The following is a 576,716-nucleotide window of genomic DNA, read 5'->3' as shown; positions in this document are numbered from 1 at the left end:
AAAGCTTGATTAAGGATGTTCAGTATAGGTTTAGAAAAAAGAGCACTGTCACGCCTCACTAACTTTGCTGTTCTGCTGAAACATGACTACCAGGGAGGTATTACAGTGCCCTGGGATTTTCTTAAAAACCAATCAAGGCAGCGTGGTTTGGGGGAGGAGAGGGGGGAGCAGCACTTTTGTCAGTGCTAATTGCAGGCGTTAATAGGAGCTTTAGAGCAGAGAACTGCCTGAACTCGGCGGAAGTTGGAAGCACAAGTGCACTTGGCTTTATGGGTGCAGACAGAGAGAGATAATTCCTCTCGCAGAATGGAGAGGCAGGATCTGAGCTGGAGAGCAGACGTGCTGATCACTCCCAGTGTGATCAGTCAGAGGTTCAAGAACTGCAGTGAATCGAGGGGGAAGCTCAGAAGGCGTTTCTTAAGGTTGAAATATAATTAATGCAAATGCCTCCAAGGCTTGGTTCTCACTTTTGGGAAATGCAGAGCAAGAGCTTTATTATTTTTAAATGAATTGGATAAAACTTGAAGGCTAAGTCCTTGGCAGAGTTGCATCAGCAGTTATTTAATAGCAAACCACAATGTTGATGTTGCAAATTGGGCATGTGCTGGGGGAAAAGTTGGGTCCTATAGAAAAAAAAAACATAAAGACCCGTAGAAGACTGCAGCCTGCTGGGACTGGGTTGTGGACAGCAGCATCACTGCCACAAACATGCAGGAACTCTTACAGCAGATTACTGGAGTGGGCTGGATTACAAAAATTCTGTACAGGGTCACTGTTAGCACTTGTTGCTGCCAGAGAGGCGGTACCAACCATGTCTCACACCAGCACTTCACTTCAAAATCTTAGAGTAGTTTTCTTAGTGATGTTCCTCATCAGAGAGCTTCACTGATCGACTTCACACTATCCAAACTACTGGTGTGCTATCAGAGATGTTCAAGCACTTGAAGGTGATTCCTTTTTTTTGTTTCTTTGATTTCTCTGTCTTTCTCTTGAGTGACAGTTCCCCCATAAATGTACAAATGAGATCAATGTAGAGTCTGACCACTGACATTAGCAGGACCTCTACTTGAATTCCCCTTTTTAGCAAACAAATCAAACAGTCTTTTAGGTATGGTATTTTATGTTACTTACTTCATCTTCTCTTGCTCTTATTTCTATCAAATCATCTTTAATATTGAAAGATTCTCCCACAATGCAAAAGTTTATTAGAGGCCAGTGCCTCATGGCACCCTTGCATTCACCTTTCCCCCTCCTCTGACAGAGCTCTTCAGGCTTCCACATCCTCTGTCTCCCTTCATCCTTTCTGGATAGAGAACATACAGTCAGAATATTCAGAGTATCACAGGTCCCCGTCTCCGGGAAACCAGGCACTGCAGCTGCCAGGGATTTCAGCTAACACCACAGAGCTCCTGAAAAGTCAAGTGTCTTCAGGAGGGGCAGACATCTGCTGCCATCCCCATATTTTTTCCTCTCTGTTCAGATTAACCATCTCTGTCCCTCTGCACAATTTGCTTGCCAGAGAGAAAGCAGGATTAAAGGTGTTTCTACATTACCACTCTTTCAATGGGAAAAGAAAAAAAAGGGCTTAATATAGCTTGAGAAACAAAGACAACAGCATGGGGAAGAAAGAAAGCACAGGTGTAATTTCTGGGCACAGTGAGAAGCCTTTTAAAAGCCCTTCAATGAGTAGTGTGTACATGTTTACCACCACTGCAGCTGACATATAGCCACAGGAGCACTGCACTACAGGGATCAAATGAGAACTTGTGGAGGGCTATTGAACACCAGGAATTTTCACAGTAAGGCAGAACAAAATTATTCAGCACTAGGGGGTTCTCTAATTTTGGTACACTTGGAAAAGAAAGCAGTGCCTTTGTCCAGGACTAATATTTGCTCTCCAATGGCCAAATCCATCCCTTGCTTTTCTTAGCTGTGACCTGGGATATGTAGGCTAGCATTTGACATTTGGGCTGTTCAAGGAAACATGCAGAAATACTCACTCAAGGCTTGCTAGAGGACTTTTTTTGGATTCTATTTTGGTTGCTTTGCGTACCTAACTTCTCCGAACAGTCCCAGGGCTTACACTTTGGCATATATTTAAAAATGTAAATAGATATTCAAGGCTAGCACTGAGCCTCAGGGAGTCTCCAGTGAGATAAACAACTGAGCTGGTGAAACCCTTGAAATGTTTGCTGGGAGAGCAGAGGAAAACCCTCCTGAGATGCCAGCAGCCAGCAGCAGCCATGACTGCAAGGCCATTCTGCCTCAGATTCTGCTGTGCCCGATTACAAACACTGCCAGGCCACAGCTTTGCAGCCAAGCACAGATTTCAGTGGGGAAAAGCCCAGTCACTCTTCCATCATGTGCGTTTTGGGTTGGGACTTCTTGCCTGATGCCTTGTAGGGTTCCATCCTGTAAGGGCCTGTAAGGGCCGAGGCTCTGCCAGCTGCGCCATTGATTGGGAAGGCCGCAGCAAGATGCCTCACTAGATGATCCCATTTTTATGGCTGAAATTACACTATCTGCAGCCATTAAGTACCTTTTTCTCCTCATTAAATTTTGATCGTTTCCTCTGATAAAATATGGCTCTGGAAGATTGCTGTTCCAGGTTCCAGCTTTTGCCTTGCTCCTGAGGCAACGGTTTTAAAGGTGCAATCCTGCAAATTACTCCCCTAGTAAGGATTTTTATGCAAATCGTCCTGTTAACTTTACACAAGAAAGAGTTTGCTGGATCATGCCATTATCCCTAGGCTTACAATGGAAACACAACTGACCTTTAGCTGTAATGAGCACCAGTTGAAAAAAAAAAGTGACAAAATTGTCTGGATCTTTGCAAGCTGATACATGCTGTGCCACACTGGTAGGGGACAGATCTTTGAGCAGGCTGAAGGAGTTAAGTCATTTCATGGTGTTAGATAACAGCTAATTGACAGCAGATATAATGCATGTTGATAACCAAATGTAATTCAGCAGCTAAGAATGAAAGAGCCCAAATATCTGCTAAACCAAGCTGCAATGGGAGTTATTATAAGAATGTTCCCAAAGCTTTTGCAGCTGCAGCAAAAAATACCCCAAAAAACAAAAAAACACAAAAAGCCATGAAACAAATCCCCCCCCCAAAAAAAACCCCAAAACAAAACAAAACAAAAACAAAACAACCCAAACCCCTGTGATTTATTAAAAAGGAAAGAGGAATCAAAGTAGATGGTGCAGTTGGTGTGGAAGGTGCCAGTGCAATTGCACCTCAAGTGTGGCCTGTTGAGTGCCCATGTGCAGCAGGTGATGAGAAACGGAGCTGAGCACAGGAGTTGTGGAATTACAGGCAGGATGGGCTCCTTGGGTGAACTTGTGTGTGGAAACAGGGCAGAAAGATTTCTGATATTTTACTGAATTCAGTTCAGGTCTTCAGAACCATTGGGCAGGTTACCAACACTGGAGAGAAAGGCTCAGGGTACAAGTGAGTTGTCAGACCAATGGGTCTTGGCCCAGACCTTGACATCATCCACCTCTTGGTGCTTTTCTTCCCTTTTTAGCCCAAGTAAGCTGTGGAAAAGGCCCATCATCTCTCAATCCACAGCCCTGAATGAGCAGTGCCCCTGCCAGCAGCTGCCATGGCCCCCTCTCCCCTCACATAACCAGGTATTGATGTTATTAATGCAAACGTTTGCCATCACTCTGCAGCTGTAGCAGAAACAGATCAGCACCACCATGGCCATTCCACACTTCCCTTTGCTTCATTTCCACTTCATTTCTCCTCCCTGCTTGTGCCTGCCCATGACTCCACTCCATCACTCACCCAGGGTCTCTTCATTTTCCTTGCACTGTTCTCTCCCTTCTTTCCCTCATCTCCCCCTTGTCCTTTGCCACCCCATTGTACAAGTGGCTTTTTTTTTTCTTCATTCCCTTGCTTTTACCGTTTCTCTCTGTCTTCTTTCTTTCCTTCCACTCTCTGATGGTAGTTTTGATGCCTTCCCCTTGCCTCTTTTATTGCCCAGCTGCATTGCCTATTGTATTACTTGCCATTATCTCCAAATATATTTTGATATATTTCCCCCATTTTTCGAGCCTGGATTTTTGTTCCCTTAAAGGCACCAGAAAGCACTAAGGGTTAGAGAGGGGAGCTGAAAAGCATTCCAGTAGTTTTCCATCAGCCTGTGTATAAAGCACTTCTTTTTCCACTTGATGAGAAAGCAGTAATCAGGTTCCCCCTGCATCGAGCTCTTTTACACAAAGAGGCTGCTGCAAAAAGAAACCAAATAGATTTCTACCTGGCCTCCCCCTTATCTCTGCCTTGAAGCCTGGTGAACCCACAGCCTTTTTGCTCTCTGTGGCTGCTGCTGCCATGCAAAGCACACACAAGGTCGAGGGGGATGAGCCTCATCCCAGTTTGGTGGTGCAGGTCATGGCTGAGATTGTGGATTGGGCCCTGCAATTTATTTCCCACCTGGAGAATTTAAAGCCTTAGTCCAACAGCAGGGAAAGGAGATATCTACCTCTGCAGCAGCTGACATGGTGTCAGAATGGAAGGTAAAGGGAGAAATGCTCCAGTGCTAAAAGTAAGCTTTGATCTTCAGATTAAACCTCACCCAGTCCCTTGGGTTCCCACCCTCTGCCTGTGACCACAGGGTTGAAAAATGCTGATATGTGTGCAGAGAAAGGTTCTACTCTAAGGTGGCATGGACTGAAATGCAGCTTTCAATCTGTTAAATACAGTGTGCTCCCCTCCTCAGCTTTGTCTCTACCAGCAAAAATCAGAGCAACCTCCAGGGACCACTTGCTGCTCCCCCAGGTGTGTTCCAGCTCTCATTCCCTTCTGCACCAGCAGCCATGGATCCAGTTGGGCTGGGCTGCTCCCAGCAGGGCCCTTCCCTGCCCCACAGAGCTCCTGGTTTGAGGGAGCTGGGTCTGTCAGAGCCCAACAGATTTACCACCAACATATCCCACAGATGAGGGGCCAGGAACAGAGGCTGCCCTGGTACAGGTCTTTCCAGTCCCTATAACAAAGGGGTTGGAGTTCCAGGGGTGTTCAGTTTCCCCTTGAAGCACCCCACACAGTGAGGAGGTGCAGGGGATGTGGTGCCCCCAGCAAACCAGGCACTGCATCAGTGCCCTAAGCATTTCTGCAAGTTCAGAAGAAGATGAAACAAAACACAGTCCTGAAATTATGCCTAATAAAGCAAAGGGAAAATGAGAACATACAGCCAGAAGGTGAAAGGCCCATTATAACAAATTTGGTCTCCTGTTTTTCTTTAAAATATAATTTCAGTCAAATGGATCTTATTTGCACGGTTGCAATTGTCACTCCATCTCTTTTCTGCAGCCACACAATACTTTTATCTCTGATGAGAAAATTCTGTAACTGCCTTTGTCTCATTCTCTACCTTCTCTACAGTCCTCTGCTTTCTTCCCTAACACCAAACAAAATAAAATAAAATAAAATAAATATGAGTCCCTCATCTAAGGCTCAGTACCAGAGATTTAATGTTGACAATGTGCTTTGTCACTTTGGCTCTGGAAAAGGCTTACAAAAGCTTTATTAACAGGCTCATTAGCACGGCCTGATTTACTTCTGCAGACTTTACTCTTTTACTAGTTTCCAGGAGCATCAGCATCAGTTGCAGGGCTAATGAATTCGCTCAGATTTGCATGCTAATGAAACTCCCATGACTCTCTGTTCTCCCGACTTCAAATCGATCTTTGCTGTTGCTTGAGGAATATTAATAGAAATAAAAGTAAAGGGAAGCACCAGGCATTGCAGTTGGACTTGCTGTAATCTGAGGCTCCTGTGCAATTCACATTTCATACATTACACTGTTTCAGATCTCATTTCTTTCATGCCTTATTGACTCTAGCTGTGCAGGAGACAGCACCTTTAGGAAATTCCTGGATCAGGGCTTGGGCAGGGACTCAAGGGGATATTTAGGAAAATCATACTTGAGCTTTCAATAAATGGATCAGTCACCAGGAAGTGCTGCCATGCACCAGTGCAATTCCAGGTATTTTCCCCCAAACATATGGATACCATATCTTTGACTGAAAGAGAAAGCCTTCTGACCTCATTTTCCTGCTGTCTGTGTGTGCAGTGCATGACACAAAAATAGGTGTGGGAGCTCCTCTTAACCAGACCTTAACTCAGCTCTGTGAGGGGCCTGATCCAGGGGATCTTTGTCTGCAGAATGGAGCTGCAGCCATGAAGAGAGCAGAGACATCTCCAGTGACAGCACAATACCCTTCCCTGCTAGAAACAATGAAGGGACCAGTACCAAGTTTATTCCTCACATTCTGGAAACCATTGAGAACCATTTCCCCGAGGTATGAATTCATTGCACTGCAGCTGCCAATATAGAAATTAATATATTTCTATCATCCTGGAGCATAATGATTGCCATTTCACAGGTTGAAAATCAGTTTGTCTGAATGCCTTCTGAGCAGGGACTGCTTTGTTTTGGGCATTGTTTTGGGCTGTTGTGAGAAAAGCAGAAGGTATTTGGAAGTGCAAGGAAGGATTCAGAGCCCCGAATCCTCTGCTCTGGTAGGTCTGTAGGAAGCCTTCCCCACAGGATCTCACTAACAGACCCAACCAAAACAAACAGCTCAGCTATGTGCCTCTGTTAATTGGAGATGTTACTCTCTCACTCCCGCTTCAATTTTAGCAATGATGAATGCTGGTAGTTGACTGAAGCCCTAGAAAGAAATCCCATTGTGCAATCATGTTTTTACAAGAATATTTTTGGCTTCTGAAAGTGCACTTAACACATCCAAATTAATGGAAAAGAGGATTCTTCACTGAGCAGCCTCCCGTGCCTGCTCTTCTTAATTTGATACAATAGCAGAGCGTACATTGAGATTAAAATGCTCTTTTGGATGCTCAATGGCAAGAAATTATTCAGCAAAAAACCAGGGCACCATTTTTGTGATATCTCTTGCGAGTGAGGATAATCAAAGAGCTCCATTTTCCTTGCTGCAAAAATAACACAATTCCTACATACTTCCTTTTTTTTTTTTTTCCACACTAACAGAAGTAAAGAAAATTAAATAAAATGTAAAGCAAGCTGTGGACTAATTATCCTTTTCTAGATGAATTCATATTGTAAAATAGCCTATTTAATGCATAATGAGCATCATTACCACCAAGAGGAGGAGAGTGGAGCGGTCATCCCGTCATTATCAGCGCTTATTTCGGGAGCGAAGCCGTGCCAAGGTGAAGCGGATGCTTTGTGCCCTGGACACTGAAAAAAGAAGCCAAGCTGAGAGCCTCAAACTTCTCTTTATATTCTGAAGCACCTCACCCTGCCTCCAGCTGTCCTCTGTGGAGGCCTGGTTGCAGCTGGACACGTGTGTTTGGGATTGGCAGCTCTTCCACCAGCTTCTCGGCTGGAAACAAAGGGCTGGGCTCTGTCTTCTGCTGTGGGAGCTTTGAAGGGGTAATGTGGGTCAGGGCACTCATCAGGGTGGATGAGACAATTCCCATCCATGGCTTGGGGAGCTTTTTTCATATTTATAGCAGCGTTCCCTGCAAAGTGGAATGATTTCCTGGGAGAGGCTCAGCCTGAGCACCTTTTCCTGCCTGAGCTCCAAGCTGGGCAGCTCCAACAGGCTGACAGTGACTGCCTCACCTTTCAGCAGGGCCCCCCTGTGTCCTACACACATGGGCTGCTGCCCCTGCTCTCACTGCAGACCTGGGGGGCTGCAGGAAAAATTCCCATTTGCCCTCCTTTCCCTTCTTTCCATCCAAATGGATGCCAGACACTAAGCACATGCATTGTGCTTTCGCAGAGATTAAAATACTCAAAGAGACAAAAATATTCCTCCTGAGTTAGGGATGCTCCTAAATGGTGTTCCCTGTGTATTTTCCCTGCTTTCAAGTGCTTCCAAGTCTGGATGGCACTGGTACAGCTGAGGTGATGGCCATGGGGGACAGCTGCTCCCCGTGTCCTCCTTCCAGTGTCACCCTCAGCTCAGCAAATCTGTTTCATGCTCTAAGCCTAAGAGGTCATTTGTAGCAGCTTGGCCTGGATCAACCTGAATGAAAACATCCAATCAAGCCCTAATTGTGACAAATTATATTAGCCTATAGTTGTGCAAGTTGCATTGCAGCAACTTAATTCAGGCTGTGCTTGGGAAGCCAGGAGGGGCTGAAGAGGCTCCTTCCACACACAGGGAGATGTGTGGGAGGGCTGAGCTGCCCCCTTCGCCCTCCTACTCCTCCTGTGAGCGGATTTTCATCCCAAAGTGCTTATGTGCAGTCAGCTAGACACTGCCCAAGGTACTGGAGGAATTAAGCAGGTTAGTCCCACTCCATGGAACTCACAGTTTGATGCTGGCTGAAAGACCTGAAGAGAAAGAACATCTGGCTTGTGATGCAGGAAACTGTTAAAGTGAGGTGCAAGAAAGAGGGATGTGATGGGATTGGGTGTCCCTGCCCCTCTATTCCTCATTCCTGCAAGGAAGATTCACTGGACCTTCATATGGCTTTTCTCCAGTGCAAAATATAACAGTGAAAGAAAAAACCAGGAAAGAAAAGAGAGGAAATACTAAAATTAATTTCCCTACATGACATATTTTAAAGGGCACTGTCAATTTGCTTTATAATTACATTTCTAAATCACCGGAAGATTACACTGAAAGGTGAACTTTACAAAACCTGAATATTTTTATTAATTTTTTTTTAAATTAAAAACCTTTTTGGGGATTTAAATACAATCCTTCTGTGCTGTAAGCCCGTGTAACAGCAACAGCAAGGAAATGGATAGGATATGCTACCCTTGCTCCTGCTCATTTGTACCTCTCATTTCCCACTAAGGCTACTAAACCTCAAAAGATTTAGCAGCTCCTTCTCTAAGTATGAGCAGCATGCTTAAGCACAAATGCTCAGGTCTCCCCAAAATTTTGACACTGCCCTTATTCCTCAGGATCGTGAGAAAGGGCTTGAAGTGTTAATATTTGAGGCGAGAGGTTTATTTTGCTATCCAGTTTTTGAGCCCTTCCAGATATCCCCATTTCATGCCTTCAGGCTTTTCTCTGCAATGAGCAAAGCTCAAGGTGTCTTAGCTGAGAGCTGAGCTTCTCACCTTATCAAATTGCTCCAGGTCTGAGAGAGAAACCAGGCGTCAAGAGAATCATCACAGAGATCTCCAGCTCTGCCTGTGGGGAAAAATTTGTTCTGGAAACACTGGAGTGAACCAGAGGGATGTGATCCTGCAGAGGTGGGCACCATCCGGGTGCCCCCAGCCTCAATTCCAGCTCCTTTGCAACACTCTGTGAAAATAAAGTAAATCTTGGCTAAATTTGTGCTGTAGCCAATGAGGGGACACACGTGAAAGGCACTGGGTTAAGCAGAGGTGTGATTTAGAAGTGCCCTGGCTGAAGCACATTAAATTTTAACATCACCACTCCATGTTGTTTCCACCTGAGCTCCTTTTGCTGGGAGACGAAATCCGGTTCAACTGATTAACTTTCCCACCTAACTCCCTGCCTCATCCTAACAAGGCACAAAAATAAAAGCATAAAGCAGCTCGATGTTGTAGTGGTTGTAGGAAATGATGGAGCTCCCTGTGCTCGTCCACTACAGGAATCTATATTAGGTTTTTCAAAGTCTTACAAGCACAATGAGCTAATGCAGTCTCTCAGTGCAGGTGAGATTTATTTATCTCGTTCTCTAATATATATGGGCCCAGATTCTCTGCTTGTTTAATCCATTGGTTTACATGGATTTACAGCAGATATTGGCATTTGATCTATGACTGGGCTTGGTCTTTTGGCTCTAGCTTGAGTGAAGGAATAAAGTTCAGAGGACAAATTAATAGAGAGAAAAATTAGCTTTTCGTGCATTGAAGACAACAAAATTGCAGTCTGCTATCAAATAATCATCTAAATAAATAACCTTGAGAAAACCAATTACTTACATAGGAGGAAGCTATTGGCAGAGGTGTGAGTATCCTCCTGCTGCACCAGGCTGAAAAGCCAATATTTATGTATAAAATGGAAATCTGGTTACTGAGACAGCATTGCAATTCACCCATTGTAATTAAAAAAATAACAATCACGATTCAAGATAATCCTTCAGGTAATCAAAAGCTGGATCAGCAGCAGGTGCTGGTACTGAGCTGTGCCCTTGCTGGCTGGTCCCCAGCACAGGCAGTGACAAAGCTCTGACTGCCAAAGGTGGGATGTGATGGCTGATGGGGTTGTTTAACCCAAAGGGGCATGAGGTAATAACCTGGAGAATTTGGGGAGAAAAAAAAAAAAAAAAAGCAATCCTCTATTTACAGCAGGCTCCTCACATAATGTATTCAAATATATGTGTGTGTACAGCCCATTTGAACGGGTTACATTGGAAATTCAGGCTTTATGGCCCTGAAAGACAAAGAACATCAAATGGTTTTTCTTCTAATATGAGCACGTTAGAGATTTTAACAGCATTTGGTCTACAGAAACAAGACAAGGCCTGGAATAATAAGCAGCTGTTCAAAGATTTATCTAAATATGTTTGGCAGTTCCCCGCCCTTTGCCTCGCGACGTGAACGTCCCACAATTGAGACCATACCCTGTAAATTACCGCCCTCTGTGGGGTTCTCACGTTAAATTATTCCAAATAAGCAAGGCCAAATGCTCTCAACTTAGCCAGAGATAATCAACTAATGTAAAGCAATTTCCAACAGTTCTATTTTTCTGCTTCAGGCTCTTCAAAAGACAAACAAAGCCACATAGAAAATTGGCATGGAAAGGAATAAGAATTGTCACCTACTGCTTGTTGGTGCTGGACCAGCTTTTGTGTGTGTTCCTAATTATTAGGATTAGCAGTGTTGGATACCCAGCCTCAGCCCCCTCTGGGATTCAGCAGCAGCACTGGACATTGTGTTGGAGGCTGTGGGGATGAGATTTTATTAGTCAGGCAATCCATCTCCTGGTAGAAAGCTGAAGGAATTAGTTTCACTTCCAGGGCTTTTTAATTATGGTCAAACACAAGTGCCCCAGTCAGACAAAGAAGTTGCATTACCTGCTGAAATTTCAGATCGTGGCACTCTCTCCTTAAGGCATTGTGTTTGCTGTCTGCATTGACTTTCAATTTACAGTAGCCGTTTCTTCTTGTAGCACAAGACAACAAATTTCACCTTATATTCAGAAACTCAGTGCAATGTAGATGAAATTCCATAATTTACATAATCAACTTCTGAGCTGAAAGTTCTGGGTTAAGACATATCCCTGAAATAGAAAGGGTTTTGCTTTTTTTGTGTGTTTTGGAAGGTATGACCCATTATTTTGCACAAAATTGTATCATTCTGCCTTGCTGTTTTCAGTATACCCCATTATCAGTCAAATTAATAGGCCTGGAGAATGAAACCCCCAAAAGAAATCCACCACATTAGTGAAATAAATACAGTTAATGATGATAATTAAGTCACTAGGGATAATTGAGAGATTATCCAATTACTATCTATAATTCTTTGGCTTGCAAATAAGATAGGAGTGTGTAGAGCTAATCCATTCTAGCAATAATAATAATAATTAAAAAATTAGTAGGGGGGAAAAAGCACAAAAAGCCCCCAACCCACAAATTATTAGATTTCTTCACAACTGGAGGTATTTTGTCAGTTTAATTGCCTAGTTGGAGAGTTTTTCTAGTCTGGAGTAATTTTTTTAGGCAGCTGTTGCAACACTGGTCTCTTGAGGATGGGGAGATATTCTGGGTCACTGAATTCCCTGCTGCAATTCCTGATTCCCTGGAGAAGCCCTGCTGTCCCCTAGATCCAGACTAAGATGGACACATGTGCTCCCAGCAAAGGTCTTAGGGTAACCACAAGTGAACTGATCCAAAATAAGAAGAGATGGGATCAGTCCAGGCTTGTGCTGGGTTCTGATGGTAAATTTAGGACAGAAGCAGAGCTCCAGCAGGTTCTGCCCTACAAAAACCCCTCAGGTCCCCCATGGACTGCAGGGCCACTCTTCTGTGCTGGTTTTGCAGTCATGCTGTCACAGAGCTAAGGAGAGGGGGTTGACCCCTCTGACCAGGTAAGGTGCTAAGGGAGGCTTTGGTCCCAAATATTTCTCAGCCTCAGCCTGTGTCACAGTGGCTCGGGTTTTTTAATTTAGCAAGTGGGTTAGGGACAAGAGCCAAACCCCAGGAAAACGCAGCAGCACTCTGGGCAAGTTTGTACACTCAGGGATAGGCACCATTTTTTGGGAGGTAGCTGCATTTTTGTTCCTGCTTTCAAGTATTTGTAGGGCTCTGCTTGGCACAGGTAATTTAAGGAGGTCTAAACATGGCCCCCAGCAAGTCAATTAAGGATGTGTTTAATTTTAACGTGAGCATAGTTCCTTTGGATCTCATCCATGGAAATCAATGGCAAGGCTGCTGGTGGTTTGATTGGCTTTGGATCAGAGCCAGCAATTTTGATTGTAGAGATCGAATGCTTGAAATTAATTATATGACTAATGCTTCACTGGATTAGGGAATCAATTAATGGAAGTGGGGTGCTTGTTAGCAGATTTCCATTAGCTTTCATGCAGATTTTTCTCCTAAACACAAACTGCATATTCATTGCCCTTGAATGCATTTAGGTAAGTTGGAAAAATAATAAGGTGGTTGAAATAACCAGAATTTTCTAATGAAGCTACTGAAAGGAATGTGGGATTCTGTACTGGAAATTAAATCCTTGCATTGGAAGACCTTGTGCCAAGTCCTTATACCAAGGTAAGTACCAGAAAGCTTTTCCAATCCTATTTATGCCAGAAGATTTTCAGTCTGGGATTGACAGAGCTGGAAGGTGATCATCTTCAGAAGCCAATCAAAAGGATCAGAAATGAAGTAGCAAAGGACAACCCTTTCTCCACACATCTTTTCTCATCTTTGAGTAGGTGCTGGAGGGGAAAGCATCCTTCAGCACTTCAACTCCTGCTTAACACAGGCAGCTCCAACTACAAGAACATCCCTGCTCCCATCCCTATCCATTCCTCCCAGCCCAGTGAAACCTCATTTCATGCTCAAAGCTCACTGTGGACTCTGAAAGCACTCCCAAAATCAGGTTCTGGCAGATGTAAACACCCTGTGCTGAGGCCCAGGAGCTGCTGTAGGAAGGGACGGCTCCTCAGGAAGGTCCCAACCTGCCCAGCTAGCACGGGCTTTGATGGGCTGCACTTTATAGAAGGATGGTTTTATTCCATGGCCACAAATAGAGCCCTGGGCTCTGGAGAAATTCCACTCCTAATGGTCCCCAGAGCTGTGTCCCCAGTGCTGCCCCAGTCCCCAGCCCTGGGGCCCTGGAATGGGAGCTGCCTCTGGGCTGGTCTGTGTGTGCACAGAGGCTCCTCCATCAGAGCAGTGTATTAAAGCCACAAAATGTTTCTGTAAATATTGCTTCACACTTGGGTGAACAAAGCATGCTTTTATCTGAGGGAGAGTGCAGGGTGTAAATTACATTTTAATTGAGGAATTGGAAATACCAGCGTTTTGTTTTTGGGTTTTTTTCTTTTTTGTTTTTTTTTTTTTTTTTTGGTTGGATTGTGAGTGGGGATATGTCTGATTGAAGCTCCCTGCAATGAGCCCACTCTCATTCTGCAGACTTTCCCACCTTCCTTCTGGCTTGGCTTGCCTGGATTCTCCTCCTCCTTCCCAGTGAGGCTGTCTCCAGGCCTGTGAGCGTTCCCAAGCCTTGCTCACTCACAGTTTGGCACTGTGCCCCTGCAATGTTTGCAGCTGAGAATGGCTGGTCTGGCACCCCCTGTGCCCTGCTGCCCCTGCTAGGCAGGAACGAGGGAGGCTGACAGTCTGCTGAGACCCCACTGTGCTGCTCAGGGATGCAAGTCACAAAAAAAGGCTTCTTGGAGGAATGAAGTGTTTTGTTCTGTGCAAACTGAGTGTGATTTTCCCCTCTCCCAGAGAAGCTGGCACTGCACCCATTGGGGGCTCACAGGAGCATCTCTCAGGTCTGATACCAAAGTGCTGCCAGCCATTCCAGCGTGATGTGGTGCAGATGCTCTTGCTCCCCCACACTAAAATACCACAGAGGAGCTGCAGTTGCAGCTGGGAGCACAAAGGATCACAGGGTCATTTAGTTTGGAAAAGACCCCTGAGATCATCAATTCCAACCGTTAACCCAGCACTGCCAAACCCACATCCCCAGGTACCACACCTACAAGTCTTAAATCCCCCCAAGGTGTTGACCCTACCACTCTCCTGGGCAGTCTGTGCCAGTGCTTGTTCACCTTTTGAGTGCTAATATCCAATTTAACTTCCACTGGTGCAACCTGAGGCCGTTTGCTCTCAGCCTATTACTTTGAAGATGCTGACCCCTATTGCTACTGCCTCCTTTCAGGCCATTGTAGAGAGGTCTCCCCTGAGCCTCCTTTTCTCCAATCTGAACAGCCCCAGCTCCCTCAGCAGCTCCTCAAAGGACTTGTTCTCCAGACCCTTCTCCGGCTTCACTGCCCTTCTTGCCTTTCATTGTCCATCTTAACCCTTTGCTCATCTTCAAAGGTCTTTGCATTATCCCCACCTCTCACACATCACTCCTGTGACCCAAAGAACCACCGTTCCTCTAAGACTTGCCAAGAGTGTGGGATCCTGCAGGATCTCTGTTTTTCCTGCTGGTGGAAATATCCAATAGTTTGTAGCCCAGGCAGAAAGTGTCCTGGTTTCTGGGGTCTCAGAAATCCCCACTTGCTGGGAAACTCTCTTTAGGAAGGGAGGTGGAACACAACCTCATTCCTCAGGGCAGTCAATGAGCCATCAAGCACAGGAGTTGAACATGGCCAGACAGGAGGGAAAGGCAGGGAAGGGAGCAGAGGATGGAGCCAGCTGTGCTAAATCTCTGCTTCTGGCAGGCAGCTTCTGCTGGAAGGGCTGGAGAGAGCCCAGGCTCTGCTGCATCCCCCTGCTGGGGATGGAATGGGAGCATGAAGCACTTCCAGCTGGGAGCTCAGACCCGCAGTTGCAGATTGCACCCTCCTGCTCAGGGGCGTGAGTCAAGCCCATTAGCCAGCTAATCCTCACAACAGGCTTTTGTGAGGATACTATTTCCTTCTGGGGAAATGTATGATCTACTGATTACACAGCATCCCAACATGCCAAATGTATGCTTGAAACCAGTAAACAATAAATATTTAATTAGCCGGTCATTTTGACGATAACAACAGGCAACAATTAAACTGTCTTTTGATTTCCCCTTCATTTAGTTGTCAGTCTTGTATAGTCAAAGTTAAATGCCAACTCTTGCCTTGACCACAGCCTTTAATAAGGCTGTTAAGAGAATATTTAGGCTTGATATGAGCTTTTGATTTCTAGCTCTGATTTCTCCTGCCTTTGCACCAGTTGTAGGCATGACTCAAATACCATTAATTTAATGTGGGCTGAATGTGAAACTTAGAAGCTTATTCTTTCCAGCCTAACAGTGCCAGCCAACATTTCAGAGAGCAGTCACACTTGGAAATACAATTATGATTCAACCTGAAACTCCTGATCTCCTCCACTGCCATCAGGACTTTGCTCACCTCACAGATCCGTGAATACCTGATGTTTTCCCACAGGCACCTTTTTCCATCACCATCTCTGTGTATTCTTCTTTACTCCCCCACTGCTGTTTGCCTGCAGACCTTCTGCTCAACCCCAAAGATTCTTGTCACCAATGGGGTGACAAATTTCTAAATGGAAAGGGGAAGGAGAAAGTTATTTTCCAGCACCAAATTATATTTTCCTGACGCCTACTCTTGCATCCACAGCTTCTGTATCCCAGCTCATCTCCCCATTTTGTGTTTGCATGAATCACCAAATTTTTCAGATGGAAGGTCACTTTGGCAGGTTTCCTGGGGCAGCCTTGGTCTGGAAACCAAACTATCCGTACTTATCAAACCTTTCCCATCCTGTTAAGCACTGAGATTAGAGCAGCTGCTTGGCAGCGTGGGAGGAGGTTGAGGTGGGACCTTCTGCCACTGACAATGCTGGATCTACCCTTAGAAATTAAACAGGGTTTCTCCTAGAGCTGCCAGCCAGGATGTGCAGTTATGACCAGGAGCTGAACGTGGATTTTTTCTGGTTGAATTCAGAGCACCAGACTGCAAATGAGGAGCCTTGGTTGTAATCACAGCTCCCCTGCTGGATGGTCCCTGACTGCAGACAAGTCATTTCACATCTGTTCCCCTTTCCAACCTTTCTGGGTTGTCTAAGTGAATGTGAGATCTTTAAAGCATGTTAATGTCACCCTGATGTACCCAAAGGCCATTTAGCACTGTGCAGCCCTGACACTGTTTGAGACATGAAGCACTCTTTTAAGGTGCCAGGTTTATAAATATTGCCCCTTTTAGCATTTTTCCCCTTCACTACCACAATATAACACCCTGCCCAAAGTCTCCATGTAATGCCAATCTTCTGATTCAACAGTTTTAGCAAGTCTTGTTAGATTTTGGTGAATATCAAAGTTGGTTCCAATTTAATTTTGCCTTTGTTGAGAAATGAAAACAGAGCCCTCAGTCCCCCCATGAAACAGAGGTAACATCCTTCAAAATAATGGATTTAATTATAAAAGTCAGCTTTGGATCAAGTCTGCTTTGTTTAGACCTACTAATCAGAGAGTATTTACAGAGTCATGAGGACCTGATAAAACGTGTACACAGTTTTAAATATGCCATTGTAATGCATTGTAAACCTTAATTTGAAACAAGACAGCTTAAAAGCTTTATGGATTTGACTGATGATACACCCTCTATATTGATGGCTGAACCCAGCATGCTGTTATTCCGGCTTTCTCTTGCTAACAACAAAGTTCAGAATGATAATATATTTTATAAAAAGCTTTACTATTACGCTGCTGCAAAAGTGACTTTAAATAATGATAATAGGCCTGCACTGCAACTTCACACAGAAACAGCTCTGGAGAAGATGAATTTCCATACAGCAGGCACGGAGGCAGCACAGGGATAATGCACCAGCTCTCCAAAATGTTAGCTCCTCACAAAGCAAAGGATGAAAGCATTTTGGAACCTGAGTGGATCAACCTCTCCTTTCTCCAGGAATGCAGCAGGGCTGGCAGTGAGCCCAGGGACCTATGACTCTCCAGCAGGGTCACATCCAGGAAACCAGGCAGCCTGAAAACCCTGCTGGCACCACTGAGCCTTCTCCCCATGAAGAGTTCCTCTTCTACACAGGGAAAAGCAAAGCCAGCAGTCTGCTTTAACAATGCAGAATTAATTAATTAATTTTCCTCTGCTACACCTGTCGGTGTGATGGGATCTAGCAGAGCCAACACCCAGCAGAGCAGCAGCTTATTCACATGAGGGGCTGCATTCCTGTCCATGGGGAGGGAGCTGGGTCTGAGAAAGCACCTGCAGAGTTTTTATTCTTCCTTCTCTCAGGCTTCATGGTGTCAGATGGGTGGGATTTGGCCAGCCTTGAATGGGAAGCCCCACTTTGCTGTGTGCTGTGTGAATTCCTGCACCTCTGAGATCCAGCCTTCTTTGAGGTCATCTGAAGAAAGCTTGGAGAAACCAGGAAATCATTAGTTTGTAGCAAGAAACTCTGTCCAACTCCCACAAATACATGAAATATGCACAAAAAGAGCAGGGAGCTCACAATTCCAAAGGGAAGAGCTTTGCCAGCTCGTGGGTCTGACCCCAGTTGTGGGTAAGACCATGGGGTCTTCAGCCAAGTAAGCAGAGGGACAGTCACCTTCCCACATCTGAGACACTCCTGTGCAAACCTGAGGGGCAGCTAATCACATTTAATTTGAGATAATTATACCAGGAGCAAAAATTCACCTCACACAGTAACTGGGTTAAACAAAAAGCTGCAAAGGAGCACCGACAGAAAAAAAAAAATTACATTTAAAAACTGGCATGATTTATTCAAGCAGTGAGGAATGGTGAATTTCAAACTTGGAAATGACACAGGTTACAGGTTGTATGAATTAATATAATTATTCCACAAGGCAATAATTTGAAAAGTTGACAATCACTCTTAAAATACTATTCAAAGACTCAAAAGAAATGTCTACAGTTAAAAGTTAAAAAGACTTGTTCTAAGCTTTGCATGAAATGCTGTCCAAAAATAAAATGACATGTGCAGCCTCCTGAACAGCCAAAAATTTCAAATTCCATCTTCATTCTTACATTTGCCATGGATCAAATTCATGCCTGTTACGTTATCACAGAAAATACAATATGCATAAAAAATATATTATATCAACAGCAGCTCAAATTGTGAGGCAACTTTCAAAGGGGGACTTTCCAAATCCATCCCTTATGAAATTAATTGGTTATCTTTAAAGACCATATAATTAACATTTCTGTGTCTTTACATTTGTAAAGCAAGCAATTGTGTTCAAATTTACCTTGCAAACTCCATAATTATAATACTTATGTGTGTGTGAAAGCTGTAGTTGGTAGTTTCACTGTCTGGCACTGTTTTAGAAGTGAGAATTTATGATCTCATGAACTTCCCCATTGTAACCCAGATTCCTTGCTCAAAATGAAGTCAAAACAATTCAGCACTGTAAAATTGTGCAGTTTTATGTATGTTATTAGGGGTGTATTTTGTGGAAGTAATAACAAGATTGAGGTTGAAATGAATCTCCATTTCGTATTACATATACACACAGATAAAATTAAATGCTGTTTTTTTTAAAGCAATGAACACAGGCATGTACAAGCAGCCAATATAAAAAAATGTATAAGACTACCAATGTATAAGACTACCAATATAAAAAAAATATATTTGTGTGCAGGAAGCAGGATTGACAAAGACCCCACTCGTCCCTGGAAAATAGAAGATTTGAGGTTTGAACAAAGGGGACCAAAAGCCTTACCCCTTCATTCAGGAGACATGCTGCATTAGAGAAAAATGTGTAAAAATGCAGTGAAGGGAAGCACCAACAGCTGCTGGGATGTGTTCAGATCCAAAAGGGAAGGAGGCTCTGAGACCATTTATTGGGCTGAGTCCCATCAGAGAAATGCCAAGTTTCTTGCTCCTGATGTGGGTTTGGTGTTGGGTAAATATTGTGTATTTCCAGGTTAAAAAATACACCCTTTGCTCCTTGTAGGGTCTTCAAGATCTAAAGTGTTGACCGAAGCAGCCAAGACCTTTGGTAGGCACCAAAGTCATTTTGTGCCCAGAGAACACATTTCAGAAGAGTGTTATTATCATTGCTGGGCTAAAAATGTGCTAGGCAGTTCATGGAACAGAAGACAACGCCCCTGTCCTGACAAGCTTGTAATCAAAGGTGGCAATTTTGTAATTTTGTGTACTCTGGGAGTACAGAGGTGCCACCAGAGCTGTGGGACCCCAGGGAAACATGAACCCCAAGGGTGGGGAGGAAGCTGTAGGGATGAGAAAGGCTCAGCAGAACCCTTGTATGGAAATAAGGTCCCTTCAGCAGTCAGTAAAAAATTTCATATTATTCTCTTCTGGTATTAAAATCTATGAATTTGGGAGAGAGGGAAGTGGGTGAGATGGGAATTTATGACTTAAGTTTTTGATTTTACAAATGTATGCAGACTCTGGGAAAGCTGTAGTGCTGATTTTAACTCTTCCTCAAATGGACACTAAATTTCAGTATCAGTAGTTCATCATTATTTTTCATCTTAAGAGAAATTCCGTTACCACCTTTTGCATAAATGTTCCTCACTGAGCCATGCAGTTTGGGGAAGATTTTCCTTTTTCTTCCTCACCTTTTGTCCTTTCACTTATGAATCCTGACAGTTTTGGGGTTTGCTCCATTCCCCCCAGTCCATGTGCATCTGCTGTCCCAAGATGCATCACATTTAGAAAATTGATCATTAGCATGTGGGTTTTCCCCCTCTTTCCTGGTGGAGAATAGAAAGCAGTTTTTCAGGTATCAGCTACAGCTCTGTAGGCACCTCTAGATCACTTCATTTTCCTAGTTTCAAAGGGCCACTTGACAAAAGTTAATTAGAATATTGCTGTCTGGGATGGGGAGGCCCACTGGGAGATGGTGGAAGCATCTCATTTCTCACAGCACTTCAGCCAGAAAGCTTCTCAATGTGACTTTTATTATTAATAAACACACTGTACAATAATTATAGCACACCATACAAAAATTATGCCCTTTACAAGCAGCACGGATTCGAATCCTGTGTTGTTAAGCCTCCTGCATCACTCTGAAAATGAGTTGCACCGTGCCCCAAATGCTCAGCCTGGAGGTGTTGCACACACAAAATTACCACCAGTGTCAATAATAATGACAACTATAAATAGAGATGTGAGTCCAGTGCAAAAACTCGCTCACGCTGGGGCAGCCTGGTGTGCTCCAACACACTCAGCTTCATAACACATTAGCTGCTTAATTTGGTAAGCAAAGAGGACTGTGAGAATAAACAGGACTGGTTCCCCACCTCACACATTTTGTGGATTTTCCTATATTTACTCCTTTCCTACCCACTGTTCAAACCGACCTACGAGCCAATCGATCGGGAGAACAGGGAAATAAACTTCAGCCAAAAATCTTAACAAAACAGGACAGGAACAGTTCAGAACTGCTCAAATAAATAAACCCCTGACCCTTGCATATGTTGTGTGGCCATTTTCCCTGGGAAGTTTTTAAATAATGGGACACAACTCCTTCTCCCAGGCTGACCCCACATCCCACTGAACAAAGCAAAACCCATCCTGACACCAAGTTCCTGATAAACAACTTATATTTGTCACTAAATAGATGCATCTCATTATGCATGCTTAGCAATTCATTCAGATGAGGAACAGCAGGCTGGATGACAGCATCTCCTGGTGACAGGTTTAGGTGTTATGAATATCACAGCCCTGACTTCACTAAAGCTCCAGGACCTCATCTGCAGCTCCCACGTGACACCAAAGCTTGATGAGGATCTGCAGCCTTGGGGCTCTGCCATGCACAGGGGAAGGATGAGGCAGGGCTGCACATCTGCAGTGACTTTAGAGCAGAAGATCTTACCCTTGCTGTGCCCTGGCTCCTCTCTCTGCCTCTTGGTCTCCTCTCCTCTCTGCCAGAGGTCTCCATGTGGAGAAGAAGCCTGACTCAATCATCTTGCACAGCTCAGATCTGTGCCCTTCATGATCCCTGTCTGTCAGAGGAGCAGTATTTAGCTCCCTAAGCCAGCAATCTGCTTGGCTGTAGAGTTCAACAGGAACACAAATAGGGCCTCAGTCCAGAGGAGAATATTTTGCAGAGGCAGTTAAAATTAGGAGCTGGCCCTGGGATTGTGTTTGCAGACATCTGGATACAATGCACAGCAGCACCACTTGTATAGATCACCAGCATAATTGCAATAAATAATTCAAGAAGCAGCAAATGATGCTGAAAGTGAAGCCTCCAGCTCTGCCACCAGCTGATGGCACTGTGGCCTGCAGAGGGGACATCTGCCAGGGTGGGGTTTGGGGCTGGGAGCACTGGGGGTGCCCAGGGTACTGACAGTGACCAAGGGGGGCTGTAGGTGACAGCCAGTCCCTCTGACAGCCTGGCTTTAGCCTGTACATTTGTGATTGCAGTCTTTGTGTCCCAGGTGGATCCCTCAGTTCCCTTCAAACACACAGCTGTCCCCAAACTGAGGAACATTTGGGAAAAGTAAGGAGGCTCCAGAGCTGTGCAGAATTGCACCACATGGGATCAGGAGGTGAATGAAGCCCTGTGTGTGGCTCTCTGTGCACAGCCTGGGTGGGTGTTTGGAAACAACCACCCTCCAGATCCCAAGGTGAAGCCAGACAGAAATTTTCCTTTTCAGCCATTACTCTTTTCCCTGGCAATCAAGACCTTGGCCAGGAAAATATGTGATAACTCATGGATACAAGGTGTAAATACAGAGGGAGTGGGGAGGATAATTCCTCTCTGTACTGGTGACACTGCCATACATCATAAACCCTGACATTTCAGCACCAGCAGCCTGTGGTCTGGTAGAGGGACATGTCTTCACTCCTGGTTGAAAAGCAAATCTGAACACAGGGCTGTGAGGAAAAGAACCCCTCTCGAAATAAAAGACCTTCAGTCATGTGAGTGGAGCAGCAGGATCTGTTGCTTGCTTAGAATTGAAACAAACAGGAAGTTCTTTAATCAACTAATGGAAAAAGAGAAAGCAGGTCAGATGGTACCACAGCAGGCAGAGATGGCACTGCCGGAATAAACACAACAAAGCTTATCTGATCTCCCCCGACCAACACAACCACCTTCCATCTGTTTATTAAACAATGGGATCATGGAGACACCCCTTTTCCATCTCACCTTTGTAACAGAGCAGGAGCTGAATCTAACACCCCAAACCCTGCCCTTTTTAGATGATTAACAGATCAACATGAAGTTATTTCCCCCACTGATGCATTACAATCTTAGTTTCATAAAAGTCGGTAATTGTGGTTCGCTCCTCGGTGCACACAAAACTCTGACTCATATTTGAATTACAGTTTTGCAAAGGCTCTTCATACACATAATGGGCACAACCAAATCTGCCTCCTTCCTCCCCCGCCTCACAACTTAGACAATTAAAAACCTATATACAAAATGTGGCAGGTGAAGCCCATTTGCAGTGAAGTGTAATTATACTCAGAATAATGAGCACATGCAAAAGATTTCTTCTTGAACCAGTGCCTACCTTTTGTGAGGCTTTGAGTCACACTGGCATCACTTTCCTCACAGTATATATTTTTTTAGTTATTACTATTGCTGTTAGGCAATATAGCTGTGGAAAGAAGGTTGGGTTTTGCTTTGCATCCCCTGTTATCACCAGCAACATCATCAGCTAATCTGCTCTTGGCAATGACCTACTTCAGGAAGCAGCAGGAAATCTGGGTATTCTCAGATCTCGAGTTGAGTTGGAAATCTCCTATTTGCCTTGTAAAAGGATGTCATTCCACCCACAAACCATTGAGAGACACTAGAAATGGGAGCTCACAGAGTTTATAGAATTCCTTCTTCGTGCCTTGAAGAGAAAGGAAGCAGAGGCAGCTCAAAAGACCAGAAACTGTGATTAAGTGTAATTTTTCCCCCTATCTAGGAAAAAATATTGCAGTACAAATACGTAAAACATCCAATAAATTTACTCTTAGTGTTCTAACCCTTCTCCTCAAGCTCTTTAACTCATTCCAGCATCTATGATCTTCTCCTGCAGAGCTCCACGTGTTATGACACTTCCTCCACGAAAACATAGAGGGGATGTAGTGGCAATTTCAGCAAAGGAATCACAGAGAAGCAGCAGACAGGAATATTACTGATCAATGGCAAAAAGATTAAAGGTAGTAACATCCTTATGGCACTGTGCTGAGCAATGAGTGAAGAAGATCAAAGGGATTATCAAGTGCAAAGAGAGAGCTTGTGGCTATTAAACTGACAAAAAAAGAAATCCTGTGGGAAATAGGAACAAAACTCTTAGCAAAAGACAAGCATCAGATTTTCTTGTTTCACTAAAGTGAAGATGTTGGAGAGACAGGTGTCAGGAGCTGCAGTTTCTCACAGTGCTGATCCTTGAAGGGCAAAGCGATGAAAAGCTTGGAGGAAACAGTACCAGGAATGGACAGAACCTCTCCAGACACTGGAACACAGAAACCTCCACGAGGAGCACAGCCCAGGTCAGGATGCAGAGAGACTTTAATGCTGAAATCATATTTTATGGATCTGACCTGTCTAAGAATGGGCATAACAGTGTCTACCTAAATTTAAGGTTTTTGCTGAAGAGGATTTAGCAGATTTAATACTGAACATATTTTAAGTGTTTTCATGGATAACTTCAAGCAAGAAGAACATGTGAGCTGGATTATGAATCTTATATTCTTTTACAGCATTTATAATTAACTCTAGGTCTATTTTTTTTTCTGTGCTACTGGGAAGCAGTCATGCTGTAATCTTCTAATTAATAAATGGCTCAATAAATCATGAGATCTTTTGTCCATGGAGAAACTTACACATACTGTCAGAAATATTACACTCTAAAATGGGTAGTAGGCAACCAACCATATTTTTACCCCTTCTTCACTTTCTTTTTTTAAAATTTATATTTAATTTGAAAATGTTTAATGACAAAATTAGTCAAAGAAATTATCCAGTAAGGGCTGGTTATTGTGCCAGTTATTATCTCTAAGAAAAGTCTCATTGGCACCCAAGGGCTTTGGTGATGCAAAATCCAGCTGCACCAGAGCTGTCCAGTGACAAGGACAGCCCATGGCTCTTGTCTTGGGCCATTGCTTCATTCACACAATGTGTTTCTGGGGAAAAGCCTGGTCCAATGCACAGAACAATGAGGAGAAGTCCTGGACATGTGGGCTTGGCCCCTCACCCTGTTCTGTGAGCATCCTGCTCCACATGGGCCTTCTTCTTCTCCTCAATTTTTTCATCTCGCTCACTTAAACTGAAACTCTCCCAGCCATGGGCCTTCTCTCACTCTGTGCTTGCAATGCTCACATTACTGGAACGTGGAATCAAAGAGTGATAAAACTTGTCACAGATCAGCAGTGACTGACAGGGACCTGGACTTTGTCATTCATTAGCCAGATTTCCCTCCTGCCACCTCCTCAAGTCCACTCCCTTCCCCCAGAGCAACATTAAACCAGACATTTGTAATCCCGTTATGTGTCACACACATAAACAAATACCTTCACTGGGAGGGAGCTGAGGATCCTTATCTTCCCTTTCTGAGTGGGGATGTGAGAGCAGAGACAGACAGGGTGAGACTTTTCAGCTAAAAACATGCATCCCATATTTATCCAGGCACTGGCTGTGGTGTGACAGGGGTGCCTGTGAAGTGCTCCAGCCTTCAGCAGCTGATGAGGAGGTGCCCTGCTCGCAGCCCTCCCTCCTGAATTTCTGCTCGGGTGCCACAGGACGTGGGGAACCACAGCCTCAATCAAACCCCAGAGGTTTGAGCCAGATCACAAAGATCATGACTGTGGCAAGGCCCTGAGAATGACAGAAAAAACAGTTCCTGGGAGGAGATGCACCACAGGAGCTCACATCCTCCTGGCTTCATCTGTTAATAGCCACTGCCAAAGCAGGTTCTATGTACCTCAAAATCTCCCCATGTGGTGTTTCCTTTTATTTTATCATCCCAAAAAAGAAAAGTTCTTTATTATGAACTACATATACTGAGTAGTGTGTATCCCAACAGTGACTCCTGAGGGAAGGTGGTTACAGAGCCTGTGGAGGTGTCAGGGTACGCAAGGCAAAGCAAAATACCCCACTTTTGTTGTGTAAAATAAAAAGTCTCACTGAAAAAAATGGCTATATTGAGGAAATAATAACACTGCATTTAAGACAGCCCCTAAATGTCAAGGGAGCATCAATAATTCTCTTTATTTTTACAATAGTAGAAGACACAGACGCCTATATATGGGTTGATAGGAAAAGAGAAGGGGAATGTGCAACTTCTTCTGTTTGAAATCTTAATTATTCCAGTAATCTTTCAAATACAGTTCATCAGCTGGATATAAACACTATCCTAGCTGCAAGCATAGGTGTGAAAAGAGAAAAAATCCCATTATCAAGCAATCTGCAGCTCTGAAGATGATGGCTTCCTGTGCCAGCAAATTTCTGACTGTTCTTTGTGACTGGCAATAGGTTAGGAAAGTAAATGAGTTCCTAATGCAGGATGTAAGATATTCATTAAAGACCAGGTAGAAGAACATTAATTTACCTTTTAAAACATATTAAGAGACAAATAAGGCAATGAATTCATTAGTATGCATACATTGCCTCAGCTGATCAGGTCAGACAAGCTCAGCCGTGCCTCCTAATGCCTGCACTGCAAAACACTGCTGATAGTATTAACATTTTAATAATAATTGTAGTAATATTTACTGATAGGCGAAGGCAGGATGTGATTTACTGTAGCAGAAATCTTGGGTTTTCTATCTGGCTTGTTCACAGGTTCACACCACCTCTATGAATAATGTACTTAACTCCTACTGCTGACTATGGCCAGCAGCAAAACACGTAAAACAACAACAACAACCTGTTTAAAAAACAGCCTGAAAACATCCTAAAAACAACCCAGGGAGTCTGAACAAGTCAATATTGCAAACATCCTGCACTAACTGGAAGAGAAACTGAATAGAGGTGAATAAAAAAAGGAACAAACTCCTTTGTTTGGTATACACAAGGAGTAAATAAGTTCTATTCTACCCCAGATAAAAATGGGTACCCTTGCTGTCATTTATATTTTACAGCAACCCTCCCTTAAAGCTTCAGTTCCTCCAGCTGAGATTCCTGTTGAGACCCTTCCCTTGGCCACAGAGTCACCTGTGTGCAGTGATAAATCACTGCTTTGGAAGCTGAATTATACTCTGCTTTGAGGTCTCCAAACACAGGTGAGATCCTCCTTCACGTGCCAGCCCAATGCAGTGCTGGTGCACGAGCAAAAACAACACTTGAGCACACTTTGATCTGGGTCTTGTCATGCCAAAGCTGGGTCTTGTGTCAGAAGAGCTGCTGTGGGAAGGGCTGGCTGGTAATTGCCTGAAGTTGCTTTAAAGTGAAGTTGCCTGCTGAGATTAAGCAAGAAAATGCAACAATATCTGCATATATTTATTCTGAAAAGCATAATCAGGGATGGTGAGGAGTTTAAGGAGTGTGATCCCTGTCCACTGAGCCTGAGCACATGGAATATAGGTTTTCAAAGAAGCTACTTCAAAGGCAAGAAGAGAAGGTAGAGACATCAGTGTGAGCAGATAATACAGGGGAAGCAGGGCTTAGCAGCTAATTCATTAAGTGCATTTTTGCACAGGATTTCTGCTGTAGCAGCTCACAATGACACGGGGCAGCCACTGCAAGGCAGAGGATGGAGTTATCTCCGTGGCTGGCTGCTCCCAGCCTCTCCCTGATCCAGCAGCCACTCTTACACATCATTAAGAGACAAGCTCCCCACGGGGACCACCACTGGCCTCATCAGCATGGAAAGCAGCCCTCTTGCTCTGCATCACTGAAGGCTGGAATATTCCCACACTGCGTCCATCTGAATCACCACAGCTTTTTAAGGCAGCTCTGGGATTTTCATGACCAAAATAATACATCCAGAGAGGGTCACATGAAGGATTTCTGATGTTGAGAGCAGACTAGAAGCCAGGTGAAAGCACAGTTCAGCCCATCCAGAGCTGGTTCCTCAGGGATTTATCATAAATGTTTGTGGGGTGCTCAGAGGGAGCCCTGAAGATATGAGCTTTAATTGAAAAGGGATTGCAGGGGATATAAACCAGCCTAAATGTCAGGGCACTGTTGCTTCCCCTAAAGGTCAGAATGAGCATACTGAAACCACAAGTCTGAAAATGATACCTCTGATAGTGCTGTTCCAGCCATCCGTGGGCACAGAGCAATGCTCATCTATTCCAGCTTGGAGACTGGTAGGGAAGGATGGGAAAACAGCCTCACAGAGGGCTGGGACCTGGGTAGAGCTTTTTGGATGCAGCTGCTATAAAAGAGTCTTCTGATTCCTTCCAAAGGCACAGCCCAAGTTATTACAACAGCATTAATTTACCATTAGGGCTGCTGGAACCAGAGGGGAAGATTTTGATTTTTGAAAACAGAGTCAAAGGAAGGCAAGAATGAAAAAATGATATTCAGTCCTTTTAAAGTCTAACCTAAAAAGCCTTGCAGTGTAAAATATGCACTAAAAGATTTATGTCAGGTTTCTATGGTTATACCTATGTACGGGTGTGTACAGAGCAAGCTCAGCCTTGCTCCTGCTGGCCTTACATGCCAAGGAGCTCAAAGAGCTCTTCCCAGTGGAAGGGGAAAGCCTGAGTGCAGTCAGCAGGGATGGCTGTGCTGGCTGTGTGGATGAGCTGAACAGCCGCAGGTCACTGCCCTGTGCCCCAGCAAGGCTTTACTGGCATGGAGCAGGGAGCTCAGGGTGTCTCTGCTGCTCCTTTGGGATGAGGTGGTTCAGTTCATCCCCTTTTCCTACCATAGCTCCTGGTCCTGGAGGTCCATGCTGACCTCGTGAACCTGCTGATAGAAGCTTAACTCCAAAAGGGATTGAGAGGTTACAAGTCCCTGTTCTTGACAAAGGCAGTCCCACGGACATCCATGAGCAGCCCCTGCCCACACCTTGTCAAAGTGGAGCAGCATCCCTGTGAGAAGGACGAATTTATGGGATGGAATTTGAACAGAGGCAAGAAACTTCCTTTGCTTTATACCAGGAGAAAATACCAGTCCCCCATCCAAGACAACTCCCCAGAACACCAAATGCTTGTTAAACATGGAAACAAAGGGTCTAATTCAGCTCCCACCCATGCAAAGAAAACCCCAAAACCCAACGAGATTAAAGCCCAGTGTTAATGAGTGGATTCACTTATCAAGCAGCGTAACGGAGGAGCCTCTCTCTGAGTGCTCCTCTTGGTTTCTAAGGAGCCAGCTGTTATTTATGCACTCTATTTACACGTTCTCTTGGCTCTTTATGCAGAGGAATTATTTCATAGTGTAAGCTCCCTCTCGTTATTTTCCCCTTACAAGTGCATGCACTACAGGAAGAGAAGGTAGGACAAAGATGTTTGGAAGAACCACATGTAGGTATGTTTTAGACAGAAGATATTGCAGGTTGTCAGTATGGAATTGTCAGAGAACATAAATTACTGCTGTCTGTGCTTTTCTCCTTCCTAAGAGGATTGTGCTAATTAAACAAGAAGAGATTATCAAACTTTGTCTACAGCTGATAAAATCCAACTACAAATTAAAATGCACGTTAAAGCTAATCCGTCACAAACTGAAAAATTAAGCTAGTGCATTTGTAATTTTTTCAGCATCCTTTGTCCTTCAGACAGTGCCCAAATACTAAAATTTGGTTAAATTTAATGTTTTGCACTTTTGTGGACATTTAGAATTGTACACTCCATGCAGTTTTCTAAATGCTCATTTCTTTGCATGTTTAAGTTGTGTCAGTAATTTGCACTCCCTTTTACAAATGGAATTGTAAAATAAAAGGGAAAATGTAAGCAACTGGATTAAAATAAACTTTTGCCTCCTTCCAGTGCCAGTAAGTTTGAAAAAGTTTCCTCTTGTTGTTACATACCTCTGATGAGTCACAGCAGCAGAAATGCCAAAATGCCACCAAAGAAAGGCTTTTCCCTTTTTATTATTGGAACAAGCAAGAACAAAAAGTTCTAGAAATACAGAGGGAGACACATTCTCCTGGGTCCCAGCCTTGCTTGCACGTATGGGCCTGAGTCACTGTAGCTGTGATTAACCAGATCAAAATGAGGGAGTTGGTCCACAGTGGCACACCCAAGCCCCAGCACTGCTGAAATTAGAATTTAAACCTTGAGGGTTTAAATCAAAGCACCCAATCTCCAGATACCCATCTGATCCTTGATAACTAAAGGGCATTTTCCTCCTGGATCAAGTCCACTGCAGTCCAGAACAGTGAGTGTGACAATAGCTATAGGGTGAAGGAACAGATCTGAACAGAAAAGATAACCAAGAGGCCATGGAGGCTGGAAGAAAAATTACAGCTCTCAGCCACAGGACCTGAGGCCAGTTCCTTGGTTTGCTGCCTGCTAGGAAAAGTCATGTTGTGGTTTTCCCTCTGATTTTTTTCTTGGTCTGACAACTTGACATTTCAGACCCTTTTTGAGAAGGGACTTTGTTCCACTCAAGTTTGGTGATACTGAGCACTTAATGTAGAAGTGACCTTCAGGACCTCTGATGATTGAAGTGATAATTGTATAGTGAATAAAAATTAAAATATATGTGGTGTCATCATAACAATCTTGTAGCTTTTAAAGTAACTTTAAGTGTTTCACTCATTGCAAAAGTATTTATTATGTCAATTTTTGTTCTAGCTTTGAAGGATATCATGACTCTGATGGAGTGAAGATTCTGAAGAACAGAGGCTCCTCCTCCTAAGCAGAGCACACAGAAAGCAAATTCCCTGCAAAACCCTGTCTTGGGAGAAAAATAGGAGAATGTACATGAAATGCTTTTGCCTACAAGTCATCCTATTTATTTTCCAGATGGCATTTCAACACTGCTTTTATATTTCTCCTCTTCTCATCTCCTTGACTGGACATGCATACTGTGGTCATATCCTGGTGGGAAACCAGCCTGAGAGGTGTCTTCATTCTGCAGCTCCCCTCACCTCTGACTCCAAGACCTCAGACACTTTTACAGCTTCCAGCCCATCCATTCATCCTCCAAACCTGCCCATGCCCTGCGAGCTGGGTCTGGTTTAAGGCTGTGCTTACACAGAATCCTTTGTACCACGGCTCATCCCACATCCCAGAGCCTGCCTGGCTCACCCTGCAAAGGGATCCAAACCCTCCAGCCTCTCCACGCTGGTTGTGTGCCCTCGTGGACCCAGCACAGCCAAAATGTGGATTAGCACTGGCTGGGGGATGTCTTGTCTCAAAAACTCATGTCTTCAGGCCAGTTATTGCTTAAGACCTGCTCCAGCCTCTCATGCCATGTCCCTCCAGGCAGAAACTGAGATCCTGCTTGTGGGGGAGAAGAATAATTGCAGGTCTCTGGCTTTCCTCTAGTTTAGAGTGGAGTTAATTCCTCCTAGTTCAAGGCATTGGAATAACAAATTCCACGTGTCCTGCAATTGCTTTGGCTTTGTGCTGTGATTTGTGCTGGAGTAAGGTCCACTTAGACTAGAAACACAAGGGTAGTATTTATTTAACTGATTATGCTGCATTCTTGTCTTATGAATCACTCTCCACAGATGGTACTTATGCCATGTCCTACTTTCCTGTTTGACAAACGACTGCTCTGACTCCCTTATATTGGCTCTCGTTTGAGTGTAACTGCATTGAATGCAACGGATTTATTTTTTATTTATATTGGTGTCAACAAAGCTGGACACGGGGCCTTTAAAAGTAAAAAAGTGCCCCAAATACCTGTAAAATTCAATATGGCACATTCATTATTTATAAAATGATTGTTTCTGTTGCAGAACATTATTGATATTGTTATTTTGTGAGCTTTCCACGTGTACAACTGATACGTACAACTGTACTTAGTCAATACTGCTTGAGATTAATAAGACTGGTAGGAGGTTTTTCAATCAATATACTCACTCCAAAGAATATGCAACTGTGTGTATGGGGGAATTGATTCTGTTTTCATAGAGATGTAAATAAAAACAATTCTTAGAAGCAAAAGGAATTGTAAAAGTGGGAAATGAGGAGGCCATTTCTGATGTAAAGATTAACATACATTTTAAATACGACTTTGTGGCACTTTGGAGACCATTTTGGGATTACAGTAATTTTATATTCAGTAAAAAGCAGCTTTCAAATATAGAGCCACAAATTACTTTTAGTGAGGGAAAAAAGCTCTTTTTTCCCTCCCTCCTCCCTACTGCCAAAGGGCTTGTCAGCTTACTCTTGCCAGTCCTTACTAAAGAGAGTCTGGTTGCATGAATAGTACTGCCAGAAGTAGAAATCAGCGAGAATGAGCAGTCTAAAGGCTCACGTATGAAAACCAGCCTACAAAGTTCAAGGAATAATTTCTTATTGCTGAAGCCTTTTTATTCTCTGAGGGAGAAAAAAAGGAGCAAACACCCTGAGACCCAGGGAGAGATGAGAGGGGCTTTGGCCCTTCCGTGGGTTACCCTTGCAGGCTCTGTATGATGAAAGGAGTGTGAAAACCTGAGAGCTGGTACCTTCCCTTTTTTTTTTTTCTCCCTCCCCTTGATGATTTCCTTCACTCATCCTGCTCCTGTTACAGTTCATGGCTTCAGGACTGGTTCTTTGACTAAAGTAAGATCCCCTGACTAAGCCCCAATGGCTGATGAGTTCCTCTGTCCCAGCACAGAGGCAAACCCAGGCACTGCCCGTGAGGCACTTTTTAAAATTAATTCATGCACATCACCAGCACTCACCTCTCCTGCCTAATCCACCCAGGGAGCCTGTTTCCACCCCATGGAACAAGAGTGGATTCCAACCCCACATGTGTTCCATGGTTTTAAGGATGTCCTGACTCCCTCCTTGGGTTTTTTGGGCAGCTTTTGCAGGCAAAAAAGCTTTGGTTTTATACAGCTTGGGAAAAGGAAGCTATTAAGCAAAACAGAAAGTATTGCTGAACAATTGAGCTGATTACACTTGTCCTTGGATGGAGAATGATCTGTGTTGGGGGAAGTGCCATCTCTGGAGGCCCTGTGAGATTGTGCTGGACACTGAAAGGAATTGACAACCTCATGGCATTTCATACTGGATATTATTGCTGTCCTGGCCAAACCACAATTTGGGTAATTATATCCTGCCCACCTCTGCTGCTGCTCTGCTTTCAATCAGATGTAATATTCTTCATATCCTGTCCAAAACTACTGTGTGCTTCAAAAATAGCTATTTCATTTCGGCACAGAAGTGACTGGTTTTCAGCTGTGCTTAGGACTCCTAGCAGGTGTAAAAAAGAAATAAATAGGACTTCTGGAGAGAAAAATTCAGTGCAGGTTGTATTCTCTTTTCACATCCACTGTAATGCCTGATCTTCACGCATTAACCCCAGACCTTTTCAGCTATTTTCTACCCAGTGCCCAGAAATGCAGAATCACTCAGGACCTTTCCTGCTTGGCACCGTGTGAATCTGCAGTGACAGTCCCAGCTGGGAAGAGTTTGCAGCCTGAATGCCTAAGACAGTTCAGATAAAATATAAACCCAGCAAAAGCTGAGAGGCTTGGCCAAGGTCACCCACATCTCTGTGGCAGCCTGGGGACCTCGCCTGCTGCTCAGGCTCCTGATGCATTTGAACAAAGTCTCCCTTCAGCAGCTCTTCTGTCTCTTTCCTTCTTGGTCAGTTTACATCTTTCTAAGTTGATTTGGGTTTTGATTTTTGGTGACTTTTAATTCCCTTTTGCCTTCCTCAGACAACAGCATGAAGTCACTGAAGTGTATTTTTTTTACCTATTTGATGCATTTTTAGAGCAGACATGGCTTGAGTTGGGTGTGTGGAGCAGCTGCTTTACCAGTGCTGCTTTTTAAAGTTGGATTGCTCCGAATCCTCTCTCTGTTTGCAAGAGCCCCTTTGCTAGGGGTTAAGGCTACAGTTTGTGTAGCAACAACCCAAAAAGCCTTGGAAGTCTCCCTGGGGGTGGGATGCCATCTGGAATTTGCACTGCTCCTTGCTGTGAGCTGCCTGGTGGGATGGACTGGGGAGATCAGAGCCCCTGCCCAAAGCACCTTCAATACAAGGAAACATCACAAACCAGAAGAAAAACGTTCCAGGGCTCCCCAAGCTGATGTGATAGATCTCTCTGCCTTGTCTCCTTTCCTTTTTCTCTGTCTTTTCCCCCTCAGTCTGAAGAAGTGGCTTAAAGCTACTGAGCTTCCCAGCAGCAGAGTGATGTGGGCAGGGATTGTCAGCAGGGGGTGAATGGTGAGAAGGGAAGAAAAGAAAAATCCTTATGAGCAAGAGCCTGAAGATTTGATAATGCTTCTGCAGAGCTCAGGGAGAGCTTTGCCTGACTCAAGGCTAAACAAGAAACTCAACACCTGGCTCATTTAGAGTGGTGAACAGTTCAGATTGAGCTTTTGGCTCCAATAAAGCCTTTTGCTGTATGCCTCAGACACCAGCATTCAGGCAAGGATTAGATGGGACAATGCACCATAAGCTTCCCTTTTAGGCTGAAAGATTATTATTATTACTAACACCATCACCATCACCATCATCATCACCATCACCATCACCATCACCATCATCATCTCGTTATTATAATTATTATCATTGTTATAGCTGCTATTATTGTATTTCAGTGGAAATAGTCACACAGCTGAATTCATATATATGCTAATGTCTTGCTGAATCAGAACCTGTGAAAACAAAGAAGAGGAACCTGATGGACAGTCAGGATGAACATTTAACACTGAGCTGGTCCCAGTTAGCAAATGGGAAAGCACAGTTTGCTGTAACTGCTCCAGACAGGAGCACTACTGGTTTGGAGGGAAGGTAATACAGGCTTGAGGATCTGTCCCAGAAACTGTTCCAAGACCATTTTTTGATACAGATGCATTTTAAAAAAAACCTGCAGACAATCCCCAGGCAAGCAGGCAGGCAAAATCACCACTCTGAAACCTGCTGGCTGCAGCACAGCCATAGACCAACCCTAACTCTGCTATAACCATCCTGCAATGACTGGTGCTCAAAATAAATTGTCATCTCCTTTCTCCAGCCACTATTACTATTTCTGTGCATGAAAAGGAAATGGATGTTTTATTTCATCTGCTACTCATGGAAGTGAAACGCTCTTATATGTGCCATACTCCCAGCCTGAGCAGCAATGGTAAAATACAACTTGCATTCTTAAACTTGGTCTATATTTGAATTTTTGCTAGCCCAGCTCTGACACACAGAAATGTGAAAAAAAAAGAAAGAAAAAAAAAAAATCACACCTTCTAACGAACGTAACAGCAATGTACAAAAATCTTCATCTATCTTTTGCCAAAGCCACTTTGAAATCTGGTTTAATCTATCAGTAAAGATTTTTTTTCTTTAATTGCATTCTATTTCTTGCTAGGGAAGATTGCTAGGTCTGTGCTGGCTCCATAAATAAGGATCTGAAGACAAACTTAAATTTTGAAATAGTCAGTAGTAATACTCAGTAGCTCTAAGAGTTCTTGGACCCAACATCTGCTAAATGCCAGGCTGGTTTTCACCACAGGAGAAGAGGGATTGGCTCCTACTTGACCAAATGCCAAGGTGGGGTGAAGTGGTTAAAAAAACCCCTGCATGTTTCCAGTTTTTCTCCATTTTTCTCTAGTTTTCATAATTTGTTGGTCATTGCAGGATCCACATTCCTGGCTTTGCTACTTCCTCCTTGCTATTGCTTTCCCCAAAATCTCAACTTTTCCTGCCCTGTCTGCATCCCAGCTGCAGAACCCCAAATGGTGGTTTATGCCTTTTTTATCTGGAGTTCTGAATACAGCCAGAGCTGAGCACACATGGAGGTGCTGTGGGCTGGGTTTTCCCTGCACTGCTGCTCTGGTTTGCTTGGAAAAACTCAAGTTGCTCCATCTGGGCTGTGCTGAGAGAAGCATCTTGTCACCCTCTGTGTCACAGCCCCTGGAGCAGCCTCGTGCCAGCGCCTGGCACTGCTGCTGGGGGAATGCTGGCAAGCACTGAGTCAAAAAAACCCAATGTAATTGGAAAAATTAGCATGATCACCAGACAGGAGAACATCCCCATATGTTTTCTTCAGAAAGTCCACAGTTTCTTTAGCACCATGCATAGTTTGTGAGCAGAAAGGAGCTGCTCACTGCTGCCTGACTGCAGCTGCACAGGCTTTGGCTGAGCACAGAGGTTCAGCAGGGACATGTTTGTCTGCACTCACCATGAGAGGGGCTTTCCAAAGCACACAGGCAGCTCACTGTGCTGCTAAAAGTTTGTGCTTTCTGGGTAAAACTTCTAAAAATAGCCTCCTCTTTAATATTAAGCTCAGAGCATGGATATTGCTTTTGGCATTTTGTTCGCTGCTGGAGGAGCTCTACCAAGGAAAAGTTTCCCACGGTCTCTTCTTTCAGTTCTCTTTACACATAACACAACAGTGACACCAGAACAGTCTGAAACAAGGGACAGGAAAACATTTCAGTTCTGCAGCTCTTTTTTTTGTTCACTGGTTCTGCTGTGCTGGGATACTACACTTCACCTGGTAGTGCATGTGAGACAGACCCTTCCCAGAGAGGATGACAACAGCTGCAATATCTATGGAGAGGAGAAGGGGAGGGTTGCAGTGAAAGGTGCTTCCAGCTGTACTTTAGAGAGATAGAAGCCAAGTGTTGGAGCTACAAGTAGGTTTTGTCTGGAGTTCTCATCTCAGGCTGGACTATGTCTGGTGGATATCAATGCCAGGCAGTCTCAGATGCAGAAATAGCATTTCAAGTAGGACAGCCTAGAAAAACCTGAAGGGATCTGCCCTTATTTAAAAAAAATTGCAGCTCTCCAAGGCCTCAGCACCTGAAACTTGGGTACAATTGGTCATATCCAATTTTCAGAAGCCACCAGTGATGGATGAACCTCAGTAGCTGAAGATGGATGACCTGCAGTTATGAGAAGTGAAGCAAACATTTTGAGCCATTCATTTATTGCTGCTGTGGTCAAATGGAGCAGGGTGGACCATGGATCTGATCTACTCTTCTAATTTAACCATCCCCATCCACCCACTGCAGCCACTCCATCCCAGAGGAGGACCCTGCTGTGCAGCAGTTGGATTTTCAAAGGAAGGGAAAAGAAGGGAAATGAGTTGGTGCCCTCCTCTGCTTCACACAGAAGGAAAAACAGAAAGAAGATTGTTCCTTTCCATATTTTCACTTAACTAAAGTTCAATTTTCTAGAGGTGAAATCTCCTGATCTTTCTTTCTCTGGACCAATTATCTTAATAAATAAATTCTCTGGCTCAAATTCATAAAATAGATAAAACAATTTGTTTAGTGACTAGATAAAATCACAAAGTAAGGAAACAACAAGAAGAAAGCCACACAAGAGCAACACAAACATTACCAGGGAGAAAATTATCAAACAAGATTCCCAAGGGATTTTAAAGGCTGTGTTCTGCTTTGAATGCACACATTTCACCAGCAAATTGTTAACACCTTCCATTTTCACAGCATGAAGAAGCCAAAGGTCTGGTTAAATTTCTACTCAAACACAAATTTTAAAGATAAAGACTATGAAATACTCACATAAACACATTCACATGCATGCAGACACTGCAGAGTCTCCAGGCTTTCTAGAATTTTCTGTTATTTTTAGGAAAACAAAACACTAATTGAAGACCTGACTCATAACTAGACTCTGATGAGTTTTGGTCCCCTTACCACTAAAATGGTGACATCAAATCAGAAGAATTTGTCTCTGCAAATAGTTTATAGCTTTTTATGTGTATAAAGGGTTGAACTTATTTGAACTATTGTCTTTTTCAATACATTTTATTTAAAGATGTTTTTAAGATCTTGAGAAATCTTCATTCTTGTGGCTGGGGGAATAGTTCTTCTGGGTTTGTTGCCTTTTTTTTTTTTTTGAGCTGAAATGATTTAAATTTTCTGCTCACAAAGCAAAACAAATATTATAATTTTGCTTGGCCTATTTAAGAATACACAACTGCCAGAAAATCGATATGAAATAGGTTTTTTCTATTATTAAAGACGTGTGATCTTTAAGATCACTTGCAGCAAGATATTAGATATTCCTCCCTGCCAAGTTTCCTTTCTACCTTTTCCCTCCAGCATGTACATAAAGAAATTAGCTTTTCCCAGTGCTCTGATGAATTATTCCTCTGTCCTACCCATTGTGTGATGCCGTACAGGATGGTACCTGGAAGGACTTTAATTTTGCAGGTCTCAGGTTTGTTGCTGTTAGAGGTGTTTGCAGGTAGACTGTGATGCACATCATACAATTACCTTCAAGATGAAGAACACAGAGGCAAAACTTGAGCTCTATAACATCCAGGTTTCAGTGTAGTCAACAATAAAATTAAATTTTCCACTTTGGCAAACCACCTTAGTCCTGCCTTATTTACTGGAAATGTTTTGGGTGGTGATGGGATGTCACAAGCCCCTGAGGCGTCACAGACATCGCTGCCATCTCCCCACCCACAGAGGTGTTCTGGGCCCTGGGAAGCAGGAAGGACCAGGGCAGAAAGAACAGGAAGGACCAGGGTAGAAAGACAGCATAAACCCCAGCCAGCCTGGATTTCCTTTCTGTATTAAATAATTTCAAATCCAAGGCACTGCACAAGGAATTTGCCGAGGACTGATTCACCACACCTTGCCACAGGACAGGGAAAAGCCACAAGTTTCTCCGGAACATCTTCTGCTCTAGCCTGGCTTTGGCCAGCCACTAAACCCAGTGACATTGCCCAGTGTTTCCTTCTGCTCATTTTTACATCTGGTCATTCCTTTCAGCTCCCCCAAAACCAAGGCAATTGTAGCTTGCCTTGGCTCCAGGTCTGCCAGGCTGTGAGTGTGAGCCAAGGAACCCCATGGAGAATTCCCTGGTGAGAAAAACATCCCCTCTCCTGCTGCCTGGCATTTCCTCAAGGAGAGAACTGTGGAGCTGAAGGCAGAGGGAGCCTTTGCTACAACAATTAATTAACGTTTAGTGTTTCCCCTCTTTTTTGTTGCCAAAAAGGAATCAACCATGGTCTTGCAGGCTGGTGTGGATCACACTGAGGGTGGGGTAACCTTGGGCATCTGCACACTTGGTTGTCTTAAAACCAAGCAAGGAGCTTTAGGAGCAGTGGGATAGACAGAGAAATGCATCATCCACTGAGAAACCATCAGTGCTGATGAAGTTACACTGCATGTGCAAGTTGGAGAGGGTCTGTTTGCCTTCATGCATGCTGGAAGGCACCAATCCTACAGTTCTGACCCTGCCTGTTTATCCAGAACAGCCCCAGTGTGGGCAGTGGGGGTGCCTTGATTTGAGTATTCCGCAGGAACAGCTTTGTTGGATTGGAAAAAATAAAAACAATCTGAAAAGTTTGTACAAGCATTGCTGGAGGTTCAAGGGTGTATCCCAAATCTGAGCACATGGACAAGGCAGGAAATGCTCCTCTGCTGACAGCTGGTAGGTCTGGCTGTGCCTGCAGGGCGACAAGGGAGACTTTGGTGGGGTCTGGGGCCAGGCTACCCCTGCCCAGAAGCTTCTCTGGAAACCACCACTCACCCTCACCCACAGGCTACTCTTGGAGCAGCTGAAGGGGTGAGGACAGAAGTGCAGGAAATTCCTGCTAAACGCCAGTTCCTGGTGCCACTGAGATGGGTGGCACCACTCCACTCCTCTCCAGCTGCTCAGCTGCCATCCCAGCACATTCCTGTGTCTGCTTCTGCCTTGGATTAAGGGTTTAACCAGTCCAACACACACCCATTCCAGACCCCTCGTTTCCAAAGCATTTAAACACTTGGGTTGTCTCTAAGTATAATTTACAAGACACTCATTGCTGTGTGTGTTTCAAAGCCAGCCCAAGTGCTCGGAACGACTTTTTCCCGTGGTAAAATGCTTGCTCAATTGGTAATCCATGAGTGCGCATCCAATGCAGCAACCACTTAAAAATAATAAAACTGAAAAATAACTCTAACTAAAAAAAGCCATGACCCTTAAAAAGTATTTCCAATGACACTTATTAAAAATGAAAGGATGTTTCTAATTATATCTGCCTTTATACTTTATTGAAGCTCAAAAATAGCAAAACCAAACAGAACAATTTTTGCTTTTAGATGAGTGAAAAACTCTTATGTTCTCCAAAATTATTTTGATCAATCTCTTTGGTGGAAAAATGTTTATATTTTTCCAGTGTAGCATGAGCCACCTTTCCACAGTTTTAGTCTCTTTCCCATTTTCCAGGTGAACCTGCATATCAAAATAAGTGAAAAAAAAAAAAATCAATTCTCCAATTTTTTACACTTCTCTAACAAGGACCAGTCTCACCTGATGAAATACCTACAAAGCATAACTGTAAATTTTATTGTCTACCACACACCCTTGGTCGATTGAGTAACAGCTACAAGCCCTCAGAAATCAATCTATATTTATCACATAACCAAACCTTTGTGAAACAGAAAGCAGGACAGGTTTTCCAGGCATTGTAAGATCTGGAATCTGAGTGTGTGTGCGTGTTGGAGAACATTCTGACCACAAACGGAGCTGATTATCGATATAATTATGCTGCAATCACACCAGAGGAGAGTACCCAGTAAATCAAATCCAACTGTCCGCCCACTCGCGGAGAAGAGAGACTAAAACCTGTCAAATCAGGGAAGGAGGAACAGGTGGCCTCATTTGCAAAAAAAAAAGGCTGCTCCTCGCATGGCCAAGTGCTGAACGTCCCTCCTCACACACACACATTTATTAAATGCAGTGTTTAATAAGCTTTCTGTGCAGCACTTTAAATGTGCTCCTGGTGCAGGCACCGATATAAAATGTGACACGCCGGTCTCCGCGCACGCCGGCGAATAACCTGGGACTTGCTAAGTGCTGCCATAAGTTTTCACCTTTTAAATGTGTCTAATGGCTGCTGACAGCAGCATGCAGCCTCTGTGGCAGCTCTGCCCAGCCCTTCAGAGGGAGCAGCTCTGTCAGCAGCTCAGAGGAGGCTCCTGCTGTGCTGGCATGGGACATCCTCTCTTCCCAACTCCTGGTTTTGGAGACTGCTGCCTAGCTGGGGTTCTCAAGTCTGGGTCTCAAGAAATCCTTGGTGCCCCACCCAATTGATACTTCTGCAGATTTTAGGAATCACTTTAAGCTGAAGGAAGGCAAGGTTAGGTTGGATATTGGGAAGAAATTCTTCCCAAGTGGAAGGGTGATGAGGCACAGGGTGCCCAGAGCAGCTGTGGCTGCCCCATCCCTGGAAGTGTCCAAGGCCAGGCTGGATGGGGCTTGGAGCACCCTGGGATAGTGGAAGGTGTCCCAGCCATGGCAGCAGGTTGGACTAGGCGAGCTTTAAGGTCCCTTCCAACCCAAACCATTCCATGATTCTATGAAATTTTGAATTTCCTTCACCTTCTCTGACATTCTGACAAGCTGGGCACCAGTGGCCAGACCAATAGAATCCAAAGCAGATAGCACTGAGAAAACTCAAATCTCATGAATTTTACCATATATAGTTTCCTCCTATTGGAAGCTGCAGGCATGTAGGACACCTGTCAATCAATCAGTTTTGGCAGAGAGAGGCAGCAGGTACAGGAAGAGCCTGCCATGTTTTGGGATGCAAGCAGCTGCACTCCCCTGCTCACACAAGAATGATCTCTCAGCTGTGGATGTTGTAATGACCAGACTATGAATCTTCAAACTCAAGGTTAATTCCTGTTTTCAGTAATGGATGGGAAAAGCTGAAAATCCATCAAAACTACAAAGAGGAGGAAAATGCCTCTGAAAGCAAATGTCTTGAGAAAGTGCTAGCTATGAAATGAAACACGGGTATGGCAAAAGCTGTGTGTTCTCAGGATTCAAGTGTGCCCTCTTTCCAGAGGTTCCTGAAGGAAGAGATGAAAACCAGCTGAATGTCTTAGGAGGAAGGTGGGGGCAGCTGCCCTCTAGCAGGAGATTCTCAGAGGCTCCAGTGTCCGGGGTGCCTCTATCACATTCTCTAAAGGGAGAAAATGTACAGGATTTAAACCTACAGAAAATGCAAGACTGTGTGGGATACACTGAAACTGCAGTCATGAGCCCAAATACCAAATAATAAGACAGAATGAGGATCTGTGGAGTCATTAAGTCCTTATTTTCCTATCTGCAGATGATGTTGCCTCACAATTCCTTTTCCAAGCATAAACCAGCTGTGTTCAGCTCTTGGTACTGTGGTTGCAACCCCAGAGCTCTATACAAGCATGACAAATCTGGTATGTATGCACATCCCTTATTCCCAAGGCTAAAAGAATACTTCTGAAGGTAGAAAACTCCAGGAGAAAATGCTCTATAAATAAGTTTAAGGGCCCATCTGAAGGGGAAAGCAAGCATTTGCTTTAACAATGATTAATTTTTAATTGTTTTGTGCAATTTCAATGGACACAAGCTGATGTAGGAGAGAGAGACCATTTGCAAAGTCCTCTTGTAGCAGTGCATGCTCTATGATTTAATCTGTAAACTGCTTCTGATAATAACCCAGAATGGTTTTCTGCTCTCAGTAGCACAGTGAACAGTTGCCCATGTAAATCCCCCATGAGACAGGTGACCCCTTTATGATGCAGCAGACAGAGCAGAGGAGAGAGATCTTGCTCCACTCATAAAACCAATCATTCTTCCCTAATACTCCTTGCAGCCACCATAAAACCCACCCTGACCACATTTAGCAGGCTGGGGTGTGATTCTGAGCTTGAAGGTTAAAGACCTGAACATCAGTCTATGGCTGGAGTGTGAAGAGAAGCCAGTAATTCACACAAGCTACCACCAAACGACACTAAAAACCAGGAATCCTTAGCACAGGACCTCCTGGAAGCTACAGAGTTCTGTGCCACTGGGATGTGCAGCATTGGGAGATGTCGATAAACTTTGTTGATAAACTAAATTTAAAAATACACCTGGGAGTACCCGTGGGGACATTTCCTTTCCACAACAGGCACCGAGGTCTTTAACATGGAATATCATATTTTCAACCAACCCAATGCCTCGCCACCCTCCTCTCCAAGGCAAGCCATAGTGATGACATCTTCCTTATCATCAATAAAAATGATGTACAGCAGACTGCGGAGTTATTCAACAAGCAATTTCCAAAGATCACCTTTACTACAGCGTATAAAACAGATCTAGGACTCCCTTTCCAGGATGTCAGAATTTTATGAAGCATCAAGTCTCCACTTGCAGCTCCCTGTTATGAAAAGAACAGCTCTTCACGTCGCTATACAGTGTTTTGCTTGCCTCAGCACATCCCCATGACCGTGCAAAAAGGTTGCTCGTGATGAGGATGGTTATTAAAAGCATCACTGAGGTGATGCAAGAGAGGAAAAACCATTTGCAAAACACACCTAAAAAGGGCTGAGCAGGTGTTGCTGTCTTCCAGCACATCTTGCCTGAACCTCTGGACCACCCTCGATAGGGATGGGCCCACCAATCATCATGAACACAGATGAGCTCTGTTATTAATGAAGTTTTCCCTAACTGATGTTGTTGGAACTGAAAATGTGGCCCCAGGAATCGATTATGTAAATCCCTCGGATGGATGGAAGCTGTTTCCAACAAAACTGAGCATCACAGATGATTATTTCTGCCACCCCTGCAGCAGTGAGGGCAAGCTAAGAGCTGAGCACATGCTCAGAGCTTAGCACAGGCTGTTACAGGGATTTCTGAGTGTCAAGGACTCAATCTCCTCTTGAGGATGCAGTGTTGATTCCTAACTGTAGAGATGAGTCATGAGGAGTCAAAAGACAGAGCAGAAACACATCTGTTACTCTGCTGATCTGAAGAAGAAATATTTTCTCCATCTCAGTATTTCACACCCATCCTCACTTTTTCCTCTGGCACCTCCTCTGCCATAGCTGTGTTTTCAAATCCAGGGACATCACCATTATTCAGGAATAGGCCCTTTAGCAAAGATGAAATGAAAGCAATCGTGCCAGCTCAGCAGTGACCAAGGGTGTTGAATCCTCTTCTAGCAGGAACAAACAACTGTCTTTCAGTGATTTCTTTATCCTGAGATTTGCACCATATTTGGACACAGTAAATAAAACTAAATTAGCCCAAAAGAGTCAACATCAGATTAAAAATTAGGGTACTGAAACAATTATCTTCTTCATTTCAGAGCACAGGTAGTAGAATTTACTGCATGGAAGAAAAGGTGAATGGATTTGCATTTAAGTTTCATCACTTTTAAGGTCCCCAGTAGCCAAGCCTGCTTTAAAAGAGCCCTAGTGGACAATAAACTCTTTTACAAAATATACAGCAAAGCAGCAGTGCCCAACAGACATAAAATGAGAGTGCTGTGATGTTTCAGCTGTTCACTTCCTTTGATACAGGCAGCTGGCAGCAAGACACTTGAAAAGATGGAAGAACAAGTATCTTCTAATGGATAAATATATATTTTTTTCCATACCATATGTGTTTTAAATATACATAAATGCACACACTCGCACGTGTACTAATAGGATAAATTTACAGGGCAAACAGAAGTGAACAGTCACTAGTATAGATACTGAGCTACCATTAAGCATTTAAAATAATTACAGCTTTTAAACCATGGAAACAAGAACTTTAAAAGAATATTTTTGGTGCATTTTCCTCTAGAGTGAAAATTTCTTGGGCATTTCCTCCTGAGTGAAATCAGAAATCACCAGTGCCATTATATTTTAAAAGCAAAAGCTTTCTGCAGAAGATTTTTCATAAAGATGTCTCCAAATTAACCCTCAAGAAATGGACTGAGAGAGATCTTTAATAATATTTGTTATGCAATTAGATTTTAAATTTATTGTTAATTGTAATTAATTATCTATTATGTGGATGTCTTTGCACATGCTATTTTCATGTGAAGCATGGAAAGGGTTTTCCTTTCCACAGCCAGTACTTGCAGGAGGAGGGGAAGGCAGCTGCCTCCTCTCTCTGCACACTCCATTCCTTGTGCAGATCTGTTCTCCCAGGTCTGTCCCCATAAACCTTCCCTCTCTTCAAAGGGAAACAATTGGATGCACAGCTCTTCACAACGACCTCCTCAGTGAGGCACACAGGAATCAAAGCACATTCATTCTCCTGGAAAGCCAGCTTCCATTGTAAGCCTTTCATTCAGCAGACTGAGCTGACCTGTCTTTATGCAAAATAGTGAATTGCTGAAGAATTAACCAAAAAAACCTAGCAGAAAATACATTTAAAAAGAAATCACTGGCTTATTTGCATCAAAAGAACCCCCAGTATTCACCATAAAAAAAAAAACCAAGAAGCTGTTAGGATTTGTGGATATTTGGCCTCCCTTTCCTCCTCCTCTTCCTCCTCCTCCCTCCAGCCCTGGTGAGTTGCTCAAGAGCCCGGGGAGTCTGTGCAGCCTGGACCAGCCCATCCCACCCCCAGCATCCCTGGGAGCTGCAGGATGGGAGAGGTTTTGGATGGTCCCTGGGAGCCCATCTCCTCTGGGCTTTCCTGCAGAAGCAGAGGAAGGTTTTTTTATGTTACTCAGCTCTGACGTGCTCTGCTTTCCTTCTGGGTGTTATGTATTTGTTTTCAAGAGTGTTTGCAGCACCTTTCCACTATGCAACAACAAGCTTTTTGTGCCAGGCAGAAATACCAATGCTATCAGATACCATATGTGTCAGTCCTTATCTGCAAACCCAAACCAGAACAACCAAAACAGATAATCCTTTCTAGAAGAAAAAAAACCCCAACATTACCTCTATTTGGCTTGAAGACACTGTCAAATGGTTCTGAGGTTCTTTTTTTGCACCTGGATGCACACAATTGAAAAAAACGCCTATTTTTCCATAGATGTGATTTCTTCTCCCCTCTGAAACACTGAATATATTTATATCTGATTTATGCCATAAAGGTACAAGTCCTTGAGGTCTTTCCTCTTTTACAGCATATGTTCAGCTCTTGTTTTTGCATTTGTGTAATGAAAATAAAGAGACAATAAATATTTTTATCTTTATTACGAACAGGTGTATGTCCAGCAGGATGGGAAGGCACTGATCAGGAGGTGCTGCTCTGGGGCTTATTCTGGGGCTTTGATAACAATCCCTGCCTGGACACTTTCCCCCTTCCTGGAGATGCTGTGAGGAAAGGACCTGAGAGGCTTTGAGAAATGGTGATTATGGAGTTAACTGGTCCTGGTTAACAGATTTGTAGCACAATGTGGAAATTCCATATTGAATCTCCTCATTCTAAGATGATGTTTGCCTCAGTAGCCTTTAATGGTAGGCTAAGGCATGAACAGAATACACATGAGCCCACAAAATGTCTGCAACTCAAGCTGTGATAAAAAAAAAAAACAAACACAAAAGCAAGCAAATTACAGAAACAAATGATCTTCAAGGCTTTTAAATCTTTGCCCACAGATTTCTATATGGAAAATTGTTTCCCTTGTGATGCCTTGTGAAGGCTGGCCTAGAACAGAGGCTGGACACAGCTAAAGAATAAAGCAGGGATTTATTAGAAGGCCTCAATGGATCCATCTTGGGCAGCACAAGAGCCCAGCCAGGGCTGTACCCAAGATGAACCCAAATGGTCCCAAAATGCACGAGCGCTCCCGGGGTCTCTCCCTGGGATCAGCTCTGCTCCATGTGCACATTGCAGTTCAGTGTCCAGTTCCAGCTGCAGCCCCTGCAGTCCCATCCTGCTTGTTTTTCTCTCTGCAGCCCACGGGGTTTGTGCTCTTGGGCTGAGATTTGGATCATTTGTCCTTGGTGCCCAGCTGGAGCAGGAATTGTTTTGTCTCCCTGCTCTGTGCACAGAGCTCACCATCCCCTCATGAAGCTCAGACCCACACACTAAAGCAGCACAGAACCTGAAAAACAGAAAAGCCAAAACCTGAGGCATCCCTTGCAGTGTTCAGAATCCTCTGCCTTTGTATGAACAGGTTCAGGAGGGTGAAACAGTGAGGGGACCACTCTGCCTTGGGGGAGATCAGCACCTCTGTGGGGTCTGAGGATGATCTGGGAGGGCAGGAGCTCCATGGGGTGGGACAGGGCCTGGTGTGACCCCAGCTCAGGAGAGGAGTTGAGGACCTGGCAGTGGAGCTGGGACACAGCCAGGAGCTGCAGGCTCTTTCACATGCCTGGGAAATGTGCAGGGCAGCATTGCTGCCTCCTAGAAGGAGCGTGCAAGGCTCTACATCCCTCATGTGCTGCTGTAATTATTACTGCTCTCTTAATCACGTTATGCAAATGGGCTGAGCGGGAAGGAGGGAGAGGAGGCAGACAGAATAACTGAGGAGGCAAGGGTAATACTTTTGGGTGGTTACGACTTTGCTCCCTGATTAAAATTCCTGGAATTCTCAATTGTTTCTTATCAAAAGGCTTAAAAAGGAGGATTTTTCTTTTAATAAAAATAAACGAAGAAAAATGGATCTCTCATTTCCAAGGGATACAATGGAGATCACCTTGTAGTCTGGCAGCAGAATTGATCTGATTTGCATTACCAAGGATGACTAAATGGAGTGTTAAATTATCTCAAAAAAAAGAAAGATGTAAATTGATATTCATGACATCAACAAGGTTAGAAAGGAAAAAAAAAAAGATAGTGAGTCTTTAAATGTCTTCTTGTACTATACAAGTGTTAATCTTATATTCCATGGGCACTACACTACTCCAAAAGGCATCTTCTGCTTTTTGTGTGACACCTCTAGGAAATGATTTGCAATTATACAAACCAGCACCAGAATGTGATGCTGCAGCAATCAGCACTGGCTATAAAAACACTAATTATTTCTGATAAATTCATTCTGTAGGTGCATTGTGAAAACATACAAAAAGTTTAGCGAGCTGCAAATTTGATTTTGGAATAAATGCATTGCATTCTAAAGTTTTCTGTTGGGAAAAGGTGAGGGGAAGGGAAAACCACCTCCTTCATTAGCTATGCAATCTCTCAAAAATATATTTGAGCAATATTTAAACTGTTTCATTGCTCTTAAAATATTTCACTCTCTGTATGGATTCCATAATCGTTCATGTATTTATCTATACAAATATGCACATACATGGGAAATATGTTGGAATATGCAAGGTATGTGCAATTCCATGGACAAAATTCCATATTTGGCCTCCACATGGGTATTATTAACTTGGGTTGACCCTGGGCTAATGTTATCTTCTAACTTGGGGTCGTCCTTGCCCATGGCAAATGGAGGCTCTGATTCCAACCCTGCCATTGCTCCCAGATTTACTTGGGATCACACTTTAAAGGACTTGCTGGTCTAACCAATATTGAAAAATAGCTACCTATAACTAGTATTGCCCAATTGCTTTGCTCAGCTTTTGCCATGGCTGAAACTTTTCTATGAAGTCCTGGAGTCGTGGGAGTACAGCTTAATCTTGCTCATTTAGGATTTTATGTCTGCAATGTTGCATGATTTTTAGTAGGTCAGAGAAAACAGTTTAGAGCTATATTAATTTAAAAACATTAGCTTTAACTAGTTTCCAAATGCTAAGGATGCATAATTTTTAAACATAGAAGTCAGTGTTAAGCACTCATCAAATACTGCAGAGGACCAAAATATCTTTTGGCATTTAGACACCAATTTGCAGATAAATAAGAAGTTCTTGCTATGGTGCTGACACAAAATGCCTGTAAAATCATCATGCACGTGTCATTCACCTTTGAGACCAAGGCACAGCATTGTCACCACAGCCCCAGTCCCCTACGGACCAGAGCAGCAAGGATTCCACCTGGAGCACATCAATCCCTTCCCAGCAGCACAAACAATCCCTGTGACAAGTACATCCATGCTCCTTGCTCTGCCCCTCTGCTGTCTTTCAGGATTTGTCAAGCATCTTTTCCTAGTTGGAATTTTCACATTTCCCTACCATTCTTCAGTTTTATCAGCTGTCTGGCAAGAGCACATATCTGACAATTTTTCAGCTGTTTTCTTCTTCGCTGTCCAATACTGAGAACAATTCCTTCAGAATGAGGGAAGGATATTGGCATTTGGTTAATATCACAGGAAGGTGAGAGGCAGACAGAAATGTAACCCTAAAGTGACAAAGCCTATTAGTCAAATAACATTATCTACTTCTTTTTATTCTTTATTAAAAGAAGTTGCAAATATTTTCTTTAGTGTTAAATCAAAATCTCTGAGTATTTAAGGATGGCAATATTGACTCATAGTCAGAAGCCTCCTTCCTCCTGCCTAAACTTGCTGCTGCATCTCCACTGAAATGCATGAAGCCCTTTAAATCTGTTGCTCATCTCACTGCCAAGATATTGAATTATAAGAGCTGATTGAACTTTTTAAAAAAATTCAGAATAGCAGTGGAAAGATTTATTTCACCTCTTTATCCTCCAATATTTCTGTATAGGTGTTTATTATAATACTTTATGTGGATACTAACTTTAGATTTGCAGATATGCATTTATGAATAAAATATTGTAGATGAGATCATAGATTAAGGCTAACAAATGCAGTAGTGATTTTTTCATTTGTAGTAACACAATGACCTCCTTTGCATTGCAAATGTCACTATATTTGAGTTGGGGTGAGGATATGAAATATGTAATATCAAATAAGGATCTATAATAAACCAAAAGGAGGTTCTTGAGGAACAAGATGTCTGAAATTCCCCTTGATTTGGATTTAAGAGTTTTTGATGTTTTAGTTCATTCCACCCTGGCTTGTTTCTCAGTGAACCCCAGAATTTACTCTCTGCTGTCCTCAAACCATTTCTGCATTAAGAGTTTGATGGAAGCACTTCCTGACACCCCTCATCTCATGTCAGGAAAAACATAATTTTCTCCAGAGCCCTTTCATGCTGGTGGGCATTAGTGACAATCAGCCCTGAAAAGTTCCCAGCAGCACAGGGTGGTTTGCAGTGAGATGTAAAATGCTCTATTTAACAACGTGTCCATTAGTGGCCCCCAGATGAAAGCTAAATTAAACACCTGCATTCTGATATTTCTAAACAATGTTTCCTGCTGTACTGACAAATCATACCTAGCTATTTTCCATGAAGGGTATTATGTCTTTACAGGCAATCTGTCAGAGAGAGATCAGTCCAATATCCTCCCTCCCTGAACAGTGACAGGGTTGTACAAACCCAGTGCTCTCTGCAGAGCCTGGGAGTGTCTTTGCACATTCCTGTCCCCAAATGTCACCACTTCATAAAAGAAACTGAGCCTCTAATGTCCTCTTAAAGCCCCATCACAAGAGGATAACAGGAGGGATTTAGGGAAGTGCAAACATTCCAAAAGATGCAAGGAAAAATAAAATTATTGCTTTGCATCTGGGACGAGAAATGTTTGCTATCAACCAAAATGCATTCTAACTTTTGTCCAGAAATATCTATCCAATTAATTGCTATGGAATAAGTGAAACCAGGAGAGAAAGAGTCCCCTTAGTGCTACACTCTAATTTCATGTGCTCTGTTCGCTGTCTTTTAAAACCTAGCACTTCTTTTTGATGAATAGTCCTTGGCTGCCCTTCATCCTGGCAAAGGACTTTGCATTTCAACCTTTATTTCTCATAGTGGTTTTTCAGTCCAGATGTTGGCCCTTTGGACATTCCTGATCCACATTTAGCACCTCAGTTTTGGGTGCTGCCTGCAGATAACTGGTGCTAAGGCCATTATCTTGCCAAACATCCGTGCAGCCAACGTGCAGTCAATTATTTTAATATTGTCTTTTAAATGAATCTCTCTAATCACCCTGGCTGCCTACCTCTGAGGCCAAATTAACTTGTCAGCCTCTTTTGTGTTTCAAGGGTCAATTTTAGAGAGGTCTCAGCAATGGCCCAAATCTGCTGCCATTGGAATCAATGGCAAAACTCCCGGGATCCTCACTGCAAGCAGGTTTTGGCAAGTACAGGGCATTTGTGAGAGTTCCAGCCTTTAGGACAAAGTGTCCTCAATATTTCAGAGGTGCCCTGCTCTGTGGCACTAAAGAGACATCTGCCCATGACACACACACAGAGCACTAACCCGGGGTGCCTTCCCTGTGCTCCTGCTCTGCATACCCACATTATTCTCATTTTGCTTTCTGCAGTTGCCTGAAGTCATTGCTGCTTCCTTTTCCTACCCTGGCTGATTTCCTACCTCCTAGATTTCTTCTTTTCCAGTTGTTTTGACTTCACACTACAACAACTTGAATTTTACTACAATGTTAAACCAGGAAGCTTCTTCTTCCTCCCCTTTTTATTTTTCTTCATTTATGCCTTTTTTCAAACTGACACAACACTTCACAATTTAGAAAACATTGCATTTATCTGTTGTTTACTCCATCTTTCATTTCATTAATTAAAACAAGGCTTAACAGCAATCACCAAAGTACCCCTAATTATTATTTTTCTCCAGACTGATATCCCACAGTTTGTTCTGCAGCCAGCAGAGATTCCCTGCAGTCATGTGCCCCACCAGCTTCCTCCACACTTCTCCAAGTAGGACTGTGGAGCTGGCCTGTTATAAAATGTAGATGGATTATAAGTGCTGCCTTTCCTCTAATGCCCAGTTTCATAAATTAATTTTAATAAAGAAACAATCAAGCCAATGGTGGTTTGGCAAATCTCTTCCCTGAGGGATCCAAATTCCAGCCTTGGGTGCCCAAGGCTGGAAGAACAAAACTGCACACAGAAAGGAAAATGTCCATTTAATCCATCCCTTGTTACACATTTCACAGCAGCACCAGAACTCCCAAACTGGAATGTTGTGCTCTGTTCCAGGACAAAGGAGGGAGAGCTTCTCAATGGTTACTTTGCAAAATTCCTTAAAAGTCTAAATTAAATACAGAGATACACAAAATAAAGGGTTTATAAAGGAAAAAGAAGTTGGAATGCTTATCACACAAAATTGTATAGAAATTTTTACAGTGCTGACCTACATGGACAGCAAATTTAGATTTTGGATGGATGCAAAGTCACCCATCAAGCAGAAAAACCCTTCCTGAGGAAATCCTCAGCTGTGGATGTTCCAAGTTTTGATTTTTTTTTTTTTCTAAATTAACTTCTGACTTTCTCAGTTGACTCTGGGAACAGAAGTTAAACAAAATGGTGCCCAGAGTAGGACAGGCATGGTTGTCTCTGCTACAGGGGACAAAGGCAGGGGCTGACCCTCCCCTGACCCTGGCAGTGGGGCAGGAGCTGCACCTCCTGCTCCTCCATCAGCTCTTTGCTGTGGTTAAAGCTCTGGAAGATCTGGTTCTCACCCAGCTGGCACCTTCAGGGTGGCTTCTTGCTATTCCTGATAAGAAACCACGAAAACCACCACAACCTGTGGGCAGCTGCACTCAGCTCCTGACAATCCCCCTCCCTGCCTCCAGAGCACTCCTGGTTTCCAGTTTCTCTGCAGTGGTTCCATGCATATCTCACCCTCACACTGCTGTAAATTTGAGGAATACTGTGGGGCTGTGCTGCAAAATGCACCTGACAACATTTAAATCAATGTTAAGCCAGCAAGGAGCAGTTTGCCTTCACCAAAATCCTGGAACAGCCAGGAAGCTAAGAATAGAAATATCACATTGATTAAAAATAAATGGAGAAAAATTCCCATAATTGTTATTTTTCATGATATTTCATCCAGATATGTCAATCATGCATTTAATACACTGTTCATTACCAAAAAGCCACTCCCTACCCCCACACAGAGAGAAAAGGCAGGCAATTTATTCTTAAACATATTTCTCCTGAACTGACCATGACCTCGCTGGGTGTATATTTCTCTGCACTTGACATTATCACAGAGTGAAAGAGTAGTTTTACCTTGCACATAAGACTTAAAAAGAGTCAGTCATTGATCTTGGTTTTCATTTCTGCCACAAAGGAATGCACAGGCATTTTTTCTTCCACAAATGTGGATTTGGGTAAAAGCCAGCTTTACTTGCCTGGTAATACACACCAGCAGTTTGTGTGTGACTGGCAGCTGATGCTCCTGCCTCTGAAAGAGGAGAGCAGTGGCATTTGTCATGGCATGCCTCTGACATTTTCCACAGCAAGGGGCAGATAATATCAAACTCCTGCTCATCCATTCAACTTCCTGGGGAGAAACAGACTTCAAAATCTAAACCCAAGGAAAAATAGGCTGATAGACACTCGTCCTAAAGGCTGCAAGAAAAAAAAAATGTTTATAAATGTATCAAACTGCAGGAGCAGGAGTTATCTTTGGTTTGTCCTTGTTGGTTCTTGTCTGTGCAATTACAGCCCCCCTCTGCTAAGGCAGGGCTTGGCCCCAGGGTCCTGGGGAGCCACAGGAGGTTTGGGGTTAGTCCTGCAACAAAACCCCCAAAAATCTCCACACTGAGAAGGAGACAGTATTTGAAGGCTTAATGTGTCACCTCTTGGCAATGGAAAGCATCAGCAAAAGCAAAGCTGAGCATCCCGTGGGATCCATCCATTACAGGCTCCCTGTGCACCACAATCCCCTGGACAAATGGCAGAGCAAGGAGCTTCATTTTCAAGCATCCCCAAATTCATGGGGCAGCACAATGAGTGCCAGATGTGCTACAGAGAGACTCTGCTGGGAGAAGTATCTTGAAAACTGTTCAATGTGGAAGCTTAATTCTTCAAAAATACCCCAAATCCTCACAAGACTGAATGTCCAGTCTGTGCAATACCCCATACTTGGGACGTTCAGGTGGACAAGCACAGTTTTGTGTCAAACACTTGCACTAAACAGAGGCTGGATTGCAAATTCATCCCAGGGCTGCAGCTCCTGCTGCTGAGGGAAGAGAGCCAAGGGCCAGGAATGCCAGTGGCACTGCTTGTCATGGCTTGGGCCAAGTCCCCCATCACTGCAGGATCTATCCACTTCTCTCTTTAGCATCCAAAAAATATTCCTTTCCTTTCCAGAAACATGACACTTGAAAGCAATTATATAGAACCAATGAGCAATAGAGAAGTCCTTCGTGGCTAAGGCACCATTATTTTAATTAAATCTCCAACCATTCATTTGATGATAAAAGTACACTTTCCTCTGGGTGATTTCCATGAATTTGTGTGCTTACAGCACAACACCAGTTGCAACCTGAAGCCATAATTCAGCCACATAAACTGAAAATGATAAATGCAGAGTCTCTTAACCTTTACCCTAAGATTCAGGATGTATTTTTTTATTCTCTCATTGTGATCATGTCCTTCTTTCATTTAGTGCATTTAAGAACACATAAATGTTTATACCACCCATGCAAACCTTCCCATGCTGGAAGGTGAAGCCCAAAGTGTACAAAACTAAACTTTTGTGTAGCCTTAGTTTGTAAATTCACTGCTACAGAAGATAATTTCCTGCATATTTGGACACTGTGTTGTATAAATGGCTGCTGATGGCTATGAGCATGTCTTTAATCTGCAAATATATAATTATCAAACAATAATAATCCCATCTGTGTGAGGCATGTTCACATATAGAATATGCAGCAGGTGTAATTTAGTTGCAGTTTCTAAAGGGGAGAATCCAAGATTTAAACAGAGAGCTAGCAGTACAGATAGATGTCAGGAACAGGGAGATGCAGAAAATGACCCAGAGCTGAACCTCAGTGACCTCCCATCCATCAATATAAGCATGAGAAGGCTCAATGCCAGAATTTCTGCATAACAAGCACAATAAAATGCCACAATAATAAGAAAACAGAGTGCTAACCTGAGGTAAATCAAACTAAGCCTTCTCCACTGGAATGTTTTTGCATGGGTGTGTGTTTTGCAGGGAGATACTTTACTTAGCATTACAAATGTAAGTTAGACTATGGTGCATATAAGCACATCCATATTTCATGAACCTCTATGTAGCTCCATAGTATTATCATATAAGTGGTATAGATTCCTTTCCTGGCTGTAATGGCAGAGTGTTTTCATTTTAATGATCCTGGTTATTATGCAGGCTCAAGGAATTCACAAGATCATCAGAACTTAGAAATTTCCAGTGTGTTTTTTTTCCCCCTCGCTGGAGGTTCTGTGTGGTGCCTTGATTTTTCACCTGGGCCCACATTCCCCAGCTAACCTCTCACTCAGATAAGGGCCAGCTCTGTGTCCCCTTTGTGTTTTGAGGGATCTGGGGGTGTAAGGGGTGGGGAGGTCTGGGGCAGAGCCTGGGACTGGGCCAGGTTAGAGGGGGTGGCCTTCAGAGTGAGTGTGGTGTGATTTACCCCCTCTGCCTCTCAGAGGTCTGAGCCTTCTGAGGGAGAATAAAAAGAGCCTTGGCTGGATGTAAATGATGTTTTCATATGGTAATATATTATGTGGCTTGGACTGAGTGGTGCAGTGGCACCAGGTGCGTTGGGGACATAAAGGAAAACAAAAATCCTTGTGCTGAAGAATTTATAGCCTAAAAGAACAAGCCCTGGGTTCTCTCCAAGGCAAACAAACCTCTTGGGAATATATCCCAAGATATATTTGAGAGAAAGACTTTCAGGGTATTATGGCTCATAACACTAACATGTAGGAAAATCTCAGGCTGCTCCTGGTGCTCACCTTGTGAGAGCCCTGCAGCACCAACTGTGCAGGTCAGATTGTGTAGGGGACAACATCCAGCTTCCTGTAAAACACTGATGGAACTCACAAATGCTGTATGTGGAAGCCAGAACTTTCTGGGTTTTCTTACCTATATCTTCCCAGTTGGAGATGTGTCAGAGACAGGGACCCTGAAAGGTGCTCACAAACCAACCCAAACCCCAAACCTCCTTTATTTCCAGGTCCTCTAAATCAATGCAGCATTTTATTTTTTTCCTGTAGTCTCCTGGGTGTAAACCTGCATCCATGTTTCTGGAGGAATTTGCTTCGTGCTGGGCATTTTTTTATCACAAATGCAAAAAGCAGTTTTGCTTGTAGCTTTTAGCAGGCTCCAACTTCTTGTGTGGCACTGCTGGGTTAAACTGCCTTCAGCAGGGTGGATGCTACAGGGGTCACACACCTGGGCACTGCCACGTCTTCATCACCCACTTCTACCTATGGGATCCAGCAGAGTTAAAGTGTTGGAACCAGGGAAAAATTGGGCCACAACATCTACAGCACTGTGTACAACCTGCATGGAACACAAATCCAGCTCAGTGGAGCATGCATGATTAGCTAACGGTGTATTACATCCCATTATTGGCTTTTACCATCTTTTAAGACCACATGATTACGCCAAATGCACAGTTTAGGGTGGGTTTTTACAGGAATATTCAGTCTGATGCCTCCCCACAAGCAAAATCCCAGCCTGCAGGGTTTCAGTGGAAACAGCAATACGCAAACATAAGGATTGTGAAGAGGACAAGCTGTTGAGAGGATGCCCTCTTTATTACCTGCACGTTGAGCATGTGTTGTCAGGGTTTTATATGTGACTGTATTGGTTTAAACAAACAAGAGTTGGTGTAGAGCGAAAAAGCTGGCAGGAAGAATGATTTAAGATGAATCACCCCTTCAGCAGCCACTTAAGGGCTGTATGGAGGGAAAGCCTGGGTAATTGCATGGCAGACTCCACCCTGAGGGACTCTGCTGAGCTCACAGCCAGGGAATCCAAAGACAAAAAAATATCAAGGCTTTACAGGGGAGTCGTGGCCCTGGTGCTAGATGAGCTGGATCTGAGCACAAGTGACTTGTCTGAGACAGAGAGAAGGTTTTAGGGGAGATGGATCTGTACAGGCTGCAGGCTGATTTAAAAGCACTCTCTCAGCTTTGTTTCTGCTGCAAAATATAGAGTGAAAAATATAGAGTGACTCTTTGTTAGGGCTTGGTGGCACATCAGCAGTGCACCACTGAGCTACCCCTCTCTGCCATGCCCTCTCTGGTTTGGTTCACGTGGCAGAGCATCCCCAAGGATGCAAACAGTGGGATGAAACAGCCCTGGAGGATGTGCTGTGCTCCAGAGGTGAGCGCTGTGCTCCCAGCACTAATGAACACAGCCAACACGATCAGATTAGAGCCATCCATGAGTAAAATCCCTTAAAATCACTCCTGTTCCCAGCAGCAACTGCTCTACTCTGCTAACCTGTGCCATTGCCCAGTGCAAACAAGCCTTGCTGTTGATGCAAGAATCCTTCTGGGGAGTCACAGATGTCCCCAAAATGGACTTCTCAAGGGAAGGGACTTGCTTGGCCAGCCCCAGGCAGACACAGACACAAGACTGGAGCATTCAGAGTAGTACAGCCCCCTCTCTAACCTTAAACAGAAGTGAATGATCAGAGAGGAGATAAAAATGGCACCTCTTTAATCCTCTTGGGTGCAGTTTACCCAACAACTGGATTACCCCTGCTTACCTTCCTTGGAAAACACTCCCTCACACAAACCCAGCTCTGTTCAGCAGGAGAGCAGCAGTGATGGAAACCTCGTGGTAGCTGGGAGGTCACAAAGCCCTGTGGAGCCCAGGATCTTTTCAGCAGCCTGAAGTTATGAGTCTCCACTCTTGACAGCTCCTTGGATTCCACAGCGAGCACACCCTTCCCAGAGAAACAAACGCACTGTTTGGTCAACAGTGAAATTGTTTAGTGGAGAGAAACCAACTCCGATAAACGCTGCCAGCTCTGCCTGCCCTGGAGCACAGAAACCAAAATAGGTGAAATAATAAAACGTGACTATATATGTCCTGTGAGCATAGGAGTGCTGAGAAGGAGGAATGCATAAATAGCAACAAATTATTCTCACACACTTACTGCTAAGTCTGTTTATTAGATTAAATTAATAATAATGCTGCATTCACTGACTCTGCTATCCAGCTTGCACACTCAGGGGTGTACCTCAAAAACAGAAGTAAATTTTCTCTTAAACACCTTGCAGGACCTTTGTTCTTGAGTAAAGCTCTCTTAATTAAACTGTTGCCTTTTAATAATAAACCAGAGCCAAAGATGTAGCATTATAGGTGTAAAAACCATGAAGTAGAACCAAAACTCCACTTTGGATCCAAGGAGACTCTTAGGAACACCAATAACTTCTTGAACAAACATTTTCATCCGTCTCCTCCAAAAATAGAAAAAAAAAAAAGAAAAAAGAACTTTTATCTCTATTTATTTTCATCTCCCCTTTATTCTCCTAAGAGCTGAGGCATTAAAAGAGGAATCAGTGAGCTGCTCAGGCAGCACAGGTTGACTCCCCCAGGGGCAGGAACCCAGTGCCCATCTCTGGGACACCTTTCGCAGCCTGAAAAAGCCACCTGAGCCCAAAGCAGCACCTGGACCTGTGTCCCAACCTTCTGTACAGCTTCCCAAAGCCACCAGGCATCGTAAGGAGGAACAAATATCAAATGATAAAACTGCTCGTGACACACATACACAGTAACACAGCAGCAGGAAGGTAATATTTGAAGTTTATAGAAAGCAAATTCAAGTAAGCTCTAAGTCAATCAGAAGTGACTGAAAACTACTTTGGTCCAAATATGTGTTCAAAAAGGTCACAGCTGGTGTAATTATCCTTGCTAGGCTTAGCACGTGTTCTGCTCAAGACTGCCAAGAACTGAAGAACACTCTGGATTCCTAAGTAACTGTCACCTCATTAAAATAAAAAAAGAACTAAAATAATTATAATTCAGTGATACTGAATTCCAATATACTGAATTTCCTGTATACTGATATTCCAGTATACAGGAAATAATTTATTTGGGAAAACACTTGGGAGACTTTTCAAAAGCAAACTCTCTCTTTCCTCCACAGAATCTCCTTTCTGCAGCAACAGTCCCAGTCAGAAATACAAACCAGGGTTCACATCGAATGGGATCACATATGAATGACAATATGATGGAAAGGGACTGAGAAACAAAGCCTCAAAAATGTTAATTGTATCTCAAAGGGAGAATAAAATCAATAAATGCTATTTCTAAAACAACACAATATCCATCAGCTAAGATACCTGATATAAATCCATGAAAGCAGTGTTATGAGAATGGTAATTTTTTCTAGTTATGGGAAAGGCTTCCTCATATTTATTGCCACCAGCTCAGCCATCTTCACCTATCTCTTTGCAAATAATGCAGATTTTGGTGGTGTTCCCTAGCCCCACCCTATGCCAAGGACAGGCAGCCCCTGCACCACTCCAAAGGCAAAACCATAAAGGTTTTACTGGGGAGCTGCAGCACTCCTAAAGCAGCAGTAATGAACTCAGAATCTATAGGGGTAGAGATTACTTTGGACAGAGTAAAAGGCAAGGGGAGAGGTTGGTCTGAAATGTCAGAAATATTAGCTACAGAGAAATACAGTAAGTGAATCAATGAGAACAGAGCTACTGGGTAAAAGGATTAAATGGCTAATAGAAGGGAGACTCCACTGACCTCCAGCATGGGAAGGAGTTGATAATGAGATAAGTAAAGCTTATGAAGATAATAACAGTGTAATTATGGTCGAGTTCAAACTACTAAGTGTATATTAGGAAACCCCTGAGATATATATAGATATAAAATTCTGGATAGCTGGTAGTAAATGATTACCTTTTAGTCCAAAGTGTAAGAGGCTCAAAAAATACTTCTGGATTTGAGTTTAACCTATAACCCAACAGTGGGACTACATAAAACATTTTACACCTCATTTTTAAGGAACACACAAGAAGGCACAGTGATTATGGAGTGATTTATCCACTGCAATTTCTCTTGCCACCAGACTGCACTGAGATGGGGACTATAAATGCACAGAGATATCCTGGGAGGCAGTCTTGGCCTGAGGAACACATGCTCCAAGGACCCAAACACACTGAGGAAGGCAGGGGAATGGGACAGGGTGAGTTCCTTGCCCAGTTCTAGTCCCAGCATTTGTGAATTCACTCCCATAATTGATATTTTCTGTAAAGGATCAGTGTGTAAGGGGCTGTGTCCTATAAAATTACCCCTTTGCTTCCCACAAGCAACTTCTCTGCATTCCCACTGCTTTATGTTTTGTTTCCCCATTTTTTAATTTAATTTTTTCAGAAAACATGAAGCAAGGGATACCACCCACTGCTGAAGAAGCCAAACCAGACAGATGAGCCAACAATGCGTGACAAATGCTGCCTTTATTGGAAAAGCACAAGTAAGCCTGGAGGATCACATTTTTAGGGGGACTCACTTCACATCTCAGTCTCCTGCCTCAATCCTGCAATCAACTGACAGTGTGAATAGCAGGATTTGATTTCCTATCATCTAATTTGTGGGTGCAAACAGCAGCATTCCACTGAGAAACGGAGCACTTACAGCTCCCATCGACTTCGTTTATCCCTGCTATTTGTGCTTACAAATCAGGGCGATGCTTGATCTTTAAGTTCCATAATTTCCTCCTGCAATTGGTTGTACTCACGAAATTGCACCTGTGGTTGATTGCTGGAGCAGATTTAGGGGCTGGTTCTGAAGATGCAACCCGTGATTTTTGAAAAGCTGATGTTGGAAGAAAGAGAAAAAGACAGCCTCCCACAAAAATGGGAATCGGGTGTTAGCTAAAAGGACAGGTATATTATTCAGTAGAATAAAAGTGACAGGCATCAGAAGGTCTTAATAGATGCAGGATACACTCCTACCTGGAGAATACAAACATTGCTCAGGGAAACACTTTTCTGAATACCTGTCAATCAGAAAGTGGCAATAAAAACCTAAATAAATGCAGATCTCAAACATCTCAACTCTATTTGTCCTAAGCAGGGCATAGACATCTGTGTATCACATCACACATGTGCCACTGTGCATGCCAGGGTGTGGACAAATGACTGCTGAAGTGCCTGAGCTGTAACTGGGTCATTTGTGTGCAGTCACCACCATTGCATGATCAAATCAAGGATTTCACCAAGTGCCTGATCCTGCATTTATACTGCTAAAAATTATCCATCTTTCCATCCTTTGTTGTGGCTATAAAACACTGGGACATGTGTAGCAAAGATTAAGCAAGATTTTTTTTTTCCAAAGGACTTCTTAGGTCACAAAAAATACAGAAAAAGTAGAAGAGACAGGCAGGAGGAAAATGACTACAAAAATGTAAAGTCATTTATTAATACAGTACAAGTGTGTGCTCTGAAAGGGACAGGTAGGAGATTACTGGGAACACAGAGCAGTGAATTATTTAAGTCAAGTGCCTTTTAGGGCCATGAAAACAGCAGCTGAAAAAAGGCTATTAGGCCACTTTGTCCATACTCTGCATCTAAGTCTTAAAAACCCCTTACTACTGAGCCAGATAATGAATTTTTAATACCTTATTCACTGTTCTTAGATATTGCAAATGATGGAGCTTTTCCCACTTTGGGAAACAACTCTGCTCTCCAATAAAAAAACCAAAACACATATAAATTGCCAACAGAAGGATTTTGAACCAAAATTCTCTTGGCAGCATCCCATGGCTGCTCTTCTATTCCGTTTCAAGTGTCACACTGCAGAGATACCTTCAAAGGGGCAGGGTGAGGAACTACATCAAACTGTAAGAAATCCTTATGTCTAAGAACAATCCTTCAGCTTATCTTCTGTGTAACTTATTTTTTTCCCAGGTAGTGGAAATAGATGAGAAATGAAACCTTGAAGGGAAAAACCTTCAGGGAAGGTGAACTCCAACTTAGTGCAAAACATGAAGGTGGAAGTGACACACAAGAGACCAACATTAATTCTCCGAAACCTCAAAAAAAGATGTGTCCCATTTCCAGCTCAAAAGCATCTTTGCCTGACAGATCTGCAGGCTCTGCTTTGGATTTGAAGCTCACATTGTTTTTCTCCTATTTTCTCTTTTTCCACACTTAGTCACACATAGCTAAAGAATTTTAAGTCAATTTGGGTTCTCAAATCACCAATTTACCATTTTTAATGTACTCATTTTAACTCATTTGAGAGTGTGTGTGAGGGTGTGGGCATGCACCTAAAACTGAGGTCCAACATTTGCCCTCTACTTGTGCCTGGTTTCCATCACTGATTGAGCAACAAGGAGGGAAAATACATTTCCCTGCTGACACTGAAGAGCAGAGCCAAGAGAACAAAGAGAACCTGAACTTTTGCCAAGAGTTTGACTTTTCAGAGGAAGACTGTGCCTTAAATAAAAGTATCATTAAGGGAAAAACAAAAAATCACCATACAACGGGCTTCAGGGTCAGCCATCAAGAAGAGGCTGCACTTTCCAAGGTTTCCTTATGAGAAGTCTGGAGAGATGATGCAGTGTTCCATTTGCTTTTAGAAATCTAATGAATTGTGTTGTCCCAGATTTTGTCCTTGTGCACCAGGCACTGTCCTATTTCCTCAATGAGATCCTCTTCCATGGGGAGCATTTTGCTTCTCTGTTCAGATGGATGTGGGACAAATTTTGCAAACTGGGTCCTAGCTAAATTTGGTTAGGAAACTGAGTACTCTTTTTAGGGAAAAAAATCCATGTTAAAACCAGCTAAACAAAGATGAAAATGATCCCAAAATGGTTTTTATATTTATGATTTTAAGAGATGAATAATTAAAGCTCTTTGGAAGGACTCAGGTGGAAACTGTGAGTTTATTTTATTTTCTAAACCAGCTACAGTGCTGAGGTAGCTCATCAAATAACACCAGGGAGAGGAGCTGGGCCAAGACTCTTCTGGGCCTTGCTGCCATTTACACAGCTTAGCCTGCTTATTTCAAGAGGGAAGAGAGCCAGAGAGCAAAGCTTTTGACCCTGTGAGCACCAAGCCCCAAGGCTGAGAGCAGAAGGGTCCTTAATCACCTGGTTACCAGCTGCTGGTTCAGTCTGAACTTAGATAGTTGGACTTAGAAACTTTTTTGCCTTATCAGTTAAAACCTCTCTCCTCAAATTACAGCAGAAAAAACCAAAAGCAGAAATGTAGATTTTTCATGAGACTGAAAATGCTGTTCTTAGCATGACTTTATGGGCAGGGAAGGAGAAACAAGATCCTCAGCCTTTTCTTGCCTCCATACTTTGCCTTGCACTTTTGAAGGCTGCACAGCAAACCCCCAGGGCTGAATCTTCTTTGCTCTGCATGATGGATCATCAGACATACAATTCCCATTATTGTTAATGGCAGCTGTGCATCAAATTACTGCACGTGGCATTTGCTAATCCTCTGAGCTACCTGCTTTTCTCTAGCAGTACAAGCACGTAGGAAATGCACCAGGATATTGCTGCTTTTGGACCTTGTTAGCTGTGAAAATTTGTGCAATAAAAAAATGGCTGCAAGCTTTCATTATCTTAATAACAAAAAACTACACAGAATTTTCACTTTTTACTGCAGAGCCACCTGTACTTAATACTGTGAAGAAGTCCAGAAAAAGCCAGGCAACAAAATTTAAACTCAATCCATAGGCCACCATCAATGATAATTCTGGGGAACTCTGCTAGAGGTTAAGACTAGTACAGAGCATAAAACACTATTGAGAAATACTTTGGATTTTTTTTTTTTTCATCATTTTATTCTAGTCATATCTTCCAAAGAAACAGGCTGGACAGAAAGTGCTGAGTCCATGAAAAGGGAAGAGTCACAGAGAGGGCAGTCACTGTTAGAGGCACAGGTTACCCTTGCCTTTGACGTGGTGGAGTCCAAGCTGCTTGTTTGTGCACCATGAGCAGCACAGCACAGCTCTTCCCCTCCAGCATCACCTGGAACTGGTGTCTCCTGCACTGGGACCAGTGCCACTGTCACTGGGGGCACATCCCTGTGCAGGGCACAGGCAGCAGACAAAGTTTGTTGTGAGGGTTTTGATTATGTGTTTCCCTCTCGTTTGAAAAGAGTACCAGAAAATTGCTGTCAGACCCTCGAGATCTCTTTTCCTCCCTCCTGCCTCCACTCTGTACAATGTTTTCACACTCTGTGCAATTTCAGTCAACTTACTGATGTACAAAGGAGAATTTAAGGAAATGTACATCTGCTTATAGCTGCATTCTGCATTTTGTTTAAAGCATAGCTAGGCATCTGTAAGGGAACAGACAGGTTACTGCTCTGAGCTATGAAATATTCATAGAAACACCAGTGTGATGCCTCACCTTTGCTCCTTCCAACAGACAATGGTCTGGCTGCCTCCCCAGAGCCAAGTTTCAGTGTCAGGGAGAGGAGTAAGAGGAGTAAGTAACTTATTGTGCTGTTAATATATGATTATGTCATCTCTCTTAACACTCTCCCACTAAAGAGGCTGAGACCTTCAGGTCTGCAAATCCCCAACTTGAAATGGAGCTGGGGATTTCTTCCCCTGTCTGTAAAGCAGCTCAGCTGTAATACGAGCTGAGTGGAGAAAAGGTTTCACAGAAAAAAGGTTCTGTGGCTTTTTTTTTTTTTTTTCCAGGGATCCCATTTAAAAGGCGCCAGAACAGAAGTCTTAGGACATAGTTTGTCTTCATGCAGAAGGATGGAGGAGACCTCACTGACCTGTTGCTCTCCTCTTGATCTACAGAAGGACAGTGGTTTGGACAGTATTTTTTTCTGAACATGTTGCTTCCTTCACTGACAGTTGCACCTGAATGAGCCAAGAAACCTCCCCCACTGCAGCCTCAAAAAGACAAAGTTTATGGCCTCTTCCCTGTTGAAATGGAGAAGAAACAGATCATTTTCCTGCACAACACACTAATAAAACCTTTCCAGAATCTGTCTGCTGGTGCCAAGGCAGCTCCTGCTCCTCCAAGCCAAATTCCTGGATTACACCAGGTGCAAGTCCCCTCCCACCTGGTAGCAGAGAAATTACAGGTGGTTCCAAGAACCCAGGACAAACCCCAGTGAGCTTTCGAGATCTCAGTGTTGTGAAACAGAACTTGAAATATTTCCCTGCAGCAAGAGTGGGACACAGAACCTCTGGAGCCTGTAGATCACCCTGGCTTCTTCTGACCTCATTGTTCACTGCCCAAAAGTCCTTGGGATTTTATGGACCTGCATTAAAAATCTAAATCTTTTCATTTGAAGACTTACATTTTGATGGATACTACAAATCAGTTTAGAGTAACACTTTGTCAGCCAGAAATCCTGATAAATTTAAGTGATGCCTCTTTAAATGCCTCTATAGTTAATGTTTCCATAGTTCCTCCCTGCAACCTAGGGGAAATAAAGGTCTACTGGTGATTATTTTTCTACTTTTCATTGTGTCATGCAGACATTTTATTTTTAATATTAAGGTCCAGGGTAGAAGATATCTGATTTATGCAGCTGGCATATTAATGGCCACTAACCTGAGACCATTTTCCTTTCTTCCTTTACAAAATAGATGTTCTGAAACCTGTCAATTCCTGTTAGAGGAAGAGACCAAAAAAAGCTGTCTAAAAGCTTTTTCAGATTTTTGGAACTGTGGATTTGAGGAAGAAAAGAGCAGAGAGAGTTCTGTTTTAAAATTTTGGCCTAAAATGATTCTAACATGAAACCATCAAATTTCTGGCTTCACACAGATTTTCTTGGGTTGTATTTTTCATAAGAATATCCAATATCAAACTTTATCCAAGCAGTACTGAAATTATTGGCCACTGTTAATCTCCTGTATTTCAGATGAGTCACTTTTGACTTTTATTAGGAGGTGGGAAAAACTCTTTCATCTAATTCCCAGCATCTTCATTCATGCATGACAACTTGTCTCCATTCTCCGCCCCTGCAGTATGTGTGAAACAAGATGTCTCAAAGTCTAATTCTAGAATTCAAGTACTGAACTGAAAAAATTGCTGAAGTTTCTCATATATTTTTGTAGCACAGGCTAGAATTATTAATAGTCATAAAACACAAGGCCCTTTGCCCACAGCTGCTCTGCAGGTGGAAAACCAGTGAACTTTACAAGAAATTGGCTTCCAACTATTTTATTTGAAGCACTAGAGGAGAATAAGGGGTCTAATCTTTCAAGGACAGACATAACTTCAGCCTTGTGCCTGCCAGCAGACTTCAAGAGGACGAGTAAGGATGATAGATTTAATTGTCTGCTCGGGATGTTGCTGAAGCAAGGACTGGACTCCAGTGGCTGATAGATGGTCTAAATGGTGAGACTTCATGGAGCTGGCTCAATAGCTCTTCCCAAGTGCAGCTTGACTCCTTTCTGCCCTGTCAGATGATAGTGGCAGTGCCAATCAACGTCCTGTGCTCACAGGAGGGAACTGGGGAGCAAACGGAGCACGGGGCTGAGCAGAGGAGGAAAATCACTGCATTGCAAAGAGGCTGAGGAGATGTCTCCCTGCCAGGAACATTTCTGATTGCCCAGGTCAACACAGCACATCTGACTAGGCCTGTCCTTGCAGTCTCCAGGGAGAAAGGGCAGTGCTTAGGGACCAGAGGTGCTTTGAAGCATGGAGATTGATCTGTTTGGTTATGTGCTGTCTAAAGCTGGCTGAGGATTTTTTGCTGGAGCCTCTTTCCATTCACAAACTTTAGTATGCCAGAAAAGAAAACATGTTTCACAGCAAATTCATCAAAATATTTGTTGGGGAAGGTTTCTAGCCTCCAAAATGAAGCGTCTCGAGAGAAAGATGCAAACAGCTAATTGGGCCATGCTCCTAAAGAGTGGGAAATACACACTCCTGTGCTCTTGGAAGCAGAGAGTTGTTCTCCCACATCCCAGAGGCATTTCCCTGCCACTGCCCTGGAGCAGAGCTTCTCCACTCTCTCTGCTGGGACTGCTCCATGTGGAGAGGCAGCTGGGTGAGCACATGGAAGCTCAGCCCAAGCCTGGCTTCAACTCTGATCTCCCACATCCTGGATGAGTGCCCACCATCACAGAAATGCTCCTTTACAGTCATTTCCTTTCAGCTGTTATTTTGGGGGGGAAAGGAATATGCTACAGTAGTTCCACTAACAAATAAAATCCATGAAACCCTTGATGAGCCAGAGAAATTATTTCTCACCATGTCCACTGCACTTAGAGTATTACCTGAACACCTGCCCTTGAACTTATGTTCAACAACTCCTCAGAGGCCATTTTTCCTCTGCAGAGCTCTGCCTGATGCATTCAAATTATGATCTAAAAAGAACTTCCTCTGAGTGCCTGTGCTGCCTGTCTGGGGTGCCATCCTGCTCTGAGTGACCTCCAGTCACTGCTGGATCTCCCGTGCAGCCACACCTGCACATGTGCTCAAAATAAGTAATTATTTTAAAGCTCCTCTGACGGCAGAGGAAGTAAACCATCACACAGCAAGAGATAGCCCATCCTCATTTTTGCTTTTAATTAGTTTTGTTTGAAGAGGGACATGCTAAAAGCCTGGCTTAGTGGTGAGGCTGAAAAATGAGCAAGCCCAAATTATTTTTTATTGTGTTTGATTTCAGTGGATCCTCACACCAGAAATGAATCTGGCTTCACTTTCTCTCTCTGTCCCTCTCTCTCACACGTGGTCTTACTTAGAAAATGTGCTCAAGTTCTGAAAAACCTCCGCAGTTTTGGTAAACCCTCAGTTGTTCTCATGAGGGAAGTTTCTGTTAAATGACGTATCTTTAATCACCTCTGTTAGAGTTTCTAAGAATACGATTAATTAGCTTTAGACATCCCACTACCAAAAAGGTTAAGTTCGTCTTCATTAGGAACGACCTCATCTTGTCTCCAATCTCTCACTGCTATCATCTGTAATGACACACCAGAGAGGCATCACTTGTCCCATGACTGAAAAGGCTGTTGGATGACTTGTTTATGACCAAAGCTTTAATTCATTAAATAATGGGGAAAACAACTTTTTAATGCCAGTTGTTTTACTGCCGTGCAGACTGAGTGCTTGTCTCAGCGCTGCTGTTGCATTTGGGGCTAATTTAATGAATAATTAAATAATTTAGCTTTTAACTAAATTAATCATTTAGTTAATTCATTAATAATTATCCATTGCACTTCGATGGTGCCTTCCAGGCTAGGATATCAAAGTGTTTTTTGAGCATTAGGGGGAAGTTCACCCTTCTTCCTCCCGCATACAGCCTGAGTAAATGGATTTTATGTGAAAAACCACGTTAGTCAGCTTCAAAGAGAGAAGAAATCCGGTTCTGATTCTGTGGGTGGGGGCAAGGAATGGCTCAAACCACCAGCTTGACATTTTCAGCAGACACAGACTCTCTCTCCAAAACCCTTTCCCCCTTGCTAGGACAGCACACGATGGGGAGGTGGGATGGCCTAGCGCTGGCCATGTGGTGGTGCAGGTCTCAACCCTTGCTCTGCTAATGACTTTTTGAGTGATCCACAGTACACAGGTGCCTTGGCTGTCCAACACCACAACAAGCTGGGTGCAAACAGCTCCTCATTTCAGGAAAAAACACACCTAAAGCTGTGAGGCTTCACACCATGTTAAAGAAACCAAGCTGCAAAGAGATTGAGCATCATCCCCACAGAGCTGTGTGGCTCCTCTCCTTGCCACCAGGGAAAACAAGGCAAAGGTCTGCTCAACTCACACAGCAGGTTGGTGAAAAGTTCAGCACTTTTTTTGCCCAGCTGATCCATGCTCAACTCACCTTCAGACCACTTTCCTACTCCAATACACACTCTGCCTGGGGACTGCTAAATTTTCAAGCGATTAGTAATAACCTCCTCATCAATACTCCATAGCTCCTTTTATTTTCCTCCCTTTGGTACCTGAATAGCCGTGAAGGTGGTTTTGATACATTTAATATCATCTTTCCATTTAAAATGATTTCAGTGTCAATCTGGTTCAACAAGGTGCTATTTTTAATACAGAATGGAAATTAATTTTTCGTACCTATGGAAAGAGGCTGATTATGTAGGGCATCATGGCCTCTTGTGTGGGAGCACAATCAGGAATCACTTTACTCATATTTTTGTTTATTTTTCAGGTTTAAACATTGCCAAAATTCTTAATGACACAACCTAGTGACTACTTATTTAAAGGAAAAGAATTTAGTATTCAGGAAGAGTAAACTGTCAAGACGCCAAATGGATTTAACTGTGTAATTCCAAGAGAGAGAGGAACAGAAATGCTTTAAAGAGCTATCATGTTCTTAAGTGAAGACGTGGTGATGCATTGTTAAATGAGGGAAGAGTGGAGGCTGAGATAGTGTGGGAAAGGGGAGATAAATTGATGCCCTCACAGGCTGTGGGAGAGAGACACAGAACAAGCCTGTTCCCACTTTGCCGAGCAATGTGATGGTCAAGTACAATATTCAAGATATCTGAGGGGATTGTGCTGCAGAACAAATGCAAAGAAGGACTTTTGTCACCTCCTTGGGAAGAGGGTGAAGGGGCAGAAAGCCTCTGAGAAGTGGGCAGTGCTTCTCAGCAGCCACAGCACTCGTGGAGATGAGAGCAGCACAAACAATTCCGACACTGAAAGCAAACTGAGAGCGTTCCAAACAGTCCCAGAGAGCATCTCAGCGGCTGCAATTTTCATCTGCATACTGAAAACTCATCTGGGGATGCTTGAGGGCTGATGGAAGTGCTGTACAGAGAAGTGGAGAAACAAGAAAAATATTCCCAAGTGTCGTGATCATCAGCCTGATTAAGGAGGAAGCAGCTCAGAGGTAGATTGTGCTGATCCAGCAGGAACCATCACATGCTGGGTTGGGACTGGTAAAACTGCTGGTCCTGGAAGCAAAAGTTTTTTTTCCTTCACATCTGCACAAACCACATGTTCAGCTCTATATCCACATGGGCAGCCACATCTAGGCTGTTTTTTTTAGGAAATCTCATGGGAATCATCCTTGAGGGTCTTGCAAAAGGTTGAAATGGCACCAATCCTGCTTGCAAAGGAAGTGGAGGAGGAGCTGGGTGATCTACAGTAGCTAAAGAAATATTGAGAAAGCAGAATATTGGCTTGTCTATTTAAAGAGAAGCAACCACTTAATACAAGACTGTTGTTACCTTGAAATTGTTGCTACTTTGAAATTTAAGCATTTGCTTAAGTGCTTTGCTGGACAGGAATGTCACTATCCATGGGCTTAAAGCTGAACATGTATTGAAGAGATTTTGGTGAACAGAAGCAGGGTTTATAGAAAACTTCAGCCTCAGCAATCATCCAACCCCATGGGCTTAAAGCTGAACATGTGTTGAAGAGATTTTGGTGAACAGAAGCAGGGTTTATAGAAAACTTCAGCCTCAGCAATCATCCAACCTGCTTACACAGGAGCCACAAAACATCAGCCCAGGTGTTCCCTGAAGTTAAAACTGTTGGTCACAGGAGCTCTCCATAAAAAGTGAGATTTTCCAAAGGATGATGATGGAGGTGCACTCCCTATTTGCTCAGTCCCTGCAATGGGAAAAACCATTGCTGGTATAGGTTTCCATGAGCCAAGGAGATCTATTTTCCACACATTCACTTAGAATTCTCACTGCACTCTTGTATTTTTGCTGTCTGTTGCAAATACAGATAATATTTACTAATTTGACAGCTATTGCTATTCAGTGGGTTGAATATTTGACAGCTCCAGTCAGTGGATTGTTCCTTCCTAGATAATAATTCTAGAATAATCAGAAGCACAGTGAAAAGAAATTTAAAAGTACCTTTTTGAAGATGTGCCACTGCAATGCTTTGCCCAAAAGAAGAGTTTGTCCTTAATTAGGCCAGAAGAAAGAAAAAGCTTCTATGGCATATTAGCATGCTTTTATCACTGCACTGAGAGTAACAAATAATTAACAAAATGAACCTCATGGAAATGTGACTGGCCCTGTGAAGCATCCCTTGTTAGTTGTCTCCAACAACTGCTATGAGGGCCTGTCAAATTTGTGTTAATATGTGTATTAATGGATTTTTAGTAGCACCATTTGCTACTTCAAAGATCATGCGTGTTGTCTATTTAACCTTGAAAAAGTCACTGGTTAAAAGTATTTGGGAATATGAGGTGCTTTTCTGCCTAATTTGTTCTGTAAGTATCAAATGGAAGATGTGTCATGGTAAATTGCATTTTCAAATGACAACTAGTGTGGCTGTCCAGCACAGGACTTTTCTAACAATTTCCTGGACTAATTTATTGTTTAGTTATCAGCCACCTTATTTATTGGCCATCCAAACCTGGAAGTAAAAGGAAAATTTAATTCCTTATTTTAAAATACTTTCAGGTTTTATATTACCACAATAACTTTTAAAACTCCAAGTTTTAAAGGTAAGTGAATGTAGAAGCTCATTTAACTGCTCAATTAATTTTACACCAGCTTTATCTGAAAAAAAAAAAAATCCTTAGCCATGGCATCCAGATCTTTATGAGAGGCTTGTATTTGCACTATTTACACTTTAATATACATCACTTATTAAATTATTAATCAACTAAAGATCGTTAAGCTCTTTGAAGGTAAAAAGCACTTAGAGTGTTAAACACCATTCTTCTCACAATCATGTCTTCTAATTTTCAATGTTTTAGCACACAAAATACGTTTCACTCAGATCTAGAGGATGCTTAAAATTAGTTTGTTTATACATTTTGAGGATGCAGTTAATTTACGTAGGTTAATGATTCCTGTGGCATGTTGAGGGTGCTGCACAGCAAATAAATAAGAGTTTGCAAGCTGACTCGTGTCAAGGAAATTGAGACTTCAAGGATTCTGTCAGTTCTCAGTGACAGTAAAAATCTCAGATGAAACCCTACTCCTGGGGAAAAACTACAGCAGAAGGACGAGCACCAGAATTCCAGCCCTTTCCAGGCTGGGCATCCTCGTCTTTCTCAGAGGAACCAGCCCTGCTAAAGAAAATCTCTCTGACACAGACACCCCTTCCCAGGGAGGCAGAACAACAAGGCCTCCCAACTCCCCATCCAGCAGGATTAATTGTACCTAATTAATTGTAACAGGATTAATTGCACCTTCTATCCACCTCAGCTTCAGGGTTCTTGGGTGAGCTGATGTGAAGAGTGGAGGTGCACAGGCCCCTGTTTGCTAATTGCTGTGGGGGAAAACAAAATCATTGCTAAAAACCTCCCCAGAGGTAAAGAACAAATGGGAAACTCCTCAAAAAAGTGATGAAAAGATATTTGTCAGGACAAATTGCCTCAATTCCTGCTGATGGAGAAGAATCAATGCTTGAGTGGATTTATCAGGATCACCACAGACACTCCCATTTGTTCATGCACAAAGACAAAACAACATTCTCCAGTCTGGAACATGTACATAAAGATCCTTGGATTAGAGCTCAGTAGAAATGTGACCCTTTAGGGTCAGGAAGGACCAGCAGCTGCTGAAAGCAGGGAGCTGCTGCCCTTTGCCTTGCCCAGCTCAGAGCCTTCTGTTTAGGAGCTTCCTTTTGACACTGGACTGGAACTTCTCCAGCGCTGAGGAAGACACAACAGAGGGTTTTTAACTTCTTTTCTACTGCTCAGATATTTGGATTACCACCAGCTGGGGTAAATCCATTCTGTTGGTTGAATTTGTGAGGTTGTTGGTACATTTGCTGTTATCTTCGTGCTAAATAAACAACTCATTTTCCACATCAGTGAAGTTTTGGTTTAACGACAGCAGCCCCCGCTGCCCAGCTCAGATGAAAATGGATGCGAGTGAGGGAAGGCTGCTGGGGAAATCTTTCCTTTTAATCAGACCATTCTTTAGATAACTCTGGTATGCTGCAGGGTGGTTGATTTTTCACATGTTCAACGTTTCTCCTCGAGACCATAAGAGATAAAATACCAACTTCTCTCTTCCTAGATTTTCACACCTCCATAGTATTTCCTTAAGCTTCAGCCATGCATAACGTGCTGACAAACTTAATTAAAAGTACAATTCATTTCCAGTATGCACTCTACACAGCTTAAAATTAGAACTTGTTTCTCCTTCACTTTTTGTAGCAACTGAAACCTTTGATTTTTTCACTTTTTTCCCAACCTCAGCTAACCCAAAGATAAACTTTTGATAACACAACTGAGTTCACATCTGTGATTCCATATCTTTACATGGCACATTCCTGGCAGCAGGAAAAACAGAGCCATGTTGTATGAAGAATGTATAGAGAATTTAAAAAACTTTTAACCGGCTTAAAAAAAAAAAATAAATGGAGAAATAATCCTTTGAAAGCCATGTTTGGAAAAGAACATGAATACAATTAACCTCTGAAATTCTATGCTTGTTGGTTTGCTTAGTTCAGCGCTTCCCAGGGACCATTTATCTCAACAGAAAAGCATAAATACTGTGTAGCACTGACTTTATCAGTGCAACTTTAACTGAACAGTGTCCCCAGAGTCACTTAAGGGTTAATCCTTTGCATCTCATGAAAGGCAATGGATTTTGATTAAAGAGAGCACCTCAGTGGCTTGCGAGCCTAAAGCAGATGCACACATCCCAGCTTTATATTTAATTTAAATCCAGCACCCTCAAAGAGGAGCACAAGCCATTTATACCACCAGCAGCTAAACCAAAAAATGTAATGCAACTGACCTCAGTGAAATGGAAATTACACCCACGGCTTAGCTGTAATAATTATTTGCATAAGGTTTTAATGCCCAGTACATTTCATGGAATAGTGTATGGATTCTTAATGGAAATGAGCTTTTGGGAGAAGAACTCAGGGCACATTTTTCAGGGGTGTTTTGAGGTGATGGACCCTTCCCAAGAAGCAGAAGCTGGTCAGGGTGGTTGGTCCAAGCAGGGGGGCAGCCAACCCACCTTTCCATGGCAGCCAGGTGAAGGAGCCACAACCATTTTACTGTCAGCTTCCTCTACAGCTTGGCCACTCCAAACTGCAGCGAAATTAGTCTTTACTCAGTAGCTGGTTGGTGGGACAGGATTCCTCACTTCCAGAGATTGTCCACATCACAGGAAAGAAATTCATTATTTCCATGAAATATGGGAAATAGTCATTATTCTCATGAAATATGGGAAATAGTCATTATTCCCATGGAAGAAATTCACTATTGCCATGCAATAGTCAGATCCCAGAACAACACACTGAGAGCTCCTGCACCAGCCATGGTCACTCACTGCTCCAGGAGATCAACCAAAGAGGGATGAGGATGTGGGATGATCTTGCTGGATCATATCTGGTTTTAGACAGGGAGACAAGCAAGTTCACACTGTTTTTCACACTAGGGTGCTTCTGAGGGAATTTGTGCATATAAAAAGCTCAATCATATATGATATCAACTTTTAATGCACTGGTCTGGTAAAAAAAAAACAAACAAACAAAAAAACCCACCAAAAAACCACAAAGCAAAAACCAAAAAAGGTGAATTATCTTGCTGTAGGCAGAGAGGGATTTCATCCATAGCCCACATGGTTCCTTCATTTAAATTCTTCCAAGGTTCAGACAAATTGCTAAAGGTTGTCTATTGTTAATAAAATCACAGAATCATTACGGTTGGAGAAGACCTCTGAGATCATTATGTCTGACCATTATCCCAGCAGTGCCAATTCCACCCCAACCTCTGTTCCTGAGCACCACATCCACTTGGTTTTTGACCACTTCCAGGGATGGCAATTCCACCTCTGCCCTGGACAGACTGTTCTGGTGCCCGACCACCCTTCCAGTGAAGAAATTCTTCCCAATATCCAATATAAACCTCCCCTGGTACAGCTTGAGGCCATTTTCTCTCATCCTATCCCTTGTTATTGGGAGAAAGGACCAACCCCCACATCTCTCCAACTTCCTTTGAGGTCATTGTAGAGTGATGAGGTCTCCCTGAGCCTCCTTTCTCCAGCCTAAACAATCCCAGCTCCCTCAGCTTGGGAGGGACACAAAACCCCGAAACCCAACCCCACACTGTCCAGAACAAAAGCCAACCACAGGAGAAGAAAATATGTGGTCAGCAAGCAAAAGACCACCCTTGGTTTAGATTTTAATTATGAAAATTTTTCTCTCCTGACAAGTGAAATGAATTTAGTCACTCATGCATGGTGTGAAAGTTGAATAGTCTGAAAATTAAATCAAAATAAAAAATGAAAACTACAACCCAGGCTTTTACTGCTACCAACAAGGGAGCCATCCTTTAGAGGTGACATTTCACAGCAGTCCCCGAGAAATGTGATTGTTCATAGCATTAAGTAAATTATGGTCTCTGAACAGTGTGGAAATAATTGAAAATGTTTTCTGTTTTTAAGTAAATGTTATAAATCCCTGAAGGCTGTTTGAGTCTGGAAGTGGAAAAGAATAAAATGTTTCAAACAGCAAAGCATATGGGTAAACTGCCTGATGGTTTGGCTGACAATTGTGAAACTTCACCTGAAATATTAGCTGGAGTGGTTTTCCCTTTTCTGCCAACAAGCTCACTTTTAGAAAGTTTTCTTTTCCTCCCTCCTCCCCAGCCAGCACAACACTCACACCTGAAATGGCAACACTTAACCAGTGCTTTCTCAGGAGCAGAAATGTCAGTGTCTGAGCCCTAAAGTAACACAGACAAAGGCCCTGCTCCCTGGAATGCCAAAATGTGACTCCCTGACTGCTGCCCTGGGTTCCCAGGCTCTCTCTGTCACCCCAGGAATGGGGACTGTGTGGGGTTTCCTGATGTTTTGTTTGTAAAGAGCTCACACCTCTGGCAGCAGGATTCTGCTGCAGTCCTCAGGCAGCTCTGTGCATAACCTGCTGCATTTGGTGGCTAATCAGGAGCCTCTGAGATTCCTCTTGAAATGCTTTTTTACCCTCATCGTGCTACGTCTGCCATTTCTTCTTCCAAATCCCTGATTATTGTGAATAAAAAGGAGCTTTTACATTTCTGTTGAAGAGATGTAAGATTGTTGCTTAGAGTACACTTGTCATTTTGTCTCATCACAACAGTGTGAGACTCCAGCCCCAACACAGATATATTTACTACATCCAGACTGTGACACATTCGTGCAGAGAGGAGTCTCTAACACACCCCCCGTGGTACAGAACTGGTACAGAACCAGCACACACTCCAGCCCTGCGTTGATTTAATGATCCATCCTTGGAAATCCGGGCTGCAATTCCCGGGTGCCAGGCACAGGTGTGCTCCAGCAGAAGTGCAATGCACTTCTGGATTTTTTCCAAGCAGCAGCAAGAGGAGGAGGAGAATTAACTGGCTTGGCTCGACACCAGCCATGACCCCACCTGCACGGAGCAGCTGTGAGATGCAGCATTAGCTCCTGACAAGTGGATTACTCACAGCAAGGAGACAATTCTATTACTCAGAGGAAGGAACAAAATATGTCACCGAAAGGTTTAAGGACCACGGAGCAAACATATCAGCATTGTTTAGGAACCTGTTTATGCATAGATGAGCCTAGTGGGATTCACCAAAGCACCTGCATAAGTTAGTCACCTAATTTGTACCAGCCATAAAGGTATTCAGAGCCTAATTGCTTAAGTGTTTTTGAAATTCCTGGTAGGCGTGAAAAGACCTTTGTAAATCTGCTCCCCTGTGCAACCCGATTTTTATGGACTGAGGCTATAAACACCAGTGTACAAATGGCTATTCATGAAGTCACACACTGACTTTTGATCAGTGGTTTAAGGATTATTTGCAGTGTTAGGGGTTTATGTGGGTTCAAATGAGTCCAGTCATAACTTTGTTATTAATCTGCATGTAAAATTTGGCTGCATGTTGTAACAATGCATGTACAGTTATGGTTTAAACATAACTTTGCCAGAATACAAATATTCCTCCATCCTTCAACTCCAAATGTGAAGGCATCCACTGAGACAGTGTGACTGCTCCTGTGTACTTGTAGTTGAGTTTTGATTTAAAAAGCAGGCTTTCCCCTTCACTGGTTACAGCTTTTTATCCCTTACGTGAACTAAATTCCTTTACAAACAACATACATCTTGTACGCAATGCACTAAAAAAAAAAAGAATCTCTCCTTTTTCATTGCAGAGATTTGTGTGGAGAGCCTGACTCCATTAATTTCAACTGGATTGACTCTATGCCATCTGTTTTCTGTGCAGCTGCTTTATTGTGGGAAGAGAGGAAGACAAGAAAGCACCCTTCTAAGCTCTACCAATGACATCCAGAAATAAGAATATAATTGGTGGAAAACCTTCTGAAGTCTGCTGCAATCACAACAGTCAAAGGATTAGAGTGTGATCTAAAAGAATAGATGCAGATTAGGTATTTTTCAAAAGGATTTGAAACCTGCCTTCAGACCCTTTCCAGACCCTCATCCCTTAGAAGTAAAATAAACAAGGCCACTGGCATGAGAAGCAATCCAACTTGAATTTATACAAACTGGTGTTTCTCACACTTTTGCAGCTTATGGTAGACAGACAGTAATCCATCAAACAGTGATATCAGTGCAAGTAGCAGCAAGGTGACACACGAACATTTGCCCACTGCACACAGAAGGGCACTGCCTTAATTTTAGAGGAACAATCCTGGTTTTGCGTCATCTTAATCCCTGCTCTTACCCAGTGACGTTGTTGCTATGTCTGCACAGCAGCAAGCATAGTTCCATGCAGAACAGGAAGGAATACATCCTCCCAATTTCTAGAGGGTGAATAGTGTCTAAACCAGAGGTAGGAAAACAATCCCCCACAGTGGCTGCACAACCCCACAAAGGACGTGCTCAACTCATTTCATGTAATACTCCACTGCCATGCACACACACTTTGCTTTGGTTTTTGTTCATTCCTGGTTAAATCTGGGGCACACTACTTCTGTCAAGCATACTGAGCATTAGCAAAAGGGCCTGTTCCAGGACTATCCTCAGCATCACTCATTCCATGATCTAAACCCCACTGCATCTTCATCTTAATACTGCCAGTAGCTTCAGTCACATTTGTAAATGTGTTCTTGGTCCCAGAAACAATTTATTTGTGCTTGAAGTCGTTGTGATAAGAGCGCTGCCTTTGCAGGATTAACCGGTGCTACCCATGTATTTATGACTCGGGCAAGTTGCTTTTCCAGCTTTAATAAATAATGAAGTCCGGATGGCTTTTCAAGCGGGTTTTCGGCCTCCTGGAGCCAGAACAGAGCTCTGATGCCAGTCAGAGGCAGAAGCTTGTTCCTCTGCCTAAGTAATTCTCAGCAAATGCACCAGCCACAGAAAAGAGCCCTGCTGCTATAAATACAGCCCCAGCCTGGCGAGGAGCGGGCTGGGAAGTGCGGGTGCTGGAGCTCCCACCTCGCCGGGTGTCTCTTGGAAGGATCCCATCCTCTCCCAGGTGCCGAGCTCCCTCCGTGCTGCATCAAACCCTGCTCAGAGGCAAAGCAGGGTCCTTAAGGGAAATGGAGCTTGACATGTAGATAATACCTTCATAAAGCAGACAGCAGCAATTAGCTGGGGACGCACCCTTCCCGAGCAGGGCTGTCAGATCTCCGCATGCAGCGGGGCTGAGGATGGATTTTGCTGTTGTCAGGGAGCAATGATTACAATCTTTGTCTACCACACATTCTGAGGGAAGCAATCCCTTTCTTCTGAGCAGGACGGTTATTGTGACTTACAGCAACAGATCAATAGAGAGGTGGGAAGCATCCTCCAAGAACCTACATGCTCACAAAGGCTTTTTCCAAAGGTTTTTAATTTTCACTCCTACATTTTCTGTGCTTATTGTCTCCACAACTTTGTGGTCAATAAGCTTACACTGGCGATGGTCTAACAACATCCTGCTCCCCCAAGACAACCATCTATGTGGCACCGTTGGAGATCTTTAAACAATTTTGTTTGATTTTCAGCTGCAGAGGCTGCTGATGAAAGACTGAAACTCTTTTCTGAAACTTTGTCCCTGAGGTGCACAAAGTCCTGCGTGACCCTGTCACGCTCGTTCAGCATGTGAAGGCTCCCTCCCCCATGCAGACTCCAGCAGCCAGCGATTAGCAGAACAAAACACACCTCAGCTGACACGGCCCTGCTACCTCCTATTTCAGACTTTCACAGTTTCCAGTGCATTTATCTCAACTTTCATCAGGAATGGTGAAGTTCTCTCGGCTCGGTGGAGGAGCACAGAATTAAAGAAGAGTGAGGAATTCATCCTGAGCCTTCCTGAGCCTCTTGCTCACAGCACACCCAGACATCACCCAACACAGCACAGCACCAGAACTCAGCCCACCTGAACATTTTAGGCTCCCTAGGCAGACTTAAGCTGCTGTCTTGGGAGAAGGGGATTTTTACTTCCCTATGTTCATTTATTCAGCCATTTTATACTTAATCCTAATCTACCTGTATTGAAAACAACACATGTTTAGGGGAATGGGACTTCAGCTCTGAGTGCTTTAAAATGCTTATACCATAGATATTTACATGTTGTACATGGCAGAGAAATAATATATTTAACTCAAACATCACAAACCCAAAGTGTTTCAGGTACTTAAATATGTGCCTTAAAGCAAGCATTGTAAACACCTCATAAAAGCAAAATTCCCCAGTGTTGGCAAATAAAGAAGCTGCAGGGGGAAAACAAAGAAAGCACAAAGAAGAACCACTGCAAGATAACAGCAAATGAATAAAACACAGCTGGAATTATACCACAGAAATTCAGTGGCCTCTTTGATGGGTTGTGTTTTCCTTGCCTGCCTACCCCAGTGGACCAGATTTGGGAAAACCTCACAGCTTATAAATGTGGATTGGTGGCATTGAATACTAAGTAAAACATGTGCATGTGTATACAAATATATGCATTTATGTATGTAAACATACACATTAATGCATCATATGTCTTTGTAGGCTAATAATTTTTATATATTTTCCCTAAAGCTTTGATCCAACAGAGCAAACAAGCAGAGGGAAAAAAATCACATAGGATGTGTGTATACACATCCTGACAGTGCATTTTAGGTGTATTAAGTTAGAGAAAAACCCTTGCTGCAACATGGAGAGGAGCAACACTCCAGAAATGTTTTCCCAGGGTTACAAGGTGCTGTGTTTTATGCAATACAGCATTTCCCAGCTCCTGGGAGCTCTGCAGGAGAAAGGTTTCCATTTGGAATCATCAGAATCTGTTTTATGCCAAACTGACTTGATCCAAAACATTTGCTTAGTAAGTACAGCCTTGGTGGCTGTACTGTGCATATTAAATAGGCCACTCTACTATTACAGGGGCAATAAAAGCAATGAACAGACTTTATGGGCAAGAAGAAATGCATAAAGGCTAGGTACATCTGGACTTTGAATAATGTATGAAGACCAAATTTTAAGGCCAGCTTGTAAGATAAATGCAGTCCCCAAAAGTAACTAGAACTGTCTGATCATTCTGGCTCATTGATCTTCAAGGGGTTTAGTGCAAACACTCTGGTCCAAGGTACTGCCTTTCTCCATCAAAGCTCCTCTGAAAGAGTCAACATTTAGATGAATTTCAAGCTACAGTGAGAATATCACAGGTTACCCAGGCAGCTCTAACTTCTTCCACGCAGCTTTCAGAGAGAGAAACACAAGCAGAAGAGAGAAGCCACTTTTTGGTCATGCAGCTAAGTGCCAAATCTATGCTGCTCTCCCCCTGCTCCAGGCTGCCAGACACCTGTCCCTGCCTCAGAGGTAACTCCTTGTTTGTGCAGATGACACATGAAATGCAGAAATAATTGGGACACATCACCTCCCTTTGCCACCTTGCATCCCAAAAGCCAGTGCAGGACGAGGATGGATCCCTGTTTTCCAGCAGGATGCTCCAGCTCCAGGTTATTGCTCAGAAAGTGGCAGTGCTGCCTCTCACCCACTGAAAGGGGCTTTTCTAAGGGCAGCAGGGGTCCCTGCTTTTACACTTGGCTGTGGGGAGCAAAATGGAGCAATCCTGAGCAAACCAAGGCAGAGCTGCAGCTTGGAGCCAGGGCTCTGCACATAACAGGAGCTTTCTCTTTACCAGCTACACTGTTGTGACCACAAGGTTGAGGTTTAAAATGAAATCCTCTCCCTCAGCTGATACCTTTTTATCAGTGGTGAGTGGCTCGAGAAAAGCAATGGGGATTGCAAGAGGCAAAGGGCTGAAATTCAGTGCTTGGGATCTTCCCTGCAACTCCCATTTCACTGTGCACAAAGGGTGTGGTGGGGTCTGTGCTGGAACCTCACACAGGGCAATGCCAAACCCTCCCAATCCTGAGCCCTTCCATGCTGCTGGAGCTCCTCTGTGTTAGCTTTTGGAGCTGTGACTCTCCAATTTTCTCACCACTGAGCCTGGGGTGTACAACAGCAGCGTTTTGCTGGCACAGGTACTAAGGGGCTGCCCAACTTGTATTTACTGATAGCACTCCTGTGGATTGCAGGTTTCTTGGGATTAGTCATCCATGCATATCCATTCCTTGGGCTTTCATAAGCTGTGCTCGAAATGCTGAGGTTTACATCTAGAAATGAAAAATAGCAATTAGTGGAAAGAACCTGTAGAAGTCTCTTTTGCAGTGGCTAAAGAATAAGGATTATAAATTTACTTTAGAAGCAAGTATTTAACGTGGAGACACTTCACGACTGGTAATTGTCAAAAGGAATCTCTTCATCCTCTAACCTGTGCTGCTCACTGAATCAAAGAACTCAGTGATTGCCTCAGTAATGGGCAATCAAGCCATGGTCAGGCATTAAAACCAAACCAGGGATGGACTTTAAACAGTTGGCCATAAATATAAAAATCAGAGCCCCACGGGTTGCCAGGGATGTAAATGGTGTTGATTGTTCTGGAGGGCTTTAACTCCTCCAAGTTTTTGCTGCTAATGAGAGTGAAGGGAGTGCAGTAATGCCGGGCATGTGGCAGACAATGCTGCCTCCCTGCCTTTTTCCACATCACCTGGATGAAAACATCCATCAATTATCCTGCCCTCCCTGCCACCAGCTGGAAGGAGAGGGACATCAGAGGGGATGCAGGGTTTAATTTCTGGGAGTTTCCCAGATGCAATATGTGCTGCCATGGCATCCTCACAGTACTTCTGACCACCCCAGGGTGCTGGGGGTGCCTGAGGCACTGAGATGCTGCCAAGGTGCTGCTCAGCCTGATGCCAACACCTGGATTCTTGGGGAGGAAGGGGTGGAGAGGTATAGAAGCAGTGAGATTGCTTTATAAATTATTGCCTGGCTTCAGCTGACACATTTCAAGCTTCAAAAGAAGCATAAGCACTACTCATAGGGCTTAAACTGTAAATCCTTAAAAAAAAAGATCCTTGAAAACCAAAGAAAGGCAACGCCAGGACCAAAACTTTACTCACTTCATTTATATTTTACAATAGTTCAGCTTGTCAGTAGATATAATTTGTGCTCCTTGCTCAGAAGATGCTCAGAACTGCCACAAAACTGCCAAAAGACACCAACTTTTGTTTTATTTTGTCCTTGCTGCTCCATCCCTTTAGAATGGGCCAACAATAAACTATATTTAATGTAAAGTATTAAAAGTGAAGTTCTCCCCAGGCTGATACTCAGTGCATGGACTTTCAGGTCTTCATGGTCATGCTACAAATCAGCTGTGAATTAAACCTCTGTCAAAACATGGGATAAAATGGCTCTTCTGGTTGCTGCTATTGTTATATATTGTACAATATAACGTGACCGGTTTCAGAATGGAATTTCCTGCATTGCTAACAAGTGTTTCCCATTTGGGAATGCTGTCCATTAACAGAGATACTTTTATATAAGAGCTCACAAAAACAGGTGCTGGGCGTTGAGTTTTCTGTTGTTCACAGTTTAATAGATTGACAGACTTTAGGCTCATTAGGTCATTGTAGCTGATTTTCTCTGTACCACACATTTAGAGTCACTTTAGAGAATAGATTCTTTGTGCTGCTGTGCATGGTCTTTATAAATTTTATGTTCATTATTTGTACCAAAAGGAGGTAAATAAAAATAAGAAATATGACTGGCTAGGGGCTCAAAAGAAAATACCAGGCGACCATCACAGTTTATCTGTTGGTAAGTGTGAAGACCCAAGTCCTTGGCAACACAACACGTTGTCACATGTCTCCATAGACATATGTCAGATGTGTTTCCTGCCAGCCACTGGTTGCTTAATTTTTTTCTGAAAATATCTGAGGCCAAATTTCCATTAAAAACCACAAAAATCCAAGAGATAACATTGAGGAATACTGCATGTTGAAAAGAAAATGTCTATTTTAACAACTACTGCTATCTTCTCTCACCATATAATATAAACTTTTGCAAGATGTAACTTTGGAGATGCAACTTCTACCTAAAAAATATGTATGTGCAGATAAGTACAAAGAGATTTGCATTGGCTCAGCCCAGGGCTGTCAGATTTTGGGGTCTATCCCTCTTCTGCCAGCCCAGATTGCTCCCCACAGCCTGGCTGTTCCCTGCTGCCCTGAAACATCAAAATAACACAGTTTTTTGATTTTTCCAAATTACTTCTTTAGATGGAAATTGTCATATGTCATTGGTTTCGTTCTGATTTTGAACAGAATTTTTTTAACTACCAGCATGTAAAGAAGGGGACTTTTCAAGCTTACACCAGCTCTGCCTTTGGTTTTAAAAAGAGCTTGTTCACATCTCTTCACACTCAGCCTGGTCAGTCTTTTGTTTTGCTGTATTCTCATTGTCTGACTCTCCCCACTGCATCCTGCTTGCAATTATGATTTAAATTAAGCTTAAAACTCTATTCCAAACACAAAGGCTTCTCTTGCCCTCTACACTGCTTTCATTTCCCTCCACCCCCAGGTTTTCTTTTGTTTCTTTAGCTGCAGAATAGCTTCACAGATCAGCCTGCAGCTGAAATTCAATTCTTTTGGATGTGTCTCCTCTTCTGTTCTGGGGACTCTTGGATCCCCTACTTGCCTCTTGCTCCCAGTGCCAAATTTCCAAACTTTTTTTTTGAGCGCTTATTTTTCATGAAGGGAGAGAAAAGAAAGTCAGGCACAGGAACAGGCACTGGAATAGGTCGTTCTGTTAGCAGAAACTGATGGCAAGAATAAAAATAAATCTCGTAGCTCTGACAGTTGCTCATTTTAAAAGGACTGATGGGAGACAAGCATAAAAAACAAAAGCCCAAAAGCAGATTTGAGCAAGAGGGCAAGCAGCATAGATCTAACAACCTAATAAAGCCTCAGCCAAAACAATTTTAGAAAGGAGAGAGCTCCAGCAGAAGGGAGCATATGTTTGACTCAGCCTGATTAGCAGAAGTAAATAGAGGTGCAGCCGTCCTGGAAAGGAAAACTTCCTGAGTCAGCAAACACAGACCAACCCAGGGGTGAGACTATGAAAGATGAGAACAAAACTCTCAGTAACCTTGTAAATGGAGTGTGCTTAATTTGGGCAGCCTTGTTTCAAGAAAAGAAAAAAGCAAAAATAGACATAATACTGAGAAACACAAAAAACCAACCAACCAACCAACCAACCAACCAACCAAACCCCAAAAACCCAGAAAAAATGAAAATAAGTGAAGCCTCAGTAAAAGGAGGCATTCAAGATTTATTTGTTTCTTTAACAGGAGCAGAAAAACAAGATATCTTACCAAATAAAAGATGTTGCAGTGTGGGCTGGTCAGATGATCCTATTCAGCACTGGCTACAACACGATGATAGTGAAAATGATGATACTTTCTCCTATAATGTGCAATATGTAACAAATTCAAGTGGATTTAAGGGGAATTGCACATTGGGATGGACCAGCACTGTTACCAGGAGTTACTCACACACACGTTGAGGTCAATCTTAATAAATGAGCATTCCTGTATTTTTTCAGGCTTTTTGTCCCCCCTTGTGTTCAAGCAAGACCTGAATGACCATTAGGATGTTAATGAATTGCAAAGTAAAACAATTCATTAGTCGGGAGGGAAGGTTAATAAAATATAATCCCTTCCAGTGTGTGCTCAAAAGATCATCAAACCCAGAGTTTGAAACAGGTGCATCTCAAAGAACTGAAACTCCTGACTCAGGCTGGAGGAAAGATTTCCACTAAAGGGTTTTGGATCAGCACTGAGGAGGAAACACGGTGATCACCCTGAATGGCAAACACCGAGCACCAAGCAGGTGCCAAGTGTGGCAAAGCTCAGGTAAATCTGCCAAGTGTCCCCGGGCACCCCCAACTCCTGAGCTGCTCACCATAGCTGGGCTTTTCCATTTACAGGACAAACTAGGGCTGTTTCCATGTAAAAAGGCATAAAAGATGGAAAATGATGGATGAGTGGTTTCACAGAGGGCTTTTTTTTGTGCACATGGGCCTGGGGACACTCATTAAAGGCTCTTCAGGGTCAAATTGCTGTTTTGTCCCATGAATGTTGTGGGTTTGTCAGCTGTGCACTCAGAGCAATCCTAATTTCTGGTTTAAATCCAGGTAAAACAGAATTGATAGGTGTGAGCATCGATTTAAACTGATATAAAATTGATATAAGCAGAAGGGCAGGTTATTCTGAACAAACTGGATGGGAGCAGAACAGAAAGATCAATTCAACATTTGCTCTGTCCCAAGTCTTGTGGAGTTGATCTGAATGGTTTAGATGTGTCTCCAGAAATTGTAAAACACATAGATGAACAATTACAAACCATATTAATATCTCTTTCTAGAATATCAGGATTTTTTCTGGATTTTTTTTTGCCGTTGTTTTGTTAAAAAGCAATTTTTGGTTGCATATAACTTTTTACATATATATATGATATTTACGCAAAGAATGAAAAGTCATTCAAAATAAACATCACCCTAAAAAATATAAAAAGGATATCCCAAGTTTACAATTGGATAAATAAGGTATCTAAAACCTAAAGGAGAATCATCTGCAGCTAAAGCACCACCTAAAAATGTAATTCCTTATTCTTTTTAAAGTCAGCTTCAGCTAGCCTTTAAAATTTCTATAAAGCACAACTCACAATTCAGGGTTTTGCTGAGATGTTAAATTACACTTTCAAAATATTTAAGATTCATTTCCAACTAAGTGCCAAACTACATCTCAGGAAAAAGATGTAAATTCATAGAGAGAATTTAAGTAATGTATTCCATGAGAGAACAGCAAAGTGCCACATTTCTTTTATAGTGACACATTAACCTCCTCATATCAGTATGTTGAAAGGAAAAAAATCCCTTCACTCAACAAGACCAAGAAGCCTTATTTTTGCCCATTACTATTTGTTTCCATTTTTAAGATTCCTTTAAAGAAAAAAGCTTAATGCATCCATTGGTGGGGGACTAGGTAATTTCCATCCCAGACTTCTGAGGGAAATGGCAAAACAAACTGCAGGTCTGGTAATTTACTGCTCAAACATGGACAAGTCCAGTGTGACTGGAGGAAAAAAAAAAAAATATCATGGAGGAAACAGGAGGTGCTTTTATTTAAGCCAGGACAGCAAACCATTGGTTGTTCAGTCAGGTTGGGTACTCAGGGTAATTTGGGTTGCTACCAAAGAGAAATAATGATGATGCTTATAAAATATATGTCTTTGTCACAGCTAACCCGAAAGCTTCCCCATTACTGGCACAGCCTCTGCGTGAGGTTCAGAGCTAATCAGGGTGGAAAAAACCATTTTGTTGAGTGGGAAAGAGAAAATGCAACTAAGCTTTGCTAAAAATAGCCCATGCCAAACTATCCTGGTATTTTGTTTGGAAACAAATCCCCAAAAGCAATAGATTGAGTAATGTGAGGAAATGCAGCGGATCTGATTCATCCCAGTGTCTCTGAAGCAGGTGGGATAAGGTGTCCTGGATGCTGGGAAAGTGGGGAGCTTTGAAGTGCTGCTGATTTGTCTGGATAAAAGCAGACACAAGAGGAGGAGGAAGGCTAAAAATCATGCTTGCCACGAGTCCTGCTGAATTTTCCTATTAAAGATACAGACACAAGGAGGAGAAGTGTGTGGATTATATTCCCTAGAGACACGCGTCGGAAAGTGCTGCCAACACGGGACATAGGGAGAGGGCTGGAGGACGCTGGGGCTGAAGGAGATGGGAAGAAATTCAACCTTCTGCAAGGGCACATACATGGAAATTAATAAAATCTTCAGCTAACAGCTAGAGGCTGCTCTTTTAAGTGCTTCATCCAAAGGCTTTCCCAGTGCGAGATGAGAGCTTGGTAACGAGAGCACATTTGCCTGCAGCTGCCGTGGCTGGCTCCTCTCCACCACCTTCTCCCTCTTGCCCCATGGCCTCTCTCCTCTCATGTGGCCTGAAATAAATTTTGTTCATGATCAAAGCACAGTTTCCTCTTACCTTTACACCTGCTGTATTCCTCTTACATGACAGAGGTGTGTGAAGCACAGAGCTCTGTGTCCTTGCAGGCAGCTGAGGCTCCTTGCTTAGCAGGTCTGTGGGGAAGGGATTGAGATGTTCTTTTTGTCTCCCACCCCTCACCTGGTGTCCCTTCCCCATCTCCATCCTGCTGCCCTGTTACTCCAAAATGAGAAAGGGAAGGTGGTTCCTGAGATTTATGTGTGCCCTTCTGGAAAGAAGGATGTGGTTTTGCCTCTTGAACTCATGGAGGAACTCAGGCACAGGTTTTTGCTGCTCTAAAAGTAGACTGTGGTTACAGCCTCCACTTCCTGCCCCATCTGCCTTCTAAGCTTGGCATTAACAGCAAGAAGAAGTCTTTTACTCAAAGTTGACAAATTACTGCTGGAATGAGGTCATGGGCTCTGAATCCCATTTTCACAGCATCTCCTATCTCACAGATGTGGGTCTCTACTAAACCGTGGCTCTATGGAGGATTTCAAATACACCCCTCTCTTTAGTATTTCCTAAGGCAGGCTTAAGTGTTCCCTGATTTACTCACTGCCCACTTTGAGCCTCATTCTGAGGCACTTAATCCTCTCCCTTCACCCCAGAGGGAATTCAGGCATCTTGCTCAACTCTGTGAACTCTGCTCCTGGAACAAAGCCTGCAACCACCAGGCACACGCTCCAAAAAGCCTCTTTCTGTTTAGGAGGCCAAGTTTTGGGTTCTAATGGCACTAATCATCTGAGAGGCCATGGCCCAACCACTTGCATGACACAGCTTGGAGCCTCATGTCTGGCTCTCGATACAGAACTGGGGGATGAGTACATTTCTCCATTGGAAGCTGCTCATCAAATCATTTAACCCAAGAAAGGTTCCTAAAAGGAGCAATATCCTGAGAGGCAGAGGAGGAACAGAAGAGTTTATCTGTGCTAGGAAGAGGTTTTATAGCCTTGAAATTATGTGACATTTTATTTCCCCCTGATAATTTTAGGTCTAAATACTGTGTAAATGAGGGATTCCTTGTAAATAAATTTAAAGGGTGGGTAGTGACTCTGCAGGTATCTGAGAGAGAATGCAGGAAAAGGAGGTTATTCTCTGTCAGATAATTTGGGTTCTGGCATGGTTTCCAAATTCAGACAGTCAAACCACAACAATGTGAAATGCAGCTGGACAGAGCAACAATCTTAGCAATACATAAACCAGTTCCTTCCCCACAGGAGGGCAAGCATGTACCTTTCAAAGAGTATAAAACTTAAAGTGGAAACCCATCATCAGCCTTGGACTGGGGTCTTGGATGATCTCACAGCATCACCCTGATATGGATCTCCATAGCTTGAAGGCCATGTTTTCTATGTCTGAGGTGGCAGTGAGGTGACCAAGCGTCCCTGCCTGCTGCCTTCCTCTTCACATCCCCTTCACTGCCCTTCTCTTTTTTCAAATTACTCTTTTCCGGTATCTTTCACCTGCCACGAAGGTTTAACTGCTTAAACTTTCCCAGAGCAGCTATTCCACAAATGGAGCTCTGCCAAGTGAGAAGTGGGAGCTCTGCCCTGCCCTGCTGCTCCTTCCCACTGCCCTGGCTTTGGGTCCCAGTGCACACCAGTGGTTTCCTGGCAGTGCACCTGGCTGCACCTGTCGTGCCACAAGCCCTAAGAATCATCCCGTTTTCCTGGTGTCTGAATGCTGTTACAATTATTTCTCCACCTTCCATAACATCTTCTTGTCCCTTAGCTAAATGGACTAAATTTAAGTGCCAAGAACCCAGCTAGGTGAATAGAGCAAGGCTGAGATTGAATGGAGAAAATCCTTGGAGTTATCGATCCAGTTGGTTTCCCAATATAGCTTACCATAGTCCAGGCTTTTAACACCACCCAGCAACACAAGGCTTGACTAATGGCCACTGAAATTCAGTGCTGAAGTTTTGAAAAGGTTTATTTAAATGAATTTTCCTTGGCATTTTCTTTACAAGTTATAAAAAGCCTCTTTCTTGCTTCAGTAGTTATACTGTGTATATTCTCTTGGACTTTCATACTCATTCCCTCTTGTTTGGAAGTCAAACAAATTTATCTCCAGCTTTCATCTACTTCAAAAAGGGTGTTTGTTTGCTGCTGTTATGTCTGTGGTAGACATCAAAACCGTGCAGGCTTATCAAGTGTTAACAGTGTTTATCTCTAAATTTTGCAGTTGTTTTCAGACACATTGAAATGTGTTTTGCTCATGTTCAGCCATATTTCATTAAGAGAATGTTATGGCTTTTATAATCTTTGAGTGCTAGTTTTAAGATAGATGCATACGAATATCTGTCACATTTAATTATCTCCTCCATCAAATTCAGTAAGTGGCCTATTAAGAGCGAAATGACTGGTTCATACACTCATTAGAAAAGGGAGATTTCATGGTACAACAAAGAGGAAACTAAATTTTTATTTCTGACTCTACAAGAAATAAGAGAGAAATCACAATGCTTTAATCTCTTGTATGAGCTGAAAGAATCCAGAGGATTTGCTTTATGCTATTGGCACGAGTTAAAGATCCTTTTATCACTGTATGGGGAGAGTGAAAGTTATAATTAAATAAGTAATCAGTGGCCTATATCAATGAGCTGTTTTCAGCTGAGGTTTCAATGCATAGGCCAAAAAAATCCACTTGGGCTCACTCCTCACAACACAAACCAGGCATGATTTTGCACTATGATTACTGATTGGAAACAGTTGAACTCTGTGACAAGGCACCAAAGTAATTTTTCCTTTTGCAGTGTAGTCAAGGACAGAATTATATTCCCCATGTGGACTTGACCTTGAGCAGCAGGGATGGCTGGCTGGCTTTCTCTCCACTCAGGAGATCTGTGATGGATTTCTGTGCACCACAAACAGCTCAGTGGTGCCACAGTGACCCTGCTCATGTTGCCATCGATCCCGAAGTCCCTTTTGCTCCCAGATGCTGAATTTCCCTGCCCATGTGGAACTGCCTGGTGGTGGCCACCCCTGGAGACCAGATCAGAGGCTTTGTGGCACCACCCCTTCTTCTCCTCCACCTCTCCTTTCTGAGCCATTCCTCTGGTTCCACATTTCCTTCCTCCTTTGGGATTTAAAGTCTGAACTATGTTGTACTGCAGCGTCTGGATCTTTTTTCTCCCAGCACTTGCTCTGCCTCACCTTGGAATCTGTCCATGAACATGAAAAAAGAGGAGATAATGCCCATTTAATGGATAATGTCCATTTTATAGAAGTCATAACTGAAGTTGTTAGTATTTTCCACTCCAGGTTACCTCAGCTTCCTTCCACAGCTTCTTATGATTGACCCTAAAGAAAAATAGTTGGTTTATCACTTAATTATTTTTATAATCTGATACTTTTCCAGGATGCTGAGTTTTTCTATTGTTTTCTTGTACTACACTTCCTCTTCTGCTTTCCTTACCTCCTTTTAGGAATGCCCTGGGTTCCTCCAAACTCCAATTGTGCTCCTGCCAAGTGGGATCCAGTTCAAGGACAGAGGAGGGACCTGATCTGACAGCTGTGGGCATGACGTGAGAGAAGAGGCATGGTGAGGTGTGCAGTTCTGGGGCTGGGGGGAACAGACACCTTTAGCTTTATTTATGGCAGTGCTGTCCCTCCCTATGACCTTTTTCTTTGCTTTTAAGACCTTGAAAACTTTAGATGTAAAACTTCCGTTATTATATTCATGCCTTGTTGTTTTGTGCACTATCTGGTGACTCCTCCTCCCTATTTATCCCCATGCCATGAGCTGTCACAAAAATACAGCTAAAGATGGCCATTTGCACGCCCATCCTTCTTTTCTACTCCAGTTTTCTTCTCTTCCTCCTGATCTCCATGGCCCAGTAATCCCCATCTGTCCTTCAGCTCAGTCCCTTGGCATCATCCTGCAGGTTTTTCTGCAGGCAAATAAACTCACTTTACAATTGAGGCATCTGGGAGAACTGGATCAAGCAGCAGTTCTGCTGCTGAGGACAGTGAGTACAATTTTTCATCATCATCAAGAGTACAGTGTGTTTTCAAGTAGTGGATTTGCTGCTGTGCTTCGGAGTGGTGGATTTATAACCTTAGAAAATCAGGATCTGAGGATGTACATATATTATCTCCAAGGAGCACAGCTATCTGTAGTAATAGGGAGATTTTTTGCTGCAGATAGCTCGTAGTGTGAGCCTCATAAAGGTTTCATGTAACAAAGATGTGCAAGGCTTTTAAGCCAGATCTCAATACAAGTCCTAATTTATATTTCCTATTTAAATAAATGGCCAGATCTTCAGAAGTGTTAGTGAAAAAGTTTGCCTCTTTTGGGCTCATGAGCTGGGTTCAGAAGTGGGAATTTGAAATATGTGCACATTTTCTGGGAAGCAGAGCTTGCTTGCAAGAGCAGAGGGGCAGCAACAGGGAAGTACATCCCAGCTCCTTCCCATTTTTCTTTGCTGCTCCTGTGTATACAAAACCCCTAGTGTTCGGTTGGTGCACAAAAAAAAAAGTGGGTGGAAAGTTTTAAGTTTATAAGGAAACATTCTACTGTCTCCTCTATAATTTTTTTATAAAACCTAATTAAAACCCAAACCCCAAAAACCTAATTAAAAAAAAATCAAACAAACAAACCCTACTAAAATCCCTGAAGCTGTCTGACATTTCTATTTTTTTCCTAAATACAGTTCTAACTGTCCAAAAGAAATCAAACTACAGTGGTTTATATAGAAAATCTCTCTGCTGCTTGTCCTGATAAAGCAGTACTTACGTGCTTGCAGGTGTTCCACAATCTGCTTGGAAAATCTGTGAAAGAAGCATCATGTAGCATATTTAGCTACTAAGAGGAAGAAATTGCTACATTATTTCATTTCTTTATTGTTAGATCATGTAATTATTTTGCAAGCCTTTCACCATATGTTGCTAATTGACGTACAACGGATGTGTGCTCTGTTGTCTTCATTAATTTGTAGAAACCAAATATTTTGTTTTTCACTTAAACTTGCTAAGATCCAGTCTGAAAAATTCCATAATTAGGCTCACACTGTTTGTAGAGTGCATCAAGAGCATCCTGGCACTGTCAGCTGGGGAGGAGGAGGAGAAGGGAGAGAAGAATGAACTGTGTGAGTGAAATCTGCAGGCTAAAGAGATATTGGCACGAGCAATTACACTTTGCAGTGTCCCTCAGCTAACCGTGCTTTGGGAAAGGGAAAATCAAATAAACGGTTAATATACCATCTTGTAATGAAGATATTGCTGGAAACAAATCAGCCCAGATCAGAGGAGTGCAAAGGACTGGAGCTTTTGGAAGTGCTGGGATCTGCTGCCTCCACCCCCTTGGGCACTGGATTGTGCCAGAAGGACCTCACAAAACCTCACCCCAGCCAGTCCAGCACTTCTTTCCTCTGTGTGTTAATTCTGGTGGCTGTCGGGTGGTAATTCTCAGTGTTAATTCTGGTGACTGGTGGTAATTCTCAGTGTTAATGCTGGTGGCTGTCTGATGTTAATTCCCGGTGTTAATGTTGGTGGCTGTCCTGCATGGTCCTGCCTGTTCCTGATGTGCTGCAGAGCGGAGATCCTAAAACAGGCAGGCTTTCCCAGGCCCTTCAGAAGATTAATTAGAGTGAGGTTGAACAGCCATGCTCTCTTCCCCACTCCCTTTGGCCAGTCCTCAGAGCAGAGAGGAGCTGGAATGCAGAGCACTGCCATGGAGCCTCAGGGAGCTGCTCTTTTCCTTCCCTTAAATCATGGTGATTTAATGGATGGTTTAAAAGACCACAAGTCCGGGCTGCCAAACTGTTACCCAAGTTCCACGTTTGCCCTCAGCACTCTGACTTTCTGTCACACATCTCTGGAAATCCTGAATCCATCCTCCATAAGAAATTCAATGTTGCTATTATGTTACAGGGCCTCATTAACATGAGTAAAATCCTCTCCTGAAAGGCACCATAGAGGGACAGAATTTTATCTTTTCCCTTTCTAGCAGTGATTACTTTTCCATCCCTGTCATTCAGTGGAATGAGCTTCATATTTATTTAGAACCTGAGGATTTGGATTTACCATGCAAAAAAAACCCCCAAAAAACTGCAGAGTTGGCAGCCCACTTTTTTTCTAGGAGACCTCCAATGGATGCTTGCAGACACTCCACCATTTTCTTCAATACAAGTTCTGGGTCTTGTCCAATGTCCTTGGTAAATTTTCATCATCCTTTTTGCCTTAAGAGCAGGAAGTAATCAGTGGTCTAAAAAAAAAAAAAAAGAGAAAATTGACCGCCTATCTCTCTAGCTAGATATACATCCAGAAAAAGAACTGAACACAGCAAAGCAATAACAGAAGTTGATCAATCTTATATGCTGTGGCACTCACAGATGTATCCTCCCAAAGATGAATTTTCTGTCACAAGTCCAAACCACTAAAGCATGAGGAATAGCAGTAGCAGATACCGCTGATTGTAAGAAGCAGGAGTCTCTGATAGTTATCTAAATATCTCATAAAAAATGATTATTTTCTGTCTCGAGGCTTGCCTTCCAGGTAGAAATGGAATATTGCCTCTAAATGTTATTAAGGAACAGATGGGTCTGCACTCCAGATCAGCTTTCCCTCCAATAGCAGCAAAGCTCTTCATCATTGAGAGGCTGAACGTTTGCCTGAAACTCATGAATTGCAACAAACCAGCTCTGCTCAGGACAGGGCTGTGTCAGTAGATCTCCAAGAAAGAAAACAGAAAGCTCCAAAAAAGGCTTGTAAAGCCACCCAGACAGACATTTTTATTTTAGCGTGAAAGCACAGTTTGAATTTTGCCTAATTTCTCTAAATCAGCTCAAGTTTGTGGCAGCTGAAGGACACTGACTGACTTAGTGGCAATGACATGCAAACAAAAGCAACAACTGCTGTAGCTGGCACTTTTGCAGAAGTTTCAGCTGTGGCTTTGCAGCATGACATCTCTCAGATGTACTTGTTCTTGCAGAGAAACGAGACGCTGGTTTTCCTTGGCACTGCCCACAGCTGGTGACGTGTGGCACGAGGGAGGAGCAGGGGGAATGGGCTCCTATCCTGGGTCACAGAGGTTCTGCTGCACTGAAAGCAGAGCTGAGGCTCCCATCAGCTGGGGGCATCATCGTTAACCAGCACCAAAATCAGATAAAAGGTGCAGGTTCTCTGAGTCCTCCTGTCTTAGGTTGGGAATGCAAGATGAGGCTGGGTGTGTGTGTTCTATTCTCATCTGTCAGAGCTGGGGCAGTTCCCTTCTGTTCATTGGGCAGTTTTCTTTATCTCTCCCACAGCCAATCCTCACTGCAAGAGATCTCTGCTGTTCATGGGCCATTAATTATTAATTATCTTCTGTTCATGGCTAGGGAGTGTCCCTGCATGGCTGATCAAATTCCATCATCCCACTGGGAGATGCTCCGCCCAGGGGAGGAGCCAAGCATTCCTACCTGGATACAATCTGAGGCTTGGATCACTGCAGCAGCCTTTTCCCACTGCATTCTCAGAGGAGCAGCTTTCTTCTGCCCTGCATTCCCAGAGGAAGAGCAGGCCCATCTCCAGCAGCCCTGGAGCTCCAGAGGAAAACTGCCCCCTTGTCCAGGATCCCTGCTCCAGCAGAACCACAGCTGGCACTGCAGGAGGGCTGCGCCCACCCACAGGTTGTCAGCTCCTATTCTGACTCTAGCAGCTTTTTTGTACAATTTCATTTGTATTTTTAATTTTCCTATTAAAGAACTGTTGTTCCTACTCCCATTTTTGCCTGAGAGCCCCTTAGTTTCAAAATTATAACAATTCAGAAGCGGGCGGGGTTACATTCTCTATTTCAAGGGAGACTCTTGCTTTCCTTACCAGACACCTGTCTTCTCAAACCAAGACACCTCCTCAGTGTTGGTTATGTGATAAACTCCCCAGTTTGGCTTCAAAAATAACTAAAGTCTTCACAATGAAATATGGCAAACAATGTCCTCTGATAGATGGCTCTGTACCTTGTTTAGAGAGGGCTGTGCAGAAGCACTCTTAGTTCCTGTTCCAAAGGCTGTGGAGATTAATGGAGAAACTCCAGCTGGAATAAGTAGGTGTCACACCTTTTCCTCAGTGCGTGGTATTTCCATTAGCCCCTTCTAAATCTGCAAGTTGCTGAATCAGACTTTTGTCAATCTACGTAATGACTGTAACTCCTCCATCACTAGATAGAGCAGGTCAGTGCTCACACACTTCTCTCAGAAGATGAAGGGAACAGAATTTGGTCTGTTGCAACAACGTGCTGCATCTTTTGATGTCGTTCCCACATGTGCTGTAACATTTTTGTTTTGTTTCATGATAATTTCTGGGACTTTCTTTCCCATTCTCTGTATAATCACCAGAGTATTGTACAGTAGAACACATTTAATTTATGGTTTCTCATTGTCAGCACTGAACCTCAGTTTCCAGAAGGAAAACCTACTGGATGTGTCATTGGAGGGGAGAGCCTTTGGTCTCTTAAGTTATGTATGCACTTAAAAAAACCTCTCTGAAATCAAAAGGGTACATTGTCCCCCATGCTCTGAAATTCAATTTTGAAATCAAGGGGGTGATTGATTTAAAGTTCAAATTGAAAACAAAGTCTTGAAACTGCTCAAAATCCTGGCAGTATGTCAGCCCCAGCCATGATGTTTTAAGGGCCTCATTCATCCCATGGACATTTTGTGCTGGACAGCCCATTACGATTTTTGCTGTTCTGTTCTGCTCATAAAACCATCAGGACTCTCTCCTTCTGCCTGTCTTAAAAAAAAAAAAAAAAAAAAGGAAAAAGAAAATAAAATCCGATTTTTCCAGTTAAGTCATTCTTTGGCACTGGGAACACAGGAAGTAATTTCTCACTGTCAGCTGGGAAACCATAAAGCTTGACTGGGTCAAGCCCTTACTCCCTCTCTAGCACCACTGGCCACACTACCAGCTTTACAGCAGGGTTGTGTAAAGGACAGGGGGGATGCTGCTAAAACAGCCTTTTTTCCCCCATAAGTGGCCTCAGACAACTTTGCTTTCAGCTCTTAGCCCCTTGGGCAAGATTAAAAATTTTTGTCCCCAATACTTGGTAAGAAGAGGTTGCAAGCAAAAATACCATTTTCAAGTCCTAACAGCAAATGTTATTCACTGAAATACAGTGTCAGGTAAATGAATGAGTTGTACAGTCTCCAGCATAGACAAATAATGTTGAAAAGTTGTGAAAAAATAAACATTTTGACTTGTCGCGTCCATTTCAGGTCCTGTTATTTCTGTAGTTTCTTTGCCAGTAACTCGGATCCCACCAGCTGAGACTGACAGTGTTTTACACACCACAGATTTTAAATATCAAAATGACAGTTTCTCACATGTTGTTGTCCATCAGTATGAGCCATGATTGCTGTTTGGAGAAGATGTGATTGCCAACCTGTGGCTGGTGTGATTGCTCTTTGCAATCTGCTGTTCCTGAATGATTTTTGGGGGAGTGTGGGGGAGGCAAGCGGCTGGGCTGGAGTGCACTTCCCATATAAATGTTTCTGTCCTGATTTCTCATGGTAGTGCTTATGCAACTACAGCGTGCTCTGTGTGCATTTTGAGCTATCGGTCTCTTTTAAATATTTTTATTCCCATTTTATACCCATTGGCTAATCTGATAGCTTTTAAGATCCTGTAAGTGTTCTGTAGGTAAACAGGGAGAACAGACAATTAATATTCCATTGAGATGAGGGTTACAAGTGGTCAGAAATATTTTTCCTGCAATGTTTAGCTCTTCAGAGAAACAGACATTAAAAATTCTTTTGTACTTGATGAAAACTGTGGTATTAAAAGGGAATTCACACAGCAGCAGTGATTTAAGTCAGTTGCACAGAGCTTCATTGGTTCCACTGTGCACAGACCTATTTGTTTCCAGACATTGTCTTGGATATAGAGTATATATGCAAACTTTGTTCCGCCCTCCGACATAACCATATATCTGCACTGAAAAGCCTGGCTGTAATTGCTGGAAGAACACAGAAGTTATTGGCTCTTTAGCCTTCCTAGTCCAGAGGAAAATGATCCTAGGGAAAATTCTTCTAAACCTTATTAGTGGCAGTTGACTTATGACCTATATCACAGTAATTTTTACTTGATATGAATAAAATCAATTGTGTTTCTCTGCAGTGTAACTATCCACTTTCACATTGTTTGCATATCTAATCTGCTTTTGGGTTGAATTTAGCTTTTGTCCTCAGTGATATTTCATTTTAGTTAGTGCTGCTATGGATCACGCTGTGCTTGCTTTTATTTTCTATCAGCTTTTAATTTGCCACCTTTCGGCTAAATTGATTGTGACTTCATTAAGTGAGAGGGCAAATAGCAGCAGCAGATGCAGTTTTTCCTATCCCCCTGACTTTGTTTGTGTCCCTCTGTCCCTTCCAGAGGGTTTCTCTTGCCTCCACGTTACATGATCTGCTCTGCTCCTGTCTCCCTTTAAGCAGGAGCCTCTCCACGCTGCTAATCACTTTTATTGCCACATCTGCACATTGTGTCTTTTCTCAAACAGGGTGGGTGAGTTCATAAAATTGTGCAGGGGCCAGCAGGAAAGGGATGCTGTGGAGCTGACATTAATGGAGAATCTCATAGGCCAGCGGTTCCAATTCAAGCTACAATGTCACAGCTGAAACAATGTCAGGACCCATTTCACAACCTATTACAGGAGAAAAACCACACAACAACAAAAGCTCATAACCCTTTGGATGTTGCCCTGAGACCCATTCACACTGACAGGTTCTGCAGGATATTAGATGTTCTCATCTCACTGAGCAGAAATCATTTGGTGTTTCGCAGGGAGGGTTGGGCTTCTTGGAAGTCGAGCCCCTTTCTGCTGCTGTAAAAACAATTTGAAGAGAAGGGCCAGAGTGTTGGGTAGATGCCAGGCAAAAAGGATGAAAAAAGCAGAAGGAAATATAAAACTTACTGCGTCCAAGAAGTAAATCTGAGCCCATGCCAGGAAAAGGATGTCAATACACATGTATGGAAAGGAATGCAGGCTATGTTTTAGAGTAATTTACAGTAACCATTTACCAGATGTTTTGGTTTACCACTGAAAAATAATATATATATTAATAGCAAAGACCTTCCTCTTTCAAGATAGTGAAAAAGAATCTTAATTGCCTTGAATTTATCACACTTTTTGTCCATTTGGTGGCAGAGCACTTGTCCTAAATGGTAACAGGCAGGGCTGCAGTGCCACCAGTTGCTTTTCTGTGCACATTCACATATTGATTAATGTCCATCTTGATTTATTTTCAGAGGGCATAAGCAATGTCCTGTAACAGGCACACACTTGCACTAAGTAACTGTTGATTCGTTTTGGACGTATGATCAAAACCATTCAGAAGCTTCAAAGCACTTTTCTGTTTCATTTCCACACTTTTCCCCCCCCTCATTTTGTCCTTGGGGGAAAAAAAAGCAGCAAAGACATGCAAATGCAATCACACTGGCCTCAGATGATGAATATTAAAACTTGGATAGGTTCATCTTTTTTCTGCTCGGTGTAGATGTATGTTTGTTGCCATGGGTATGTGTGGGCAATGTGTAGGTGGCTTCTTTAATGTTTTGCAGCTTATCAAAAAGTTTATTTCTTTGAAGTCAACAATGAGTATTGTGCTTGTCCATGTGATATTTACTCTTATATCTTATGTTGTGCACTAATTAAACTGATGTAAGAGTGAATAGGTTGACACTGTAAAAGTTAATGGCCCACTAGTATAGAAGTCCAGATGGTTTTAGGGTCATATTTGTAGCATTAATTTTGAATGTCAGGATGTTTGAACCCTGCTGGGTGCACTGTTCAGGCATATATCAAAGCAGCATCTTCTCTGTGAATTTAGTGCTAGAATATTTCCCTCTTGTCTGCAAAGAAAATCCACCACATAAAGCAGGGTAAGTTAGGACAGAGTTAATTCTTGAGATGCTCCCTATGACTCCAGTGTTCTGCATTGAAATCAGTATCTGTGCAATGTTAATGCTGTAATTAAATTTCATTAGATTTAAAGCTCAACCTTTTCATGGTGAGGTAAAGAACGTTCCTATGTGGTTTTACTGATCATTGCAGTAAATGCCTTGAAAAAGTAATGCTTGAAGGCTGAGATCCTCAAAGGGATACTGAGACCTGAAAGGAGCTCTGGCAAAATTCAGGTGTTAGAGATCAAGACTCCACATCCTCCTCCCTCCTCAGGTGCCCAGGAGGAGAGGCCACAGGGCTGTGTCTCCCCATCAGTATGCCCATGACTGTGCCCTGGAGTCCCACGGGTGCCATCCAACCACTCTGACTGCCACCACCTCCTCCAAAGAGCCGTGTGTGGCTGGGCTGCTGGAATGTTCTCCTGAGGGCCTGGAGTACATTTCAGGGTGCACCACCAGCTAGGACACCCAAAAATCCTGAGCATCCTGCACACAGCCCGACCTGCTCTTGTTACTGGCAGCCTCTGACCTCTGACAGGGCTGAGTGGATTCCTGAGGGCTCCCAAAAACCCAAAAGGTTTTGGCTTTGTGTTGCAACGCTTGCATCCTGTCGTCTGTCCTGTGCTTTGCTGACTGTTAAGACCCTCACTGAACCAGCTTTCTGCTGACACCAGCTGTCTCACTGGCTATTAGCCTGTCTCTAACCTCTGTGTTTACTAGGAAAATTATTGAGAAAAAGGTAACAAGGCAATCTGGGCATCATCTGACAGGTTCTGATTGCCTCCAGCTCTCTGGGCAAGGCCGGCCTCACCCAGGCAGGGAGCAGAGGTGAGGAGCCCGTGCTGATTCAATTATCACCACTCTGAGCTGCCCTCAAAGGCTAGAGGTAGCTTGCAGATCAGAAAGAAAGATGAGCTCGTAACCAGCCAAGTCCAAAGGCTTCCAAAGTCAATAGAAATCTTTTCATGGAATTCACTGAGTTGTGGATCAGGGCCATTAGGAGAGCTCTGACAAATGGGCAAACTGAAGACTGAAGACTCCCACCCCCATTTTGTATTAAATAGAGGTGGAGGTGGGAAACTTAACATGGAATCACCTCACCTGTGCAGCATGTCCTGTATTTCTACCTAAAAAACACATCTGTACTCTGTATATGCTCTTTTAGCCTCATAAACAAAATCCTGCGGCCTTTGCCATGCACTCTTTAATACCCTACTGTACTTTGTAGGTGAATTCTCAGAAAAAAATATTGTACTTGCAATTAATCAATTGTGCTGTGTTGTAATTAAATGACTATATCAAGAGGAAGAAATTAAAACTGGATCCTTTAAAACAACTACTCAGTGGTATAATTACAGAATACCCTATGAGTAAATTAGTTTCTGCCTATGTGAGATCTGACAAACTAATAAACACCTTGCTGTGTAAATTGAGACCAGGTATATTTTCAGACTCTTAATCACTGAAGCTTACCAAAGAGTGAAATGGCAAATCATTATTGGGTTTTTTTCTCCTTTCTGAGTGAAAAACTCATTCACTGCTAGTCTCAATTCTTCATGTATCTTTGGAAAGTTTATTCTGTTTGTCTTTCTATCACTGTCTCTTCTTTCTTTCTGTCATTATGATATTTGCCATAGAAGGAAATAGCTAGTTCATTTATTCACTGCTTTTTGGTGAGTAGAATTCATCAATAAAGAAACCAGCATTTGGAAATGGTAATGGTTATGAACCTCCTGGCCCATATAATTCCCATATCATGCTGTTTAGAAAAGAAGAAAAAAAAATCTGTGAATGTATGAGAAATCCTGTTGATTAAAAATATGCACAAAGCCAAGAATGTTCAACAAGTAATCTCACAATCTTTTCTTAATATAATCTCAAAGAGCTTAATATATGTGAAACATTCTAGTAGAGGAAAAGAAAGTCAATAAAATGGTGAAAAGTAATTATGCTAGGAAGTGTAGGCAAAAAGAGAAAATCAGAGTTCAACAGATCATTTTAATTTACTGCCACCAGAGACATAAAGTTAACAAATGAGAAGATACCATATTCATTTTGAAGTGTGCAGTAAATATGACAGAGCATCACAAGAAATGTTCTGATATGATTCACTTAAAGCTTGTTCAAATTAATATACTACTTGTTGGAAATGTGTAGGAGCTGTTAAGTTTATTTTAAGGAAATGTATTGACTTTAAGGAAGGAACAGTCACTGTGACAGACATTAAAACACTCGAGTGAATTAAGGAACATTATACTGAGTGTATTGCAAATGAAGGCATGATATCTCTGGAAGGGTTTTACAGTGTGAGAAGTCTGTAATGAGGCATTTGAGCTGCATGGAGGAACAGCTCTCATAGCCTTTGGAACATGACTACAAAGGAGATATCGATCTGTAGATGTTATCCGATTGTATTCCAGATTAAAAGACGACAAAATCTTCAGGAGGTAACTGAGAAGATTAACCTGTCAAGGAGATACCCCATAATGAGATTATCCCAATGTGAGACTCTTCACAAAGGGGAGGGATTATTAAGAGGGAGAGCCAGTGTTTAAAGGGATTTTTAGTGTGCAGGTTTGTGTGTGTGTGTGCACACGGATGTGTGCGTGCGGGCTTCAGTCTGAGAGCAGGGCAGAAACACACTGAGAGAAAATACTGATCTGTGTTCCAGGACACACAGAGATGAAGCTCTGAGAGCCCTTCTCTTTCTAAGGCTCATTACAAAGCCCACTGTTCACTCTCCCCATGACCCCAAGCTTCACCATAGATGTATTAAGCAAAATACATTTTATAACCCCAGAGAGCATTTCTAAGAAATAATCAGCTCTGTGCTTCTGTGAGTAGCTGCAGGGGCTACAGGTCAGCAGACTACAATTACCCCTCATAGTTGACTACACTTCCAGATTTGTAGGAACTAAATGGTACTTTTAATACATTTTTAAATAGATCTATATACTATATCTATATCCATGCACGTATCAGTCCTTTTCTAGGAGTGACTGGTAAGCCTGTCCCACTGTCTACTGATATATCAATATATTTATGTTGTTTGTGATTTGTATTTACTGCACATGCCCATTTTGATCTGATTATGTAAATTTCTGTGCAGGTGTTTATGGAGTATTAACTTTTAGAAATTTTCTGACTGCTATTGGAATGGCTTCTACTTAGTTCTGGGCAGGAACAGCTACACCCAGCTACTTGCATTTTAATGGTTGCCATTAAAAAGTTATCAGTCACTAAATTCAGACCAAAAGTTGCCCTCTACATTAGCACCATATCAGTTTATTAACAAAGGCTGATGAACTGATTAGGTAAGTGCATTTTTCTGATGTGTTGGGACATTTAGTCATCTTGGACTCAAACATGAGTTTCTGATATAAATTCCTTGGTTTTCCTGAGGTCTGTGTGCTGTGGGAGCTGTTCAAATGTTTGTTGTTGAATCAGCATGAAGGAGCTACAGGAAGTCTGTTTTAACAACCAGGGCATGTCAAGGAACTTCCATCAAGGATAAATCAGATCTCTTTGCTGATTTCCTGCACTGTAGTGAAGCAATGGAGTGCTGAGTTAACTTTGAAGCTGGAATGATTACAGCTCTGTATCTGCCCTCTTGTTCCCCACCATCATTTATGCTCTCAAGGCCGAAGTCTATAATTCACACACTGAATGATCTTGTGCTGCCTGGGGAGTCCTGACTGCTCATAGATGGCAGTGCTTCCAAAGACACTCCTGCAAAGCTGGTCCTGGAGCAAATCCAGGAGACTTTATTAATTGATTCTCTCTTTTAGAAAGATTACTACCTATCTTTGTTCCAGTTTTCCCCTGTGAAAACTCTCTATTTCTGCTGGAAGAAGCTCAGAAGGCCAGACCTGATAGCACCAAAGAATAGAGATGCTCAAGCTTAGTTTTATGGCTGCAAAAAAGACCTGTCAATCTCAAGAGCTACCTGAGATATTGGATGAGCTCATGAGATATCAGGCCCTTCGAGTGCAGATCTCTTCAGCAGCATGGGAAGGTCAACCTGCTGTGGCATCTTGACAAATGTGCAACGATGAAATTCCTCTCAAATTACCTTTAAAATACTCCATTTGAAAGTCTGCACAGCTTTGGAGCACGGTTTGTGTCATGTCTTGCTTTCTTTCATTTAATTCATCACAGCACTTTTAACCCTCCCACTCCCTTCCTCTCTGGCAGCCAGGGAAAGCAAACCTTTCCCTAAATATTTGGCATCCCTGCTCAGGATTTTTTTGGCTTGTTTTCTCTAGGTGCAGTGCTGTCCTTCCCCTTTGCAGGTGGAACTGAGGGCTGCCCCACAGGACATCCCTGGGGCAGCTGAACCCAGCGAGCTCAGCCCCTCTTCCCCTGTGTCCCCGTGAGTGACACTGCTGAGCACCAGAGCAAATTAGCAGGCAGAGGTGAGGCAGAGGATATAAATCATGCAAATTTAAAAGCCACACCACACAGAAGGTTAATCTGCAAAGTTAGTGTACCTGGTGAATGGGGAAAGCTGTTCATTTGGCTGCAGAAAAGGCAGCTGAGTGACAAGGAATAAGTCACTGGCTGTGTTTCCAAAGGGTGGCTGAGGCAGTGGGATTGGTCCCATCAAGGATGATTTAGGGACTGCTCTCCATATTACATGTGTAAACTTGGCAGCAGGTGTATTTTGAGAAGATAATGGATTTATTAGCATCAGGGAAGAAGGGCAACAAATGTGATGGAACAAAGCCAACAAATTAAAAATAATTTGACAAAATTAATTAGGCTTATGTGCAAGTAAATGGGTGATACACTTTCTAGAAGGCAAGTATAAGGTGATGCAGCAGGGGACAGAAAATAATTATAAGGCTGTACTTTTAGGAGACATCGATCATGGTTGAGGCTTAAAGATGATTTTGGATGATAAATAGATACATAAGAGTAGAGAAAGTCCAGCAATAATTTCAAGAGCATATTGACTGAAACACGTGAAATGTAAAAGGTGAAAAGGAAAGGTGGTTGATGCTCATTTATTAGTATTGATTTGCATTATAGTAGCAACTTTGTATCCCAGCCAAGCTCAGGATCCCATTCTGCTCGGCACTGGATCAACACACAGTAAGAGGTATTTTATAATCTAAATAGACTGCAGACAAAAAAAAAAAAAAAAAAGATAAAAGAAATTATAATCCCAAATGACAGACAGAGAACTGAGGCAGAGAGATGGTAAAGCTTGAGCTGTTTGGAAAATGTGACCTTTTAATTAAAAATAGAGCTGCAAATGAGAAATATTTAAATTTTGACACAATTCTCATGGGAAATTTTGAGCTGCAGCTAAAAACATCAGTGTTTTGGGTAATAACAAAAAACAATGAAAATATTCCTGCATGTCTTTTCCTCTTCTGCCCTCAAAAGAAAAGCTTTTTCAAAGGAAGTGGAAGAATGAATTAATTAATATGCACATTAGTTCTCTGCAAGCCAAGCTTCCCATTTAAAGAAGCACAAATTTGAAAGAAAATTTTTAACCATTTCATATTGAATGCTTTGATGTCTACCCACCAGGAGATGCACCTGACCACAGCTCTCCTCCACGCTACTGTAACCACAGGAAAATCCTTCTTAGAGACGGGGAAGAATCTGCTTAGGAGTACAGGAGTTCTCTGCTACAGGAGGTGGGGATCTGTTATGGATTTTTCTCTGCCCTGGTTGCTATTTTCTAAAGCCCCATGAACATTTAAGTTCACGGTGGCTTACTCCACGTTTAATAGTGTAAGAACTCATCCTCTACTCAGAGTGCCCCTAAAATGTCTGTGAGAGGAGTGAGGAGCTGTAAATTCATCCCTTGCTTTGCTGTGCACTGGTTTCTTGGGGTAGACAAGCCCACAGAACACCACAGTTATTTCAGCATTATGGGGAAATAAGATAGACACCATTAACATTTTATGAACAGTTTTGGTCCTTGAAATAAATATAAGATACTCAGCAGAGATTGAAGTGGTTAGGGCTGTAGCAACAACAACAACAAAAAATAAGGGTTCAAAGGTTCATGGGATGTAAGTCAAAAGGAAAGATTAGCTAGTCAGAGGGGATTATCTGAGAAAAGAGGTAGATAAACTCCTGACAAAGGTGACAGATTCATGCCAATAAGTTATCTGTGCTGCTGAATAATTCAAGAGAAAGAGAGCAGGGATTGAAGCTGAGGGAAATGCTCATGCAAAAAGAGTTTCGGAACAGTCTCATATAAAAACTTTAGCTGCCCAAAGCCATCAGCAGAACTGAGAGCTAGGAAAGGATGCTACACAAAGGAAAAAGAGAGATCAATTTTTTTACTTAATAGCTTTTATAAGGAACAATTTAAAACCAGCTGGGGATTTCCTCAAAAATCAACTTTCAAATTTTCCTGTTCATATGAGGAGAGGAACCCATAAGTCAGTGCTGTGTATTTCAAGCAGAACCCAGCCATTATTTCTTCTCTATTTTGTCTTAGGTATTAATTATTTCATAGTAATTATTTCATTGCATTCTAGTGCTGCGATTTTTTCCTTCTTGCAAGCTTTTCATCAATGTGAAAATACTTCAGGAAATATTTTGCTTCCCTTTTTCAGACACAGTATTCTATTCTGGAAAAAAAAATCCATCAAAAAGATTTTTTTTTTATGAGGGGATATATCAAAAAGCAAAATCAGTGGAACTGTTGGCTGAATTATTCTGCTGCCTTTCCAAGATGTTTTAGTAACATCTATCAGTGTCTGTCAAATGTTAATAATACTTCAGAGGAAACAACTTTACATTGCAGCTCCCCTTCAATAAACTTTTGACTTTCAGTGAATAGCTTATAAGCCTGAGAAACTCAGTATGAGACAGGAGTCTATCTCTGGACACAGAGAAATCCTCATTTTTAAGGATTTAGGGTATGACAAGAAAACTGTACCAAGAATAAACTGATTTCTGCTTCTTCACTTTTATCCCCTGCCCCCAAATTTAAATTTCTGTTTTTTAAAAAATACCTAGCAAAAATGATTTGAAATTTGAAGAACTAAAATGAGCTGGAACATATATTAGTTGAGGGCCCTATTTTTGATTGTAGATGTTAAGACCTTCCATGAATCATCAGAACAAGACACTGTCCCCTTCCAGTCATAAGCATGGGTAAGATTTCCAAGGACATCAATATTCCACTTAAAAATGACAGGAAATGCATTGAGTCCCACAAGTGGAGGGAACAAAACTCCCTTGGGGGCAGTATCCAGTGCCTGTTTAAATATTTAGGTATCTAAAGATGCAAGCTGAGTCAGGAGGGAATTTTCAAAAGATATCTAAGAGAAAAAAAAGGATTAAAATGGCAGCAGAAGCAGCCACTGCAGCACTGCCAGGCCTGTTTGTACCCAGCATGTGAGGAGCAGCAATGTGCTGGCTGTGAATCCCTGTTCCAACATCCCAGCACTACTGGGAATGTCTTGGGAGAGGGAGGAAGTGAGGGGCTGGTGCTTTGTATCCACAAGGACTTGCTGTGCTTTCTCCTCAAATCTCAGTGCTTGGTAGGCAGAACTAAATAATGCCCCTTCCCTCTCTGCACACATTCCCAACAGGAAGATGTGGGGAACACTGCAAATCATCTGTGTCAGACCTCACTCTCAGCTGAACAAATAAATCATCCACGTTTCCACCCACGTACTCATCCCCTGTGTGTTAAGCAGAGGAATGTGAGGGATGGCAGCACACATGGGACCAGACAGAAAATGGGAACCAGAATAAATTCCTCTGCTGGTGCTGATGGTTTTGGTGCTATAAATCATCCTGAAATGGCTCTCTGTAGTCAAAATGATGTTTCATGGATCCCAGACAAGAAGTCAAGAGCTCACCAGAGGATGACACTATGGAATAAAAACAAAGCACTGTCTCCTTGAAGAAATGCTCCTGCATCTGCCATGAGCATTTTCTGTCTGCTTTTCCCTGGAAAAGAAGGAACTGGCACAGCCCAGAGGATTTGGATGGCTCAAAACCTTGGAGGATGTAATGATGTGCAAAACTTCTTACACACACACACACACACACACACACACACACACACACACACACACACATATATATATATCAGCTGTACAGAGGGCACTAAGCCACAGCCAGTCTCTGGAATTCCTATTTCACATGGTAAACAACACAGAAAAATCTCTGCTGCCCCAAGAAATGGAAAAATCAACAGGAAAGGCCAACAACAAGTGGGGCATTATCAGTTCCATAGTGTGCTACAGCCATTTGTGAAACAGCTTGTTTGTTTTTTATCATCATACCATTAACCTGGCTACAGCTGACAGGCACAATGAGGATTATTAGTTCTTTATTTTGATTTGGAAAGATGTTTGGCATTCAGTCAATAGTTTCCTATCCCATTCTCTGGTTATTTCCAATTTCTATTCTCACTAAAAAAATATGAATATGAATATATAGCAGAGGAGCAGACTGTTCACTCTTCATGAATAGAGAAAACTAATGCATGTTGTATTACAAAGTCTGAGCTCCTGCTGGCTGCAGGTCATTGCAATACCAGGTACATATATAATAAATCAAAAGGACAATAATTTATTCTTAGCCACAGAAGACAGCTCAAAATGGTTTCTTCACAGTTTTGAGACATACCTAAATGAAAAATCTGCAGCAAGATTGTCCCTTCATATGCATCCTTCAGCAAAACTGGATATAAAAAAGAGCACCTGAACTGACGGTTTCAAGGCAATGTGAAATCACGTGGTGCTCTCAGAGGAGAATTCATGGCACAGCACCAGCACACGTCCCAGCTGACATGAATGGAGTAATGGAAATCTTTTGGGATCCATGTGCAGCACAAAAATGCATTAAGGGCATCACTTAGACCCCTGAGATGTACAATGACCTTGTAATTACTGGCTTCACTCTCCAGTGACTTCTCATCAGGTCTGGCACTGCTACTTATATTCCCAAGCCTTCTCCTTTGGCTGTAACTCTGCAGAAAATCTTATTGTGCTCAACTACTGCAGACTTTTTTTTAGAAAAAAATAAACACAGCTGTAGTCACAGCAAGCTGAACCTTTTTCTTCAATATTTCTCCTGCAATTCGTTCCTAAGTGACAACCAACCACACAACCATGTAAGGAAGCCCTTGAACTTTTCCATGCTTCTCCTCTGCTCTTACAGAAACCTTTTCAGTCTTTTCTGTTTCAGGGGATAGATTCAGCCAATCATCATCTTGTTGTCTCTAATCACATCACATTTAAAGCAGAGAATTGGGCTGGGTCTTTACAAAACTCATCTCAGAGACTGGGCTACCTCAGCAAGGAATAAATGAAGTTAAAGAATTTGGAAACTCTATTAAACCCTTTGAGGATATCTTCCTTGCTGATGTTCAGAAAGAAAATATTTCTGTATTTATTCCATCAGGATTTATGATTGCAGCAGTCTCCCAGAGAACCCCCAGAACAACATTCCCAGATCAGCCCCTTCCACCCAGAGGCAGCAGATTCATCTTCAGGATGCAATCTTCAGCCCAAACAGGTCACAGAGAAAGCAGAAAGATTTATCCCATTTCAGCTGCACAGGTGCAAAATGCTTGGTTATTAAATACTAACCAAGTATGGTTTTCCTGGGGCTTGGGTTGACTTTTGAATATTTTGTTAAATGCTAGAATTTGCTTGACTAGGGATGGAAAATCACATAGTTGTTAGCTAAAACCAGATTCCCCAAATCCTCTATCTCTTTTTGCTGTTATCACTTCATGCAATATGAAAATTGCACACATATGGAGATGACTGGCTCTGTAACCTAAAATTATTTCTTACTGAATCCTTCTCCTTTTTACAAATATGTATATCCTTATTTTCCATCCTTTTTTTAGTGGATCCTGTCCTTGGCAACTGGGGCAACAGTGAGATTATTGGGAGTCACCAGATGGTGCTATTGTACATTGTCTGTCTGGTTCAGTTCATCTGGTTATCAAGGGAATCTCCTCAAGAAATTCAAAGCATCAGGTGTGGTGCAGTTCCTACCAAAACTTCCAGCAAACCTCATATCTTACCTGAACTCCCCTGATGAAGAATTGTGTCCATAGGTACGAAATCTAGGAGACCTTTTAGTTTCTGTGGAAAAAAAACCCAAAATAATCTGTGAAACCAGGTCATCTGCATCTGCATTCCTCACGTGAGTAATGGTCAATGCTATGAACTGGCCATTTATGCCACAGTTATGAATTGCCTAAAGAAAATTCACAGTGAGAGAGAATGCCTGCAGAGAACATACCTGGAGACAAATGCTCCAGTTCTCTGCTGGGGAATACAAATATTTTTGCCTGCTAGTCCAGGATGAAGATAAAGATGTGATGTTTGGATGCTTTATAATACTTGGATAGTTCTGTCAGCTGAACCAGCTGCGTACATATTGTAAAAGGCCTGAAAAATGTATCAGCCTGAATGTGCTCTCATGCTGCTTGTTTCGTGGCAAAGAGGAAGGAACAAGACAGCCTGTCGTCTCTAACAGAGTCTTCCTTGCTGATTGAGGTTAATGTTTTTCTTGGTGTGGCAGAAATGGTTTGGGATAAATTCCTTACAACTGGGGGAGCAGGGAGCTAAGCTCGACTGAACTTGCTGCTGCTAAAACCTGTGCAACCACACGAACTCGGGTAAAATCCTGCTCAGCAGTGGGTGTTGGGAAAAGCAGTCTCACCAGGCTTTTGTGTAACCACAGAGCCATAAAATAAGAGGTGTGCCAAGAGAGAAAATCTGGCACAAATATGTGACAGCATTGATTCCTTTAATCAATGCCCTCAGGATGTATTAGCACTCTGCCTCCTTGCTCCTCTGTGATTAATCAATAGAAACGCAGTTTCCAGGTAGGGCAAGTGTCACCAGCAGGCACAGCCAGACCTCCAGGGCTTTTTCCTCAGTGTACAAATCTGTTTTGTCTGTTCTTGTTATGAGGTTTATGGTCTGCAAGGGTTTTGCATAAAGCAGCAGCAGCAGGCAGTGCAAAGCCAGTTAGTGCTGCAGGATTGGAGGGGCCGGGGAGGGATGGCAGCAGGAGACGGTGATTTTGGATATTGTCACATCAGCTCACATGCTGATGTTACTGGAGCTGGCAGGTTACTCTGGCACTCCACTGGAAAATTGATTCCCCAAACCCCAATATTTGAAATTTGTCCAATATTCCAGCAATATTAGGTCAGAACTGAAGGCTTTGGCTGAAGGATTACAATATTAAACTCTGCCTCTCTCCTGTTTTTGCATCATCATCCAAGTAATGACACTCACTGTGCAAAAGAGTTCACAGTGAGGCAGAAATTTTAGGGAGAAATATGCTTTATTTTCTTAACCAGTTGGAAAAAGAAGTTATGAGAAGCCAGGATTCAGCTCCATTTTCTCCTCCATTTCAGCTCAAAGCTTAAAAAAACCTGGATCAACTCCTGTGTTAGCTGGCTGCATACCTGTACAAAGACACCTACCTAAAGTTGCCTGAAATTTACTGATCAACAGATCTCTCTCTGTTCACCCTCTTTATTAAGCAGAAAATATTACTGGTGTTTTCTTTTTCTGTGCTAGTGATCCAATATCCTATCATGGTAGACGAAGACTCCTAATTTATGTGTTGGCATCTTTTGAATAAAGTATAAAGTTGAAATGTTGTCTGCAGCTCTTCTTTGCAATTGTTTTTAAATGTTGAAACAGCATTCTGTCTACATTGGAATTCTATTTCATTATTTTCTTTCTTAACTTGATTTGTGATTAAACCCATCTCTTCTCAGCTTTCCAGGTTTAAAAGCTGTTTCTCAGGAAGTTCTTCAACAATTGTTTTCTACTTTCAGGCTGATGGCTCCCTGGCAATATTATAACCACAAGCTTTGAAATGTTGTTAGATAGATAAATAATGACATTTCCCAAAGAACATACAACCTGACTGCTTCCTTCAGAGACCAGCTTTTATCACTTTCCAGTCAACTCACTTATTTAGTAAACTCCATTAAATTTCCATATAAGTAGATATCTTGAGGAGTTTCTTTTTTCTGCTGAGTTTACTTGCTCCTTTTGCATCTGTTTTGACTGTTTTGACTTGGATCTAATCATAAGTAAATTTTATTTCTTCCTATTGAAGCTTGATTGTATATGATTATCTCTTAAGACACTTGGCATGTTTAATAACATTTGATTGCTATTTCTTTATATCTCTGGCTTCAGTGTTCAATAGACTGAAAGAGTTAATTATTAATAATTATTATTAATTATTACTTCCACTGAACCAGCCTTCTTCTCTCAGATGTCCCCCCTCCCCACTGGTTAAACTCATCTGCACCCTTCATTTTGTTGTATCTTACTTAAATACTTAAATTCTGGTCTCAGACTGAGGGCAATCAGGGAAGTGCTGATTCCAGTAGCTGAGTCAGCATTCCCAAAATCCCCCTTCCTAAAATAAAGCAGTATTTTAGTTTGTGCATTCTGGTCTGAAGTTTTATTTTAATCCCTCTTTACTTAGTGGGAAGAATTACAAAAAAAGATGAAAAATGCTTAAAGAACCCAATTTTTCCTTTTTCCCAGCACAAAAAGTTCACACATCTCTGGGTGCCAGGCAGAGAGCCAACGCCTTGAGCTGATGTTTTATTATGGAATGTCCTTGCAGCACCCTGGATGTGCTGGGCTCCAGGGAAGGGTGGCACAGATGTGACAAACAGCTCAGCCCCATTGCTCCCAGAGCAGCTGGACCTCAGGAATGCTGTTCCCATGTGCCACCCACCCAGGTCATTCCAGGATCTGCACTCAGACGCTTTCACCAGAGCTTTCTAGGAGCTCTTGTTGCCTTGGTGCTATTGAATCTCTTTGAAACCTGCTGAAAAGTGGAAAACTGGCACCTCTCAGCATGTTATTATCTTTGCTGCATCCCCAAACTGTGATGCACAGATTTCCCCAGGGCTGCAGCTGGGCAGTGCTGCCACACAGGGTGTGGTACATGGGCTTTAGGAGCTCATGTTGTCCATTTTTTGGAACCAGATGTTGATCACTGTGAGGAATATATCAGAAAACAGATTTGGCTCCCCCAGATTTAAACAACACTCAGAAGAAAGCGTTTCTTTTATTGTCCAAATGAGGACAAAAATAGCTACTTAGAAAATATCTCTATTTCCACAGAATACTTCTAGTACTACAGAATAATTCTTATTTCTTTGGATTTTCCCTTTCCTTGCTGAGCTCTGTTCAGTGTCTAACACAAGAACAGCTGTACTGGCTCCATCCATCTCACCTGCACTGCCTGAGCTAACAGCATCCTGACAGGAACACAGCTTCCCCTTGGCATGGCGCAGTCCCTGCCCTGCAGCTGCACAGACCCTCTGTTTCCCCCTGTGCATCAGCTGCCTGCATCAGCTGCAGTGATGGCAGGAATGCTTTTTCTGATTGAAAAGAATGAAAAGGGTAAAATGATGGCCACCAGCAGAGTCAGCCTACACACCTCCTGCTCCTCCAAGGGGAGGGACTGTTCCTGCATGTGCTGATCCCTGAGATGCCACCACCACTGCTCCTGTACTGGTACCACCACACCAGCAGCCCCCACCTCCCTTCCTTCTGCTCTGCCCCTTTGCCTTCTCAGGAATTGTTTTGTCATCTTTTAGGAATGCATTTACCCTGGTGCCTGAGAGACCCACAGCAACAGTGGCCATAAACAGATGCCTAAGGAGGAGCAGGAACAAGCCATTCTCATGATCTTTCCCCTGAGTGCTTTTCCAGCTTCCAACTATTTGCAGCTCAGGGGATTTCCTGATCTGATGTTGTTAACGGAGGGAAAAAAGGTATTGTGGAGCTGACTGTGGCTTCTTTGATCTACTGGCTTGTCAGTGCTGGGTTCAGCTTAAAGTTGAACGTGCCCAAAGCTGCTTTAATAAATGTCAGTGGATTGCAGCTCCCAGGAGACCAAAGATCTGCTGCATGGCAGGCATGAGACTATACAGCCCTAGTTTTTTACCAAGTGTGGCCTGTAGAACATCTTAGATCTACCAAAGCCCTATTTTGACTTAAAGTAGGAAAAAAAATAGGGAATTTAGTATTTGGATGTGGGTTATTCTCACAGCATTCCATCCCTCCTTCATTCCTGATTAAAAGAAAGCAAATTTCCAACCCACAGTCTATTATTCAGCAGCTGACCATGGACCTCAGAACGAGGGTTAAGTGATGCCTCAGAGCCCCAGAATGACGACTGCAAGCTCTTTGCCTCTTTCTGAAAGGCCCAGTCAGCAAAAAACAGGTAATTTTATGGTCACAACCTGACCAAGGCAAAGTAATTCAAGAATATTTTTTTTCCAGTGTTAGAAGATCCAGTTCCATCAATTCAAAAGGAGCTGTTTGTTTCACGTTGAGGCTGAGCCTAGTAAAACATCCTAGATTGCCTCTTTCTTGGAGTACTGCACACATTAAAAGCTAAACCCAAGAGAGAGATTACAGATGAGCATGAGGCAAGGTAACCTTCTAGCATCCCAAGGGAGACGGCAAAAGGAACAGGTTTTTTCTTCATATTTACAAAGGCTTAATGAATTTTACATAAGCAAGATACAAAATTGAAGACAAACAATGAAATACAAAGAGATCTCAAGATACATGATGAACCAAGAATTCATGCATAATATACAGTATTTCAAAGGCATGTAAAGAAGCAGTGTAAGAATCTGATGTTTTTGGTGTATACAGAGTGATTTGTTTGAGAAAGATTCTTCCTTAAGAAGCCAAAACGTGAAGATGCATCAAGCCCTATGCACCTTCTGGATGCAGGAGGGCAGAAAGGATCCCCTGATTCAGGTTGAGTGCTATGTTTTATCCAATCTGATTATCCTGATTAAAATTCCAGGTTATTTTCAGACCTCAAACACCCAAACAAAGCAGCTTTCTGGTTATTAAAAGAACATTCAATTTTCAAAAGTTAATTTTCCCACCTCTGCTTCACAAGGACTTTTTTTCTTTAAGTCATGTCTAGATCTGCAGAGACAAATTTCCTCTAAGGCTATGTAATATCAGAGAGCTTTGTCATTAATGGTTTGATAGGTATAGAAAATTCCATGAGAAGGGGACATCCAGAAAATTTCCCAATGCAATTCCTACTTTTCAAGACTGAGAAAATTTATCATTGAAGAGAATATCATTGTTTTGAGTTGGCAAATCTACCATTGATAAGGAGATGTATCCTAAAATCAATTTTTGAAGCCAAACATGTGAGACTAATCACTTTATTTCCATGCTTAACAGGTGCTGATACCAGGGGGAAAATACTAAATAGCGTATGACACCCTTGAGAAGCATGTAAGATATTTATCTGCCTAAAAGCCATGACTGTTGCATAGAGAAAAGGTTGTGAATGTAAATGGAGAAGAAGAAGTTTAAGGATGGAGGGTAAAATCTTGATGCTGCTGCCATCCATGGCAATTTGAGTTCAGTGGGACAAGGATATCCCTGAGCTCACCTCAGCCTGGCCCTGCCACAGAGCTGGGGCTGCCCAGCCTGTTCTCCACAGCCAGGCTGGAAAATCAGGGACTCGCAGAAAAGTTTGGGGACCTTAAGGTGGGACACCCTGAACCAGGTTGCTTAGATGTCCCTTTTCATTTTCTGGGGGAGGATTTGCTCAGGTCTCTTGTCCTCCTGCTGGGGCAGCCCTCTGACCCGGTTTTTAACCCAAGACCACGCAGTGGGTGCTTTGCCAGGGCAAATACAATCACAACTCTGATGGAGGGGATTTGCAAACATATTTTTATGATCATGGCATGTGAAATACAGAGCTGCACTGGCCAGGGCAAAAAGAAAAGCAGCTGAAAATGACATGAAAGAGAGCAGTGCCCCAGTCTCTTAACACCTCCAGTGCAAGCAGCTATGCCCAAAGTCAGGAGGTTTAACAGCTCTGGGCTGATGTGTCAGCTCAAGCCCCGTGCACAGAGATATTCAAAGACTGACACATTCTCCCTCTCTCTCTCAACTATTTTATTCCCCCTAAAATATACTTATGTATCTGCTGTTCCTCTGTGAAAAGATGAAAGATTAAGCTGGCTTGTGCCTGGGTAAGAATGGTGAAATGTTCTACCCATAAGTAAGCTGTATATTCATGGTAGAATATTTTAAATGACCCTTATATCATAAGAAGGGATTTAAAAAAAAATCCATAACTGTGAGATTTAAGAGCATATCTCTCACATTTGAATTTCCTAGCTGATATTTGGTTGGGCTTTAGAAACTGTCACACAATAAAGCCATTAAAATTCTGTGGTTAATTTATTCCTGCAGTATTAACTTTCCCATTACTCATGATGAGTATCTTGAGTTTGGATATGTCTTAGAAGAACTTTTGACAGTGATAACTTGCTTTTTCTCCCATTTCCTGTGGAAATGTTATTTTTTTTAATGTATAAAAGAAACTTTTCTAATAAACTTGCACAGTGAATTTTAAATAATGACTTTGAGTTAGTATAGTTGCTACCAAAATAGGCAATGATAAGGTCTTTTGTACATTTGTTTGGTTAATTATTCTGATTTGTATTTCTGGGCAGAATTCAATATTACCCAGTCTTGGAAAATACAGATCCCATTGCCAAAACAAATTTTCTCACTCCTATATCCATTCATTTCCTAGACAATAGGTGAGGTCAGAAGGGAAACAAGGAGTCATTCCCATAATAATGGCAAACAACTAATGAGCTGCCATGCATCATATTCTCCTTGTGCGAAGCTGTAATTGCTTCCAGAACACCTGTATTCAGGCCAGATACAATCATGAGTGGGAGGGAGGGCAAAGGAGCAGCGGTGTTAAAACAAGGAGGGAGAGGCTCATGAGAGGAATGGGAACAGATAGCCCTGCCAAGGAGGAGATGCTGAATGAAGCTGGGGTTCAGTTTGGGGTTTGCACAGTAACAGAGGGTCCCTCAGGAAGGCCACAGGTTTTTTTGAGTGCACAAAAGAGGCAGTGCCTGAGGCATTTAGCAATTTACAGCTCTGGCTTTGTCCACCTTTATGATCTTAATGGGGTCCCTTTGTTTTGTGTGCCTCAGTTTTCCTTCTGGAGCACTGCAAGAATATTTTCTATACCCATATAGTGTGGGGAGGACACCTGTGCTGATGGCCTGTGAGATCACAGAATTAACCAGGCTGGAAAAGACCTTTGAGATCATCAAGTCCAACCTATGACCTAAAACCACCTTATCAAGTAAACAATGGCACCGAGTGCCACATCCACTCTATTTTAGAACACCTCCAGGGACAGTGACTTCAGCCCATTCCAGTGCCTTTGTATTACTGAAAAGAGGGTAAATAAAGAGGCAGAATTCAACAGCCTGCTCATGGATAGGGATGTAGGATTACAAGTGGCTGAATTACTGCAGACTGCCACTCAATCTGGAAGTTTTGCAGTTGGGGCAAGCTCACAGGACAAGATCAATTCCTGTGATTCAGCTGAAAGACACAAGTTCATAACAGACATGGGGTAATACCTGCACTATTCCAGAAAATTCTTAGATGCTGGAAGTCAGCTGAGGAGCAAGAGCTTCTTCCACAAAGGGGCCCAGAGGGAGAAAGGAAATAAAATCAAACTTCTTTCCACAAAGTAGATGTTATGGACTACCCAACCCACCACACACCTAAGGCTCATCTCACTCCTTCCCTATCTTGGTTCAGATGAAGATTGAAATAAGGAATAGTTTCAAGTAAGGATTAGAAATTTAGATGTACGCTACTGCAAATTGTTACTCTAGAATGAATTACAATAACTTGGTTTTAGAAGTTCAAGATAAAATTTATTCATGCTTAAAGGGCTTAGGCATCCAAAAACATGCAAAACCCAAACAACAATAAGTTTTATTCCTATAAGAACTGAAAAACTGGATCCTGTGTTCACAAGAACAGAGATTTCTTTGATTATTATTATTATTATTTGTACAGAAAAGGGTGTGATGGTCCCCTTAAGGATTTTTCTAAAATGTAACGTTCCTGTTTGACTAACCATTTTTAGTCCTGTTCTGACAATGGAACACACCCTATTTCTTTCCACTGAAGTATCAGTTTGTTATGTTGCCTGTTAGCAAGTATGAGAACAAAACCCTTTTACTATCCCAGAGCTTGGGCTGGGATGTAGGGAAACAGTACACAAAGCATTCAGAAGTCCCACAGGTTTTAGAGAAAGCTGAACTAATGACAAACTTTCTGTTGCCAGTAAGTCCTTCATGTAAGAGAGTGTTGTAGGAGTTTGGGGTATGATAGAGGCCTTGGGCTGGGCACAAAATGAAAAGCTGTGGGCTTAAATTCAAACTGCAACCTCCCTTTTTCTGGTGCTTTGGTGAATCTTTCCCAAAGAAACTTCAGCTGCACTAAGACTGGAAGTCTGTACCCAAACCTATTTTGACAGAGCTAGCAAGCAGAAAAACATAGTACCTGGAAAGCGTTCCCCAACTCTCACTAAATCAGCTCTGTTGCAGACCACTGAGTATCTATCCCCCAGAATAAAACATTTTTGCAGCCAGTGACTTCACTTATTCCTGCTGGAGAACCTCAGGTAGGAAGATGGGATTTCACTCCTTTATGGATTCCAGCTCAATCCAGGTACATTTACTGTGAGTTCTTGTCCTACTGTCACACCCTCAGCTGTTGCCCAGGGCTAAAACTTTTTCCCATACTTAAGGAAAATGCAACCTGGTGAAGCAGCCAGGAGTGTAGATGGCCAGTACCACGGCAGGGGAAATCTCTCACATCCAGGTTTCTCATGTGACCCACTTTAATGGGAAATTAAACTCCCGTTTTACTGATAGATTCATAGCAGCTGATCCTCAGCTTTTACAAAATAGGGCAAATCTTCTGAAGGTCAAAAGGCATTTCTGGCAGCATGCAGTCACTCCCTCATCTGCTAATGGGTCTGTCTCTGAAAAAAATCCTTGTGTGTTGCAGGCAATTACTGCTGTTCACATTAGCCTCAGCTCAGCATTGCCCCTGTGGCCAGAGAATGTCTTGGAGAGGGACTGAGCTGATGTGTCAAGTTGCTCCACATTTTATAACTGAAGAAGATGGCATTTTGAGTCTAAAGACTACAGACCATATTACACCCATCAGTTAGCATGGTTTTGGATCAGAAAAGGTCTTGGCAGAAGCTTTCTTTGTCACAAACCAGGACCCTCTCAGTCACTGCCTAAGTTTACTACATATTTTGTATTTGCAGGGAAGAAAAGCACAGCTCACTGTAAAAGGGGAGGTCTGGACCCTCTCATTAATTATGCTTTAAGCCTGGGGCTGTTATTTCTGTTCCTGTGGCTCCATGGCACCTCAGCTTTATTTCACTTGGTTTAGAGAGAGACCACCCTCCATCACCTGCAGTCTTGCCTCCTGTCCACCTCCTCAGTAAAGTTCTGTAGAGTTTGCACCTCCTCCTATTTCCTAAAGCTGAGATAGAGGCACCAACTATTAATTTCTAATTAATTGCCTGCCAGCCCTTTATTAATAAGCTAATTACAGAGAAGACTCTGTGCCTAACCCCAGAAGACACAGTTAGGCTGGGGGCCTACCTGCGAGGGGTCAAACACCTCATTGCAGCAGCTGCTTTCCTCTCTCTGCTGGGATCCCCAGCACCAGGGGTGGGTGTGCTGGAATTCCCCTCAGGTGAGCAGTGCCAAAAGGCCATTTCCCAGCGTGGCTGGACCCTGTGGGTGAGCACTGTGTGTGCTGGAATTCCCCTCAGGTGAGCAGTGCCAAAAGGCCGTTTCCCAGCGTAGCTGGACCCTGTGGGTGAGCGCTGCCGGTGGGTGCAGCCGCCCTCACGCTTGGGCGCCATGTTGCGCCAGGGCTTGGCAGTGACTTGTGAAGGACTATCCCCTCCAGGAAAGGTTAATTTTTCCTCCAAGAATGGTTAATTATGCCTGTAGGAATGGTTATCACCCCTCCAGGAATCAATAGTTGCCCTTTTAGGGGATAAGTAAGACCAGCTGTGAGTAGAGGCCAAAGTGGGAGAGATGGGCTACAACAGGAGGAAGAAACTCTGTGGAACTGGAGGTAAAAGGTTGGTGAATTTGGCTTTTATTACATGATTTTCTCTTTAATTGTTGCTAGAGGGTCTTGGCTGTTTCTGGAGGTAAAGGGCTGTGGTATATGGCTTTTTTTGGCTGGGAGAGCCCTTTGGGGAGGCAGGTCCTGCCCTGTGCCAGGCTGCGGTGCCCGGCCCCTCAGGATGTGGAGGGGTGCCATGGCTGTAGGGATGGCCCTGCTCCTGCAGGACCATTGGGAACTCCTCAGCCTCCTTGTTCCTCTCTCTGCCTCTGCGTTGGGGTGGCCCCATAGCCATGTTATGCCTTGCACAGAAAAGAACTGCTCATGTTGGCTCAAATCTCATGTCACATTATCTTGCAGTGAATCATCTACCCCATGACTTGACTGCTATTTTTTTTTTTTAATGAGTGCCTTTCCTGTAAAACAGGATGCAGATATGCCTTTGTTTCTTTCAGCCACCACCTACTTCTGGTTGGTCTGGTAACTCACTCAGCTGTTTGGCCCCTGTTGGTGGGGTTAAGAATGTCCAAATCCCAGTGCCCACTGTGGAATAGCTGGTGCTGTTTTCTGTGGGATTTGCCCTAGAAACCCCATATAGCCTGGCTTATAAATTCCTAGGTGCTCCTCTTGAGGCTGGGAATTATACTTGGTGGCAAAGTGACTCCCTCAAAGAGAAATGTGACATGGCCAGTCATGTATTTCTAGTCATAAAGAGCTCTAATGGTTTTGATTTTTTTTTACCCTGCTAAACTGGCTTTCTGCCTATGCCTAAAAAGAAAAAAAAAAGTAACCTACCTGCTTTTTTTTTCCTTTTTATATCTAAGTAGTGAACCTTTTGTGGCTATGTAGAGCATTATTATTGCTGCTGGTAGTTCCTACTAGGTTTTGTTTGGATTCTATTCCAACTTGAGTATTAATTTAAACTCATGTGTAATGGAGGTACTGGAACAGAGAGTTATTGCTGCCTGTGAGGGTTTGGACTTGGAGGGACAGTGTTTTCCCTCAGTTTTGGTGCAGTGGGTATGTAAAGGAAGATGTAAGCTCTGAGCAGTAGACTAGCAGTGGTTGCATCAAACAACATTATTCACAGCTGGGAGCTCCTGCTGATGCTGGGGAGCTCAAAGTGGTTGGCAGCTCCTTTATCCCTTCTATCTGCCTACCTGCCTTTCCCTCCCCATGTTTCCTCTCATCTCCACCAGCACAGCAGCCACCCGTGGCGGGGCAGAGCAGAAAGTGATGGCAGCTGGTTCTGCTGGATGAGCAAGTGAGGGGAAAACATCACTGATGAGAGCTGAGGAGACTTTTGATCCTTCTAGAAACGGGGGAAGGGTACTGCCAAGTAACCTTGGTGACTGCCAGGAGACAACTCGGAAAAGGACTGGAGTGTTGTGATACTGGGGAGTGGCAAGGGAGGAGGAGTTGGAAATGCACTCAGGGGAATTCATTCCTAATCTTTGGTCCGTCTGCCTGTGTTGCTTGCTAGGCTGCAACATCACCAATCCAGGGAAAGCAGGTCCCCTCTTTCAAACAGGAAAACTTTTTCTAATTGAAGGACATGCACCTTTGAAACTCTGTCCTAGATGCTAGTTTGTTTAATTAAAAGCCAATTCTGCCATTACCTGAGCAGTTAATAAAATCTATTGCCTTATGATGCATTTTTTTCTGCAGGCTAGAATGGATCTGTCTTGGTTGTGATTTGTGCGATTGAGGGGAAAACACAAAATAGAACCTATAGTTCTACTGCACTGAAAAATTGTGTTCTCTTTCTAAGGCTTGGGAGTAACCAAAACTGCAGAGGTCATTTTTTTAAATTATTAAAAATAAGTTTACCTTATTAACATTTTAATAAAGAGAATTTCTTTGCAGTGGTGCTCTGAGTTGCTCTTGTTTCTCTCTGTTCAATTCCATTCTCTAAAATGGAAAATACTATTGAGATATGTAAAGCATGATGTTAGATTGAAACTAAGCACAGAAATACACCACAGCAAAAATGCTTTCTAAAGGTGCTGTGTTTGTAGAGGTGCTTGCTCAATATGTGTGATGCAAAATGGGGATGCTTTGTGAAGAAATCATCCTTGTAAAGCCATTGGTTCTGGTCATCAGACTCTATCCAATGCTTTAGTGATGATGCTGCTGATCTATTTGGGAAGTTGGCTGGCTCTCAAGGCAGAGTCTCTTCTCAAAGGCTGTTTCACAGTGAAAATATGCTCAGTGCAGCCGAGTGCATGAATGAAAAAGCCTCTGGTACCTTCTAGTCTGGCAAAATGCAGCACAAAACTCAACTTACTCTGTCTTTTCTGCTGTCCCAGGTAAGAAATGTGTGTTTTTTCCTTGCTTTCTTTCATCTTTCTGCTTTTGTGCATTTGGATTTGAAAGTATTTGTAATTCAGCTCTGATTTCTGAGTAATTATACATTGCTTGAATTACTGTTTAAAGATGCAGGATCTCTGCTCTAAGCCAGTTGCTAGGAATGCAGGATCTCATAGCTCCCTGATTTACAATTACAACCAATTTGCCGTGTGATATATAGCATTTTTTTGTTTCCCTTCAGGAAGGGTGGTGGGGGGAATCTTTCAAGTGTCTCGGTTGCAGCTGCAGCGGCAATATTTTCTGTCATATCAAATGCTGCAACTTTGATTTGCCTCTTTTCTCTGTGCCTTGTGCTGGGTAGTAGGTTTATAGACTGTTACAGGCAGCTCGTGCTATTTATTGCTTATTTTTTTTTAAATAAAAGAATTGGAGGGGGGAGAATATGGAGGAAAAATAAAATCAGACCTTGCAAAAGGCTCCCTTCGCCGTACTCTCCTGATAGATGTGTAACACTCCGTTAGTGACTTGCTGTGTAGCCTTTCTCTTATTAAATGTAATAGATCCCCCTCTGCCAGAAAGCAGAGGAAAAAACACCCAGCCTTAAAAACACGGAGCTGCCGGAGCCCCGCTGCTGCTGCCTGTCAAAGCACGGGCACTCGCTGGGCTTTCACTTCTCAGCTGGTCACTCTCTTTTCCCCTCGCTGCTGTCACAGGGTTCACTTTTGGGCAGCTCAGAGCAGGGCTGGAAATCCTTTGTTGTTGTCCAGCTTAAGCACGTTCTCCCTTCTTTTGTCTCAGGGGTTCCTTAACTTGCGCTTACTGACAGTGGGGTGAGATCCTCTGCACCGAGCAGGGATGAAAGTTAATTCCTTTTGGAATTGAGTGGGTTTGTTAACCCTTGCAGGGTTGGTGGGGTTTAGTGTCAAACAAGTGCTTGGGACTCTGCGCTTGACCCCCCGTGTTTGTGTAACTGCAATCTCCGGCAGGTCTGCTAATCCCAAACAGGGCAATAAGGAGGAAAGCAGTGAGGGATCACCACTGGCAGAGCTTTATTGCTAGAGCAGCTGCACAGGGCGTGAGGAGGAGGCAGTGGGGTGATCCACATGCTGTGGATCAAGGTTAGGGCACTCAGGTCCTGGTTTAACCTGGTCAGGAGTCAGGGACGTGGGTGGCTGGAGCTGTGGGACAGCAGAGGCTCGGTGGCTGGGACTGGGAGTGAGCAAGCACAAAGGCATTTGGGTGGGTTCGGGATACCAGCCCTGCTCCCGGGAGTGGAACAAATGAAAGCAGCTGCCTTGGGCCATGGGTTTGGTGCCGAGCAGCATGTGCTGGTGCCACATGGAGAGCTCCTGGCAGGGCCACTCTGCCAGCCAGGGCTGGGCTCCCTGGCACTGTCTGAGGACAGCCTCTGGCTCTGCTGGGACTGGCCCAGGACAGCAGCCAAGCTGCTGCCCTGGGAGGGCTGAGCACTGTCCCGTGGGCTGGGGGAACCCAGAGGGCTCCTGGGGATGAGAAGTTGTCACAAGTGGGCTGAGATCCAGCGAGGGCTGGCAGGGGAGGCAATGCTCAGGGAGCAAGGGGCTGGGGGAGGGAGAGGGCACAGGCAGTGGAAGGGTAACCTGTGGATGTACTGAAGTGGTGCTCTCATCTTGGCTTTGAGACCTCCCATCTGCTTTGCTTGGCTTTCTCTCTGTTTTCAGTCTTTTTTTGGTACAGCTTCTCTAACACGATGCTGAATTAATGATCTCGAGTTGGGATTTTCTTTGGTGGTCGCTTGCAGGAAAGCAGAATATATGTGATACAAGAGGATGGACTTCTAGGGCCTATGAAACATAGCTGGCATTTTTTTAATGTTAATGACTACTTAAAATCTGACAAGGTGCAGACACCTGATTCTGAAAACCCTCTTGTTTTTATTGATGACTTTCAGTGATGCTCCAGAGTTTCTCCCCAGGCTTGGCTGAGTTCTGCTCTACTGCAGGGCTGAGCTTGGTGCTTTACCCTTGCTTCCAGGTGAAGTGCTCAAATTGCACTCCACCTTCTTTCTCAGCTTGTACTGCTCTATCTGGTCATGTCTCTCTCCACCATGTGAGCTAGTGCATGTCCAAGTTTACTTTGCAGTTCATGTCTAAGAGTTAATGAATTGGGGAATGAATCAGACTGTAATGTGGAAGTGTATGTAATTCTGACTGCAGGTCTAGGTTGTTCAGTATTGGCAGGTTAAAGTATGAATTGGAGGGGGTGCCATGCTAGGGAAAGGAATGGGATTTACTGAAACACTGTTTGGCTTTTCTCTTTGACACCCCACATGCACAACTTTCATGTGACAGGAAAAGTAAACAGAAGAATGTGAGAAACAACATATTAAACAAATGCAGCCATCTGCTTGTGTAGTGGTTGTAACACATTTGGGGATCTTTTTCTGCACGTTTTCTTTTTTTCTCCCTTAGGAGTAGCAAGAATGTCTCATATAATGCAATACTAGTGGAACCAGAAAGGACCAAGTTTGATAGAATTATTTCTAAGCAGGAGCAATCTAGTAATCTTGCTGTGGAAGCAGAAGATAGTGATAACTTAGTTTCAAAGTAATGATAGCAAAGTTTGCAGTGTAGAGAAAAAAGTTTGAGGAAATTCTTTTATGTCAATAGGAACCTGGACTGTAAAAGGTTTATTCTTACTGAAAAACCCATTTCTAAAATTAGTAACTTGGGTTTTGTGTTTTCTTGGTCTGCCTCCAATTCAACTGTGTTTTTAAAGAAGAAAAACTTTGCTTTTTGAGGCATTAAAAGGATGAAGATGGAGAAGCATTTTTTCATATCAAAGCAGCTCATTAAGTATGTATGCAAAAACTGAGGTAAACAGTGAGCATTAAATGAATTCTTCCTTTTGCAAAGATTTAGTCTACACTACTACCAACTGTTTTGTTTTCACCAAGAGGAAAACTGAGCATTAGCTGGAATAAATGAGAGATGTTTCAAGTAATCCTTTAATTCAGACTCACCTTTAAAACTCCAAAGCATAACTATAATATACAGCTTTATTGATCTGAAGCTGACAATAAAAACTGAATGTACTCTGGTAGCTTATGCAGTTCACTATACAGGGTACAGTAAGCAGTAAATGTATACTCTGATCTGATAGAATTAAAAATATATGTGTTTTATGTTTTCCCCAAAGGCTATTTTCTAAAATCTACATATAAAATATTTGTTTTAAGACAAAAGTTGTTCACAGGCTTCCTTTTTTATGTCATGCATGTCGTGCAGAGAGATGACTCAAAATTTGTAAATAAGGCTTACAGGCTGAGGAAAAAACCCCATATTTTTGATAATTTTAACAATAACTGTCATGTTTCACTGGGTTGCAACCAAGTAAATTGGAAAAATGTGTAGATTTTACAAGCTTGTCATTAGAGTGAATAGAGAAAATTAGTCCTCAAACTCTTTCCCCTAATGCAGAGCCCACACTGCTGCATTCTTAAGCTTTTATTTGTTCAAATTTCTCCAGAAGAGGGCTCCATGCACAGCTTAAAAGGCAGCACCAGGTATTGAAAGCAAAAGAAATTTAACAGCTTCAGGAATAAAGACAAGTCTTGCTCACAGAAGTGTGTTGATATAACATTGCAGATTATGCTCAAATTCTGACCAAGTACCTCCCTCTTCTATCTTGTTGTTGTTGGTCTTATTATTTGAGAGCTCTAGAGGAGAAGTCCTCTGGTTCTTGTGCTATATCAGAGTTGTGGAAATGCTTAAAAATGTTACAGAAACTCAATTGTCAATTGCTCTGTATAGTTATTTCTACTGATGAGGACTTTGTGAACAGGCTGATGCTTGCTCCCCACAGTTTCAAGCCATCATTTTTGGCTATGCAGTCAAAAACCATCTTCCAGTTGCATATGTCATTCAGAAGATGGTGTCTCCCAAAACACAGAGCCATTCCAGCAGTTGTGCTGTCCTATTTCCCAAATATTACCTTGGAGGGAAGGTTGGCACTGGTGAATTACGATGGCTTTTGGCTACAGCTCTAATCTCTAAAAATATCCTTACACAGGACCTGACCACAGCCCTGACTGCTAAGCAAGGGGGGTTTGTTATGGCAGACAAGTGAAAACATGAAAATGCTTCTGCAGTTATGGCAATTAAACCCCACTTTGTGTACCCCCTGAGACTCAATCCTTCAATCTGAGGCATAGTTTAGGTGATATGTTGCGTCCTGCTTTCTGTTTCTGAGAACGAAAACTTCAAAAAGGTTTTCTTGGCACAAGTAATATCTGTGCTGTGATCCACTGGGAGTTATTGACTTGGCTTTTAGTGACTTGGCAGCTAAGAAATGGGTATTCCTAAAAGCTGTCTCAGTGCAGCAGGTTCTATTAGGACCACGTAGATGGCAACAGTGGTGCCCCTTCAAGGAGTTGTGAAGTTCTGCTTTCCTTTTCTTGTTTGCTGCAAGATAAGCAGGCTCTTCCGTTCTATTAATATGTAAAAGCAAGGCAGATAACAGAGCTCTGTGTTCCACTCTTGCTGCATCACTGCTGGAGTTGCAGCTCTAATCTTCAGCTGCTGGGTTGCATCAGTGTGCTGCATGTCAGGATTTTGGCCTCAGGTTTCAGAGTTCCTACGACAGCACAAACCTGTGGCTGCACTCTCTGGCCACAGAGAGCAACAGGCACAACTTTCCCTGGTATTGTCCTGGGGAAGGCTGTGAAAAGATCAGAGAAAAGAATGAAAAACAATTCTTATCTTCACTGGCTGCACCTGTTGTTATGAACATTTGGAATGCGTTATGGAGATTTGCTTACCAAAGGGTGATTTCTTAACTGGCCAGTGGTGATGGTGTTTAGATTGAAGGACCCATTAGTTTCACCTGTGTTGTGATTGTCTGTAAGGGCAATGGGTTTCTTAATAAGTATAGTGTAATAAAGTGATTGATCAGCCTTCTGGAATCATGGAATCAGTGCTAATCATTACCTGGCTGGGGGCCGGGCCTGTGACAAAACAAACGTTTCTGGAGGATGGGGGCTTCATTCAGGACTTTGAATACAAAGGTCAGGTTAGAAGTTTTTGATTTTTTATTTATTGTCTCATGGAGAGTTACAGTGGCAAAATTCACTGTTTTGCTGTGTATCACTGGTATTCCAGCCAGCCGGAACAACTGTGTCCTGGGGGCATCAGGCTCAGCTTGGCCAGCTGGGAGGGGATTGTCCTGCTCTGCTCTCCACTGGGGTGGCCTCAGCTTGAGTGCTGAGGGCAGTTTTGGTCACCACATATAACAAAGGTATTAAATTATTAGAGAGTCCAAATCAGAGCAATGAAGATGGTGGAGGACCTTGAGGGGAAGTGGTATGAGGAGTGTCTGAGGGCACCTGGCTTGTTCAGCCTGGAGAAGAGGAGACTGAAGGGTGATCTCATTGCAGTCACAACTTCCTCGTGAGCAGAAGAGGAGGGGCAGGCACTGATCTTTGCTCTGTGTGACCAGTGCGGGACCCCAGGGAATGGTGTTAAGTTGTGTCATGGGAGGTTCAGGTTTGATATTAGGAAAAGTTTTCCACCCAGAGGATGAAATAGTCTCCCCAGGGCAGTGGTTGCACCACTAAGCCTGAGAGCTCAAGAAGAGTTTGGCCAATGCTCTTGGGCACGTGGAGTGACTCTGGAGGATGGTCTTGTGCAGGGCCAGGAGTTGGACTCAATGATCCTTGTGAGTCCTTTCCAATTCCACATATTCTGTGATTCTAACTAGAGGTTCATCTGTGCAGGCAAAAAGACAAATCTACAATGTCCACTGGGGAGGAGAAACAGAATGAGAGGCATTTATCATCCTTAGGAGCCTAAGTGGGCTATTGCATTTCCCAGTTAACTCTGGATGATATTAGTGGGTTCTTGATCATGGCCATATGGTTGCACTGTGCCCTGCCCTAATCTCCAGATGGAAGGGACCAGCCCAGATGGGAGGCTGTGTTTTTCTGTCACTTCACGTGTCCTGCAGCTAACACAGTGTTAGTGTACACAAATCAGGAGGATATTAAACGCCAAAGAGGAGAGGAAAATAAAACTTGCTTTATTAGCCACTGTTTCATTATTCAGAGGTCTTGGAAATTTGCTCACTACTGCTTTTTAAAGTATTTTTGTTGTTTTGGTTTTTTTTGTGTGTGGTGTGGACTGTATTCTCTGTCAAATGGAAGACTCTAATTCTTTGAAAGCCTTACTGTTTGATATGAAGGGAACTCATTCTGCTCCTATCTTATCCAATATTCTACTGTTTTGCACCATTAATTTTCTTGGCTAGAGGAAGAAAAGAAGGATTTTAAGATTTGGTTCGATGGAGCTGGTTAGAACAGTTCCATGAACGGACTAAAATAAATATGAGGTGTTAAGAGTGGAGTGAACCTTTTCAACACACTGTGGTTTTCAGTATCTCTAACCACTTGGAAAAGCTGATTAAGGTGTTTAAATAGCTTCTGATATCTCTGGATGTCCATGTATGGATGTCTAATTTGGTATCTTTATGGGCCTTGTTCTTAGGAAACCGAACATCCACCTTCAAGTTTTTGAAATGTCTCAAAATTGGACACACATACACAGCTCCCTGAAATTAATACAATTTTATTATCTAGGATTCCGTAGACTCCATTGGATAAAGTTTTTGCTCCCAAAATGTTCATTTCCTAGCAAACCACTAATAATAGCTATTTATTTCAGTCTAAATTATTTCATTCTCTTGCTATGAACAACTAATGCTTAATTTCTTATTAGTAATGGCAATGTATATATTTCTTAAAGTTAATATTTAATTCCCAGGGACTTTGCAGCTTGGTAAGTAATGAAGAGCAAATAATTCTTGTGTGTATGAAGGCTGTGTTAACTGTGCAGACAGCAAGTGGGTTTCTAAAAGTTTTCAGACTTTTTAGGATTTTGAGCAATCATGGCAGATGGACCTTGTGAAATTTGTGTAACTTGAAAGGACTCAAAATGCTGAAAACCTCAGGTTCTAGGCCACTAAGACATCACAGCACTGTTCATGTGGCTGTATGCAAAGAAATATTTATACCTAAAACTGGAATTCAGGGTAGGAGATGCTCACTTGCAAATATCTGTACCTGTAAGCTCAGGTTACCTCAGCTGTGACTGTTTTTGTGTTTGTTACCCCTTTCCCTTCCCTGGGCTGGGTGTGAGAGCTCCTTTCCTGCTCCAAGGCAAGGCTGACAACCTTGGCTGGACACTCAGCCGAGGGAGCCCTGATTCTCTGCATTAATGGCTGGCTGCCACATGGGCAGGAACACAGCTGTGGCACACGTAGCAAGAGCATGGATAACTGCTTATATTGCTACAAATCAATCCATAAAAGCGTTGACACATTGAGTTTTGTTCAAACTGCTGTGGAGCAAAAAACCCCAAATGTGTTACAAAGCACTTATCATGCTGATAATTGGCTCATCTACTTTATAGACACTCAATCTCTTTCTTTTCATCTTCTTGGCATAACTTGGAATTGGGCTTCTGTGCAAGTTGTCAGTAGAGTCCTGGAGTCAAGCGCAGGGGATTTTGAATCTGTAAGTGTAAAACAAAAGCTGGCATTTGTCCATGGGGTCACTGTATAAAGGGAGATATCTTAGCTGCCTGAAACAGGAGTATGATCCACAGCTTGTAGAGAGAGCGTAAAAGGATAGAGGCAGGGGAATATGATGTAAAATTTCCCCTTCCTTAGCCTGTTACAGTGTTCTTGTGTATAATTGGATTTTCAGCAATGGGTAGCTGCTTGGGAGCAGAGAAAACCCCAGAAATGGTGTCCCCAGGATCTTGTAATTTCTCATAGACAAACCTTCTTGCTTTGAGTTCCGCTGCTACCAAATAAGGTGTATTTATACACTTCTCTTGAGACAGCCCTGTGCTGTCCCTGAGGAGCTGCATTTTATCAGACAACAAACAGCTATAACAGAATGTGAGAACTGAACATAGCACTGCTCTGGAGTTGACAAAGCAGGAAATCCAGAGCATCTGGTACTTTGCTCCCTGAGTGAAAGGAGATGGAATTAGGCATAGAATTGGATGGGCATTTCCTTCCCCATCAAACCCATTGTTTCAGAGCTCTGTCAGAGGAAGCTGAGCAGCTCCAACTGTGCTTTCAGCAAGAATGGGTATCTCAGCTGCGGGTTTGAGTTTGCAGTTAAATAACCAGCCAAATGAAAAGGTGTTCAGCTTGACCTTCTGCCAAGATAACTGGTCTTGCAAGTGCCAGAAAGTCCTAGTTATTATCCAGGTGAAATTTGAAATTAAATACCTGTGGGTAAAGAAAAATGAGAATGATACTAAAATAGAACAATGCATAAAATTCTGTCCTGGTTTCTGGGCGTATTTGTTAGCTCACTACCCGAAGGTTGTACTTCGTGCCAGACAAAGTGAATTTATTGTTTTCTAAGATGTTTGTTTTCATAATTCATGATTGTATTGAACTAACTGGACTCTGACTCTATAAATCTTGATTTATAGATATTGATATTCCTGTCAATTTACTAATACACAGCTCTGACCTCAACACTAAACTAGTCAGGTGCATATTTGATAATCTTTCCTTAATAATGGATCATAAAATCATTTGAGTTCGAAGGAACCTTAAAGAGCATCTCATTCCAACAATTCTGCCATGAGCAGGGACAACTTCCAGTAGACCAGGCTGCTCCAAGCCCTGTCCAGCCTGGCCTTGAACACTCTCAATCCATTCTCTGTCTTGCACTTGGGCTTCTGGACCTGATTCTGTGTGAAATTTGGTAATATCATTGCAAGAGTCATTATTTAGTGGAACAAAGCTGTAGGGATAGTCAGGGAAGAATGGAGTGGTGGGAGCACACCTTCTTGCACCCACATTCCCTGCTTTTTTGGGAATGGATAAGCCTCTGACATATAGTTTTGAAATAACTGTTTTCTTCTAATGTATTAAACTACAATGTCTGATTAAAAAATAATGAACAAGAATACATTCTCCAGTGTTAAATGTCACCAATGGTTTTCCCTAATTGTTGATCTCTGCAGTTTGGTTATCAATGCAGAAATGTGGCACTTTGTCTGGTGAGGGTATTGATTATTGTAATCTGGAAAAAGAGCAGCTGATAAGTACACATACCAAGTGTTACCAAGAAGTAAGATAACAATGCTGGGGATAAATAATGAAATTTTGTCTTGTGGAAATTCTGGTCTTGCACATCTCTCAACTTCAGTTTTGTGTGTTTGCAATAGCAAAGCTCTGCTGCTCACACCACACAGGAGCAAGTCTCCAGAGGATGTGGATTGATTGCACTGCCCCTCCTTTTGTTATCTGGGTGAAGGATGGGTGGTGTCAGTGCCATGTGCATTCCCGCTGTGCACGTACTGGGATGCTTACACTGCTTCTATTGCTGTGATAGCTGAGCACCCTACAAATGGTAATGAATTTATCCTTGCTTCCCTAAAATAACTGCTCAGTTACGACAGGAACATTATTCTGAAATGGGAGACAGCCTCCAACATCTGCCTGTTTCAATGACTCGAGGTCTGTTATCTTAGGTGAGTAATGATGTCGCCTGCTGTCACTTGGGCTGCTGGTGTTGATTCAGTGGTGACACTTCATTCCACTCCAGAAAGATTAATTCTGATTGGAGGGAGCCCAGAATAAATTCAGTCTTTAGGCCAATCAGAAGGTGGTGTTTCCAGTAGTATTTTAATAATGCAGCTCAACTTTCAAGAATGTAATTAGTTATGATTTGCCAAGGAACTGCCTATCTCTATACTGTAGTTACTCACATAGAAAGAAAACTAATAAGATAAAATATAATCATAGCTGCACAGAGCTCTTTAGGCATAAGGAAATGGAGACTGCTTGCTCATTGCTGGTTCTTGTGATGGCTGCTGGCACAAAGATCAGGTGGAGCAGAGGAGGAGGATGAGGGTGGCAGTTCTATTTACACTCAAGGCATTTCAGACCCCAGCAGTTTGGGGTTGAAAATGGGTCAGATAATGCACAACCAACTCTACTTGGGTAGGGCAGAGGTTCTGCATCTTGCCATTGCAACAGGAAACACAGTCTCAGAATATTTCTCCCATCACCTGCTCACTGACAGAGGTTCCTGTCTTCTTTCCTTTGCTCAGTTTGGAGGAGGCAGAGCTGCCAAAATCTTGGGCTGCTCTGGCAGGAGGTGAGCTGCTGGTTGTGACTGTTTCCCCCCCAGGTTTATCTGCTGGAAGTGGGATGTTGCCAACTTGAAGTGTCACTGTTAGGGAGATGCACCCAAATGTTTGAGTTCTGGGAGCGCTAGGACACATGGATGCACCATTTGCTACATGACCAAAACATGAGACTCTGTGGATTTGTATGGACTGTTGAAAGGCAAAGTCTTATTTTTTGGAACAGCTGCTTCTTCCTGTGTGTTTGTCTCTCTGAAATGAGGAGTTAGTCTTGCACTTGCTTCCCAATAATAGAATTTTCAAAGCTTTTCCTCCTTCAGGAGTTAAAGGCACACAAGCACAGAACCTGTTTCTTGCTGTGCATGGGAGCTAAACATTGATTATGGGGTGGGTGAAGGAGTTGTGTAAAACAAGCTGACTTTCTTGGCTGCAATAACTCGTGTTGAACCTGAACAGAATTGTTTCTCCAACTTGTTCTTGACTTCTGATTTCTGCATGCTGTGTGTTTGTGGAGTCTAGCTGGGATACATAGGAATAAAAAGCCATCGTGCACAGCATGAATGGTTCTCTCTGCCTTTACCTCCAGGCTGACTGGAAGCATCAGCATTCCTGTAATTTCCTTGTTCAAATTGCTTTTTTCTTTTTTCTCCTCCATCTGGTTAAAATAATTCAGATAGTATGAGTGCTTTTAGTTTTTGTACTCAAACTTTTCTCCAGAACCCCTAGTGTTGGGGGAAAGGGTGAATAATTTTTGCTACTGTGGTTTGACTTAGATGGGGTTCAGCAGGTTCTGCTGGAAAGTCCATCCCTGTTTTAGGTGCTTATAGATGCTTTTCTTCTGGTGATAAAAGAGGATGGAGGCTTTCTTGCACTAAGAAGACAAGCAGACACACTTAAGGAGTTGCTTTCCTTTAGCCTTTCACATGGGTCATATTTTCACTGGTTAATCTGAAGATTCCCCAGAGTTAGTGCAGTGTTAAGTTCCAACCTTTGGCTCATGTGGTAGGGAACTCTAAATGTTGTAATGTCAGTACTTGTGCTTTTCCTGGTATGTTCACATCACCCTATTGCTTTCTCCCTTAGTTCTTTCTGCTCATGTGGAAAAGAGAATTTCATTTATTGTCCCCAGTAATGGTGTTAGGTTTGTGATCTCCTGGAGTCAGAAGTGCTGGGGTAGTAATTTGTTAATAAACATGCTGACATAGCTGCTGAATTTCTTCTCCTTTTCCCTGCTTGACTGAGGAGTACAAGAAAGAAGAGCAAACCTTAAAGCATAAAAATTGAACGGAAAGCAAAACTAAGGGAAAAGAAAAACAAAATGGCATTCAATGTTTGTCACTTTGCAGCTGTTAGGACTTGGAAAGCAGCCTTTTGTATTTGTGATACAGTCAACAGATGTATACAGGAATGGAGCTCAGTCTGATTTTGCCTGATTTCCACATCTTCATTTGCACAGCCTTGCCTCAGAGCTTAGGCTGACACCCATATCCAGAGCTCTTGCTCGTATCTACATCTGAAGTTGTTGGCATCAGGAAATGGTGATAATGTTTTATGCATGTTTGTGTATATCAGCACGCTGGTTTATGAGAGGCAGGAAATTTAATCCTTTGTACACCTCTTTATCCATTTCCAGCATTCATTAGCTGCCACAGAACTCTCCTCTCTTTTGCATTGTATATTTTGGTGTGGCTTTGTTATAATTTGTTCTATGTCTTGATGGACAACATTTATTCCTACTGCTTTGACGCTGTTGTATTCATTAAATCCATTCTACTGATTCTTTGGCAAGCTTGTTATCACACAGATGAAATAAATGTAGGAGATCCCTTCCTCTAATTGACTAATTGGATGGGGAAGGAATGGGAGTGGAGAGAACAGAAGACAACTTGGTGTAAACTGTGAGGCCAAAGCAGCCTTCATTGCAGGACAGCACTTTGCAATTTCTTTTGGAATTGTTTGCATGTCACTTCTTTTAGTGTCTGAAGCCAGTTTATGTGTATCAGGAGGGTGACTTGCCACTTGTTCCCTGTGTGACACCAGCAGGATTTTAACTGTTTACTGGTGGATGTGAGTATGTCCCAAAGAAAATGGAAAGGTAGGAAAGGATCAGAGAACCTCAGAGGGGAAGTGCAACTCTGTTATGGCTTTCTAGCAATAAATATGAAACAAGGCAGCTACCAGGAACAGCTAGGTGATGTCTTGCTGAAAAGGGGCAACTCCTAGGAAAGAGAAATGTTCCGAAGTTTTGTCAGATATTGTGTGACTTCCCCTCTCCTACCACTTTTGCTAATATATATTTTCACAGATTTGTCCCTTTTCTCTTATTTTTCTGACAACTCTTGGAGGCTCGCTAAAGAGCAAGAGATTAAAAGGAAGAGAACCTGGCTTCAGGCACATGTGCAAACTAGCTGTTAGTTTTCTGCAGGTCCTTCCATGCTTCAAACAGAAACAATCCTCCCCTGACAACTGAGCATACAATTCATGTACAATGGATCTACTTCTGACATTGTATTTCTGGGGCGTTTGTACAACTCGTGATTCATCTGGCAGTGCTTGAGTTTGAGCACTGATAAAGGCAACACAGCAGAGTGCAAATACATTTGACCTTTCAAAACACTGAATAGAAAACAAAAATAGGAAAAATAGTTACTTTGCAGTTTTTCCTTGTACATGTGTAATGACTGCAAGCAGACCAGCATTCTGATTCCTGCCTTGGGAGCCTGGGCAGCACAGAGGCCTCCAGGCCTGAGCTCCATTGTTCCTCCTGTTCCATTTTGTGTGAGTTAGCCTGGTATTGACATAGAGGTACAGGTCAACTTTGATTTCCCCAGGTCAGGAATTGGCCTGATGTCTGCTGCAGCCAAAAATCTTTACTGTCTGGCATGCTATGTGTGTATAATTGGCACTGTGGTCTTGACTGACTTGCCTGGTGGGCAGGTGTCTGTATTCCAAGTGTAAAGTTTCCCTGGAAGTGTCACTTTAAATCAGTGGCACTGACATGGAACTAAGGCTGGGGCACCTGTGGGAAGTTCCTGCCAAAATCCTCAGCCAGCTGCAACCACCTCATATCACTGCTGTGAGCTGCTTTGAAAAGGGAATAAGTCCATGGGTGCTCTGTTGTGTCAGGACTGCAGAGCTCAGTCTCACTGGATCGCTCCTGGAAGGGCAGAGCATGGAAAGAGAACTGTGCTTGGGGCACATCAGCCCTGTGCCACTCCCCATGGCATCCCTGCTCCTGGGGAGGATGTGCAGCTCTGAGTAATGCTCCAAATATGATGGGAGCTGAAGATCATCCCTTCTGTTCCTTGTAAAACTGTGGCTGATTTGTGAGCACATTCCTTTGCTTTACAAGCAGATGGGGGACGTGCAGTCCATCTGTCCCAACCTACAAGAGATGTACAGGGTGTGCAGAATTGTGTGCCAGGTTCTGGGTCAGGGGTAGGTTTTAAATGAGGTGACCAGGTTAAACTTTCATCTTGAACCTCTTTGGAGAAGGGAGAGAAGACTATGCAGCAGCTGGGTAGGGCTCTGATCTGGCATTGCTACAGCTATTTTTGATATTTCTAAAACTACTTTCCAGTAACTGCAGTGGAATTTGGATTTTTTTTTTTTGGTCTGAAGCTTCTTAGCTATTAATGATAGTCCATCTTTGATTTATTTTTACTACCCTGCTGCCTGTCATATGCTGGTCAAGTCTTGTGCAGCAGAGAGAAACATTTTTCCCTTATCCCACTTTCTTATTTTTTGGTTCATTTTGCAGTCACCTCCTGTGGCTGTGTTTACATGAATTTCACTGACAACAAATCTTGAGGAATCCGCTTAAGTAATAATCAATTTTTCTGTTAAATTGCCTCTTTTTCCATATTTTTGTGTGAATGGATAAACTATCTGATCAGCTTCCTTAGCACCTGTAACAAAAGCTTTTGCTGGTTTTGTTCAGTGCTTCTGGCAAGGCTTCATGCTGAAACAAGGCTGCTGGGCTGGGAGGGTTGTAGAATTTGTGAATTTAAAAAGAGGGGCAGAAAAGGAAGAGATAAACTAATATTCTGCCTTTAGTAATTCTCTGGTGTAAAATATGTAACTAGTCACTGGATAAGCAGCACTAGTGAATTGAAATTGAAATTTGTCTTTTCCAGAAAAAGCTCTAACTGTTCCCTTCAACATTGTTCTCTTTTCTGCATACTTTTGGGACTACACTTCTGGCCTTTTGGCCAAAGCATCACCTTTGTGTAACAGCCCAGCTTTGGCTGGGAAAAAACAGGGCAGTGAGTGTACTCAAAGATGTGGCTTTGAGTCTCCTTAGTTTGAAGTGGGGTTTTTTGAGCTTTGGTTTTCCCTTAGCCCAGCAAACTCTGTGTGGACTTTGATATTATTTCTGAGTTTTAGCTTCTTTTTTTCAGACAGCTGCTTCACTAAGGATCTGAACTGTAAAGCAGTGCTTTTTCCCATCCCACCAACCATATGCATCAGGCTGACCTTAGGCTTGAATTCGGAGTTTGGTGTCAACTCTGTCCCGTTAGCAAATATCACATAAATCATAGTGACAAAGTTTCCAGGCTGCTGTGGCTGGGGGCAGGTTGGCACTGAGTGTGTCTGAGAGACAGAAGTGACTTCTGATCTCTGTTAGCACTGAAGGACAGGCTCCAGCAGGCCCAGGAGAGCAGGGTTGTTTCTTGCTCCATCCCTTGCCCTGTTTCCATGTGGATGCCCTCCCCTGGGCTGTGCCTTGCCTTTGCTGTTCTTGGGTCAGAGCCCACCCCTGGCACCAAGGAATGGCTGCTGGTCCTGGTGGGGATAACTTCACTTGGAGCTTCAGCACTTGGAGCCTCAATTCTCTCTTAACAGCCTCATCCTTGTTGAGCATCTTGATTTCAAGTGTCTGTTGAAGCACTGTAAACAGATTTCCTTCAGCTCTGCAGCACTACATGCTGTGTTGCAATACATTCTGTCTGCTTTAGAGCTGTTAGTGATTCATTAGTTTGCTGTTCCAAAAACCAATTCCAAAGGGATCACTCATCTCCCTAGAGCAGTGAGGGTATTTTCAAGCTGGCTACACAGTGCTGTGGCAGTTTTTCTGAGACTTGCCTGGTTCAAATCATGTGGCAGTGATACAGCCAAAGGCTGCCAGTTCAGTGGAGGATTGCACACAGATTCCATGGGTGGGAACTTGCAATATTCTTAGACACAGCTAATAATAGCTCCTCTTGACTCCTGAAATGTCACAGTGGTCTTGTGGGTAACTGCATTTTGTAAAGCATTAACTGGTTGGGTTTTCTTTGCCACCAAGAGAAGTCCCTGACATGTTCAATGTTGCATTATGCTTGTAACAGAGAAAAGTATGTTGGAAATGAAGAACCTTAATCCATCTGTCTGTGAATTGACCTGTGTCAAGATCTCAGAATTGCAGCTTCAGTCTGGGGACCCAGGACTGTATCCTCTCTGAGCTTTTCCTGTCCAGTGATTCCTAAGATCTAATGAGCATGCCTCTGGAAGGAACTTGGAAACACAACAGTGAGAAATCTCAGGTGTACTAAAGAAAAAAGGCATTCTAACATAAAGCAGTAACTCAGTTTTCTTTAAAGGGGTCACTTGCTGCCTGACAGACTGTCCTGCAGTCAGGTCTCCAGGGTTTCTGGAGTTTCTGAGTATATCTTTGCCCTAGAACTGGTTTTTCTGGCAGGGAAAAATAACTGCTTTTCACAGAACTTCCAAAGTTTTCAATTGTTTTATGAACCAAGAGAAAACAAAAAATAATAAGAATAAAAATCTTTAAATGTTCTGTGGAACTAAGTTAATGCTCTTTCTTATTCTAGCCATTTATTTCTTTTTGCTGTCTAGTGCACCCAGCAAGGAGCCAGCAGTATGTCTTCAGCTGCAGGATTTACTGTAAGATTTTTATGGACTGCTGGAGACCAGGCAGGGATTTTGACATGCTGGCTGCAGAGTGGCAGAAACTGATACATACAAAACTATGAAGACTAAATCCTTAGTCAAAAGGTGCCAGCATTTAGAAGGGTGAGAAGTTAAGTGGTGAGCTTTTCTTAGATTATAACTGAAATCATAGCTCTGGGCAGGTGAGCTGAGTTTTAGGAGGTGCTGGACTCTTGCTGTCTCCTGGGATTTGGATTAACTAGGGCACCTGCCCCTTGCAAGTACAGAGCAGCATGGGAATTGCACAGAGCCATGCAATGGAGGGGAATGCAAATGTGGGGACAGATGGCCTGTGTTCCAAGTGACCCTTCTCAGATGCGTTTTACAGCTGTTTGTTACAGTTTCAAACACCTGGATGTGTCTTTCAAGGCAGAATTGCATCACTGGGGGCCAGGATAAACAGGACATAGTGAAGGGACCTCACTTCCCGCATGCTTCTGTATTTCTGATTTTATTTTCCTGATTTCTCACAGAAATTTGATGATATCATTTAAAAGCATGGGAAAATAAAGTGCAAATCAAAGGAGGAACTTGTGAAAAGTCTTATAGGAAGACTTCATCAATTAGGCTTTGTTTGCAGTTGCAGCTCAGGATTCCCAAATTACCCATCAGTACATGTTGACCCTGGTAGTGATAACTCAGAGGAACACGGCTTGTGGGGGATCTTGGAAGAGTCTTGTACTCAATCTGTTTATTTGAACTAATTACTTTAATTATAGTAATTAATTTGTATCTTAATGAGCAATCCATCCCTCTATTTGTGCAGTACAGCCAGAATTTAGTCCTCATCTTAGATATGTTGCAGGCTTCTTATGCCAATGAAGATATATTTTCAGAGCACATGGGGAATTGAGTTCACAGAATGACTTCACCTGAAGGGGAGGCTTGGCTGTTGTCATTTTGTTCTTGTTCAAGAATCTGAAATACATCATCAGCATCAATGCTTTAAGTAAAGAAAAATGAGGTTAGAATCAATGGGGTTTTAAGATCCTCTTTCCCCAAGGTTTCTTTTCTTTTCCAGAAGTACTGTGTCATTTTATTTGCTTGGCAACTTAAATTAACTTGTTTGTGAGCATTTAAAGCAAATTGTGTGCTTACAAATCTGAGAATAAAAGCAGAAAATATTTATCTCACAATAAGTTTTTATTCCTCTTGCATTTATTGTACTTTGTCCTCTCTACCCTCTGAATTGTGACAATCAGGCACTGGAAAACATATTTTATATGAGGATCCATGTGAGTCCTGGCAGATGAATAATGGGTTACTCTCAGCTGCTCCTTACCATTGCTGGATAAACCCCATCTTGCACTGACTCACAGAAGTTATCAGGCTTCATTTCAGCTTCATCCTTCTTTGTCATCCTGATAGGCAAAGGCACTGGGGAATTAAAACATGAAATTATTGGTATTCTTAGAGAAGCAGTGTCTGGAACATGTGACAATTGCTGGATCTGTGTTTCTGTTTAAACTTGCTGAAAGAATTAGGTTCCCATTCTCTCCGTGTGCTGTCTCCAGTTTGCTGTGATCAAAGAAAGGAGTGGAGGTGCTCTACTAGCAATGCTTCTCTCCTTCTGCATGAAAGAACAAATTACTACAGTTTTCCCCTTCATGGAATAATGTGTTCATCTACCTACAGTTCTTCGTGAAATATTGGTGCAGGCCCTGGCTGCTCCTCAGGTGGCTGCAAGTGCCACATTTGTCACTCCTTCCCAGTGTTTGTGGCTTTACTCTGAGCCAGTCCGAGGAGGGGAGCAGTGAGACCTGCCCAAACTTCCCCACGTGGCCAAGCTGGTGATTTCCTCTCTATGTAACATCTGTGCAGCACACAAGCAGGATGTGACAGTCCTTCATGTCCCCAGTGAAGTGCTTGCTGGAAGTCCTACATAAGACAACTGGCAGCTGACTGCTGCAAATGGATTTTTTTTCTTTATAACACAATTCAAATTAGAGGTTAAACCTAATAGCTAGGAGTTAGCTCTTTGAATAATAATTGATCAGATTCCTCTAAGTGAAACACTTGGAAAGAAAACAATGATAGCCAGTATGAGTGCTATGATTTAAATACGAAATTGCATTATGACATTCACATGTGTATAAGTTCTATCCTAGCACTTTTCTTAGACTTTTTTTAGGTGTAGCACAGTGTTTGAGCAACAACATCTTGAAAAGAAATCCTTGCTTTTTAAAGTTTTTCATCATTTTGACATTATACTTGAGAGCAGTAATTGTGATGTCATTTCTAAAGTCCGAGAGGTTTATCTGTCAAGTATTAATAACAGATAAACATTTCGTTTGTTTTCTGCATTTAATGTATTGTGGTATTAACAGAAGATAGAAATCAGATTTTCTTTCTCTGATGAGCCCTTAAATTCAATTTAGCTGGGATGAGGTAAACAACACTATGATTTGAAAGAGGATAAACCTCCCTGAGCTATTAGGGAACTTGTATATGTCTGAATGTCCTTGCTATTATCATAACTTTAATCATTGTAAGCTGCAAGCCCATTCAAAGTATTATCTAAGCCTGACAACATCCTCAGTGTTAGTACAATGCATTAAAAAAAAGCCTTTTGTGCAATCTCTGTCTCAAGGACAAGCCACCTAATTAACAGACCAGCCTGAAACACACACTGTTGTGTTTGTCTTTATTAAGACATAATGAATTGCAGAACTCAAAGTTATTTTTTTGAATCAGAATGATCTGAGGGAAGCATTGCGTGGCAGAGTGGAAAAATGTGAAGGCATGAAATACCACAGTGAGAAGAATGTTAAGTATTTCCATGTTGTGTGTATCCATATCCATATATATACGTGAAAATATGTATGAATAGATGTAGGATCCTCCACACAATATAGGACAGGCAAAACCTTATGTTTTGTTGAGCTACAGTGTTTTTTTTTTTAATTCCTAAAAGTAATGCTTGGTTTGTGACTCATTATTGTTTTAACTTGTGTTCATGCTTTAAGATTGAAGCTTCTGAACTTTAGAGATTCACCTCAAGTTGTTCTGAGTCTGGGATATTAATATAAAATCCAGTCAGAGCCCTGTCTGACTCTTGCTCTTGGGTTTTGAACCTGGCTGTATTTTTGAGCACACTCAAACTCACATCAGTGGTATGAAAGCTCAAATCAGCTGTTTTGAAGAGCAAGGACTGAGTATCTTTACAGCTCCAAAGTAACCTGGTCCAGCTGTGCACTACACTCATGGGTTAATGCTTGCTGAATTCTTACAATGGGAGCACTGATAAAGCAACAGCAGCTGCAGACCAGAAATGTGCATGGAGTACTTTGAAGGAGTGATCTATTAGAAGAATTACAAATAAAAATTTGCCAGGTTTGGTGGATTTTGAAATATCTGGTTGTTATCCTCAAGAGCTTCATTCAGGACCATGTGGATCCTTCCTTCCTGTGTGGTTTTGGCAGGCTGGATCTGATAGTTTTTAACCACAAGTGCTTCCCTGCCTAAACATGCAGCTTTGCAGAAGGATTTCTTTGGACAAGCATAATTCGTGTGAATTATATCCACCAGGATTTGGGCCTCTATCAACCCAATAGGAATTATCACTTTTAAGATTCTGGAAATACTTGCTCACAAGAGAATACTGATGTGGTATTTAAAAAGAGCCTTAAAGCAAGTGTCAAAATATGAGCAGACCTTAGAGATACATCAGGTATAACTATATGCAGGGCAACTTAGAGCAAACCACAAAATGGTGTTTTTATTTTCCCCTGTGGTGTGATGTTATAGCAGAGAATGGTATGTAAAGCAGAAAATGGAATGTGTTTCCTTTTTTTTTCCCTCCTGCTTTTAAGTACAGTGACGTGTCCTAATTTAGACCTAATTTTCATTCCTGTAACATTGCTTGTAATAACGTCTAAAGTCCTCAGAATTAATTTGACTGGAAAAATTCCAGAAGGACTTTCAATTTTTCTCATTAAAAACATTATAGATGTCTTAATTAGGCACTGTTATTAATAGTAATATTACTCAATTTAGAACTACACACTTAAGATGTGGTTACCTCTGGTGTGATTAGTCAGAGAAGCTCTGCTACGCAAGGTTGCACACTAGAATTCTGAACAGTTAAATATTTAGAGCCAGATGCTCAGCTGTGTAAATTGTGTGGCTACTGTGGCCTCAGTGGAGCTAGACTAGTGTACCTTAACTGGGGATTTGCTATCTAAAGTTATAAACAATCATTTCTGGTTCATTTCCCTCACTATTTCTCTTTTTCTTTTCCTTTCTCCTGTTTAGCTTGCTTTTTCTCTCCATGGTAGGAAAAGCCAAAGAAGAAACACATGCACACGTTCCTGCTCCAGGATAGGCTCTTTAACCACTAAAACTTAACTAAAGCCACTCTACACTTGTATTTCTCTTCCCCTCTGCTGTCCCAGAGGGGATCTCCCTGACTTAAGTGAACCTGCTCCTGATTTAGAACACAGTTCAAGGACCTTTTCCTCCTGTCTTCCACTCTAATGGGATCTGTTACAGGCTCCAGGTTGTGGCAATTTGCTCTGCTTGGTGAGGACCTGCTGCTGCTACATGTGAGGGGAAAATTAGGTGGAATGCTTTATTTGCTTGCCTGGACACAGGCTTACACTAACTTTTAAAGGACTCTGTAGAGCAGTTAATGTGTGTATTTTCCTGTTAGAAAACGGAAAGGAGCTATTTGGGTTTACTATATATGTGCCTGGCTCTGTTAGCACAGAGGAACCCATGACAGTGTTCAGGTCTGTAATTACTGTGGCTCCTGTTTGATGTTGCTGATGTTTATTGTGATTGGGGATAGGAAAGGTTGTTGGCTACCTGGGCTGTTGCTGCTCTGTGCCTTCAGCTGGGGAGCTTGCACAAAATAACAGCTGGACTTTGATTACCATCAGGTTATAAGGTTAAAAAAGTCATCCCCTCTACCTTTTAAAATCACACAGCAAATATGAGGTGTAAATTAAATTCAATGTAACACACCAAATCTTTGCCTGTTCTGTTGCTCAGTGATCCCAGGGTTTAATTCCAAGTAAATTCCATATTCCAAAATTTATATTCCATGTAAATTCTTACCTAGGCTGTGTAAGAGCTTTGTGAGGAAGAAAAAGCTGCTCTTTGTGTGACCTGTGTGAAACCCAGATTTGTCATCCTGCAGGTAGTTCAAGCACGAAATGAACAGTCATCACACATTCAGGTTCAGGTGGACAGATGTGCACAGGGCTGTTAAAGGCATCTGGATACAGAATTGGTGTATGGGATAGCACTGAAACCTCAAAATGCTACAGACATCTGCATCTGTTCACTGATGTATATAATGACGAGTTATTTGGGGTAGTGGGGTGTGAAGCTTAGGAGGAGCTTAATGATTTTTCCTTTAATAAATCATTTGACTACAGAAGTGTCATCTTTTATTAGCTTGCAATTTTGTAAAAGTTAAGATTGAGCATAATGTTGCATATAATTCTAAAACATCTGGTACCAATATCTAGTAGCAGCTGTTTAGTACCTGAAATATAAACAAAACATGATTTTATCCATAGCAGTTATAGTTAATTTTCCTGGAAGTTTTGGAGAATATGCACTATGCAATAGACCTGTTCAGGAGAAAGAGTGAGTGAAACTAAGACATTGTTCAAAACCTGAGCAAATAGAACAGGTCTGCATAAAATGTTGACTAGGAAAACACCTGTGTTTCTAAAAAGATTTTGTTTTCCATTGAAATGAAGGCAAAAACTTTAGAAGAAACCCTACAATGACTGATAGCCCTTAACTACATTGTCTTTGTAGTGAAGTGCATCCCATTAAAATTTATGATCTGTTATAATTGTGCTCATATTGTTTCTTTTTTTCCAATCCCTCTTCCTCTGAGGAAAGTTACCCAGTGCTTTGACTATGGTGATATGCACAGAACTCTATTCCTGGTGCTTGAACAGCAAAAGGAAAATAAAACAACCCCTCAAACAAAGCAAAGTGAAAATGGGGTGACAGCAGTTCACTTGCTGCTTTTCCTGTCTGGCTCTGTCTTGGCACTCTCGGGAAGTGTGGGGGCTGCATTGTGACATGGAGCAGAGAGCAGAGGTGCCTTTGGGCTGCTGCAGTCTGGGCTGCACCTGTGCCACCTCCCCTCTGCAGTGTCACATTGCAGCGTTCCTCCCTCTGTCCCCGGGCATCCATAGGGTGTGATTGCTCCTTGAGAAGATGGTGCTGCCCCTGCTGAGGCTCCCCTTGACCCAGGGAGCTCTGCTTGGTTTTCTGACACGCCATGGATGAGCAATACCCATTTCAGGCACACCCAGTGATGGGAATGTGGTTTATGGGAGGACTGAATGTGCACAATCAAGCTGTATTTCCTGTGCTATGTCTCTATAAACTGCACCCTTTAAATCTTCCCCCTGTAAGAAGCAGAGAGGTTTGCCAAGTAATCTGACTTTAGTGTTGCTTGTAGCAGGTTCTGGTCATTCTGGAGTCGTTGGTGGGATTTATATAGAAGTAGAATAAGATCTCAGAATATTGCAGAACATCAAAAGCCATACATGTGGCACTAACATATTTTCCTTCTCTTTTGATGGTTCTTTCCAGGTTCCTCTGGGATGTGAATTCTATTTAGGGCACCAATATTCTAGCAATCCTTTTATCCAGTCATACATAAACTACCTGTACAGAATAATATTACTTTAAGGGTAGAATAATATTGGTATTTGAAACTTGAATAAATTTTTCCACTTTGTATGATGGTTCCTGAGAAGTGCAAATGGTTAACTCTGATGCTGGATGTCTGTTTTTCCTTTTCACTTCTTGGTAAGGACACAAGAGGACTCTTTAAGAATGTGAGCCCAATGAAGTTTATTTCTGTCTCGGGGCATTGAATTTCTTTTGATGTTTGCCTATTTCCAGCAGTGATTAAAAGTCACCCATCCAGCACCTTGATTTGTGCCTACCATGAGTCTGTACATCTGTGTAGCAGAAGAAGTAGACCTCTGACTGTGTAGGCACAATTTTTTATTCAGTCTGTGTATGTGCAACTAGAAAAATTCCCAATTTTCTGTTACAGTGAAATGACAATTTTACTGCATGATTCAGGTCCTTTACCTATGAGTTGATTTTAAACCCATTATGCAGTATGGATGCTCAAGAGTAAATAATTTATAATCATAGCCTCGTGCTTGAGGATGCTAAATATCAGTAATTTTGTATTATAACTCATTAAGGATGACATTTGGGCTCCCAGGGGGCTGTTTGTAAAACTCCCTTGGCCTCAGTAATGTCAGGATTTCACCATAAGTGTTACCTAAAAAATAAAATGATGACATTTCACTTCTTCCTAAATCCAATTAATCTCCATTAATTGCATAATAATTTAAAATGTAATCTTATTTGAAAAGCTTGGAAGTGCACCAAAAACTATGACCTAGATCCTGCAGTTTTTAACTCTTCTATGAAATAGAATGGTTTTTTTGTGCATACATAAGGTAGCTGTAGTCATTTCTAACTGCTTACAGGATCTTGGCTTGGCTGTGTACACAGGATATTCCCTTGGAACCAGACCTGAGCTGGTGCTGTCTGGAACATGATGCTCTTTCAAGCAGCAAATGCAACAAATTGTCACCAGGTTACAGCTGGAGCAGGGGAGTTTTCATTCTGCATCAACAAATTGGAGTCTGAGAAACCTTTATGTTAGAAAGACCTTTAAGGTCAAGTGCAAACCTTTACCCAGCACAGCCAAGTCCAGCCCTAGACCCTGTCCTTAAGTGCACCCAATTTTTGCATCAACTGCTTTGCTATGGACTGGTTGGTGCTCCTGGTCCTTATGTGGATGAGGGGTTGGCCACTGGTGCTCCTGGCCCTGTGGTCTGTGGACTCCTGAAAGCTTTCTCAACTTCTGTGGGGTTTCCTCTGGTTTGGGACTCCCCTGTGCACTCTCCTGAAAGGTTCCACTGTGGGTTGTGCTGGCCCTGGTCCTGCTCACTGTGGCAAGTGAGGCTCTTCTCCTGAGAAAGAGCAAAGTGTGGATTTGTGTCATCTTTGGGCAGAGAACAAAGCAGAGTGTGAGTGAATGCTCTTGGCATTAGACAGGAAAACAGGAGGATACAAACCCATTACCTTGTCATCATCCTCTGTCACTTGGAAAGATGGATTGTCTGCATTAGGAGGAGTAGGTCAAAATGAAGTGTTCAGTATCTCAAACAGAAGGAACTTTGTCCTATGTCCTCCTGAGGTGACATGAGCTGTTAGATGTGCTTGGCACTGCGCTAGCACTGGCCAGCTATCATGTTCTTTTTGTCTGTTTTATTAAATTGTCTTGCCCTGCATGTAGAATTCCTGTTAAAAGTGATCTCTGCCCTTTGTTAATTCCCAAATCTGCCAGGGTACATTACTGGGAGCTAACCCAAGATCTTTGCATAGAACCACTTCCCTCTAAGCATTTGCACACCATGAGGACTTTTTATTTATGCTCCTTGTGTTTGTGTCCGATGGTCCCTGTGTAGGAAAGAGAGACCATGGGCATCTCTAGTTCCTGGGTCCTGGAGCTATGAATCTGAAAGTTAATGGGACCTTTTAGTCCCTTGTACCCAATAAGGCAGCAAGTGTTTTACCTTAGGTTATTTTATCTCAAACTGGTTAAGATGGCCAAGATTTATTTGGTGTAGAGCACGTATGCCAAGGGTAATCACACCCAGAACTTTTTTATGGCTGATTTTCTAATCTGTTTTAACCAAAATGAGCAAAACTGCCCCTTGTAAGATTTTAATTCACTTCCTTTGGGAGATCTCTGGTGAAGATATTTCAATGCCTCTCTATTAGAGAGAGAAGGATATTTTGAGACTTCAGAACTTGACTGGAGGTGGCCCTGAAGGATGTGGTCTGACTTTGAAGTTTTGAGGAGGAGGTTGGACTAATTGACCTCCAGAGCCCTCTTCCAACCTCAGGTATTCTGTGAGTCTGTGGTGATCTTGTTATTTGCAATGTCCTTCTTGCCAAATGCTCTTGTTCCTTATGGGTGTATTTATGTTACAAACTGAATTGGTTTGTGGTCTTACTTAAAAACGAGCAGAATAAAATCTGTACATTGCAAGGGAAATAACTCCCTGGTGCAACCACAAATGAAAGTAGGGGTTTGATATCTTAAAAAACAGGTGGAAATTTTTCTTAAACTGTGAGTATTTCTCCTTATGTCTTTCATTCCCTGTAATTCATTTTGGCTTTTTGATGGCACAACATATTGAGTGCAACTTCAATAATTTCCCAAGTGTTGTTTGTAGCTTGTGTCATCATGCAACTTACAGTTGATGGGTTTTGAATGTGGCTTTCTGTATCAGAAAGCTAATGTAGGCTTTCTATTTTGCTGCATCTGTGCCCCATAAGAGGTCTGCTACTGGGGAGGGCATTCTGCATGATACTTGCCATGATATTTCTTTTCTGGAAAAAAGTTATTTCAGTGTATGAGTGTAACAGAGAAGGAGACTTTTTCATCTTACCATTAAAGCAATTCTAAATTTCATGAATTTGGCTGTAGTGAGTGAGCTGGGCTGGAATTGTGCCCGTGTTCCCAAGAGACTTAATGGCTTTGTTAAAAGAAAGTTTTAATGTCACTAAGTCACTAAGGTGTGGAGATAGTTATAATTCCAGCATTTGCTTGTTTTCTTGCATTACAGTAGAATCTGGATGTTCTGTATCAGTGACCCAGTATATCGCTTATCTTTTTAGAGCAGTTCTTGTATTTCTTATTTGGAGGAATATAAAAGATTTTCATTCGGTATTGGGCTCTTTTTTCTTCCTTTATGATATTTTTTCCTACTTATTGAAATGTCAGCTCTCTCCTCTACCTGCGATGAGAACAGTGATTCAAATGCTTTCTCCTATGCTGCCCCTCTGACCTGGGAGGAGCTACCTGCAGCCATTTGCAAGACCACTTTATTATCCTCATTTAACTGTCATTTAAAATTCTTCTCTGTTATAAGGATTCTGTGACTTCACTCTGGAGTTATTGGAAGCAACAGTAATTGGGGCTGTCTTCCACTCCCCTCTGAATTATTTGTTGTGTCTTAGGCTGGATGCCTGAGGCATGAGATTTTTGCTTCTGAATTTGTGTGTGTACTGGCCCTGACCTGGGGAATCCTTCCACGGTGTGTGTAAATAACAAACACTGATGTAAACCCCAGAGAACTTGTCAAGGCATCAGATCAATCTGAGCAAGCTTAGCATGAAACATTCAAGGTATTGACTCTGCACCTGAATCTCTTGAATGTGCTTGTGACACTGGTATGAATTCACAGGCTGATTTCCTAATGGTGTTTCCTGTTTTGCTTCCTTCTGACACTCACCAATTAATGAATAAAAGGCAGCTTTGAGAGCGAGATTGGAGAAGGAAATGTATTCATCCTATCCAGATTTAAGAGCCCAAGTTAGATACCTAGGCTTTCCAATGGTAATTCAGCCTTTAGTAGGCAAATGAAAGCATCTAAATTAGGAATCTGCTTCTTTCTTCTGCCAGTTTCGTGAAGCTGTGTGCCTGATTTTGACAAGTTCTGTAATGTGAATAATCTAAGCTGCTGTCTCATTTATTCTTCAAGCCCCTGTGAGCACCAAATGGGAAGACTGGGCTGTAACAGACCTCTAAACTCCTTCACTGGGGACTTCAGAGTGTCCCCATCTGCATGCAAGTCGTAAAAGAGAAGGGATTAGTCTGTAGTGAAAGACCCAAGAGGCTGGTTAGGCTGGATGAGAATGTTAACAGAACTCTCTACACTCTTTGTTTTGTTTCCTTTTTTGTGAGAACTGGGCAAATAGCTCACTGGAAGGGTTCAGTTAATGAATAGGAAAGAAGTAAGAGTTTTGCTAATTGGTTTGCAGGCCTCTGAACTGTATGAGGAGAGACCAAGTGAGCATAATTTAACTTTCTTCTCCTTGCAATCATTACACAAATACCCTGTGCATTTTAATGATTTCACTTGGTAAACCTTTGTAATGTGGGGATTTTTTGACCTTGTGCCACCTCTTATGGCACAGATAAAAAAGAAAAGATATTTTGAAATAATGTTTTAAGTCTGGTGCAAAAATGGGACCTGTAAGGGCTTTTTTTTAAATATATTTGCGTGTTATACCATGGCACTTAGAGGCATGACACTATATTCTGTTTTATGACACAGGAAACATCTCTGATATACTGGAGGCCAGGCTGCTTTAATGCTGTCAGCCTGCATTAACTTACAACTTCAATGAATACTGGCCAAGTGAGACATGGGATGAATAACTCAAGTGGCAAAATAATGTCAAATCTCACAGCTTGTCTTCTACAAGCTGCCAATTATTTATTAACAGTTAGATCCAAATATCTTATTCAGAAGCAACAATACGCTTTGTGAGCAAGGAAAGTGGAGACAACTGGTCTTTGCTGGAGTGTTTTGCTTAAAAATCAGAAGTCTGTGTCTTTTTAAGGATAATTCTACATAAATGCCCATGAAATCTTTGAGTGCTTAGATTTTTTTTTCCTGGGAAAGGACTGCTGAAATCCACAAGTGATATACAAGTTATGGGTGAGCTTGTAGATATTTGAATTTTTAGCAACATGTTGTTTGTAATTCAGCTTGGGCCATCAGCTTCAGTGTTTTTTATCAGTGTCACTAACAGCAGCTTCTGGTGCTGAGTTACTGGATCTATGCAGAAAGGAGTTTAAAAAAAAAGATCACCTCCATCCACAGTGCAGTTATGCACCCAATATCCTTCCCTCAGTGAAGAAAGGGGCAATACTCTGCTTTAGAACTTGCCTTATGAAAGGGTCTCTTTTTCTCACTATTCTTAATTTAGGTTAATTAAATGTTGATATTCAAATGTTTGTTTCTCTCCATACACAATAATGCACAATAATGGTGAGACACAGCCTCACACAACACCTGTAGCTAAGCCAACACTAAAACTGCCAAGAAAAGGGGTGGTTCTGGTTATCCATGCTTTTCCAGTCACTTCATGCTTCTGAAAACAGCTAATTAGGCCATGTGCTCATGGTCTGCAGAAACAAATTAAACTGGACTTGAGACTTCAACAGTGATGATGGTGTCTGTTCTACTGCACAACCAGCTGCTGGATGAAAAACACCAGCGCTTATACAGCCTGTACACTGATTTATTGAGTCTTTGGAGTGTTCTGCAGCGCTGGCAGAGCTCTCTGTCACAGCCCTGTTACCCACAGGTTTAGATACCTGCCTCTTCAAGTACTCAGGGCGTTGCAATCTTTGGTCTATCTCCTCTTGATTATTTTGTTATAAGAGGTTCTTGAGGAAAGATGCTTTTCAAAACTTGTCCCACTCTAGAGTGCATCCTCTTCCTCTTATAATTCCTAGTGCCAAGCCAGAGGTACGCTTGGACAAAAGTTGTCTGGATGTTCAGGAACTGGTGTGAAAGGGGTTAGAACATAGCAAAGATGAGTGGGGGGAGGAGGGCACATATTCAATAAAAATACCATTTATACAACAAAAAGGGTCCAATGCTTGAAAGAATAAAGATCCAGAGGCAGCTCTGGGTCAAGGGTTCATTCCAATTCTTCCTTACAACCCAGAGATGAATGCCGTGCTCTCTCTGCTTTTATATCACCCACTTTCCTGGTAGAAGTGGTGACTGCTATTGCCCAGGACAGGCTTGGGGTGCCTGAGAACTGGGAATTCTTGTGCTGAGTGCAGGGCACACCCTCAGAGCAGAGCCTGGGGCTTGCCTGGCTCTCATGTGACAGTGAGGCATCTGTTAACAAACACTGACAAACCACACACTTTGCAAATCCTTCTACAGGCCCGCTTCTGATGCTCACACCAGGAATACTGGGCTCTGCTGTGCTCTCACCAGCAAGAACTTTAATGGGCTTTTCCCCCGTCTAACTGCTCATTTGACAATTTATCTCAATGGTTTCTTGGCATCTTTGCTCGGCTCTCATGCCAAATCGACTAATACCTGCTAAAAGTTGGCTTTTGACCTTGCTGCCACAAATTCAGTGTCTAAAGATGACTAATTGAATTCTGGGTACCAGGTGTGAATGTCAGTGCATGCTGCAGTGAGTCCATGGCAGTCAAGCTGGTGTAATTCTGCTTGTCATGGATGGAAAAGTAGGAGGGCACAGCAGCTGGGGAGGATGGGTTGCTGTTTTCTGTTCTGCTTTCTTGGCTGAGATGGAGCAAGGTGTTGCTGATATAAGCACCACCTGGTTTAAAAACTGAAGTCTGAATTAAAAAATATTTTAAAAATCCGTAAAGTGTTCTCTATTGTCAGAGTTTTGAGATTTTTAATCAGCAGTTTCATTAAATTGCTGTTAATGTATAATATTTGTCCTAGGAGTTAGGAGTGACAGCCTGTGGTGCTTTGTTACTTCATATTCCCACATATCAAGATGTGGAAAGTGATACTGAGATCTCTTTTAAATCATGTTAAGCTCTAGCAAGGCACTGTTGTAGCTTTATACAAGAACTTGCTGTCTCTGTTCTATAACCTTAACTGTAAAAACAAAACATCTGGGCTGCTGCTGTTACTAGGTTGGGTGGCAGTGCCTCTGAAATTAGTTAACTTTGTACTGTACAGTGTTTTATACGTAAAGGTTTCTACTAATGGAGGGTCCTGAAAATACCCAGCTATGGTAATTCTAAGTGGGAAAACTACACCTTCATTAGGTTTGTGACTTGGATATGAGACAAGCAGAAATTATTCCAGCCATTCACATGATCCCAAATGCTCCACTTTGAGGATGGGAACATCCACAGGAGAATTGTCTTAAATATCTGCTACAATTCTTGGTTTTTACATGAATTTTGGTACTGGTTGCAACAGATGTGACTGGCTGGAATCAGCAAAGTGCAAGATTAGTCCTTGCTTTTTAAATTAAATTTTGTAAAACTTGTCATTGTAACAGGCTTAGTTTCTGCTCTGTTTTCTTCACTGTCTCTGTGTATGACACTGATCACTTGCTGCATGTTCTCTGTAGTTTTGTCCTCTGAAAAATGTTTTAATATAGTTGAGAATTCTTTTAATGAGAGAAAGGGAGACTTAAGGACAGAGGAAGATCAATGGCCATTCTCAGACTGACACGATTGTTGAAAGCACTGACAGACACAGCCTTTGATCTGGTTGTCTGAGAAGTTTTCTTTTTCAGTGCTGAAGCAGGAGCAGTCAGACTACCATGTTCAAGCAGTTTGTAGTTGATTCCATTATCTAAGGACACTCTTTTAATGACTTAATTCTTTATAGAAATCATAACTCATTTCATCTTAAGACTTCATATACCAATTGCCAAACTTTTCAACAACTTAGGAATGTCTGTCAGGTTTTGTTAGCTTTCAGACTTAAATCTGTGCCATTCACTTGAAGACATTTTTAGACTCCTTCTTGCAGCAATCGTGTGCAGTTTTAAGTTGTAAACCTTTCTCTGGGAATCCATAAATACAATGTTAAATGCCATGTTAAATCAGGAAAAGTAAAATTTAAGTCTGTAGGGCGAGGGAGCAGCAGGAGATGTTGAACTCCTCTACCTCTGCAGTGAGCTCTAGGAGCCAGCTCCCAGTGGTGAGATCAGGGAGCAGAGTGTGGGAGGATCTGAGTTCCCTTCTCATCTTGATGCCTGCTTTGGGAAGGTCAAGGCTTTCCTCTTTGCTGGCTTCCCACATCCTCAGAGTGAAATGCTGGGCAGACAGTCCCTTCCCTGTCATGGGCACACTTATGCTGCCAAGGGAAAGCTGGGATCAAAGAGGGAACCTGTTGTCTTCCTTGCTGCTTGTAGAGCTGTGGTGCTGGTCCCAGCAGTTTATGGAAGTTTATGTTCTTCTAGGAAGGCAATCAGAAGTTGAAAGCCATTTCTACTGCGTTCTCTTTTTCTATTTTAATCTTATGTTTTCAGAGAAGATAAAGCTGGTTTTGCCCTTTTTTCTTTCCTTGATTTGTCTTGATGCTGTTATTTTCAGCCTGCTCTGCTCTGTGCAGGTAACCTGGTTGTATAGGGAAACAAGGCTTTTCCTTTAGCATGAAAGTGAATTTCAACTTCTACTGTAAAATGCAAGTATTGTTCCTATATCTGAATATAATATTAACGTAACTGAAGTGAAAAAGTACTGCTGCTATGAAATTATAGGAAGCTTCTTTAGCTAAAATTTACTCAGACTCTTGAATGTGAGTAATTAAAGGAAGTTTCCTCATTCCTCCCCAAAAAGTATCCACTATGCAGATTTGAGGTATGATGAGATAACCATGTAACAATTTAAGATATTTTAACATCTTTAAAGAGCACAGAAATACTATGAAATGTGGTTTCCTCAGGGAAACATCCAGCATCTTTCACAGCAGGGACTGACAGACCACATCAAACCTTGCTCTGTGACTGTTTCTGACTCTGAGAAGCAAGATCACTCAGCATACACACAATGTGAGTTAATTTGCTAAACAGTTGATAAAAAGGCTACTAAAATTGCTGATAGTCTCTCTGTTGTCTTCAGTGTGGTGTGCATGATATTCATGGTGGTTATGAAAGAGTTGAGGTTACACTGAACCAAACCAGCTGTGACATTTTTATTCAACTGCAATCTCATGAATCATCAACCATTGTAAGCTAACTTCTGGTTTTGTTATTCAAAGAAAAGTTTCAATAGGAAAACTTGTCATACATGTTAACTCTGAGATAATTGAAAGTTCCAGAGAATCTTTGGAAAGTCTTTTCTGCTCATTTAATTAAAACTCACCTCCTCCTGGAAGAACTTATTAAAGCAAGCTTGGTTTAGCTGAGTATAACTCCTTGGTAATACCACTGACAACTTTGGAAGTGTCATGACTTGTATCTTCTAATAGGCGGGGCAATAAACTTATATGTGTATGCCCAAAACCTACCAGGATCAGTAATTTTAATAACTCCTTACAACTGGAATAATTGACTGGTTTCTCTGCTGTTGTTTTAGAGGTTGCGATTGCAATGTTTTGTCTAAGTGCTTGTAAAGCGTGCCAGATTTCAGAGCTCTCCAGTTTGGAGCAGAGGTGTTCCAGCAGTGGGCAAGTCCTGTGGATGCTTCTCTGAAGCTCCATGAAAATCAGGTAGAGCTGGAATAAACAAATGCTGAGTGGACTACGAGATGGGTAAATCTACAGCACGTTTGGGGTGCTAGAACACAAATCGCGCAGCCATACATCGTGCTTTACTGTAGTCTGTGCAAAGAGAAGTTTATTGAGAGATTTGTTATGCAAATAAAATGTCATAAGAGCTGGCACTTCAAAGGCCTGTGCGTGCATTTGCCATATAATTGCCTGGAGAAAAAGGCTGTTTGGATGTTGAGCTTTTATTTGCATTTGGAGGATTAGCAGACTGTTTACTTTACTACCCTTAGCCTTTAAGTGCTCTTAAGCTGTTTTTCCAAGAGAGCTGAATTTATTCAGTGTAACTTCTTGATTGACACAGCAAGAGGAGCACATCAACCAAACGTGCAGGACCTTGCAGCAAGCAGCTCCTCTCCTTTGTGACCTTGTAACGTGTAATGGAACCAGTGGATTTGAATTAAAAAATAAATAAATACACATTATTACTAGCATTACAGATTTCCCAAGGAAAAAAATGTACCCAGATGAGGATAAAGATTAGAGCTGACAGAATAACGTTTCTTCCCTGTTAACTTTATCATACCTTAAAAATATTCAGTGCATATAATTTATTTTCATTTTCATTATCTTCCCCGCTTAGGTGACATGTTCAGCTTCCAGAGAAGTTAATGGAAATCTCAGTACTGACTTCAGAGGACTTTAGGTCAGGCTTTAAATGACAAAGAATGAGACCCAAATATTTATGCATATTTATGAATCGAGTGAAAATTTGTTAATGAAATGTTCATACACGCTTCATTCCAGGCTGGCTGCACATTCATCTCAGAAAGCACATAAGGGCTTTTCTTTTAGTGTTCTGTTAAAAGCTGACCAAAAAGTCAATGAGATTTTGCTGGAATGAGGCTTTTGGGATTTGGGCAGTATTCATGTACACAAATCTTTAATATTTATTGCTAAGGATTGATGCTTACATGATGAACAGCTGCTTTATGCATGAAGAAAGATGTATAACTCAGAGTTTGATCCCAGCCATACTCTTTATTCACCATGTCACCATGTCACACACCCTCCAGCCGTGACTGTTCCCCAATAGGAGCCCCAGGATGTCCTTATTGCTCTAACCTGCCAGTTTTTCCTCTGAAACTTGAGTAAAAAGATACACTTGACTCTGTCAGTTTAACAACAGCTTGGTTTATTTGTGCTAATTCAAAGCTCTTGCATATGAGAAGGAAGCATGTGGCAGCTGGTGGGAAAGCTGAATCCTTGTGCTCTAGGAGGCCACATCTTCCAGGCTGAGCAGCTGCTGTCAGGAGATATCAATCATTGTTCTAAAACACCTTGACAGTGCCCTCTTGATTGTCTTTTTCAGAAGCAAAAATTGGATTAGATATGACAAATGGGTCTTTCCTATGGAAAGATTGGTGTCCTTTAGCCTGTGCAAGTACGATTCTTTTTTCTGTGTGATATGTAGTCTGCTGCCCATGGATTATGAATTTTCCCTCCTCATCTAATATGGAAACAAATGAGCTTTTTCCCTCTTGTCCTTCTAAAGTTACTCATTGAACAGTTAATCAAACTACTTATATTTGCATCTTTTCACTTTTCTGACTTTGAGGCTCTGTTTCAAAATGTGCCTTGGCATCAGGACTTGATTGGAGCCTCCTCTCTGGTTTAATAGTCACCACTGCAAAAAAGTAATGTACCTGTATTTCTGATATACAAGTGAGAAAGAAATTTTGTACAAAGCATAATTGGGGCTGACTGGCATGGAGAAGGTAATATCTCAGCCTTGCTATTGCCTGAGGTAGATTATGTCTGAATTATCAACACCTAGCTGTGGCACTCACTATTGCTTAGCAAATTACTTTTAAAAATAGAGATAAGCATTTGCTCTCAGCCAGTGGAGCTTTATTCCCTCTGTGCACACACTTCATCACACCTGGACCACAGGCTGATGCTGACCTAATCTGGGCCCTCTTTAAGAGACAGGAGACATGACCTGTGCAATTTTGCAGAGGATTTGACTGCTGTGGTAAGGCTGAGGTAGAGCCATTTTGTCTTCATAGTGGGACATTCACCTGAGAGTTGGTGACTATTAATTCTTTTCTCTTCAATATGAATTATTATTATATTAACTTAGCTAATTGATTGCACATTATTCCCTCCCCTAGAGACTTCTCTGTGCCAATCTTCAATTAAAAGCAGAATTTGCACTGTTCCTTACTACAGACCTGAAGGAAAAGCCCCTTGGATTAGGCTTAGGAGACAGAATGGTTCTCTTTGAGCAGCCCTTACTGAAATATGGCCAAAATCCCTCCAATCATGACTTCCTCTGGTGTTCCTTGCGTGTGAACACTGGTGGTACTACTGGCTTGCACTTGCATTTTTGTGCTTTCAGCATAGGGATTGGCAGAACAGTTGACTTCTCTGATTGCTGTAATTTAATAGGTTCCAGATAGATGAAGCAGCTGCTTGTTTATGCATCAATTCTGTACTTTTACCAGTCATTAAGTGTGCAATTAAGAACATGCTTTTGGAAAGGCTGGTGATGCCTGTGCCCTTGGTACACCCTGAACACCTCAGAACAGATGTCTACAGTCTAACAGGAGTGAATGTTTGGTTAAATATAAACTGAAGGTGTTGCAAATGGAAGAGATCTGAGAAATGAAAAAGGTACATTTAGCTCTCAAACAAGCCATTTGTTTCCCTGTGATCAAGGAGGAAAGAGCCTGTGAGAAGAGGGACAGGTTTTATAGCCTGATGTCTTCCCATGTTGACTCCCCCAAGACAGTCGGTTTTTGGGCCCAGGCAGTTTTGTGCCCACAGCAATTGTTCTATGGGTGCAGGACACTGGTGCTTTAGGAGCCTTCTGGAAATCCCTCTGCCATCGAGCAGAGAGCTGGCATGCAAATCCAGAGGGAATGTACCAAAAGGGAATGAAGAGCCTTTCCTGTGCTGGTTAGAGAATAGCCAGAAATTTTTCTTTATGGACTTGGGGAATGAATCTTGAGTTGGTTTCTCCTCACTTCGCTTGAACTGAAATGCCAGAGTGCAGCAGCAACTGCACCAGTCTTGTCATCAAATTCTAAATGGGATCCACTTCTGGGATGTGACAGAGTGTCCTGATTGCTCTTCCCAAATGCAATTAGTCTGGATGCAATTCATATTTTCAACAAGTTAGGAATAACTCTTGATCTGGCCCTTGTCACCATCTGTGCTGTGGTTTGGGCACATTATTGAGGTGTGTGTTCAGCAATTATCACACCTTGACCAACTGCACACAGAGGGAAAGTTTTGCTGCTTAGGTGATGCACTGAGTCTCTTACAGGTGTAGTCATCCTTGGAAGGTTATCCCTGCCACTCCAACAGGGAAAACAGGACACCAGGGCATGTTGTGGGACATGATTAATGGATATGTGACTAGCACCCTGTGACTTATGATATCATCTCCATTGTCTTGCTTGAAAATTACCTTCTGCTGCTGTGGAAGGGCAATGTTTCCCCATGTAGTTTATAGCTCTCATAAACAACTCTCACCAGCAACTTTGCTGTCATGTCCTGTCTCTCACCTTCTCCTTGTACCTGTTTGTAATTGAGGATGTGAAACTGTTCCTGTAAAGTCTCAGTATGAGCTAAGCTGTGAAATCCCAGGGCTCTGCAGTGAGAGCATTGATCTTCTGCTGAGTCATCTGTGATGACAGATACTGGAGTTTTACAGACACGCAGAGTCTCTTTTGCTGACTTATTCATTTTAATTTAGTTGGGTTTTATTTGTTCTGGTGACTGTAATTCAAGGTGTTAATATTTCTTCGAGGGAAATAAGAGCAAGAGCAGCTCTCTAGGCTTAGACATAGTAAAAATAGCAAAGGTGAACTTCAGAGAAATATCTCGCTGACTTGCCTGTGCCTGTAGTCAGTTTAGGGCAATCAGGATTCTACATGCTTATGTTGCTCAGTAATTTAAAATGCAATGCAGTGTGTGAACATGTCATTGCAATTCTTCTGGAAAATCAAAACATGCACTGACAATCCTTTCTTTTCAGAGTATGAATAGGCTGGAAGTGTTCAGGTGCCTCTTGAAAACTGTAATGTAGAGGAGATGTTTTTTCTCTTTGGTTACATTTTCATTGATACTCATGTTTGTAGTTACCCAGCTTATTTCAAAGCTTGTCAAACACTTGATTTGGAAAAAGGAGTTGAGGTGATATGTGCTGACATGAAACTTCTGTTTGCACCCCTTTTTGTTGTCATTACCTGCCTTTGTTCAGCTGATGCATTTGGAGCTGAGACAAGCTCTGAGTTTTCTTGCTGTCATCTGTCTCAAGTTTTCTTTCTGTTCTTCGCTTCTTCAGGTCTCCTTGCCTTCCAGAGTTAGGGAAGACTTGTACTGATGTCAAGGGAGTTGGAATATGTGCATTCCCTGAGTGCTATGCTATTTAGTGCTATGAATTTCTCATGTATCAGTGCACTTTTTAGACCTCATCTATGCCTTGTGGTTCCTCTTTAGCTGGGCTTCCTAATTTCTCTTTTCGTAGTGTGTTGTTGGTTTCTCTATTCTTTGTATTCTTTCAGCAGTTAAGCAAAAATTTCAGGTCTGCTGTAACTGGAAGAGTATATTCTGACAATGGAGTTATTTTTTGGCTAAATTTATTTGATCATTTGAAGCTGGCAGTGTGTGCCTTGAACATATATGGAATGTGACAAAAGATGCTCTAAGCTTTAGGGTGAAGGACAGGAATACAGTTGGCTAATTTTATATTACAGTAAATTTCCCTAGACTTGCAACGGACTAAAAGCTGAAAATACCTGCATTTGTTGTCCTTCCCTGTAATTCTAGAGAAATGTCTTTCTTTTCAGTAAGAAATGGTCAAACTGTATGTATTTTATTTATGTGCATGACATTTTTAATGTCATGTATTAGCATAGATGCAGTTTTGTCTATTCTCATTTTGGCAATGGTTTCTCCTGTACATCTGAATGCCAACTCATGGCTTATTTTTTGAGCTGCCTTTTGCAATACAGGTAACCATGTTCATTGCAGAGATCTTTCTTCCTACACTATTGTACAAATTAATCTGGGGGACAGACAAATCTTATTTTATAGAGCCACAAATATTGAAGACCATTGCTACTCTATGCTAAAAGATGCATCACTGTGTACAGAATAATTCAGAGAGAGAAACACCTGTAACAGAAAGGATGAACAAAGGCAACTTTTGCAAACACTGTGTCCATATTTTGAGAGTTTTTTTGAGGTTCTTCCCACATAAAGTGTGACCTCACCTTAGTGCCAGCACTGGTGTCACCCTGGAGGATAAGAAGGTGACTTTCTACAATGTCAGAGGGCTGCTAAGGGCAAGGAGACTCCACAAAAGCGTGGTTGTGGCCTCTGAGCTGAGGCAAATGAGAGAAAATAGACCCTCTGGACTCTCAGGAGCTTGATCTGATCTCTGCAGGGCTGCTGGTGGCTCTCACAGCTCTCCTGAGAGGCAAGGCAGGGACATAGGCTGTGGCACCTCATTTCATAGGCATGATTTCTTCTTCCTAGTTCTGCCCCTCTTTTTTGCCTGCCTGGAGCAGGGTTTGCAACTGCAGCCTTGCAGATCTCTTCTTCAGGTTTGTTCTTCCACCCCTGGGATGTCAAAATCCAGACCAGCTTACACTGCTCTGAAGGTTTGAAGAAGATCTGTGTGAAACAGAGGGGAAAATGGTGAACATTTCATTCCCAGTTTGCCCTGGTGTCATGCTCACAGTGTTTGCTTTGCTCACTAGGGCGTATTTAAACCAGAAAATGTTCCTCAGATCATTAATGCTGGGCCATCAAGTATTAAGGGGTTCTTTCAAAATATCTGTGTTTTGACAAATAAGAAGAAATAAGTCTAATGGGCAATTAACAAAAGGATTGTTGACTGACCACTACAATTTCCAAGTAAGATTCCAGCTTTGGTAACTAAAATGTCATCTCGTGGAAAGGATTGATTATTCAAAATTGCATTCTGACTGCAATTTACTGTATTGCCTGAATTTGTCTTTTTAAATTTCTGTAGGTGTTCATACTATACAATCTTAATGCATCATCCATGCTTGATATAGCAATAAACAGAGCTGGCAGTACAACACATTTTGTAAAACTATAAATATTTTTATCTGTCTGGGAATGGGAACACAGTTATAACTAAGACAGCAATGAAAATTTTATTTACTCAACTGAAGTGATGTCAGGCTTAAAGGGAGTCCTGATCTTCAATTTCTGTGTTCCTGACACAGATTTAACCTTAGGGTTTAAATGAAACAAGCATATTTTAAGTTTTTCTCATAATTGCTAGCACTGGGAAGTGTAACTTCTCACAAGATTCAGCAAAGAGCATTTGATTGTAAATTTTAAAGCCCAGGTCAAAGTACTTTTAACATGAGGTTTCATAGGAAATAATTTTCTCAGGAAAGTGTTTGAGAATTTATTGGTTTTGCCTTGGCATTCTGTTATGATCCCAAGTCCTAAAGATTTTTTAATTTTTTTTTTCTTAAGCAATCAATATAGACACTCTTGAATAGCCAGCAGGCAAAGAAAATTTGGAGAGCTTGAGCTGAACTGCTCCGTTTTGATCTGTTGGCTGCCTGGAAATTCTTATTTGTACCTTCCTAAGATGTAGAGTTAAGGAACATTTTTCTGACAAAACCTTAATCAAATCAGCATATTCCCTCAAAAGGGCTTCATTTTAACAGCTGTGGATCATTCAAAAGGAAATGAAAACCTAATGGCAATTGTAATTGCATGGTATATGATAGATGTGAGTGGTTGCTTAGATGAAGATAGCACAGATGGAGCATCCCCATGACCTTCCCTGTGGGTTCGTTCAAAACATGCAGTCCAAAACATTTATTCCTTTAATTTAGATATCATAGAAAAATGCTAATATTGCTTGGTTGGCCGAGGAATTGCAGCCAATTTGAGCCAAACTTGGTCCATCATTTTTCTCGTGAGCCAATCCCTGTGTCAGTAGGAACCCTAGCATGCTTTTATTCCAGAAGCCCAGCTAATTATCTCCTGTAGAAGGATTTAAATGCTTGTACCCCAGTAGGCACCTTAACCCTTAGGATGCTGTCTCTCTCTAGATTTTAGTGTTTCACTGAATGTGAATTCATGAAAATAATATGCCAGTAAAGGACAGAATGAAGCATTAAAATGTGTCACAGGAATGGATTAAAGCCTAACATAAAATATATTCCAATGCTCAGTGTCCAGTTAATATCAGTGTGATTGCATTAGCACATAATACCTGCTATTAATTCAACTTCAATTTTATCCTACTGCTCTTCCTTGAAGAGAGGAACAGAGTGACAGCCTGTAGTGAAAATCAAGGAGAGAATCTGTTTGAAGAGTTCAACTTTTGTCTTTTTTTTAGACATCAGCTTCAAATGGAGACAATAGCTGCAGGATTGCTTCAACCATTACAAAATCTTCGTCCTGATTCAAAGGGCATAGAAACTATTATTCTGTTAAAACTGGTCTTGCTGAAGCTTTCATATCAGTGAAAAGGAAACTGCTGAAGTGGAATTTGAGTCCAGGTGATGGAGGACTCTCACTGTCATGAAGCCTCTGGTCAGAGCTGAGACTGCACAACAAGAATTCTGAAATTTGTAGATTAGGATTTGTTGTTGTTGTTTTGTTTTTTGTTTTGTTTTTTTTTTACTTTTGTAACAAGGCTGCTCAGTCTGATTCACTGCCCAGCCCATTATGTGGGACAGAAATTTGTGAATAGCTCCCTTTTTCCTGTGAACCCAACTTAAACTGCATGTCCACGAGAGCAAGGGGAAAAATTAATTAAAAATTCAAGACTCCCTTTCCATGCTTACTATTTTGAAGTTATATGTTGTATTTTTGGCATAGATTGCCAAGATAACTTAAAATAATATGAACAAAGATAAATAATGTAGCGCCAGTGATGAACAGTCTTGAACAAGAAACTAAAGTATCTTTCTTTGTTTCCTGACTTATACTTTATGAAACTTTGATTAATGTGGCTTTGTAACATCTAAGCGAGTTCCCTGTATTTTACAGAAGGGTGAGGGTGGCTGTGGAAACCAAAGCAATTCATTTTCTTTGACAGGAGTTGCTCCAGTTGCCCTTCAAACCCGGTACATCAAAAAGCTCAATGCCCCTCACAGATCTGAGAAGAATCTCCTTGCTCTGCAGTGAGGAAATCCTCACAGCAAATTCTGTGTGTGATTTGAATGGATGAGAGTGTGGTGGTATCCTCTGCACGCCTCATGAAAGAGTGACCTTCATCTGCTCCTGCCTATGGATCCATGGAGGAATCACAATCTGAGCGCTGCCTTTGATCTCCTGAGCGTGTGCTTGTGGGAACAGAGCAGCTGATCACTGCCCTGTGATAGAATCTGCTCTGTGTGCCAGCTCTTTCAAAGGCTTTTTTGTCATCTCTCTTGTAATAAGGTGGTTATGAACATTTCAGAACACGAGTGAGAGGCAGTAAAAGCACAGAAAAAGGAATATTAGGCTCTATGCAGCTTATAATTAAAATCCTAGAGAGCAGTAGTTCTGAAGTGAGTAAAGAAAAGTACAATAAAAGCAAGCAAACAAAAAAACTCCACTTGATCCTGGAAAGCACAAAGGGAGGCTGCTCTGTATGCAGGGCTTTCTATTTCAAGTCACCTTATCACCAAGACAGCTTTCAGTTTAAGATGACAAACAAAAAGCCCAAAGGAATTCTTTGCCCATTCTGAGGGAGAGACAAGGCTCCTGTGCTGATGCCTGGCACGTTTGAGCTCTGTCCCACACTGAGCACTTCCACAGTTTTATACCTCACTGCTGTTTTATGATGCTTCCAAGGGATTAACTTGACAGGGTGAAAACCAGCAAGATGTATATTTGAATAGAGATTAAAAATACAACACAGAGCATTCTATTCTCCTGTCAACAATTTCAAGGTGAAAAGACCAACAACATATCAAGTAATAAAAGCCACTTTGCAGAGGTTAGCATAATATAACCAAAGAAAAGGGAGAGAATGAGGAAAAGAACAAAACATCTTTGGTATGCTTCAAGCATTAGAGCTCTTAGCTGTGGTCTGAAGATCTATAAGGCAGAACATTCTTTTTATTATATATTAATACAGTGTGAGCAGCAAGCATAGCAACTACTAGGATCATGTGGCTGCTGCATATTTGTATTTTTCCATTTTGTCAAGATGAATGCAGTTAAAATTTCATTTTGTCAGGTGCATAGACTTTATACATCTCATAAACTCAAAAGTTTTAACATATTTTCGTAGCGCCCAGAAAAGAATGGAGGGGCTTGTAGTGACTTTCTATTGCCCAAGCCAGCAGCTGAAACACTTTCTAAAGTAGACTGGTGGGACACTGATGGTGAGGTGTAAGAGATGTGTAAATAAAGGAGTTTGAGAGCAATTGCATTGAGACAAAATTAAGTTACCTTGGGAATCCCATATTTTTATCATCATACCAAGCTGTTCTCTTGTTTAGATTTTTTCATTGATGAAGATGTTGAACCTTCACTTGAAGGACTGAAAGGATGAGAGAATCCCATCTGCTCATACTTGCACCAGCTGATTAAAAACTTGGATATTTTCCTTTAGAATTATATTGTGCTACAAGTTTGAAATAGACTAGGGCATGGTGTAAATTTGCATACTCTTTTTCAGATATACTTTTTCTGCTTAATGTATGAAGTGAAGCTTTACTTGTCCTGCTATCCATTACCAACAACAAAACCAATTAAGATTCTCATTTCAATTTGAAAATACATAACTATAAAAAAAAAATAAATTCATGCTTTACTGCAGATATTCAAAAGTAATTTAGTAATAATACATCAAAAAGAATATTTTTTGTGGGGCTGCTGAAATCCACTATTGCAAAGGTATTTTTTTCTGGTCTTCTGACAGCAGTTAAGATTGCTGTGCTGGTGAAGTGGGTCACATCTGTAACTCAAATTGTGCAGTTTCTCATCACTAATCGTAGCTGTTTGAATTGCACTTCAAGACCTCGTCTACATCTGTCTGCAGCACTGCTTCGGTTAAAAAAACTCATAAAAGGGAAGTGAAATCATTATCAGTTAAATGTCTGACAGAGTCTTTTGCAAATTTGTATTATAATGATTGTGTTTGAAAAAAAATCATGGGCTTGACAGGTGCATTAAAGCTAAAATATGTTTGCTAAGGTTAAACAGCAGAAAGTCACATTATTGCTACTTGTGTTAGAGCTATAAAACTAAGAATTCACCACAAAGCTAAGGAGGTCTCTTGCTTTACTGGAGTTAGTTTGAAGCCATTCAGTTGTGTGGGTGTTTTGAAGCAATAATACAAAAGCTAGTGACCAAAGAATGAGAATTTCTATACAGTGCTTTGTAATAAATTTGAGCAAAGCCTGAGGGTGATATTGCACAAAGGATGTGTCACTGGTCTTCCTGTGCAGCTGTGTGAGCCTGCAATAAAGGTCCTAAATGTTTCTGCTGCAGCAGAGTTGGGCTGATAATGAACACACAATGTAGGCTGATGTGGGATGGGCTGTTAAACAGCATCCTTTAATATGTTATACTTTAATTTCTTGTGGACTGTCCCATACTCTTCCATGGCAAACTGGGGTAAGGTACAGGTACATTGGCAGCTGATGGCTCCTCCAGCACAGCAGTCAGGACTCTTTTATCTTGTTTCCCCTGTCTCTGTGAAGCCAACTTTCCATGCCGTGAGTGATCCAAGAACTGATTAATTCATGTTCGCAATGCGCTTGAAAGCTTATCAAAGGGAAAGGGTGACAGAAGAAACAATTTTATTTTTATTCCAGACTGCTGGCAGAGCCTGTGAGCTGCGGCTGTGCTGGGGCTTCGGTGCTGCTTGTTTTGAGCACAACACTTCAGTTGTCATCACGGCGAGTGCTGGCCCACTGCTCTCACACAGCTCTTCCCTTGCAAATGAGATTCATCTGGGCTCCCTTGGAGCAGCAGTGATAGCACCAAACATCTCGTGGCAATGCTCATTTAATTCCTTTTTCTCTCTCTTTTTTTTTTTTTTTTTTCCCCAAACAAATGAAGTTCAATCAACGCTTTTATTTCAATCACAGCCTCAAGGAGTTTCCAGGTGAGAATGAAACCTGGTTCCACAGCTGAGCTGGTGACCTCAGTGGTGTCTCTGTAGATCTGAAATGGGAATTTCTGTCTCAGTCTTGTGACTGAAATACAATTTATCTTTAAATCAATATTCAATGTCTTTCTAAAGACTGCACTGATGGTCTGGCCAATCTATACCTTGGAAAGTTGGAGAGCAACTCACTTAAACTGTGATCCCATTTCAAGTCCAGAATTTCTAGCTTGAAATTCTAGCCTGCAGATCTTGTTAAGATTACAGATTAAGGGCTTGCACCTAAACACAACAGAGTTCAGGGGAGTATTTCTATTGAGTTTGGCAGGCATAAAATCAGACCTGCTCAGAACATGACAAATCACACTTGTAAATCTTTGTAGATCAGTATCATTCATTCCTTATCTCTTGTGAATGTCTCCTCATTATTTCCATTGTCAAAACTTGAAGCTTTTCATTTTCAGTCCTCTTCTCTTGGGTTGTGTCTTGATAGAACCTAGGCAATTTCATTAAATCCATGTCATCTTCCTATTTCAGGCAGTGAAAATAAAACCAGAGGGGAACTGAATGTTTTGCTACATTCAATATGGAGTGTCAGGATAAAAGATCCTTGTAAACTCTTGTTTTTTGAACGTTGTGCTTCTGTTTATAAGCATAGTAAGTTCTCAGTGTGGTAGATCTCAGCACTTCAGGCTTGTGGGATAAAAGATGCATGTGTTCTGAAGAATCTTAAACCCCAAAAGCTGTAGATGATCTGTAAGTGCCACTATTGCACTGACTCTATATAAAGAGAGTTCTTGTTACTCTCCAGTGACATCTGTTACCTGTTTTGAAGCTGTCATGTGGAAGCGTGTGAGTACACTGGGCAGATTTCTGGCAGGTGCTGCTTTTTAGGGAAGAAGTGAGTGCAAGAAACTGGGAAATGTCAGTTCAATTTCAGAGCAGTGACTGCTGTCACCATGGGCTGAGCACATCCTCATCTCCAGCCTGTGGTGTTGCTCCCTCTGGTTGGTGTTTGCTCTGAGTGTGATAAGCCAGAATTCTCACATAGAAATAACCAGAGTTCCTCAGTTTTATGGGCAAATATAACTTTTTATTGTCCCTCTTCACCTCTTGCAAATTCAGACCTGCTGTTTCATTACTAAATAATTTTCGACTTCCTCCTTCATTTGAAAGATGAACAGATCAGCCGAACTGAGCAGAAGCCTGACCTCTGGGAGGGCTCCTCAATGTCTCTGGATTTCTGGATGTTTCCTGTCCAGCTTTGCTTCTTTTAGTGATCTCCAAAGTTCCCTGTTTTTTCAGACCACAAAATAAAAGCAGTGGATAAAATGAATTTAAATACATGCTAGTGCTGCACTGGTGGTCATATTGAAAACTATACTGTAATTTTACTCCTCAATAACTGCATGGCATGTGTGGTACTGTCCAGTGAGCCTGTATGAAGAAGGACAAGGTTAAAACTGAGTGAAAAAAATCACAAATGCGTGTCTGTCACCTGGGAGCACGATAGAGCTCATCTGATGTACAGGTTCAATTTTTAGTGCTCCTGCTGTCCTTAACATGTGGATTTAATCAAATTCAGAAACAGCAAGTGTCTTATTCCCTGCACAAAACCAAAAGTCCTGCAGAGGCAACTCAAGCTGAAGCAAAATGTTTGCTTTGCTGGAGTGGCACTTAGACATTCAGTAGGACAACACTGGCAAACTTCACACTGGCTTGGAGTGTTGGAATGAGAACACAGAATTATATAATAATTCTGCAGTGGTGTCCAGTTGTGTTAAACCTTTCCGAGGAGAAAAGCAGCCAGTCTCTCACTTTCAGGGTGGAACCTGGTTAAAAGTCTTGGTTTCTCTGTTGTGTGAATTATTTTTAGACAGCTTCCAGTCTGGCTTGGAATGAAAATAAATCCATCTAATAATGTGCACCTTAAAATAGGTATATGAAATTGTGAGGGTTTGTGAGATGTTCCTACTGGCATTATAGCCAACTTGTAGTTCTGTCTTGTCATTCTTTGTTGAAATGGATGCATGGAGACACCAAAGTGATGAGACACTCATGAACTGATGCAGAAATGGAAAAAAAAGTGAGAAGGGGGGATTCCTATCCAAATAGCTTTGGACAGAATTCTTTCACAATTTTTCCTATTGAGACTTTGTTAAAACACTGAAATGTGTGTTTTCTTAAAATCAGGAAGTCCTTAACAGCAGTGATAAAACTGGAGGACATCAGTTGCTGTTTGGCTCACAATAGAAAATACCTGAGACCTTTAATTAAAATATTTTAGCTTTCAAATAGCTGCCACTATTCCAAGTTTCTGGCAAAATGAAGAGAAAAAGTTATTTTCTTTTAACAAAATGACTTTCAAAACACACAACACTGACAGGTCCTGACCATAGATAGGTGGCATATAAATTTTCATGTGTCCTAAAACCAGTGATGTCATGGCTTGTTTAATAGTTTACTCCACTAATTCCTACTGGTCTATTGTAGTGGGCTGAGCCAAAAAGATTATTTTAAATTTCAAATCTATCTTTATGCTTCCTATTTGCCTTGTTAAAAAGAGGAATTAGAATTAATCATGCTCTCCTTCACTGGTTGTTAACAACGCCAGATACCTTTGTGTCTTGGGCTTAATTCTCTCATTTCAGATTTGCAGCCCTGCTTAACCTCAGGCTCTGCTCTCAGTGTTGTTTACAGCTGCTCTAAGTTGCTACAACTGTCCTAGGATGCTGTAGCTGATTTTATTTACAGCAGCTCCTTGTTCTGCCTCACAATTTCCAATATTGCAGAATAGAGTTGAAACCAAACAAAAAATAAAGTAACTTGAGCAAGCATCCTCTGAAGTATTTTTTATTTTGGAGTAAATTTTTAACAACTCGTCTGAGAGAGAGGGTGGGTGGCTCTTGGTTTTAAAGATGTTTACAAAGAGGATGGAAGGGGGGTTTGGAGGTTGGTTTTGGGGATGAAGGAAGGGATCAACTTGAGCTGCCATTACTCAACACATAAAAATGTGTAGCACATAAACTCTACCTCTTCAGAAATGCAAAACTAATTACATCTTAATTTGCATATCAAAGCAAATTACAACCTAATGAAACATTTGCCTGCCAAACATTTCTTTATCTTAATGAACAGAAAAAGAATACCTATTATAGCCTGATTAAAATGTCTTTGTACTTGTCCAACAGGTTACACTCTGTATATATAAAAATATCGTTTCACCATCTTACTGGCAGTGTGAACAAAACAGATTCTAATTTACAGCATAAATTTTATTGTTTGTATCCATAGATGTAAGAACTGATATTGAAAATGTTTTGCATTTTCATTGGAAGCAGAAGAGAGAAACAGTATAATTTTGAACAGGTATTAATTATTCTATTTGGCATTTTATATTATAAAATAATGCTCAGAATCTGAGAAATTTGCACTCTTAATTCATACGTTATTACAAGTCTATACTATGATTACTTTGTTTCTTAATGAAGTTCATCTTGTGAAACTCCCCTTAGTGAAACTTGAGAGAGCTCAGACAGAAAATGATCTAATAATTTTCTAAATTATTAGATTAAATTTTTAATGATTAGATGAAAAGCTAATCTAGTTGAGAAAAAATTTCTTTAGCCCCTGTTACCAGGAATTTATGGAATAAGCAGAAGTTACTGCAACTTCAGATACAGTGTCATAAATCAGCTCGGCTGCAAGTACATATCTTGGGGTGAATATGTTTTATTTACTTAATTTAAAATCTGCATGCTGTTGCTGTTTTGGACTATCCTCAGTACTCTTTAGTAATTAACCAAAAGCCGAAATAAATTTGCTGAACAGAACTGTTCTTAATACAAATGTTAAATCATTTTCCCCCAGTGTAATTGTACCTGAATAGATGCAACTGTAACATGTGCCATAAAAGGAGATAAAGCAGCAACATAATGTACAATTTCTTAGTGCATAATGGTAACTCTGAATAACACATGCTCCATGAAGAAAAGTAATTTAAACCGCATTACAACAAATGTCATATTTTAAAATGGAAACTATCCATCATGTATTGAGAGAAAGTGTTGGTGAACTACAATAAGTCTAAGGGATGTACTTAAAAATTCTTTTAGGAGTCCATTAAAAATAAATTGATGGACTTGCTTTTAGGACATTGTTATAAATTGTAAGTGACAGATACATGTATGTTCCCTCCTCATGGTGTGTAAAGCAATAATCACAAAATCAGGGGACAGCAATTGTACAGAATAATCAGAAGTGATTATTATTCTATAGTGGATAAAGCCTTCATTTTAGGAAATGATTAGTGCACTTTTACATCATATTGGTAAAAATGCCTGGTATTTAATTTAGTGGGTGTTAGACTTAGAGAAGCACAGCAAGTTTTAACAGTGAAAGCCAAAGCATGGAAACTGGCAGTAGAAAACTTGTGTCTCTAGGCTTTGTAGTGTTTCTCTAAAAACAGGAAATATGCATATTAAATCCTTTTAAGCTCATAGATAATTCAACAGTGCATGTGTACATTTTATGGCTTTCAATGAAGACTTCCTGAAGAGTAGAAAACCACTTTTTTTGTAGTTCCCTCTTTAATCTAAAATGGTGAGCTTTCACAGGGGAAGGGATCCTGGCATCCTGCTGACTTTAGCTTGGGCTGATGCACATCACCAGAGGAGGTGGAGGTTTTAGAAATCTGCAGTGTGCACTGGGGGAATGTCTTACTCTGGGAGGCCTTAAAAACCAAGGAAATAAAAGGTCTGTCCACATCTAAATGTTGTTTCTCAACCAAAGTGGTGGGGTTTGGTGTTTGTTTGTTAGTTTCCTACAATTTGGAATACTTGAAAATATGCAGAGACCTCTGCACATTACAGTAGGGGGAAGAACGGCATCCAGGAATTTACAGGGTTTGTTCTCCCTTCCCCTATAGATACATTTGAATATAAAAAAGGGGGGAGTTCTGTATATCAGGTGCCTCACACGCTCCATGATCTGCTGGACTTTGGCAAGTGGGTTTTCAGCAAGCTCACTTTTATCTCAAGAGACCTTGCTCCCTGCTCCTTGTCTACAAGGATATCTAGAATGTAGCCTGTAATTTTGAACCAAAATTTGTGTATTTAAAAAGAAACAGTCTTGAGTCAATCTCTCAGTTGGCTTCCATCAACATTTTGCCCTTAACTTGAGTGACTTTGAGTTCTGCTGTTTTTCTGGAACTGTTTTCTATTTTGTTACACTGCTTGAGGTATTTTTAATAGGGCCTCCTTAATGCTACTTAAGAAACGTGCTTTTGATGCAGCCAGTTTGAGTCCATTCAAACACTTGGAAGAAAGAGGGGAAAATGTTTCTGAAAACTGCTAGCATGTGGAAGATGGAGGGGGTGTGTAAAAATAAAGTGTGATTCCTGCTCTTGTACTCTTATTAACAAAGAACATTTGTAAAACCTGTGTGAAACACTGAAAACTTTGCTTTGGTCCAGAGAAGAATATAAGGAGAAAGTATTTGACCTTTAAAGTGTCAGCAATGCTTTGGCAGACAGAATGCAGGCTGTAATATTTCAATGGGGTGTGAAATATTTCTTTAATCTCCAATCCCTGCAAAGAGAGAAATTGAAATCTACTGCCCCCCCAAATGTGTGGCTCAAGAATAAAACTCCAGGGGCCTGAATTCTGTAAAAGCAGACTTTATTCTTTAGAGGTAGAAGGTGATGGAAGAGGGTTTTGTCTTTTGGTTTTACCTTTGCCAGAAGGAATTTAACAAGTTTCTTGATCTCCAGCTCACTTTAATAAAAAAGTGGAGACTACAGCTACAACCTTCAGAAACACTCACCCAACCCTGTTGTGGGCTGAAATTTCCTGTGTCCTTACTGGCCCTTAGCTTTACCAAACTGCAAAGGTTATTTGTTGAGGTGGTTGTTAGTAACACCAATGAAATGTGTCGGTCTGCCATGACTCAGTAGGAAAAAACTTGTATTTGGAACAAAGCTAAACAAAACCTGAGAAATTCAAGAGACAGGAAGAAACTCCAGTTTGGATGAGATGATTGTAAGGGTGTGGAATCCTTGTTTAATTAGTTTTCCTGTGGAAGTTTTGAAGGAGAAACAATTTTTAAGTAGAATTGAATATTGGCTCACTATCCCATATTTTCTGGCAGATGACTGCCCCAGCCTGAAATTTTTTCTTCAACTACCTGTGTGTAATACATAACAAATAAAAATAGAATTACGTCTCACACGAGAACCAGGCTATGTAGATTAAAAATTATTATTTTAGAATTCATGCCCTGTGTGATACCTTTATACATGCTTAACTCTCTCTTAACTCTAATTGCTTGCAGAGAGTAGAAAAGAATTGTAAGGTGTTGATTGTGTTCATGGGCAGTGAGGAACCCAAAGTTTCATCCTTTCCTTAATGTGTTGACAATTGACATTAGTAGATGTGAAACAGCAATTCCAGCCTTCACACACCTGACCTCCCAGGCTCAACAATGAGCATCCATTATCCACCTCTGTGTTCTGCTGGGTGCAGCAGGGAGGGAGGGTTCGCTGTGGTAATTGCAGTGCTAAGTGGCTTTAATGTAATGGCAGTGATTTAGGAGGGCTGTAACCAAGGGAGAGCTGAGACTAGAGGCAGTCCTGGTGTCCCCTGTCACAGCCTGAAGAGCTTTTTTAGGGAATGGCCCCTTTTGAGGCTATTGAGTTGTCAACCTGACTTTATTGGGCTGCTACTCGTGGCAGCAGTGAAATGTGTCACAGCTGCTCCAGACTTCCTCTGTCAGTCTCAGCAGCCATGGGGATCCGTGTCCCTGTTTTCCTTTCTTCACTCTCTTTTAAACAAAGTGTCAAACTTTCCTCCCAGCTTCAGGGAGAATAAATTCATAAATCGAGAAGACTTCCAGATTCTGCAGGGATTTAGTCTGTGTGGCAAAAAGAGAGATGTGAATATATGTTAGTCATTTCAGACTTTATTAAACAACACATTCCACAGACAAATGCTCAGGTTGGAATTAAGTTCAGAACATTTCTTGCCCAACCTGTAGTGATACTTGAAAATGCATTTTTCTAAATCTTCACTCTGTACTCCCAAGGCTGAACATCTTTTTATGCTGATAGTTTTTCTCTGTGTTTGTCTCTCAGTGTAAACAGGAAGGCTCACTTTTCTCTAAGCAGAAAGATTTATTTAATGGAAATGAATCTGGGACTTTATTGAAGATAGGATAATGTAATCTCCAGTGTGCCTCTGTCCAGTCATACTTCAGTATTTGAGGAACTAGACCTCCTCAGCCTTATCACACAGCAGAGATAAATGGAAGGTGAGCTGTGAAGAAGGAAAATTTGGGCAGCTTTTTATTTATTTTTATTTTTTTTAAATTAATTTAACCTTTTTGAATTCCAGTATTTCCTGTTCCAGGTACAGTATATCATAGAGCTAATTTTCCTGGCCTTTCTAAAGGTGATGTTAGGCGCGCTGTAACTCATCCAATCTGCACATCACTGGCAGACTCCAGGTGCTGATCCTGAATCTTCATCTCTTTCTCTGGAGTAACAAAATTTGCTGAAGTGGGAGACCCAGCTCTGCTGCTTTAATCTCAGCATAACTGAGATCTTTCAGAGCAGAGCAAGGCAGAATAACTTCACTTCTGTGGAATTCCTGGGTGTTGTTTTGCTACTTGACCTTCAGTATTTGTTCTACTTGGAGACAGTGGGAGAAATTTCGTAGAACCACAAAGCAACAAAGATACTTATTTTAACTGTCAATAAAGATTTGGCACCCAGGATGTCACGGAGGGATACATGGTGGAGATTTGCTGCTCCTTTTTGTGCCAAGTGACTTGCCTTGCAGTTCCAGCCATGTTGCATTGCTCTGTTTTCCTTGCTTACATAAGGTCAGAGAAACTTCTTCAGTACTAAATTCAGGCTGCAGCTACTCTTTCAAGTGTCAGCAGAAACGGCCTCAAGTACTCTGACTGATTAGGAAGGACTGAAAACCAGTGCAAAGTGCTTTGTTTATCAAATGAGTCTTGTTCTGCTCATATTTGCATGCACACAACTGTAAAATGTCATAATTCAAGTGGCAATTATGGCAACATGTGCAAATTGGATGATTCTGCATGCAGCTGGCCAGTTGTGCATGCACAATTACCCAAATTACAAATGCAATCACAGATAAAGCCTATAAATGCTCCTCAGCAGTGTAAAAATTGACTATTTTCTATCACAGGATGATTTTTGGATAAAGATGCGATAAATTTGAAGTTGTGGATTTTTTTTGTTGTGGTCAGGAAGTTACTTGGTAGTGAGGGTGTTTATTAAAGCTGAAAACTGCTGGCTCCTTGTGTGGTTTTGAACACAAAACTCCAAAATACAGTTATAGATCAGAACTTTCCTTTTCCAGGCCAGTGCATTCCTTCCTATGTCTTATTTTCACATATATTACTCCAGCAATATTTTGATAAAACGGATAAAGTGACATATATACTAAAAAAAGTGAGTTTTTTACTGATTTCACTGATTCTGAGCAGTTTTCCATGTAATTTTATTTAGTTCTTAGTCTAGGAAAGGACACACACTAAATGGGAACATCTTGTGTGCCTTGATTTGCTGCCTCCAAGTGCCTGAGCTCGAGATGAAGAGCAGCTGAAAAAGGCTCTGCAACGGGGCTTTAAAAAGAACCACAATACTTAAAAAATTGATTTTCTAAGTCAACGTAGCATAATCTTTTTTCCATGGAAGTAAAAAGTAAATGCATCTGAAATGTTCCAAGTCCACAATAAAATATAAGAAGGATGGGAAAAGGCCTTTGGGAGGTGAAATGCTCCATAGGAGCATGCAAAGAAGTCCTGGAAAAGCTGGAGATTCTCCAAGGTGGGAAGGTGTGGCCACAGGCAGCCTTGTAGAGCCAGAGCTTGCAGCAGGAAGTGCTTCAAGAGCTCAAGAACACTGTCAGAATGTATTTGGTGTAGAAGCTGTTCCTTCCTTGCTTTCCAACAAAAAATAATTGAGGTGGGCTTTGCAGTATTGGAAAATGTGCTGCTTGTTGGTAATGAACTGGCCACAATTCATCAATATTCAGTTATGTAGATATGAAATTTATATTAAACTTTAATGTTACAAATGACTCATTTCTGCCCCTGGTTCCCTTGTAGGAACAATGGAAAAATACATTGAACAGTGTGAGTGAATAAGAACCATTTCTTTATCTTCCATCAAAACTTAATTTCCTGATTGAAATATTTCACGTGGATAAGTAAAACACAAACATTTCACGTGGATAGATAAAACACAAAATAATGAATGAATTCTAAAATTCTCCTGGCTAAGCAGGCTGATCTTGAGCTGAAAACCAAACCCCTGTGTGTGCAGGATGGCTGCAGACTGTTGAGAGGAGTGGGAAGGAGAGAGGAGCAGCTGCATGGCAGGGCACCAAGCAGGAGATGATAATTCAGCTGTGGGTGTAGGGATGGGTGACACAACAATGCCTGAACGCCCTAAGACTTTTATCAGTGCTAGTGGAAGGGGAGGAAACAAACTAATGGAATTTTCTCTTTGGTACAAGCCTTCTCAGAATAAATAAATCTCTCCTGGGGGTAGCACATCCCAAGTCACAGATGCGCAAGTTTAGAAATTATCAGCTTGAGCATCTTAGCTAAAATTAATTAGCTGGAATGATCATTGCTATGTGCACTAACAGGGTCCCCTCTGACTAAGTGGAGGGGATCACATGCTAATGAAGACAGAATGTTCTGCAGCTGGGAGCCAGCAGGGCCTGTTCTCCTGAGCTGCTCCAGAGTGCTGAATGCCATCTCCAGGATCTGGGACAGAGGCAGAATGTCCCTCAAGGACGCAGGTCTGCCTTTACTGGACACATTTATATATATATTTTATATAGGTATATATGTAGGTCATCCCAGCATTCAGGAAAAGGAAATCAAGCACACTAAACATCAATTTCTTTATAAAGTTGTTATAATTGATTTGTGTTTAGAGAGATTCTCCTTCAGCTCTACCTCGGATGTCAGTTTTCATTCCTCTGTGCCTGGACAGAGTCTAACACAGCTTCTGCTTCAAAACATTTATAATCCAAATAGTCCTGACTGTCTTGAATAGTAGATCTATGTTTAAATAAATGTGGGAGACCAAGGGATGGGAAGCTGGGATATCTTGGCTTATGGTATGTAAATATCTATAGAAATGTTGTCTATCAACTCTTCCTTCTCTCAAATTTTTTTCTTTTTGCAGTCCAGCTGCTTACACAGTCTTCTTCTACAAACATTCAACTCTCAGTTGCCCAAAGACTCCTTTATTTATTTTTCAGACATTTTAAAGAAATTTGGAAAAATCCAGCATCTTTAGTGTGGAAAAAAAAAGACAAGACAACAAATATAGCTTTTTTTGAAAATGTCCTCATGAGATAGTCAGAAAATACTTAAAATACATCTAATTCCAGGTAGTGGAAAAAAATGGAATGAACATAAATGAGAAAAAAATATATATCAGAAGAGATTGGTTTATTTATCATGAGGCCGATTTGAGCCCATCAGCCTGATGTGCACAAGGACAATCTCTGTCCCAGCCACAGTTCCTCGAGCAGGAGTAGCTCAGGAGCATGAGATTGATTGCCTCTAAGTGTTATCTACTCTCCATAAAAGGGAAATTGTTCCTTCTCATTCTTTTTGGCACCAGTTTTTAACCTTGTTTCGCTTAAAATATGATTCCTTAATGCATGAAATTTTTAAGTATTTGGACTATCTATGAAGGCTAAAGAAGTATATTGGTGGTAAATGTGATTATAAAAGGTTCTTTAATAGACTCTAAATGATGCTTTGTACTGAGCCTGACTGCAGCTCAGCAGTTTGGGGCTGGGACTGGGCAGCTCTCACTCCTGACTCTCCTGCAGTGGTGCCATGCCCTGATTTGGGAGCCCCGTCAGGAATCTCCTGTGTCTGATGGGTGCAGAACCTGCCTGTGCTCATTTCATCCACCTGATGCCTGGAGAGGCTGCCCCAGAACAGAGGCTGGACAGGGTTAAAGAATAAAGTAGGGATTTATTAAAAGGCCTCAATGGATGCACCTTGGGCAGCACAAGAGCCCAGCCAGGGCTGCACCCGAGATGAACCCAAATGGTCCCAAAATGCACGAGCGCTCACGGGGTCTCTCCCTGGGATCAGCTCTGCTCCATGTGCACATTGCAGTTCATTGTCCAGTTCCAGCTGCAGCCCCTGCAGTCCCATCCCTTGCTTGTTTTTCTCTCTGCAGCCCATGTTGTTCACACTCTTGTAATGGTTGTCCTTGGTCTCAAGCTGGAAAAGGAATTTTTTTGTCTACCTACTCTGTGAAAAGAGCTTAGCAACACTTAATATGAGGCTCAGAACTACACACCTAGGCAGCACAGAATCTGAAAAGTATGAAACCTAAACTTAAGGCATCACAGCCAGTTAATCTCTTCCAGGCCCTTGCAATGGTGGTAGGGCAGGCAGTGGACTGGATCCTGGCCAGTCAGTTCACTGAGCTCTGCACTGGAAAGAGCTGATAGAAGAGGAGACCCAGAGCTGCTGATAAAGCAGCCAGGCTGACTCACACTGGTATGGCCACTACAGATTTTCTCTGTTAATTTGTCAGAATAAGCAGCCACAGAGATGTTCTCTGTTTATCACCGTAGCACAGCTGCTGTTTCAGCTTACAGCAGGCTCCTCTACTACCAGCAAACTGATCTTTCTTCTTTAGTAGGTTCTTCACTTTACAGCAATTTAAACATGGTATAAAAAGCACCATGACTTTATTTCCTAAGCTGAAACATTTTTGGCCATGTCTCTAACCTGATCAATCTTCTCAGTAGAACAGTCATTTTTAAAAAAACATTTATCGCACAATGGTTTGCCAAATTATCACCTCTCTGGCAAGGCACTTACCACAGACTAATTACACTCACACTGGTTCATGCATGCCATTTGTCACCATTCCATGTGAAATGTTATGGCTCCTGCAGAGCTGGAACTTGTCCTTGCTCTGCTGTGCAGATCCAAGCACAGATACTCCTGTGACTTGTCTGGGTGCAAATCCCTGAGAGGTTTCATGGCAGGAAAATGTTTGCTGTGTGGTGTAGGTATATGTGGCCCAGGCAGTGAGTTGGCTTCACATTTGTGGCTAAATTATAATGAAAATTATAATTGTTGCTAAATGGGTGTTGGCCCCCTATTTGTAGCATCGTTGCAATGAAAAAGGGATACTGTAGGGTTGTGGGGAGTTGCTTTCTAGTGTCTGAAGCAGCACATCCCATAACCCCAGGTGAGTCCTACACTCTGAATTAATCAGAGGATAACATCAGCCTCCCTGTGCCCCTGCAGAAAATCAAGGTTCCCTTCACATTTCAGAAAAGAATTGTGTTAGTGAAGCTGTAATGTTTCTGTAGCTTTAAGTAACTGTCACAAACACAATTTCAAAGATGATTTCAGATGGCTTATTGGATTTGCTTCTGAAGCAAATTGTGTCATTGCAAAGACAAAACAAAAGTCCCCACAACATTAGAGCTGCTTTAATTGCCTCTTAATGCATGGTGTTACCAAAATTAGAAACATGATTAGAATGAAAGAGGTTCTTGTAAAATATCTTTTTTCATTAGTGTTATTGTGTTGCCTTGAATGATTATTGTATTCAGACAAAAATGCAACTGGCTTTTGATACAATCTTGTCATGAGCCAAGTCACCTGCCAGTTCATAAAGAACGCATTTGTTTGAAGTGCTTTTTGTCCCCCTCCCCAATTTAGTTGGCTTCTGAAGAGACCTCAAGTTCATTTAGGTTTGAAACTGCCTTCCAGTCTACAAATTGGAGTATTTTGAGCTAGAAGAATCAGAAATACTTTGGTATAAATGTCTAAATAATATTAATTTTATTAATAGCATGCAAATGAGTTTACACAAAAACCACACAGACAGATGGTTTCTTTTTACCTGTGTCAGTGAGCAAGGAAATGTGATATGAAAGAATGATTTGAAACGTTCTTTTGACTACACCAGCTCTGAAAATAGCTTAGGCAAAATCTGCTGCCACAGGTGTTGGAATGCTGGTGGAGTTAATGACCAGTGTGAATCCATGGAGAAGGTGCAGGTGATATGACCTAAACCTGGTTTTATTTGGAGCTTATTTAAATTACAGCTTTTTGTTTAATTTATTGTTTTCTTAATACAAAACCACTTAAACCTTCTGAGCTTTTAGAGACTTGCAGAGGTTGCTGAGAGGAAGCAGCCTTGGCTGTGATTCTGTCATTATCCTGCCTTTGCCCCCTTTGCATCCACATTTCCATTGCTTGGGAAGAGTCTGGAGGCAGAATTGAACCTTTTATAAAGATCTGTATAAAGAGAAGTCCAAGCTGTAATTCTGTTTGGTGTTAGAATGGCCTTGAATAAGGGCTCTTTCTTAACTAACTACAGGTATTTTTTTTTGGTCTTTAATTAGCCAGACTAATACCAAAGTGCTTATGCTATTTCTTATTCCTGATATTGCTTCAGAGGTATTCCAGCAACATTTTTAATATCTCCTAATTTGATAAAGAATGTAATCAGACTGTTATATAGCTGATTCTCATCTTTTACTATGATAATTAATTATTGAAATGCAAAATCTGTATGTTCTGTACTAAATATCAGGATCCTCTTGTATTTTTGTATGGCTATATCACTTTGATTTCTTTCATTACTTCTGCAGTACAGCTACAAATATGTGATTTTTTGTCAAGACAACACACACACATATCGCTCTGTTGATTAGCAGTTTATTTTTTCCCTATAAAAAATGATTACATTTCCTTACCAGTAAATTAGTGCTAATTCAGAGTCTAAGGAAAGGCTTTATTATTACTTTACCTAGCACATAAGGATACCAGTCTCCAAATGTGTCTTTAAACTGGGAGAAAAAATTTTTCCTTTCACCATTTTCATCTGTTTTCTTGTTAGCTCTGTGCTTTTCTCCCTCTTTCTCTTCCCTTTTTGTACTGGGGTTTTTTTAGTAGAAGGTGTTCCTTTGCTGAGAAAGAGGAATGAAGATCCTTTAGCCTTTAAAATAATTATTTAATTACACTCTGGTTGTGTCTTAATATTTCCCTGAGCCCCCATCATGCTAAATGTGATGCTGAGCAATGAGAACCCCTTCTCAGGGAGCTTTCCAAGGTAATTGCTCATAGCCAGCTGTGTTGGGAGTTTTCTCCTGGGGTGCTTTGTGGACACCAAAATTAAAGGATCTGCACTGATTTTGTTGCTGTTTTCGGGGTACAGGTATTTTGGAATTGGGATCCACCCACACATTAAAAAGCTCCCTGAGAATTTCTCTGGAAGGAAACACTGCATGATCCTCTAACAACCAAAAAAAAAAATCTTTCCCCCCCACCAAACTAAAACTCTTCCCCAAATTCAGAGCTATGCTGCAAGCTCACTGTGGCTGGAATCTACTTTTATTTGGCACAGACACCTTCACCAGCAAAAACACGTTCATGTTTCCCATCAAGCTGCTTGCTTCCCCTTCTCCTCCCAGTTCCAGTGTTCCCTTTGGGTTCACCAGGGATACCTGTTCCCACGTTAAATGGGCCATCTCCAGATTGAAATCTCCCAGTGATGTCTGAACTTGAACAACAGCAGTTCATTTGTATACATTGTGAACGATCAACAAAAATCTGTCTGGAACCAGCCTATTATAAAGTCTGATCAGCTCCTATTTCCAGTGACACTCAGCAAGAGCAATTCTAACGCTGTAATACGTGTGACAGCTATTTCCAGAGTTCCTGCTATTGTGTGGCATGAAATTGTTTCTCTCGTATCCAACTTTGACAGACAGAAACTTGATCTGGTAATGAGAGCAGTAAAACTGCATCCTGGCAGCATGTGAGCTGGGAGCAGTGATGTTTAAAGTCACAGGTCACAGTGTCACTGGGTGCAGATGTCTACCATGAGTGTCTCCAGAAGAACAGTGCCTTTTAGCCTTTGGGTTTACTGGAAGTATGTGCTATTTATTTTAAGCAAGGCTCCATCCCTTTGACATGAGTCACTAGCATTTCAGCCCAGCCCAGGCACACTGGGAGAATTAGTTTGCATTGTTTCAGATGGCAGGGGAAAGGTTTTCAGATTTACAGGATAAATGGTTGTGTGCAGCGGGAATCAGTTGTTGCAAACATTATCCTAAATCAGACTGATTAATGATTGCATTATGATGGGTTCCAAATGGACACAAATCCTGATGTTATGTTTTTGGCAGTGAGCAGAGACCATGTGTTTTGACTGCTTGGGTTGGTCCAGAAATTGATGTTCCCTTTTCATCAGTTCCTATAAAGATCTGGTTTTCCTTTCCAAATGCCTGGGAAAAAAAAGATGCAAAACAACATCATTACTTTATATGGTCCAGACATAAAAATTGACCAAACCTGAGATTTTTATCTATGGGAGGGTAGGTCTGTTTAGACATGCTGACAGTTTTGCAAGAGGTTGTTAATCTTAGCAAAGTTTGTGCTCTGTTACCTGAATATCCTTCTCTTGAATGAGATAATCCAGACACCAGTCAAAAATGGCTGGAAGAGCATGTATTTATATGCAGCCTTGACTTTGCAGTCTGGCTAACCCATTTTCCATACTCATGCAATTCAGACTGAATCCCCTGAGGGGTGGGAAGTTGATGAAGCAAAAATGAAGTGTAAAACAACTTTCTAAACATCTTTACCACTAAGCAGGAAAGTTTTGTGTTCTTCTGGTTCATGAGTCAGAACGATGAATGTTTATAAAGCCAGCAGAATGAAGTGAGGTATTCTGGGTCTATTGAGTACATATTTTTAGTCATTTTTTTTATCCTTTTGGTGCTTCACTGCTCCAAAGCGGGTGTCATAGAAAAAAGCTGGCTCTTATTTTTTTTATGTTGTTTTCACTTATTTTTATCTGCTTTAATCTTTTCAACGTTACCTTCTGCATTGCAGCTTAGTACCTTTAGCTGCCAGATGTTTGTCAAAATATCATCTTGCTCTTTCTTATTTTTCTCCTTTTATTGACCCGATGAGCATCCAAATGTAAGAAACTGCAGCTTACTGTGGGCATGGAAGAGAGATATAAAGACAGATTTAAGGGATGGTTTGAAGCCATAACATCAGCAACTTCTGCAGAGCCTTTCCAGCTGGGAAACTGCACTTGTGTTATTCTCTGGGCATTCAGATTCGTGTGGTTTCATGCAACCTCAGGAGCTTCTTTCTGTAGCTGGGTGATTGTGTTTATCCTTGGGTTCTGTACATTTTGGGGGTGTATTGTAATAGTATTGAATTTGGGCATATCTGTAGGTACTAATGTCTTTGGCTGGCTGTATTAGTAATTATGAAATTTTGGAGAATTCTAGTAAATCTTGAATTCAGGGTTTAGTACACAGTTCTCGAATCTGACTAATCTGTAAAGCAGAGTAATGCATCTGATGTTCACAGCAGGCATTTGGAACACCAGTGGAGACAGGGGTAGAATAAATCACTCTGAGAAAGAGTTTAATTAATTGCACTTTGAATTCCAATAAGAGATACTGTCTTAGTGTGGTGAATACCATCTCCTTAATTTCACATTCAGTTTTAGACTGGGTAATAAACAAACCTCCCATTGCCTGTGGATTGAGTTTAAAAAGTTTTAATCTTATTAGAGAACATTTGATTACAATCTAATTTGCTATGCATCTCTTAAAGAATTCAGATTGATTCTGAGGAATGTGGGCAACTTTAAATTATCTCTTTCTGAACCAAAAGAAAAGTTGCATCTCTCATAGACTTACACTTTAGTTATTAATGAACCCTTTCCATCAACTTTCCAGCAGTGGATCTACCTTGACTATGTTGTTGTTGAAAATAAAAACATTTTAGTAAATACCTTGGTTGCATTATGACTGTTTTCAGTAAATAAAGGATAAAAATATATCCCTTTCAAAAGTAGTTGAAGAGAGGTTTGTGACTGTAGTAGTAACTAAGGAACTGGATTTTCTTGAATAAAAGAAGGTGGCTTTTATCCACGAGCAGTTAAATCAGACTAAGTGTATTCATATATGTAGAGAGAGATCCAGATTCTCATAAATGCCCCTTCCTTGGGTGCTTCATTGCATACATCCCATCTTAGTTCATTACAAACATCCCATCTTAGTTCATTGCATACATCCCATCTTAGTTCATTACAAACATCCCATCTTACTTCAGGTTTTGCCTGCCTGTGGTTCTATCTGACCTTATTTTCCTGGCTATTTTAAAAGTCAGTGAAGAAGATCAAGCACTTTTTGCTTATATATTTCATCTTTTCATTATATACCATCTTAAAATAGGTCTGAATAGTCAAATTAAAGAAACATGTCACTTTCCATGGATCACAAGACTAACAATGGGGAAATCACATTTTGGGATATTATCTTGTGTTCAACTGCTGGATCATGGAATGTCAAATAGATGCTTATGTTGGTTCAATAATGAGGTTCCAAAGTGATGCTTTGCAGGAAAGATCCACAGGGTTTCACTCTGCCTCTCTGCAGGGTTTCATCACAGGAGTTTATCTGTACAGTGGAATCCTTTAACCACTGAGCAAGACTGATCTCTGGTTCAGGAACACTGCTTGAATATCAAAGTTATGCCAAACCAAAGACCTTGATGAAGTTCAGGCTGTATTCCCATGAAAACATTAATTTTTGAAGATAGCAGATTATTATTTCTGTGGAGAATTAGCTCTTGGATGCTTCCACTTAAGTCTTTGCCCATTGGGAAAAGATGCTTATAATTCAGACATGATGAATTTTCACTGGCAGTTTTTTCTATGTCGATTCAAGAAACAAACCTTCAGCCCCATTTGAAGGAAAAAAATTAAATAGTGTAAGTAAAAGTCTGCTTTGGTTTTCACAGGTGACTGCAAACTTATTATCTTGGTACAGTTCTTTCTCAATGTATTCTATTCTTCTTTAGACATGTTGCAGTGAGGTTAAATTCTCTAATGAACAATTCAGCCATGTATGAGAGCACAGCTGTTAATCCAGAATTTTTCAGTAATTAATCAGGACTATTTCTGTTATGTAAAAGTGACTGTAAGGTGCATCCAGCTCCATGAATCAAAGTGACCTGTACAAACGTGATCCAAGTCATCTGAAACTGTGGGCAAAAAATATAACTTCCACTCACCTTGTACACAGGAGGACTTTCACCTTCAAAAGCAATCTCTGAATTGGATTTTTAAGCATTCTTTTTCGTCAGAAAATTAGATGGTATGGGTTTGAAACAATCTAGCCCTCAATGTAAGTTAGTTATGCCTACCTGCCTTAGCAAAAGTATTTCTCTTTTCTTCTCTTTTTTTACCCTCTTTCTATTTTTTTCAACATATACCATTATCTACTACACCAGGGAGTAAAATAAGTTAAGTAAAAGGAAATCATGGTTAAAATCACAACTCAAGAATTAGCTTTCACTTTGGGGGGGAAATTATTGAGCACAAAGCAAAATACATTTTAGTGAAGAAAATAATGAGAGACTTACTTATGAAAAATACAATCATTTTAGAAAACCTTGTATACAGTGAGTAATAATCAGTTCTCCATAATATTAAAGAAAGGAGCACTTAAATTTTTTTGACATCCCTAATCATGGAGCCTGGGGAGCTGTACAGAACATTTGCATTAAATTACTCCTCATTTTCCCAGCCCTATCTGCCCCTTCCTTAGGTTTCGCTGCCAGTATTTGTGAATTTGGCAGAAGCTTACAGATTTCATAGCTAATATTGTTGTCTCCTGCCAGGAATATCAGAGTAAGGTGCATTAGATGCTGCATGGCAATTAAGGGTTGAGGAAATCATGCTGGTTTTCATCTGTGGCACCCAGGTGCCATCGTTTGTATCAGATTACGGCAGCGCTGTTGCAGAAGATGCTCCTGTGCATCACTTCTGATGTCCTGGGTATTTGTGTTGGAGCCCAGGTGAGCTCTGCTGGGGGAGGAGGTGAGCCTGCAGGTTCCAGAGAGCAGTGGCAGAGGGCTGGAGCAGCTCTGGTGCCTCTGAGAGCTGTGTGTGCCTGCACTGTGCTGCGTCTCACTTAATTCCAGGGCAGGCAGCTCTGTGTGCTGACACTTCCCATTGTGGCCTCGCATTCCCTTCCCCGGTGCCACTGTCTGGGCTCCCACTTTAGCACCGCTAAGTGGGCTTTTCCACTGATGGTCATTCTTGGCCTAATTCTGCTTTCATTTAATGCTTTTTCTTACAACTAAAGTTGTGCCAGCTCAGCTGTATCAGCAGAAATGCTCTCTCCTGGGTCAGACCCAGTCCTGTAGGAATGCACTGTGTGCATGCAAGTACTGCCCATTAAAACCAGGCTTTTCTGCATCTTTTTTAACCCATGGAATCACATGAAATCAAAGCCGATGTAGGCAGTGGTGAAAACCTTAATACTTTTGGGGAATAAGCCCTAGCTGTAGAAATGTGTTAACACAAGGGCAATGGGGAGTAGCCTCACACTGAAGGAGGGTAGATGTAGATTAGATTTCAGGAGGAAATTCTTCCCTGTGAGGGTAGGGAAATTCCGGCACAGGGTGCCCAGAAAAGCTGTAACTACCTCTGGATCCTTGGAATTGTCCAGGGCCAGGCTGGACAGGGTTTGGAGCAGCCTGGGGTAGTGGAAGGTGTGGGACTGGAAATGCTTTAAGATCCTTGTAGCCCATACAATTCTGTGATTTTCTGAAGGTTTATTAGCATAACTCATTTACAGCTGATTATAAAAAAAATCCCAGTGTCTTTAGAGAAATGGTGTGTCTGCTTTTGAAAATCAGAAATAACTATGCCCAAGAAGCATGTAACAAACACAAGTGTGCACATGTAGAAAGTCTCCCTGAGGCTTTTAACCAAGGTCTGTTCTGCTGGCCAGGATGCTGCAAGCTGAGGAATCTTCCCCCTGCTTGCTGAATTAACGGAGGTGAAATGCGTGTTCCTTCCCAGGGTTATAATTATAGATGACACCCTCAGGAAAAAGACAAGTCTAAAGCATCTGGGTTGGGACTTCTGAGATGGAGAGAAACAAAATTTCAATTAAGTGCAGTGGATTAGCACTGGCTGGGAAGTGGAATTGATATTCTCAAGGAAGGGAAAACACTTCAAGGAAACATTTGAATATTTCTCCAGTAAAAATTACTGTAGACCTCAAATGCCAAAACAAACAAACAACCCACTGGAATTGTCTAAATGCTGTATTTTCTCATTACTGAACCACTGTGTTTTGAAATTAAATATTAAATTCTTTGGCATTATATAACTCAATATTATGCAGATCAGAACATTAATTCTTTTGGCATTACTGAAATTAGGTTTAAACAGAAATAGATGCCCTTGAACTGTTTTGTTCTTGGTAAGACTGCCTTTTCTAATAAAAAACTCCTGCGTTTAAAACTAACTGGTCAGCTCTGTGTTTCAGCAGAAATTATCCCATTTGGGTATCTGTGGCTCTCTCCCAAACTGTTTCTGCTACCAGAACTCAATTTCTATTTCCTCATCTGCAGAGAGGGTAAAAGCTTTTGGCATGCATGTCTTCATGCATACTGCATAAAAAAAGAAATAATAATAATAAATATTTGTTAAGGGCTCTGTTTACTGTTTCCTCTGTTGAGATGACTTAATGTGGTATAGATTAAAATTAAGATTATTCTTGTTAAAATACACAATGTGATTCAGTCATCACAGGGACCCCTTTTGAGCTATTGTGGGCCACCTCCTGATGCCCCAACCCAAGGAAAGCCTCTCTGGGCTGAGGTAGGTAAATATCATTTCCAGGGAGCGGAAAGGTGTTAATATTTTAGCAGTTTTTGGAAGTTTCAGTACCCTGTGACATAGGCTCTGCTCCATATTTAAGGTTTCCATCATGTGAGAATTCTGACCTGGTGCTTTTACATCCCTTGCTGAAGCAAAGTCCCTAAGCAGGCTATTTCAATGAGATAGAGCATCCTCTTGTCCTTGGTGCACAGAACTAAAGTCATTGAACTCAAAGGAAGAATTACTGAGGGAAAATATTTTTCATTTCCTATGTAGTAGTTTGGACCTGGGTGAACGCTATGTTTCTTTTTGACTTTACAAATCTATGTCACCTTAAGAGTGGTAGATTTCTAAGAAGATTTATAATTGTTTCCTTGGATATAGTCCCAGAGATAGCATCAATAAACTGCTATGAAGGAGCCAAAGCAGTCTGGAAGCCACAAGCTTCATATGTCATGTAGGACTTCAGACTATTGAAGAGCCCCCTGTGTGGAGATTCAGGGGAGGGAAATTAAAAATGCAGTCTGAAACACTCCAGTGATTTACCACAGAGTTTGCAAAACCAGCAGGTCTTCTAAGTCTACCTTCTCTTGCTGTATCTTTCTCCTTTATCACAGCCCTTCAAGGAGTTCCTCTTTAGGAGAACCCAATTCCCTGCTTGCTATTATGACTACTTCTTGTGATCATGAATCCAAAGTACAGAAGCACTGTTGGATGGGATTCTCTTCTGAAAGGCTGGGAAAGCTGCCTCAGGAGTAAAGTTACCAGTCTGATCCACTTTTTCATCCACATTTCCTGGCTTCTTTCACAAAAGACTCGGGCACTCCAATAGGATCACTGCTGTGGGATGGAGATCTCAGCTGGCAGAGGCAGCTCCTTCCTGTGACACATGGCTTTTGTTTGCCACACGGGTAGAATTTATATTGAAATGGGCTCTGAAAGCAAAATGGGAAAGGGAAATCCCCTGCTCTGTGCAAGTGGGCAGCAGGAGAAATTGTGGATTGGTGAACGAGCCTGGCTCAAGTGTCCCAGGAAGAAGCACAGGAGTGTAAAAAGGATGGTCCCACTTGCTGGTTGCTGTTTGCTCACTCCACATCAGCCCAGAAGGCTGGCACCTCTGGGAGTGGGAATGTGTGCTCTGAGAGGAAAAGAAATCTTTAGGTAGCAGGATATCTTCCTAAACATCTCCTGTGTCCATCTAGGAGATGTTTTTAAGGCAGTGAGGAAAGGAGTAGGAAAGATATAATCAAATTATATTGATATAAAGCATTTTTATAAAACAATCTCAAAAGGACTTCATACAAAGGTGTATTGGTTGAGAAGAAAATGCTTAGAGCTGAAGTTGGGTCTTTGTTCTTTTTCCCCTCCTTTTTTTTTTTTTTTTTAATTAAGCGTTCTAAATGAAAAATCCTGTAAATTTGTTCTTTATAGAAGTGAAAAATACTGCCTGTGGAGCTGCTGGTGGTTCATTATTCAACAGAGTACAGTACCTTGTTTTAAAGACTGTTCTTGCAAATGATTATTCTCCATTTCTGTCAGCTTGTCCTCACACTGTGGGACCCTCACTGAGCCAAGTCATTTAAAAGTCAAAATCTCAATAAGTGTCTTGGGTTCTTTTCCAACACTGAATATAGTAGCAAACATATATGTGACACCTTTGCTTTATTCCTTAATTGTTCTGGATTTGTTTTGGGTTGATTTCTATCACAGAAATAGAGGCTTTCTCTCAAATCCCATTTTTAAGGCTATGACTATGAACCAAGGGGACTGGGACAGCAGAGAGGTTAGGGAACTTTTAAAAAGGAAATTGCTGGATGTAAATATGCTGGCAAGGGGAAGAATTCTTAGGGTTCTTATCTGTGACATGATCCAAGGAGAATCTTCCAGTAGACATTGGGTCAAATCAGATATGGTTTGTGTGGCTTTGAAATAAGAAACACGAAAAAGAAGATAATTTCAAGGACTAACATGGCCTGGATCAGTGGTGTGTCTCTCCACTGTGCAAATACATTCTAAACATAAAAAGATCAATTGGATGATCTAGTTCTCATGCTTTACATCCTCCCTTGCCCTTAGAAAATTGCACCAAAAATATGAAAACCTGTTCCATGATGAAAAAGGTGTTTTGAAGCATCTACTGTTGATTTAGGGAGTAGGTAACTAAAATAGAACTGCAAGGAGGAAAAGGACACAAACCAATGTCAGTCAATGGAGTTTTCAAAGTCTCAGAGAAAGAACATGATAATACAGGTTTTTTTGCTCTGGGCTCTGACTTGCTGAGGGGAAACTTAAGATAATAAGAAATATAGAAACAAGTTTTCTACAGGTAAGGAATATTCATATGAGTATTATAAAATATATATGTGATATATTATTTTTCCTCATATCATTTTTGACTCATATTAAGATAAGAGTATCTTAAGCCTTTTTGTCTGGGTTTTTTTTTCTTTGTTAGGTCCTACAATATTTTATCTTTTCTATCAATTTATTCTTTTTTGTTTCTATGCAGGAGATACCATAAATCCTCCCTTTGACAGTGCATTGATGTAAAATTGAACAGCCCCTGTTATGTATGTGCTGCTGTCCCCTGGCAAACATTGGCAGATGTTTGGATACTTATTACTCTCACTTCATGATCTGAGAAATGTGATCTTTTTATTATAAGGAAATATTTTGTTACTTATCTGATCCCAACCCCATTATGATTTCTGGACAGATTGTAATTGATTTCCATAAGTTTTGTAACGTTTCTTAAGATCTTTCAGTTCAAAAGCAGCTTGTGGCAGTGTAGGAAAAAAGATCATAGGGACCTTTGCAGCTTTCTCCCTGGATTTCCTCAGAGTCTCTCTCCTTTCCTAGAGTCAAGTCACAGCCTCCTTTGCTGCTCCTGCCATCCAAAAGTGCTTTCCTATAGCTCTCTGCCTCATTGATTCTCCATCTGTTTCACCCTGAGCATCTTTCTGGTGACCTGTGTTCACATCTGGTCTAAATATGCTACTATTCAAAGTGTTTTTACTGTGTCACTTCCCATTTCAGGGGATGATTTATTATAGCAGGGGCTGTGTGCTCTGTGCTGGAGAGAGGGAGGAAATCCAGACATGGCCTTGAGGATTTCTTAGGTCTTGCTTGACTGGGATTGGGAAGCACGAGGCAATGTGGTGCTGGGAGCTGTGACTGATAAATCTGTCCCTCCAAATTATGGGGTAAATGAAGGAGCTGGGGATCAGACAGGCAGAGAAGGCAGCTGTGTTACACACATTTCCTGAAAGTCGTGAAGGACCCGAGCCAAACCTCACTGATGTCACTCAGAAGTCTGCCAGCCACTCTGAAAGACATTTGAAAACAAGTGCTGGAGGTTTGACTGGCTTTTCTGAGCTAGAGGACAGTGCCTTCATTACAATCCACTTCTCTCCTTCTGCAGTTAGAAAAACAATATAATTCATATAGATGGAGAACCACATTACTATCTAATAGCAATTTGTATTCTAAGGCTGTACAGATTTTCCTCTTATTTCAACACTAGATTAACAGGGGGAAGAATTACAAAAGAATTGCTGTTGGAAAAGGAATTTGAATACAGACCAGGTGGCTAATTTGCTCCCATTAGTTAGTATGTTTAACAAGGGAGGGTGCAGTCTGCATTAAAGTCTCTGGAAGAACATCTCTATTGCTATTTAGCATTGCTGCACAGATTTGAATTTTTGCCTGCCTTCCTTTGTGCTGGAGCTTTTTCCCCCCCAAAACACTGGGCAAAGAAAATAGCATATGGATGAGAAGTGCCATATCTGAACAACTATGTGTGTCTATTACACGAATTGGTACAGAAGAAGAGGATGTATCATCATGCTTTGATAACAAGCAAATCAGGAGCAATTACTTTTTTCTTTCAGAGAAAAGATGATCGCTTACAGTACTTCAAAATAAGATTTTTTTTTCCCCCTGGAGAATAATAATCATTCTCTGTGTAAGCCGAGACACCATCATCTCTTTCAGTCTCGCTGAGTGTGAGCCATGAGTGGTGTCTGAATGCATCTCTGCACTTAGAAATAGATTGGATAGGCTGTGGTGATGTCACTTCTTAAATATCACTGACTCCTGATCCAGTTGGATCAGATTTTGATCTTTATAACACATCCTCTATGCTGAAGAAGAAAATGAGTAGAACAGATTGTTTTCCATAAGGTTTTGGCAACTAGAAAACATTTGTGAAGTGATAACGTAGTGATTGCTCATGCCTGAGTGTGTAGAATGAAATTCTATAAGGAAAGCACTTTATTTCCTAGCAGAAGCTCATGGCAAACAGATGTAGCTTATACACCACAAATCACAGGTGGGAAACCATGTTGCTGTTGGACAATAAACAGCATGTTCAAATAATGTAGATTGATATTAAGAACCAAAGACAAGTGCAAATATCAGTCTGCTAAAAGTATTCTTTTTTCCATGCCTGCCTTTTTATTTGCATTTAGTTGCTATTTCCCAATGGGATTAAAAAGTTCAACAGTTCCATGGTGAGGCTTATTTCTTTAATATTTGAAGAGGCCTCATGGAAAAAGGCTGTTCTGCTGATTATAAACACTGGTACATAATTAATGAAACCAAACCAGTTTATTTGTTAGCCAGTGGTGTAACAGGAAAAGCAGAGGCCTGTTTTTTTTTAATTGCATCTTTGTTTGTATTTTCTTTTACTCTTATCTTTGTTGCATGGCAGTGGGCAGGAGGTATGCTGGAATGGTTTCTGAGGCTGAAGCTGGTGGTGCCTCTCTCCAGGTGTTTTCCTCAGCCAGCTGCAATGTCCAGGCTGCTTTGGCTGCTCTGGTCCTTGCCCTGCAGGTGTCCTGGTGTCCCCTGCAGGGCTGTCCCTGCAGGATTGCCTGGCTCCAGGCAGGGGAGGTGCAGCTCTCCTGTGACGCTGCTGTTTGAGCTTTGTGTCCTGGAAGCACAGACAGGACAATTTCTACAATTTCTTCGTGCCTTCGTTCACTGAACCAGCCTGTTTTTCATCTTTTAAGTTGTTCCAGAGCTATTGAAAGGCTGTTTAAGTTTGCCACCTTGCTCAGTACATTTGCCCTCTCTCTGCTGCTATTATGGCAGAGCCATAGAGGGATAGCATTACACTGGCTCCTACTGTGCCTATCAGAATTACAGGAATCAACAAAGCAGCTGTAAACCCTGTGCTGGGAGCAAGCTAACGATGGAAAAAGTACTCATAATACCTGTCTTTTGGTGTCAGCTGTTGTCTGCAAGGCACAATAGAACATCTGGAAGCAAGAGACCTCCTATTCAGGTAGCTGAAATTGCATTAGCTGCTCTGGCATAAAGGACAGGATTAGAATGACAGACCTCCCCACTGAAATATTTGCTTTTGAATAAACTTGTCAAATGCAACAAGGGGTGTCATGGCAAAACTTTCCTGCTTCTGCTGTGAGAAGAGCTTCTGTTTCTGTGATGACAAGAGGGCTGTGTTTAATTGAGCTGCATTTTGCTGCTGTCTGCTGTAGGCAGATACAATGAAAGGGGACAAAGGCCAAGTTCAATTCATTGCTATCAAGCTTCCTTTCTTCTAGGAGCAGGTAACAGCAAAACAATTACTGCAGGCTTAAAGCAGGTGTGTTGTGGCAAGAATGGGGGAAGCAAGAAACTGCTGCAGAAGCTTCACATTAATTTATGCTCAAGAGAGATTCACCATTCTTTATGGCACAACAGGGGACCCAAATATAATGGGGAATACAAACTAAGGGAGATAATGGAGAGGGAAAGCATCTTTCAATGCCTTTAGAGTTCATGAGTTATTCCTGTTTGCCAGAACCCACTTTGGTGAGCATTCACTCAGCATAATGAAAGTGTAGCTTACTGTGTAGCTTTGTAGAAACTGGGTCAGGTAAATTTGAGATGCTGTTATAGCTTTATTCATCTTTAAACTATAGATCAAATAGTTCTAATAAAAATATTTTAAAGGCTAGATTTCAGTAGTGTCCATCACAAAACTCTGGTGTCATTCAGGACATTAAAACTAGACAAAGACCATAGGTCTGTCTTGTAATACTTTGGGAAGTTATGTAGGCAGCTGTTGATCATTTATATGCTTCAAAATGTGGTCCTGACTTAGAAATGCTTGTCTTTGCTCATTAAGATTACTCTTTCTCCCCCAATATTTATTCCTCTGTTTGTTTTAGATTACTCTGTAAGAAAAAACAATACTGGCTTCACACTTTGGGGGTTGGAAAAGCATCTCCACAGCTGGGCAGTGGCTTTGTCTGCCTCACTCAGGGAGTCTGGGCACTGGAAACAAATCTGTTGCATTTGTGCCGCTTTCTTTGTGAGCTAAAGTTTCATCCTCCTTCCTCATAGTGTTGTCCAGCCTGCCCTTGGACACCTCACTAGTGCTGTGTCTTGTTGCTTGTGCCACCTTGGTGCACCTATGGAACACTGTGCTGAACTAACTCAGGGGTTATTTGCCACTACAATGATGACAAACATTGACAAAATTAACTAGAAACTCATGCTTCAATGAGCCAGTGATGTGGAGCCATACAGGCAACAAAAATGTCCTTTCTGATTTCTTGTAGAGAATTTTGCCTTTTCTCCTCCATTTAGAAATCAGAAGTGGGAGTGTATTTTAGATTGTGTCATCTCTAGTTCAGGCTTCAGTTTTGAAAGATTAAACAAGAAGTCTCTCTTTGGTGGCAGTTTTAAAATTATTTGGGGTGAGGCTTGGTGGCCTCAAGGTGCCTCATCCACAGAGCCCATTGGGCCACTCAGGTGGAGATCCTGTCACACACAACAAGAGAGACAAAATTCCTGGCTTCCAGGACATTCCACTGCAGCTGAAGTAAAATGTTCAGCTAACATGAATGAATGAATATAATTTGGCTCTTAAACAAAAAATGAAGCACGCTGATTTGGGAGTCTTAACTGCTCATTTTCTTCAAAAATGGTAAAACAAAGTGATTCAACACTTCCAGGATGGTTTTTCCCCCACACACTTCTAAATTTACAAAATGTCTTGTTGGCTTTTATGGTTCCAGAGTTACTTCCATGAAGCCATGGTATTGCCCAGGGGAGGGGGGAAAAAAACATTTCAATTCTTTCATAGAATGTTAAGTTAGGCCCAACAGATGACAACAAATATGATTAATATTAACAGAATGGAAAAGTGTTGTTTAATTTATTCTTTGTGAAGTCCTGTTGTTCTTCTTTCTTGGATCCTGGGGGAAAAAACAGTTTAATGTGATTTCTGTTCCCCATTTACTCTTTGCTAGTCTCTGATGGTCTTCTGGTCTCCCGCTGCAGTGCTTTAATAGTGACCTACCTCAAAGATATTGACTTTGTTTGTTCCCTGAACTCTTCACAGGCAGAAAGGTGCATATCAATTATTCACTAGAAATCTTCTCCCTGACAAAACTTTCCCTTGATATCTTAACTGAGCACAGCCCTACTCTCACACTGATTTCTTGCATCCTTTCAGCTTAGAAGTTAGTGGCTATTAATGAGTTAACCAAGCTATTAATTTCTAACTCTTAATGCATTTAGTGTGCTTCAGCAGGAGTTAATGTTGTTGAAGTTTATAAAGTATGTTGTGGAGTTGAAGGTTATAAAGTATGTTGGTTTGGTCTGGCAGCTGCAGTGCAATTTCCAGGGGAAACCGGAATTAAATATGGCTGTGTGTGCAAGGGGATGAGAAATTCTCTGGAAATACTACCTGGGAGCACACAGACCACCTGCATCTTTAGAGCTGGCACATGGGCACTCCTTGGAGTGAGGTGGATGCTCCTGTCTGTCATGGCTGTGCAGGGAATTCAGGGACACGAGCCCCTTCCAGCTGTCCCGTAATCCCGGCAGCCTCTGGGATGGAGGATAAGGAAGCAGAAATGAAAGGCACAAAAAGAGAGAACCCAAATCTAGGACAGAGGGGTAGCTAATGACAAAAAGAAAATTGCTAAGTGAAAAGGCATGGAGATTAAATAAAATAAATAGGATGGGATTCTGGCTGTGTCACACATGAGACTTTCCTTAGGGGTTAGGATGGATTTTGCCCTTGTTGGTTGATGGAATTCTCCATCCTCTAAGCTGGCTAGAGCAAGCTATGAAAAAAGAGCAATTATTTCTTCTTACATGCCTGCTTTTAACAGTTCTTGGTAAGCATGGAAACAATATCTACTATGCTAGTGAAACAAATTGGATGCCAAGAAGCACTGGAGCCCTTACATAGGATGGAAAAGCACAGTCTGAGAAGTGTGTGAGCTGGTGGGGCTGAATGCACAACCACACAACACTTTCTGTAAGAACTCCTGTGAGCTTTCAGAGCAAACAGGACCATTTTGCCATGTCCTCCCCCTCATTTCTCCTTCAGGTCATCTCTGTTGTGGTTCTTCCCCCTTGGGCTAATTGATTTTCACTGAGTTTTTCCTCTAGTTTTTTATCAGTTGATTAGAAAAAACAGAGCCAGCCTGCGAGTACCTTTTTATCTCACTACATGAGAATAAATTATAGCTGCACTCTTACTTTTCAGGAACTTTTCTACCAGTGTATACCTATTACCCCATCCTTTGTGTCTACTTTTCTGGATTTCACTGTTTTTTTTTAAATTAGAAAGTAAAAAATGAGTGGTTTCCCATAAATCTGATCAAAAAATTTCCCATTCTCCATCTGCTCCATATAATATTTGCTCCTCTTGCTACTTGGTATTTATTTCTGTGGCCAACGGATGCAATAAGGGATTGTAATTTAATTGTTGGCAGAGGTTAAGATGATCCTCTCATTTGCACTTTGGCTTTGCTTTTCAAAATTTCCTTTGTCTCTTACAATGCAGATCTCTACTTTGAATTAGAATTGTAAAATTATCTCCTGTGTGAATTTGAAAGCCACTGTCCCAGCATAAACATCTTTCAAGGGCTTTATTCTTCAGTCTTGTGTATTAAACCTCATTTTTTGTTAGTTGATAATTAAACCTTTGCTGTTGTCAAGGCACTAATGAGTGCAAAAGGGAAAAGACAACAACCATGTGTGAACTTAGAGAATGGGTTTTAATTGATGGGTTGCAGTTCACCATTTGGAAAATGTGAGCCTTCTGGAAGCCACGGGTGGTGTGCTTTGTTCTCTTGTTGCTTCTTCAGTAATAAAGAACTTTCTATCAGTGCTGGAAATCACAGAATTGAAAGCTTGTTATAATTTTCCATGGTGCTGAAAATGACATAATATCTAAATATTTACCTATAAATACACCTATTTAGCCTAATTAAAAAAGAAAATAATTTGGAGTTTCAACTTTTTAATTCTTACATTTTGTAGTTATTTCTTCCTTCTGTCCTCTAGAGAAAATGTCTCTTTCTTTCAGTTTAATAAATTTACTGAAGCAAATCACAGCACCTCCCTGCTTTGTGTGTTAATTGCATGATTTTCATTTACAGATGGGGGAAGATGGGGAGGTTAAATGGTTTGCCTGTGGTGTGGCCTGAGTTTGTCTCTTGCCATGGATTAGAATTGAGGAAGGGAAATCCTGGTCACAGTGACTGGGAGCATTGGGAATAACCAACAGGTCTAGGAGTGAAACCTGGAGCGTGCTTGTGCCTTCTGCACTAAAATGGCACTACAATTGAGTGAAATATAGGTGAAAACATTTATACGTTAAAATGAGACTCCAAATGACCCAATTTGCTCTGCCTTCTGGTTTGATTTTGGCTCAGTTCCTAATCTAGTTTCTCACAAGAGAAACTCCTACTGTGAATAGCTTCTTCTTAATAATAGAATATTACTTTCCTGATTAATATTTGTTGGACACTTAGTCTAATTACAGTTTCTCACAGCTACTTTAATTACTATAATATGAGGTTTAGCTTAAGCAAAATATTCCAGATGAGTTTAGTGATGCTTTGCAACTTAATTCTGTACATGGGAGCGTGGCATCTGACTACTGGGAGAGAGGCAAACCCACTCCTTCCTGAGCCAGGACACGTGTTTCTCCATGATAAGATGTGTCAGTATTTTTGCTCCTGAATCAAAAAATGTAATACTGAGGATTTACAGAATCTGGGAACTCTGAAACCTCAGCCTGGGGAATAGCTGCAGTGAACATGATTAACTGGATAAAGGGGAGCTCTGTGTAGTGCAATTGAGGATGTCAGTGTTTACTCACTAATTGAAATTGGAGAGGCTGAATTAAAAGCTTGTGATTAGTAAGGCATGCCAATACCTTTGAGGGCTAGCTCCTATCTTTTCAAACGTGCAGAGGAACATGGGATTGTTTTGCTTGGTGAGAAATTGTCCTGTTTCTTCTGTGTCATTTGTGTTGAAAAGGAAAGGTGAAATATGGAGATAAAACCTTGAAGGAAGTTGGTCAATAAGTTTTTCTTTCCAGGATGTCCCATTTTAAACTGGAGCTGTAGTTCACATTCATATTTGTTGAATACCTTGGTGGGAAGTACAAAATGCTTGGATTGGATTTTTGTAGTAAATGTGAACACCTTGGCATTGCACTGATGAAGGAATGAAGAAAGTGGAGGATTCACTAAAAATGTGACCTGGCACCTGCAGTTCTCAGCTCTCCATTTGTACATCTCCAGCACCATTTGCAAATCTCACACCCCCATTTCCTCTCCTTTTACAGAAAAATGCTTAAAAGCAAAGTGTGTTCTTTCCTATTGAGAATGATAAGTTATCAATTAAAACCTAAAACCCAGATTTTTGTGCATCAGCCCTGTTAAATCAGGAATGATGGCCTTGAAGTCCAACCTGAATTTTGGCGTATCTAGTATTTACCATAAACTTGCACTAGAAGTGATTGTATATTCACAACAGAGGACTTGAATGCTTGGTTGATAAAATGTCTGATAGACAAATATTGTGGGAATAAATCCTTCTCATTTTTTCAGGGATTCAGACTTCATTAAAACTTTATTCTCCTCCTTTGAGATTGTTTATATCAGTTCAGGGAAGTAGGAATATGTGTAGCTTCTGAAATGTTCTTGCTTCATAGGATGTAGGAAGGCACAGGAATTTGATTATGGAAAAAGGATCTCTTACAATATTTAAAAAAGAAAAAAATAGGTTTCTGGTTTTGCATAATGTTGATTTATTTTGAAGTGTAATGCTTTATGCATTCACCCTTGCAAACTGATTCTTATTTAGGAGATGAAAGATTGTGCAAAATATAATATTCTTGTATAATTTAAACTGCCTGATAATGTGTTATAGCCTCCTAGAATTCAGGCCCAAATATTAGGCATTGATTTAAAAAAGGCATTTAAATAATTTAAAATTGTTCAATGCTGAGCATGATCAGCACCCCAATCATTTTCAAATAAAAGTACCTATAAAAATTGAAGCAGATGAATAATTTTAAATTGCTTTATACTGTGCAAGCACAGAACCCCAATCAGGGGTGAATTTCAGGATGAAGCACATACAAGAAAAAAGATTGAAGTGCTCCAGTAAATTTAAATTGCTATATACAAGGAAAAGGGCCTTGAAATTATTAGATACTCAAATTTTTTTTCTTTAAATTTTCTTATTTTTATGTACAACCCAAAGAGTTTAACTTTGTCAAGATAAGCCAAACAATCTGATTCTATAAACTTGCAAAATATTACATTAACCTCTGTTCCAGGTGATAGTGAGACATTCCACAATTGAATGTCACATATCCTGCTGTAGGACTTCTCAGTACTGCTGTTATTAAAGCAGGATCCAGGGCAGAGATTTACATTTTTCACACCTTTCATGCATTTTATGTTATTGTTTGAGTCTGCTGCCTGTTGAATGTCCCATGGAACAGCTGATTTGTCTGGTAAATACAGACAATTCTAGAACAATTAAAAGTACTGGAAGTGCCATCCACAAGGTTTAGTGGGGAGGCCACAGTGGCTTCCTGAGCACTCCAGGAGCTGGACTTGATTTAAATGGTGGATTCCAAAAGCAAATTATAGATTATTGTGGAGGTTCCATGGTGGAATTTGTGGGATAGAACATCTGTTCTTGTGCCTCAGGACTGGCAGCTGTTCCTCTACCTAGGGAAAATATTGTTCTCATGGGTATAGATAATTTTCTAAAATTATTGTTTCTACAATAAACAAAAAAAAAAAGCACCCCTTGACATTTTTAGCAATTAACATCCAACATTTCCCAGAAACAGCATTCCTTGATAGCTGAAAGAAAGTTCTTCTGTAAAGAAATAAGTATTTAACAGGGTGTTACTGAGGCTTTCTCCAATACTCCTGAGATCTCATTCTCAGCGTGTCAGGGTTTTCTTTGACTACCTAATACATGTGAGGTCAGTAGTTGTATCTTTTGCATAAAAGATTTCATTCAGCTTTTAAATTGCAAGCAATTATAAGAGAGAGGGTTATAGACCAGGGTCTTGGTTTCACATTATTTATGTTCTAATTAACTTACCAGACTGATTTTTTTCCCCCAGCTTTGGCTACTAAGTGTTGATCTTTAATAGTTATCTGTTCCTAGCATTAATGGGTTTTATTTCTCTGGAAAGGTCATTCTTGATGTAATGTCACTGTTAACACAAGGGAGCCTGTAAGTTTTAGACATTTTTCTTGATTGTGATGAGCTCAAAAATACTGAACTACTTGGTGTCTTTCCCCTGGGGGTTGCTTTCACTCAGAAGAGTTAGTACAAGTTCTTTTTAATTTTTTGACTACGTTCTTGCAATTCAGTAAAAGCACTCCTCAGTGAGCAGCTGACATAGCCAAAAATACGTGTTTTTTTTTTTTTTTAATCTTTAATTTTTTAATATTTATTTTAAGATGACAAGCATGAGAATCACTACTTGTTGTAGGTAAATACATAAGGTCTGGACTTCTAAAATGAGCAGTGATGCAAAATGAATTAAATCCATGTATGGTTACTACTGTACACTTACTGCTCTTTAGGAAAAGAAAGTAAAATCACTTAAAAGCCAGCACTGAAGAAGACTTCTTAGCTCAGCTTACATGATTTTTGTGCAAATGAGAAACAAATGAGAAGATAGAGAATGTCTTGACCCAGTAAAAAAGATTAAGGTGATTTACAGCCTTGTCCTTACGAAAAGTTCACTCTAAGCTTGGCTTTTAAATAGAAACCCATAGGAAGCCAATCTTCACAACTATTTATTTTAATAATATCATACTATTATTGCTCTGTCTTATTCACTGTAAAGAAAGGTAACCATGTGATATGCAGATACCTTTGTGAAAAAGTTTTCTATACCTTGTTTTATAGAATAGATGGTCTTCTTCCTGTTGATGTCAAATAAAATTTTGCCAAAACTGGTAGAGACGTTTATGTTTGGCTCCTTGTAGAAATGTCTCATTTTTATTATGAGTCTTTGGATGTTAAACTTGTTTTTTCTCCAATAACCTTGCTGGAATCAAGGAATTTTACTTGAAAGTATTAATTTTTAAAACATCTTCCATTTGTGAGTGTTTAGGAGAAGGTCAGAAAACATTCAACAAATCTTTTTTTGAAGTTGAAAACCAGGTATTTTCACTTGTCCTTATACTTTTATGAGTTCTGGGGGTTGGTTTCTGTTTTTGTAACGTTTGAAGGTGATAGAAGTGCGTTTGTGTTTAATCCTTAAATCCATGTTATACTTTCAAAGATTGTTTTCAGCAAGCTCATTTTCAGTTTTAGCTTAGCAGTGCAAAAGACAGATGTTCAGTGTTACACTGAGTTCAGTTTGTGCTACAGTAATGATTGCTTTAGACTCTAACTTTGTAGAATATGGGGAAAATAAGAGGTGGAAGGTTGGTTTTTCTTTTTGATAACTATCACGCTGCTGGGAAATTAAACATGTATCATGTTCCTTGTAGTTTCCAGCTATCCTAACCAAAACCCACTATCTGCTCTAAGAAATATGATTTTAATTTTTTCTCTAACAGCTTTTGCCACATTAGTGTTTTCCTACGTGGAATAATGACTTTGCCCCATGCAAATCCATGTGAAGGGTTTTAAAAAAGTTTAAACAATTATTAATTTATTTCCTTTTTAGGAAACCAGAGATCCATATTTCCATTCATCTAAATGCTTCATGAAGTCATTAATACTGGAAAAGAGCATCAACCTGTTTATGTCATTGGGCAATAGATAACTACAATGTTTGGTATGAGCAGATCTTCGAAAAGGTTATTGTTGTAAGGCAGTTTAGGTTTCAGCAATTCCACACCTTGCAGCACAACCAGTCCAGAACTCTGACTTTCAATGTTTCTTCTTTATGCCTCTTTCAGCGGTACAGGAATGGCTCATTTGCATTACTCTGTACCCTGTAAAATGAATTTATTATGCAGCTTCTCTAAATAGGCTAACCAGTTGTAATCTCATTCCAGTGGTGTATGGGTTTCAACAAAACACAATTACTTCCTTCATAATGCCTAAAAATAAACAAAAAATAACCTTGGAGCCCAACCTGTCCTTTTGCTTGAGTCTGGTGTGTTAAATGGTGCTATTAATCATGATGGGTAGTTATTTACTTGTTAAATACTTGAGTAATTTAAAATATTACTTCCTTTGTGCACAAGTAACAGCTCTTGGTCTCTGTTGTTAATCATCAAAATACTTAATGAAGCAGGATGAGAGCCATTCCCTGGATTACAAAATCTGAACAATGTTCAGATACATCTGCATAGCTGAAAGTGGAAGTTGATCCTGCACTCTGAGCCTTGTGGGTACAAATCATTCTGAGCTGGGAGCTCTGTTGGATCCGTGGGCAGATCCTGAACCTCAGCTGCATGGAGAAGGAAGGGGCTGGAAGATCTCTGCTGGCCGTGGGCAGAGCTGGTCCCCATCTGGTCAGAAAGGGCATGGATTTAACAATGCATGAGGGTTTGCATCTGTGTTTATATTTCATAAAGATTAATCCTGGCTCTGTTTGCAGAAGCTGCTTAACATTGTTGTAGGTAAATGGTCGTGCCTCCTCTGATGTCAAATTTCTCAGCTCTTTGTGTGCTGGATGATTTTAGAATGATTTTGAGCCACCAGCATGACAAGACTTCAAAAGGAATTTTAGGAAGCATTAGACAGTATATTTTGGGCTTAAGGAAATATCCAGACTGTGGAGAACATCTGTCTGGAATTCTTTATGTATTTTGCACAGGTGGAGCTTAAGGAGGTATAACGAAATGTTACTGAGATGGTCACAGGAATGTATCCAAATAGAAGGAGATGGAAAGAGTTTGGTTTGTCTAGCTCAATAAATGGAAGATTTAGAGGGGACAAAGGTTAATTTAGTTATGAGACAAGACTTGTGCAGGAATAAATGGCTACAAATTGACTGTGAACAAATTTATTCTGGAAGGTATGAAATGACCATCAGAATAAGGGTCAGGAATTGTGAAATGTAGGAGTTATTTCTGATCAGCATCAAGTGATCTGGCCAGCAGATCACTGTGCCTGCTTGTGACACCAGAGGTGGCTCCTGTGTGAGGGTTCCACAGAATCACAGGATTGTTTGTGTTGGAAGGAACTTCTGGAGATCATCCAGACCATCCTTCCTGTCCAGATGGGTTACCTGGTTCAGGTGACACAGGAATGTGTCCAGACAGGTTTGGAATATCTCTAGGGTTTCCCTGGACTTCACAAGTTTTTCCTGTGCTCCCAAGTTAAGGGAAATCTAAACTAGCTCAAGTTCTTAAGTGTGGAAAATATGTTAGTAAGAATTAATAAAAAAGCTTATTTTAGGGTGCAGTTTCATGGCAGCTGCCCCAGGTTGGGGTGCAGACTGTGGGGGTCTCACACCAGGCCCTGTTTTTCCAGTTACATCATCCTGTGGACACGAGACTCACAGAACTTTGAGGTGGCTGGGCTCAGGGAGCAGATGGGAATGGGACAGCAGGAAAAGTGATTGGGGAGAGAGGGTTATCCCAGCTCTGCCTTGAAATGAGGATGGTGTCAGAGTGCTCCAGTACTTTGCAGGCACTGCCCACATTCTCCTTCTTCACCCTGAACAGTTTGGGCTCTGTGGTCACTTTGATCTCTGAACAGCCCCTGGGAGCAATACTAAATGAATAAATAATTTCTGAAGAAAATGATGGTGCCTCTTTCAGAGCTCCTCAACTTCAGAAGGCGAGTGGCTGTTTGAAATTCCCTGTTCTGACACCACCGCTGGCAAATCGCTCCTTGAACAACTTAATGAGATTCCCAGCGCCAAGAAAGATGCACACCTTTTCCTGAATATGCAATAAAATTCTTGTAATAAACATAGGTACGTAAGGAAAGTGCCCATAAAAGGGAAGCTCCTGTGGTAGATAGTCTCACGAAAGAGTTTGTCACATTTTGTTTCCAGTTAATGGATGCCTACCGCAGTTACAGAGCTTCAGTGACAGGAGAACTGAATTCATTTAAGCCAATAAAGCCATTCTAATTTGCATTTTCATAGCCCACTCTTCAGTACTCCGAGTGTGACTTTCCCTTTTAGGACAGAGCTGTGCAGTAAATGGATAGGTAGGCCCTTTAAAAGGATATTTATCATCCTTGAAGAATCTTAGTGCCAAATCTTAATAGCATTTCTTACAAAAATGACTGGAACTCTATCAGATATAGAGGTAGAGCTGTAGAGATAGGGAACGGTCTCTTTTTTAAACTTCTTTTCTAATAGAAGAGCAGTTAAAGCCTGAAACAGTGAAAACTTCCCCTGAATATGAAAATATTGCATTAAAAATGCCCCAAATAATAGCATTCTAGAAATCAAATTAATTTGAAAGATCTGCATTTAATTAATTTAGTCACATTCAGAGATAAATAATTCAACATACCTTTATGTAAAGTTAAAATGCCTTTTTTTAATTATGCCAATCAGAGGGTAATTTATTCATGCTTTTGAGGGTTTTTTTGTTCTAGTTGATATTAAAAAACACAGAAGGCACAGAGAACTTCATGTCCAGTCTGTGTGTGTGATTTGATGAAATAATTGCCTTAGGACCTGCTGACACTCTAATTGGAGTCTGTGTAATGCAGAATCAGAGCCTTACTTAGAGCTGCACTCTCTTTATTTTAAGTATCCCTCTGTTAATTTCATTTGAATAACTCCCTCATTTAAATCTGAGAGAAGACTTCAAATTTCATCATCTCCCTATGACTGTGTGCTGTTTATCACTTGTTTTCTTCTCTGATGGCCTCCTCATTATCCATTTTTGTGGGTCTGCTGTTGCAGCACCTGAACATAGAAAAGGTTTTTAGATTCAAAAATCTCAATCTGCATGATAAAAATATTTTGTCATGAGCAATTTAATTCAGTGTTGGCAGTTCTCATTATTCTGATTACTTTTTTCTCTTCGTTCTCAGCTCTAAGGATCACCGTATTTCTTATGAAAATCTGAAGTTTTCATATGCAAAAAGCAAATTTCTGTTTCTCACGTTTCCACAGAAAAGCTCAGAAGCATAAATTTTCGATACCCACTTCCAAGTAAATGAGTCAAATAAAAAAGAAGCCCCCAAACCATACTTTAAAAGAAAAAAACAACCCAACCCTACCAGGAACACCAAACAAAAAAAAAAAAAAAAAAAAAAAACAAACAAAAAAAAAAAAAACCAAAAAAAAAACAGAGCTAAAACTCATTTCTCAAGAAGTGACTCACAATTTTTGAACTCTTGAAATTATTGCTCTTAATAAAAATGAGCATGATTTCAATTTTAACTCCTCCTTTTTGTGCTCTGTGTTGATTTGTTTTTATTACAGATTGCTCTCCTGAAGTCAAAGGTAAAATGTGGTCCTCCAGAATATTTTCCTCTGAAAAGAGATTTGTTTACCTTTACTCTGTGCGGAATTCCTGTCTGGGCAGATGGCTTTCACAGGTGTCTGCACCATTTAGATTTCTAATTAAGTAAAGCCTTACACAAGGATGAATTTCACACCGTAAGAATTTGTGTGAAATGCAATTAATATTCTGCAGCTTGTGTTTCTGTGCTAGGTGATCTCCTCGAGGTAGGGCTAATGAAGATATGAGGGTGTACACAGCAAAAGGTGAGAAAAATCATTTGCACAGCAAGCATGTGGCCAAACTGAAACTGTGCAAGTGGAAAAGAACATAAAGAATCTGAAATTCTTCCAAGGGACCTTTCTGAGATGACTTTCAGTCACCAGAAGAGGAGGTAGAAGGACCCTGTTATTTTGAGGTGTTGTGATACCCAAAGGTGCTTTAGCATCAGGGAGTTTATTCATTTCCTCTGCTGTACAGTATTAAATTGCTCTCCTTTTTTGCTTTCCAGCCGTATTCTATGTGAGCAGCTTTCAGTGCAAATGTTGAGGTCAGTAAAGGTCACCAGCATGTGCATGCTGGTTTATTAACTAAAAAAAAAAAAAAGGTGTTTCTTAGGCTTGATATCTCACCAGGAGTACAGTTCTAGTGCAGTGGCCAAACTAGCACAGGAGTTGTCTGAACTATGACATTTCCTTACACCAACTGGCAATAAATGCTGAAAGAAAAATTGTTATAATATTAAAGCTGAGTCTTTGCTCTGTACATTTCTGAAAAGCTGGAGGTTCTGAAAGCTTTGATTTTGCTTGCTGATGAACATAGGGTGTGTAGGTCTGAGTAGCCACAATTCTGCTTTGCTTTTCAGACTTCTACCCATTTAGATTTTCATGAGAAAATTGTTTGCTGCATATAATTTTTGGTCAAGAATTTGGCTTTTTTCTTGGTAGCAGGTGAAGGATCCTTTCTACTAATTGCCCAGCACTTGACTAGTTGTGTGAGCAATATTTGCATATTCAGAGTTCTACATACGACATTTAAATATTATTTACAGTGTATTTAGCTGAAGTCATCATTTAGGCACATATCAGTCCATAAAACCTTTTATTATATCCAAAAATATGAAATTTACATGATGTTTAAATTCAGAATGTACTCTGCTTTGAACAAGCCCCTTTGCCTTAAACATATATCTGCCTGACTTAATTTTTCAAGATATTTTAAAGGCTGCTGTCCCCACTGTGAAGAACCTTCACAGAAATTATTTTAATGAGGTAGTAATTTAATTCAACAGAAGTTTCATCATGAGAAAAATAAAATAAAAGAATAATTTTCCTTTTTAAATGCAATTAATTAAAAACTGTCCATGTGATGACACATTTAACATTTTGTCTGACATGTAGAGAAGAAGAAAGTGCCTGGAATTGCACAAGTGGAATAAAATGTTCCATTTCACAGCAAGGCCAAGCTTGAGTCTTGTAATTATTTCAAAGGGAGTAAAGGTCATTTTCTATTTGCTGCATCTCTATTATGTGAGCCTTCTGTACCAGGCTTACAGAAGTTAACTCATGACCCATTTAGATTGCCCAGATTTCAAAGTCAACTTAGACTGGCACAAATCTGATAAAGTTGACATATTCCCATTTCTAAGTACTGCTATAGATGATGTCCAAAGAGGCTTTTTATTTATAGCTCTGTAAGACAAGAGTTCCAGCTTTAAGGCTTGAGTAGCTGGGAGATCAGAACATGATTTGCCTCTTACTTGCTGTGTTAATCCTTTAGCAGAAGAGCTGTTTGTGGATAAATTTCAGGATACATGGTTTGGACTGGTTTTCTGGTGGGGACTCATTATATAACTTTATTTGCATCTTGAGATGGCAAGAGGTTTTCTCCTGCTGTGACTGCATTTTTATGCATATTCATCCAGGAACACTGAGTCAGAAAGACAGGTACTTTAAACCTGCACCTGGGCACACAGAAAATGTGTGCAGAAGATGCATGTGTGCCTCTCTTCTTGTGCATATGCCCATTGAAATGTATATAAGGCAGGTTTTTTAACAATCAGTAATCAAGCTATATGCACAATTTTTAGGGCAGGCTCTGAATACCTCAGCTCATATTTCCAGATATCTCCTGCTGGAAGACTGAAGGGGACACAGCCCCAAAATCTCCAATAAAATCCATATATTAATGTCATTAAGATAATGAGGGATTGGGGGCTGTGGTTTTAAACCTTTTTAAGAAAGGCAGAAATAGTGTGATGATACTGAAATTAATAGCAGTCAAGTGTATGGCACTTTTCTTGGTATATTACTTTAAAACTTTCTCTTCTTTCTTGGTTAATCCTTCCAAGGGACCAACGTGGAACAGGACAGGATGGAAGGCAAAGGTGTCCATCTGTTGTGTTTGCCTTCCACCAGATTAATTAACTTGAAATATTCTGGCTGTTCCTTGCAGTCTGCTGGCACTTGTGGCCAAGCTTTTATAGCAATGGTCTGACATGAAACAAATGATCCAGCAGTTGGATCCCATACGAACAGCTAATGCAGACCAGGTGGGGCATTGCTGCCTTTGGATTTGTAAATGAGATCACTGTGGCCTTTAAAGGAGTGGGAAATGCAAGAAGGGAGACAGGAGATTACGTATCACTGTGATTTAGCAAATGGTTTGTGAGTGGTGGGGAGTAGGGAAACATGAAGCTGTCAAAATATTGTAGGACATCTCCTTAGGATCAGGATCAGCAGACTTGGATGTTAAAGGAGTGGAGGTCTGAGAGATGCTGCTGATACACTGGGAGAAGTGAGAGTGCTGTTGTCACCTGAGCTGGTGAAGGAGAAAAGAGCCTTCAGCATTCACTGGTGTGGTACTGGGGAGAAATTGTCTTCACTTTACCCCTGAGGAACTTTATTTCCAAAACTGTAATTTTGTGTTGAGGATGTCTTGAGTAAATAGACTCATTGTGCAGAGCCACTTGAATTTGGGAGCAAATGTCTTTCAGAGCCCTGTGTTTGTTTTGTTCTTGGTTGCCACACGTGCCCTCTCTAGCTGATTGTGCTGGGGCTGCCTGTCAAGCAGCAGATTGCCCATACCAATTTTGAGATCAGAGTGGTCAGTGCACCACCTGAAAGTCAGGTTTTGTAAAACACCTTTGGATGTTCTAAAGCAGAAAATACTTCTGAAAATGCACTTACACGTATATGGGTTGGAAAATACGATTTGGCTTTTCCTGCTCTTAACCTTGCCTCCTTCTGCCTCTCTCTTTAGCCTTTTAAACTTTTTAGTAATTTCTTTTTGCTTGCTGCTTCTTTCTTGACCATTCTTACCTCCATGCTCTCATTTAACAGCTGCCAAGAAAAATAGCCCTTCAGGTTGTTTTCTGTATTCAGGGATAAAATGTTTCAGAGTCCGAGATTAGAATCGTACCTATTCCCAGGCAATTTTATTTTGCTTATAAGCTTCCTCCTTTGATGTTCTTGTGGTGACACAGAGCTTGGGTGACCACGTACTGACAGTGACACAAACTATTCAACTGCAACCTTCAGATCCACCTCCTCTATGATGCACACGTTTCTTTTTCAGTCCTCCCTTGGTGTAAACAAGCTTTTGATTGTAGGGAGAGAATGGACAAACTGTGGCTTAGAGGGAAAGACAAGAAACAGTTTATACTTGCTAACAAAGAATTTATTTTAGAAAAGAAGCTTCTGTACGTAAGACTTTACTGTTGAATACAGAATTTCTTCTCCAACTTGGTGATCAACTTTAGGACAGATTTGTAGGTCTTAATTTATGACTTTTTCAAATTTATTTACATGTGCTTAATTTCAGCATATATGTAGGTCCAGCTGTATTCAGCTAGGCCTAAATAAATGTGATTTTTAGGAGCAATATTGTATCCTATATTTTTATGGACCAGTAACATTCTCTATTGTTATTTTGAACTGAAGTTCACCTTGAAAGCTACTATTTTGTAATTTCAATGCCAGCCCATATATATAAAAGCAAAAACCTTACATAAAAATTGTTTTGCAAGATTTGAAGGGGAAGTGTGATGTGATGGATATTTTGTTTTATGAGTATGGACCCCAATGTTTTGTTTTATGAGCACAGAGCCTAAACCCGCTATGGTTCCCAGAAGTCAACATGATGGATGAAGGAATGGATGTTAAAAGTCTATTTCTTTTTTTTTTTTCCCCTCAGGTTCTGCTGCTTGCATGTGCAGAAGATTTAGAATGTGTCCCTGGATTCCAGCAGAAGGTTTTTTATATAGAAAAGCCATTTCAATTCACAGAGGACCAGCTGGTTCTGAACCGTATGTTGTTTTCATATATTACTATTGTGCAAAAATCAGAATTGTTTATGTATTCATTTCATTCCTGCCATTTATCAGAAAACTTTTTTTGTTTTGTACCTAAGATTTTGGATATTGCCATGATTCAGTCTGAGTTCCCCTGTATTAATCCCATGTCTCTACAGACTTTTGTTTCATGTACTAGAAATGGTAAAATACAATATATAATCTTTTAAGGCTATGTGAATATTGTGAAAACCTAGAATCAGCCACTTCTTAAAAATTAAATTTACTCTGAATTTTTTTATAATCTTACCTATGAGTTTGGAAATCAGGACTTGCCCACCAACATCTCTATTAAGTTATCTCTGCAACTCAGATTTAGAAGTTAGTATTTTGAAAGCATTCATAGCTGATACAAGTCCAAGTCTTTACATAAAATTCAGAGACTGGAAGAAGTTTGGGATCATCAGTGATAGCAAAGTGTCACACAACTGGAATATTCAGTATATTTCCATTGAGCAGGCGTCACATTATAAAACCCAATCTGGCGCTGTACACCCAAAGCATTAACCTGAAGGAGATTTAACAGTTTTTCATTTCTGATGTTAGTTCACTCCAATACTTCAGGGTTACAAATTGCTCATTCCATTCTGGGACTTTGGGATTTCAGCCCTGTCACACAAAGTGGTGCCTTATCCAGTGGCCGATGTCTTTAAAGACTCAAAAAAGGATTTAAGGGCTGCCATTTTCATAACTTCCAAACACACCTGCATTTTTACATGTGATATTTATTACTGATGATTTCTTTGTTGTGCTTGGCTGCTGGTGCTGAACCAGGAGTTCTGGGTGTCCAGCATTGGGCAGTAGTTCTTGGCTCCCATGTGCAATATCTGGATCGTTCAGTGGGATAAATCCCATAGCTTGGTGGAACCAAGAAATGCAAACCAATATTACTCACCAAATGCACACATTTCCCTACTCAGTTCCACCCAGATATCACTGCTACACATGATGTATTTTCACTTCCCATGAAGGTGTAATCTGTGCATGTTCACTTTAAAATAGCATTAACTTCTCAAAATGAAATGTCAGAATTAGTTGCCAAAGTCTATTGAAATAACTCTCTTAAACTTAAGTCATCCAGCCTTTGGAGGTACTAAAATAAACCTCTAGGATAACATTTTTAGTCTCAGCATTTTGGTATGTTGCTTAGTCTGAGCTGCTTTTTCACAGGAACTTTAGATCACGAGTAGTAATACTAGTCAGAGATGTGAGATTGTTGTTCAGCTCAGAAAAGAGGTTTCAAACTTCTTATTTCTTTGGGGAATTTAATTTTCTCTGGAATTCTTATTTTGGAGTTGTCAAACACATTATTCCTACATGACTAGAAGTTGAAATTCTTAGACTAAGAATTAGATTTAATAAGCAAGCTGATTTGAAGACCTATTAAAAGAAGCAATATGGATAAACTAGTGCTAAATTGAATACAAACAACCTTTGTTGAATGTTTTTTCTGCTTCAGAACTTTAAGGCTGTAATGGGTCTGGCCACATCTCCTGCTGATTTGGAGAGGATCACCCCAAGGATGGGTTGGTTCAACCAAACTGACCGGGCTGCTCTGTGGTGACCCAGCCATTTGCGGTGGCATAAAATGAGCACAATAATTAAGATGCCATCATTAGTGAGAGGAGGAGGGAAGAGCAGGAAGAGACTCAGAAATGCCTGGGAACAATCTCTGGAATTAAATTATTTTAATAAGCAGACAGTAAATTGGCCTAATGTGCAGTGTTGGACAGAGGCAAACTGTCGACGCGTGATCGTGGTTAATTCAATCACCCACAAACAGGGTGTCCTTCATGCAGCACCACTAAACCTCAGCACAGTCCCTTCATTTTAGCTGTCAACAGAATTGATAATTTTAATTGTCTCTTTGAATACACTTTGCATGCTCTTGCATCTTTTTATGCCCATTACCAAGAGCAGTGTAATTTAGCGGTTGCATTGCAATGTGAGGCTTACCAGGGCTGTGTAAATTAATAGAGCAAATATGTAAACCAGGCCTATAGCAGGGATTGTTTTTGTAGTCCTCAATAAGCCAAGGAGCTCCGTAATTCTTTTCTGAAGTGCAATAATGCAGTCTTTTTTCTTTTTTTCCTTTTTCAATTTAAACAAGAACCTACTGCACGTTTCATTGCTAGCATCTCCCTTGTAATTAAATATAGGTTGTAGCTGGTTCTTCTGTATTTATTACTTCTACCTGTGGCAGTGTTAATTATATTTTACATTTACTGATGGGAAGAATGAAGAGTAGACCATACTGAGGGTACAGAATTTTGTCTAATTTCTTGTTGTGGTTTCTAGCAATTTTTATTAAAGCCTACTAGTAAGCTGGCCATAACAAGTCCAGCTCTGTATGCACATTGTCCTTCCTATTAGTTTCACTGGTATTCAGTTATTATTAATTTTTCTGTCATTGTGCTCAGGCTGAATTGGCTTTTGAATTCTTATTAATCTATTTGCTCTTGCATCTCATTTAGTAGTAACCTCCAGACTTTGTCCATTTCTTTGTCCAGAAATGGTCTCCAGGCAGACCAATTCTTTGTCCCTGTTTGGTAATTAATTTTTTTCCCCTCAGACCTGTTCAGATCTCCTTATAACTTGTGTTTTCTATAACCATAAAAAAAAATAAGGTATTGCTATTTGACTTTTGGTCTGCCTAATTTTTTCCTCTGTGCAGAACCAGATGTTTCCTTGATGTTGTAGGAAAAGATCCTTGGAGTCACTTTCTGGAAAGAGTAATTATATCCCCATACTGATTTAACTAAATTGTGTCACTGTTTTTTCCTTCCTTATAACTTTTTTTTTTAACTTTACATCTAGGACCATCTTTGCAATCCAATAGTGCAGATCATCAAGATTTCCACATTCTTGATGAAGTGCTAATTGACAGCATTTAATTACAGGTTTTACACCTGTCAGAAGCACTTGTGGCCACGAAATTCCTGTCCCTGCCAAGGCTGGCAGGGCACTGGCAGTGACAGGGCTCTGTCACACTGGGCTGAGGGAAAGTTCCTAATCAGACTCAACAAACGTGGGAATGTAATTGTGTTACATTAATCACGTTTATACTTAACACACATCGGGCTTGGCTTTTGGGGGTATTTTTAATTGACAATGAATCAAATAGTGCACTTGAATAATGGAGGCAATTAACATAAAGCACGAGGTGATGCATTGTGCATGCTAAACTGGGGAAGGCATTTCCAGTGCTTTAAATGTCAAAACAAAGGAAGTTTTGACCCTTACTTGAAAAGCTCTAATTTGGATGTTAATTAATGGCTGACCTCTTGTGTCTCTTACGTGATAGATTGCCTGTTCAGAGCCCAGGCTGCTTCAAGATCAAGGTTTTGTCTGTGCATTTGGGTACTTTTTGTTCTGTGCATTTTAACAAAGAGCTTTTCTCTTCAACCATATCAAAATCATTGCTTACTCATATGATGTGAAATATCTTAGTGTACTTATTAATGCTTAAAAGCAGGCTTTCAATCGTCTGGCAAAGGTGTGACCTCCAACAAGATTTACTTTGTTCGAACCAAACAAAGCCTGTGGAATGATCAGAGGAGAGCATTCCTCCTCCTACAGCCTTGTGTGCACATGGATCATGGCCCTGGTCATGTTCGCATCCAAATATTTCCTGTTGATTCTGAGCTGATGCCATATGAGAGCTGATAAATCACATCAGCCCTTCCCACTGATTGCCTGCACAGATGGTCTCTTCCTGTGCCTGTTCCATGCTACTAAAAGTGGTGGTGTTCTTCTCCTGCTCATTCTGATCCTGGAGTTATCACATCCGCTTTGCTCATCTCCCCTTCCTCCCTCTCCCCAGGCCCTGCACAGAGCCAGTGGGGCAGCCCTGTGGTCTGCCAAAGCCTCTTCAGGGTCCTGACACGGGGTTTGGATGTGACTGTTAACTCTTCATGCTGAATAGTGCAGGGTTTGGGTAATTGGGATTGCACATGGTAGCTGTAACTTGCAAAAGAACGTGTTCATGCAAGGAAAGATTTTACACTTAGCAATTTCTTGCAGGGAAAACTGTCTAGGTTTTTGGGTAATAGTGAGATAACTGTGGATTTTCCACCTATTCAGTGTGTCCTTGCTGAAACAGTGTTGTGGCTTCTCAAAATGAAGAAGTTTTTAATGCATTTTGAGTTTTACAAACATCTTCAATTTCCTTTCAATTCACATAAATCACTCTCTGTGTTAAGAATGTGCTTCAGAAGATGTTGAAAAATGACTTGGTTCCCATACCTTGGCATGAGAGAGCAGGTTCAATGGAAAGGCATCTCAACTTTCCTACCCAGATAGGGGAGTGCTTGTTATATCAAAAAATATATATCTTAATGGGCTCATATGCATGGATAGAATTTGAATACTAGAGCTTCAACCTGACACTTGGGTACATGGTTAAGACGAGGCACCTGGAACTCTTATCCATGTGGACAGAAATATGGATCAGGGTTTAAAGCAACACAACTTAAGCACACTATTCCTATTTAAATGGTCATAGGAAGCCAAACTCATGTAAGTAAAGTTCCAGAAAATACCTGGGGCTCTGTGCAAAAATGGTTGCAAAGTTGTGGAAGTTTTAAAGTGGGAGGTTGGGAATTTCACTACATGCTTGTGGAGACAGGGTAAGGAAGTCCTTTTGCACCTAAATACCTGATGCTTTGACTTTTAATTGAAGTTTGATGCTGAGCTCCTACATGGAGAGAGAATGTTTTCTGGGAATATATATTATAACTGAATAATACAGAATATCTCAAATGTGCCTCTGAATAGATACATGCAGATTGGTGTTGCAGCACAACAGTATCACATCATCTGTTGAACTGCTTTCACACATGATTGAAGCAGGACAAAATAGGAGAGAATAGTTGTTGAGTGCCAGGTGGTCAGACAATTCCCTCCCAAAAACCTCCAGGACCCGAGGGGGAAGGAGTCAAAAATAGACTGTTTGATTTTTATGCATATACATTAAATTAAACTAGTGTTTGCAAAGGTAGGACATTAAACTGAGCAAAGTGAAAGAATTATTTATTCTCTGAAAAACATCTTTAGGGCTGAATCAAAACCTCTCAGGGGCACAGTCAGCTCTTGTGGAATAACAGAGGGAAAGGCATATGTGTTGGTGGAACCTCCTCCTTGCATTTTAATTCCAAGCTGGAGGAAATGAGGATCTAAACCCAAAGTTTCTTGTCTGTTTTGTTGAGAAAAACCGCACAATCCTGTTTAAAAAACAAACCAAAACAAGTAAACCCACATGAAAAGTGGGTGAGGATCTTTGCAGTGACAGTGAATGCTCTGTTAGCAGCTTGGTCTGGATTTAGGAAGATAAAAGTAGCAGATTACTTGGTTTGAGATTTAATTTGTTTCTGGAGACTTTCCAAAAACCATAATGTTTCACAGCTAATACTTTTTTGAAATACGTGTGGGCTTTGGTTGGCTGAAACATGCCAGCTGTTCTCCTAATAATCTAAATCAATGGCCAACTGCTCGGTATTAGCAGGTTGGGTCTCCTGCTCAGTGCAGTGCAAACCTTGTATTAATAATGTCCCCAGGTGCTTCAGTGGAAGACTTCTCTGCTCATTTCCAGTTGGCAATTTCAGAACAAAAAAAAATCAAATTAACCAAGCTATTACTCCTGAACTGATTACCCACACAGGCCACAAGGCAGCTCCTACTCTGCAGGTGTAGAAATGTGTTGGAAGGCCAAAATCTCTTTTAGTAAAATGTAGGTGGCTGAGCTTAGGCCAACTCCATCAGCAAATAATCTGACACTGATTGCTTATGGCTGGCAATGTTTTAACAGGGTCATCTTGCTGAGGAAATGAGAGGTAGGGAGGTGAAATTTCTGGTTGGAGGTGAGAGCTGGGATCACTCTGGAGAGGATCCAGCACCAGCCCAGCTTTGTCAGGAGCAAACTTTGTCCATGTGTGACAAAGAGATGCAAATCACCCCACACTGAGGCATTAATGCGTTTCTGTAGAACATTTCTTGGTATTTTCACAGACTGCCTTACTGACAGGACTTTTAATTTGAGGATCTTAGAAAAGCACCATTCAAAAGAATCATGGCTAGCTAACCTTTTCCATTACATTTCAAAGTGCAGTCTGGACATTTAGTGAGAATTAATGGGAGTATGTGAGGTTAAATCTTCCTTTAAACATAGAATCTCATTTAAGTTAATGATATCTTAAAGCATGCAAGTATTCTTGAAAATAATTGTAGATGTAGTTCACAATTAATTCTGAGCTTTTAGGATTTCTGTCTGTTAATCCAAATCAAATTATAACTTTTCTAATGTAATTATGATCATGCCTCAACTTGCAGTTTTTCTTTCCCTTTGCTTATTTAAATCAGTTCTTTTGAGACAGAGCAGTCTGCCTGCTTTAATGGACACATCTCCTTTTCATACAACTTTCCTGTGCCATGTCATTTCTCAGTCTTGCCTTGAGACGAAGTATTACTGGCTGTAAACTCAGGAAGTCTTTTGGAAATGTCTTAGATTGGGGGATTTTTCTAGCTGGAGGCTAATGCTCTGATTTTGTTTTATGCCTCTGTTCAGTCTATCCACCTGAACTTTTTCCTCTAGAGAAGGGAGAGAAAAAGTAACTTTTAATGGATTGATTCTGAAAACTCTGGTGTGTCTGGAATGACTTTGTGCATATTTGTATGCCTTGTACCTGCTGCTTCTGGGGCAGACAAGTGAACCTGTAGATAGGGGAGTAAGTGCATGTCATGCTCTGTGATGTGAATATTAACTAAAATGTTTGTCTTCTGTTTTTCAAATCCCTGAAAAAATATCAGCCTGGGCAAAGGGTAGGATTTGCTCAAATAAGAATCCCTGCCTGTGAGGGATTATCTTCAAGAAAATTTGAAATTCCTTTACGAAGGAATTCCTTTAAAACAAATTAAAATAAAACTAGGAGACTTGGGAAGACCTAAAAGATTCCTGTAGCAATCTGGGATGTTGCTTTTTAGACAAGAATTCCACTTGCAATACTCACTTTGATTTGTTTACTTTCTTTAAAAAAAGAAAAGCAATAAAAAACCCAGTGCAGCCTTGGTCTCTCAGCTGTGGAGAGAACTGAAGCAGAACTGAGGAGCCTTTAATAAGGCAGCAAAACGGAGGCACTGCTGGAGCAGCTTTACAGGTAGTCGATAGCAGAAGAGAAATTCCCCCCTGAAGTTGGAGCCAGCACTGGTAAATCTCTGACACTTTGAAACACTTGCTGGCAAGTACCAGAACCTAAAAGCAGGTTAGACTGAAGTAAGTGATAATCTCCTTGATGCACAGGACCATTCTGCTGCCAGGGAGTCAGGTTTGTTTTACTGAAGAGCAGATTGTGAATCTTTTCTCCCTTATCCAACTCTGGCTTTATGTATAAACTGGATTGTCTTGCCTTGGACTTTTTCTAAAATAGTGCAAAACACGGTTGTAGGAAATGGGTGCATTTTTAATTTTGTTATTATTGTATTCTATAATTAGATGTATTATTCGCTACTAACCTCACTGATAGGAATCATTGTTTATGTAAATGTATTAAGGCACGTGGGTTTTGTTTACCTTCTTTTATGAGGCAGTGAAACAGAGGAAACACAAAATGTGCTCTGGTCTGCTAAAAACCCAAATTGGCTGGTTACAAGTAGGACCCCTGCAGACTTTATTTAGCTAGAGTTTTAATTACAGTGCCAGCTCTCAACACTTACAATAAAACAGTAGGGAGACAACTATAATTTGACCTTTATAAAACATTAACACCAACTTCAGCTTAAAAGAATACAGTGGGAAGTAGAACACAAGAAATTATGAAAACAGTGTATTTATGATACTTTAACTTTTGGAAAAAGCACAGCACGGTGCTGGTGTGGACAGCAAGTATGTGTGATATTGGTGTGCTCAGTTCCCTGAACCATCTTGTGGTCCTAGTAGAGAAATGCTGCATTGCTGGCAGAGGAACCTTCTCATGGTTTTTCCTGGGGAAATCAGGGCTGCTGTGAGGCTTGGGGTAAAGGATGCTGCCCAAACCCCACGGGAAATGCTGATGGATAAAAATCCAGATTTCTTTCCCCAGAAAAGCCAGTTCAGGAAACTCCAGGGGCTCACCCATCCTCTCTGAATCTCTTTTTTGCTGAAGTGTTTGTGACAGTCCCAGCGGTGAGTGGCACCTGGGCCAAGGGCTCCTTTCTCCTGTTGAGGTGGGGAAGAGCAGGAATGGAGCAGGAGATTCCATGCCCATGTTGGAGGGGAATGTCAATGCAGCTCTTAATTTGTCACTTTTTCAAACCAATTTGCATGTGCTTAATTTCAGCATATATGTAGGTCTAGCTGTATTCAGCTAGGCCTAAATAAATGTGATTTTTAGCACCAGTGTTACATCCTCTGTTTTTTTTGACCAGTAGCATTCTTTATTCTGAACTGAAATTCACCTTGAAAGCTACTATTTTGTAATTTCAATGCCAGCCCATATCTATAAAAGCAAAAACCTTACATGAAAATTGTTTTCAGCACTGCTGAAAGGGGCAACAGGACTGGCTCCAAGGTGTAGAAACACCAGAAATGGTCACAAATCCAAACACATTTTTGCCTAATTCTGGCTGAAATAGTCTCTGAGCTGTAGTGTGGTAACTCACAGTATTTTCTAGTTCTGTCATCACTCGAAGATGATGAATAGTGTGCTCCAGGTCTTTTGTTGTTAATTTAATATACAATAAGCATAGTTAATAAATGCCACCTTTGGTTTCTTATGAAATGGACTTGAAGCTGTAAACACAAGGATACTTTAAATGTCCCATGATAAAAGGAAAATTTGAAGATGTCTGATTGCCAAGGTTACAGGTTGCCTTCATATGACCTGAAACATTTTTCTTTTGCTGTTTGCTGACAGGGAAAGCATCAGTTGTTAAAATCTCTTCTTCCTTAACTTTTGATATGATATTTCACGCCATGTTATATCTGTGTTCAAAGGTGATGCTGGATGCACACAAAAATTATGGGGGTAGGAAGGCAGTTATTCAATATTGTAGTCAAGAGTTTTCCAGGGGTTCATTTTGGCTGAGTGAAAAACCACGAGTTCATCTGCCTGGGATTTGGTGTTTGGCTGTCCAGTTACTATTGCTCTGGTTTTGGGGGATTTTTTGGTGTTTTTAATCAAGGCTCTTGTAGGTAGAATTTTTATTCAGCCTGGTTTGTATTTATGGAGGAACCACTCAAGTGCATCATAAAAAATATAGGAAATAGTGATTTTATAATATTTTTCTAGAGGAATGAAAGTAGTATTGTGGGAGTTACACAGAGTAATTTGCAACCAAAGAGCTCATTTCATTTAAATTTTTTAAAGTTACATTTGTGACAGAGGAAAGGGCCTAAAATTATCTTTAATAACAGAGCTGATGAGTTCACTCTTCCGATTAATAAGAAAATGCAACTCTTGAAATGTTCTGTAAGATTTGGTGTTTCTTCTGAGAAATCAGTCAGATCTCATGCAGGTAGGCAGAAGGTTTTTGGCATAATAGAATAGCAGCCTCTGTCAATTAAATGTAAATCAAAATAACAAATTTTATTTAAAATTATATTATTACTTCTGGCACTTTACTTTTATTCTTTGAGACTCTGCTTTTAGTAGCTTCTCCAATAAATTTCAAAGAAGCTGAAATATAGAAGCTGTAACACTTCCAAAATAAATCTATTAATTGTAATGCTTCTGAAAACATTGGGCATTGACTACTTACTGCTGTTTTTATAAGTCAGCATCACTTCCCAGAACTGTCTAATACTGACTGGAGTTAGCACTGGTAATTAATTGAAATGAAATTACTGGAATGATGAATGAGAGCTGCATATGTTTGACTTAACTCTTTCTGGTGCTGTAGCTGTGTTTTAGATCCTGATTTAGGATCTAAAAGCAAAGTGCTACTGAAATTAAGGTGCTATTTAAGTAGCACCCTAATGTCAGGTCCTTTCCCACTCTCCAGAACTTTCCAGCAGAAGATGCCCAGACTCTCTCGGCTCCAGCACCAGATTTTCTTGCACAGAATATCCTTTGGGAAAGGCTCAGGCTGAGCTGGGAGGAGGCTGCTCCCTATGCAGCCATGCAGAAGGAAAGGTGGGAGAGCTCCCCAGCACAGGAGTTTTCTGTGCTGGAACAGTTGATTTGGGCTGATTATGCTCAGAACCACAAATACAGCAAGGAGTTCAATTTCCACGGGTGAGTGGTGTTCCTGCTGAAATTGGGTTTTTCTGTAGAAGCCTATGCCAAAACTCTCATCCTTCCTGTCTGCAAGGACTACTGGATTTTAGGTAACTGATCAAACAAGTCTAAACTGGTCTTTTGAATGTTCTCTTAAAGACTTAAATATAACAGATCTGGATAGGGCTGAGCTCTGGAAATAGTGCAGGGGCTGGTGCTGCACCTGCTGCTGGCAGTGAGTGGGTGAGAGCCTCGGGATGCTGAGCATGGCTGGGGGGAGCAGCTGGCACTGCCCTCAGGAGAACTGGCAGATTTAATAGTTTAATAAAGAGAGAAGTATTTGTTAAATTAGATTAAAGACTGCATTTAATGTGGCCAGAGTGAAAATGATAGGTTATGGGTAAAGGTGGTAAGATTGTTCTCTCTTGAGATTTACTATTTGTACAGGGCTCTAAAACCAGGTCTATAACAAGTCTTCCTACTAAAGCTTGGGGTTTGGAGAACCCAGAGGCAGCCTCAGCTTTGTTTGTCCTCTGGGAAAGCACCTGGTGAGTTTAACAGAGCTTTGCCAGTTTAGTGGTGGGAGAGCCCAGGCTTCACTCAAGATGCAGTGCTCCAGACTCATCCTGAGTGTTTCTCTCCAGAATGGTGCCTGCAAAGGTCCCTTAAGGAGCCTTTTTGGACCAGGAGGACACTGTGAGATTCCCAGGCATGCACAGGTCATGGGTCTGGGCACAGCAGGTCTCTGGAGCTGGGAGGGTTTGGGGTGTGCCAGGGGTGGCACACGCTGAGCCAGCACCAGGCAGGGCCAAACTGTGTGGTTGGGTAGTGCTGAGAGGTGGGAATGGGATCTCCTGCCTTTATGGGTTTAAAAACACCACCAAAATCAACCAAACCCCACCAAAACAAATATAAACACAGAATAGAGCCCTCAAAGCAACTTTCAGGCAAATACAGCAACCTCTGCTTCTCTTCCTGTCCTCTCCCCTCCCTGTGAGAGTCTTTGTGCCAATCTTTGTTTTTACACAGTGTTTTCTTGTTCAGGCTTTCCTGGGGAGCAGAGTTTTTACTTGAACCTACACCTGCCATAATCCCAGGAGACTGAAATCTTAGCTGTGCACACAAGCTTGTGCTTTATCCTTCTTGTTGCTTCTTTCTGTTGAAAGGGTTTTACTTGAGATGGATTAATTACATGTGGATTAAATGAGTGACTCCACAGCCTAGTAGTTTCCCCATTACCATGAGTTAAAGTGGCTGTTTCAATACCTACTCACCTGAGTGTTTATATTTTTAATGCTTTAAATCAATCATGAATAGATAAAACCATGAGAAGCATCAGTGATTTCAAAATAAGTATTTTTCTAGGTATTTTATTATTCAGAGAGCTGGAGCTGGAACTTGCTTGTGATGTGTGCATAAGCATATTTGGATGTGGTGATTACAAAGTATGTAGGAGCACTTTAACTTAGCTTTCAGCAGAGGAAAAAGTGCTTTATTTTCCGGATTCTAAAGTCATGTGCTAGAGTACCATTCTTATGGTCTGGTTTTTTTTTCTTTTTTCATACAATAATCAGTTGGATAGAGCTGAAACCATTCCAGCAAAAGGGGCTGGCACAGCTTGCTGGTGTAGGAGAGTTTTCTGTGTGCATACTCCAGCAGCTTAGAGCAAGAAGTGCAGGTGAACTGGAGCCTTCCAGATCCTGCAGCTCCTGGTTACATGAAGAACATGAGGTCTTTCCCCTCCAGTGTATTGCTTTGTTATTCTAGAACCTTATTTATCTTTCCTATATTTGTCAGAAATTCAATATTTGTTTGCCTAGAAGAAAGCTTTCTCTTGCAATGAACAGTTTTTTACTTAGTTTATATTCTGGTAAGAAAAAATTTTTTTTTCTTTTGAATTTGATTCTGGTGGAACTCCTCAACACCTTCTGCTTGGCAGCTGAACCAAAAAAAAATTATTTGTACACCCCTAATGGTGTCAGTAAATTGATTTCCCCAGAACACAAAACTGCCTTTCCTCTCTGGGATGCCCCAAAATGATCACTATTAATGATAAAATACAGTGGAAATTTTACAGAGAAATTAATAACTGGGATGTTGCTCTGAAATGGGAACATAATGTAGATTTCCTAGAAGGATACTGAGCACATCTCCCTTCCTTGGTGCTCAGCTGCTCCCCGTTCATGAACAGGTTATGGAAAAGCCACGCTGTGGTTGATTTGCCAACTGGTTTGCTCAGGGTTACCAAAGCAAAGGTGATGGTACCTGGGCCTGCCCTCCTGTGTGGGAGACAGGAATGGTTGGAATTTCCCTCATTTTTCAGAGCGAAGTTAAGAACTCACTGCTGGTGGCTGACTTCCAGGAGGTCTCTGTGGATTTAGAAAGCATTTTTTTTGGAGACTAGATGGGAAAAAGTAGAGAAACCTTCCCTTGAAGGAAGGGAATGAAACAAGGTAAACAAATTATCTTTAAAGAAGAACTTTTGATTCGCAGTGTCTCCTTCTAATAAGTTGTCCTGATTTTGATTCTCCTTTTCTGTAACAATTTTCCTTTTTCCGTAACAAATTTCCTTTTCTTTTTTTTTTTTTCTGCCATGCTGAAAAAAGTGATAGTTTTTGCCCGTTCTGCTGGCAAACCTGAACTCTGCAAAGTCTGATGTAATGAACACAAATAATATTCTGTGTACTTCCCTTCCAATTCTGTGCTAAAAATACACCTAATTAGAAGGATTATGGGAACTGAAACAAAATGGGGAAAATATACATTAATTTTCCTCCCAAAAATATAGAAATAAAATTGACAATTTTGATCTGAAGTTTGCAAGAGTTTGTTGAAAACTGTTGAGGGGTAGTCATGAAATCTTACAGGAATTATAGAAAGTGCTGAACACTGATCTGCAAATGCCATTTGTAGCTGACTTCACGCAGTTCTGTTTTACCTCTGGAAAGTAAAATCAATTTCAGATTAACTTTGACAGGGAGGTGTTGAGGTGTGTGAGTCAGCACTTGCTCAGATATTTCTGCCAGCCTGTTGGGAAGACAAGGAATTGTGATGGATATTATCAATAACAGTGCTAGCCTGAAAGGAAAATTGGCAAACTAAGTTAAGAAACACTTTCCTGCCTTGTCCTGGCACACTTCGCAAAAAACTGAATTATAAGTTGTTATTAGTGTACAAAACTAAAATTTATCTTGAGATTTAGGAACTTTTTTTTTCCCTGTTCTGCCCCTTTTTTGTAAAACACCCTGCTGTTATTGCCTTTACTGGGTTTTTTTTTCCTCTTTGAAATCTGGAACAGCTATTTTTTCGTGTGTGACATAGTGTGTTTGGTAAAAGTCAGTACAGCACGATTGAAACAATGAGGGATTTCATTCTTTTTATCCACAATTGTGGAGCTATATTCAATAACCCTTTATAACAATCTTTCCACTATACTGAATTATGTATTGATTCTTCTTTCACAGTGGCTTCATTACAGAATTCCAGATGGAAAATAGGCTTTCAGATGTCAACCTGAAGCTCTTCACAATTTTGAATATGGCATTACACATAATTCTGTGAGGACCTAATCACACACCGTTTGATTTCAATGAAACAACTCTCATTGACTTCCCTGAGAGCTGGCTGAGGCTTGGCTCGAGCTATTGCCATGTTATTGAAAGCATAATCAGCATTTTGCTTCAGTTTTCCATCTCTTTCAAGTCTTACATGTTAGCTGTGCTGTGCATGTGGTCTGTTACACAGAATGATGGATTGTTGGGTGGGAAAAGCCCCCTAAGGTCATGGAGTCCAGCCATCACCCAGCACTAAATCCAAGTGTCACCTCCAAGAATGGGGACACAGCCACTGCCCTGGGAATCCTGTTTCATTGCTTAATAACCCTTTCAGTAAAGAAATTTTTCCTAATAGCCAATCTAAAACCTCCCTGGTACAATTTGAGGCCATTTACTCTTTTCCCATCATTTGTTGATTTTGAGATTGACCCTACCTGGCTACAACCTCCTCTCAGGGAGTTGTAGAGAGCAATAAGGTCTCCCTTGAGCCAAAACAAAAACATCTTCAGCTGCTTCTCCTCACATTTGGGCTCCAGGCCCTTCCCAGCTCTGCTGCCCTTTGGCCACACCCCAGCACCAAAGTCTGTTTTGTGACTTTCAATATGCAGGGCACTGGGAACCCTGGCTGGAGCTTTCAACAAGACACTTTTAGAGCAGACTTTGAAAGTAAAGAATAGTTACACTTTTTTTAATTAAAAATTTTATTGATGGAGCTCCTGCAGATGTTGTGTGTGACAGAGGAGTGTGGAAGCTGGCTGTGGTCCTTTGGCTGAAATTCCAGGGGTTAACATCTCTGGAGCACGCAGGGGTCTCTGGCCATTGATTTTTAGTGGTTGCAGTTACAGAAAGTACGAGTGGCATTTAAGAGAGACAAAGCACCGTATTAAAGTTAATGCCTTTGATTTCCTTCAAATCATCTGTAATCCATGTGGGCCTGTCATAATTTACACCTGGCTCTGAAACTGTCACGTAATCTGCATCAACACTTGTGCACCAGAGAAATGGCACGTGCTGCTCACTGCAGTTGGTCTCGAGGTATTTATTATTTATCTCTCCTTACCCAGAAGGCTGCCCTGAGCTTAATTGGTCTTTCTCATTATTTATATTGCTAGGAAAAAAATGGGATTAAATACCGGGAGAGGAAGATAACGGAGGTTTTGCTGCATAAGATAAATAAAACCCAATTCCTGTTTGTTTCTAAACATGATAAATGTGACTAGGTTTTTTTGGTCTTCCCCACTGCCCCCAAAGTCTTGGGGGTCTCCTGAGGATAATCTTAATAGGATAAAGTGGCCTCTGAAAGGCAATTAGCAAGATTCCTATGAACTGGGCCATGCATGGGTCATGCTCAACCCTCTCCTGGTTAATGCTCATCTTAATTCCATTTCTTGGGATTTTATTTACTCATTTCACGTATAATGTATTTAGTTCCCTTGGCTCTGCTCTGTGGTTTGGAATCACCCTGGTGCCTTTCAAGTCCCTGCCCAGCTGTGCCTGTGAGCAGCCAGCAGCCCCAGGAAGGCTGGATAGCAGTGGAATGTGAGTTTAGATCGAAATCCATACAAAGTCTGGTCAGTGGTCAGTACCAATAATTGAAATAATTAATGCTGTAATGAGGCTTATGAAAAGGGGATCAGCAAGGAAGACACTGGGCTTTTTAGGATTAAATCCAGCACCTTGTGTCAGCTCTCCTGATTTTATTTAGAGGAATCATATTTCTTTGGAGGCGTGCAATTCACAGCGTAATAAAGCTCTGGGGAAAGTTCTTCTCTCTTACCATATGTCTTATGTGCTATACCACTAAAACAATTTTTGTTTTATTGTCTAAATTATTTTCTAAGACAGAAATTCAGAAGTTTGTCACTTCTTACCCAGTCTTCATTCATGGCTGCATTTGGAGAATTCCAGGACAAGCCAGGGTCTGTTTAAGTGTCTTCCAGCAGATACTATTACATATGTTTAATTAATATTGCACCTTTACTACTGCAACTTCTCTGTTCAGGAAAACTCTACCTCCAGGAGGCTTTTGAACTCATTTGATGTGCTTTAACACCTTTTGTGAGCTGTGCTTATTTCTTTAATGTCTATTTCTGTCTTTGGAAATTGGTGCAGTGGGAAAGTGAGGTCCCTGCCACCCACCTGCTTCCTTGAGCTCAAACTCTCCAGCACCAGCCCACCTACAGACCAGAAATAAGCAAACAAACAGCTCTGACCAGAAGGTTTCAGCAATCAGCATGTCCCTCTTGTTCTAAAATTAAATGAGATGCAGAACCTGTCTCAAAACAGCCTGTTTGAGGGGTAATAGAGAGGGGAGGTCCATTATTGAAATTGCATCCTATTTACACCACATACAGCAGCATCCTGTAGCTGGTAAATGTTCTAACTGCCAGAAGTAATATGACCTCTGAGGCAGGGAATATCTTCCTACATCTATTTTCAGTTAGTGAGAATCTTAGCAGACCACTGCTGGAAATAAATTGAAATTAGTACATTTTCCTGGCTTTATACAGTACATCATAAAAGTTGAAAATATTAAAACAATTCAATATGTTCTTGGAAGATAAACACAAATAGGGCAGGGGAGAGTTTGGAGTTTTGGGTAATGACATTTCTCAGGGTTGTTTGGGAGCACTTTGTTGTGCACAGGCTCTTGCTGCCAAGCAGGGAACCTAAGGATCTTTACACCCAGATGGTCACTTTGAGCCCCTCACACCAAAATAGTTGTGAGTCAGATCTGAACTGGCTGGAGACACTGTCAGCACCTGCTGAATGATTCCTTCATGGCTCCCCCAGGATCTTTGCAGTGTTTTCTACCTGGAATTGCTTTTGTTTAGCTGGTTGCACTGTGTATTGATCTTGAGCTGCCAGCTAATTTACAGGCAGCATTCACCCAGCACAGTGTGTACACAGTGAGGAGAGGAAACAGGAATTCACCAGGTCCTGCCCGTGGTGCTCATCAATGCTCTGCAGCCACTTTTATTGTGGTGGTAAAGGGAGAGTGCCCGGCACTGCTCGATGGCACCTGAGCTGCCCATACCCAAATTTCCATTCTCTCAATCTTTAAACCAGAGTGGCTGCATGCAAACTGCTCCTTGTGCATCATCCTGGACCCCTGGAAGCAGGGCTGGGAGTGCAATTAGGCTGCCACAAAGAAGCACAAATGGAAAAGAGAAGGAGCTGCACTAAATGGCATTGATGGTTCAGGTGCAGCTCTTGGCAGCAGTTACCAGATGGAGCAGCTTCACCTTGAGCATTCAATAGGGAGGGAAAATTTAGGAGCTGGAAAAAAGTGCTTAGAACTGTTGGAAATGCACATGATAAAGATCCTAAAAAAGCACTGCTTTTCCTTGGCCCTGCTTATTGCACAATGTTCATAACTACTTCTAGTTAAGTCACTGAGGCTGCTGGCAAACTTAGGAGGAAAACATATGCTTGTGTGAAATGCTGACTGGGAGTTTAGCTAATGATCTATTCAGCTCTGGGTGCCATACACAGATCATGAAACATTTACTTCCAATAATTAGCTGTTTTGTAGTTTGGGGCTTTTTATTTTTTATTCCTTTTTGTTCTTTTTTAATCTTACTCAGGCATATTGACAAACATGGCTTTTTGCTCTGCTCTTGGAGAAAGTTGCAGCTGCAAAGGTCCCTTAAGTTATGCCAATCACTTGCAGATGTTCTTCTGAAAGCAGAAATTAAATAGAATTTCTTGATGCCAATAAATTAAAGGAAAATATTAGACTGCTATCTCTAAAAATGTGTGCTCTGGTCACAATGCATCAAATACTGCTAATATAATGATGACCTTTAAAGGAAAACACATTATGCTGTAGCTGGCTTTGTATTAAACCTGTGGAATGCTGGTATGCAAAAGTCAAGCTATTAAACAGTGGGAGAAATGGAGTGAAAATAATATATTTTGCCTTTGTCTGCTGTTGCTGTTCTGATAGGCACATTCTTCTTCTTTTTTTTTCCCCTATATTCAGTCATGCTCTTCTTGAAACCATAAAACACAGAGATGGATCAAATACACGATAACATTTTGGAACATTATATCCTGCTGCATTTAGATGAGTTGGATCAAAATCACAATGACCAAAAGCTGTTGTTCAATAACAAAAATGAGCAGAACTGCAGAGGAAGATAAGCAGGGTTCTTGTCTACCCTCATCATGGTCAGAGCATTAAAAAATGAGAGTCTAGAGACCAGGAATTTGCTCAGAGCTAAGTTTATTTCCATTTACTCCTCATAAGCTCAGATTGAGTAGTTATTGTGAGTAGTGAGTTATTTGAGTAGTTATTTTAGCAGAGAATCCTGAAAGGTGTTAAAGTACTTTTGGTGATCTGTGCCCAGATACTCACCTGTCCATTGCAGAGATGTGGAATCAGAACTCTTTCTTTACAAGTGTGTTCTGGGGTTGATTAAACTCACATTTGCAAGTTATTAAGTACCTGCAGGTGATGAGTCAATTCCAGTTGTGTTCCAGATACTTGCTGGAGAAATAGAATTTAATTCCTAAGGCTGTTTTCCCAAAACATTTACTACCAGTTTATCCACTTAGAAAATTTGGTTTTTAAATTTTTCTTTTGTCTGCAGAAAAACAAAGAGGAAACTTCATTCTATTTGGCTCTTTCATAATAGAATGGGCATAGACAAAGAGAACTAAAATATTTTTGAGCTTTAAGAAGCTCTATTTAAGAGAAGAAGGCTTTGCTTCTCTGCCTGGAGATGGCATAGCTGTGACCTGCTTTACTTTGTTGGGAGGAATATAAGATTTTACAAGTTGGATGCAGCTGTTTTCCAAACACCAGTTTTGAGTTTTGATCCCAGTGAAACTCAGAGCTGGGTTGGACTCTGTGGTGGTTACAGCAAGAAGCAGGTGCTCAGGCCTTGGCCCTGGTGGAGGAATTTCCCATTCCTCGGTGTGTGTGCTGGAATACTCTCTGCAGAGCCAGCATGGAGGAGAATTTGCTTCCTGAGCTCAGCAGGTTTCTCACTGCCACACCGCTTGCAAGGGGCTCTGAGGCAGCACAGGGAATGGGAGATGTGTTGTGTTTGCACAGGGAGTTAAATAAACATCTCACACTGTTATAATTTTCTGGTTTTCCCGCTGTATAAACAGCTGCTGGTAGCTTGTCAATCACCTTCTACATTGGTGCTGCTAATTGCATAGGGAAACATTAAAAAACAACTTTAAAAAGTTTCAAGGCTAATAGCAGAGAAGTCAAAAGGTTCTCAAACATTGTGTTTATCTCCTCTCGAGATAAAGGTATTTCACAAGGCCCTGAACCTGGAGGATCAAAGGGAGCATTTTGTTTGTAATGAGTACCCATCAGTGCTTCCTTTAATTACCATTCTTGTTGGTGTCTATTAACAAAAACCCACCAGGCTCTGCAGCAGAAAACATTAATTTACAAGTAATGGACAGCGTTGTGAGAAATACATTGCTGGATATAAATCACTCAGTGTTTGAAGACTTAGACCAAAGTCATGTTTAGAATATTCTGTGTTCCTCCCTCCAGCCAATGCCAATTAAAAGAAGTGCTTTGCCACTGTAGTCAGCAGGAGATGTTGAATCCCTTCCTTTGAAAATGAACCCCTTCCTTGGGCTGCTCTCTTCCAAAGGCTCCCAGCCTCTCTTCCAGCTTGGTGGGTCTGGAGAAGAACTCCTTTGAAATTTGTTCTCCAGAGCCCTTTTCATATTTACAGCCCTCAAACCTCCCAAAACTCCTGAGCAAACTCTTACTTTTAACATCCCAATGAAGCCTCTCAGCCGTGTTTAATCACCTCAGGGTGATTCTGTGGATCCCATGGTAGCTGCTAGTGAGACCAGCCTGACCACTTTGATTAGCAACATTTCAGGTCAGAGCTATTGTTCGTGTGCCTGGCTGTGGGTTTGAGCACATATGGCAATGCCAGCATGTGCCAGGCATGTTTTTGGCAGGTTTCTCACGTGAGGATCAGCACTATTGATGCTCTGAGCAGTCAGAGCTGCTGGAGATGAGCAAGGCCATTGTCCCTGCCTGGCAAGGATATTTAGCATGTGAGTAGCCTTGGCCAACTGGACTTTCCTGGGCTGCAGTGCGTGCCCAGCAGGCCCTGACCCATGTATTAATAAGTTTAAAAGCTTGTAGCAATTTTTAAAAGCTGATCTGTGTTTGTAAGGTTAAGGCTACTCAGACTGAATTAGCTGCAGTGTAGAAGCAGTGCTGTGAAACACTGTGTAATTCTTGCTCTGTCAATAGCTGAATTTGCTGACCAAACCTCTTGATCAGTCATTACAGGTGGACAAAGTTTAAGTGCCCTTTTCCCATTCATGAGTCTGTTCTGCAATTCTCAAAAGTCAATCTTTTTCCTGGAGGATTCTCTATCATTACTCTCTGTAAATTTGGCAGTATCTGAGCCAGTGTTTGATTTGGAATCTCTCTGAGTGAAAGTTGCCTTCTCTTTCTGACTGCATTTCTTGTATCTGAGGGCTCTTGTTTGATTCAGGGCGTACAACTTCTGATAATGTGCTCTTAGAAATCATATACAAGATAAACTGCTCTCGTTGTTTTGATTTTTTTAATCAAAACCCCCATTTGGTACATGTTTGCAAACTGATGAGCGGAATGTTCAGTACTTCCTCAATACTTCTTGTTTTCATTTCCTTTCGAAGCTTAGGAAAACTAGATCAAGTTTCAAAGCATCCATTTGTTTTCTGACTTCTGTGAGGTGTTTGCCATCTGTGGTAACCCTGGGCACCTCAGAGCAGGGAGATACAAACTCGAGGTCAGCAGAACTGAAGGCGAAGATTTTGTAAGGTTTTTCTGTCTAAATTGGCACTTTATTTCAAAGGGCACGGGGAAGAACTGCTGACATGGAACATGTAACGAAATTTCAAAGCCACCAAGAATGTTTTTATCCATTTTTCTTTTATTTTGAAGAATCATAGTAATTATCTGTCAGGCTAAAAATGAGTTCTGTTCTAAAGGATGATGTTGAGAATGCTGGATATTTGGAGGGAGAAAAATTAGACTTAGTAGGAGCTCAAAGATGTGCTTCTAATCCAGAGAGGTTTTTCCTATCAATGCAATTTCTTGTGCACCAACTTAATTATTTCATGATTTATCCTCATTAAAAGTTATCGAGTTACTGAAATTATTACTGTATATTGGGAAATTTTATTTTATGGATTCTGCAAACCTTTTAAGAATTACTTTCCTCTCTAGAAGAGTAAATTACTTTCCTCTGTCTTCCTGATGTACTGGGATGTTTATGGCACTTATGAGAATGCTAAATTCTACATTTCTAAATTTCAGATTGTGATAAGTGTCCCTGCCCCTCTGGAGCTTTTGAATAGTATTAACCTTAATTAAAAAAAAAAAAAAGCAAACCAAACATCAGCATTTAAAGTTTTTCTGAAAAAACAATTCCGTAAAATATTCCTAAATGATTTATTATTAGAATCTGCTATTATTTGAGTTAATGTACCTTAATGGACTTAATATAGGTAGAAAAACAAAAAAGCCATGTACAGTGAAGGTTGCCCAAGCATTTGCATTCAACTTTTTCTTCATCTCTCATATCTGAGACATTTTTCCTCAGTTGTTGGAAACAGCATCAACCAATTGTTGTCTGTAATTTTATTGAGTTTCAATTTTATTTTATCTTAGGAAAAAAATCTCAACCAAAACAAGCAAGACAGTTTTCGACTCAGAAAGGAAAACAGATATTTTTATATGCAGCAGGAAGAAGAATGCCCATTTTCTTGCTGTAAAAACAAATTTTGTGCAGCTTACAGTTCAAGGTGTGTAGGAGGACAGCTGAAATTCAGTAACACAGAATTACTCATTGTTAGGAAATGTTTTTATTTGGGTGAAAATTGGTTTTGATTTGGTAGGGGTAGAGGACTCTGTTTAAATAAATAAAATATTATATTCTGTATGTTTGCCTTATTGGGCAGTATGAGCCGAGCCTTCTTGAGGCTTTAAAATTTTTATAAGATGAAGGCTGAGGCAAAACAACTTTATTTTGTTCATATGTGACCTGATATCTGTCCCAAAATTGTGTCTTCAGTTCTTCTCCTTCAATAATGTAGGATTCTAAAACAGAAAATTCTCTATTAAGTGAAGAATAAATTTTTCCAATGAAAATGCAAAATGCTAAAGTTGTTTACATGAAAACTCAGCTCTTTTCCCTGTAAGAATGCTCTGTAATTGCACAGCTCCATCCTATTTGTCAGTCGAACTTTCTTAGTTATGTTTTCTTTTGAGAACTCAGCAGAATTAGGGTCCATGAAATTAATTTATATTTTAGAAGCCTTTTAGAAGGTTGCAGGAAAAAATGTTGTCTCTGTGTTGCTGTGAAATCATTTTAAATAATTGTGCTAAATTGTATTAAAAAGCTCCAGCACAGAGAACACTGAGCAGAAGGATAAAGGTCATGGATAATATTTCCCCTGCAATTCAAGTGAGGCAATCTGACATTGCACAGTCAACTGAAAGGCATCTTTTGCAACCAAATAATTGGGGGTGAATAGCAGAATTTTGGCTGTTTATTCCAAGCCATTCTTTGAGGGGTAATTTGTCCAGGGAGCCCATTCCTCCTCATCTTTCCTCACTTGGGGTGTGGAGTGGAAGGGAATAAAAGGAAACACTGCAACATGTGCTAATCTAGAGGCTTTGTATATCATGAAATTGCTTTTGGAAAAGATGCTTCTGACTGGACCAGCAAGACCTTCACTGCTCCCACACAGTGGGTTTTCTTGGCACATCATTTTCCTGTTTGTGGTTTCTCCAGCACATGTTGAGTTTGGTTGTGATGAGTGCTTTGGACTTTCGCTTGGATTGCTGAGGTGGAAGGCGGACACAGACCAGAGGAGTGAGTCCAAGCTAAAGAGAGAATGTGGCAGAGATGTGGGAATCTGGCCTTCATGGCACAGGAGAAATGGGAATGGACAACTCTGGGTGAACTTGTCAGGGGTCAGAATCCAATTTTGCCATAGAAGGAAGGAAAGCTGCTGCAATGTGCAGTAATTGAACAAGGATTCTGCTGGAGGAATAGGATGATGATGATGATAAATCTTCTGTCATATCCCAAGCATTCCAATGGCTGTGTATCACAAACAAATGCCAAAATTCAACCAGGCCACTGGATCAAATCCTCATCTGCTGCTGGGACAGCAGGGACAGCCCAGAAGCTCTGGAGAGTAGAATTTCTTATGCTTGGGAAATAACTCTTGAGAATGCATGGCAAAATTGTTCCAAGACCAATGCATGGATAAAGTGCAGTTATTAAAAGACTTGAGAGATTCTCAAGGGTAAACAAAGTTGGGAAACTTGTGGGACAGAGAAGGGAAGTGTCCTGCATTTCAGAGTAACACAGGGCAGGAGTCAGCTCTCTGGAACAAGGAGATCAGCCTGCACTGAGACACAGAGAGTAGCAGGGCTCACTGAGCAGTGTGTGCTGCATGCAGCCCTCTGCAGATGGGTCTCCATAAAATATTTAATGGGGACGCCACAGAACTAATCTGGAGAAATTGTAAAACTGGGAACCAAGCTCCTAAGTTTCAGATTGTTGTATTTTTGTTTTAACACCAATTCCTACGTTGTTTTTTCTCCTTAATTGCCGTTTCCAATACTGAAGGCAATTATATTCACAGATTTACTTTTTTATTTGCAAAAAGAGTTTGAATATACACTGTGCATATTGAACAGTAACCACAGAGAATTTTTGACAAAACAGATGATTGTGAACGTAGTACAGGGTGTTTTTCAGCTCAGTTGTGTTGGATTAGAGCTTAATATCTTATTTCTTTGTGTTTATTTTAAGATTCATTCTTTAATCCCATTTTCATGGAGTAGAAGATTTTCTTTCTTGCAGCGTTTTCTGTTTTCTCTATCACCTTTGCTGCAGATCTGAACCAAACTTTTAATATTTCTGCTTAGACTGACTCTTATTAGTTCAAAGCACAGCTACATATTTTAAATTGATCAAGGTTTCTGAAGCAATTATAACAACTGCTTTTGGAGGACACAGTTGCAGTTTTCATTTTGATTCTATATGAAAGTGTGTTTCTTCAAAGCTACAAATGTAAGCTAGTAAGAGGCAGCTGGTAATTATTCTCTAATAAACAGAGTAAGAAGTACATGAAAAACCTTAGGGGAAACATACACTGCTTGCAGAGCAATTAATGAAAATCTCAGGACACTTAAAAGAAAATTCAGCCTGAGAATATGTATGCACTTGGCTGTGAATTTGAGTCCATTCCAAATTAACAGGTCTGTTGTGATCAAATTTGTTATTTGTTTACCAACACCCTTTCACTTGTTATCATTCAACAGACTTTAGGAGATAGTTTTTATTCTTAAGCAACTCTTAATTTTATTTATAAAACCTTTTCAGCTTCCAATCTCTGCTGTCTCTAAAGCCCCAATAATCAAAGTTTTGCTATATTAATTCCCTCTTTATTTTAACTCGTTTTGCTTGCAAATATTTGAGCATGTGTAAAACTTCATGGATCTCCATTAAATAATCAAACACCTCCAAACAACTGGCAAAATTCCTGTCCTCATGAATGATTTATTTATGCATTATGCCTCCTGGTTTTCCTGGCATATTATTACCTTTTCTAACATCATTATGCTAAATCAAAGGTGTTTATTGAAAGCTGAGAAGACAAAAGTGTGACTACTGGAGACCTTGAGCAAAGAGCAGAGAAGGAATTTATTGTCAAAGAGCCACATTTGTGGTTGCACTCAGGCTGTGAGGACTTTATGTTTGCAAGGTTAAGGCCAGGTTCAAAAGAAAAACGGGAACAAAACCAGGACCTGAGCAGGAGGGAGGCACAGGGAGTTTATCTGAGCACATCTCAGAGCTTATCTGCCACCCCTGAATTTCCTTCAGGTGTGGCAAAGCCCTGACAAGCTGCAAGGTTACCCTGTCAAAGCAGCTCTTGTAAGGCAGAGATGGAGTAATTGGGTTGGGTGAAATGTGTTCCAAGAACAGGAAAAGAAAAAGTGACAGGAGGAAAAGCATAACTCAAACTTCCATAAAATTAATCTTTTCCTTCGGGTGGAAGAATGAAAAGTTTGCTTTGGAGAGTTTATCTCTGTGACATCAACAAATGTAGGCTGCCATCACCTTCTGAATGGAGAATTGTTATGAACCTCAGATCAGCTGGGCTTCTTACTGCCCAAGGACCAAACTGGAGTGCTTGCTTAAAAGGGTGAAAGGTGTTAAAAATGCAGAGTGATAAAACTGCAAGTTGTGGCTTTGCCATTAAAAATGTGTCATTGTAGTTTTGTCATTTAAATGCAACTCATCCATCTCGTAGCTTTGCCATAGCTTTGTATTCAAGCTCTTTAGGATCACTGTTTGGGGTAGGCTGCCTTGCCAGAGATTATATTGCATTCTTTTGTAAGTTATTGTGTCACAGGCACTAAAATTGTGATAAATTAGGAGAGAGTATATTTTTGGAAAGGTGTTGGATGTCTCCTCATTGAGACACAAGCTTTCCATGTGCTCCTAATTCTCCCTCTGCACCTGACTTTAGCCATTGGTACTGGCAAAATAAAGAATCAATAAGAGTGTACAGATTTCTCTAGAATTTATTTGGGATACCAAATTGAGATGCACCAGAACACTGTAAGTGTTTGTAATTGTAATTTCAATGGAGAAAATGTGGGTACTGTCAGAGAGTGGTTTTAGCCTTCCTGAGACCACAGTCATCATCTCTGGAGGGACCTTGAGCTGGCTGAGTCCCTGTTGCAGTGTTTTATAAGCCAGAATTAAGTGGAAAGCTCTGCATTTCTGCCCATTTTGGTTGGTTTTTTGAGTCCCTCTAGGAAAGTGGGTTCTCCCAGTGTTTTAGGCTGGTTTGCATCAGTTTTCTGTAGGTATGAGCACAGCAGTCCCCTGCTGGCTGCATCTCTGGCTGGTGGGTGTTTTCTTCTTGGCAGAAGGGAAATGAAAGTTGTTAAACACAGCTGCTGGAGCAGATATAAACTGGTGTGTGCTGGAGCACCATAAATCATGCTGCTCCAAGACAGCAAAACCTGCCTGCTGTGGCCTACACCCAGCAAGCCTCCGTGGTTTTCCCTTTTTAATGCAAACCACCCCATTACAGAACACTTCGTAGTTTATCATGTGCCGATGCTCCTGCACCACGCCAGGTGTGCCGGCATGAAAATCACTGCAACAGGCACAGCAGCACCTTCACTGCTCTGATTTCTGTCCTTGCTCTGCGAGCTAGATAACCACTCGAGGATTGCTGCACACTCCACTTGGTTTTTGTGCTTTCGTTTTATTTTTACAAATAACTAGCGTTTTAAAATAAACTGATAAAAAGCCTGCTCTCTGCTGATACGGCAGTGGCATTTGTTGTCGCACCGGGTGCTAGGTAGGGGAGAGCGTTCTGTTACTAATGGTTTAAGTCATGACTAATGCTATGTGCCAACAACAGAGATACGGATTCAAATTTAAATGAACTACCCAGGCAGTGTTTTACAGGATGTGTTTCTTGTTGGCAATTTGTTGTTCCTGACAGCCTCGGATCCTCAGGCCGTTGTTACACCAGCCGCTGGGATTAGAACACACACGGGCTGAGTTTATAAATGTTTCAAAACTGCTGCGATGGAGCAGCAGAATTTAAAAATGTAATCAGATGTTCTTTTGAAAGTGGCTAATGTGAAAGAAGACAGATTTGGTGGGGCTCGATTTTAGTTTTGAAGCATCTTTTTAAATACTTCAGTATGTTGTTCTGATGTTGCTACAGCCTACCAACTTCTCTTGTCCACCAGAAATGAAAAAGCCAAGGCAAAGCTGGAAGGCTACGGGAAGAAAAGTTTCAGGTGCTCCTGAAAAAGTTTCTTCTGCTCCAGGTCCATAAAGAAGTAGATTTTTGTGAGATTGATCTCTTTGAGACAGACGTGCTTACAACCCTTCCTCACAGCATCATTTCATTATTGAAGGCTTTCTTCTTGATTATATTACAGAAGGATTCAGTATTTCTCATTGGACTTTAATAACAAAGAAGCCTGTTTTGAACTTTAGAAAGCTGGGTTTCGTCAGTCTGGCTTTTTATTTAGTCTTTTTTTATTAGAGCAATCCTTTATAACAAGATTAGCACATGGAAGGTGGCTGAGATCTGCTCCACAGGGGCCTTCACCTTTATCACATCAGTGCTTCAAAAGTTCCCGACAGCTGCTCACAAACCCCTTTGTGAAGTGCAGCCTATTTCCTTATCTTCCTGTGGAAAGGCTTCCCAAGTGTCTGTCCACAGGCATTCAATTCCACATCTCCAAATTAAAACCTGCTCTAAAGGAATACACGATAGACCAGTGCTCTTTTGTCTCCTGCATCAGCTCCTGAAGTGAGATTAAGGTAAAAGGTATTTTTATACAAAATGAGGTCTCTGTTCCTTATCTCTGTTTATCTAAAATGTCAGAGTTAAATGTATCAGACATGAATGCTTTGTGGAAGCAGAACAAACAGTTTATCAATCTGGTTATGATTGCAATAAATCCTTTGATCCTGCTCCTTCCTTTAATATCCAATCTGATTGATAACAAAGTTTTTGCATTTAGGAGTTAAATGTTTGACTTGCTGGTTTGGAATAATACCATGGCATAGAGTTGTGTCATGATTATAGCTTTTGTTTATCCAAGTGTTTTAAACAATGTAATTATAGAATTAAGTTAATAGTCCAATGTGTCATGGAACTAGCACATCATTATTAGTGTGATTATTGCAAAAAACCCACAAATTAGTGATATTTAGTACCTTATTCAATTCTTTCTTTTACACAGAGAAGCTGTCCTTTGTTTTGGTAGAAAAAAAAAAGCTCAACCCCCTTATTAAGACAGTATAAGTGAAACATATGACCCTGAAATAAAAAAATATTTATAACTGCTCCAATCTGATCTAATGCCTTACTCAGAATCATGTTTCTTTTTCTAATAATTATTAAGAATCTTTTATTTTTTGATTGAAATACTGGTTTGGGGCTTCTCTCTCAAAATAATCAGAATAAGAAAGTTTTCTTAAAATATTTTATGGTTTTTTTTCTGTATTTTTATTTCTGCCCATCAAAAGGCTCAGGACAGAATCAGTAATTCTTAAATTATTGTTTCTTTTTTATTGTGGTGAACTCATTTTACACACATCCTTCCCCACAAAGCTCTACCAAAACATGTTCTTTGTAAGCAATGTCCCTAACTTGTCAGGGTGTGGTGACATTGCACTGACTGCAGTTCTCTCATTTTAGAGCTTTTGGATAATTCCTACACAGGCTTCCATCTGTACTCATGATTTAGGATTCTAATCCTCTTCTTTTGGAAAATACGGCAGAAGTCCAGTTAAATTCTTTGAAGTCAACAATAAGGTGACTCCTCAGGACTGGGTAATAGGAATTTGCTGAATTCCTCTTAACCTGATGTCTTGCACAGTAATCTCTGACAAAGCATACTCAAACAATGCAAGTTCTTGTTTTCACAGCTATTACTTCAAATTTGATCTGTCCTACCTCTTGTTTGGAAGGTCACAAAGTGAAACAAGATTTTCTGTCAGTGTCAGGCTCTGGTGAAAGCTCTGCTCTGTGACTTCCATGGGCCCCATCCCGTGTGCTTGGAATTGGAGCAGCCCCGTGAAAAACACAAATTCCACAGCAAGGAAAAGAACCCCAGTGATGTTCAGCTCTGCACCTCGGGCTGCTGAGCCCTGCATGGACTGTCTATCCCAGGGAGGGTTGTGTGAAGTGTGATTTATCCCTCAGGCCTAGAAGGGAGCAATTCATTACCAAAGCGTGATTTAATTCGTTAGTGTCATTAGAGCAGAGGGTAATTTGCTTATTAGAGCTCAGAGAAGCACTGACAGTGCTCACCTTTTTTCCCAGAACAGGACTAGTGGTGAGCCTGCCCAAGATTCTTTATCTTGGTGTGCGGTGTCTGACTCCTGCTGTGGCATGAGAAATCTGCTGGGTAGCTTTTAGTGATGAATGGAGGATTGCTGCACAGCACACGTTTTGAAAGCCTCATGCTCTCATGAATTCTGTTTTATCTGCAAACAACATTGGTTGTGCAATTCTATGGACTAACAACAGTAGCATAAGATACACCAAAATCAGTTTAACCTCCACGTGGATCTACCTGAGACATTAATTGTTACTGTGGCTCAGTGCAGGGGCATTTTTTGTGCGTGCTGAGCCCTAACTGGAACAGTCACATCAATTAATTGCTCATAACAGAGAAGTACATTAGTCAATAAACACTTTTTGTGTGTAATTAAATGGCAAACTGAAGGTGAGGGATTTAGTAATCCCTAGGAATATTTGTGAACAAGCTGCAAATTATTGTGTTTATCTCCTCCTGGATGGTGAGAAAAAGGGACACTCTGGGTTCCACAAGGTAAAAATAATGAGGAAAAAGCTCTTTTTCTGTTGCCTTAGAGCACTTTCTTCTTGCTAGTTGTTCCACTACTAAGAATTGGATTGGTGTCCAAAGGCTTTGTACTTAGAAAAAGAAAACAAAGGGTTTCTACTCCCCACCAAGAAACCAAAATGCACTCTCGTATCTAGAAAGGGAAATAGGAAACTTTGAATTTTTTCAACATGATCTCTTAATGCACTGGGTTTATTCCTGGCAGATACAGCTTAACCTTCAAATTTGTACAACAAAGTATCATTATGTATTTGTAGACTTCAGAGTTAACCAGATATGAATTTATTTGAAGCATTTAAACAAATCCAACAGGCAGGAGTCTGAGAGGAATCTTTCACCAAAGCTGTTTTTCACACATTTCAAACTGCTTGTGTTAAAAGCTCTGCTCTAATACCTACCTTTAATGCAATATTCAGGAAAAAAAACCAACAAACAACCTAATCTGTATCAGGGTACAAAAAAAAGCCCCACTCTAAACCAACATAACAGCTTTTTGGTAATTTGTTTTCCTGCAGGCAGTACCTTACTGTTCAGATGTGATTCTGAGAAAATTTATGATCTCAAGTGAGGAAAAAAAAGTGCATTTTTTCCCCCCCATCATTAGACTTTCCTCTAAGAATGTCTTATTATAAGTTTGGCAGCACAGCAGGATTTATAACATTGAATACATTGTGTCAGCTCTCTTGTTTGCAGGAGGATAAAGTTCCATTATTCAGAGCTTTGCTTCAAATCCGTCCATTGTAGTGCAATTAAACACAGTCCTTTTTTTCAGGACTAAACCTCATGCTTCAAGAAAATAAGCTTTCAAGATGAAGTGTGTAGGGTTTATGTATTACAGGTAAAAGCCCAGCTCATTCTGTGGAACACACCAGCTCTGAGCACAGCACACAGCTGAGCTGAGGCTGGACATAATCTCTGCTCATTTGGGCTCTTTATTTTGTGCCCTGGCCAAGGACCATGCTCAGGTTGCAGAAAACACCTTGACTGCCTGGGAAGGATATTTTGTTTTTCCTCTTTCTGTATTTAATTATCCCACTAAAAACATGAGCTGGGTTTTATGATGTAAATAAGTGTTAGTGAGGTGAATTATGCCAGGGAACTGAAGCTATTTACTTGGGCCTTGTGGAAATATAAAGGATGATGTTGAAGGGGATAGAGAGGACTTGTAGGTCTCTGTGCTTTCTATTTTTCTTTACTTTATTGAGGACACAATCAGCAATGGTGTGTGCCTGTAGGGCTCATGAGAACAGTCATGTGCCCCAGGAGGCCTGGAAGGATTTGGGCAGTGTATGAAGGGGATATGGGATTGTTATTTGTTTTCTTTTAAATTGGTATTAGTCACCTTAAAGGAAAAATCTGTATATTGACTGAAGCTTCTGGCTTGGTCTGATTTTTTTTTTTCTTTTGCATCATCAGATTAAACAAGAGGATGAACCTCAGACAGGAAGGGTTCATCTCTCACCCAGAGCTGGAAAGTTTGGTTTTACTTGTTCTCATTCAACTCAAACTAAAAACTCACAGTTCCATTTTGGATTTATTTGAGTATCACTGTCTTTAGACACTGGGTGGTTTACATGGATGCTGTTTTCTTGTGATGTAGAATTTGCAATCTTAATAGTTCTGTGGTTTCTTGAAGGAGGCTTGTGACTTTGTCCTATGACATCCAGAGCACTGAATCTCAAATTCAAGGAATTTGAAATTTTCTAAGTATGTCTTTAAAACTCCACATCCCAGAGCTATAAGAGCCTATACTTTATTTCATATTGTTTGAAAAGAAACAAGTTCTGCAATATTTCAGAAACTAGAAGTATAAATATTCCATCTGACAAGTCCTTTGCCTAATGTAAGTCCCAGAACTCAGGTCGAAAGCCCATCTGTCACCACACAGAGCTAAAAACAAGGCAGAAATAAGAATATTCACATCTTCATAATGGAGTTTTGGAGTGCAGTGGGAAAACAGCCATTTCCTGCACTGTGATTCTGGTGTTATTTATTGTATTAGTATTTTTTATATTCAGTTCATATGACCTTTTGCTTTTGCTGTGCTTTAAAATATATACCTTAGATATTGCATCAACTGCTATGAACGAGCGCTGGAAAATTTAGTTCCTACTGTATTATATTGCCTTGATTTCATAACCTAAATTCCACTCATAGTTCAAAAATGTGAAGAAAGATGTTGGTTTTTTTGAAGAAGGCAATTTGGGGAATTCTTTTTGTTGATTTTCTTTCACTAATGTTCTTGCTGCAAGGGAATTTTCTGAATTGGAGGGTTTACAGATTGCCAGGACAGTAATAAAACAGATGTTCATATAGATTTCAAAACCTCCCCAAATTAGACTTTCTCCTTACAACATCCTGGTGTTTCATCTCTGCTGGGTTGGAGTTTGCAGTTATTTACAGCCCAAACTGCACCACACTTACAGGCTCCCAGCCTAAAGCTTTCTAACAAGTTTAGTCTGCTGTTAACCAGCTTAGTGTATTATTTATAACCAGAACATCAGTTAAGATAAAGACTCCACTGCTCTGTGCCCTGCCTGGAAGGGTTTTCAGCCTAATTACAGAGTCAAGTGGATTTTGCAAACATGGAATAAGCCACAGGACAGCTCTGTGGGTGCCCAATCAGTTCTGGGTCACTTATTTGTGAGTTACTACCAAGCTTTCTCTGAATTCTCAGTGCACCAACTTCTGTTATTCAGAGGACTAGATCTGAGATGAGAGTGCCCCCTCCCCTTTTTTTCCCATTACTGCTGCTGATTCTTCTGTGAAAGACCCTAAATAATTCCATTCTCTCGTGAAAGCTGCCCTTTTTGTGTGTTTGCACAGAGCTCTCAGGTCCCACCTTTTGTTTTCCCTCAGCCCAGCTGGATAAGTCTGGCTCTCTCTGTCATTACCTCAGATCAATATTTCTCACCCTCTGATTATTTGTACTTCACTCCGGCGCCTCGTCAATGCTTTTCTGCAGGGCAGTGCAATATTCCAGATGCCATCAGGGCTATAAAAGGCATCACTGCTGCTCCCTGTGCCAAAGAGTGATGCCACTGCAGGTGTCCCAAACACCTCTGCCCTGTCCCTGTGCCAGGCTGGGGTGTGTTTCCCCCTGTGCTGGTTCAGTTCTGGACACTTTCCTGTAACCACCGAGCAACTAGTTATGAGAGCAGTTTATTTGCATTTATTCATCACTACCTGATGAATAAACATTCTTCAGAAAACTAAGACCTTGCCTAAATTCTTCTTGGAATAATGGAAGGAATTCCCTTCTTCTGAGGATTTTCAGTCAGGCCGCCAGTGAAACATTTCAGATACCGTTGTCAAGTAATTGTTCTGTAAATCGTTGTCTTTCTCTTGGTAGCAATTGTTCTTTCATGTTGGATTAAGATGCATATTTTGGGTCTAACGTGTTCAAATTTCAAAAACAACATGTACAGAAGTTACATTTATTCTTGCCTTCTGTTTGTGCAATTGAATATAACGCAGTGAGAAAAAGGAATTTACACTTCATCCTTGGGGAAGAAGTATTTCCAGACAAGTTCATTATTTCAGGGCTCTTCAAAGATCAAAGACAAGGAAAGAGTTGAGGAAGAGTGAAGGCAATATTTTTTTATCAAAATGTAGGTTTTGTTTTGAAAGACAGGAAAGAGAAAAAGAATTTCTCAACAGTGATTTCAGAATATATAATTAAGGAAAGTTTATTAGTGACCTCCTGACATAGGATGGTATTGTTTTGGTTTCTGCCAGGTGTTCATCTGATACAGGATCCAACCTTCTTTACCAAAGTGTTTCTTGAAATAATTTGGTGGCCAACCTTATGCTAAAGAAAGCAGGATCTTATATAAAGCAGTATATAAAGCTGACCTAGTTAATGTTGTTTATTGTCATGAATAGCTGATGAAATCCAGCAGGAAATTACAAAGTGTGTAGGGTTTGTGATGGAATAAATAAAATAACATGGAGAAATAGCTTCATTGTGGAACTTCCCATGGTAGAAACACCATTTCTAATTAAGGGAAATTAATTTAATTAAGGGAAACCATGCTACAAATTGGAAAGCCAGGTAAGGATTTCAGGATGCCCAACAAACTAAACTGAGCAGAGACTCACCTCTGTTTGCAGAAATGCATGTCTGTAAGAGAATGAGACAATAAAATTGGAAGGCTGGATCCCTGGCTTGGAATGAGTGCTCAATCCATCATTTAACTCACCAGAGCACCCAGGCTAACAAGCAGGCCTTTTTGGATTGTATTTAATGTTAAACATGTGCTCGAGTGCCTCACTCACTGTTAAATATTCACTGCATGGACAGATCCTCTGACTTCAGAAGGATTATTAGTGAGTTGTGAAAGTACAAGGGTTTGAGTGTTCTATTAAATTGGGCAAATGATGCTTGGTTGCCTTGTAGAGGATCAGGTCCAAATCTGGCACTTCACTTGCTAAAGCAGCACATGATACTGCAGTGAGTGTAAAACACCTTCCTTGGTGCTTTTGGGACCAGTTTATATTCCATCAAATTTTCAATTCCATCAATCTATCAATTTCAATTTATGCTGAGGAATTATTTGCTCAAAACAATCTGTGATCTTTTTACTCCTGGCTCCATTTGTGAGGATTTTTCTAGTGAAAAGGAGGAGGTTTTTTATTTCCTAATTTATTTAAATGAATATTTTACAATTACATTTGTTGCATGTACAGAAATAAGGGGAAATAGTTTCACTTATACTTCAGAGTGTAAGAAAGCTCTGGATAAGTTTCTTATTCTCTCCTCTCTAACACCACCTCCAAACCAGGTGGTTTTTGGTCCTTTTGCTTGACTCTGAAAATTTTGTTAGGCACAGCACAGAATAAATAACTGAGCCCTTCTGGCTCCCAGCATCATTTTTCCCTCACCCAGGTGGAAAGAACATTTCTCTGCTATAATTTGTTTTGGCGCTATAATTGTTGTTCTCAATAAATAAAGTAATTTCAGAGTGACTAAGGAGGCATGTCGTGCAACAAATACACCATGAATGCACAGGGGATAATTATCTTAATTGTGTTATCCTTTATTTAGCTGGATGAATGGCGAGGGATCCTGGGTTTAGTGGAGGGGTTCAGGAAGAGCAGGATCATTTTCACCTCACTGTGTGAGCATTTGTGTTCGTGGGGCCTCTGCTCAGGGATCAATACTTGAGGGATACAATAAGGGAGAGATACCAGAGCACAGACCACACTTCCTTCATGCTCCAGGAGAGAGGAGAAGCAGTTTTGATCCGTTCCCAGACTAATTCAAAGTCCAAGCCCCCACTCATCAATGGCTGAGACTTTCCATCATCCTGTTTCAAATGGTGCATGTGGGTAAATGCCCCTGAGAGCAGTGGAGGTGCTGGATTCAGCAAAGTCGTGGCAATAGACTGACAGAGTCAAATGGAAAAGCAAAACCACAAATCTTGTTCGTGGTGGTTTTCCTTTTCATTTTTATCTCCCTGTGATTCAGAAGCACAGAAAATCTGTTATCTCACTAGAGATCTGCATCATCTCTCTGAATCAGAATATAAAAGAAGCAGGGCTTTGCTGCTGTTGAATAATTCTAATATAACATTGTATTGACTGGCTGTGTTTAATTAAAATAGTTTTGTATCTGAGATAGGTAGTGCAGATAACCTTGTTCAAGGGTGTAATTTCACACTAAAATAAGAGCCAGAGATGTGAAACCTCCCAATAGTGAATCAATAATCAATCAGTAACACCCCTTAATTAAGTGCCAATCAGTTCTAATCATTGTATCATGTACTGTAAAACCATTTAGTCTACAGAAAGCTTTGCTATCTCTTTCAAACTGTGACCTGTAATATCACAGAAAGAATTTAAAAAGTGACTTCAGCTGCTGGGACAGATGAGAGATATTACTGGAGAAAAATAAAATTAATCTTAATATTTTCTAATAGAATTAATTTTATATTTGTATTTTCTTTGTACCTTAGCTTAAAAATACATAATTTCTGTGTTAAAGTGAGTTATGATACAAACTTTGACTAAGAGTGTTGGTATGAGTCTGAAAATACCATCATGGGGTTTTTTACTCTGATTAGTGTCTTCCATGATATTGTGATACAAACAAATATTTCTGGTTTCAGTAATTAACACACTATGGAGAGAACTCAAAACTTACATATCCACAGAGAACCCCTATGCCCACTTCATTCTACCCCCCGTACTTATGGGTCAGAACTCGTTCTTCTTGACCCTGAGCAGTTCTATAGGGAGAAAACCAGAAGAAAATAAAATAAATAATTGACCAGTATTGGAGAACTGACAAGAAATTCAATTTCACCCTTTGCAAATAGTACTTTATTTTGTCTTCTGAAACAAAGTGGGGTGTCCCTCATGCCCCCTGTTCTCCTTGATTGCAGTGTGTGGTCAGATTAACCTGCAAAGCCCCCGAGCTAAAGCAATTCCTGCTCTGCCATGTGCCAGTGACAGGAGAATATCCAGGTGGGATTTTACTCTAGGGTGTGGCACACACACAGCCCCATCATTTCCTTCAGTGCACACATTCTTCTTTACTGAGACCAAACAAAACACTTTAACCTGCACATATCCTGATAATAAATGTTTTCTTACCCAAGGAGATACCAATTAAGCCTCCTGCTTTATTCTACTTCAATTAAGTGCTGCTAAAGGTACTCGAGCCATAATTTTTTCCTTGCTCTATTGGCAGCAGATAAAGTTGAAGACCAGGGAGCAGAACATGGGTTCCTGGGCTGTTCTGACCACAGGCAGACGCCTAAAACCACTTGAGATAAAATCAACGTGTAAGCAAGCAGCCCCAGTGGCAGCTTCAGGTAAAGCTTTTGGAAAAAGCAGCTTTTGCTTGCTGTTAATTTGGTTTAGAAGCAAATGTTCAGTGATGTCTTGCCTGCTGACATCCAAACAATACCATTGCTTCTCTTCTCATCCTTCTGGGGAGAAGACAAATGCTTTCCATCAGCTTCTAAAAACCAAATTTTCAACCAAAATGAATCAGGATGTGTCTATAATAATCAGTGTTGTTCTGAGATACATCAGCTGGCCTTAAATACAGCAGGCATGCAGAAGCCTTTTGTTTCCAGCAGAACTTCCCTGTTGAATTAAACAGAGGCTTCTGCTTAAAAAATCAATATCACAGCATACCTCACTGACATTATTTTAAAACACAAATGATTTTTAGTTCCAGATCTATATACCAAAATAGATTTCCTTTGCATTTTTTTCCCATTTACTCATAGCATTAGGGAGGTCGTACTTCCATAAATATGTTGGAGTCCATCTTCAGTTGCATGTGTAAGAGTTAAAGTGGAGGATTTGTAGCAAGTTTTTGTTGTTTTTTGGTTGTTTAATAGAAGGGCACAGTAAAAACACAGTTCTGAAAGAATCATTAAAAGCTTTTCAGGTGTGCTGTATTGTACTGCACATATCCAAACACAGGTTTAGGGCAGGTTCTTCTCATTTGTACTTAGCAAACTCTGGAATAATGAAATATCTACATGCACTGTGTCCCTCTTCAGAAAAACACTTTGGATTTCCATTGGTATGGTCAGGGACATTTCAGTGGATCTCATTGGCAATGTCCACACATTCTTTGCAGGTAGAATTGTTTCAAGTCCATTCCATTTCAGCTGAGAACCCATTCCAGGTACTGAATTTATGGCCAAGATGAATTAAAGCAGTTAGTGATGGTTTTCTTTTCATGTGCATTGGTTTGGTCAGGTTAATCTAAAGAGGATTAACTAATGTTATATGTCCTTTTATAGGGAAAAAAGAGATAGGATTTCTTCTGAAATCCTATGTAATCCTCCTCATATGCCAGGAAGGTGAATGGAGTTAAATTCACACTGATTTATTTCAGCTGGATATATCCCAGATGTTCTTCCAGGTTTCTCATTGGGAGTTTCTTGTTCATCATACCCTGAAAAAGCACACAAATTTCAAGAATTACGTAGAAAGAAGACCTTGATGTGCTGCATGTTTAGCTGATGAGGTCCAGTAAGATTGAGTTCCTTCCTAGCCAGAGTTCCCACTTGAGTGAACTTTAGCTTTCCATCAAAATCCTGGAGACCTCTGAGGAAATACTCAGATATATGGGAAAAACAAAACATGAATAATTAAAATTTTCCTGAAATTCTGTTTCTCCAGAGAGCCACATCCTCTGTTTGCTCCTTCTACTGCAAATCTTAGGATTTGGCTTTGATTCTTTGAGCTTCTCCTGCTGTGCACGTTTTGACAAACAAGAACTTCCCTGCCCCAGGGCTGCAGAGCAGTCACACCCAGAACCTGCCACCCTCATTCTCATTTTCAGGCAGGTTACACTTACATGAAATGCAGTATGTGACATGTTAATGACATTGAATCCCTTGCATTCTGATAATCCATCTCTTTTGAACAGAGGAGAAATTATATGTAAGAGCAGAAAAGAGCCAGGGCATTTCAAAAATTGCAGGCCTATTATGAGACTTTTAAACAGACAATTCTGTCTAGGAACCTGTTTTTTCACCATTTCAAAATGAGCCTGAAAATAATTTAAAACACAAAACTTGCATTGAAAAAACCAAACCCAAAACCAAATGCACATTTATTTTTGCTAGGATTATATGATCAAAACCAGTGAGAGGAAAATGCTTAAAAAAGGCATAACTTGTACATGAATTCAAGGCTAATTTAATTTTCTCTCCCTGTCAAATGGTGTACTTCCAGTGTCAGAAGAAAGTCAGGAAAAGATGTCAAATATTTTAAACTTCTTCCACTTTCTAAAAATACTGAAAATTACTTTTATTGTTATAGTGTTTCACTGGTTTATGTATGTTAAAAAAATCCTGTTCATATACTTATTTTTTCACTGGCATTGTATAAACTGAAGAAGGCAATATTGCAGTAGCCATTAACTGTGTCTCACATACACACATTTCAATGCAAACACAAAATTTCAGCCTTTCTATTTGCCATTTGCTGTCCCCACTTCCATTTCCACTTCCCTAATGCATTGTCTGTATGCCAGAACACATTCTGGAATTAAATGGGACAAGGGAAAGGCAGCACAATAGAAATTGCAGGTTATTGCAATTTAAAGATATTCGGCGCTGAATGAAATTTGAAAGTCTGTCATTTGGCTAGTAACAGCAGGAGAGAAAACTTTAAAAGGTTGAGAGAAAGAAATTTTTAGCAAAGGTTTGGGATAGGGGTAAAAGCACCTAATGCAGGAGAGGGGAAAAGTGGTGAAGGATGAGAGTAGTTCCAACTGGGGGGAAACAAGGCTTTGGAACAAATGTTTTTGGAAGAGGTCAGAGATGTGTACCAGGAGAAAGCTGGAAAAGAACAGAAGCTGTGTCGATGGGGTGAAACATCCAGTATGGAATGGAGAGGTACAGGGAAAATCTGCATGAATCCTGAGTTTGGTGAGATTTGAAGAGCATCCCTGCATTATGTCTGAAGGCACTTGTGGAGCTTGCAGGCCACTGTGGTTTTCACCTCCCCCTGGCTGCGCTGTCACCTGGACAGGCTTTGCCAGAGCACAAGAATCAATTAGGAAAATGGGATCAAACACAAAAAAATGATAGACCAGGAACAGATTTATATATTTTTTTTATTTTTTTCTTTTCTCCCTCATTGCAAAGTAAACCAGAACAATACATTGTGCTAGATAATGCCAAGCTAAGTCTCTCTCTGAACAGAATGTTCAACTATCATTCTTCTGTTAATAGTTATGGGAGATTAAGCAAAAAATCTAGTAAAAGAATTGGAGATAAACAATGTGAAGTTGTCAGTAATTGAGGTGCATTTTAACCTACCAAATAGAAGATGGTGACTGAGAGCACCTTGCAAGCTGACATTTGCTTTGCTATTTGTCTCTCAAAATCACAAACTAAGACTTCCTAGACAAAGGAGCTCTTTTGGGAAATGTGGTTGGGACAGCTGGATGAAAAAGGAACAAATGCTGCCTGGAGCTCCATTTACTTGGAGTGAACACCAGAAAAGATCACTTTACCTCCAGAAAACAGTGTTTGCTAGAGTGTGAGAACAAGGCTGGGTTTGGGTGCAATGGCAGGAAATCAGTTTGAATATGGCCTTGCTGATAACACATTGTGAGGTTTGCACAGTTTCCTTCAAACCTCATAGGAAAGATTTTCAGGGCTTCTAAGCCTTATATTTGTATTCAGACAACTGCCCAGAGTTACAAGGTGGCTCAATAGCTGCTGTTATGGCTGCTACAAAATATAGTTTTAGCAGTGCTGACACCTACATTGTATTCCGTATTCTCTGGTGTGTCTTGGGCTGTATGTTATTTTCATTCTGCTTTAATCATGGAGCCTCAGAGAGGAATTGTTAGTCTAATGAGCTCTCTATCCTTGTATAGCCTGATTAATGCTGCCAGGGCAGCTTGTTTGTGTTGTAGTAAAGATCTCCATGCTCTGATCTCTGCCGTGGTGTTTTTAGTGTTCCCTGGCTGGTGATAAAAAGGCCAACTGCTGAACAGCTGCATTCACTGCTGCTCCTCACTGCTGCTGCTCTTCTGCAGGGGTGCAGCAGGTCCTGGGGCTCCTCAGCCATGGAGAGGCCGTGGTAGACACAGGCTGTGGGTGCTGGAGAGTCAGCATTACCACGGGAAACAATTTTCCCAATTTGTTCTCAATTTGCTAGCAGTGGTGGGTTCCTCTTATGTATCTTCTGATGTTGTAACCATTACCAAGAGTAAAAAAACCCCGATGTTTTTTGTTTTTTGTTGGGTTTTTTTCTGCATTTATCTGCATTGGGGAGTGCCCTGTCTACTTGCACAAAGCATTAAGGGAAGTTCTTAATGAGATTTGTAACTAGGTGACTGGGCAGAGTGGAGAAGCCAGGCCCTGCTCCCTGCAGGCTGTCAGAAGGGGTTCCCTGGAGGAAGGAGTGGCCATTCCATGCCTCCAGCAGCTCTTGTCCAGCTCCCATTATCCACAGAGCCCCACAGGACTCTGCTCCCAGCAGTTTCCTGTACCCTCCTGCCTTTGCCAAGGAACTTTCTGCCTTTGGATAACACATTCCCCAGGGAATGGCAGTGAGAGCAAAGTCAGAGCTGCTCCCGGTGAGGGCTCAGCAAGGACACTCCAGGGCTGCCTTGGAAGCTGGCCCTGGTGTGCAGCTCATTTTGCAGGAAGGTCCAGGTAAAGGCCACGGGGTAACATCAACGGGGTTTGAGCAAATGACCACAAAACAAGGGAAGGCTTTAAAGCTTTTGTGTTTCTTTTGCTGTCTCAATCTGTGTGCTTAAGTGGTACAGCTGCTGTGGAAAATTTCAGGAGAAGGATTGTGTCAAGCATCATTGGATCTGTTCTTTAGCTGGCTTTCTGGGAATGCTCTGTCAACTGCCACACTTGAATCTCTATGCACATCAGGTGTTAGGCTTGACAAAAAAGGGTAAGAATGTTTCCTGATGTATAATATAGACTTTACTTTTTGATTCCTGTGGATGTAAAATAATTTCTCCACTAAAAAAGCTCTTAATCCAGGTTTGTACTATGTCCATGATTTAGGACCTTGTAGGATGCTCAGTGGACCTTTGTGAATCTTTCATCAACATCTTGGAGGGTGGGAGTGTACAATTTTTCTGATACCTATATTTTGACTTCTGCTTTTAAAAGTCCTCAAGAATGTGGCAAATGTGTAAACAATTCCCAGGATTTCCAAGATTAACTGCCCCATACTCTGCCTTTCAGAAGAAATACTTTGCCTCAGCAAGTGTTGCCATTCAGGCGTGTCTTGGTTAGAATTTAAATAGCTCTAAACCACTGTGCTCTACCTCTATTTTGTCTAATACAAATGTAGGAGGCTTTAAAGACTGGCCACTGGAGCAATCTCATTTTCATAAAATACCTTCAATTCTCTTTCTGCTGAGCACTGTCTGTTTCAGGATTGCAGCCCTGGGAATCTACTTAGCAAATACTGAATGGAATAATGGCTGCATTCAAGCACTACCACAGCAATGCCAGCTCCTTTTCTGTTTGTTTGTTTGTTTGTTTGTTTGGGCTTTTTTTTTTTTTTTGAGCAGGATGGGATTCGTTAATGGTTCTCAGGCATTTCAAGTCATTCCTGTGTTAGGTTTTGCAGATTTCTCCCCGTTTGGGGTCTAGGCTGCAGATCTGGTGCAGTAGCTCAATGTGGCCATGCTGCATCTCTATTTTTATGAAATGTACTCATTTTATTTTTAAATCCTGGCTATTGGGAGTCTTTCTTCAGAAGTGCACAGATACTACAGTTCTGCCTAAGTTCAGCTGAAGGTGTTGGAATTCTTTAAAAGATGGAGAGTTTAATCAGACTTTTCTCTTTAAATGACTTGCTTAATTTTCTTTTAGTTTGGTTCTACTCTGGAGATTTTATAGACCTGAGTGTTGTGTGCTTTCTGCCAGAATCTAAGGGGGTTTAATGAGTTTGTTTGGAATAGCTCTTTTGGAATCTGTAATGGAAGTCTCAGAAGAATCTCAAAAACTTGTCCTTGGCACTATTTAGTACCCAAGAGTAGAAGACGATCACAACTCGACACTCAGCTCCTTAGAAAACTAATTTTTCTGCTCCTTAACACCAAGATATACTGTAAATGATTTTTTTCCCTTCTGGATTCTCATGTATTCGTAAATCTACTTTCTGTTTTTTATATTTCAAGTTGTTCTAGGAATGGGAAAACAAACAAATAGAAAAAAAAACACCCCAAAGTATTTGAAAAGAAATTTACAGTGGATTGAAATGGAATTGTTTATAGTAACTTATAGGTTTCTTTAAGGAGTAAAAGTGGAGAAGACATCCCTTCATAAACAGGTCTGTATCTGTTTTTTAGACTATACTAGGGAATGGCATTGTATGCTACTGTTATTTTTGTCAGACCAGCCTTTTAATCATTGCAAAATCCTTGCAGTGAAAAAGGGACCTTTTTAAAATATATATATATTGGGATTGAACATAATTCCAAGGCTTAATGAGAAAAGAAAATCTGGCTGGATAAAGACAGTTTTTCTTGATAAAATGAATCATTGATGGAAAACACAGGGGATTTTTGCTGGGTTTTCCCTTTGTGGTTCTTTTTTTCTCTTTAACCTCCTGAGTGTAAAGATCTTACATCAATGGGAAATGGTGGGTGGAAAGTGGGGGCAGTGCAGCTCCTCCAGGTGTTCTCTTGCCAGTGCTCCTCTGTCTCCCAGCAGCATCAACACCACTCAACCTCACTGAGGCAAAACTGAACAGCAGCTTTTCTCTACTACAAAACACAAACCCGGTACATTTATGACCTTCCCCCCTACCTCTCCCTTCATTTGGCAGCATCTCCTGGTCACTTTCAGCTTAAACATCTATAGCAAGAACAATAATGTTCATTAAGGGAGCTGTTAGTAGTTACTTGCTTATTTATAGACATTTGTGCTACTTTTTGCTGATTATTGACATTTATGCTGTTCTGTACCAATATATTTTATGGAATTATTGCTTGGAACAGAATGAAATTAACTATTCAAATATTTCATTTTGTTTTCTTGCTCTATTTTATAACACACAACTCCTCAAAGACAGAATTGTTCTTCTTCCATGATTAAAAAAGTCAGATAGAGTGATCTATTTGTCCTAGTTGTATCTTTTTTTCAGCAATATGTAGAGAAAAGTTGGGAATCCCAACCTTCATGTTCTTGGTGTCAAGAGAATGATTTACCTTGCAAAGGCAGGAGGATCTGACCCCAAGGGTATTTCCTTGCTTTAGGAAATCAAAATTTGACAGACCATGACAAAAACTGTGTAAGGCCCAAAACTGGCTCTTGGTACTGAGGGGGATTTGTGAGTGCTCCAGCTTGATAATTCCTTGTGAGCTCCTGGTCTACTCCTTTGATTTATTTTCTCTTTCCATTATCCTGAAGTTTCTTTCTGTTTTGCCTAAACTAGCTCCCAAAGTTCTGTTCTCCTGTCTCTTTAAACAGTTATTCAGAGCAGAAGGAAATTTGCAGTGTCTTTTTAGACATTTTTGAAAATGTCATTAAATAATTTATTGTTCAGTTGTGATAATACTTCAAGGGAAATGTGGCCTTGCTGTTGCTCAAGAATTTCACGTATGTGTGGCCTTGATTGTAGCAGAATGAGTGAGATGATACTATAACATGCAAAATGTGTTATTAACACATAAAATATCTTGTTTCTGAGCTTGTACTTTTTCCACAGTTTGTGGTGAACTCAGGATATATTATGCAGTGCTGGATAAAGCTGTGTGTTCCCTGTGCCTCACTGGAAAATGATGATACCTCAAAGGTCTCCTTTGTTTTCCATTCCTTGCTATTGCCAAGTCATCCCTCCCCTTCCCTTCACACAAAATTTTAATAAATTCACAATAAAACCAAGCTGTGGCAGGAGCAGCTCCCAAGGCAGTGACCTCCTTCCATGTCCCAGAGGGCAGGAGGGGGGAAGAGACCTTCCTTTCAGGATGCCCAGTGGAAAAACCCACAGAGCAGGGGGATCTGTTCCTGAACATTGAAATGCTGCTGTTTCAGTCCCACTGGAGATATTTGATGAGAAATTTCCTTCCCCCTCCGCCTCTGCAGGAATTGCCCCTTCTTGGGAGAGGGATGCAGTGGATGCTGAGTGATGACTACATGGAGCAGTAGGAGTTGTGCTGAGTGCTCCATGACAAATAGGGCTTTTACACTCTCCAGCACAGCTCTGGTATTTATTCCTACACCCCATGTGGTGAGCTGGTTTGGAATTCTGCTGGAATCATCCCCACTGCTGAGACCAAAATCGTGTTTCTTTGGGGGAGGATCTTCTTCAGCCACCACGATTCCATGGTCAGCCTACAGGTGTCAGGAACACCTGACAAAGCAAACTCTGCTGGTAAAGCCCGAGCTATCAGTGAAGAGCACTCAGCAAGGAAAGAAAGGTGCTGCCTAAAAAGGGACTACAATGTGCTGCTCACAAAAATGCAGAAAGAGCCTTTGTTGAATGCAAGTCCAAGTTAACAACGCTGTGTTGAAAGCAGCTGTCAGGTGTATAGAAAATACAGTCAGGCAGACATCATTTACACTTCCTTAATGCATAACCTATGGAAAAGCTCACAGGGGGAGAGCAGAATAACTAACTGACAGCTCAGAGGCTGGGATTTTTTGTTTTGATGCAGTTTCTCAGAATATGTGATAGAATTTCTCTTAGAAAACACAGGGTGTTTTGTTCTTTAGTTATTATTAATTAGGCAGATTTGTATGAATCTTTAATATCTGAATTGGGTTTGTGTCTTAGGTTGTAATGACACTATCACCTGTTGAAAGAGTTACATGAATGCAGTGAGCTTGTCTGCTTTTTACTCCTCAAATTAACACCCACAGCAGCATTGTTGGGAGATAAATATCTTCCAGCCTTATCTGAGGTCTTGGTTCTGCCATTCAACTAGGACAGAGAAAAGCTTCTCTTTGTTAAAAACAAACAGACACAGGTTTTTCAGAGCTTCGTGTGCTCTGAGGCGTGTTCAGCTCTCAAAGGTACACAGGTAATTATGGTGGGTAAATACAGGGATGATCCATTAGGTGTGCAAATCCACACCTGTCCCTGCACCACTGCTCCAGGGCCACTGACAGGCATCAGGATCTTATCAGGTGCCTCAAGTGTTTCCAGAGAGAGCCAGAGGAGATGTGATTTGTGAAGATGCTCAGGCTGGGGCTGGTGGCTGTCGCATTTTGCAGTTGGCAATCAGAGCATGAACAGGACTCCTTGGGTCTCTCAGTGGTGGCTGGGTCACAGTCAGGGAGCAGCCAGGCAGGTGAGGTGTGACTGCCAGTCTTTCTGGCCACAGATTTGTGGGAACATCACAAGCTCCTCACTCAAAATTCATTAAATATTTGATAAGCACTGGAGAAAAGTTTCAGGTGGATCCTACATTGTTAATATTTATTATAAAGGAGATAGTTGTAGACACACTTCACATTTTGTAGTATCTCTACTGAATAAATTTTTCTGCAAATTTATATGAGATCACATAACTAACGGCAGGACATAGAATAACCTGTGTAAACTGAAAATTGTACTTCTGAAAGTCTTGGCAGAAGAGATTTCAAAGCAATCCAAGCACAGAAGGATGGAAAATAATTTCAGAAACTGTGAATATTGATATTCAGAATTAAGTGGTTTACATATCTTTTATAGATGTGTGCTCTACTACTGGGAGTTCCACCTACAATTTCTAACAAAGTTTTAAATAGCATAGTCTGAAATAATATTTTTTTTTAATATTGAGAAGTTCTATTCAAAAAGACTACTCTGCCAAATAAAGAGAACAGCTTATGACCTGAACAGCCCATATTAATGACACATTCCTTCAGTGCTCTCTGTCTCCAGAGGCTGATGTTGTGCAACGCCTTGCTGCGATCAATGCCCAATGTAGGTGTGATGCATTGTCAGCTTGGGATGGCTGCTGACAACCCTGTGTTCTCATTTTTTAAATTACAAAATATTTTTAAGCAAACACCAAATGAAGTTTCTTCATGTGAAGGTGGTTCATATGTAGAGTTATAAGCATATGGTGATGGAAAAATAGGAGATAGGACTGGAAGTGCTTCAGCAACATCCACTTGTTTTGAATGAACCAACCTTGGTAACGAGAGAGAAATCCCATTTTCACCAATTCCCTGGATTCATCCAAGAGAAATGAACCACTGATGTTTCAATCTGAGTCCCCAAAGCTAGTGACTGACACTGAAATCTGATTTAGACTCTTCATGGTGGCCTCTGCACCACAGGTGAGGCATTAAACCTGGATTTACCCCTTTGCAGAGGTTCCTGTGGACCTGGCTACCATCTTTGGGGTGTTCCAGTTCCAATGACTCTCCCTGTGATGCTGCAGAGAGGGGCACAATTTAGGAACAGCACACCAGACCCCACTGAGCCAAAGGTGAAACTGCAAAGCCAAATAATACAAACCCTGATTTTGAGTTCCCCCAGTTTGTTGCTAAAGATTTCAGTGTCACATCAAGCGCTGAAATGAACACAACTGCAGTGCCCCTCGATTTTTAGAGAATCCAGCAGTTGTACTAAATTTTAGTACATTTTAGTAAATTTTAGATTTTAGGGAATCCAGTAGCTGTATTTAGTCACTGCAGTAGTGACTAAATTTGTTAACAACCAGAAGAATGTACCTATACATCAGCATTAGCAAAATGACCATTTGTTTTCTTGACCTGTCAGCCTAGGTTGTATTACAGAGTTGGCTTTTACAACGCTGTTGTTTCTATCATGGATGTCAGATTTGAAGGCTAAGAAGCTGCTTTGTCTTGTAACATTCGGTTTAATTGTTTTTTCTGCGCTCATCAATACTTACTCTTCCTATTTTACCCTGTTGTAGCCTCGCAGTTCTCTGAGGGGCCATTACACAAACTGAACCTGCTCTCAAAAAAAAAAAAAAAATCTGTGTTCAATAGAAATTTTCAAATTTTATTAAAAACAAAAGAAACAGACCAAAAAAAAAAAAAAAAAACCAAACAAAAAAAGCCAAAAGCAAATTACTTTCTTTCAGATCTGGACAAGAATTCAAAGCTGTGAAACAAGAAGGGAAAAATGCTGAAATAGAAACATTAGTGTAAAGACAGCAAAGCATTCTAATGACAAAACATTTGGTTTACAAATTTACCAGACTGAACAGTAAATCTGTGAAATAAGTTTATAAAATAATAAGTTTATGAAAACTCAGTCTAGAGCTCCTAAGAGCTTTTTGACAGGAGTTGGAGGGAAGAGGAGAGTGAAATGAATACGAGCAATAAAAAAAAGAGGAAAACAAAACATTCTTTTATTCTGAATTTTCAAATTAAACATAATAGGCTTCTGTGAAGTGTTTGTATTCTGAAAATAAAAGAAAATAAGATTTTTTATTCTGGGGTTTTTTCCCCAGTTGTACGACAGGTCCTTAGATAAGGCAGGTAAGGAAGCATTGCTTTAACAGTGTTAGAGAAACATGAAGATTTCCTTTACCCTGTTAAACCTGAGACCGAAGCTTATTGATGCAGAAAAATCAATTCATTTAGTGAAAAAAAGTATTATTTACAACTAGCTAGATTCTTTATTTCTGATGGAAACAATTTGTTTTCCCCAATAAGTGTCAGGAGCTGTCAGTGTATTTGGAACAGAGTTTATTCAAGGGCTGAAATGAACAGAGCTCTCAAATGAGAGAATTGAGAGGTGGGAGAAAAACAAATAATTTTAATGCCATTCAGAAGGGGCCCTGACTAATCAGATTGTTGTTCATGGCTTCTTGCTGTTTAGAGGACAGAATAGCATAATTTAGTGAAATATTTGCACTACAATGCTTGCAAATTTGGGGAAATGGAATTTGGATTAAGCCAGGATTATTTTTGATCTTATCCCTCTGTGCTTCTTTTTTTTTTTTTTCTTTTTTTTTTTTTTTTTTTGGTGAATCTGAGCAGTGCTGATGTACGTGCATAAAGAAAATGGCTTATTTTCTTTGAAGTGTCAATAACATTGTCAGGCATTTATCTAAGTAAACACACAGCAGAATGATTAAGTCAGGGTGAAGCTGAATGCATGAGACACAAATTAATTTTAGCATTGTTTATAATCTGTACACTACACAAAATCCAGAATGCTCAGCACGGGGGAAAAGTACTGAGCTCTGTAAGAAATGTCAAAATGAGAGATAGGAAATGAGTCGTTACCTAAGGAGTTTTGGAAAGAACCCCTGGTCTGGATTGGTGAAATCGTTACCAAAGACATTTCTTAACACCAGGACAATGAGGAATGGCATTCCCAGTGCTGATGAATCCATGTCCCAGTGTGGCAATGGGGAAAATGTCATCTGCTGTAGGTGACACTGAAATATCTCCACTTGCTCCAGCACTTCTGGGCACTGCCAATATATTATTGTGAAAATGAAGGGAGGTGAGAAAAAAAACATTTTTGTGAAGATTGGTCTGTCATAGAATCAGAATCACAGACTGGTTTGGGCTGGAAGGGACCTGAAAGGTCTTGTTCCACTCTTGTTCCACCCCCGCCATGGGCAGGGACATCTCCCCCTATCCCAGGTTGCTCCAAACCCTGTCCAGCCTGGCTTTGGACACTTCCAGTGATCCAGAAGCAGCCACAGCTTCTCTGGGCACCCTGTGCCAGGGCTCCCCACCCTGTGAGTGAAGAATGTCTGTACAGTTATAGCTCAACAAAAATATTTCCAGTTGCAGCTTAATCAGAACCTTCTGAGCTCAGTGCAAAGCCCCTTTGGCACCAGGATCCAAGACGGAGCCAGTTCTGTCAGTGGGGACAAACTTACAGCAGGCGGGAATGAGTGTCCCCTTCATGTGAGGAAGTAAAAGCAGAAATATTCCAGTGAACAGATGAAGCCAGACAAAGAACTCCATGTCTCAAATCTCTCTGAAGCCAAAAAAAGTCATCAAAAAAGCCGGGCTGTGTTTAAGGCAGGAGAGGTTTCCTAGAAAGGACATGAAGAAGCCACAAAATGTCAAACTCTACTTAAAAAACCCTCTTTCAATATCAACTCATTAAAAATGAAAATAATTTTCTGTTTTATTGAATAACTTACTGAGGTTATATTAAATTTTAGCACATGCTGTATGTTAAAGATCTGAGTAGTGTTTGTACACAGGATGGGTATTGGTATTTTGATATTGCTAATTATTAAAAAAGAAAATCTCTCCATAAAATGTAAAGTAGGGATCCAGTTTCAGTTTTATGTTTACACCATTTATTTAAAAACACACAGCAAAAACAATTTACAAAAATAGAGGAGAAAAGTTAAATCACTTCTTCAAGGAGGCATCATCCTATATTTATAGTTTGGTAAACATAACATTAATCAGCTGGAAAATGTTCAGCAAAATATAAAACCGTTCTGGGCTCTAGCTCAGAGAAATATATGTAGAAAAATATATCTAGCTTCTCTACTTCAAAAGGCAGTGCATAGCTGCAGAACCTGTGGGAAAATCAATTTTCTGCGGCATAAGTGGCTCGCACAAAATTTTCTAGTGCCCCATCTAGATTTTTTTTTTAATTTAACTGATTTATTTCTCTTCCTTTAACAAATATCTGGACTGCAAAACCATTCAGGTTACTCCTCCAAGTACTGTTGAATTGGTATAGAAACCCTTGTTGGGAAATAAAAAGTAAAATCTTGATGCCATTGAAAGAAATCACACGAGATGTACATTTCTTCATTCTGAGGTTTTGCCTTCAGAGGTTTTGGCTCAGGAGTGCTTTCCACCAAAAATTGGACTCAAAACTTGAGATTCCTCACTTTGGTGATGGTCCCCATGGCTCACTGGGTAATTCCTGACTTTGTGCAGAGGTGAGCAATTCCCAAACTCTGCTCTTTGTACCAAAATGGGATAATCAGCTCAAATCTCCATTGGAGGCAACACACAGAAGCTTCTTCTCTGTGTTTGTTCTGCTGAGAGCAGTGACAAAGTGTGTCCCCAATAGAGTTTTTGTGATTTTTTTAAGAACCATCCCTAGAGAATAAGCATGCTACATTCCCTCTTTGATGTGCTGCCCAGGGACTTCAAAGAAAAACTTATACAAAATACATCCTCTTAAAAATTGCTTTGTTTCCAAATCCCAGCTACAATTATTAATGTAATGTAGGTTGACTTTTTAGATTACATTTGATTTAATTTTAGATTATGTTATTATTTCTTTGACTGCATTTTGTCTGTAGTGATATAAAGGTGCATTTCTTAGGTAAACTTCACTCCTGAAATGAGCAGGCTGAGTGTTGTACATAATCTATCCTCATTTCACATGATGAGACTTTCAAATTCGGATCTTTTCGACTCAGTGCCTCCTCCATCACTGCTGGAGCTTAGTGTTTTGAGGAGAGAAGGATGTATTACAGTAACTGATGGGGCTTTACTGGCTTGCAAACACTCTTCAACCCCGTGAAGCAAGATCAGGCTCCCTCATGTAAAATGCATTGCTGCTAACACTGGGAGATTCAATTATAACTGTCCCCTTCCAAGGTTTATCTTCTGAAAAGTGAGGGGAAGAAATAAACTGTTAAAGTTTGAGAGGATGGTGAGTTACCACTTCAAAACTTGGAGTATTTTCTGTTGCTCTGCTTGTTCTGCCTGTCCCTCCTGGTCTGTGTGTAACCTCAGGCCATTTGTCTGTTGTCAGGAGAGGCACTGGGTACAAAGTCAAGTTTTAGTAGCAAAGGTGTAAATGCAGATCCCTATCACAGGTAGCTTTGGAGATTTTGAGATGAAAATGGGATGTTGTGCAGTTATGCTAACGTTGAGGTGAATCACTTTTCACATTGGCTTTGAAACTGAAGAATGAGAATCCCTCAGCCTCATCTGACCCCAGGGGAGCTCTGGTTGTGTTTTGATACTGAACTGTCTCCAAGTCCCTGTTTCCCACCTCTCATTTTTTGGCAGAGGTTTGTTGGGGTAGTGTGAGACTCTCTCTCTGTGCACATCCATGAGCTCCAGGTGCTGGAGAATGTGGGGGCTCCTGTTCTGTTTGGGTGCCAGGATGCTTTAGCCAAAGTGATTAACATCTCCATGGCAGAATTCTCCCTCCTGGGTGGAAGGAATCCACCAATGAGCCAAGGTGTGCCTCTCCTGCATGGAAGGACTGCTCCTTGCCATTCCTTTCCCTTTCTTTTGGGCTCTTTCTTTGGACTCTTGTGCTCCTCCCTCGAGTGCTGGCTGCACACTTTATGGATGGCTTGAGCAGCAACCAGCTGGGATTGTCAGCAAGAGCCCTCGTGACTCAGGCACCTTTATAAACAGCAGAGAACACAGAGGCAGTTAATGTCAAAAACCTCCTCTGTCAGTCTTATGTATTTTGGTAATGGCTTTGGCACTGAAAATGACTGAAATAATGCCACTGAAATGTCCATTGAAGCAAGATATAGCTGTGTCTACACTAGAGCTTTTGTCAGTATGGAAATGTCAGAAAACATTATATTCAGAGCACAAATTGCAAGTATAGAACTGACAAAGTAAATTTTGAACAGTGTACTCAAGTGTAATGCTTGAAACATATTCCAAATTGGCAAGTTGCAACCAATCATGGAGCAGAACCAGTGCTCCAAAAACCTGACAGAGCCAATGTTGAAATCAGAATAATTGCAACTCCATTTTCACAGTAATTTAAATGGCAGAAGCATTGGCAGAAATTCATGAATAATTTACATATAAGAATTTAGCAATCTGTGGTGAATAGAAAAATAAATGGCAAATCCAATAAATAAATGATTGTTGTGAATTATTTGCTCTGCTCTGATGTTTGCTAAGAAGTGTCTTTTTTTTGAGCTTTTGTAAAGTGCTGGATTTAAACTCCTGCTTCTCAGGTAAATGCAGTTTTAAAGCAATAGCAGAAAAGTACATATCTACCAGGGGGAAAAATAACAAACCACAAGCAAAACAATAGGAATGTGCAACAGAGGTTGTTTTATGAAGGATATGTATAAAAAGGACATCTTTGCCATGCAGCAGCTGCAATTGAAAAATCTGTAGCCTTAATGAGAAATGTTAGCTGATATATGTAATGATGAGTTATACACTGCAACTGTTTTTAATTAAGTATGCATAAAGTTTTAAGATTTATAGAGGAGGTAAAATCTGAAAAAAGAAATTCCTAATTCCCTTCTGTGCCTGTGGGAATGTGATATTATTTTAATAAACAAGAAATTAATTTACACAGAACAAGCATTTGTTTCCACATAGAATGGATATTGAATCTGTGTAAAAGAAGTTACAATAGGTAGTTAAAATAGAAAAGTTGTTTATCTGGTTTGCTTTGACTTTGCTTGAAACAAGATAAAGAACACTAAATATTTTTACTGCTTGGAAGGTGATGGTTTTTTAATAAGCTATGATTATTTTATAGATCTATTATTTTTTTTCCATAATGAAATTCTGTTTCTGACGTAAATCTTGAGCAGTGTTACACATCAGTTTATTGGAATAATGCCTCATAATTCACCTCATGCAAGTGTGAGAACAATTGGGTTTTTTTGCCCAGACATTTGTTTAAATTTGGAAATATGTGGGACTTTTTTGGTATTTTCCCCAACTTGCTTAAATTAAAAATATATTTTTTTTAAAATCTCATCATATTAACATTTATTTTTGTTTGACCTAGAAAAAAAATCATGCTTGGAAGACATGCTTGGTGAAGACAGAATTAAATAAATCCCACATGATCTTCTTACCAAAGTCTGGTGCTGGTGTTCTCTTTCTCCACCAGCTCAGAAATTGGGACACTCATTCTGGGTGCAGTTTTTCAAATCAAACACTCTCACCACTGGTGAATTCTCTTGCTGTCCTGTGGCCTAAGAATTACAGAACTTGCTCAAATGACCAGTAACACTTCCCTTTGGAATATCTGCACTTCCTTTCCATTTGTCTCTTATCCATAATCTTGTAGCTTTTTGTGGAATCTAATTTTTGGTTCTTGATTTTTCCTGCTGATGTTATTCCATGTTGTGTCACTTGTGTTACCTGGGAGGAACTGGTGTCTGCCTGTTAAGGGGCTGGTCCAGGTTTACCAACACTGTTTATCTGGGAATGGGAATATAGATCTGGTATTTGGATCTTTGGTGGATTCTTTTTCATTCCTTATAACAATTAAATGCACTAATTCTTGTTTCAAAATATTTTTGTCCACATTCAACATGTGCATGCTCGTGTTGGTAGTTTAAACATCCTTATTTAATCCTAAATATCAATTTGCTCATCCCTGTCTAACATTTTCAACACTTTATAGATGTGCTAGCCCTTGAGATGAACTTCCTCAGGGAATTTCCGTGGCTGTCCCTGGTCTCTGTAGGTCACAGGACGCATTTTGAACAAATGAATTTTTTCAATACTTGTAGCCAAACCCTATTTCAGTGGAAATAAAACCCTGATGACTTCTGTAGATGGAGACAATGAAATTAATTTAACATGCTTGGCCTAAGAGAAGATTTTCTGTTCCTGAGAGTGGCAGGTTTTGTGACACTGTCTATTGTCAATTGGTGCTTTCAGGTGGCAGTTAACTTTCTATTTATTTTGTGTTTGTTGGTTGACTATTCTGGCACTTCCAGGTTTCTTCCTAAACAAGTCTTGACGCTTGTCTCCAAATGCTGTTTTTCTGCAGTAGATGCACCTCCTCCCTGTGTGGTGATTCCAACTTCTTTATAGGAGAGCAGTTCCCTGCAGAGCTATGGGCATTGTAGCTCCTGCACTGGAGAGAGCCATCCTGAGCTCTGGAGTGATTCCTTCACAGAAATGGTTTAAGACATTGGAACAGACTGCTCAGGGAAGTGGTGGAGTCACCATTCCTGGAAAAAACCTGTGTATGTGTCACTGAGGACACGGTTTATTGATGAACACGGTGGCAGTACTGGGCTGGAAGTTGGACTTAATCTCAAAGGTCATTTCCAACCTTAATTATTCCATGGTTCTGTGGAATCTGCTGTGTGATCTCAAATGAGCAATTTTTCTGGAGCTCCCAACATGTTAACAAAGATAACAGTTGCTTTATTTCCCATGTCTATAAAGGAGGGTGTTCTAGACATTTCAAAAGGAAAAGGGAGAGAAATGCAGTCTCCTCCTGAAATAGCAAGTGAATGCAGTAGTAAAATAATGTTTACTCCTTTGGTGGTTTGGAAAGCTGGAGGAGGAATGAATAATTGGGAAACAATTCTGGAAAGGCAGCTAAGTTGAGCAGCACAACTCATTGCCAGTTCCTGTATGGGAATGTTGTAGGGAAAGGTTGTGTCAGCAGGAGAGGGGGTGGGAGGCAGGCACGGGAATCACAGTAAGAGAAACTCTTCCCCAAGAGATGAGCACGTTCCTCCTTGTGCTTGTTTGGGAAGTGAGATGCTCCTGAAATGTGAGTCAAGAGGAGGAGCCCACAGACTGAGTGTACAAATTAGGGAGGGTTGATCTGCAAAGGCAGGAGCAGATGTGGGGGGATGTAAAGAGCCTATATTTTATTTCTTGATCTCGTCACAGTTGGCCAGGTAATCTACTTGCACTAAGCCAGGGCTGCTGGGCTCCAACTCCTTCTGTGAGGAAATGTTCTCATCTCTTGGAGTTAGGATGCATCTGAGGTAACTGTTCCATGTCTAGGAAATGGATAGGAGGACTGTGTTGTCTTTGCCAGTTCAGGATCCATTTCTCTGTCTGTAATTTACTCTTCTGTGAAAGCTTCCCTGATGCAGAATATTCCCAATCCAGACTTGTCTCTGGCAGAACTTCAAAGCATTAATGGACATCTTTCAGGGTTGTAATGAAATCTGGTTTTGTTCAGCTTTGGAAGGAAATTTTAATGAAGAGTTTTGCGAAATAAAAGGGCTTGGAGGTGACGATCAGGAATTGCTTTCCAAAAATAATATGAGATGAACGAAGTAAAATGAAGTATGGTGGCACCACTGCACCTCTATCACTCTCCATTGCAGTACAATAGCAGCCATTGCCTGGGCAATAATGAGTCTCATCAGTTTCCAGACAGCAGGTTTTGTAATAACAGAGTATTTATGTAAAACACTGAGGGGAGAGAGGACGGAGGGAGGGAATGAAGGTTGTCTATCAGGCTGAATACACAAAGCATTTGGTACTTCAAAACTAATTTTATTTTTAGTTAATATTCATTGATGCAAGACCTAGTCTATTATTAAGTGAATCTGGTGAATAATTACATCCATCACTTTGAAATGTTTAAGACAAGTGTGGAGTTGTAAAACCAGTCTTTTGTATTGGAATCATCCCCAAAATTGCCTTGTGGGAACCATGTTGACACTACAGTTTGATCATGTTCTGAGTCTGAGGGATCTCAGCACGTTCCCAGAACTGCTCCTGTACATTGCATTTACAGACATTAACCAGCCAGTCTTGATTTCCTGGGGGCCATGAGAAAGTGTAGGGCGTCTCTGTATTCTCATTTTCTTGGCTTCTGTCAGTGTTTGAGTGTGACCCATCTGTGGATGAGTGAATGGCAACTGTTTATTCCAGAATAAAGCATGTGCTGAAACACAAACAAGCAGCCTACAGAAGCACTAAGCTAAGTTTAATTAGCTGTAGAGTTCATTTCAACTTCAAACTCCCAAGTTAACTTGCTAGGCAGCAGAGTTTATAATGCATTTCTTGCTAGATGCCTGCTAGACAGGAGAGCTGATGATATTATATTTGTTGCTAGGTGATGAATTCTGATAACCTTTCTGTTCCTACATTTATAAATGTCTCATACACACTCTGCTATAGCATAATTACTTATTTATGCCTCAGTTCCTGGGTGGAACTACTACAAAGTTGCTAAGCAGCCATGTGTATAAATATATAACGTCGTGTCACTTGAAAACTTTTGGCAACTCACATTTACCAGATGAATTCTCTGTTTGTCACGATTGTAGCCATTAACAAAGTGAAACACAAATGAGGGATATCAGAGTACACAAGGACAGAGCTTTATTTGTCACGAGAGACTAATGCTCTGGGAGGGGATGTGAGCTGGAAAAACTCACAGATTTAGTGGTTCGGGGTTTTTTGCATTCTTTTCTTTTTTTTAATGGCTTTATAACCAGAAGCAAAGTAAAGATTGACTGATTATTATTTCACCTCTTTAAACTTCATAAGCGTTATAATCATTATAGTTATTCTAATGTGAAGGAAAAGAGGCACTTATTCAAACAGATGTGCTGAGGTTTCTGCATTCTAATGCTGCAAAGTGAGGAGAGAGTGTAGGAAATCTGTATAAGCAATTCTCAGTTCAGCCATCAGAGCATTTGTCATTAGTGGGACCTATAGAAAGCCTAAGGAGAAATGAGGGAAAATGATAAATCAAGTTTTTTTTTCTTTATTTGACTTTGACATAAGTTTAGTTGAGTTGACAACTATGATGGCAGCTGGAATGCATGTAACTTTAGGGATAACCGTAATTTATTAAATCTAAGAGAGTATCTGGTAATAAAATTCTCAGATGGCTTTTCACTGCACTCTTTTATTGACTGTGGAGTTTAATACAAGGCACAATTTTATTAATTCAATTTTATTCACTGGTCACAACTTGGTGTGGAAACTGTCAGTTATGGGCCTGGTTCACATTCCAAAAAGGCTTGGAACCAAGCACTGCCCTGATCCCAGTCTGAGCTGCTGGTTCCAGTGGTGCAAACTTGAGGTTGGCAGCTTTACCTTACCTACATGGTGCCAGATATAGGTGGGACATCCAACCAGCCAGTAGCAAATGCCCAAAGAAGCAGGGCTTATATCTGAAATAAAGATTATATGAAGCAATTGACACAACTTTTCATTGTCATTTGCTTCATGTGCAGTGCTTGTTTAAACGTGGAGCAATTCCACCCATTTCAGCTGCAAAAGTGAATAACATCACTCAGATCATCAAATAATCACTATTGAGCTGTTTGTGTTTTCTCTTCCTTTTTTTCTTTTCCCCATTGTTCCTTAGTTATTAAAAGAGGCACAAACTTCAGTAGCCTGATGTTCTTCCCTTGGTTTATCTATGTAAACAAATTTAAGGTTATTTATAAACGATCCTGACTGACAGAATATACTTTCCCTCAGGTCAGTTCTTTTGTGGAAGATACCAAAGCCTGTCTTTCTTTAAAGTATAAAAGCCTGTATTTGATGTGAATAGAAACTGTTCTGGGAATGACTGTGCAGAGCAAGATTACATGGTGCAATTTTAATTACATTGTTCTCAGCAGTGCAACTTGTCTAATCTTAGTGTGAGAGTCAAAATTCAAACCAAGGTTATTTGGTTCTGTAACTGTTAGCCAAGCACTGATATTGTTTGAAAGAGACAACAATAAGTCTAACAAGTTTAAAATCCAGCACAGTTCTGAGAAGTGTCTTTCCTTGGCATTCTCAGAAATGTTGTATTTTACCAAGTTGATTTTTGTGTGGCTTATAGAATTATGTCTGTTGGAATTGGATGGTTACTTCAGTAAAACAAAAGCTTAACTACCAACTCAGTTTGCAAAACTAAATGCAGTTTAGATTCTGAAGGCCTCCTGAAAAGCTATTAGGAAACTGTTAGGGTTTTCTCTCTCTGTTTTCTTAACCAGATTTGTAGACTGAGGGCTCAAATGAGTGTAGGTCAGTTGTTTGCACATTTATCAGACCAGTCTGGAGAAATCAACTTTCTGCACGTGACTCTTAAAAAAATTTTGAGGGAACTCTCTTGAGAGAACTTGGTAAAACCACTAAGAGGAATTGTTATTCCTCTGTCAGGTTCTTTGAGGGAAATATGAGAAACCAAAAGATTTCCCCTGGAACTGGGAGGGCCTTTGTTTCGCTTTTTCACTGGGAAAGCTGAACAATCTACAGAATAAATGGTTTGAGCAGATTTTCAGGCATGGCATTACTCATTCAACAGCTGGGAAAATAGGCCAGCAACCTACAGTATCCATTTTGAAAGGAAAATATTGCACAGTGGATTTATTACTCACTCTCATTTCCTTTTATGTATTGTAAATGATGTGTCATCCTCTATTTCTGAAACAAACTCCTACCACTGAGTGATGTTTGGAAATTATTTCACAGGGCACAAGTTGAAGGCTTTATTCCTGGGGACGGCTTTTAAGGAAACATTATTATAATTCCATAATCACTCCAGAAGAAGGGCAGTTCTATGTAGGTATACACGTATTTGGGGTTTTTAACATTTCCTAGCATGTACTGACCAAAAGTTTGTGTTCTGTTGGAGTGTTGAGGCGAGGAAGCAGTGAGCTGAGTTACAGATTAGTTGTCATTCTGCACAGAAGGTGAAACCAAGACCCAAGACTGAGGAGGTGGAGGCAATATTGCCTCGCACAGCAACTGTAGGTAATGTGCAAAAAAGCACTTTGTAGTGATGCCTTATTTAATGAAAAGCTCCTGCCCTTTGACTTCTTGTCTCCAAGTTACTGCCACAGCAGGAGAGATATCTCAAGCAATATTTTTTCTTCCATCTCTGATAAAAGCAAGTGTATAAGGCTATGAGGAGCTGCCATGGATTTGGTATAGAACAAAAGATATTTTTTACAATAGTAATTTCTTCTTCCAGCCTCAAATCACTGACTTATTTGAACTTGCCACTGTAGGAGCAGAAAAAGTTTCCATTCCTCCAGTGAGGCTCCATATTTCACTTCTATCATTTTTCACCTTTCTTACTAATGGCCCAACCTCAGGCAAATGGAAATGTGTGTGTAACTCAGTGAATCTTCTGTTCATCCAAGAGAATATAATAATTTTTCTTAGATTAACTTAACACTCATAGAAAAATAGTTGAGTGCTGGCAGAACCTTGTGCATTTAAAAAATAAAAAAAATGAAAAATTTTGACAGATCACATTAAGAAATGACAGAGCACTGTAATTATAACAAACTGACCTTGGAGATAAACAGTTTTAATTGTCAACTTGAGGGAAAAATATCCCCATGACCTTTGACTAATTGTCTAGTTAATGAAAAACCTCTACTAAATAAATTTGTGGCTTTGGAAACATTTGAAACATATACTGGTGTAAATAAGGTATTTTCTGAGTTGGTTTCACTATAGGCGTTTCCTGTGAGTGATTGCTTGTTGTTACTTTTTGACATCTGCTGGCAGCCTTTTTTTTATACAGTTAAAACTCCCGGGACACTGTTTTGGATTTTTTCTTCCTAAATTAAATCTCCACTGATTAGTTTTCAATAAATTACATGTATCAAGAAATTTGGGTTCGTTAGCACTTAGGGTGACTGCGCAAAGATCAGACATGCACCTGTGCAGAAGACAAGGAAATTCATGGTCAGTAGCACACTGCCTCTCCAAGCTTTATTCAGGCAGCATTCAAAGGAAATAATCCATTATATCCCACTGGGAATTCTTGTACAAACTCAGACTTCTGTCCCATCTCCTTCCTCTACAGACACTATTAATTTCATATTGACAAACTCCTCACAGCAATCTGCAGGGCCACAAACTTATTGGATGCATCTGAATGTCTTTGATTCTGTCTGCTTGTGTCTCAGGCCCAGCCAGTGAAGACATTGTAGGAATCTAAAGCTAATTTCATCTTATGTTCTCCTGGGGATCTTAGCAGAATGCTGTGCAAATCTGCTAAAATGGAAAATTATTGATCATTTGCATTGCAATGGGAAGCCCTTTCACAGAAACCAACAAAGTTAAAAAGTATGTTTTCTACATATCACTGCTGGCTCTGGGTTATTTGGGCTGCTCCGAATCGATGCAGCATTAACAGGGAAATGTCACTTTCCTCCCCAGATGTGACAGCTCCTCCGAGACTGGAGCTCCACAAATGTGGTGTCAGTTTGTGTCCCCTGCATTTACAAAGAGAAAACAGCTCCAGTTAAACTGAACTCTGTGTTGTGCTCAGAAGATCAATGACTGTGATATAACTTCTGAAGGTTTTATTTTTTTTTTCCTTCAGACACACTCCCTGACATAATATTTTTGTTGAAACAGTAATTTTTCTCTAGGGTTTAGAAGAGCAGCTACAGTATTTTCATGCCTTATAATGCAGCCACTGACCCAGGAGATCAGTCAATAACACCTCTGTGTTGTAATGAATAAGTCAAGATAACTTCCAACTGAGAACAACTCATTACAGCTCCTTCCACCTGATTAAATTTTTGCCCTAAATAAGACAATGGGCAGCAAAATGATGTGTGAAGATATCATGTAATGTGAGCTGATGAAGTCTGATGGGGAAGGAGGAGGGAAAGCCTTCAGTTTTGATTGCAGTGGTTGTGTTTTCCTGTAATTTCAAGCAGTCACAGACAGCTGATGGAGCCCTGTTGGCAGAATAAATTTGTTGAAGAGCACGAGTTGAGGAGACTGCTGAGGAGACTTCCTTTCTAGCAGAAAAGAAAGAGGGAAAAGTCAAGAAGTAGCTGTGGCATGGAAAAAATCAGGAATCCTTGAGTTTGGTGCTGATGGAGCTGTCTTGCTCACTTGTCCTCTGTGTAAGCACCTGCTGGAATGCCAAACAGCAACCCCAGTGCTGCAGGGAAAGGACATTTTTCTCCAGACCTGAGATGATACAGTTTGTGAGGCCTCTGCTTTCAGTGCAGGGTTGATCACTTCTAGCTCAGAGCACCAGATGTGATTCTCAGATCAAGCCAAGTGTTGTGATGTGCCAGGAGCAGAGAGGCAGAGCTCAGTGAGATGTGAAAGATGCAGAGTCCAGAGTTGGGGAGGGCAGAAGGTGAGGAGAGGGGCAGAGCAGGGCATGGCTGAGCTGGGGTTTTCAGTGTGGATGGAGCCACTGGCTCTGGAATCACACATCGAACCCATCACCCAAGAGGAAGCCTTCAGTCAGGTATCACCTATCACTCAGGTGATCTGTGCTGCAGAATTTCAGGTTTTTAGCAATTTTCCAGCTCTGCTATGACTACTGGTGGTAGAGGATATGCAGGAGAGTATTGTATGTGCAGGGAACCTTGTGGCAGGGAGGAGTGATGAACATGATTCCATGTTCTCAGAAGGCTAATTTATTATTTTATGCTACTATATTACATTAAAGAATACTATACTAACTATACTAAAGAAAGGATACTTTCTGAAAATGCTAAACAGATAATTATGAAAACTCATGACTCTCCAGAGCCCTGACACAGCTGGCACTGATTGGCCAAAGAGTGAAAACAACTCCCAGCAGAACCCAATGGAACAATCACCTGTGGGTAAACAATCTCCAACCACATTCCAAAGCAGCAAAACACAGGAGAAGCAAATGAGATAAGAATCGTTTTCCTTTTTCTCTGAGGCTTCTCGTCTTCCCAGGAGAAAAATCCTGGTCAAAGGGATTTTTCCAGGGAATGTGAATGCCACAGGAGAGAGAGCAGTATTGCCCTTTTGTGAGAACATCACACCTTTCCTTGGCTGCAGCTGGCTTCTGGGTGAAATCCCTTGTCTTCCATCATCTAAGGGAGCTTATCTCCTATCTGTGATAAGTGCAATGAATTCTGACAGCACAGAGAAAGCTGTGGCTATTAATAGGCACCGTTTCTCCAGTGGAAAGGGTGTTCTCCAAAGGGCAGGAATGAACACCCTGTGCCCAGCGGATGAACTGCTGGCCTAATTTTTGTATCATAACAGGGCTCTGCACAAATCTAATCATCACACATAAGCCACACAGGGATGTTTGCCAGTTTAGCTAATCAGTTTGTTTTTTCAAACTTGAAAAGTGTGCTCAGGGATGCAGTCTGTTGCTTAGTACTTGTTCTTCCAAAGAAGTCAAATATAAATGTGTGTTTGTCTTAAGCAATTCTTGTTATGTTGTGACGAACATTTCACTGTTGTTCATGTTCCCTCAATTTCTGACTCTCTGGATACCAAATAAGTCATCACTGTAATTTACTTCAGGGGCACATAAAGAAATTATATAAATGCAAGAAAATCATAAACATGCAGTGCAAGATAATAACCCACTGTTGCTTGTTGGATTTGTTAAAAAAATTGTTCTGTAGCAATTCTACTGCAGAGTTAGGGTAGCAATAAGCTGTATAAAAACCTTGAAAAAGGGTTTTCATAAAACTCATTTTGTTCATTTTATTAAATGTTTAATAATTTTTTTTTGTGTAAATACTTCAGGCACGCTAGTAGGTTTATAATCTGTGAAATCATTATTTCTGCAGCACTTTTAGGTATAAAATAATGATAATCTCATAACTTTAGGAGCAACCTGTCTGAATTAACTGTTGACAGTGTCTTGTCTGGAAATTATTCTGTCCTCAGATTTTCAGGGGCAATACTTTTTCCTTCTGCTGCTCAGGTATTTTTGCAAAAAACCAGCAGAAACACTCAGGCTATGGGCTCACTGCCAGAACTCCTGTTCAAGAGGTGGTTTTGAAGGCACCTCAAAGGCAGGGAAAGAAGCTGTTTCTCCTAGTGGACCTTTTTGTTGGCTTCAAAGGGAGGATTTGGTTTGTTTCTCAGCTCCTGTGCTGGTAGCTGTTGTGGCAGCTCCCTCTCTTGTTCTGGGATGGATTCAGGTAGTCCAGATATGCTGGTTCCAGGTGGATTTTATCCTGGATTTTATCCTCCCCACACTGGCAGGATAACCCAGCCCTTGGAGCCTCGTTGCACGTGGTGTTTGTGCAGCTGGAGGTGCTGAGAGCCTGTCCCGGAGCTGTGAGCCCCTTCCCCTCCCCAGCCCCTCTCCCTTTTCTCGCTCACTGCTCATTGCTAACAAGACTCTCACCAGGTCACACTGCTTTATGAATTTTTATACACAACCCCAGCACTCAGAAGCATTTCCATTTGCCTCAGCCATCACTTTTCTCCGTGGTTAATGAAGCTCAGCCTCTCTGACTTCCCTGTTTGTCGTTGAGCAGAGCTGGGGGATCCCTGCTGGCCTGGTAAGTTAAGTTGCCTTTGTGCAGCTGTAATGTGCTTTTCTTGCACCTCCGGACCTCTCACAGGTACACCTTCTGGCTTCAATACGATCCAAAGTTATTTGCTAGAAAGGAGAAGGAAAAATGCACAGGATAAAATTGCTTTGATACTGTAATTCCCACGGATTCAAGCAAGGCTAGGTTATATTTACAAAAAGCATCTAATATTTATTGATAGAGCAATTAAGTCTGTATTTTCAATGTGAAATTTCCTCATTCAGGAGTCATTTTGTTTCTTGTTATGATCAGATAACAGAAAAATATGAATACCTGTACACAGAGATGTACAGAGTTAGTTTTGGTGTGCTTATAGATAAATATGTGTATTTATTTATTCAGAATACCTCTGTGGAGATTTCACCAGAGAGAAAATTATGGATTCAGTATTTCTGTTCAAAACAAATTAAACTTCTGTGAATTAAACTCAGAAAAAAAATTACTTTGGTAGTGAAATATATCAGACCAACATATGCTTTTGAATACAAACCTATTTCAGCTTGTTTTCTTCCGCTTTAGTTTACAAGAAATGCAACTGCTAACCTTTCAATGTTTTAAAATGATATCCTTTAAAACATCTGTGGGTCATTGTCATAAATATCGCAGTGGTGTAGAAACCTCACATTTGTGATATGTCATAACAGGGAAAATGGAATGCACTGCAAAGAATCCAAGGAACATGAGTTTCCTTGCTGAGATCTATAAAGGTTAATATTCCAGTTACAACTTTTCCCATCATTGCACTAATGGACTTGGGATCCTGCACAAGTTTTTCCACCGGGTCTTTTGGTGATAATAAACTCAAAGTCACTGATTAAATCCTTGGGATCCATGTAGGTATTGCAAATAATGAATATTGCTCAGTGGAAAGAAATATTCTGTACAATTCACATGTGAATTTTACAAAAAGGAGTAAAAGTCTAACACAGGAGGCTGAGAAATGAACAGAGGGCGATGAATGACACTCATGTTTTTCACTGGGAGCTGCTTGGCAGTGTTTTCATTTTGCTTGCATGGAGTTTTGGAGCCTGTCTCATAGCATGTGGCATATTAGGCACAATAAAGATGTTCATTTGGCAGCTGGAGCATGACTAGGAACATCAAAAGAGTCATAGATGCGTCAATAAATGAAGAACTCCACCTTCATACAAATATTAGATCACTGTTTTAATTGCCCATTGAATTCTTGTCAGTGAGACATTCACTCGTCATGCCTGGTGCAGCATTTCTAACATTTTATTTTGGGGCTAGAGCTGAACTGTTGCTACTATTCATTTTTTGCACTTTTGTAGCACCCTGAGCACCAAACACGAATCATTTTGTTGCAAATGCTGTACAGACACAGGGTGAACAGGTGGCCTTTGCTCTGAGGGGTTTAAAATCCAGTTAAACTCCTTAAGCTCTAATACAGAGTGAGAGCAGGAGAACATGGGAACTTTTGGGCTGTGTGGCCCCTCTCATCAGGCTGCCACTCACCCAACCTGTTATAATGCATGTGGGTAGTGGGAAAAATGTCAATTATCCATCTCAGGGCTTTCCTCACACCTCATTTCTGTGACAAATGCATGAACATCACAAACATCATCACACAGACCATATGTTAGCAGGGCTGCCGAGCAGCAGAGTGTTGGATATTCAGAGAGCACCTTTGCAGCTCAGGCTGACACTTTCCACAGCTGATATCCACAACTTCTGTCTCATTTCTTGTTACACAGGTTGTTACTTGGGGGGACAAAAGGAGTAATTAATTAATCACACTTTATAGTTTTTTACGTAGGGATTTCTACACTGGCTTTATGTACAGAGCAAGATTTTTTACCAGAGAATAAGCACTAAAAATTCTATTTCCCTTGTATTTAATGGGCATTAACAATGTACAGGTTTGGTTAAGAGATTAATGTAATGCCATGGATGGGAAATCTGAGGGAGCTGATGAAGCTGAAGCTCCTCAGAGCTCTCCTGAGCGCCTGGCAGGGGAGGTCAGTGTGGTCAGTGCCAGCCCCAGCCCCACGGACTGTGTAGCTTCTCCTGGAGCTGGCCATGGGCAGCTCAAATACTGCAAATTTGGGATATTTGCACTGGCTCTTCCCCAGAAGCCACATGAGTTTAAGGAATCAAACATTCCTAGTGAGGAGCATCGGGGGGATGTAATTCAATCTCAGCCGATGTTCCCTGGTCAGCCCAGTCCAGGACACAACACCATCCTGATAAGGTCCACATTTGACTAGGGATTTTATCTAAGGCTCCAGTTCCCCTCAACCCTCTCAACAACTGGTTTCAGTTTCACCTCTGTTGGCCCTGAAGCCAGATAATCTCCAGTGTTCTCTATCCCTATGATCACTTCATCTGCTCCCACTTCTAATTTTTCTCCTACATATCAGTACTTCTCAGAGCCTTTTGAATTTCCTTCCTTCTCCTTGCTATTAACCTCACCAAATACTCTCATTTCTGTGGTAGGACTGGGAATTGAAAGCATCAGAGCTTTTGGATGAGATATGGTAAAAAAACACCCCAGTTTCCCACTTTCAAACAACTCTGCCTCAGCCCTTTTTGGAAAAAGTTGCAGGATTTCATAAAGCAAGATGAATAGACAGCAAAGTGTAAAAGGTTTAAAAGTGTCAGATTCATACCTGCAAGGGAATACAGAATAGATTCAAGTGCTTCTCCTGATTCCACGTGCCAAACCTGCATGTGGCCTTTGAATTTCCCCAGAGCATGCAGATGGCAGCGATGCAGGGATCCCAGGGTTTGCGAGCTCTGAGCAGAGAGGTGGGAGCAGTGCACCCCCAGGCAGCTCCTCCCTGCTTTAGAAACACAGCCCAGTTTGTCCTTTTCTTGAAAGGCACCTGGAGTGTTTGGCTGGGTGAAGCTACAGCTCTGAACCATGACATGGGATTTTAAGGGATTATTTTATTATAGTTGTCTTTGGCTTTTAATTTTTTTTTAACTTTTTATTCCTGATATAATTTCTCAGAGGCCAATGCTAATTTTTTCCAGTTGTAAGCTATTAATAGTTAATCAGCAGCAGTTTTTGGTTATGAAAAGCACATATATATTCAGAGAGTCACAGACTAGCTTGGGTTGGAAGTGACCCTAAGGGTCATGCAGTCCCACACTCTCTGCACTCTCTGCAGTGGGAAGAGATGCCACCAATGCAACCAGTTCCTAAACCTTTTTTCACTGGGTTTTAAAAAATTATTTAGTTGGGTTTTTCAGTTTTTTACGGGATTAAAAAATAAGAGACTGTAATTCACAAAGGCTGCAATCTAAGCAGTATCTATACAGTGGCTTGTACAGAGAATTTCAACTTCCCACATTTGTAGTGATAGGAAAATATTGCATTTTTTTGGTTGGTAGCTTTAGGAAATTGAAGTGAGTCTATTAAAACACCTGCCATAAACCCAACATCAACTGCAAAGGGTGGTTTTTCTCCAGGGAGGCCTTGCTCAGGGAGCCTCCCATCAAAACCCTGCTGTGGGCACAAGATCCTTCCTGGAAGCAGCTCCCAGCCTGGGAGTGTGGGCACCAGCACACTCTGAGCACTCTGAAATTGCTTTAAGCTGTGCTGCTCCCAAATTCAGTGGCTTTCCCTCCTGGTTCTCTTTCAGTACAAGACTTTGCAAGCAGGATCTGCCACCTGACAGCCTGAGATAGGTTTGTCTGGAGAAACTGCAGGGTCTGAGGGGAAAGAGGTTTTGTTTCTTTTTTATTTATAATCCCTCTTGCTTTCAGCAAAATTCAATGAAACGCCAAATGAGCTGATGAAATTCTGGTTTTCTGTCCTGCTGTGAATCCAAGGATAGTTCTCTTGCCCTACAGTAAAGTGGAAGAAATGGGAGCAGCTTTTAGTTAAAAACATGTAATTGAGCTGAAGCCTTGTGAGCAGCAGATCCTTCAGCTGCTGGGGGAGATTTTCTGCCCGAGCCCATGGTGTGTGTCAGAGAGTTTGGGCTCTCCTCGGGAAGGGAATTGTCTGGTGTGAATTGACAGGGTCACGGCTTCATGGGGGGGGTTTAATTTTGTCTTGTTCTCAGCATCCACGTCTGTCCTAATTGGCAATTAAATTCATTTTCCCCAAGTCGTTTCTGTTTGGCCAGTGATGGTAATTAGTGAGTGACCTCCTTGTATTTATCTTTTCCATCTTTCTCCCCAGTTCTGCTGAGGTGGGGGAGTGAGAGCGTGACTGGGTGGGAGGCTGGCAGCCCAAGGCCAGCCCTCCACTCTTGCTTTGGTAAATAGCACCCCACATCTCTTTTTGTGCCTTATTCTCTTCGAGTGCTTGAGATTTTGGCACTGTTTAATTGTTAATCTAACCCACCTCATCAATATTCATCATAAAATGAAGTTGTAAATTCTGGAACCAGCAATGGCTCTTTTTCCCTGTGGTGTTCTGCTTTGGGATTGAATCCCAGAGAATGCCAGAAAGGAAGGATCTCCACGAGGTCCTCTGGCAGCCCTGTCTTCATGTTGTTCTGCCTGGAGAGAAATACAGAATTTGATGAAGAGGATTTCTGTGTAACTTGCCAGGAGAGTTGAGTGGCCACCCACCATGAGACTATTCTTGTGCTTTAGGAACATTTATAGAGATTCCACAGTCAGGAGGAGTTTAGGGATTGGCCATGAGAGACTCCGGGATTTTTTCTCTTCCTTTATAAACAATGCCCCAATACAAGAAGTGTATACAGCGAATCTAAACAATTATGCCAAGTGTTTTATTTTGTAGTAAAACTCCATTGTTGTTGATTTTATATAGCTGGTATCACTGTAGTTTTTTTCTAAAATTGTAGTGCAGTTTTTAAAGATCCAGAGGAAGTGAAATGTAAAATAAAAATAGTGAGAGCATATAGGTAAGTGACAAGTCTGCAGCAGCAGTAACTCCAGGAGAAGGTAGGGAATACAAAACAGGTTGTCTGCAGAAAAACCTTTCACATGCAAATATATTGTTCAGAGATGTCAAACCTTGAACAGTTCATTTAGCAATTGCAAGTTTGTGGTGAAGATCTCTTACTGATATAGCTGGTAGTTAAATCACTAATATTTTTTCCAGTATTTTGTGCAAAATGAATCAGAGAAGAAATCTGAGGCAAAGGCTCAATTCTTTGTGTTTTAGGGAGATTTCTTCATGCCAGCTTTCCTAAATATTTTACTTTTCATGTAAAGTGAAACAGGATTATTGACAGCTACTGTTCAATTAAAAGTTCTCACAATCCTTAGATACAGAGCAGCTCATGGACTGTGTGACAATCCTGGCAGTAAGAAATGTTGGAGTTCAGTTTTTCATTTTTATAAAATTTTTGCAGTTGCCTGGGGCTGAGTATTCGGTAAACAACCAGTGCTGAACCTATAGATTTACTGGATACCTGAAAGCACTTTGCCACAGAAGGGCCTTTGGGGATCCTGGGCTGTGATGAGGAGCACAACGAGGACTCTGTTGCCCCTGCTCAGTTTGTGGAACTGGGTGTGCATTTGATTGGAGTGAGCACAAAAGGCTCATGTCCAGAGTGTTTTATTTGTCTGCTACCCAGTTAGACTGGTCAAAACCTCTTCATATTTATGAAAGTACATATTCATGCATTTCTTTATGAAGAAGAATCAAAAAAAGATAGAATTTCTTTGAAAGTTTTTTTTTTTCCTTTGAGAGACATTTCTTCCCAAATCTGTAGACAAGCTAATAACATAAAGATATCGGAAGTTTGTGTTCCAAAGTAGATATTTACAATGTGTGTTTTTCCTTTTCGTCCTTTTTTCTTTTCACCCTCAGTGAAATTTGATGACTGCAAGGGGAACAACAAATTGAACTTTGAAGTTTCTAACCCGAACTTTACAGTGGAACTCGATGGGAATTTGGTTGCACTCAAGAATGTATCAGAAGCTGGCAAAGTCTTGTTTGTCCATGCACGGTCGGAGCACGCCGAGGACATGGCAGAAATCTTTATTCTTGAAGCAAATGAAAAACGTGGTGCATTAAAGGTAAGATAAACACCAAAGATTAAAAAAATAAAAAAATGGGCCAAGGAGATGTGCTGCTGAATATTTACATGTGTCACCTAGGATTGTAGGCAATTTTAATCTGTTAGCAGAGATCAAAATCAGTCTTCAATGCAGATATTGCTGTAACATTTTAGCTCTTGGTTTAATTTGTGATGCAGATTTCCTGGGTTGTAGAAGATGTATTACATCTTCAGGTGTGGATGCTAAACATTCATAAAGACTTTATTCAAATGAAAGAGCCCAAGTATGAAAATTGACTGCTTCTTCCAATGTATGTTATGCCAGGTAATCACAGTTTGGCCACAACTAAAAATGGAAATTCATAGTTTAAATGTGTAATTTAGAATTTACAGAACCTTTATGTTTCGCTGCAAGTCTAAGTACGTGGGAATGAATTTTGTGTAATTTAAATTTTCATATTGGTCTGCTTATCTGACATTGTAAGGTGATAAACTGCTTAAACATCTGCACACAAACAGTGACACACATTTACACTCTGTCTCTATACCTGGTGGTTTTCGTTCTGCTCTGTCCATTGAATATTTTGTCCTTTCTTTCCCTCTCCTGAACTTCAGTGTAAAACAAACCTCATCCATAGGGAGATAAAGTGCTTCAGAAATTGAATTGAATTTTTATAAATTGAATTATTATAAATTGAATTATTTACTTCACACCCTTAGAAATAACAAAAGGAGATGTGAGATACCTTCATTTCTGTGTCCTGGCATTTAGGAGAGAGGCAGGCAAGGCAGTGGCTCACTAGGCAATTAAGCCTGGTACCTCTCCAGACCTATTATTTCACAGAAGTATAAAGAAACTTTGATAAAAATGACTGATCTGCTGTCTTGATTTGGTATTTAGACATTCAATTGCCAGCATGCTCATTATATTCCCAACAATATATTAGTATAACTTAAGTCTTCCATTATAAAAACAAATTACCTTGAGGGGAAAGGTTGAACAACCTTCTGAAAGTCTGTGGCTGAGGAAAGGTTTTGCTCTGCACTCTAAGCAGCACACCACGTGAATATGGATTGCCAGCAGGAGAGAAAGAGCCAGAATGTGTAACTGCAGAAAGTGATCAGAACACTGAAATGGAATTTAATTTTATTTAAATATGCCGTTTCTTCACAAAATTAAATTTTAACACAGTCTTACTTGAGGGAGTCTCTTACGTGGAGGAGCTGTGAGTTTAGGACCACAGACTGCCAAATGCAGAGTAGGAAAGCTACACTTGAGGAGCAAGCTGGGCACTTGGCTGTCCTGTGCCTCAGACTAGCAAGCCTTGCTCCTTCTGGTGCATTCACAAGAATGTTCAAACGGTTTTATTTGGAAACCTTAGGAGCAGTTTCAAAATGGGGATCATCATTCTTTGGTTAGAAGTTACTAAAACCACTGAGGAGTTTGAGACGTCTCTGACAGGAGGTCTGGAGCTAAACTTCAAGGGACTGGTTTATGTGTGAAGATCTGACTCTCTGAGAATCACATTCTGAAGATTTATTCTGGTTTCTTAGAGAAGCAGCCCTTCCATATCTGTGAGCAGAGATATTCTATGGATGCTACAGTGTAAGGGAAAGCTTGTCAGATATTCTATGGAAGTTACAATCTAGAGGAAATCTTGTCTCATGATCAGGAGTTACATCCTGCAAATACAGGATGTGTATTTGCACAGATTATAACAAGCTCTGCCAGCAACTTTTTGTCTTTATATCCTGTTTGGGTTCTGGGGAGTCTTCCCTTAGAATGCTTCAGCAATATTAATTGATGCCTAGTGTTGAAATCTCTCTTCAGACTACATTTGAAAGCCAGGGCTGCTTTGGCCCCACTCCTGGATTCTGTTCCAACCCCTTTGTGTTGTTTCAGAGAGAGAAAACCAGCTTAAATCAGGCATATTCTGCCACTTGCCAGCCTTTCCTCACAGGTGACAATATCACATCATCTCAACCTGCATTCACCATCTCTTTCTGGATTTTGATATTCAGCCCATAACCAGCTGATTACCCATTTAATGTGGCATTTAGTGTCTGCAATGCCATTATGAGTTACCTGATGCCTTAATGTGTCCTGGGAAATCCATCTAGTGACAATCACCCCCCTCTTCAAGGGAATATAAAAATGTCTGGGGCTGGCTGTCCTGCTCTGGCCTCACCCAGTCCTCTGTAGATGTTAAACCAGTATTCCTTCCCAAACTTTTCATCTATTTGCCTATTTTAAACACCACACAGACAGTGTTGTCTTTCTGTTTGTCATACTTGAGAAGGATAAAAAGACAGCAGCGTCCTATCTAAAGTGATTTTATGATAAATTTGAACTTAATCCTGTACTTTTGCAGTCTAAATGTGTCAGCACGGAAACAGCAGAACTGCTCCATCTGTTTATGCAAGGAGCCTTGGCTAAGAAATGCTCAGATGGAACCTCAGTAATTCAGCATAATTCTGTGGGGTTAAGAGAAGCACATGCTGGAGCAGTGCTTAGCATTCAGTACTTAGAGAGCAGTACCTTGTCTAATTAGGGGATAAGTAGTTCTTAAGTATTTCCCCACTGCCAGCAACTGCCATTTCTTTTCTGAAAGCATGTAACCTACATCTGTGAAATCCCATTGTTAATGTTGCTAATTGCAGATTCCCAACGTGTTTGGGAATGGCTCTCAACAATGATTTCTGATGTGCTGACTGGCAGTTGGAGCCTAGGAGCAGAGAGTAGCTCCTAAAACTTTCTGATTGCTACCAACCATACTTTGGATGAATATGGAAATTATTTAGAGAGGCAATCTGGAGTGTGCAGAAAAGCTTTTGGTATTCTGCTGGTGAAGGGGTGCAGTTCTTTCCTGCTAAAGATGGGGGATGATTCCAGCTGGCCTCACCGATCCCATCCTTCCTATGTGATTAACTAAATTAACTTCATGGCCAGAGTATAATCAGTGGCTGTTGGAATATCACTTAGTATTTAACTGTTATTTGCATCTGAAGGGCCTGTTTTCCTCCTCTTCTGCCAGAAGCATAATAGACCTGCAGAGCCTGCAGGTTTCCATCCAGGGGTGGCCATGGCTATTATATGGGCAGAGGTGGTTCCTCAATCACGGGCCAGCTTGGCCATGGTCACACAATCTCCTGCAGGAGAAGATTCTGCATTGCTGCTTTCCCTGATGTCTGCATGTCTAACATACCCTAAACCCCATCAGTCCCTGCTACAGATATTCATGCATGCAGAAATCTATCCATCAGATTCCACATTGGATTCCAGATCAGACTCCAGCTGGAATTGCTTTCTGCAGCCTGCTGGATGTGTCTCCTCCCTCCTGTGATTTTGGATAGATGTACTGGTCTCTGTCCGTCTTGATAGAGAGGAATATTCCCAAAAATCTTTTGTCATTTCTGAGAGTGCACAGAAGAACCTGTCGCAGGTGGAATAGTTAACCTTTAATATTTATGTGCCTGTATACCCTTGGAGCCTGATGCAATCAGTGCTCAGTGAAAAAGAGGAATTCTGCTTGCGTTCCTCATGGAGCAGTGCTGGTGAGCAATGGAACATTCCTGTGAGAAATGCTACTCACTTCCAAAAATTTAGAAAGGTTTATTAAAACCTTATCAAAAACACAACAGAAGACTGAATAGAAAAAAAAATTAGGACAGGGGTGGGGGGGAGCAGAGGATTTTTCCCATCATGTGCTCATCCACACAATGGAGGTTTCTCCTCTTAACCCTTTAGCCTCTCCCAAAGTTCTGTCCATCAACTTCCTCTTTGTCTAGTGGTGGAGTTTTACTTCCTTAAATCTTTTCTGGAGTTCAGGTGCTGCCATAGTAACACGCCAACCCTCCCAAATGTCTCAAACCCAGGTCACCCCTGATAACAACACAAGGGGGGTAAAAAAACTATAAACCTATAAAACTTCTCTTAACAAATATACATGATATTTGCCTTTTAATTGTGAGAGCCAACCATTGCATTACTGATCTATCACATTCCCCATGGAGCAGTGTTGGGATGTGCCTTGCTCTGCCTGTGCCTTGCCCGGCCCAAAGTTTGCTTGATGCCCTCTCACACAGTCAGGACTGGAGTGCTTGGGGATATTAAGAAAAAAGAGACCTGGAAATGTTTTGATTCACCCAGAATTCCCCAAATGAACTTTGGATTCATTCTGAATAATTCAGAGAATTGCTAAGCTTCAAATCCCTAATGGAAAAATAAATCACTTATAAACCCTAGTTGGGGAGAAAATGGCTGAGCCAGTGACTGGCAGCATTCTCTCTCTCTCTCTTTTTTTTTTTTTTAGCTTGTGTCTTGTCCAATGCTTGATCCCTGCTTTGTTTTATGGAGAAAGTAGGACAACTGAAAGTTGGAAATTTCATCTTATCTGAACATGTGTCCAGACATTAGAGGATTTATGTATTTATTGAAAGAGTCAGGTTTTGTGGAAGGCAGAAAACATAGCCAGGCTTTTTTAGAGCCTCATAATAAATGGTGAGTTGCAAAAGGTGGCAAGCTGGGACTTGAACTTTGTCCTCCAGGGCTAAATAAAATGGTGTCTGCTGGTCCTGGTCCCCCTCTGAAATCTAGTGCTGGTTTTAATGAACATACCCTCAGTGTACTGAGAGCTAAAAGGAAACCTTGGGACACAATCTGTCTCTGCCTCTGTGTGTTGGCAGCCTTTATTTTTTTTTTTTTTCCCCACAGCAAAGGGAGTTATTTAGAACTTTTATTTGTTACACCATTACAGACACAGGGTGAGGGGTGGAGGGGAGTGAGATATCAAGAGTCTGGCACCAGAGCAGATAAGAGGGCAGGCAGATATTCAGAAATTCCAGGCTGGTAGTAACTTCACTGCATGGTGCTCAGCAGTCTTCCATACAGAAGGATGAAATGATTAAATAGAAACTGTCAAACCCTCAGGACACATTTCAGGCACTAGATAGAAAAGGAACAGGAGAAAGAAAAGGAGAGATAAGGGTGAGGAGCACACCCAGAGACAGCATGTTGTAGACAAAGTTTAAAGCCATCTCCAGCAGCAGCTCAGACTGAAGGAAATGAAGTTGCCCCAGTGCTGCTACTTCGTCCAGTGCACTTTGTACCAGCCAGGGGCTGGGCAGAAGCTGCTGCTTTTTTTCTCTTTATCAAATCACTGCTTTTCCCAACACCAGCACTCAGCTGTGTTTGTTACAGCAGTGACAGAGCATCAGAAGCCCGGCTGGAAACTTCCCTGCAGACCCAAATTCTCATTCCTACCAAGCCTCTCTGCCTTTTGTGCAAGTTGCTTTCTGCCTGTGCATGTTTCCTAAAGTATCAAACAGAAATAATGAAACTAAGCTCCTCGGATTTAAACCTTAGCATTTCTTGTTTGTGTCTTGCTCTCTGCTTATCCCCCCAGGATAGAGATTGCAAATATTATGGATATGAGATAAAAAGTGCCTAGAGCCTTAAATCCTACATGTGTGGCTTTCTGCCTTAGAAAGAAGATAACGGATCAATAATCTTATTATGAATCAGGATTCTCTCACAGCAGAAAATATTCAGGCAAGGAAGTGTGAATAGTTGAGTTTAGTCATCTGGCAATTCAATAAGTTATTTGGAAAATAAGATCAAGAATCAGCCTCGCTGATATAGGAGGCAATCGTTCCCATTAACGTATATTAGCATTTTTCTGTTTAGAATAGAATTCCAAATAGGCTGAAAATGACTGTGCAGAGGTATGGAGATGGACTCTCATATGAGATATTGACAAACAGGCTCAAAGAGTTCCATGTTATTAGATTTTGCATATAGCAGTTGCAGCAGAAAGGGATGCACTGCATAAATAAAATACCGTGTTTTGCATTTAATTTTAAGGCACAAAATAGAATAAGTCACAGGGGGTGCATCAATACCTATGATACGTTTGAGTTATTATACTGATCAAAACTGTGTATAAAATACCATTTCCAGAAAAGCTGGGGATATCCCTTGCCTTCAGATATGAAAGTGTCCTCCAGGCATATAAAGAAGGATTTTCTTAAAGATCAAACAACAAAAAAAAAATCATTTTCTCACTGTTGTGTTCAGTTTGCAGAAAGTTTAACATATTAACATTCTCCTAGCCATTAAGTTATTAAGTTGTTATCACTCCTGTTGCTTTTGTTATCACACTGCAAACACATATTGACTTGGAATTAATACATAAAAAAACTGAGGCAAAAGTGATCTTAGAATTTAATACCTGTGTATTGGTGGCATTTTTGTAAATGACTTTTCTGTGCTATCATCACCATTGAATAGATTTTTTTTTTTAAAGTCTGCAATGCTACTTTTATGATTTCACAAAATACATCTCAATTAATGTCAATGAAAGCAAGAGCTTGTTCTCATCAATGGGTCATTCTCTAGTGTCATTTAGCTACCTTTTAAATTATATTTTTATAAAAATCCTCTGTACAGACCACTTGCTGTCTCCAAAACAACAAAGAGCTCCTTTTACATCAGAAATCTCCTCAACCTCTCTTTTCCAATAGAGATTCCAGTCACCTATTTTCCCTTTTTAACCCTCAGCCTGATCCAGAACCTGCTGAAATGATCAGATTCCAGTGGGTTTCAGCTCCAGCCCCAGGAGCAGGAGCTGTGCCTGCAGTGCTGCGTGCCTGTGGCTCCCCTGCCCCTTTGCTGGGCAGTTTTTGGGTGTCCCTGCAGTCCCAGAGAGCCCTGATTTGATGGACACCCACATTTCTGCAGCCTCCCCTCGCCTCCAACGCCAGGCTTGTGCTTCCTCAGGCCTGCACTGAATTTACCCTTCCCCAGCACCAAGGAAATGCAGGTTTCATATACACTGGCTTTAGAGTTTGCTCTGACAAAGATCCATTTATCTGAGAATTATTATGGTGCCAAGAGATGTGGCAGTTGCCATAGCAACAATTACATATTGTGTTGAATACCGGAGTAAATGCTGTAAAGAACAGGAGCCACTGGTGGTTTTTCATTAATTTAATGTTCCTTTTTTGGACAAAGTGTGACTCATAAGTTTATTCACTGTGTGTGTAAGTGCCTAGATCAAATGTGTGGGCTCGCTTTCCTCCTCTTTCCCTCAGTGTGCAACTTCAGCATGTAAATGAGAAGCACTTGGTTATTTAAGGAGAGAAAAACGGTCTTATAGACTGGAAACATGAATAATTGCCTGTGAAACAAGAAGGTGTTAACTTCCGTGAGTGTTCAGTGCCTCTCTCTGTGAGTAATCTACATTCAGATTCCATGGGAGCCAGGGATGGAGTTACCCAGGAAAAGAGACTTTGTGCTCCTCAGTAGCAAGGAGGGCTAAGAACTGAATGTGTTTAGCAGTGATTCAAAGGTGAAATTAGATTATTTTTGAGACAAACACAGGCCCTGTTAACGATTTCAAATTATTTAGAGACTAATGTGAAATGACAGGCAAAATTCTTTGCAATGAATGCATTTTATTAAAAACCAGTTACAAACAGATTTGCTTTTAGCCCTGAGCTGCATTTAGGCTGCTCAGTTGGTTCTCCCTCCTGCAACAGGTACCAGTTCACTGTGGCTCGATACTGGAAATTTCAGTTTTTTGTGGAAACTCAGAACAAGATGCAGTTCTTCAATGCACCAGTTTTACTCTGTTTTCTTTTAAAACACACTGAGGTCTTATCCTCCATCCTTAAGACCTCATGGCAAAGCTTCCACAAACCTCAGTAAGAGCACTTACTCAAGGATTGCTAAAGTCTTGTGTTTGAACTGAAATTTATTCTGGCACATAGTGCCAAGAAAATACCTATTTACTTATTGTGGCTAAAACATTTTATGAGACTTTGAATGGTCGATTAATTATCTGAAGATGTTTTGAATTTAATTAGCTTCTCTTTATGATCTTTTACATTAACTGTCCTTTATCCATAAAATGAAAGAATCCACTAAATGTTGTGGATGAGTGATAAACCATCATGCATTAACATATAATTATTTTTTCTAGTATTTTTCATTCTGAGTTTGGCCTGGAAGTATTCTGGAACAGACAAAACTGTGCCAATCCTTTGCTTTAATTTTCAGAGATTGATGGAGTTCTGTGGAAACTCATCTCAGAAGTGTGGGGAACATTTAAAGAAACCTTTTGCGAAAGGTTTAAATTTAAAATTCCTGTTGTAAATGAGGATATAAGTAAGAAAGCAAGAGACTAAGCATGATTTAGTAGAACATTAGGTGAGATCATAAAGGATAAGTAGATTTCTCTTAGTATATGTAATATCTTTCATTTATAAAGTGGCTTTCATCCTGTAAGATCCTCAAAGTGCAACTATTAAGTACACGGGGACAGAATGTGTGTGTGCCTGTCTTAATACAAACATCTCTAAAAAGAGGAATTTGCATAGATATCTTTATTTTTGATACTAATTTCATAATAATTTTTCACATCAGGGTAGAAACAGAGTCTTCTTAAATAAGAGATTAGGGAAAAGGAGCTGGCAATTTTGATATGATATCAGAATTGCCATGACAGTCTTAATGTCCTCAAATCCATCATGAAAAAGATGTTACAGACACCAGGAGAATGTGTGCCTCTGAGGGCAGAGAAGAAAAATTGTCCATTTATTCCATGGTTGTTCTTTCATGCAGCACCAGGAATGATGCAGTCAGTGCTCCACAACTACCCCAGATCCACCTGAGAGCTCTCTGATTTATTAAGGAGCAGAGAAAGTTCGAAGAGGAGCTCAAACTTGTTGTGCCAAAAACTAAGCCCAAGGTTCCTTTTTTTTTTTGTGTGTGTCAGAAACACAAAATATTGCTGGTGTTTTCCTACTATCTGCTTCTCCCTCAGCTTCCAAAAGCAGTATGGATTTGAGAGAGCCATGGTAAGAGAAATTATTGACATGAAAAGATGATTCCCTGAGTAAGAGTTTAGTAATTTGTCTCCATTGGACACATCAATAAGAATCTGTAATGATTGTCCCAATGTTTCCATGCTGATTTTCACAATCCTGAAAGAACATTTATTATGGTTATTACAGTAACACCCATATCAGCACATGTCTTCAACATTTAATGGAGCATCACAGGATAAAAATCTACATTTGTCCTCCCTCAAAAATTGATTCTGCCATTGCAAGAACAGATGGCTTCTTTTGGACCTAAAATTCCTTATTTGTTTGTTGATCATTACAAGTTTGATGCTTTTATGGTTATTTCTTTGCATTTTATTTTGCAGATAGTTTTGGGGGTTTTTAAGTACCTAGAATAACTTGGCAACTTGAAGAATGTCAGTGTTAAAGCTTAGAGCAATTTGGTGTCCTCATAATAAACAGCTCTGCTAATGCTTACAGTCATCTTGGAGTTATTAATCATCCTTCCCCTCACTTATTTCACCACCAAATCAAACTGAATAACCTTTGCATTAAGCAGTTAATCTGTCTGAAAAAAAAATAGTTTTGCTACTTGGTTTATGCAGTTTCTCACTGAGAGGGCACCCGGGGTTGTGATTGCACAGGAAGAAAGTGCAAATCTAAAATCTCTCTAATGGTACCAGTGGTGCTGCAGAACTGCAGAATATTTGATGTGGCCAGGTAATGTCAAGGCAGTGTGGATGGACTGGTTTGGTTTGGTTTGTCTCAAAAAGGGTCAAACGTGTGACATGACTTGTGTATTTATAAATGGGAGTTTGGGGTCTTATTTGTGTGTGTGGGTTTCAGATTAGACATCTCTCCTATGAATATAAATGGATAAATGATCAGGTTTTATGGAGCTTTAAGGACTCTGCTAATAAGGAACATAACAGACTTCAGCATTTTCATACTGTCCTGATGGACAAAATCTTTTCTGAACTACTAGAACAAGTGTGCAAAATATATCCATCAGATGAAGATTTACAGCTTGCAGACGTATTGATGATAATCTGTGAGTTATTAAAACCCATAAAAATCCAACTTATCTTTCTTTAATTCTTCTAGAACTCATCTGATGCTGTGAGTTGAATTACTAAAGTTTGCTGGTCTTTTATTTCAGATTGAATGCTGTTGCACTGTAGAAAAATTTATCCTGTAATCACCAGGGAAAAGATGATAGTACAAGTTAGGGGTTTTTTTAAATCTGGAAGACCAAATCAGATTTTCCTTCTCAGATATTGGCACAGAAATTTTTAGTCCAGGAATTTCAAGAGTGTGATCCCATGAAGAACTGGGAGATGATAGAGGCTTTATACCTGCACTGATATTAGGGTGCATTGGTATTACCTGAATTTTTGACCAACCCAAAAAGAATACTAGCAAGAAATCAGTTCATGTTTCCACTACTAAAACAGCTTGAAAGGCTGTATCAAAATATCTTGCAGGAAAGACTTTAACACATGTTCCATTCACTGCTAACATTATAGTTTTGTGTTGAGAAACATCATAGAGATATAGGAACATATATATATGTATAGGTTGGGACAAAAAAGAGAAACAATATTTGACAATTTTTCAACAAAGTCATGTTCCTGCATGACTTAAAATTGATACAGATGGCTGTTCTATCCAGTCTGCTTCAATAACAACTGCAATTTGGTACTAAAAATTTTTGTTTGTTTGTCCCCCTTTTAGTTTTCAGTGGAGGTGAATTGTTTCAGCAACAGGTCAAGGGCAAAACTGGCAGCTCTCCAGGCCTCATCCCTCGTGTGGTTGTGCAGGGCAGCCTGAGGACCTTTCTGACTTTATTTGCAGAAGGTTTCATTTTCTCTGTGCTGCTGTGTTGTGTTGTCCTACCATGGTTTCCTCTCTTTCCCTCCGCTCCCAACAACCACCCTTTTGAAGCTGCTTTGGTCATTAAAGCCAGACTTGACCCTCAAAATTGACCCTCAGGAATTCAGGTAGAGGTAAGGAGAGGGGATGTTAAAACTTTAGTTTAAAGATTTAAAGTCAAAGCTGGGGAGGATCTGGCTCTGAATTTGGCTCACATCTATAACACTCAAACTCATCACTGACAAAGCTACACGAGTGTGTGAGCAAGGCTTGGAGCTTTAAGTTACAGGGCTGATTTTAGGCCTGATTATTCACAAAACCGTGTAATTAATCTGTCATAGGAAAACACAGCAAGCAGTGCACCAAATGCAATCCCCATTAAGTCAACAGGAGTCATTCCACCGACTTTAATGAGCTTTGAATCCACTCATAAATCTGCTGTGAGGAGTGTCCAAATCAAAATTTATCTGGGGGTGACCTTGATGTTAATTGTTAGTGCTTCCATGTTGTTTAATTGCCAGGAAAGCTGAATGCATTAGTGGGACTATCATATGGTGTGGTCCTTTCTATTGGATACTATTAGCATCAAGTTGATATATGTAATATTAATTGTGCATAATGTTAGTGGGTAGTCACAGTCTGCCAGTTATATTTTGTGTCTGTGAAACAGGAGAAAAAAACCCTCTTCAGTTATTTTTAATGTTGCTTCTGCCTTCAGCTGAATCCCTGCAAAATTAATGTTTTTTTGATCAAGCAGCTCTTCAGAGGTTCTCAGAAGTTTCACATTTATTCAGTGGCTTTTAATCCCAGATTTTGTGTACTGACTGTAATTACTTTAAAATTTTATCTCAAATTTGTAAATAACATAAAGGAGATTCTGTTCAGTCCTATGATGTTTATTAAATTCAACATCTGCCAGAAAAGTTCAATCACGTGTATCCCAAATGGAAATGTTTCCTTCTTTAACATGTTATATTTAATTCAATTAGAGGAAAAACATGGGGAATACATTAGAAGAACAAAAGGGAAAGGGTTCCTTTAATTTTTGTCTACTAAACAGAAAAGTAGAGGGTTTGCTTGAGGAACATAATTACTGTAGCTTCTAGTGGTATAAAAATATGGGAGAGTTACAGTTGGAGGACTGGGGGAGAGAAATTATTGGTTTTGTTTAATGGCTTTCGAATTCCTTGTCAGTGCTGGTAATTATTGTGTCTTTTCTTTTTGTTGGCACTCAATGCATTAGGCTGCACTTACGACCATTTTATTAATGGAAAATATGTTTCTGAACAATTGTGAATTAGATAAGTGGTTTGATTAAAACTCATTCTTTAAAACTATAAAATGAGAAAATAACGTGAATTAACCTCGAGTCTAGACAATGGGAAGATAAGACTCTGGTTTCCAGTGAGGGTGTGTGCTTAGGAGAATGAAGGGAGGGCAAAAACCTCCTGCATTGGCATTTCTGCTTCATTTCACTGCAGTATTGAAGCACTGAGAAAGATTGTGGCTTTAGGAGACACATGCAGGAAATAGAGCAGAGAGCTTCCAGAAGAAAGCCCAAGCTGGGCCAAAGGACGAAGTGTTACTACTGACAATCTTCACTTTGATACCTCTGTGTCTGATCCCTGCAGAAAATGGAGTTATTCAAGAAGCACATTACAGGCAGGGTTTTGTCTTGGTTTGAAAACACAGGTGTCTGTTAAGGAAGAAATCCAAACAAAAAATACCATCTCACCCAAGAAAAACCCCATAAAAAACCAAAAAATCCACACTTTGGCACTCCATTAGCATCATTATTCTCTAGTCCAAGGAGACTAATTTGTAATCTTCTGATAATGGATTTATATGTGTGAAGTGTATTTTTCAAAAATATCAGTGGAACTGTGATGGAATGCTGAGTTCTGCGAGAGTCATTTAAGCAGATGTCTCTCTCTCTAGATATATGTGAATGTGCTACATGGATTTTATCTCAGCTAATAAGCATGAATTATGCATTCTTAAATGCTTATTCCATTTATCAAGCTTAATGTTGTTTAAAACAATCTGAAAACAAACAAAAAAAAGTTTAGATTTTCTTTCAACTTTCCCCATGCTGTAACTTTTACCATGGGATGACAAGTACCTTAATTCACTGTAATAATTGTCTTATAAAAATGGCACACTAAGCATGTTTTTCCATCAGAAATTTTCATTTTGATTCTCAATATTTCATATCTGACACTGCGCTAAATGAGAACACGGCTTAACAGTTGATATTGATTTGCACGTCATTTTTTCATTTCACTTTCCTATTCAAAAGGAATCAGTGCTGACAAGTTAATGAACTCCAGCTACAAATACAGAGATAAGCCACGGGATAGGTTTAGTACCTGCCTTGTTCTAATTACGAAAGGTTTTCTTTAGGTGGCTGTTTCGTGTTCACTACAGGGAAACTGGAATAAAGGGACTGTCAACAAAGCAGACACCTGGAAAAGTGACATAGTATAGGGCTATTTATAGAACCTTTAAGCAAGTCCACATCAATTTATCACAGAATTTTTAAGTCTTTAATATTTACAGGTGGAATAGAATTAAAATAAAAGTACACTGAGTCCTAGGGCTCTATATTGAATAAAGATTCATAAAACTATTCTACTTTATATCATTTATTTTTAACTTTTTGTAAAAATTTACGGCTTTGGACAGTGGCAGTAGAGATCAGGATTGTAGAACCAGCTCTCAGAAGATTTATTTCCCTGAACTTTATACAACTTTTGCCCCTGATGTACTTTCACTTAATATACCTGGTATCTAAGAAGTTATTGCAAGTTCAGTGTTGGTGTTTTATATGGCTAAATTAGTGAATGTAATTGAATTTGTATTTTGGTTGGTACGTCCTGCTGCTGGGAGGTATGGGCTGGGCAAATCTCATTCAGAAATAAAATTCTATTTTTTAGCCTAAGGTAGATTTCTTTCATCCATGCTACTTGAAGCTGCTTCCAGAAGTACTGTAAAACTGTAAAACTGAGTTTTACATTGAAACCAGCCTGTAGTGTGAACAATTCTGAAGCACCTTTGGCGCTTTAGAGGAGGAGCAGACTGTGGTACTGCTCTGGGGTGTAAATTTACTAGAAGGTAATTCTCCACCACCTGGGAATTTTCTATCAGACACTTCCTGCACTGCCAGCAGTGACAGAGATAATTAATCTGACCAGGGAATTTGGCCACTGAAGTCACTTGTGGACTTTTGGAATTAAAGACTCTCTGAATGTTTGCACGACTAACAAGCCATGCAGAAATGGAGTGGGGAAGAGGGAGGAGCTGTGGATGTTCACTGGCTTGGGCAGCAGATGTCTGTGGTGACCGTAAAAGGCAGGGAACAGGACGTTCCACTCTTCCACCATGGGTTCTCTTCTCAGAAGAGCAGGGTGGGGAAGGCCGTGGCACTCTGCCCTGGATTCCAGCCTTGCCCAGGGTTGCTCTGGCAATGGGAACAAACTCTTGTCTCTGAGGAATACACTGGTGGTATTTGGCCAGCCAGAGCAGTGGAATAAACACAACTTTAAAGCTGTATTTAAAGAGCTGTGCCTGCACAGTTTGAGACACCAGCTCTGCCTTGCTGTTGTGCTGATGGTCACAGAATATCCTAAATTGGAAGGGACCCACTGGGATCATCAAAGTCCAGCTCCTGGCTCTGCACAGGACACCCCAACAACCCCCTCACTGTGCCTGGGAGTGTTGTCCCAGCACTTCTGAACCTGATGCTGATGGGCAAAGACAAGGAGCAGTCATTTCTTGGCTTCAGAGATCTCTGATTTTGCAGGAGGAGGGAAATAGATGTGCAGCAGAAAAAGTTCATTTTCCTTTCTTCTACCCCAAACAAAACTCAAAACAGCTAAGGAGAATCAGCAGCAATAATGTTGTTTATTAAAGATGAGAAGATGAGAGGTTGAAATGGGTATTTTTCAGATCTTACCCCAATATTATTATTCAGCCCTTGCATGGGGATAAGTCTGATGAAGGATTCATTTCTTTGCCCTTTCAGTATCATTCATATTTTCCTAACAGGAGAGAAATGTGAAATAACAAAAAGATCGTTCTTTATTCCAAGATTAAAGTTTCAAAAGCTTAAGATTTGAACTTTACTTACATCTTTTGAAGAGGCTTGAGAAGCTGTTATGCAACCATATCTTTCATTTCAACTACAATTGGAAACAACACTATCAACACAGCATAAAAATATTTGGTTTATCTTGCTTCCATTTGTATTGAAAGGTAAATATCTCACAGGACTTCCAACCTAAATTTGCAGGCTCAAGAATTTTGTGTTTATTCAGGATAAGCTTCAGACAAGCCTATGAAATCCCAGCTATTTGTTTGGTGCAAATGCAGATCTCCTCATTGAAGTGCAGCCATACCTGACACGAGCAGAGAGTTCACTTAAAATCTTTGTTGTTTCTAAAGGAAATGAGAGTTTCAGTGTATTTCTTAAGAAAGTTTAAATATCACCTCAAGGAGCTGGAGGTAAATGGACACAGAGCTGTCAGAGTTAAAAATGAATGACAGGAGGAAATTTTGTTTGCATAAATTTTGTAGGAGAGAAATCGGGAAGAAGGATAAGGGACAGAGCAGAAGTGTAGGATCATAATGAGATAAAAGTTGTGACAGAAGGGGTCATGAAGAGCTCTAGAATTAAAAATAAAAGAAGGAGGGAGGAGAGGAGGGCAGAAGCAGCTGGATGGAAAATGAGAGCTCAGGAAAAAAAATAAAGAAAATATTGTATAAAAAAATCTATTCTTACAGGTTTCCTCAAATTGTTCATGCCCACTCCCTCTGTTTTATTTTCCCTTTGCAGCCTGTAGCATGAGTCTCATAAAACTTCACTAAGATTATAATGCAATACCTTGGCACCAATCTCTCTTGTTTATGTGTCCATTAGTTCAAAGCCACAGACAGGCAATTTATTGGGTATGAAAAATGTCACCTATGGCACCCTCATTTGCATCTGAAAATTGATTTTTGTCACACTGGGATTTTAGGACAACCTTTTTTGGCAGCCAACATTGCCACAAAGCATAATAAAAATAATTATGTGACCACAAAAGCAGGTGAAGTTCACTGTAAGTTTTAAGTCTCTAGGGAATTACAGTTGGCAAGGCATTATTGATGAGCTTGTGATCCTTCTTGGTGATTAAATATTGACACCTAAACTTAAAACATTGCCTGAGATTGCCAGCAAAGTGGATAACAACATAATGGGACTTGATAATGTTTACTCAAACATTCCAGCATGATAGCAGAATATTAGTGATGTCACTTGAACAACTGAGCTATTAATTAAGATTTTTTTAAATTGGTGATTACTGAGCTATGGAATGTTTTTTAAGGAAGTACTGTTAAACACCTTTTGAAGCTCAGTTAAAACATGTCACCAGCTTAGTAATTTTGAATCTGCTAAGTCAATTCATTAATTCATTTTCTACTTTCTGATGTGTTTGGCTCTTGGAGTTTGCCAAGCTTTGTCTCTCACTGAGGTGATGGTTAACATGCAAGGGATGGTGTCATTTTCCATTGTGATACTAAAAAATCCTATTAATTATCCGTGTTAACTTGTTCAAACACTTTCATTAGTTATTTTGGCAAAACAATTCCCCAGGGTGAGATATATTTATATAACAAATTCCTCTAAAGCTGAATCAACCATAAATGGATTATGCAAACTTGTTTCCTTTCTTGTAGATAAATTGTTTTACAGCAGTGTTCATTATGAGAAAGTCCTTTGCCCACTGTAGTACTTAATCAGCACAGAATAATCTACAGCTTCGGTTTCAGTGGTAAAAAGGCACCATTCTTTAATATGAATCCAACTTTTAATCTTAGCCCTGGATGCTGGTTCTTTTATTTTTTTTATGCCTGATTTAAAGCACAGGCAAAGGGTGGGGATTTATAAGCTCATATTCCTTAAAGGAAGTTTCTGTATGCAGTTATGAAGGGAACAACATGTTGTTGAAAAGGGATGGGCATGATCTGACTGAGATGTGCATTGGAGAAAGGATGGAAACAAAAAAGTGATTCTTTGGCATTCAAGAAATGTGTGACTTTTTATGCAAACATGGAAACCAGTGGTGAAATTTGGGATTATTGAAGCGTTTGGTTTTGTTAAAATACAAATTGATACCTTTGTTTTCCAAACAATTAATATTTAGTGTTTGAACAGTTCATTAATAACCCTTGGCATCTGACTGCACTCTGAGAGGTGCCCAGAGTGTGACACCACTCCTGGCAGGTTCCGTGGAGCTCCTTTGCTGGGATTTATGGGACAGAGCATTAAACAGTAACCAAGGACTGCACGCCCATATTTCACACACACTCAGGGCTGTCTCTGCCAGCAGAAGGATTTGACCTTAATCATGGGTTACTCACAGGCCTCTCAAAACTGAGCCTGTTTTAAATCATGGGTGGCACAAATATTTTGCTCTGAAGTTGGGCTGCAGCTGCCAGGCTCTGGCTGGCAGATTGGGACCCACTGGCATTTGCTCCTAGCAAAGATGCCAGCCTGAAAAGTACCAGGGAAAGCCTGGGAGTACCAGGAAAGTTTGTCAGAGATTTTACCTAATTAGCAGTGGGATATGTTTCTGTCAACTATCACAAGTGTCACTAAAAATCAGACCCAATACTTTTATATTTTCTTGTGGCACTAGAATCCAGACAAGACCTCAGGGGTATTTTCTTCTTTGCAAATGACTTTTACTGCCCTTGCACTCTGGGTTTAAATTTTTATTGGGGGGAAATAAAAAGCCTTGTTATTTTCTAACTTTTTCTTCACTGTTTTAACACTATTTCCTCATTCAGGGTTTGTTAGGTTCAGTCTTCTGGGCTCTGGCTATATTTTGAATGTGGGATTTATAGTTGGTAGAAGTAGCCTGGATCACAACTCAGTAACATTGTTTGACCATATTTGGTTCTCTTCAACTGAAAGGACCAGTCTCTGCTGTAAAATTCCATATTTAGTTTTGAACCAATGATTTCACTTTCATAAATTGTTGCATCCAATAGAGAGGAAAAATCATTACTATCAGTGCAGAAACACTTAGGCAAATACAAGTGGTCCTTTTACAAAGTTAAAAGCGAAAATGTGTGAGTTTCCAATTCCCTCATACTGATAGAATCAGTAGAAAAGTGATTCTGTTGTATTTTATATAATGTACAGTGAAATACCAATGAATACTTTTTTCAACCTTATTGAATGATACCAGGCTGTTACCATCAATGTGAACAAAACTACTTGCTTCTATTTCTTTGCTTGCTCAAAATTCTAAAAGAAGAAAAATAATAGTTTACTTGAGCTCACATGAATTTTCTGACCTAACCACCTATGTTTTAATCTAGAAAAGTACTATTCCCTCAAAAGTACTAATCAACAGAAGTATTTCCATTGCATGGGTTCATTCTCCACAGCACGGCTATTCCAAACCTCATTCAATTTTTTTTTGATTTTGTAATTTATGCCATTACTCCTCCAAGTGGCACAGACATCACTTCCCATCAAGTCATTCAGATCACAGAGATAACCTTTTTGTTTTCATCTTGTGCTCTAAATGTAATAAATCAAATCCTTGCCAAAAGCAAGTTCTGAATTTTATATCATGAAATTTGCATTTCATGCTCTGTTGCTTATTCACAGAAGCCATCCAATCTGAAAAGACAAATAATGCCACATGACTTGTGTAACTAATACAGACAAATGTTTCCAAGCAACTGCCTGAGCAATCTGAAGATCAAAAATTACTCATCTGAAAAACTTGCGTATAATGGTAGATAATGTATTTGTTCACAGATTTCAGGGTCTGCTAATGGACAGTTTGTAAACTGAAACAGGACCAAAAATGTATCAAATTAGGAATGCTGCAGTTTATTAACTTGTCTCTATTAGATAGCTCCAGCAAAATAAAGCTATTTTAGGCTAGGAAAGTCATACTGCACTTCAATGCTCAGTGCAATGGTCAGGCAAGAGCAGCCAGACCCTCAAGCACACGGGTGGAGGTTTTATTTTGGAGCTGGGATACTAAAGGAAATGGTGTGAACAAAGTTGAATAATGCAGAGGTGAATGAATTTTCTCACGTTCCTTGGAAATTCTGCACTTTGCAGTAGCAGCATGCTGGGCCTGCTCTGACACTCACAGGGTCTTTGGTCACGTTTGGAGGCAGGACCTTTGTACTTGGCACATGCAATGAGAACTGGAGAATCATTCTTACAAATTCATAAAGACATTTAAATACAGTCCACTCGAGGTTCTTCTGGGGCTGGTGTGATGGATAATTATGAGGAGTAGAGAAATATTGCTGATTTAGCTCAAGCTGGGAGAACCCAGGGTTTCAGTTCTAGAATTGTCCTGTTTAAATTCCAGTGTGTCAGTAGAGACAGCAGACATCACAGCTCTGCTTTAATGACTTCAGTTACTTTGGGAGCAAGAAAATGCATGTAGATAAAAATAGAACTTTTCTGACAGAACTGAACAAATATGAAATATGAGCAAAAGGTAAAGTGGAAATAAAGGGGTGGATAATCTCCTTTGGTCAGAGCCCAGGCTTTTGAATGCATTTGAATATATCATTTCTTTCTCAGAAACACACTGGATTAGAAATCGAGTCCTGAGCAGGGTTTTCAGCCCTGTGGAGTGCTAAAATAACTGCATTCACTGGAAGGTCTGTGGGAGCAATTATTAGAACAATAGAGAACCTGTGTCTGCTCTGTCCCCTGTGGCTGCTGGGCTGGCTGTCCCTGCTCAGTCACTGCACTGGAGTTAACAAGGAGCACTGGAGTGCTTCAGCCCTGCTCTGACAGCTTTGAGAGCATCATTTCCTTTAAATAAACTTGGATTCTGCTTCCCACTGCTCAGAAACAGAGTGGAAAGCCCATGGCCAATGCTACAAAAACAAGTAGCACTGGAGTTGCCAGGCAAATGACATGCAGGGAGTAAGTCTGGATCTGTCTTCTCTTGGCCAGGAAACTTTAATAAAACCTGTTTACTTGGTGTTTGTGTAGGTGGGGACTGTTCTCATACCACGGAGATGCTCAGTTAAAGGTCAGCAGGTGTGAACTAAAGAATATAAATATTTCTGTGCTCCTCTGGCTGCTGGTTGTTGGGGCAAGATGCTCAGATTCAAACATATGAATTGGAATGATTTACAGTTGGGAACTCTCATGTCACATTTCATGTATTGTAAAGTGTACTTGGCTTTAGTTTCTGCAGTTATAACCCAGAAAAAACATCCTCAAACCATTGTAAGCTATGACTCCTGCCACTTTAGGCTCTTCTCCCTGAAGTATGTGGCAATTAATATTGTTAGCAGCTTGATGTTACAGCTCATGAATCATTGATCTGTTCCAGTACAGCAATTAATTTGCCTCTGATTCCTGACAGGTACACTCTTTGAATTTCCTGAAGCAGACTTAATTGCCAGCATGTGATTAAGGAGAAATGTGAGAATCCAAAAAGTTGTCCAAGCCTGTGTCTGGGTCTCCATCTTGCATGTTTCACTTTTCTTTTGGGAACCTTCTGCAAAAAAAGCTGTGCTTTGATTTCCCACCCCAAAACAGATACAGTAAAACCAAAACAATATTGCTATTTCTAGACAGCATATTTTATAAATTCTACAGAAATTACATCTAGAAGTCAAATTTGATTGAATGACTGGGGTTTTTTAGTTTTTTAATGTGTATTGGAGTTAATACTTTTTAAATCTTGATTCATTGCATGAGAATTTTAGACACATTTCATCTAAGTAAGAACTTCAACTGGGTGCTCTCTTCTTTAGTAATACTGTGTTTGTCTTTGAGGCTGTCCAGACTAATGAAAGGTTTAGAACTAAGAGGCATTGTCCTGTGAATTTAATTGGGTCACTGTGGTGGGAACAAATAACACAGGGCATGTTTAGGTCTTGTATTCTCACCTTTGAAAAATGCAGCCAGAGTGCAGCAGGAAGCCCAGCAGCACTCAGGTGATAATGAAAAGCTGTCCACAAGACACTACAGCACTGTCTCTTTATTGTGCCACACAACAGAGTTAAGCTGCTGCTGTCGGGCAGTTACTGCCTGTTAATTTGGGTTGAAGAGTAAAACTAGAGCCCAAATTGTGAAGTGGATTAATACACTATGATTTCAGCTTTCTGGACTCAGTTAATGCCGTTAATTAATTTGTTCCGAGTAGCTGGACCAAGCAGTGAAGTGGATTAATGCACTAACATTTCTTCTTTCAACCAGACTTGAAATCCAGCCTGGTGACTGAGGAGCCTCGATCTAAGTGGGCATTTTGTCTTCATCACAGACCACGGCTTCATTTGTCAGCCTGGCAGCTCCTGTGCAGGAGAGCTCAGGAATGCAGCTCTGGAGAGCACCCTGCATGCATAGCCAGGCCTTAGAGAACACACCCAGGCTTTTTATTGTGATCTAAACACAACACAAAGTTATTTTTGCTAGGAGTTAGTAGAGCAGGAAAGGAGGGAGGCAGTTGTGCAGGCACGTGACTGCAATGTGATACATGCAAAAGAGTACCAGTTCTAATGGGAATTATTGAAAGTCCCTCCCAGATAAACTCACCTTGATTGCTCCAAGTAGAAACAGACTTCTCACACTCTTAAGAAATGTGGGTTTTTTTGGTTTTTCAGCATAAGGTAAATGGGAATTGATCAATAGCTGGGTGTCCTCCATGTGATTAACGCTGTGCAAAGAGCAGGATTCACCTGGAGGTGCCCAGCTGCTGCACCTGCACAGGTCAGGTGTCCAAAATACAGGGGAAAAAATGTGGCTTGTGTGTCTATTCAGGCAGAGGTCTGGCAGTGCAGGCGCTGCATCATTTAACAGCACACATGGCTTTAACATGCACTCTTTTTCTTTAGGGTATCATGGAATTGCCTTTGTGCAGCACTGTTATAAGGCAGTGAATTCCATAGCATTTGAGCCCAGAATAAGAGTATAAAATGTGTTAATTTTCTGCACACTCTCACAGCTGGCTGCCCTGCAGCAAGACATAGAGAGCTGGTTTTCCAAGGTGAAACAACTTCTGCTATGAATAATATTTATTTCACATAAGTAATAAACTTTATTTATTAGAATTTGTCCTTATATCCCAGGAGGGAAAAGTGGAGCTCTTTGTTCATGACTTCTTGTGTTATTCCATATTTGGAGTTGTCATTTATGTGCCACTCATCTACAGATTTTGTGGTTTCATGTAGGTTATTGCCCCACCAAAAACTCAGCTTTAACTCATTTATCAGCCCTAGAACTGAGATTTGTGTTCTATGTGTTCTTTCTCCTTTTTGAGTGCTAAAATGACTCTTGAATTTTGAGTTCCTCCAATGTGAGCAGAGTCCACTCAGTGAAATATTGAGAGTAGGAATATTAATAGTAGGAAGTTAAGAGTTTGTGTCCATGCTGTGCAATGTATTTTACATATGGCTTTGGTTAAGTCTCAAAAGAATCAGATTTTTGAATGATTTTAATTGCTTCAGCTCTCCACTGTATTTCTATTTTCAGTAGAAATTTGATATCTCACTCAAAAGCAGATGATTTCATTAAGTGAAAGAAAAAACAAACCAAATTGCCCTATTTTTAATGTAAATTTTTATTACAGCACACTTTTCTTAAGGCTCTTGTACCTAGGCAACGGTACAAAAAATGCTTTTCTTATCTCATTTACATTTATTTGAGGTGCTGAAGGTTCTGGGACATCTTTAGGAATTTTTCATTTCTTCTGGTGTGCTGTAAAAGCAGCCTGGTTTTATTTGCTTTCCTACAAGTGTAAGCACAGCAGGGATGGAGAAAAGGGTATTTTTACCCGTGATAAGTGATGTGCTGCTAATGTATCCTGGTGAAGACAGAGCCATAAGGTCAGCCATTGTCTTTCTCCTCAAGCCTGTATTTCAGTTGTGTTTGACAGATGAGGCAGTCAGAGCATATTTGGTTGTTTGTGTATAAGGGACACCTCATTATATTTAATGAGCAATGTTGAACCAATATGAGCTTTCCTGTAAGAGGGGGTGATTCACATATGCTTCAAAATGAGAATAACATTCTCTAAATGATGACAAAAAAAAAGCCTGAAATGTTAATTTAAAAGAAGAATGTATTATTCTCAATGCAGGTAAATCCCATGGCTAAGGCAAAGTTAGTAGTACTTTGTTTTCATCTCAGAAAAACTTTTCCCTGTCGCAGAATAAGGCAGGTGTGTAGATAAATGAAACTTATATTTCAATAGATATAGGACTTTTACGTCAAAAAAGATACTGCAGAAGTCCAGGGCAATAATGGAATTAATTATTTCACATTCAGATGTGTCTCCACCATAATTTTGTCACCCATGTATCAAAAACACTCTAGAATAAATATATTGTTATTAAAAATGGTTCTGATTTACACATTACCAAATGGTTTGAAGCAGAATAACTTTTTTCTCCTGTTTTTGACTCCTCTAAAGATAACAGCAGCCTCTGGCCTATAAAAATACCCCTGGCCCGGGCAGATGGAGGGCCCAGGAGCAAAGCTGAGGGCTGAGATCTCCAGGTGTCCCTGCAGTTCATGGATATATCAGAAATGGGCAGTGTGAGGCTCTGCCTCTCCACTTATGGAACAATTATAGGAGAAGGAGCACCCAGAGTAATTAAATCAAGTTTCACCAGCAATTTCCATTAAATGTATCTGGCCATGCATCACCAGCTTGGAAGATGTTTTTCTCTGAAATACACTATTCCACTCAGCCAGCTGCATTTTAGCTGGGTTTGTTCTTCCCAAGCACACAAAGTGATTTTTAGGGTGACATTTATGGACATTGAGGACAGACTGCTTTTGAGCAGATGTTTGTGTGAATGCCACTGACCTTTAAATTTCTTAAATTTATTCATTGAGTTCATTATTTGTTTAACAGTTGTTAATTAACTTAAAGTTCCAGCACATTTCTGAGATTTTTTTAATATTACTACCAACATGTGAAAATATTTTTCTGGTTTAGCCATATATTTTAGAAATAATTAACTTCAATACTGCTGATGATAACAATATTCTGATGATAGAAATAACACACATGAAGGAATTAAGTACTACAGCATGATTGAAAATTCCAACTGAGAATTATACAAAAATTATTTATTAAGTTCCCCTGCAAATAGTTCTAGTTTTTCAGCATTTTTGTGATGTTGTTTTGTAGGAAAACCAATATATCTCAGATTACCATACCCCATTCCCTATTTCAGGTGAACTTTGCTTGCAACAAGCATCTAATTAATTTTATTTTTTGTATTTAGGGTTGACCCCATTTTATACCATCAACCTTAGTATATAAGACCAACTAAATGACAAGAAACTCAAGCACTTTTCTGGTCACCACAGTGGATTACAGATTGCCACTCCAGCAGTGTTTCCAACCCTTATTGTGACAAATCGATACCAGAATTCAGCCACCTTATTCCCATGACAAGTTCTAATGAAATTTTCTTTGCCAAGAGTAATGGTTTGTGCTGCTGGAGAGTGACCAGGCCATTCATTCAAATGTTCAAGGACTGCAAGAAACCCTGGTAAAAAGAAGGAAAAACAAAACAAGGAGGAGAGTTCTTGAGGGATGCAGGGAAATTCCAGATTTTGTGGTGTTGTAGTTTGGGCAGGCTGGCATCTCTCAATTCAAGTTTAGCCAAAATGCTGGAAAAATGAGGAGCCTGTGTTTGGTGCTTTTTTATTGGGAACAGAAAATCAAATTTTATTGCCAGTGAATCAGCTAAACTATGGCTGAGCTGATTCTATGCCTGGAAGGGGAAATTAGGGAAGTCAAAATGAGGGTGTAAAAGTTGGTTATGAAATGGTGGCAGTGAAGTAATAGTTGGATTCTGATCATAATCCACTGACCTTGAGAAGTATATTTTACTGACCATGTGAAATACAATTATGAAATTGTAGTTAAGCAGTAAAAAAAGTGAACCTGATAGGATTTCTCTCTTATCATTTTTGTTTAGAAAACCCACCAAAAACAATCAAAAAGATTGAATTGTTGGTTTTGGTGCATTTTGTTTTAGGTAGTCATGTATTCATGATATTATATCTAATTTAAATTGTGCCTGTGGATGGGTGTCTGTGGACAGACACTTTTATGTCCCTGTATTTCATAGAAGGCAGCACTAGTGGGAGAAGCAGACATGAACACAGCCATCATCTCTCTGGATGATGGTGGAACAGGCCAAAAATCCTCATTTGGAGTTGTTGTAGCCACTGTGGGTTTGATCAGCTGGGTCCAGAAAAGGTGATGGAGAAGCCCTGTGGGGCTCACTCATGGCAAGGTACAAAAGACCATTCTTGTGACAATGCCAGCTGGATATTTTAAGAACTTTTGAAGCAAAATTACCAACTTTACCTGGAGTAATTGTATATCCCTTGTGAGTTTCTTCTCCAAAAATTTAACTCGGTGAATGCAGTAAAAATTATTATATACACAATATATCCATACATAAATGAGAGTTATCAGGGCTTCTTCAAGAAATTTACTAGGTGAATCCAGTAAGAATTGTTATATGTACAATATATCCATCCATGAGTGAGAGATATCAGCTGTTGAGCCAGGTGTTAAGTACACATGTAATGTCAGGTTCCTTCTTTGACACTGACTGAGGATCAAACTTGCAGTTGCAGCTGCTTGGCACTGAACAAAATGTTTTTCCTTTTTTCTTAGTTCTTTACAAATGTGGAAATCATGATAACCACAAACACTAGTCAATTATTCAATGTGTTGGTGAAGTACTCTTGACCTTTTCTTCTCCTCTGCTTACCTGCATTCCCCAGTGGTGCTTTTGGCCACTCATTTAATCAGTCATTGCTGTTAGACACCAGGGGATGATAAGAAAGAAATCATCACAAAGAAATCACTATTTAGAAAAACACAGTTAGATTTGAAGAATATGAAACATACTCAGAGAAGTATTTACATTTCTGTGTTTAATCTGCAGAACCTCTTTCTCCATGAAACAGAATAATTGTGTTAGAAAAAAAAGACAGTAATTCTTTTTCTTTTTTTGGTCTGAAGTTCTACTTTGAAATCTGGACTCAAAGGCCTTAAGTCTCACCATCCTACTGCTTTCCTTTAGAACTTTATATTAATTACTCACTGAATATAATTTGTGTTTTTCTTCCATTTGAGAACATTTGGGAAGTGTAAGGATAGCCTGTCATGGGCAAGTGATGAGCTAACTGCTTATGGGTCTATGGCTGCCAAAATTGTGAGCCCTAGATTTTGAACAATATGGAAATTGCTTTTCCTATTCAAACTATCACAGAAAGAAATGTGACACATTCAGGTTGGATGGGACAATGAGAAAAGTGATCTGGTGGAAGCTGTCCCCGCTTATTACAGGTGGGACCAGATGGCTTTCAAAGGTCCCTTTCTACCCAAACCTTTCCATGACACAAAGGTGAACAAATCTGAATGTCTTGTTCATTTGCAAAGACCTGGGAATCTTTACAAATGAACAAGACATTTGGATTTGTCTCGTTCAAATCCCCACATCTCCCTGAGCTGAAGGAAACCACGAGGGTAGGAGCAGGACTGAAAGGTGTGATCAGATAAATGTTGTTGCTGCTGAGCTAAAGAGCTGGGGTTTCCTTGTGGCCATCCTCTTGCTCCTCAGGATCACCTCAGACACGTGCCAGCCCCTCTGTGTTTACAGTGGAAGTGATTTTGAAAGCTTTACTGCTCTCTGCATTTGCCTTTGGACAAGATTCAGCTCTTTTCATTTGACACTTCCACTGTTTTTATCTTGAACTTTCTCATGAATTTTTATTAAGGAAAACTCTTGGGAGAGGAGTTGAAAGACAAAAACAGGGACCTGAGTGGCCTTCAGACTGAAAGATTAGAGAGAAATGGCAAAGCCTTTGGGAGAGCTGGGAGCTCTACCAGGGGGAGCCTCAAAATGTTATGAAAATCAACAACATTGTGAGAAGGGATTCTCTGTGTGGTTCCCACTGCTCTTTGACTTTATCATGACTAAAGCAGACTGGTGAAAACTTGAGTTTCCCTTGCTCCTGTTTGTTGTCAAATTTGAGAAATGATGCTGAAGCCAGCAGAGGTAGGGCAGAGTTTTATGGTGAGAGACTCGTTAGATAGGAGGCGTTGTCACAGATGGAGGCAGGAGCAGCCTGTGGAGAACTTGGCTGATGGATCCAGATTGTGCCACCAAAAAAAACTTATTCAGTTTTGACATTTTATAAAAAGACAGCCTAGCGATGGAACTTTCATTGTGTAATGAAGAATCAGTTAAAACAACAACATGGATTCCAGAACTGGCTGAAAATTTTGGGGTTTGGAGTTTGTTCGTTAAGAGAGAAAAGTGTTATCTGTAGGATATAATTGCCTTACTGGAATGAGACATTTAATTCAAACAGTGATTTTTTTATAAAACTGTCATGACAACCTGAACAAAAAGTAGCAATTGAAATATTTTTCAGTTCCACAGTTCCCAATGCATTACAAATCTGGGCTATTTTGTTGTTGTTAGGTTTTTGGTTGGTTTGTTTTGTTCTGTTTCATTTGTTTGTGGGTGTTTGTTTGTTTTGTGGGGTTTTTTTGTTGTTTTTTTCTCTTCCAAAAAAGGATCAAGGGAGAGCTTTGGGAGATAGGGAGATGCTTTTTTTGACCTCGGTAGTAACTGTGCTTGGTGAAGAGAGTTGCAGAGGCTGTGGGAGGAAGCAAAGGAAGGAGAGTGGTCTCTGGGAAGCTGCAGCTCCTGCAGGGAGAGCACTGAGCAGATCAGAGAGCAGAAGGGAAGAGGAAGCAAAGGAGTGGTGGGCAGAGTTTTCCAGGGGTCAGAGGCCACTGTGGAGAGTTCACTGTAGCTCATAACATGCTGACCTGCCTGAAGCTCAGATAGAAAGAAAGGCTCCAGAAAATGCAGCAGAAAAAGAAGTCCTGTGTAGAAACTACTTTTATTTTTGTTCTTTCTGAGAGCATAGCATGAAGCTTTCTCTAAGAGAAAGAAAACCCCAACACAAAACATCCACACCAACAACCTGCTCATATTTTAAGTTACACCTGGGGTTTGGTGTCTAATTTGAAGTTATAAGCTTTTGATGTTTATTGAGTGTTCATTACCCGTGGACTCTGTTTGCAAATTCACTTTGTTCTGTTTGATTGAAAGCCTGGGCTGAGAAGAGACTGAGTGTAGATGATGTCTGTCCTCATCTATGTCAGAAATATCATCATATATATCTTTAGAGAAAATTCTCTAAAAACATTCCAGTTGTGTCTTTTGACTGGTCTTGTGCAAGTATTTGAGGTAAATCAGACCTTGCTGAAGGCTTATGATTTAATCAGCTATCAGTTTAGTAGCTATTTAGGTTTATAACTTGTTTACATGAGTACAAAATCAATATGGACTGTCTACTGCCACTGAAAAAAGTGCAGTAACCTGAAAGATGAAATGCATGCTTTTATATGTTATCACTAATTGCTGGAAAATATATAACACTAAACTTAAAATCTGGTGGTTCATGGCAATTTTGCCTAAAGGTGCAGGGAAAGGGAATAACAACTGAATATCTAGAAATTTTACTAATTGATATTTTTCTTTTTCAGGAAATCTTAAAACTAGAAGGCAACCTTGGAATTCCAAGACAAAAAAGGGCTATTTTGGCAACTCCAATATTAATTCCTGAAAATCAAAGACCTCCATTCCCCAGATTAGTTGGCAAGGTAAGTCAACAAAACTGGATAAGATGTTGATATTAAGTAATTGATCTGTTACTCCTATAGTTTTGAAGTGCCTCTCACATTGGTAGTAATATTCCAGGTTTCTTCCTACCCTCTTCCATCCCTTCTGTTTTGAATTTTTGGATCTCAGGCAGCCTGAATATCTCTGTAGAATTTCCTTCATTAAGAATTTTTTAATGGGGAGTTTAGGGTGGGAGTTCTGGGCTCCTCAGGCACAAGGAGACAAACCAGGCCCTGTTTGTACTGCAATGTTTTCCTGGCATCCTGTCATCCTGATTTGTTCCTGTTCCTGAAGTGCTTCTCAAGCATCACCAGCGCCTTAGAGGATGCACAAAGACAGAAATGTGAGAGCATCTGGCAGGCTGTTTTTCAAAGCCCTGAGAAAGCTGTCCTCAGCTAATGTTTAAATTATAGGAGTTGCAAATGATCAGCACCTTGAAATACTTGGAGATGTCATAATTTTTGCAATCATTTATGTTTGTTTTTTTTCAGCATAGCTCCAATTTAGGTATCCAGATGATTAATTTGGCTGGAGTGTATTGCAAACAGAAACAGAGATTATGCATATGTCAGGGGAGACAAAAGTTTTAGGGCTATTTAAGATAGTGGAATGACATATTCTAGGTCAACTGTGGTAATTTGCAACTGAATGCTGAACAAAGCATAAATAAAAAGGTTTGAAGACACATCTACTGATTGTAGGGAAGAAATTCAGTCAAAATCAATGCTGAAAAGAAAAGGAGTTATCTCAGGTCTTTTTGACTTGTCACAGATCTTCACAAGATAGGCTGTGAGGCCTTGCTAACTGTAATGAATATCTGTAATAACTCAGAGTTCTGGTTCCTGTTCCTGCTTCAGATCCTGCACAAGCTCATCTCCCTCCCTTACATTTAGATATTTATCGTAACTTTCCATAGCTTCATGAATTTTTAAAAAATCACTTAGTTGCTCACTTCTGTAAAGAGTGAGGAATGTGTTTATTTCCTCTTCCAAAATATTTTGGGGCTCATCTTCAGAGGTTTCTCAGGGCACCACATGGACTGATGGATCACAGCTCCTGCTGGGCGTTGGTTTTTCCTGAACCTCAGGAATAAAAACCTTTGCCATCTCTGCTCTGCTGTAATCCCTGCACAAGGACCTTGCAGATTAATGTGGTTTCTATGGTGTTTTGAGGAAGAGGCAAAGCATCCAGAGAATGAGTGATTTGCATGTTATAACAGAGTTTCAAAAATGAGAAAGAACATGGAGTTTTCTGACTGCGTGGAATGGATGATAAGGATAATTTCAGACTTTTGACTTGTTCTGTGTGGCACCACAATGTGATCCTGTCTGGGTGTTGACATGGAAGTCAGGTTTCTATGGAAGTCAGGTTTCCAGTGTGTTATTTTCCCTTTCTTTCTTACTTTCCCTTACTTTCCCCTGCTTTAGCAAATTACCAGCGTGGTTTATTAATTTGTTCTGATTTCCTCTTGCTCTCCACCCCATGCTGTGCTGGCTGGAACTGCACAAGGTTGTTTGGAAGTGATTGCAGCAGCCAACAGGTGAAATGTTGATTAGCACTTAGTGGGGAGCAGGGCAGATGTGTGGAAAAAGGAGAGCAGGGGGAGAACAATTAATTGAGTTTTATTTCACAGTTAGGAAACACACCATAAGGGAAAAAAAAATAGGAATTTTCGAGGATTTCCTTCATGAAGTTTTTTATAAGTATATCAGGAAGGAGATACTGCACTGGACAAGTGACAACAGTGTTTTGTTCAAATTAATTACAAAAATTTCAATTAGTATTTAGGTTAACAAGGAAGTACATGTGTCAAGCCTATTCTCTGTGCTGTTACTGGCTTTCCAGCATCCCCACTCAGGAATTGGATTATTGCCTTGCCATTTCCACACCCTTCACTAGGGTAGCTCTTAATTAAATAACTATCCTAGGCATGCTGTGTTTGTAGGTGGAGAAGTCTCACCTTTTAGGATTTAAGATTTTGCATATCATGCTTCGTGCCTGAGGGAGAACCCTGAGATTAAAACATTTTAATACAACCTTGGCAATGTGGGCCTTTGTGACCAGATGGCCCAGGCTACAACTCTTGACTGTTATTGATGTGTTTTGTTTAGCCCTTGCTGATAGAGCACTGGGACATGATATTCAATTTTTAGTCTGTCTCCATATGCTGCTTTTCCGGTTTATTTGTCACATGAAGGCAAATGAAACACAAAGCAGTGGGATGCAGGATTATTTTGTACTTCCACTGGCAGGTTATTCTCCACTACACCATGGAAATGTTTTCCAAGACTAACTTAGAGTGGTGGTTCTGTGCATCTACAAAACAATGGCACCCTTTAACTGATGGTGCTTTTTGAAGTTTAATCCTCACACTAATGCAGACCCCAAGGAACACAAAGGGAATTGTGGAGATGCTCAACAAGTCCCACATCTTTTCCACACATCAGAATCAGAAGAGAAGGACACCTGCAAAGTGAGACTGTGTTTATCCAGGCTCAGAGGATTTGCTTTTCATGTTATTGATGGACAAATGGTGAATCAAGTATTCTATCTTCAGTTTAAAGGAGTTGTCCTGCATAAGAATGAGCATTGCAATTGCTGGCAGGTAAAATCTGGAAGCCATGAGTGGCCTGGTGAAAATTGGCAGGACATTTCATGCTCAGTGAAGGGCAGAACACAGAGAGAGGTACACAGGAGTCTTTGCAGGAAATTATTGAATAAATCAAAATCAATTAATTTTTTTTCCCCATAAGATTTTTTGTGTTGTTATTTGTCTGTTTTGTCTTTTGGAGTGGATGTGGGGTTGGATCAGGTATTTTGGATCAGCAATTTTCTATCCTTCCTGCCCCTGATCTGGCTGCAAGCTGCAGTTACACGGCAGGACGGACCCCAACAAAAGCTCAAGACTAGAAGTGGTCCAGCTTTGCAAAGAGGATAAAAATCTTTAACATCTATGAGGAAGTGTTTTTTTTTCCTCCTCTGAGATGTGAATTTAAGGCAAGAGCAAATGCATCTTGTCTGCTAAAGCAGCAGTAGAAAAACACTTGAAGAAGGGAAGAAGCTGAAGAAAACTGGATGTAAAAAGCTGCTGCAAGCTGATATTTTTGAGTGGCTATACTATTTTTATACAATAAATTGCATGCTTCATGGAAGAGAATTTTAATGGACTAAAGAAGCAGCTGTAAAAAAATGTCAAACTTCAGGCAAAAAAAATTGAAATGTCAAAAGAGATGATCATGATCTCCCAGCCTGGGAAGAGAACCCAGAGAGAAGGTTTGTAGGTTAGAGGAAGGCATGAGAAACATAAAGACGGAGCAACACTGAAAAAAAAGCTGAAATAAGAAGTTTTTTGGTACCGCTGGAAAATTAAGCAGAAAATGAGAGGGAGTTTAAAGAGAAGTGGAAGAGGAAAGGACCTGGCAAAGATGGATGTCCAAGCCTGGAGGATAATGGTGTATGCTCACAGAGATGAGAATGATGTGCAGAAACATCAAAACCTTTCCAACACCACGAGAGGGATCTGTGTGACTGCTGATCAGCTGCTTGGCTGGGAAAGGTCTGAATCCCAGTCATTGGCCTGGATCTTTGTTTCAGTCACTAAAGATGATGTGGAAGCAAAAGAATGTATTTCTCATAATGGAACTAGACATGGGGTCTACAGGAAACATTGACTGGATTTTTAAAGATCAATTTTTTTAATATCCCATTGTTTGTTTTCAAATCATCACCACATCAAATGCAATGGTTGTGGTTGTGCTGTGCCAGAGCATGGTCAGAAATGCTCATCAACAAGAATTTTGACTTGTCCAGAAGACAAAAATATTTTGGTGACAGCTGAAGGAGTAAATGAGGAACTTTTTCAGGGAGAAGTTGGAATTACAGAGAGACAAGGAATTCTGATTCCTTGAATAAGTCCGATGACATATAAGGAGAGCATTCTGCTAAAGCGTGTCTACAATTCCACATGGGAAAGGCAGATCCACAGATGAGGATAAGGAAACAAGAAGCAAACAAGGCAGAAAAGTGAAGAGGTGGAAAAGGGTGTTATTTATGAATAGCACTTAGGCAATAAATAAAACTCTTTGAAATCCATCAAGAAACAAAGATTGGGTTTAGAGAAAAAATCGAGTTATAGTCCAGGTATGGTAAGATTGGGCAGAAATATATATGAGCTCAATTTGCTCTGCCTAGCACAAGCATTTTCTGTAAATCCAGATGATTTAAATGAAAGGAATACACTGGTGTAATAACTAATGGATATAAATTTTGGCATAAGATTAAAAGAAACGTTTCTGGTACCCAGAGAAGAGGAATTAATTTCCACCATCAGTACTGAGGAGGGAACAAAATATTTGATAAATATGTGATCACAGTTGCATAATACAGCTGCTTCTGATCCTGACAGAACAAACACCTCCAGTTTTCCTGTTACTCTGGTGTTCCTGAAAATGTGTAAAACCCTTCTGAGCTGGGCCTGAATGGGTGGCTGCAGGTGCCAGGGTTTAACATCTGATTAAATTCGTGGCTTGCATGGAGGAATGGCACACTCCTGACCTTCAGGGAAAAGCACCAACCTACCTCAGCAATGAAAGGAGCATCACTCCATTAAATGAAAGGGCTTTCATTGCAGGTCCATGAATTATTAAGGTACAGCATATTAATTCTCATTAAAGGATAGGTATTTGATGTCCTAACAAATTATTAAGTGAAAACAGCACTTCAGATTTGTCTGTTTGTCTGAGAGGTGTCTCTTCAGCCCTCCCTTTTTAAAGAATACTGACAGTCAGATGAACAATTCCAACAGAATACATCTGTTTTCTCTCAGCTAATAGAATTTTATTGGAAAAAAATTTGTTAAAATAGACCTGTTTACTTAAGATTTTCAGAAGAAACACACAAGTTGCAAATGCCTTGGAAAACTGGAAAGCAATAATTTACTATTATTTTTCAGTGTTTGATGTTGCTAATAAGAATAAAAGAATTTTAAAACATTTGGGGAATACTTTCTAATCTAGTTACTATGGTTACAAGATTGTTGGAGATAAAGCAGTTATATGGCAATGATGGAATCGAATTTTCTGAACAATATTGATATATCCAGTACCTAATTTCCTGCTTCCTAATAAATCATGTTAATGACCTGAAGGAAGGCAGCAAACAGAAGAGATTTTCTGCTCTAAAGCTGTTCAGCAAAGTATGGTGCAGTTTAACTGCCACACTGCTTGTGCTAACTTTGATTTCAGAAGTTGATAATTTTAAACTGTGTTGCAAATTAGGATAGAGGTGAGAAAAAAGTCTGTCCCTGCCAGTAAATTGCCTATGAAAAGTAACTAAGATGAAATAAAACCTCGGCAAGTAATTTGTCATTGGCGCAGTAACTTAATTGTAGGCTCAAGTTTAAAATGTTTGGATTATTTTCAGACATAACAGCTATTTAATCGAATGAATAGGGATGGAGAATAAGAATTATCATTCCCTAACCCCATTCTCATGTGTTTTTCATGGAACCAGACTGATTTTTTCTTAACTTTCATCTTTACAGTCTTCCAAAATGATCCTGTATCCTGAGCTGACTGAGGGGAAGTTGTTGTTTTCCACCTTGACTTTCTGTCTTGTTTGAATTCAGTTTGGAATACTCGCTCAGCCTGTCCAGTTTCTAGAATCTATTTTCTTATTGAATATACAGTTTTGAGCAAAAACTGGGTCTCTGCATTCTTAGCAGGGCCAAATTTTCAACTTCACAGGACGTAGAGTCTAATTCTGTAATCTTGGATTGGTGAAACAGCACATTTGGATCCAGGATTTCTGTTTGCTTAGTCCCTTAATTTGTAAAGTTTCTTCCTACAAATCTACTCAGAGTAACACTTTATCTTAAGTGGGATGAGAGATGCAACAGCCTTACCCAGCTTTATTTAGTGGAGTGATGTGTTAATATGTTACCAGTAAAAACATAAAAACTGCATAATATCAAAGTCAGGGGAGAGAACACAACCACAGAGCTTCCTTTAAATCAATTAAGATATTTATTTGGTAGCTGTGAACTGATTCATACTGCTTCAAACATGATTGTTTTCCTGTTCCATTCCAAATAATTCCTCTGGTTTCTTGTTATACAGTCAATTGTTAGCAAGTTTATAATACAATATAAAGCAATATCTGAATGAATGACATTTTAGGAACAAAATTAACTTATCCCTGCCAATTTACAAACTAGATACTGTCATACTGTCAACCTTGGTGCTTTCATTAATGAAAGACTTTAATAAAGGCATTTTGCAGCCTGGTCTGGCGACAAATTTGATATTACCAGCTGTGGCTTGTTAAAATGGTATTAAGTAAAGATGGCTGGCAGAGCATTTCCAGAAGGAAAAATTATATGTATTATATATGGCTCCTCTGTAAGGTGGAGTAAATAGCTGTCACTCAGGGAACAACAGTAATTTTCTTCCTTCTCCCTAACTGCTGATTCTCTTCAGTGATTAATTGAAAAGAATTTTAACCTTTTTGTGCTTTGCCCTTGCTTTTATCCTACATGGATGATTCCTGGTTTTTTCTCCCTTGCATTTTAGGGTGATGTACAGCAACAGATCAATAGGGTGAATAAAGGAGTATGATGCCATTATCCATAATGACAGCTGTGTTTTAATTCAGGAAACATTTTCCCTTCTCATTTCCAAAACATCTGGTGCTCTTTTCCAGCTGCCCTCTAAAAGCACATTTTTTTTAACCTTTCTGGTTTATCATCTTTATCACTTGCTGTACAACCCTGTTGGCTGAATTCAGAAATGGAATAAGTGAGGTATGGTCTATAGGGCAGAATCATGGAATGTCGAGGCTGGAAAAGGTTTCTGCAACACCTAATTTTGAAGTTAATGTCATTCTTCTCTATTGGCCTATTTTTCTTTCCAGTCAAATACATAAAAATGTAAATGATTTCATTTTAATCAGTGTTCCACTGTTGACCTAAAACTTTCAATTACAAAAATCCCACATATTAAGCAATTTCCTTTTGCTTGTGTTTGGAAAAGAAGAATTCAGTTTGACCACTCTACTTTCTCTGGAATGACTCACAAAGAGAAAAATCACTTTTTTCCACTGAAACTTTGCTTAAACAAAGGCAAATGAAGAATTCAGAGAACTGTACTTTTTGGGATAAACATTCTGTGTTTAACTTAGCAAGAGAATGGATTTTTGGTTTGGCCACGATGTTCCTTACATTTTCTCAGGCTGTTTCTGAAGTCATAGTATTTATTGGAATGTACATATTTGTACATACATGGTAAATATTGGATTTTACATATTTGGGGTTTAAATACAGGACTCAGACCCTCCATGCTGTATTTATATATACATGATATACATTTGTATATGCACACATTTCAGAGATGCACAGCAACAAATGACTACAGGCTTGTACAAAATCTCCAGACTCGCATCAACTCTCTTTTGGTCAGTGCTGTTGACTTTGGAGGTGTTTTTCTCACATTTTAATCTATAAATTGCTGCTGTGGGTTCTTACTGTCATTGGAAAGCCTGCTTTTCTATCCAAAAATGTCCCTTGCATTGCTACTCTTCCACACTTTATTTCCCTGCCATGTTTCCATCTGCCACACATTCCTGAAGAACAGGTGGAAAACATGGCATAAATATTTATACAAATTCTGTTTCAGGATTAAAGTGACTGTTAAAATATTTGCACACTTTTGCCGTGGCATTATTTCAGTAACATTCTTTAGCTTGAGCTGCAGTTTAAGCCGAGTCTTTGTAAGCTTGAGCTCATCCCTCAGCACTGCCATGGAGCCTTGTAAGCACACACTAAATTATTTCACTTTCCTGTATCCCTGCCTGACCCCAAGCACATTGGCACTGACAGAAATTCTCCCATCAAAGTGGGAAAGGAATTTTGATAAGGCCAACCCTCCTGGGAGATTCCAGAAGGAAAAAAGGACCCTTGGAGGAAGTGTGAGTTAAGCTGATTGTGTACTTATCATGTTATACTTTATTCAATATGTTTTTAGGGAATATTTTTAAAGTGTGCTTGGAAAATAGGGTTTTCATCAAGGTTCAAACAGCTTCAGAAGTTTTTCATTTCTACAAAGCATGGACAAAACTATTAAGCTTACATTTCCAATAGAGCTTGAGAATGGATTTGATAATAGGAATCTGTTCAACAATGAAGTCCAGAAATTGAAAGTAGTAGTGATCCCTATAATCCAATAACATGTGTCTTAATATATTTTTTACTTATTAGAACTGGAAAAAAAAGCAGTGTAGATGTAGCTGAGCTTAGCTACAACTTGAATTCAGGGACTAAATTAATTTAATAGAATTCATGTTCAAGCCTGATTTACAATACATTACAAGTATTTCATGATAATAGAAGTGATGAAAGCTGCTTTCCTATAAATAAACGTTCCCTGCAACAAACCCAGGTGCTCTTATCAATGATAGCACTTTGAGCACAATGACCCTAAATAATCCCCTCAACACCACTGGGGTTATTTTCTGCCTCCTGATATTTCAAACTGGGGTAAGAGGGAGCAAATCCTGGAGCTGCAGCTGACCTGATCAGGCAATGAATATACATGTGAAAAATGGAAATTCTTCCTTTCTGTCTCTGCAGGTGCCAAAAGGTCTTATCAGTCTGCACTGCTCCAATTTTTGTGGAACTTCTAGGAACTTTGCATACTGGATGTTTTTAATCAAATTGGTCAAAAGTAGCCAAAAGGGTTAAGTTGGATTAGTTAAATGTTATCTTTTTCAAGAGATTAGACCAAGGAATCAAATGTTTAGCAAAACAGCCTTTCCTCAACAGATCCTTTTCTACTTGACAAAGAAGCCCTGAACAAGCTGTTGTAGGGTTGGAATAATGATTAAATCAGATACATGGAAAGGGCAAAGTCTGCAGTGGGCAACTTGCTAATTATGTAAAAGAAAAGCTGTAAGGATCTGTATGAATTTCATACAGCAAAATGGGCAGTGCAGAGCACCTTGAAAGTGTGTAAATAGGAAAATATAAGGAATCAACTTCCTCCAGTATTACTGTGCTGTTGGGAAAACCTGAATTTCCTAAGGGTCACTGGAACACGAAAATTAACTTGAATTAATAGAATTTATTATGCATGGATTATTTTTTCAAACTCCTATACTATCATTACTTTTTCTTATGAGAATCCTAATTGTTAATAAATCATATTATTTTTTCTTTAAAAAAAATCCAATGCAATAATGATACAATAATGTTTTGGGAAAAAAAGTGTAATTATCTGTTAATGAGAAATCTTATAAACTTCATATTGTTTCCTTTTGGGCATGACTGATGACAGATGCTCTTTGTAAGTACTAGAAAGTTACTTTTGTAAATAACAGAAAATTGATGGTGTTTATTCCCCCAAGATTCCACAGAGATTGGTGGTTCCAAACTCTTCATCTGAGGAGATACAGATGTGGTTCAGGGTCACCTGCTGAGAGCCCAGGACGTGCTGCTGCTGTTTGTACCCAGCAGCTCTTTTTCTTCTGTACTAGAAAACAAGCTTTGACCACATTTTTCATCTTGAAAACTCCCATCCTGAACAGCCTTTTAATTCTGGGAACAAATGAAGCACATGTTCCCTGATGATAACTTATGTGTATGCATAGGTGCTCATAATTTATGGAGATGGAGACAGGTACAATCCAGTCCAGTGCAGCAGAGCCTAGAACAAAAAATAAATTCTTCTTCACAGGCTTTTCAAAAGGACTACTTTCTAAAATTCTTATTGGACATCAGAGCTAATTAGATTTTTAGAATTAAACAGAAATTTTCCCATCAGCTTTTAAAATCAAAGACTAGAGGCAAAATGCAGCTCAGCTGTCATGTTTTGTCCTTGATACTCTCAAGGAGGGACTCCCTGTTGCTTGTGTAATGAACCGTGGGGACCCTCATGCAGTAGCTTTCAAAGAAATGATTATGTTGAAGAGAGAGAGAAATTATCTCATTGCACATAATTTAGGAACAGGGCCTGCCATTTGTTTCAGTCATGAATTTACAGTCAGGAGATTTTGAGTTTCATAGTTCTGGATGACAATCAAATACTTGGCATACAGTTCATGCAAACAGTTTTACTTCTATTGGAGGTTCAAAAAGAATGTAAGAGGATTCTTCAAAATCCCCAAACTCCCTTAAAAAAGTGAAATTACTGTCAAAGTGGAAGAGAAAGCTACAAACTACCAGTAAATATTTCAATTATTTTAGAAAGAAGGGAGGCTGTGCCACACTGCAGATGTTGGTGGAGGAAGGGGACAGGAGAATGACAGAGTATCTCAAAATGAGGCGTCAAAAGAAATGGATTCATAGCAAAGCAGAAAAAAAAATTATAAAATAGGAAAGAGCAGGTTTGTAAAGCTCAAACTGGGAATTAACTCCTGATTGTAGCACGTAGCTACTGCTGCACCTTGGCTTCACTTACTCTGGAATGTGGGGGTTACATCCTTCCCATTCTTTTTAAAAAGCTCCCTAAGAACCCTTGAGAAACATTAGGAACTACAGCCCACTAAATCCCATTCCTGCACCAGGCAGTCAGTGAAAGCCAAGATGCTTTCCAGCAGGCACTGAAATAGATAAATTTGGGAATAGATAAACTTGGGAGTGTTCATGAAGTGAACAGTCAGCATGGATCTTTTTAGGGCAAATCATATTTCCTAAATGTATTAAGATCTGTGGAGAAGCTGAAGGTGTAGATAAATCTGATCAATAAACCATGCTTTGGTTTCTCTACTGAGAGGAAATGCTTCCTTCTGCTAAAAATGATTGAAACATCAGTGTGGAAACAGATTTCCATAGGGAAGGTTTTGCCAATAGATATTTTCAAGGATTTATACAGTGATTTGTGTTTAACACCACAGAAATTATCTGGAAAAGGAGACGTTGCAGTGACAGAGTTTGCAGATCATCCAAAATGAGTCATGAGACTGACAAGTAATGGAAAGATTAGAGTGTTGCAGAGTGATTTAACAGTACTGAAGGTTAGAAGTGGTTGATAATTTTTGTCAGGCATTGTGATGTTCTGTGTGTTGTCACAAGATGCAGAGGCCAAGAGGAAAGGGTGTCCTTGCTGCTGTGTCTGAGGCTTTCTGGTGCTGGCACAGGATGACATCGACCACCACTGCAGGGAGAATCCAGGGCAGATGTACCCAGGAATGACCCCCAACCATTCCTCTGTAATTTTTGGTTCATCTTTGAATTATTTATACTGCTCTTTGTAAGGAAAACACACTGCAGGAACATTTCAGGGTGGCTGCACAAATAGTTACTTTGCAGTTGTGTAATTCCACAAACCATGTCTAGGTTAAGCTCTTGCTCTTCTAAATACAATTTTTATCATTTAAATGTGTCTGGAAAGCAGAGACAAGGGGTGAGGAATGTCTGACTCATTATTTGTCTTCAAATATTACTTTATTATTTAAAGAGTCATTCTGCATTTCAAAAGCATGTAGGCAATGGTAGAAACAAAAACCTATTTCTGAGAGCAGTGAGATTTAAGTTACCAAGGTCCACATTTGCAGTGAATTTAGGTGTCATTTCCTTCATCATGATGGTATGTGTAATCTGCAGTTAAAATGGAATTAAAGCTACGTCTTCTGGCATTTCTGGTAATTTGTGCATTTCCAGTTCTCCTGTAAAGGAGATTTTATAATGTCTACTACTGGGTTTTAGTTTGGTTCCTTGCTGCTGTCCCCCCTGGGATGCGGGGCTGGCCCATCCCTTGTTTGTCCTGAGCTGTCCAACATGCAGGAATTGTCCTGGAGGCTGGGGTTTTTAACTGGGTGGTTTCAGGATTCCTCCCCAAGATACTGCAGAAGGGCTAAATTTAGCAACTAAATTTTCTAATATAAATTTCTCCAATATTTATTTTTCTGTAGGTTCAGTTTAATGCTGATATACTGTGCTGTCAATTGAAAATCCCCAAGATAGGTCAAAGTGATAGATGTAGAGAAGAAGTCCTAATTGATGAGAGATCTGTTTTCTTGCCCATTGATTTCTCTGGCTGAAATTGAAATGAATGCTTTGCAGTTGAAATGACTTGACTATTCTTCCTAAAGATCAATTTCAAAGCCATCTCTGCTCTTCATATTAGCTGGGAAATCCTGGGACTCTGTTAAGATCTTTCTGTATTCTAAACACATTAAATGTAACCATAGAAACATACATATTAAGGTGATTTTAATTATTAATAAACTTGGTAGACGTTGTTAAATTATTTTTGTACCTCCACAATGGGCTGTTGACTAATTTACATTTTAAAAATGTTACTAATTCCATTAAATATTTTTTACTTCTATTTGAGAATTGTGATCATATACCTGGAGCCTTAACTTCTGGTAAAAATTAAACAACAGTACCTGATCCTGGGGAAACTAACTTGCTTCATTAATCTAAAGGCTCTTTTTGCCTCATTAATTATTGCTGCAGTTTTACCTGCATTGCCCTTAAATTAGAAGAGACAAAGACATTATTTTAAGTTTATTGCTGAATTCTTTGTGAGGATGGGTGCGCTCTTGTACCTTCTTTATAGCTGTCAGTATATTATTATTCTCCATATCTTTCTATTTTCATATGAGAGATGCTAATATTTTAGAGAATTCTGGTCATTTTTACCTAAAAATATGTCGTAAATTTGTAGTAAAATAGTTTCAGTAGTGCATGTAATATAATATTTGTTATCTTTGGATATTTCAGTCTTATTATAACTGCAGTTAAATACAGGGAGACAGCAAATAATTATGTCAGAAATAGCTGTTAATGCTTTCATTTGTCCTGAATAATGGAATTGCAACAATGATCTGAGCCTGTGTGAACTGGTGAGAATGGACTGGGCTGTTTGTTAACTCTGAGCTGAGGCCACGTCTGAAAACCAGGTGGATTTTGGATCCACACCGATGTAATTGAAGTCAAATATGGCCATGGGTGATTATAGATTATCACTTAATAATGCCACTATCAGTGAGGAGTGGTTAGCATGAAGTGTAAACACCACGGAATGAAATCCTGCGGTGTTTTTGGGTGTGCCTTCTCTTTCCCTTCGTGAGCAGTGTGTCAGTGCCTTGGTGGGGCTGGAAATCCAAGGCTCCAGGGCTGGCTGGGGCTGTTCCAGAGCTAAAGCCAAGGCCCAGAGTGGCTGTGGCTCCAATACTGGTGCACAATCCAGCTGGATCCTCTCTGCACACTGAAGGGGAGCAGGAACTGGCTGGATATTTGTATTTTGCCAGTTTAAAATGGCACTGTGTTTCTGTTTCACTCCTGTTTTAACTCCATCATTATAGGATAGATGATATGTTTATTAACACCATGGGATAAAGAACACTGAATTTAGGGAGACACCAAAAGAGACACCACTGCAAGGGTGCTCTGGCATCAGGGTCACTCCTGGGGTGGATCCAGCTCCCAGACCCTGTTCCAGAGCACAGATCAATGGGGCTTTTTCTCTTGGAAGCCATTATATATCCCTTAGAATAGCAGGACTAGATGATGTCAGATAAATTCCCATTAAATAGCATTAAACTGTTCTTTTTAAGTCAGGTTAAAATTGCTCAAGCTTGTTCTGGTAGTTGGAACAGCACCTCCATGACTCCTGAGCTCATTTAAATAAAAATCTTGTTGTTACAAAAGAGGGAATTTCATTCTAACATTTAGAATACTTTATAAAAATATCCCCCTTTTTCTTTTTTTGCTCTGGTTTATTCAGTGTGAATTTTACTTCTTGAATGTCTTTCTCTATCCTTTATTTTCTTCAATCTCAGCTAAGTATTAAAATGATTTTTTTCCACACTATTAGCTACATTTACATTCTGCAAGATAAAGAACACCATAGCCATTATCCACCAATCCTATGTATGTAACACTTTAGTAATTTAACAGCTCAAACTTTCACAAAATCTTACTATTAGCTTTAAATAGTATTTTTTGACTTTGAACAGTGTTATGGCAAAGCAATTGTATGTGACTGGAAAGCATCTAATTTTGTCAGAGTTGGAAAAGATAAAGCTGCTAGAGGCAGTGGAAAAATATCTTGTATTCAGCCACAAGTGGATTAAAAATCTCAGCAATTTTTTGGTTTTAATTGTATGAAAACTGTAATTAAGATTTAAGTAATGATAAATGATAAATTCAGAGGCAGATACTGACTTGCAAGTTTATGAAATGCAGTGTTAAAAAAAGAAGAATCCATTATTTCTATTGCCTACAAATTTTTCTTGGCCTCAGGCCACCATTGGGCAAAATCAAACCTTTCATTCTAGAGCCTTGTGTGTATTTACCCTCCAGTTCCTTCCTTTAAAAAGCAAACTTTATTCCATTAATTCAAGAACAGAATTTATGTTCTCTGTGTGTTATATTGGTTCTTCAACATTAATATTTTAATTCTTAATAGCTGCTGATTGAAGCCACCAACTTTTACATTCTGAATTGCAATATGGAATATTTTTTCCTGCAGTCTTAGATGTCATGAAATATTGGTTTTTAAGGTATATTTGTTAGGAAAATACTTAAGTTAGACATTGATGGACTGGTTTTCCCAGAACATTGAAAAACACAGCTGCATATGGGATAAAAACAAAGATAAGTGACAAAAATGAATTTTTTTTGGAAGCTGTATTTTAAAATTTTATTTATTTACCTATTTTTTTATGTAGCTGGTGATGTGTAAGATAACAGCACCACATTTTAGGCACCTTAGAAAGTTATTTTCTAAAATGAATGCAGTACAGATTGTTATGTTAACAGTTTCAGTCTAAAACTTCCCATAAAGGTCATCTTAGTCTTTGGAAGTGTTTCATATTTTAAAAGAGCATTTATATTTTAAGCCCATATTTGACAATTATTGTTTAAAACATCCAAAGGTTGTCATGTGTAGTCTTTAAAGAGCCTGTTTACTGAAGCTTTAACTAAGAGTGCATTTCTAGCTTTAATTTTTTTGTTGGAATATTCCACAAGAGTGGGCAATGCTACCATAGGAATGATGTAGACAATGCTTGCTCCACATTATTACATTGTAGTTTTATTTGTTACTTAGTGAAAGTTGAGGAAAAGATCTGTATTTATCAATGCACTTTGAAGACCAGGAAAATATTTTGAAGAATATCTTTGTGTCACCTGACTCAAAGGCGTTTTTTCTTATGATGGTCAACAAGACACTAGTTTGGCTGAATTCTGAAATAAGGCTTCTTAAAAGAGATGACTTCAAACTTTAAACACAGTGTAATTGATCACTCAACATTCTGTGGATTATTTGTTATTTATTCTCAGAGATACCAGTAAATCTTACTTATACTCTTAAAATAATCTGTTGGAGCTCAAAGCAAGCAGCTGTGCAGCTCTTTCCAGTACCCTTGTAATCCCTTCAACGTTTCAGATTATTTCTGTAGGAGATTTTTGGCTTTATGTGGAGTTTTTTATTCTAAATGAGTAGTTAGATGAAATCAGGTTGACATTTGTTTGCCAGCAGAGAAAATCAGTGGCAACTGGTTCATTTAAGATAACACTTGGTAAGGACTGTGAGAGCTTTCACGATGTAGAAAGAGCAGTTTAAGTTTTTCCTGTTCCAAATTTGGCTTTTTCCTGCAGTTTCTCCAGGTATAGATGCCAACCTTTACACACAAATGCAAATGTTTATGCAGAAATATTGATACAAATATCTGTGTCAGTAGGAGATGAGACTAAAACAAAGACACCCTCACTTGGAACAGCAACAACTTTTGGCTTGCTGAGTCACAAAATGTAGATGCTCTCTGCATTTAAATTTTATGGCTCAGCTTCCAGTTTTTTGAGGAAGGAAATTATAAAATTTGCATGAATTATCACACTAACCTAGAGCAGCTCTTTTCTGCATAAATTCAGGTTGGGTAATTGGTGTTGTTGCAAAATTGAATTAAATAGTTTTGCAAGTCCAGAATTAGGTATACAGAGTTATCTTGATGTGAGTAAACAGGAATTATTTTGTTATTGTCTACAATTTTATTGGAGAGAGCCCTTACAAAGGCACAAGCAGGGGCAGAGCTGTTTGCAGTGGATTCATAAAATAAATGTTTGGTGTGCAGCAGTGACAGGAACCATCCTGATCTCATGGTGCCTACCAGCACTTTGTGATTACACCTGATCCATTTCTGTGCTTTTAGAAATGCATCAGTAGTTTTAAATGTTTACTCCAAAGACCTCCTGCATTTTTGTGGAGTACCTGGGAAGGAACAGATGTTCTGGGTTTTGGGTCTCGCCAAACCCCTTGAATTCCTGCATGTTTGGCATGTTGAATCTTGGGGTACAGGCTGCTCTTATTCAAATTACCATTTTTAAATAGAACTGCCATTGAATAAATGCAGAGAAAATATCAGGATCAGAGATCCACCCTTAATTTTCTTCTGACTACTCAAGTAATGGTTCCACTTTATGAACTGAGTGCTTGGCTTTACTAAAACCAAGCAGAAGTCACTCTGATAGATACTTCATTTGTTGTCTTTTGAATCTCTTTTCAGTGCTAGTGCTAGTATGATCAGGATTCTTACTAATACAGGAGATTAATATGATATAAATAAGTTTGTCTGGTTTTAGATTAAAAAAATACATCAGTGCTAATATTTAGTCACTGTAGACTGCTTTTGTTTCAAATTAGAAGCAGTCAAACTTATCAAGGTGCAGTTAAAACTTTCTTTTGAGTAACATTATTAGAAGTTTCTAACACGTAGTCCATGTTAGCTCTTCAAACACGGTCACTTGTGGAATTGCTAACAAAAGGTTTTTCAAGCATGCAGGTCAAATTTTTGATCAGGATTGTGTGACATTGATAATTTAAGAGCCAATATGAAGAAAACACAAATTGTATTTACCACTCATAACTTTAAGTTACATTTCTGCCTACGATTTTAAGGAGTTGTGAATACTCACAGCTATTTTGAACTGACCTCTGATGGTTTTGCACGAAAAGTGAGGCGGATCCACTGATAAAAATTAAAATGAGTATAGAGAACCAAAATTAAAATCTTAATTAAATTTTTTTAAAAGCATAAAATTACTAATAGAAGTATTCAGTGCTTCATCATACTGAAATGTTTGAAAATTTTAAATATCTCAGATAATTGTCAAACACAGCTGCCATCTGCCCTTGGCAGAAGCACAGCATCTGCTGAGATGCAGACCTGTGACCTCTAGATAAGTTTCTATACACAGAAAAATATTTATCTTCCTCCCATGACCTTCCATGAACAAGACATGAGCCATGGATTTGTTTCCTAGGGAACTACTGACTGAGGAAAATCTATAATTAGATCTGTGGGTTGTTTGCTACAAGTGGGAATTGGGTGCTAAGCAGGTTCTTAAAGTATCCACAAGTATTAGACAGACTTCATGCAATGGAACCAAATTTAGAAAAAAATACCCTTCATCATGATATTTCTTTTTTAATATCTTCAATTATAAAAATTAAGTACTTTTGATAGGGTACTTATTCCTCTAAGTTCATTTTAATTGCAAAATATTTTTACATTCAAGACTCATCAGGTTACTAGCTAAAGGAAAAATAAAATTAGTCAAAATCTTCCAAGAAATTTCTTCAGCTTCAGCTGAGTCTTAACTCTCAAGAGCATTTTAGGTGAAACATTCTCATCAGCTCCATTTTCTCACTCTACTACTCCTGTTCAGCTCCTCAGGTGAGCTCTGCAACTTCGGTGCCTTATTCTGCAATTCCAATTACTCTGCCCAGCTGGAGGGTCCCACTTAATCCAGGTCTTGATTCCTTTCTTTGCTGCGTGCATGGATCTAAAGATAACATTTGTAGCTGAGTCCCAGGGGCAGCAAACGTGGCTGCAGGGACAGCAAGCAGCCAGGGCTTTGTATTCCCCAGACAAGGCAGGGCAGAGCTCTCCAGCCCTCCTCAGCAGATTATTCCAGCTCAAATGCTGCCCTGGTGCCCCCAGCCCAGGGCCAGATCAGTGCCTTGTGCTGCTCTGGGTGCTGCACAAGAGGCTCTCAGTAATGGATTAAGACCTTGGTCTTATTCAGAATAACTAGCACTGTGAAATACCTGGGAAGAGGTGCTGTAAATTGGGTCTGGTCTCCTCTTTGCTCCCATTTCTTCCAGATTTAGCTACACCTGTGGTGATTACACATTGTGTATTTTGTCCTAAGTCATGAATTCCTGCAATTCCAAATCATCAAATGTGGCAATGTTGCCTCTTAATTTCTGCCTTTTTAGATCAGTGAAAAGCTTTCAGTAAAGCTCCTCTTTAAATCTAAATAATCCCTTGGTTTGTTTGTTTTTAAGGGGATTTTTGAGTTCCTCCTTTAATATTGTCAATCACAGTCAGGTTTTCCCAAACAGAGCACAGCTTTGGAGCTGCTCCGTCTGGCTGTCACTCAGCAGAGAGTGGTGCTCCAATTCCTCCAAGTGACAGGGTTTGCAAGTCACTTAAATAGCAAATCAAATATGGTGCTTAAATGGCTCCTGAAAGGCCAGGCCAGCCAGTGAAACAGCCAGGCCTCCTGCGACAAGGAACATTTCTGAGTCCTTTCCCTCTGAGGCCACAAAAACCTGTGTTTGTGACCTCTGTGCTGTAGGGAGGTGGTGCTGTGTACAGAATCCTGAGTCTGCAGATATAGCTGTGAAACAGACTGCTAGGAACAGGGAAAGGGGAAATTATTTGTAATGAATCTTCTTGCTCTTTATAAATTAGGAGAAAAAGGAAGCTGAGGAATTACCTGCTACAAAAGCTAATGCACATCTTGATGTGTTTATTGAATTACTTCGCTTCGATCTCTGAGCAAATGCTCATTGTTAGCTATTTATATTGGTTAAATCCTCAAATTTAAATCCCTGCAGCTGCTGGAAAGGGTTCTTCAGGGAGAATTCTTGCATCTGTGTACAACTACAATAATGAACCTGGGGCTGAAGGGATCCACCAGTGCCCAGGACTCCCACATGTATAAATTCATTTTGCTTCCCTTGAACACCTGTGCATCCCACTACAAAGTTGATCTGAATTTTATAAACATTTATGCGTAATTATGATAAAAAGCCATTATGTTGAGAAGATATTTTTTGGTTGGATATCAAATATCCTATTTGTTTTGATTATTCTAAAAAGATCTGGAAAATGGAGCCCTGGTGGTGAAACAACTTCACTGGTTTTTAATGTATTGTGTCATTTTCATACATTGAGATACTCTGTTGAAACATTTGCCTATCGAATTTATGAACCTTGTCAAATTTCAGATTTGCAGTTTTTTCTACTTAGTAAGACATTGTGTTTGCACCGATGTAACAAAAGAATAGTTGGTATAGCACATTTTATAGGAATAAGAGCCCCAGTCAAAAAAAAATCCTTCAATGTTTCACCCACTTTTTAAGCAGTGCAAGTTCTATTTTCTTCATGTACATAAAGTCTTCAACGTGGTGCTGGATCAGAGCACTCACAGTTTTGTCTGAATGCCTTCAGGCGAGGAACATTGGTACCATTTGCAGCCCCTAATCAATCTTACAAAAATGCATCAAAAATATGCTAAAACCGCTTTAATTCTCCCAGGCTTGTTCCTAAATCTGACACTTCCTGAAATGTTTTTCATAACAAAGTTCAGAGTTAAAATGCTAAAAAGGACCCTCTTGAAAATACCAGTGTGGGTTTTTTTTATCTTTATTTTCATAATTAATTTTGTTTCAATGCCTGACTTTTTTATTCCCATGTTCCTTCTCTGAAAGTTGGTATAAAAGTTTTCATGTTCAGGGTATTAGTATACCCTGTGCTGAGTATTGCAGAAATTTTATACAGATATGAAAACACTTCAGTTTACAGATGTACTATTGTAATAATACACATATTCCTTTTTTTCTGTAATTCTTAAGAGAAGAACTGAAAAAACAATGTGACTACGAAGTAATTGCTACTCTTGTAATAAGAGTTTTGACCAGTGCCACTAGGGTTTAAATGTGTATGAATGCGTAAGAATAAATAACAAATAATTCACAGAAACAAACACAGAATCTAAACTTTTTTAAAGGATTAATTACCTTGCATTTAAAGTTTTAAGTAATATCTTTGACTGAGAAGAATGGTGCAATAATTCAACCAAATCTATATCTTAAAGTGCAAAATTCAGATGTTTTATAGCAATGTGTTTCACCCAGGATCTGAAGTAGAAAATAGGTCTTTAAAGTTTAAAATAACCGAATTATGGCTTTCTTTGCTGGGTTAAATCCAGTCTGTAGTCTATGTACATCTCTTTTCTCTGGAAGATCTCTAGATGTGCATTGTTATTTGGACTGTCAGCAGCACCAAGAAAAATGTCAGGAGCTGATGGCACAGAAAGAATGTCTGTGATACTAAATGTGTTTTTTCCCAGCTCTGCTTCCCCCAGAACTCAAACTCTTCACCTCAACCTTGTGTTCCCCTGCCTTGGCTGTCTCACCGTTGGGTCTGTGTTGTGCATTCCCTTTCCATCCCGTGCCTGTGGATTCTGGAGGGCTCCTCCAGCTGCAAGCACAGATATCAGGATTTGAGTGGGAGAGTGACTGGCTGGATTCAGCTTCTCAGGAGAGCTCTTGGAGAGGGACAGAGCTTTGAAAACCTTGCCTCTTCCACAGACTGGACATTGAAAGCTGGTCTGGAAATGGTTTGAAATTTAGGACTGTGATATCACCTGTGTTGCTTTCCAGAATCACCTCGAATTGTTGAAGTTTTGTTTTGCTCTTTACTTGAATTTCACAAATATTGTTCATTCTTGTCTCCATCAACTTGTTTTGGATGTTTTGGGTAACATCCTGAGAGGGCACCTGCCCAGATGTGTTTTGATTGATAATAGAGTGAAGTTAGTGGTCCATTATGCAAACAAGAAAAAGTGGTGCCTGAAAAATATCCTGTACTGGGTTTATCCCTAATTATCACCAGTAAAGGACACAATCAATTAGAGAAGTTTTAGAATTCCTGTTAATTTTATGGGAATGAATCCACTGGATCTCCTTGCCTGTCACCTGCACATGGAGTGAATCTGGAGAAAATTCTAATCAGAGAGAAAACCAAGGTCAGGTTTGGCCAATATCTGCCTTCATCAACGAGCACAGTTTGGCTCCCATGCTCAGCCACTTTATCTGACATTTCTTTAAAGAAGCTAGAGGTACTAATTTTTACATAATAAATTATTAAACTCAGCAAATTATATAAATTCCTTTCTAGCCACGGGTTTTGTATGTTTAGCTTACAGTAATGAAGCAGTTTCTGTTGGTTAATGCTTTTGAATAACGATGGGAATATTTTGCATTTGTTTTGGTTGAAAGAGTATTTGAGTCAGCGTGGAGCAGATGGAGCCTCTGACTGCAAAGAGTAATTTTCAGTATGGCAGGACAGGAAGTGTGTGTTTATTTTAAACAATTTCTGAACAATGAGCCTAAACCATTGTTTTGCTCTTGTGGAGCACAGTGATTTGAGGAAAAAAAAGTTCACCTTTAAATATTACATGAATAAATTTGCTTCCTAAGAGGCTAGGGGAAGCAGGAAATCCCAGAACCAAACAACCCTACAAAAAAAACCAAAAACCAAAAAACCCCAAAAACCCCACAAGTGAGACACTGTTATGCTCTGAAATGAGAAGAATTGGGACATGAACCAAGTATTCCTGTCTGGGGGTGGGATTAGTTTTCTAATTAAAAAATGAAACTGTTATCATTCATCTGGCATCAATAACTAAGAAATTATGGGAGTGGTTGAGGCAAACACTTCTTAAAGAGCAAAACTGGTGACTGAGGATGGTCAGATTTGCTGGCACTGCAGAACTGTGAATTCTCTCTCTCGGGGCAGTGTGGGGTTTTTGTGCTTCTATTTCTCTTCTTCTCTTGAGAGCACTCTGATTTACTTTTGTGATAAACCCATAACAACAGGGGGATCACATTGCTGAAATGAGTTTGGCTGCGAGGGATACATAATGTCAGCCCAAAAATAGCACTGGGGAAACACGTTTTGGCCACGGTTCAGCAGAAAGCAGCTCCTGTCAGCTCCGTGATGCTCTGCTTGCTTGGAAGTGTCTTTCAGCTGAGCAGGATCACAGAGCCTTTTGCTGGGCTGTCGTGGGTGCTGTGCCTGTGGGATGGGTCACTTCAATTCCCAATTATTCTCTGAAGTACCCTTGAGATGGGAAAGCGGGCGATGGCTGAGTGTCCATCCAGTGCTGTCCCTGTGTCCTGGGTGAGGGAACAGCCTCCAAGAGTCCCTGTTGTTGTGGGATGCTCAGCTGGTGTCTATTCTGAGCCATCTGCCCACAGAAAGTCCCCTCTGACCTGTCAGCTCAGAGCAAGGGAGAATGAAATAGGCAGAAATTGGGATGCTGGATAAAGTATTCCTGCCTTATCCATATTCCCAGTGGGTGGCTGGTGGGGTCCTGTGCTGCTTTAAAAACCATTTCCTAAGAATGCAAAGCCTTTATCTGCAACACGTAGCCACTGCCATATGATGCAGACGTTTTCAGTATTTGAACCTGCACTGAAGTTCCTGAAGCTGTGAAAAAATTATGGAAATATCTGTTTCTGTCTGGGCTTCAGGTAGCAGTGACTGTGGGATTTCATTTATGTATTTTCGAAAAGTAAAAATGAAATCCCAAAGTAAACATTGCAGCAGAAATAGTCTGGCCTTGTTTTATCTCCACCAGGATATTGGGAAAGCATTGTTCTGCAAATGCATTGTAAGCTAGGAAATTTTCCTGTGAACAGGGCTGTGTTTGTGCCAGTGCTCCAAATCAGCCTTGCCAGAGGAGATGTCAGACAATCCTCCTGTTTTCTTCCTTGCTCTTGCTGAAGCACCAAACCATATGGCAAATTAAGCCTGATTTTTATTAAACTTTTCATTATACTGAGCTCCTTGTGAACTGGGAAATGCACTTTCTTTGAACTATGCAGCCATTATATAAGCATCTTAATTAGGAGATGGTAATGCTCTCGCTGACATTCCTGGGAGTTCGCGGCTCCCTCTTGTGGCTAATTAAGCTTTTTTAAGGAACCTTCTGAAAATGACTTTTTGCGAGCTGTCCACAGCTCCTGGGCTGGGCTCTGTGTCACAAAACCCGGCTGAAGGTGCTGGGCAGTGCCTGCAGGCACGGACAGGTAAAGCGATGGAAGGAAAAGCTCTGCAAAGCTCTGTCAATGTGACAGTTCCCTGAAGTCTTCAAAAAGCTGAGTGAGCTCATCCAGTCGTTTTGCAAACCTCTGCTCCCTGTTCCTCCCATGCTTTAGATGGTGGAGAAGGGTTTGCAGCTGGAGTTGGGATGAGATATGGGATGTGCCAGCTCCAAGGAGCACAGACCTTTCAGGCACCATGTTGGGAGGTCTCACCATCAAATTCAAGGTGAAGATCTTTGCCAGATTTGATGTTGAGAAGAAATTTTCCCACTGGTTGGGTTTGCAGGGACCCCTGTTACCACTACTACTACTACTACTACTACTACTACTACTACTACTACTACTACTACTACTACTATTGCTATTATTATTATTATCATCATCATTATTACGTTCTTTTCTATCTAGTGTGGAGAAAAATTTCCATATGAACATCTGGGTTTTTTTTACAAATTCCTTTTCAAAGCCCAATATTTGTTTTTCTTTCTTATTGCGGATTGTTACAACTGGAGCATTGTGTTTATACTGCATATTAAATTTGTTATAAACAAGTAAAGGTTGGTGGCTCTGGTGAAAATGGCTGCAGTATAAACACCTCAGAGTTAGACTTTTGTGCTGGCCAGTGGCTTTCAAGCCACTGCTCTCATAGGGGAAGGTGCACTTGCCTCATAATAAGTCTCAGACATCAGGGCAGAAAAGGATCAATTCATCTTTTCCCTACAAAAGTGAGAAATGGTCACGACATTGCAAAATCTCAAGCATAGCTTTATGTTAAGAAAAACTCATGTTTTCAGGCTTGATGTAAAAATACCAGAAATTGGTTCAAAAATGACCTGAACAGCAGGTAACTTTTCAGTAGGAGCCATTAAGATAGAGTTTCATCACCAAACCAGAAGTCTCAAAGTGACTTTGCCCCTTCACTTGCAGTGTTGTCTGCCTCTGTGTTTTGGCATGACTAACTCCAAAATACACAGGAAGAAAACTTCAACCATTAGTGTTTCTGAGTATTGGAAGGAGGGAGAAAAAAAGAGGTGAAACAGGTTTTTACTCTGAAATGTCTGCCTTCCCCAAAGGGTTTGGAAAGCAAAACTTTATCTGTGAAAATGCTGATTTCCTATTTCATAACTCTTGGCGATTTTTTCTCAATTAAAAATAAAGGAATAATGATTATGGAGTTAAGTCAAAAATCTCACTGCCCAGTAATCTGCAAACCAGCATTGCTCAACCCACAGCAATAGGGCAGCAAACATTTATTTCCTCAGGGACATTATTAAACACCCTGCATATTTATTATCTCAAAATTGGAGAAGGTCCAGATTTCTAAGGCCACTTTCTCCCTTCCTCTTCCTGAGCTGTAATTCAGACCAGAATGTAAATTTTTGCCTTAATGTTTCTGCGGAAATCAGCAATATGAAGCTGCTAGAAACAAAAGAACGCCGAACAGCAGAGGGAAGAAATGGCTTGGCAAGATTGTCAGCCTTAAAGGGCAAGATTAATTTATAATCCCTCAGATTCTGGTGTACAAATACAAATTTGCAAAGTGTGTAGCTTATAACTGATATTGTGTGGTTCTGAAGGTTGGTAAATGTTACTGTTGCTAATGACATCAGATTTTTAAGGATTTTGTTCTCATGGCAAAATAAGGTGATAGTAACAAGGAGTTTCCATACACTTATGGGTGTGTGTATATATATAAATAGGAATTTGAGAAGTGGACTAATTCCAGCTGTGTGACTCAGGAGTATTCTGGGCAAGATATTCTGATATTTTCATGCAGAGATTTTCCCCTTGATTTAAAATCCTGGGAAAGGAAGGGTTTGAAAGAGAACTGGGGGTGATAAAAAGCCCAACCTGAAAGTAGTGTGTAATGACTTCACAATGACTAATAAAATATTGTGTGATGGCTCTCTGGTATGGTAAGGGTTGTTGTGAAATGGTAGTGCTTCTTGGCAATCAATATAATATTCTCTTTTTTTTTGAAACTTTGTAGCTGTTCCATCAATTTAACTAAAAAGAAGAAATAGCATTAAATGAAATGTCAAATTCTAGGCATAGAGTGAATTCAGTGATGGAATAACAGAAACTTTAAGCAGTGAAATTGAAGACACTAAAGATAGGATAGGAACTGGCCAGAAACATGAGTAGCTTTTCCAGGGTTTAACACAAAAATTGCACAGTGTCTTGTGAATGATTGAAATCATATTTTATCATTACATTTTATTGGCAGGGAACACAGCTCAGCGTTAGTTGAAAGGCTGAAATGACTTATGTGGTTTTAGGATGAGTTTAAAAGATTTTACAACGTGGCCCATCGCTTGTTTCCTGCCATGCAGGTCATCAGAAGTGAAGGGACAGAGGGAGTAAAGTTTCGGCTCTCTGGGAAGGGAGTAGATCAAGACCCAAAAGGAATTTTTAGAATCAATGAGATGAGCGGGGACGTCTCGGTGACCCGAACCCTTGATCGAGAAGCGATTGCCAATTACGAGGTGAGTACCCAGAGATAACATCTCTGCCTCTCTGTTGATAGCATGCATTTTCTGAATGTGCATTTGCTCCTGAAAGATCTGCAGTTAAATTGAAGACTCAATTGCAGCCACTGTGCTATGAAATTTCAAGAACCGTTGGAAATGGTAAATGTGTTTGTTTTTCACTCAATTGAAATTTGTCTGCTTTCTGCATGGACTTCTTGTCATTTATCTTCAGTGGAAATGCCGTCTGAATATTGTGTATGCATTTGATTTCTGAATAGAAAATTTTGTTTGGACAAAGGAAGATCTTTTGGGGAAGTTGTTACTATGGTACTACAGAATTTTACATTTTTATTGTCAAATGGTCAGTGGAAACCACCATTGAACTCCATTTTTAGTAATGGGTATCTTTAATAGAGATAAAGAAGATTCTGATGGTATGAAAATGTCACATATGCAATGTGCATCAATTACACAGTTCTTACCACAGATTCTTTTCCTTGTCAATAAAAATGTTTCTCTTCATTGAATACCCAATAAATTATCTCCAAACCTGCAAAACAGCTGCCCCAACTTGTCCCAAAATACATAAAATAAACAGAAGATCTGTCAAATAATGTTTTCCATCCAGCTCTGGGAATGTGCACTCACAGAACTTGTCCCTGGCTGTGCTGATCCAGAGGAGCAGCAGAATTCCAAGTGCTCAGTACATGCTGCCTTTGGTGTCCCCCACAGGGATTATCTCCACCTCTGGCAGAGGGAGCACAAGGTGCCCTCCCTGCTGTGGGACACAGGCTTGGGGACAGTCCTAGCTGCCATCCCTGACCCCTCATTTTCATCTCCTGCTGTGTCATAATCACCACTTGTACCTCCAGTGCTGTTTCCTTCCTCTCTGGGAGAGTTTCCCAGTTTGGTGATGGGCCCTACTACTCAACCAGCCCTGCTAAAATTTACCATATGCTGGTTTTCAACACGTAAACATCTCCTTCCTATCTGGGTCTGCAGTGAAATGTGTGTTAAGCACTGGCACAGGATTTATGGGAGTTGCTGACGTCCTCCTTGCAAGAAAAACATTGCAGTTTCTCTTTTTAACACTGTTCCTTGTCTTCATTTGCCAGCTGTTTCTTATTTTATCAGTGGATTTCCACCTTAATGTGTTGAATATAAACCTTGAATATTTTTTTCTCCTGGAAAATCATAGTAGACTTTTCAACTTAATGCAGCAAACCACAAATGGCCCTCATATCTGATCTAGTGAAAGACACACTTAAATTAAGACAAACCCATTTCCCTAGAGGAGGCTCTTTGAAGCAATGTAAGTTATGCACAAGAAATGTCATACAGCAGGTGATCCAGAGAAATGTGAATGAGAGGCTGTGGTGCTTCCTGAGCTGTTATCCAGCACTCTGCTCAGCAGCTCACCCCCATCCTGCAGCAAAAAATGGGGTTGGAATGTTCTGAAGGAGAACCCTCAACTTGATTAGCTGTTTCAGATTCAACCCATTATTTTCCAATGTCATGGTGTCAGGAAGACAACAGGATTTTCTCCCTGATTTCCTTGGTACACTGAAAGGTGAATAACCTGAAATATCCTTGAATTTCTCTCAAAAAAGTGTTTTCTGGTTTTGTTTGAGCTTCCCCCTGCCCAGCACTGTGGTTCTAAGATGAAAAATTCAAAGCAAAATGCAAATGAGTAAAGAAGAGATCATTGTGAATAAATACAAAAACCATCAGAATATCAAGTATGTAATCAGAGGTGGGGAAAGGATAAAAAATAAAATCTGTTTGAGTCCTTCAGCCACACACAGGGATGCTCTGCCTGAGCACAGATTTATTCCCTGCACTTATTGCATATGTGCTCCAGGGGTAATAATTGAAAAATATTAATAGGGCACAAACCAGAGCTTTGGTGATCACAGTATTTCATAGAACTTTGTAGATTTTACTACCTCAGAATGTTTTAAATTAGCTAAGAATATTTAATCTGTTAATTTATTTTTTTTTTAACTGAACATTTGAAAATTTGGGTTTGCTGCCCTCTTTCTCCTGGAGGAATGCTGAAAAGCTTGTAGGGGTTCTTCTCTGGATTCATAACTAGAGGACATGATTAAATTAGAGAATATTAAACTCTGCACAGACAACTTTGTTCATTGTTTGTGTTGATCCCTTCTTTCCCTGTTTAAGTATTTTATTTCTAGTAAAAGTTAGAAAATATTTCAAAATAGGGTGAAAACATCTGTCTGAGGGTCAGGGCCTGCCATTCTTTTCAGTGGAGCCCATTTGTGTGGAAGTTGTGTTTTCAGATGAGTTTAAAATGATTTAAACCCAGATGAGTTTAAAATCTTTGGTTTTTAGCAAAGGCACTCAAGCTGGCAAGAGGAATGTAAGGCAGCTTGTATTAATGACACCACCCTCACCCTCTGAAATAAACTTATTAATCCACTTGGTTTATGAGTTTATTTCCTATGAAACGTGGTGGTTTGTGTTCTTAAAGCCCAAGGAATGTCAGCCAGCTTCAGTTTGAAGTGAAAGCTGCCCGTGAAGAGGAGCAGGAGGAGTCAGGGGTGATGTTATGCCCAGCAAAGACAGACTGTGTTAGAAAACTGTGTAGCAACTCCTTTTCCTCCTGGAGAGGTTTGTTAAAGAGCATCCTGATAGGAATTCTGCAGGTCAGAGTACACCCATGGATTTACATGGAATGGTTTTACTTTGGGGCTTGCTGGAGCTTGTTGACAAAATTCTAAATGATGCTCTGAAGAGGGGCTTAAGCAGGCTCTGGGCACGTTGTGGAATTGCTTCTGGGCTGGTGAGATAAGAGGGAGCCTAGAGCCCCTATTTAGTGGGAGCAAAAGGTGTTGCATTGTATAAATATGCTCTCAAGTATATTTGGTTTTCTCTCGAGATTTGAATAAATCAGACTAAGTCAGAAATTTCAGACAATGGCAAAGAGTTCATTTATTTGTTATTGGAAAGTGCAGATGTGGAAAAACAGGTGAAGGAGATTGGTGGGGAAATTAAAGATGGATTTTCTAGCTCAAATCAGTGAGGTGCACACCATCCAAAACCTGCCCATAATTTATAGAACTTCAGAGTCCACTTCAGACCCATAGTCTTTTCTGATTCCAACAGAACAGATATATTAGTGACTTTTCAGTTCTTTCCTTGAGGAAAAAAACCAAAAAACAACCAAGTGCTTTTCTAAAGAGATGTGATAACAGAGCAAAAGGATTGCAGTGAAGCTGGAAGGCTACTTGTGCTCAGTGTTGATAAAACTCCAATGAATTAGGAAACAAAGGGTCAAACAGAGGGCCAGTGAAAATAGAAGTCTGAAAACCAGTGATTATGGGGTAATCTGTTATTTAAAACCCCTGGGTTCATTTTCAAAACCTCACATTTACCTGGGTAATGTATTTGTAGGCAGAATGCAAGGAAAGGCAGGAAGAGTTGTAGAGGTTGATTACCACTGCCAAGATGACAAAAAGTTTTGAAGTTACAAGAACTCTGTCCTTTACTCCAACTTATGTGGGTCCAACACACCTGGCAAAAATCCCTTATTTTTGTACTGCTCATGGATGAGATGTGGGGTTGGGCATTCCTTGGGCCCAGGACAGAATCTCCAGTTGCAGCAACTCGTTTCCCATCACTTCCCACCGCTCAGAATCCCTGCAGCCGTGAAATCCAGTCCTGCAGCCTCTAAAGCATCAGTGGCAAAGTGCCATTGGGGTGCTCCAGCTGGAACTCAAGCTTTTAAAGGGCGTTGCCATCGTTGAAAGGCAACAAATGTCTGTGGAGATGAAATAATCAGAAGGTGATCCTCTGCAAGCATGAAATGAAGTGGCTTGATAAAACTGTGTGCAAATTAGAGCTGTGACCAAATTTACCTAAGCAATTTGAGCTGCTAATGAAGAGTTAGTTTTAATTATTTTTTAAGTAAAGAGCTTTATTTGCTTTAAAAAAATCCTTAACAATCAGAGGTGTGAAATCAGCCCTCAGCTTTTTTTTCATAATGGCAGATGACACTTCTGTGAAAGGATGCCTTGCAACTGGTAGTGACAGACTGAGATATTTAGAAAACTTATGTTAACAGGGCTGAAAAGCAAAGTGGGAGTGTGTAGTTCTATGAAGAGTTGTTTCTATATGTTGGCTGACATGTAGGCTGAGAGGAGGGTGAAGATTTCAGACCCATCAACAGCTCTGTGCTGTGAGCTGCCTCACTTTAGGGACTGAGCCACATATTGAGGGTGAGGCTGAAGCCCTGATGGGCTCAATTCCCCTGTTTAATAAGGAACAAGCAATGGAAATGCTTCACAATGATGAGGAAAACTAGCTTGGTCAGGTGCTGAGGAGCATTTTGTGGGAAAGATTTGTGAGTGCTTTAAAGCATTTTTGCAGATAAGGAAGTGTTACTATAGCAAAACCCTGGAAGTGAATGGCTGTAATTTATCCTGTGCAGAAGAAGGAATTTCTGGCCTGTGTAAGTCCATTTTAGTGCAGCCACATCCTTTTTGGAATGATTTATCATCCCCTGATGCTGAATCTCTGCTGATGCTGGCTGGAGATCTATGGACAGCACACAGAAACATGCTGCTCCTTCAAAAGGAAAATCGTGTGTTTGTATCTAACTTCAAGAAAAATGTAAAAATGTATTTTAATCCTGGTTATCTGCACCGGCAGATTTGTCTGGAGTGGAACTGATCTGCTCTGTTCTGAGCTGAAACCAGCTGATGGGGAATGTCAGACTCCAGTCATCTCCTACTGATATCCCAAAAACAGGAAGGCATTCCGTCTTTCATTGCAAGAAGTTTGGTCTTGTAGAGATGTGAATTGCAGTAAAATGTGCTTGATTTAATTAAAGGATTATTAATATACAGACCAAGCCCTTGAAAATACTGGTGATTTCAAATTGCATCAAAAATCACAGATTAATGGCAGAGTTCAAAGTTTCAGGAAGGAATCCTGACTATTTAGCAAGGAGAAATGAAAGAAAATTTTACTGTAAAAAGAAAAAAAGAGTTCTTGTGGAAGTATAAAATATAATTATTAATCAGATAGAGAATTATTTATGTACATGAGCTACAGTCAGATCAACTGAAATACAGCTGAAAATTCTGACAGGGAAAAGATCCCTGTAGCCTGTGTTACATGTTATACGTAGGGAGTGCAGGAGATAAATGTTTTTTCCTTCATATTGCTGAGATTTTATTTGATGTTCATCAATGTGCTCTCATGTTGGGGCTCCAGATAAATTCAGAGAGGACCCCTCAAAACAAAAAAAACCAAACCTGGAGGCAGAAACAAACCCAGCAGAATCCTGGATCCTTCAATGAGATCCATATGGGCAGACTTCTGAATTCACGGGAAACTTTCTGGCTCTGATTGTTTACCAAGGTCAAAGCCAAGGTGATCACCAGAACTGTGGGCATAAATCAAATATTTGAGCATATAAATTTTAAGTGGAGCCTCATTTCTTAAAACTGATTTAAAGAATTGCTTGTGCAGCTAGGATGGAAATGGGATTTCCAGCTACTGGAAATATTTCTCTCCCAAAGTTGGTTTATGGCATAAAGAGAAAATCTGACAAGAAGTGAAGCTAAAATTTGTGTCATTGTTATGTATTTTATCTCGGGGGAACAAAATATTCTATATGAACTCTGTAATTTACCATATCTTGTTCATTTTTCCTGGCAATATTCTGTTCAATAAATACTGTATGTAAATCAATACCTCCTAATGTTATGAGATATCAGCAGGGAGCTGTGATTCCTTTCAGAAGGCAGTAAGATCCTCATTTTATTTCTGAGGAAAGACGGCAAAAGTCAACAGTTGGTTTTGTTGGAGGGCATTTTCTTTATTCTGAGCTCTGACTGCTTGCCTGGCTTTGCCATCCCTGCTGTTCAACAGCCCTGGTGTGTCATTTGTAGGAGGAACAGGGAGGAATTCTGTGAAAAGGAGAAATCAGCAAAGCTTTGTTTATAACCTATGACTGTCAGGGCAGTGGGCTTGGGTTTCCATCCTAGAAATTACACACTCTCCAAACACCAGGAAAAATGAATATTTTCCTGTTGAGGGGTGGGACAGTGGAAATGCAGAGCAGTAGGAACTACAGGAAAATGTGAGTTTATTGAGACAGTAACAAATGACATTAAATTTATTTGCATGGTGGTTAAGTTTCGCAGGTTGTTGTCTGTTGTTCTGTTGGTTTGGGTATTTTTAAAAATTATTTTCTAATAGAATACTCCCAAAAAGAATAATGATGTGTTCAGTAAAAGACAAGGAGACTAATAACATTTTTGTCATATTATATTAATTGTCTATAAAACCACTTTTGTTATTATATATTAATTGCATTTTAAGGCATTTAAAAGTCATCAAGATGCTTCTTTTCTGTTTAGCATGATTGATTTATTTGTTTCTTTTTCCTGTAAGTATTAAAATAACCCTCCAAATACCTTGCTGAGGCCCCAGTGTTCTGGGTGCAGCAACAATATCCAGGAACTTTGCCCTTTCCTCAGAACTTGTGTTTTCCTGCAGGAAAGGAAGGAATCTTAGGAGTTCAGGGGAAAGATGGAAACATCTCTTTGTTCTGGTTGGTGTTTTTCCTACTTGGGTCAGAAATCTTTGTCTGCTCATGAACCTTTCTTGAACCAGCCTCACCCACAACCAACCTTGGGTTAAATAGAAATTTTTATTCTTGACTTTATGAATGGCAAGGAGGGTAATTTTTCATCTTTTATTAGGTGTAAATTTTGGTTGGTTTGCTTTTCTGGAAAACTGCACAAGTTCTGAGTTTCCTGATCCGTTGCTAGAGTTGAGAAATGTTGCAGTGGGAATTTTGGCACAGAGCACCTGTCCTGTGGCTCAAGACAAAGTCAAAGTCTTGAAGCTCTGGCCTTGCTTGCTAATTTAAAAATAAGTTTTTTGTCATCCATCAGTGACCTTCATAATGTAATACAGACATTTTGGAAGTTTGGCTGCTCAAACCTCCACCTTTTTTTCTTCACAACACAGAAAGAATTCTGTCTTATTCAGATATTTATTCAAAATTCAGAATCTTAATGTCTAATTGCTGCAAAGACTTTGATTTCTATGGCTATGTCCTGAAGCTGGAAATGTGGGACCGTGGCTATCTATAGCTTTTGTTTCTGGACAAGACAGGTATGGTCTGTAATAAGGTTTTTTAAATTTTCTTAAGAAATGACACGATGGATTCATTATATTTTTGTCAATAATTCCCTGTGTGCAGCAAGAGGAGCTGATGCCTCCGTTCTGGCCTCTTGTTCTTTATGGACCTGAAGAAAATCACATTGCCTGTCTTACCTTTTCCTGCCATCTTCTTTTCATTTTCCACCTTCTTGCTCTTTTTCCCTTGCATTTTTAACTTAATTCCACAACATTTTCCTCATCATCTTTCTTGATGTTTTATGTAATTCACTTCCACTTTTCCTACACTCTGCATTTCCTTGTTCACACCCTGACCTGTTTTCTGCTCTTTATAAATCTTGTTGCAAGGGGAACACACAACCATCATCTGAGCATAAATTTGTTTGGTTTTTGTGCAGAACCTTTCCACTGTCTTTGCAAAAGTTGTGCTGATTTATCCATTCTGATCAGCTGTGCCCATAAATAAATCCCTTTAGAAGCCTGTGTTCCAGAAAACATTGACTTCACATTGCTTGTTACAGGATTTAAAAATTTCTGCAATTTTGGTGAAATAGTCCAGGTTGTAAATATCTGATGCTAAGAAAATTTCAGCGGAAAATTGAGCTTTGTTCCCATGTTAACACCTTTCAGTCTGTACATCTCCTCCATCAGCTTATGGGTATTAATTGAAGAAGTGTGTGATTATCTGGAAATTTCTAGCATTCAGTTTATTCAAGGAATTATAATACTTCGTTCTGTCAGCTCTGGAGTTGTGGTCTGCTCAAAAGTGAGCACAGAAGACCTGATATAATAATTAGTTCTGTGACTTCAGAACTGTGAGTTTAATGCTTGATCTGTATAGAATTATTGTAGGATAATGGGTCATCATTTCAAAGCTGTATCTGCATGTGTTTGGGGCAAAAGCACTAACCAGGTTTTTAATTTTAATGCAGAGGTAAATTTTAATTTAATACTATATTCTTGCAAAAGTTCTGAAAAGAATTTGTATAAAATTAAAAAATAAGGATGCTTCAAGGATTTGTGGACTCAGTGAATTACTGTAACATCATTAGAGGGAATTAGGCTACAAGTGAGAAAATTTAAATATCTTTTCCCAGTTGAATGTGCAGTTATCTTCAAAATCCAATCTTTTGATATCTGTTATTTTATACACCAAGGTTTAGGAGTCCTTATATAATTCAACACTTTCATAAGACCCCAAACACTTCATTGTTAAGTATTTTTAACATGTCCCTAAGATATTTTGAGGAAAAATGACACTGTGGACCATGGGGGTCTCCATTATTGAAATGGTGCAAAAATCACAGTGTGCTGGAAAAAGAAATGAAAAAATAACAGAAGATTGGAGACTAGGATCCAACTGGCCAGGTGCCCTCCAAAGTTTTGGACTGCAGGGAGTCATCTGCATCCCAGCCCATGGGTGAGACAGATGAGCACCTGTGGGTGGGTGATAGTGACATTTCATATAGGGTGACATTTCATAGTTTGATCTGTGGAAATGAAATCAGAACCCTTTGTGGGTTGTCTCTCCCACACCCGGAATCCATCAGCTGTGAGCACACTGCTGGAATTCGTGCAGCTCTGTGCCTTGGGGGCACCACTGGGCCCTGCAGCTGCAGCTCAGCTCACAGATGCTGCAGGAGCAGAAATAAAACCCATTTTCCCCTGGTGTCACAGGTGAACAGGCGTTTGCAAGAAATAAAATGATTTTTTAATATAGTTCTGAGTGATAGATTCACCAAGCAAGCAATAAGAGATTAACTTATACACTTGTCCATTTTAAGAAAATATAGCTGCACATCACTCTGCTGCACGTGTGTCTGTTCCAGCTGCCTTTTTGCTATTCTTTGACTAAATACCTCCAAATATGCCCAAAATATATGGCACTGCACAAACACAAATGTATGATTTCATAAACCCTAAGTGCATCCTTCTAACCTGGTTTCTGGGGGGCATTTTTTGATCCACAACATCTGAACTCTGGAATTCTTTTTGGCAGTTAGATGTTTAATTCTTTAAAATGGAAATAGGACAGGACTTGATAGGTGGAAGTTCAGAAAAACCACTAACTGTGATAAAACTCATGAAAATGTAAGTTTGCAACACTGCACACTGAAAGCAGAGCAGTGAGAATTCATTTTTTCCCTTTATTAGCTGTTTTTGATGAAAACATTCATGGAAACAGCTGATTCTTCTGTGTTCACATTTTTCTTTCTTTAGATCTATTTCACTGCAGAAGAGCAAACGAGTGAGAGAGGTTGAGGGAACTAAAGTTATAAATATTTAGAAACACTGCATGAAGAGACTTCTAATATTATGGAAATTTTACTTTGCCATGATTTTATTTGCATGTAAATGATAAAAGTCTTGCTGTATTTATCCTGGTTTACTCAGGTCATAACTAATTATTTCTTAATTAGACAAATTCCTTAAAATTAAGCTACATTTATGTAAGTGTCTTGGTTTATTTTCCCTCCTTTAGTAGCTCATTAACAGGAGACGTGACTTTAGTTTAGGAACTTTCAAGAGATAATTTGCTGATATGAGTTCATGTAGAGCACCATATGTTTAGACTCATGTGGTGGATCTTTTTGTTTTGAGGGGTTTTGCACTTTTTCAGTAGAGAATAGAACAGGTTCCCAGTAGCTGCTGGCAAAACCTCTTGAGCAGGTGTGAGACTGGGAGGTTTCAAGGACAGCCACTGGAATCCTGACCCTTTGAGGTTACCCCATAAGGGCATTGTTTTTCTCTGATTTTTGCAATCTTCAAAACATTTTGTCCGAACTTTTTTTGTCTGTTGGGGCTGGGAAATGCTCTGCTTCAAACTCTTCTCAAGTCCAGCACTAAAACATGAAAGAACATCAAAGAGTCCAGTTGGGACTGAGGGCTTCAGAGTGGGAATGGGGGAGAAATACTGGGGAAGGTGGTGTGGAACCAGAAAACCTCCATCTGAAATGCTTCTGTACATGTGAAACCTGGAGAAATACAAATTATTTCTTCTAGTTTTATAATTAACAAATGTGATGTGCTGTACCCTGCTCTCCAGCTGCACCTACAGTTTAAATTTGCTAAGCAGAGACAGTTCATCTTTGCAGAATTCTTCACCACCTCTGCTCTTGACATTATTCTTAATATTTATTTTACACACTGGCAATTCAGATATCTGAATGTAAGGAATTGAAAATACCTATTATCTATTTAAGGCTCTGTTATTATATATATTTCTTAAATGCATTATGTATCCATAAAACACAGGTGATCTGTGTTCATATACAAAGAACAGATTTTATTTGTGGATGGGAACAAATAAAGCAATGTACTGCAGTCACATTTCTGTTAGATTCAGAAGATTTAATAGAGTAATAATAATGTAAAATAACAGGATTAGATTTACTATGTAGAAATTACTAAGAGGGAGGAAAATCATGACAGTTTTAAACTACCAATTTTTCTTGTTGTCTAAAACAACCTGTAAAAAATTTTCATTTTTTTCCTTGCTGCTAAGGAAACATAGTAGAGAGGACAAAAAAGAGGTGAAAAAATTGTTCTAAAAATAACATATACTGCTCAAATGCTATGAAACTTTGTTGTATTTTCTATTTTCCCCTCTAAAGAGGACATTTGCTGTGGCAGAACGCCTTACTCTCCTTGCCAGTTCTCATGAAATTCTAGTTTACCTGTGATTAGTGTGATGTTTTCTCCCTCAGGGAGGGCCTGATTTTCCTCAGGGATTTGAGGTGTGAAGCCCTTATTCCCAGAAACTTTTCAGAAAAAGTTTCCTCAGAAAAAGTTGCAATCTTTGTCCAGCCAAAAATGTAGAGCTTCCAACAGAAACTTGGAGAAAAAGCAGTGATTTTGGTACTTTCAGGCCTCAAGTGTTCCTGAGTTGGAATTTTGGGATGCTCATGGCTGTGCTGAGTGTGAGTGGCAATGACCTGGAGGAGTTGTGGAATTGCTGTCCACAAAGCACAGCCTGTGGTGGTTTTGGCCTCAGGAGACCAGGTTCTCCAGACATGTCGCTTCCTTGTGATGCCTCAGGTTTAGCTTTTGTATTTTTCACATTCTGAGCTGCTTCAGTGTGTGGGTCTGAGCTTCACATCAGGGGATGGTGAGCTCTGTGCACAGAGCAGGGACACAAAACAATTCCTGCTCCAGCTGGGCACCAAGGACAAATGATCCAAATCTCAGCCCAAGAGCACAAACCCCGTGGGCTGCAGAGAGAAAAACAAGCAGGATGGGACTGCAGGGGCTGCAGCTGGAACTGGACAGTGAACTGCAATCTGCACATGGAGCAGAGCTGAGCCCAGGGAGAGACCCCGGCAGCGCTCGTGCATTTTGGGACCATTTGGGTTCATCTTGGGTCCATTTTGGGTTCATTTTGGTTCATCTTTGCTGTAGTCCTGCTGAGCTCTTGTACTGCCCAAGGTGGATCCATTGAGGAGATCCTTTTAATAAATCCCTGCTTTCTTCTTTAGCTCTGTCCAGCCTCTGTTCTAGCTCTGCCTTCTCAAGGCATCACTTGTCCCCCAGCTTGGTGAGACACAGACGTGGCACTGCACAACTGGGAGACTCTAATTCATTTGTGCCCTTTAACATCTCAAGAAAGCCTCAGTTTTAAAGACACCTTCCATTCTGCCAGGTTCCAAATTGCAAAATTAGCAATCCCTATTAATTTCCAGGTACTGAGTCAGGCAATGATAGTGATCTCCATCTCCCGTTCAGCCTGTTTGCAATTGATATGCACAATGTACTTATTAGAGATTTAAAGGAATGCAGGTGTTTGAGGATATGCATTTAATTTCATTTCTTCCCTGGGAGCTTTGATCAGTGCTGTGCTCACTACCTCTGCCACATACTTTGAACTTGTAGATGCAAGCATATAAATAATTTCCCATGTCAATTCCTGGCTCATCTAGCCAGGCTGATATATGGAAGGCAAGTTGTCCCCTAAATTCCTGTCAGTGGGATTAGTGAATTGATTAGTTGAATTCTGAATTAAAATCACAATTAAAGGCAAAATTGTATCTCTTAGGCTTCATGTCATTTGCTCAAACTGTAGCAGTCAGATTACAGGATTTGACCAGGTTTGTATTATGAATAAAAACTGTTTTCAATAACCTTTTCTTTTTTTTTCTATTTATAAATCAATCTCTTAGATTATTAGCAATAACTAAACAGAAAAGATGTAATTTTTTTTTCAGTTCTTCACCTTAAATAGGGAATTCCATTGATTTTTGAAAATACTGATGATGTGATTCAGGGAACATAATTGCCTACAAATGCAATCAGTAACATATAACGATTTTTTTTTTTCCCAATAGGTTCAGCTCAAAGTATTTCAAATGACAATATGGTAATTGTATATTAAATTTCAGTTACTATTCACAGGTTATTGATATATATTTTGCTCTAACAGACTCACAACATATGTCAGGCATGAACCTTTGTATTTGGGCCAGAAGGCTTCTCTGATGACAGTGAAAGTTCCTTCCCTTTCCCTTTCCCTTTCCCTTTCCCTTTCCCTTTCCCTTTCCCTTTCCCTTTCCCTTTCCCTTTCCCTTTCCCTTTCCCTTTCCCTTTCCCTTTCCCTTTCCCTTTCCCTTTCCCTTTCCCTTTCCCTTTCCCTTTCCTTTTCCTTTTCCCTTTCCTCTTTGCCTTTCCCTTTCCCTTTCCTTCCTCTTGGTGGAAAAGTTCTTTCTGAACATATTTTCATTATTTATTCTATCTCCATCATCCAGCTTTCATCTGGCTGTGAGCATGTCCCATGTTATTGGAAATGGCCACAGAACAGGACTTTTAGACCCCAGCAGGCCCTGCAAAATGCCTGGATTTTGCTCACCTCACCCCGTGGCCATGCAGAGCACATTCCAACATCCCAGGAGGAGTTGGAGTGATTTAATATCCGCTGCTCTCCTCACACAGCACCAGCACTGACTCGAACTGCAGCTCTGCTGAAGGATCCTTTGCTCCTGCTGATATTATCATGGTTAAGTGAGAAGCAAATGTGCTGCTAGGAGCTACTTGGGCTTAATTTTTGCTATTCAGCACCATAAATTACAGTATTTTATGGCCACTGTAAAAGGTGTGATTTGAACCAATTATGCATTCTGCTCTAAATCCCCAAAATTTGGAGAAGCATGTAATTATGGAAAGTCATTTCCACCGGGTCAATTCTCTTTTATCTGTTCACAGAGAACACCAGGACATGTGTGTGAAGTTTATAAAGCATCATTTTAAACTAGATTTATTAAAGCTGCTTATTAATGAGAATGTTTTCCTTTTCAGAGCTCAAAACTTACCATGTGTGAGTAGCACAGAGAATTTACCAGCTTCTGCACGAGCTCTTTTCTTTATTCTGAAGAGGGATGAAATGGAGGCATTAGGACAAATGGAAAGGAAGCAGAAGTTGGATAGAATTTGGAGATTAAATGTATAATTTTCAAAAATACCCACAAACAACCAAACAGCATTTATGTAACTCTACTGCCCATTGGTTTCAGTGTTAGATACTTAGGATCTCTTGGAACAAGATTTACATCTTTGAAAGATGTGGTAGATTGTCACCCAACTTTCTGTATTTTATAGGACTTTGTGCAATTTTTTTTCCACAGGTTTTTTTTAGGGTTAAATATGCAGGGAACTAAATGCTCATTTTTCCTTGGGAAACCAGTGTTTGAATTTTACCTGTCTGTTGAGCCAGATTTGGTTGTAACTTTTTTCTACCAGTTAGGGGATCCAGAGGATTTAAATAACCATTTTCCTGAAGGTGTTAGGATCATGTTTCTTTCTTTCCTTGTGCTGTCACCCTCAGTCTCACAGACTTGCTGCTGAAGGCAGTGCATCATTGCACTTAGGAGTAGTAAATGTTGATTTACTCTATGAGTAATGAGAAGTGGTGTCACACACGTGGCTCAGCAGTGGTGAGGTGGCAATGAACTCATGGGTGGTGTTTTAATATCTGTCTTTGGAGCTGCATAATTACATCAGCACCTAAAATTAAACTAAGAGTAGCTGTTATCTAATGGCTTCCCATTGAGACTCTGATGGATTAGGGCAAACCCCAATAATTTCAGGATTGTTCATGAGCCACAGTGGAATTTCTAACATGTAAAAGGACAGAAAAAAATAGATGACTCAAACTGAACTCTGCTAAAAAGCAACAGTTTATTCCATTAAACGTGGTGCTGGCTAATAGATGTGATTTCTTCTTCTACGTGTGTGATGACATTTTTAACTAATAATTTTCATTGTTGACATGCAGTTGAAGAGAAAACTGAACGTAACCTTTGGTATTTAAAAAAATGGGATGCACAATTTTTTAAGAGCTTTTCTATATGGGAATGATTACAGAATGCAAAGTGCAGTAAAGAATTTGGCTGCATTTGGAATCTGTGTGGCTGGGAGAAGCGCAGTTGTTCAGGAAGCAAAGATCTGGTGTTATGTCTGACATACACACAACACACGAGGTGCCAGGTCCAATTAACAGTCTGATGGTGGTAAATCCATTATCCTTGGAAAGAGAGGCCACCACCAGGAGACATTAATTCAATGTGACACCAACTGGGGTGTTTATATACAGCTAATTGCAATGTCAGACATTCTGCTCTAATTGAGTTTAATTGTGGCAAAATTGGAGTTAATTAAAAGTTAATGGTATAGAGCACATCATGTTATTATAAACTATGGGTACATGTTTCATATCCTTATTGTTGTTTAAATGGTGCTTTCAATTACTGTGCTTTGTATTGGCACTTTGGAAACGGGCTGTAATTGTTTTGACATCATTGAAAGTTATTGTTCTGAGGAGGCCTGAAGAAATCTGTTTGTTTTAAAAGGCTTGACCAAGTTTAGGTTGGTTTGTTATATCACAATATGAATGCCACATGTGATGTTGTTTTGCCCACCTTGCTAAGGAAAGGGTGGAGAGAGCTGGGAAAACAGAAGTAAATTCTATTTCATTTTAAGAGAATGATGGTATTTTGGGGGTTGTCCATCATAATTTGTGTAAGGAAACCTCAATTTCCTCGTATTTTGTGAATCCACCTTTTTATAATTGTGTCCAATCTCTGGCTTTTCTGTGAGCATCTCTGATGAATCTTCTGTCTGTGGGATTTTCCCTGGATTTTCTTCTTTCTCTGCACCCTTTGTTTGCTCATGTTATACATCATGTTCTATATATTCCAATTATTTATTCACTGGCAGCTCTATCTCTATCCCAATCTCTCCTGATGAAGTTTTATATCAAAACTTTTCTGCTTGACTTGTCCTCCTGGATGTCTTGCTGACAGTTCAGAAATAGTCATTGCATTTTCCCAGTTTTCTGTCAGTTTTAGCATCCCAACCATCCTTGTGTCCATCAGCCCAACAGCAGGTTGATTTTCTTGTTTTCTCTTGTATTTTTCTTCATGTGCTTGTTTGGAACTGCCCAAATATAAAAAAACACAATGATGTGAAATGCTTCTTTCCAAGAACTGTGGCTCCATGTACAACCCTGGTTCATACAAGACAGGTAAAAGGTGTTCTAAATGTATTTATGAACCACAATTGCTGTATTTGAAATGGTTCTTTATGTGGGGAAAGTGATGTAGTAAAATTACTGATTTCCTCCTGTGGGCCAGCAGTTCCCTCAGCACTTTGCTCTGTAAAGCTCAATAGACTGGAAAAGGCAGAAAGTTTCAGTGACAGCAGAGTCACTTTATTGCAAAAAGAGGCAATTTGGCTCTGGATCTGCCTAAAAGAAATATTCTTTATTAATATTTTTGCTAATGTAAACTTCTATCCCTGTGGAAAACAATTAGCACTTTAACAGGAACTGTCATTTTCAGAAAACACCAGTGAGATACACTCCTGTTCCATTGGACATGATCACTCAGGAGGGCAATAAGAATCTAAAATAAGAAATAGGAGAAAAAAAACCCAAACCAAATATATTTGCCAGTTTTCCTAAAGATAAAAAGTTCTTTTGCTGCTTAACATTAAAAACTGACACAAAGAAGTGAATAAAGACTAAGGTGAAAACACTGTGGATGGGGAATAGATTTGTATTCAAAACTTTTTGTTTAATTTATCACAACCAGCAGGTCTGGGTTTCTTTATATAAAGCAGGATGTTTTACTAGGTCATGGGTGCATCCAATAAAAGGAAATTCTGTCATCTAATAAAAGGAAATTCTGTCAGTGGCAGTAAAATTAATGCTGCAAATATCCTGCATCAGGAGCATGGAGCACACCAGAAAGTGCTGAAATGAAGATTGTGAGAGACCCAAGGAAAATGACAGTGATGCTTTCTGGAGTTGGTGGAGCTTTTTAATCTGCAGGTTTGAACTGATACTGAGGTGGATTATACTGCACAACCTGAAAATCCAGTTTTTCAGGGGAAAAGTAATTATTAATGTTTTTGTTTATAAACCTGATAGGGGGTAAATACCTAAGATATTAAAGGCACAAAGGGCTGATCCAGTTTTGTGCTAACATGGTGTATGCCCTAGACTTTCTTTCCCTACTCCAAAATTTAATTCAACTTTGACTTAAATACTAAGTTGTTACAGAAAAATATGCCTTTAACAAGCCATTTTCAAGAAAATATCAAGGAGTCTGAACAGGAAGAAAGGCATTCAGAGATTTTGAGTGGTGTTGGAAATAGAGTATCTCTTGTTAGAGAAAGGAAAATACTTGATGTTTAATGTTCATTGCAACATTGGAGAATATTAACATGACTCTGTACATTGTGAATGGAAGTAGCTGTCAAAAAGATGGAGTCATGGACCACCAAAAAATATAACACTGTGAACAAAGCAATTGTGCTTTTATTGATTAAGAGGTGGAAATACTTGATAATCCTTGCAGTGGAATTCTACTCTATTAACAGGTACTTATTTTTTCCTCTTTTCTTCTTCTCTCACCCTCAAAACTACTTGAAACTTGTATTTTTCATAGTTATGGAAAAAAATCTATAATAATTTTTCTCAGAAAAAAAATTTATGAGTGTAATTCTCTTTTGCAGTGAAATGAATATGAACATACTCCTCATTTCAGGATTTCTCAGAATATTCATTTATTGCATTTTTCTGGCTTTAACTTCTGCCCAAGTGTGATTGTTACCAGAATAGTTTCTTGTGAGGAGGAAACAAGAATGAAAGCAGATGGGATGTGAAATATACTTAGCTGCTAGGGGCTCAGAAAAACTTAAAAAACTTTCATAAATTAAATCCCCAGCTCCTTGATGTTAAGATTAAACCAGGTGGTTTACAACACGCTTGCAGTAATATCCAAGCTGCCAATAAATCCCGTATGGGAAGATCTCCAGTGAACTTCAAGAGAATGAGGCAATTTCTTGGCTCACATCCTGTGGAGCCAAGAAGAGGAGGTTGCTGAGAAGTTCCCATGTTTTGCCATCTGCTTCCGCCAAGCACTAAAATTTCCGTTTTGCCACATTTTGGGACTCTATGAAGTCCTGGGGCTTTTCAGCTCCACTGGCTCTACCTTCCTTTTTTCAGAGAATGTAACACAAAAAAATTTACCATATTTAACTTCGGAATTTGGTTTGGTTTTGATTCTCTATTGTATTTGCAGGGACCCTTGTGGGAGGAAGGAATGATGCCTCTGACTCCATGTTCTCAGAAGGCTGATTTATTATGTTATGATACTACACTATAATAAAGAATACTATACTATACTATACTAAAGAATTCAGAAAGGATACAGACAGAATGCTAAAAAGCTAATAATGGAAACTCGTAACTCACTCCAGAGCCTCTACACAGCTTGGCCCTGATTGGCCAAAGAGTGAAAACAACTCACAGCAGAATCCAATGGAACAATCACCTGTGGGTAAACAATCTCCAACCACATTCCACATGAGCACAACACAGGAGAAGCAAATCAGATAAGAATTGTTTTCCTTTTTCTCTGAGGCTTCTCATCTTCCCAGGAGAAAAATGCTGGGAGAAGGGATTTTTCCAGAGAATGTGAGTGCTATATTTCTCTGTTTTAGTAACTTGTTTTTTAATTGGGTGGAGAGGCAATGAGCTCTCCCATGGATCATTTATGTCCTAGATTATGAGAGAATAATTGTCTCAGTGACACAGAGTGGCTCCTTCTGCACCAGCCAACCAGCAGCATCCTGTGCCTTGGGAGATTGTCCTTTTGCTCTTATTTTTGGCTTGGGAAATTGTCCTAAAACAATCTAAGTAATTTTGTTAATAATTTGTCTTAGTTATCTTTCATAGAATTGAAATTCTGTTTTGGCTTTATTCTGTCAAAAAAAAAGTTTTAAAATTCCCAAATCTTCTACAGAAGAGAGCTTCTCTTTCTGCACTATTTAGCTTTTTTACAACAGCACACATATGTTTCACCTTTGGAGTAGAATTCTGCACTGGCAATTCTCAAACTAAGGCATCACATTTTTGTTTTGCCTGCAGCCTTTGAGGCAGTTGGAGACTGACATCCCAACGTTTCAACCACTGCTGAAATCCCAGGTTATAACTCTGCAGCTTGTAAGAACATAGACTTTGACAGTAATCAGCTTATTCTTTCAGCTTGGGGAATTTTTGTTGTTGTTGTTGAGCTCTTATTTGGAAGTCCTGGTGAGCTCTCTTTCTGTCTTAATCTATAATTTTTCTTTTTGCATCTTGCAAATAACCCGTACTGTGATATGAAATCACTTGTTTTGTGTGTGTGCTGAGATCTGTCTCAGCCAGGCTGATCCTTTGGACCAAAGCTGGGGGTTCTAAGCTCATTAAGTAACCTCATTAACATGCTGAGCCTTTGTGGAAGGTGCACACTGGAAATCTTTCCCTGGTAGGGAATTTGGTTAAAATGAAAGTAAAGAGAGACTGAAGAGACTTCCACACATTTTTGGAAGGGTGATTGTACCTTAGGAGAAGTGAATCAAAGTTTTAGGAGTGGATGAAGTCACTGACATTAAAAAAACAGTGTATTTTTATAAAATGGATAGAGATAAGTTGAGACAAGCAATTTATTCTTAGAGCAACGTTTTCAAATTTTGTCTAATGAAAAATGATGAAAGCTGTATTTGCAGGATCTAGACTCAATTTTTTTTTGTTAGGACTCACTTTATATGTCCTAATTTTGTCTTTGTATTTTTAAGCAGAAAACAATGTGGGAATTTCCTGTGGATTCTGCTTTTTTGTTTTTTCTAATCTCATCAACTAATTTGAAAGCATTTGAAGTTTGGCACTTTGAGTGATTTTTGCTTGATTTTCTTTTGAACAGTTCCTTTTTTAATTTTGTTGCTGATCACTGTCACATCCTTGCATTAAAAAATATACATACATATGTATATAGTTGCATAAACACATACATATTTTAAAATGGAAATTAAATAAGAAATTGCAAATTTTTTTTATGGTTGTGTATCACATCAACAAGGAGAACAAGGATTTTGATATACACTATAACTTAAAATGAAACCCCTGCATGTGACACGGTTAGTGTTAAGGATTCCTAAAGTAAGTCTTAATTATGTTAATGACTGCTTCTATTTTGCTTCTTATCTCAAATCTGCTTTAGAAGGTCACTGATGTAAGACAGAATCGGAACCCAAGTTTCATGGGAAAAGAGTCAGGAATGACTATGCATAGAAATCTTGTTTATTTCTCTTAAAATTTGCTCATGGCAGTCATTCTTGCCCAATTTTCTGCTGCTATTATCATTCTTCATCCCATTAATTTGTTCAAACTCCCATTATTTGAAGTCAGAGGATCACAGAGATGTTGTATCCTACAGTGCCAGGGGGTGTTTCTGATTTAAACTACTAAAGGTTTTTCAGCTCTTCTGCAGACCTTATTGGGATATCCAGTTATGTCCTCTGAATTACCAAATCATCACTGGCTCATGAGGGCAGCAATTCAGCCCTAATTAATTAGAGGTAACGAGCTGAATAACTTTCCATTGGAAAAGGCTTTTATAAATGCTGTTGCCTCAGGAACAACCATGATATGGCAAATTGTGGTTGCTGAACTCCTAAATTTTGTTATAAAAGGGACAAGAGATTTAATAATTTGTAAGAGGATGAATGCCCTTGCATTTTAGAGGGATTTTTAGAGGGATTCAATGGAACTGAAGAGGTGGCAGTCTAAATTCTCAATTGTTCTTGGTAATTTAGTGCATTGTTAAAAAGACATTCATCTTATGTGTCTTTTTAAGATTATGTATCTTCCTAATTTTTGTTGTTTATGACTGCAGTTAATGTGCTAGCAAAGAATAATCTTATCAAAGCAGGAAATACAGAATAACCTTAAAATCTTAGCTTAGGAAAAACACTTTTCAGATGTTATGGATTTTTGTATTAAATTATTTAATAATATATACTTAGGAGAAAAAAATTGCCTTTTAACAAACTTTGCTTTAAGTCCTTTTCCTCTAATGGTCATCTGGGGTTATTTTGCACATTTTCTTTACTGATAAAGGCTGGAGGGGAGAGGAAGGTGTGAGACTTTAAATTAGAGACTCTTTAGGAGCAACATCATGGTCCTGTTGAAATCATTTCCTCCAGAGAGGAAAATACCATGAGAATGTGTCTGGTCACACACAGACCTAGAAATGAGAGGCACACACATGTTTATGTCATGGACATGGACCAACTCCATGTTTAGTTAAACAATGAGGACTCCAAGTTTCAGGTTCTAGCTCAGTGGGAATAAATATCTTTTACAATAAAGGCTGAATTTAATTTGTACAATGCACTTTTGAGCTGGTTTAGCACAATGCCAGCAGCTAAACGGGTGTTTCACAGTTTAAAATGCTTTTACCAGGGCACATGGCTGGTATTGTGGAACACTGGAAGAAACAATACATCCCTCAGCCTGTTTCCCTGGCTGTCAATCTAGCAACATATTTATTTCACAAAGAAAAGCAGCACCTTTTCATAATATATATTTCAAATAAAACTGAGTGCTGTTTCTTAGCAACAAGGGCTCAGGAGCTGGTGATCCTGAGATGAGCCACAACACGTGTGGGCTCCAGAACCACAGAGCTGCCGTTAGCAGGGAGCTCACAGGGGAAACAAAGGCTTTCTGATGGCTAATTTCACTTGTCCCACCCCTGAAAAATACTGTCAAAAAAAGAAAAAACAACCCCCGAAAAACCCCAACAAACCAACAAAACTTTTCCCTCTCGTTGAATAGACTAAATCAACTTGAAGTGCACACAAAATCATGTGGGATAAATGTGACCTGACTATAAAACAGATGTGTTTTATGAATAGAACCTTGAGAAGTAATTACTCCCAGCTTGTTTTAGAGAGACCTACTTTCTTTCACTGTGAAAGGAAAATGTGCTTATGTGTCATGTTGGAACAATAGCTTTGAGTGCTGCTGATACTAAAGAAATTTAAAGAAAGTTGAGCACTTTCTGACAAGGGGTTTTTCATAGACTCCTGCTTTTGCTCTGTGGCTAATAAGTGAAAAGCAGTGTTGGGGGTGGAAAAGCACTGAAAAAAACCAAAACAATCCCAGTCTTGTGGAGAAATTTCCATCCTGGATCTAGATTTCACCCTTTTATTTTTTTTTTTTGAGGGGTTCCTTACTGTTTGAATCATTAGTGGTGTTCATTTTATATAAATATATACCAAGCCTATGTAAAGGTCTTTAGGAAATTAAATGTAAGTAATAGTGTCCTTCCACAGTTTGGTTTTTTTTTAATAGAACAGAAGGATACATGAAATTATGTGAAATGTCTGCTTAGATCAATTGACTTTTGTGTGCCCAAACTGCCATGGGACAGGTGGCAACAATCTCAGATTGTGCCTTGAGAACCCTGCCTGGTTCCTGTTACTGCTTGTTCCTGTGGCAAAACCATACAAGTAAAACACATCTCTAGGCACGTCCCCATGTCTTCACTGAGTTTAGGTTAGCAAGTAGTTTAGAAAAATAATACAAAAGGAATAAAGGAGACTTTTCTTGGCTTTTCTGATCTTTGGATTATTGTCCAAACATATGACTCTTAGCTGAGAGATGAACCCCTGGGTGGTTAATATTAAGAGATATCAATGTGGCTGTTCATTTTGAGTTTAATTTCCACAATTCATGTCGAAAATCTTTAAAATACAGAAAACAGTTTTTGACTAGAAAATTATTTAATGTCTTTCAAGTAAACCAAAAGGGAGAAGTTACTAGAATCAGGCAAAGATTTACTCTTTTACTATGCAATTACTTGTGACTGTTTGTCTAGACCTTCAGCTTTGCTTGAGCTGAGTTTGCGGAGCATAAATATCTGCTTTGAATATTCAACTACTTCATTTTAAATACGATCTATTAATATTTGGTAAATAATAGCTCTTCATTAATTGGACAATAATACTTGATATGGTGGTTAATACAAGATAACAGGATCCATTTGTAATTAAATAACCCCAGTGAAGTGAGAGCACTAAACAATCAAAGGGTCAACTACTGGTTGTTAACAAATAGTGCATTACACATTATAGTTCTTACAGCAGTAATTACCATTCAGTGATATATTTATAATACTAAAATTGTATTCACCAAAGGCATTCTTTACTGAAAACTCACAGAATTAATGGAGACAGGGAAGGTCTGTTGTGTATTAAAAAAAATTCCTTATTTTCTGTTCTTCTGTTACATGTACTAAACTTGTGCTAAATGTTCCCCTGATGTATTTCAGTGCAAGATGCAAAGTGCTGTCTAACGTGTGTTTTGTTTATTTGTGCAAAGCCTGTAGCTGCAAGGGGCAGTGCCATGAAATATTAGGAGCCTTGCCATCTGTTTGTGAGAAGATGTGAGGTGTGGCTGTAGTCAAGGCTGAGTGCTCTGGAGTAGGAGGGAAGTTTTTATATTTACATTCCATATGGTACAAGCAAAATATGGCAAACAGAGCATTTTCAGATGGCACCCACAAGGTAAAATCCAGGCTGTCCTGCAGTCCAAGCCAGATTCCTTGTTGCTTTCAGTGAGTGCAATTGGCAGCTTGTTGTCTCAGCTAATAATTTCTTTTAGTTTTGGAAAGACTTACAACTTTTGCATTTTAGCAACCATTATCATCTTTAAGAAATTCTCTGAATTTGCAAAATCCTATCAATAGGTCAAAAATTTGTCAAGATTCTCAGAGGAAAAATCGGAGCAGAAGTGACAAGAGCAAAGACTCAAACTCACTGGATACAGTGGCCAGAATGTGGTGAAAAAATGTTGCCTTGTTTCTTCAAATGGAACATGAATGAAACCATGCCATTTTTATTAATGAATTGGAGAACAATGTCACTTTGTGTTTTGCTGTTTCAACACCTCTCTGCCAAAGGGAAGAGAAAGTACAGAAAGAATGAGAACACCACCAGAATCATCATATTTTAGGAAGGATCTGAGTGGGGCCTTGTGCTGCTATCTTCCCATCCTTTAATTATTGTTATGCTTCCTCGATGCCAAGTCAGTGAATCCCACAGACTGTTTCTAGGTGATCATGAGATTTTGAAAATTATGCTGACTTTGACTCTCTGAGGCTGTGGTAGAGTGATGTGACCTCCAAGTTCTCTCTCAATAACTCAATAATTTTTCTCTTATTGCCTTCAGATCTTCCTGAAGGGATGAAGAAACACCTAACTGAGGATCTGTCATGATCTGAAATACCTATCCATGAGTTTTTCACAGGTCTTAATTGAAAAAATCAAAACTTTGTCAGTCACTCTTTCCAGCTTATTTCATGGCACAGTGTGCAGGCAGTGCAGCATAGGTGGATTCTGAGAGGTTACTCCAAAATTAGGTCCAGAGATTGCATCCTAATTTGAAATAAAAACACTGTCATGCCTTTTTTGTAGTCACAAGAGTATTTCTAAATTCAGATTTTGAGCATATTGGAGCAAGGCCTGTCTCTAACCACATACTTTATTTTACATGCTCCTCATCTCAGTAAGGATCCTGATTTATTCCCACTATTACCATAATAGAAATTATAAGAGCAATAAGGTGAAATAATGTGAAAAGAGGGAGCAGAGGTTTTAGTCAGCAGTGTTTAAAAATGATATCCTTCACATTTTTAAATTCCATGCTGACAGTTTACTGAAGGAATGAGGGCAATTTACATTTCAAAGCTTAGTTTACAAAATTGGTTTGGCTCATTGGAAACTTGTGGCTGGGATTTACAAATTTGTCCCTTCTCCCTGCCTGTTCCTCCCTCTGCCCTATTCATTTTTAATCTTTTCACATATGCATGGCATTCCTATGCCAGTAGTAGAGAAAACGGCTCTTAAACTCCTCATTACATCGGTATCTTGACACAGTCTTATCCTGCAACCTGTGGAAGAGATTTCTCTGATTTTAGAGTCATTTCTCAGTGTCCATTACCAAGCAACCTACAGGACTGCAGCTGCAGACAAATCAAATTTATACCCACTTCATTTTCCAACAGCGTGATTGAGAATTCCATTTAATCTCAGTATATTAGGCACTGACTTTTACATCTTCCTGAAGCTTCCATTCTCATCAAAGATTTACATGGTGTGTTACCTGCTTTTCCCCTCACTTTTTTTTTTTTTTGTCAGCTAATGGCTATTCATAATGCACATTTTATATGAAAGATTGTTCCATTATTATCCTTTTCTGCTGGAGAGTTTGAAAAACAGGAAGGCAAAATGAACACTAAAAGCTTGAATTCCGACTTGCCCAGAGATAAAGCTCAGTGTTTAGACTCTTCTGTGGGCTGCTTTCATTCCAGCTTGCACAAGGAAGCATAAATTAAGCCCTCTCTACATAACGGCCTATTTTCAATTCAGGTTTCATCTTCATGAAGGACAAGCAGCTTTATGTGTGAGGTTTCCTGCAAAGCTGCTGCTCAGACAGGATGAAAATGTTTCACAGAACAGGCTCAGCCCATCTCAGAGGAAGCAAGGCCAGCAGGAGACACCACCCAGGCTGGGCAGGTTTTGGAGGGGCAGCTGGTGAGGAGTTGCATGAAACTCTGAGAGGCAGGGCTCACAGAGTGGCTGAGCAGGTGGGACAGTGGGTTGAAATCCACCTGAGGTGTTTCTTCTTTAGCTCTTAGTTTAGACTGGGAGGGAGATTTAGAAATAATAGAATTTTCCCATTGCCTCCCCTGAGGGTGTTTTGGTTCAGATGGTGCAATGGGCTTGGAGGTGATGATCTGATCTGATTCCAATGAAAGCAAACTGCCAGCCGTGCTCAGGAGCTCCCCTCTCCTCGAGCTCATCATCAGAGGGGAGCAAGGGCAGAGTGCAGGAGTCAGCTCCCCTCACTGCCCTGGCTCTGGGGATCTCCTGTTGGCCCATCCACCTCTCTGTGCTCCTGCTGCTTGAATCCACACCTCACACCACTGGGAGGAATTGTTTGTTCCCTTGTTAAGGATGCATACTAGCTGGCAAGCATGGATTCCTTTCATATTATTGAAGGGTTCCATAAAATGCATTAAAATTCCCTTAGGTCTGCAAAATTGCGTGGAGTTTTTCGACAATTATGCAAAAGCTGCTAAGGTGATGACCATCTGTGCAGTAATTCAGCCTTTTCAAAAGTATTAAACAGGGCATTCATCTCCTCTGAGGTTCAAAAACAGCCTATTTTCAAGAAAGAGATTTTTCTTCTGGTATTAAAAGGGTTATACTTTATCCAAAGCAGAAAGTAAACACTTAATGTATTGCTGTTTATGTTCTTTTTATGTGTGTGTGTGAATATTTGTGTTGCTCTCCCTAATAGGAAGTCAAGAAAGTTGTTTGGGCATATAGGTTTCCTGTCAAATATACAAGACAAGTGATCATCAGAAAATAAGGCAAAACAGAGTATAAAAATGAACAAGCAGTAAAACATGGGGTTTTGTTACTCAGAAACCTTGCAATGCATGAAAATTATTTCAGTGAATGTCCAAGTCCTCCTTTCTTTCCACTTCCTCATTTTTCATTTTCTTGCTAGATTGATCTACAGTAACTCAGATGAAGGTACTGGATGGAAGTTATGGACTGAGAGGTTATAAAAGAAAGCTTTCAGGATTTATTTTATTTGACAATATGATGAGCTTCTGCACTTGCTGTTGAAAACAGCGTGTAACAGTTGGGATTCTCCAGTTGTCAATAGCTCTTTCAGCAGTAGGATTGCTTCTGATTACAGTGTGGTTTGCCAATGAGGCATAAAACATATCCCAGATCACCTCTGGCCCTCGCTGCTTTGCTCCACACTGGGAGGAGCCTGCACTGGGACGCAGCAAAACGCTCCTTCTGTCTCTACAAAGTTCTTTGACACTTGCAAGTCTCCGGAATAATTTTAAATTCAGACCCTCCAATGAAATGCAAATGTTCAGCTGGCAGAAATCAATGCATGATGCCACTGAATTCTAGGAATCAAAAGCTAATTTTGTTACCAGTTTGGCAGTCTGGTATGATTTCCCTGCCTTCTAACAGCTGCATACAAGAGTCCATATCCCTTCTTGAGGCGTGTGCACTACCATCTCTGATCTTCATAAGAAATCATAGTTTTCCAAGCTTAGAAGGGTAAAAGGTAGGAAATTGAGTGAAGAAATAGGCATTGTTTTTTGCTGTTGGTTTTTACTGCATTGTTAAGATTAAAGATGGAGTTTTAGAGCTGAGTTTTTAGCACTGGTTTTACTCATGGGCTGTAGGAAGTGGTGAAGTGGTTCCATATCATGATCAATTGTTTAAGTAGCTTGAGTTTTATCAGCACTTAAAACTTGTACTCACATGATTGACACTAATGATTCTGAAAGAGACACTATATTCTGTGGAGTGAGTAATTTGTTTTTTTAAAGAATTGCTTGAATACCTGTTTATGCTGTAGACTAACAGTGGTGATGACATTATGATGATACAGCCAATAAATAGGATGGTTATGGGTTTTTTTTAAGTATCTGAAATACTTGCCAAAAAAATCTGTCATGCTGGCTGTGAGGAAATGGATATTCATGTGCCTGTGAAATTCTGTAAAGTCAAAGCTGTGGTTTTGGTCCAGCTGCCTCTAGCTTTTAATGATCAAAGCTGTTAGTACCTTAAATATTGCAGTGGGATAAGCTTCAGTGAACACGAGATCAGGGTATTATTGCTTCTATCTTCTATAATATTTGCTTCATTTCATGAAAAGTGACTTCTTAATGAACTATTGTCAGGACCTGAGTGCATTTGGGACTTGTGGGAGTTTAAGAAAGGGAGTTTGGCCAATATGGTTGGCAACATGTTGGTCTTGGATATGCTACTCCTCTTTGGAACCAGATTACTCCAAATAACACAGAGTGGTCTTTACTAGGGAAACTGTCCCATGTGGTAATTTGTTACATGAGGGAATAGTGTAGTCCTGACTTCCCATTCCTGATCCGCAGGAGCCTTCCATGGCACAAAGCACGAGCACTGTGGGGTGGATTCCCATGGTATTTGTTCCCCCACTTGGCTCCTGGGGGCTGAAGGCACTCACCCAGGGCAGGTGCCCAGCCTGTGCCATCCCCAAATTCCCTTTCCTTTTCCCTGTGAGCCTGGTGTGGACCCAAGGACTGCAAGCCCTCGATGTCCCTCTGTTCTGCATGGTTAATCCTGCAAGGCTGGAAGATCCCTGCTGCTGGCAAGGGTTTTCCATCCTCTAGGACTGGCAGGATTTTGTGCTGCTACAGAACATTTACAGCAGAAATCCACTGCCAGCACGAGGCAAAGACACCGGGGGCTGCCAGAGGTTGTGGGGCAATGCAGGAGTGTTGGCCTGAGCAGCTTTCCCAGCACAGCCCCCGGTCAGGGTCTGCTCTGTGTGCAGGCACCTTCCAGGAGGTCTCCTCACCCTGTGGGCAAAAAAAAAGGCAGAGCAGGGGTGGAGGACCAGCTCAGCTTTTACCCTGAATTCCACACACAAGATTGCTGTGGATTGCACAGGGTGTCTGTCCCAGCTCAGACCTGTGGGAACCCTGCAGGTTGATCAGGGGAGCCTCGTGCCCTCTGGAATTTTTAGGGGAGGAGCTGCATTTCCCCTGTGCTCCATGAAGTGCAGAAGGGGTTCTTTGCACAGTTCCCTTGCTGTTAGCGTCCCCATAATTTAATTAATGAAAGGAACGAAGAGGGAAAAGTTACATAAGGCCCTTACTTAGGATTAAGGATGTTGAGTGCTTCTTTCTTAGACATAAACTGCAGGCTCTGCTCAAGCTATGGTGCATCAGAAAACCAGATTTGATGAGATTACAGCAACTTCAAGCATCTGCTACTGGTTGAAGTTTTTCAATTTCTGAGTAGTAATCTTTTGTTTAATGTTCTTCGTGTATTAAATCTCCTTAATTCCAGAAACCTTTAATCTGTGTATGTAATAAGACATTGCTGTTGAAGTGCCAAATGCCTTGTTTGCACACTTTTAAGTTTCAGGAATCTGTTAAAAATACCAGAATGTCCTTTGTAGAAGATTATTTAGATCATAGGTTCTATTGACTGGTGAAATTGTGTTTGTCTTCACAATGAGAAAAAACAGGAGTTCTAAAGGAGAATAAAGAAAACCACTGAGAAGGAGTCTCCTTCCAGTCCAATCTCATTCGTTGAAAGAAAATATATATTAATTAAAAATTTAGACACTTCATTCCTGTTGCAAGGCTCCTTGCAAAAGACAAATTATTTTATACATCTAGTGTGTGTTGGAACTGACAGATGAGATTAATATGCTTCTTAAATTACCATTACCAAGGGTCAATTAATAAGTGAACTAACCTTGTGAAAGTCATTCTGAAAGACTAGTTACAGATCTGTAATAGTCCCTGTCAAATCACACAGAACTGAGAAAATGAGAAATGTGACAAATAAATACGATACCTACTAATTGCATTCTGCATAAGGTAAATGAGCTTTGGTGGTTGTTGGTGGAAGGAGCAAGAAATAAGTCTGAGAAATGTTGCCATTAATAATATACAAATTTGGAGTAAAATTTACTTGAGGGAACATGAATGCACAGAAACCTCCCTTGGTAATAGATAAGTGACATTTTTTGGCAGGCAAAGAATAGGGGATATGAAGGTTGAATGATCATTAGAGGAATATTTCTTAGGCTATTACATAGTTTATTACCTCGATAATTACAGAATTTACCTGTTTTTTCATTTTTTGATGTAATTTTCTGGATCTGTAGAGGTTAACTTACACAAATTTTATTATGACAAGAATTAGACAAACCATATTTGTTGTGTGATGGTAAAAAAAAAAAAAAGAAATTTGATTCCAAATTTCTCTCTATGGCAAAGACTTTAAAAAATACCCAGCTCCAAATCTGCAGCTGACCAAGCCTCATGTTAGTCTCTAATCTTATTTCCTGTGATCAGGTTATAAAACTGCAACAGGTATAAAAGCAAGATCACAGAAAACCAGTTTGCATTCATCCAGGAAACCCTGAAGATTTAAGACAGTTCCATCAATAAAATCAACCACTTTTGGGTTAAATTTGGGTGTTCACAGCTATTGGCAACTGCAAATATGATTTTGCACTGTAGGTTTCAACGTGAGCCTGTCTCTAGGTTACTGGGTTCTGTCTGTTAAATCATCCAGCTACATCTATTAATGAATAAATATTTTATACAAATATTAAATACCATGAAAAAACAGAAATTTGCTGTATGATATGAACCTTGAAAAAGCATCAAGTCAAACATTTATTTGTGCAGCAAACCCCAGGTTTGCTGTGATGGCAGAAGTGGCTGTTTGTGCATCTATAGGTATGAATTTAAGAAATTTGGATATTTATGGAATTAAAATAGCAGTCATGCTATTGGATAAGAGAAGCACACCAGCATGTGCTGTCATGAAGCTTTGAGCTGGAAATTCCATATTCCAGCTCTGGAAATGTTTATAAGGCAGGTCAGAGAGTGCCAGCAATGCCATGTGACTGAGGGGATCAGCCAGCACAGCCACTCAGTGCTGGGCTCAAAAGCTAAAGGCTGAAATGTGCTCAATTGCAGCCTTTGATGGGTAATTCTAAAAGATAAATGTGGTTCTGAAAAGGAACCTGTTCAGGGAAAAGGGTTTTAAAAAAAGCTGTTTCCATATATTTATTCAGTTCTGCTCTCTATGATCTTCTGCTGGGTAAAGCAGAACATGAAGCAGGAAAATAAACTTAATGTCACTTCTCTTGTCTGTTGTTTCATTAGTGATAGAACATTTTTATAACATTGAAAATCCTGTATAGATCAAGATTTTTTTTAGTGAACAACTCCATTTTAGTTAAACTCTTACATGATATAATTTACCTGCTGTCAAACCCAGTTAAGTGACAATAAACTACATAGTTTGGTGCTATCATATTCCAGAACATGTCAGGATTTGATGAGCTATGAATGTTATGTTTAGTATCATGCATTTTTAAAAGGTTTTTTTCCCAACATTTTACTGAACACTCACTGAATCCTTCTCTGAATATCTTTTATTTTTCTGCAGGAAAATGTTCCTGGTATACAATTTTAGTTCCTTGCTGAAGAGACAACCCATATTCATGCTTATTTTTGACCTCTTAGTGAGAGATGAAGGTCTGATCACTTCAAATACATTTCTTACAAGGGTATTTTTCCGTGGTTAAATCTTCCAATTTCTCTGAATTGTCCAGCATGAAGCTCATTTATCTCCTGATAAAAAACAATTCTTTCAAAGTGGTGCCTGTAGTAAAATGAGGGCAGCTGAGTAAGCCCAGAGCAGGCTCTGTCTGGGGGCTGCTCCATGGGATGGTGTGAGAGCTGCTTGCAGAGCACAGAGTGCCATCTATTGAACACTCCTGCCAGCCTGCAGCCCTGGCTGGGCAAGGAGGGGACACAACCACCTGAATAAAGCATTTATCCTCCAGAAAATCATCAGCCCACTCGAGGTCTTACTGTGTTTCCTTTTGTGCCCTTTTCCTTCTTTGGCCTAAAATGAAACAAGCACACAAGTTCTAAAATAGTTCTTCTTGGCCTTCTTTAGGTTTGAGAAAAGATTTTGAGATCTTTTTTTGCCTTCCTAAGCAGACCTAATAATTTTAAGTCAGTTTCTTTTTGCAGTTGGTTTTGCTTTCCTTAAAGAATCATGGAATCTTCCACATCCCTTCCAAACGTGGGTTTGGGAGCCTTTTGTGATTTCATGCCAGGGGATTTAGTTTGTGCAATAATAACAACCTTCAGTTTTACAAAACACCTCAATTAAAACCAGAATAGGCTCTTTTTGATAGGCTCCATGGGGCTGATGGATTGCTACTGATTTCAGCTCCAAAATCAAACCTTTGGAATTGACTGGACTGAATTTCTCTGTGTGTTCTGCATTGGCCCAGCAAGTTGCTTAAGAGTGACACATTTATAAACAGGTTACTCCAAATCAAAGAAATTATCTTGTGTTTGAAGCAGCAATATATTGATGAGAAGTCACCTTGCCAGGCCAAAGGAGAACCTGTTTTGGTGATGTAGCAGAACTGAGTGAGGAACTCTCATGCAATTTGCCATTAATTGTTGTTTCATTGAACAGTAAAATCCAATCTTAATGTTTGCTGTGTCTGTCAAATTAAAAACCAGAAGGTGACAGGAACAATGGAATAGAGACAAGACTACATCTAGTCACAGAGCAAAATTTGGTGAATACATCTTGTTTTCCTTCTTTTAGACACTGTCTAAATTGTCTAAATAAGATACTGTCTGTACTCAAAGGGACTGTTGCAATTACACTGGCAGAAATAATGTCACTTCAAACTTACTTATTAATACATTTCAAGCAAATCATGCTGTACTGCTAAAATAGCTCCCTGTGGCTATAAAAAAGTTCAGGTTTTAACACACACACACTATTATTTGTAAAAAAGATCTGTGCTGAGATGTAAAGTCCCTTAATTGCCATAGGGGAGTGCACTCCTCAAGGGGAGTGTGATGGAGTAAAATACCACAGGATGATTTTCCACCACCTTGTGACTTCAATGCCACTTTGGGAGTAAATAGATGAAAGTTGAATTGTCTGGTCTGTGCAAGAAGTCCCTGTGTTGCCTTGGAGCACCAGCTTCAAAAGTATCTTCAAGGACTTCCTCTTCTAGGACATTTCAAACTTTTAAAAATTGCTGCACCCCTGTAGATTTTAACAGCTCAAAACACTGCAAGATTTCTCCTCCTTTGCATAATTGTTCCTACTGTCTCTTTAATTCTCCAGTCTTACCACAGCAATCCTCTGTGTTTGAAATTAGTTGCCTTTAATTAATTCCCTTTACTTTGTACTAGGACATAATTTTATTTCTATTTTGCCTTTAATTGACCCCTGGTACTCTGTTGGTGATTATCTTTGTGGGTCCCAAAGATCCCTTTCTTGGTTTTTGAGTTACAATTTTGCAACAGGAGAAAGAAATGTTCCTGCAATGCTCTCTGGGATGAGTTCTGAAATTTAAAATTTACTCCTTTTATCATCATTTGGTTTGTGGGTGCATGAAAAAGGGTCTTGCTGATTGCTGCAATTCAAAAAGGTTTTTTTCACTTCCAATTTTCACTTCCAGTGCTTAGAGCATTTAATTAATTTTTGATTGACTATATCCAGGATTTACATTTTTCTGGAATAACTGACTTTCCAGTTCTCCCTTTGCCAAATACAATATTCCACATAGGATATTTTTTTTTTAGTTGATACAACTGATGCAGCTTGATGCAATCAGTGAAAAAATAGACATCTACAACATAATAATTGTAAAAAAAAAAGAGCTTTGATTGCATTTTTGGACTGAAAATCATGTCTGTTAGTATTTGTGGATAGTAAAAAGGGCTTGAAAAGGATAAAAAAAGACAAAAGATGACATTGTGGGTCTTGGAATTCTGAAAATTGTTCAGATAAGGTTGTCATAATTTGGAGTTTTAGAAAAGCATGAAGGACAGAAAAAGAGAAATCTTTATCTCCAGAAACAAAAAGGGTGTGGAAATGTGGCACAGATAAAGTCCTGAAAGTTTATGACAAATCAGTAAAGCAGAAATCTGTGGATTTAGTTTGAGATCTGATTTGATGGAAGTGCAGGAATTGTTGTGTGTTGTAAAACATCATGTAAGATCTCAGAATTAAGGGAAAGTGGTGGTGGAGCATAAAATTTACTGAGGAAGTGCTTTCCTAACATGTTAAATGAAGTAAATTATGGTTGACAGAGATATTTAAAATAAATAAATAAATCCAGTGAGGCATGCTAGAACTACAAATTACAGTTTAAGATTAATAGTTTTAACAGGTAATTTTGTCATGAGAGCTGAAGACCAGTGAAGCATTTCAGAAAGTTCCTGGGTGAAATGTAAGCAAGGAAAATAAAAGAACATGAAATAAATTCTGTCTCTCGATGTGTCACCACACAGCAGATGCTTGCTGATCCTTCAGGAATTACATTAGGCTACTCAGAAAACTCTTTTACTGTGTTAATTCACCTAATTTGAGACTCATTGACTAAATCTTCCTTTATTCACAATTAATGTAGAGAAATGGTCCAACATGTTAATGGTGACAAAGACTCAGTTAAGAGAGAGAGAAGAGGTAATTTGAAATGACATTTTATTTTGGATCAGGCTACCCTGGGAATATCTTTCCACTACATCCATGCCTGCAAACTACTTTTCTGCTATAATAATGTGGCAACTGTTCAGATAATTTCTTTTTTTCTGTGAATGAAATATAGATTTAATAGGACAAAACCCACTACACTGCTGGACTGAAACAGAGAAACTGCTCATTGTGTGTGATCTGGGGTGTGTTGATCTGTCCAGCTGCTCTTATCAGGAAGATCAGCTGTCTGAATTATAAAAATATCAACCACAAACACCCTTTTGGAAAAAAACGCAAACTACTGGGCATAATGTGAAATTCAATAAAGCTGACTGTAGACAAAATCAGCAAAATCTCCTTGAGTTTGGGATGACAGGGCAGGATAAAGAGAGTTTTGTTACCTCCAGTGCTTGCACATCATCAGCACTGAGGGCGTGGAGTGCAGCAGGGCAGGGAAAGGCAGGCTCTAACTCTGAATACTTCTGGGCTATATTTGATATATTTACCCCCAGAATGTCAACATTCTTAATAAAACAGCTTCCAAGCTCTGATGCTATTGAGGGAGATCGATAAACTCACTTTTGCTGACGAGTGTAACCAAACACAGCAGCGAGGGAGCTGTGATGAAGCTTCCCACACCTTTTATCATCAGCATCGAAATGTGTCAGCTTTGGCTCACAAACAGGCAGCAAAGTGCCAAATGTTTACTAGACAGGGATGTGAGGAGGAAGGAGAGGGCTGGTCCATGGCAGGAACGTGGTCAAACAGGAAGATTCCAGCTGGTAAAGTGGGTGCTCTGAGTAAAGGAGGGGCTGCCAGGGCTTGGGAAAGGAGTTTTAGAAGGAGATTTAGCTGCAGAATAAAAATAAATGATAAATAATAAATAAATAAAATTAAATACATAAATGAGAAAGGGACTGTGTAGATACACAAACAGAAATCTTAACAGTTCATCACTCTGTGCTGGAGAAGGGGCATGGCAGATACCTTGTGCCACAATCCAATCCTGCACAGCATCCTTCTGTGATGGGAGCTTTGCAGCTCTGAAATATTAATGGGTTTTGTAAGACATGGCCCTTAGGATTTGCAGCATGGTCATCTCAACCCTGTGAGCAGAGACAAATAAATCTCATCTGGTTCTCTTTTCCTGCCTTCTGGAGACCAACCTTCCAAAAAGTAGAGTTTAGGAATGCTATGGAATTGCATCTTACAAGGCTGTGACAAATGCAGTGTATAAAATATGGTGATATCATGTCAAGTTTTGAATAGCAGAGCAATTTTATTTACAGAAAAAGCAAATTTTTCAGGAAGTCCACCAGGGAAACACTTGTCTCTGAAGTGTTTTCTCCATTGACACGGATCCCAAGCACTCTTGTTTTGCTCTTGGGTGTCTTTGAGGGAGTCCTGGCTGCAGCTGTCCCCTGGAGCACTGGCAGCGTGCAGAGGAGGAGCTGTCACCCCAGGAATGCTGACAGGGCTGGAAACTCAGGCTGCAAGGCAGCAGTGACCTGCAGGCCCTCCAGTGCAGCCTGTAAAATCTTCTGTACAAGTGCTTTTGTAACTGCTTGTTTTGTTACTTAGACACAGGGACACCTGACCTGTTAGCTCTGTTCCAGCCTGGGATCAGCCTGAGTGATGCTTGACTTCAAAGACCTTTTCCTACTCGTTTGCAGGAGCAGATATTTTAAGCAATAATAACAAAGCGAAATCTATGTATGTGTGATATATCCCTGGCATTTTCACTGACCTTTATTTCTTATGCCTAAAGAAGAAATTTCCTTGTCACTGATGCATTTAGGATCTTGCATTTTAGTTCTTGGTCTGATCAGCTACAGGCTCTCTCTGACCCTGTTGCTTCTTGCATCCTTCCACGAGTTGAAATCTGTTAAATTCTTGCCACTTCCTCCACTTTTGGAGTTATTTTTGAGCAACCAGAATGGTTAGCAGTGTCAAATAATGCCAGGAGCTATTTAAAAGTGCAAAGTTATTTTTTTCAGTTTTTCTTTTGTAAGTGCCTTTATTACTTTTGTGGTGAAGCATAGAGTCTAAAAATGATGGCCCAGCTTATGTCTTAATCCTTTATTTCATCCCTACTTTGTCTCTTTTTGATTTCTTGAATATTTTTGTGGTGATTAGAATTGATTGCTTTGGTGAATCCTGATACCTCCTCTGTCTCCCTCACCCCCACTCCCTTTTTGAGGGGATCAACATGTGCTCTCTTGTGATATGGGAAGATTTTAATTAGTATTTTTCATGATCATCCTTAATGCTTTTGGCCTGTGTGAAGTACACGTGGCTGCTTGAAGAGCTGTGCTGCTCCACAGATTTGAGGGATGTTCTTCTCGTGTGTTCACCGAGGTTATTTTTGGAGTGGGCATTCTCATTTCAGCTCCTAGATAATACTTAACAGGATGGGTGCTTCAGAAGTTATTTTAATTTGATTTTTGTAGCCACATGAGAGATTCTTTGAGATTTTCTGTTGTAAGGATGCATAAAATTATTTTCACTCGTGCTTTTGTGCCTTTACAGATGTAGAATAGTGTGTAATAGGGGGGAATTATATACTGAGAGGACAACTGGGTTTTCAAAGATCTTTCAAAGGTGTTTTGATTTTAATAGGATATAATATCCAGTCTCATAAGGCACTTTGAGAAATCATACTGTGCACATATTGGTAGCTTAATAATCTTTGTAAATCTAATTTTACATTACTTGCTCAGCAAGAGATGGAATATCTCTATCAGTCTTGTGAGCAGAGATCAAAAACTCAGATTCGAGCTTGATTTAAATTTTGTCTGGTCTGTGGCTTTGGTGAAGTCATTTCATCTCTGTCTCCCACCCTTTGCCTATCTTATTTATGTGACTGATTCTCTTTTGAAACGCTCTGGGGCTGTTGGTCCCATCAGTTCCACGATAATTAATCAGAATGGTTCAGTTTGAGCACTGAACCTCATGCCCATTCTAAAACGGGGTTTTTGTGGGGTTTGGAAGGTCTGTAAATGCACCCCTTTGTTCTGCGAGGGTGGCAGGACCCTGCAGCAGCTCCTGCCATCCCATCTGCTGCCCACAGAAGAGAGAATTTTGGGATAATGTCAGAATCTTCTCTGCTCCCAGCTCCTTGGATCCCTGCGACTTTTTGCATGACATCAAACCCAGTTTTCTCTCATGCAACCTGGCTGTGTCCTAGAAAGTGACATTTCTCAGAGGGACTGGAGTTCACAGGGATACATCGGGGGCAAAAGATGGACTGAAGCTTTGGGTAGCTGCTGCTCACTAGAGCCTGATATTATATAAACCTTAAATGTTCTGTGAATATCAAAAAGAATCTTTGCAAAGAATTGTTTATTACAAATATTTAAACGTTAAAAATAAAAAACCTTAAATTAATAGTCACAAGAACTCACAAGTAGATCTTGTCTGCTCCAAACTGGCTTAAAAACTCCCTGAAAATACCAATGACTGCTTGCTAACCCTTTTGTTCTTACAACTTAAAACCAACCTCAGCAATAGGTGGTAAAAACTATGAGATTAAAATCCATTTTGTGGATTTATTTTTTCAGTTGACATACAAAAATCTGCTATAAAATCCCAAACTGTTTATTTTATATTTTAATGAGACAAAATATAAAATATATTCAGAATAATTTTTGGAATTGGGTTTAGTGTGAAGAAAAGGCAGAGTTCATTTTGATATAAGATTTTTATGAGTATGTAATTAATGCATTTTTTCTGCAGCTTATGCCATCATTCTCTATAATTTTGGGGTTTTTATATTCCTCCTCTGTGATTTTTTTCATGGAAAAGGGACCATTTTATACTTAGAACAGAGAGAAATTTCCAGGCATTAAGCTGTACAGAAAACAACACTTTTTTAAACAATATTGTGATTCAGAGACACAGCTGGGGAAGAAAATGCATTTCCTGTGACACTAATGGTGGCACAGTGTATACATTCAATTAGATAATGAATTCATAATTGCTTGGTTTCCAGCTATGGAGCAATTTAATACATTAAAACAAAAAAAAAATATTAAATGTATGGCATTGTACCTTCATTTTTCAGCAAAGAGCACATTCCAGTGATGGCATTTTATGGGAATATTGTGACTTTCCTGGATTGCCAGTGCTAGGTTTTCCAGTGGAAAAAGAGTTTCTGATCTTATCTCAAGGCAGCAGGAGCTGCAGGTACAAGGGGCTTTTGGAACTGGCCTGTACTGATTGAAAAATGGCCAAGAAAATGTTCTTGTGCTTTGCCCTACAAAGGAAGGGTGAACAATAGAGAGATTTACTGCACAAAAACTCATGTGGAAAATGTGCAGGAAGCTGTTATTGAATTAAATTTAATTAAGGCTGTAAGAATTTTTTTACTTGGTTTGGTTTTGTTTAAAGAAAAAAACAATTGAATTAACTTGGGAGTGTTGATCTGACAGTCACATACAGATAAACCCCCTTGGTGACAGGTTCAGATGCAACTTGAGATTTGGAAAGGCAAAAGGCTCTTTTCAGTCAAAAGTGTATAAACTTGGCAGAACTTGCTATGTTATGCTTCACAAATTAAAATATGATGCAGACCCTGACCTTTCAGTCCACTGATGTGAATAATTATTAAAGTCTTAAGCCCACTGCCTTAAAAGCCAGAGATAAAAGCACATATTTGACCATTTATAATATTAAATTCCTCTTTCTTTCCCTAAAATTTCTATTAGTGCATCTACAAACCTTTGCATCTGAAGTGATCCAAGAAGATGAAGTGACTCTCACTGAAGATTTCATTCCTTGTTACTTTGGAGTGAAGTCTTGGGCTTTTTAAAATTTTTGTTGAATTAATGCACACAGTTAAGAGATGTGCTAAAAACCAGAGGAAGTGTGTAATAATTAATTTTTGAGATGGATGCAGTAGGAAGATAAACCTTGTGGAAGATACTCCTGGAGTACTTGCATGGGTAATCAATCCCTTTCCACCTTGGCTCTAACTCTGAGTGCCAGGTGAAATTCTCTAATTGCAGCTAATGGTGCTGGGTTTTGCCATCATCTGTACAGTTGTGCTGTGGTGGTTGAAAGAATTTTTTCCTCTGAAAAAGTGATTATTTTTGGTTTGCATCCTCTCCCTCTATCTCTTATGGAGCAATATAACAATTAGCTCATATTTTATTCATATTCTTAAATCAGGAAAGTTTCTTGTAATTAGTTTCTTTTTGTCTGAATTATCTTGTCTGGGTTATGTTAGGTAATTGTATAAAATTTTTACTACAACCTTGCACTATAAAGAGAATTTCTATACTACATTTTATGACCTAGAGGTGGCCAAATTTTCTTTTCTTACCAGGAAATTGTCTGAATGAAAGATCCATAAGTCCATTGCCTTTCCTTACTGTCAATCCACACTTAAAAACTGATGATAAATGAACCTAACAAGTATTGTCAATAATTAATCTGATCAATAAATAAATCCAGCTGATGAAAGGCAGGTGGTGGTGTTGCAGTATTTTGAATAGTGCAGTGCTCCTGTGAAACTGGGGATGAGGAACAAGTAGAAAAACCATCTGTTGAAACAAATGGAAAACTTACATGAGAAACATTCCTGTGGGCAACAAATTGGAAATTAAAATTAGATGGCAGGTAATGACTAAATAACCTGTCTTAGGCTTTGAAGATAATTAAGCACTAAAAGATATTCCAGATTTACTTATGAAAATCTCCAAATTTATGATGTAATTTTATGTGGGCCATTGGCTGGCTGCCTGCAAAGTGAAAATAGACATTTATATGCAGAGAAGGAATGTGGCTCTCCAGAATCATTTCACCAAAAAGCAATAAATGAATGAAAACAACCCTTCTGTGAAGAGAAACCTTTGAAATTACTTGAAGTAATGGTAAGAACGAGACTGGTTATCTTTTCATGTAAATGTTATTGCTGACTGCAGAGTAGAAAGGATTCAAGACTGTTTAAAATAAAGCAGAAAGCCTAAAATGAGCAACTTTGAATAAGCTTAACTTCTGATGAGATCATTATATTTGGGGTGATGAAAGATCCTTGCTTTGCATATGCTGAGGGAAATTGGATGGGAAGCCTAGAAATAATCCATTTTCAGAAGGGAGAAGATTCAGTAGGAGTTTGCCAGATAGGATAAAATCTATTCCTGCCTGCAGTTTGGGGGTTTCTATTGCTTTTCCCTGTTCCGTTGCTGTGCCTAATTTGATCAGTGCTCCTGAGCTGTGTTGGGGCACCAGCCAAAGTCTGCTTTGCATCTGATCATGGAGTTTTGTGCTGTGAGGTGTAAAATTTATCCTAAAGCCTTGATTATCCTTTGTGGTTTGCATGTACACTTGTCAAAAATGAAACTGGGATTTAGAAGAGTTCCTGAAAATCACAGATTGGGTTATGATGAGCATGACTTCATCACTATCATTGAGTCATGGTTTGGGTTGGAAAGGACCGTTTAGTTTCCACCCCCATGAACATAATTCCATAACTTTTAAGTGGGAAAGCATCAGTTTTTCACAAAATAAACAGCTACAGAACTCTGCAGGTTGGGGTTTTTTTTCAATTTGTTCAAATCTGTCTTTATGCTTAGAGCTTGTCCTTGGAGCTGCATTGTTAGAGTCAGGCAGGAACCTAAACCTTTTCTAAATGTGTCATTACAATTTCTTGTTATCGAAAAAATTAATTCAGTATCTTTCCTACATCAATCAAGCTTTACACTAAAACCAGATATGGCTTTCTTGCCTTCTGCATTGAAAGACTGAAATCTCACAGTTCTGTTAGGTGGGGCAATCTCATTTTCCACCTGGTTTTATTTACAGCCTGCTCAAAGTGCCAAAATTGTCTTTTACTTCAATGCTTTTCTCACTTGCATGTGTTGGGTTTTTGGAAATAACAATACACTTCTGCTGTTATTTTGTGAGCAGATTTTATGGATTTTTTGGTTTTGTTTTAATTTGGGGTGTTTTTGTTAGTTTTTTTTCATAGAGAAGCTACATAAAATATCAGACAGCTTCTTTTGATGGCCATAACTTCAGTGCTGCTGGTGAGTTAACTCAATGCTTAGGACAGGCTTGAAAATTATTGTACAAAGATTAATAAAATAAAGTCCTCAACAATCTTAATAAAATGAAGAAGATATCATGTAGCTGTTCCTACAGACCTGTCATGCCAAATTTTTTGGACAGTTGCTCTCAGATGCAGTTGACTTGGCAAAGATAAAATAAATCTATTTCAGTCATTAATAAGAATCTCCTATTCTTTTCCTTAATCTGTGCAAGTCTGAGAAAAAAAACCCCAAAAACTACTGTTAGATCAGCCTTTGTTTTAAATGACTTACACTTCTGATAAAGCAGCTGAAGCAGTTTTTTAAATTTAGCAAAGTCTTTGTTCTTTCCAATGAAGAGCACAGTCACTTGATACTGAGAGATAGATTAGGAGCAAATTATCTTGAATTTGAAAATTAATTTCCTGGAATTTCACAGGGAAATATTGCTATTCTTTCACTTCCCAAAGCAATTAACATGGTTTTGATGAGTCAGTTTTACTTTGATAAAGCGTCCAGCTCTGGAGTCTTAGCACAGGGATGATGTGGATATGTGAGTCCAGAGGAGACCACAAAAAAGAGCAGAGGGCTGGAACACTTCTCCTGTAAGGACAAGCTCAGAGAGTTGGGGTGCTCAGCCCCAAATCTGATCACGGGGTTTTGTGCTGTGAGGTGTAAAATTTCACCTAAAGCCTTGATTATCCTTTGTGGTTTGCATGCAAAGAGAAGAAAAGGCCCCAGGATGACCTTAGAGCCCCTTTGAGGGGATTACAGGAAGGTTGGGGATAAACAAACAGGGCTTGTTTGATAGGACAAAGAGAAATGGTTTTGAACAAAAAGAGAAGAGATTTGAACTAGATACAGGGAGAGGGAAATTACAACAAGGGTGGTGAAACACTATCATGGGTTGCCCAGAGATGTGGTGGATGTTCCATCCCTGGAAAACCTTCAAGGCCAGGTTGGATGGGACTTGGAGCAACCTGCTCCGGCGAAAGGTTTCCCTGCCCATGGCAGGGGGTGGAAATAGATGAACTTTAAAGGTCCCTTCAAAGCCAAATTATTTTATGATTCATTTTGTCAGCAGTTTCCAGCTGTAGCTAAAACTACTGTATCTGACTTTAACGTAGTTCAGGAATGGAATTACTTTTCCTTTCCCAGTCCCCACCACATCCCATGGCAAAGATTCCTGCTTTGGCTTTGGAGTTCAGAGTTGAACAAACCCAGAAGTTGAAGGGGAGGTGCTCCCAGAAATCTTCAGCTGTGCCAAAGCTACTGGAATCATTCCAGCCAGAATATTTGTCTGCCTTTAAGCTGTTAAGCCATATAATAAAAATAAGGCTTGGGAGAGGCTTGCAAGAACAATTCCTAGCCAAGTGAGGCTAAGCAGCGAGTAGATGCTAAAATGGACTCTGACACTATTTACAAACAGTGCCTATAAGTAGGTGTCTCACTCATAACAAATACTCCTACTCACACCTAACACATTGAATTAAAAAAGTGGAAGGTAACAAAAAACAGAGAAAGGTGATAATAAGCCATCCATTTTAATAAGGAATTAGGATTCTGACCTATTTCTTTCCCAGCAGGATTTATCACTAAGTTATAAATAACTTACAGGTATAAGACAGGGCAATGAAGAATAAATTAACAGTACAAACAAAATGCTCAGAGACTTCCAGCCCCTGCTGGAACCATTTTCTCAGGGAAAGACTGGGAGAGAATGATATTAACATCTGAGCTCAGGTTCATTTTCTGGCTGGCTTAACTCCATTAGAGTCTGGGCATGGGGAGGGCAGGTGAGAATGATAGTGGTGTCTCAGACATGTTTATTGCTGTATTTTATTGATTTCTTGTGAGGGGAGAGAACTGCAGGTATTGCACACAGTTGCAATCTAAATTGATTTCTCTGTTATTTAAGAAGTTTTGGCGTGGTTTGCCCTGGTGACTCATTGGAGCCTTGCACTGCACATGGTTTGGAGGGTTGATGTACAATAGGATCTTTCTTTCCAGTTTTTGGAAGTAAAGAAAGTCCAGACAAATCTTCAACTTGTGAATCAAGTGAATACCCACTTGACTGAGACTGAAGATGTTCTATCATTCTTCCACACCTCATTAGAAGACCCGGAGGAATCTGAAAATAACCTAACAAATATTTCATGCTATTACCATTGAAAAAAATGTCTGAATAGCTACAGCATTCCTGCTTTTTTTTTTTTGATAGTTTGTTTTTCATGGTTTTGTTTTCTGTTTGTTTTCAAAAAGGCTTTTGGGTGAGCATTAATATCAATTCTACCATGATAATTCTCTATGTGTCCACTGGAGGTGTGCTTGATAAAAGCAAAGAAACAAATTCTAGCCAAATCTTCGCATGAGTAGGAACAAATTTACAAGGGGTTAGATTTTTTGGTTTTTTTAAGCTCTGGTCTATCAATTCTTTAGGCAACATGGCATCTTCAAGCTGCCAGGGGGTATCTGAGTTTGAATGTACATCTGTCTGTTTTACTTCAAGGAGAAATCTGCTCTGAGCCTGGTCCAAAAGAAAGGGCTGCAAGTGGTGTCTTTGCCAGGGTTTGGCCACACCAAAGCTCATCAGAACTTTTTTTTCTTACTCTCTTCTCACTGTGACAGTGAACTCATGACTTCATTCGTTTTCCTGTTCCCACAGCTGGAAGTGGAGGTGGTGGATATGAACGGGAAGACCATGGACGGCCCGGTGCGCCTGGACATCTCGGTCATCGACCAGAACGACAACAGGCCCATGTTCAAAGAGGGCCCCTACATTGGGCACGTCATGGAGGGATCTGCCACAGGTGAGTCCCTAAGCTTTCTGATGTTTACATTCTTGTAATGAAGTTTCTCATGAACTTTTATGTAAATATTTATTGTTTTGCGTTCTTTTCTGGAGGAGGAGAAATTTGATGGTCTGTTGGTTTGTCCAGTGTCATTGGAGAGGTGACACTTTCATCCTCCAACCCACTGTCACTTTTGAAAGTCACTAAATATTAGATTCAGAGAATAAACTTCCCTCCTTCTTCTTCTTCTTCTCACCTTAGAGTTCCCATATCTGTGTAATTTTATTTTCTGTCCTATTGTGACAAGTCCGAGCCAGTCCCAGCTCAGCAAATAGAGCCTGAACAAATCCACTGTTGAAAAATACATTATTATCATGTCGTACAAGCTTTCTTGCTGATTTTGTGCCTCACTGGATTCTCCCTTCACAAAAAGAAGCGGGAGCAGCACAACTTTAGGACAATGGGTAATGATTTCTGGAAAATAAGTCTCTGCAGTAAAAAAAAAAGAAGTAAAAGGAAAATACCCAGAAATTAGTTGGAAATAGGAGATTTGATTTAAGTTCATGTTTTTTATTCATCTCTGGAATCAATGAAGACAACCCCTAGGATACGATTAAGATTCAAACCAAATACCACAAGCAATTTCTGTGCAGAGTGGGAATTTCACATTTTTTTTCCTGTAAGTTTAGTTACCAGAAGGGTTATTTTTATTTGTTTATGTAGCATGAGTCTGGTAAATAACACAAATAAATGGAATAAACTAATGTTGTCGGGGAGATTGAAATACTGAACAATGCTGGTAAACAGATGTTGTAAATGCAGATACAACCATTGTAACAAAACAAAAACACATTGATAATTAAAGTTAGTAAGGAAAATGTTCTAATTGAATTTCCTGTTGATTTTGTCTGATGAGGAAATTCTACAAAAGTAAGATATTGTTCCAAGTTTTAATGTGGGTATAACCATCCAAGTTAAACTCTTCCATTATATTATGTGAGCTTTCTGGTGAATTTTGCATTTTCACATTGAGTCCTTCATATCTAAAAACCTGTGGGTATGAAATGCATTACAAGCTGCTCTTTCAACAGATTAAATTTTTGAGGTAAATGTTTATTTACCTCACTGGTGACAAGCATGTAATGAAGATATTGATGATCTTTTCAGCCAAACAAGAAATGTTTCATATTTGAGAATATGGCTGCCAGTGGAACACTCTTTTCTTTTGTAGGTCTCTAGTACATTTTTTAACTGGCAATTCTCTATTTTTATTATCCATAAACTCTCTTTGCTTTGCTTTTTTCCCCACTCCTTATGCACTTCTGATTCAGTGGAGAAGTTTCTCAGCCCACCTTCCAGTGAATTCTTCTGTAATAGTTTCATCCATTTTCTCCTATTGCTGCTTTGTATTGACTCAGGTATCATTTAGCATTTTGATTGTCTTTCCTGTTGGCCAAAGTTTGAATAATTTTTCTCCACTTTCCTTCCCTTACACTCCCTCCCTTCCCTCCTGGTATTCATCACATTAAACTTCATAACCTCATTTGCCTGGTGTCAAGAGCACCAGTGCCTGCAAAATTATTTTGTGCACAAAGGAACCTGTGGAATCGGGGTTGGCTGGAATCAGTCACAGCTCTCTAAGCAGATGGCACCCACTCAGCCAAGATTTCCTGGTCTTCTTTTCCATAGTTCTTCCCAACTCATGGCACATATCTTCAAGTTATTCATCAGGCTCTGCTATTTTATCACAGAGGTTATCAGAGAATGTTCCGAGCTGGAAGGGCCCCGGCTGTCGTGCTGTTCCAAATCAAAGGTTGCACTGCACAGCTTGATAGGAATCCTGATGTGCTGGCAAGTGGCATTCCTGAGTTCTTCCCTTTGGATTGCAATTGTGCTGTATTTCATTTCTGAAGCTGCAAAAGGAAGGCTTTGTATGGGGATTTTTGAAGGAATTTCGAATGAGTTGGAGATGGGATCTCTGAGTTTTTGGGTGATGCAGGTTATTTTTCTTATCTTCTATATAGGTAGGAAGGGTGAGTTCAGTTCACATCTTCACAGCATAGTTCAGAAGGTCACAAGACCCTTAGTTATAAGAACTTTCAAGGATTTATTGACTAATAAAATACTGTTAAAAAAGATATTGATGTTTCTGATCCAGTCCTTAAATATTTTGTTTTATGGACTCATAGTACTTATGGACTCATAAGCTTTCTTAGTTAATTATACACAAACTTACAGTACTTAATTTTAAACTTCTTGTTTACCTTTGTATTTTTTTTTCTATATCTTAAACTCTAAAACTCTAAGCTTTCTTTTTTTTTAGCTTAATGTGTTTCTGCTTTAAATCTACATGCTTGCTTCTACTACCTAAGTTTGGAAGTCTCTTCCAAGGTCTCATATCAAATCTTGTGTTTAATCCTAAGCTTTGGCTTACAGGCCCAAAATTCTGAGAATTCCCTGCATTTCAGATTCCAGCTTTGTATTGGATGCATAACCTTATTCCTTATCAAACAACCTTCAGCTTTGTTCAAGCTCTGAATCAAACCCACACACTGAAATTCTGCTAAAAATAAAAAGTGCTCAAGTAGGTATCTTAGATTTGTCTTGATGATCCTTGGACCAAAGTGTAAATGTCCATGGATACCAAAAATTCCATGAGAGATGCACAGTTATGTAGAGAAATGTGGAAATATAGTGTGAAACTAATCTGCAGGATTTGGAGCCTTTTAAATGCATTCAGATTATATTATTATATTTAAATTATTATTACAGGGTTCCTGTGTGTTTTCCTGTTAGGCCACAATTTTATCAGTCACAAAACCAATGGAATTCTCTAGAGACTTTCCATTCATTTATTGACTCCACAATTGGACTTAGGTGTTGTCTCTTCATCAGGAATATCAGAGAATTACTGAGAGAAATAAATCTTGGAGAGAGTTAGTGTCAAAACCTTAAATATGCGAACCTTAATTAAAAAAAATAAGTGAATATTCATATTAGACTTCCCTGGTGTTGCTGTAGGACATATTTTCCAGATTTTTTATTGTTTTACAAAGTGACTTTTTTTCCTTAATGATTTGAAAGTTAATTCCTTAATTGGGGAACAACACAGAAATTACAGTGAAAAGTTGTGCCAAACCCCGTTTAAGAAGCTTCTTTTCTTTTCTATCTGAGACAGATATAAATCCACCAAAACTGAAGAAAACATGGAAACAGCGTGTGATTTTTGTATTTATTTAATCTGTCTATGAATAATTAAAAAGCCTTTTGAGCACAGTCCCAGTGAGGATGGTTTGGATGGTGTTTAAATAGATTTTTTTTGTCACTAAGGCCATTCACATTTTTGTGTGTGTGATTTTTAAACTCACAGTAAACACCACTGGTTATTTGGACACCTACAATTTATGTGCCATCACATTTCTGGAGAGGCAAGTACCTGCCTATAATTAGTGAGAATATGAACTGCATTACAATGAGTTTCATCTGAATTTCAAGCTAGGGCTTGCCAGACCTTATAATTAATGATAAAAATATGTGACTGCTAGGTGATATTGCTACAGATTTATTTCTTGATATATCATTCCTGAGGAAATTTAATAATATAGTTAGTTACAGTAAATTAGCTCTTTTCAGGGAAAATTGTCATAGTTCTGAAAATAGCCCAGAGTCAAATCCTAACAAAGTACATTCAAATTTGTGCTTGAAGTGACCACAGAGAGACTGAGATTTCTATTAGATCTTTTCCTGGGGGGACTTCAAACTTGGAGGCTATTTATAATAAATAAATAAATTGAAAGGCCAGTAGAAACTGTTTGAAGACAAGAGAACCAGTGTGATTTGTTGTTTTTTATTTATACCAGCTCCCATTTCTGGATGGGGATGCAGTCAGCATATATGTACCAGGAAAATAATGTCTGAGCCTGACTCAGTGACACTGATGGCAATTTTTGGACTGACTGTAATGGGTTTTGTGTTCGCTGCACTGCTGATTTCTCATGTTTTTGTTTTCTGAGTTATGACCCAGTTTATTTCCTGTAGATCTCTGCTTTTTCCAGCTGCCAGCCTCACCTGAGCACATTAATGAGGGTGGCTCCGATCCCATGGATTCCATAGGCAGGCAGAAACGTTTGGATATCTCACTTTTAGAGGTTGCAAAGTGGAGGAGGGTTAAATGAACTTGGCAGCCACCTCATTTCTCTTGCTGGAGGCACTTGACAGAAATTATTTTAAACACATCTGACGTTATGTGACTTACAACAATATGCTGCAAACCCAGTGGGGTAAAACCTTAACTGCAGTGGTTTAGCAAAATTGCTTGAGAATTGCATTTAAAGAAAGTAACTTGTTTTCTGTGCTGCACAATAGCCTGGATCCATTGCATTCCAGCCAAGGAGCCTGGACTGACAGATGTCTATAAATAATTGCTGGAAATAAAGGGACACTTGGAGACATTTAGAGAGGAAACAGAAGGAATTAAGAAGAATAGCCTAGAGGGTTCTGCAGTATCATAAAATAGTAATTTGTAGAGCTGGATAAAACATGAGGAAGGGGCTGAGTATCACTGGCAGCTCTGCACTAGAAAATAGTGCAGTGGTTCAGGTAAATGAAAACTGGTGCTGAAATGATGCTTTTTTGTTTAGAACAACCTGACAGGTTGGTTGCTTTGTTGTTTTTTTTTTTTTAATACTTAACCTAACAATAAGTTCAATACACAGATTAATAGAAATGGGATTGTATATAATAGATGGAGTCAAAGGAGTCCATGAAAGGGAAACAAAAGGCCAGCTGGCCTAGTGAAGTGGCAAAAATAAATTTGGCATCTTTGACTTTTACACACCTGTTGCCAGCTCTGATGCATTTCAAATATTCTGGTGCTGTTTTCCAGGGTCTCTTTATTTGGGCTCTGCAATCCTTGCTGGCAGAAGAAAGGTTGCCAAAGCTGTAAAATGAATCAAATTGCATTGAATTGGGTGAAGTCTCAAAGTCTTCTTCTTTCTTTTTACCTATAAATCCCAGGAGACAGAGGGAAGTCAAAGGATGTTTTTTACAAGTTATCTTTTTACTGAAAGATTATTTTTTTTTTAAGTCACAAAGAGCCATTAGAAAAGGATAGTAAAGGATACAATATCTTTTTATTTAGGTATAAATAGAATCTGGAGATTTCCAGGCTTCTGATTCTGCCTGCACCAGGGTTAGGGTGACACTTGAGTCTTTTTGTCACAGAAGTTACAGTGTTGTGCATAAATGTTTATTTGTTGATATTTTATTGAGTTGGGTTTTTGCAGTACAAACTTAGAAGTATCACTAGATCTGACCTGCAAAGCAGAAATATGTCAGAAAATTCACCTAAAAACTATCTCAAAATTGAATTTTTGAACCTGAAGTTTTTTCATTCAGAGCACTGCCACTCAGCAATACTCAGATTTAGAGGAGATTTGAAATGTTAAATGTTACATATTTAATTATGAAACTTACTGCTATGAGCTCTTGTAGAAAACAAAATAATTGGAATGAAACTGTGGATGAGGAAGCCTCTGACTCAAAAGAAACAAAAGAATAAAAAAACCTTCTTTATTTGTTAAACCAGCCTGTTTCACAGCTTTTCCCCAGTCCTTCCTACTGGAGATGGAATGCTCAGCTTTGGGTATAACTCAGCAGAGCAGTTTCTAAGTTCCTTTCCTTCCAGATATGTTCAGTTCTGGGCAAACTTGAAAACTTGCTGATGGCAAACTTTCAGCCATCCTTTCTTGGGATTAATCATCTGCATTTCAACAAAACTCCACTCGCTGCCTCAAAACCCTTTGTAATCTGGCCTGTAAATGCAATGGATATGAACTAGGTGGAAACATCTGTAATGTCAATATTTAAATTTCCAAGCAGAAGCCAAGCAGCAGCCAGGCTAATTATGCACAGCTGCTTTGTATATCCCAGTAGGAAATTTTTCACAGATCTGTGTGGAATAAAATACAGCTGTATATGAATATAGTTATTGTGTGTATGTATAGATATATCTATTTTTTAATATGCATGACGTGAATATATTGCAGAGAGATGAGCAGATATAGACACAAATATCTGATCTTTTATGAGGGATTCTGCTATATTTTATTTACAGTGTATGTACATCATAGAAAAAAGAATACGTATTTACTAATAATTTGTTGTATTATGGCAGACAAAGCTGTACATCCACTGTAATCTGCCTGATAGAAATTGAAAGGAATAACCCATTAAAGCACTACCAAGTAATTAACAGGTTCCCAGGTATGCAAGTGTGCTTAAACCAGTGCATTTGGAGGAAATTAAAATAATCTCCTGTGTAGCAATTAGCAGCTCCCTCAGCCTGGGTCTGGGATGGGAATGTTTGGGAGCAGGAGGCTCCAGGGTTCAATTAGTCCTGATTTCAGCAGAGAGGTTAAACCCAGCTCAGGTGCACAGGTAGAATTACTGGCCTGCTTGGGAGGACTGGAAAGGAGTCATTTTCTTCAGTGCCAGGCAGAGAATGCCCTTTGCCTTTCTGCACAAGTTGTTTGTGTGCCCACTGCCCCTCTTGCTAAAATGAGCTTTTTTTCTTTTTTGTTTTTCATAGTTGCACACAAGTTATACCAAAATTCAGCCTTATGGCCAGGTCAGCATTAATGCCTGATGTTAAAGGCTGTAAAAGCATCGTGGTCTCTGTGCCTTGGACCATCCATGGAGTGAAGTGCTCACAGCTCCCTGCTCAGAGCAGTGGTGGTTGGAGTTTTGGCTCCTCTTGCATTACAGCCCAGGCTCATGAAATAAAAATGAGTATGTTTCTTAATCAAAGAACAAATGAATTTTAAAAAAAAAAATGCTGGAGTCCTTGCTGGGTACTGGAACACAAAGGCTCACATGAATTTGTGCAATTTGGGATGTAATTGTTTGCAAAAGGAAATTTATGCACTAATTTACTTACCAGTGGCTTTTGCACCTGGGCTTTTGCACCTGTTTTGTGCATCTCCTTCTGTTCTCTCAGAAGAGACAGGGATGAGCTTTAAAGCTCCAAGCACTTTGGACACATGAGATAAACTCATCCATGTAATCAATAAATTGAAAGATCCTGCAGTCCCAGGAAAGCATTATCTGAAAAAACTCACGGCTGTGTGGCAGCCTGCAGGGAGGGAGCGTGCTGCAGCCCTCTGGGCAGGCTTTATTAGTGGTATAAACCCTCAGTTTGTGTTTATACACTTCTAAATCACCCTTTGTGGATATTGCCTTGCCATCCCCTCTGCAGGCCAGCAGCCCTGCGGGAGTCAGGGGCCTGGCAGCATCCACTCCACCATATTTCATCCAGATCCTTTAGAAGTGCATGAAAAGGGTGATAAATCCCCAGAACCTGCAATCATGTGCCATAAATTGATGATGTGGTTCCAGGCTGGTGGCAGGGATGCTGCAGTTGAAGCCCCATCCCACCCACCCTGTCCTCACACCGAGCTGGGTGTAAATCCCAGGCTGGTGTCACCAGGGGTGGTGGCAGGGCCAGTGTCCCCCCTGACTGCAGGGCTGTGCTCTGGCCACTGCTCCGAGGGCCAAAGCACAAAAAAGCCAATAAATTGTCAGTGCAGGCAGGCTTTCCCCCAGTGTGCATTGCCAATAGACAGATCCATCCTGCGTTTATTGTGGAAGAGATGAATGGAAAACTCAGCACTGCACAATGGCAGGATTATTTACTCCCTTGCAGGTTAACCTGATTAATTACAATTTTAATTGAAAGCTATTACCAGATAGTGCCTATAAAAAAATTAAACCGTATGTTCACATTTTTCTTTATTTTTTTCCTCATTTCTCCCTTTATTTCATGCCCTCACAGTTCTTCTTCTTTCCCCACCATTTAATACTGGGGTTTAAATTGCAGTCTGTAATCCCATGAAGTCAAAAAGTGTTGCACACTACCCTTGGAAGAGTGAAAGCAATTGCAATAGGAAAGGAAACCTTAGTGAGAATGACCCCACAGTAATCTATTTTTGAAGTATGAGAAGTCGGTAGTATTTTGTAGAAATATTCAAAATAGCTCATTTGGCTTTCAGATACTGGGCACAACTTCTAGAAAAAGGCACTCTTTGACTTCTTCATTCAGATCACATCTGTTAAATACAGAAAATGTCCCCTTTGCACACCACTATTCATTTCCACACACAGTTGCACTGTTTCTCTATAGCACTGTTCCATGGCCGTCCACCAAAAACAGGTGGGAAATTACATTTATTTTTAGAAGTCAAGCTCTCCTGGAGAGTACTACTAACATGCATGAAAGTAAGCAGGAGAAGCTTTTATAAAATGACACATTTATACCTGAAGAACTTTCTGGAAACCTTGAAAAGTTTATTATTGGCTTTCTTGTGGAGGGAAAGGGGGAAAGGTGCTGTCAGCTGATGCTGAGCTAGATTCACACCTGGGGAATGTGATAGACAGGTTGAAGGTGAGATCTCACAGTTCTTGCTTTCAATCCATCTTCTGCTGGTATATATTGGAAACTCCAGCAGAAATGTTTTTTAATGTGGTTTGAAGAAAATATTAACAGGTACATATTCAAGACAGTGATTTTTGGGAACAAAATATAGCTCATCATTGCTATGATTTAAGCACAGAACAGTAAAATATATTTTTGATGGAAAATACATTACTTCAGGTCTATGTTTCAATTGTACTAGTCAAAGTTAGGAAGGCAGAAATATTTTGATTCCGAAGTAAAAGGAAAAAATAACTTGGATAAAGAATTTTAACTGATTTTTCCTCAATCCTTACTTATTATACTTAAACCCACTGGTAGTTTGAAAATGGAAATGACTATGTGCTAAGAATTATGTTGGTGACAATAGTAGATGTTTTCTTGGACAGCTCTGTCTCAGCATCAAATCTGAGTTTTAACAGTGTGTTTATACAGAATGTTCTATTCTAAAATTAGTGTGGGTAAAATATGATTTTAGGAGTACTAGAAGTATGTAATAAATGTTTTAAGAGACAGGAATATTATAAAAAATGTGATTTTCTATAAAATAGCAATATTTGCCATGCAAACCTTATGGCAGTACATATAACACCTCAAAAAAAAGATCTTCACTGCTGGATGAAAATGTTTCCATTTCCTCTGTGGAATCTCTGAGAGAAAAACAAAATATGATTTCCATTATAAAGGTAAAGAGCACAGTCTATTTTTAATATAATTTCCTTTTAATCATCAAAAACATTGTCAAGAAACTTGGCAGGGAAATTTATTTTTAACATGGTTTTGAAATTGAGAGACACACCTCAAGACAAAGCTACTTTAATTAATGAAATAATTAGCAGTACACTGCAGGTCTTGTCCATGGGGTCGTATGATTACTCACTCAATTAATATATTATGAATTTTCTTCCAGTCTACTCGAGGGTGTAATTTTATAAAGCACACATGGAAATTGTATTTCTTGGCCTTGCTGCTTTAGGCTCTAAAAGGGCAGAGTGTGATCTCACAGAGAGAGGTAGGAAAGATTTATTTCCCCAGTTGAGTGGGGGCAAAAAGCACCCAAAACCAAAGTAAAAAAAAAAAATAAAAAAGCAATCAAAACCCCCCAAATCTGCACATTCATTTCATCAAACCCTTTTCACATCTCTCAGATGAAGATGTGTTATTTGTTGCTCCAAGCAGAAGTCTCTCATCTATAGTGACAACCTTTGGGCTTTGAAAATATTGCCAGTCTCAGTATGTTTTTACAATCTGAATTTCATGATGTTTGATTAAAAAGGAATCTCTTGAACAGTCATTCTCTTTTACCATTAGCAGTTATAAATACAGTATCTTCCTTTAAAGGAGCTTTAAATTTTTAAAGAGGTGTTATTTGGAAGTTTTTTATCTGTCATTTCTTGCCATCAACCCTGTGGTGTATCTGAGAAGTTTGGAAGGCATCTGAAACACTGAAGTGAAAGGGAGAGTCTGTGAAAGATCTCTCTTAAGTGACAATTCCTCATGTCAGCTGGGATTGGCATTTTGTGAAATCAGTAGGAATGTCAGTGGAATTTATACAGGCTCACTACTGCTAAAAGCCCATGCACTACAAATCTGAGTCTTTGGAGATGGAATTGGTAGCCGTGCCTATTTAGGAGAGCAAAAAGCATCCCTGCTACATCACCAGCTCTTTGGTTCAGAACGTGGCCATAATGTAGGACTGGATTTCTTAGAATATACAAAATTTAATAAGGTTGTCAGCATCTCAGCTTGACTCTGTATGGGACTTTGCTTTCAGGATTTAATTCACTACCTTAATTTTCTTTTCTATTTTGTTGCATGAACCATTAATTAACGCCATTGATCTGGCAGTTTGAATTCTTCAGCACCTGCAGCACCTTTGCTGGAAATCTTCATGCTTAAGTACTGCTACCCAAAGCACTCTGTAAATTCTCTGAGTCAGCACCTAGGTAGCATTTTTTACTCTTCAAAAAGTTCTCCTCTGGGGCAGAGCACCAATTATAAAAATGCAATCACAGCAGTTACATGATATTAAAATAAAACTTATGCAGTAGCACATAATAGCAAATCAAACTATTAAACAATATAGAGTTTCCTTCTGTATGCAAGAATAGGCTCTTCTCCCACAGGCTGTAGAAGTGCCACAGTCAGAGGAATTTTAAACTTTGCAGGGTTGGGCTGGGGTTGAGGCAAGCCCTGGAATCAGAGAATCATGGAATGGTTTGGGGTGAAGAGACCTTAAAGCGAATCCCATTCCATCTCTGGGAAAGTTTTTTAATCAACATCATGAAATTCCATTCCCTGCCATGGACAGGGAGATCTTCCACTATCCAAGCCCTGTCCAGCCTGGCCTTGGACACTTCCAAGGATCCAGGGGCAGCCACAGCTTCTCCAATCTGTGCCAGGGTCTCAGCACCCTCACAGGGAAGAATTTCTTCCCACTATCCCACCAAACCTGCTCTTCTTCAGTTTGAAACTGTGCCCCCTAAAAACCTCTAGCTCTGCTGTTTATAAGGATGAAGCCAGGATGAATGTAGAATGAGTGATGTACTTCTACTGAACTTGCTTTGAGTTTTCCACTGACAGCAGCAGGTCATTGTCTTAAGGAAGAAAAATGGGATCTGGGTGCTTGGGATCTGGGATCTGCATTCCACTGAGACACAGTAATTCCAGTGCCAGCAGCAGCTGAGTAAAAGTGTTTAAGGTTTTGGTCTGACAAATTCTGGAAAACTATGAACAAGTTGAAGGTGTACTCGGATAAATTGTGTTGGAGAGAAAGCTCATATCCTAAAACCACTTTGAGAATTTCTGGTAAATAGTGGCCAGACACTGAAAAAATATTCGTATAAACAGAAAAAAATAGCAATAGTATTAAAATAATGCAATTCTGTTAGTGGAGGGACCTGAAACACTGAAATATCTCTGGTGTGGCTGTGAGCAAATGGATTTTGCACTGCCTGCCATCACTGCTGTACAAGGTTATCAAAACAGATAAGTTTTGATAAAGTTAGCAATAAATGTAATCAACGTAGCATGGACACTGCTGATCTTGTTATGCCAACGTTTTGTGCAGATGGGATGAGCAGTCCCCAAACCTGATTGGCCAAAATCTGACACAGGAGATGAGTTCCCAGCTGTGGCAGAGAAGGGACCTGGAAAACAGAAGCAGAGGAGAAACATCAGCATGTTTTAACAGACAGGGTAATGGATCATGAAATTGCAGACATTACTGTTTGGGTGCACTGGCGAGCATTGTTTTGCAAACTTCTTAGTTTTTTTAATTTAAACAGTTTTGCCTTCTTGAATTTAAGCTGAACTCTATCATAGCTTCTGTTAGAAAAAACCTACAGTACTCAAAATAATTATAAGACCAGAAGATAGACGTGCCCCTTGGGCTTGTTGTAATCTTGCTTATTTGGCACTTTCATCTGGGGAGGTTACGCTTTCAGCAAGGCTTGGTGTGTGCTGCAGGCTTACTAGGAGAGAACTAAAGAATTGGAAATTTGATCGTATTTTCTTAGCCACGGAAAAAATAAGTTAATAGTACAGCTTTTCTTTTCCAATTTTCATTTTTTGAAGGCTTGCCTTTGCTAGTTAAGATAATATAGTTTATCCATCCTCTGGGCTCTTATTTTCTCATTGCTACAGCTGTATCCCAGAAAGCTGAAATTATCAGCTTCAGGCTTCATTGCTATTGAATAAAGTTTTAACTCATTTTTCTTTTCTCTTTTTTTTTCTTTTTTTCTCCAAACTGAAGAAGCCTTTTGCAAGCAAGCAGGCAGGCAAGCCTTCTGTTTTTCCCCTTTTCCTGCCTTTCACATTACAATTTGTCTGTCAGTTCCTTTACGAGTAGCTTTCCAACTGGAAAGTGTAGGGGAAGGACATCAAAATTCTGGATGTTTTCCTGGCTCACTCTATAGATTAAAGCAGCAGTTACAGCATTATTAACATTCTCTTCAAAGCAGAGTGAGCAGAGGAGCCCGTGCAGTGCTCCGAGCAGCCCCAGCACAGACACATCCCCAGCTGCTGATTGTGCCACCTCCTGCCAGGCACCACAATTTGGAAACCATTTCTCAAAAGAACCTTTGTTCAGAGTGTTTTTGCTGCTGAATGGAGATGTCTCTCTCCTAAATGAAACAAAATCAAATCTCCTGATAAAGGCAGAGATTGTTTTCTCAAACCTCATCCAGGGAGAGAGGCTCTCCCGCCCAGGCTGTAGCAGGGAGTTTGTTCATGCCCACCATGGCTCCATATTAAATATATTGTTCCATAAAAAGTGTTGTGATATTTACTCAGTGCTGATACATCCTTCTGTTACTTTGGTGTGCCCTGAGGGGTTTAAACACTGTATGCTGGAGTAGAGGAAAAAAAATTCTTCCTTAGTTTATGGATTTTTAGCCTTTTCATAAGCTGTGAGGATGTGTAGTGGTGATGTTGCTTAAATACTTCTAAATTTGCTTGGGCTGCAGCAGCCAAAGGAGTGAAAACACTAAAAAAAATAGTGTTAATTAAGAGAAACCAAAAGAAGTAAAGGTTTCTTTGTTACTGTGGGTTTTCTCTTGCCAATCTGGTATACCTTAGCTGCAGGCCAGTCCCTCATAGGCCCAGGAATTACAACCTGTTGAATGCTAAATAGCTGCTGTGGACCAATACTAATGAGGATCTGTGGAGCAGCCTCCTTGTTCCTGGCAGCCAGAGGGAGAAAAGAAGGGTATTTCATGGTTTGCTACTCTGCCTAGGGACACCGAATTTACATATGGCCTAAAACTGCTGATCAGAGCTAATCTCCCTGATCATTATAGCTTGAAGAAAGGTTTAATATTCAGGATGTTCTGAAGGTTTTTTCCTAAACAAAAATAGGCTGCATGAAAAGTGGGCCATTGGCAAGCCAGGACTGGGAGCTGCTGCCAAGAATTTTAATGGCCTGATGCTAAGCACTGAGGGTTTGTGCTCCAGTAAAACTTTTTGTAGTTTTTCTCACAGGTACTTGTTCAGTTTATTCTGTTGTCTCAAGCCTGCCCTGAAGCACACTTTTTCCCCAGACTGATCTAAGGGGACTTCAGAGATCAAGAGACAGTGGGATGTGGCTGCTGCACAGTCTTGGCAGCAAAGTGGCTGCTGTGATTGCCATGGGATGTCCTTAAATCCTGCTCTCCTTGACAGTTTTCCTAGTGGGATGTGTCAGTGTGCAGCTCAGGCTGTCTCCTCATTCCTGGCATTGCATGGAGAGAAGGGACACAAAGCTTTTTGGGGTGGGGAATCCTCCTTTCTCCTCACTTTTTTTTTGTTTTAAACGTTTGTAAATGAATTGCCAGCTTTTGTCTTTCATTCCTTATGATCCAGGGCCCAGGTCAGCTGGAAACTGAGGCGAATGCACCAACTGAGAGTAGCACTTCTTCACCCCCAGAATTCTAATTTAGGTCAAATTTCTGAGAAAACCAGAACCAGCCAGTTTATTTCTAAATGACTTCCTGCAAACTGAGGATTTACTCTGTGGATCCATCTAGGTTTCATCTATACATGTATTTACAGATCTCCCGCAGCCTTGGTCCACCATTATCCAGCATTTGCTTTTGTACAGTAGCTAAAAAATTAACACCTTTCATCTTTGCTTTGTAGTGCAAAGGGGGCGATACTTTCAAGAAATTAAAATCCTGGTCAGAAATTGCAACTGCAATTTTTTTCCCCCACTGAAAATAGATTGGGACAAAATGCGTTATTTTTCCTGGGTTTTATTTTTGGTTTGGTGTTTTGTTTTGTTTTTGTTTGTTTGGTTTTTGTTGTTGTTTTTGGGGTTTTTTTTCTTTTTTCCTGGGGCAATAAAAAGCAAAAACTAAAAAAAAAATATCAACACTCCACTGTGTTGTCCACTCACCAGAGGTGTGGAGAGACAAGCACTGAAATGTTTTTAGGGGCTGCTGGCCATGAGAAGTTGCTGGGGGCCCTGGTGGTCGCTGTGTTTGTTCCATTCCCAAGCTTTGTCCCCTGGCTCCTCTCTGATCTCTGTGTAGAATCTTCTCTTTCCCTGTGGCTGTAGCAAATCTGGGGTGCCTCACACCTCCCAGAGCAGCACATTTCCTCACCTCTCTGACCCTGCCCTGCTTCTGCCATGCCTCGTGTTGAGAAATTGTCTCAGAGTGCCTCGGAGCTGTGAGGGCACCAGCTTCGTAGGGATAAGGCAGGAACTGAAATAATTTTGCCTTCCAGCACTTTTGACCTCTTCTGCATCACATGTTTTCTCATGTGTTAAATTGCAAACTCCAGAAGATGTATTTTGCAACTTTATTTTTGTTTAATTTATTTCTTAAAGGGTACTGATTTGGGGATTTTTTTTTTTCTTTAAATGTGTAAGAAAGATTTTCAGGCAAGAATCTCGGATCTCTGAAGTGGCTTTGATAGTCTCAGCTTTGATGTGAGTTGTGACCTTTTGATCTGTGACACAGTAAGAAATTTATTGCCCAAAAGCTGTCAAGAAATGTATATTTCTATGTGTTGGTACATGGCACTTTTTGAAATACATTCTTGGCCATGTAAATACATATTCAATGTCTTTTGTTGCAAATCAGTGTTGAGGATGTGTCCCATGAAAGCTGCTCTGAGGTATGGGTTCCTAACTTTTCCTTAAGTTTGCTGAGCACTTGTATCTTTAGATGTTTACTTTTAAACAAATCACTTGAGTTTTTCAGACCAGTTTTGGAGAACACTGACACAGGACACAGCAGTTGTTACTCCTACTTTTGACTTTTCGAGTTAATTGTCAAGAACATAAATCCTGGCTTGCCAATTAATTTTTTTTGCATGGTTGAGGATGGCTGCCAGAGTCGGCAATTGCAAGTTGCTATGGAGATATTTTCTGTTGTCTTGAAAGGGTGAATGATGATGTTTGGATGTGCTCATCACGTACCTGGAGTGTAGAAATGTATATTCACATCTTAATTCATAAATTTCCACCCTGTGGTTGAGATTTTATGTTTATTGTTTATTATAGTCAGGTAAAATGGTTTGTACTCCCAGTTCAGAAGGTTTCTTCCAGAGTCAGACAAATAACACCACGGTATCAGTATCGAGTTTTAAAATTATTAAAAAACATGGATATTACATCTTGTAGATGAAACAAATTCATTTATCATGTGGGATGTTAACAGAGTTGGTTAACAAAAGTGTATTGGGTGTATGTAGGTCTGATAGAAAACAGACAGAGAAATCTGGCCTCACTAGGGGTTGGAGGATATTTGTTAGTGAGAAAATATGGACTCCTTCGTATGTAGATTATATAGGTATGTATGTAGATATTTGTGTGTAGAGTGTATATTGTTACCTCTTGTTTGTGTCTGAAAATCAATGCTCAACATAGAGGGGAAAAGGAAAATAAAATCATTGTTTCTTGCTATCAGTCATGTTACCCTGTGAAGAAAATCATAAACCCTTGGGATTTATTAACCAAAACACATTTGGGAGAGCTCCAATGAAGAGCAGTCCTGAATCCTTTAGCAATGCAAGTAAAAATCTCTGGAAAAGGGATCATTAAGAGATTTTTAGGTAGTTCTAGAAGAACATCCCGAGTTTTGAAAAGTCAATGTTATATTTCGTTACTTTAACACAAAATATGAACCCCTCCAAGGGTGTCCCAAGTGTCCTGCAGGAAGTAACAGGCTGCAATATTAGAGGTAATGAAATGCACAGTGTTCAGAGTTCCTCAGTCCCACAGTGCTCAAGGCTACATTAATATTTACATTATGTAAATTAATTGTTAAATGCTGAATAATGTGGAACCCAGTGTTATCTTTATGGCATTTATTATAATAGAAAATGTGGAATTTTGCAAAAATATACAGGGAATTAATAATTCTTTCTAATTGCTGGAGGAAGATGTAGTACTTTAAATGTGATATTCTATGAGTTACTAAAGTTTTTTTTTAAATGGCTCTGGAAACCCAAATGGTCATAGTGGCACACATTATCATTATAATAGAGGCAATATTGAAATATATAGTCTGATTAGAGAAGTTTGGGGGTGATTTTATTATTAAAAATGTTGTTCACTCCAAGGTGAAATGCATCTTCTGGGGAATACTTTGGGAGCTTTGCCATCAAACTCAAGGCTAAAGTTCAGCCTTAAAAATGTTTAAAGAACATTGGCTGATTTCCAAGTATAATCAATATACACCAAAAAATTAAAAAATTAACAAAAAAATAAAAAAAGAAAAATAAGAGAAGAAAAGAAGAAGAGAAAAAGAAGGCAAGAATTTAAAATGTGGTAGATGCTGGGTTGTGAATCAACAAACCTCTGCAACCACCTTCCCAAGGAGGCAGAGCTGCAGAGGGGAGGATTTATGTGATGCACGAGATGTGGATCACAGCTCGGTGCTCTACTTCCCTCTAGAGTCAGTGGAAGAAATCGGTGACTCCAAAGGAGGTGAATCCTCCTCCCTGGGAGCTCTGGGAGCTCTGGAATGCTCGCTCACCACTAAATGAATGCCACCAGGATAACTCAGGGTCTCAGCTGGATGTCATCAGCTGAAAGGCAACTTCTGAAGCCAAATCCACGTTTGTCATGAAACTGGGTTTGATATCTGGCATATATTTATTTAGCAAGAGTAAACATTTGGTTGGTTACTCAGACTTTTAAATCACGTCCTACTGAATCATGGATAGAATTAGGAATTACTCATGGATGGAATTAGGAATGATGGGTATCTAATTCTTGTAATTATCATGTTGGGCTACAGAGGAGTAAAATGAAGGAATGAGAATTCAAACTCTGCTCCTGATTCGTGTTTGGTTTGCTCATTTATTTATTATTTTACTGTATTGGAAGCTCTGCTCAGTCATGATCTGTGTGCACAACAGCCAGGATCTCAAATCTGCAGTTTTGGCACTCTGAAACTTTTCAAAGCTTTTGTCAAATTTGAGGAATGTTTTCAACTTAAAAGAGGGAAAAGGGGGAGCCAAATATCTTCCATTCTGTTTTGAATGACAGCTTTGTGAAGTTATAAAGTACTTTTTAAATTTTAAAGGGAACATTTCTTTACACCTATATATCTCTTTTAGTTCTTATATTTCATTAAGATAATTGATCTTACGGTTTTGAATACTCCTTTTTAGTTTCACCAGAAAAAAATATTCTGTGGTTGTATCCACTGAACAAGCTAAGTCTTACTTTAAGAAGATTAGATTTGGTTTTCACTTATCTTCTTTTCACTTCACTTGTGTAGGCTTTTAATTTGCTTGTTTTTAGCAAACATACTTTTACTTTAAACACAAATCTAGGTAAAAAGCACAATTGTTTATACCATAAAAATCACCCAATTCTGAGGTGGAAAGATAAAAGTCAAGATGAATTTTTTCTTCCATAAAAATACCTTTATATAATATCCCAATGTGTCAAATGCAGTACAAATTGCCAAATTTACTCCATTTATTTTTTATAAGTTTTTGACATTATACCCACCTGTTATGTAGGGTGAAGGAAGGTGAAATAAAATTAAGAGAAATGGTAAACAGGAAGGAAAGCAGAATATATAACTCAGTGTAGAGATTCAGTTTCCATGTGAGCACAAAAAGCTGCTCTTTTCCTGATCTCAGTGACATAACATTCAATGTGTCTGTCTCTATAAATATTTCAGAATTACTAAACCTTCTGTAGGTCTTGAGTTTCTCCCTATGAGATAATTGTCTGTGTTACTTCTGTTTTATACACCATGAAATTAGAAAGGTTAGAGCCTGTTCAGGGTTTTTTGGCTTCTGTTAATTATCTCACCAAGCCTTCCTGAATGGTTTTTATTATCCCAGCTCAAAGAAAAACCAGGAATGCCCCAGTGAGGGTTCACTGGTCAGTGCTGGCACTGCCCATTCCATGTGTGTGTGTGACTCCATTTCTTTGCTGTTTTGTTGCGTCCTGTAGAAAACTCCTCATTTATTGCAGAGGGCAGGGGATGGGAAGAGAATAAACCAGGGACTGAGAGTAGAATTAAAACCAAAAGGCCAACAAACCCATTTTTATTTTACTGACAAACCTTAATTAAGTTTACTGCTTTCCACTTACAGCTCTTGTCCCAATAACACCAGTGGCACAATTTATTTATTTGCTTTTGGTTCAGCACACGGTTTTGCTTTTTACACCTCTTTTCCTCTGTTATTTACCACAGATGAGTTAATGGCAGACTGGAAACGTGTCTGGCACTGACTCAAGCTCTCTTTTCTATCTGCAGTTTCTTTATATAAAACCCATCCTTTAGTGGTCTCAATAAAAACACTCGATAAGGAGCAAGTTGATGGTACAATTAATTTATATTGGGTAACAGGTTTCTCCTTGTAAACTTGGTCATTTGGGAGTTCTGTGGACAACAAGGAAAACTAGTCTATAAAATTAACTGTAAAATGATCTGTCCCCATTTCTTCCAACAAGAAAGCTCAAATAACCTTTAATGTGATACCTTTTAAACAGTTCATTTTCACCCAGAACTGTAACCCAGAATATTGAAAGCAGTGCAGTGCAACAGCTTCTGAACTCCCAGTGTCATTTGTAGGTCCAAAAAAAATTCTATTTTTTCTAATACCAAAGAGATAAACAAAGATCTAAAGAGGTAATGTGTTGTATGATTCTAGAGACAAGCAAAGATCTAGAGGTGGGAGAGGGCTGAAGAAGGAGCCAGACTTTGGATTTGCTGGATACTGGGTGTTTGGGGAAGGTTCAGTAGGAATTGGAAACAGACAGATATCAAATGACATGGATTTGCATGTGCTGCATGCTGCTCTGCTATCTTAGAATAAAGATAATTTTTGTTTAGGGTTGGTGGTTATCTAGGTTCAATTCAGAAGTTCTCTGATAACTTTGCACTATCACTGCCAGAGTGAAAAATTTTAATTGGTAATCTGCAGGCAGATTGGCACTACTTCTGGGTATTTTCTTTAAAAATTATGTTGATAATGCTGTCCTTTACACTCATATAAAATTCAAGCTGAGATTCTTAAAGTTCTCTAACTTAACAGTTGTCACTTAATCAGCTCTGCTTGTCCTCTTAAATCTGCTTTCCAAAAGGCTGCTCTTCTTCAGATTCTGCAAAGTCTGGGTCTGGAATAGAGGAGGGGTAGCTGTGGTTGGATAAGATATTCTATTTTCAAAAAAGAAGAACAAAAAGCCCAAACCTCCGGAGTAGTCAGAGAGGATGGAGAAAATCTTGTGGAGAGGAGACACGAGACTGCCATGGCAAAGCCTTGTTCTGCCCCTGCAGACTCCTCTGGTGACACTGGGCTAGGGAATTTCCTTTTTCAGGAGGGGAGGATGCAAGTGTTCTCCAGAAGGATTTTCATCTGGATTCTCCAGACAGAAACACTGCCAGGTCCAAGGTGATTAAAAAGATGGAGATTTTCTTTATTAAAAATTTCCATATCTACCAATTTTGGAGGAAGTCTTGATAGTCTTTAATGCTACTGAGCAATGGGGAAAGGACTGAAAAGGAGCTCAGGGAACATTGCTTCCTTGAAGAGCCCTCACTATGAGCTTTTCTGCTTGAGGTCACAATTTCCGTCTCAAAACGCAATTTTAAACATGGTTTTGCAATGCTTGTAGGATTTGAGAGTCTAATCCTGACTGTTGTTCTCAGAGCATTTATTGCTGTGCCAGCAAAAGGTTGTAGGTGAAAACTGCACAGTCTGAGCAGCACAGGTTCTGGTTTATGTTTTTATCCCTCACCACTTGAGAGTGTAGGAATTGTCCTTGTTGTGCTTTGTGTTGTCATGACTTCTGTTCTCTCCTACCATGGAGAAGCTGGGTCACCTCCCCAGCCTTGTGACAGGGAGCTGTGACAGTGCAGTTCAAAACGTGGATTTTTTGGAGTTGTCTTTGATGAAATTGCTCAACTTTCAGTTAGTGAATTTAAGAGCAGATAACAAGAAATCTTCCTGCATGATGATATCATTGTTTTGTCAGTACTGCTGTAATTTTTCATCCATCAGTCCCAACGAGGAGCCAAAGCACATCCAAGCATGCCCCTCTCATTAACATTTATTTATTTAACCCTGGATTTACAGCAGTGCTGACTGCAGAGCTGACAGTGGCTGTCAAACACGTGCTCCTTCTCAGGAATGGGACAATATCTGGTTTATGGATTGTGGGTTTGTTTCAAGAGAATGTGAGTGAGAAAAGCAGTCGTTTGCCAGCCCTGCTGGTAAATCTGATTTGTGAAAGTTTCCATGGACTAATTTGAATATCGAGTAAAAGGAAGAGCACTGCCGGGTGTCTCTGCACAGTAGCTGCCACATCAATCATAACTTACAAGTACTCAGCTTTCTCTTAGAGGTAATTGCAGATATGTTTAGATTTTGCATAAAAAGAAATGGCCAATCTAATCTTAAAATCCACAAGTGCTGGAATGAATCTGCTTCCCAGCCTGTCTCCCTTGTTAATCTTCTCTGCAGACAGGCAGCTTGGCAGAGCAAGCCAGCAAATGCATCTCTGTGCTTGATTCAAACTAAAGTTGAAATGTTTAATAGGATGAATATTTGAATTTAATTACACTTTATACCATGGAAATAACATTGCAGGCATTTATTAAAAAAGGAAACCTGGTCCTTCATTTGGCCTATAAATTCTGCCTATGATGAATGCTGGAGCAGGAGTATAAGCCAATATATTTCCTCAGCTGCCTCCCTAAACATTAAAGTGACATAAAATGCCCAACGATCTGGAACTCCTTTGCCTTGAGACCTCTGTTAACAAGACTTTCAGCTGTGGCACTGGAGGACAGGAATTACTGGGACCTCTCCCTTATGGAGTGGAGTTATCAAATGACTGATTACAACTGAATGTTCTTATTTCTTGGTATTAATATAATCCATCCTGGAATTATTTTCGAAATCAAAGTGTCAGGTGTCCAGGTTCTTTCTCTGTGGTGTGGACAAAGCTCTTGTCAAAGAGCTGAATTCAAAGCTGATGCAACTAAAAGCAGCAGGGATTGATTTTGGCTCTTTAAGAGCCAAATCAATAAGAGGATCATGTACAGAGAAAACTAAGCTAAAGCTGCCTTGTACACCTTCTTAAATAAGAATTTTATTTATACACACAAATATATATATGTATGTGTGTATATATTCTGAAAAACTAGATTCCAGCAGCCTGTCTGTAAAATATTGAGTGTTTTGAAGGAATTTCACTTAACTGAATTTTTAGGAGTGAAAAAAATAATAATTTCATTGCTCTCTCTGTGTCCTCTTTTTACAACACTTTTCCAGAATTGTTACCTTTTATAATCACACAGACTCAATACATGAACTTGAGCACTTCTACAAAGGGAATTTTTTTCTCATTGGTTTCTCATTGCTTTGATGTGCTAATTTCTGTTAAGAATAGTTTAGGAATAATTAAAGCATCTCTGAAATAGACCTCTCCAGAGGCTGGGAGTCACCTACTAATGATATTCAAGAACTACTGAAGGTGACATCATTCCACTGTATTAAATTTACTGAAAAACCATGGTGCTGAATCTTTGTACATTTCCTAACGCCTCAGTTAAGGTATAAGTGAGAAATTAAAAGAGTAAGAAAAACGCATACATTTACACACTTATGGTTATGAGTTTGCCTTATACAAGCATAGCTTTTTCTTTATTTCTCATTTAACCATTTTTCTTCATGGCAGCTGGTGAACTGCAAACAACCTGGACCTTCTATAAGTTTGGGTTTTTTTCATTAATTTCTTAACTTTTTAACATGTGCTCCAAAGGTAGAAATTACAAAGGAAATCTCTGACTAAATGTATCCAACAGATCCCCTACTTCACTTGCAAATGACCATCCTTTGTAAAAAAAATATGTTGCACAGCTTGTAGCTAATAGAAGCCCCAAAAGATAATGAGTTCTCTATTGCGGAACAGATGTATACTGCTCCTTTTATCATAAGGAATAGATTTACAGGAGAAAAAAATTGCAGTAACCCTTGAATATTCACAGCTTTGCTGGCAGTCCTTGCTGCCTGTTATTACATGAAAAAGGGCACTGTGGCAACTGAAAGTCAAAAGCAATTAAATAAAAGCTAAAACGATGCATACCAAGTTGAACATCTAACAAAGACAACGAGTTTTTGGGAGTAGGGGAAAAAAATGGAAAAGGACTAAGAGGAGAGGCTATTAAATGAAATATTGGCTGGTACTTCCCTGCAAACTCATTAATTGGGAAGTAATTCAAACAAGCAGGCAATTGCCAAAAGCTGCAGTGGAGAAAGTACAGAAAAAATTATAATCACAGCAAGCTGGTTTATTTTTTTTCCCAAAGCAATATCATTCCCTCTACAGCTACAGTGTCACAGGGGCCTGGAAAACACAGGATCACATTCCCTCCAGAAGAGCCAGAGGAGTGCTCCAAGTCCATGTTTTGAGGCCATGTGGTCTCCAAAATCAGACCAGATCCATTGATTTTCCACATGGTCTCCAAAGTCACACCAGATCCATTGATTTTCCACGTGGTCTCCAAGGTCAGACCAGATCTATTGCTTTTCAATTTTTGATAGATAAGAGATGGAGAAATGGCCCATTTCCCATCTGGAATGTTCTCCCAGTTCAACCCTCCTTCCCCAAATGCCACCAGCAGCCCAACCACAGAGCCCTCCCTCCTGCACTGGGCGTTTGTGCTGCCAGCCACAGCTGTGGGACCTCCTTGCCATGGACAGGGCACGGATACTTTCTGGAAAGAGGAAAAGTAATTCCTAAAATATTTTGTCCTCATGGTCCCAGAGATATGTTCTTTGCAGGTAGAAGCAGTGAATTATTTGTGCAGCTCTGTCACAGCATCACACTGCACTCCCTTCCAGGACTCTGTAAATCAAGATACAGCCACAGCCCTGGGCCCAGCACTCTAATGTGCCATTTTGGTGCTAAATTAGCAGTTATCTGAAGGATAGAGAAATTCAGAAGCAGTAGGGTGTAATAATTTCTTAATTGCTTAGCATTTTGGCATGAAATTGTAGGTTGAACTTGGAACTACAGTAGGAAAATAAAGATAAATCACAAAAACATCTAGAGTCACGAGAAGCACCTTTAACAACAAGTAATGTCAGAGCTTTTAAGATTTAAGGATATTCTTTCTGAATGTATGTTTATTTTGAAAGCTGTATTTCATCCATAGTACTCAAACCATTTTGGAGCATGTTTTATTTTTAATAGTACAATGATAATTTTCCACGGTCTGCTTGGGATGTGTGAATTGAGATGCTGAAATTACTGCTAAATTATTTCAGTTTTACTGTAACAGCATTCTATCCAAGTCATGCATTTAACATACCTTAAATGAGTGCAGCCAAATAATAATAAAAATAATTAATGGATATTTTTTTTGTTGGTTTAGCAAGAGAAAAAACACATCTCCTACAACACTGATGTTTCAGTTCTCATTTGAAGCCTGGTTAAATCTTCTCCCTGTGGATTTCAGTGCCATTTTGGGTTGTCTAAGCCATGATCTGTCCAGGTGTCATCAGCAGATATCTGTGACTCAGTCAGCTTTTGGACAATATTAATGGATTAATATTAATAGGTTATTAATGGAAGCAGAGACTGTGTGTTCTTTGGGGAATTGGTTGGATTTGAGCCCCAAATGCACAAAAGGAGTTATTTCACTCTTTGGGTTTAGTGCAAGCCCTCCATGCAGTGTCCTCCAGCTGAGCTATGGTTCCCCTGCTGTAGAAGAACTTTGTAGAACAAATCCATATTTAAGTCAAGTTACAAGAAGTAGTAGCAGACGTCATGTAGGGACAGTGCCTTTCTATAGTTATTGAGAATGGGAGTTAAAAACTTTCAGCAATCACAGGAGATAATTGTGAAAATATCAGCTTTTGGAGTTGAATATGCATATATAACTTAATAGAATATATGAAGACAAAATGTAAGTGCAGAATGGCTGTTTATGTATAAAACAGTAATTGCTTTTTTTGTCTCCCTTTGTTAATCTTTGTTTCTGGTACTTTTTCAGCCAGAATAACACAAGCCAAGCACTCAATCTCACTTTCATTATTTGAATAGAGACCAAATGTAGTTTCATTTCTTTGCCTCAGTATTCCTGCAGAACCCAGAGCTGGCTGGTTTTTGTAGACTTTTGGCAATCTCTCTCATGTTGTGCTTCTTTCTACATGTACTGGAGGTTTGTGGGGCTTTTGGCACATCATTTTTCTGACTGTCTGTACAGATGTTTTTCTGGTTTTGGCACAACCTCTGTTGCCTTTGTAAGTAAGTAATTGTGATAGATTTAAAAAAAAAAAAAAAAAAAAAACAGAGCTGAAGGATACTTCAGGGGCAAGAAGAGAGCTTTTTTATTTCATTTAGGTGTCTATGCACCACGTCTTCATTAAGGCATGGTTTCATTAACAAATCACTCATGAGGTGCTCTGTGAGTGGTCTGATTTCTGGGTTTAAATCTTGCTTTCCAGAGGTTTTGACCTTAAGTTTGGGGAATGCATCCCTCTTTTTTTTTTTGTATGTTTGGTTGTTTTTTTCCTCAAAATGAAGCCTCAAGCTGCTGGATTGCTAATGGAATTTAACGTCTGTTTCTCTTGGGATTTGTAAACAGACAAAGTTCACTGATATATAAATTATCAGCTGGGTCCAAAGCCTTGTCCTGCTGTTGAGTGACATCTTTTCACTGCTTTTGAAAGGAGGCTTTATAGCCTCACATCCCAACAATTTATTTTCCTGCAATTTTCTCATTCTACCCAGAAGTCTCAGGTCCTTCAAGGTGCTGAAGTGCCTCCATTTCATTCTGTGGTAGGAAAAGAGCTCAGCTTTTCTCTGAGGTTGCCTTGCACCTCCCAAGATTGACTTCATTGTTGAGTGAGACAGAGACAGAGGTGATCCAGCAAGGGACTGGAGGGAATCAGGGTGGTTGGTGCAGACAGGGGCACCAAATCAAGTGAGGGTGGGTGGTGTGAAGGTCAGGCTGGCCTGGCATTGGGGTGGTGACCCAGGTCAGAATGATGACAAAAATAAAGTGCCTAAACTCCAGCCAAAATAATGATTAGTTGTTATCTACTCTTGAGGATCATTCATCTCATCCTCACAGTTTTTAGGGCAGTGGATGAACCACACTAGCAAAGGGACTCCTGTTCTCCTCTGACAGCAGTGTGGGCTGTGTTAGAAGATTGTTCTGGGATGGAGTCTCTGTGCAAAACTATCACAGAATCATGGAATATCCAGAGCTGGGAGACACCCATCAGGGTCATCCAGACCAGCTCCTGGCCCTGCCCAGGACACCCCAAATCCCACTCTGTCTCTGAGACATTGTCCAGAGGTTTCTTGACCTCAGGGAGCCTTAGAGCCGTGGCCATTTCTTGGGGAGCCTGCTCAGTGCCCAAACACTAGAAAAACTAGAGACAGGTCTCACAAAAAAGAGTAAAATATATACAAAAAAGAGTAAAACATATTGAGAGCTCTGCTTCTATGGCCCTGCCATGGCAGGACTCTGGGGGTGTGCATTTGGGGGTCCCACCTTGGTATTGAGGTCCCTCTCTGACGCAGCAGCTGTTATCCAGTGCAGCACAGAATCAGCACTCATATATTGAGTTCACTGGAAAAAAATCTTTATCTCAACAATGGTGCTTCCCTGCCTGTTTTCCTAGAGCTCTCTTAGTGTCATTTCAACAACAATTTTGAGATTGGATAAATTATTTAGGGCAGAATGTGATTGCTGCCTCTAGTTCTTAGGTGGGGGGAAAAAAAAGTAATTCTCTGTTATTGGATCTATTTTTTATTATTATTTTTAACAATATAATTTTAGGCTGCAATTTTGACAGCTGAATTGCAGAAAGAATGAATAAATTACAGCCATTCACACCTGCCATTTAGTAAATTTCTTTTTTAATGACATATACCCAGTTGATATGCCAATATCATAAATGACTACATGCATGCAAAGCATTCAAGAATAAATCCTTCCTCACATTTAGCCAGCTGACAATCACATGGGGTATATAAAGAGTGAAAGGGAAATGTCATTTTGACACTAATGTGCTAATTGCTGGTGGCAGGAGGCCATGGGTGATGATGATGATGGTGATGATGGCAAAGGGGGAATTCTGACTGTGTTGCCCAATGGATGAGTGTTTTGAAGAGGACACAGGAGGGCCTGTTGCAGCAGGGGGAAAGGCTGCAAAAAGGCACTGAGGGCTGTTAGGATTTGGACAGCTGGCCCAGCTGAGCCAGGGGTGGAGTCATCATCCCTGGCAGGGTTTGGAGGTGGCACCTGGGGATGGGGTTCAGTGGTGAACATGGGGGTGGGCTGGGGGATGCTTGGACTTCATGGTCATAAAGGATTTTCTGAGTGTTGATTCTGTGATCTGAGCTTCTCAACCATTCATTTGTTAACCAGCCTTTAACTCTGGGATGGGATTCACAGTAAAAACTTAGAGCCTTTGAGATGAAAACACAGATAGTACCCACTGGCAAGAAAAAAGGCTTTTTTCCATTTCTAGGACAGATGAAGCAACACTTCCTCATGTTGTGACCTCCTGCAACAACCAATAGAGAAATAACCAAGCAAGTTTCATTCCCAGCTGTAGGTTGTGTCTGGCAGTGTGAGATCTGCTGTCAACTCCAAATTCAGCAGTACCCCAAACAAACAGTATGGGAATGCTGAAAAAGCTGCCACCAAATGTTTGCTCTTTTAGAAATAAAAGAAACACGAAGCTCTGTATTCAAGTGTCAGTGAGGAACAGGGTGTGAACTGTTAAAAACAAAGCATGAATTCAACACGTTCCCTTTACCAGCCTTGCTGTACAAATTTCCAACTGGAATCTCCAAGCGGCAAAGAGATTTTCTGCACATCTCACAGGTTTAGCTTGCGCTGCATTTACAGGAAGTTTGAGCAGTTAGGAAGTTATAATAAGTGAGTTTTTGGTTGTACAGTTATGTTTGCCAAAGATTTTATTGTGAGAAAATTATTTTTCTCATTACTTTATATTTTAGAAAGCTTTTTCAGCATCTCTATAGTTCTTTGCTAAATATGTAAGGCAGAAAGACACTCGAGTCAATTCTAAATAATTGGGGTTTTATATTGTAATTCCATTTGTTTCTGCAAATATTTTAAAATTATGATACACTGGGGATGAATTTCTTCTAACCTGTTTTTTATTATCTCATTTTACACTACACCTTTTTAATATATTTTTAATGTGCTATTAGTCATTGCAATAACTCTTTCTCATTTTTCCCATTGGTTTCTCAAGCTGCTGTAATACAAAATGATTTTCCTTTCTCTGGGTTCTTTTTTGTGGGGGAATAATCTTGAGGGAGGAGAACAACAGAAGCAAAGCACTCACATGGAGGTTTAAAGGTAGCACATTACCTTGAGTGACAGTTCTGCAGTAATTGCCCCTGATTAAAGCTGAGAAAAATATGGACTTTCCATCAGTGTTGGGTTCTCTTGGCTGTTCTCTGCTCAGGTGAGGCACGAGGCAGGAGAGGTGAAAAGAAACAAGCTGTTTTGAAGAGAGATCCTGAAATTTTCTTATTTTGTTTTACTGCCCTTGATTGATCTGGTAATTGTTCTTGACTTGGCTGATCAGAGACAGGTGTTATATAGGAAACTGGCCAAAACCACTTAGAAAACAGTGGCTGGAATCCCTGAAACACTTGAATCTTAGCTTTGATGTTGGAAGCTTTGGTGATCACCATCCTCACCTTCCACCACGTTACCTGACTGCCCTTCCAGTCAAACTAAACCTCCCAAAAGAGGGGTTTTCCTACATTTGGAGGCTATTAATTTAGAAAAAGTAATGTACAGTGAGCACTCTAAGGGTGGTTGCATGTTAAATGCTCTTTTTTCCTGTCCCTGCCCGTGGTAGGGGGTGGAATTGGATGATTTTTAAGGTCTGTCCAGCAGAAACCATTCCCTGACTCTGTGATTTTTCTGTACCAATTTTTGTGCTGTTTCAAAACACCAGTTGGAGATGTCTAAGGTGTTGTCCTGAACATCTCAATATTTTACCAAGAATCAAATGTCTGGTGTTTTGGGATTTTTTTGTTAAGAAAAAGTATTCTTATAGAAAATGTAATTTTATTGAAGTGCAAATGAGAAAATGAAGTTCAAATCCGACTATGTTGTTTTCACTTAAAATTCATCATTACCTTGATCTCTCGAGTCTCCAGCTGATCAGTAAATCTTTTTGAAACCTTCATGGTTCCTTTCAGCTTAATAGCAAGTTATGATACCCTTCACATGTACTTGTTCAGAGCTGGTATTTCTTCTGCTTAAGCTGAAGAAGTGGAGATAAGAAATACTCTGTGATCCTTAAAATGTGTGTACATTTATTTTATTTTCGTCTTGGATCCTTTTGGTAAAGTAAATGCTAGAGTTTTCTCATACTTATACATAATTTACATAATTTATTTATGCATTCAGTGTGCTTATTGACCTTTTCAGTTGACTGTTTAAAGTATTTTAAATAAATAATTTCATTATCTACATGTTGATTTGCAGTCCACCACCTTTATTTTCTTCCTGTGGGCTGAGCATATTTTATAAATGGGGGACCATACCAAAATGAAAAATATTATGAAGTGGTTTAGGGCTTTTTTTTAGGTCACAATGGGTGTTTAGCAGAGTTGCAAAGATCCCTCTCTTCTCATTTCAAAGTTATATTTAGTTCAAACCTGTCCTTTTTGCTTCTGTTCTGTCTTCATTTGTCAGATAAGAGCTGCTCTGATCATACTCACTGTGAAGGGAAGTTTACGGGATTGTACCTTTATGGAGAAAAAAAATATTTGCCCAAGTATCTTTAAACGTTGTGCTGTCTGTTCTTAAAATTGAAATCCTTATTTTCTTTAGCTTCTCCCCTTAGGCAGGAAACACATTGCTGTGATAAATATTGTATGGCTTTTAATGCTAATCATCGTTGATTCATGGCAGAGATGAGCACGTTGTAAAAGGATATAATAAACAAAAAGTATTAAAAAGCATCATAAACAAATAAATACTTAAGCAGCTGCTTTTCAGTGCCCCATTAAAGATGTTATAAATTAGGAATGTGCTTGTGTGTTTTGCCAAGTTCACACTGCATTCAAAGAAAATAAGTTATATTGAAAGATAATCTTGTGTGGATGGACCAGTGAGCCCATCCCTCATTCTGGACCTGCCTGATTTCTGTGATAGATCAAAAGCAGAATTTGGGAGAGTTCAGGCAACAGATCATTTATTTGGATTTCCCCTTTACACTGAATTTTGTTTTAATTTGGGGTTTAGCCAGCCCCTTTTAAAGGTACTTTTAAAAGACCTTGAATGTCTTTCATTAGTGTTCTGCTGTAATGGAGTAAATGCAGGAGAAAATACCCTGCTGTAACATCAATACTTTTGGTTGTATCACCTGGTTATTTGAGAGATTATTTGAGATAATCTCAGCTATATAATGATAATCTGGCAGATTACCATTTTGCCATAAGAAAAATCCACTTTTAATATTTTTTGGCCTGTTATTTACTTTTTTAATGGAATATTTAAGGAAAAAAGAAATGTTGGAGCCTTCCATAGGCTTTCAATGTCAAATGGCTTCTCATGCAGGTTTTGAGGTGAAGGAAAGCTTTCTACATATATTTATCCACTATTTTAGTCCTTTCACACAGTGCACTGGAGCTTGATTCAATGCAATTTCTTTGAAAACAGTGGGGCTGGACTGGTCCAAGCCTTAGGGAATGTGTTACTACATTTTCCCTGCTGATATTGGTATTTAGTGATCTCCAGGGTCACTTTTTCTCCGACTTTTGTGGAATTTAAAAGATGCCACGGTAACATTTTAATTGCAGAGAGTCCTCTCTATGGGACTCTCCTTTTGCTATGTTTATTTTAGTCTGTTTTCAAAAAGATGCTGTTGATTGACAAGCTGCATTCTCTTTGACAGAATGATTTCACTTTTCAGGTACATTTTATTATATGGCATTGAAATTATAGCTCTTAAGTTTTTTTAGAAACTGACTTCTTGCTGCAAACTTTCAAGTTTGTACAGTTTTTTATCCCATAAGGTACTGGAGGTGAAATATTAACTTTTTACATGAGAGGTAAAGTGAAATTCTCCCTGGCTGTGGTAGTAAATTCTAGAGAAAACCCAGGACAAAGTTGTGACATTTAAAGTGAGGCATAACTTTCATTTACAATTTTTCTGGGTGAATAGACCTCCCACACCAGGAACTAGTGAATAATAATTATGTCAGTGTTGTATCATGCAAAGCATTATTTTTCTGAGAGGGAAGCACATTTCCTAACCCATTTTATTGTATTTCCTCATCCAGGGCTGCTGAGAGCAGCTGAATTCCTACCAACAGAAATGTATTTGGCCCTAAGAGAGAACCAATGTCTGGCACTTTGATGCAAAGATGAGAACTAAAAATGAACTTTTTACAGGTTTAGAGGGAAACCAAGAGTGGGATTATCAGTCATGAGAACAGCTCTTGTTTGTGAGGGTGTGTACACAGAGCCTCTTAAAAGTAAAACCTTCCTATTCCTCTCCAGCTCCTTGCTCGCTTTGCTTTTTCTTCCTCATTGTATTGATCTGATGCACTTTTGTCTAAATTGATCCCCGAGGTTATAGATCAGCCCTTGAACAAATCTCCTTGATAAATGGGGAAACTGGGGATGTCCTTTAGAGCAAGCATTTGGTGAATTTGTCGACTTACAGCCTGTGCAAAATGTGTTGAGGTAGAATCTGAGTGTGATTTTCAAAACTTCCCATTGCACCAGGGGAGTACAAGACCTGCTCCTCTGCTGCTGGGTAACCCAGAGAGCAAGGCAGAGAAGTTGTCTTTTTACCCAGAATTTAACTTTTCAAAGCTTTCTGGACTGAATATTGATTGTAGAGCAGTGTATTAATTAGAGAAATCTCTGATGTTCTCTCAGTACTAGGAGATTCTTTAAGATTGCTTTTTTTCCTCTTTTTCTTCCAAAGACAGAATTAAGTTAGATATTTATAAAAAAAATACTTAACAAGAAAGATAATTTAAAAAAATATCTTTAGTGCTGCTCAAGTGCTATTGGCACATGAATATGGAATTTCTCTGCTGTTTTTCCTTAAATCATGGCTATTTTATGTATATTTTAGATGAAGCCATTGTACCTGCCAGGGATCCATTCCTATTATCAAGTTGGCTTTACACTCGAAAAATCTTTCTGTCTTCAACTGGCCTTTTAATAAATGTATGGATTCATTCACAAACAAGATTGCTGTGATTCATCAGCTTATCTCACTAATGAATGTTTATTGCATTTAACTTCCTGGTGCCTCAGAGGCTGCCCGGGCTGGAGTGATTTGTGCCCCAGACTTTCATCCTGTTGGTAAAGTCTTTTCCAGTGAGCTGTGTTCTTGCCACAGGCAATGTCTTCCTTCAAAACTGTGCATAAATAAAATATTTGTTCACGCTTCTCTCTGAGAGGAGCACAGAGGAAAGTCTTTACTCACGTTCGCAGAAAACGATATCTGCTGCAAAGAGTAAATCCTCATTTTCATATTTAATGAAGCCATAATCAATGGTAATGGCTGAAGATTGCATTAAAGGAATCTTAATGTTCCTCTCAAGGGAAAGTAATTTTACTGGAAACAAGCTAGTTAATCAGCCTCAGACAAACTCTGTGTGTTTTATTATACAGGCAGGTTTGCCAAGGACGAAGAAGTAAATGTAACAGAAGCAGGAGTCAATTTCCATCTTCAAAAATCTCTCACATTGGGCATTATGTAGGTTTGCTCCCTCAAATACCCAGCACTGGTCCTGTTTTAATTTTATTAAATTATATTTGTAATTTTAAAATTAATTTTTTTAAAAAATGTTTTTTAATTTTAAAATTTTTTAAACATAAAAAGGCTGAAATTTGTAAAATAATTATTTCTGACCTACACTCTGTACAACTTTCATGCAGATGCAGTTAAATTCTCCTAAAACATCTAAACTGGCAGAATACCAAGAGAAGCAGGCAGACAAATATTTCTCTCAGCATGTGTTATACATTGACATCAAACTTTACCATCAGTGGTGATGCCCAGAGAAAAGCCAGAGAGGTCTGTGCAGGGTGATCTCTTGTGCATCCCCAAACCTTCACTGTGAGGGGGAAAGGAAACCCAAAATTTGGCAGAGCAGGAGCTGCTCCCCTCCCAGCATGGCGTGGCTGGAGGACTCTTGTGGAGAGAGAATTGCCTGGATCACGAGCTGGGCAGGGAGAGCCTCGTGCTCAAACTCCTCTGCCTGGGTTTGGCAGAAAAACTGGGATTGGTTTGACATCTTCCCTGTGGCACAAACATGCAATTATCCAACGTGAAGCAGAAGCGTTCAGGAATGACTTTCCCACTGAGATCCCACCACAGCAATGGTGGAGCACAGAGGATGTTTTGTGCCTGGTTACAGCTGAAGGGCAGGACACGCCTGGATAAAGATTCTGGTGTAAACCCCACTTGTGCACCAGTAGCTGTGATTGTGATGGCCTAAGATTGTGAATAACTTCTGGAAAATGATGTTGTTTACTTGTACAACAGAATTGGGAGAGATTCCCTTTGGAGCAGCAAGCCCTTTTGAAAGGCGTCCTTGAAGTAAGAGATGCTGTGCCCAAAAGCTCTTCTCTTTTCTCCAAGTTTTAGTTTTCAGTCAGTTGAAATCAGGGCTGGTTTTCTGCAGAGAATATTGGTTTGTTTGCTTTGGAATTCAATGGGAATTTCAGTTCCTGCACATACCACAGAGGCCTCTTAAGGTTCAGAGGTTACCTGGTCTTGTGATCGGAGCTGTTCAGTGAGCTGAACAGCCCAAACCTCTCTGGAATTGCCACCACTGCCACTGTCAGAGCAAGAGATGTTTTAGTGGCATCTGCAGGCAAGAGAAGGTGTGGAACAGCACAAGAGCAATGAGGGGAAAGCTGGATGTGGGGATTTTGCTTTTGACAGGCTTTGCTCATCCCTTAGGCTGAGGAAAGGCAAAAACACCTTACACCTTCATCTCCCTGCTCATTCCTGAAAGACCTTTACTGCTACTTTGATAAAGCTGAGAACCAAGTCCATTTCTCCTGGTTTTGAAAGGAGAGCTGAATCAGCCTTTTCTTTTGATATGTTCAGAGCAAGCCTCATTTCTTATACACGCTTCTTGGAGCATGTTATGTATATATACGAATAGATTGTGTTACAGTTTTGTAATTAAAATGCAGCTGAAAATCATTGATCTGAAAAAAACAGTACCGAGGAAAAGAAACATTGCTCCCAATTTCAAGTGGAAGCTGAGAATAAATCACAATTTGTCGTGTGCTGTGGGACTGCCACATATCTAGCTAGTTTCAGGCTATTTATAAATGCATTTTTAAATATATTAATGGTCACTTCTGCATTCAGCAGAGAGGTGGAAGGAAATCTTGACTCAATGTAAGAAAAAAAGGTTGCTGGAATTGCTTTTGAAAGGGAACATTAGTGTTCCTACATATTGTGTAACTTGTAGAGAATAAGAAAGTAAAGGAATGATGATGAAGACTTGATCTAATTGGTTTTCTGATGCTCTAATTTCTGTGATTCATTTTAAGAAGTCTTTCAAGCTTGTGTAGTTATGAAATAAATGGAACAAATTGGAAATGTGGAAACTAAATAAATAATGATCTGCCCATCATGTTAGTATTACTGCTGTCAGTAGTAGCAACATTTATTTAACAATTCTTCTGCATTAATAGGAATGTCTGTATAACAAAATGTGTAATAAGATCTAGCCCATCTTTCAAAGAACTTGAACCCATGTCAGAATGTCTGTTAAGTCATCCTCCATTCAGAGAAAGACTTGTACACTCAGGAGAAGTGTCACTACCCTGGAAATATTTGTGTGGGCAGTACCTGGGAACTAGTTTGCTCAGCAATTTAAATTTAGGACCTTACATTTCCATGGTTACTTAATATTTGAAGACAGTTGAAACCTGCTGAAGCAATATCCCTTCAGTGTATTCAAGGGCAGGGGAGATGATGACAATTTCATTTTATGTTGGTCTTGTGCTGATTTATTTTGATGTCTGTATTTCCTTCTGGAACCTCTGCCTACCCTCGCTGCATGAGCTGTAAACAGCAAAATAATCATTTTTCATTTTAGGCACCTCTCCAGCAGTACAATAAGGTGCCACTAAGCAGCTGTGCAGAACACCAGAGTGTGGTGGCTCATAAAGCTGTGACCCTGCATGGCCCTTGGTCTGACCACCACGAGGCTTTGCATTTGCTCCTTTTCTGTGAGAGGGAGCAGCCTCTGAAAATCATGCAAAAAGAAATCATTTTGCCTTTCAGAATCACCAGTGATAATTTTCTTAAACTGTCTAAGTTTCCCTGCTCATATTTCCATTTAATTTCACCCATCTGGGTCACATTTCTGTGGTACTCCCTGCCTGTCCCAGAGGAGGGCTTGGCCATGAGCAGGAGAGCTCTCCTTGCTCCCTGGGGCTGCCCCTTCAGCCCTGCTCTTTTTTGGGTGATGCTGCAGCTGGTGGAGCACTGAACCTCAGGGCATTTTTTGCCTTCATCTTTTCCTGTGTGCTGCCATCCCAAGGATTCTTGATGGGTCAGGGGTCACTCACTTCACCCCAACCCAGGTTCTTCAAACAGCCCTTTCCCCTGGCAGTGATGTGGAGTGTGGGTGAGGGAAGGATGAAGGGGATGTCTGGAGTGGTCTCCTGCAGCAGGAGGGATGCTGTGCCTTTGGGAATAGCCCAAACCTGGACCTCACAGCACTGGGCAGGAGCCAGGTGGGAAAGAATTTTGGAAAGCAGGAGAATTAGGGCAGGAGTTTCTGGGATTTGGGAAATGGGACAATTAGGGCAGGAGTTTCTGGGATTTGGCGAGCAGGACAATTGTTTCTTTCTCCAAGCAGCAGGTGACAGACTGAGAGGACAGAGTTTCAAGCTGCATCAAGGAAAATATAGGTTGAATATTAGGAAAAAGCTTTTCACAGAAAGGGTGATAAAGTTCTGGAATGGCTGCCTGGGGAGGTGCTGCAGTCCCCATCCCTGGGTGTGTTTAACAAAGCCTGGATGTGGCACTGGGTGCCAGGGTTTAATTGAGGTGCTGGGGCTGGGTTGGACTCGATGATCTTGAAGGTCTCTTCCAACCTGGTCATTCTGTGAATTCTGTGAATTAGAACAGGAGATTCTGGGACAATTAGGGCAGGAATTTCTAGGAATGTGCTTCACACTCTCACTGCTGCGCAGGTTGGAACCAACTGGCTGCCCACACCTTGTTTGGGTTTTTTTTGGTTCCCATTCAAATTCTTCCTGCCTGTCCCTCCAAGGAGCCACAGCTTCAGCTGCTCTAAACAACATTTTAAGGTGGTTTGTCATAAACATGAGTATCCCCCTCTCAGGGAAGCTCTCCCTTGCTGTATTCCAGAGGCATAAATCTGTTCCTGATTATATGGAGTCTGTTTAAAGGAAGGAATTAAATAGTTTTGTCTTGCGGCAGGATGCCAGGGATATTTGTACTGCAAATCCTCATTTGGTGATTTAAAAAAGTGTTTCATTACTGAGTGGAGAACTTTTTATACAGCCGTAGGGAATTCACTGATCAGGAAAACATTCCAAAATATCATAAAGGAAAATTAGACTTGTAGGAGATTATGCAAATGAAGCTGTTCTCTTACAGAGGGAGAGGAATCTTTACATTTTCTATTGTTTAGGTTTTGTATGTTTGCCCACATGAAACAAATTGGGGAAATCAGATATTTTATTTCTAAATTCCAGCGCTGGTTAGTTTTCTGTAATTACTTCTCTGTTACTGTATTTGAGAACTGAAACATTAAATGAAAATTTTGCTTACGATACTTTCTGAACATAAAAATCAATAGCTTACGTTCTGTAAATATTTACAGCTGTTTGCCTCACAATTTGTATATTTTTCAAATGTTCTAATTGAATAAGCCTGAGAAGGAATCGATGCAAGCACTTTTGTACATTAGAGGTGCAAAGTACAACCTCTTTGAGTAACAGATGTATTTATTGTAGTGTCACATTTCAGTTCCCAGGGATTTTTTAAAACTATTTTCAGAGCAGGAGCAGCAATGATGTTTTTTCCTCCTCTGTAATAGTTGTGGTGTAGTTGCCAGCACTTGTAACTTTTTATTAATGCTAATTACTTTTGATGCGTGCAGCAAAACATGAACAATATGAATATTATGTCTCTATTAATTACTTTTAAAAAGCATATGTATATTTAATTACTGATCAGGTAAGAGATCAGATTTCTGGGAAGAACATTGGCTGCAGCAGCAAAGAGATGATGCTGAGCTTCTTATTCCATAAGGGGCTCTTTCAGAATTATTTGAGTCAAGACAAATCAATGTGGAAAATTCAGTAGGTGAATGTGTCAATGCAAAGACACCAAATTTGTAACACATTTGTAATTATATAAACTGAAAATAACTTCATTTAAATCTATGTATTTATTAATATTTTATATATCTATACATTTTTGTCTGTTATACCAAGTATATGTGTATATCATATAGAAATTAACTCCATTGCATGAATACAAAATAAAATTAGATCAAAGAAAAATACACAGGCACTCATAATTATACATATATTAAAATATTTCTCTTTGCTTCAGAGCAGTACATTTCAATAGGTTTCAGGTTTAAGAATGTACTGCCAGCTCTTAAAGCATTCATTTGCTTTTATGAGCCTGTAATGCTCCTGTGCTATTATTCAGAGTCTTCCCAGCATCATGAACTCCAAACTTGTCAGAAATTATTTCCAGTATTGCACAGGCTCCACATGCAGTAACCAGGACAGGAGATGAAATGAAAATGCTTTATAAAGCTTGCCCAGAAAACTGAAACTCATCATTTATACTCTGTTTCCATGTAAGTGCCTTATAAATGGTTAACTAGGTTTTGAATAAATCTGTCATAAATGTTTAATTGAGGGGCACTGGGTTGATTTTAATTATGGTTTATACCCACTGTAGCATGGGTAATTTATAATGCAATTTGTGGATTTGTACATAGATCTCACTGCTTTAGGAACAGGCACAAAAACAGAGAATGAGAAATGTTCTTCTTTTTGTGTAAATTTCTTTCCAATTCCTGGACACTGGGGCCACTTAGCAGCATTTCCACTCAAATCCTGGTGGAGCAACACCCTCATGATGTCTCACACAGACATTTTTATCCACTCCCAGACCTTGGCAGATCAGTGAGCAAGGCATTAGTTTAAAAAGAAGAGTTTTGGAAGCCAACTGTAGCAGCCCATTCAATTACATTGCATTATTCAGAATATCACATTTTCCTGAGCATGGCAATGTTTTTGTTTGGAAGCAGCAGGAAATGTCTGTGTGTGGAGCTCCAGTAGCACACACAGGAGATTCCACAACTGACACACCACAGAACATTCATCAATTTATTTCCTGCATGTAAATGTGCTGAAACCCCTCTGAAATTATCATAACCAGGTCCTTCTGCAAGTGGGATGCTGCTGAATGATGCCCAGAACTGCTGCTAAAATTGCTAAATTGGAATAAAAACATCAATGGTGCTTTGCTGCAGCTTCTGCTACCTCCTGATTCTGCAAAAGAATGATTTATGGACAAAACCTAAGCAGAGAATGGCAGCACTTCCCATTTTCTTTAGTACAGAGCCCAGGTGGGAAGAGTTCTTCTTGCAAAACTCTCATTTCCTGCCCCAGCACCCAGCAGATTCCCAACCAAGGGAGGGGATTTTGGCCCAGGCTGCATTCCAGGCACCAGAGTGAAGTTATTCCTGTAGGATACATGCAGCTGAGTTGTTCAGCTAACAACAGCTTTGTGTTATATTGCATGCAAATCATCACAATAACCAGTTTGTTATATACATTATATAAATATATATATATATATTTGTCACATTTTTGTCATCTGTGACAAATAAATAAAATACTGGTTAGGAGATCACAGTGTTTTATGGTACAGGGAACTGAGAAAATGGTAAGATCAGAAGGCACAAGTGGCTTATTTGTTTAAAAACCCTAAATTATTTTAATAATTTTAATAATAAAATTCTTTTATTTTAATATAATAAAAATTATATGGAACATTACAGATTTTTCATAGATTTTTAGATCTGAAAGTGTCTAAAAGTTTCAAGTGAATCTTAGTCTTAATCCATGATCACTTCAAGGACAAAAGATATCCCTGATATTAGATAGAGAGAGAGAGATAAATACTTCCCTATAAAAATCTTAATATGCATTATTAAATATATTCTCTTTGGGGTTAGTATGTATATTTTAATACATATAAAAAGTTACTAACCAGGGAAATCTGAAAAATTAAGAAAATATATACAGAATAGATCACACGTCTGACATCTTTAGAGATTAATTTCTTTAAGAACATCCTACTCCTAGCTCAATTTTTTTTCACTGTTCTATTGACAGCTGTGCTTTTAACAACATAACCAACTTGCCACTAGTTCTGTAGTTGTAGAAGTCAATGCTTGCATGGATATACACAGCTGGATTTTTTCTTTACATTTTTAAACTATGCTAGTATTCTGTGTGAGTGGGAAACTTGTAGAAATGTGCATTTTTTATTTGCTTTAGCAAATTACCCATTTGGTTTAATTTGTAGTTGTTCTGTGCCAACAGAGATATTCAGTGCAAAGAGCTCATTGTCAGATCTGATTGTTTAGGCACAGAAAGTAAAATGTGAGAGAATCTTGGGAGAAATCTGCTGGGATTTCTATCCCTGGGTCACTCCTGAGGTGGAGTGGAAGTGACTGAAATCACAAACTCTTCTCTCTTTAAAGCAGCACATTGGGATAAAAAACAAAGCGAGCCCTCAGAAAAAAGTGTTTGCAGTTATGTAATGCATTTTCCTGGTAATGCTCTAAAAATACGGAATAACTTCACTTGGCATTGGTACCTGCCACTGGAATGCCTCTTTCCTCTTAGGCTTTCCAGATCTGTCATGGGTCTGTGATTTAAGGTACAATTTTCCCAGTTTGACACATAATCCATAGACACAGATCATTGTGGCTCATTTATAGCTGCCAGAGGGGTTTTACTGTAGGTAAACAGACATAAAAGAATTATAAGAGAAATAATATATATAATAATTATTTGTACAATATATAAATATAGTTTCTATATTTATTATAATTATATTAAAATAACTATAATAATTATATAAGATAGATATGAATATCTTAACCAAAATTATAACGTAAAGATATTAAATTTGATAAGTTTGGGGAATTTTTGTTTGCTTGGATTTTTCTTTTTTTTCTTTCTTCAGTAGGTATTAAATTTGGGATGGGGTTTGGAAGTCACGGCTCTTGCCAAAAGTCAAAGAATTCATGTGGTGGGAATTCTGTGATCATCAACCCTTTGTTTATATAAATACATAATTTATTGATGATCTAATTAAGAAGTGTGTGGCAGGGGCAGGGATGGACATGAGCACACACCTCAGAGACCAAAACTCTGACTCAATTCCTGACCTTGTTGATTGCTGGGGAGATTTACAGCTCACATCCCTAGAAAAAAGGATTTCATATAAGTTACTGGGAAAACAAACAAATAAATCACAGGGGTTTGAAGTCAGATATTTCTTACTTGATTATTTAACTGAAGTTTTGCATGGAAGAAATCCACTCAAGCTCTCAGGGATTTGTACTCTGAAGGCTGATATCATTTGGAACTTTCATTCTTCCATACATTGAATCAGGGCTCCACTCTAAATTACAAAAGAACTGAGGTTGAAGGGAAACTCTGTGACTGTGTTTGACAAACAGTGTTTACAGATTGCCTTTGAACTTTGTGGTATATTGGTATTGACATTTCCAACACTGGAAATTGTGAGGGCAAATGTCAACAGGGAACGCAAGGCAGGAGCACCTGTGTCTGCTCCCAAGTCCTGCTTGCCTTCCAATTTCCTACAGACAGGGAAAAGGGGATGGCTGGAATGGACACTCCATCCATGGCATCCCACACAGGGGCCAGACCCACCTTCTCCCCAAGAGACAAGATTTCATTGAAGCCCTGAGCTAAAAATTTGAATTTTGGGTGTGTTCAGGATGAGGGTTGTGGAAAAGTACCCAGTGGAAAACTGGAAGTTTGAAAATTGCAAATCTCTCTCTGGGTCTCCTTTCTTAGGATGATTTGCCACTGACTGATGCTTGTTTTCTTTTTGCCCAAGAAGGAATATGTGCATTTATAAAGTATAAATGTACTTGAGCAAGCCTGTGACTTAATGACCCCAAATTTGCACACAGCTCCACAAATCTTTATGATCTCTAAGTACCCAGTGATATATTGTGACCTGTTCTGTGCTTAATTATTAATTTTACATTAAGGAGTCTCATAGTCAATATTTAGATGGTTTATGACATGCAGAAGCTTTTCCATGCTCATATTTTCTTTGCAGGGACATAATGTAGCCCTTTCAGTACTAAATCAATTACACACAGAGTTAAAATAACTTGATTTGTTGCTTAAGGTTCCTTCCCAGCAAGATGCATCAATTCCAAGGGAATAAAACCAGGAATATCTTGGGCTGCTTTTAATCCTTGCAGGGGTCCACTTTGCAGGGGTTGAGGCTGTAAAGCTGTGCAGAACAAAGATCCCTTCAGCCCTAAGCAGTCCTGAGATGGGGAGAGAAAACGTTCTGGAGTCTGTGGTGCCAGAACAAAATGACAGGAGAACCATTTTATTCTAACCCTGCTTTCCACACCTGTAGTAATGGCAGAATTAATGGGAGTGTATCACATATTTTAAGTGCCCTCTCAGAGTCAGATTTCACCCAGAATGAACCACTTCCAAAGGTGCTTTATCTCACCTTTCCTAAATTTTTTATGTTAGAATGGGATGAACTGCATCCAAAATTGCCAGTCCCTCTTTAGTGACTACAAAAAAGACTGGATATCTGAGCCTAAAGTGGTTGTAACTGAGTGAAAGTAATCACACTTGCTGAACTAAGTGATTTAATCAATGACTTAATTCAGGAAAGAATATCAGGATCCCTACTGAAAATATATATTACACACCCCAAATTGTATACTTGTTACAAATATGGATGATTTTGAAACCTGTGATTTATACAAGATAGTTTCAAAAGCCTGTTTTAAAATCACAGGGCACTCTCACAGCATCTAAATCATTTATTAAATTCAGCTATCAGTGGCTTTAAAATATAATTTAATCAAAAATATCATTTGAAGAAGGGCTGCAAAGATTTCTACGTGCAGATACTTTAATCTCAAGATGGGGAAAAAGGCAGAAAACAATTCCATTTTCTGTTATTGCTCTTAGGGAATGAGCTGTGTGGACTTGATTTAAAGGCTGGCCAATTTGAAGTGCAGGTTTCCAGAATAACTGAGGGTGTTTATCCTTCCTCCTGTGAACTCCTTTACTGTGGGAAGCTCTTGAACTGGGTTCAGGAGAATGCATGGGGGAAGAATTAGTTTTTTTAAGAATATCTTCCCAAGACATTCCTTATGATCCTCACTAAGGGTTTCTTCCATACTTACTTTGAGACCTTAAAATCCTTCCACTTCTGTTTGTAGTTTTAACAGGAATTACTGCATCTGTAATATGATTTATCCAGAAAAGTGCAATGGACTTAATGCAATTCTCTGAATTAAGAGCAGGGAGCAGTTGCCCAGTTTATTTATTGGGTCCAGCAGTGAAGTCCATTATGAAATATTGCTCAGGCAGGGTGGATTTAAATAAGTTCAACAGGGCAGACACTACGAGCCCAACCAAATAATTTATCCAGGAGTTCAGCTGTAGAAGGAGGTGAAGAAAAACAAAACTCACCTAAAAAGATCCTGTATTATGATGGAAACACTTATCCCTCAGATAAAAACTCTCAGATGTTTTATAGATCAAATGGCTGGGACTCGGTGATGAAATCAATACAAAGATGAAATAATACATCAGAATTAAGTGCCTGCTCTGTTCCTGCAGAGGAAGAGAGGAGCCTTGTGAGATGATTTGCCTCCTCATTAGGACATCTGATTCTCCCTTCATTAGCACTGCTTTTGTAATATTGAAGGACCCTCGTCTCATCTGGGTTAATTTTGGATTGATGTAGGTGCTGAGAGCCCCAGTGGCAGACTCAGGGCTAACAGGGCTGGATGTTTCACTTCTATTTCCACTTTGTAATTTGAGATTAAAGCACAACCGGTTCATATTAGTTAGCAGGCAAAGAGTAACAATGAGAACTTCCCAGGTGCAGTAATTGCTGGAGTCTGTGGTGCTGTGTATTCATAATCCTACATCCATATCAAAAATTGGATACTTGTGTAAATTGCTGGTAGCAAGAAAGGAAATGGTCCAAAGTAGAAGAGGCACCAAAAAATTAAAAAAATCACAGATCATCCTTTTGTTTTCTCTTTCATTTCACATATATTGAAGTGAGAAATTAGGGAGATAAAAAGGGAATAAAGGCAATGTAATCCTGTGTATACCCAATACAGACCTTCAAGGTCAATCCTGTATTCCACAGCCTCACCTAAGATAAATCTTTTGCTTTAGTAGTGCTGGGCTGAATTAGATCAACAGAAATTCTGGCCCAGTGTCTTAAAATGTTTCCAACTGGGGAAGATTGACCTTGCACTAGTCGATCTTTTAAAATGTAATATTATTATTTTAATCAGGAAGGATGCCAGGGTACCTTACTTGGACATAGCGGAATAGTGCAAAGTGATTTCTGTGAAGTAATGACGTGGTTTTGATTAAAGCCCACTGAGACAGGCAAGTTTAATTGCTGCCTTTCTTATAATTGTAAGAAGTCAGTCAATTCCTTTACAAAAGTAGGTAATTTATGGAATGAGATCTTCCATCTGTGAGTGTGGCCCTGACCAAAAGATTATTAAAATCTGTGAAAATGTTCCTTTCTTTGGAAAAGCTATCTATTCTGTTGTTCTGGCACAAGTACAAATGCAGAATATACAGAGTGCAGCCTGAGCTTCTTATTGCCCAATTCTCACTGGCTGTAATTTTTAGTGTTTTTAAATAATAGGCACTTAGTGTCCATATATCACACTGTTTTATTTTGAGGTTTTTTACCAACTTTGAATAATTTGTCATTGGAATGAAAGAAAAAATATTTTTCTCATTTTCATTATCAAGCATTATTAGATTTGAATATACTCCTGATTTAAAACACACTGCTGCTCCCTCCCTCTCTCCCAGTGCCCCGAGTTTCCTTTCCAAAGGACACTGCTGCTGTGAAAGGGTTGGGGGATAAGATATACCTGGGCGGTTTGAGAACTGGGAACTGCAGCTTGGTCTCCAAATTCAGAGTCTTTCCTGCTTGATGGATGTGAGCTGGGTTCCCAATGATTAGCAGTGTTCTTTTTAATAAGAGCTAAGAGAAGGATCTGGTTTTGGTTCTGTTGCCATTCCTGTAAAGACTCAGAATTCTAATTCTTTTTGACTGGGCCTGGATGGAAACGAGGTGGAAGTGGCTTTGCAGCAAAAGATGGTCAGTTCCCTCCCAGAAGTTCAGAATGCAAATAATTGTCAATTTTTTTTACTAACCTAAGTGAAGTCTCTGAAACCTCTATTTTCTTTTCTACATTTATCTTGATTAAGAATGCTACCCTGCTTAGAGGTTGGGAGAAACTGGATATTAGCTTCTTTTTTGGGAGAGAAATTTAATGATTAATCTAATTTTTTGCTGGTTTATTTCTTGTCATGAAGTTTAGGAGAAGCTTTCTACCACATTCAAGAGGTAATTTCTCATGGGTATTTCTGGATATGAAAATTACATCAGGCTTTATTTATTTGTATGGCTTGAAAAATTGTTGTCTACTAACAATTTGCATTGACTGGCCAGAACTCTGCCCCCCAGAAAAAGAGGGAAGGGTAAAGAATGGGAAACTATTAAGGAAAAGCCAAAAGAAAACATTTTGATTATAAAACAGAAATAAGGGCAGAATATATATTTTTAGTAAGCTCTCTGCTTACCCTTGACTATAAAGTTTGCATCTGCATTTAAACAGCTTGCATATGCCTGAAATCAAATTTGAATGATTGCAGGCAATTCCAATTTTACATGGGACCTGGGAAAACAGCATGGTGCATCATGTGAATTGTGAGCATCTCTGACAAAAACCTTCAGCTGGCAGTGATGCCTTGTGAAGGCTGACCTGGAATAGAGACTAGATGGAGCTAAAGAATAAAGCAGGGATTTATTAAAAGGCCTCAATGGATCCACCTTGGGCAGCACAACCCAAATGGTCCCAAAATGCACGAGCTCTCCCGGGGTCTCTCCCTGGGCTCAGCTCTGCTCCATGTGCACATTGCAGTTCAGTGTCCAGTCCCAGCTGCAGCCCCTGCAGTCCCACTGTTTTTGTTTTTCTCTCTGCAGCCCATGGGGTTTGTGCTCTTGGGGCTGAGATTTGGATCATTTGTCCTTGGTGCCCAGCTGGAGCAGGAATTGTTTTGTCTCCCTGCTCTGTGCACAGAGCTCACCCCTCATGTGGAGCCAGGCCCACACACTAAAGCAGCACAGAACCTGAAAAATATAAAATATAAAACCTGGGGCATCATCAGGCAGTTCAGACCAAAGGGCCCAGTGGCTGAGCAGGGTACCTTGGGTAGGGTTGAGTTTTGGGCTTTTTACCCCTGCTGGTTTGATAAAAGCAGGGGGAACAGCTCAGCACTCCCCTGGGGCAGCGGCAGCCTGGAGCTCAGCTGGCGTTGACCAAACTCCTCTTGGGATTTGGGCTGCCTTCCTGCAGAGTTGGCCAAATGCACCTGTGGGGATGAGTTACACAGGCATTTTGGAAATTTCTCCATCTGACCTCCCAGCAAAGAAGCTTGTGTATCTTTTTTGAGAATGCTCCTGCCTTGTTTTGACAGGGTTGATTTTCATGATGTTCAAATGTCTCATCTAGTCACTACTTGCTGTGGTTTTCCTGATTGATTTTTAGTGGTAGTCAAACTCCAGAGAGAACGTGGGCCCTTTGTGTTTGTCATGCCTGGGGCTGAATCTTGCTCTTTGTATGTTGAATAGATATTCTTTCACTCATAAATCACTGCTCTGTCATGTTCGCCTGCTGCGAGATGTTCAGAGCATATCATCATTTACATTAAACCATTTACTTCAAGAGAATGTGTTATATTGCTTTATGAATTATGTGATCTGACATATAAGATTATGTTATGAATTGGCACTTAGAATATTAGAACAGTGGGACGTTTTATAGCTTATGGTCATGATCCAAGAAGTAATTCATGACTTTTCTTAATAAACTTGGCTGGTCAGTAGGGAAACAGACATGAGAGTGTGACATTTTTGCTTAGGGAGAATCCTGGTTAAGAAAAAATCTTTGGTGATTTGCTTGAACCTGCAGCCTGTTTATATCTGGGGGAAGAATATTGGATTTTTCAGCTGCGTCTCCATTGTCCTAAGTCCTCTTTTACAAAGCTTGCAATTCCCAGTCCATCTGGAGAGACTGTAAATGAGCAAGTGTGAAGGATTCCCCTTGCCTGGGCAAGGAAGGATTGTTTGCTGAAGGGGGAGCAGTGGTGAGTGGAACTGGGGGAGCTTTTGAGGGGAAGGCTGAGCTATGTTAGGTCTGTTTTTGTCATCCCTCTAAAAGACATCATCTTATCCATTCAGGGGATGAACTTTTGGACAGAACTGGATAGGAAACGACACTTCATTGATTTTACTTCTCATGAAAATACCTGTTTCATGCTGTCTGTAATCTATAAGACAAAAGTCTTCATGCATTTTTTAATCCTTTTTTCTTTGAGTGTGGGAAGATGCACAGAGTCTAAAGTGTAGGTTATCTTGTTTGGGGATAATGAGTTTTGTACAACACAAAATCTGTAAAGGGAATCTTGGTGTTCTGAAAGAATAAATTATATTTTTCACAATTTCTTGTATCTGCACAGATAGAAGTAAATTTCAGTATGAATATGCAACCACAAAATGTCATAACCTGCTGCGTACAGACAAAAACCACAATTTGAGAATCCTTGGTGGGGCTAACAATTTTTCATGCTTTCACCACACAGTTTTACCCTAAAGAAGGAAACATCCACAGCACTGCAGACAAAATACAACACACCAAAGTAAGATCTATGTCACATAACTCCAGCTAATGCAAATTCCCTTACTGACATGTCATAGATCAATGTCTGGCCTGGAGCAGAGAATACCTGAGAGCTCTTCACGTTGTTCTCACAATGTGACAGTGGCTGCAGTGTGGCTGGGGACAGGACTGTGTATAAGTCATGTTCCAAACATCCCAGGAGTGAATAATTCATTCTGCCAAAACAACTGTGCTGTTCCTGGGGAAGAAAGGTTAAATACCAGTATTGCTAAAGGTTGACCTGCCCATACATCTTCTCTGTTCTGTCATAACATTCAGCTGGGAATGTCCCATTATTTCTTACTCAATTTATATGCTTCTGACTGCATTAGCTCTCTATAGATAGTAACAATTCTTGACAGTTCTTCATCTCTACTTAATATTACTGAAGTTTCTTTTGTGTACTGGGAGAAGTTTGTTTATTATTCATTCCAGGGCTGACAGTTCACCAGTTCACCCTTCCAGTCCTGCTGGCTGCAGTGCAGTGGCATTCCCAGAGTACTGCTCAGTGATGCCATCTAATCTAGAGTTTGAAAGAACCTGCCAGAACCTTCCTCTATTCTCTAAATAGAGAATGTGAGGAAGCCCTACAGGGCAGAAAATTATTGCCCTGTACAAATACAAGATATGCTCAAAGCCTGAACTCAACAATTCTTACTAAATGTCTTCTTTATTGAGCAAGGACTTGAAGTTTTTAGTGATACACATAATTGCAATTCAAATGCCCTTGATTGGAACCATAATACACCTTTTTTCTTATAGTTGTTTTGCTCCCTGGGGCCTTGTGTCTGAAAGTACAAAATGATAATCAAACATGTAATTAGTTATGATGAGAACATTGTCAGGAGGGCTCCCTGCTTTGTTCCAGTTTCTGAAAGTTGGGCTCTAGAGACACAGGTAACCCTCTTGATTTCTTCCTTCTTCATCCCATTTTTTACTCTTTGTGCTCCTTCTTGGGTTAAAGTAGCTGTACTCCTGCAAAATGTAACATTGTGCAACTGATTGTTGTCTTGCACAGAAACACAGCTGAACTTGTGCAGAAGGTGGAAACACAACTCTTCAGAGCAGTTATGTTAATTACAAGAATAAGCCCTTCCCTTTCTGTAACACATGTGGAAAACATTTAATGTACTGAATATATAGTGGAGAACCACAGAAAGAGTGAAAATCAGCTGGGAAAACTCCATGGTGAAGTCTTTGAGCTCTGTAGCTCTCACAGAGTTAAATTTCTTCAGTCCTTAAACTGGTTAATATTTTATTGTTGGTCTTCAAATTCAATCTTCTCTTAATGCTGTAGGCTTGAGATATTTGTTCACATTCCACCAGCCTAAGGATAAGCCTCACTTCCACTCCTCTCCAGTCCTTCTTTTAAACCCAGCAGCTGCATATAGTAAATAAAGAAAAGTTCAGTAGTAATGTTCTCTTGACATCTTAGCAGAAAAAAGAAAGGAAAGGAAATAAAAGAAAAAAAGAGTGAAACAGGTAATAGGAGGTTATTAACTAAACACCAAAGAGATTTTCCCAAGAAACCCTCTGTTCCAACCACTCCAAAACTGTGCATGTGTTAGATTTTACTTCTTGGTGCCTAAGGGGAGATTTTGCCAATATTTACAATAACCAACACATTGATAGCTGCAGCCTTTGGAGCAGTGGCCTGGGAGAGGGATCTGTGTGTGACCAAGGAGGAACTCTGGGAGGTTCTCAGTGATTCTGGGAATTCTGAGTGATTCTGGGAATTCTGAGTGATTCTGGGAATTCTGAGTGATTCTGGGATTAATGAGTGATTCTGGGATTTATGAGTGATTCTGGGATTTCTGAGTGATTCTGCCCAGAAAGGCTGGCAAACAAACCCTGAATATTGAGACCCACCAAGACACAAGTGCAGCTTTCCTGGGAGAGTTTCCTCCATGGATCTCTGTGCGTCATTGGCACAAGGAAGAAGCTGCTGATTTTGCAGACATTCCTTCCCCAGCCTGATCAGTTTATATATATTGTTTAACATGATAATGTAGCAAGCTGTTGTTTTGTGGTTTGAAAGGCAGCTGCATTTGATTGATGCCAGGAATGGAAGTATTTGTAAAATGACACTGAATTAGATGCAGTCAGTTTATGGGCCTGGGGAAATGAATCTTTTATGAAGAATAAAAGTTTATGATGAAGGAGGAATATTGAAGAAGTGTGCATCTTGAATGAAGCTCTTTTGGGCTGGATGCCTGTTGCAGAGCTTTTCAAAACATATATTTGGGCCACTATACTTTTAAGATCTCTGCAAAAACATTATCCTTTCTGGCGGTCCAGTCCAATTTGTGGTTGTGCTCTCTCTGTGGATGCCTCTATTAGAATAGGGAATTTCTTCCCTGGAAATGTAACTATTAGGCTTCTCCAAAGGGTTCCAGGTGTGTGTTTTAACTGCTGGATTAAAGCTCTTGTGATTTTTGAGGCATCAGCCACAAATATGAAGCACACGGGGTGCAGTTTTCTGTATTGATTCCCAAACAAAGACCAACACAACCTGTACTAATACAAAACAACATCTAAAGACAACCCCACATTTTATGTGCATTTTTTACACATAATGAGAACTTGTGAGAATAGAATAACTTTACAAATATATTTAAATTCCACTTTGATGGTAACCAGAAACCAATGACACAAAACTTTTGAGAGAAGAAGCATAGAAAAAAAGATTAATCTAATTCTCTCCTGCTTTCCTCCTGGAGCTGGCATCTCTGTGCAAAATGGATGCAAAATTCTGCTCATCTGAGTTACGGAATTCTTATCAGTATGCACCAAAGGAATGATTGCAGGGAACAAGATAATGTCTAGTGAGTTGAAAGGTTAAAGAACTGCAGCTGGCAAATCAGAGTCAGACTCAGCCATTGTGTTAAGCCAGTCCTATGCCAGAGTAATCAGAGATTGATTTACATCAGATCTTAAAATTTACATTGCCTTCCACTGTTTTATCATCAGAAATATTTCAGTAGGACAACTGTATAAATGGGATTTCTGCTTGAATATATATTGTAGTAAGTTTCTAGATCTCTGCTGAGCATCAACTCATCTAATAGATTTATAATAATGGCAACCTTGTATTCATTCAAAATGTTTTCTACTGTACTTGACTATGGCATCATATTAAAGTACATTTTTCAGGAAATCATTGTGTACTGAAATCCACTTAATTTCACATGAAATTGGGCACTCTTAAAGATCCTTTGAAGATTTGCTTAGTCCTTATTTATTTCATTGAAACCTTGTGCTTTAGAGTCCCTTGTGAAACATGTTATCTAACATTGATATAAAAAAATCTCCAAAATGTGATAAATTGCTAAAAACCAACACATTGTGTTGCACTTGTGAAAAGAGGGTGAATCTTAATTCTTCAAAAAAGAAAGCAGTTCTTTTCTCTCTTTTCTACTCAATCAGTCTCACACAAAGTAGGTGAAAATATCAGGGCTGGGATCATCTTGTAACACTGGAAAACATGGCACGGTATCCAGTGGTAAGCTTCTTTTTGAGCTGTCTGACCTTTAATCACTGCTGAATAAAACCAACATGCTGTCAGGTCTCTGCTATTTTTCTCAAGGGGGTAACTCTGCCCAAAGTAGAAATAAAATAACACCTTGGAGAGCTTATATTCAAGGTCACTACAAGAAGAGGCAACACTGTACTCTGGGAACTACAACAAAAGGGGAAAAAAGAAAAGAAGAAATGTATCTAAACAAGCCCGTTGAGTTTGTTTAACTGTGAACAGGCACTTGTTATATCAGTCTGTAACTGACACTGGGATTGTTTTTATTTTTACCACAATATTTCATTTTTATTTGATTTTTTAAATCCAGGACCTTCAGAAAGAAAACAAACTCAGTGTACACGAATGATACACATTTCTGTTATTGAGACACTTGCAATCTAATGTCTTAGGCCCTGTCTTTATCAGGTTTTACCCTCTTGTAGTCATTTTGCCACAGAATTCTCTGTGAATACTGAAGAATGATCCTATGGTCTTACAGATCTATGAAGAAATGAAAATGCTGTATTTAAATGTATATATTTAATACATATTTAATATATTTTATATTTAATATTTTATATATTAAATATATATATTTAATTTGTATATTTAAATGCTGTATTTTAGATGTGTTGATCATGATAGTTTGAAATAATACTTGCCCAGTCTGTGGGGAAAAGAAAGGGTGAGTTCCCACAGAGGAATTAACCTGTAACAAAGAATTGTGGCTCACTCTGACACTGATTCACACAGGGAATAATGGAGTCAGTGCAAAGTTACTTCAGTGGAAGTGATGTAGATCATAGAATCTAATAAATTGTTTCAGTTGGGATTTTTAGGCCAAAGACTGGATCCCCTCCTAGATTTCTTACTTTATAATTTTGCTAATGTCTCACACTAATCTGTTATTTAACATTGAAAAGAATTTATTGATTTGATAATGGCTTTTTTGCTATTTGGTAGAATTGCATCTGTCTTCAGCTCAATATTACCAGAAATATTTAATCTTGCTGTGACCATATTATTATTATTTAGTTAGATTGCTTTTCAAACTAATGCTTACACTTTTAATAACAGATGAACTTATGAAGAAATCATTTTGGTCTAGGGGTCACAGTTCAGGCCAGGTGTCTCATGCTCTCTCTTTGTTGCTCAGTGTGTTGTTCAAAGCTGATAAAATGCTGACAGAATTTTCCTCTGGACTGCCTCTCTTGGGGAAAGGACAATCCCTGATGCAGGATGTTCTCCCCTCCTAAGCGTGGGACTGGCAGCAGCTCTGTCCTCTATTAACTGTGATAAAGAAACAGAGTGAGGTTTTTCCTCTGCACAGCATTTAGGAATCTGTGCAAGAATTGTATTTCCCTTATTGCACTCTGCAGCAGAACTGTGTGCTCAGGGAATTTCCTGTCAGAGAAACCTTCAGTGCTGGAAGGACAGTGGGGCAATAGAGATGGGGGCTTATTGATGTTCATAAAACAAGCTCATAAATTTGTGCAAATTGAAATTGGAACAATGTAGGCTTTAATAACTACAACATTAATTATTGACAGAGATGACAGCCAATACATTTTGAACTGCAACACTTCACCATGCAAATAGAGACCTCTTATTTCAGTATTGTTTTCATTGTAGCCACCTGTGGATTTTCTGCCTGCAGAATTAAAAGTGGAAAAGATACACCTGTAATTCATTTAGTGAAATACAATTACCATGGATGGCTTCAAAGCACAGAGATACAGAGAATTTGTGTTAGAGCACATAAGTCTTCTGTTGGCTGAATAACAAGTACTCACTCTCTACAGCTCCTGAAAGGTGCCTGTGCTCAGCTGGGGCTGGGCCCTTTCTCCAGGCAGCACTGACACAACCAGAGCACACAGCCTCAAGCTGCATCAAGAGAAATCTAGGTTGGATATTAGGAAAAAGCTTTTCACAGAAAGGGTGATAAAGTTCTGGAATGGCTGCCCAGGGAGGTGGTGGAGTCACCATCCCTGGGTGTGTTTAACAAAGCCTGGATGTGGCACTGGGGGCCAGGGTTGAGTTGAGGTGTTGGGGCTGAGTTGGACTCAATGATCTTGAAGGTCTCTTCCAGCCTAATAAAAAAAAAATAAAAAAGTAAAGATAATAGGAACACAAGTGCAACCTAGATATCGGATGGAAGCACTCAGTTTGAGAGGTTTTTGCTCAGTGCCTGCTGTGTGTTCCCTTTTCCAGGAACCACAGTGATGCGCATGGCAGCGTTCGACGCCGACGACGCCAGCACGGACAACGCCCTGCTGCGCTACAACATCCTCAGGCAGACCCCCACCAAACCCTCCCCAAACATGTTCTACATCGACCCTGAGAAGGGAGACATTGTCACAGTGGTGTCCCCTGCGCTGCTGGACCGGGAGGTGAGTGAGAACTTTCCTATCTGCAGTCTCACATTTTAATGGTTGTGCCTCTAATCTTTTCTGCGGCATGAGAAGAGGTTCTGGGTGTTGTGTGAAGATTCAGATGTTCACTTTTGAGGATGCTCACTTCTTTTAAGATTTTTTTTTTTATTTCTTACTTAGACCTAAGTAGTTCTAAGCTCTGATCAGTGTTTATAAATCTAGTAGTTCATAATTTCTGTGCAAGACATTTAGTGTTGTGTAGTGAGAAAGAAGATCTCAGGATTAAGTGGTCTTCAACTTAGTAATTGACACCCAGAGCTAATTGTGCATATAGCTCACTCTGAGAGTATTAGTTTAGTGCTCTATATCTTTCCTATAATATTTTTATGAGTGGAATTATTGAACTAATTAACTTGGTACCCCATAGCCAAAAAAAGAAACTACAAAAAGGGGTAGGGAAGGAACAGGTAATCCTCAGGTGGCTTTAAGATGAATTGCCACAGTGCCAAAATCTATGCTTATAACAGATCATTAACATTATGAGAGCATAAATTGATGGCAAAGAAAGCTTAGGTATGATCATTTCATGTTCAGAAGATAATAAAGTAGAGGCAATCAGTTAATCCAAAGGTTTAGATACCGGAATGTATAAAATCTTGGCACCAGAAAGAGTTGCTCTATAAATCACAATTTCCTTTGATGAAGTAGTCCTGAGTGCTCTTAGCCTGGAGACACCCAAATTCTGTTCTTGCAGGATGTTTCAGGTGCGTGCTGAGTCACTGAGCTTGTGTTTTAAGTTGATTAGACTCAGGATTGTCCAATGTTCTCAATATTCAGCACATTATTTTTCATTTTACCAGATGAAACACTTCCCTTTCTAGGTGGGTAGTTTTTCCTACAGGCTTTTCCAACAGCAAATATTTCATGGGTAAATCAGGCACATATACCAGGAACACAGTGGAGTGAAACTAATGTCTGGGCCTGAATATTTGTGTTTTTAAGTTTAAGAGATTCTAACTTCATTCATATTTGAGTGCCTGGACACAGAATGGTGCCCAAGTTAAAGTTTATAAAACCACTATCTTTTCTCCCTCAAGTTTCCCTTCCAAAGTCATTGTTTCAGTTCAAAAGCTTTTTACTGTTTTCTAAAGACAGTTTTAAGTATTTTTATTCCTCATAGATAACCATTCCCCAGATTAAACCAATTTACTCAAAATTAGAAAATCAATGGAAGGGAATGAACATGGCTGCTTTTCCCAGTGCTTTCCAAAGGTCACTGGTGATTCATGAAATAATGATGCTGTCTCCTTGCAAGAAACCTGGCCTCAGTTGGATGGGTGTTATGGCTGGATAGTACATCCTGAGAGCAGGATCTGAATTCCTCATGATTTTTAATAATCACCAATTCCATACCTTTACTTTGAAGGTGACATGACAAGCTGGGATCTGTTGAAATTCCGGAGTAATTTTTGTTGTTCCAAATCTGGGTGGTTTACAAGCCAAAATGCGAGCTGTGTACAATTTTAAACCTAAAATTAAGTATTATCTGCAGTTAGAATCCAGTCTCACTTTGTCTTGTCAGAGGCAAGGCTTTGGGAAAAAGGATTATTTTTTCAGAGTCATTTTTGTGGGTTCAGCCTCTTCCCCTTCCTGCCCGTATGTCTTGAGTGGAAACTGGTGGTCAGGCCTCCTTTTTCAGACCTGTGGAGTTGCCATTCGTGGTCGAAGATGAACATCTTCTATTTTTAACCATAATTGCAGCTTTTAGAGACAATCAGCCTCAACTTTTTATTCTGAAAAAAATCTAGGTACCAATTTAATATTGATGCTATATAAATAACTCTTACGTATTTCTGCGTGGCTCATGAAATTGAATTATTATAAAAAATTGTCTGCCTGAGGTAGGGACAGAGGGGAGTAAAACGTGGAGGAGGAAATGTCTGAGTAGTTTAGGAGGAAGAAATGTCTGGCTGGATTCCTGCTTGCGGAATAACATGTCTACACATGACCAGGTTTGAATGAGTGGATTTCTGGAAAGGTCTTGGCCTGGAGGGAGCACCATGTGCCATTCCTCTGCAGGATAACTGCTGTATTAACGCCTTTTCATTGGGAGCCTGAGCAAATCCTAAATGTTTTGGTGCCTTGTCACACTCTCCCATGAAATATGTTGTAGAAACACGGGAGGGAGAAGTGTTCTTTCCCCTGAAAGCCTTGCTGGAAGGTGTGAAACACAAGCTGGAGGTTGAGGACAAAATCCTCATGAGGGAGAATTCGTGAGTCAGGAACGGTTTTATCTCAGCAATCCTTATCTTGCTTTTCTTGGCACCTCAGAGGACAATGTGCTGTAGTAGACACACAGGGGAAGCAGCAAACACTTCCATCAGCTTTTCCACTCTTGGAAAAGAGAATGGATGCTGAGAGCAGCTCAGCTGATCCTGTTTGATGACGGGAATTTGAGTCAGCAGCGTTTGCAGTGCAGCTCTTGGAGGTACACACAGCCTTTGTGTAGGGGTTGGGGGGAAAGTGAGATTGTGCTGGGGAATTCCACAGCCCAGACACTCCAAAACCTGGTCCTGGTGAATCTGATTATTCATAATTTCCAGTTCAAACCTGCAGCTTCTCCTAGGCTTTGCTGAAACCTCACTGAGTCAACAGCTGCTCTGATTGTAGGTGTGCTCTTTAAATCTGTAGCAGCCCTAGACACCAATTAAGAAACTGAATTCAAGTTAAAAATTCCCTAGGATGGACATGGAGAAAACTATTTTTCATCATTAATGTGATTATGCACCAGAGGTTTACGTGAGCTCTTTCAGAGCATGTTAGAACACTGACTAAAATTACTCCCATTTTCCAACTATGAAAGGCCAGATAAATGTGAAGAGAATTTTTAAAAATTTCAATAAGTCTTCAAATTTTCCTTTCCTGTGGCTCCCATTTCTTAAGTCTGTTTCTAAGTGGGAAGTTTGGGGATGGGGATGCTCCCTGTTAGGAATAGTCTGGGTGTTTGATGTGGCAGGGATGGGTGATGGACTTGCTTTGGAGCTGTTTCCATATTGAAGTGTCACCTACCAAAAATTCCTTCTGTCCTGTCTGCACAAAAAGGGTGTGCAGGACCCCCCCAGACTCCATCCAGCAGGATGCTGAGAGAATGCTTCCTGCCTCCAAGGAAAAGGCACAGTGAAGGATTTGTATTTCTACACCAGCAGATATTTTATTTATAAATTTTTTAGATTCAAAATTGTTTCCAGAAGTGCATGATCCTGGGGGTTTAAACCAAAACTCGGGTAATTTCTCAAAGAACATCCATTTTCATTTTCAGAAGGCAGGTAAGGACACATTTTTGAAGATTAATGCGGGTTGGTTTTTTTTCTTCTTGTGGGAGTTAGGCATCCTTGAATGTGTCAGTAATAAAGATTGAAGAGTGTTAGGGGGCAAATTATACCTGCAGGTATCCGTTGGAGAATGCATTTTGATTCATAAATTCAGAGGAGAAGGATGCCCTCCATCAAAATATATGGTCTAAATGACACAAAATAGAGCACAACAGGGAAAGAGAGTAAAAAAGCAAGAAAAACAGGGGGAGGGGAAGAAGTTGGAAGGAAACCTTGAGGAAACGTCCTAAATTTCAGGGATGGAGACTCCAGTTCAAAGTGACACTTCCCTGCAGTGAGAGGAAAATAATGCTCCTCATGTGCATAAGTGAAGAAAACACTTGTGGTGTCGTAGAATCAACCCTGAAATTTCCTTTATGGGTCAGGAATTGGGTTTTCTGCTTGCCCACAATGCTGTTTTCCCAGTGTTACAGACCCCTCTGCTCTATAGGAAAGCAACTGTGATTTGTATAAACCTCATGACTAAAGCACTAAAAGAAAGCTGTCACCACAGTTGCTTAAGTGAAATATTTACTTCTCACAGTTTGAGAAGTAACCTGCTTTTGCTTTTGATAGGAACTGCTGTGCTTAATTTGAGTTCGAGTTAACAAATGGTTTGAGCTGTCTGCTGCATGCTGATCTGTGTGCTGGCACACGTGGTTTGAAACACCTCAAGGAAACCAGTTCAAGTGTTCTGTGGTTGTGACAGACCCTGGGCTAGACTGGGGAGAGTGAAATGTGTGTTCTGCTGTGGGCTGACAAAACTCAGGAAGTTGCTGCTGTGTCCTGTGACCATTTGCACCAATCTTGGTGCATCAGTCTGCCATAGTTTGAATCATAAATACTTTTTCCTCTCTTTATGACTTGGGAAAATGGGGCTGAAAGCCTTTTACCATGAACTGTGAGAAAGCTGGAGTTACATCAGCCCCCAGTGCTCGTGTTTGTGTGAGCTGCCCATGAAAATAAAGATGGTTTGGGGTCTGGAGCAGCTCCCTGGTGAGGGGAGGCTGCAGGAGCTGGGCCTGGTTACTCTGGAGAAGGGATGCTGAGAGGGGATCCCATCAGTCCTTACAAATATTTCTAAGCTGGGTGCCAAGAGAATGGTCCCAGACTCTTTTTTGGTGGTGTTCAGCTGCAGGACAAGGAGCAATTGCCATAAAATTAAACAGAACAAGTTCCACCTCAACATGAGGAATAATTTTCCCTGGAGGGGGCAGAGCACTGGAACAGCTGCCCAGACAGAGCATGGAGTCTCCTCTGGAGACACCCCAGCCCCACCTGGACACTTTTCTTGTAGAATGGAACAACATTCCTGCCTTGGAGGGGCTTGGACTGGGCGATGTCCAGAGGTCCCAACCCTATTTTATGACTCTGCAACATTTGGCTGACCCTCCCCTGTAACCAAAGGCTGTTCAACCACACCTGCAGCAAACAGCAGAGTACAACAGCCAGGCAGTGCCTCTCCTGGCTGGGAGGGAGGCATGGCTGTACAAGTTTTTAAGCCCCTGACCCATCTTCAGCAGCACACTGCTGCTGTGGAGCAGGGCAGAAATATTCTTTACAGCATGGAGCAGCTCTGCTGGCATGAGCAAATCACAGTGCTCAGGTCCAAAGGCTGAACTTCTCTGAAGGGGTAGAAGTGGAAAATAGAAAAAATCTCGTCCACTTCTACACATGGACACCACCCTTTTTATTCATATTTTCCCTTTTGGAGATAGGTGTCTTAGCAGTCAATATACTTATTACCTACTCGATCTAAATGCAAATGCTGAACCAACAGTGCACTCTCATTTTTAATGAAAAGATATTAATCTTTTCAGCAAATGCATTCCACATTTGATCTTCGCATTAACCTCTAACATATTCATATTTACAGCAATTGTGGGAAAACATATACCTTGGAGCATATCAGCTCCGAGTTGGAATAATTGTATCATTTTGTCTTGTCTTCTCTGACAGAATTCCCACTTGCACACCTTTAACTTGTTTTGCAGTATGGTAAATTCCAGAGATGAACCTCAGTTTTTATGGTTTAAGGGGTTGTAGTAATAGATACAGCAATAATCTCATATTTCTTTCTGCTTAAAATACAAGATAAACAAGGTATTCACCATTTCCCCTTGGTTAATGCATTTCTCACATTCTGGTTTCTGATGCTTGTAAACATAAGCAGCAGAGGGTCTTGAGTCAGAGGAAAACTCATGGGTCTTTGGTCCTTTTTCAGAGGATACTCCATAGTCCATTACAGCTGAAATACTAAAAATGAGGAGGAAAAAAATCTGCCAGTTATAAGTTACTTATGGAAAAATGGACAGAGATTGAAAGTGCTTCTTAGTGAGATGTAAAACCACATTTAAAGTTAATTTTACGATGAATTTTTCAGTATTTGGGCTTAAATGCCTGCAGTGAGGGGAAAAAAAAAAAAACTTAGTTTACCAGTAATTCTTAGTTTGATTTCTATTATGTTTTTGATGGGAAAGCTCATTAACCTGTTCTTGAATCTTGAAAGAAGCTGTGCAAAGGAGAAATAAAAGTCAAAATTATATGTCAAAATATGAGTAGTATGATTCAGGTTACAAACAGGAAAAGCTCTTATTGAGAGAACATGAGAGGATATGTATGTTCATTAAAAACACAAATCTGACCTGTTTGAAGCTGCAGTGCAGAATTCCTGCAAACATGTCATGACATTGTTAGATAAATTCTAAATTCATTTAACACATAGCTTGATAGTCTGATTAAAAATAAAGAAAATTATCTGACAATAATAGGACCAGAGTTTCTCTTCTGTAAAAATCCATGAGGGATGAGCCTATCTCGTCATTCCAGCACAATGTTCCTGTCTCCTCCTGGGCAGGGAGTGCAGCACCCAGAACCTGAGGCAGGTACATCACTCGATGGCTTTTCTTCCCAACACAGAGCATGAGGTGTGAGAATCCACTTCTGGAACAAAGCTGAGCAAACACTTTTGCTGTCTTTGGGACTGAACATCTCCCTGCAGGAGCTGATGCTTGTGTTCTGTGTTTTGCACTTACCTTTTCCCCTGGAACAGCCAAACCCTTTGGAGATGCCCCAAATCCCCACCTTGGCCCCTCTGGGCAGTCCTGAACTCTGGTTTGTTGGGAACAACTTTGCAGGTAGAATCCTCTGGTCAGCACAGCCCTCAGGGCATCCTCCAGCAGCTGAGCTGGCCAGCACCCACCTGTAGGGGCTCCTTTATGGCTTCACCCAAAACAATCTGGAGAATTGCTGCACGTCCTTGTCAAACTTTTAACCTGCAGCTTGCAGGTGGGATAAACTGCCACTTAAAGGCAGAGCTTCTGCAAGGACATTCCCTTCCTCTCCAAGAATCCGAAGATATCTCACAAAGGAACCTTTTAATTGTTTTGTTTGTGTCTCCCTCTGACGAGGAGGGAAGAAGGAGCATTCCTGGTTCTTCATTAGAATGTTGGATTTATTTCTTAGGTGGGGTACTGGCCCTTCATTCCCCAAGTGTGTTATGCACTCAGGGTATTCTGAGCTCTTGGGGGCTCCAACCATCATTTTAACTCATAGTTTGCTTCCTGGAAAGTCTCCACATTTCCCACAAGATGATGTGAATATGATTTTTCAAACCTGCAGCTCTCTGTAGCTGCACTAAGCAATATTTATCTTCTCCCTCTGATGTTTTGGGTTAGGAGTTTGGGTATCACTACCTCCTGTGGCAGATAGTTTGCTGATCCTCTAGAAATGTCACTCATCCAAACATCCTGAGTTTCTCTGACACTGATGTATTGCAGAGAGATTTAAAAAATATCATCCTCGAGGCACTTACAAAGAGTGACACAGAACATGATATCAGCTGCCCACATATTTTGAATAGAGGCTGATAATGGAAATGTCTTTTTTTTCTTTTTTTGTGAGAGTTTCTTTATTAAAATAAGAAAAAGAGAAGAATATTAGCTTTATGGATGTTGAGAGGTGAAACTCCCACTGTGACAAGTGGCTGTCTGAGAGGGGAAGAAAAGTGGTGCACTTAGAATAAAAAAAGCCTCCAGTTGCAGGTTTTGCAGAGGAGCTTGTTAGTTGCTAAATGGTTAATTGCTAAATGGTTAATTGTTAAATGCTGGCACGTATTCTGCCAGAACTAAGAGCACAATGATCTTCAATGTTCACCTATGACCGAAGATGGTAAAACTTAGAAATTCCAGGTTGAGGACACACCACACATTTTGCAGATATTTAGGACAGTGATTTCAGTTCAGGGAGAGGTGGGTGAGTACATAAACAGAAAACCAAAAATTAATGTTATCCAAGTAGACTAAGAGGTACCAAAAAGTGAGAAAAATCTGAAAGATTCTCACTGGCAGAGTTTTTTCAGCCCTTGCTTGGGGCCAAGGAATATGACTCTAAAAGGCAGAAGCACATCACTGTGGATTAATCCCATTTTTTTTCTTGGAAGTTTCCCATCTCCAAACAGTTTTTGCTGGTTGGACAAGATGAGCTTCCTGCTATAGAAGCAGTGTAGAGCACAGTTAATGCCTGGAAACCAAACTTTTGGATATTTTATCTTCAAAGTCTGGCTTTTTAGCAAAAGTATCAATACTTTCAGAATGCTCAGTGCTGAAGAGAGCAGAAAGGAAAACATCTGGAAGTGGTCAGTTTACAACCAGCACGAATCAAGCAGAGTTAGCACTGAAAATAAATGGAATTACTTCAAAGTCACTGTAGGAATAATTGCTTAGTTTGGTGGAGTTGCAGCTTTGAGTACTTGGGACTCAACAAGAGTTACCCCAGAGGTGCTAGATCTGATTTTTTATTTTCTTTTAACATGAAAAGAGTATTTTCAAATATGTATGTGGTTATTTTAAGTTCTGCTAGGATAATTCCAATTTTCCAGTGTGTTATTTTGGGATAATTCTTCTAGCACCAATGGGGTTTTATTTTTGATTCCTCAAATGTCATCAGGCAACAGACATATCTTTATCATTTTATTTTCACTTTCTTTTATCTTTCTTATGACTTTCTATTTTTAGAGTGCATGTAACAAAAATAATTTAAAATATGCTGGTTTGTAGGAGATTGTATCTTAATTCCATCAATTGGGAAATTTCTTTCTCTCCAAATTCCACCCAAATTTAGCTGTCTTTTGTGCTGGGGTATCTAATTACAATAACATTAATTAAATGTGTGTGTGTGTGTTCAACTTTAAGTTTTCAGTCTGTACTGTAGAGTTTTACAAAACTCCATTCAAGGTTAAAATAAACCTCTCTTAGTCTACACGGATAACATTAATTTTTAGTTTTCTGTTTCTATTTCAGTGTATCAATTAAAAGGTAATTTGAGGAGAATGTGAATAAACATAATGAGTCACATTAATCAAATTCTCCTCTGCTTCTCTTTTGGACCGCAGAATCCACTGGTGTTCCACTTGTAAAACATACACAGAACTTTTTGTCTGATTGTTTTTAATTTTTGTATATTAAACAGATCTCAAAAATTGAAGTCTTAATTAAAATACAGCTGGAACATCTTAGTGAGACAGTGGCTGCCCCTGAGTCTATTTTTACCTGTAAATGTTGCCCATTACACCCATATTGTGTACATTGAGACCCTTCAGAAACCTAAGGCATAAATGAAGATATTCAATGTCTTCATTAATCCAACGTGGTGCTTTAGCGTAGACGAAAAGTTCCCTTTAGCCCAAGCCTGGATCTTTCTGTCCTTTCTGTGCTGTTTGATGCAGCTGGGAATTCCCCAGGTGATGGATTTCCCCTGGCTGGAGGATCCCTGTCAGGGGGTGCTGATCCCAATGCTGCTCTTTGTGCCCCAACTCTGTTTTTTTGACTTTTTATAGTCTGTGATGCCTTAGGAAGGCTGCCCTAGAAGAGAGGCTGGACAGGGTTCAAGAATAAAGCAGGATTTATTAAAAGGATCTCCTCAGTGGATGCACCTTGGGCAGCACAAGAGCCCAGCCAGGGCTGCACCCAAGATGAACCAAAATGGTCCCAAAATGAACCCAGGATGAACCCAAATGGTCCCAAAATGAATCCAGGATGAACCCAAATGGTCCCAAAATGAACCCAAGATGAACCCAAATGGTCCCAAAATGCACGAGCGCTCCCGGGGTCTCTCCCTGGGCTCAGCTCTGCTCCATGTGCACATTGCAGTTCATTGTCCAGTCCCAGCTGCAGCCCCTGCAGTCCCATCCTGCTTGTTTTTCTCTCTGCAGCCCACGGGGTTTGTGCTCTTGGGGCTGAGATTTGGATCATTTGTCCTTGGTGCCCAGCTGGAGCAGGAATTGTTTTGTGTCCCTGCTCTGTGCACAGAGCTCACCATCCCCTGATGTGAAGCTCAGACCCACACACTAAAGCAGCACAGAATGTGAAAAATAGAAAAGCCAAAACCTGAGGCATCATTTGCTTGTGACATCTTTAACTTGGTCTGTCTTGTACTACAGCTTTTATTTTTTTCTCTTTTTTCTTTTTTTTTTTTTTTTTTTCACCTCAAAGCAAACTTTATTTCCTTGAGAGGAAATCCATAAAGCATCATTCTCCCTGCAGAACAAGTAAGAGCTGACTCCTTGGAGACCAGAGATAAATCTCTTTTAAGGGAAGATATTGCTCACTCAGAAAAGTAATTTGTAAACATTTTAAGTTTGTGCCATATTATCCCACCATCCCCAAACAGGTGCCTGCATCTAAAATACTGAAATATGAATTCTCCCTTGCAGGCTGATGGTGCAGGGAGCAGCATTTATGAATGGTGACTTTTCTTCTTTGGCAAACAACATCTGACATCTTCAGAATATTTTGCCTGACACTGCTCATTTAATGTTTTTAAGAATCCTGGACCACAACCTGCCCTAGATGAGAGGGTTTCAGCATAAGAGTTAAATATTTTTGCCATTTAATTTTTTTATAGTATTTAAATTGGGATGTTGCCCTGCATAAACATTAAAAGTAGATTTAAGTCAGGCAACACTCACACTGAGGTGAGATGTGGGGTAGTGCCACAGCAGGGAGACTTCTAGTCTATGAAATGGGCAATAATTCCATTCCAATTCCAAAAATCATGGAGATGCGATGGGAAATATTGGGAAAATAATTAATGGGAATTGGCAATAATTAATAAATGGGAAATAATTCCTTTCCAATTCCAAAAATCATGAAAATATTCCAGCTTCAAGGAACTGGAACAGAAAAAGGGCCCAGAATCTGGCCTTTGATTCCACAGCAAAGAGAAATAGTAAATTTTATTCCAAATGTATTTCAACTTAATAAACATCTGTCTTGTATATTTAAAACTGCCATTTCAGGATTGTAATTATATCATCTGAAAATAAGTCCTCCTCAAAAGAGAATTGAAGTGACAGGCTGAAGAAAATGAAACATGACGTTGCTCGTTCTCCTTTCGTCCTAGAGCTAAAATTTAAATTAATTTTCTTCTTCTTGTCAGAAAGTATTTTAATTGGAAATCACTTTTGATTGCAGTTTTCAGAGAGAAATGGGATCCTTCCCATTGTGTCTTCATAATATTTTACTAAATTAATCTTTGCACATATTTTAAATAGTTGATAACTGTAATGGTAATTCTAAAGAAGGTTAAAAAACCTGAGTTAAATGTAAAGATTCTCTCTTTTTTTTTTTGTTTCTTGGCACCTTTTCATACAGATATGGTGTGTTTGTTGCCATAGTTACCTGCTTGTTGAGAGAAATGAATATTTGATAGTAGCAGTAACTAGACTGTAAAAATTAGTTATGCTGCTTCAGTTCAATTTAGGTTTATCACACTTTTTTTTTTTTGCAGCTGAATTTTCATTATAAACGTTGAAGGAAAGTTGTAGAGTCATATTCCTCAGGGAGCTACAAGTCTCTGTAGCCCTGTAAGTTCATTCATACTCATTCCACAGCCCTCTGATGAACTAAAAGATCCTAATTAAATTTTCTTCCAATATCCTTCAATTTTCAGTTTTCAGACCTTTTCTACTGGCAGCTTCTCCTATAATATCTTAATCTAAATATCACAGAGGACAACACAGAGCAGCCATTCCATGGCCACCATGGCGGTGGCTTCTTGTGCTGGAACAGTGAGAGGTCAAACGCAGGGGTTTGGCCTAATCTCTCCCTCCTGAATAATTTCTGGGTTGCCAAAATCCTTTTTGACACCTGATTCAGCCCACACCAGACAGTGGAGCTCCACACAGCCCAGGAATGCAGTTTTCAATGCCTATCCAGGCAGAAATTCATGGCAAGGTGCATGTTAGAGAGGAAAAACATCTCCAGAATAATTTTTAAAAAAGTGGTTTAATTAGAAAAATTCCAGGGTTGAAGCAGTTGCTGCTCTGACATTTACCTCAGCACTGGCACCTTGCTGCCTGCACTGAAATCTTTGGCAGAAAGGGTGACTTGAGGAAAAAATGATGCTGTGGGTCGTGTTGTCATGCAGGGCTGTCTCAGGAGAAGTGACAGAAATCCTGTTGGCTGCATTATCTTCCCTTACTCTAATTTCTCTTGTCTTGGAAATGTCTGAATTGTCTCTGTGCACTTTAATGTAGCCTTGATAAAATACATAACTCATGGAAGAGACAAACTGAAGAGAGATCAGAATTTTCCCAGGGGATTTCTCTTTTTCCAGTGAACCACGAGAGAGATGGAAAGTGCTGAAATGAGGGAGAATTTTCAGGAGAATTTGTCAAAAATACATTTCTAATATCTGGAAGCCCAGAGATTTCCACTAATGGGATTAACCGCTTGAGAAAATGAGGGAAAGGCAGGAAAATCTGTGCTGGTGGTACTAATGGTGTGATTCAGGCTTTCCTGAGGTAACCAGAAAGTTGTTGCCATTGATTTTCACTCGGAAGTTGCAGCAGGTCCAAGGCAGCTGCTGAGGGGAATTGGAGATAGCAGGGCTTTTTCCTGGACTCTTGACTTCTCACCATGGCCTAATTATAACATTAAGGCATCATGTTCCTGCCTTAAAAGAGAAATAATCACCAGGTTCTGCAGACTGCCGGGCTGGAGGGCAGCACTCTGGGACAGCAGCGGGTAAAAGCATTGCTTTTAGCAGAGTGAGCAGTGAGGAGATGCCTCTGAGAGCTTCCAGGGAGAAAACAGTGGGGTTCACTTCGGAAAGTTCAGCACTTCAAAACAGATTGGGTTTTTGGTGTCTGATTTGTTGCCTTTTTTTTTTTTTCCTGTGAGACGTAAAAAGGTCTAAGTTTGATGAGAAAGTTTTAAAAGCTGTTGTGAGTTTGTGCCTGCACTGGGATGGAGCCATGGGGCTGAGCAGAGCAGGTGAAGTCTTTTCTTGGCAGCCCTTCCCTTCCCCATCTGCTCAGGGTAATCCCCTTCCCGGCCCCCAGCTTCCTGTCACTTCTGTACAGAGTTTGATCAATTTAAGATTTTCCTTTTTTCAAGAATATATAATGCCTGGCAGCTTATTTATTAACCTAATATAAAATTTGCATTAAACAATGCTGCACCAAAATTTCCAATGCACCTCCTACCCCGAAAAAACCCAATAAAAGCCCCAAAACACAAGGATTTTCCAGTGTTTTCTGGCCCTTCTTCCCCAGCCAACATGGGAAGGAATTTGTTTCTTACATGGGAGAAAATTCCGTTGGTAATATCCTCAAGCCTTCAGGGGATTTGCCATCTTGCCTGATTTGTTAAGGGCTGTCTGAGTTTTTCAGAAGTATCTTCAGGTAAGGGGAATTCTTCAGAACCTCAGTTCTTTGGATGCACTGGATGTAGGGAGGATTTGAAATTTATTGTCTAAAAAGGATCTTTGAAGTATTGTGACTATATAGATTTATATATATGTAAATATATATATGGATAACTGGTTGGTTCTTTGGATTGTTTTTTTGGCTTGAAAGTCCTTTAAAAGATATTTTATGACTGCCTTGCCTTTAACTGGAAAATGAGACTTGGAATTTCATATGGTTTTGCTGGGAATGTCATATCTCAGCATAAGAAGTCAATCCCATCACATGGCAAGGTGTAGATGGAGTTAAACTTTTACTAAAGCAGCTGCCAGTAGAGTCTCACGGCTTGGTTTGAGGAAGGAAGCAGTATTTTTTTTTTAAATCATTATTTATATTGTGTAAATGAGAATTACTTTTCAATTCTATTCTTGTCTCCTTTTGGGTGGCAGGAGCAGAACACGGAATACCTGAGCTCCAAAAGTTTTAATAGAAGCTCTTGCCTTCCTTTCCAGGAGCATTGGTGTATCAGCTTGTTACTGGTCCCCTGAAGTTTATATATCATATTTAGTTTATCAGCCTCCACATAAGGCAAACAGGATTTGATTGCATGATCTGACATGTCAGTGTTATTTTTGGGAGGCAAAAGGGAGTCTGATTTGATCTCAGTGACTTGGTAAGTTACTTCTACTTGAAGAGATGGGTTTAAATTAAACTGAGGATGTTCATTTCCAATAGATAAAGCAAGATAAAGTTTTCTTTTTTCATCCCAGAATTGATAGAAAGTGGTATGTAATTTTTGGTTTATGAAGATGGAGGACCGAAAACTGACAGAGATTTTGGAATATAAATTAAGAATTTAGATGACATTTTGAGGAAATGGATAAGCAGAAGATGCTGTGCACTTTGGTTTGAGTAAAACCTGACTTTCTCAATCCTATCCAGGGAAGATAAATTATCTACTGTAATTCAGACTATTACTGATAAGTGTAATGGATCAAACAGAACATTCTTAGTTTCAATAAACAGGAATGGGAAAGGTAACTTCCTGAACACTTTCCTATTTTCTGTGTAGCCCATCTCAGAAAATACTAGACAGTATCTTTAAAATAAACCATACAATGCACTGCAGAAAACATTTTGGGATATTTGATATAATTTAAAACATATTTTCCACTTGGTTATAAATACTGGAGAACACTGGGAAAGTGTTATAGCATTTTGCATATATTTCTTATTTGTACATGGGCCTGCCAGTAACCACTCAGAGATGCAACAGCTGATTTAAGGCTTGTAGGCAAAAAGGAATCACTGCAAGTGGAAAGTTAAAGCTAAGAAATTAATCTCTTGTTAGAATTCTGGGAGAGAGCAATGAGTAGAGAAAAAAATTAGTAGCAAATAAGAAATGCTCAAGAACTGGTGAAGCAGTTCAGGGTACTTAATTTAGGTTTTTGAGCAAGATGTGCACTTGTACACTCCATGAGGAGAGGAGTGTTTGGCTCTTGGGTTCCACAGTCCACCACAAATGCCTCTGACAGACCAGACTGTGCTCCAAAACTTTCCATGATAGGAATGGTGTGAGAAGTTTCCCTCTCCTTGCAGAACGAGGGGTGATTGCATTCATCAACCACTGTAAAAAAAAAAAAAAAAAAAAAAGCAGCACAGGAAGGGCTGGAACCAAAAAGAGCCCAGGACAAATTTGGTTTTGCATGGTCATTTCCTTTCTCTGCAATACTGCTGTGTGGATTTTAGCTCTTGTGCAAACATCTGGAGAGGTACAATTATGTGGATGCAAAATCTCAGTCAGTTGAATCCCTTTGGAAATAATTCTAGAAAATTCTGTGTTTTGGCTTTGAAAAGCTCAAGAATTTATTTTTGTGGTTCTGATTTTGTTATCTAATACCAATCTCTGTGAGTGCAGAAGAGAATAACAATATCCTTAGCAGGTTAAAGACAAGGTTTAATTTGCAAAGAGACTCAACCAATACCAGAACTCATGGCTTTGGTTTTGTCTCCTTGTAAAACAATCATGGATGCTTCTCCTGCTGCTGTCAGCATCTACTGGATCTTAAATAAACTGTGCATTAAGGAGAGCACATCCTCTCCTTCTCCTGCTCCATGTTTTATTGTTGAACACTCTTCTCAGGGTTCCAGGCTAGTGCAGAACCATCCATTCCTGCTTTCCCAAGATCCTGATTCTGGTGGAGGCTGCCCAAGGAAAGCACCACTAAGATTTATCTCTCTGTTCAGCCCCTTCCTGCAGTAGGGAAAACCTCAGATGGCCTCTCCACACATCCACCTGTTCCTGGGTAATCCATCTCTGGAAGGAACCTTTGCTGTGGGTAATTGTGTCCTAGGGAGGAGCCGAGGCTGCTCTGCTGCTGGAGCACTGATTTACTCCTCTGCTAATCCTGGTGTGTTTGACAACAGAGCACTGGGTAGCCAGAATGGCAGGAATTTATGTCTTGAGGTAATAACTGGATGGATGATGACAGGAAAAAAAAAGATTGGTTTGGAACTATTTGTCTTAAAGCTGGTTTCTCATCTGCTTCTGCATTCCTTTTTCTTCTGAAGTCTTTGTCTGATAAATAATACCTTTTCAGTGGCTCCCACCTTCTTGACAAATTTCTTCCTTATAAAGAAATAACATTTAAGTAAATAATGTATTTTCAAAAAGTTTTCAACATGAGACAGAGTTTATTTATTTTTCTTCTTTCTTTAACCTGAGGAGCTACAAACGTATTACTGAAATAATCAAACATAGCTCAACTTTTCACTCTGGAATACATAGGAGCAAAGATGGGAAAAGGAGTCAAAGAAGAAAAAGGATAGGGAAAATTTTAAAAGACAATGAGGCACAAATATATAATCAGTGAAGATGGAATTTTGGGTAATTCACTTGTGTGAATTGTATTTCTGGATAACAGAATGGAACTGGGTGAAGGGAAATATCCAGGAACCTTTTCTAGTGAAGGTTAAACTATGGAATTCCTGTCTAAAAAAATGTTCATGGGTATATTTTGGAGGAGAACAGAAAAAAAAGGCCAACATCTTCAATGTATGTGCTTGAACAAAAAAAAAAGAAAACCTGAAAAACCCCAAAAAAGCCAATTATTAACAGTGTCCCAGTAACAAAAAAAATTTTTGGGTTCGAAATAATTTATTTCCTACATTTGGAAGATTTTCAAGGCCAGGTTGGGCAGGGTTTGGAGCAGTGGAAGGTGTCCCTGCCTGGCATGGCATGGAGTGAGACGATCCCTTCCAACCCAGACTTTTTCACTCATTAAAGTGAGTCCTTGCAGTTAAAACGGATGAGCAGAGAGCTGTGAGGAGGGGCTGCAATGGAAAAGGAAAAGGTGAAAAACATCCCTGGTTTTTCTGAAGGGCCCTGATGACTTTTGTGAGGAGCAGTTCATTTCTGAGCATCCAGATGTTCATATAATAAGGTGCTATTTAAAGTTAGCACAAACTTCCCTCTGTCTCTCTAGATAGCATCACACTCTGGAAGTTTTTTTAAAAATATAAATTGAGCTCTTCAGAAAAAATGCAAATCAACAGATATAGCACAGCAGAAGAATAGAAACAAGAAAGGGTTTGAAATGTGGTTTTAGCCACATTGTTTTAGAGTTTATGAGTCATCTGAGCTTCTTCTCTGCTGTGGAAAATTGCTTCAGAAATTGCTCCAGGCAGTTAGCTCAAAAATCGTGTTTCCACATTTGTTCATAGACTCACAACTCTTGCTCACATCTGCTGGCTCGAAATGGACACTTAAAAAATACTTTGGGTTCAGTTCCAGCCTTTAAGCGCGAGCAAGGTGCAAGTTTTTCTGAAGTATAAATTTTAGGCATAAATTATTATTAAGTATTTGTTATAACTATTTCAATTTTAAATTGTTTATATTTATTATTAAATTATTATTAAATATACGCATATATTATTAAATGGCACTATAATAACATAATACTTATAATAATATAATATATTATAATGTAACAATTATAATGATAATTGTATATACGTGTGAATTTGCCCAATCCAAGTGAAAGTTGATGGATGTAGTGAATATTTACCTGACCTGGGTGACACCATGGGACAATAGAATGCAGAGCATTAGAGACTGGAGGCAAAATTTCCAGTCCAGATGGGTAAAATGGGATGGTTTTGTCCATTTTTAATCCCTAAAATAATCAGGGTCAGGGATCCAAAAGCCCTGACTTTGCTGAGAGGTGGGGCTGCTCAACACCTCTGAAATGAGACAGTTTTCCACAGGGCTGGTGGAAGGAATCTCATTTCACACAGCCAGGATGTCAGATCCAGTTGTGTTGGCTTAATCTCAGCTGCCTGCTGGAAAGGAAATGGCAATGGAATGATCACATCAATATTCCACGTACCAGTGGAGGGGAAGTAATACTTTTAAAATATAATTTATATGAAAATGTTTCTCAAAGACCTGTGTTACAAATACAAAGGATATGAAAGACTTTAAATGAGCTAATAGGAGGAGGAAATCAGCAATACCCGTTATTACATCCCCTTTAATCACAGGGAAATCCATTTCCAGCTCATCAGCTATTGATATGCAGAATGAGAAGTTCTCCCAGGTGTTTCATGTGGAGCTGCCCCACTCCCCAGCCTGAGGTTCACTCACCCTCTTCCTTTCACCTGCATCAGCAGATAAGGAAATAGAAAAGTTCTGGAGAATGTTTACCTGGAAAAAATACAGGACACAGATCACAGCTTTAAAGACAGATTTCATGAGAAAATGTGTTTATTTTGCCACCAGCTAAAGGCTTTTAAATCTTTACTTTGTCAAGAAAGTGCAAGTTTGTTAAGGAGAAAATAATTTAAATCAAATGGATCAAGGTCCTGGGAGAAGAGAATTTTTCTGTTTCTATTTCTTTATTTACAATTTCTTTGTAAACAACACATAGAAAGGCCAAGACCACATTGTGTTTGAGACTTAAAAAGCCAGATAAGAACACTCTCACTCTGGAGCCCCTCTCCAGTGCTGGGAGCCCCTCACACATTAGTAAGCAATTCTGTGTCCTCAGCCATTGTGAAGAGCTGCTTGAGTGCATGAGGAGGCTCTCAGATAGGAGGCAGTAATGCCATTTGCTTTGGAACACACACAAAAGGCCTGCTCTGCACAGGGAAATTCTAATTTTGGGCTGCAGTCTCGGGCTCTGAATCTTAGCTTGAGATGCAATTTGGCTGTCAAAAGATGTTATTTTTATATTTTTTTGCCCCCGGACTCAGGGTTAATATTTTTTTTCCAGAATTGAGTCATTGTAGTGGAGTGACCTTAAATTAAAACACTGTAAGCACAATAGTAGTGATCCTTACTATCTGAGATCCTGTTTTATGTAATTGTACAGCTGCATGATGTTTATTTATGCTATACATATATTCTGCTCATTGTCCTTGCTGCTCAGGTTCAAAAAGTCATGTTACTTACAAAAGGAATCATTTTGATTGTGGTAAATGTGGTTTTGAGTGTTGAAAATACTGGAAATCAGGTGTGCTCATACAGCAGTTGCATAAGAGCTTCAGAGAATTTCCTTTAAATTTACCAAATCTTTAGGATTCATTAATATGTAAAACACCTCAGAGTGGCTTAAGGTAAAACACATTTCAAGGCAACTCACCCTGAAGCCAATTATACTGAAAATTTTGTCAAAGTTCAAGATTTGAGTGTTTCTAAAGGTGGTGGATAAACTTGTTTTTACACCCCTGACCTAAGTAAAAACCACAAAATCCTTGTTATGAGTAAAATTTTGTCCTATTTGTAGAAAATAATTAAAATGAGACAGAAGTAAATATTCCACCCTGTGGAAACTGCTGCTTTTCTGGTTGCATTCTGTTAATTAGGGTGTCAGAAATGCTCATTCCCTGCACTCGGTTGGGGGATACAGTTCCCATTTCATTAAAATACTCTGCTACTATTTTTAATCCCTTCCTTTTGCCATCTGAGACTGTGTGCTGTGTTTAGAGTATTTTATTTTTAAAGATTAAAAAAAGAGGCAAGTTGAGGAGAAATACTTTACAAGCTTGTAAATTCTCACGAGGCTTATCATATAAACCTCCTCCTTCTTAGAAAATGTTAGATGGGTGTGCTTATTGTAGGGATTTTATTTAACTGTGGGAAAAGAGGGAATTCTTTGTCTGTCCCAGATACTTCTTTACCTTCCAAAAACTCCTGGATGACCTGATTTGAAGTGGGCTCTGTGATTTCCTGTCAGCTTTGGTCTGCACAACAAACAAAATCATTTTCAGAAGTCATTGTGAGCATGGGAAATTCAGTTAAATGGTGAAGCATCATTAATTTTTATCAAGCCATATAAATGGAAGGAGATATAAGTCTAAATAATAGAAAGGTCAAAATCATGGGTATCTGTAGTTATTAGCAGAGCTTTATGGGGCATTCAGAACTGATATTCTCTAGTGACTCCTAAATCTAATTTCATAATTGACAAATAAATATAATTGCTTGCCTTACAGCCATGATTATTTTTTTCCCTGCAGATCAAAGTGCTATAGACATGGAAAATTTATATCCAGTCCTCTGAACTTTGAAAAGTTATAACTGAAAGAGATACCTGGGCCTCTGAACCTTCCTTCATCTTGGACCTTTGATGTAGTAAAAGAGCCTTTGGGAGATCACATCACACTCCCTTGTAGCTGCACTTGGCTCTACAGGACTAAGAAAATATATTTTAAAAAAATAAAGTATTGGTGATTGGTATGGAGCTTATTTTAGTGAAAGATTGCAGATGTGATGACCAGGAAGGATCTGTGTGTTGCATTTTCAGCACAGGAATGTCCTGATGGTTTTTCTGAGTGACCAACACTGAACATGATGAGCCATGTGCTGAAGGGGTAAAAAATGAGTGTAAAATGAGTGTCCTTCATCAGAGTTTGGTTGTGAAGTCTTTGCAAAGCTGAGTGTGGCAGCACAGCTGATGCCTGTGCACATGCAGGGCCCTTGCCAACCTGCTCCATCTAGGGGATGCTTTACACAATTCTTGTTTTCACATGCGCTTTCAAGCCTTTGGAGTCTTTTAACACCATTTAAATTGGATTTACAGTAGTGTAATGAAATCAAAATCTAGCCTGTGAACAGCAAAAATCTACTTTACTCCTCCAACAGCATGATCATAGCACTTGTTTTGTTTCCTGGTACTTGTTTCACCTCCTGGCATTTAGGAAATTTATAAAACCAGCTGATCTGAGGGTCTGACTTTCAATGTTACTTCAACAAAACCTCAGTTTGAACTGCTCAGTAAAATATTTGCAAATTCTCTGTCTGTCCCGTGTAGGGGCTTTACAGACCATCTTTTTACAGATTGTCTTCCACCTGTTGTTCAATTAAGCCAGTTTCGTACAATTTTTAATACAAGAATGAAATTTGAAATGTGTCACAGTGGATGAAAATCAAGACAGATTTTATGCTGAACATAAAATGAGCCCATTTTTTTACTGCCTAGAACAACAGTCTAGAAACAGGATTAATGTATTTGGAACAACTTGAATGACCTAAAAGCACAAATGCTGCTCATGAGGTGCTGCTTGTCCTCCTTGCATGACCATTCCCTGTGCTGGCCCAGACTGAAATTATTTCAGGTGAAAGGCAGTCAGTCATTAGTAAGAAGCACACATTTCCTCATATTAGACAATGTTAATTTGCTTTAAACTGATCCCCTTGTCTGAATCTGAATGTTTGAGTTTTACCTAGGAATGTTATTTCTTATTCATTGATACTGATTTTAATTTATTAACATTGTAAAGTTATTTCAATTGAGCTCATGTTGTGTGTATCCCTTTCATTAGTAATATTTGTGTCTTCTCTTTATATTTTAAAGGTATTTCATTGCAAACAGGCAAAATTTTATGCAGAATTAGAATAACTGTGACATAATTAATTACAACTACACTATAAAATTTGGTTTGTGAAGTAGCTCACTCCTAAGTGTGAGCTCAACAAAAAGCTTCTCTTTGCTACTGTTTTTAAAGCTTTTTAAACCCCAAGAACTGAGGTTAACAATGAGGAGAAGAGAGTGAATAACACCAGAAATGAGTTTGGGCTGCTGTTCTTGAGCTGAAAAGTGAGAAATAACATATTTGCAGGTATTTGGCCATGAGTAGGACTAGAAGGAAAGAACCCAAAAAACTCTAAACAGGGACCACACAGCAGTATGAATCCTGCGTTGTGGAGGATGGTTGTGCTAACAAGATACAGTTTCTGGAAGGAAAAGTTCCATTCTCATTCTCAGTTCCGTTCCCTTCCAATCCAGCTAATTTTTCCCCCAAAAGCCTCGCGGTGCCAGCTGTACCCAGCAGAGTTCCAATCAGTGCCAGTCCCAAGCTGTCCTGGTGGCTTTGTACATTCCCAGTGTCCCTGGGTCACCCAGGGGTGCCAGGCAGGAAATTTGTCTCCAGTGGTGGCCGAGCTGACACGAGAGCTGAACCTGCCCAGGTTAAAAATGCTGCTTGGAAACCACGGGATCTGTCTGAGAGGGGAAATCTGACATTTTGGTTTCTGTGAGCAGGACAGTGCCACTCTCACCAACCCCCAGTGTCTGGAAATACACTGAATTCAGGATCTATTCTCAACAGCCTCTGCTGTTGGGAATTTACCCAGTTTTGCAAGCCTTGGCTGTGCAGACATGGTCCCTCTGCTCCAGCTGTGACCTCCCTGCTGCCCCAGCCCTGGGATGGCACAGCCTGGAGTCACGATTTCCCTGCCCTCACCCTCAGCAGGCTCTGAACTTTGCTGCCTATCTCTGTTTGACTGAGTGAGCCCCTTGCAGCCTTGGCATTTCCCTTTAACCTTCCCTGGGATTTGCTCATGGCTCTGCTCTCCCTGCAATATTCTCTGTTCGACACCAAAAATATAACTTGTGTTGTCTTGCAATGGAAACAGCAAATTACTCTTATTACTCATTTCTAGTCCTTTGCTGCAGCAATCCATTAGGAAAGAAATAACCACTAAAACTAACAGCAAAGGACAAAAAGAGCAGCCAGGCTGAGAGCACAACTGACTCTCACAACTGCCACTGCCATTATTCTGCTGTTGGTGGCCTCCCTTCATTCAGCATTTCCCAGGTGTGAGGATCCCTTCCAAAGTCTCAAAATGAATTCTTATTGCACCAGCTTCAGGCATGGGGGAGTGAAGGATGAAGCATGGAAATATTGAATGTCTAGGCCAAAATTAGCTAAGATATTTGAATTGATAAAATTTACTTGAATCACTATTAAAATATGAGTAAAATATGCAAGCTGAACATGAATATACTTACCAGTTTTTCTAAATTAGACCTTGTGAATGTTCATTTTCTCTTAAAACCCTTACAAATTATTATCCTGCCCATATTAATGTTGTGATTAATATAGAAAGAACTTAGTGACTTATTGCATTATTTTATACTTTTACAGTTCAGCTTTGTACTTGGGCAATGCAATAAGTCAACTGCAATGAGGAGCTCAATTCTTTGGGGTATATATATATTTTCCATTTTTCTGACTGTAAAAGTTGCACTTTCACATGCGAGACCACCATTTTGAAAGTCAGTTTTCCTAAGTGGAAAATTTGGCTTGAAAACCCCCAAGAGAAAGCTTTTTGGGCAATTTTAGACAGCTTCTGCTTTAACTTGGTTAGAAATCCCACACAGATAATCCCTTGTGCAGCAGAAATCAACAGCTGTGGTTGTTTAAGATGTGGGTCAGGAGGGGTAATAAATATTAAACCTAATTTTCTTTATCACTGATACAATCTTAGGATAAGTTGTCTGCTTAAATGGGTGATAGCATTGCTGTAAAACCCAGGTAGTAAGTTTCAGTGTGTGTGTGTGTGTGTGTGGCACACTAAATTTGATTCTAGGCATAGCTACATATTTTATTGGCTTTATTTAGGAATCAAAAGTGGAAAGCCTGAGTACATGTCTGTGTGTCTCAAATATTTATTTGTCATCCCAGCTCCGGCTTAGTTGAAACATTTGGCGCCTCTGTCTCTGATCCCATGAGATGTCCCATAAAAGGGTTCTGCCTGTGGGTATCAATATCTGTATGCAGCACAGCTGTTGGGCTCGGCAGCGTGATGGATGCAGCTTTTATGAGCATAATGAAAGGGAATTTTTAAATGCAGTAAAAAGAGACGTAAGGCGGCACATCAAACGGAATCTGTGCTCTCCCTTTCTGGAGCCTGGCACACTTCTGTGCCTTTCAGGAACGAGAGCAGCTCAGGAGATGGTGCAGCCTGCTGGAGCAGGGGCTGCTCTGCTCTGCACAAATCAGATCACGATTGCAAATTAAGCAGAGCCCCCTGAGCAGCTCCTGCCGCTCGGAGAGGGCAGCGCTCCCTCCTCACACAGAATGTGCTGTCATAACCAGTTTGTGCTGGGTGCGAGAAACATCTTGTGACTGAATGACCTGTCACTAATAAGAAGCAATGCTCAAATGAGATGAGGGTCCTTGTCTTCCATGCACTCAACAAATGGGTTCCATCTGGCAGCAGAGTGACTGGATGTGTGATTTGTGTTGGACTCTTGTGTGTTAGCAGGTGGGAGGGTTAAAGAACCTCATCGGAATGCGGGGGTTCCTACGACAGCTTTTAAATTTTTTGAACCTTACTTGGAAGATTTAAAGACAGAAGTTTAATTAGGGGGAAAAAAAAAGAAAATAATTTTTTATTTAGAAATTTTAGGAAAAGTTTCAGTAGCCTGGGACAGAGCACAGGTTTCATCTCCTGCTTGGTTTTCAATGATGATCTGGATCAGCACAAGGATGAAGTGCAGACTGTTAAAAAATGAAAGGCAACAGTGGCATGGTCAAAATATCCACCTGGAAAGACTTAGTTTTCTCTATAAGAACATGAACCTCAGTCTGTTTTAACAGACAACATTGGTGCTGAAGATTTTTAATGATGCATATTTCATTGAAACAGGTTCTTTCCAATTAAAATTTATGGTCCTCAAAGATCCTGATTAAAAGTTTTTTTAATGCTCATAGAGTCATTAAGTAGAAAAAAACCTCCAAGGTCGTGGAGTCCAATCAATAACCCAGCAGTGCCAAGGCCACCACTAACCCATGTCCTCAAGTGCCACATCCACACGTTTTTTGAATATTTTCAGGATTGGTGAACACTTCCAGGACATTTCCCTGGGCAGCCTGTTGTAATGCTTGACCACCCTTTCAGTGAAGAAACTCCTCCTAATACCCAAACTAAACTTCCCTTAGTGCAACTTGAGGCCATTTCTAACTGGTTATAAGGAGAGCTAAGATCATGTCTTATGCTGGAGCTCCTACAGTAAAAGTAGAAAAAATATTTAATGAAGTGAATAAACATGGTCAGCACACTGGATTGTACTTGAGCAGGATTCAGAGAGGTCACTGGTGGCTTCTCAGCTGCTCATCAGCTGTCACATACCTTTCTTTTTATCCCATTGCTGATAATTTTCTCTTTTCTCTCATTCTGAGTTCCTGGTTTCAATACTTTAAGGTTTTTCATAGCAGCCCGTTGGGACAGGAGGTGTTTTTGCAGTATTTGCTCATTTTTGGGTGGGCACAGCATGGTTTGTCACCACAGTAGGCTGGCAGCTGAAGGGATGGCGGTTGTCTTGTCTTGTTTCCTGCACAAGGAAGAGAGCAGTGACAGGAGGGTTTCTCTTGCTCTGGGGAGAGCAGCAAGGTGTAAATCTGGGAACAGAGCTCTCAGGAGTGCAGGCACAGGAGGAGGGCAGCAAGCTGAGCCTCGCATGCAGCAAGCAACAGGACACACAGAAAGAGCAGGGAGCAGATCTCCAGCCAAGCCTGAGTGATTATGGAGAAAAAAGAAACTCCTGGGTGGTCGGTACCACTTTGTTACAGATGGAGAAGGCAGTGAAAGTTACTGGAGGGAGAGCAAAATTGAACCCTACTGAGAGTGCACAGTTCTCAGGGAGTGAATGTTGGGGTTTTTTTTAACCAAAGCTTTTTTTAAATCCATTTCACTCTCTAAAGCTGGATTTTTACCTTAAGAAAATGCAAAATCTTGAAGTAACCACCCAGCACACCCTCCAAACCTTTCTCCAGCCACTACAGTTTGTATTGTGATGAGATACTGTTCAGAGATTGGGATTTGTCTCTGCCTCAAAGCCTGGCAGACTTGGGAGCCTCTCACAGCCCTGAGCATTGCTGGTGTCCAAAGCACCTGCTCCTCTGAGCCACAGCTGCCCCTGTCCAAATTCACTGTGATGGGTTCAGGATTTTTTCCAGAGTAGTCTCCTGGATTTTGTTTGGTGGTTTCCCCTTTAGGTCCAGTAGAAATTCTCTAAAATAACACACTTTTTTTTTTTTTATTCTCACCCATGGAGTCTTGGCATTTTAATCCTATCCTTAAAAGAGAGTGGAGAAATTGGCACTAGGATTTTCAAAGAAGCATTGAAATAGCCTTATTTTCTTAGGCTCTTCCCCTCCCTGACCCATAAAAAGTAGAATGCTGTACTTGTTCATTCTTTCCTGCTCACCATCTGCCTCCCTTTTCTCTTTTGTATAAAACTTGTACATTAAAAGCCTGGTTTTGTAACAGGCTGGTGAAAATATAGCATCCTCCTGACCTCACTGTTATCATGTCTACAACTGAGAGAGTTCTTTGTATGTCCTCCTATGTCTTTACTGAGAAATGGGTGTCTTACCCTTTTGGGTGATGTGGGGGAACAGCTTTGATTACATAAAAGATCCAAGCAGTTTCTTTTTATTGTGCTACTATAACATTTCAGGAAAAAAAAAAAAAAAAAAAAAAAAAAAAAAAAAAAAAAAAGCAGTCTAGCACTTCTGTGATGAGGCTTTTATATAAAAAATATAAATTAAATAAGAGCAATGTAAGATTTTTGAACCATCTCAGTATCTCAGTTCTGTGTGTCATGTTCATTATTGTTAAATTGAGAAAACTTTGCAGACCCCCTGCTGCAGGGGGCTTGGCTGCTCCATCCCAGTCAGATGTGCAGGATTCAAATGTGAGTTGTGAACAGCTCAGAACCAGCAGCAGAACTTCTTTGGCCCAGCCAGTGAATCCAGCTGAGCCCTTCAGAAGGCACTGCCTCCTGGCTGACGACTACCAAAAATCATCTTGTCCAGTTTAAATCTCCATCATGTCACAGAGGCAAACCTCGAGGTGCTTTCATTGCAGCTGTTTTTGCCATGTCTTACCTGGACCCCGTCTCAGGTTGTTCTTCCCCATGTGGGACATTTTGATTACAAGTGACAGCTTCAGTCTTGGACCAGAACCCCAATATATCACGTGCCTGTATGAACATGAGATAAAAACTTCTTAATCCTCCTAATAAGAACTTATTTAAAGCATGGGAAAAGCAAAGTCATAGGGAAATACAGATAGAGGTGAAACCCTGGGCTTTCCCAGCAGGATGAACAGTAGTTGCAGTACTCTGGAAGACCAGGCTGTGGGGGAAACTGAAGAGGATTTTGAAAGAGAATGTTGAAACGCCTTCCCTGAGTTTTACCTTGTGTGGCTGGGGCTGCAGAGTAGGAAGAGTTTGCTGTTTATGCTGAATGAGTTAAAAAAATGGATTAGAATGGGCAGGAGTATATACTGACACAGAACTCTCTGCTTGTTTCTTAACCAGAGTGACCTTGTATTCCCTAATTTCCCATCTCAGCTTTAACAAATATGTTCACCCTTGTGCCAAACAGCTCTGCCCTATCCTTTGGATACCCAGATCCTCATTTCAGACTCAGAAAGTGCTTTGTGAGCTGCTATACTCTCAGCATATTTTCAGGATTTCTTCATAGAAATACAACTTATTTGTCCTGGAGACATTTTGTCATGTATGTCATCCTGGAGTTATTGCTGGTTTTCTTCTTTTTTCACTACTTTAAAACACAAACCACCTTCTTCCTGTGCTGTAGCCACCACCTCTTGCTGGGAGGTTCTTCCTGTCCTGGGGATGACCCTAAAGCTTTCTAAGTTGTTCCAGGAGAGTGGCTGTAACTAACAGGACTACTTTCTGAAAACCAAGAAAAATAGCCCAGTGTAATCCTCCTTCCCTGGAGGGCTGTTTTTATAATAGATTTCCTCTCACCCACCTGCCTTCTGTGCATAGCAGGGAATGTGCTTTGTATGATTTGAAGCGATAATTAGAAGTGATGGTGGGTGGCCACAGGAGGGACTGCAGATCCAAAGCAATAACTGTGTCTCCACAGAGTGACACATCACCTCCTCAGCAGATACTTTAATACTACAATTCCTTGGAATTAAACCTGGGAGATCCTAATCAAAGGCTTTAGAAGTAAAATTGTAGAGAGTGTGAAAATATATTTGAGTCATGACTGATAGCAAACGTTGGCATCAAAAGTTCATCTTCCAAAAGAGCATCAATGCTGCTGTGAGAATAGAAATTCTCTTTAGAGAATGCTTAGGTTTTCTGTTTGTTTGTTTCAATTTTCTTTGTTTTGTTTTCCGGTTTCTGCCATAAAATCCATTTTAGGAAGAGGTCATTGTCATTACCACACATATATTTGAAGGGATCCAATTTAAGCCTGTATTTTGGGGAATGTGCAGCTTTTTATTTGGTGATGCAGCTATTCCTTAACATCCCATGGAAAAAATTCCTCCACCGTGTAATTTGCAAAGCCTCCTGAGATGTAATGCAGGCAGACTGAAGCTTTCTGCAGCAGCAGCAGAACAGTGCAGAGCTTGCTTACATCTCTTTGGTGAACATGGGACACCTCTCTGCCTTTAATATTGCAGAGTATTAGTCCAAGGTGGAACAAATGTGATTGGGATGGCACCTGTTTGAACACTGCCTTGGCTGCAATTTAATTTTGCTTCCCAAATTAGCATGTTTCATTACTGTCCTTTTCCCAGTGATAAACAAGATAATTCATTTTGGGTTTTCCTGCACGGCGGAAACATAAAAATTTGTCAACTGTAAATTGCTGTAGGTGTCATTAAAATTCTCCCTAACCAACCTAATACGTTCCAGGGATTTTTTTTTTTTTTCAAGACACTTGCAGCTATTTTTAAACCACCTGCTGTGTCTATACATATTCAGAGTGTAATGGGGAGGCACTGCTGAGCAATTCAATAGGAAATCATTTAAATAGAGAGGGACATAAGAGTAAGTGATAGGAAGTTCAGGAAGTTAATGCACTAGTTTGAAATCTTTGTTCCCCCTGTGATCTCCCCCCCACACTCTTTTCTGCATGGCAGCCTTCAGATTTGGATTGTTTTCCACTAAAATAATTGATTTGTGATTGCTTTTGGTCTCACAGAATTGTCTAAGTCAGGAAGTCAGCTCCTCGTGGCACCAGGGGAAGTTTATGGTGTGTCCTCAGAGAGGAGTTGGGGATGATGTGCAGAACAGCTGCTTGGAAGCACAGAAATAAAGCAGTTAAACTGCAGAGGGGAGCCAGGGCTTGGCTTGTGCTTTTGGTGACTGGGAGAACTCTCTGGTGTATTTACACAGTCGCTCAAACTCCTCTGCAATATCTGCTTTATCTTCTAATTTTTTGTCTTCTATCTTCTTTTGCCACATTTTTAAGAGACCCCCTCTTTGCACTTAGTTGTAACCTCTATTCTTTAAAGAAAATAAAGAATTAGGTTTTATTAACTTCTTACTAACAGGAAGAGAGAAAAGGCACTTTTTGCTTCAACCATTCTTCTTTCCTGGAGTTGTTATAATTTCTCACAAGTTCTGTATGCTCTGAGCATTCAATTGGTCTCATCCTTGCAGCAATGAATGCCTCCGTTCATACTTTATATTCAAGGGATTTACACACACAACCATTTAAAAGCAAAGGGATAATAAATAACAACACAGAACAGAAGATAATCTGACCACAATAGATGAGTATCTGCTGGTAGAGTGGGCAAATATCAACTCATAAAAAATATCTTCATTTTTCCACTCATTTTCCTTTTCTGGATAAAAGCTTTTTACATTGCAGCAGATTCCTTTTACCAATATATTCTAAATCCATAAGGAAGTCAGGGAGTGACGGGTAGTCCCTGGCAGGAGAGAGCAGCAGCAGCTGGTGTGGAGACCACTGAGCCACCAGGGATGGCAAGTGGCACCTCCTGCCTAGGGAGGGAGAGGAGCAGAGTGGGAGTTGTGGTGGGTAAATGATGGCAAATAGTGACCTGAAGTTTACTTTTGCTGTTGTAAATCTTCATGATTCAAATATATTTAGAAAGACAAGACAGCGAATAAATATTTTTTTTATTTAAAAGTCGAATGTCTGTGGGTTGATGACTACATTCTGGACAAAAAGCTGAGGAGAGGCAGTGGAGATGGAGCTGCAGCATCAGTCAGGTTGCTGCTGGACTGGAGTCAGTGTAGCTGCCTCAGCACGTGGGTGAGGTGGCATTAATTAACTGTGCTGAGTGTTGGGTGATGAGTCCAGGCCCTGGTCCTTACAGGACACATCCAACACCCCTCCCTCTGCTCCCTTTTGCACTCTGGGCTCACTGGCAGTGCTGGGTTTGCTGCTGCTGGATGTGCCTTGGGGTGTGCTGGTGAATCATCAGTGGATCTCAGAGCAGGAAAACACTTCTTTCCAAAAATAGCAACAGCAGAGACAGGAGCAATATCCAGCCCAGGATCAATAATCAGGGTGAGGTTCTGCCCTGGAGGCTGCACAAGCCAAAGCAGTTCAGGGGCACTTTGATGTTCAGTTCTTCTGCAAAGTGTTTGTAATGTAGGTGGTGCATAAAAAATTCATCACTCTGGCTGCCTGTGCTGTGCTGTCAACCAAGATGTTTCCCCTGTGTGCAGATGTTACTGAAATTGAACTTATCCCTTTGCCCTTAATGATAAATACGGGCTCATCTGAAGAGCGCAGCTTCAGACTTGTGTTTGCAGAGTGAGGAGGGCATGGTCAAATGCAACATTCAGGAATTCCTGACAGCATAGATCATAAAATATTTAATTTTTTTCTCACTTAACTTAAATGAAATGACAGGACAAATGATCTAAATGAGGCAGGCTTTATATTTACTTAGTCTTAGCTTTAACTCCTAACAAGAGCTTTATCATATTTAAACAGTCTCACATCATTAGGTTAATAATAGACTGCAGTTTGCACTGCTGGTGACTGGATTTTTCATTATCCTCAGTTTTGGTCTTTCAGTGGCCATTATTGTTTATTGTGCCCTTTTAAAAAGTGAATAAATTAAGGGAAACTAAATCAGAGGGATTTGTTATCAGAGGAGGCAGTGACAGATATTACTGAGCTTGGGTAGAAGGCAAGAAAATGGGAGCAGGAGATTGAAATGAGGTAGCAGGGTTTTGAAATTCAGACACACCAATCTGAAAGGAAATGCCATTTTTAAAACATAAAGCACCTAAGTTTGATATTTCCACATATTTCAGCATATTTTGTGAACCAATTTAATTCTTAATGCTTGACTTTTGTACAAATGTGGGATTTTTTCCTCCCAAGAGGAAGGGAGGAAAAACTTTATTACCCAGAGAAGTTGTGGAATTGTTCAAGGCCAGGTTCTTGGAGCAGCCTGGTTTAGTGGAAGGTTTCTTGCCCAGAGGAGCTGGAAATTGATGATCTGTAGGATCCCTTCCAACCCAACCCATTCTGTGACATCAGGGTGTCTGTCACTCATTCAGTGGTGGTTGACAGAGTCAAAGAGCAAGAGCTTTAAAACCAGATTCAATCCAAAGCTCTGCACAAGCAGCATCTGGCCTGCCACAAAAGTCAGCCCAGGCAGACTTTTCCAGCAGTTCCAGTCAGAAATTGCTCATGTGTTGGGAACTGCTCGTTTCTTGCCAGTGCCAAGGTATGAGATCAGCGTTACTGACCCAGCCAAGCAGCCCCTCATTGCACGAGGGCTCCGACAGAGGAACAAAAAGCAAACCCAAAAAGGTGTCTGCTGCACCTTGCTGGCAGTGGCTGGCTCTGCCCAGGCGTGTGGGGTGAGCAGGGCAGTCCTGTTTGGTTTGTTGCCAGTCCTGGGCCAATGCTGTCAAGTTGCAGACACACATTGAGAGCTTTTGGACTTTGCCATCCGTGCATCAGCCAGTGCTCCCCTCTGGCTGCTGCCTGGTGCAGCTCTGTGCTCCCAGGCACAAACAGCAGCAGCAGCTTGTTAGGAAAATTAATCCACAAACAACAGAGGTTCGGGTCCAAAAAGGAGACAGAGGAGACCTTTGAATTTATTGGAATAAAGGGAGAGGCCATGAGGCATTCCTCTGGGGTCTCTTCAATTTTTGGAGGGCTCAACCTCATTTTTATCCTAATTTCTCACATTTCCCTCTCTCTTTCCCCATTGGCTGAGGTACTTGAGAGGTACAGACTTCCCAGAACACCTGATACCAAAGACTCCCCTCTAATGTATAACCCTCCCTTTTAATTTTTAATTCTTATGGAATTTAGGGGTTTTTCTTCCCCATGGTTTCTTTCATCTTTCAATGTCTAATTTCATTTCTCAGCAAACCTACAGTTTATTTGTAAAAGCAAATGTCTTTTTCCATTCACCAGTCAGTGGAATCCTTCCCATTGTTTCTTTTATCTCCCCGTGCTGGTTTTATCTCCCAGCAGACCCACAGCTTGTTTATAAAGACAAATCCCCCATTCCTCTCAAGCTGCAAAGGTGCCCATGGCTGAAGGGGGTTGCAGGTTGGTGTTTAAGCTCTGTGTTCATGCAGTAAATACATGGCATTTCTTCAAAAATCTCTTTTGCTCTCATCCTCCTATTCCCAAGCAGAAATCTGTCCATGCATCAGATTGTTCCCTGCACAGGGCAGAGCAAAGGACTGAATATCTTTGCTAAATAAAAAGCTGTTTTGTATTAGGAATCAGACACTGCTCCAAGATGCACAGATTTGCAATTACAGCTTTGTCCTGGGAGTGAGGATTCTAGAATCATTTGCTGACACAAATTTGCTCTGTGACCTGGGGAAACATTTAAATACTTTGTGCTTCATTTTTCTCCTGCTGCTACATAAATTTTTCAGTGTTGTGTCTCGTACCATCTGATTTGCGCTTTCTGTTTAATCAAGTAATATAAAATTTCAGCCTTTAAGCTGTACAATACAACTGAATCACTTTGCAATTGATATATCAGACACTGGCTGGAAATTTTTTTGAATTTTTAAAATTAATTTCCATCTTGTCATGACTTGCCTGTTGTTTTAGAACAAATTGAAGCAGTTGGAAAATACTGGTCCAATGCTAATTTGTATTCTGGCTGTTACTTGGTGCTGGAATTAGTGACATGCAGTTGTCTTGATGCAGGTGAATCAAAGTTTGCCACGTCAAGTCCAATTCTGCTTCTGTTTAAGATGATAATAAATCACCCCCTGAGCTCTGCTCTGCTGTTGGGGTCTATGCTTGGTGCTCTTGCAGCTTGTTTAAATTTCTAATGAAGACACAGAATAATGTATGCTTGTGTTATGGCTTCATTATGCCATGTAAAATGTCTGCAGGAAAACACATCCCTAGTCAATCATCACTTGGAGAAGTTTTCCCTTCTCCTGACTAATACTCCATCACTTTGATACCTTCCAGGCAGGTTTTGCATTCACCTCATGTCCTCAGAGTCTACAAAACAGCACAGAAAAATAAGCCAGTGCCCAATACCATTACAGTGGATGCTGTGAGAGCCCATATGGTGTTAGTTTCTCAAAAATAAATCACACTGAGAACTGTTGGATGCATACAGGGACCTTTTCCAGTCCCTCTTGGAGGAAATGCTACACAAAAAAATACTTTAGAAGAGCAGCAATGCATTGCTTTAGAAGAATTCTATAAAAGAAGTGAACCTGGGATGGATTAATATTCACAGCATTAATAAAAATTAGATTTTAATTACTGTTTAGTAAACCACATATTATAATTTAATAGCTAATTTAAAATCAAGATTGCAGCATTTAGAGTAAGTTTCTAGACCAAGAAATTATATCTTCTGCATAGTCAGTACACTTATGCTAATGCTTTAATGCATGTGTTAGATAAACCCTGCTGACACCTCCTTTGCACTTCTGCATGCATTATATAGACCACTTTCTAATAAACAAATTTTTCAGTTTTTGGAAAAGAGTCTTTATCTGCAGCTCTACAAAAACAAGTGCGAGTTCAATCCCTCAACAGGCTTGAACTTCATCAGTTCTTCCCCTGGGCACACCAGGGTGATCCAGGCAAAACTGTTTCTAAAGCTTCCAGTTTTTCCCCAAAGTGAAAGCAAGGTGTCTTTTTCCATGGCAAATAAAACAATATTCTCCCCAAAATAGCAAATGTATTCTCTAGAAAGTGTTTTCCATTTCCTGTGACCTGATGTACATAAGGACATTGGTTATGCCTACAGTCCATGGTTCCCTCTCTTCACTTGTGTTATAGCTTTATCTACAGGCATCTGTATTTACATACTGCAATTATTTAAATCTCTGTGTGTGGTGCTTCCTTTCAGCATTGCAGAACCCCCCAAAATAATTACCAAGTAGGAAAATGAAAGGACACAGGTGAGACAAGCAGTTTGTTGTCGTGTCACCTTTGAACCTCAGTGTTAGGAATTTTCACCATTATAAATCTCAACAGGATTTTTCAAAGAGATCCTTTGTTGTTAAACCCCTTGCTAGGATAGATTAAAAAGAAACTGCTGGAAAAGGGAAAAAAATAAGAACAAAAAAGCAGCTTCCTCAAGATGAGAAGGTGATTTCCCAGCTGGACAGGAACAGCTTTGTTTTCTGATCTTGTGTTTTTACAGGGTCATTTGAAAAGTCACTGGTTTGTTCTGTGGCATTAGAACAAAAGATGACTAGACTAAAACAAGAGAAATATTCCATATGATATCAAATCTATCTGCATTTCAGAACCTGTCAAAGTGAAAAATGAAACCACAAGCTTGGCCTTTAAAAATATTAATTCACTTTAGAGATGAAATGTAAAAGTGCTGGGAAAGAAGTCACCTTATCTTCAGGAAGAAGCAAGCAAGACGAAATCCCTCTCGCTCTTCCTGGATCTCAGATGGCACTTTCATGCCACCCCTAAATCTAAAAAAAGGATTTAATCATCAGTTCTTGCCACTATAAACCCCTGAAGTGTTTTTTGCCCCGTTATTAATGAGACAGTCATCAAAAGCACTAAGCAGGGCTTGAGGAATCCCAGTTTCAGGAGAGTAATTTACCACTTGTACTGAGTGATGTGGATTTAGTTCAGTGTTGGCCTACAGCAGCATTTTGGGATTACAGCCACAGTCTATTGACAGCAGAAAGCACTGGCCATTAGGGTGTCAAAAAAGGTAATTAGTGAATATTCAGCTAATAAATTGTCAATATCCAGAGATATCCAATGTACACTTTTCACATGTATTCATTTAAAGCCTGTATTTAACTTCTCAGCTAAGCATAACTTAAAGCTTTTAGGGATCATTCTGCCTGTTTGGTATTATTGATTCCACACTGCAAACTATAATCAACCAATAAATCTTTGATCTTTAGTCACAATAAAATAACATAAATGAATATTTCTGTACCATTTGAGATGACATTTTGATATTGGCTTTGTCAAAATATATTGCAGATGTTTCTCAAAAATTATCTGCCATAATCTATAATAACTGATGAAGAAATTATAGATAAATTTTCACCTCAGTAGACCTCAGCCAAACCCTTTGCTCCATTAATATCTTTTTCTGATATTACTCTTTAGTCAGTCTGGTTTGGATTTTCTAGTTATTAAGACCTTCAAATTTGACAACACAAATGATTCTTCTTGGAGTACTGAATACGACAATGAGTTTCTTCTTTTTTTACTCTTTGTAGTCATTTGGTGGCTTTGTTGCTGGGTTTTGGGTTTGTGGTTTTTTTTTTTTTTTTTGTAATTTCACCTCCCATATGCCCCCAGTTCCCGTTCTTATGCTGCCACCTGGTAACAGAAATGAATAAAAACCTGTTGGATAGGCAGAGTAAGCCCAGAGCAGAGAGCTCTTACAGAATAACCACTGCAAACTGAGAGGAATAGAGCTGTTAGTTTGTCTCTCACGTTCATAAATAAACCTGCCATTTTTTTCTGAGGTTTAATTTTCCTTGCAGCTTGTTTTAATACTTCAGCCAAGTGGAAGTTCAATACAAGGGAGCATTATAATGAATATTTCCCATTGTTTTATTTCCAAGCACCATAACCAATGAGGCAAATAATCCATGGCCATTAAGCTTTCTATATAAAGAATTGGAAGGTACACAGAGCTTACAATAGCATGAATAACTGAGGTCTTCCCTCAGGCCTTCAGAGGTTGACACACAGAGATTATTTTCTAAGTGTGTGTGGTGATCTCTTTAATATTAGAATATTTTTATTGCCTCTTCAGGGAATAGCTTGGCCATTGAGAAATTTAGGGCAAGGGGCTTAAGATCTTTGATCTTATTTTTCTTACTGTTTTCCCAACTGAGGCTCAGCTGTAAAAACTGCATCTGAACAGTTATGCCTCAAACTTTGTGTGAGCATCAGAGAGCCCTGTTGAATCAAACACAAAATAGCAATTAAAGGTAGAAACACGTTTTCTGGAGGCTTAGAGGGCTTAAAGTCAATCCCAGGGAAATAAGCATGTGAATGCTGTTTCCTCAGAAGCCCTAATAAGCAAAGATACACCTAAACCAAACTAGAAATGCAAATATCTTATTATAAAGCTTATTGCCTTTAAAATTGTTAGGCAAATGCTCCAATTAGAGTCCGTCAGTGACAAGCAGTCAGCAGCTGACCTCATCCAAAACCCTGACACCCCTGCTGCCTCCCGAGGTAATTAAACTCTTGATTTCACTGAAACACTGGGTGAAGGTGAAAATATTCAAACAAGAGAACCACTGAGACACAGAAGCCAGGCCAGCAGAAACAAGGAGGACACAGGCTGTTTTCTGTGCCTGAGATGTTGGGTTTGGGGGGACACAAAAACCACGGGTTTGGAGCCAGCCAGGCAAAGTGGGGACTGAGAGAGGAACACGGGGGACATATCATCAGACATCAAGGGAATTGTGCTGATTGTTATAAATACAGGAAATCAAATAAAAACAGGAAGGGAGTCTTGATCATTTCATTCATAACTAAAAGGGAGGAAGTGCTCAGAGCTCCAGATTAGGAACAGGAACACTCAGTCTGTAGATGTGGTGATTTTCAGCACGACCTCCAGCCATGCCATTTATCACTGCATCAATTAACCTGCCCGTGGGGTGCTGCTGCATCCAGCTAATGGGTGTTTGTGGAGCACATCAGGATCTGCATGTAAGGACACATTTCATTGCTTCTGGGTGTCCTGCTGCACACTAAACTGATGGCTGGCACAGCAAGAGTGGCACTGTCAGGTTTAAATAGTGTGTCTTTTGATAGCTGGATCCTAGCTGTTGTGCGAGGCTTGGGGAAAGAGGTCCTGCTAAAAAACACACTTATGGGGATGAAATCTTTGGTTTTTTTAAAGATACTTAACCTAAACTGTTATTTCCTAAACATGTTCATTGACATGAATGCATACAACAGCTGCCATGGGAGTTGTTGCAGTACCCTTCTCTGTAAGTGTGGATTTCTGGGGGCTTTTCTCCCTTTTCCACCTGTAACCAAGAGACCCCATTCTATAATCAAATTGCATTTCCTGGTACTTGTCTGTGTGGGGAGAGGAGTGACTGGAAGGGCAGCATGTGAATTCCCAAGCCACTGGGTACCAACAGCACGTACAAAGTGGGCACCTGCTGCATTTATCCTTCCAAGTGGAGATGAAGCCCTTCTGGCCCAGTCCCCACTGCACATTCCAACAGGTCCTTTAGAACACAGAATTATATTCAGAGATGCCTTTTTTATTAGCCAGTTGTTTTTGGGATTGCTGGAAAATGTTCTATGCCAGTCAAAGATCCCATAATATTTCCTTTGATCCCTGCAGGGAGAGGTTCTGATGCTGTCAGATGGTTCTGATACTGTCAGTTGTTTTTGGGATTGCTGGAAAATGTTCCAGGAGTTCCATGCCAGTCAAAGATCCCATAATATTTCTTTGATCCCTGAAGGGAGAGGTTCTGATGCTGTCAGGGACAAGCATGTTGACCTTTGGTAAACAGAGCATCTGTAAATAAACTTTAAGGGCAGGATGTGATGCTTTTTTAAAGTAGGGCTGGTTTTGGAGATGTTATATTCTGTCCAACAGAGGGATCAATTGTCTGGCCTCAATATTGATGGAGGAATGTCTCAGTTGTATAAAATTCGGGTTAAAAGGCTTGGCTTGTGTGGAACCATGTCTCAAAAATATTGATTAAATTCAACATAATCCTTCAATCTGCCAGGAATCATCAAAAAATGCTTTGTAATTTGCCACTGTTTGGAGGCACTATAAAAGCTGCATATTTTCCTTTCCTGCTTCTGTGACATTTTCCTTTAAAGTGCTCCTCTCCTAAGTGTGTTGTAAGGGAAAATTTCCATAATGGCCCAAATGAGGAAGTGTTGGTTATCTCTGTGCAGGGAGGGTTCAGTGGAATACTCAAGATGGGGAATGGTCTGAATGACCTCTCAAATGGGTGCTGTTTGATGCAGTTCTTCACCACCTGGAATTGGAATCACTTGCAAAAAAAAAAAAAAAAAAAAAAAAAAAAAAAAAAAACCAAGAAAAAAACCCCAAAAACCCTGTTTGATAAATTCCATGTATATCATAAATCCATTTTACCTACTCTGGCCTAGAACCAAGTCAAAACCTCAGGTCCAGGGAAATCAGTGGAAAACTCATCATATTTTGACAGTCTCTTGTAGGTCCTTCTTCACAAGAAAAACCCACATTTTTAGGCAAATAATATTTTTGAAACAAGGGTAGATACAAAGAAGGCAAAGCTTGAGGAGAGGGAGAACACTGGAAGATAACTGAATTCTTCCTTGACTGCCTGTGGCCAGCCTTTGAATCCCAGAGAAGAAACCTGGGGCTGATTTATTTTTATTCTGCTGTACTTTCAGTTGTGTGCCACAGTCCTGCTCTAAAACATTGTCTAGCTAATAATATCAATTTTATTTCACATTTTCACCAGCAATTGCATTCCTGCTTTGATAAAAAGCATCTTACTAGGCTTAAGATGCTGAACATTTGACACAGGCAGTAATTTTAGAAGCATCTTCTCCATTTATTTATTAAGCTAATTGCTTCACTTGTAGCCTCCCTTCCAATTTGTTGTAGTGTTAACTCAGCATTTCCTGCCTCTGGAAATCTGTTTAACTTGAAGTGACTTTTAAGATAGGCTTTTAAGAAAATTCAATTTTCCAGTTTTCTTGTGAAATTGAAATTTCCTTCTTCCTTTTCTTTCTCTCTCAATAAAGTTTATGCAAATAATATTAAAATTTATAATGAGACTAATATTTGTTAATCTCAGTTCAAACAGTGGATTTGTATTGAAACATAGTTTCAAACATTTCTGTTGAGAGTCAAAAAGTGTATTGCTTTTAATTCATTCATTACTGTGCTGCACTTGTTAAGCTTGAATTGTCATTATGATTACACACCATAATTTTTAGTATTCAATATTAATTACATTTAAATCCCATTAGATCTACGGTTGCTGGGCCTGCTCTGATTCCCATTTTGCAGAAGTGTTTTGGAGCAGTTCCAGCACATGAACCTGATCCTGCAGCTCAGTGCTGCTTTCAGCAAGAGATTTGTGCACATAAATTAATTATGTTAATAAAAGTTTTTTGGGCTCAGTAAAGGTTGCAGGGCATTCCAGAATGCCACACACTCTGTGGCCTGCAGAAATGTCAGGAATTAGATCTCGAGCTGCTTGGGATCAGTACCAAATGTCCTGTTGGACCAATGGGTGTTGGAGGGCACCCTGAAATACAAATTTCAGGTTTCACAGTGCACATCCCAGACACAGGAAATGCCAACCTGCAAACAATTGCAAAGGTGCCTCAGTCATTTATTTGGTTTAATTGCAGATCTTTAGGAGCTGTCAGCAATACAAAATCACATTTGTCTGCATGTGTCTGGGAGGGGCTGGATTTTAACCCAGGTTCTTTTATGGTTTCAAAGCTCTTGCCTTGCTTGTGGCCAAGCTGGCTTACAAAACACTCTGAGTGTGGGCAGAACTTGTCTGTGCTGCAGCTCTGTGTGCACCACACTGATGCCACACTGGGAATCCAGGGGTTGTGGATCCCTCCAGGCTCTCAGGGACTGCACAGTTCTCTCTCCAGAGCAGCTGGACGTGGGTTTGGCAGCACTGAGGCACCCCAACTGAGCAGCTTGAGAAAATTCCACATCCCCAGGGAGCACAGCCTGGACAAGCAGCAAAATCCAAACCCTTCACCTTCACAAGGGGAGCACGACAGGGCTGAGGCTCTGAGAGCACAGGGCTGAGCGCTGGGCTGAGTGTGGAAGTGCTGCTCACATCCACAGCCCAGCTCCTCCTGCCTTTGAAAAGCTCTTTCAACAACGTTGTGGATGTCTCTGCCCAGTCCTTCAAAGGGCTCAGGTATTCTTTCCTGCCACTTCTCCTCCTGCTACCAGTGCCTCCCATACCGTTCTCCCCTTTGTTGGCTTTGCTGCTTTTAGTCTACAAGAACTGCCTGGAAATTTTGGAGTTTGCACAACTCTTTCTGAGCTCTCTCCATTGATGTTCCCTGACCTGTGCTCACCCCCACACCCTCCTGTATCCCACCTCCTGCATTCACCTGCCCTGGCTCATGGTGCTACATGTTTTTCACTTAATTGCAGTTTGTCCTTTAATAAAAAAACAGTCGTTTACTCTTATCTTAATTTCTTCCTTAATTCCGCACATTGCGAAGAATTTGTTTTTCTTCCCAGTGTGCCTTGGGAGTTCTCCTAAAGGAAAGTTGTATATAAAACTACTTTATAGAGCACCAGGCCTCCAGAAATTTCTGACAGTGAGTAGCATGAGCACAGCAGGGAAGCCGAGTTTATACTGCAGCATTATTTCTTCTTATTTGAGCAACCTGTCCTATATTTTCTGTCATGTAAATTATTGTTTCACAAAAGCAGCTGCACTGCAGTGCAAAATCTGCATGAGGCAGTGACAGGCTCAGTCTGAAAGTGAGAATAACCTATAAGTGTTGGTTTGGTTGCAAGAAGACAAAGGCTGACTTAAGGATGATGGTGGGGAGATGGTTGGTTGGCAGATGCTCTCAGAAAATAAAAGTAGGGTTGTAAAAGTCTAGCAAAGAGAGAACTTTTTAACTGAAGCAGAAAATGCAGGACTTGCAAAAAAGGCATTTAATTTTTTTATCATGAAAGGAAATGATAAGGACATACGTAGGAGTAAGAAAGAAAAGAATGAAATTGACTGGAGAAATTTTAAATGTAAAATTCCATTGTTATATCTTTCATCAGAACATAAATCCTATGGAGGGGTTGATTTTTCACCCCATAGTGTGATAAGCTTTTTGGTAAAACAGAAATAGTGTAATTGAAATCCATTTTGCATCATTTTCCCTTGGATGATTTAGAATTAGGCCAATTTATATTCTGCAGGTACAACCCAATGAGAGTGTAAATGCAGCCACCAGAATTGTTTTTGTCCACGAGCAAAGCTGGTATCATTTACTGATTCATTACACTCTCAGCAGGGTCCTCTCTTTCAAAAGCTACCTGGAATTATTGCTGGCAATAGAACACTAAACTCTAAAATAAGATTTGCATAAAAAATGAAAGTTCAAGGAAAAATGATAATAGTGATTAAAAGTAACATTTGATGACTATTTTGATTAGAACACCACGTTGAAATGTGCTATTCAAACAGACACAGAGGCTTTTTCTCCCCTCCAGCTCCAACTGACAATGCACCTATTTAACTAGACTATTATGTCCCTGATAATTTGCTTGAAATAATAGACAGTGCTTCCATTAATATTTAACAATATAAACATCAAGCAAAGGCTGTACATCTGGAATCACAGACTATGCTTTTTGCATTAGGGTGCTAATTTTAGAAATAACCTCTGTCTGCCGGGGCCTGCTGATGTGTGTTTGTCGTAACAAGTCAGTAATTGAGTTTTCTGGGCATTTTGACCACTGATACAAATTTGCAAAGCAGATTACACAGCAGAAACACAATTTCCATCCTGACCTTTATCACATTGCTTTCCGTTGGGGGAATTGGAATGTTTAGGGAGGGAAATATAATCTAAGTGGGCCTAATTTGTGAGGATGTGATTTGTGATGTTAACCCAGTAGGCCGCATTTTGATTCATTTGATAACACATCATCGAAAAATTTGGCATTAGGCAGGTACCACAAAACTTATTATCTTTTATTGGCAAGGCAGAAAATACTGGGTTAGATGATTATAAATTGAAACTCGTGGAAAACTTTCATCTTCAGCTGCTGTGCAAAGATCCTGTCACAGCCTGGTTTGTTTTAGCAAAGAAACAACCTTGTCCACATCCTGCGGTGTGAGCAGGGCTCAGGAATGATGCTGAGCTGTTGTGGATGTAGAGGTGCTGGTTGGGGTTAAGGATGGAGAACCTCCTTGAGAAGCCTCTGCAAGAGGTCCTTTCAGATGGTTCATCCTGGTCCTGTGAGTGTGTCTTGGTTTGAAAAACCAGGTGTCTGCTAAGGAAGGCAGGAACTTCCCTTGAAATGGGAAATGTAAACCCCCTCCCTCCAAATTATCATAATTTTGAAATTAGGGCACTCTCAGGAAAGGATATGGGAGTAGGAACAGCAGTTCTTTATTAGAAAAGTTTAAAATACAAATTTCCCTAATTTTTATGTGATTATACGTGCAACAAGGCAGGAAGAATTACCTAATTACCTTCATCCTCCTGTTTTGGGGAATTTGGGGACTTTTTTTCCAGAGTGTGTGTTCTGGGACCTGTGGTTCCCATGGTTTTGCTGCCATGGTGTTTTGGAAGCAGCCTCTAGCCCTGAGTTCTGGTTTGGTGTGAATGGCAACCCACCAGTTTTTCATTCACAAACTGGGCAAGTTAAAGCTTAATAAACCTGCAAATAAACCTGGGAAGTCCATTTGAAGTCGGTGGAGCTGGGCTGATTTATTCTAGCCTGAGAATCTTTTCAGGCTTGGATGCTTTTGAGGCTGCTCCTGATTTCTCCTCACTGAGTTCCAGCAGAACTCTGTTGCTCATCTCTGTCCTGATCCATTTTATCTGACCTTTACACCCTCCACAGACTCAGGGAATTCTCTTGCCACTGGGACTTTTATATAGAGAGATCTGAAAAGCTGTATCTACTAAAAGCCATTTGAGGTTACTGTGTAGGAGAAATTTGTCTCTCCTTTCATGTTTTTGGACTTAAATAGACTCATTCCTACCTATGACAGGGACTAGGAATGATTCAGTAATTTGCAACTAATAATTTATTAGAACAACTTTGCCCTCCTTTCTCCTCACAAATTGTCTGCAAACAGATTGTACAACTCTAATATGTTAATAGCTGAAAATTATTTGACCATTTTTTTCAGCAAATACCTTTTGGCCTGTGGATTATTTGAATTGCAAATTGCAACTCTTAAAATGAAATATATAATTAACACTGCAAATAGAACTGATTGGGTATTGCAGGAAACCAGTTTTTATGGAAATACACTGATTTTTCAAAATGAATATTTGCTACAGCAATACAGTGGTTTGGAGGGGAAAAAAAAAAAAAGGCTTTGTTGAAGTGAATATTTGTAATACAGAAGGGAATTCTTATCTTGAGTGTTCCTGACAGGTCACTTAAGGTTTTGATGGTGGAGACAACCAGATTGAAAGTCCTGTTGAAAAAGTTGAACTGCTTCTTACCTTCCCTCATGCAGCCAGGTGTCCTGATGCAAACATTTATTTATTCTGAGACACAGCTCTTTTCACATGCTCTGTCCAAATTGTTACCGTTATGAATGTACTTAGGTATAACTTTGCAGATTGTGTAGTAGTTGTAATATTTTTTTAGAAGTGTAACAATCAGGACAGGTGAGAATGGTGCCTCCTACTCTTGTCAGTCAGACTCTTAATGTCTCCAACAATATATTCAGATTTTAATGGAGAAACGCTTGGAATTTTTTGCTTTCTAGCATTGTTTTGTTCAGTAAGAAGCTTTGGAAAATGTTAAGTACCAAGGAAATTATGTAACCAAGTCCCTCCTTGGGGTTTTTTGGGGTACATTTCATTAATGCGGATGACATAGAGTGTTTTCTATCCAGCACCAAAACTTGGAGTATAAACCATGGAAGGTTTAGGGTCTGTAAGGAGGAGGAGCAGTGCCAGGTGCCATTTAAAGCAGCAGAATGCCCAGTGCTGCATGCACAGGGAGGGGTGGACGCTCTCCTGGGCGCAGGCTCTGTGAAAAGGAGACTGATGCAGCACATGGGGAGCTGTGATTCCATGGTCTCCATGGTTCCTCCCCCAAAAGGGAGGGCAGGGAAGCTCCAGAAAGATGGGTTGTCATGAATCCTGAGCTCTGGAATTGCCGTGGATTCTGAGCTCTGGAACTGACATGGGTTCTAAGCTCTGGAACTGATATGAAGTCTGGTCTCTGAAATTTCCATGAACTTTGAGCCCTGGAATTACCAGGAATCATGAGCTCTGGATTGTCCTGAACTCTGAGGTCTGGAATTGTCTTGAATTGCGAGATGGTGAGCTTTGGAATTGTCCTGAATTGTGAGCTCTGGAGCTGTCATGCATTGCAAGCTCTGGATTGTCCTGAATTCTGAGTTCTGGAATTGTCTTGAATTGTGAGCTCTGAAATTGTTGTGAATTTTGAGCTCTACAATTGTCATGAATTCTGAGTTCTGGAACTTCCATGAATTGGGAGTTGAATTTGTGAGCTCTGGAGTTGCCATGGATTCTGACATCTGGAACTGACATGAAGCATGGGCTCTGAAATTTCCATTAATCCTGAGCTCTGGAATGGCCATGAATCCTGAGCTCTGGATTGTCCTGAATTGGGAGCTCTGGAATTGCCTGAATTTTGAGCTCTGCAATTGTCACGAATGGTGAACTCTGGAATTGCCATGAATGATGAGCTCTAGATTGTCCTGAACTCTGAGCTCTGGATTGTCATGAACTCTGATCTCTGGAATTGCCTGATCTCTGAGCCCAGAGGGGCTCTGTCCCAGCAAGGATGGCTGTGTGCATTCTCTACAGTCCCTGGAAGGGCACAGTCAGTGACACACCCAGGCAGGGAATGTCTGCACACAGCAGGTCTGTAATTGTTTACAGACCATCATGGAATTTTGGTGTTTTCTCTAACCAAGCCCATTCCTGGGGAGCAGACCCTCACTCCAGCCACTTCTGCTGCTGACAGAGGGTTGGGGTGGCAGGAGTGATGTCTTTGTATTCCTGGCACCTCTGAGTGTGGAATAATAAGGGTGATTAAGCGGTCTAAAATCAGCTCAAGGAGTTACATAATAATTGATGCTTTCACACTGGAGTGAAAGATTTCTGCAGCACTGTTTAATTATGAAGAACAACTGAATTTTTTGCCTGAAAAAGAAAAGAGAAATTACACACATTGGTCCAAGAGGAAAGCTGAAACATAACTTGTGTTTTAAAAAGAAAAGTATATTTCAGTGTATTTGACAGCAAGTATTTTCCTTGGAACACTGTGATTCTTATTCTCCAAAGCTATTAAAAATTATTATAGTACTTTATACTTCTAGAAAATCTGACATGGAAAAGAACCTTTTTCCCAAACCATGAGCATCTGGTGAGGAGCTGCTGCAGATAAACATCCCTCTGTTATGAAGGGAAATATCTTTGCCTGCTAAAAACCAGTGTAGAGGCACCAACTTCAGTGGTGTTGTGTCTCTTATTTTTGATTAGAATATCGAACATTTGCTCTCTTCCCTGGGCTTACTTGTAGGAGTAGACTAATTAACAATAACAATTTAAGTGTAAATATCTCAGACTAAACCTGAGCTTCAGCCACTGTTCTGTGTTAGAGGTTGGTGGTCTCTATCTGAGGAGAATTCTTATGAATATCATCATCCATGCAAGGGAACTCCCTTAAGTAGTGTCAATATTTCTATTTATATTAATATTTATATTAATATATATAACAGCCAAGATGCACATGCAAACAGCCTTCTACAAATAGTAATTCAGTTTCCAAATCCTAATTTGTACATCAGTCAAAACTTATCATTTTACACAGACTGTTGAAAGTATGCCCATAAAATTCCTGTATTTTCATGTAAAATGTAACAAACTCATCCATGTACACAAGCCCTATGCTTAGGCCAGCATTATGAAGAATTAAATGTGTAAATTTATGTGTAATTTAAAATAAATGTGTAAGTTATGAGGAATTAAAATCTTGATCCCATATATTAAATAGTCACAGATTTCATCATGATGAATAACAAATAACTCAGGCCAGGAAACCAATTTGGTTCCAACACTTTGGAGCAACTTCTATCGTTTTTTAATGGTTACTGCTGAAGGAGAAAATTTAGTCTTCCTTTTGCTTCCAGATTTACCCATGGACTCCACGTCTCCCACGGGCAGTAAATAGATATTGATTTTGTTCATAACAGAAGTACATTATTACCATGATTAAACTGTAGACCTTCCTTTATGATATGAAAAAATTGGGAATTGGTGAGCTAAAGAGGATTTATGTTACAAAAGAGTTTGGGTTTTTCTATTCATCAAACTGTAATTCAAGTTCTAAATGCAAAGCCTCTGTGTATATCGCCCTTTTTAAGCAGCAGCAGCAACTGGCATTTAAAATAAATGCTGATATTATAATTATCAAAGCATTATGTCTGTTAGAGCTGCTAATAGTCACTTTGCTTCATTTTTTTTTTTTTAATTTTACATTTGTCAAAATCCTGACAAGCATACTCTGGGATAATGTTAGATTCATGTTGATATTGTTACTCAACAAGAACATTGATTATGTCTTAATAGGACATATTCAGTATGTATTATATGCAATTATCATCTTAAATGAACACAAGCATTTATTTAGCACCAACTGAAATTATTTCAATCCGAAGATTTTTTATTTCTGGTTAGCATTATATTATAAAGTCATTAGTACCAAACACGATATTGCAGCACACTCCTGATACAGAATTATGCATGAATACAGAGTTTATAAACAGAATTATAAACAGAAGAGTCGAGGCACTGTTGCATCATTACAGAAATACAAATATCCATGGAATAGTCAGAAAACTCTCTTTGGATAATTAGTATTGAAAGGATCCTTGAAACACTTTTAAGCATTTTGAATGTTCTGTGTGTTGTTTGCTTCACAAGCAGAGTTTATTTTGCTTTCAGCAACTTTCTGGGAATTTGGGGATTTCTAGTCTCCATCATACTTTTTTTTTTTTTTTTGGATGAGGACTGAAGCACTAAAGGAAGGCTTGGCGCTGGGTACTGAGCGTGCCCTGTCCAAAATGTGCAATCCAAGGGTGTCTTGCAGGAGAGCACGGGAGGAATATTGAATTCCTGGGGAAAGTCTTGCAGTCCTGCTGCTGGGTGCTGCTGCAGGGAATCACAGCCTCAGGGGCCCTAAACCTTCCCTGTAACCACCCAAGTGGTTCCACTAGTTCCCTGCTTACATTTTGAGTTCTACTGCACTGGTGGTGCTGCCAATTCCAGCTGAATTTGGATGCCAACAGCCCAGACCAAGGCTTGGACTGTTCCTGCTGCTGTGAAATACCCACAGCCAGGGCTTGCTTCTCTTCACTCCCTTTTTACTATATCTGTAATATTGAAAGATTAAAACCCAGCAGAACCCCACCATCATCTGCTTTCATTCAGCAATACCCAGCAGCTCTCCCTTGGTCATTCCACCTGCGAGTGCCTGCCCTGCACTGTTCATTTCCCTGCGCTGTGGTTAGCTCCTGCTGCCTTTGTCAGGAAGCTGAAAACTCTGGGAAAGTTCCTTTGCTGGCCTCTCCCTGCTCCGTGGGGCTGAGCCAGCTGTGCCAGGCAGCAGGGCAGTGGGATCTGATGGGAATGTCAGCTCTGGTGGGGATGGCAGACAGGTCACCTTTGAGGGACAGCACAGGACACAGCTCACCTCCCTGGCAAACCACACGAGCGGGCAGTGCCACCCCTGCCATGGCTGAGTGACTCCAGGGAAAATTTATGGGGAAAGGAATGGTTCTCCTGCTGTAATTATGCAAACCCTCTCCACAGTGTCACACTCCACAAAGTCACAGTTGATAAATAACAAACCACACCAACAGCGACCTGATGTTCATTTATTCCAATAATCCATTTTCCTTTGGAGATCCCACTTGTTGAGAGCTGGGGCTTATTTCTGCTCCTGATATCAAGTGCTTTTGACTGGATTGCTTTTGCAAGGCTTGCTTAGGCCATTTAGGAGCAGGCCTGGCTTTAGTGGCAGGCAGGGACTCACTGGGACATGCCTGAGTCTCTCTGGGGTCCCAAAATGATAAAATTTTGGGTGCTGCATCCCTGCAGGAATGGAGATGGGGAAGGAAGGATGTTCTCCTCCACTGCCTCCTTCCAGCAGCACTTTTTCCTTACAAGACAGGGGGAAAAGAAGGGAGAACACATGGGGTCAAAGGTCCGAGACCTGAGAAGAGGGAAGTGCTGAGGAGGTGCCATGAGACCTTCCAGAGCAGCCCTGACCCCCCAGCACACCCCTGCAGAACAGGGCTGCTGGGAGCACAGGGATCCCTGCAGAAATGCAGGTTTTTGGTAAATCCCACTGCTGCAAACAATCCCTGCTGATGCCTGCCTCCTCTGCAAGGTCCTTTACAAGCGAGTGCAAAGAGAGCCTCTGATGGGAACAAGCCTCTGCTCAGGGTTTGCATCTGTTAGCAGCTGCTTCCTCTAACAAGGCAAATATTTGGTGTCAGAACGAGTTGTAGGAAGTGCTGCATAGCAGGGAAGTGTGAAGTATTCATAATTATATGAAATACTACTCAAAATTCAATGTTTTTCACATTTTGCGTGAGCTTAAACATTGGACTCCTGTCACAGACATTTCTACTGCAGTAGATGTAATTTCTAGCAGAAATGGGCTTGCTTTCAATAGAAAATGGGATGGTTTTCAAAGGAAAAAAGGCCAATTTGTGAGTAAAAATGGGCTTTCTGAGCAAAGAGGCTTATAAACATGAAGTGACAAATGGCTTTGCAAGTTTTCCATATGATAATAACGACTTTCTAATCAAAATAATGAAAAAAATCACAGCCAGGGGAGGGGAGAGAAGCCTCATTCAGGTTTTAATGCACTTTAGAAAACAAATATATGAAAACTATAAATTTAGTTTCCCTCCATGGCGTGAGTTTGTGTTGCAGACATGTCAGTAATACTTCTTTGCGTTTGTTTTTATGATGCTATAAATCAAACTCCTGGTCTTGGTTTGCCACCTTCTGAGATGAATTTCATGGAATAATGTTGTAAGACTACAGGAAATGCATTTCTTAGGATCCCCTGTGTGGCAGTGGCATCTGATTTCCTAGCAGTCCGTATGTTTTTAGAACAAAATTTGTCTTCTGGCTTGACTTGTTGATTTAACATGTAAATTTATTGTTTCATAATAGCTGATCTGATGAGGAGCTGAGGTGGTTGCTTCTCTCTTGGCCTAAAAATGCTTCAAAATTTACCTACTGAGGAGCTGGGATGCCCTTCTCACACATTCTCCAAAAAAAGAGATGGTGGGATGTGCCCAGGAAAACATACAATGCAAAATTCACAATTTGGGAAAAGCTTCCAAAACCCTTGTCTGCAGAGCCAAGAGGCTGAGGTTGCTTTGCTGGGCTGTGGCCAGTTCCTGACAGTTCCCTGGGAAAATGCTGGATAAAGGACATGGGTGGGGGATGTCAAAGCTGGGAACCCTGGGCTCTTGCAGACACAGTTCCAAAAGGTTCCAAAAGCGGCAGCTTGTTGCAGCTTTCCCGTGGGATGCAGGTTTATTGCCCAGGAGGGTTTGGATAAACATTCCTGGGCACAGTGATGCTCTCACTGTGTGGTTTCAGAGGTGGCTGCAGCACTTGCCCACCTGTGGCTCTGTGCTGGTGCTGCCCACGGGGGCTTTGGGCAGGTGCTTCCACTCCAGGCAGCCACAGAAAACCCATTTGAATGAAGTCCTGCTGAAATCCATGTCAGAATTCCCTGCCAGTGCCAGGGGAGCAGATTCTGGTGTTGAGAACATCAGAACATCAGCTTTGACAGAGCCTTTGCTGACCCTTCATCCAGCTTTCACCCCTGATGAGAGAGACAGGAATTCCAAAGGCTGCCACATTCCCATTCCAGAACTCACCACAAATGGGTTTTTTTCCCCAGAATAAGGCTGTGCTTTATGAGAGGAAATTAAGCTGGATTTTGCTCTGGGCCTGTGCTGTCTGGTTCTGCAGTAGGTGGGCAGCCAGATAAGTGCCATGACGTGGCAATCAGATATCAGCAATATAAATCATTAATATCACTCTACACATTGGCTTTGGGCAATAACTGGAAGTCTCTGCCTGTTTTGGAAACTGCTTTTTTGTTTCTTGCAGTGGAGCAAACTTAGATTACCAGTCTAAATGCTAATACCCAGAATGAATGGGATTTAATAAAGTGAATTTATATGTAGATTGTGACATTAGTATTTAATTATGTACCCATCATAACACTGATGAAGCAAGCTGCTAAATATTGGTGCACTGAAGGCAGAGCTTACTCTTAAAGAGCAAGTGTATTTTAATTTCTTACCTCTTTCCTAATCTTCCTAAATAACAGGATAAATTATGTACTGTTTACCAATATTCACCTTCATGCGGGATTGCAAATGAGGTTTCCAGGGTAGCATCTGATTTCATGGAAAGCGTTGCTTGTGTTTCAGTAAAACTGATAACAGACCTGTTTCTCTGCTATGTTTTATTAGGCTAAATAAAATGTTGGGGTTTTTAAAATTTATTATCTTAATATTAATTAAAAATAGTGTGTTATCTCTGTGGGTTTTTGTTTGTTTGTTTGTTTTTTTTTCTTAACCTTTCCTTTTCTATTTTTATTTTTTTTCAGACCATGGAAAGCCCAAAGTATGAGCTGGTTATAGAAGCCAAGGACATGGGTGGGATGGATGTGGGACTGACAGGCACAGCCACTGCCACCATTCTTATCGACGACAAAAATGACCACGCACCAGAATTCACCAAGAAGGAGGTAAGAACTGGCCATCTGTTCTCTCCAAAATGGTGCAAGCAATCCTAATTAGCTCATTTCTAAAGATAAAGATGTTCTTTAAGGAAAGAAGGCACGTACAGAATGTTTTTAGCTCGGTCTGACAGACTTTCCTGGAGCTGCTCTTTTCTTTTTTTCACGTTAATGAAAGTGTGTGCACCAGCTCCAAACCACAGTGCAACCATAAAATAAAAAAAATTATGTCATTTAGAGATTGGCTAGGAGGGTGCAAACCTGTAAAATCAATTTGCTGGGGGTAACTTTCTCCTTTTGCTCCTCTGGGGGGAAATAGCCAAACTAGCTTTAGGCTTTGGATGGCCAGGACCGAGGGTGAAAACAACATTTTCTTCCTGTCTACAGCACTTCCCCTGTGAGCCAGCCAGAATTTGGGGTTCTGGAATTAAAGCTCCAGTCCTAAAAGCTTCAAATTTAGCCTACAGGTGGAATTTACAAGGAAAGTTTTTTTCCCTGTAAATTGAATTCAGCTGAAAGTTCTGATAAACCCCAAAACCATGGCGAGGGAATTCCCCACCTGAACCCACCAGACTTCCTGCCCTCCTCTTCCATCCCCTACATTTACTGTGAGTCTGATTTATTTTGGTATCTGGAGACAATGAGAGAGGTTTAAAAAATTTACCTAATTACAGCCAGGTTGGATTTTGCGATTAAAGTTTCCTGGGGCTCTGCAAACTTTTAAGGAAAAATTCAGAAAATATGAGAAGTAAACCTGAGGGATCCTGATTTTAAGATCATTGTGGAGTAGAAAAGGGAAGCCTGTTGCTGTAGAGGTTTTTTTATTTGACTTGAAGTATATTTTTACCTTTTAAAAATTTGTTTCCTGGCCTAATATTAGGGATTTGCAATGGATTGTATTGAAACAAGTTGCTGTTATTTGGTTTGAAGAATTAATTCTTTTATAAATGCAAAGTAAGTGAATACCAGATTCAAACACAACAGAGAAGGGTTTTTTAAAAAAAGAAAAAAAAAGAAAGTAGAAACAATGACAATTGTGCCAAGCGAATATCTATTTACTACAGTAAAATGCTTTGGTAGTGTTTCAGTCACCTAAAAATTATCATGGAGAGCCTGATCCAAACCCTTCAAGTACATGGGTGACAATTAAGTGAATATGATCAAACTATTAATTCCATTAGGATTACCTTTTAGATCAGGCTTTTAATGCTCTGAAAGGCATTTCCTGACAACCAATACTTAAAATAGCTTTGAAATGCTGTATTTTCTTTTTTAACCCTCTGGAAAATAACAATGTACAAGGACAGCTTGGCGCATTTAGAAATAGGAATTTATTGGATTAATCAATATTGATAGCAATTCATGTCAGTCAGAGTCCTACCTATGTGAATTTCCAAAGTTGGAGAATTCTTCTCTGGAAGAAATATTTCTAGATTAAATTCTTTTGAAAAGTCTTTCTATAATTATAGTCTTGTTTGACTTAATTTGGTAATTTGGACACAAAAATTCATCTGTCTGCTTAGCCACAAATGTATGGTTAGTATCAATTTCTGTGGAAATTCAGAAATGCTCATAAATTCAGTTCTTCCAGTGACAGTAAAAGTTGCTTTACACCCTGGCAACTTTCTGGGTTTTAGCATGGAAATTAAATAGGTGTGAAGAGACAGCATTATCTTGTTTTCTTTGAAAAGTCTGCTCTTAGATATTTTTCTTGCTTTTTTTTTTTTCCATAGCAACACCTCTCTTCCTTTTGAATGGTTTGCTGTGGGTTTGAACCTTTCACTATTTAGAGATGCTAATGACCTCAGAAATCTTCCCTCTGCCTTGCTAAGTGATATTCATATTCCATGAAGAAGGCGGGAAAAATCAGCCTTTCATGTGTAGTGGCAGCCCCCTTCAGGAGCAGATTCTCTGTTAAAATAAGAGCAGGGAGGTGTCTGTCAGCTGATTTAATGCCACTTTATTTGGTTTTCTGCTGGAAGTGCTTAGTTATTGCATTTTAATACCAGTTGCATGCCACAGGCTGCAATACTATTGATTTGAATTAGAGCTGAAAGAAAAAGACAATATTTTTCAAGGTAACTTGTGAAGGAGAAAGCTCAAATTCAGTAAATCTGAATATTTTGATTCCAGAGTATAGCTTCTTTTATTTATTAAATAAATACATTTAATAAATAAAAGAAGAGATTTAATTTATTTATTAAATAAATAATAAATCAAAATAATTTATTTTATTGAATAATAAATTAAATTATTTCTGGCCTTGGATACTTCCAGGGGTGGGGCAGCCACAGCTTCTCTGGGCAACCTGTTGCTTACTACCCTCACAGGAAGGAATTTCTTTCAAATATCCAATTTAAATCCCCATTTCTTCAGCTAGAGACCATTCCCACTTGTCCTTTCCACACATACCTTGTGCAAAGTCCCTCTCCTGGAAGAGGCAGTGACTCTGCTCTCCCAGCCACTCTTCTCCCCTCCCTGCATCCCACTCCTGGGCCAGGGTGAGGCAGGAAAATTCACCCATGGGGTGCCAGGGTGGCCCCAGCAGCAGCTGAGCACCCTGGCTGTGATCCAGCACAGAATTCCTTCACCTGCAGAGCAAGAGCTGGAGCCCTCGAGGCTCGGAGTGTGTGTCAGGTGCTTTGATGGCTCAATAAATGACATTGCTCCAGCCCAGTTCATTGTTAGCTTATTGCCCTGTCACTCCACACACTTCCAAAATCTCTGCCTTGCTCTGTCTCACATCTCCACTTCCTGCCAATGAAAGGCTCTGAGCAGTGTAAAAACCCATCCAGGTGTGCAAACAGTACCCTGCTCCCTCCAGGAGTTTTAATAATTTCATCTTTAATGCCAAATAGAGAAATATTTTAAGAACTCCTCCAAAAATCCCAGATGAGGTAGCAAGGTCTGCCTTTAAAAGGTCACAGTGGCTGGGATATTGTGCCAGATTTAAATTACACAGATAGAAAATATAGATACTTGTAAAGTTAGTGGCTGCTTTGTAAAATTTACAACCTTATTTCTATTATGGGAAAAAGTTTTAAAATTAATTTTGTGAATTATTATTTTGCGTGAAAAAGGATTTTCGTTTCCTTTCCAGCAGGGAAAGGCCTTAGGCTCAAATTTTGTTCACCAGCAAGGGGTGGCTTATGAGAAAAGAAGGAATGAAGCAAAGCAAGGAGCAGGCACAGATTGTTCTGGAAAATCTGATACCTGGCTTGCATCCTGCAGGATATTCCCAGTGGGTGGGAATGAGCTGCACTGAGTGAGCACTAAGGGTGCTGAGTGTTTATACCTAGAACATTAACAAAAACAAGAATTCTTTCCCTGTGTCACTGTAAGAGTGGCTGACAGATCACTGCAGTGTTGTACCCTGCAAAAAAAGGGCATTTTAGTCCAGAGTTAATGTCACTGTGGCTGTGTGTGATGAAAAATTAACATTGTGGCATCTGCTGAAAGACACGAGCTGGCAAATTCTCCTCTTGTATCTGTTCCTGGAGGCCTGGCTCTGCCTAAGACCTGGGGGAGGAAAAAATGAGTTCTAACACAAGAAAGATATGGACATGACCCCTTTCTGTCTTTTCTTCCTTCTCCAAAAGAATCGTCCAACAAATCCTATTTACTCCATTCCTGCCTGCAGAGCGTGTGCTCAAAAATGAGATTCCTCTGACTCTGTTTGCCTTTATCTTCTGCCCTGAATTTTTAAAACTTCCATTGCTGCTCTTTAATGTGTTATTTTCCCTTAATATCAGATATATTGTCTTTCCTGGGTAAATCCTGTCAGGCACTTCATAGGGGAGTGCAGTGGTGTGGCTGAAGGGGATGATTTTTCTGCAGTGCCCCCAGTTCCCATATTTCTCCTCCTCCACAAACTTGGGGCTGCAACCCTAACCAAACCAGGAAAAGTGGGATTTGTCACAGTGCTCATAACAAACAGAGACTTCATTTGGCCAGGGAACAACCATCCCACACACAATTCCTTTTTCTGCCACTTCCAGCCTCGCCTTCAATTCCATCCATTTGTGGGACAAAGAAATGTCACACACAAATAATTCTGTCACACCAGGGAGAGCAAGATTAGGGAAAATATTTTGCCTGGTATATATATATATATATATATTTATTTTTTTTTTAATATATATGTTCTTAGAAAAGAATTTTCCAGTAAAATAAAGATCTTGCCTCCTGTGAACAGAATAAAATTTGTGTAATTTGACAAAACCCCACCACCATGAAACTTGAGATACGCCAGTACTGGGAGTCTTAAGTGAAAAATATGATTTACTCCCATTTTGAATACCAGCTGATAAATGGTTTAGAAAAGAGTAATAAATGACTAATGGGAGCTTTAATAAATGATTCATCAGCTCCTGTGGAGACCTGTGAGTGGCTGGGTTGCTTGTCTCCGTGACTGATGGTGACTTGCAGCTCTGTCTCCTGGCTCAGTGCTGCCCCTGGGAAGCAGCCCCTGGAGGACAATCTGCCCCTCCGTCTGCTCGTGGTGCACGAGGATGTGAGACTTCCACAGCACCATCTGCAGAGATTTATTTTGCAGCTCACGCTGTTGAGAAATGGGCTTGAAGCTGCTGAGAGTCCCTGCCTCAATTCTTGGTATTGGTTAAACTCTGTTGAGGAACAAATATGGAGTTAAAGCCATTTTAAAGTTCCTCCTGGATCACTTTTCCATACTTCTTTTACAAAAATGTCTCTCTTGGACGTGATACTTTTCTTTTCTGTGGTAAACAGACCTTGGCAACCTAGAGCAGATCTGCCCATTGACTTTGCATGTTTAAAGCCACCCAATCACCTCTCCTCTTCCTGTGGGCTGTATTGAGGAACCAATATGGGGCTCAAAGCAATTTTAAGGTTCCTCCCGGATCACTTTTCCATACTTTTATAAAAATGTCTCTCTTGGACGTGATATTTTTCTTTTCTGTGGTAAACAGACCTTGGCAACCCAGAGCAGATCTGCCCACTGACTTTGCATGTTTGAAGCCAACCAATCTCACCTCTCCTCCTCCTGTGGACTGAGTCCTTCTTACCTTGTCTTGCGGGGAAAATTTTGCCCTTTGGGACTCCCAATTTATTTTGCTCCTTTCTGTGCAGGTCTTCAGCGAGCTGAACCACACATTTAGACACAATCATGTAAATGGTAGATGATTCCCCTTCCAATCCCCTTCCACAGGGTTTTATTCTTTATTTTTCTTTACATCTGACTGAGAAGCTACACAGTGAGAACCACAACTGTGTGGAAAACAGAGCCAAAGAGGTGCTAAAGCCCAGCTGGGCAGCAAGGCCAGGGCTGCAGCCCTCTCCCATTCCCTGCTGGGGTGGAAATCACAGTGCAAACCAGGCTGAACAGAGACAAAACCTGCAGGAGCTGCCAGGGTGGAGAATAAACCACTTTGGGTTCTTCCCCCACCACAAAAAGCTCTCCTGCTGCTGGTTGGCAGGGCTGAGGGGCTTGAGCACCATCAGCAGATCTGAGCAGATGACAAGCCCCTGCCAGGCTGATAGTTAAGAATCAGAGTTTCACTATGGCCACTTTCAGTGGTGGGAACCAATCTAGAATTCCAGCAGCCTGTTCAAATTGGATCAAACTCCCCCAGCGCTGATTTGTCAGCAGAAATAGTTTTGTGGGATGGATAAAACCATTGCAGAAAATCACATGAACAGAATGCATATTGGAATTTCCATTTGGCTCCTGGTTTTGGGCTGTGAGACAATTTACATGCAGAGAGATCAGAATTCATGCAGAAACTCAACAGAGCAGGGCAAAGCCTCTCCAGCTGTCAGTAAACTTTGGCACAAAGAGCAGCTTCAGGATGGCTGGGGATCACCAGAGAGGAGCTCTTTGGCCACCCTTGTTTTTCTAGAGTTGGAAATACAGCTAGAAAGGCTCCTGGAGCATATCTTAACCTTCAGAAACCTCTACATTGGATAAATATTTGCACTGACCTTTTCAGTCAGCTTTATTTCCACTTCATCCTCTTGCAGCAGTTCACTAACACACTTGACATAGCTCCAAGTGCCCAAAAGTCTCCTTGAAAGCAAATGAAAGATCTTACCTGGTATATTGTTCATGTGTGAGAGGCAGAATTTATGAAAGGAAACAAACATCTAAATAGCAGCAAATATTTTATTTTCTAAATGAAGACTGTGTGCATGCTGTTGTCACTGCAAAAATGAAATTTAATTTTCAGTGACTATACCATTTCTTCATGGCTAATAATTGGTCATTGGTCTCATCCATGGTACAGATCAAGGCATCCAGAGTTTTTTGAGCTGTTATGACTTATAGAACAGGTTTCAAAATCACATAAGCTGTTTAGGAATCTAAAAATCTCAATAACAGGCATGTAGACACTCCTCCATTTCTCCATTTTTTTCCCCTTAAATAATTTTAGATGTCAAAAATAATTTTAAAAAATATTATTTGACTTCATAAAGTAGCTGTGAAGACATCTGGTGCCCACTGGAGTTCAAAAATCTGGGTTTAGGAGCAAAGATTTCTTTGACTCTCAGTGCAATTAGGGTTCCAAATATCTGTCTCTCTTCTAAACACTTTCAAATAACATGGAAAAATGCCCATGATCAAGAAGAAGGTTTATTAATATTTCTGAGATGTGTTGTGGTGCTACCAAACTAAGGACATCTGGAAGACTTATTTAAACAATCTGGCTATCTAGATAATGAAATTACACTTTTTAGTTATTTTTCTTTTTACTTCCTCTTGAATATTGTGTCAGTTTTTATCAGAATTAGCTGGCTTGAGGATTCTCATGTGATGAGAAATGCTCAGCACCGCTCAGGATTGAATTACCAACGACCTTAAAACAAATACTCTGCTGTAGCATCTCAAGAGTAGAATAATTTCAGAGAAAGGAAAACAAATGTGATTATTCTGTGCATTGACTGAAACAGAGAACTCTTCAGCAAGAAACCAAAACCAAATGAAATAATATTGTTTGGAAGACCGGTGGTTCCTGGACTCATCCAGATTCACACTGTGTGCGTAATAATCTGTATTCATGTGGCTTTCAGCAAGCTATCTGCATAACCAGTGTAAGCACTTTGTTCAAGAACTTTTGTAAAATATGTTTAACATGGAGTCCATGCACTTATCACATAATTAGGGCTGGATACGCTGCCTGGCAGTAGGCAGCAGACTCCCACATTTATCTTTGCTCCTGAGGGGTGAGCTCACTGCTTTGTTTCTCTCCACCAAGGTCAGGAAATACATGGAGTTGTCTATTTAATCTCCAGATAAACACATTTCAGTGGTGCATAAAACAACAGAGTGCCTGCTTTATAACCTGGGAGCAGCTGAGAAACACTTGTACCATACAGGGAAGGGTCTGTGAATAGCAATGATCATTCAAACAGTGGGAATTTGGGGAGGAACACAAAGGCACTGTGCTGCTCCTCCAGATCTGATTTTCCTCCCAGCACTCTTGCTCTCCAAGTAGGCTCACACAGCTAACTTGCATTTTTGCCAGTCCTTTTCCTTTTTTTCCCCCTCTTGTCACTGTTCCTACCCTGCCCTTTGTTAGCTGCCCTGATTTGCTGCCCTCAGCTGATCTGAGCCACCCTGATGCCAACTCCTGGGCGAGCCTTTCCTTCTGCCAGCCTTTGGTTGTGCCTGGAAGGTCAGAGCAGCTCCGTGGCAATGACAGCAATTCTCACTGCAGCTGGCAAACTCACCACAAACCCATTCCTGTGCTGACTTATCCTCCAAAGGCTTCTTCCATCTGCTTCTGCAGGCAGCAAATATCCAAACCCCGCGAGCAGCAGCAAAGCCATAAACCCACAATTTACTGCTCTCTTCTCCAAGAAGTGAAGGTTAATGTGCTTCCTCGACGTGGTCCATGAAGTGTGAACTTTACAACAGATATTAAGGTCAGGATTACAAAGTAAACAGTAGCAGGGAGAGTTTGGAGTACCTCTAGCACAAACACGTTTGGGTGAGGAGCTGGAGAGTAGATATTAAAAAGGAAGGAAGGCTCAGACAAAGGCTCTCGAGGGAAGCACAAGCTAAACAAAGATAATGCAATGTCTCCAGACCTAGTCTTGGACCACTTAGTCAGGGAAGCTGTATAAACATAATTATTAGCAATCATTGCCAGGAGTGGATATGTGATTTTTCCAATTAAACAAAACAGAGGGGGAAAAAAAAAAACAAAACCCTGCAGCTGGAATTTTGCAGTTGCCTTCAAATCAAATTAAGATTATTTTCTACTGATTTCAATTGTACATTTAAAAATTTAAGTATTTTCCCCGATAATTTTTTTTTCCTCTAAATGTACTGGTGAAGCAGTCCATGGGAATGTCCTTTGATTCCACTCTTCTCCAAGAGTGTTCATGGCATATTGAACTTCATTAAGTGTCCAAGGAGTTCCAGCCTCACCACTGAGTGCTGGCAGGTGACACAGAGATTTCCAAGAAGCTTCACACAGCTGCTTTCAGATCAAGATACAAAATGATGCATCAATCTCTTTTCTGAAATTAACTTTGGGGATCTGTTGGGAGAGTTTTTTTGAATGTGTGATATCCAGCTGAAAAAAAACCTTAGTGTGGAAACAGTGATTTCTACACATGGTATCCATTGCAGACTGACTCCTAAATCATCATTATCTTGTTCATAGAATGCCAGAATGATTAAAAATAATTCTTAAAATTATCTAATTCCATGAGCAGGGACACCTTCCATTCTCCCAGGCTGCTCCAAACCCCAATGTCCAACCTGACACTGGACATTTCCAGGGATCCAGGGGCAACCTCAGCTTGTGCCAGGGCTTCCTCACCCTTACAGGGAAAAATTTTGCCTTAATATCCAATCTAATCCTCCCTCTTTCAGTTAAAAGTAATTCAGAATGTAAATTGGGGGTCAGGGAATAGGAAGAGAAAACCAGGTATTACCTTTTTGTCTTGAAGGACTTTTTACTCCAAGTATAAATTATTTCAGTTCCTGACCTGTGGAATGTAGAATTTTAGCAGAAATACTAAGAATTCTAAATCTCTTTGTCTGACACAGTGCAGCTGATTGGAGAAGTAACAAATGGAGGAATTGTTAGATGTGTTGCAAAGTATCACTGTAATCCCACGAGTTCAGAAACCCACACTGTTAATACGCCTGCAGCATCTGTGGGAGTTCTGTTTTAAAGCAGGATTAAACATGATAACACACTATAGATCTTAACATATTCAATTTGCAGCAGACAAAACCCTATTTAATACCAATTACAGAATATGTGTGAGCTGGTATCATAGCTGCAGTTTATATGAGCACAGGGAATTTGTAAAGCTGAAGTCTATTCATTCAAAAATAATAGTTTATGTGGCTGCTTGGGTCATTCCACTAGAGTGGAATGAGTTTTGTGACCAGTTTATCAATTCCTTCACTGACAAGTGAGATTTTAAGATTTTTCTCAACAACGCTAAAACTGATTTGGCTACTCCAAAATTTCCTAATCATCTGTGCACAGGAATCAAAGTGTCAGGATTATTTAGACAAAAATATCTTTTTTCTTTCTGCTCCGAAGCATTAAAATAGACAATGGATAAAACTCACCATGCTAAAAGGAGCTGTAGGTTTATTCAAATAAAATTTTTAGCAAGCGCCTATGAAAGATATTAATTTTAGAAAAAATAAGATTATATAGGCCTGGTTGTGTCTTGAACTTAGTGGAATGAAAATGGTGTTGTTACATGTAAGAAAAAGCAGATTAGGGGGTTCATACAGGACTCCTTGTAGTTACAGTCTCTTTTGAGGAAAATGGCTCAGAAGTGGAATTTATTCATACCCTTGTAGCTCCTACTTTGGCTTGTTTCCAGGACTTGTTTGCCTTAGAGTTCCAGATGCTTGTTTGCTGAAAGGGTAGCCCTTTCTCCAGCCGTCTGTCTAACAGTCACTTAATATTTATTTGTTTTTACAAATGTGTTCCCCTGTGTTTTCAGTCCATATGTCACAAAAATAGTGTAAGGCCAGCTCTACACAGAGTATTGATGTTATCTTCCCTTTCCCATTCTAGACTTTGACCAGATTAGGAAAAATCCCTGAATCCCAGTTGTTTTCTTTACCAATATTTCCCTCCAACACTATTGCTCTACAGCCAGTCCTTTGGAGTTTCTATTCTAACTCCTGTTCTGCTCTTAATGTAGTTTTTATAGAGATCTGTGCTAATCACTTGTGTCTTCTCCTTGATATTTAATTTGCCCAGTGCTAAAATTTATCCTTCAAAGTTCCTTCTGCCTGTTTCATCATTCTCTTTTTCTAAACAAAACAAACTTCCCCATTCCAACTAACCAAAGAGCAAACTCTTGGGTTTTCCCCCTTCCAAGCCTATTCTTTAGTCAGGAGTCTGTTAGGAGCCTTCTTTGAATTTTAATAATTAGCTTTAAATTTTCCTTCCTCTCCAAACTCCTCGAGCCTGATCACCTCCATTCCTTCAACCCCTCTGCTCCTGTTCCCAGCTGCTGCCTCAGAGCTCCCAGACCCTCAGTGATGGATCCCTGCTGCTTTTTGCTGAGTGACTCCTCTTTCTCTCTGCTCTTATTTTCATCACTTTTCCTCTGCGTGGAAAACTATATCACCAAAATCTCTTTCTGACCTTTTTCCTCTCATTCTGTCCCCATGATTTTCCCCCTTTTTTCTCATTTCTGGAAGACCTTTTTCCCATCCCTTGATGCCATCCCCCAGTGAATTCTTCCTCTTGCCCTCTTCCCCTGCTTCCCTTGGGAGCCACCTTTTTGTTTTCAGTGCCTTAAACTGACTGTCAGCCCAGGGCTCACAGAAGTCTATGCACACCCTTTTCCTGCCTTCTATAAATCGAGCCCCATGGCTGTTGGCTTCCACGCATCCCCTCATTTGTTCCTTTTAGACTTTATTTCCTCCTCCCCAGCTCATTTGTTTTGCCCATCTGCAGCCACTGAGGCTGGCAGTGCCCATACATTAACTGGTGCTGTCAGATGTTCTTAGATCAATGATTTTGTTTCATTTAGAAGACTGATGGTCAGGAGAGCACTGCTGTCCTCAAGAAGTTTAAAGGGTTGAAAGCAATCTCTTAGCTGAAAAAAAAAATATAAAGTTTGAAAAATCAAAGGAGTTATGTGAGGAAGTTTTGAAAGAAACATAAGGAAGATCAATCCTGCTAAATAAGCTTAAATCTAAACCAACAGTTGTCTGAAATAATATCAGGGAAGAAGATTTATCTGTAGTATTGATATTCTTAACTGCCTGCATCCAAGCCGTGGCTCCCATCCAAATGGAGATGGGAGTGCAGTTTTAGACTGGGAAGTAAATCTGGATTTCTGTGCATATATATAAATAGAAACACAGGCCCACAGGTATCTGCTACCTAAACTGAAGACCTGATATTTAGTTTTCCTAAGGCTGCACTTCCTAACATAGGTTAAAACAAAAATGAAACTTGGATTTACTTGTCTGTTTCACAGAGCCACAGAATCATTCAGGTTGGAAAAGAGCTCTAAGACCAACAGGTCCATTTAGAAATAACACAATTTATTTCCATATTTAGAAATAACACAACTGGCATTTGAAGACAAAGAACATTGTTTCTGATTAATTGATTCAGTGCTGAAGCAAGCTAAGAAACCTGTGCATGTTTGAAGACAAATGAAGGGCAGCCTTTCTGATTTAGCAGTTCTGACCTTTTCAAATTTTCCTTCTTAAATAATAATTGAAGCCATAAGTAAATAAATTCAACTTTGCCTGCAGATGTTGAACTCTTTAATGTCCTCTTCCTGTGACACAGGCACTGCCTGACATTCCTGGCACAAACAGGTTTATCCTGCCCCGTGACAGGGCTGCCTGACAGTCCCTGGGAGCTGTTTCCTTTCCTTCAGGAAAATGATTAAAATGCAGTTCCAGCCAATAAATCTGTGAGGGCTCTGTGGCTGGGCAGTGTTCACCCAGGGGTTCTCTGCGTCCCAGGGGAATTTCTTTTCTTCAATCCCCCTGTACTCAGGAGAGAACCAAATCACAAAGAGCCTTGTTTGCCTGGGCTGCCTGCTGAGGCTGTTTTTGGCTGCCTGCTGGAGCTGCAGGGAGCTGCAGGGAGCACAGGGCCACTGGGATGTCAGCACTGAGGAGTTGCTGCCAGCTCTGCTGGCTCCCAGCAGCACCTCTGGGAAATCTCTGCTTTGGGAAGATCCATCAGTTCAGCCTGAGCTCCTTTGGTGGCAGTGGGGAACAGTGTTGGGACATTATTAAAGGATCTCGGGTTCTAAGATCTAATTTTAGGTGAACTTCTCCACTTCTCAAGGATTTCAGGCTTGCCTGTTTCCCCTGCCTTGAGTGAGGGTTATCCCAGTTGATCACAGAGCAATATGTGAGCACTAATCAGTTTTAGATGCTCCTTACTCCAGCAGCAATTGCTCTAATGCAATCAATTAAAAGGAAATTTTAATGATCTTAATAATTGTGCTTTTAAAGGGAACATGGCAGTTATTATTGAGCTCCTAATTTATTATTTCCCATGGAGATCAGTTTGGAAAATCAAAACATAACTTTTAAAATGCACCATCCCCTGCAGTCTCACTGGTTTATTTCTTAAATTTGCTTGTTGGCTTTGTAAATATGAAATGAAGCAGTGAAGCTTTTCCATTTCTAACTTCTGTGTGATGGGAGATGCAGGAAAAGGTTCTATTCCTGCCTGAATTCAGCAGAAGGTGGGACATGTTTCCATGCATCCATACAGCCAGAAAAGCATCCCATTGGTTTCTTCCATGGACTATTTTCAAGTAAACATTCCACTTCAGCTGCCTACAAATGAAGACTGGGGTTCTAGTCAGCAGAAATTCAGCTACACGTTGCACATCTGAAATATTTATTAAGAAATAATAAGCTTTATCAACACACACTGGAAGGATTTTCTGTGTTACATGGGAAGGCCATTGTAGAGCCTTTCCTGAACTAATTTGGGAGTATTCAGGAAGCACCTTATTCACTTTTTAATGCCTGGAGTCCAGACTATAGGTTGAAGCTCACTTATCCCATCAATTTATTTTTCTTAAATTCTTTAAGTTTGGGCAGCATTACAAATGTTAATGCCATTATTATAGGATCATCATTTAAAAATCCCAGCATTCTCCAAAGGCTCCAGCAGCGTGTCATTTCCCTGCTTTATTAAAATGAATGAACAGATGTACAATTTATTTCTGCTGAACTATCATCTAAATTCATAAGCTATTTCTCATGTGCCTGAAATCCATGTTGGTTTCCCATTTTCTTTGCCTCAGAAAAAAAAAATATATTTCACTCTTACATTTATCACTCTGGGGATATGAACGAGAAGTGTACTCTCCTCTTCATTCACTTTAGGCTAAAACCCTCAATACAATTTAAATCCCATCTCTTCAAGGCTGTTCTCAAAACCCAGGCACTGGGGCACCCAGGATCTGAGTGGAAAAGTCCCTTGCTGTCTGTGCAGGTGGCCTCCAAGGACATTGTCCCTGACAGGACAAGGTGCACAGAGCAGCTCTGTCAGAATTTCTGGGCTGGCACTTGCAATTTCTCAGCTGGATGTTGGAGGAAACCAAGGAAGGGACAAATAATGGCTGGGAAGTGGGAGAGGTGAGAAGGTTGGGTGTGATTGGAGTGAAATTTCTGGCTGAGGAACAAGTGTCAGCTGGCCCCGGGCACTCCAAACGTGATTTCTGTGCCTTGCAGCGGAGTGGAGACGTGGCAGGTGCTCCAGGAAGGGATAAACCAAACAAGACAATGCAGAGATTGGAGGGAATGAAATCCTGCACGTGAAACAGAGAGGTTGCCATGGAAAAAAATGAGCATAAAAACCCCAGACAGTGCTCTCAGCCTGTCACAATCTTCATTTGTTGGCAGGGTTTGTGGGCAATGCAAGGCTGGCATTTTGCTTTAATTCCATGTGAGGAATGAGTGGATGACACGTTCTAGGGGTTCTGGCAGCATTTCTTCAGCAAACCCTATTTCTAAAGCTTTATATTGTAAGGAAATAAAAAAATATTTAGTGGTTTGATGTTGAAAACTGAATTCTCAGGCTCAGATTGTGGGGTTTAAGTCTTTTTAATTTTTAGGGGTTTTTTTATAAAAATCACTTTGGCAAAGAGAGGAGTGGAACAGAATGTAAATCAATCTGTTTTCTTCATTTCATAGCTGCTCCAGAATTTAAATGCAGGCCTTTAAATTCCTTTTTTGCCAGACAATTCAGGAAAATTATGAAGTAATGGCTGAGATTTGTTAAAAGCATGATTTCCTTCAGAAATCTCATCTGCGTGGCAGGAGCAGTTTGCTCCTACAGGACTGCAAGGGAAGAGTTTTAATTCCTAATAGAATGGAGGAGTTTTAAGTGGAGCAGGAAATTTTGCTACAGTGGCCACACTGCAGCCTCAAAACAACTAAATTTTGATATCTAGTGCTGCCACTCCTGTCCCCTTTGGATCCTTCCCCAGGCTGAGATCAGAGTTATTTTCCTCTCCCCTTTCCTTACATTTTGTTGCCAAAAGAGGACATGACCAGCTAGGAAAGCCACAGGCACAATTTTTATCTGCAGGAAGGAGGGCAAGTGTTATTTTGCAGTTCCACTCTGTATCTCCAGCTGTCAGCACCAAACCCAGCATGATGAAAACTCTTGGATGATGGGAGTTTCAGACAGGAATCTGCAATCTCAGTCAGGAAATTCTTTCCTGCAACTTGGTTTTGGCACAGGGAAAAAAAAAATCATGGCAATCCAGTGAACTTCCTGGGTGTTCATGAGCATCATGAACCTTAAAAATGTTAGAAAATCAGCCCATATGTGTTTTGTTCTGCACAGATCCTCGGATTTGGGCTTCTCATGAAATTTTCAAGGAAGGGTTCACAAGATATCCTCAAATTCCTCCCTCCTATTTATGTAATTTCCAGCATTTTTTTGTTTTTTTTTTTTTTTTTCTTTAAGAGCTTTGAGGTTACAGTGCCTGTGGTCTCCCAGTCCTTCAGCTTCCCTGCAAGTTTTGCCTCCTATCTGGTGAGGATTTCCCTTGCCTCCAGTGAAGCCCAGCAGTTCTTGGCCTTGTCCCTGTGCAGGTGGCACCCAGACAATCCTTTTATCCACAAGAACCCATTTGCTCCCCATTTGCATCCCAGGCCATGTTCTTCAGACCTCTGCTGTCCCAGGGCTCCTTTCCTTCCTGCCATGGGCTGTGACCCAGTGGAACAATTCCTGCCTCTTCCCTGCACTTCTCCACAGATTTTTGCTGTTTGCACAACATCAAATCCCTTTTATTGTCCACATTTCTTTTTTCCAGCACAGAATAAGTGACAAAACCAACATCTGCTGTCTGTGGAGTCTTCTCCTTTCATCCTCAGCACAGGAGGAGAAGGGTGTATAGATTTTGAGGGTTTGATGTGATGGGATTTTGCTGCTGCATGTTTTCCTCTCTATCTGTGGTTTTGTGTTTGATGTGGAGAATTGATTAAGTCATTTGGGTGTTGTCTTTTTATTTGTTTTGTATTTTGTAGTAGGACAGGCAGAGAATATTTGACACCCAAAGGAGAGCCTGCAGGCACTGTGTAGGGCTCTACAGGCACTCTCTGTAGGTTCCAGCCTAATGTCCCATTTAGGGACACTGTGATCTTCTCCAAAACACCAAATTTCTGTCCTTCAGCTCCTATTCTGGACTTCTCTTAAGGTAAGGGATGCTGACAGCCATGCCAGGATTTGTCCTGTGGGCAAATGTGACCAGAGGTTCAGGAGGAAATTCAATCTAAGGATAGTTGAGAGTGAGCTTCATTAAGAGAATGTTTTATAACCATATAGCATTTTTCATTCCAAAGAACCCCAAAGGAACGTACAGAAAATGGATCTTCTCCATGGGCAAACAGAAAATTAAATTGCAACTTCCTCCTGCTTGCAGAGAAAACAGAGGCCTGAGACTTAATTTCTTTTATTAAAGAATTCTCCTCAAGAAAGTTGCTTTAATTTCTGAGGAAGCATTGCAGGTAATGGCTAACCCTGATGTTGTATTTTTGCATTCAAAACCTGGTTGATGGGCAAAAGGAAGCCCACCTTATATATAAAGCCAAGAATTTAATGTTCATAAAATCCAAATCCAAAGAATCATTATTAATCCTGGTTGAATTACTGAAACAAATGAACAAACAAACATTCTTCAACTTAGAAAAAAATGTCAATAGTGACAATAGGACAGATGTAAAAGAGTTGTACATGCCTTTCTCAGCTCCTACCCCTTTTCCTGCTGTTTCTCTCACCATTTCCTGGCTCCTCTGGGCCATGAAGTTGGTTCCACCCCAGTGTTTGTGGTCAGGCTGTTGTGGGGAGCTCTAACACCTGGGATCTTTGCCAGGACACAGGGGATGCTCACACTGACCGCTTGCCCTTGGCATCATTTGGGGTCCTGTATAAATCTTTGAGAAAGTTTTTTTGTGTGTTACTTGGCCTGAAGCTCCACATTAGGTCCAAATTTCCTGTCCCTGATGTCCCTCACCCCTGTTAGATCCTCCCCTGCCCCTTTGAGCAGGCTCTCCTCCCTCAGCAGTGCCTGGAGCTGTGACAATCACCCACCCCAGGGCAGAGGCAGAGTCTGGCTGTGGCAGCAGCCTCAGGATGCACAGTAAGGAATATTTGTGTGTCAGCAGGCTCAGGATCCTCATGCAGGATGCAAACCTCCCTCTCAGGAGCCAGACTGAGCTGCTGGACACTGGTGTGTGAATGCCTCGAGGTTTTCAGGGAGAACAAGAGGAGTTTTTTGTGTTTCATGCCAGACACAACACCTGGTGCTTCAGGAGGCTGAGGTACAGAGTGGAGTCTTTAATGAGCTCCCCAACTCCTGTGAGCAGCCAGGAGGGCGCTGGGCTGTCTGAAATCACCCCTGTGCTCTGCCACGGGTGATCAAAGTCTCTCTGCTTACCGGGAAAATCAAGTGCTTCTCAGCTAAACAACAGTAAAAATCCACCAGAGGGGAAAGTAAGACCAAAAGTCTGGCAGTGGCAGGAGGGACGTGTAGTGAGAAGCAGGAGTTTGTGAGTTAGCAGCAGAGAGGGTAACCAGGAAAGGCAGAGCTGAGCTGTGCCAGCCTGCGTGTGCCTGTCACAAAGGTTATTATCCACCTTAATGCAGGCAACTTTCCTCCCTCTGCTTTCCCTTCCTCCCTCCAAGCTCAGTGCCCCTGACTTTGAGTGAAAATATCACAAGTAATCGAAGTTGCAAACCCCAGCAGAATACTAAATTAGAAATTAAGCAAAAATGCTCATCATTTGGAGCACAGAAGTCCTGGGCAATTTTTCTAATGCTATATTACAGCAATTGGAATATCTTTTTTTTTTTTTCCCCAACTGCTTCACTCACTGAATTGATTGAATTAAATGTGTTCTGTGGTGCCAGCCAACCCCTGACCCCAGTTACTCAGGATAATCAGGGGGTAATCAGCCTGCTGTGATCTGAGCTCCAAAGGAGCAAGAACATTGCAAGGTTCAGGGAGCCTGAGCTGGCATTAATCAGATGTCACCAGGGTTTGATTATAAATCCTAAAGACCACCAAATTGATACAACATGGTTTAATCCACTAAAAATTATGTATCTACATATTAATCACCAAGTTGAATATCTGCAAGTGATTGCTTTTCTGGTAAGTGAAGTCAGGTGTCAATGCTTTGGAATGTCCCACAGTTAGTCATAAATATAATGATTAGCATCAGCACAAAAGCAGCATTAGCCAGATTAAAAAAAGATTTTGTTCTAGCCTCCAATAGATTTTTTTTCCTTCTGTTGGAGTTTTACAGCTCCATTGAAATTGCTCCTCGTGTTTCCACTCTAATTATGAGCTTACTCAGAGGCAAGAAATAGGAGATGTTTCTGAGGTACCTGCAAGCACAGCATTTTTCTGCCTTCCAAGGGGAGGAAGGGTGGCTGCTTACAGTATATCACACTGCTGTGTACAGAAATAAAGTGGTATTTATTGTCCCTTAAAATGATTTCCCCTAGAACTGGCAAGCTCAGGTGAAAAACCTGTATCTAGAAATGTGTGTCAGGATCCAATTAATCCTTCCTGCACTGGCTGTCCTTGGGAAGAGCTTGCTGTGGCAATGTTGATGCAGATGTATGAGCACATTACATGGAGGATTCTACAGGAGAAGGAGAACCAGTCCTAAAAGAGAGGAATAGCACGGACTCTTAATGAGCTCATGCTCTTCATACATGTCCTGATTTAATAAATATTCAACCCTGCAGAAAAGCTTTTTGATATTAACTGAAGATGATACCAAATTCTTATTTATCTTACTAGTGCCACCTGTATTTCCTGGGAATTGCCTTTATTTGCATGAGGCATTTGGTGTGCTTGGAATCAGAGGATTCCAAAGCTGCTGCTGAAGGATTTCCAGGCATCCCAGAGCGTCAGCTGGGATCAGGACGAGGGAATTGCACAAAATCTGGGCATCCCAGCAGTGCCACCTCTGGTGACCAGTGGCTGTGAGGTGCCTGGTGCTGCCTGCTGCCCCCAGCCCCACCATGGGTCGTGTCTGTGCTTGGGGTGATGCTTCTCCTTCCAGCAACCCCTTCCAGGGATGGCCCTCACAGGAACCAGAATGAGCACTGCCCCTGGGACAGCCCCTGTGCTGTTCATAGAATCACAGCATGGTTTGGGTGGGAAGGTATTGGAATAAATCACACAGGGTTCCATTTTCTTCATGGTGGAAAAAGCCCCTTTATTCACAAAACTCCTTTTTATCCAGTTTTGCAGACCTCATGTTGGACTCCAATTGGTCAGGAGCTTTCTTGCCAATTACTTTATTGCTCAGTAAAAGGTATTTTACTTGTCCATCAAATCCCTCTACTCTTCATCTATTTACATATTTTCTTCACTGGTTCTCATGCGTTAGATTTAATGTTTATACAGGTTCAAGTTGTTTTTACCCAGGAATAGATTGTTTTGTTAACCAGCTGCTCACACCAGGATTGCTTTCACATGGTGACCTGCACAGTGCCAGCTTGACAAGGCCAGCCACTGATTTAATAGAGCAGGCCTGATTTTATGAGGCCTTTCTTTATAATTTTTCTACCTCTCTGGAACAGGAAGGGACCTTAAAACTCATCCTATTCCACCCCTGCCATGGCAGGGTCACCTTCCACTGTCCCAGGGTGTCCCAAGCCCCAATGTCCAGCCTGGCCTTGGGCACTGCCAGGGATCCAGGGGCAGCCACAGCTGCTCTGGACACCCTGACCCAGAGCTCTCCACCCTCACAGGGAACAATTCCTTCCCAATATTCCATCCAACCCTTAAAGCCATGCCCTCTTGTCCCATCACTTCATCCCCATACAAAAATTCCCCTTTAGGTATTGGGGGCTCTAAGGCACCCCGTTCAGGTGACGTGGAGCCCTCACAGGGCAGGTCTGATTCCCTGTGTCTGGGTGTGACCCCTTCTCCCCGGCCAGAGCACAAGTGCAGAACCTTGGGCTGTCCTGACCTCCCTGCTAATTCTCAGTGCTCAGACACACCAGCTGGGCAGCCCCGCCAGTCATTCCCAAACAGCTCAAAGAAAATTCAGTATCAGGTTAGAAAAATACCCTTAGCTCATTTTGATCTTCCTCATTAACAAAAAGGAGCAAATGCTTAACCATTTGCACAAAGCATATCCAGCTGAGGCTGCAGTGGTGTTTGTGCTCCAGAAGGATGTGTGTACAGAGAGTGTTTGGGTAGGAAAACATAAATTACCGGTGAGAAAATGAAAGGGCCCTGAATGTTCCCTCTGTGACATTCCAGATAAGAAATAAGCACACAACAGGCCCTTACAAGAGGAATGTTTCATTTTCCTTTAGCACAAATATTTTTCTTTCAAGGAAAGATGAAATGAGCACAGGCAAAAGGAGCTGGGTGGTGGGAGATGGAGACCAGCAGAAGCCTTAAAGCAGAAAGCAATAAATCCATTTAGCATAGCTGAGATTTTTTCCTGACCTTTTCACAGCTGTGCAGTGCCAGACCATACATCTGTTGCTGCAATATATGCTTAAATCTCAGAGTTTCCAAAGCAGCTTCACCCCAGTTGCCAGTGAACTCCCCTGACCCTGCCTTTGGAATGCTCCCCTCACAGTGCTGGACGGGCAGGCTCACATCACCCACGGTCATTAGTCAAATACTCTGCTTTTGTAGCTATTTTTCTTTATTCTTGACCTTGGAAACAGAATTGTTCTGTGCTAACAGGGTTAGAGGCCTCAGGTCTTCGTTGTTCCCATCCTGGGTAATGAGAGCTCAGTGCTCACCTGGACGTTCAGGGTATAATAAAGATTTTTCTGCTATGAGAGGAAAACAGAAAAGGAAAGGAATCATTAATCATGAAAGTTCACTTATGTCTCTGATCTCTAAATGATTATTCTTGTATCATAGCTTTTTGATAGAGCAGTAATGTTTTGCTCAATGAATGTTGAGCCAACTGGATGTAGACTGGGTAATTTGAGGAAAAAAAAATCTTGTATATCCAGTGGAAGAAACTATGTGCAGTAGACTTCATTCATCACTTTGTCAGCAGACTTGGAAGACTTATTGTGTTCAGATGGATTGAAATATGGAGCGTTCAGCCCAAATTCTCCTTTCCCCACTCAGCTTTTCACAGAAAACAAAATGCTGGCTCGAGATTTCATTTTTAAAACTCAGACAGATTCTGTATCACTGCAGATTATGCTGCCTGTAAACTTCCATCTGTACCTCCTGCTTCCACTGGAACAGTGTGAAACCTTGCAGAGTTCTTATCTGCTTCCAAAATAGAGTTTTCAAACTGGGATAACTTCAGACAGCTCTCAGCTGGAGGGGCTTGTAAATCTAGGGCATCTCATCCCCATCAGCTGGCACAACCTAAAATGCCAGAAGTTTGGGGAATTGCTGAAATTTGTAGCTGAAATATTCTGGAGATACAAGTTGCTTTGAATGCTTGGACTGGGGCTGCTGAGCATTGCCCACCCAAGGCCCCGTGAAGAACTTGAACCACTGTCAGAACATCTGCTGCTGGCAGCTTGGGCCTTGATCAGCTGTAAACTGGCACAAGGAAAAACTCCCTCCTTTGGAATCAGTGCCCTCCCGGGGCAGAAAAGGCAGGATTTCTCATCTGGCTGCATATGCTGCTTGTGCTCAACCAGGCCAAAGATTCTGACACGGAGAAAATCTCATTTTCATTGTAATTTCTGTCTCTCTGCAAAACCAGAAGTCTTAAACCAGCGAGGATATGGTTCTGTTTTGAAATGTCAAGGTACCAAACTGGATGAACAAGATGCCTCCAGATTTTTATCTAGAATATTTTTGTTCTTTCACCTATTTAGAACAAAGCATTCCTTTCTTTTTTTGTGGTTGTTTGGGTTTTTTAAACTTCTATTTGTTTAGTGCTTTTGTATAGCACTAAAATACAGTTTTCATACCTTGTCTACTTCCTAGAGGTAAATATGATAATAATTTAAAAATCATCAATAGTTTTCATCTGCTGAAGGTCTTGTCACTGACCAGCTCTCTGCCCATTGCATTTATTTATACCTGGGAGCAGACTAAAGCACTTAGAGAAATTTCTCCTTCAATTCCCTCAATTCTCCTTCAATTCCCTCAATCTCCCAACATTTCTACCAAATTAGCTGGTCTCTCCATATATTAATGCTAATTTTAAGAAAAAAAATCACATATTTTCATAAAATTCTCCTTTTTTTCTACCAGTTTAATATTCAGAGAGGAGTAAATTCACCTCTCCTGCTGCTCAGGGTCCTTTGTGGTACAGGTAACAGCTGCAAGAGTAAAAGAGGATGAGTTTCCTGAACACATCCTGTGTCCAGGCCCCAAAAATGTGACATTCAGGGAAGCAGGAGGAGGAATTTTTTACTTAAAGATCCTTGGAGCAATTGAATCCCAGCTCTAACTGGAGTGGCAGGAATTCCTTGCAAAATGAGTCACAGGTGACTTCCAGATTTTCCTTTTAGTAGGGCAGGATCACTGAGTTCCACCATTTATGTTCAGATTTTCATCTTCAACACCAGAAAAGCTGGTTTGGGTATGAAAAAGTCTCTGCTAAAAATGAAAAAGGACCTTTAACAAGAGCTCCTTCCCTTGTCACCATCATTAGGATGAGTGGGGGGAAAAATCCTGTAAAATCTTTGTGCTCCTCAAATCTGGTGGATGAAAAAAGAAAGAAAAATCCAGAGAGGTGTATTCTATTTAAAGTTCCTTCCATCTAAAGAAGACATCCAGCATCTTAGAAAGAATACAGGTTTAGCTCTGCCCTGGATGGGAAGTGCACTGAGGAAGAAATGAGAGGAGCTGGGATGGCTGAATTCACACAAGAGCCTCATGAATGTGAAAGGCAGAGCTCTCCCTGCTCCCTGGGCAGGTGAATAGGAGTTGTCTGCTCCTTCAGCCCTGCTCACATCATCATTTTTGCTCATGCTGTTGTTTTAAACATAAGGTTTGTCCTACCTGCGGTGAAGGAATTTTTTGTAGCTCAGAAAATAACATCATTATTGAGGTTTTCTCAAAAGTTCCTTAAATGTAATAAATACAGTGAACTTTCACTGTGCTCTGTCCACCTGGAGAAGGAGTATTTGTTTTTCTCTGATACAACCATCATTCTAGAGGTGCCCAGTTCTTGGTGGGTGCTTGATTTATTCCAGAAACCACTGAATGCACCTTGCATTTAAAGGTGGAAAAGTGAAAAAGAATGAATCATTTCTAAATTATTTATATATTCAGGGGGAGAAAAAATAGAGAGCATCTTTGTCTTCCTTCTGAATCTTCAGATATTTGATGTACACCTGGAGGTAACAGGCTTTGAAGCAGGCGTTCAACACATGATTAATACGTGTTAGAATTATCTTTTTGCCTTTGCTCAGTGTGGCCCTGAGCTAGGCTGAGGAAGAGTGTAATCTTGTGTAAACAAAATCTTCAAAATAATTCCAAAAAGCAGCTGTTTTCAAGTAACCTTCACCATCACTTATTTACAGTCCCCAAATGGCTTTTTAGTCTTGTGCAGGCACATAAATGAGAGGATTGAAACCAGCACCAGGTTTGTGTGGGCTTTCAGTACTGCTGTGGGAGAGAAGCAGGGAGAAAGTTCTGTAAATTAATTTATGGCTCTTGAGAAGATCCTATTCTGTAGATCTTAAAGTTTTCAAGGATTTGTGGTGTCTGCAATTAATAAGTACTTTTTTCTTTGTTTCTTTGCATACTTTTCCAAACAGACTGGTGAGCAGCAAAGCAAAATGAAGCCATGCTGAAACTTCCTTTTTTTCTCTCTGATTCATGACAAATGTCAGTGGTTTTAAGCATCTTTGCGTCTTTCTATAAAAAGGCACAAATTGAGAGCCTGCCGACGTTGCAGCCATGTTCCAGAGAGCAGAATTGAATCCTTAGCCTTCCATTTACCTAACTGATCTTTCAGTTTGGTTGCTCTTGTTGCAGACTTGCAGACAAAGATTTTGCAGGCAAAAATATTCATTCAGTCCTTCATTACTGAGCCCTACTTTTACTTTGTAAAGCAACTGGTGTGTGCCTTGAAAGATCACAAAGCATTTTCAATTCAGAGGCTGTGAAAAATCATCCAAAAGTAAAAACTGAAAATGCATCCAAAATTATTATGGTCAATTTCACATATTTGAAAAAAGGGGTTTTTTTTGTTTTTCTTTTTCTAAGCTATGATTGAATTCTTTTTGTAATTTCACCAGGGAGGTGGAAGAATATTATGTACTCAGAAAAAATATAGAATAAGCTGAAAGAAACACTTTCAGTCAAGAAATAATGCAATGCCTACGAGCCAGCATTATGGCAGTAAGACAAAGACAATAATAAAGCCTGTTTAGGTGACTCACAGCTATAATTTCTGCTTTGCATCTCGTTTTCACCATCAAATCCTTGTCACACCATGATAATGCTTTATATTTATGTGGTGTCTTTCATCTAAATGGCTTTCCAAGTGTTTCATGTCTTGCTTGGTGTGCAGCTTACATCAACCTAATCCATTACTTTAATACAGATATTTTTGTAGTGAAATAGAGCTGCTGTTCGTGTCCACAGAGCAAAGGCTGTGCACAGCCTTAGAAGTAAAATACCTTTCAAATCTGCAGAGAAGATTAGGGAGATGTAACACCAAGTTGCAGTTTGCTTTGGCCACACCATTTTCCATTCAGTTGCTGCAGTGGAGGGTTTGGCATAAACTGATTGTGCTGAGGTTCAGTTTTTCAGCCCTTCAGGGGCCCAGCTCAGCAGGGCAGCACCCTGGGCCCTTGGCATGGGAGGAAAGTGGCTGCAGGATCAGCAGCACCACTTTGGTCACTGCACAAATGCAATTTCCTCCTTGTACTGCCCCTGCCTTGAGCACCAATGACTTGGGTTATCCTTCTCTGGCAAACTGGGCTTTGTGTCCCGCTGAATTCCACCTGAAATGCTCATTTCTGACATTTATGAGACTCTCATTCCTGACTGATCCAAATGCAGACCTTTGTGACCACTCTGAAAATTCATTTGTACTTGGAGATGTTCCAGGTACAGAGCTATGGAAAATGCTTTGTTTCCTTGGCAAATAAATCCTGGGAGCTCAGGTGCATCTGTACTGAATGGTAGCATGCAAAGGAAAAGGCAAAAAGAGCAAGCAGGTTGCAAGAGATTCTATAACTTGTCATCACATTCTCAAGAAATTAGACAAAATATGATCACAAAGGCAGTGGGCTTCAGTGGAGGGAGATAATTGCAATAATACAATTTCTCTGTGGAATTTCTATCTCAGACATATGAATTAATACATCCCATTATTTCCCATCTTTTATGATAGATAGAAGAGGAAGCAAACACGTGATAGCAGCACAGAACACCTTCCACTGGAATATCACCCTGATAAATGCAAACTGACACAGACTTTTTAATTTGTTTATTCCTGATTGGGAATCACAGCGTGCAGAATCTTAATGAGCCATTGGGTGGTGATCACCGACCCCAGGCACGTTTGTCTTGCTTTGTGTTTTTGCTGCTTGTGGCAGCTCTTTAATTTGGGTGTCAGTGCCCCCTTTGAGACAGTTTTTTAAAGGTGCTGTTTGTGCTGCCGCTGGACAGGAGACACCCAGGTGATTCTGATGCACTGAAGCTCATCTCTTCATCTGCTCTGAGAAGTCAGTCAGCAGAATCTCATTCACTACAGGAGCTTTAAATGAGGCTGTGAGATAAGAATCTGATTTTGTGTGGTCTGGGTACCATTTCCAGCAATGTGTGGGACAATGTCAGTGCCTAGATTCTCAGGTGATAACATTTTGCAAAGTGATTTTTTTGCGTGCTGAGAATCTGACAAGGTCTTGGGACCATCCAGAGGAATTTTCTGTAGATAAGAGCTGCCAGTGCGCTGTCCCATCAGTTCATTCCAGAGCTCAGGGTGCAGGAGGATTTGGCTCAGTGTTACTCCTGGCTCCAGCAGGAAACCACCACTAAATTCAGCCTGCAAGATCCAGGGAAGGGAGGAGCAGTGTGTTGGACTCGCCTCTGCTCAGGCTGTGTTTGAGCACAGCTGGTTTGAACATTTCTGCTCTCCCTGCCATCCCTGTACTGACTCCTGTGCTGTCAGAAGTAAAAGCTGCTCCTTGTCACCCCCCAGGACCTCCATGGCCCGTGGAACCACTCTGGTGATCCCTCACAAGAATTCCAGCGTCCTTATCTGCTCCCCTCAGTCCATCATGGTGGCAAACATCGCTGACTTGTTACATTTTCCAGTCTATTTATGCATCCTCACAAGCCTCACGCTCTTCATCTACATCCATCACTACATTTCCTCAAAATCTTCCAGTTCCCCATTAACTGCTGTTCACTCAGTTTCCTTCTAAATTTCTATCAGTCCATTTTCTGTGTATTTTGCCACATGATTTTGGGTACAGAAATAGAAGAACTGCATCTTTTTTCTCCCCTATATTTCTAAAAGTTTAAAAATGACAGAATTGCTAAAATCTCTGGGCTGTATGCATGACAAGCACAATAAATAACAGCGTGGCACATCACAGAGCAGGTTAACCTCACATTTCAGATGCTCAGAAGCAGTAAATTCACCCAGCTCCTTCCAGCAAACCCGCTCTGGCCCAGGGTGTTCGCCTTCTAAGTTATTAGTGCTCAAATGGGTCCAAATGATAGCAGTTTAAATAAAGTACTGAACTCATCTACTTTATTCTTAATTTATAGTGGTGCTTAGGGGATGTGCAGATATTTAAAATGAGTAAAATCAATTAACTTGTGATCCAATTATTTGTCTTAGCCACTGTGGGGTTTTATTTTAGAGCACTAGTTCAGATTTTCCCAGTTAAGCTTTGAGAGTACAAACCTTTCACTGTGAAATATGAGGAACCTGTGGTTATTTTTTTCTCTGTTTACAAGTCTAATTCCTATTTTTGCCCTTTCTTGGTTTTAAAATTCCCTTTTTTACTTTTATTTTTGAAAGGGACACGGTATAAGTGAAACACATTTTTCTAAATGTTGGGAGATTTATCCTTAAATAAAGGTGACTGAACAGACAAAAGAGTTCACCTTCTAGATAAAATACACTATATTTTTCTAGGCCACACGGTTTCACAGTAGATATGTGTCTTTTGCAATCACAAATCTGTGATTTATTACACTTTTCACATTATAAATTTAGAGTAGACCTCTGTGACAACTTCTGTGGTCTGATCATTCTACTTTTCCATCCATCTTGAACAGGTTTTAGTCTAATGTTCCAGACAGCTCCAAATATCTGTGTTTATATGGCTGTTTCCAAAATGTGGAGGACGTTAGGGGTGAGGGTACCACTGTAGCTGGAATTGTTTGCCTTGGCACAGCCTTTCCCTGGGGATGTTGGCATGTCCTTGACCTGCAGGAGTGCTGTGCCCCCAGCAGGTCCTTGTGCCCCTTCTCTCTGCACTGAACTTACTGGGAACTCTTCCTAAGCAAGGAGAAAATAGGGATACAGAAGAAAGCCAATCCCAGCTGAGATATCCTTGATTTAGAGATCCTCAGCCTGAAATTCCATCTTTTTTGAACTATCTGGCACACCAGGGCAACCTTTTCCATCACAGTCTGGCACTGGTGGGGTAAAAAGAATAAATTTCTTGTACAGGCTTCACAATATTATATCTGAAGTAAACAGCCATATCTTTTAATATTTTACCTTAACAGCTCTTACAGTTCCCAAGGTGAGCTAAGGAGTACTGAACACTTAATTGAATCAGACTGGAGGATTAAGGAAAAGATTTTTCCCCAGGATCAATATGAATTAGGAGCAGATGCCTGGTGAAATCTAAGGTTTAGATTCTTCAGTATTAGGCTCCTTGAAGTCTGGTCACCTTTTTATGCAGCTGAATGGAAATTGTTGGGTACTGAACACTTGTGGGGAAAAATTCTGACCTTTATGGTTCTGATGTCTCATATTATACATGCTCAAGTTGGGACAATATGAAATAACATAAAATATCAATCGGGCTAATTGGTTATTTTCAATCAGAGTAAGAGGTATCCAAGTCTGCTTGATGGTGACAGCATTTGGCTGAGCTGGAAGGAACACAATCTTGGTAATCATTCTTCTGTTATTTCCAAGATTCTTAATAGAGTTTTCCTTTTAATTTGTTTCAAAGCAAGTGAAAATATTGTTGTATTATCATTTAGAGTTAATTAAACTTCAAATGAGCTTAATGAACTGTCTGAAACAAAGCTCAATCACAACCTGTTATATATTATCCATCAAAATCAAAAGAATCTTTAAATTCTTTGTTGGATACACCAAGGAAGATAGAAATAGCCAGTTATTAATGTCATCCTTTTATGAAATCAGGTTGAAGGCTGGAAAGCTTGAATTGAATGCATGCACTCAAATTATACAGAAAAAATGAAAAAGTGTTTGGAAAGATAAATCCAATCTATTGGGAAAAGAAGAAAAACAAAGCTAACTGAACACAGGGGAAGACATAGTCATCTTTTCTTTATTTTCATATGAGGAAATCCACTTTACCTACTATTTGTCCAGATTGGGAAATCTATATATTAATAAAATGCCATTTTCAGGATTCGTATTTTCCCAAATTCTGCTGCAGTGTTATGACTTCTGGTGTTCTGTAAGACAGGGGAAAAGACATTTAGTTTATTCAGGTCTTGAAGCCACTTGGGTGACTCTTGCCCTTGGGTGATGCATTGTCACCAACGATGCAGCTTTAAAGGAGCACACGTACAACAAAACCTATTTGTGCCATTAAAGTTTGTAATTTTGGACTTTTGAAGGCTTAATCCCTAGAAATGCTAAGATTTCCTAATGATCTGTAATGGCAGTGCTGATGTTCAGCACTTCTCAGGATTAGGTCTGTTATCAGCCTGGTTTATCCACCTCCAAAGCAGGTATTATCTTATCACTCTTCTATACAGTGCTTTTAGCACGTCAGCCTCAAGTACTTGAAAGGTGAGGAGTGTTATTAAGTCTGACCCTTGCAAGCTTTTCCAATGGTTTGCTTAATGTTTTTTTCCTACATAAATAAGAATGATGGAGAATAAACTAGAATTTTCTTGCAGGGTTGAATCATCCAGCAACGCATTTCACAAGGTCATAAAAAAACCCTTCCACTACAAAAAGAAAGCAGCACTGACTTTTTGTTATGCAGACAAAGTGGTAGCATGAGGTCCAATTATTTTTGAGTGTCTTAGAGCAAGCCCTCAAAAAATGCTCTGGGAATGGTTTTTGTGAGATCTCCTTTGTGTCTTGATAACGGTGCAGTGAAAAATAAATGTGTGTGGGATAATTAATGAAAAAAAAAGAGTGTGAAATACAAAACTGGATTTATTTGTAAATAAAAGTGATTTGAAGACAAGAGTGATCTGTACAGGGCAGATTTCTCTTCCCTCAGTTCCCTTTCTGGGAATACATGCAGCTATGCAGCACTGCAGGTCTCTTCATGCTTCACTTTCCAGTAATAGGAGCTGAACAGTCTTCTTGTGATCAGAACCTTCCCAAGCTCCATCCCTATCACATCACTGCTTATCTGCCATCTATTCAGTGGAGAGCAGCTGAAATGTGCTACCTCATATTTCATAACTGAGAATGCATTATTTAAAATTTTGGTCAAGTTTTCCATCTTCCTCCTGCTGGGGTAAATAATTAATGCTGCCTTGGATATTTCTTGTGTGTGTGGTCATTAAGTGGAAATAGTAACGATTTCCTCTGTGTTTTTTTCCAGTTCCAGGCCACAGTGAAGGAGGGGGTCACAGGGGTAATAGTGAATTTAACTGTGGGTGACCGGGACGACCCCGCCACGGGGGCGTGGAGAGCTGTCTACTCCATCATCAATGGGAACCCAGGGCAGAGCTTTGAGATCCACACCAACCCCCAGACTAATGAGGGAATGCTCTCTGTTGTCAAGGTAAGAACAACCTCCTCCTGCCCTGTATTTTTGCTGTCAGGTTCATCCCCTGGGTTCACTGAATCAAACAAGGCACAGCAGAGATAGGTTATTGGAAGATATAAAGTTGGCTTCCAGCCCTTGTCCAAACTATGTGTATAACCCCTTCTTGTGCCACAGTAACCTTATTTTTTTAGTCACAAGGACTGCCTGTTCCTAACTGTTGTGCTTAAATAACAGCCAGGGTTGCAGTAAGCATTACAGTTAATAATGACATTTGACAACAAAGTTTTGTTTGTTGCTGGAGGTGCAATTAGAATTCAAGAGCCCCATTTTGTTTGCACTCAGAGAACACATGCAAGTTGTAGGGAAGAAAGGGACATGGATTCAGGCAAAATCCATGTTTCCAAAGTGGATTGGTCCCACATTTCTAAAGTCTCATAGGAAAATGTATTGCCTGTCTTTGTATGAAGAAAATCCCATGTGTCAAATTTAACAAATATAAAAAAGAAGAAGAAAATAGCCCTGTTTGCTGCCTGTGCCAGAATGCTCTCTTTTTGGTTACAGAAGAGGCATTGTCAATTCTTAAGACAAATTCATGTGTTTGCCTTTGGTTTCAGGACAGGAGTCGAGAAAGCAGCTTGTGTTATTGTCATGAGTAGCTACTGAGTGTGACTTGTTTGTTTGTTAAATGCATGCGACATATAAATAAACATGTGTAGATGAGCACGGAATTGTGTCTATGAGGTATGGCAACAAAATGTGAGCTCTTGGACAGGGGGATGTCTCCATGGGCTTTGAAGTCCATTATGTTTATTATCTTCAATGCCATTTAAAACTGAGTGTGCCTAATCCTCAAGTTCCATGTGTTCATCAAGTTCCATGTGTAGGGAGTGTTGTTCTCCCTTTCTAGATAATTCTGCTGCCTGTAAGTTTGCTGTGGGCTAAAGGAGAAATCATTAAGCATTGTCTTTGGCCTTTCCCCTCTGATCTTCTGCTTTGCAGCCTTTAGACTATGAGATTTCAGCCTTTCACACGCTGCTGATCAAAGTGGAAAACGAAGACCCGCTGATCCCAGACATTGCCTACGGCCCCAGCTCCACGGCCACCGTGCAGATCACCGTGGAGGACGTCAACGAGGGCCCCGTGTTCCACCCAAACCCCATGGCAGTGACCAAGCAGGAGAACATCCCTGTTGGCAGCGTGGTGCTCACGGTGAACGCCACCGACCCGGACACTCTGCAGCACCAGACCATCAGGTGAGAGCAGTGCTGTCACTGTGATATTTTTATTTGTCTCTTATTTTAGCTGAGAGGCTTCAGAAAAGAAATGTAAACAATAACTATCTGATGGCTGTGGAATGTGGTCTGGAAGTTGTTTAGCAACAGATGTATCTTTGATTGGTCCATGTAGATTGTTTCTACTTAATGACCAACCATGGTCCAGTTGTGTGGACTCTCTGAGAGTCGCAGGTTTTTGTTATTCATTCCATTCCATTCCATTCCATTCCATTCCATTCCATTCCATTCCATTCCATTCCATTCCCTTCCCTTCCCTTCTAATTTTCTAATAGATCTTTTCTCTCTATTCTTTTTAGTATAGTTTTAGCATAGCATTTTAATATCATATAATATCATAAAATAATAAATCAACCTTCTGAAACATGGAGTCAAGATTCTCATCTCTTCCCTCATCCTGGAGACCCTCAAACACAACCACACAGTTCCCTCTCATTTTCATCCTCCACCCAATGGGGATGGTCTTCTGTGCCCAAGAATTTGCCTGCCAGTGCAGAATTATGTTTACTTAGTAAGAAGTTACAATTTATATTTTGTCCTGCAATTAGATTCTGTTTGTTGAAAAGACAGGAGTGCATTAGACAAAAAACAATAATTTTCCACACCATGAGGTTCCTACAGTAGAACAATCAAGAGCCACAAGGAATAGACTTGGCTTAACATACTTTCAAAATTACTTTTCACCTGTTTATTCCTCTTCATTCATGAGAGCCAGGGAAGATATATAAAAGTTTAAAATGTCTATAGAAGTGATGCATCTGTTTTACATAGGGTTTAAATCAATTTATGACCATTTATAGTGTCCCTCAGTAAAATAATGACCACCCATCTACTTTCAAGAGCTCAGAAAATATTTCACAGTGAAAGACTGAAGCTAAAGGAAGCTAAGACTTGGCCTTGTGCAGATAAATGAAAATAAATTATTATTTCTGTGCTGTAATAATATAATCCCACACTTGTGCCATGTTTCAAGGAGCAGACCTGGGTATTATGTGGTATCATCATCTTCTATTTTGATCCACCTGATTTGGTCTTTCAGCTTCAGATTCTATGAAAAATGGAAAAAAAAAAACAACCACTTTGTTCTCTAAAACTAAATTGGCTTTCTCAGCATTTGAGAATTACAGGTTAGGCACTACCACTAAAACCTACAGCTGTGTTTAATTTTTCATTTCTCCTTGTAAGTATCATTTCCCCCAGGTCTCAGTGTATATAAAAGGGGATAAACTCCTTGTGAGAATGACTTCAAAGCTGCAGCTGAACAATGGCTCTGTCAATCCAGACCATAGGCAGAGATCTCTCTGCTGTCACAGGGTTATTTAGCAGTGATTGTGCAGTCCTTAAAGAAGGTTTGACACGTGTACTGTTCCACAATAAAGAGAGCTGCTGATCTTGGAGATGTTCTCTGTCAGCAGCAAGTCTTGGTGAAAATGTCACTGCAAAGGACTTGGATTTGAATGATGAGGAGGTGAATTTAAGCAGGGGGGGTGTGCTCATCTCTGAGGAAGGAGGGAAAAGGCAAGGCAGGTAATTAAAAGTTTCAATTCTCTGCATCACCTGAAAGATAATGTTGTTAATAACATTAATAATTCAGTTTTTCTCCTTTGACTTCTACCACTGAAATACCAGTTTATCTGCAGGATGATTCTTAGCACATTGTTTCCCTTGTTCTATAAATGGATTTATTTATAGAATAATTTCTTATTCTTAAGTTTAGTTTTTCTCCAAAGACCCCTTACTTCACACACAAAAATTTGTGTTTATGGATGTAATTTCTGTTGCTTGTCAGACCCTCAGCAGTTTGTCTCAGAATCTGGCTTGTGCAGGTATTCATTTCCTTTGGGTTTTGGACTGAATTTAAGAAATTAATTAATTGATGCCCTCCATAATTTATGTATTTTCATGGGAGATGGGAAAACTAACATTCATAAACATAACACCTGATTTTGTGATGCTAAAAGAAAAAAACCATGAAAATGTAAGGACTTCGTTATCAAAGCCAAAAATCCAGGAGCTATTACCTGAACTTTTCCCCTTGACCCACTGATTTTGCTGAATTTCTCCAAACTACATAAACCTGAATTTAAAGGGCATCCAGTGAGTCACTGAATACTCTTCAATTTGCTTTAAAGGCAGTGTAAACAGTTAAGAAACATAAACCTGTTCTGCAGTTCAGCACACCTCACAACTGGCTGCCAAGAAACCCCCAAATCTTGACCAACTCATAAGATAAATTTTCCCAGAAGTTTTACTATATATGCATAGCCAAGCATGGAAGGCTTGTAGTCAAAAGAAAGATTTTTTTGCCTTTTATGTGCAGAAAAGAAGAGAAGAATTAAGCTAGACTGGGCTGGGAATGAGGAATGATCATATAAAGGAACTATGGTGATGGAAGTGGTTGTGTAAGCTAGAGGAAAATAATGCAAGTGCAATGGAAATCTGGGAAATGGTAGAATGCACCAGGAAAAGGCTAATTTGAATACCTGTCAGTCCTATTGGTGAAATAACAGGAAAGCATAAAGCAGCATTTTTAAAAGATGTTTTAATGCTGGCAGGTGTTGAAACACCTGGGTGCCAGCAGTGAAAAAGATAGACTGGTATGAGAACAGCATCTGGAATTAAAGACAGGGTGAAATTCCATGTATAAAAGCCAAAACCACTCACTGCTTGGGGTCTGGTGAAATATTTACCTCCAATTCCCACAGACAGGTGTGTGTTTAGGGTTTGGGACCATGTGCAGGACTTTTACAGAGCACTGATTCCATATCTGTGGTTCTCAGACTGTAACTGTGCTATCAGTCCTTGCTGTGACTATATGGTAAAATAAAGGCCAAGCAGGGTCAACACAGGCTCCTAAATGAGTTAATTGAATATTAATGACCATGAGTGAGCAATGTTTTTTCTGTAAGAAGCAATGAATGCCAGATTTGTGCTGTGTGAACCAGGTACATCACCCCCAACAAAGTATAAATCTCTTCAAAATGGGCAGACCAGCAGAGAATTAGTGATGTTGGTGGGCTTTGGGTTCTTTTTTTCAGCCTGTTACAACTGAAATATATCCAGCTTCAGGGATATTTTTAGTTAATTTTCCGTATAGAACTTGTAGAAGGAGCTGCTGATTATTTGTAATCAGGAAATTTAGTTACTCTACTAGATATAACATGATAAATGCATTTCAAGACCAACAAAAAAGAGTAGAGAAAGCATTTTTGCCATTGTCTGCAACTAGATTGAATTTATCCTTTGAACAATGCAGATCTGAATCAGAATTGAATTACTTATCTCTGAAAAACGTGGCTTACTTTGTAAAATTTCCTGAAGACAGCTGTACTTTTGAAGCAATTTTCCTTCTTATTCTTCAGCTTCAAGTGTTTTTGCAGGCTGAGGAAGAATTTCATTTCAAAGCTGAAACAAGCTGGCAAAAAAATGTGTTTCAGTGAGAAAAATGAGACTCCAAATCACAGACCTGGGGCTGTGGCTGTTTGTCTGCACACGAGGGGCAGAACTTGCACAGTGCCAGCTCTTCCCTTTCTGTTGGCATTAAAATTCCAGAGGAACTCGAGGCAGAGATGGGAGCATCATCCTGGAAATAAGAGGTGGAAATCAGTGTTTGTTCCACTCTCCTTGTTCTTAAAAAGAACCTGTTCAAGCTGGGTCCCATTTCTCAGATCCATTGACCTTTCTTTTTTTGCTTTTTTTCTTTTTTATTTTAAGCACTTAAATCTCTCTCCAGTTTCCATCTTTTCTAGAATTAAAAAAAAAAAATGAAAGAAATCCAGCAGGCCCCAATTTAATTATAACCCAACAATTTATTAATAGAACAGTAATGAAGTTTCTGAAATTTGATTTCTTAATCAGGGACCATTGTTATTTTTGTGCCAGATTTGAGAGTTTAATTTTGGGTACTTCTTCCCAACCTCTGAAATTTTAATCAGAAGTTTTAAGTGTACATGTCAATGAGAAGTTAAAGGCCAAATTTAATAACATTTTCTACCTTGGGAAATTAAAAGAAGAACCTCACTCTGAAACCCATTATTAACAGTAGATCTTAATTAAACACAGTTATGGTTCTCAATATTTGACTGTGTGAAGAGATTGGTTTCAGTATTTTTCCTTTTTTGGGACTCAACAAGTGCAGAATATTCAATAGTTAAACTTTTAACTACGTGTAAATAAGTTGTTTACTGCAGTGTATTTGTAATTTTTAATTAGAGCAGTGTTGTTTTCTGGTTTTGTGGCTTATCATGGCAATATATTTTTATTACCTACTGTGCTCTTGGATTTTAAATTATTTATGTAAACATATTGTTTATTCTCAGTAAGCAATGTGACTCAATGCTTCAGAAATATCTTCATAAGAAAAGTTTATTACAGCTCTAAAGCATATCTAATTCATTAAGTAGAATTAAAATGCAGCATTTGAAGCTGGAGAACTTAGAACCCAAACTGCACCGAGTTTCCTGGGAACATGAAAGGCTGCAGAGATATCTGAAGCTCTGTATGCAAATAAGGTATATATTTATGTGTAATATTTATAGCAAGCTGCCCCACATAGTACAGGTGGCTCCTGGAAGAACAGGGACACTCTTTCCAAGTCTGGAAATAGGAGCAAAGTCATTTATTATTGTCAGCATTTCCAAATAACAGCTACTGCTCTGTCTGGAAGGGGATAGACTCTTTCTTAATGAAAATTGCATTTTTCTGTGCTTTAAACTAAGTATTAATGAAGCTTCATGCTGGAGCATCAGAGCAGAGGAAGGAGGAGACTGAACCCAACTGAATTAAGAGTGATTGTGGGTTTTGCTGCCTTGAAGAAAGTTGTAGTGAGTCTCTTCTGCCAAGCCTCCAGTGAAAGGACAGAGAGAGCCCTCAGTTTCCCAGAGGAGGTTCAGATTAAACACTGGGAAAAAATTCTCTGCAAGGGTGGTTGGCATCAGAATAATCTGCTCAGGGAGGTGGAGAGACAGGTCTGGAAGAGTCAAGAGGTACCAGGATGTGGCACGTGGAGATGCAGACTAGGAGCTGGATCTTGGTTTGCAGCTGGATCTCACAGGTCTCTTGCAGCCTTGATGATCCTGTGCATGGTTTGTGTTCTCACCAAGAACTTCTGGATGATGGGCTGGTCAATGCCTTTGGGAACAGGAATTGTTGCTGCTGGGACTTGTTTTGTTTTGGATGAGATCATCCTGACTTTGGGGTTGGTGCCTATGGAGTTGGTGGAAATCGGTGGAAATGTTGCAACCCCTGATTGATGGCAGCCATGATCTTTGTCCAAAAAAAAGAAAAAAAAGGTTGCCTAAAATGCTATAAAATAGTGCTGAAACCACACTGAAATGGATTCACAGCTCAGTAAGTTTCTCCCAAATCTCAAATGGTTGAGAAAACTGAGGAGAATTCTCTGGGAAAAGGGAGTGTTACCTCTGTTCCTCTCCTTGCCTGCCAACCTTCACCCTTCCACACAAAGAATACATAAGCCATGAACCACAAAGACAATTCAAAAAGCCTTTTTCATGTCTCTTGCCAGGATTTTTCCAGAGATCCTGAACCCCCGGAGAACAAGGATGAGGCTTCACATCACATTGCTCACAACCACTTAAGGGATCAATTTTGCATACTTTGTTGCACATCAAGCCTTTTTAAAGCACTTTTGTTGCTGGTGGAGGTCAATAAATTCGCTTTTTTGGGATACACTCCAATCACTTCCAGAAGTACTACATAATGAGAGAGGGATAGGAAGACTTAAAGAGTGAATGCTTAGGAAGCAACACACTTAGTCATGGTTAAATATGTCTCCTAGAGTCTGAAGGACTTGTCTTTGATTCCTAACAACAGGAGATTTGTTTTCCTTGTGCAGACAGAAGAATAGCTCCATTGTTACAAATGAATGGCTGAGCCATGCTCTCAGCATGCAGCAGCAGAGTTTTTCACTGTAAGTTATACCCAGGAGCATCTCGAGTTGGCTCTGCAGTTTTATTGATGGCCTGCCTGAACCCAGCCACTGGGAATTTGTAGTGCATCTCTGGATCTGAAGTTGCTGTGTATTGAGCAGTGTACACTGCTTTTCTCTTCCTTTCTCTTTTTTAAGTTAGACGGAAAGGCAGGGAGAGACGGAATCTGCTTGAAGCAAAGAAAGGTTTTTTCACTTCTGTCTTTGTGAACTCAGAGACACAGAAACACCAACTCTGGAGAGCTGTGGGTGTTGGGATGTCCAGAAAATAATGCCAGAAAAGGGGAGATTTAATCAACTCTGAAAGAATGGACTTGGGCAGCTCCCTTGAGCTGCACAACCACTGCCTGTAATTGCAGGTTCTCAGTGGCCACTGGCTCAAGAGTATTTTACACAGCAGTCTTTTTTCTGACACTGTTCCTTGAAGGTGTTAATACTATCTGAGTGGGTAATTATTGTGTTGTTTGTATTTTACTATCATAGAACTAATATCTGAAGGAAAAAATAGTAAAAACTTGCATTGTCTGGTTTTTGTTTTTTGGCAGTTTGACCAAACTGACTTCCACTTTTCATTTACTGAGTAAAGTAAATGACCCCTCTTTCCCCACATAGCAAACTCTTTAGGCCTACAGCAATAAGACAAAGAAATGAAATTGTTTCCGGAGCTGTACCTCCTTTATTCTCCTCTCACACCCAGAACCACACTGATGCAGCTCTGGAAGGGGGAAAATGGAGCCAAATCAGCCCCAGTTTCCCTGTGCAGAAGGTGGTTTGAAGGGAAATAAACAAAAATTCTCAGGTGGGAGCTACAGAGATGGGACAGAAGAGAACAAACGACTGGAATTAAATTCCACTGCTGAGAGAATTGAAACATCAGCCAAAGCTGGACTCTGTAAAAGCCATGGACAGCTCCTGGTGCTGACCATTCAGGAGAGCCAGTTCCATCTCTGTCAGCTCCCACAGCAGAGCTGCAGAGTACAGGATGTGCTTTTCCTCCCAGCTGGGAGCAGATGTCGATAGCTGCCCCCCAAGCCCTGTCATTCAGTCCCTGTGTTGCTCACAGGCATTCCCTGGCTGCTTTAATTTACCACCAGCCTGGCAGCACCTCCCTGCTGGCAGGGCAGAGTCCCTGGCATCACTGATCCCCAGCTGCTTCCAGTGCCTCTCACAGCCAGGGACACCTCCAAGTACCCCCTCATGTTTCTTTTTGTCTTCTTTTTAGGATATTCTCTGTGCTAGGGCAGATATTTGACCTCTTCTTTACTTCCTTCTGCTGTTGTATATCTTGGTTTTCAGTGCTTGAGGCCAATCCCAGCTCACCAGCTGGGGTAAGCTTTGTTGTAGCAGTTTTTGCCTTGCTGGGAGGTGAGGGAGCTTCTCTTCTTGCCTTGGTAATGCTCATATCTCATCTTCTCTGGATTCTTGGCTCTTCCTAGCAGTTCCCAAGGTTTGAGGTAGGTTAATGTACATAACCAGGTTGGTACAGCTTTATTTCCTTGTCCTCTCCAGGAGGCAGAGCAGGGGGGAAATTTTCATCCAGACTGAGTGAGGCTCTTCTGAAAAACAGTGTCCCTTTCCTGAGGGGAGAAAAAAAAAAATCAATCTCTCTCTCCTTGATTGGTCTCTGAAATAGCAGAAGTGTCTGAATTAAATTATTAAAGGCTACCTAAAGCAGGGGGCCCAGGAATTCTCAGTCCATGATTCATGGTTTTGCCCAGAACCCAACTACCTGAAGCTAGACTTCATCACTCCTGACAATACTTGCCAAAAGATCCTGTTCTTAAAATTTTCCACTGCTCCACTCTGTTGGCATAAATCATACCTAATATGTTGATATTAAAGCTGTGGATGATAGCATTGAAAATCTGTGTTTCCATGAAGTCAAATAAGCCACAGTCACCAATCTCAACTTGCCTTGATATTACCTTTAGAATCCTGAATTCTTGATTAATAAGGATGAATGTAGCATTTAAGGGGAGTTTAATTAGACCCTCTGTCTTTATCCTGCATAACAATATTATGCCACATTATGATTTCAACCGTGTCAGCACTCAGAATGAATGGCTGTGAACTGTGAAATTATAGGGCACATTTTTCATGTCACTGCCTAAACAATATTGCAGATCTTCTTGAGAAATATAACAATAGGATCTATCAGTCACAAGTTATGCTTGCAGTGGAAGGCAGATCCAGACAATAACTCACTTTGTCATTACTGTTCTCTTCTAGCCTCAGAAAAGGCAGGATTTTTTTCTGTGGAAGAAGTAAAGAGTATCTTGATTATAATAAGTTAGCTATCAAGTTTGAGGACACAGTGTGAGGAGTCGTGTTGTTGGGGAAAAGGGTGGTATGAATTTCTCTTAATGTTTTAAAGCTATTGAATTCTGGAGTCTCACTCAGCTGGGTTTGATCGTGTGTGAACGTCTGTGTGTAGTTACAGCTTTCAGTGGTGCTTTGATAGAAATTTATTTGGGCTGGTTATAAGTGTGATTGGAGCTCCAGGGACCAGTGGTGTTTTACACGATGGCAAAAGCTCTAAAACCAAGCACTGAAACCAAAGATTTCCAGAAAGATTAGTGCTGCACCCAGGCCTGAATCCTGCCATGAAGGGAAAGTGTCTAATTCAGCAATTCAGCTCTTTGAAGCAGGTACAGATCTGGATGGCATGAGCAGACAGTGTCAGGCACATTCTGGCCATATTTCATTAATTCACCATCTCCAAACTAAGGATAGAATAAATCATGGGCACTTCCAATTCAGTGGCAAAATTCCTACTGAATCTGGGAGTTGTTTTCCATGTAGGAGCAGGAGCTTTCCCAAACACACAGAATTCCTGTCCTGTGTTCACAGCCACTGCTCAGTGGCAAGGCAGCCCCAGCCTGAGCATTTCAAGGTACAAAGGCCCCATCTCCTTCCAGGCTCGCTGCTGGTTAGCCTTGGAGTGGAATTGAAGTTCAGTGAAGAAATTGTCAGAAGGTTTAAGCACTCATTTTTACTAAATGGAGCTCTGCAATGTTACTGTAATAGGAAAAACGCCTTGTAGAGTTCAATTGGAATTTTTCTATTAACTTTGTAATAAGGATGCCAATTTCTGCAAAATAGTTTCTGAGTAAGAGTGAAATTATGCACTTTGTTAAGCAGCAGTAAGCCTGCAGATTCAGTCTTGGTTCAAATGTGAATTACTAGGGACAGACTTCCTGATTTTATGACCATTATACTCTAGGTAAATATGCCTACAGAGACATGCATGCCTGCTCTACATAAAGCCAGATAATTATTATCCATGGAATCTCTTGGGCAGCTCCTCTGGGGAGTGCTCAGCTCCACCCTGGAGATACCAACCCTTCTCACCCAGATTTCACTGCATACTCCCAACCCTGGAGAATTTTTACACAATGTCCTGTTTTAATGGCTCTGGCAGAGAACTGTTTCCTCTTGCACAGGGGAAATTTCCACAAGAATTCTCATTTCCTAAGGCCCAGCTTCTCTGGAGATTCAGCCCTGGGTTCTTGGTAGGACTTACACAAATGCAGCCCCAGCCTTCATCTGATCACGCTTTAGGACTAAAATAAGGAATTTTTCTATTAGTAGGGGAACAAGGTGTGCAGAATCTAAGTTATTAACCAGTGTTTGAAAAACATTTTAGCCCAGAAATAAAACAACACTGTCTCAGTTTTGCACATGTCCATGTCAAGGGTGTTAAGTCAGTAGACTCATGGAAATTGCTGCAGAGTTTAGGTTTTGAAGTGCCAGGAAAAAGAAAAAGAAGGAAAAGCCCCTAATGGCTTTAATCTCTGTATAACTGTGCTTTTGAACAAGTCCTTCTTTGTGCAGCCAGGTGAGGCTTTTCATTACAGCTTCTGTCATTTCAGAGGGGAAAAAAAACCCAGATTCTTTTAGTCTTACAAGTTTTGAGGTTTCCAGGTTTTTGTCTGTCAAATTGAAACATTAAAATTCACCTCACAATGATGTTCTGGACCTGCATTGAAGGTGGCTGGCAAAACATTCAGATCCCAAAAGTCAGGGGAAAAGGGTGAGAGAAGTTTAACTCCTGGGTATCCAACCCGGGGTTAACCAGCATGAAGGAACTAGGGCATCACAGAATCTTAGGAGATTAAATACATTCAGTTCCCAGAGCACTATATTTGTGTGCCCTGAATGCAGTGGATATCAAGCAGAAAATAAAGCTATATATGGCCAAATAGTGGAATACTGGCAAAATATTTATTATCTTATTATATATATATTATATATATGACTTTATATTTATATTTCTATTATCTATATATTTATTTATTATTTTCTACCAAAGTATTTATTACATATATTATATTTATAATATTTATATTTACCTCAAAATATTTAAATTTTTTATTTTAAAAAATGAAATATTTTTAAAGCAAAATAAATAAAAATAAATTAAAAAGTAAAATATTTACCTCACTGGCACCACTCTGCAATAAAGCAAGGCCTGGATAAAAAGTTTATCATCACTGTCAGGGTGGTAAATTAAGGTTAAACAAGCAACTGTAAATCTTCCATTTCCTGTTTTTTTCAGTGCTTAAGCCCACAACATCTAATGAAAGCTCTTTTTGTGTCATAAATGAATAGTGCTTTGGATCTTTCCCCTCTAACCTCTTCACATTTTCCATCACTGGCCAGCAGATCTCTTAAATGACACACATTTGTCATGTTGTTAATATACGTCTGAAGGGGTTTGGTTATTTTGATGATGAACATGATATAGAAATGGTGCTGTGCAGAGTGGATTTGTTGTAGGCAGCACACCAGAGCAAGCCCTCAGATGCACACAGGGTTTGTACCCTGGCAGGAAAGAAGCTTTTCAACATGCAAAGGGATATTACTGACAGGTTTTGCCTGGATCAGGTTCAGCTCAGCTCCCAGGATCAGCGTTTCCCTTTTCCTTCGGCGAAGTCTGGATTCCAACGTGGATCTTTGCCACTCAAGATTAGCCTGTCAGATACATGAAAACACATTTATAATCAGCAGGTTAGCAGCCACCGCCTCACCAAAATGAGTGTCTGGAGGGAGCCCTGCAGCAGCAGCAGCAGCACATTTGATCCTGGCTGTCCCATCCAGGTTTAACCAGAGCTGGGGACTGAGCTGTGTGCTCACAGCAGAGGGAAGGAGCAGGGCTGGGCTGCTTCTCTGCCAGGCCTAACCTGCCAAGAAACTCAGAGGCTTTCTGGAGTCAGCAGAGCATCATTTCTGTCCCATCATCTCCGTGCTCTGCCTTGGGAATAGCTGAGTGTCAGGAATGAGCCCTGGGCAAGTTCAGCCAGCTGGGGAATGCCCCAGCTCTGGCAGCACAGGAAAATACTGTCACTGCTTTGCTGGCACCATCAGCTCCTTCACAGATTTTCCTTCTGAATTGCCACTTCGTGCACAGCCAATTTATTGTATGGCAAATTTTGTCCTTTTTTAGGCTGTCCATTTTTTTTTTTTTTTGGGGGGGGAGGGTGTTGCTAGGCTAAGAAAATTCAAGCGACCCAAACCATTCTAGGATTTCCTCTAGAGAAGTAAAAACTACTTCATGTAGTGAGGGATAGGATGGAGAAAAGTCTTTCTGTTAATAACTCTGAGTGCCTTGGGTGTAGCTAGGGATCCCATGTGTCTATGTTCAGACTGAGACACAGTTTGTGTCTCTTCTGTTTGTGTCATTTGTGAACATTTTTTTCTTTCTAAATGTCTGTCATTAACAGGAAATTTTGTTAATGTGTAGTACCAAAGGAAGAAATTCTACTAAATCTCCAGGAGCTAATTCCCAAAATGTCCCCCTTGATATTTCCTGTCCTGAGAGAAAGGCCTGTAATAGTTCTAGACTTTATTATTAATTATTTTCCCAGTGGTAAAGTGTTATTCCCTATTGCTGGGATATCCAGTGTCCTCCAGATTTATACTAGACTGCAATTCTTTGTAAATACTTATGAGAAAAGGCACAAACTGTGCTGAAATGATTACTTGGCACTTTTGTTACCCTTCCCTCTTGGAAATCCATTTGCAGAAAGAGACTCCCTTCCTTCTGGAAGAGAAGAGTCCCAGAGCCAGTGGTGGCCAGGGCTGGGATATGTTTGGGTACGTATTTGGATGTGTTTGGAGCCACATTTGGCTGCAGGTTTAGGATGTAAATGGTGCTGCTGTGCCCTGCCCTGCCCTTCTGGGAGATGTTTTGGGAGCTGTTTCCAGGCCAGGGGTTCCTGTGGGACTTTGCTATCAGCCAGGGCACAGCTAGGGCTTCCTGGAATCTGCCAGAGCAATCCTTGGCTGGGAGCAGCCACACTCCAGCAGGAGTTGTATTGATCCAGATAGATCAAAACTTCCCAGCCTGAGCCACTCCCAACCTCCTTTCTGCCCATCCCTTAGGGAAAAAAAGAACTGGAGAAGCTGTAAAATGTGCTGTTTCCCAGCTGTGTTCAATCCTGACATTTCGCTGCTGAATCTGCTGGGCTCTTTTAAAAATTTCCCAGTTTTTCAAGAGCTACCAGAGCAGTTCTTGGACAGTGAGAGCAACAAATGGATTTTCAGTGGGAGCACAGGCACAAAGAACAGGCATGTGCAGAAACTTTGATAGAGTTTTGCTGCCAAAATCCTTCTCTGGGTAGTTTGTAAAAGACCCTGAAGCTCATCTGATGCTGATTAGCTTTTGAGGCACAATTGCTACAATGAGAAAAGTTTTACTGATTTGCATGTGTTGACTATTATTCTAACAGTAACAACCTGATTATACCAGTGTGTTAGTCCCAGATATGGTGTATTATTCCCTAGCTTTAGGAATAATTCTGATAGTTATGGCCTCTGGCTTCATTTAACCATAGCCCTAATCACTTCTGATTAAAACATACATAAATGAGTTTGTGGATTTTTTAATTTTTTTTTTCTTACACCTCAGCTTCTAGGAGGGTTTTTTGCCCCAAAGGAAAGAAAAAGAGAAAATTAGGTTTCAGCACAGAGAAATGTTTGAAAGACTGTACAATAATAATGAAAAATATTTTCATTTCCAGAACAGTTTATTTAACCACATCATTAATACAGTTTTATTATTTTGATTTGATTAATTGTTGTAGGTTTTGAGATTGGATTTATTTTATTATTCGAGTTGCAATGACTCTCCTGCTACTTTCTTCATGTTTACCAAGGGGTTTACACCATTATTTCTCCACACAAATAACTAATTAGTCAACCATTTTCTCATTTGACATTTCTCAGTGACGGGGGACTGCAAACTGAATTTCATCTCATTTTTCATTCTGTTTTGATGGTATCATTGGAGATGGAGGATTGTGATGAAAGCCAGCCTGTGAAATCCCTGTTGTGACAAACAAAGCAAGGCTGAGATGAGGAATCTTTTAGCTCAGATGGGGGAGATGGGTGCATGGTTTTCTGCAAACAGGAGCAAACCCTGCCTGCAGTGGGGCACAGCCTGCAAACCCTTCCCTCGGGGCCAGGAAACACCTCCAGGGCTGAAATCTCCGGGGTCAGGGCCAGGCTGGCACTGGAATTGTGCTGCCTGCTCAGACAGGATTAGGGTTGAGTCTTCTTTTTGTCATGTGTGAGATGGTATTTCTTGGTGGGACTCAGATGTTTATTTGTCCTTATCTGTGTTACAGTCCCACAAACTGTGAGTTTGCACTTCACTCTAACAAATTAAAAATGGAGACATGTCTCTCTCTACAAGGCCTTTAAAGGATAAACTGTCTAATTAAGAAATGACACCTAAATTATTTTTACTTTGAACTTAGTATCTAACTACCTGTGTCCACAATGGGGACTTTTTTATCCAGTTACAGAAAATCACCCAAACCCAGGGAGAAGAGGGTGAAGAAGGAGCAGCCTCCACCCTAAAACTTCTATCTTCCTTTATATCTATTATTGTATTCTAAACCCTTAAACTCTGAGTTTTCCACCCTGTGATATCACACACTTCTATCCAAACTCCACACCAACAATCCCAGTTCTGTCATTCCATTTTGGAAGCTTCTCCATGGCCTAAGGTCAAAAGAAGTGTTCTCTTGGGGATCAGTGCCTGTGTATGTATATATATATATGTGTGTATATATATATACATTCCCAGCCTTGGAATGACACACACAAATATATATATATATATATAAGATTTTTGATGGTTTTTGCCCTCCCCAAAGCTCATAACCCAGCCCAGCCTGGGAGCAGGAACACCTCTCTTATCTCATGGCCAAAAAGCAGAAAAATTGCAGTGTGTCCCCAGTAATGAGTGTGGAGCATGGTTCAGCTGGAGAATTGCTGTGCTGCAATAAGGTTCCCTTTCTGCTCTTCCTGGTGCCATATGCTGCCCTAATTAGTGCAGGCAAAAGGTAATGAGAGCACAGTGGAGAAGAGGGAGCTCCATGGGAAGCAGGCTGATCTCTAAAACTCTGCATTATGTCATCTCTATATAGAGCACAATAGAGTTTTAATCCAGATTTTTATGTTGCACTTATATTTTGGGATGGTTTTTATCTTTCTCTGAGAAGCACCACTGCTTCCCTGGGTTTGGATATTTGTGCTGTAATTGCTGCTCCAGTCTCTCCCAAAAACCTGTGAACCTTTTCCCAGGGGTAGTGCCTCATGTTTTTCAACCAGCCTTGATGTAGAGCTGTTTATAAATTTTAAATAATTTCCATATATTGCTACTCTATTTTAGTTCTGCACCAAGTGCATATTTTGATTTGTGCTCTGCTCTGCATCCATAACTGCATCCATCTCTGTGTCTCTCTGGAGCTCTGTGTTTCAGGTGTGCACTCAAACATTGGAGCAGACAATTTCCAGTCTGGGGGAGTTGTTTTTGCTGCTCTCTTTGCAATACTTGGTTAGACAACACCAGGACATGAACCCAGAGCAGGGAGGTCACAGTCAGAATATGTTACACCCACTTTCCCTTCCCTCTTGTCACACAAGCCCTTGGGAGCTGAGAGCTTTTGGCACAGTTTAATCTTTTTTTTTTTTTTTCAAAAAAAACCACAATGAAATAAACTCCATGAGCAGCACTAAATTACACTGCTGCAGAACAGAATAAGACCAAAGCAAAGAGTAATTGGCACAGCAGAGAGCCCAGTTCTGTGCACATCTGATACATCACTGTGCTCAGGACTGAGGATACAGCAGGTACGTGTTTAACCACCTGAAAATGGTCTGATTTTAAAAGCTGCTGTGCAATCAGATCCCACCAAAGTCAAAAGTGGGAAGTGAAGCTTTGCATTCAAAACTTCTATTTTTGTCTCTGTTTTTATGAGGAGTCCATTCTAAACCTTTGCTAGCAGTACCCTCAAAAAAAATTGAACAAAAAACAATCATCCTAACTGTACTGCAATATGCTCTTACAATAAGTAAAAATGTGGTGGGAAAGACAAAGTGCTACTTTTACAATATCCTGTGCCAAATCACAGGTTATACAATCCAGGTTTTTATTTGCACAGCCAACACTGCTTTGTAGAGCAATCAGGGAAGATAATACAATCCATTTTACATTCTCATTACTTTAGAAGTGTTGAATCTTCTGAAATGGTTTCGGGGTTAATTGAGAATTTGCAGTTTTACAATAGACTAGGAATTGTTTAGGCTGCCCTTGTTTCATATTTTTGTGCATACCTTTGTTGCAAAGTTATAAAAACAACAATAAAAGAAGAAACGAAGAAGTGAAATGAAATGATCTGCATTGTTTCTGTTCCAGGCACTCATTTTTGTGGGAGATAAAGCTGAGGTATTGATTAATGTTTAAATGGCTATTAAGAGGAGGGAGGTATTGGGTTGATGGAACATCTCACTGTGCACTAATGCTTTCCTTTGATTCTTTCCCACATATTCCCTAGGGGATAATTTCTGCTCCTGGGGAAGCCAGTGGTGAAATTCTGAGTTACTTTTTTTGCCAGCATAAATAAACCAACTCTTTTCCTTATTTATCTTTTTTTCTGCATAAATTCCAAAAGTTTCTGGCTTCCAAATCTGCTCTTTAACTTATTTTATCATCATAAGAGCTCATAAAGAGGTGTAATTTTTCCTGGCTGTATATGCTGAAGTTTTGATGCTCTCTCTGGCTGCCTGAGCACCTGAATATTCTTGTGCACCACAGTCAGCCCCCAGGAAATTTCATTTTTCAAGCCTGAAGCAAAGTTGTGATAAAAAAAGCAGCAGCCTGGGCAGGACTGTCTGTCAGCACTTAGAGGCTGGAATTTTATTTCATTTTACTTTTTTTTTAACACCCAACAATGTGTTGTTTTTGTTTATTCCTTCATACTTGCAATGATACTTTTAAATTTTTTTTTTTTTTTTGCAACATTATCACACAGGACTTTGAGGTGAATTCACTTTCAGGTGAATGCCACTGTGAGGCACTGCCTTGGCACAGACTCATAAAATAATAGCAGGTTCCATGTCAATTACTAGTAATTTAAAATGTCTATAAAAGGTTGTATGGTGGTTTATGACCTATAACAATTCACTACAAAAAAGATAAACAGGTTATTATCCCAGGTATTGATTATATGATTGGAGTTTTGGTTTAAAATATTAACACATTTAATTGGAGAGGGAATTGGTATCAGTTAATTCAGCTCTGGGTTGTTCTTTACTTAATATATTTAGCTGAGTAGAGAATTAGGACCTAATCATGAACATTCTTTTATTTATTGCTTCAGTCAAGTTCAGGGAAGTTCCTGGGGTGTAAACTCCACAATCTCTCTAAACATTTCCAGTTTTGGGGGCTGAATATTTGTGCTGATTAAAGGGAAAAAAGCCCACCAGGGAATTTCATATTGGAGACAGCATTCCCAAACTCTGATTGAGGCAACGTGGATGTGGTTGGATTTAAGCAGCAGAAGGAGGAAGCTCCAGGTCCCAGAGTGCAGAACAAGAGTGTGCAAACAGGGCTGGGTGTAACCACCTCCTCCAGACTTGGTGAATTCATTGTCTCACTCTCTTCTTGCTACCATTCCCCACAATTTAGAACATTTCCAGCTCACCCAAAGTAACTAATGGTAAGGAGGAAAAAAAAAAAACCACTAAAAGATAAATTAAAAGGACAGTTTCTGGTCTAACTGGAATTTGTAGTCTGGAAAAAGGAGGTCTGTGATAGGATTCATGAGGTCAGTGTGGGTGCAGAGCCTGTTGGAAGTGTTCTGGCTGTATAACACAGCAGTAGGAAACAGGTCCTATATAATGTCCTAAATATTGATTTCTCTGCTAAACTTTGGGACATATACATCTCCAAACCTCCAACAACACTGAACTGTCTCTAAGGCAAGGCCCAAGCTTAAATTGTGTTTTTGCAATATGAAGAGATCCACTGTGAAAGCCACAGAGTGCCCAGGCAGATTCCTGTGCAGCAATGCATTTTTTTGATGTTCAGATCTATAATTTGCTAACAACTTCTGCACTTTTGTTCAGGTATTCAGTGTACAAGGACCCAGCAGGGTGGCTGGAAATCAACCCCACCAATGGCACCGTTGGCACCACGGCAGTGCTGGACAGGGAATCTCCCTTCGTGCACAACAACATCTACACTGCTCTGTTCCTGGCCATCGACAGTGGTGAGTGACCACAGGGAACAAATCCTTCATTTCCTGCTTGAAATGCTCTCTTCTGAAAGCTGCATGTCATGCCTCAGGTTTAGCTTTTATACTTTTCACATTCTGTGCTGCTTTAGTGTGTGGGTCTGGATTCACATCAGGGGATGGTGAGCTCTGTGCACAGAGCAGGGACACAAAACAATTCCTGCTCCAGCTGGGCACCAAGGACAAGTGATCCAAATCTCAGCCCCAAGAGCACAAACCCCGTGGGCTGGAGAGAGAAAAACAAGCAGGATGGGACTGCAGGGGCTGCAGCTGGGATTGGACACTGAACTGCAATGTGCACATGGAGCAGAGCTGAGCCCAGGGAGAGACCCCGGCAGCGCTCGTGCATTTTGGGACCATTTGGGTTCATCTTGGGTTCATTTTGGGACCATTTGGGTTCATCTTGGGTTCATTTCAGATTCATTTTGGTTTGTCTTGGGTGCAGCCCTGGCTGGGCTCTTGTGCTGCCCAAGGTGGATCCATTGAGGAGATCCTTTTAATAAATCCCTGCTTTATTCTGTAACTCCATCTAGTCTCTGCTCTAGCTCAGCCTTCCCAAGGCATCACCTGTGTAAAATCAACCACGTGCTGCAGCACTTCTCTGCGTGGCCACCTAAATGTATGAGAGACCATTTTGGAAACAAGAAGAAAGAGGAATTTACTTAAAACTTCAAATTTGTAACAGCTTTAATTTACGTTTATGCCTCACAGATTTATGTCTTAATGCTAGGTGCAATTAGTCTAGAAACATTCTTGGAAATGTAATAAATCATCCTAATCAGAGTTAATTTCTTCACAATATTTGAGCAGTCAGCATGCCTGAGGCACTTAAATACCAATAACAACTCATCCTTGATATGCTGGATTATAATCTACTCAATACATTGACAGTGGCAATAAAAACACAACTAAACTCCTTGTTAAAATGCAACCATTTTTGCATATTGTGTGTACTAAAGTTCCTCCTGTCAAATAGAATCCAAATTAAGCTATCTAGGGACAATTCAGAGAGTGACTTAGGAGAAGAGAAAGAAAGAGAAAATCCTGAATGTTCCAAATCTCCTGAGCTAAAGGCACAAAATAAATAAAAGATTTGCCTGTAATATAACAGCTAATATGCTAACACTTTTTCACAGCTGCAGCTGGTTTAGCCCTGGTGATGAATTGTAAAATGCTCTTTTTAAGAGAGTAATTTTACATTTTTGCAAGCACATGACTCAGGGAACATTTGCAGGGCCTGACAGGAGAAAGAAAATATCGCCTTAAGTATAACAGAAAAAAATTCTGCTGAGGAGATGATTTACTTATATATTAATATACATATTTTCGTAAAGAAATTTCTGGGGGAAAATGTAGCACTAAACATATTTCTGTCTTTTGCTTGCTATGGGATTTTTTTCTATTTTTAATGCATCTCAAAATCAGGTGCACTGGGAAATGTCAATGAAAGTAAAAATTTGGGGTATTACTGAGGGGTTACCCAAAGGACAAAGTTGTGTTTTAAAGGTGAAGTCAGATAATGTCACAGAGAATAGATGGAAAAAAGAGATGAGAGTTTTTGACTGTGGGAACCAGCCTGAGTAATGTGATTTTGGGTGACACCTTTATGTTGCAACTTAGGCCTTGCTCATTTATTCTAAACCCAGAACTTCACTGCTTTTAATTCTCAGATTTTTTGTTTCTATTCTGGAAAAGTGGGAGAAGGGGAAGCTGTGCTGAACAGCAGAACAAAGGAATCCTGTTCACTTGGGATTCTGAGCCAGCACCTGATTCCAGCCCCTGTAATTGTGTTTATTTGTGATTGTGCAGCTCTGTCAGTGCAGGAGTTCATCTTCTCCAGCATTATTGACTCCTGTGAGTGCAATGATTAGAAACCACACGTGTACTGTCATGCTAAGGGGTTAATAATGATCTTTTCCTGCCATGAGTAGCCCTGCCACACGTGGGAGTGGGAATAAACAGCAGAACTTAATTAGCTGATATTAACCTTGTGCCCTGCATCACCTCTGCATTAATTACCAGGCAGCTTGGGGAGCAAATTCAACTTAGAGATGGGCTGGGAAGTGGGAAAATTTCCTGCTGGCCTGGATGAATGGCTCTGGCTAAAGCAGCCAAGGAAGTTTTAGAGTTAATCTCACTAGGTTGGGGGTCTGCCTTGCCCCTGCAAAGACTAAATGTATCCCTGGGAAGTGTTCCCAAATTTGTTTCCAGGCTGACACTGTGATCTAGCACAGCTGGGAGACCCACTTTATCCCTGCAACCATCAGAGCTAATGTCCAACTTGAAATATTGCATTAGATGAGAAACCAAATTGTGGGAAAATTATATTAAATGAATACAGAATTACTTCAGGACTCTAAAAGAAGGTTATGTTAACTTAAAAAGGGGAAAAAATCAGATTGAACATAACTATCTGCACCTCTTTAGAGCAGCATTGCCCACAGACTGCAGACCTCTCTCTTCAGGTTAATAAGTGGAGCCTGTCTAATACCAGTGAATATGCCTGGGACTTCTCAGTGAGAGGGCAGCCAACAGCAGGATTAAGAACTGCCAAATGAAATAGGGTAATAAAGTGAAAATTTAGAGGCATTTCCAATAGAACAAGTAATTTGCTTGGGCTAACTGACTTGTGGTGAAAGGGAAGGAGAGGGGGAAAAAGAAATGCTTTAGCAGAAATTCTTTCTTCAAAAGCATTCAGTGGAGGTTTTTATTTCCTTCGGCCTCTCAGCTTATCTCTGAGTCAAATCTGAGATGGCTCCTGAGATGGCACAGGCACTGAGGAAGTCTGAGCTGCCACAGGCTTTCCTTCCCTTTCCTGGAAATACAGAGCTCAGGCAATGCCCAGCAGTGGGAATTGGCATCCAGAGCAGCTCCAAGCAACAGGCACTGTGAGATCTGTGATAAACTTTAACAGAATTTATAGAAAATAACTCTAAAATCATATAAAACCTTGTGCCTTAGCCATTGCTGAAGCCCATGAGCCATATTCTAAAAGATAAATACAAATATTCTTCATAGCATTTACATGCTTACAGAAAAGGTTCTGCTGTCCCATTGTGTTCCACGCTCACCCCTTTATAAAATGACCTTACATTGGAGTGCAGTCCTGGGGCAGGAGTGGAGACAGCTGCAAACAAACCCCACAGTGATCCTTTTTCCTTTTTCCATCCCCTTTTGCTGATGTCAGTGGAGAATCTGTCACCACTTCCACATGACTCCTGGTTGTTACACCTCAGTGCAGGGAGCAAGTGCCAGGGCATTTTCTTTTTTATCTGTAAATCGTTGGATATTTCTGTCACAAGTAAAACCTGGAGCTTTGTGCTTGGTGTTTCTTTGTATAAATCTGTCACATCTTTATCTTTTTTTGGGATATCACTTTACCAGTAGGACAGGAACAATGAAAGGGGCATAGAAAATGGAGTCACTCCACTGCAGGAAATAAGTTAGTTCTTTACTAAGATTCTTTTTGGCCTTTATGATATTATTTCTCTGCATTATCAAATTAACTGCAGCTAAAGGTGGTAAAGTATGAATTATGTTATTCCTGATCTAAACAGTTCCTGTATCTTCCCAAACACACTTGAAAGAATGTGTAACAGCAAATTTGATGGAAAGAGTGTTAATTTATAGATAATAAATTTTGACCTTTTATGGGGTTGTATTACGCTTTAAAAAGGACTTTTTGGAAGAAATATCCTAATTTTCTCAGTACATTTGATTTCAGTAAAAGGTCAACGTAGTGTCTTTAGAATTTGAAAACTTTTTATTAAAGACCTGTGTGACCACAGAGTCTCTGGCCTATTAAAGAAGAAATTAAACGCTGGTAGGAAATACCATGCAGCAGAGTTAACACGTTAAAGTGCCATGAACTGTGTTTAATCTGAGAATGAGCTGATAATGGGGCAAATTCAGGTTTATGCAAACTCGGGAAACATCAGAGGTTTCATTCAATTAACAAAAGTGCCAACAACGGTGATCATTTTATGTAGCACTCTAATCACTGAACCCAATGCAGCATCACGGCATTATTGGGATCTTTTCTGCCAAAAGGAAATTTGCTCATTCCACGAGAGGAGAAATCATTTGGGTTTGAGAAACTTCTGTGGAACAGACCTTCCAAATGTGGTGTCATCCTGCAGATCCCACTGTTCACTGAATTTGGGATGAGGATCACAAAGCAGAACACCTGCATGTTTTGCTAGAAACTCTCCAGGAAAGGTCTGGTGTTTTTTTTCCCTGTATTCTGGGAGTTTGAGTCACAATCTAGAAAAAGTAAGGAACAAGGAAGCAATGGCTGGAGGTGAAGCTGAAAAATACCTGGAAAGGGTGTGAAATCTTTAAAAGATAAAATTATTTTCTCCATTTCCTTTTGGAGGCATGAGAAATAATTTCCCTTTACCCAGATTTACCTTATTTATTAAAGAATCACTCTTTTTTTGTGGAATTAATATCCCATTCTGTCACCTTTTTCTATCTCTATAAAAAACAAAATCTTTGGATATTTTTGGTCACTTGACTCATGGAAAACCCACCCGTGTTGACCAATAATGACCCACTAATCTTGCTGGTTGGGTTAAATGCAAAGTGAAGTTGGATTCCACTTTTTTGGGGGGTGGTTGGATGCCACTCCCATGGGGTCCCACCTAAAGCCAGGGAGAAATATTCTCCCAGTGAGTCTGATCCAGTGTCTGATTCCACCTTGCTTCCCTGCCACTCCTGTCACCAGGGAGCTCCTGAGGCAAGAATTGGGAATATAAGAACTTCATTGTTTGCATTAAACAAAGAGAATAAACATCATTAAAAGTCATTTTAGTTGTGAGTTCAGGGTTTGCCTTAAGCTACACTGACAGTTTAAGAAAAAGCAACTTGGACCTTGCTTCTCTGGCTGTGGCCACTGTACTTGTGAGCTGTGGCACTGTCTCACTTTTCCTGAGTAAAATTAAGAAATGGTGAATTAGGGTCTAATTCTCACTCTTTCCTTCTTTCCAAAGAGCAGCTGAACCCAAGCAATCCTGAATCCCATTTATTGTGCAGGTCTTGGCACTGCTAATCATTAGAAAGAAAACTTATTATCCTGTCCTCGGTGTGATAACCAGTAACACACAGCACTAGAAAAAGCTGGAGTAACAAAGAGATGTGTGGCAGTTTGCAATTAGAACCTTTCCTGGCATGCATCTAACCTGTCTCCTCACTCCATGATGTACATAATTAAATTACCATAGATTGATTCCACCTAAAACACGCTATTTTTTGAAGAAATCAGGCAATTAGTTACCATGGCAACCCAATTAAGCCAGTTTTATACCCCTTATCTTAATTGCTGTATTAATTGAGAAGAGAAAATAAATTGAAGACTCATCCTTTTCTTGCCATTTAAAATTTCAGTAAAGTATGAATTGCACACAAAATATTGTTTTAATTTGCCATCATGGGCTCATGATTTGAAAAAGAAATGAGAATGTTGAAAACAGTATTTAAGACGGATGGCATATGTCAGTAGCAATTTGATATGCTGAAAGAGCTGTGCTCTTCTGAAATGTAATTACTCAAAACCAGGAGCTGCATATAATATTTGAGGGGATGAATGAAGGGTTGCAACTTTGGAAGAAGCCAACAGCATCATGGATGTCCTGCTACTTTGTAACACGCAGATATTTTATTATTTTATGTATTTTATATAAATATATTATATATATACTATTTATAATATATATTTTGTAGATTATATATAAAGGTATAATATATTTTATATAAATACATTATATATTTACTATATATAATATAGTAAACATATATATTAATATATATTTATATATTTATATATATAATATATTTACTATATATATAGTAAATATATTATATATATCGTATATACAGTATATATATACACTATACATACTATATAATATATATACCATGTACTAAATATATTTTATATATTATATATAAACATATAATACATATTTATTTATATATCTATTATATATTTACTATATTATTATATTTTATATTATATTTGCTTATATATTTTACTTTTATATATTATATTTATTTTATCTTATTATATATTAGATTTACTATATTTTAATATATTTACTACATATATATTATGTGTTATATATAAATGTATAATATACAATTTATATTTTATATGTTTTATATTTTACTTTATATATTTTATATACTTATATATTTTATATTTTATATCTTTTATTTTTATATGTTAATATAGATGGGAAATGCATAGGAAATTTGAATTCATGGGGAATTAGGGACAAAATGTCAGCACATGGCTTTGAGAAGAGCAGTCCAGGGAGCAGCACACCCAGATTTTGGTGTCTTCCCCCTGTCTGGTTCCATTTGCTTTGGCTGAACCGTGAATGGAGCTCACCCTGAGCTTGGAATGCAGAGGAACGGGATCTGCACGGGATCCCTGCCTGCAGGAGGGGACTGCTGCCAAAGCACCGAGCACACACAGATTTTCTGAGCAGAAAAACAGCATATGGAGGGGAAAAAAAAAAAACCAAAGTGAGGGATGAGACAGAAATTTGTGTTTAGATTCCCAGAGCTGCATCATTAGAAAGCGTGAGAAGCACTGTTCTTGTTTGAAGAGCAGTGTGTAAGTGGTGTGACTTTGGTAATTCTCATATAATTCTGTGCAGCTTTTCATGAAGATTCAAGCATTAAGAGTATACAAAGTATCTTTTTCTATAACATTTATTTTCAAACTTTTTCAACTGATGGTAGCAACCTGGTCATTCATGCTGGCAGCACTAAAATCCAATTTAAAATCCACATCTCCTGGTACCAGCCCCTTGCATTGGAGACTCAGTTCACCACCAAGTTTCCACTTTGTTTCACTGTGAAATTCTCCATCCTTCCGCCTGTTTCACAGCTTTTGCACAAACCAGTGATGCTGTTTCACTTCTATGATTGCCATGGTATATTCCCACTTCTGGGAGTTTGGAATTCTCTCTTTCTTTCTCCATTTGGGCTCTACAGGCACCCAAATATTTAAAGAGCTCATCCTCAGTGGGGATGGCCAGTTCTGGTCAGTGGCAAATGGGATCAGAGCTCGTTGGAAAACTTCCCCCCAGGATTGCTGGACCCTTTAGGTCTTGCTCTGCTCATTAATTCTGCTCTCAGCCACAAGGTTTGACAATGCAAATTAAGAGTTTTACTTCAGAATTAAAATATTCTATGGGAAACTTTCTTTTCAAAATCAAAGGCGTCTGGAGATCATGGGGTTTTGAATTATTTCAACAGCATAATACCATCAAATTTATGAAAGTCACATATTCCCAGTGGAGGAGTTGTGACCATTTTTGCTTGATTCATTTCGTGTTACATTTTTATGACGTGTGTTAACAAGCTCCAGTTTATGACCCTGACATTTGCTTGCTTTTCTTTTGGAGGTCTTCATAAATCAATGAAAGATTTTTGTTTAAATCATTATAAATAAAGCAAGCAGAGAATAAGTCATTGAAATGGACAGAAGCAATTTCCTTTCACTCCTTTTTTTTTGTGTGTGTAATATTTGCCCAGCCCCTGAACCATACAAAGAGTGAAACATTTGCACAGCAGTGAGAATGCAGCCATATCTGTGTGACAAAATAGCAGGACATCCATAAAGCTGTTGGCTTCTTCATTTCAAAAGGCAGATTTTAATATTACTGACTTCAGAGAAAGATAAGAAGGGCAGTGCATAAGACATTATCAGTCCAGTGTGGAAATAATGCATTCAAAATTAAAGACAGCAGTTTAATTAAGTGCATGAAAGGCTGGCTTTTATGATCATATTTCAAATACCAGAATGCCTTTTCATCCATTCTGCCGTATGACTTTACTTAATAATATATCAAGAACAAAAAACGTATGGGAGTCTTTCTGTAAATTCAATTAGTCCAATAAAAAGTGAAAAATAGTTTCTTTTTCATTAAAAAGAACTCAAGCCTCACCCTTCTGATGACAAAGTGCGAGATGAGAAGGGAGGGCAGGGCTGGAGAAGGATGAACATTCTGCCTTTGTGATGCATTTCTGCTCGCAGGAAACAGATGAAGTGTCACCATTAGTAACATTTGTTATTGAAAGGACTAATTGCATTCTGCTGCAGGCAGCAGTTTATCAGATCCACACCACGGGGTACTTGCTTCTGCCTTGGGATGCTCTCCCAGCACGGCAATAATTCACTTTATTAAAATATGCTGTGGATAAGTTTCAAAAGCCTGGGTTGTTGGGCTGCTGTGGGCAGGGGGATTGTGCTGAAGGCCCCTCTTGCAGGGCTGAGCTGTGAATGCTGTGGAACCTTGCCCTGGTGCTGCACAGGTTAACTGAATCCAGCCTCCTGAGTCCAATCTGGGAAGGGTTTATGTTGGAACCCTGAGAATTTTAGACTTTCTGTACTGACAGACACCGACCCCTAAGAGAACACTGCATTCGACCTGAAGCCGTAAAGAAAGCTTCCAAAATTAAATAATAGAACTGTTATGAGTGTGCAGTTTGAATAGAAGTGTAGAATATCACATAGTGGAAAACTTCGAGTTTAGTTTTAGAATATAGTAATATATATAAAACAAAATATGTATAAAGTTTAAAGATTTAGAATATATTAAATGTATAAAATAATAGAACTATTATGAGTGTGTAGTTTGAATAGAAGTGTGGAATATCAGAGAAGAAAACTTAGAGTTTAAAGTTTTAGAATCTAGTAAAATATATAAAACAAAATAGAAGTTTTAAAGCAGAGACTAGCCCTTCTTCTTGACCTTCCCCTTCACCTTCTTCCTCATAGGTTTAAATAGTTTAAATAAAAAAAGTCCACATTATGAGTCAAAAGTAGTAAGTTATTATGTTAAAATAAAAATAATTTAGGTGTAATTTCTTAATTAAAGTGTTTATCCTTAAAAAAATTTATAAAGAAAGAGAAATTACCCCATTTTTGCCTTGTTAGTAAAGAGTGTAGAACTCACAACTTGTAAGACTGTTCCTGCTCAGGGAAATGCAGGGATCACACTTCCCTGTGCTAAACCAGAAAAAATAAAAGAGGAATAAACAACCCACGAGTGCAGCATTTCAGATGAGACCTCGTTGAGTGCCAGGCACAAAAAAGGACAAAATGTGCACTCAGAAAACTCTGAGGTGATTTTCACGGGGAGCCAAAGGAGTGAAAGGAGCTGCTGGGCTGCAGCAGTGTGTGGCTGGCTCAGCACGGCACCTCCTGGCAGCTCCTGGGTCAGCCCCAGAAATGAGGTGCTGGTCCCAGCAGGCAAACTCTGCCTTCCCAGCTCGCCCAGTGCCACCAGGGCTGGTTTGTCACTCACAGCCCTGGCACTGAGCCTTGCAGTGGTGAGTAAACAGCACCCTCAGCTCTGCAGCTGGCTCTCGGGTCAGGGCTGAGGCAGGCTGGCAAATCACTCTGGCAGGTTTGAAAGCGCAGGGTAAACAACCCAGCTCATTTCCCAGAGCTCTGGCAGGTTTCAGTGCTGCTGACAGAGCCGCCCGCGGCCCTCAGGGATGATCTGGTCCTGTTCTGTTTCTGGGCACCCACCTCACACCTGGGTCCTCCCTCCTTTTCCTCTCACCTGTCTCATTCTTCATTCTTTTAATACTGTGCTATCTATCTGGGGGATGGTTCCCAGTGTGTTTCTCTCAGTATGTGCTGATGAACAGATTCTGTTCCAGATATCTATTCATGTCCTACTCTCATTTTAACTTCAAAATATTCCTCTCCCAGAGGTTTCCTTAGAATAATTTTCCGTACTGTAGAGAATCAGACAGGCTTCATTCTGAAAATCAGCAAGGAATTTACAAGAGTGACTCATCAGGTTTTTTAAGCAATAATTTCCATATAAAAGAGGTAAGAACAATAAAAAATTATTTCCCTTTGCAAGCCTGCAGGTGCAAATAGGAGCAAGAGTTTATGGAAATGTGATTTAATAAACAGATGTTTGTTTTTTTCCTGTAGGTAACCCTCCTGCTACGGGTACAGGAACTTTGCACATCACCTTGGAGGATGTCAATGACAACGTCCCATCCCTTTATCCAACACTGGCAAAAGTTTGTGACGATGCAAAAGATCTCAGGGTAGTGGTTCTAGGAGCATCAGACAAAGACCTTCATCCCAACACAGATCCATTCAAATTTGAGCTCAGCAAGCAATCCGGCCCAGAAAAGTTGTGGAGAATCAACAGGCTTAACAGTAAGGCTGTAACTTGGATTTTTGTCTATTTATTCTTCCCACTTCTCCTTCCTGGGGTACTCCCCTGAGGCACTGGGGGAATTTAGGAGGGGTTTTGCATGAAAGTTCTGTAGGATGGACCCAGCTAAAGCTGCTGCTTTGCCCTGTGCTGGGGCTGCTGGACCAGCTGCCTGTGGGACAGGTCTGGAACCTGAAACTCCTTCTCTTGTGTTGGCTGAACTTTCTTCTCAGTTCTGCATTGACCAGGGGCTACTAATAACTGATAATTTTGTGATTACTGCGTCTCATGGCACACAGTTGGTTTGCACAAGGTGCACAAGGCTTTGCTGTAGGACAGCATGGAAGTTTTTCATAAGTTTAGCAATGTAATTGAAAAGCTTCCTAATTTTAAGTATTTAAACTCTTCACAAAGAAAATCTCCCAATGCGCTATGACTTTACACAATTGGTAAGAGGATCATGACATTGCAGAAGGTTTGTGTGTCAAATTGTGGGCACAAAGTACAACATTTCTTCTTAATGTAGGTTATTCCTGTTTCTTTTCTGGAATGTATTATTATGTGCCCTAGAATTTCATTAGTATATTAGCTTTCACAGTCAACTTCTGCCAATAATTTACAGACCAAATAATGTACTTAAACAAAAGGGGCTCTTACAAATTTTTATTTTGGTGGTGTTTGGGATAAGTTTGTAATTAGATTTTAGCCCATGAAAGAATTTCAGTACTGTCTCTTCCCTCCAATTCAGTTCTTTTGTTATTTTTCTTTGTGTATTCTCATTTTTGTCCTGATTTCCATGACTAACTGGCATGTCTGATGCTCTTTGCAGACTCCTTCACCCTGCCAGGCAACCAACATTTGGTTAATTGTCCCCTCATCCTTTGCAGATACCCATGCCCAGGTCATCCTGCTTCAGAACCTGAAAAAGGCCAATTACAACATCCCCATCTCAGTGACAGATTCTGGAAAACCTCCTCTGACCAACACCACAGAACTGAGATTACAAGTGTGTACCTGCAAGAAATCCAAAATGGACTGCAGTGCAACTGATGCTCTCCACATCAGCCTGACCCTAATCCTCCTTTCACTCCTCAGTTTATTTTGTAAGTCTTTTGCTGAGCTGTAAGTAATGAAGTGTTGTTTTTCTGCTCCTTGGTACTCTGCATCAGAAACCCTCCAAGGGAGGAGTTAAATTCACACACTGATATCATAATGCTGGAATTTTGGGTTCTTTTTCCGTGAGGGAATAGCTGTGAGAAAGTTGGGGGAGGGAGCTTTTTCATAGTCAAATAAAAATATAAATGGATGCCTGATTGTCAAATTAAGAAATAGAAGCAATAATTTTAAGGGGAATCAAAGGGAATCAGAGCTAACATATGATAAACTGAGAAGTACCAGCTGTAGTAGCAGATTTGTGCAATGTTTGCTTTCATCTCTCCCCACTTGAATTCAATTCAAACCCAAAAAGAGGAGATTAAAGGTGTTCCTGCAACAATGGCTGTTCTGGGTCACCAGGAAAACGAGGCCTGTCTGTTTCAATCTGTTCCTCCACATAAAATGTGCAAGTGGCTGGAACATGAGGAACTTATTTGAGATTCTGGGCTTAGAACCACCCAGAGCTGATAATCAAATGGCCAGGCTGGCTTGGAGGGCAGAGAAAACTGGCAGGTAAAGGCATTTCTGCTGTTTCTGAGAAAGGAATTTTGTAAATCTCATTTGGAAAGCTAACTTGAATTGGAAGTGGAAGAAAAAAATCCCAGATTGACTCAAAAGTAGGAATTCAAAGCCATGGAATCTACAATTTAAATTGGGTGTGTCCCTGGCAAGTCCTGTGGCAACTGCCAGCAAACTTTTTGATGCAGTGTTAGTTTTGAATTCTTATCTGGTTTTGGTTCCTACAACTATGACAGTAAATCTGTTTTTTAAAGACTGTTACCTTCATCTTCTATTAACAGAATACATTATAAAGTGACTTAAAACCTGAGCCATGGTGAAAGGCCATGGATTCTCCATGAGAGAAATGTGCCACGAGGCAGGGGAGAGGTCAAGGCAGAGATCCTTTCCACATCTGGGGCTTGCTGTGTGCTTGAGCACACATCCTGTCCCTGATTTCTTCTCCTTTTATCCCAAAAGCCTGGCATGAAGGTCGTTGTGAGCTGGTACCAGCTCATGTTTGTGATGCTCTTTGAAGATGAAAAGGACTATATAAATGCTAAGTGCAAATTGCTGTTCTCAGTCTCAATCAGTGACATCTAAAGTGTCTGCCTTGGCTGTGCTTCAGCTGGGCTGGGTTCAGTCTCCTGGAACCAAATGCAAACTTCAGCTGTTAGGAGCAATATGTTAAAAACATTTGACAGGGTGTGACACTATTGCAGCAGTGATATAAATATGCAGCCCATTGATTCAAATATATCCTTGTTGCCACTTCATAAATGTTGCTGCTGCTACACCAGGCGTGACTTTCACCACTGGAATTACTTCCTTATCTGATGTGATTTGCACTTGAACTTTATTTACATTAATTCATCTGCTCAGAATACAACGAGGTAAAGCTTTTTACTTTGCAAAGTTTCCATTTTCATGTTGATTCTTTACAGCCCCCACCAAGAAGCCTGATCATTTTCCTTAGGTTGAATTATAAAGCCAGTTGTAAGTATTGGTAAGCACTTTTTGAGTCGCTCTTCTTGGCTACAGGTCTTGTCCAGCTCAGCTGTGGGTGGAATCCACCCCAAGGGCATTCCAAGGGTATCCCATGGCTGTCATTCCCTCTGGAACTGCTCCCCAGCCATGCCTATGCAAAGCCAGCAAGCACCACAACTCCCCTGAGCATTTTCCTCAGGTGTGAACTGCACAGAGACAGAAAGGAAAGAGGCTGGGAGCCAGTTAAAATAATGTGGTTCTGTGTTTGAACTCCTCTGAAATGTGCTGCTATCACCCCGTTCCCAATTCATTTCCACACACAGATTTTTTATAACTGTGATTAGCTCCATTGCAATGTTTTGTATAGTCCAAATATTTATCAGAGTAATCAAAGATTATGATGCCATAAAAACAAAGAGAACTTTAGTGCTTATTGAACAGATGAAACCTCCCATTTCTAGTGGCAAGTTATGGGTTTAATTTTAGCAAAAGCCCTTACGTGGCTGACTTTGCTCCCAGTGTTTGTATTTTATGAGGCTCTTGTTCCTGGGAGGTAAATCCTTCAGTCAAATGAACTTTGTAACTCATGCCAAAGTATTTCTTTTTGTATTTGACATCTGGTGTGAGGATAGATAGCCCTCTGAAAGAGCTGCTCGTGGTGAAAGAGCCTCGCATGAATATCTTTCCTGTAGAAAACATCTTGGTATTATCATTTAAATGGTGCAATTATTAGCTATACTTAGACTATGTGCCTCCTTCGTAAATCATGAAAGAAGTCAGATGTGGCAGATTTCTGAAGTGTCTGAGCACACAAGTGAAGAGCCTGATTAAAACTGAAATGGATGCAAAACCCAGCAGTTCCTCCCATTCTGGAGATCTCCTACTGTGCTCACTATATTGAGGGATAATGGGATACAGACTGCACAGTTGCCCAGAAGCCTCTGGGAAGGTAGAGATAGCTGGAACAAGAAAAAATTTGGAGTTTCTGGCAGCCAGAAATAGAAAATATGAGATGCCAAAACGTATGGGCAGATTTGCACAACAAAACAATGAGGTGGGATTGAAAGATGATGAACACAAAGTTGATTGGGGAAAAAGGAGCATCTTTATATGTTTTGTATTTAACCTAATTTTACTGAGGTCAAGCTGGAATGATGGAGAGTGGACAGGCAGAGGAGTTGCCAAAGTTACAATAGGTAATGGTGACAAATATTGGAAAGAATGTTGTCACTTGTCATTAAAGCAGACCCCATGTTTAAGATGAGACTTCATGTGGTAGCATTTTGTCCTCTGTCAGCTTTTCCTTGCCATTACTGTAGACAAGACAGCACCAAATGCTCAGACAGAATTCAGATTTTTGTAGATCAGATTGAGGAAAAAACATGGAAAAAAAAATCTGGGTTCCTGGTCAGGGAAGGGAGCTACAGCAATCAGTTCCTTGAGGAAGAGAATGAGTGGGGAAAGAGAAAATCTGTCAGGATCATGTCTGGTGCTGCTCTGATTGTCCCTGAGTGCTGCAGTGTTTCCAAGTGACACAGCTAAACCAGCTCTGCTCAGAATTCAGGTACAAAAGGGATCTCACCACCACCAGAATTACAAACAGGCTCCCCTGGAAGGCTGCTCAGTGTTTTCAGTGAGAGCAGCTACAACATCCCACAAGGTGAGGGATGGCAGAGCAAAACAAGCAGAAAACAAATTTGTGCACATTGCCACAACAAAGTCAGCAAGAACATCTCCCCCAGGCCCTGTGGGACACTGAGAAAGAACCACTCTGGCTGGCAGAACTAAGCTTTAGATCTATTACAAATTATTTGTATTATTAGTAGTATTTAAAGGAGTATTTGAATTCTGGGCTTTTGATTTTATAATAACTATTTCACTTAATTGCATAATCATAGAATGGTAATTGCATTTCATATCTTCTTTTATATTCTACCAACATAAAAGACCACGTTAGATTCAAATGTGTGGAATGGAGGGAATAAAAGAACAACCAAAGGCACAACAGTTGTGTCACTAATATTTTACTTAAATTTCCTTGTTATAAAAAGACTGGAATTTGAACACTTCATATTGAAAAACCCCAATTTTTTAATCTTTTTTTGACTATCAACCATGGATAAGAAGCTTTTTTTTGTTCACCTGGCCAGTGGACTACAAAGCTGTAAGTTGATTTGAGCTGAAACAAGTGAAGAGTTTTATTATTCTGAACAGAAAATGAGGTGCCAGATGAGGGGGAAATGCCATCTTAAAAAAAATTTAAACAAGCTGGAGGTCTTTACATTGCAATTAATTTGTTAAAGTCAAGGTGAAAGGCCTCAGGTGTGTTTGAAAAACAGAGACTGGCACAGATGTCTGTGCTGCAATTGCTAAGAAGCCCTAGAGATACCCCTGAACTTCATTTCCTAGTAATTTCCACTAACTTTTCCTGTTTAGTGCTGGCTGTCCCTCACTATATTGTTGGGTTTTTTTCTGATTTGAGGAATGCAGCTCCAGGGCCAATAGAGAAAATACAGGTGGCTTTTTTTATCCCTTGTAATTGATGTGTTTATTATTAAACCATTACAAAACAAAACACCAAAAAAATTTTAAAAATTTGAATTATATGAAGCTGGTGGGTTTGAATTTCCATGGAGCTGGACAGGCAGAGTTAATCCTGCAGTGTTATCTCTCACCCAGCTCATTTTTCACAGCAACAGCAGCCCCTGTATCTCTTGTTTACCCCTGTTATTTGTGCAGGAACATCAAATGGCTGAAAAGTGAAACAAAGCTTTCCTGAAAGGCACCAGAACAAGACAAATCAGGGCAGGTCTCAAATGGAACAGACCTTTAAGGTCACTGCTCTTTCCATTCCCTCTGCAGATTTGTTACCTGCACATTCCCACTTTTCAGCCTTTATTTTGAATTTCTTGGCTTAGTTTTAAACAGTCAGGTTGCTTTTTTGCTCCAGGGCTCAGCAATTGAGGTTTTCCAGTAGAATTTTTGGGTTTTCCCAAGAAAAAGAGGAAAAAGTTCATCCCAGTTCCATCCAGTTCCAGAGGGAGCATCAGAGGAAGGGTTCCCCATAGGTGAATTTGCTAAAACCAATATTCTTGTTTGTTTCTTTGCTTTGTTGGTCAGGTTTGGCTGTTTTCTTTTTGCCTTTTAGGTTGTCTTAGCACCATTTAATCTTCTACAGCAATCTTCTGCTTTTCAGAGCAGTTTATTTTTAAATAAGTTTAAAAAAAGATCAGTTTAATTAAAAAGACTAAGGAAGTCTGCAAGATACGTTTGCCCATTTCTGAGAAGTGAAATATCCTTATTTTGGCTAGATTTGCAAAAACTATTAAAATTGGAGGGTTTTGTTGTGAAAGTTGCTTTATTGAGTGGTTGTTAGTATTTTTTTTTTGCACTTCTCTAATTTGTGCTAGAACACAACCATGTAGGTACCTAAAATATCACCTAAATTTTGCTCTCCAAGTAATTGGAGATTGCTGATATTTAGTGAGTTGCAGTGATGTAAATCTCACCTCCTAAACCAAATAACAGCAGCAATATCCATTATTACTCTCTGCCTTTTTTACAGATGCTTTGGTCCACATTCATATTATTATTTCTGCAGCTCAATATCACTGAAATATATGCTTTCTCAAGTGCCTGTATGAGAAAAACACCATTTTTATTTGTGCCCTTAAAGATTTGGGTTGATTTTCAAGGAAAGGATGGTTTGGGGTCAAGGCGCTGCTTCAATTTGAGCCAGCCTTGATTTGAATCTCAATTTTAACACAGAGCTGTATCCATTCTTCTGATTTCTCTGCAGTTTTTTTCCAGTCCTGCAACATATTGTGCAGTTTGTGAGCCCACCTAAAGTTAATGGGGCTTGAAATGGCCCAGAAATCCATATGGATGTCCATAATTGGGGACAGGATGTTTGTACACCAGACAAGACAAATAGAAATGCCCCCAAATTACACATCAGCATATTGAAATGTGCTTAATAACTTTACATTTGATTGAGTCAATTAGGTGGGAAATGGCATTTTACACACATTTGAAAGCGTCCAAACACGTTCCAGGAGTGCAGAGGTGAGAAAACAGGGCAGTTTGGAAGATGTGTGCTTGGAATGCAGAAGGGAGCAACGTTAGTAGCAAATGCAGCTCCTTCCCCAGGAGCTGCAATATTATTGCTGATGGTCATTCTGGAGGCATGAAATGGACATCAAAGAGATTGGTTTGAGAGCCCATTTAGTGGTGGGAATTCAAGTGAACGCTTTTATGTTTTCATTTTCTCAACAGTACTTCACAGTAATTGTTGGTGCATAATATTTTGTATTTCTTCTCTGAACAACTTCTTAAAGCCACATAAATATTGAATTTCAGATAGTTATTATCAGAATTGCTCTGGAGTGGCCTATAATTAAAAACTGGCACTGAATGCATGACCAGTTGAAGTATTTCTTTTCTGCCACTAATGGTCACTACACATCGTGAGATGTTTGTTCCTTTTCACCGTGTCTGTCCTTGGATATTTCCTCTATAACAATTTTTCCTATTCCTTTCCTATTTTTCCCTTTATAGCATCCAGATAACTCAATGTAAACAGCTTTCTATTCAGATTTGGGCCGGGTATTAAAGATTAGGAGGAGATTTGTGGTGCCTGAAGGTTTGATGGTGTTGCCTTTGTTTCTGTAATACCCAGTGGATACTTACAAAGCCTTTTAAAAGGCCATTAATGTTTTGAGTATTTTAGATGAGGTCTTAAAGCTTCACTTTATCAATATAAGTAATTGGGGTAGGTCATTAGTTGGTGCTTAGGTAAGTGCCACATTTAGGAGCAGTTCATCAGAAAATTTGAAATGAGCAGGTTGATACCAACACCTGGCCAATTTTCTAGCTTGGTTTTTCCTTTTCTGTGGCTTCTAAGCATAATCCTTCACCCTCGTTTTTATTCTTACTCAACAAGAATTTCTTCAGATGATTAATTTAGGATTTCAAGCTGGGTTTAGTCTGTACCTACAGATCTGAATGTGTCTGGATTGTTCGTGTTCTGCTCATTTAAAACTGATGGTAACCTGTGCTGTGCTGCTGTGGGAGATGAGATCTGACTGCCTGAGCAGCTTCCAAAGGTTGGCTCCCTGCTACAGCTGATGCATTTCATTTTCAGCATCTGTATGAAAAAATCAGCAGACTTGTTCAGTGCTGCTATTTCAAAACTGTACTTACTCATTTCACTTGTTGAATATTTTCAACCATTCCATTCCATTTATCAGATTAGAGCATGGGAAAATATCCATGCAGGCTGCAGGCAGCCACCTCTGCAACTGTTTAGTTTTGACAGAACTGAAAAATGAAGGAAGCATTTATTCCCTATTGCTTAAATGAAGGCAACACTGCTTTGACAAAGTATCCAACTGAAATTCACATCAATTTTTAAAAAAATAATAATGGAGTACATCTTGGCTGTTCTACCCTAAAACTCCCCCTCTCCCAGTGAGATTCTTCATATCCCTGGAGAACAGGAATTGTATTAGAAGATGTTTTTTCATTTGATAAACCTAGGGAAGCACATGGCTCTGAATTTCTAAGCAAGGAGAGTCGGAATTTTGCTTCATCTGAGCAACTTTTCTTTCAGAAAATGTTTCTTTTATGCACTTCTTAGGAACAGCTCATTACACAGGGAGTGTGTGTGTGTACCTGACAGGGAAGAGGGGAGGCACAGACGAGGATTCAGCAGTGCCCTTGCCAGGGTCAGAAGAGCACTTTGGCTCCCACCAGCCCTGCTTTGGATCTGCCCCTGCAGCCTCCTAGTAATAAATAGTAACAATAAATTATTATCATAAATATAATTATAGTAAATTAGCAGAGTGAGAGCCGCTCATGCTGGTGTCCCACAGGTGAAATGACCTCAGCAGGGGGAATGTGTCCCCTGTGCAGGCTGGGGAGTGGGGCTGGCACATTCCCCTCTGCCCTGCCCCTCTGGGCTGATTGCAGAGCCCGTGGCGGATTTCAGCTCCTGCAGTTCAACACTGGCAATAACTCAATTTACGAGAGCCCACCAAAGCTCTCAGGGCAGTTATGAGCCTCTCATTTCACACAGTGCTTCTCCCATCCTTAACAGCTTTTAAATATCTTCTCACATAAATGAGAAACAAATTGTGTGTGATGGTATAAGCAGCAGATTTTCAGGATAAACTAATTTACTTATGGAGTTTTATAAACTTTTCCCCAAGGTGTTGTGGCCAGTGAGATCACCAGTTTGCTCTGGGTGATATTAACCCCAAATTTCTTAATTTCAGGAATGCAAACACAGGGTATCTGCTCGGCAATAGTCCTTCAAATTCAATGAGATTTTTGGGAAAATTCATAATAGTTTATAGGCACATGGTGCAAACACTGTGAAACTTCTGCAGTTGAAGCCTACCTGTGACAGACCAACCAGTGATGCACATGAAAATAATTTATATTTTTCAAAGTTCTACACCAAGGCTAAACTAATAACTATGCCTCTAATTAATGACCTTTCCTAGATGGTAAATCCAGGAAAGAAGTACCTGGGTGTTGATTAGCTGCCTAATCAGAAACACGGTGCTGATCTCTTCCATCATTTTTGTTACCTCTTTAGCATTACTGAGGTTTCAATAAAGTCCGTGATGTAATGTAGACTTTTAATTATGCCAGATTAATGTAATATTTCTGATGAAAGGGTAATTGAAAGAAATGGAGCATGCATGAGCTGAACTCCAAACTCCAGCTGCGTTAACTCTCTTATTTTAATGGGAAGTAAAGGATGAATGAATTTTGGGTAAAGCTCATTCCTGTACAGAGGGTCAGCAAGAAACTTAAATGCCTTTAATTTTTATGAGGTTTTAACTGCAGTGTAGGAGCAGAGTCTGTGAAATAGAGGGTGAGCTTGGTCTCATAAAGAGCACAACTTTCAAAAGCTTTTAATTACTCCGTTTAGGCCTGTGTCATTAAAATAAGCAGGGAATTGAGTCACTAATATGTAAATATGTTCAGAGAAAGCTCTGGCTGCAGCAGGGAAAGCTGGGGAGAACCAAAGCATTTTCTGAGATCAGAAGTTCTGCACACACCACTGCTGGCTGGCTGAAGGGAAGGGTTCTGCTGGAATATGAGATCTTGGCAGCCTGAACCTCAGGCAATGAATTTACATCCTACCAGTTGTTTCTTCCCTGGAATGCAGATCATTAAATCTTAAATTTTGTGCTTTTTTTTCCTCCATTTTCTTCTGTTGTGTGAGGATGAACATGAGGAGTAAAGCTTGAGTCAGCCCAGTGTGACAGAGGCAGGGAGATGTCTCTGTAGTCATTGAAGAAGCCAACTTTAGGAACTTGGGCTGAATTAGGAGAATTGCACCTTCTCGAACCAAATCAGCTTTTGAAACTCTAATTGAGGGCTTTCCTGTGGAATTGGCCACAATCACCAACTCCAAATGCAGCCAGCAGACCTTGGTTGAGTAGAAAGAGGAGTTTATTCCATCTGATTTTCTATGTCATGAGTCTCCCTACCCTGAACTGTGCACTTAGACCCAAGTATAATTATTTTTAATAATGCTATTAGGACATTTAATCCAGACAAACTCTCACAATGTTTGTCAGTTTTTTTGACCAGCAAAAGAAAAATTCCTCTTGCAAAGGCAAAGCCCTGATGCCAACAGCCACCAGCTGCTGGTGAGAACATGCTGTGCTTTCTTATCTGAGCCCATTGACCAGAAATGTAATAATTCATAAACACATGGCAGTAACCCTTGCCTTTCTCACTGCTATGGATCTTTAAGGTCTCTTCCAACCTAGTAATTGTGTGAATTCTGTGAATTCTGTGCTATCTCACTGTTATCTCAGAAGGAATGAGGCTGAATGTCTCTCAAGTATCAAAGAGGTAGAACTGTGAGATAAAATTGGTGAAGATCACATTAGAGACTGAAATGGGAGAGATTTCTGGAGAAATACATTCCCTACAGCTATGCTCACTTAGTGCTGCTGTGCATCCCTGGATACCCAAAGGAAATTGTGGAAAGGACAAAATAAGAGCCAAAATTCCCTCCCCACTTTGTGGCTTGAGTGCTTTGGGCAGCAAATCACTCATTGTAGGTAATTTCTGTCAAATCACTCATTGTAGGTAATTTCTGTCAAATCACATCTAAAACAACACAGGGTGGGTAATAATTCCTGAGTGCTGAGGCCAGATATGGAGACAGAGCTGATAAAAAGAAAATAAAATAATTACTCGGCCTAATTATCATTAGCGTGCAGATCTAAACCTGCCAGGCACAGACTTACCAGGGAATTAAGTTCTTAAAAGAAATAGTTCTCATTGATCAGCAAATGTGCTCCCTGCACGCATTATTTGCACATTTTATGCTCACAGTATTCCTTAAATACTAATATATTTTATGAGCTATTGCCAGCAAACTATAAATTATCTGTGCTGTAAAATACATAATAATGGGTAAAAAAAAAAAAAAAAAAAACACCAAAAAGCCAGAACCAATGCAACCCCATCAAAGTGAGTGGAAAAGTCACCAGGTGAGCTGGTTAGAGCTGGGGCTCAGATAAGGAGTAGATTCTAAAAATTTGGCTCTGTGTGAGCATTTCTGGAACTTTCATTTGTTCCTTTTTTATGGGGCCAATAAATAAAAAGAAAAGTCAACAAGAAAACTACAATTCCTATACAGGAAACAATAATGAACACTGGAAATCCAGCTGGGAGAACAGAGAGATTTTAAATATGGACCAGAGGCTCAGAGCTCCCCAGTGAGTTTGGAACAGAGCAGTTGTGTTGGCTTCAGTGGATTTCCTCTCATTCAGGGTGGAGTTTTCCAGGCAATACTTTGGTTACCCTTGATTCCTGTAGATTTTGTGTTAAGGGAGTTACTGGCCAAATGTTTGGCCAACTAACACCTCACATCAGACTCTTTATAGAAATTAAATTTGTAACTGATGCTGTATTATTAAACACAGAAAATAAAAGACTGATGTTCTCTAGGACAGAACAATTTCCAATTGTTTCTGTGTGCAATAGAAAGAACCAAGACTGATTTGATCTTGCATATTCTTGCTTACCAAGGGTGGGTGTCTACTGAAATTTTACAGACCATAATTTTGAGTGTTGAATCTGATTTCCAGAGGTAAAAACTACTCCTTTAAATAATCCACCTGTGCGAAAGGGTCAGTCACCATTAATGGCTGTGTTTGGAACAATTCTTTTAGCACAAGGCTTGGCTGAATTCAGAGTAGTCTTGGCACCCTCTGCCAATGCCAAGGATTGGTGGAAGTGTCAGCAGATGTTGGGACACAGCTGTCTGTGGAAGGGGTCCAGGTTTGTTTGAGCACACCTCAGGGGAAGCTGTCACCACAGGCTGTGAATGAGAGGAAAAACAGGGAATTTCCTGCAGAGAAAACGAAGGAATAATGTTCAGGGGGAAAGAGGCAGTGAAGGAGCCACAGCTACAGAGGTTTTGTCAAAGTGGCAGAGCAGGAAAATGCTCTGTGGAGCACAAGGCTGGCAGGAGATGAGCACACAGCAGCTCAATTTGTCAAGGGTTCAGAAAAGATGCTGCAAACCTGCTAAGTGAGAGCCTGGTAGGGGATTTAGATGTTTGAATGGCTACAAAAAGCCCTTTGGGACAACCTGTGAGAGAGAATCCTCTAGATTGACATAACCTAAATACACAGACCTAGAAAGGAGACTCCATGACAAAAACCTCCTCTGGTTTGTTTGTGCTTTCAGGCTTGAACAAGAGGCAGGATGATGGTGTTGTCCTGAGCAATCAAAGAAGGGAGTGCTTTAGGGAGAAGATTTAAGAGCTGAGTTGTAGCTGTGCAGAGCTGTCAGGAAAACATCCAAAAAGTTATCAGAGCTGGAGGCTGACATTTTAGACTAAATGGAAAAGTGGGAAAAGAGAGTAAGAGCTCTGAACTGTCAGCGCCAATGTCATTGCTGAGCAGGAAAGGATGGTGGCACTGAGAAGGGGAAGAAACCAAAGTGAGGGGGAAAAAAGGTTTCCTAAAAAAATAAAATGGAGGAACACAACCAAAGGACAGGCTGGAAAAGTGATTAGAGAAATCATGGTAAAATTATAGGAGGAGATAGTCCCAGGTGCCAAAGGAGCATCATCTTCAGTCATGTGATTAAATGGATCAAAGGCAAGAAAGGATGAAGTTAAGAAGAAATTTCAGTGAAAGAATATCTGGGCAAGGATTGTAGAGCTTTGAGGTGAAAGGAGTCAGGAATGGGGTGGTGCTTGCAGGGGCAGGTGGGGTAACGGGGAGGGTCAAAAATTCCTTGTGAGAGACAAACTGGCCTTCAACAGATACAAAAATAGCAAAGGAGAAAGATTCATAATTAAAGCTGAACTAACTAGTTTTAGTACCTCCCACAATGTGTAAAGGTAGTAGCATTCATTATGCCTGTCAATATAATGTAAAATATACAAGCTTTTCTTCAGGTGTGCCCATCAATCACCAAACCCTGCCCTTTATTTCCAGGCTGTTGGTGAAGCAGCTCAGTGGCTGCTGGAGTTGGTGGGGTATTTATAAATTTTGTGCTGACAGATTTCTCTGGTGACGTTTCAGCCTGTGCACTGCACAGAAGCTCAGCGCCACAGCTGCTGCTCATCCATCATGTCCAAGTGCCTGTCCTTAGCAGGAAGACCCCCAAGGATCTCCCAAGGATTCAGAGCAGCTTCATCAATCCCAGAGCCGGTGTCAGTTCCTTTGAGCCAGGATTAAACAAATGCCCTTTAATGACACTAAGCTTCCTTGGGATCTGGAAATGCTATTTTTCAGGTTGTCTGTGAGATCAGAGTCTCAAATTCTTTCTTTTCACCACCCAGGAGATCAGGTTGTTTACGAGAATTTAGTTCTAGCTGGCATCCCTAATCCAAATATATCCAGACTTTGGCAGTCATGACCATAAATCTCCTATATGTGAGTCTGGATCCTGATTTTGTGGCCAGACCTCTTCTTTCAGCAGCAGGCTAAAAATCCATCTGCCAAGCAATTCCAGATTTTGTCCTATTTGGAAATCTCAGTTAAACTTCTCACTTCAGTGAGCCCCATCCATCAGCACCTCGATGGATTTCTTACACTTAATTTGCTTTATTTACCTTTGTTTACCAGAACTGAAGCACTGCAGGGAAGGGGCCAGGGAGGTGTTGGCATCCAGGTGCCTGCATTGCTGCAGAATTCAATACTGACATCAGTTCAAAGGATAACAAGAAAGACAAAAAAAACAGCCTTATCAATAATTATATTGAATTTGATTTGCCCTAAAAGGCAAACAGATCATTAAAAATTTTTAAAGGGCACAAACCAGCATCTAACATTGACCATTACATTTCTGTGGTGATGACAAAACCATCAATATTACAATATTATGATATTTTAAGTGTACAGATGCAATAAATATCAGACAAACATCTGCTGACTGAGTTTTGATGTGTCTTTCCCTTGGTTTTACAGGCTGAGTGTGAGCTACAGCTAATGTTAGATTTGTTCCTGAACTCTCCTTTCTGAATTTCTTTACTGCCTTGGTGTTATCAGAGTGTCCATCTAAAACAGAATTCAAGTGCCACATTCCCTTCATTTAATGGAAACCCCACATAAATGTTTTATATTTCTGTAGCAACATTAATATGATAGAGCAGGCCTTTTATTCCCTGGTATATTCACAAACTATAAGGCTCTATTAGAGGGTTATTTTTCAGAAGATATTGTTTGTCTGCTCTTTGCTTGTCAGGGTGTGCAGGGAGGGAGGGGCTGGCATTTCCTTGGGCACAAATGGAACTGATGGAGGTGTCAAGGGAGGAATCAGGTCCTGGCTCAGGCTTTATCCTCTCATCACATCTTCCACAATTGCACCACAAAGGTCTCTGACTGCCCCACATGGCATTTTGGGCTTTCCTCTTGGAGATTTCTGCACCCAGATAATCAATATTTAACTACTGGCAATGTTCATGCACCCAACCAGCGATTTGACTGGGGGGAAAAAAAAATCCCAAACAGTTGAAGATCCTGTGATTTGCATGGCAATACTCACCCCCATCTCCTCCTTTAGGTCTGTAAGAATTCCTGCCATTTGAAGCTGTCCTACCGAGTTGCCATGGCAACGAGAAGAAGGGAAAAAAACCCATCAGCTCTGAAGATTGCAGTTTACAATGACTGTTCTTCACTCCTCGGCCTCAGTTGCTCCAGTTTAGTTTGCAATCTCACTCAATCTGTACCTTGGTGTTCGACAGCCTCCACCCCTCTGCCCTTTGGCCCTGGATTCCTCCTGCAGGACACAAGGTTTACTCAAAATTTACTCTGAATGTTAAAAGACCACGACATCCAAACCCCACCTTGGGGGAGCAGAAAAAAAAAAAAAGAAAAAAAAAACCACAAAACCAGATTGACTCCATTTTTTTTCTATCTGTTGACTTGTTGCTATTCAACTGTTCAGAAAATATTTTGTCTGTGGGTTAGTATTTGTATATGTATGAGTGTATGTATATATATATATTTATATAGAGAGAAGAGTTATACCACAGGTTTAGCTTTTATAAAACGTTCATCTGGAGGGTGAGAAGGGAGGGAGCAGAAGAACACAGCCACAGATGAACTGTAGCTGTCCCAGCGTGGCTAAACCTGCTGTGTTTGCTGTCCAGAGCGTGGCCAGGAGCAGAGAGCCCGTGGCCACCCCGGGCTCTGCCGTGGCCCTTCTCGTACCTCAGGTTCAGCAAACAAGAAATGCGAGTCCCCAGGGCTTGTTCCTGCTCTGAGCTGCTCTCCCTGGGCCCCAGAGGATGCAGGAGGAGCAGCCAGCTGTGAGCAGCTCAGCCTGACTGGAGGGGCCAAAGGGCTGGAACGTGGGCTGGGGCAGGTGACAAAAAGTTTAGATCAGCTCTGCAGGTGAGAAGCTGAGTCCAGCAGCAGCTGCCAGCGCTTGCCAGAGCACTGATCCCTGCTCAGCCTCCCTGCCAGCAGGTGCCCTGCTCTAGAAATACCCTCACAACCACACAAACCCATCCTTTTGGATATATATATATATACATACATACACACGTACACACGGTTTCCAGTTAAGAGTAACAAGAGCATTTCTTTGTGTGTGTAAACTTACCACACCTGTTTGCAGACATGGGAAAAAAGGGTGTTTGTTCTCTATGAATATGGATCCTTTTTTATTCTGTGAGCATGTAAGGTCAAAAAACAAAAAAAATTCCTTCTAACTGTATGAAGATGATCATCTTGTTAATAAACTGTAAATGATCCATCAAAGCTCACACCAAATTTTTATAAAATTAACACAAAAAGTATACTAGTGACAGACTGTGGCTTTTATTAGAGCTTGCCAGTAACTAGGGTAAGGTAAGTGTCTTAGAATATTTTAATAAACTTGCTTATTTAAAGTTTAAACAAGAAAGCTTCCTTATGCAATAGAACTTTGCAGCTGCACTCTTTAGTTAGCATTTTTGCAGTAATTATGGGTCATACTCTGGCATCGTTACTACAGTGAGAGTATGAGCATCCCTTCCACACCACGTATATGTTTCAATAGTAAAGATTTTTGGAAACATCAAAAAGAAGTCCAGACATACATTTAGTTTCCCATATTGCTACACTAGATATTAAATGTGTGTTGGTGGTTAAAATTTGCTGTACAATAGCTTTTCTCTGACTTCCTGTATTATACCAAATATGAAACAGGTTGGGTTTTTTTCTTTCTTCCTTCTTTTTTTTTTTAATCAAAAGGAGTAATAACAACAGCGACAGAGGAAAAATGAGTTTGTGTTGTGAGCTTTCCTAACATTGTAGATTTCTTGATAAGATATGAGCTGCCTTCAGACCAGTTTTTCTCTTCCAGCTTAACTCCTGCAGTCCTGACCAAGTGAAATCTGCCCCTGCTCCCTGCAGGAGCCTCTGTGTCACCAAAGTGGCACCTGAGGGTCACTGGGAGCTGGTCAAGGACACCAGGAGAGGCTTTGGCAGCTCCAGGCATCCCAGCAGGGAAGTGCCTGATCCCACCCCTTACCATGGGCACACTCCTGGTCCTCTCTCCCTGCCCATGCCTCGTATGGACCCCACGCTGCTGCTTTGCCATCAAAAATCACACCTTTTTTATTAAAAAAGATATATATATATTATTTTCAAGCAAATTTTTCCAAAAGGAACAATTTAACTGCTGTATGGCACCTCTGGAATTCCGACATGTATGTTCAATGAATGCACCCAAAGATATTCTGCTTTGAGCTACAAAACCTCTATCTTGAATAAAAGAAATTATATTACCCTGCCCCACAAATACTCTTTTCTACTTGCTTTTTTCCTCTCTCCACCCAGCCAAACCCACCTCTGGAAAGACCCCCCTTGACTTTGGTGTCATTTCTGTCAAATGCCAGAAAAATCTGCCCTTCCCTGCTTTAAACCAAGGCTCACAGAGCATTTGGTAAATCATCCCAAGGGCAGCCAAAATGAGGAACAAAGAGAAAACTTCTGCCTGGAGCTCCACGAGCAAGGGGAAGACTCTTCCTACCTCCCTGTGCCCCAGGAAAAGATCTTTCTTCTTGGATCCACTGCAAAATTTTGATGTGCAAGGAGGTCAGAGCCTGGCTGAAGCTCTGACCCAAGGTGCATCCAAGCCTCCATTCCCATTTTCCCTTTATTTCTGCTCTCACATTAAAGCCCCCCAGCCTTTCCCAAGTGTCCCAGGCTCCCCAGGGAGCCCATCCCTGGCCTACCCAGGCGTGCCAGGAGAAGATGAAGCTGCCACGTTCATGTTTCTCCCCATTTAACACAGACTGTGGCACATTCATGGTGTGACACGAGTGAGGAACCACAGCAGAATCTGAATTTTCCTACCTGAATAAAAGGTGTCACCTCTGGCTCAAAAAACCAAAGTCCGTTTTCTGAAATAAAGGAGCAACAACGATTTATCCATTTTTCTACAATATAATGAAAAAGCAGAAGATTTACAAAATTAGTTGTGATATTTTCTAATAGTTGTTTATGTTTAACATTAATTCAGCCAAGTTTGCTGTTTTTATAATATACTCCTTATTCCTACCCAGCTGTTTTAGCCCCACCAACAGTTATTTCAGTCTGTGTTTGTAGGTACATAAATGCTGTCTAGAGCTGGAAAGGCAGTGAACTTGTTGATTATCATTTTGTAACATGCACAAAACTTTTTATTTGTTAAAGTCATTTCACTTGAAAAGGCTCTGTGCTGTTGAAACAAAAATTGGGAATAACAATCAGTGATAGGGGCTTATTAGCAAGAGAAAAATCTCATTTTTGGTGTGCTTGCTAATTGAACCCTGGTCTGTGCTCCTCGTGTGTGCTTTTCCAATATGCCTGTGTGCATTTATTAATGTCCATTTTGTTCAGTAGCTGTAGGTAGGAAGATTAAAAAAAGGGGAAACGAGCTGAATTTGCTGCTGGGTGTGGAGGAAAATGAGGTGAGGGTAACACAGTCCCTGAGCCCTGTTCTCATCATGTTTACACTGCTGGAAATCAAACAGCAACTCCATCAGCAGAATTGAGGTTCAGTTCATCATATTTAGGTGAAATTTTGCCTCCCCACATATTGCTTTTTGCTGGTTGGCTGGGAACAGTTATTGTATTTGCAGGGAATGCCCCAGTGAAGGCAGGAATGATGCATCTGACTCCATGCTCTCAGAAGGCTAATTCATTACTTTATTATACTATATTATATTAGAGAATAGTAAACTATTAAAGAATAAAGAAAGAATACTTATAGAATGCTAAAAAGATAATAATGACAACTCGTGACTTTCTCCAGAGTCCCAACACAGCTTGGCCCTGACTGGCCAAAGAGTGAAAACAACTCCCAGCAGAATCCAATGGAACAATCACCTGTGGGTAAACAATCTCCAACCACATTCCACATGAGCACAACACAGGAGAAGCAAATGAGATAAAAATTGTTTTCCTTTTCTTTGAGGCCTTTCAGCTTCCCAGGAGAAAAATCCTGAGTGAAGAAATTTTTCCAGAGAATGTGAGTGCCACAAACAGCAAAGCTGCAATGTTTGTCACAGGATTGCTGAGTGCTCACACGTTGTCAGAAGTCTGGGGTTTGTCACATCCAGCCACCCACAGGTGACTCGTGCCCTTCACCGACCACCTGAAGGTGTCTCCAAAGCTCCCAGAATAATCTGGTTTAACCTTTATTTGAAATGGATGGGGTCAAATAATTTGTCCTGGTCTCTTGCATAGTCATTTTTTTTAATTACTATAATACAAACCTCATTTATTAAATTATGGACTCACAAGCAGTTTGTAGGGCCCTATCTTATATGCTTTATCACTACAAAAAAGACATCTACTATATTGACAACTTTTGTCTTTCCTTTGCAAAGGCCTTTTGTCTGAAATACTGAGAAAACTGCCAATTTTCTTCTCTAATGTTATTAATCCACTCAGAGCAGAATTCTGTACACAAACAATTTTACATCATTTGGTCTAAAGGCCAAGCTGCTTTTGGAATAGGTTTAAAAATGTCTTATTTAATTTTTTTAAAAAATTAATTATATTAAAGTCACATTGGCTTGAGAACACCAAGTCTAAAGCAAAACTCTGCTCCTGCCTTGCCTTTATTGCATCTCTAGAAACTCTGCTGTCTGAGAGATCCAGCCCAATGCTAACACAAAGAATAATAAAACAGCAATTACTTCCTTTCAGTTAACTCTGTGCTCTATAATCTTTAGAAATCACGTCCAGTGCTCATTAGTAATTATCATTATGGCTATTCTCTTTAGAGCAGACAGAGCTGAGCCTTTCCTGCACAAAGCACAGGAGAGGCACTGCCAGGACACACGAGCTGCTTTGGGCTGGTCCCGGTGGGATGGAGGCACTCCCCCACTCTCAGTGGAAAGTTTCTGCTTGCACAACTGCTATGTGTGTATATATGTAGATATATAGAGATCTACACATATAAATATATATATTATATATATGCAGGTGGAAGGAGATTGATACAACAAGGGGGACTTGGAATAAGCAGTTTAATTCCCTCATTTAGGGATGAATTTATGAGTGACAGCATGTACTGAACCGGTCTGATTTAAAGCAAATAAAAAGGGCAAAAAGCCCAAAAAGGCTTATCTCAACTCTCCTGTTGTATTTCTGCTGCCCTGAGCTGTCCCCTCGTACCACAATTATATCAGTTGAAGACATGCATCATTGTTTTCTGACTCATTTTCAGATGTCTGTGGATCAGCAGGTCACCAGTAGTGGAAAGGGAAGGGTTTAGAGCCAGAATTCCTCATTCCTGAGCTTTCAGTGGGACAGCTGTTTGGGAAAGTTTCATCCAGCCTTGAGCATTGCACTCCTCCTCTGCATCAGCAAGTGACTGCACTCTGTAATTTGGGGTGAAATGAATGTAGCCTAGAGCCAGGCTGGGTGTTTGGATGTGCACACACCCCCTGCCTGAGGAATAAATCCGTGTCTGGGGACTGTGATGGGAACTCAGCACAAAGGAGTTGTGTTGTTACTGCCATTTCAGCCAGAACCCTTCTGTAAAAGCACACCTACCCCACAACAACCTCTGTCCCTTGAAGTTCTTTAAGTTACCATCAAGATTTTTTTTTATGATTTTTTTTTTCATTTTTAATAGTCCAAGCAAGGAGGAAAACATTTTGTTTGATTTTCAAGATGCTTAAATCAGCTGCTTTTCCAGTTAATCATTCCTTTGGGCCCTAGTTGCTGAATCGCTTGCTGTTTCTGAGGTGTAAATAAACGTTTTGATTTATGACGTGGTTGCAAAGAAACTTGTAATTTATTTGTGAAATGCTCAAATAAAGGATGTATGGGCTTTTACCTTCTGTCTGGACCTAGACCTTGCCTCAGGAATGGAGGGCCACAAAATGACCTCCAGACTGGCAAAGGAATGGAACTCCTGTGCTAAACACCAGAAACCCCAGGGTGTTCTTAGTGAAGGAGAAAAATTGCAGCCTTCACCTCACCATGGTGTGCTTTGAGAATGAGAACTGGGAGCTTAGAGAGGTAAACAGAATCACAGAGAATGGTTTGGGTTGGGAGGCACCTTCAAAATCATCTTTTGGATGATCTAAAGATCAGAGACACCTTCCACCAGAGCAGGGTCCCATCCAGCCTGGCCTTGGACACTCCAGGGTTGGTTTGACCACACAAAAAATAGGTTTTCTCACACAAAAAGCGGAAGTGAATATTCAGGTAACAACGATAATTTGCTGTCTAAAGCTTCATTTCCATTAAAGAGGTTGCCTTGAGCCAAACCCAAACCAGATGCCCCAGGCTGGACTGCAGCCAGGAGCTCTCATGGATTTTTGTGCATTTCCTTTCTGCCTCTGGTCACCCACCACCATCAGTTCAGCTGAGAGCAGCCAGCCACAGGAACTGCACAAACAACACAGAAAACTGAACAAATGCCTCCTTACCAGGGAGTTCTTGTTCCAGTGTAAAGCTAAAGCCTGCTGCCTTGCTGAAATTCCTGCAGGTTGTATTTTAGATCTTCTAGGAAGTTATCCAAAGTAACAGAGCCACATAAAGGTAGAATATCTCTGAAAATAGCCTTTCAATACCTGTGAGAATAGAGGAAGCTGGGGAGGGAGGGCAGCAGTTGAAGCAAACATTTGAGTACAAGCCCCAGCAGCTTTCTGTCACCGAGACCCACCTCCAGCTCCTGCCCATTGCTGATGCTTTTTCAGGCTTTGAATCTAAAGGGGTTTTTTCATGGCCCATAATAAGTAGAGGATGAAAGAGCCTACATGAAGCTTGTGGTGTAATTGAGCAAAAGGTCACCCATTACCTGAAAGGCACAGCAAACGTGTGCCACCTCCTTTGGTCTCAGCTGAGATGGTTGTTGTGAAACAGCACAAAGTTCAATCACGAGCAATGGAGTGTTAACAGAGAGAGAAAATGCTGGATGGTTTTTAGCTGGGGGAAGTTTTGTTCTGCCCTTTCAACCTTCCTGTGTCTCATCTCACACCTCCCGTTCTGGACTGCACGCTGCTGGTAGCTGGTAACTTTGCACAGTTCAGCCCACTCATGGTTTATCTTCAGCACCAGTAAATCAGAACAATACCTTTCCCTTCAGTACAACCTTCTCACCTGCAGAAACAAAGCAAGGGTCGCTGCTCCTGCTGCAAAGCTTTTGGGAGGCTCAACCTCCTCACCTCTGGCCAGACTCTCCTCATCCTCCTGCTGACCTTTGGCTGCTCCCGTGGTTCCTGCAGTGAGTGATCCAGCCCAGCACAGCCCAGCTGTGTGTGGCAGCACAGCCCACTCCCCTGATCCATTTCCCAACCCACTGCTCCACATCCAGCTGTGTGTGGCAGCACAGCCCACTCCCCTGATCCATTTCCAAACCCACTGCTCCACATCCAGCTGTGTGTGGCAGCACACATCCCTCCCCTGATCCATTTCCCAACCCACTGCTCCACATCCAGCTGTGTGTGGCAGCACACATCCCTCCCCTGATCCATTTCCCAACCCACTGCTCCACATCCAGCTCTGGGATATCACCACCAGCACTGGCTGGATGCACGTCCCAAAAAAACCTGTGCAAAACAAGGAAAAGCATTTTGCCTCCTTGATTCCTGCCAGGTATGCTGAACACTCAGAAAGCAAAGTTTAGCTGGACAGTTGTAATTAAGTGTGTCACATAATTAAAAGCATTTATTATAACCTGCCTTGGGGTTGCAGTGTGCAGTGTTGGCTCAGCTGGCACCAAGGCAAATAGCCTTTGGTGGGATTTATGCACCTGGTTCCCACTGGAATTATTAAAACTCTAAAAGCCTAAGAGCTGAATGACCCCTCCCCCAACTGATAAAATAATTATATAACTATAAAATATTTCCTTTGGTTTTAAGTCATCATGAGCTAATACAGGCACTAAATTTTTTTTCCTACATCTCCAAGGTAACTTAATTGGCATCATGTTTCATACTGAGCAAAACCAGCAAAACCTCCAGAGAACAGGGGCCCCAATTAACAGATTTCCAGCCTTTCATATCCTTGATTGCTGAAAAGAAAGAGAACATGGGGGATGTGTAATTCATGTGGGGATCACAGAGAATGTGACAGAGTCCGTAGATAAAGCACAGTAGAAACCACATATTGCAGTAATTAGAAAAACTGTAGTTACAAGACAGTGTCTAAAGGAAGGATTTAGACTTTTTGTGCCATTAAACTCACGTGTCCAAGCTGTGACCACTCACTGCATCCTGTTAGCTCTACCCCAGTGCTGGAGAGCCCAGCCACAGTGCCTGGAGAGTTCTGCCACTGTTGCTAATGCCAGAAACTGCATTAATCCATGTGACAGTGGCTTGCTCCTGGATCCTGCACAGAGAAGTCAAAGCAGAAATGGCTCTAGAGAGGAATCCTCTGTGCTGAGAGGGTACAGTGACACTCTGCACCCTCAGCCCTGCCCAAACCACGCTGACAGTGGAGATTCACCCTCCTGCAAGGGCAGCCACAGAGGTGTGACAGCCAAAGGGCCACAGGGCAGGGACACCTCACCCCAAACCTCTGCTGGGAACTGGGCAGGACCTGGAGCCTTCCCAGAGCCCCACACTCAGCATTGGCACAGCGTGATCTGACACCCAGGAAATCAAACAACAGCTGCTGGTGGAAGGTTTTTCCCTTGGGCTCGGCTTTCCCCCTCTGTCTCACCTCTGGTTTCTGTGCTTTTCTGTCCTGCCATCACTCCTGCACTGCTGCTCTGGCTTGGCACCTTGTGGAAGACCCATCAGGGCTCTCTGTTCTCAGTTCTGTAATAAATCTACTTTTAATTGCAGTTGTCTGTCTCCACTCACACCTGAGGAGCTCAGCCCTTCCTCACACTCATAATTCCCTTTTTCTGGCAGTGGGTTCTTTGTTCTTTGGCAAACGAGCTCCTGAAGCAAAAGTAAATGAGTGCTGTACTCACATCTCTTCTGGGCTGGGCTGGATGCAATCCAAGGCTGGTTTTCTTCAGCTCTTTCTTCAATTTCAGGCAAAGTCCTCTTGCCACTGCAGCTCTTCCTAACTAAGTGAGGGAGGCATTATGAGCAGTTAACTCCATCATTTAGTGAAGGTATAGCTCATTCAAAACAGAGCTAAATAATTAGGTGCACGAGATTTATTGTTCAAATCAAAGTAATAAAATATGTATACATATAAATATAAGCTGTTAAGGTGATGAGCTTCATTATTACACACACATAAAAATAATAGGCTATTTTTAATTGCTTATTGAAGAGTGAATGCTCATTAAAACTTCAGTTCATTGGGAAAAAAAATAACATGCAATTAAACTATAGTACAGACTAATTAATATGGGAATTGGGGGAATTCTGATACCTTTAAAGAGGTGGAAGTGGGGACAGTTGGCAGCATGGATTTGTACCAATCACCTTGCGTGGCCTGGCAGATGCATTTCCTTCTACTTCAGGGTTTTGAGAAGGTTCTATTTTTTGGGTTCACTTCCAAAGGAAATAGAGGGTAGTGAAATGAGATTTTTTTTCTGTGGGTCTTCACACAGTCTGGATAAAAGATAAAAGATAACAGATTCATCCACTTACCCCATAAAACACCTCTCCCTTTGTTTCTGTGCAGATCCTCTCTTGGCATGCTCCATCTTTCCTTTAAACAAATAAATTTAAAATTTAAATTTAAAATTACCTAAGATTTGACAAGAGAATTCTCAGCCTCCTCAGCTCCCCAGCCATGGAGCATTTTTCCCTTTAGGAGATCCCTGTAGGTTTGTGCTTCCCAAAGCTGCTGTGCCATGAACCATTGTTAAAAGCTGCCCAGTTTCCTGTGAGTCAGAAGACATTCACCAGGTATAACCCAGACTTTCAGGGGAAGGATTTTGCTACATTTCTCACAACTGAAAAGACAGAATAATGCTATATTTCTCAGGAAATACCACTGAGCATTGAGGGAGCCTGCTAACCTTTTTTTTAATTTATTTTTAAGTCCTCAATCCAACAGTTCTGCTGTTTAGAAGTAGGATGCCACAGGAGTCAAGACAGTGAAAATTTGCCCCTCATTTTTGAGCATCACACAGAGAGGTGAAGAGCAGAGATTTACTGAGAACAGCTGCCCACACCCAAACCCAGGATGGTTTCAGACTAAAAGCCAAAGTTTGCTGCTGGTGCTCCCCCCTGGAAGTCTGAGCCTTGTTGTGCAGTTTGGTGGGAGCTCCACGAAGCAGCCAGCTCTGGTTTCTGCCCTGTGGAGGTCAGTCTTTCATTACATAACACAATTTCATATTTGCTGCTCCCACCAGAGCTAAACTTGTTCTCAGCACCCGAAGCTTGGCTGGGCTGTGGTTTTGGGAATCCATCTGAGTCTTACTTTACACCTGAGCACATTTATACATATTATATATAGCTGGAGCATTTACCCCAAAGCATGAGGCTGGAAAATCAGCTCAACTTTGATGCAGGAATTTTTCTCCCAGTTTGCAGAGCTGTGGATGACTCTGCAGGATGGCACACTCTGTTCTGATGTGGGAACGCTGTGGTTTTTTGAGCAGAACCCATTCACAGGCACTCATTCAGGAGAGGTGTCACAGGCCTAACACAGTGGCTTCTTCCAACCCCTCCCTTGTATTTCATTCTGTTATTTCTCTGTTACTAAATAAATAAATTCCCCGTTGGTGTAGGGCTGTGAGAGATGAAATAATTCTTTTTTTCCCATGTCAACACTGCGCAGTGCTGATGGAGCCTGGCAGCAGCTCAATCCTGGCTCGGGCTCCTGCCCTGTTTTCCTTATTAACATTTTGCTTGGCTGTCCCTGCCAAAGTCCCCTGGACATCTCCGAACTCCGAGAATTGTTGCAAATATTGCAACGTGCAAGTGTGAAATGAGCTGCATGGAGCCCCCCGGGAACCTGTTAGCAGAGAATTACCAATAACCTCGGGTTCACAGCAAACACCAGGCACCTGCTCCACGGCAAACATGTTCCTAAATTGACACCCAATTATCGCCGCATATTTTAGCATAATTTTTGCGCCTTATCTAGGACCTACCGTGAGCCTTGAAAGCCTGTTCATTAATTTAAAAGCAGTCCGCAGGAACCAAGACAAAAATGAGAATATGAAGGATGGGAGTACACAAAAATCCCAGCGTTTTAAGAGAATTCTAGAAAGTTGTCTTATATGTTGCAGTGCTGGTTTAGTTGGATGTGAATTGAGATAACAATTTGTAGGAGACAGGTGTTTAATTTTAACAATTACCTCTAAGGTACCATAAACATCTAAGAAAGATTTCATTAAAAAAACAAAACAAAACCAAAAAACAAACAAACAAACAAAAAAATCCAAAAAACCACAAACCAAAAACCAAACAAAAGACCCTCAAAACCACAAAACAACAACAGCAAAATATGAACAGAGACTCCCAGCCTCCCAAAATAAAGAAATTAAGTTGAAAAAAGAAAATATTGCTCCAGAAACATTCCTTGTAACCATGGAATAGTTTAAACATTTACAAATTATAGTCAACATTTTTAGACTGGGGAGCTAAAACTTAATGTCTAAAATAATTTTAGAAGTATTACATGCTTTCAACCATTACTTATGTTATAAATAAATTTGTATTTTCAACAGCCTGCTATAAAAATAAAAGACATCTCTATTCACCCAGTGGCCCAGGAATGAGAGCAGCCCTAAAAAGCAAAATAACCCAACTTTTAATCATACATTCAATATAGGGGCTGTGAAGGGAGGTGATTTCAAACTCAGCTGACTTTTCCAGTGTTAATTTAGACTTTTTATCATTCCTGCAGCCTGATGTAAACTGTCTCTGAGTCATGGCTAATGATGAATGTCCTTTAACCACGTTCCTCTCCCTGAATATTGAACTCCATGGGCAGGATGGGTATTTGGATTTCGTGTTAATGCCAGACAAACTGAACTTCCCAGAACCCTTAAAGTGACTCTTTCTAGTCACACTTTTGTACTTAACCTTAAATCCTGTTCTTCACATCCTTCATGACTGGGACAAAGAATTCTTCCAAGGAATGAGAACTCCTGAGGATGGGAAGGGGACAGAGAAAATTCACTGTGGCTGAGGGAGGAATATTCAATATTTGACAGCTGAATTATTGTCTGCTGCATGCTCCACAGGAAAATCTGTGTCAGAAAACACCTTCCCCTTGTAGGGAGTGCAGAGCTGTGCACCCACACACCTTGAATAAATGTCTATTTCCATCTTCTTCTTTCAAATGAAGCTTTTCAGAAACAAGCAGGAAAGCCAGATAATGGAGCCAGGTAATTTGCCTCCAGCAGGCAGGTTAAGCCACAAATAAATATTATTCTTTATCATGTCCCAAAATGTTATTGAAAGTAATACCTGAGCTATTACTCGGAATGTATTCTCCTATTCCAGCAGGAAAATATACCTTTGTATTAACAACACAAAAAATGCTGGAACTGCATTCAATAAAATTTTTGGGCCAACATAGCTGGGAACAGATTTTAGCAGGGAACAGTTCTGGCTACCAAGCATTAGGATAGTCTGGAGAGTCCTCTGCTGCTGTGGCCTTGGCTGTGTGCAGAGCCAGGAATGGTTTAAGGGCACAATTTCACCTTGGGGGAGCTGTAAGGGGCTGTGCTTTGGAGTGCAGACTGACAGCAGTGTCACTTGGAACCTCCAGGTTAAGCACACGTGTAGTGATATTCATGCAGGAATTTTATTCTGATAGGCAGAGGAAAGATCTGGAAACACCAGCAGACTTTCTTCTAGAAAGTACCAGAAAACTGCACATTTTTCCTGATATCTTTCTTTTTAATTTTTATTATTCTTCTTGGACTTCCCCTCTCCCCCTAAAAGTAATGCTCTCATCATCCTTCCCTGCTTTCTTGTTAGCACTTCAGATCCATGTTCCCCCTCGACATCTGCAGTCAGGCAAGTCCCACTGACACCAACACCAGACTCTTAAGGGGAAAAATGTGTTCACTTAACTGTTAATTACCATTAGCTGCCATTGTTTGCCATGTTAAATAACTTGTATTATCTTCCCTGCCTCGCTCCACGCTTGTTCTCTTACCTCTATTACTCATCCTCTGTTAACTTCCCTCTCCACCTCATTTCTGGGTTATGTCTTTGATGGACCAAGTGATTATTTTTCAGCCAATGATCCAATTTACGCATAAAATAAAGTGTCCCCCAAATGACTCACGTTTTCCTTCACTTCAAATAGCTTAATCTGTCACTTCCAAATGGTGTTTTCTAATGGAGCATCTCATTTTCTCCTTTTCTCTCCCCTCTTTGCAGCCACACCAGTTGCAGTCTAACAATGAAGGAGATGGATTGATTAAATGGATGAGTTCTGCATGAAACTGTTCCAACTGGAAAAACATTTAATGGTGGTTAAATATTACACACTTGTACACACTGCCTGAAAAATGAGCATGACTAACACAGCAGTCAGAGCCCTTTGAAAATGCCTTTCTGGGCAGAATTGGGCACGTTTACCGACATAAATTGTGTCATGCCAGCTCTAATTAAGCCTGTCTAATTACTTCTCTTACAAGGGTTTCAGGTTGAGCATATAAATTCCTGAGGCCATTATCTGCTGCAGGTGTATAAGTGTCCTGCAGAATAGCAGGGAGGAGAGGTCTGGAGGGAAAGTTAACACTTTGCATGAGACAATGGGACATAATTGGGGGAGCAGACAAGGGTTTGGACACACAGGATCTCTGCTAAATATCAGTGAGGAATGATTGATTTCACCATGTGTCCAAAAGAATCCTCCTTTTTTTTTATTTTTTTTTTTTTTTCTTAACTCTCTCAGCTGGTCAGATAAAATTAGTAGGAAACTTTTCTGCCTCATATTTTACTATGTTTGAAACCACTGCTACGTATAAAACATAGCCAATGAGGAAAAGCAGCTTTTAGATTAAGAAACTTCTCTTTGGTTGGGTCTGTTTGCAGCAAGGGAGAAAGGAAATAAAGGAAATTAAATGGCTCCTACTCACACATCATCTTGCCCTGGGAAATCTGTAGTTCTGGTCTGCAGAATGGAACAGATCCAGCAAGAAATGTCACCCCAAAATGAAAGGAAAAGGAAAAGGAAAAGGAGGAAAAGGAGGAAAAGGAGGAAAAGGAGGAAAAGGAGGAAAAGGAGGAAAAGGAGGAAAAGGAGGAAAAGGAGGAAAAGGAGGAAAAGGAAAAGGAAAAAAGGAAAAGGAAAAGGAAAAGGAAAAGGAGGAAAAGGAGGAAAAGGAGGAAAAGGAGGAAAAGGAGGAAAAGGAGGAAAAGGAGGAAAAGGAGGAAAAGGAGGAAAAGGAGGAAAAGGAGGAAAAGGAGGAAAAGGAAAAGGAAAAGGAAAAGGAAAAGGAAAAGGAGAAAAGGAAAAGGAAAAGGAAAAGGAAAAGGAAAAGGAAAAGGAAAAGGAAAAGGAAAAGGAAAAGGAAAAGGAAAAGGAAAAGGAAAAGGAAAAGGAAAAGGAAAAGGAAAAGGAAAAGGAAAGGTTTTTTTCCCACCCACTGGGTATCTTACACTGTTTGATCTACAGGTAGGCTATGAGGTCACCTGAAATTCAGCTCTTGCTCAGCCTTGCCAAGAACGAGACCTTAAAAGAAAGAACAAAACAAAACCCAAACTAAACAAACAGAAAAACACCCCAAACAAAGAACTACCAGTGCTTGAGGTGACAGAGGTGGCAGCAGCAGGGAAGAATCTGCCCTGGGTGCAGGTACATAATTGCCATGAAAACACAGCATCAGTGTCCATGAACCTACACAGGACTATACAGAATTATTCTCCATGAAATCCACTCTTAAATGCAAGTGCTGTTGAGTTTGAGGTATGAATTACAAGGAGCAGTTTCTTATCTTTTCCCTGCTGTTGCTCACAGAAATGCTGCCACCACAGCTCCCTGCACATCTCACCAAGCCCTGGAATTCTGATTTCCCTGTGTTTGACCTGTTGAAGAGGCCAAGCAGGGCTGAAAGCACAGTACTTAAAGTAAGAAACACAGGGAGCAGGAAGCAGGGCCCCAAATTAATTCCACTTTGCAAATTCATGTGCTAATTTAAATTGGGGAAAAAAGCAAAGCCATAAACTTATTCTCCTGGGTTCAATTGGGAACAAGGTTGGGCTGCAGGTAAAACTTAATTACCACATGGCTTTAAATAGTTATTGCTCGAAGGGCTGGTGCCAGAATCACAGTTAGTTCCTATTTTATAATATTTTTAAAAAAAGGAAAACCACCATCAGTTCCCAAAAGAAGCCAATAGCACAATCCCCCCTCTAAACCCCACACACAAAGGACTAATTAATGTCTGCAAAGTGCACGCATTTAATAGCAAAAGGCTTTTATTGTACACATTTACTATAATTTAGTCTGTGTCATTACTTGAATGTTGCCATTGTCGCTGTTTTACTGTGGCCTTGGCTTTTCTAATTTAAATACCTTTGTTGGAATGGAATTCGTTGGGGAAAAGCAGAGTATTCGCAACATACACGGTATTCTGATCAGGCTGATAGCAAAGCCAAAGCTTTCCAAGTTCCTATCATATTCAGCATTTTTGTGGTTTTGTTTTAAGTGTAGAAACATCATGAAATAATTCCATACCATAAAGCTTGATGGAAGTGGCAATTAAAAAGGAATAGATCTGATACATCCTGCTCTCCACATTGCCACGCTCTGTAAAATGTAAATCACCATCTCCAGCACTAAAGCTTTCCTTTCCCATCCTGATTAGGCAAATATTGAAAACAATAATCATTTATCACTGAAGCGAGCCCTTAACATGGAGCAGAAATGGAATATCCACTGTGGATATTCCATTTTCCACAGCAGACTGGCTCCCACATTAGTGGCTATCAGCAGATTCCATGTCACTCCATCATACTGTCTTTCACTCAAATCCTACATTTGTTGGAGCAGATGGAAAGTTTGTTTAAATTAATTGAAAGCATGCTGTGCACAGCTTGTGGTACCAAGAACACACGAAGAAGAAAGGAAGAAACATCAATTTCCTTTCTAAGATACCTATAAAACTGTGAGGAGAGATCTCTTAAGAAATCATCAAGATATTATGCTCCTTCTTTTTTTTTTTTTTTTTTCTTCCCTCAAGCAAGCTACACTGCTTTGATTTTTACAATAGGAAGATGCAGCAAAATTTGCCATGTGAAATATAAATCTTCCTGGGGTGATTCACAATACAATGACCCCGAGAAACCTGGTACTGTTTGGGTTGCCTACAGCTCTTGGAAATACTGACAAGTGAAGGTTAATTACTTCTTTATCTATTTTAGTTAATGTTGCCTTATATTTGGGTGCTCAGCTCTTCTTCTGTCATCACTGAGAAAATCCAGTGACCTTCCCTCTGCTCTGAACCAACAAAGATGTCATCAGTGCCAGCATCACCTGTGCACCTGAACTGAGATTTCAGCAGAGCTCCTCTGCAGCTTCACAGTGACCAGCACGTGGCCATTCCTCAGCACCCTCACAGCTCCAAAACCACCACATAAATAAATAAACAGAATAGAATAAATCAGAGCTCCAAAACCACCACATAAATAAATGGAATAGTTGAGGTTTACAGCTTTCTGACTGAGCTAGAACAAAAAAGTTTATCAGTTTGTTCATTTAGTCCCTTTTCTTTTAACAAAATATTCCAGGTGTTTGTTTCACAGTGGGATGAAGTGCTCCTAAGGTGGATGGCATCTCCTTGGTTTGTGTGCTCTGCTCTGCTAAAAACCTGCAGAAAGGAAGGTTTGGATTTCCATCCCTGTGGCCCAGACCAAGGTGAGACCCCTGGCCTGAGCAGGAGCTGTTACACCTTGTGAAGCAGCTGAAAGTGCAGAAATCAGTGAGGAAAAGCAGGTTCTGGGGTGCAAGGTGGGAAAGGCAGGCAGGAACCCAGGAGTGGGCAGCACAAGCCCTGAGGCTTTCAGAGGGAGCAGAGGCAGCTGAGCTTTAGGAGTGATGGAAAGAAAACAGCCCCACGCCCCAGCAGGACTGGGAATTGGAACCTGCAAACAAGGATTCACTGAAATTTGTTGGAGTGAGAAAGGCCCAAGGAGCCTGCACGGAAATGGGGAGAGAGCTGTCATTTTAATCCATCTTGCTGAGTTTTCTCTGTCTCAAATGTTCCAGTTTGCCTTCAGATAAAAGCTGACTTCTGAGGTTTAGCTCCCTTTTGTTCACCTTGGTGCCTCTTCCTCCCTCAGCTCCTCTCTTTGGTGTCTCCACACGAGACTTTGCTTTTCTTCTCTGAAAAGGTCAAAAGGTAAGAAGAAGGTGGGAAAACATTTTTTACATTTGCTTTTTTTAGTCTTTCAGTCCTGAACTCCTCCAAGGCTGATGGGGAAAAAAACTAAACCAAGACCTTCCGGTTTAGAAAAGTAACAATTCCTCAAAGAAAAAAAAAATACATCCCACTTTTTTTTTTCCCAAAATTAGTAAGGTTATTTTATACTGAGGCAGTTATGCCCTCCCCACTCTGAGTGTAAGTATTTAACCTGTGCTGTTGGGGCTTTATTTCTCCTCATCACTGATGTATTTTATCACCTCTACTCCTGGCAAATCAACCACAACTCCAGAAATTGCACATGAAGAAGATAAAATAATGCAAACCTTTCCCAATCCTACCTGTCTGATCTCATCCTGCTTCTTTCCAGAGAGACTTCAGACCTTGCAGCTGAGCCTATCTTCCTTTTTTTCAAGATCTGATGGTATCACTTATATTTACTTGTGTTAAACATCCCCAAAATTCAATTATATTCTCATAAGATTTTATAAAATTCTTGCAGCCCCTATTTTTTCTGTCTTGATATCGCTTTGCTTTCCCCAAGTATTTTATTTAAATTCTTTCCTTATTATTTTTATGCACTTTCAGCTTTGTCCTCTAAACCGTGGTGCCTGCAGAATTTTCACTTTATTTTTGCATGGTACAGATCTTTTATGGGCACCCAAGCCAGCATTTTCTTCTGTTCTTCAACCTGTATCACAGGTTTTTCCTTTTCCTATTTAATTCACAGCAAAATCATGCTCCTTCCTGCATGCCAAACTCTTTGACTCATAGACAAGATGCAGCAGCAGAATGAAAGGGAAAATTTGGCTCAGAGTTCACAACTTCTCTTTGAGCACATGACAGGTGTGTTAGCTCACATTAAAAAAGCTCTCTGGAAATTCAGAGGATTGTACAGGTAATCACTGTTTGATTAATAATTTACAACACCAACAGGACAGAAATGAAAATTGGGGAATGACAATCTCCAAGCAGCTGTGGGCCTGTCAAAAATGGTAATTTTTTACCCTTTTTCCTGTACTTGGGCACTGTTTAACCCCATGCTGGGCTGTCTTTCTGGAACACAGCCCCTACAACTCTCAGGAATAATTAGATAGTCAGGAAGGAACCAGGAATGCTTGAGAATTAACTTCCCACCTCCTAGTGTCAATTGAAGATTAATTTACCTAAAAACTAATTACCTGCCATACCACAAGCACAAAACCCCCAATGAAATGAAGGAGGAAAAAATAAAAAAGGAAAAGAAACCTCAGAGCTTAAGCAGAATTTTCCATCTCCAAGTCCACACACAAGAAATCTCAGTTCTTCTGAGAAATGCCACCAGATGAAATCCCCAAAGTCTGTTAGGGTTAGGGTTAGGGTTAGGAGCAAATGGAACTGTGGGGCAGCAGGAATGGAACCTCTCAGCCCGTTCTTTCCCTGACACCTGCCAGGAAAGGAAACATTGCTACAAGGAATTGGTTTCTGGAGACAAAAGTAAAATCTGCCTTCAGGATTCCAGGGTTTAGGCAGCTGTAGGCACGTGGAACCTTTTCACTGAGTTTGCCACTTAATGCCAGACTTGGACTTTGCAGAGCAGGGCTTTGGGGTTGATGCCTTGAGAGGGCTGAGCTAGAACAGAAGCTGAGCAGAGCTAAAGAATAAAGCAGGGATTTATTAAAAGGATCTCCTCAATGGATCCACCTTGGACAGCACAATGGCTGCACCCAAGATGAACCAAAATGGTCCCAAAATGAACCCAAATGGTCCCAAAATGCACGAGCGCTCCCGGGGTCTCTCCCTGGGCTCAGCTCTGCTCCATGTGCACATTGCAGTTCAGTGTCCAGTTCCAGCTGCAGCCCCTGCAGTCCCATCCTGCTTGTTTTTCTCTCTCCAGCCCACGGGGTTTGTGCTCTTGGGGCTGAGATTTGGATCATTTGTCCTTGGTGCCCAGCTGGAGCAGGAATTGTTTTGTGTCCCTGCTCTGTGCACAGAGCTCACCATGCCCTGATGTGAAGCTCAGACCCACACACTAAAGCAGCACAGAATGTGAACATAAAATATAAAACCTGAGGCAACAGGGTAAAGAAAAGCTCCTCAGGTGTCTCCCAAAGTGTTTCCTTATTCCTCTGCCAGGCTGGCCCCAAAGTTCATCACAGCTCACTGCCCCACTCCGTGCTTCTTCTCATGGCATCTCTGCACAGTTCTGATGGGATGTTGGAATCTGAAATGTAGGGAACCCTTAGAACTTTCGGCTTGTAAATTAAAGCTTAAAATTAAACACAGGACTTGGTTTGAGACTTTAGAAAAGGCTTCTAAACTTTGGTGCTAGAAGCAAGAATGTAGATATATAGTTTAGAGACACGTTAAGCTAAGTAGAAGAAAGTTTAAAGTTTTAACATTTAGTACTGTAAGTTTATATGTCATAACATGATTAGCTAAGAAAGCTTACACTGTAGCATGAGTTTATAAGAAAAAACAGTCAAAGATTAAGTCAAAAATATAAGTATCCTTGTTGGCAGTGTTTCATTAGTCAATAAATCCTTAAAAGGCCTTGTAACTAGAAACCATGTGATCTTCTGAACTATGCAGTGAAGATGTGAGCTGAACTCACCATTCCTGCTTCTGTAGAAGACAAAAAAAAATAATCCACATTATCTCAAACAATACAGAGGTCTCATCTTGAATTCTTTCAGAATTCCTCACAATGGGAGAACATCCTCTTTCCATTGTTAGACATTTATGCACTTTTATAAACTCATGTTTTTCAAAAGGTAACAGCTTTAGTCTGGGTTTGCTTTCTAGAAAACTTCAAGACAAAATTCTCCATTCCATCTCTGTGCCTTTGAAACTGGAGATACCCAACAAAAAAAAAAAAAAAAAAAAAAAAAACAAACCCTAAAAAGAAAAACCACCCACCTGCTTCAAAGGCTTGGTTTGTGTCTCAGCACCAAGTGCAGGAGGAAATGTGTCCCCGTGTCCTCAGAACCTGCCACTGCTTTGCCCTTGGAGGGTTCCAAACCTGGGAACTGGTACCTGAATTTTACCCACCTCCAGCTGAGAGGCAGACACTGCTTTGGCTCCTGTCTGTGCCATATGATGCCACTGTTAATTCCATTTTAAACCCCAGCCATGTTTCTTTGGATCCTCCTGCAGAATCAATATTTTCTGCGTGTTAATTCCAGTTTCTTTATGGGATAGTTGTTATGCATGACTGATTAACAGGCCCCAAGCTATACTCAACCTGCTACCCAGAGTAAATTGTTCTTTCTGTTGCTGCTGTCATTTCCTTTAAAATATCAAGCTGTTTTATAATTAAAGAGTCCCTTGAAGGTCTTGTTTCAATAAACAATCATTCCTTCCACCGTGTGAAGTTCCTGTGCTAATAAACAATTAAACAGCACATATTATTTCTCTTGTCTCAAGAATCAACCTTTTATGGAGGACCCACTGAGGCAAAACCCGAGATGTGATGCCAGCTCCACGCTCAAAAATGAAATTTCAGCATGTGCTGTGTAGCTCAGGACTAGATCTGCTCTTAATCTGCACATGGGGTGAGTTATAGAAGATTAATTGCTCTCAGGAGTGTTTAGGAGCTTCATATGTCACCCAGAAGATGGCTGAAGAGTTACTTATCTCCAGCAGCTTTATCCTTAATTACCTTGCTCGCTGATAATTCCAAATTTGGGATTCAACGCGTGGTGAAAATCTCCTGTATTAATTAGAGATTGTAACTTTGCTATACAATGTGTTTTCTATGATAAACGGCTTTTCCTTGAACGCTATTTTGGATATTTTGTGGAAAAGTCGACAGCTTTAAAAGTTTTATGTTATTAGAAAGTTTTTCCAGAATTTTAACATTGCAGAAGACAATACAGGGATGATGGGGCTTATGCAGGAGTGTACATATATTTTTTCAGTCACTCATAACACTGACTATAATTTCATTGTTCTGGGCAGAAAAAAAAACTAATTAATGTGGGTTTTTTAATTTTTAATGCAATTTAATTAAAGTGTTCCTTTAAAGTGATAAAAGATCACAAAATTAGGAAATCAGATCAGTTTGTGGTCTTACATCACCTATGAAACAGGTTTTTAATCCCTGTTTTAATGAGTTATACTTTAGCAGCAAGTTTAAATTTGTAAACCTTTGATCATAACAGCTCTTTTGCTTTGGGTGTGTTTGTGCACCAGGATGTCTTATTTTTCTTTTCAGGGGCTGCTTCCAGTACAATTTTAGATAGATTCCCCAGCTGATAGAGGATGTCATCATTTTTCTGAAACACTGGAGGTACAGCAATCTGTGTTAGATATGAATTTGCCCCAAAGACATCAGTTTTTCACATTTAAGAGCTTTCTCTAAGACAAAATAGATCAGACACTGCAATCACCACATCAGTATTTTTTCAAATTACTCTGGATGCTCACCTGCCTTCACCTCTAAATGGCACACAACCCCTATTTCCCACTGGTAAGTACATTCTGCTGATGGAATTCCCTGTTAGAAAATTCTGCCCTTTCTCCATTTTCACTCTCTTCTACATTAAGCAATCTACAAATCTGTGGCCTGCTTCACTATAAACACACACGCGACAAATTGCTGAATTGCAGGGGCCTTTGCTGTCCAGAAACAGCAAAGAAACCAAGAAATAGAGCTGTGCTTAAAATACCCACTATTAAAAATATCCTTCAAGGACCACACGTGAACCCTTCATCACCTGAAAAATTATTTTCCTTGTTTCATTCTCTTCTGCTTTTTCCAGTGGCTGGTGGCTTTTCACGTGTGCAGCATCCCTCAGTTTGGAGTGGTGAGACAGGGCTGGGCTGGTTTCAAAGTGCTCATCCCACTTCTGGAATTGCCTTGCGGCAATCCCTGTGGAGCATCCTCCTTCCTCCTGCTGGGATCCACAACCTCAGAGGTCCTGTCACCCCTGGCTCAAGGCCTAACACGGTAAAAGTGTTCCCACAAACAGCCTGAGAGCTTTTTGTAACACCTTTGGGATGAGAATTCAGGGGTGATGGGAATTCCCTTGCCCAAAACCCAGGATGGTGCTGCTGAGTGACCCAGGTGTGCTCAGAGGCAGCCCTGGAACAGGACACCCCATCTCTTGTTACTCCTCCCCCTGCTCCAAATTTTGGTTGCTTTATTCTCCCCTCATTTCCACCTCTTTGCACAGGCACGGCAATAAATTTACACCTCGTTTCCTCAAAAGCTTGCCCACTCACTTTTCTGGCATTTTATGTTCTAGATTCCCTCCTGTTGGTAGCAGAGCAGCTTTTCCATAAACTCCCTAATCAATAGCCAGCACCTGAAAGCACTTGCAATACTTTGCTAAACCCATCTCTGCTCAGCTGGTACATATTTTAGCATGCTAAACACATCCAACAGGATAATGGAGTTTTGTTTCTTCCCTCCCAGGAGTTGCATAACAATATTCCTGCACTCAGCAATGACACCCAGTTCTCACTGCATTCCTGTGTAATGGCAAAGTTTCATCTTTTTTCTTTTTTTTTTTTTTATTCAGGTCACATTACAATTTTTATCCATTTTCTGTCTCCACCCAGGAGACACTAGAGCACTTTTCCCAAAGGCAGGGTTCCTCCAGCTACATGAAAATCTTTGGCACTACCCCATTATTCAATGCCAGATCCCGTTCCTTCAGGTCTTTTTGTCTTTATGATCGTAAACTTTTCATCCATATCTGCACCCACAGTGTGGGATTCTGTCATTAACCCTTTACCTCCCCCTGTCTGGTTGTCAGGATGGTTCCCTGCCTCGTTTTTAGCCAGAGGAATTTGGCAGAATGTCCAAAGCAGGGCAGACCAGGGATCAGCAGTTCAGCAAGGAAGAAGAGTCAGCAGTACAGGACAGGTGGCAGAAGTACCAGAGGTGGAGACAGCTCAGGAGATTTGAATGGAAATCTCCTTCTGGGAGCCAGGAAGGAGAAGGAACTCAAAGCAAACCTTGGCAGAGCTCCCAGCGCTGGGGAAGGGACAGCCCTGAGCAGGCAGAGCACAGCTCGGGTTAAACATCCTCTGACCCAGCTCCCAGCCCTTTGTCTGGCCTTTCCACCTCTGCATTTTCTCCTCCACAGCCCTGCTGTGCCTGGCGAGGAGCAGTCCTTGGCACAAACTCCAGCACAAACCCCCACGGGGTGCTGCTGGCTGAGGCTCTGTGCCCTGCACCCAGCTCTGCCTGCTGCCTTCCCCCAAAAAACTCATTTCCAACCACACTGAACTCGTGGCAGGACATCTCTCCTCCCTGTGCTCACCTCAGATTATTTCCCAAAACCCCCCCTGACCCCTCCTGATCTTTCAGTGGGTTCAGCCCTGCCAGCCACAAAAGGGCACGGTGAAAACGCCTCTGCAGATGAGGCAGAAGCATCCTGCAAACCCAGGAGCAGAGCAGCCAGCCCAGGTCTCCAGAGCTGAGATTCTCTGGTTAGAAGATGTGTGAGGCACATTTCAGGAGGAGATCTGTGAGTTTGTTCCTTTATGCTGCTTCCAGTGAAGTCACGTGTGATGTCACGAAGGAAAACAGAAACCTGACATCACTAAATTAACCCCATTCCAATAAAAATCAGTACGAGCCCACAGATGAGGGAGTGAGTTGGTGATTTTTTAACTTTACTCTCCTCTTTCAAAATCCATCTGAAAATGGATTTTTTATTTTATAGGGGATTTTTGAAGGTGTGCAGAATATTCCCTGTAAGCCATCGTGAAAAAGTGCCCTTCAACAGCTAAATGCAGTGTACTGTAAGTGAAGAAAAGGAGTGAGGAAAAGGTTTTAGAATTCTTAACAACTATTGAAGAACAACAAAAAAAAAGCTGCTATATTTTAGAAGAATGAGTCCATCTACTGCACTTCCATGAAACATCAGCTATTTACTTCACCTTGTATAGAAAATGAGTCACCAAACTGAAAAAAAATAAAAACCAAATCAAAATCCATCCAAATGAGCAGTTTGGTGTTCTTAAGAAACAACTCTGTTTGTAAGAACAAAGCAGAATTTCAGTGGTGAACTCTCTAGAACAGTTTGGATTACAAGTACAGCAGTTACAGAACAATTTTCCTTTGAAGCACAGAGAGCCAAATGAGTTATCACAGACAGAAATGCCACATCAGACACGAGGAATTCAACCCTTAGTTTTGGTCTCTGGGCTGATGCTGAGTGCGTTGGCAGAAATCTTCCAACCAGAATATTAGAGGAAATTGTAATAACATCCTGCCAGGGAAGGCTTGGACCAGCTGTCCAGGGCTGAGCTCTCATGATTTTTTCTTTCAGGGACCAAATGACAATTCAGGACCTCTGGGATCTCGTGTGCCATGAGCTACAGCCAGGATTTCAAGTAAAAGCTATTTCTACCTAGATTGGAGGCTTGGAACTATCACTGGCATCCATTAATTCTGCTGAGTGAGGATGTATAGATACATATTTATTTGTTTTTAAAATGCACATATATACTGGCGTGTGCACAATGATTTGATGGTCTGGCAGAGGGAAATCCCAATGGCAGTATTTTTTAGCAACCTAATGCTGTAAAACTTCTTTTTTTTTTGTTTAAGACAAAAAAAAATGGGGAGAAACAAGACGTTAAGCTGAAAATTACCTAAAATACATCAGTGATTAAAATCAAGAGATACACTTCTTGCCACTCTGCAACCCTTTAGGTCTTTTATTTTCCTTTTCTTTCTCACCCCTCCCTTTATTTTTCACCTTTGTTCTCAATTTCTTTGTTCTCTTTAATTATAATCCTTCTAAACCTGGACCTCTCTCTCTTCCTGCTCCAGTCATTCCTTGAATACTAACTAGGGAAAGAGAGCAAGGAGTTTGTCCTGGAGGATATCAGGGAATGCTGAATCAAAGAGCAGCCCCAGCAGAGCCCGAGCCAGGAGGGGATGATCAGCTCAGCTCAGGAGCAGCCTGGCTTGCAAGGCACAGGGGAGGCCCCACAAAAATGAGAAGGGCAAATATCACACCCAACCCCACGGAGAGGTGGGAAGGAAGACACAGACAGCTGGAGATGAGCCGATTTATCTTCAGTGCCCAGAAAAATTCTGGAATAAAATATTGGAGAATGAATGCGTCAGCGGCGGGGGAATAAATAACTGACAGGAAATGGTGATATTTTTCAGGAATCCATCATGTCAAAATCGTCTGGTTTCCATCTCTGGCAAGGCACCTTGAGCAGGAGATGCCACACGTTTTAAATTCAGTAGGACTAAGTGAGATTAATAATTCCTGCTCAGCAGCAAACTCTCGAAGCTGTCTCTGAAGGGTTTATGCTGCAGAGGCTGCTGGAGGTGCACCAGGATAGGGCACCCTGTGACAGCCAGGTGCCCACGAGCTGCTCAGGGAATCCCAGGATGGTTTGGGTTGGAGGGACCTTAAAGCCCACCCAGTGCCACCCCTGCCATGGCAGGGACAGCTCCCACTGTCCCAGGCTGCTCCAGTCCCATCCAACCTGGCCTTGGGCACTGCCAGGGCTTGTCTGGGCAAAAACTGTAAAAATGAGGCAAAACCAGCAGGTAAATAAATACTTCTGGAGAAAAAAGCGTTATCCATTGAACCAGTAAAATAGAGAAATACTCCAAAGTTTATCAAATTTGTTAAAAGGACAAACACTGGTAGCTTCGTTTTGGAAGGAAAATTCAAACAGGCAAATACAGCAGGAGGGGAAGTTGAGCAGGAGAAATTCTGGAAAGGAAAAGAGAAGGGGCCACACAAAACAAATTCATCTTGTGGTGCAATTTACAGTCCTCAGGTCAAAGCTCTGACAGGATCACAACTTATAATTATGGATCATTTACTGATTAAAAAGAAATGGGTAGTTCCCAGTATACAATCAAAGCTGAACAGCAATTTTGAGAATCTGGAGTGCTGGACTTTCTTTTCTGCAGGAGCAACACTGGGAATTTGCCGCCTTATCCCTCAGTTGCTCCTATTTAATGAAACATTCTCCTGTAATATCAGGAAAAGGACTTTTCCCTTTTGCAATAATTGAAAAGTGTGTGAGAGAGGCTTTGGGGAAATTGATTCAAAATTAACAAATAGATTAATGAGTTTGCTTAGTTAGGTGTACCACGTTGAATATTATACCCATAATACAATTTCAGTGCTCTATCAAGAGGTTTCTAGAGTTCTTTTCTTGGATTATAAATCACTTTTGAGGCAGGACCCAGCTCATGATCCTTTGTCACTCTGTCAATCCCTGTCCACTGGACTGTTAAGCTGCTACTCCAATAAAAACAATAATAATTTGTCTACCAAAAAGCTCTCAGCCATTAAAGAGCTGATCCAACACCACCCTGATGGAACCAAATGAGGCATTTTTGTAATCACCCTGCTTCCATGATCCTCCCAGATTAAGCTCAGTACTGCCATATTTAATTCCCAGGAACTAAAACCCCAAATATTGCTGCCATTGTAACAAAACAAATCCCTCCATCAACCTCCTCAAAGTTCCTCCAGCTGCTCCCAAAGTTAAGCTGAGCACGGCTGGGGTGCTGAGAGAGGAGTTTGACCCAGGGCAGGCTGTGGTGCCAGCAGATTTCTGCATTTATTTCCAGGGTGCAGCACTCTTTATAAGCCTTTTATTCCCTATAAAGACATAACTTCATGTTCCTCTGCCATGCTTTTCACTTAACTTACACTGAGATAGCTCAGAGTGCATCTAAAATGTTACATAATCATCTCTAAGTTCTGATTCCATCCCCCCCCACCTTCCCCCTGGCATTTAGCAAATGGCATTTTTGTTCATGTAAGTCACGTTCTTCCCAGCCACGGAGCCTTTTCACAAAAAATCAAATTAATCTTATATAAAAATCAGATTCTTAGTATGAACATGCCCAATTTCATTGAATTTTTTTATCGCTTTCTGCTCACAGGGCAAGGCAGTGAAATATAACTGAAATGTCAAATGAAATATATGGCAAAGCGATTAGGAAGAAACTTTTAGCATTTGTTACAGATTAATATGTTAATTATGGCACGTATTGTGGAGAAAGATTAAGTATCACCAAAGTAAATTTATTTTTAACCAGCTTTATTCCTCACACTTCATAAATTAACCAGCAGAATACATAATGGGGAAGAATTCCAGCACTGAGATTGCTGGAAATTATGCAAAACTCCAAAGCATACAGGGTTGCAATACAGATAATGTCTGTGCTTTAAAATAAGCACTTCATCAAAGGGAATTAAGCCTCCTCCAGCACACCTAATTTCACAGGCTGCTTGTAGGTATCTCTAACTTTGCCACCATGACAATGCCAAAAATGGATCAATATTTTAAATTCTAGTTTTGGCTTGTATTGTATTAAGGGTAAATGTTGGTTCTAAGCCTAACAATGCAAACGCCCACCTGATGTTAAAAAATTGCTGAGAGAAGCAGCTGCACTTGTAAAATAACAGTAAAATAACAGGGAAATAACAGTGAATCTAAATGGAAAACTACAAGGGGATGGAACCCCGAGCCCTTGAACAGCACAGGCCAGGAGATGTTGATGCTGCATCAGCTTCTCTTTCATTCCTTGGTTTGTTCTGCGTGGAAGTTGAACAAGTCCCCAAAAGCAGAGTCCAAAACAACACCCACAATGAAGAGGTTTGGGGCTTTTGACATGGATTTCAGGAGAAGAAGGGGTTTGAGCCATTTTCAGAAAGTTCTATGGATTCAATGGCTGCTAAAGCAACATGAATTTTTCCTTCAATTTCAGCAGATTTGGAGATTGGCTCATACAGACCATGGGGTGGGACCCAAAGTCTGATCCTCTCCAAAGCACAGCTTTTGTTTATCTCCTATAACTTATCTGCTGCACCATCAAATCCCAGCCCTTGTGCTCATGAGTTCCACAGGATAAACCAGAAATGGGAAATTCAGAAATAGGAAATACAGCACTGTGTGATTTATAGAGCAGCCACTGCAATTTACATTAAAACTCACGTTTGGATGGCGTTTGGTTAACTCCTGTTCTGGGCAAATTTCTGAATATTTTGACATGTTGAGTATGACAAATAATTTCCTTGTGTTAAAAAGTATTATTTTTATAACAAGAAAAAGAAAATGCTACGCTAAATCACAGGTCCATCTGTCAAGAATAATCCTAACAAAATAACAGCAAATTTCAAACTCATTAATCCTGTAGTTGGTAATTACTCTGGTAAAGAATGATGTCTCTATCTTTTTGAGGGTTTAGAAGGCTATTTGTAGCCTTTTGTGGAAAGTCCCTTATTAGATTCCAGTAAAATATTAATTTTACTTTATTTTGGGGACAAATCTGTAATCTAAACTTAGAGGTGTGATGTCTGGAAGCACACCAAGGTGGTGACACCAGACAGGAACAGCATCTCCCTGCTGCCTGGGGATCTGCCTCCCAGCAAGGCAGCAGAGCAACCAAAATCCTGAGTTCTGAGTTCCTCATCAACCCCTTCTCTCAGTGAGGCCTCCCCTCTGTGCAGGGGGACATATTCTGTTGTTAATTTTGTTAATTGTGTTTACTGGTTGTTAGATCCCTGGACTGAATCAGGAGCCCTTTTGCTCCTGGTGCTCTTTCAGCACACACAAGAACCTGTCACAAATTCTGACAGAACAGGCACATTTTTCCCCATTTACACAATAAGGATAACAGGAAGCCCATGAAAATTCTGCCTATCCTTGAGCATTCCTGTGGGCAGTGCAGAAAAAGAGAGACTTTGTGGGCAATGTTCTTGTAATCACAATTCAAGATGTGCAATTACAAATCATTAAAGCATTGTCAGACCATCACGAAGGAAAGGGGATGTCTGGTTTAGCAGCCACCACATTAACAGGAAAAGGCCTCAAAACATCAAAAAACTTGGGTTCAGGCTGGCAGAAGCCCTGCCAATGACCCTCCCTTTGCTGCATCTTGTCCTAATTGTTTTCTTCTCTCGAATAACCCATTTGGAGCATGCTGCTCCCACAAATGATCTATATCCTCCCTGGGGCCCTGCAAGGCTGACAATCAAATCTGCTCCTGGCCACTTCAGCTGCAGCCCCTGGAGTCTCAAATTGCTGAATAACTCTGAACATATCTGGAAAACCATAAAGGATCCATCCCCTCGGCTTATTGCAAGATATCAGGGGTTGTTCATTCTCAAAGTCCATAAACCTAATGTTTTCCTCAGCCACACAGCCCAGCTCTACTGTGCCTGCAGGGATTGAGATGTATGCTGGTCATTCTCATGGCTGGTCTTTCATAAAGGGTGAGGAGAAAATCCAGAAAATCCGTGTGGGGTGTAGGTGAGGCCAGGCAGGTTGTGAAAAACTTGGGCTGCCAAATGCAGCTGGAAGAGAGACTGCTATA

General features: G+C 40.4%; 1 protein-coding gene and 5 long non-coding RNA genes across 9 annotated transcripts; 4 read left to right on the top strand and 2 right to left on the bottom strand.

Annotated features, from left to right (window-relative positions):
- Positions 1–54,623: 54,623 nt before the first annotated feature.
- LOC135279680 (uncharacterized) lies at positions 54,624–56,311 on the bottom strand. Its single transcript, XR_010346902.1, has 2 exons — positions 56,163–56,311; positions 54,624–54,946 (listed from the first exon to the last, which is right to left on the bottom strand). It is a non-coding gene; the product is annotated as an uncharacterized LOC135279680 (long non-coding RNA).
- LOC135279681 (uncharacterized) lies at positions 55,981–63,606 on the top strand. Its single transcript, XR_010346903.1, has 4 exons — positions 55,981–56,458; positions 58,793–58,892; positions 62,808–62,867; positions 63,086–63,606. It is a non-coding gene; the product is annotated as an uncharacterized LOC135279681 (long non-coding RNA).
- Positions 63,607–117,227: 53,621 nt separating this feature from the next.
- CDH13 (cadherin 13) lies at positions 117,228–552,931 on the top strand. Of its 4 annotated transcripts, none has more exons than XM_064386249.1 (14): positions 117,228–117,481; positions 205,632–205,743; positions 274,049–274,257; positions 302,543–302,659; positions 328,135–328,287; positions 371,569–371,713; positions 423,929–424,107; positions 474,041–474,181; positions 503,356–503,538; positions 504,523–504,776; positions 522,181–522,323; positions 532,312–532,545; positions 533,431–533,646; positions 547,238–552,931. In XM_064386249.1, the coding sequence occupies exons 3-14, from the start codon at positions 274,207–274,209 to the stop codon at positions 547,243–547,245; spliced, it is 1,824 nt and encodes a 607-aa protein (XP_064242319.1). In that variant the 5' UTR covers positions 117,228–117,481; positions 205,632–205,743; positions 274,049–274,206; the 3' UTR covers positions 547,246–552,931. The 4 variants fall into 4 exon arrangements, with proteins under 4 accessions (XP_064242319.1, XP_064242317.1, XP_064242318.1 ...); XM_064386248.1 differs by lacking the exon at positions 117,228–117,481 and adding an exon at positions 119,617–119,777; XM_064386247.1 differs by lacking the exons at positions 117,228–117,481; positions 547,238–552,931 and adding an exon at positions 119,616–119,777 and having other exon boundaries at positions 533,431–533,684.
- LOC135279142 (uncharacterized) lies at positions 124,606–162,892 on the top strand. Its single transcript, XR_010346467.1, has 3 exons — positions 124,606–124,822; positions 129,231–129,311; positions 160,002–162,892. It is a non-coding gene; the product is annotated as an uncharacterized LOC135279142 (long non-coding RNA).
- LOC135279140 (uncharacterized) lies at positions 199,164–201,220 on the top strand. Its single transcript, XR_010346465.1, has 3 exons — positions 199,164–199,286; positions 199,788–199,945; positions 201,025–201,220. It is a non-coding gene; the product is annotated as an uncharacterized LOC135279140 (long non-coding RNA).
- On the bottom strand, positions 200,727–204,923 carry LOC135279141 (uncharacterized). The gene is made up of 3 exons (XR_010346466.1): positions 204,758–204,923; positions 202,070–202,155; positions 200,727–200,896 (listed from the first exon to the last, which is right to left on the bottom strand). It is a non-coding gene; the product is annotated as an uncharacterized LOC135279141 (long non-coding RNA).
- Positions 552,932–576,716: the final 23,785 nt, after the last annotated feature.

This window comes from Passer domesticus, chromosome 12, assembly GCF_036417665.1.
Source record: "Passer domesticus isolate bPasDom1 chromosome 12, bPasDom1.hap1, whole genome shotgun sequence".
NCBI classification, from domain to species: domain Eukaryota; kingdom Metazoa; phylum Chordata; class Aves; order Passeriformes; family Passeridae; genus Passer; species Passer domesticus.
This window is presented reverse-complemented; position numbering and strand designations above follow the sequence as displayed.

Bases quoted from the DNA above. Each gene is read 5' to 3' on its own strand.
- CDH13 (XM_064386247.1), top strand. From the start codon at position 119,733: ATGCAGCACAAAACTCAACTTACTCTGTCTTTTCTGCTGTCCCAG. The intron at 328,288-371,568 runs GTGAGTACCCAG...CTGTTCCCACAG, and splicing joins AAGCGATTGCCAATTACGAG to CTGGAAGTGGAGGTGGTGGA. The intron at 474,182-503,355 runs GTAAGAACTGGC...GTTTTTTTCCAG, and splicing joins CAGAATTCACCAAGAAGGAG to TTCCAGGCCACAGTGAAGGA.